The following is a 576,716-nucleotide window of genomic DNA, read 5'->3' as shown; positions in this document are numbered from 1 at the left end:
CCACCACCAAATTATGCATAGTTTAAATCACCTCATGGGGTTTTATGGATTGCTTGATTCCCCAAGGCATGAATATTATATAAGTGTCTAACCTGCCCTCCTTTCTTTCTGAATCAGCTGTATATTGCAATTTTTTTGTTTTTTGGTTCTTTGAATGCCCATAAAACCCCATGGCCGCCACAGTCCCAGCCAGCTCCCCAAACACAAGCTGCACTTATGTGCAGTGCATGTGAATGGCCATGATTTGCCTTCTGCTCTCACTATAATGGAAACGTCTTAGCCCACAAGCAAGAGCAACTCTGTTTCCATAGCCTCTGCTCGCCCTGGGCAAGAAAGAGGAAGGTTAGCATGTCCCTACTCCCAGACATGGGAATGGGGTTCCTTGGACAAAATATACTTTTGTGTCAGGCCTCAGGGGATCTGGTCCTGAGGGACAAAAGTTGTCTAGGATAGGGGAATCCACCATGCCCCATTTCCCTGGGAATCATAGGAAAACAAAAGGTTTGCCCAAAAGGTTTGCCCTTCCAGGAAGAACTGTAACAATCTCTACTCGCTCTTTCTTTCTCTCAGACCCCCAGGTGGACCAAACTATAAATAACAGCATCTCTTGTCCTATACAGCCTATCTTGAAGGTCTTGGACTCATTTTGTGCCTGGTGGCATTCCAAACCACAGGCAGTTTGCCCACTATGCCACCTCAGTTTGGAGTCCGCCATAGGCAAACCAGTCTTAACCCTGCTCCAATAGGACCAGTCCAGCCCAAATTGCCAGGCCATGTGCTGTTTGAACCGCAACACAAGCAACCTAAGACTATTTTCACCCTGATTGGGGCTCTTTATTTGGCTTAGTTCCAGTTACACAACGAGCAAGGGACCCAAGTCTGGGCAGGTCATCCCAAGGCGTTACATAATTGACAAAAAAGATGATAGGAGCAAGGAAAAACTGTAACAAAAGACCTCTTGTTGCATGATCACCCTCATTGTTTTTGGACTGATGATTCTGAGTTTTGAGCCCTGTGCACTGGGACCGGCTTGCCAGGCTACAGTGCATGAGCTCTGACAGTTCAAAGCTCATAAAATGTATTAAAAGTCTGAATTGGCATATTTAAATTACATGTGCATCCCTAGTACATGGTGCCCAGTGTAACCAGGGCCTGTAAGTTAAACATCACTTGAGTACTGCAGCACATTTTGTTCCCCACTGAAGTGACTATTTAAAGCATAACTATAAGCCTCCCACATCAGCCAAGCATGAGTTTTAAAACTGTAATGTTAAAATCTCCCTTTAAAAATGCCTAACCCTTTCGACTTATAAGTCACTCCTAAGGTAGGCCCTATGGGCTCATAGGTCAGGGTGCTTAGCATTTAAAATATGGAACATGTTTGCCTAAGTTTTACCTGTCCTGACGGTGAAAAAGTCAAGGCTAGATGAAATGCACTGGGTTACATTAAACCCTATAATGCGTAAATCCAATTTGGAAATAGCCACAACGATGGTGCAATGATTCAGATTAATAGAAACATAAAATCCAATCTGATGAAGTTACTATTTTGAAAATACCACTGTAGCCTTTTCAGATTTACTACCCAACTCATCTCACCTGGCAGCTTGTTAGAAGGTGTAAATTTCTCCCAATAAAGGGAACGAAAGGCCCTTCGCTGGGAGAAGATATGACCTCCACCTGACAGAATGGCCCAAGGGATGTGTCACCAATTGCATGAGATTAAAAAAAGGCATCTCCTGTCACAGGCAGATGTATTTCACACTTAAACCTGCCCCTGCCATTGTCCAAGTAGCAAGCTTACATCAATCTCAGTGGGATGTAATGTTCCCGAATTGGTTTCCAGGGGGAGTTCCTCCTTTCCCTAGAGACACCACAGGGGTGTGTCCGAAAGCTCAGGTCAGGGGAAGAAAGATGTTGGAATTTGGCAGAGCAGTACACTGTGGGATAGTTTAGGGCCAAGCCCTCAGGAAGCCAAATCCCTAGGAAGTGATATCAAAGTGAGTAGAAATGCCCCATGGAACTTTTTCCCTATTGATCAGGGAGTCACCCTCCCCGACAAGCTACTGCCAGGCATAAATGTGGCACCTCTGGAAGGCCTCCTCAGAACACTGCTGGACCTGAAGAAGACAGAGGAAGGGCTGCATCTGTTGATCCATGGAGTCAGAAAGAGGACTGCACCGGCTGTAACCTGTGGAGATAAGCTCCAAGGGCCAGATCAGCTCCCACTTGAATCCAGAACAGTGGACTCCGAGGTCAAGTTAGCTAACCTCCTGTTATGTTCCAGGACCATAAAAACTGCAAGAGGCCCACGATTCTCCTGAGAGCAGCTGAACAGTACCAACTGTATTTATCCAATATCCTACTGGTGACTTCTTGGAGATTGAGTCATAACCCCCATTTGGTACCCACACAGACCTGGCCCCTCGGTTGGTATTAGAGTGTACTCTCCTCTAGGGGTGGACGGACTGTTTCTTTCTGCCTCTGCAATTGGTGGAATTTTGGTCACCATTCATTACACTTTAATTCGGGGTTCTGCGCCAATCGTCGTGTGGTGGAATTATTCTCCTATGAGGCTCCAGAAAAGGTGTGCTGGCAAGTAAATGAAATGCAAATGTATTCAAGTGTTCAGTCTTTTAAAACCATTACAACAAAACAACATATTTTACATACATAGAACGTCCTAGGAAAGCTGCTGTTTGTAACTCAGTTTCTGTTTGACTTTAAATCTGAGGTATTTATAAGTAGATACTGTCTCAACTTTTTTTCCATCCAAATGGCAAGAGTGTTTCTTATATTTGGTATCCCCTAACCGTACTACCTTTGTTTTAGTCAATTTTAATTCTAGCACTTGCAATTCCATGCACTTGCTAGTGCACTCATGCTGCTTGGTAACTCACTTGGGGTTTGGCTTAATAGCACTATAACATCAGCATACTGAAGACACCTGATTTCCTCAATAACCAACCTTGGTGGGTGACAGTTGGTCTGTTCACTTCCCGGAGAGCTTCTTCAAGGTCGGATTAGTACAAGTTAAAGAGACTGGGGCTAGCACACACCCCTGCTTTAATCCATTTTCTTTGTTACACAACTGCCATCCCCTATTTTTATTTGAGTTCAAGTACCTATATATAGTTCTTTAATGGCATTCAGTAAATTACTTCTTCGGGGCACACGGTCGAAGGCAGACTTGAGGTCCACAAAACAGGCGAACAGCTGCATGTTCTTATATTTGACATTTCCGTCTAGAAGCGTTAGTGCCGTAAATTTTTGTATGTGTCTGCACCAACCCTTAACCCTGTTTGAGTCCGAGGGATCCGTTTGTTGTCTTATGATCATTTGTTAAGATGTTCGAACAGGCAAGCTTCAGATAGCTTAGCTTCAACATCTATTAGAACTATGAGTCGGTAACAGGTTGGCTGTAACGGATTTCCACTTTCAAGATTTATTTTGAAGGTTTTATATAGCACGAACAAGACCCTTGCGGGTATCAGAATGCTTTACAGGGTAAACATAGGAAAAAAACAGGCATATAGTAAATAACATAATGTTCCATACAAATCAGGAATCATATAACGCTTATGAACAAGGCTCATGTGAATTTAGCCATGAGAAGAGATTTTTTGAAAGATGCAATAAAGGGATTCAATCTAGTTTCTGTGGGCAGTGCATTCCACATCCTGGGTGCCATCCCCGAGAAGGCTTGGTTGAATGTTTTCTTCTTCCTGAATCTTTGTGGTTTCAGTAAGAGGTTGTTGGCACTTCTGGAGGATCTGTTACCACATGATGGCACCAATTTCTGTGCCAGATAGCTGAGCGTGTTGTGGTGTTCGGCTTTATGGGTCATACATGTGATTTTTAGTTGAATTCTGACTTCAAAAGGCAGCCAGTTAAGGTATCTGCAGTCCGGGGAGATGTGAGAGTTTCTTTTTGAGCTAGTAATGAGTCTCACTGCTGCGTTGATTGATGCTTTAAGAGGGGCCGTTGAGGCTCTTGGAAGATCGCAAGAGCAACACTTCCATATTCCACTCTTGGGAAAACTAGGGCTTGTACTGCCAGTTTGTAGTACTTTGCGGGCAGGAAGGGTTTTATTTTTCTCAAGTTACACCCAGCAATTTTGCTGACTCAAAAATAAAAGGGTGGCAGTTGAGTGCAGTTAGATGTTTCAGCCAGTCTTGAATTATGGTTATTTGAGAGGGGGGAGCGATTAGGAGGAATTCAGGGTCATATGTAGGAATCTGTTTTGCGATCGCAAAAATGGCAAATCACGAAAAAATGGTGTTTGCGATCACAAGAACGTGTGTTCCTATGTAGGAAAGGTTTTCGGTGTGCAAAATTGGTAATCGCAAATTTAGTGATTACCAATGTTGTGAAGCCTTGAATCTGCGAATATGTAGCAAATTCGCAATCAGTGTCACCTCATTTGCAATATTCGCTAATAACATCCTCGCTAAATGCAAATTCGGAAAATGAGATACAAAAAAAAATGGCAAATTAGCACATCTCATATACCACCAACTCCGAGCAGGTGGTAACCAGGTGCAACCTATTTAAACAGGCCCACAATGCCCCAGGGTCTTTCCACTATGGCTGGGCTGTATATGATGGCCAGGAGGCTGCAAATCAGAGCTGCTGCACAGAGAAGGAGACGCCGGGAAAGGATCTGCAGAGCGCGCGTCACCCTGTTCCAGCAGACCGAGGAGGAGATCCATGTGAACTACAGTATGGACCCAGAAAGCATCCTGGACTTAGTAGAGGAGCTGAAACCCATACTGGAACACCCCACACGCAGAGCACACACCCTTACTATCCATATACAGGTCCTGTGATCACTGCACCTACTGGCATCAGGGAGTTTTCAGGGGGTGATAGTCTCAGCAGGAGGGGTCTCTCAGAATGCACTGTTGCACTTCTTCAACGCTTTCCGTGATGCAATGGTACTGTGGATTCATCACCACATTCAATTCCCCAGCACACAACAGGCACTAGAAAAGACCAAGCAGGAATTCTACCAGATTGACCAATTCCCCCACATAATTGGCTGCGTAGATGGGACCCATGTTGCACTCTCACCCCCATCACGGAAGGAATATGTGTTCAGGAACCGCAAGTCATATCATTCCCTGAACAAACAGGTAGTGTGCAATGCGAAACATGTAATCACCAATATTGTAACTAAATACCCAGGCAGCTCACATAAACCTATAATATTTCGCCACAGTGCATTAAACCGCCGACTCACAAATGGTGAGTTTGGAGAGGGCTACTTGCTTGGTAAATGCATGGCTTACAAACACACATTCGGTAAAGGTTTTAGGTTGCAGGACAGTATTTAACCTAATTCTTTGTACCCTGCAGATGACGGTGCCTACGCTGAACATGACTACATCCTGACTCTGTACCTGAATCCAGGAACTGCAGGGGAGCAAAGGTACAACTGCGCCCACAGAGCCACACACTGTACCATTTAAAGGACCTTCGGAATCCTTAAGAGCCGTTTATGCTGCCTCCATAAGAGTGCAGGAGCGCTATTGTACAGTCCTGAGACATGCTGCAAAATCGTGGTCACCTGTGCAATGCTTCACAACCTTGCTACCAAGAAAGGCACCCCACGTCGCAGACCAGCAGCTGGTGCCGTGGCGGTTGCCGGGCGCCAGAGACGAGATGAGATTACACATAACTATGTTTAGGTGAGTAATGAGGACACAATCCTACAAATTGGTGCTAAACTGTGTTATTTATTTCCTTGAGTGCAAGTATATAACTGTCACACAGTCTGTCTTTATTAAAATTGCTTGCACATGTTTGTGCCACAGTGCAAGGATGTCTATCATCCAATCAGTCAAGATGCAATGTGTTGCTTCACACATTGCCATAGGCCTCTGAAGTCACTTCACTTCCTGCGTGCACGCCCTGTTACCCCTCGCTCAGTGTGCCCACTGCCCTCCATGAAGTCATCAGCTAGTCTCCCCTGCCGTGCACTCCGGCGTCTGTCCGGTGGAATTGGTGGAGTGGTGCTGCTCCTGCTGAACTGTTCATCAGTAGAAAAAGTTCTCAATAGTCCTATGCCACCTGTTGCAGCTGCCCGCATCTGGTCCATGGCATGTGTGACCTGCAGCAGGCCCCTGGCCACATCCTGGCAGCATTGGGCCATTTAACACTGCATACTCACACAGCAGTGTGCCAGCAGGAAATTGGCAGTCGACAGGAGGTTCACAGCTGTAGTGTACAAGTCCCCCCAGCTGTGGAGATGCTGTCTCTCCCTGCGCCTGGCTGCTCGGTCTCTCCTTATCTCCCTGCACAGTCCTTCCAGTGCACCTGCCATGGCCATTATACCACCCCTCATCTCAGTCATGTTGTGATTGTGTTCTGAGAACTGGCGCAGGATTGAATTCAATATTTTCACTTGCATGCACTGGACATTGAGCATGCTGCTTCAATCCCGGAGAATACTGTGTCTTCTTCGACAGAAGCAGTACTGGTGGACGGCCGTGACCTGCTCCCTTCACTGAAATGGACAGGGGACTGTCCTGCACGCTGCCTCTGGACTGGCTGTGCCTCTCCTGCTGTTTCTGTTGGCCCTGCCTCCAGCAGTGGTAGTGGTGTCTCTATGATGCGCCGTCTGCATGGCATAGGGATTGCTGTTCTGACTACGCCCTGCTCCTCCTTCCCTGCCTCGCCCTCATTTTCGGATGTGTCCTCCCCTTCTGCCATGGATTCCTATCTTGCAGGTGGTGCTGTGAATGTAAATGCACACAATAATTATGTGTCCTGCTTCACATTGGTAATGCAATACAGTTGACACATTTTAAGTGACATGAGTACTGTCTGTCGATTTCATTACTTTCCTTGAAAATTCATCCCTATTCCACCTTGCTGTGTCTCATTGCTCCATGTTTTGGTGCATGTGACTAAACTCCCATAATGCATTACTGGGTGTGCTTGTGAACATGTACTGGAGTTGTAATCATGTTTGGTGTCTGGGTGTTTCCTGCTTGTGAGAGTGGATTGGGGATGTGTCAGGGTGTTATGGCATGCATCTTACCTTGTCTGGTGTCTGGGTGCTCAGAGCTGTCCACGTCAGCCACTCTACTCACCCTCTCCAGCTGAAGGGTGCCCTCCAACAACGCCTCCATGGGTGTTGAATCAGTAGCAGTGGACGTCCCACCACCAGTATTTTTTGCCTCGGCCAATCTTGTTGCCACCTTCTCCTTGGAACTTTGCTGCATGTCATACCACCGTTTTTTGAGCTCTTCAACATTGCGGTGGATTACGCCAATGGCATTGAATTTCTCCTGTATGTCATTCCATAACTTCCTTTTGCGTGCCTCCGGCACACGTAGAGATTTTTTGCAAAACAGGAGTTCATGGCTGGTGACCATTTCCTGGATGAGAACCTCCTGCTCCCTATCACTAAAGTTTATGTTTCCTCTTCCTTACATTTTCCTCCTGCTGGATCTCTGCCTTCTGGGACTCCATTTTTCCTTCTCTCAGTTGCAGGGCACAATTCTCCAACTCTCCTCACAGCCTCTCACTCAGCTTCTGGCAATCAGGTGCAGCATGTTGAGTCACACTTCCTGGTTGTGATGTCATCATGCTGCACCAGAATTGCTGATTCTCTAAATTGCGATTCCTTAATTGCGAATTCGCTATTAAGGAATAGCAATTTAGGAATTTGCAAATTAAATCTACACATTTTCGAGAATAGCTAGGTTTTTTGTGAATCTTTTATCTACATCAGGCTTTGCGATTCTCAAACTGCAATTGGGAAAAAAAGCTATTTGAGAATCTCAAAAAACGTTTTTCCTACTTATGGTCCTCAGTTTTGAGGGTATTTAGTTATAGATGGTTTTCAGCCAGCCAGGTCTCACTTTTTTCTAGCATTGAGTTGAGAGATTTGACGTCTTCTAGTGATTGGATCCTTAAACATAGCTGTGTAGCATCTATGTACATATGATACTGTACATTAGCGGAGTTGAGAATATCAGTGAGTGGTTCCATGAATAAAATGAAAAGAGTAGGACAGAGGGACGAACCCTGTGGGACTCCTAAAGTGAATGGGACGTGTTTGTACAGGGATTGATTAACCTTGAATCGGTGTGATCTGTCCTGCAGGAATGCGGCGAACCAATTTGGAACAGATCCAGGTAGTCCAATTCTGTGTTTTGGTAGGTCAAGCAAGTTGCCGTGTTTGACAGTGTCAAAAGCTGAAGAAAGGTCCAGCAGGATTAGCAAACATGCTTAGTTTTGGTCAAGGACTTGTAGTGCATCATCTATTATGTGGGTAATGGCTGATTCAGTGCTGTGCCCTGCCGGGAAGCCGGATTGGTATTGGTTGAGAAGGTTGAAATGGTCTAGGTGTTTGCCAAGCTGAATGTGTACACATTTTTCTAAGAGTTTGGCCAGGGTTGGGATGTTTAATATTGGTAGGTAATTATTCAAGTCTGCAGGCTCAATCGTTGGCTTCTTTACAATGGGGGATACCTGCCCAGATTTAAGGATTTCAGGGATATTCCTTGAAGAAGAGAGGTATTTATAATCTTAGTCCAAAGAGGCAGTAGCAGTGGAAATAAGTATTTTATGCGGTTTGCAGGGAGAGGGTCTGTGTAGTGAATGGCGGGATTCAAAGCCATGAGCATTTTGAATATGAAGTATTGATGGAGGACCAGGAGGCATTATTTTTGAGGTCGTACTTTTTTGAGCATCGGGTGGGACTCCTGGAAGGGATGAGGAGATGACCATGTGTGTGTCAGTGTGCGTTATCAGATAAATGAGTAGATCCTTCTTTATGTTTTCAGTTTTTAGAGTGAAGAAGGAGGTAAATGCTTCGCAATTGGGTAGTGAGTCTGTGTTAGAGTGGGGGGTTGAGGTGTTTCCTTAGAGTGTGTTTTGATTAGATCGAATAGTTTTTTGGGACGATTCTTGGCTTGGTCTAATTGCTTACTGAAAAAGTCTGCTTTAGATCGTCTGATCTTTCTGTAGGAATTTCTCTTCATTCTTAGTAGCTTGAGGTGGTTGGCAGATTGTTAGATCTCCATCTTCGTTCAATTAATCGTAGGGATCGTCTGTCCTCACTTGAGACTTCCATCGTACCAGGGTTTTGAGTCTTTAGTGGAGGCTCTCTTCAGTTGTAGGAGGCAACCTTGTCTAATGCCATGTTCATGGAGTAGAAGTAGTGGTTGATGATTGGATAGTCTTACTGGGGGAAGAAGGATGTTGGAACTGGAGGTTGCGATTAGGTCAGCATTTATATTTTTCAGATCCCTCTTCCATATTTTAGTTCTTGTGGGTTGAGCAGAGTTGGGTTTTACTGTTTAGTTGATGAAGAAGGTGATGATGTGATGATCAGACCAATCGAGCTGAATGGCTTTGGTCCTAGAGATGACTAAGTCAAGGAATGACACTGACCAAGTACCTGTGCACACATAACATTACATCATATAATATGTATATATAATGGGCAGATATACAAAAAAGAACATTTGCCACATCTTTTCTTGTTGTTTTAATGCTAGTTTGCATCAACAACAATTGTTGATGCAAACTAGCATTAAAACAACAAGAAAAGACATGGCTAATTTTCTGTTTCCGTTACCTCAAAGATGTTTTTACTCTGGTGGGCAATGTACATGTTCTATTTGTAAACCCCTGGAGATGTCTGGATCCCTAGTAGGAGGCCCATCCTCCTTTCGGTTTTTCCATATTGACAATCTGTTTTTACTATGAGCTCTGGTTCCATGTACATTTGGTCAAACGTGGGCCTCCCACGTCTCTTCAATTATACCTGCATTTGTTTGTCTTGCCAAAAGAAGTTTTCTCCAGATGGTAACATGATGGTTTGTTTTTGCTTTGTGGCAGCTTTTATTGTATTGAATTCTTAATTTTTGAAGCTTAAATTTGTCCAGTCTTTCTCCTGGTTTGAAACTATTCTGATGTCTCCAGTAATAGGCGTTTTTGCTTACGTAATTCAGGACTGTGTGGTGACCATTAGCCAGTTAAGCTTCCTGTGGAAATTGTGGTGAGGTTGCTTCTTTTTGGCAGGGAGTTTTTCCTAATAAGACGACTTTTAAGGTTTCCCAGTCCTTTAGTCTCTCACCATTCACTAATTATGGATCTACTTGATTTCCTGTTTCCTTTATTGTAGCTTCTTTTGTTCCTGCTCAAAGGTATACCTCGGCCATCACCTTCTCTATCCCTGTACCTCGCCATCTCAGAATTATTAGATTACGTGCAAGGGGCACACAGATAAATTCATTAGATGCCATCAACAGAGCAAACCTTTGTTCAAGTTGCATTATTTGAGGAAAATAGTTGCTCTTCGTGCATGGAATAATTTGAAATTTGCACATCATGAACGTTACATGTTCACTCACTAACGTGTGATCGATTGTTGAGCTCTTTTTCCCTATTAAAAAGGTGATTGATACTGGTGAATCCTCGTTTGAATTTCCATTCAGATGTTTTAGGCCTAATGTTTCTAGTTGATTTCTGAATCTATTGCTAATTTGGTGATGATTCTGGCGGGTTTTACATAAATTTGTGTTAACGTCACCTGTGATAATGAACAGCGCCTGAGAGTATTGCCTCTGCATTGTTTTATCTTTATGTATAGGATTTTCATGTCTCTTTTCTTGGGTGAATATAAACGTTTTTAAAAATAGTTTTCATAGGTGGCATACCAGTCTTTTGATTTTCCAACTTTGTTACGAGAAGTCATTTTGTCCCATGGAGCCATTTTGTCCCTGTTGGTAGTTTTTCATCAACCAGTTAACTTTAGTTTAGAAATACGAGGAGAAAACCTCCTTGGGGTAGCCACATTTTGAGGCTTTTACTGCCTTTTCATGATGATCAGTATAACCGATGATAAGATTGTGATGGCGGACGGATTGCCCCGCCATATTATCATGGCTGGCGGGTCCACAGCGGATGGAAAGACCGTCTGCCGCTTTTCCATCCCGGTCGCCTTCCGACCGGGCGGAAAAGGTTTCAATATGGTTGCAGTGTCTATCAGACACCGCCAGCCATATCAGAATGGGCATTTTCCAATGCCTTTCCATGGCGGCATTGCCGCCAAGGAAAGGCATGCAGAGTCTACCTGCAGGGGCCTGTTGCGGGCCGCAGAGACTCTGGGATGGTAGGGGGTGCAAATGGGGGTTACCTGTGGTACCCCCCTGCATTTCAAAGAACAACGTGGCAGGCACTGCATGGTGCCTGTCACGTTGTGCTTTGAAATGCACAACATGTATTCTTAGCATTGCGGCGGGCGGTGCTTTCAGCACCGCCCGCCGCAATGTTAAAAATACAGGAGGCGCCTGCCACTGTGGTGGGCGTATCCTAATTTCCCCCATGGGACCCCCGCTCCATGGCGGGCGGTCCCTTTCTACGATGGGATGGGGGGTGGATAAAGTCCGCCTGTCATCCTAATGGGCCCCCAAGTTTCTTTGGTGAAAATTATGTAAATTTAAAAGGAATTCAATGGTGTAATTATGTTGTAGGACATTTTCCAACCCGTGGGTGTTCCAAGAGCAAATATTGAGTTTTTTGGGATTTTTTTGTGAACCTTTACTGATAATGTCAGGGTTGCATGTAGACATGGTGTTTCTGGGCCCCGTCCTTTCTTATTTATTACCCAGTTAATCTTGTAATATTCCTGAGGATTCACACCAGGGGGACAGTACTTAGGGATTTGATGATTTTTAGGTTTTCAAATTCTTTTTTGATTGGTTCTGGTGCCAATAGCACCCATTAGGACGATCCTCCACTTTCTTTTATCGGACGTAAAAGACTTGTGTAGCATGGGGCCTCAATCCTTTGTAATTCGATTCCTCAGGACTTGAACATTTGCTGATGTATCATTATGTGATCTACTATCTCTGATGAGGTTTAGTTCATTATTGTAACCTCTCTGCTGTTCAAAAATGTATTAGGCCTAAATTCGACTGATAAAAAGTTAGAGGTTTTGATGCAGGCTATATCCCTTATTTCTTTTATCAATTTTATAATTTTACCTCTGTTTAAAGTATAAAAATTCCCTCTTGAGATGTATATAGGGAATAACACACGTTTATATGAGTGGTTTTCATTTGTTATGTGCTGTAAATCTAGATCGAAGTTCTGTAAAGGATGGGAGCCTTTTTGAAGCCTACAATCTTTCAAATACCAATTAGTACATTTCTCTAGAACTGGTTGTATGCCCTATTCTTGTTGCTCTAAAGTGCTTCCCAGCTTCAGATCCTCATATGTGTTTTCCTTATTCACTGAATTCCTTCAAGCTTGTACCACTAGCAAATATTTTTCTTCCTGATTTGATGTAAAAAACCCAGAAACATGTACTCCTTTTATTGTTGCATATTAGAGGCGTGCTCTTGGGGGGCTGTAGTCAAAGTCTGTTGATCTTTGGAGTTGAGTAAGGAGGATGGGCCTATTATATTCTCATCCCCTTTTGGTTCAATTGCCGGAGTTCCTACCTATTGGACTGCGACCTCTGGTTCCGTCTGATTTGAGTTCTCCTCTGTCGATGTTTTTTCATTCTTGTGTTGAGAAAATGATTGCCATATTTAATTTTGTTGAACATTTTCCCTTTGTTACTTGTTATGCTCAACCTCTTTTTTCCTTTTTTTGAGACCGCCAGCTTTCCTTCTATTATCTCCGTAATTTTGTTTTTCTTTTTTCCGTTACTGGCAGGGTGATTGACTTGCCTATTAGAAGTACTTTCTTTTGATTCAATTAAGTGGTTGTTTGCAAAGGAGGGGGTTGGATTTATTGAGGCATGATTTTCCATGTTTGAGGCAATTCTGCTAGGATTTTTATATTTTTTGGAACGTTTTCCTCATGTTTGTAAAGTCTTTGTCTTGATTGTGTCCTTGCTGCTTGCGCTCTTACTTCCATCAGTATATCTGACGAGATTGAAGATAGAATTTCTGGATCTTCACCTGCTATTGAACATTGGCAGGTGACTTGCTGTGTATATTTATGCTTTTGGGGTCTCATACTCAAATCATTGAGTGCCTGTAACTTCTTTTCCATTCCTACTATGCAAGTTGCCATTATGTTCAGAAGGTCCACTTGGAGGTCATGTTTATCCGCTTGGTGGGAAATTACTGATTGAGATTGAATCCTCTGTCGGTAAAAGTGTACCCCAAGTTATGGATGGAACGCAATCCTCTGTGTCTTTAAGTACCTTTATTGTTTTGGGGGAGAGTCGATTACTGGGAGCTGAGTGTTGTTCCTCAAGCAAGAGCAAATTGTTTTTAGTGTCCCTTAATGTTATATGTGGGGATATATTCTATAGATTGATGTATTTTTATCTGATACAAAGGTACCTCCAGCCTCACACACATCTGACCCTGTTAATTTTGTGTTCAAACTTGTCCCGGCCACTAATGCTTGTTCTAGCGCTTCCAGAGGTTCTAATGGACTTAATGATTCTCATTGCTGAACTATTCAACTCTCTGCCCCGCTCCTCCCAGCAACTGAGATTTAATGAAAAAAGGGAATCGCTTGGAATTTGGTTGTAGACTTCTGCTTCTGTTTTACATGTTTTTGTTATAGCTGAGATTTTCAGAATTGTATTATATTCCAAATCAATTTGACCTGCTTGGTCTTGTCCTGTCTTTCTAAAGTCACCATCGCTTTCTAGTTGAGGTCCAACTTCCATTCCCAGATCAAATTGCAAGTGTGGTGCAAGGTCTTCTAAGGTTGGGCTTTCAGTCTGAGATAAGAGACTGATATTACTTAGACTTTCTTTTTTAGAATTAACTATCCCTTTTTATTGTTAAAAAGTCTGTTATCTTGTACCCCTCTTTCCTTTTATGTTTAGCCATCCTTTTTACATGGCTGCTGCTTGATGGGGGGATTTCTTCACGTTTGTATCGTCCAGATATATAACTAAATCAGTTGAGGAATCCTGCTTGGAGATGACTTTCCTTGATCTCTTGGTTTGTTTCTTTCTCCCTCGACCCAGAGCCCCTCTGTTTTTTCCATAGAGCATTGTCCGTCTCTTTTGCTCTATTTCCCTTGGGTTCCAAATAAGTACACTGTGCTTTGAAGGGGCTTTGATGATGCCTTTCCTTCTGAATACGTGGAGAGGTCTCACATCTTGATACTCAAGGAAGGTACTCTAGGTGGTACGGCCTGCTTTGTTCTTGTCTCGGTTTGCTCCTTACTTGTTTGCACCTATGTTCTGGGTTCATAGGATTTGTCCAAAGTGTGGGCCGTCTGCAGATATTGCTCAAACCATCCCCACCAAGCAAGGATTCACCAACTCCATGGTAAAATTCAAGCCTGTCCTCAGCGAGGGGGGCATGTTCCTATTATGCTTGCCCTGTCGACTGGGCCAGGTCAATGCCCACAGCTTTTAGTTCCTCACTTCTTCCTCAACTCCTCTGTATTCCTCTCTGCTTTCCACTGCCGGGTTAACAAGCAGTCTTGGAGCTAATGTTTTCCAAGTTTCTCTCACACTTGGAACATTCCGCATCCTTGTGATGTTTATGCTTACTGCTTTCCTCTTTTTACTTCAGTGTTGTAGGTGGTGCTCAGACACGTTTGGTGAAGCCCTGTATTGGTGTCCTCTATTCACCTCCATTTGAGTAATGGGTGGTGCAGAGTGATGTAATACGTCCCTGTAAATAATACATTTGTGTGGAGGTAGAATGGCTGGCAGTCACGGGGGCACCCAGCTATTAAAAAGCAGCACCGGCCGTCTGCAGCAGTAAAGCCCCCAGGATCCTAGTCCATTTGTCTGTTGTCTAAACATGCCACCAGCCAATGCCTTTGGCCGCTGCTGAGATAGTTATTGGCTAGCAACGGCTGTCTTGTAGGGGTTGGGCAGTAGCGGTGGCAGATAGGTCCTGCTAGCCAACACCCTTCAAGCAGACCACACTGCCTCACACTACCGAACCTGACCCCCGACTCCCAGCTCCCAGCTCCCGTTTCCCCCAGCTCTTCTCCTGCCTATCGTTCAGAGTCGATGTCAGTGCGGTTGTAGGGGCTGGGGCGGCAGTATGGGGTTGATGAATCAATGAGGAAATAAGGCGGGTCGACGGGACAGGTTTCTCATAGTTCACAGGCTGAGCCGCTGGCAATGCCTCCTCCCTCTTGCTTGCTTTCTGACTGACCGGCTAGGACAGCTGGCAAGTAAGATTTGATGTCCTGTAGTGCAATTTTCTAAAGCAGGTAGTCTCTGTCAAAGGGCTGCTTTTCAGGTAGATTTGATGGTATTTGGACAAAATATCTGGTAACTAATTTTGTACTGCAGAACTATCAGGTCAAGAATATCTGGAGCTCGCATACATAGTCGTAAGAAATATTGAAGTTAAACTAGTTTAATGTTGCCTATATTAACGATGTAAAAAATATTGATGTAGTAAATACTGTTGTATAGAAATTCCTTTTTATTGTTAATTAGTATGTAAAATATTGCATTTTTGTATCTATATGTTTATAATTTATTTTATAGAATACTAAGAAGGTTATTTTTATTCATTGAATTGCTTATATTTCTATTTTTAATTGTTTAATATATTTAATATTTTTTTTTTTTAAATGTAGTTGCCGGATGTTGGGTTAATAGATGATAATGGTGGGGAAATCGTTTTTAAGATTTGCTAATTATGTTTTTTATTGAAATATTTGTCCTAATATATAAATACTTTTTTTTTATTTAATGTGAAATAACGTATACTTTACTGTAATTTTCTAAACACAAAATGTTTTGAATATTTACAAAGAATATTTGTATTTATTTCCATATTTAAGTAAAAAATATGCTACTTTTTAATGAAAATAATACTAATATTTTATAAAATTAATAAAAAGATAATTTGTACTATTAATTGTTAATTGTGGATTTAAAAACATAATAATCTAATTAAAAAGAAACAATCAACTGTATTAAAAAAATATATATGTTAGTTTTGTTATAGCCTTCTCAAGTTGATTTAGTTGATTGGGAATAGTTAGTGTCACCCCTTTGGTGTCCAATATCTTCCCCAAGATGACGTAGGTTGGGGTGGGAATAAAACATTTCACCCTTTTTGTGCTTAACATCTTCCCCAAGTTGGTTTATTTTGGGGTGGAAATAGTATATGTTAATACTGTTTAGTGTCTAAACCTTAGTGTCCAACATTTTCCAAAAGTTAGTTAAATTGAAGTCTGTTATATCCTAAGTATTACATTTATATGTAATAAGCCTAGGTCCTCCTAACTGATTTTGGTGACGAGCAGCCCTAGACCCAGGCGTACTTAAGGACAGGACAGAAACCAAGAAACTACAAAGAAACAAAAGGAACCAGCGAAACTACAAGAAAATTAAGCAACTACATGAAGGGGAATGGAGAAAAAGGCAAGCCAGCCCCACCAGAGTCCATGTCATCGGATGGGCCCATCCACCATGTGTGTCCTCCCTGAACTTGCTCCATGAATTTGACCACAGGTATGGTCCGTATGTTAAGGTATACCTGATTTAAATGTCACTCTACCTCTTCTTTTTTTTTCTTTTTTTTTAAGGAAAAGTAGTTTAATGAATTTATAACGATTTTAAAGTAAGTGAAATAACTTCAAGCGGTAAACCACAAATACAACTAGACTAAACATGAGAAACAGTATGTTGTTCAAAATCATCCACATCCAACAGTCAATGGCCAGTAGGTTTAGCAAAAGCATGTTCAGGCTAACACCGTGCTCTGCACAGATGAACTGAAATAACAAATCTACGATACAACAGGAAATGTACAGTGCATACGCGCAGTCACATAAATAAAAGGGTGTGACTGACAAAATAAACTTGAGTAAAGAACTAACTGTTGGAAAATGATGAATCTTGATGACTGTGTCACTTGCCATCTCATCAGGTTGTCTCTGTCTAGATCTTTGATTGACTTCTGTGATGAGGTCTCTTAGGCACTTGGTTGTTTCTGGGTCTTCGCAGTGACTAACATCAACTATGGTAATCCACAAAGGGTCCCAAACACAATCCTCCTCTCGCCCGCTCCTTATAGTTGTAATGTTACTGTTGGGAGGTACCCAAGCAGTGTCGTACCCATTCTGATGCCAAGTCTTCTGCATGAGGAGGTTGTCGCAGTCAATCTTCTTGACTTTGCCGATCTTTACCCTAACCTTGAATACAACCCTATCATGGTCGCTGGTATTCAGTGGGTAACACATAGCCTTCTTCTTGTCCCTGCTCACATAGATCCCTGGACCCAGAAGCCCATCTGCCAAAACCTTCCCTAAATTGGTGTAGATTGGAGTGGGAATAGTAAATGTCACCCTATTAGTGTCCAACACCTTCCCCAAGTTAATGAAGATTGGAGTGGGAACAGCAAATGTCACCCAATTAGTGTCTAACACCTTCCAGAAGTTGGTTTAGGTTGGAGGGTAAAATAGTACATTTCACCCCTATATTGTTCAATACCTTTCCCAAGTTGGTTAAATTGGAGTGGGAACATTAAATGTCACTTCTTTTGTATCCAGTACCTTAAACAAGTTAGGTTAGATTGGAATGCAAATAGTGAATGTCACCCCTTTAGTGTCCAACATCTTCCCCAAGTTGGTGTAGGTTAGAGTGGGATTAGTAAATGTCACCTCTTTGTGCCCAACACCTTCCCCAAATTAGTAACTTGGAGTGGGATTAGTAAATGTCACCTCTTTTGTGTCCAACAACTTCTATGAGTTGGTTTAGTTTGGAGTGGAAATAGTAAATGTCACCCCTATAGGGTCCAACACCTTCCCGAAGTTGGTGTAAGTTGTAGTGGGAATAGTAAATATCACCCCTTTAGTGTCCAACAGCTTCCCCAATATGGTTAGACTGGAATGGGAATAGTCAATGTCACCCCTTTCGTGTCAAACACTTTCCCCAAGTTGGTTTATGTTGGAGTAGGACTAGTAAATGTCTTCTTTTAATTGTCCAAGACCTTCCCCAAGTTGGTTTAGACTGGTGTAAGAATGGCAAATCTGATATCTTTAGTGTCCAAAACCTTCCCTGTGTTGATTTCAGTTGCAATCGGAATAATAAATGTCACAATTTTTGAGTATAAGTTGTTCACAACATTTAGTTTAATAAAAGGATGTGAAAAGTATTATGTAATTTTTTTTTTTTACAATTTGAATGTATAATACAGTTTAACATTTTGCTAATTATATTTTCTAAATTTAAAAAGTAGTAATTATAATGTCAAGTAAATCAAATATTTTTTAATGAATTTAATCAAATTTTATACATGTATAATGTACATTTTGACAAGAAATGTTATACTGAATTGAATTTTTCCACATTTGACATGCATTTATCAAAAGTTGTTTAATATATTTTATATTAGTATATATGTTATACAAGTAATTTTTTACAAATTTATTTTGACATGTTTAGCTGTTGTGTAGTTCCTTATACCCTATACAGGATCTGGGCATTCGGATAACTTAAACTGTGGGTTTGGTGGCAGACTAGTTCCGTGCACCCCCTCTGGATATGTTAGCCTGTTTGCATAAGCTAGCTCATAGTGCCACTAGAATCTCCTCTTATCAGGGAGAGAATAGTTTCTGGCAACCTCAGAACTTGACAACCCTGATCCCTCGTAATCGTGGAAACAATATAGTACTTTTCGTTCAGTCACTCATGCTCACTTATTCGATCTCAGACATACAACGAGTAAACAGTCTGGGTGTTTCATTAAGGATTTATTGAACAGTTGTTATTCTATTGTAAAATAGATGTGCTGTAGTAACCATTAGACAGTAGCAGAGATTATATGATTAGCAGTACTACAAAAGTAAAAGAATGGTACAGTTCTACCATTTTGCAGTAATCATGAATATATACAAGAACATAAAACACATGATAAGTAAGTGCATACTCCTACTATGCCTCCCTAACTAGATGTACCTAAATGTAACTAGCATCTATGTAGGTGTTATGCCAAGAATCCCTCTAAGGTCAAGTCAACCCCATTACCTAAGAAAGGAGAGAATATGGGAACCCATCCTGGTCTCGAGTTGGACACTGCGCGAGGGATGTTATCCCACTGTGAGCTGGAGTGTCTGCATGGAGAAACCTCAGCGTCTCTGGTCAGTGTGTCAGCTGGGACGTTACGGTCTCCTTTACCTGTCTAAGCAAGACATGATGTATATATACCCAGAGGTCTCCCAGGGGTCCTACCTTGCTGTGTTACTATGTAAGCCTAAAGTATGATGTCCGGCTTGAACTTTGTACATGGATATTATAAAGGAGATGTTCGTACCACTGTCAGTTCTGCTGTGCTTCCAAGAAGCGTCATGCATAATGAATGAGTTTCGAACCACGGAAAAACCTGCGTCCTGAATGCAGTCTTGTATCTAGGTAAAAGGTCAGTCACTATGAACTGTTATGTTAGTAATGTAGGGAAGAATATATGTTAATGGTTGCAGTGTTATATGTGCCTTTATAGGGTACCTATATGGAATATAACACCTCTCCTCTTCCGACTGGACGACATATGTAACCTATAAATGTACTACCATTCTAACCAGACATTGGTATGCACAAAGTCTTAAAAACATTTCTTTACCTAAAAATGTTTAAAAATGTCTAGTATTATATTATAATCATTCTAGCACCAAGAGTCCAGAATGAATACAAAATAAATCAATGTTTATATTCCTCTTATGTTCAACAATGGAAATGATGATCGAAAATGAGCAATGGTACGGGAAAACTGAAAGTGGTCCATCAACATTAGTGAAATTGAAGATAGCGGATTACCTTGTCTCCACTTATGTAAAAGGTTTGAAGAGTGTTCAAATTGGTGTAAATATGAAAAATGTTTTTTTAAATGTAACAATGAAATCTAGATGATGGTACGTAGGATGCACAATACACAGAGCAAAAGTGAGGGTATTGCAACAGTTCAGGGCAATCAGGAGTAACAACCCACAATACCCGGTGGCACGTCACTTCTATGACTTCCACTTTCAAAATGAAAATCTGTTGCAGATGGTGGTCATAGACTTGGTGGATCTAGGAATTCGTGGAGGCAACAGAAAACTGGCTCTACGCAAATTAGAGTTGAGGTATATAACTGACTTTAAATGTATGGCTCCAAATGGATTAAATTCAAAGGAAGAATTGGCTGGCACCTTGTAGAATGAACATTTGAAATATTGAAACTATAAAAATTATGAAAGCATAGAAGTCGTCTGTTGATTGTCTTTCAGGTGTCTTATTGTATATATGAATTTATATATATTTTGAATATATATTTTATAACTTTTCTATAGGTACCATGATGAACTGGTGGGACCATGTTAATGGGGCAGATGTCATTTGGATGTTGAATAATAAATTACAGTGCACATTAGACATGCTGGATATTATAGGAATTAGTCAGTATGGAGAGACCTGTGAGAATATTTAAATATTAATATCTCCTGTTGCAAACTGGGCACTGGGGCTTGGACTCTGAATCAGCATTGGCCCACTTGGGTAGACTTCACTTCTTCCTTTATGAAATGTGCTGTGCTTTATTGAGTAACAGGATCTTGGAAGGACTATGATTTCATAAACATCAATATAGATGTTTTAGTGTGCCCACTGGGGCTCGGAAGCCGTTAAAGTACTTTTGCCCACTGGGGCGTTATTACTTGCACTAATTGCGATCTTTTGTGCATAAAGGAACAAAGCTTTAGTTGTTTTGAATTCACAAACTTTATTGATATATGACAATAACATTGCGTTTGCAAAATACGATGAAATTTGATTACACAGGCTCTGGACTAATGCAGATCATGTTGTATTGATGTTCTTACTGAGGTATACAGAATCGTAATAAAATTGTATGACAAAGGTATATACTTTACAAATATGAACTGACAGTTTATTAATGTATATGGATCTGCTGGCCCGATTATGATATGACAACATAATATGCATAGAGAAATGAGAATAATTGGATGTAATTGTGCATTTGTGCTCTTTCATATATGGCCGCCAAACTGATATCGTTTTGTACACATATGGGTGACTAGTCCTATTTCTATGTTGTATAACAGAGTAAAAGGACAACGTTTGGGTTTTCACGGCTGAAAGGTGACCAAGCCGCAAGGTGAAACGCGTTGTTTCCTGCCAAATAAATTTCGTGCACCAGCAACTCTACGTGTGTCGAGTACGTTTATTCGGATGAATGGAAAGTTGCTTTTGATATTTGGGTGACCGGGATCCCTACCTCGACCTGCCCGCGAGCAGGACTGGCATTCTTACCGGAACTTTGAATATATATACACATATATATATATATATATATATATATATTCACAGAAAAAAACATAGGTTATAGACCATATATAGTTAGGGATTAGCATTTACAAAACCTTATTTTACTCACACAAAACCATTGAAATTCGCATATATAGTTAGTTGCACTAACTATATATCGCGCACCCGCAATCCACTGCTGATGATGTCACATATTACATCATTCATGACATGGTCAGTGACATCACTGATGACATCACTGATGACAACTCAAATTACATCACTGACAACATCACTGATGACATCATTCATGTGATAATACGATGAACCTCTTCAGACTCTAATATAACCTTAGATACACTCAGTGTAAACAGACACTCACAGATTGTCACTCATTCATGGAGTTACTCATACACCTAGTCAGTCATGCAAAGATTCAATCACACCTCCATTTCCTTAACTATACAGTTATACACACCTTACTTATTCAAACATATTCTAACACATATTTACTCTCTTATACAATCACTGATACAAGTTTTCAATGATCCATGCAGCCACTCACACATTCACTAGCTCTTATACACAGAAATTTATAAATGTCAACTCTCACATGTACTGTGTTTTACATATGTACTTACTTTGACATGTAGCACTGAGATATCCATTCACTCACCAATACACTCATGCACACAGTCAACAACCCATACAGCTGTTTCCACATGCAGTTTTGAACCCATACATCTAGTGAATCAACTGTTCACACATCTATGCACAGAGTCACACACCTCCCAGCCACCCCCACACACACACTCACTCTCCCATGCAAATACTTGTCTAACCAATCAATAACCCATATAGTTACTCATATAGCAAATGATCAACACAAGCAGCAGTTTACAGAACAACAGATATAATGATGCACACATTAAGACAGTTTAGTCACTAACCCATGCACTCAGTGAGACACATTTAATCACTCTCTCATACAGTCAGTCATGCACCTACTAAATCCTTCATCCAGACACTTATACATCCACTCATTCTTCAATATGTAAGACATATTTTAACTTTACAGAAACATACAGTCACTGGATGATGTCATCAGTGATGTCATCAGTGATGTCACTGACCATGTCATGAATGATGTAATATGTGACATCATCAGCAGTGGATTGCGGGTGCGCGATATATAGTTAGTGCAACTAACTATATATGCGAATTTCAATGGTTTTGTGTGAGTAAAATAAGGTTTTGTAAATGCTAATCTCTAACTATATATGGTCTATAACCTATGGTTTTTTCTGTGAATTTTTAAGGTTTTGTAAATGCTAATCCCTAACTATATATGGTCTATAACCTATGGTTTTTTCAGTGAATTTCAATGTTTTTTTTATTGCAAATATCAAAAACTGTTAAATGTATTATTCTTTTAAATGAAAAATATATTTTATATGTTTGTAATATAATTTTTTTATGCATCTGCCAAACCCTAACCTCTTAATAGTGCACTGTGGTGGAATTGATTTTGGGACTATGACTGGGGTTGGACTGGAAATGCTTTTAAAGGACACCTTTCATCAATTGATGACACTTTTTCCCCAAACTGCCTTGGTATATTCCAATATATGCCAATGACAGAAATGGAAGTGGTCCAACCAATTTTTTCCACAATTTGAGAAAGCACGGAAAAATATGAATTAATCTGTTTCTGCTTACATGAGAGAATTTACAATGGGTTTAATATACAACAATAACTTGCGTTACAACATGCAAGACATCTACAGAGGAGATGGTGTGCACTTCTCCAATGAGGGGAATAGAAAATTCCTCCTGAATTTATAACTGTGCATTGGAACCTACTTGTAAGTACCTTAATTAGCCACAGAACCCAATAGCTCTTTTCATTGCTTCCCTACCTCTGATCATTCAAAACGTTTATCTTTTTCTAACCTTTTTTTTTTTTCACCAAAGTACGCTCCCAGGTTCGCTTACCGGTGCGCGTACCGGGCGCTCCCCCCCGCGAAATTTTTCAATTTTTATTTTTTTATTTTTGCATATATCACCGTCCTAAGCCCCCCTCAGAAAACCTACAGGGTCACAAAGTGTCTACCGTGCCCCCTTCTACCCATTCTGAACATTGTTTGTCGTCCTTCTTGTGTCTCAATTCTACCGATACACAAAATGGAGGACTCCCGTAACGCTGCCGGTTCGTGTACCGGGGCGCGTACCGGTGAGCGCTCGCAAAAAAAAGGTGGGAAAGTAATTTACAGAAAAACCACCAGAGACACTTTCATCAAATATAGAATAGGCCCTACTACATAGCAGTCCCTACCATTTACCCAAATTTGATGGAATTCCATTGAGAAAATTATGCTGTAGGCCTGACTAAATATCCTGAGGTAAATTACCTAACAAAAACACTTATGAAGTGTTAGAATTGACAACCAATTAAAATGCTACTTTCATTATCTTCTATTATTTCATGACATTTGATTGGTTATGTACCTGAATATATATAAAGAAAGAGAGAGAAACACAGCCATTTTGACTACTACTTCCTGAAGTACATTTCAAGTGCATTTCAACTGAGAACTTAAACTTCTTTTTGAAAGGTAAGATGTTATTTTAAAAACTGAAGTATGTTGTGCACTTTAAGTTAATTAGGAAAACATTTCCTGATAGTTATATACTATCCCTCTGTAATAGTTATAGAATAAGATAGACTTCTCTGTTATAGTTATGGATGGAGTTAGGCTTGTCTTGTATAATTATGAATTTACTTAAGCTTTATCACATACACTTTTTTATATTTCTACTTCCAGTCTGATACCATACACTGCCCAAAGATAAAATCACTGTTAAAAAAACCAAACTGCCTGTCTGAACTTAAACCCAACAGTGCCCTATCTCTACTGATATATTTTTTTTAATTCAAATTACAGCACAAAAATGGAAGGAGAGCAAAAAAATACCATCGAAATTGTTCTGGAAAGCAACAAACATACAGATATTGAACCCAATGACTCTGAATTCTTTGATGAATCACGGGACTATGAACTTCTTCAATGTGTAGAATCAGTAGATATCCTGATTGAAAATGAGGACAATTCTGACAAACAAATATTAGAAGTTCTTTTAAATTTTGAAAACGAATCTGAGAAATAAATTTATATTTAATAATTCAAAAATTGTTGGAGACATTATTCATTTTTATATGTATTTTTTAAACTAGTACCAAATTGATTAAAATGTAAAGTCAGACTTTAAATATACTGTGCAACTTTTTTGTGTAACATAGTAAGTTTGCTCATAGTTACTTCCTTTCTCCCACTAGTTTATCTCCAATGTGTATTTAACATCTCTTTTTCATCTCCTGCCTCCATATTCTTTCTGCTTTCCTCACATACTATGCTATGAATTCCATATACCACAATAACTTCTGAAACAACATGCAAGATATCTACAAAGGAAACGGTGTATTTTTATTTTTAGACTCTGCATTGGTACCTACATGTTGGTACTTAAATAAAAAATAAAAAAATACAACAAAAAGAACAATCAATATACATACATTATTTGAACATTCTTTCATTCTATTTTCCCTATATTACGCTCCCCGGACCGCTTCCCGGTGCGCGTACCGAGCGCTCCCCCCGCAAAAAAAAACGAAAATAAAAATTATTATTTTTTGCCCCGCGGGGCCCTTTTAAAGCCCCCTCATCAAACCTAGGGGGTCAGGGAGGATGTACTCTGCCCCCTTATGCTCATTTCCCCCTTTGTTTTTGCCACATCTTGTGTCTCGATCCTACCGAGACACAAGATGGCGGCCGCTCCGGACTGTTTAGAATGTTGACAGTCACCGGGGAGCCAATCCGCTTCTCCTCGCGAAGTTCCGTTACGCGTCAGGTACGCGAACCGGGGCGCTAACCGGGACGCTGTCACAGATATATCTGTTTTTTAAAACGTTAATTTCTCAAAATCCACTGGAGCACATATATTGAGACATAGCAAAGGCACGTCGGGCAAACCATATCTACAATTTTGCCAAGTTTCGTGTACATCCATTCAGCCGTTCGAGCTAAAAGTGATTCCAACCGCCCTATGGAAAAATGAATGGGAAAAACGCGTTTTGGGACCCCCCTTTTTACTCGGCCCCCCCTTGACGAAACCCCCCCAAATTTTCAGGGGCTGCTCAGAAACAAAATGTGCCTTTTTCCTGAAAATTTCCCGTCCACAAACGCCAAAGTTATTCGACATAGAATTTTCTGAAATCCCATAGGAAAAAAATCCTAACTATATATACACCTACTGGCGACCGCCAGTAGGTAATATATATATATATATATATATTACCTACTGGCGGTCGCCAGTAGGTATATATAGTTAGGATTTTTTCCCTATGGGATTTTTGAAAATTCTATGTCTAATAACTTTGGCGTTTGTGGACGGAATTGGCTGAAATTTTCTGGAAAATGGAACATTTTGTTTCTGAGCAGCCCTTGGAAATTTGGGGGGGTTTCGTCAAGGGGGGGCCGAGAAAAAAGGGGGGTCCCAAAACGTGTTTTTAACATTGAGTTTTCCATAGGGCGGTTGGCCTCACTTTTAGCCCGAACGGCTGAATGGATTTGCATGAAACTTGGCAAAATTGTAGGGACTGGTAGCCCGATGTGCCTTTTCTAGGTCTCAATATATGTGCTCCAGTGGATTTTGAGAAATTAACGTTTAAAAAAAGATATATATCAGTAAGCGCGCTCTGGGCAGCGCTCCGGTCCGCGGACCTTAAGCGTACCGGAACTTCGCGTAGCTAAGCTGATTGGCTCTCCGGTGTCTGTCAACATTCTAAACAGTCCGGAGCGGCCGCCATCTTGTCTCTCGGTAGGATTGAGAGACAAGAGGAGGCCAAAACAAAGGCGAAAATGACCATAAGGGGGCATACTAGATCCTCCCTGACCCCCTAGGTTTAATGTGGAGGTTTTAAAAGGGCCCCGCGGGGCAAAAAAAACAAAAACATTTTTTTGTTTTTTTTGCGTGGGGAGCGCCCGGTCCGCGAACCGGGAAGCGTTCTGGGCAGCGTACTGCAATGAAAAATGAATGATAGACTTTTCAAATGCTGTATGTTAATTGATTGTTGTTTTTGTTGATTATTTTTTATTTTCTTTATTTTTTAAGCATTTTTTTTTATTGTGATTGTGTTTCATAATTTATTAAACTTTCTAACATTTCATTGTCAGAAATTTCATAATTATCATGGAATATACATTGTAGTCTCTGAGGGTGTAAAATGTCCTCATTTGCAAGGAGGTTATCTACTGCTTGTACACATTGCAGTAGTTCATTGTCCCAAGTTTCATCGAAAAATTCAATATCATTTTCATCAATGATTTCTTGGCTGCTCTCTTGCAGGACAATTTGAAATTCAACTTTCTGTTCGCCTTCCATTTTGCCTGAAATTTAGATTAAAAAAATATATATTAGTAGAGATAGGGCACTGTTGGGATTAATTTTAGATAGGCAGTTTTTATCAGTGAATTTATCTTTGGGCAGTGTATAGTATCAGAGTGGAAGTAGGAATATAAAAAAGTGTATGTGATTTAACGTAAGTAAATTCATAATTATACAAGAGAAGCCTAACTCCATCCATAACTATAACAGAGAAGTCTATCTAAATCTATAACTACTACAGAGGGATAGTATATAACTATCAGAAAAAGTTTACCATATTAACTTATAGTGCACAATATACTTCAGTTTTAAAAATAAAAACTTACCTTTAGATAGAAGTTGAAGGAATTAGTGAAAATCCTATTGAAATGTACACCAAGAAGTAGTAGTCAAAATGGCTGTGTTTTCGTCTCTTCCTTTATATATATTCAGGTATATAACCAATCAAATGTCAGGTAAAAAAAGTAGAAAATGAAAGTAACATTTTAATTGGTTGTCAATTCCAACACTTCAGATGTGTTTTGTGAAGTAATTTACCTCACGGTATTTAGAGAGGTCTACAGGCTAAATGGCTAAATGGAATTCCAACCAAATTTGTGAAAATGGTAGGGATTGGTATGTAGTATGAGCTAGTCTATATTTGGTGAAATTGTCTCCAGTGGCTTTTCTGTGAACTACTTTCCCACCTTTTTTGATGGTGCGCTTCCCAGGGAGTGACCCGGTACGCGAACCGTTGAGCGCCCCGGTTCGCGAACCTTAAGCGTAACGGGAGTCCACCATTTTGTGTTTAGGTCGAATTAAGATACAAGATGGAGGGCAAATAATGTTCAGAATGGGTAGAAGGGGGCACGGTAGACTTATCTTGACCCCCTAGGTTTTGTGAGGGTGGCTGAGGAGGCCCATATGTGCGAAAAAAACCCATTTTTTTTTTAAATTTCGCGAGGTTAGCTCCCGGTTCGCGTACCGGGTAGCGCCCCAGGGAGCGTACTTTGTTGAAAATTAGTGAAAAATGTTAGAGTAAAATAATAATTGTGAGTGATCAGATGTAGGGTAGCTCTGAGAAGAGCTTTTGGGTTTATGGTACATTTAGGTACTTATAAGTAGGTACCAATGCACATTCTTAAATTCAGAGTGAAAATTCTGTTGCCCTCATCTGAGAAGTGAACTCCATCTCCTCTGTAGATATCTTGCATGTAGTAACGCAAGTTATTGTTGTACAGGGAGCCCATTCCATGGTCTCTCATGTAAGCTGAAACAGATTTGTTTACATGCTTCCTCGACTTCTCAATTTGTGGACAAAATTGGTTTGACCACCTCCATTTCTGTCTTTGGCATATATTTGAATATACCAAGGCAGTCTGAGGAAAAAGTGCCATTAATTGCTCAAAGGTGTCCTTTAAAAGCATTTCCAAACCTACACCAGTCAAAGTGCCCAAGTCATTACCTCCACAGTGCACAATTAACAGGTCAGGTTTGGGCAAATGCATAAAGGTTTTCACCAATGGTATCAATTGGTGACATTTTAATCCTCTGTGGCCAAACCACTTAATTTCCACATCTTGTAAATTGAGGTTAGGTAAATTCCTGTTTTCAGTGTACCTTTGAGCCCAGTGAATATAACTATGTCCAACAATCCAGACAGAAAACATGGTGAGAGAAGGTTCTCCTGCAGTCAGATGAAGTGTGGCAATGAAATGGCAGTTGAAAAAATTAGAGTTTAAAATGAAAAAAACTGTGGAGTTTCTGTGTTCATGAAGCAGTAACAGTGATTGGTGGATTTTGATTGCTGAAAACAGAAAGTTAGGGTGCACGGATGAGTTATTTGAAAGATGTATTTTGAATGGTCAATAAAAAATCATTAAATGAAAGAATGCACTGGATATGCAGGTGCACTGAGAGTTCAGAGTTCAATTGCAACATTGTTGTGTGAACTTGCAAACACCAGAAGTCTTCCAAGAGGTGGTTGCTATGCAGAAAAGGCATGAAATGGCAGAGGGGGGAAGGGTTTTCATTTGAAAAAAAGTGAGGGAAGAGTTTTGATTGGGTGACATGAGAGATATGTGTGAAGAATTACAGCATTTCTGTGCTTTTGATAGCTGCAGACTCTGGAGTGCATACCTTTTGCTCTGCTGAAGACAAATTGGTGTGTTTCTGAGACTGTTTTCAAACTCAAAGTATTTGCTAAGGTGAGAAAATATTTCTTTTATTTAGATAGAGAATAGTGTGCTTTAAGGAGAAAATTATGAATTATGTGGCGCAAATTGCTTGTAAATATGCTCCCACCTGTGCAAGGAAAATTTAGATTTTTAATGTTTGTGTTACATAGCCATGTTAAAAGTGATACAAACATGCTGCAAAGGCAATTAAAAAACGCTTTTATGTGTCTTAAGGACATTTTAAGTAATTTTCCCATGTGCAGTGTTTTGAAATTATGATTTGAAAATCGTTTTTGGGGAAAAGGAATTGTTTTTAAATTTATGACAAGGACATAATGGTGTTTGCTTCTTTATAAGGCAATTGACTGTCCCTGATGTTATTTTTCCCATTTTAATGTAAGACCTTTCTCTGTGGCGCAAATTGCTTGTAAATATGCTCCCACCTGTGCATGGCAAATTTAGATTTTAAATGTTTGTGTTACATAGCCATGTTAAAAGTGACCCAACCATGCTGGAAAGGCAATAAAAAAACACTTTCATGTGTCTTAAGGACATTTTAAGTAATTTCCCTGTGGGCAGTGTTTTCAAATTATGAATTGAAAATCGTTTTTGAGGTAAAGGAATGTTGTTAAAATTTATGTGCGCCATATGCCCCCAAATTTCTTTTTCAGGGGTGCGGCAGGGTGTTATTGAGACACCCCTACAACTTTGGAAAAATTCCTAATTTGCGATGAGCTAATTGCTAATTGCAAATTGCACCTTCTTTCATATGGGCATCCTGGCGCATGGAAATGAATGGGTAATTTGCAATTAGCAATTTGCTCATCGCAAATTTGGAATGGTAAAGAATCGCTATTTATTCCTTAAAATTCGCTATTTTGGAAATGCAAAATAGTTATATGATACATATGGCGGTTGATGTCTAACAAGATAAGAAGCTTAGGGATAGATTTATGATGACTGGCGCAATGAAGTGGACATCACTTACTTCATTGGTAGAGCTTTACATGTATTATGTCCTCTGTATTCTTCATCAAGCGTAACTTTAATCTGCAATCCTGAGTAGGCCTCACCTTAAACAAACCTCTGGATAGGCCACATCTTATCGTCATCCTGAATTAATCATTTAAAATGCTAGGGACATATTTATGATAGGTGTATGCCTCTTTTGCGCCACTTACAAAACACTGTCCATGGGGAAATGACTTAAAATGTCCTTAAGACACATGAATGTGTTTTTTTAAAGCGTTTGCAATTTTTTTGGGTCACTTTTAACATGGCTATGTGACTCAAACAGTCAAAATCTAAATTCACCATGCACAGGTGGGAGCATATTTACAAGGAATGTGCTCCATGGGGAAAGGTCTTATAATGTAATATGGGAAAAATGACATCAGAGACACTGAAATGCCTTATAGAGAAGCATACACCATTATGTCCTTGTCATAAATTTGCAAACCATTACTTTTCCCCAAAAACGATTTTCAAATCATAATTTGAAAACACTGCACATGTGGAAATGACTTACAAATGTCCTTAATTCAAAATTTGCTATTCCTTATTTTGCGATTGCACTGAAGGATTTGCAAATTTTGCGATTCCTTAAATGCAATGTATCAAACAAAAAATATGTAAAAAATGACATTAAGGATTTGGAAACTACCACCAACTTCTAGTTGGTGGTAATTTGCGAATTCTTTTCAAAAAGCATTTTTTTCCAAAAAACAAAAGGTGCCATATGACGCCCATACATGCCCTTAGGGCATGTATGTGCGCCATATGCCCCCAAATTTCTTTTTCAGGGGTGCAGCAGGGTGTTCTTGAGATACCCCTGCACCCTTGAAAAAATTCCTATTTTGTGATGAGCTAATTGCTAATCGCAAATTGCACCTTCATTCCTATGAGCCTCCTAGCCCATGGAAATGAATGGGTAATTTGCAATTAGCAAATTGCTCATTGCAAATTAGGAATGGTAAAGAATTGCTATTTATTCCTTAAAATTCGCTATTTAGGAAATGCAAAATAGTTTGATGGTACATATGGTGGTTCATCTGTAACAAGATAAGAAGCTTAGGGATACATTTATGATGACTGGCGAAATAAAGTGCAAATCACTTACTTCATTGGTAGGCCTTTACATGTATTATCTCTTCTGTATTCTTCATCAAGCGTAACTTTAATCTGCAATCCTGAGTAGGGCTCACCTTAAACAAACCTTTGGATAGGCCACACCTTATTGTCATCCTGGATTAATCATTTAAAATGCTAGGGACAGATTTATGATAGGTGTATGCCTCTTTTGTGCCACTGTGCGTCACTTTTATGATGCAGCGGCGGTGCTAATTTGCAATTAGCAATTTGCTCATTGCAAATTAGGAATGGTAAAGAATTGCTATTTATTCCTTAAAATTTGCTATTTAGGAAATGCAAAATAGTTTGATGGTACATATGGTGGTTCATCTGTAACAAGATAAGAAGCTTAGGGATACATTTATGATGACTGGCGCAATAAAGTGCACATTACTTACTTCATTGGTAGGCCTTTACATGTATTATCTCCTCTGTATTCTTCATCAAGCGTAACTTTAATCTGCAATCCTGAGTAGGCCTCACCTTAAACAAACCTCTGGATAGGCCACACCTTATCGTCATCCTGGATTAATCATTTAAAATGCTAGGGACAGATTTATGATAGGTGTATGCTTCTTTTGTGCCACTGTGCATCACTTTTATGATGCAGCAGCGGTGCAAAAGATTTGCTATGAGGCGACAAAATTACAAATTGATGCATTTAGGCAGATATGTCATGGTGTAAAAAAAACGTACCACATGAAACCGATGCAGAAGTGATGCAAAAGATGCACCATGTCGCAAGACAGGCCTCACTTGGGGCCATATGTATCAAGCTAATTAGCATTCGCAAAGATCAAAATTCTACGAATTTCGGCCTTTGCGAATGTTAATTAGACAAATGGTATGTATCAAACAAGTTTGATGCAAAATAAGGAGTAGCAAAATTTGCTATTCCTTATTTTGCAATTGCACTGAAGGATTTGCAAATTTTGTGATTACTTAAATGCAATGTATCAAACAAAAAATATGTAAAAAAATGACATTAAGGATTTGGAAACTACCACCAACTTCTAGTTGGTGGTAATTTGTGAATTCTTTTCAAAAAGCTTTTTTTCCAAAAAACAAAAGGTCCCATATGACGCCCATACATGCCCTTAGGGCATGTATGTGCGCCATATGCCCCCAAATTTCTTTTTCAGGGGGTGCAGCAGGGTGTTCTTGAGACACCCCTGCACCCTTGGAAAAATTCCTAATTTGCGATGAGCAAATTGCTAATCGCAAATTGCAGCTTCATTCCTATGGGCCTCCTGCTGCATGGAAATGAATGGGTAATTTGTAATTAGCAAATAGGTCATCGCAAACTAGGAATGGTAATGAATCGCTATTTATTCCTTAAAGTTCGCTATTTAGGAAATGGAAAAAACTTTGATGATACATATGGCGGTTCATCTCCAACAAGATAAGAAGCTTAGGGATAGATTTATGATGACTGGTGCATCACCAGGGATGTGTCAGTCATCCTGCGCCGCTGTTCCGCCACCCATGGTGTGCTGCATTTACAATGCGGGGCATCATGGGGCAAAAATGGCACAGATGCGTGACGTATCTGTGCTGTAAAGGTAGTGATTGCTGGAGTTGTATCGCAAGTGCGATGCAGCTCAAGCAAGGCTCAGGGGTGCCCCATCTCCACAATGTTGCGTCAAGACCTATGCCTGCTTAAAGCAGGCGCAGGGTTTTGACGAAGCTTTCTCCTATCTAATTGTAAATACGGCACAACATGGGTGGCAGAGTAGTGTTGCACGTTAACTGGTGCATGCCTGGGGATGTGCCATTTAACATAAATCTGCCCCTTTACATTTAAGTATGTGCAGGACACACAGAGTCGGTGAGGCTTATCCAAGGTTAAGAAGAGATGAGTCCTGTTCACTGAAAATTTAGACATAGTCTTCACCTGCTCAGCATTGCTGGACATGGCTAAATAATAGCTGCAAAATATTACTCTTGTTAAACAATTTTACTATTATAATCTCTGAGATTTGTCTCTTACTCTGCAACATCTCATTGTTGTTATCTTTCTTTAAAGATAAAGACAACATCAACATGAGCGACAATCTGCAATCAGTTGATTTTGACCTCATCATTGAACTTGTAATTGAAACATCAGTGGATGTTGATCCTTTGGATGATTTAAATCCTGAGGATGAAGAAGAGCGTGATGAGGATGCAGATTTGTCCGAATTATATGACATAGGGTGGGAAGCTGACCTGCTTGAGCCTATGGAAATATAAACATTTATTTTTAAAATTTATAATTAATAAAAAGTAAAAATGTAAACCGTTTAATTTAAAAATAAAGACACCTTCAAAAACAGGTTATGTGTAGTGTCTTCAATAAAATATTAAAATATGCTCATAAAATTAGATCAGATTCACATATAAAATAGCACAGGTAACATAAATATAAATGTCATTTCTTTTCTGCTATTTCTGTATTGTAAATTTGCCAACGACTAAAAAATCTTCTAATTAAAATGTCGAGTAGTGTGTTAAGTTTTTGATCACTGTTATTGATTTACTGTTTGGTAATAATGGTTAATAACATTTTTTATTATATTTTACCACAGATTCAACTGCAGACCATTTCAAGATTTCACCATGCCAACAATAGAAAGACAGAGAAAGGCTGCAAAACGTCAAAGACAGCAGGTGAAAGAAAATAAGCAGCAGTCCTCTAACAAAAAGATTTGTCAAGTCACGAAGAAAGCACCGGGTAAGAGCACAAAATATTTCATAAGAAATATGTGTAGTAAAAAAAATATTACTACAGAAAATGTTTCAGTCCATAAAACGAGAAGGAATTCAAATGGAAAGGAAAGGCCAATCAAAAATGTTACTGCTAGAGCAAGAGATAACTCTGTGCATGATAGTAGAAGGAAACAACAGTTTAGGGAGATTTGTAAACGAATGTTCCGCAACAGGATAATTGGCAATTTGTTAAAAAATATTAAGAAAGGTCAACAGAAACTGGTTTTTTATAAGAGAAAAAAAAAGTTGAGAAAGTTATTGATCAGGCATTTGAAATTAAACGTAAGTTATTTATTTTGATAATCAATAGAATTAGGAAGCTAAACAAAGCAATTTATGATTTCAAAAGAAATAGTAGATGGAAGAGAATAGTTAATCGTAGTAATTTTTGTGAAGTTTTTTCTGGAGAATGGATGCATAGTTCAAGCTGTGAGGCATTTTTTAATGAGGAGAGTTATTTCCAGGATAATGATTTGGTGCATGCAGTTGACACCAGTGGTCGTGCTTATGAAGTGAAAGATGGTTGTCCAGTTGAAAAAGAAAAACTTGTGACAACAGAGACAGAAGAGGTGTTAGGTAATGAGGTTTTAGGAAGATGTGCTAAGGGTCCTGTCTACACCTGGAAGTGTAGTAGTATTTGTAGTGTGCGACAGGATTCCATCAATTTGCTTTGTGATTTTGTACGTCATTTAATAAGAAAAGTTTGAAGCAGAAAATAAGGTTGTTGCAAGAATTAGATCCTTGCAGAGTGAGAGAAGTGACAGGTTTGCATGGTCATTCACTGGCTTGTCTTTCCAGGAGAGTATGCCAGAGTGTTTTTCATCATTTCAGGATGCTAGCAGTGCATCATAATAAAGTGAGGAAATTAGTTAGAATGTTGTATTATGCTAAGAGTCCAGCAATTATGCTTAAACAATTATGCGCTGCTCTTTTGCATGGTTCTGAAGTAGATGTGAAGAATATTTGTGAAGAAATTGAGTTTTGTTACTTTGGAAGTAAAGAGGAGAATGTTGAAATTGACCAAGAAGAAGAGGGTAATGTGGAAGATAGTGTACAGGTTTCCAGTACAGATAATTTCCAGAGGGAAATTGCCACGTTTGAGGTGAAATCAAGTGAGAGGCCAAATTTCACTTGTGTGTGTTGTCGACGCACTTATTATAAGAATCAGACTAAGTTAGTGGATTTATGTGCAAAAAGTGAAAGGGAAAATAATAGTGAATGGGAGGATTTCGCAACATACTTGATGGTAGAAAATGGTTTTGATTTGGGATTGGATCAACGTGTGTGTACTTATTGTTGTTGCAAATTAAATCAAAACCAGATGCCTGCTAGAGCAGTTCATAATAATCTGGAATTGGTTGAGATTCCTTCTGAATTGAAGGATTTAAATACTTATGAATCTATTTTGATTCAAAGTATCCATCCCTTTCAGGCTATTGTAAGAATGGAGCCAAAGACAGGGAAATTGCCTCCATCAGATTTACAGAGAGGATTAAAGGGAAGAGTTGTTTATTTGCCTCTAGATTTGAAGAAAAACATTAACACAATTGGAGTAGAAAAAGTGGAAGAGGAACCTCTGGTTATCTTAGTTAATGGGGTTCCGACAAAGAATAAGAAAATATGGCAAGATTTAGTAGATGTTAGGAAAGTTAAAAAGGCAACATTGTATTTGAAAAAAAATAATAAATACTATAAGAATGTATATGTTGCAGAAGAGGAAGTAAGTGAGGAAGAGGATAGCGATTTGTGTGCTGGTCAAATTGAGAAAGTAGAACCCTCTACTAGTGAAGAAATATATGAACATTATAGTGTTCATCCTTTGCATTCCAAGGAAGTCATGGGGAATGCTATTGAGTTGTTTCAAATGAAACAAGCCAAAGGGAGTCCCATTAGTGTTTGGGAGGAAAGTTTGGAAGCTCGGTGTTTCCCACAGCTTTTTCCAACAGGTCAGGGAGGAAGATATGATGAGCGACCTCATCAAATTCCTGCTTCTGAATACCGGACTTTGCGATTGTATGCAGGAGATTCTAGGTTTCGACAATGCATTCCTTATTTGTTTCATCTCCTGTTTGAAAGCGATCTGTCTGGACTGTCATATGCAGTGAACCACATCTTGAAAAGTGGTATACACATGCAAAACATCTCGGCAAGTGACTTTATGGATAAAGTCAATGTCCAAGACAGTATTTTGGATTCTCACCTGATTAATCTCATGGCGTGTCAGCGTGGTACTAATGAGTACTGGTACCGTCGTCATGGTGATTTAAAATGTATGCTGAGGAACTTAGGTACTCCCACATGGTTCCTCACTCTGAGCTGTGCCGAGTATGGCTGGGAAGACTTACTTGAATTTCTACGAGAGGCAAATGCTAACGTAGATAACATCGAATTCAAGACACCCGGAGAACTGTGCTCTTTGGATCCAGTCAATGTATGTAGGTACTTCAATCATAGATTTGAAGCTATGATGTCTTTCATCATGAATAAGAAGAATCCACCTCTTGGAGAGGTGTTGGATTTCTTCTGGAGAAAGGAGTACCAAGCAAGAGGTGCTCCTCATATACATATGTTGCTGTGGATCAAGGATGCACCTAAATTTGGAACGGATCCAGAAGACTCAGTGATGAGTTTCATCCAACATATTCTATGTGTGCTGTTCCAAACGCAAAGGAGAAGAAAAGCCTAAGAGAAAAAGTTCTGCGTTTCCAAAGCCATCGATGTGGAAAGTACTGCCGTCGTAAATTCCGAAACAAGGACAAGTTCTACACCAAATGTCGTTTCGGCTTTCCACGACCGGTGATTTCTAAAGGAAGAGTAAACAGTTTGATGTCTTCGCTGCGACACAATGTCATGAAGAAATCACCTAAAAACACATACAATTTGAAGAGGAACGAAGAGTCCAAGTACATCAATGACTACAACCCGGTGATTTTGTCCATGTGGAATGCTAGCATGGATATACAGTTTGTGGCTGATAATTGTATGGCTGTGGCTCGGTATGTGACGTCTTACATCACCAAAAAAGAGAACACAGAATTGAAGGATATGTGGGAGGACATTTCCCATGAAAAGAGCCTCAGCAAGAAGTTGTACAGTTTCAGTCTGAAGATGTTGTCGCATCGAGAAATCGGAGCGTACGAATGTTCTGACCGGTTGTCTTCAGCAAGTCTCTATGCCAAGTCCAGGAGTATCGTTTGGGCGAGTCTTGGTCTTGCTGCAACGCGTAATCGAGTTCTCAAACCTGTCCGGGAAATTGAGTATTTGGCGGAAAAGGAGCCAAACAGTACCGACATTTTGAAGACCAACATGTTGGATACATATTATCCAAATCGAAGCATTCACCTTGAGAATGTTTGTCTGTATGAGGTTCTTCAAAATTACATATTCAAGAGGAACATCAAAGAAGATACTGAGAAAGGAGTGTATGCTGTAATAGGAAGTGAGGGATGTCTGGTCAAGCAAAGAAAATGCCACTTGGTAAACCATCGAAAATTGAGTGGCGAATCTCCTGAAAAAAAGGAGTTTTTCTATTTAGCACTTTTGCAACTTTTCAAGCCTTGGCGTGCAGAAGAGGAACTGCTTGGAGATTTTCTCTGTTACGAAGACTCTTTCAATGCCGCCAAGGAGACCATAGAATGTCCTGCTTTTCCCAAATATGTAGAAATGTTGAATGCGGAAATTGAGCAGGAAGCAACGATTGCAGCCGAGATTGCCAGAGACAGTTCTCAGGACAGTCAGAGTTCTGCTTCATTGAGTCAGGATCCACTAGGAGGACCTGTTATCGAAAATGAAGCTGCCACTGCTATGAATGAAGTGGAAAGAGCCATGGCACATGCTCAGGAGGATGCGGTTAACTTAGAAGAGTTGGAAAGACAACTCAACGTTGAGCAGAGGAAAATATATGACGAAGTTACCATGCAAATTGATCATGGATTAAGTCATGATAAGAAAGAGTGCTCATGTACGTCGTTGAAGCCTGTCCGACTGTGAGTGAGTGGAGAAGCGGGAACTGGAAAAAGTTTCCTCATTAAAGCAATTTCATGCTATTTGCAGGAAAGGACAGAGTCATTGCTGTCTTGTGTTGTCACTGCTCCAACTGGACTGGCAGCACATAATATTAAAGGGATTACTTTACATCGTTTACTGATGCTGCCAGTGGAGCATGACAACAAATTACAATATCACAAGCTATCTGGAGATGCTTGTTTTGAAGTTTCAAGAATCTTGAGAAAAATGAAACTTCTTATCATTGACGAAGTAAGCATGGTTTCCAATGTCATGCTTGCCTTTGTGCATTTGAGAATGCAAGAAGTTCTCAAAACAGAGTATGATGTGTTATTTGGTGGCAAACACATCATTGTTTTTGGAGATCTTCTGCAGCTGACACCAGTGAAAGGGCAACCTGTGTTCAAAATGCTCACGCATGAAGATACCAGGAAGTGCTTAGGCAGCATTGGCAACGTCAATATATGGTTAAACTTCAATTATGCTGAACTGCATGAAAATATGCGTCAGGCGAAGGATGAAGTTTACAAGACTATTCTACAAGATGTTAGAATTGGAAAAGTGACCGAGCATGGGAAAGAAGCTTTACATGCACGATTACTGTCAAATTTATATCCAGAACAAGATGTTGTGCCTGAGAATATTTTTCAGAAAATTACTGAGAAGAAATCTGGAATATGTTTGATGCCAACTCTTGCAGAATGTGCCAAATTTAACAACAAAATGTTGCATTTAGAAAAGCAAGAGATTGTGAAACTGGAAGCTATTGACAGAGTAGAGCATATGGGATCAACAATTATTTTGTCTGAGAATCTGAAAACAAAATTGGATTCATTAGAGAAGAGTATATCTAAAACTGCAGGTTTTGAAAAGAATCTGAATGTGTGCTTGAACTGCCGTATAATTTTAAGAAGGAATTTACATGTTGAAAGAGGTCTGGTAAATGGATCAATGGGTAATGTTTTTGATTTTGTGAAATACAGAAATAGAGATGGAATTGAATTTTTAAAAATTAAATTTGATGGCATTGAGGAAGTACAGCTAATTGCTCGTTGTTCTGCTAGATTTTTGCTTGTAAAAGACTTATATGTTCACCGTAAGCAGTTTCCTGTTTGCTTGGCATATGCGGTGACAATCCATAAATCGCAAGGTTTAAGTGTAGACAGTGCATTGGTGAATATTGGCAGTTCTGTGTTCAAGGAGGGTATGGCATATGTGGCATTGTCATGAGTTAGAACTTTATCGGGATTGTACTTGATTGAGTGTGATGTCACAAACATTTGTGCTGATCTAGATTGTGTTAAGGAATACAATAGGTTAAGAAGAGAGTATGCGCCACATTTGCCTCAGTATCCTTTGTTTGAGAAACGTGTGGTAGGCCGGAAACGAAGAAATGTGACCAATACTGGGGAGGTTGTAGCAAAAAGACGAAAAGTCGATGAACCTAAAATTACAAGCAGAAACAAAAAGGATTCTGTTGAAGATGTTGTTGGTTTTCAATTTGAAAACAGTTCTGGTGTCAACTGCTATGCTAATGTAGTGGTTAATGTTTTGTTTTCTCTAGAAAATGTAAAAGAAGAGATTGTGGTCAATTCTGATCAAAGATTTTGCAGTTTGTTAAATTCTGTGTTAGAGAAATGTAGCACTGATAGAAGAAACATAGAAAGTGTGTCTGAAATTCGAAATCTGTTAGACAGATGTTCAGGCCAAACACAATTCTCTCAAAATATTCAGCAAGATTGTCAGGAGTTTTTAATGTATATGCTTGATGTATTACATGCTGAAGGTGTAGATGTAGATCAGCTGTTTGGGCTTTCTTATCAATGGCAGCATGACTGCGAGAACTGTATGGTATCAAGTACTACTAGTGTAGACTCAGAAAGATTTATATATTTAACTTTGCCAGACAGTAAATCAGTCTCCTTTAATAAGCTAGTAAAAGCAGCTGATCACAACATGGAGTGTAGCCAATGTAAATCTGAAATGATGTCCACATTATTTATACGAACATATGGCCAGTATGTCATTTTAATGTTCCAACGATGTAGGCCTGATGGAACAAAATTGACAACTTTAATTAAAAATTTTGTAGCTTCGCAGTTGTCAATATCAGGAAGGACTTTTGTAACTGCAGCAATTATATATCATGACGGCCCTTCAATAACATCAGGACATTACACAGCTTATTTAAAGTCTAGAAATGGCTGGTCATTCTGCAATGATTCTGTTTTAATTTTCAAAAAAAAATTGCCGTATGACCTTAAAAACTCTTACCTGGTGTTTTTAAAACCAAACTTTTAGGGAAATAATCTCGGGATGTGCTCTGTGGAATTTCAAGAAGTTCTAATGGCTCCTACACAATTTGGCCTTGAGGATAAGTGTAGTTCAGAGACATAACTTCTAACCATAGGACTGGACGTCATGGAGAAATACGTGCACTTTGAATGAGTTCAGAAAAACTGTTTCTTTTTATAAGCTAATTGAAGCAGCCAATCAAAACATGGAGTAGAGGGAATGTAAGTCTGCAATGCTGTCTACTGTTTTACATTGCTTTGTGATTAAAAGTGATGTAGAGAATTAAATAATTGTAGTAGTCATAGAGGTAGTGTAAGTCTGCTTCATAGTAAGCAGTATCAGTGTCATAGGAAATGTAGAACATGACTGAGCAAGAAGGGGAAGATATTACTATTCCAGGATTGTGAAAATGATCTTCAACATTTTAATTCTGAAAGTTGCGGAAATGCCAAATGACGGGATTGGCTTACAAGAAATCCAAGAGTTATAAATGGCTCTGACCAGATTTGGCCCTGTGGAAACTTGTGGTAGAGAGCAAGAAGTCATTTATTGCATGTAACGTGTTTTTAAAAACGATGGAGATTTTCTTTCAGAAAGTGGCGGGCTGAAAGTAATAACAGCACAAAAGAGTGTAAGCTGTTCATAGGACATCCTTGGACGTCATGGAAAGTAAGTTAACTTTAAGGAGTTCTGAATTTTGATTTCTTATGTTGTATGGGTTTTTTAAACACAATCATTTTGATTGTGTTTTTTTTTCCCCGCTGTTATATGATGAATACCTTCAAGTCACTGTTTTTAGTGAATTTTGATACATTCTGAGAACAGCAAAAATAAACCATTTAACATGTATAATTAATTCTGTACTGTTTGCATTTATGATGTATATGTAGAACTGTGTAGGAGGCATGGAGAAGGTGAGGCTTCTGTAAGTGTCAAAGTTGTTGCATGCAGTGCTGCACTTCTGCGTATTCTTTCATATGCTAGACTACATCTGCACAATGAGATACCTAAGCAAAGGAAACACAAGTGATGTGATTGTGAAATGAGCAAAATAAATTGCACGTATTTCAATTACATCACCTGTGTTTCCTATCATTACGAATCACATTGTGCAGATCAAGTTTAGGTCTGACCAGGGAAACATAGGAGGTTTGGACTTTGTTGAAGAGTGCAGTGGACATGACTCACTTCATTGGTAGACCTTCACATGTATTATCTCCTCTGTACTCTTCAACAAGTGTAAATCTCATCTGCAACCCTGAGTAGGCCTCACCTCAAACAAACCTCTGGATAGTAGACATCTTATTGGCATCCTGAAGCAATTATTTAAAATTTTAGTGTCTTGCGACACTTTTCTGAAACAACAGCAATGCAAAAGATGCACCATGTTTTAAGATAGGCCTCACTTCATCTGCATCAAGATACTGTTAGTTTAAAATGTATATCTTTAGGACTGTGTAGGGGGCCTGGAGAAGCAGAAGCTTCTGTAAGTGTCAAAGTTGTTGAAAAACTGTTTGTCCTTCAATCTTTTCCCTTGTCTTTTCTAATTTTTAAATACATGTTTTAATATTTTTCAAATGTTTGCTCTCTCTTTCACAGATTGAAAGTATAAAAACAAAAAGTGAGTAATTTAACGACAATTATAAGGTAAATATTTTGTACTCTTTTCGTTACATTTCTATCACATTTAACTACTATTAGTTCCACTGCTTCATTTCTTTAACCCTTTATTTTTTGAACATTTTTTGTTTTTTTTGTATTTTTTGAACGATTTTATATTTTTTTGGGGTTTTTTTGGGGGGGGGAAACAACAAAAAACAGGCGTTGAAAAGGGCTCAACAGGAGCAAAAAAAAATTACTGGGGGCGGTTAGGGCAATCATGGTGTTCATACGCCAGGTTGAGTGCATTGATGCTCATGTTGCCACAAGCTAATAATGCACGACAGTGCATACATAAGTGAATCATGTGCCAAAAATGTTCTTGAATATTTGGCACAGTTTCCCGTGCCTCTTCTGGTGTTAGAGAAATCGGTATTGTTGGTCTGGCCACAGGAGTTGGTCTTGGATTGTCCTGCATATCCCTTATTTCCGCCCGGCTGTAATTTAGTGGATGCTTCCTTGTCATGTGCCTGTGCATTGTGTGATTTCCATAGCTATATTTTTTGTCCGTCCCTCTGGACAATTGTTCTTTGCATATGCGGCAGGTGACATACCTCGCATTGACTTTTTTTTGGCCAGGAGGGATCGAATAAAACTGCCAGATGAAACTGGCTTTCTTTCTGGAAACCCGGGGCAACTCTTCTAAGAACTGTGGTTCTTCTCCCTCCTCATCCATTTCTTCATCTTCCTCCTCAGTGTTGGTAATGACCTGGGGAGGTGGTCCTCTCTTCCCATGAGGAGGTGGAGGTGGTGGTGGGGGTGCACCAGCTGAAGCAACCAATGAAGCCATTTTCCAACAAGCAAAATAGGTCTTCCTCTCACAATGATGAAAGTCAGAGTGAGGAAAGAAGGAGGGGTTTTCATCATTTGGGAAAAACAATACTTCTCAACCAATGAAAAGTGTTATTTTTAGGTCACCTGACCTAGCCTTACATCATTATGAAACCAAAAGTGAAATGAACCAATGAAAAGTTTTATTAACAAGTCACATGACCTCTCACGCTCATGTTACGCGCTGCGGAACGCGCCCCGGTTAGCTTCCGGGTCGCTGAGCTTCGCGCCTTGGTCCGCGCCCCGGGACACTTCCGGGTGCGCTAACGCGGTACGTCACAAGACGCATTACGCGGCAACGCGATACGTCGCGCTTTCGCGACGCGCCCCGGTTAGCTTCCGGGTCGCTGAGCTTCGCGCCTCGGTCCGCGCCCCGGGGCACTTCCGGGTGCGCTAACGCAGTACGTCATAAGACGCATTACGCGGCAACGCGATACCGTCACTAAGTTGATTTTTTACCGGTTCGCGGACCGGGTCGCGGCATCAAATTGAGCTAACGGGAAGCTTCCCGGTTCGCGGACCGGGAGCGAAACAAAAAAAATATTTAAAAAAAATTATTAATAAACATATAAAATATATTTTTGGATTTAAATAAGAATACATTTTACAGCTATAGATATTTGCTATTAAAAAACCATTGAAATTCACTGAAAAAACCATAGGTTATAAACCATATATAGTTAGGAATTAGCATTTACAAAACCTTGAAAATTCACTGAAAAAACCATAGGTTATAGACCATATATAGTTAGGAATTAGCATTTAAAAAACCTTATTTTACTCACACAAAACCAATGAAATTCCATATATAGTTAGTTGTACTAACTATATATCACGCACCCGCAATCCACTGCTGATGATGTCACATATTACATCATTCATGACATGGTCAGTGACATCACTGATGACATCACTGATGACATCTCAAATGACATCACTGATGACATCACTGATGACATCTCAAATGACATCACTGATGACATCATTGATGACATCATACAGTGACTGTATTTTTCTGTAAAGTTAAAATATGTCTTACATATTTAAGAATGAGTGGATGTATAAGTGTCTGGATGAAGGATTTTGTAGGTGCATGACTGACTGTATGAGTGAGTGGTTAAATGTGTCTCACTGAGTGCATGGGTTAGTGACTAAACTGTCTTAATTTGTGCATCATTATGTCTGTTGTTCTGTAAACTGCTGCATGTGTTGATCAGTAGCTATATGAGTAACTATATGGGTTATTGATTGGTTGCCCAAGCATTTGTATGGGAGACTGAGTGTGTGTGTGGGTGGCTGGGAGGTGTATGACTCTGTGCATAGATGTATGGGTTCAAAAGTGCATGTGGAAACAGCTGTATGGGCGGTTGACTGTGTGCATGACTGTATTGGTGAGTGAATGGATATCTCAGTGCTACATGTCAAAGTAAGTACATATGTAAAATACAGTACATGTGAGAGTTGACATATATAAATAACTGTGCATAAGAGCCAGTGAATGTGTGAGTGGCTGTATGGATCATTGTGCTCTTGTATCCAGGATTGTATAAGTGAGTAAATATGTTTTAGTATATGTTTGAATAAGTAAGATAGCTAGGGATTGCAGATATTCCGGTGCCGTTCCTGATTTAATCCTGAACATGTAGCTCAGGGCTTTGAACCTGATGCGGTTTTCCACCCTGAGCCAATGCAGGTCGTTCAGGTGCTTCGACACACTGGCCATTTTTGGAATTCTGCACAGGAGTCTCGCAGCTGAATTTTGGACAAGTTGTAACCGTTTGATGACTGCCTGGTTCAAGCTCAGATAAAGAATATTGCAGTAGTCAAGACGCGATGTTATGAAGGAAACATGATAAATACTGGAGTGTGTTTGAATGCTAGACTTATTATGCTGGGCATAGATTTCAATCTCTTTCTTAGTCTGTTTTACTGTTAATATACTGCACTATGCACATTGCACTTTAGGAGTATTTAAAAAAAAAATTCTTTGAATATGACTATGTATTTAAATGAAGTTACTCCGTTTGCTTACTGGTTTTTTATATATACTGTACTATGCACTTTATTAATTTCATTGCTTAAAAATGTCATGTAATGTTTATCCACTGTCTATGAACTCTCAATAAAAAAAATATTTAAAAAAAAAACATGTGTTCTATGAAATAGTTATAAAAGGTAATTTAGGTGTTTTTAAATGACTGTCTTTTGAATGTCTGTATATGGAGTATGTTAACTATAAAATAACTCCATTTATGTATAAAATGGTTATTTTAATGTAAGACTATTTGTCTTTGTGTCTGATTGTTTTTCTAATGAAGTGTTCGTTTTTATGTTCTAATGTTTAAACAGCCCTGAAGAAATACCATGAGAACAGGAACGAAACGCGTAAGATGTTCCCAATGCGCACTTGCCTTTTTGTATCACTATACGATTTGAGAAAATAAAGAATAAAGAAGATGAAAAACAATCCGACAATTGGAGTGTTATGAAAGTAGTATAAGTTTAAGTAGTATAAGTTTTCTTACTGTCATTTAGCGCCGGGACGCCTCTTTGCTGGGGCAGCTGTCCGCTTTAAAAAAAATATAACATAACATAACATAACATAACATTTGCTGTCATTTTGCTTGAACATAAGGGGAATACAATCATTGATTTATTTTGGATTAATTCTGGACTCTGGTGCAAGAAAGAAATATATAGTGCTCCTCAAAATTGTGGAATTGTATTCTGCAAAGAGTATCAACTGTATTCAGTGAAGGTCATAATGGTGCCTCCCCGACTGTATGTGTCAGTGGAAACAATACTTGCCTGCAACAAGTAACCCTGGAGCTCACCGTTACCAGATATGCGATGCGCAGGAGCATTGCACAGCAGCCTTGACTGTTCAGCATCAAGTAACTTCCATTCGAAAGTAGCCCGAATGGTGGAGTCATCACGGCAGGTGGGGCACCCCTCAGATGACAGGACAAGTTCGCTACAGAACCATTACAAGCCCCGTGCAGCATAATATCCTGACATATGAGCGATCCACTTAAAGCGCTCTCACAGTTTGTACCGCTTAGAAACAATTCTCGGTCCCCACTCCAGCATTGAAATCTGTATTTTAATTCCCAAGATTCCTTAATGTATTCCTTACCCATTTTTTCATATCTGCCTGCTAGCTTTTGTTCAAGGCAATACTGAAACTGAAAAGTAGTGACCGGTAGAGTTATGTGGCCATGGATTAGACATTCTGTGGACAGTGATTCTGCTACTGTAAATAATAATCTATCCATTGTTTTGATACGCAGCATTGTATATTTTGCTCCCTTTTGTGCCATTTCTATCTGATTATCTGTTACATTGTATTCAGAAAACGGATACGTACTAATGGTAATACGCCAAGGCATATAGCCTGCATAGAAAGATTGCAGCGTCTAGCTCAACAACATAATAGAACGTAACTGAGGTTGCTTGTGTTGTAATATGGCCAAATCTTGTTCTAGTATGTCTATCGCAGAAGATACACTGTTGCCTAAGGAATATATTGTGGAGGTCAATGTTGTTAACCCACTTTCTACCACTACTAGAGATTTTTCTAGATTTATAAGGTGTATTTCCCGTAATCTCTGTGGTCTCTTTTTGGGATATTTTCCAAATTTCAGTGTAGGCATCTTAAATGCCAGCATATATGAAACATTTCTGACAAGGCATCCTGGGACCTAGTAAAAAATCCCAAAGATCCATGTCCTGTGTGAGTAAGTATAAGTGTTGTTTCACCTGTGTGAGTGTTGAAGTTTTTAGCCAATTGAGGCACAACTTCCCTACACTGTATGATGTCACTACCCCTGGATGTTCTCTCAAATTTGGATCCGGCCTATGGATACTAAAACCTTTGGTTTTACTCATGAATCTTTCTTGACAAACATTGGTGTCTGTAGGCCATATCAACCATTTCTTCCAATCAGGATCTGATCTATCATTTTGTATGATGTCTTCTAATGCAACCCCTTCCTGTGATGTTTTATTACCCTCGGTTAGTGTTGGCAGCCAAGGTGTTTTCAAGTCCTTGTTCTTGGCTAGTCCAAGGCAAGATGTCTGTTGCACTGTCTCGTTCAAAACGTTTTCCGTTGAGGGATAAGGCATGCTCTAATTAAAGCTTCTGTTTCCTGAACTTGCCATTCTCTAGTACCCCAGACCAATGTTAAGTCTATAGTGTCTTTCCATAAGTCGTAACCTTTTTCGGACAAGTGGGCAATAAAGGATGCAGAGTAAATCTGTTTGATGTTTATTAACATATTTTTCTGTGCTGATGTTTGGGCAACCTTATAATAATATGAAGCTGGGTCTGACATATTAAACCCTGTAAAATATGGAAACGTTTGGGCAAATATTTTTGAACTACCCTTTGGGTGTGATGGACAATGTTCCCAAGGTGGTATGTGAACACATTTCTTTGATTAGCAGATTTATGCAACAAATGATGACCATAATGCCGATAACAATTCATTGATTTGTACTCTGCTGAGCTCTCCAATGTTTCACTATTATAAAATGCAGCAGACTTTTCTAAATCAGACAACAAGTTAATAACAGTTTCAAAATCCCAATCATCGGAAAATGTACTAGAGGTAATGGTATCACTTAATGATATCTTAAATAAATTTGGAATTTTTAAAGGTTTGGTTGGGCCGAATATGTCAAAATCAACCTTGTCCCACACTATACCATCTGGTATAGGAACTGATGTAATGTTCACTGATGACAACTCTCTTTGTTATTGATGAGATGATTGATGTGTTTTTAAAATTAATTAAATTAACCTATTAGGCAGCAGAGCTTTGCCGAATGTATTGTCCACTAATAAGCATGTTATAAATTATCTCTAAGCCTAACCAGAAAAAATAGAAAAGTACCCCAGTGATTATCCATAGGTCTACCCACAGTGATACCAGGTAAGTTCTTTTAAGAAAGTTCAGAAAGACGTTAACTTGCTGCTTGCGTGATTTTTGTGCTAGCGTTGTTTTTGGATCACTTGGATCCAAGAAAAAGGTATCAAAGTTTATGAAGTAGCCAGAAGCAGTTTGATCAATTGTTAGAAATGCATCAGGATTTGATGAAATTGTACTTTGCTCTTGTTGAGGCATGTTGATGTAGACATCTGTATTTGTACGCATAGCAATTTGTTTGTTATGTTGAGATCATTTTGAAGTTGAACTTCAGTTTGAAGGTGAACGAGTTCCATAGCATTGTTGCATATTACTTTATTCCGTACAGGTGACTCTTTGAGCGTGATGAGTCTTTCCTTTTGAACTTCTTGAAGTGTAGCGAGAGGAGGGCGTCTGCTACTTTTGGATTCCATGTGGCCTACTGCTCAGTATCGGCCACATGTTGTGTTTTGATTAAGTTAATTGAGACAAATATTTTCTCCTTTTTCCTGGCCAGGGGTGGAAGAAGTACACTTCTTGTTCCTTTCACTGCTAGGACCTGTACAGTTTTTTTTTGTAGGATAGCCCACATTTTTTCGTGCCTGCTATTTTCTCCCTGACCAGATCCCCAAGTTTTGAGATCCAGAAAGGTCTTACCATGACTGATTTGACTTCCCCAGTGGCGGTCTGCTTCAGGTGGACATTATCCTGGATTCATTACATCCTGTAAAACAGCCAAACAATCATAAATGTCAAAAGGTTTTTCATCCGCCGCTGCACCTTCACCATCAAGATCAGGTTGCCACATTCTTGTTCAAATAGGATCTCATGTGCATTGCCCCCTGTTAGATCTGGGGGACTCCATTTGGCAATGGTATTCATCTTTGTGCAAATAGGGAGCCTTACTTCTAAGTCAGGATAAGGGGATTACTACTCCTAAATAACCCCTGCTCACCTCCTTGGTAGCTAGGCAGGAGCAGACAGGTTTATCTCAGTCTGTTAAGCATTTGAGAATATATACAGCAAAACATTGAAAACACTGCAGATGGAGACAACACAGGTTTTATAAAAATAAGTATTCTTTATATAGACTCAACATAAGACCACATATGAAAAAATCCACAATACTATATTTAAAGTTGACTTAAAGATGATAAATGTTGCTTAGTTCAAGTTGATGATCAATGCGACAAGGTTCTCAACAAAGTACCTGGACGCAAAGTGAAGAAAAGGCTCGCAAAAGGTGAGATGCGTTGGTTCCATGATCCGGGGGAATTGATGTGTCGTGCCTCAATGCTTGGGCAGAGTTGGGGATGTGTCCTGATCCTTACTGGTGCAGGTTTGATGCGACGGTTCTCGGCTTGCGGTCCGGTTGCAGGCCCTGCGACACACTCCTCCGGTGATGCGATGGCGGCTCTCTCGATGGAGTTATGCTTCTCCGTTGATGCGACAGCTGGCAGCTTTAGACAAAGACACCCTTCCTGGGAGATGCGCGGTGGCACGCTTCTACGACGGTGCGACAGTTTCAGCTGTGGCGGTGAAACGCTTCTTCTCGATGCGTCATGCTTCCAGCTCCCAGAGACACGCAGGTTTGGCAAACATAATTCCCAGCAAGGAAACTCTGAGGGGGGCTGGAGGTGAAGTCCTTTGTCCCTGAGACTTTAGCAGGAGGGAAGCACAAGTTCAAGCCCTTGGAGAATATTCTGTAGATGATGAAAGTCCTTAAAAAGTTCCTTCTCCTTTCCTTGGCAATGAAGCAACCACTGCAGGCCAACCCAGCAAACAGCATACTGGCAGAGTGGCAGTCAAACTCCTGCACTTCCTTGGTTCTTCTCCTTGGCAAAAGGTTTCTTGTTCCACAAGTGAGCTAAAGTTCTTGGGACTGGGTCCCAATATTTATACCCCAAAATCCTTTGTTCTCTGAAGGCAGAGAGGCTTCTGCCTAGTCCAAACCAGTTCCTGAGCACTTTGTTTGCATTACTCCTTCCTTCCTTTCACAGTGCAGGGCAGAGACATCAGACGCCCCACAGGAGGTGGAGCCAGCACAGGGGAGGGAAGGCAAAGCTCAGTAACACTTTGTTGAAAAAATTCCTCCTTTCCTTTCACAATGCAGGGCAGAGACATCAGACACACCACAGGAGGTGGAGCCAGCATTGTAGAGGGAAGGCCCAGCCCTATTCAGGTCCCAGGTGCAACTTCTCCCTCCCATTTAGATGCCGATCACTCTATTCACCACTGGGCTGCTTCAGCTTGTCTCCTTATATTGTTGTGACACTCGCCTTGCAATTTACTAGAACTGAGCGCACTAAATCGCCGCAGCGCTTGTTGAACAGACCGGCATTTACTTTATTTTGTGCCTTAATATATTGCTGTGACACTCGCTTTGCAATTTGTTGCCTGATGGTGCTGCCCAGTCGATTGCCTGCTAGATCGTGCCCAATCTCGTCCTGTTCCCTCTCGTGACTTGCAGCCATCTTGTTTGTTTGTTGTGCCTCCCAGCCCGGCCCTCGACCCCGCTCCCGCCTCCCAGCTGCCCCGCCCTCCCACAGAGAGTGTAGGCTCCACCGCCGCAGCTTCAGCGCTGTGACCGTCCGGAGGCTCTCCGAAGCGGTCGCTCCCTCGCTGATCCCTGCTCCCCCCCACACGTGGTATTGTAGCGCCTACCCTGCACTGCCATAGCAACGCTTATTTCTAGAACCGAGCGCAGTGAATCGCCGCAGCGCTTGTTGAACAGACCGGCATTTACTGTGTATTGTGCCTTATTATATTGTTGTGACACTCGCCTTGCAATTTACTAGAACTGAGCGCACTAAATTGCCGCAGCGCTTGTTGAACAGACCGGCATTTACTTTATTTTGTGCCTTATTATATAGCTGTGACATTCGCTTTGCAATTTGTTGCCTGATTGTGCTGCCCAGTCGATTGCCTGCTAGATCGTGCCCAATCTCGTCCTGTTCCCTCTCGTGGCTTGCAGCCATCTTGTTGCTTGTTTGTTTGTTGTGCCTCCCAGCCCGGCCCTCGACCCCGCTCCCGCCTCCCAGCTGCCCCGCCCTCCCACAGACAGTGTAGACTCCACCGCCGCAGCTTCAGCGCTGTGACCGTCCGGAGGCTCTCTGAAGCGGTCGCTCCCTCGCTGCTCCCTGCTCCCTCCCACACGTGGTATCGTAGCGCCTACCCTGCACTGCCATAGCAACGCTTATTTCTAGAACCGAGCGCAGTGAATCGCCGCAGCGCTTGTTGAACAGACCAGCATTTACTGTGTATTGTGCCTTATTATATTGTTGTGACACTCGCCTTGCAATTTACTAGAACTGAGCGCACTAAATCGCCGCAGCGCTTGTTGAACAGACCGGCATTTACTTTATTTTGTGCCTTATTATAATGCTGTGACACTCGCTTTGCAATTTGTTGCCTGATTGTGCTGCCCAGTCGATTGCCTGCTAGATCGTGCCCAATCTCGTCCTGTTCCCTCTCGTGGCTTGCAGCCATCTTGTTGCTTGTTTGTTTGTTGTGCCTCCCAACCCGGCCCTCGACCCCGCTCCCGCCTCCCAGATGCCCCGCCCTCCCACAGAGAGTGTAGGCTCCACCGCCGCAGCTTCAGCGCTGTGACCGTCCGGAGGCTCTCTGAAGCGGTCGCTCCCTCGCTGCTCCCTGCTCCCCCCACACGTGGTATCGTAGCGCCTACCCTGCACTGCCATAGCAACGCTTATTTCTAGAACCGAGCGCAGTGAATCGCCGCAGCGCTCTTTGAACAGACCGGCATTTACTGTGTATTGTGCCTTATTATATTGTTGTGACACTCGCCTTGCAATTTACTAGAACTGAGCGCACTAAATCGCCGCAGCGCTTGTTGAACAGACCGGCATTTACTTTATTTTGTGCCTAATTATATTGCTGTGACACTCGCTTTGCAATTTGTTGCCTGATTGTGCTGCCCAGTCGATTGCCTGCCAGATCGTGCCCAATCTCGTCCTGTTCTCTCTCGTGGCTTGCAGCCATCTTGTTGCTTGTTTGTTTGGTGTGCCTCCCAGCCCGGCCCTTGACCCCGCTCCCGCCTCCCAGCTGCCCCGCCCTCGCCCCTCCCCATCCTCCATCCATATATGACAGATGCCTCCGCGTGCAGCGGTAACGCGCAGCGGTCGCGCCCTATGCGCGCCGAAGGTGCTCCAAAGGTAAGCCCGTCTACGCCCGTCCGTGCCTGGACTGTGCCCAGCGCCAGACCCCCTGGCCCCTGCAAATCGTACCCCTCCCGCATATCGTATGCCGCCGCCACCCTCCTAGCCCTTAACCCCGGACGCACATTACAATGCTACGAGGCTGCCGCAGGACGTGCCCACGGTCCATTCGCCTGCCACTCCTGCAAGTACGCCTGCATCAAAACCCACACCAAACCCACTTCCTCCAAACACAGCTCCGACTTTACCCACCTGAAGTGCATCCTGCTGAACACCCGCTCGATCCACAGACACGCCACTGAACTCTGGGACCTACTCGACACTGCGTCACCGGACATCGCCTTCCTTACAGAAACCTGGATGAACGCATCATCAGCACCCGACATCGCCATAGCCATCCCGGACGCTTACAAGATCACCCGAAAAGACCGCATCAATCAAACAGGAGGAGGCATCGCCATCGTCCATAAGAACACCATCAAAATCACGACCAGCTCCGACGATATCCTTGCAACTGCCGAACACCTCCACTTCCAAATCCACACCGACCCCAGGACCACACTTAGAGGCACCCTAATCTACAGGCCTCCAGGAACCCGTAAACAGTTCAGCGATGACATCACTGACTTCATCAGCTCACATGCCCTCGCCTCCGAGAACTACATTCTACTAGGAGACCTCAACTTCCACCTGGAAAACAAAAACGACAGCAACACCACCTCCCTTCTGGACAACCTGGCCAATCTCGGACTCAAACAACTGGTTGACTCCCCCACTCATATAGCCGGACACACGCTCGACCCTATCTTCACCTCCTGCAAACACATCTCCTTCGATCACACCACAGCTCTCCATTGGACGGACCACAGTTGTGTTCACTTCAGCTACAAAACCACCTCGACCCACAACCACCCACAACCTATTCCTCGAAGAAACTGGAACAAAATCACCACCGACCAACTCCTCACATCACTCAACCAAAACCCTCCCACCCTCTCATTGGACCCAAACCAAGCTGCCACCGAACTCATGCAATGGATCACTCACAGCGCTGACGAATTAGCACCCCTGAAAAACCGCCAGATCAAATCAGGTAACAAAAAGGCTCCCTGGTTCAATGATGACCTTAAGAAATCCAAGAAGCTATGCCGCACCCTAGAGAAAACATGGAGAAAAAATCCAACCACAGACAATATGACCACCTTCAAGGCAGCCACCCGCAAACACCACCAACTGATTCGTTCCACCAAGAAATCAGCATTCAAGAATCGAATCAACAACAACGCCCTTAACAGCAAGGAACTTTTCAACATCGTCAAAGAATTCACCAATCCCACCGCAGCCTCAAACGACATTACTCCCTCCCAAAACCTCTGCGACTCGTTATCCTCCTTCTTCTACAACAAAATTGCCGACATTCCCAACAGCTTCAAGAACATTCCCCACGAACAATCCTCCCCACCCCCCTCAGAACCCTCACCGCCATCCAACAACCTCAGCGCCAGGAACCCAATCACCACTGAAGACACCATCAGCCTAATGAACTCAATACACTCTGGATCGCCAACCGACCCCTACCCCCACCACATCTTCAGCAAAGCAGACTCCATCATCACACCCCATCTCCGCGATGTCATCAACTGCTCATTCAACTCTGCTACCTTCCCAGAAAGCTGGAAACACGCCGAAGTCAGCGCCCTCCTGAGGAAACCCACAGCAGACCCCTCTGAACTTAAAAACTATCGCCCCATATCCCTCCTCCCATTCCCTGCCAAAGTCATTGAGAAAGCCGTCAACAGCCAGCTCGCCGCCTTCCTTGAATCTAACAACTCCCTCGATCCCTCTCAGTCAGGATTTCGAGCCAAACACAGCAATGAAACCGCCCTCATTGCAGCGACAGACGACATCCGAACACTACTGGACAACGGAGAAACAGTGGCCCTCATTCTACTCGACCTCTCCGCTGCTTTCGACACAGTCTGTCACAGCACCCTTATACAATGCCTCAGCAACATCGGCATACAAGGAAAAGCCTTGGACTGGATCATCTCGTTCCTCGCTGGGAGAACTCAAAGAGTCCGACTTCCCCCATTCAATTCAGAGGACACTGAAGTCATCTGCGGCGTACCACAAGGATCATCACTCAGTCCCACCCTCTTTAACGTTTACATGAGCCCACTCGCATCCATCGCGTGCCAACACAACCTTAACATCATCTCCTACGCTGACGACAACCAGTTAATCCTTTCCCTCACCAAAGACCCTAACACCGCCAAAAGCAACCTTCACGAAGGCATGAAAGAAGTAGCCGAATGGATGAAACATAGCCGCCTAAAACTCAACTCAGACAAAACGGAGGTGCTCATCCTAGGATCCTCCCCCTCTGCATGGGACGACTCATGGTGGCCTTCAGCTCTGGGCACAGCACCCACACCCACAGACCACGCACGTAATCTTGGCTTCATCCTAGATTCCTCACTCTCGATGTCCAGACAAGTCAACGCAGTCTCATCTTCCTGCTTCAACGTACAACGTATGCGCAAAAAAATCTTCCGTTGGATTCCCCCCGAGACAAGAAAGACTGTCACCCACGCACTGGTCACGAGTCGGCTGGACTACGGAAACACTCTATACGCCGGAATCACAGCCAAATTACAGAAAAAACTCCAACGCATCCAAAACGCATCAGCGAGACTCATTTTGGACATCCCTCGCCAAGAGCACATTACCGGACACCTGAAAGACCTCCACTGGCTTCCCGTCAACAAGAGAATAACGTTCCGTCTCCTCACCCACGCACACAAGGCCCTTTACAAACTAGGACCCGAATGCCTCAACACTCGACTGTCCTTCTACACACCCACCCGCCAACTAAGATCCTCCAATCAAGCCCTCGCCACAGTCCCGCGTATCCGAAGATCCACCATGGGAGGTAGATCCTTCTCCTACTTGGCGGCCAAGACTTGGAACTCACTCCCCACTCACCTCCGCCTTACACAGAACCACATCTCCTTCAGAAAAGAACTCAAAACCTGGCTATTCGACAAAAAATGACCCTACCCCCCTCCCCAAGCGCATTGAGACCCTCTGGGTGAGTAGTGCGCTATATAAATCCCTGAACTTGAACTTGAACTGGAATCCCCCAGCCCTGTCACTCAGAACTCCAGACAAGGAATACACAACTTAGCAGAGGCAGGCCTGGACAGTTAGGCAAGAAAATACCTACTTTATAAAAGTGGTATTTTCAATCACAGAATGTTAAAATCAACTATACTAAAATATGTATTTTATCATTCTGAGTTCAGGCATACTAAATTTGAATTTCTACCACGTTCCCTGAGTCAGTTATGATTATGAGAATGTAATAATCTAACTTTCCATTGTGGCCTATGGAGAACAGGTAGCCTTGCAATAGTGAAAAACAAAAAATGGCTTTATTTTACTATTAGGACATACTACACACACCAGGGCACGTTCTACCTTATACTTACAATGCACCCTACCCTTGGGCCTACCATAGGAGTGTCTGATATGAAGCAAAGGGATGGCTTAGGGACTGGCAACTGGGTGCACTTGCCAAGTCGACATGGTAGTCACAGACTGCACACAGGCCTTGCAATGCAAGCTTGAGACACACTTTACAAGCTGCTCCTGTGGTTGGCACAACCTGTGCTGCATTCTGTCCATCAACTGTTATTTTTGCAAGCCCACCAGCAGCATTTGATTTGCAAGCCCTGGGCACACATGGTGCACTGTACTAGGGTCTGACAAGTAAATCAGATAATCAATCAACAAAGAGATGGACAAGAAGGGCTATTTTTAACGGGGTCCAGCGTATATGCCCTGTAACTAAGTAGACAAAGAAGAGTACGCAGTTCCCCAAAGTGTTGCACCACAAAGAAGTCACAGAAGGGTGGGAAGAGGCCCCAGTGAGCGAAGGGGGAAGGGGAGGGCGAATCCCCCTTTCGGGACTAAAACCCTCACACACCCAGCAAGCTAGGTGTCATGCTTCATCATCTGGGTTTTGCTCCTCGTCAAATTGGCAGTGCAATGTCTGACGGGCACCCTAGAAGGGGCTCTTTATCGTAGTTCTATTGTCCCTGCCAGTTGGTGCTGTGGGTGTGAGGGCCCTAGGTGAAGTGTAGATGCAAGGGAGTGGTGAAAAAATGTGTTAAAAAAGGTTAGGTAGTCCACTATGTAATTTTAATAGTGTGGCTAACTACCTTATTAAAAGAAACAATGGGAGAGGTCACTATCCGGTACAATGATCCAGGGCAGTACACTCTACCTAATGGCCAACATGTTTCTTGCTATGTGCTCAAAGAGATGCATTGCAATTCGTCAGGACCTAAAAATTAAAAACTATCTACACAAAGTGGTAGGTCAATACTACCTAATCCACAAGATGTTCAATGACAGGCCGAAGGTTCTGCCATTCTTTAGTGGGACCTGGAGTAGGGTGACAAAAAGGGAAAAAGGGAAAAAGGTGCAACAACAGTCATGAAAACATTAAAAACAATTAAAGGAGGAGAGATTACTGAAGAGAGTGTAGCCACTCAGCAATATCTCAAGCTTGATGCACACAACTCAAGAATTGTGCATCTAGAGGACCTGTCGTGACATGTGTCCAATATTCAGCAACAATGGAAATCACAAGGGTGAATGACAACTACAACTCAAGAAAAGGAGTCAGACTAGGGAGAGAGGTAAAAGGGCACCAAGGTACTCAGGCTCACCCTACTAATTTTGAATGCGTTGCCTCATCGGTTTCCTCCCGTGTACAGGAACTTCAAAGGTAAGTATCCTAAAGTAGAATATAGCCAAATAAATAATGTTGTTAGGGTGTGAAGTGCGGTCAAACACACCTACAATAAGACACCCACAGTATAAACCTACACGCCATCTAGTCAAGGGTACAACCATGTTGCCATACCACCTGACAAACCTCCTGTAGTACCCTGTGAGTTCTAAAAAGGCTCTCACCTGTGTCTGAGTCTTTGGGGGTTTCCATGCCGGGGTGGTATCACTCTTGGGTTGTAGGGGAAACACCTGGCCGCTCCCTATCTGGTGACTCAAGTACACCATGGAACCCTGCCCGATCTGGCACTTACTTGCCTTGATCGTGAGGACTGCCTTTCGCAGTGCCATCAACACTTCCCAGTGGTGGTGCATATGTTCTTCCCAACTGGCGCTGAGCACTGCAATGTCATGCAGGAAGGCGGCACTGAAATCCTCCAGTCCAGCCAACACCTGGTTGAACAACATCTGAAAGGTACCAGGGGCATTCTTCATCCCAAAGGGCATAACCCAGAATTGGTGGTACCCATCTGGTGTGGAGAATGCTGACCTCTCCTTAGCCCCATCAGTTAAGGCGATCTGCCAGTACCCAGACGTCAAATCAAACATGCTGAAGTACCGTGCAGCCCCTAGCCGGTCAATGAGCTCATCAGCTCTGGGGATGGGGTGTGCATCAGTCCTAGTGACTGAATTGAGCCCTCGGGAGTCCACACAGAACCAGAGTTCAGGTGTGGCACCAGGCGCTGCAGCCTTTGGGACAAAAACCACTGGGCTGGCCCCAGGACTGCTAGAGGACTCAATCACCCCTAAAGCAAACACTTTGGAGACTTCCTCCTTAATGTAAGCTCCGACATTGTCAGTCACTCTGTAAGCATTGTGCTTCACAGAAGGACTGTCTCCAGTGTCCACATTATGGACACACCACTCTGTGACACCAGGAACCAAGGAAAATAGATCAGAGAATTGCCCCAACCGATGGCGACAATCTTGCTGCTGATCAGGGGTCAGTTTGGCAGAGAGGCTGACACCATCCACTGACCCATCTTGCTCTTTTGCAGACAGGAGGTAAGGAAGAGGCTCTGTCTCCTCCTCCATTCCATCATCTGTCGCTAGGAGCATGCCCACTTCAGCCCACTCTAAGTGGGGTTTTAGGCGGTTAACATGCAGGACCCTCAAAGCGTTCCTGGGAGACTGCAAGTTCACCAGATAGGTGACATCACTACTGAGCTCCACCACCTCAAATTGACCAGTCCACCTGTCCTGGAGCACACAAGGCTCTACAGAGGCAATGACCCAAACTTTCTGTCCAGGCTGAAGCTCAATCAGAGTGGCATTCTGATCGTACTACCGCTTCATCTCTTCCTGGCAGGCTTCCAGATTTGCCTGAGCGAGATCTCTGAATCGTCGAGTATGGTTCCTGAAGGCCAGCATGTAACTGTATATATCCTGAGGAGGTTTCCTGGGAGATTGCTCCCAGCCTTCCTTGACCAGACTCAAAGGTCCTCTTACCGGGTGTCCATACAACAGTTCAAAGGGGTTGAACCCTAGGGACTTTTGTGGTACCTCACGGTAAGAAAACAGAAGGCATGGCAAGAGGACATCCCACTTATGCCTTATCGGTACCTCAAGAGACATGATCATGTCTTTAAGGGTCCGGTTGAATCTCTCAACCAGCCCATTACCTTGTGGGTGGTAAGGAGTGGTGAACCTTTAGGTAACACCACACTCCTTCCACAGAGACTTCATATAAATGGAAATGATGCTTGTACCTTGTTTAGACACCTCCTCTCTGGGGAACCCCACATTGGAGAAAATCCCCATCAGTACACGTCCCTCCACGGGGGCAGTCACTATCCTGAGCAGGATGGCTTCCGTGTACCGGGTAGCATGGTCCACCAAGACCAGGATAAAACCTCTTGCCCATGGCTGTCTTGGGGTCCGGTGGCCCCACCATGTCAATGCCCACCCACTTTTCCCACTTGCCTGGCAAGTTTGACAGGCCCTACAATGAGTATCTGAACTCTTCTGCATCTGGGGCCAATGATCCAAAGTGATCCAGACTGATCACCTGCTGCCTGTGTCATATAGATACTTCTTTTCTATATACTGTGTTAAGTTGGCATGAGCTTATTAAATGTTTAAACGCCATTTTTTCTTCGGCTTCAGTTTGCACACGACACAAACTTGTTATTGTAGCTTTCAACCTAGAAGAACAATGTGATTTATTTGAGAATAATATGTTATTACTCTGATATCAGTTTTGCTTGGTACACTGTCTGAACAGTGAGTGCTGAACCCTCTAAGAATAACTCGATACAAGGTTGCTGGGAGGTCTGATCTTCGCACCACATTAGACATAACATAAATACAGTTGCTGCCAACATTGGGCGCTAAGCGGGTTTAAGATAGAGTTACAGGGAATGCAAGAACACACTTGATGATGCTTCGCATGCAGAGAGCTGGTGGAAGATGATGTGATCCTCTGCCACTGAGATTTAGAGGTATGGGCCCGCCCTGCTAAAACCCAAAAGAGACCTTCATAGATATAATATTATACTAAATAGGGAGGGTGAGAAATAGGTGTTATTAATTCCTATTCATTTCAGCATTATAATATGCTATCACCGTTTGCTTATTATGGACTAGTAACTATGCTGATAACTTTGATTCTTATAATATGTTTTCTGGTATTATATAAGATACTGCGTTTGAGAACCTTGCATTAATAAATAAATATTTCAAATATGCACGTGTCCTCTATTACTCCACGTTCTGGTTTGAAATGATTATAGAGCGAAAGAGTGTTCATGTGTTCCACGATACCTGAGGTAACCTAAGTTCATGTTCTGGTTTGTCTAAGCATTGGGAGTTTGTTATGACCAATGAGACACTGTAGCTAGCTTGGTAAGGGGATTTTGGGTACTGAGGTGAGTTTTGGGTCATCCTAATTCACTAAGGTTCCAGATCTCAATGCACAGTTCTGTAGGAGAACGGAATCCCTGCTACTCCTGGTTTGTGGCCTATTGCCTCAAACCCTCAAGAGAAGGGCACTTCTTCTGCGCTGCACAAAATTCCACCCTGGAGGGCACTCCTTATTGCTGCCAATGGGTCAGCTCAGGTAGGTCCCCCAGATCAGGAACTTGTTCCCCTGTAGGTTCCTCGGCAACCCCCTCAAGGTCTGCCTCCTCCTGGACCATGGGAACAATGGGGGCTGGTTTCCCATGCCCCCTACCTCTTCTCTGTAAGGCAGGTTCCTGGGCCATACTTTCAGGCTCCAGGATCTCTTGAACACCCTTGGCTGCCATAGACCTAATGGTCACATATGCCCACTCAGGCAGACCCAACATCTCTAAATGAGCCTTCTTCTCCCCTTAGCCCAAGGGGAGCTTTCTAAATCATTGCCTAACAGACAATCAACATGCATGGCTTACCTCACAGCTACTTCAAGAGTACCAGAGACCCCCCACTCAAAGGGAACTTCAGCCACTTTGCAATGGCTCTCTGTGTTGTCAGCGGCAACAACTGGGAAAAATGCATTGGGGACCACGTGCGCTGCAGACACCAAGTGACACTTGACAGCTGTCACACTGGCTCTGGTGTCTCTCAGAGCCTCTACTCTATGGCCATTGATGGTCACCCACTGCCTGGACTTCTTAGTGTTATCAGGCAGCTGAGTTTTAGGGACCATCATAAAGTTGCCTACTGAAACAAGGGACATTTCTGATGGGACCCGACCCACCTTGGGCACCCATCTCCTCCCTGCCAAGGGCTACACTGGCCATATGACAGGGTGGGGCACGGGGTGGCACATACTGACCCTTTTGGGGACACTAGGGATCATACCAAAGGTTTCCCACCTGCTTACACTGAAAGCAGGTAACAGGCCCACAATGGCCAGGTTTACCTGTTGGGGATCCTGACTTCTTCTCAGGGGGAGGCTGGGAACCCTTACTTTGATTCCCTTGGGAATTGCTTTTGGGCCCTTTCTGGAACTCCCTCCGTTTACACTTATCCCCCCCATTCTTGTGCTGGGGACCCTGCCCATCTTTGACAGAGTCTCCCACAAGACCCTTGTGGACCCTGGTACTGACCCTGTGGTTTGCCTCCTCAACAAGCTTCCTAGGGCTAGTCAACTTGTTATCAATAAGGTGATGGCGTAGCTCTGGAAAACAATTAGCAGACAAGTGCTCCCTGGCAACCAAATCATTGAGCGCTTGAAAATTATCCGCTTTGCTACCCCCCACCCAACCATCCATAGATCTGCAAAAGAAAGATACATATTCTACCCAAGTGGTTCCCTCCAGATTCTTACAATTCCTGAACCTCTGTCTATAGAGTTCTGGGGTCAAACCATATCTTGTCATCAGTGCTTCCTTCATTTGGGCTTAATACATCCTATTCTCACTGGGCAGGTGTAACAAAGTAACCCTCCCCTCAGTCACAAAGCAGCCCCACAACCCAGCACCCCAGTCCTTCTCAGGGACCCTGTGGGCCAACATTGCTAGCTCATAGGCTGCAAACCACTGCCCAATTTCTTCACTTTTATGGAAATCTCTGATGACATCCTTGGGAATATATACCCTGCCTTCTGAAGGCACAGATGGTGCACTGCCACCAGAGGGATGGATTTCTGAGCCCTTGGCCTTGATCTCTATCTCCCTCAAAATCCTCTCATGTTCCATTCTCATTCTCTCTCCTCCAAGGTAAATCGGTTATTCTCTGCTTCCCTCCGACTCTCCATCTTGAGTTTAGCAATCTCCAGCTTGTGTGCCCTATTTCTCTCCCTGTCTTCCAACTCTCTGGGGGACAGGTCTTTGGAAGAGATACTATGGCCAACTTGGGACGGTACCCCTCCCCTTGCTTAAAACAAAGGCCTATCCAGTTGCCCATCTGCATCCCCAACTGGCTCCATCACAAGATCTGGGGCATTTTTTGCTTCTACCCAGTCCCTCAGCTCCTCTTGGTAGTCATCCTTTTTTAGAAATGCCTGGTGTAGAAACTTTCAGTTTCTTGCAGAGATACTTGATCTGTTTCAAAGTGTAGGTTTCCAACCTCTCTTCCTCAAAATCAAGATCCATAGATGCAACAGATGCTGGTCTTCTCATGGTAGTAAGAATTGGGAGTTTTCAGGAAAAATAACAGTCCAAGGAAAAAGATTCTATCCAAAAAAAAGTATGTGGCCTCATTTGGTCAGCACTCACTAGTAGTAGACACCAATTACTGTATTTGAAACACAAATGCAGGTCCAAATCCTACCGCTGACCACCAATGTTAGATCTGGGGGTCTCTAGTTGGCAATGGTATTCACCTTTGTCAAAATAGGGACCCTTACTTCTAAGTCAGGATAAGGGGATTACACTCCTAAATAACCCTTACTCACCCCCTTGGTAGCTTGGCACGAGCAGACAGGCTTATCTCGGAGGCAGTGTGTTAAGCATTTGTGAATATACACAGTTATACAGTGAAAACACTACAGATGGACACAACACAGGTTTCATAAAAATAAGTATTCTTTATATAGACTTAACTCAAGACCACAAACGACAAAAAAACACAATACTATATTTAAAGTTGACTTAGTTCAAGTTGATGATAACTGCGACAAAGTTCTCAACAAAGTACCTGGATGTGTAACGCAAAGTGAAAAAAAAGGATCACAAAAAGGGGAGATGCGTTGGTTCCGTGATCCAGGGAAAATTATGCGTCGTGCCTCAATGCTTGCGCAGAGTTGGGGATGCGTTGTGATCCTTACCGGTGCAGGGTTGATGCGTACGTTCTCGGCTTGCGGTTCGGTTGCGATGCGCAAGATGGCGCCTCAATGCAGTGAGACAATCCTGGTGCGATGCGAGAAGATGGCGCCCTTGATGAGACAATGGGCCGATGATGCGTAGACGCCCTGGCAGCCTTGCAACAACTCTGCTACTTTGGAGCTGCGGCAGGCCCTGCGACATGCTCCTCCGGTGATGCGACAGCAGGCAGCTTTCAACAAAGATACGCATTCTGGGAGATGCGGCGGCACGCTTCTTCTTGATGCGTCGCGCTTCCAGCTCCGAGCAACATGCAGGCTATGGCAAACAGAATTCCCAGCAAGGAAACTCTGAGGGGAGCTGGAGGTAAAGTCTTTTGTCCCTGAGTCTTCAGCAGGAGTCAAGCACAAGTTCAATCCCTTAGGGGAATATTCTGTAGATGATGAAAGTCCTTAAAAAGTTCCTTCTCCTTTCCTTGGCAATTAAGCAACCACTGCAGGCCAACCCAGCAAACAGCACACTGGCAGCGTGGCAGTCTAACTCCTGCAGCTTCCTTGGTTCTTCTCCTTGGCAAAAGGTTTCTTTTTCCACAAGTGATCTAAAGTTCTTGGGACTAGGTCCCAATATTTATACCCCAAAATCCTTTGTTCTCTGAAGGCATAGAGACCTCTGCCTAGTCCAAACCAGTTCCTGAGCACTTTGTTTACATGACTCCTTCCTTCCTTTCACAGTGCAGGGCAGAGACATCAGACGCCCCACAGGAGGTGGTGCCAGCACAGGGGAGGGAAGGCGCAGCTCAGTAACACTTTGTTGACAACATTCCTCCTCTCCTTTCACGGTGCAGAGCAGAGACATCAGACATACCACAGGAGGTGGAGCCAGCATTGTAGAGGAAAGGCCCAGCCCTATTTAGGTCCCAGGTGCAACTTCTCCCTCCCATTTAGATGCAGATCTCTCTATTCACCACTGGGCTACCTCAGCTTGTCTCCTGGAATCCCCCAGCCCTGTCACTCAAAACTCCAGACAAGGAATACACAACCTAGCCGAGACAGGCCTGGACAGTTAGGCAAGAAAATACCTACTTTCTAAAAGTGATATTTTCAAACACAGAATGTAAAAACCAACTATACTAAAATATGTATTTTATCATTCTGAGTTCAGGCATGCTAAATTCGAATTTCTACCATGTTCCCTGAGTCAGTTAGAATTATAAGAATGTAATAATTTAACTTACCATCTGGCCTATGGAGAACAGGTAGCCTTGCAATAGTGAAAGATGACAATGGCTGTAATTCTCGATTAGGACATGCTACACACACCAGGGCACTTTCTACCTTATACTTACAATGCACCCTACCCTTGGGCCTACCATAGGAGTGTCTGATATGAAGCAAAGGGAAGGTTTAGGGACTGGCAAGTGGGTGCACTTGCCAGGTCGACATGGTAGTCACAGACTGCACACAGGCCTTGCAATGGCAAGCCTGAGACACACTTTACAAGCTGATCCTGTAGGTGGCAAAACCAGTGCTGCAAGCCCACCAGCAGCATTTGATTTACAAGCCCTGGGCGGACATGGTACACTGTACTAGGGTCTGACAAGTAAATCAATCATCGAATCACTAATCAGTACATCAATTTAACATAGGGGGCACTTGCACTGTGGCACTGAGTAGCAGTGGCACAGCGCCCAAAGCATATAACCAGCAAAACATTATCAAAAACAGAGGAGGCAATCAGTAAAAATGGAAGGGAGATTCATGCCAATGATGCCAAGTCTAGCAACTCCCACTAGAGAACTTCTTGGCATGTTGTTCAAAGCTCTCTGTACTCCATACAAATTTGTTACCCAACTTTCACTGGTACCTAATACTTTAGCTGTTAAAGATTGCTTTACGTCTTGTTTTTTCTCTCCACGACCGAATTTCCCTTGGTATGGTTTGGAGATGAGTACCATAAGCTGCACCCAAACTTCTCATGGCTCTCTTATAAGCTCTAGAGCTAAACGTGGGCCCTGGTCAGAATGTAATGTGCCAACTGCGTATGTCCCTATGAAGACTCGCAAATCTTTTATAACAGTTTGAGCATCGGCCGAGTACTGGGGCCACACCCATGGGCAGCTCAAGCAGGAGTCCACTGTTACCATGATATACTTTAAATCCCCATCTCGTTTTAATGGCCTGCAGTGGTCTAGGTAGAGACATGCTAGTGGTTTGTCAGCTTTTAACAACGGTGTCTGCGAAGGAGGTGTTACAGTGGAACCTTTCATCTGTTGGCAGATGTTGCATTTCAACATGTAGTCTTTAGTCTGCTTTGTTAGACCAGGCCACCAATAGTGTTGTTTCAATAAAGAAACAGTTGTCGTAACTCCTGCATGCGCAGAACCTATCCCTTCTTGTGCTGCAGAATTAAACCTAACCTACTATCCATGTTGGGTATTACTCTAACCCCCACTCCAGGAATTTGACCACATGGAACGTTATTAACATCTAATTTGTCGGAGTACTTCAGTGAAAATCTTTTTGGTACTGCACCACTGTTTTTGAGTGAAGCTATAACAGCTACCATAATCTCATCGTCTATTTTTGTTTTAGAATGAGTGATTGCAGCTACTGAAGCCGTACATAAAGCCCACTTTCGCGTCTTGACAGCCAATTAATTCCCTTGAACGTGAACGTCATCACGCTGATGACTTAGTGTGTGTATCACGTGAGTCCTTGGGAGTTCGGTTTTTAACACCACTACCTGTTCCCATAGCATGTTAGGCTTAATTGTGCCACATTTAGCATCTTTGAACCCATTTTGAACCCAGTATTGCAAGTATTCATTATATGACTGCACAGAGTAAAAGGAATCGCACACAATTAGTGTGGGGAATTCTCGATTCGTATTTACGAGTGCCAGTATCAGTACTTTTAATTCTGCCAACTGTGCCATGCAGTCTCCTATAGATTACGATTTAGCGTTACTTGGATGGAGCTTCCCATCTCACATGTGACCTTTAACGATTGCACATGCCACCCTATATTGTTGCTTACTTCCAATGGCCGGTTGAGCAGATCCGTCAGTGTAAATGATATATTCATAATGATCTAGAGACTTTATTTCATTAGGTAGAGGATATTCTTGTTTGTATTGCAGGAATGCTTCTTTCTTTAAATTTGGATCGTACCTTTATTCTACATAAGTTTACAGTGAGAGAATTAGCCCATTGTATCCATCTCAGATGTCAGGCTTTAGCGTTAGGGACGCCTGCCTTTGTCGCAGCCTCTAAGGTTGGAACAGGAGTCACTACTATTATTCATTTCCCCAGAGCCAGTGCTCTTTCTCTCGCTACAGTAGTCTGTAAGGCAGTCAGTTTTTTTTTTGTAGATGTGAAGCACATCTCAGCCTTTGTGTACAAATGTGATTTGTATGTAATTGGTACTGTTTCACCTTCATTTTATGGGAGATAGGTATACCCAGATTGACCCGCAATTATCTGTATCACCAGGTTGCGTACGTTTATGTGTTTCTGTATGTGTTTGGAAGCTATCATTTCAGATTGTAAGGAACAAAGTGTATCTCTGTGTCCCTGTGTCCAATTTCTTACTGGAAAATCATGTTTGATTAAGTTGTAGAAAGGTTTAAATCTAAAATGTATGTTCTACCATAACTTAGGAATTCCAGTATTAATTGTAGATTTTTTAATGATTTTGGAGGTAGGAGAAGCATCCATTTTTCTAAAAAATTGTCTGCCAGGCTCTTACCTTTACTTGAAAGCTCATATCCTAAAAACAGGACGCTGAGGTGGGCTATTTTTGATTGTTTAAAGTTACATTTGTAGCCTCAGCTGCAAATCCCAAAATGATGGTATTTACCCTATTCAAGTGTTCCTCTTGGTCATCGTCTTTTAGATAATATCATCTACATAGGGCAACGCCTCTTCATCTAATTTTTGAAGTAACTCAGTTACTCTGGCCGAAAACAACCCCGGGTTGTTCTTATACCCCTTGGTGAGTCTTTCTTCTTTATTGTTTATTAATTAAGTTATTTAAAACCATAACAATATCATAGTACAAATATGGAATCCATGTGAACTATATACAAAAGTTAAAAAAACGTATTAACTATTTTAGACCTAAAAACCGATAGCAGTGTCCTTATCATGAGGCACTTTAAAAACGTGTTTAAAAATTCTACAACATCATATTGTTGTCAAATTATGGTTTTTGCTGCTAAATGACGTATAAAACATTTTAATTTTTTTTATAAAATTGCAATAAAGTTCTGAACATCATTGTAATTATGTTCCTTTAGATTACTATACATTATTGATCTTGTAGTGTGACATTATTTTTCTCATAACACAATAAGCATTTCATCAATTTACAAGTCAGCTGAGGGTCTGTAGAATACCTCTATCATTAAAAGCCTTTTTTAGTAGAGCAATGCGTTTAATTTTTAGGCAGGGGCAGATACATATTAGATGGATAATATCTTGCCTTGCTACACCACATAGGCTACAGGATTTGACGCCGGTATGCTTCCATGATGGTTGTTCAGCCAGGCTTGGTAATACCCCAAATCTAGTTGCCATTAGTTTGCGTTTCAAGTGGGGCGAGTATGTTGCGCCGAGATATTCCGCCGGTCGGAGTGATGTGTAAGATTGCAGAACCATCCAGGCGTGGGATCTTTTTGCTAGGGTACCTTTATCTTCCAGTAGTGATTGTAGTTTTGCCGCCTTATTTGTTAATCTAAGGAAGTTTTGGAAGGAGGGGTTTTCGCCCATATATCCATCGTCTTGGTGTCGTTCAGTGATATTTTCAAAAATTTGCCATAACTTGAGTTTGGGTCGTCCTGGGCTTGCCACAAGGCGCCAATTAATAAATTGGATCGATTCTGCCACAGTTTATATCAAGTTTTAATCACAGTATATTTTCTCCCAATTTCTCGCTTGATAAGGCCGAATTCCAATCGGACTTGTGCCGGAGCTGATGACTGCGGTAGACCAAAGACTTTTTTGTAGGCCTTAATTTGTAAAGAGTCAAAGATTTTTCCGTCTTTACCATTTTAGTCAACGTATTTGACGCTGGGATCCTAGCACTGAGAATGCTGTTAGATACCTAGTTTCAGGTGCCTTATTTTGGCAGAAAAATTCATTTAGCATATCAAGTGTTGTTTTGTATTTTATATGCACAATGTTATTCACTAATGTGGCACTGTGTGCATTTTGGACTGCAAATGTCTTGGTGTAAGTGTGTATATGTCTCTAATCTAAAACTAGACAATATGTATTATCGGGTTTCTTGACTGGAAACAAAAGATTGTTCATTTGAGAGGTGCATGGTTCAATCACCCCTTGGTATTCAAGTTGATCTAAGATCTCCCAAACCTGTTTCTTAGATTCTTGCTTGATTGGATACTGCCTCTGTGCAGTTGGAGTATTTTTTAAAGGAATTTTTTGGTGGGTTGAATCCTCATCCCATCCAACATTGGTTCTTGTATAAAGCTGGAACCTGGGCTACCGCCCACTGATGCGCATATGTGTATTGCAAATGCCTGGGAATGTGATCAAAAGCTGGTAGGACTAAGTATGGGCGTAAAATCCGCTCCGCTTGCGGATTTTTGGGATTTTCGGCAAATTCGCAATCCGCGAACTCTCGCGAATTTGTCTAAAATCCGTGAATCCGCTCGCGGCTGATTTTTTGCTTGTTTGCGGCGCGCGGCGTGGTGCACGGCGTTCACTTTCCGTCATTAAGCGTTTGCCGAGTTGTTTTTCTCGATCATATTTTGCGAGTGCCGCGCCATTTTGGATCTTGCTGCGTGATCCCGCGGGAGTTTGGCGCCCGCGAATACGTAATCGCGGCTTGCCACCTTGCACAGCACACCTCGCGAGAGTTCGCAATTGCGAACACGTAGTTGCGGCGGAAAGGAACAATCTCGCACTCGCGAAATAGAGATTTTGCAATTCTGCACAAGAAATCCACCAGCAAACAGGATAAACCTTCAGAAAATGATGATTTTTATCAGAATCACTCCTCAGGTTGACATTTGCATGGCCTTTTTTTTGCAAGGAGTCCATTTTTTGGGGGGGGAGGGAAGGAAGTGCCCCACAGTCTCCAACTTCCTGTTCCTGTCCAGCAGGCTCCTCCCAGTGCTTTGTCCATCTCCTGGTCACTTTCATTTGGATCTGGAGCTGGAAGGATTACTTTTTGTGGGTGCTGCTGGATATTTGGATTTGAGGCCTTTTTGACTTTCTTTGGATCACTTTTGGATTAGAAATGAACTTTCACAAGTAAGTTTGTTTGGGGCATTACAGTTGCTGCAACTACAATTTTTGAACTTTTTCAGAACATTAAATAAATTATATTGTGGGTAGCCACAGTATCCAGTAGGACCAGGGTTGGTTATGGGTGCATGATACAACTGTTTTGTTGAATTTAAACACCATTGAGGCCATGGATGGGCTGGGATTGTGCTGATTTTTGTTGTTTTTGTTGTTTTTTTGGGGCTGCTGGTGGGGCCCTTTGCCCAGGGGTGGTGAGTGTTGCATGGGCCTAGTCTTTCTGTGGGGTGTCTTCTTGAATTTAAACATCATTGAGGCCATGGATGGGCTGGGATTGTGCTTATTTTATTGTTTTTTGTCGTTTTTTGGGGGCTGCTGGTGTGGCCTTTTGCCCAGGGGTGGTGGTGCATGGACTGAGTGTGCCTGTGGTGTGGTCTCACTCTCTTTATTGTAAACATCATGGATGGCATTGGATTGTGGTGATTTCTGGCTGTTTTTCTGTTTTTTGGGGGTGTACTGTTGATGTGGACAGGCCATGTGGTGGTGGTGGCCATCTTGAGTGCTGGCTGGTACAAGCAACATGTGCTTGGGGTGCAAGGGGCCATTTTGAAGAGAGGCAGTGTCTGAGGCCTGCACTTATTTTGCCTACTTTTCATCCATTATGCCCAGGGGTAGTGAGTGTTGCATGGGCCTAGTGTTTCTGAGGGGTGTCCTCTTGAAGTTAAACACCATTGAGGCCATGGATGGGCTGGGATTATGCTGTTTTTGTTGTTTTTGTCATTTTTTTGGGGCTGCTGGTGTGGCCTTTTGCCTAGGGGTAGTGGTGCATGGACTGAGTGTGCCTGTAGTGTGGTCTCACTCTCTTTAATGTAAACATCCTGGATGGCATTGGATTGTGGTGATTTTTGGCTGTTTTTCTGTTTTTTTGGGGTGTACTGTTGATGTGGACTGGCTTGGGGTGTAAGGGGCCATTTTGAAGAGAGGCAGTGTCTGAGGCCTGCACTTATTTTGCCTACTTTTCATCCATTATGCCCAGGGGTAGTGAGTGTTGCATGGGCCTAGTCTTTCTGTGGGGTGTCTTCTTGAATTTAAACACCATTGAGGCCATGGATGGGCTGGGATTGTGCTGAATTTTGTCATTTTTGTCGTTTTTTTGGGGCTGCTGGTGGGGCCCTTTGACCAGGGGTGGTGAGTGTTGCATGGGCCTAGTCTTTCTGTGGGGTGTCCTCTTGAAGTTAAACACCATTGAGGCCATGGATGGGCTGGGATTGTGCTGTTTTTTGTGTTTTTGTCGTTTTTTTGGGGCTGCTGGTGTGGCCTTTTGCCAAGGGGTAGTGATGCATGGACTGAGTGTGCCTGTGGGGTCTCACTCTCTTTAATGCAAACATCCTGGATGGCATTGGATTGTGGTGATTTTTGGCTGTTTTTCTGTTTTTTTGGGGTGTACTGTTGATGTGGACTGGCTTGGGGTGTAAGGGGCCATTTTGAAGAGAGGCAGTGTCTGAGGCCTGCACTTATTTTGCCTACTTTTCATCCATTATGCCCAGGGGTAGTGAGTGTTGCATGGGCCTAGTCTTTCTGTGGGGTGTCTTCTTGAATTTAAACACCATTGAGGCCATGGATGGGCTGGGATTGTGCTGAATTTTGTCGTTTTTGTCGTTTTTTGGGGCTGCTGGTGGGGCCCTTTGACCAGGGGTGGTGAGTGTTGCATGGGCCTAGTCTTTCTGTGGGGTGTCCTCTTGAAGTTAAACACAATTGAGGCCATGGATGGGCTGGGATTGTGCTGTTTTTTGTGTTTTTTGTCGTTTTTTTGGGGCTGCTGGTGTGGCCTTTTGCCAAGGGGTAGTGATGCATGGACTGAGTGTGCCTGTGGGGTCTCACTCTCTTTAATGCAAACATCCTGGATGGCATTGGATTGTGGTGATTTTTGGCTGTTTTTCTGTTTTTTGGGGGTGTACTGTTGATGTGGACTGGCTTGGGGTGTAAGGGGCCATTTTGAAGAGAGGCAGTGTCTGAGGCCTGCACTTATTTTGCCTACTTTTCATCCATTATGCCCAGGGGTAGTGAGTGTTGCATACTTGCATGGCCCTAGTCTTTCTGTGGGGTGTCTTTAATGTAAACATCATGGATGGCATGGGATTGTGCTGCTTTTTCTGTGTTTTGTCGATTTTTTGGGGTGTATAACTGAACTGATGTTCCTCTGTCTTCCATTGCTTTTAGGTGCACAAGACTCAAGAGAACCACCAGTGCCAGGAAGAAGTCCTGCAGCGGTGTGTGTGTGCAGCATAACGTCACGCGACGTCACGTCTGGACACAGACAACTCTGCAACTCGTGCAACTGCTGCCTGCTGTTCTGACCTGCTCTGAAGAAGATGGCCCCCAAAAAAGTTACCCGTAGCTCCTCTAGCAAGAAAGGTGCCAGTAAGGAGCAGAAGAAGCAAGTTACCAAGGAGACTGGTGTGCCGGCCGCCACTTTTTTTGGGAGTAAAAAAAAAAGTATGCCTGCAGCAGCAGCGGGATCTGCTGGGGACCAAGCTGGGAGCAGCACCCCCGCTCCATTGGGCTCAGTGCCACCACCACCACCACGCCAACTTAAGTCCAAGCCCTTGAGTACTGCAGAGGCAGCCAGTATAGTTGTTCAATCACCATCGACCAGTGATGTTGGCTCATCGCAAGAAAGCAGCAGCAATGTCCCTCAATCAACACAGGTTGTTGTAGCTCATCTGATGAGTGTTGAACAACCACAGCCGCAACAACTATCACATGTGCAAGTACAAGCCCAAGTACATGTGGAAGGAGAGGCAGCGCAAGGAGATGCGCAAGCAGAGGTGCATGGAGGGTCACAAGTGCCCACAATAGTTGTTCCTCCCGAAGTAGGGGCACATCAGGAAATCGACAATCAAGGCGAGGTATCATTTGAGGAAGACACTCCTCCTGATGATCATTCATTGTCTTCCACACCCCTAGCAAGGAACAGATCAAGGGTGGTGTCTACATCTTCTTCAAGCACACCTCCTTCTGATGATACGGATCATAATTGGGAACCAGCACCACTGCCGTCTGAGAGTGAGGCACACCATGATCTGACAAAGGTAGTTAAGCGTAAAAGGAAGCTCGTCCAAAGTCTCAGAGTTATGGAGTGTGATGATGAGGCTCAGCAAGAAGTGGCGGATACTGCTGCTGATGAAGACTCTGACAACGACGACCCAGTCATCATAAAGGTAACTGCAGCCCCAGCGGGCATGCAGCAAACAGACATTTTGACCCTAGCCCGAAAAGCTGCTGAGCGTGATGATGATGATGATGTTGTCGACGAGGAGGCAGTGGAAACACCACCACAATCATTGGAGTTAAGTAGTACACCAACTCGTACCGCTTCCATATTTCTTTCTGGCAAGAAGGGACCTCCATCCACCTCGACCTTAATTAGTGGCGGTGAAAGTGCACAACGTACAAAAGTTGGGCAATCCAGATCCTCCACTTCATCTGGCATTAGCAGCATGACCACCACCACCAGTATCGCCACCTCCTCCAGGCCCCACAGACACTTCAAGTCACCAGTTTGGGACTTCTTTACTGTTTGCCCAAAAAGGGAAAAGTTCGCCATTTGTACCCTTTGTAAGGTTGCAGTTAGTCGTGGTAAGTCAGGTACCAACTATGGTACCGGAGGCCAGAGAGGTCATCTTAAGAGACAGCACACTGTCCAATGGTTTGCGCACCTAAAGGCGATCAAGGAAGCCCGAATTGGAAGTCAAGAAAACGTTGATGTTTCATCTGATGATGACGAGGAGGAAGAAGACGTGTCAAACACTTCACTTACACCCAGTACCCCTGTCAGCAGCACACCCCATGAGAGGCACACTAAGAGTGTTGGAGCGAGTGAGACACCAAAGCGCAAAAGTTCACCAGCGAGCATAATTGCGCCAACGAAGTCATTATCATCCCGTAAATGCTTGGTCCAGGGCAACATTAGAACCATGTTTTCTTCAGACGCGCCATATGAACGCAACCACCCACTGACGCGTCTGTATAACACTAAGCTGGCTAAAATGCTAGCTGTGGACCTTCTCCCTTTTTCTTTTGTAGAAGCGGTAGGTTTTCTAGAATTAGTGGCAACGCTCTGCCCTAAATGGAAGGTTCCTAGCCGGTTCTATTTTGCCAGAGTTGCGGTTCCAGCACTACATGAAGATGTGCTGGAGGCGATTGGGGCAGCTTTGCAGAAGAGTGCTGTTCACACTATACATCTGACAACAGACATGTGGACCAGTGGCGCAGGCGCTGAATACATGTGCATCACTGCACACTGGGTCTCTTTTTCAGGTGTTAAAGCAAAGCTAAACGCAGGTGTTGACCCGGACCAAGTTTTTAAAGCTGCTCGGAAACATGCAACACTAGCCATGTTTGGCTTGGAGAAAAGTCACACAGCACAAACGCCGGATTGGTTATGTTTCCACGGATAATGGCGCCAATGTAGTTAAGGCCATGGTGCTGGGTGACTATTTCAGAGTGCCGTGTTTGGCGCACTGTATCAACCTGGTAGTTCAAAAATTCTTGAGTGATAGAGACAGTACAGCGTTCGAGGTAATGGCCACCTGCCGAAAAATGTGCAACCATTTCAGCCATTCTTTTAAGGCCCGGAAGCATCTGAGGAGGCTGCTACTTGAACGTCGAATGCCAGTGAAAGCACTCATCCAGGAGGTGGCAACACGTTGGAACTCAACCTTCTACATGCTTGAGCGTCTGTATGAGCAGTATACGGTACTCGATCACTATTTCTTAACAGAGGGTACAGCTCAGATGGACCTGCGGATGGGTGCGGCGCAATGGGACATAGTTAAAAGCCTGACAGACATGCTTTGTCCTTTTGAGTTCTTCACGCGTGCAGTCAGCCAGGAGGACTGTAATTTGGGAAAAGCTATCCCATTGTTGTGCATGCTGGAGCACCAACTGAAGGCGGTGTCTTCTGAGTTTGAAAAAGATGACAAAAAAAAGACCCTTTTATTTTGTCGGAGAAATTATTAGAGCGCCTACGTGGTGATGAACGTCTTAAAAAGATCAACTCAGAACAGCATTACATTTGTGCTACTATTCTGGATCCACGCTACAAAAAGGCGCTGGCAGGCCAAGCATTCTTTCCTTTTGCTGATGAAGATGTTAAAAAGTACAAACGTTGGCTAGCATGGTCAGCCAAGAGGTTTGAAAAAGAACGGCAGGATATTGAAGGAGAAGAAGGCAGTACATCAGCATCAGCATCAGCAGGCCATCCCCAGTCAAAAAAATCCACTTCTGCACCTGTGGCTGTGACACAAGTGACCTCTCAGCCGTTAAAGACACCGGCAACCGCAACATCTGCACCAGACACAACAGTAACAGTGGCTGCTGTAGAGGATTGGCTAACTTTGCTTGGGTATGGTTCTCGAAAAAATGTCACAGGCACAGCAAAAAGTAAGCAAAGTGGAGGAACCGCTGAGGCCCTTGAGTCGATGGTGCAGGACTATCTGAATGACTCAACAGAGGTCTTTCTTAATGATGAGCCATTGCAATATTGGCATGGGAAAAAACAATTGTGGCCACAGCTCTCCAACCTGGCTATAAACTATTTGTCTTGCCCACTCGCAAGTGTGTCTTCTGAACGGGTTTTCAGTGCTGCTGGTGGCATTGTAACTCCCAAACGGAGCCGCCTCTCGCCCAAAAATGTGGAGCGGCTGACAATGATCAAGATGAATCAGCACCTCATACCACCAGATTACAAAGTACGAGAAAGCACGCCGCATGAAGACCAGGAGGACGGCAACGTAGATGAGGGGATTTGTTCTCTGTTCGGTCACACTGACCTCATCCTGCCTGAATTCGCAGAGTATGATGACGAAATCTTCTTCTTATTCCCTGACACCGAGCCCTGAAAATGAGACAATGAATCAATAACTTTCTTTTTCGTCCTTATTCACTTTTATTCCTGTGTGTCTGTCTTTCTTTGTTTTGCACAGTTAATTTAATTCAAACTTTAATCACCTAATCCCAAAAGCAAGCCCATCAGCAGAACTGTCTTCACTTGTTTGCTTATTGATTTGAAGGTGCCGCAGTCTACATTCCTCAGGTTCACAAGTTCTGAAGAACATGCTCCTCTATCCTCCTCCTCCAGACTCCTATTTCCCTCAAAGCAGAGGGCTGGATTACGCCCAATGAAGAAAGACTCAGCACTTTTGGAGGTGTTCTACTTCTTTGCGGGTGAGTTGACGGCTCTGGGCCCATTGCTGTGAAGCTCTAATAACGGATAAAAGTGTTTTGGACCAAATATGACGCGGAAATTTCTTGCCGTTTTTGCTGACTTGCTTGCCTTTGAGGTGCTCTTTGGCGGGGTTCCGGGTGTTTGTGGGTGAGTTTTGGGGTCTGGGAGCACTGCTGCGACAGTCTAATCTTGATTGCATTTGCTTTTCAGGAAATCCGTGGTGGAAAACTGGAGTTATGATGATGACCTAGCTGCACAGCGCGTTTGGACCGAAGGCCGAGAGATATTGTAAGTATGAGATTTTGCTTTTTGGCTGTTTGGGGGTGTTGTCGTGTGCTTTTTGGCGGGTGGGTTGGCGGGTCTCTTGGGGCATTCCTGTGAAGGTCTAATAACGGATAGAAGTGTCTAGGACAAAATCCATGCAGATTTTTTTTTGCTATTTCTTCTGACATCTTGCTCAATGTAGCGTTTGCGGGGACCTGTTTGAGGGGCTTCCTGGTGTTTGTTGGTGGGTTTTGGTGTCTCTGTCGGAGCACTACTGCGACAGTCTAAACTTGATTGCATTTGCTTTTCAGGAAATCCGTGGTGGAAAACAGGAGTTATGATGATGACCTAGCTGCACAGCGCGTTTGGACCGAAGGCCGAGAGATATTGTAAGTATGAGATTTTGCTTTTTGGCTGTTTGGGGGTGTTGTCGTGTGCTTTTTGGCGGGTGGGTTGGTGGGTCTCTTGGGGCATTCCTGTGAAGGTCTAATAACGGATAGAAGTGTCTAGGACAAAATCCATGCAGATTTTTTTTTTGCTATTTCTTCTGACATCTTGCTCAATGTAGCGTTTGCGGGGACCTGTTTGAGGGGCTTCCTGGTGTTTGTTGGTGGGTTTTGGTGTCTCTGTCGGAGCACTGCTGCGACAGTCTAAACTTGATTGCATTTGCTTTTCAGGAAATCCGTGGTAGAAAACAGGAGTTATGATGATGACCTAGCTGCACAGCGCGTTTGGACCGAAGGCCGAGAGATATTGTAAGTATGAGATTTTGCTTTTTGGCTGTTTGGGGGTGTTGTCGTGTGCTTTTTGGCGGGTGGGTTGGCGGGTCTCTTGGGGCATTCCTGTGAAGGTCTAATAACGGATAGAAGTGTTTAGGACAAAATCCATAAGGAAAAACCTTTTGGCACTTTTTGTAACTTAGGGTTCGTTAGGGTTAGCTAACTATTATTTTGGCCATACTTATTTATCCTTAAAAAGGTGACTCAGACAGAGTACGCAATTTCAACAATATTGTACTGTCTTAGGGAAATCAAAGTGTGACTTTTTGCACCACACAGCGTACATACCTTATATTTATTTATCAGTGGTATTGTAATAGCACTTCCTGTTTTACGTTCAATAATTACAGGCCGGGTTTCAGTCAACATCCGCCAGGCAGGCAGTGGACAGGGTGTCTTCTGTCAGTGGTCACCAACATTGATGGACGAAGCATCAGCTGGAATGGAGGAGTGCCGCTAATAAGAGGAATTGTTTGCTGCATGCAACTTACTTACCAAATTCAACAGGACAACTCCAACAACATACAGAATACAGATACAGTATCCATTGTTTTCTTCTATGAGTGTGACTGCATGTGGTTAGCTTTAGTTTGTACCCAAAGATTTCTTTATCTTCAATTATTGTTTGTCCATGCTGTGCTTTTTTTTTCTTCTCTCAACAAAACCTACCCAAAAAGAAACCCCCATTCCCATCCATTTTCCAAACCCTAACCCTCTTCCCCCGGGCTGTGTGGTTTTGCTTGATGACTGACTAAATGACATCAATAATTCCACACACTTGCTGGGGAGGATAAGGTCATAGCAACAGGCTGGTGAAGGAATACGAGGATATATTCTAGCCTTACTCAGCTTCAGTACTATTTCTTGTTGTAGTAGGAGCCAATGTCAAATAAATTCAACGCAAGTACTAGTTATACTTGCAATACTTTACTATTTGTTAGGCTACATTGTGGCACTGTTCTAGTGTACTGTCACCTGCTATATTCTCGATCGTGCCGTATCCGTTGTAATGCTACAGTAAGGACAAACCAGGTTTCGTTTTATTTTTTTCCATAGGCATGCAACTGCCACTGTGTCACACCACTAGTACCACCGCAATGAGGAAATTTCATCCGCCCAGGATTGCCAACCTTAATCCCCATTTCACGTGGAGCCAGCCCTGGGCCTAGCCCTAATTTCTAACACAAATTACAGGTAAGATAAGCGTTTGGTGGGAGGTAGTATAATGGAGTATTAGGACTAGACGAGAGATTGACGGTAGTACTACTAAAGTCCTAGGACTCTTCAGGAAAACAAACTTACTGTTACACCCCCACCCACCAGACTGAAAAGCAGTAAAAAACAGGTATGGTCCGATAAAGTTTAAAAAAGTATATTTATGTAGCCCTAACAAAATAATCTCCCTCAAGACCCTCCCTAACCCCAACGATTGTCTTTGAAAAGTCCCAAAAAGCACCCAACTCCCAAATCCCACCCCCCAAAAGTCTCTAAAAAAAGGGCAAGGGACACTCCACTACTGGAGGGTGCTGGTGAATTTTGCGGCCAGGGCATCATACTCCTTGCGGAGGGTGGCATGCTCGAAGCGGAGGCCCTCCACCAAGTTCTTGTACCTATGGACCTCCTGCTCCAGGTAGGACATTCTCACTCCTAGGCGGCGCTGGCGTGCCTTGCAGCTCCTGTGGGGGGCAGCTGGTCTTTTTGCTGCTTGGCGGTGGCGGTTGGCTTTGTTAGCCCGGCTCCGTACCGCTGGAGCACTGCGCTGGCTGGCAGCCCGTGGGTTCACGGAGGAGGATGCAGCTGTCCCAGTCGAGGATGTTGTGGTTGCACCGGTCGACTGTGTGTCCTCCGACTCCTCCAGGGCCACCAGCCGCCGATATTCCGCGACAGTGGCATCCAGCCTCCGTTGCCGGGCCATTCGAGCCTGCTCCCTCCGTGATGTCGATTTGGAAGGAGCAACTATATGAAGAAAGAAAGACATAGTCTGTAACCATTGCTCCTTAACATTAATAACACAAAGTGATTGAGCCGAAAGTTGTGTCACAGTACAAGTAGCAAATTGAAAGCACAGTACATAACTATTGAGGACAGTATCTATCTAACCTCCCACTTCTGCATCCTTGCTCTAACATTAGTGGTAGTTTAATGAACAAATTCTACGACCACTATGGACTTCCATTACAGTCGACTATGACAGTACACCAGTTTTATTCTTCTTCTTCTCTCTTGTTTCGGAAAATTGGTACGTTATCTTATGCAAGCCGGCAGAATGCCAGCGCAGTGAACTTGCACCCGAGAAAAACAGACGCACACCATGATGAGTGAGACAAACTTGCGTTACTGTACCGGTCCAGTACATGCAGGTGGTGAAGCTATTACATTTCTATTACGGGTGGCACTGAGAATACTCTGTTACAAGGGCTACTGCTTAATTAATTTACCTTTCACCCTACAGTGCAAATAAGTACTAGAAAAGGAAAATGAAGAAGCTAAATAATTAGATTATCTATCACTTCACATGGGATGTATTTGATGACATATGGGATGACTTTAGGTGCTTTGCTTATTATTGAGTGAACAGTGATACACCCACACATGAATGACGTACTACTACTAAACTAAAGTTATTAAGAGAGGTACGGAGTGTCCACCGTAATAACCGGATATATGCTGTGCTTGCAGTTGCAATACAAACTATTGCTACTATTCATGGTAGTATTGGACAAATTTACAATTTCTTTTCCTTGCCTTCCCTACACTGGAACGGACGTGCGGGTGCGGTGTTACATGCTCTTCAAGGTAACACTTAGTTCATCCAGTGACCATCTACTCTCTCTAGATACACATGTGCTATCTAAGAGTCAGATAATACAATGCTCCAGGCATCCATCCATTCAAAGTATATGCACACATACAGTTTATGTTTCACCCACCCAGGCTGTTGTCCTTCCACCCATCCTTGCTTCATCATTGACCCAGCCATGCACCATACCATATTCTTTCCTTCCCAGCCACCTCGGGGGCCAAGCAAACACATATCATTCTTCTTTGCCAGCCATCATAAAATTGCTCGTCCTTCCACACTTACTTACACCCTTCTTTCGCTTTTCGAATATATAGCTTACCTGTGCCCGCCACCACCGTGTCAACCCTCACAGGCACATTGGTGTTGTCCAGCACTCGCACCGCCTCCTCCCCAGAAGAGTTGTCCTCCTCATCCACCACCTCCGCGCTGGCCCCGCCACCAGATGTTCCACCTACAAAGTAAATTTTTAGAATGTTAGAATACACCATTCACTACTGTATAATATTTGGTCGATGAGGAATAAAGAAAGTTAAAAAAACCGAAATACAATGTAATAATTTGTAACTGTATACTCTACAGTAAAAATGTCCCTTTTTTCAGGGAAGGCTGTTGTCTTGCTGCACTTTTTGTCACAACTGATGAATGCTTGCTTTTTATTTTTAACACACAACACTTTTTCTCCTAACAGAAGCTTGACTTCTAAGAACACGATCAGGGTCAAGCTCAAGTTCAAACCAGGTGAGAGCTCAGCTCGACCACAAGAAATGTGTCCAATTAATCGTTAGCACTAAGCACTTTTCCATTTTCAGTTAAACGTTTACTTTTATGACAAAGTTGATTTTAATAAATGTGTTTAGTTTTAATAAAGCTTTTAAACTTAAATAGACTATGTGGTTTTTGGTCCTCCAGACTAGAGTGGATGAGCTAAAGGTTTTGGAATTTTTGCAAGCATGAGTGCCTCTGACACTTCTTGACTGTGACTCCGTACTCTTGCCCTGCGTAGGATAATCTAATGATCATTGGGGATCAATTATCGGTGACTTAGGGAGCTAAATGACTCTGCCACACTATCTAGTCAGTAAGGAGATTGGGGGTTCTTCAAAGTCTGATATCACTGAGGTATGTGGAAAGAAAGTCTACCTGCGCCTATTATAATTGATAAACAATGCACTATTTAGTGTTCATAGTTCGGTTTGTGCAGATTTGTCCCTGCAACAGTGGTAGAATGGATTGTCCTTCTATCCAAAACAAAAGTAAAGTAGTATCTTATTCTTTCTTGGTGGTCATTCACCTTTTTATTGTTGGCAATTGTCAAAGCATAAACATTTAGAAGACTTGAAAAGACATTATGGACAATCCCAGAGGACTGCACTCAGTGCATAGAGCTATTGCTGACTAGAATGGGAGTCCAATGGAATTGCCAAATGTGCAATCTTAGTTAGCTACACAGACAGACTAATAAGAATAATCTAGTAATACCACAGGGAGTCATAGTCGAGGCAGGATAAGAATTTAGATCCAGTCTACAAGAAGATCAAAGACGATTTAGAAAAAATCGAATGAGGAACGCTAGGAAAAAATAGGTACTCTTTATTAAAATTAAAACTTACTGGGGCCAGCAAAGGAGCCCTCGCCTGCCCGATCCTGGCCTGCATCCTCCTGAACAGCACCCTCCTCCTGTGTCCTCTTGCCCTTGGGGGGAGCTGATGTACAACATGAAAGAAAGAAAGACCAGAAAACATGGATGAGATTTGTCAACCAAATCAAACATTTCGAAAGAACTATAACAAAATATTTTTGAGAAATAGCAAATAGATAGACAACTATTCCACGGGATATATTGACCTATCTCATGTGGTATACTACGTTATTCGTATTGCCTGATTTGCGGACCGTTGACTTTCAAAGTTCCTATGTAACTCAATAAACTAAAAAGGTTTGCCTAGGCCTGGCAGGCAGCAGTCCGCAGCACGCAAAGTGACAGACAAAGTCCATCCTGCTTGCAGATCAGTGAATACTCAAACTATCAATCCACCGACCACCACCACTATTTCTTCTTATAGCCATGTGTCTAAAGGAAGGACTGGACTTCAGTCTGTTGGGGCTGATTTAGAAGTCCCTTGCGGCTCATTTTCCTCCATTGTTGCGTGTCTTTTGTGACGCAGCGGCAGAACAAAAGAGTCGCCATGGTGCGACGTATATATTAAAAAAAACGCATATGGGAGATGCGTCAGGTTGTAAAGCCCTGCGCCATCAGGGGGCGTTCCGGCGCAAGGGAGGGCGTTCCTGCGCAGGAACGAATCCTAAAAGTGGGTGAGGGAAATCTACAAGATGTCAATCAGTCACTTTTAGGACAATGATGCGTGACTCAAACCCTGCGCCTGCTTGAAGCCGACCTACGGCTTGATGCAGCATTGGGGAGATAGGGCACCCCAGAGCATTGCTGGAGCTGCGCCATCGTTGGCACGCAACTCCAGCAATGCGCCGCCTTTACGGCACAGATGCGTAAGGCTTCTGTGACGTTTTGGGCCAATGGGTGGTGGTGGCATGGCGCACAATTACTGCTGCATCCCTGCTACTTTGCAGGGATGCGCCGGTAATTGAAAATATGACCCTTAGTGTGTAGCATTACGCAGTTCTTATCTTTACACTACACTCATACATAATTTCTCAGGCCAATGAAATGAACACAAAATACAAAACAAATAAGCATAGTAGCAAGCAAGGCTACTGAGAAGGAGAGCAGTGCACCTGAAATGCATAGAAGATTTTGAAATATAATTTACCTACAATGTAATCGGCAGCATTATTGCTCTTGGTAAAGAACAAAGATTTGCAAATAACAGAGCCGGATAAAACAGAGTAGTGATGAATAGCTACTACTACTCACCAAGCCCGGGGACCTCTACGCCGAGCGCGTCCAGCAAGTCCCGTTCCCGGTCCATGACATCCGTCCAGCGGTGGGTGGCCTGGGTATAGGTGCGCCGGACCCCAGAGAGCTTAAACATGGCCCGGCACACCTTCTCCCACCGCTTCCGGCGCTCCCGGATGCCATAGCCGGTTGCGATCTTGCCGCCTCCCAGGATGGTCTTGGGGAGGCGGCGCTGGACGTAGAAGATTAGTGCGGCCACCTCCTCCGCGCTAAAGATCTCCCGTGGCACCACTTGCTCCCCCCTCAAACGCCCGCACGGGAGCCGGGCACGGGGTGCGGGACCCTTCCCCTTCTCAGGGTGCTTCCCGGCTCCCTTTACCATGGTCTGGGCAGAAATAAAGTTAAATGATAAAGAAGAAATAGAATAGTGAAGAAGAAAAGAAAAGAGTTTAAAAAAGTAGTTTAAAATTAACTAAAAGTAGCAGAAAACACAAAAATATAGAGCTAGAAAAATAGAGGGATAGATAATAAGTAAAATAGATCAAATAAACTTCAAACAAGCAAAGGATGGCAGAGATTCAGAGAGGATACAGAAAGCATGCCCAGAACCATAGCAATGAATGAGAAACAAGATGGCGCGTCCATTCACGACCGCGTGGGTAAGTTCGCGCGAGATTTTCCTCGCGATCACGTGCGAAATTGTACTAGCGAGCAGCACACTTTGCGAGATTACACATAGCGGCCGGAAACGGAATTACGTCACGCAAACAAGATGGCCGCGCCCATGTACGACCGCGTGGGTAAGTTCGCAAACGTATCACTACAAGCGCCTTGCGAACATGCAAAAAATCACGCGAACATACACGCCGCAAACAAAAAATTTATGTATTCGCACGCATTCGCGGCTTCCGAAATCAATCTCGCATGGATTCGCGCCCCGCGAATAGCGCGAAATTGCAGAAAAACGATTTTTGCTAAACTGAAAGCAATCACCAGGTGCAAAAGTTCAAACTTAACATTAGTAACCATTCACTCTAGTGCTTCCTGAGGGGCCCCTCCAGAGTTCAGTTGCCTATTTGCAACTATTCTATGACCCTGCTATGACCCAAACAGCAGGCTCATAGAATAGCTACAAGTAGACCATAAAGGTCCTGTGAAAAAAAATAGCACTGCAACAGAAAGCAAATTACAGATAAGGAAGGAAGCAGGTGCCAGCCAGACTGAAAGTTTCAAAATTACTGACACATTAATCACCCCCAAATTAATTCATGGCAGTTGAAGAAGGGCAGGTGTGCTTGCTTTCACTGCAACAGAAAGCAAATTACAGATAAGGAAGGAAGCAGGTGCCAGCCAGACTGGAAGTTTCAAAATTACTGATACATTAATCAACACCAAATTAATTCATGGCAGTTGAAGCAGGGCAGGTGTGGTTGCTTTTTTTCACCCCCATAATATACAGTGATAAACAAACCTAATGGGTGGCAGTGAGGATGTACCAGAGGGTGGCATGGGTGTACCAGAGGGTGGCAGTGGTGAAACAGAGGGTGCTGTGAAGCTGTGATGATAAACCAGACGTAGAAACAACATAGTCGCGGCCGTTGCGAGCCGAAAAGTAAGTTCGCAATTGCGAAATGGTCCACAAATCCTCGCGAACGCGCGCCAACACAAAAAACGTAAAAATCCGCAAATCCGCGAGAGTTCGCGTATTTTTGCGGATTGCGAATCCGTAAATACGCAAATTCGCGTACGCGAGATCCGCTAGATCCGCCCATGCTTAGGTAGGACTACCATTTCTCCTTAAGGGCAGTCAACAACGAATGCTGGCGAAAAATCTTGTTCAGCTAACAAAATGTTATTGCCAAATGTAAGGTTCTCCCAAAAGAGACCTCCCACTTTTCTACACTTGTCCCTCTACATTTAGAGTGTTATTTCATATACTTTATGTGGGACACTTACTCTAGTTTCAGGTATTTCCACCATGATAAAATCTTTCAAGTCCGCTATCACCAGAAATTCCATCAGGTTCTGGTGAGCTATTGTTACTTCTGCCGCACTGTCTAGCATCATCTGAGCCCATTCCCTATTCAGTAGTGGAGTCCTCATAATTATGGGCATGTCTGATCTATAGACCTGTAACCTCCTTCTTTTTGAGCTGTGGCTTTTGCTTCGGCTTCTCTTTTTCTTTGGAAGTGTAATCTTGAGTGTGCTGCTTTTCTCTGGGCTTTATACGCTCTTCTTTTGTTTCTGACTGTCCTTACCTCTCAGAGTTTTTCGGTGAACCCTGAAAGGAACAAGTGGAATGTGTATCAGTATCCTGATACCTGTCAGGTTTCCTAATATTAACCCTATTCCTGAGATTATACTTCTTTTCAGAGGGCTCCTGCGGAGGAGATCTACCTCGGGATTGAGATCTGTTTTCTTTAAATGTTTGTTGTTTTTTATTATAACAATTCTTTTTAGAAGAAGCAGGTGTATGCTTGGTAGTGTCCTTTGCAAAATAACATATGTAAGTCTCCCTTAAAGCAGGCCTTCGGAGTCCCATGGCCAGGAGCTATATTTTATTAAGTTAGATGTATGTTTTAATATGTTTTAACAGCAACACTTCCAAATTGGTGATTTGCTGGGGAAGGTCAGTAGCCCCACTACCTAACACAGGGTTGGGCAGTTGGCATCCCAACCCATCTAACTCCAGAATAAGACCACCTAAAAAGTTCAAGTAAAGTCTAACATTAATTGTGACAATAAATTCCACCTGATGGCCAGGTCAGATTTAAAGTCACTATTAAAGTTAAGCAACTTTTAGAAATGTGTTACCTTGTACTCCAGCTAATACAGTGGCCTTACAAAGGTACTAACACATAGAGGGGTTTCGGTCCACCTGGGAAGGTGTGTGAATGACTCCTAGGCCTGGGAACAAAGGCTGTTTAAAAAGGGTGAGAATTTTAAAAAGTCCACAAAAGATGTCCAAGGTGGGGAACCCGGAGCCACATCTCAAATTCAAAAAGGGAGGGGGCATCAAATAATTAATTTTGACTCATCAAAGACAGCCAGGGCACAAGAATGGAGATTCTGTATGAATCTACTGGCTGAACTCAAGGATCCCTCAGCCCAACCCTCTTCAACCCATACATGACCCCCCTTTCCAATATCATCAAAAGCCACAGACTCAACATCATCTCCTATGCAGACACCACCAAACTCATCCTCACTCTGACTGCTAATCCAAGAACCAACAAAGACAAGTTCCAAAGATGCATGTAAGATGTTCCCGACTGGATGAACATAAACTGTCTCAATCTCAACACTGACAAGATAGAAGTACTCATTCTCGGGAAAGGCACTGAAACACACTGGAACAATGAACCCCGAAATCCACCGAACTTGCCTGCAACCTCAAAATTATCCTTGAAGATAGCTATCCATGAAGAAGCATGTCAGAACTGTCTCCATTGCCTGCTTCCTCATGCTCTGTATGCTCGGGAAGGCTATCAAATGGTTCCAGACTCTTGTTATTCAGCAGACTTGACTACGGCAACTCCCTCTACAAAGGAATAACAGCCCAACTCATGAAGAAGCGATAGACCATTCAGAAAACAGAGGCCAGGCTCATCCTTGACCTCCCCAGACAGATGCACATAATCTCCCACCTCAGGAAACTCCACTGGCTACCAGTAATGAAGAGATGCCAGTACAAGCTACTCGCCCATGCATACAAGATATTACACAATGAAGGACCTGTGTACCTCAACCAACGTGTTACCTTTCACCAGCTCACCAGAAAACTCAGATTTGGATCCCTCGTCCTAGCTGCCACCCATTGTATCTACCGGACAAACAGTGGAGGATGCTCCTACTCCCATCTGGTGCCCAAGACTTAGAACAGCCTCCCCTTGCACTTCAGAATCTCATAATTGCACAAGCAATTCAGGAAGGACCTCAAGATATGGATGTTCAACTAAAAGGAGAACAGGCAGAATTATCCAACAGCCCCGTGAGACCCTAAGGGGTGAAGCGGCTGTGCTCCACAGATCCTGATTGATTGATTGATTGACTTATGATAGTTCCAATGGAATTGCCAATGTAGGGACAGGAGTGGAATTTGGCCCAAGAGATTTCCGCGGGTACAGTGAAGCCACCTAAGTTTCCCTTGGTGTGAGAAAATTAAACATTTGGCCCACTGGCCTGCCAATATGGGACAGCACAGGCAGGGGTAAAAAATGAATGGGGTTGAAGTTCATACCTTGTGGGATACAGGTGGCAGCATAACTATGGTTATGGCCAAGCTGGTTTCCACAAGCCAGATTCTTCAAGTTGAAGTGCATGAGATAGTAAACTCTGTCAATGTAACAAAGTCACATCCCATAGCTGTGGTAGATTTTGAGTGGGAAGGGGTTACTGGGCCTACGAAAGTATATGTCCCTGCCATCCCAGTGGAGGGTCTACTGGACAATGACCTTGAAATCTCTGCTTGGACAGAGGTGAACTGAAAGGCCCATGCAGCAATGCTAGGCCTCCGGAGTGGCTATGTGTCTATACTATAGCAAAAGAAAGGCCTTAAAGGAGAGTCATGTAACTGTTGTTCCTGAAATAGTGGATCAAGTCCCTAGCAACAAGAGGAGAGGGAGGAAGCCTGGGAAGGTGCCTAACTCTCAGGGGAGAACCTGGTCTCTGAAGAGGAGGTAACTGCCCTGAAGGACTTGCCAGACCTGACAGAACTTGAGTAAAGGACAACAGACTTGACCCTGAATCAGTTGCCTGTCAGACAGCAGGAAGGAGATGTTACTGGTTCTCATAAGGTATATCGAGAGGAGGGAATCCTCCACAGTGAAGCAAGGGATCCTAAACCAGGAGAATTGTGGTCGCACAAAAGTAGAGAGAGTTCCTCCTTAACCTAGCCTCAGACATCTGGTGTAGACTAAAACCTGGGAAAAGTCTGTCAACCACTTTTATTTGCCCCAGATTTCGGAAAAGGTAAGGGAGTTTTGTCACTCATGTGTCACCTGTGAAGTCAGTGGCAAGACAGGAGGCAAGCCAAAGGCTCCCTCATATCAGATCCAGTGGTGGAGACTCCTTTGAGTGAGTAGGAAATCGATATAGGTTGTTCCTCAGACCCAACTACTGTTCATGGAATAGGCATATCCTTTGTGGTAGTTGATCATGCCACTAGATGTCCTCAGGACAGTCACGGCATCTGCTGTGGCTAGAGCTCTCTTGGAACTTTTACCAGAGTGGGTTTGCCTAAAGAGGTCTGTTGTAACTGATGTAACGGATGCAGTACATAAAAGAATGTAAGCTATAAAATGTTAGGTATACTATTTTTCCATATTGCCAGTCTTAGTAGTGAATCCCTATATCATTGGGTTATTATGATGTAACTTGGAACGTTGTAAGTAGATGAAATGGAGCTGTTGGAAGAGGAGCACTGATACTCACTATCTGTTGTTATTGCTGGGGGCCTACATGTATGAATAAAGGAATCAACTGGAAAACATCTCGCTAAGTAATTCTTACAATTTTGGTGATGAGTTGGCCCCTGCTGTGAACCTATGTGAACCTGTTAAGAGGCAAGGCTTAATTACTTGTGAGTAACAGGGTTCATGAAAACAGAAACTTTGCGGGCATCTAATTTATTCTTGGAAAACCACCAAGTTTATATTATATTCAAAAGTAGTGGTGAGCATAATGTTATTTTATTCATGCAATTCTTAATGTGTCAGGACAAACTGCCTTACCGCCTGAATATTCGGTGTCTATTCATTCCATGACTGGTCTTGAGATCAGCTGCACATCATAGCTGACATACAGACGTCACACGCAGCGGGCATCTTTGCTGGAGGAGTTCCAACATTATTGCATCTTGTTACGTATTATGCTTCAGCCATTCTAATTGAACCACAACTTGGTCATCATGAATAGTGAGTGCTACTGAATGAAATAGCTAGCTCTTGTGTCACGGAGTGGCATTAGTTTTTTCATCGCTGCTTTTCCTTCTCGCTGTGTTCATGTCTCCCTGTTAAGAAAGATAACACTTTTAAGAGAGTCTTCATGCATAATCATTTGTGATTATATCCTACCTTTGACTAAGGTATCCCCCTAGATGTGAATGTTTTTTTATCTTCTATGTTTTTAATTGTTGCACACCTGTCCTTTATCATTGTTATACTGTGGTATTGCTATTTGATTCCAAATTTCTTTTATTTCTGCTTTTTTACTGTCCAATTGGGCACACACTCTGACTGGGTGCTATGAATTGCATCTTTTTTGCATTTTACATTTGTACTGTTTTATATATTGCTTTTATGAATGGTTATTTGCCACTGAATACATTATATTTACTGACTGACAGACTAAGGTATTTGGGGGCATATTTACAAGGGCTTCCTCTCCGCTTCTTTGGCTTACAAGATAGATAAAACCAGCGCCCTAATTACAATAGGGTGCTAACATGCATAATCTCATGTTAGCTCCCTTTTTCCCAACGCCTCCCTTTGCATCTCCAGTGAGATGCAAAGTGGGCATTACTGGGCGTACCCCAGATGGACTACCTTGCAAATATGGCTGAAGTTTACATCGCAATATTTGCAAGGCAGCCCACATGATTTAAGCACACATTAGATTTTGGAAAAAACTGCAATTTTTACCAAAATCTAACGTCTGCTAAAATCCTGACTTAGCCATCCCTAACATGGGGGTGGGGGGATTATGCTGATACGACCCTTTGGGTCGTATCAGCAAGGCTATCGCCCTTTTGCAGGGAACATCGCTGGAAAACCAGCGATGTTCACTGCAAAAGGGCAATAACCTCGCTATCTCTGCAATTTTTATCGCCCTGGAGTAACGTGTTGTTAATTACGTGCAACCAGGGCAATAAATACCAGAGATAGCCTGCGATAATATAACTATCGCTAAGCACGGCCAGCGATCATTATCGCTGGCTGTTGTTATTATGCCCCTAAGCTTCTCCTCAGCACTTCCACTATTTATTTTTTATTCTTCATTTGACTCCTACATGTGAGGTAATTTTTTTTCAGCAATTTTTATCTTTAATTCAACAAAACAATCTATTTAATAACAATTAATCATCCCGGCCCTCCTCTCCCTCCAGGAGGCCCACCACCCGTATATTGTTTCTGTTGGAGCAGCCTTCCACATGTTCCAGTCCATTTTCCAGTGTGCTCACACATTCAAGCATCATAGTCAACACTGGTGTTTTTGTGAGTTGACGGCTTTGACTCTGCTAGTGCAATCTCATTGTTGTGTACCTTATCAGTGAGCTTGCTCTGTTCCACACACAGGAGGGTGAAATTGGAGGTCACTTTATCTATTTTGCATTCCAAGGATGAGTGTGTTTGGTTGAGATCTGTTCAAGTTTTTTCCATCGCTTGCAAAACCGTGTCCAGCTTGTCATTCAGTGCCAAGTGGGATGGCACCTCTCTGGAGAGTGCCTCAGGTTGCAGCGTCAAAGATGGGGATGGGCATGTTGATGAGGATGGCGCAATGGAGCGAAAGAGACCCATGGCCAGCTGCTGAGTGTTAGGCATGTGGGGGGAGCCTCAGGGTGACTTCTCATCTGGGACAGTACCTGTCTGGGCAGGGTTATAATAGCATGCGGCGTTCCTTTGTCGGTAAGCAGGGCTCAACATTCGCAGTTCAAGGGAGAGGAATATTCTGTTGTGGGGGCAGCCAAGTAGACATCACACCCGCTAAGCAGCTAAATGGCGAGTCACATGACCAGTGGAATGCGGCGTACCAGAGAATCACAGGATAGCTTAAGCAAACCCCAGAGTGGAATTGAGCAGGCTGCAACCTGCAGGGTTCAGTGCGCTTGACCCCATGGAAAGGGGGGGTTCAGTCCTCAGCCCAGACCTCTGCCCAGTGGGGTGTTGTCTGCTCGCCAGCGCCTCAGGGCAGGGCAGCAAAGTATACATCACATGAGTTACTGCTTGCTGTGGGGGGCAGAGGTGAAGTGTTGTGTCTCATCTATGAGGCTCTGTCACATCTAGCCAAGCTCGAGCCCGCCTGTTTGGGCTCCTCAGTTTTAATCAACGGCATGTGTTTACTTGTGTATTGTGGCTGGGCCCAACCCAGGATGAACTATGCATGTCCTCCAAAGAGGCAGGGTTCATACAGGCCCCCAGTGTGTGGCGCGGAGGGCACCACCAGCGACTTAGGGGCCACTAATGTATCTTGCGGATGCACACCCGATTCCTGCCTATAGTAGGCTGCAGCTTTATCCAGGGCTACCTCCACAAGTCCTCAGTTGATGTAGCTATGGAGCATGGCCCCGCGCTGCTTCCTCTCAATACACTTCACACCACATCCCCACCGGCTCAGAAGGCACGAGGTGTTTCGTCACAGTCGAGCTCAACCCTGGTCAACGGGCCCGGACAGGTTCTGGCCCAGCGTGCTCCACTCCACAGTGGCCTTACTCCACCTCACCCACCAGGTGGTCAAGTGTTAGAAATGGGGATCTATGGTTTGCAGCGGCTGGTGGCGAGGTCCAAATAGGGATCCTTCTTCCTAAGTCAGAGTAAGGGGGCTACAATTTTTGATAAGCCCTGCTCAACTCTGTGGTAATGTAGCACAAGCAGACAGGCCAACTCACAGGCAGTGTGAGAAGCATTTATGACCATACACAATAACGCGATGAAGACACTACAAAGGGACACCACACAAGTAGCTATAGAAAAATAAGTACCTTGATATATAGGCTTAACATAAGGCTCAAAAGCGATCAAGAAACCACAATGCACATAATTAGAGATTAACTTCAAAAGCAATAGAGGACTCAAACAGTGTGTTGGATTAACTGAGTTCGAGGCCGGGGTCCACGCGACCTGGTGAAGCACAATGTACCTGCAATTTAAAGGGGCACAGCACGCAGCATCATAAGGAACCCGAGGTGATGACAGGCAGACTTGCAACAGCCACAGGTCCCAGCTGAAGCGGTCCGTGACGTGCACTCATGTAAGAAAAGGGATTTCTGGTTGGCTAAGGTTTGCACCAAAGCCAAGCAGAAACCCCACTCTAGTCAGGATTATGGAGTTGCACTCCTAAAATAACCCCTGCTCTCCCCCTTGGTAGCTTGGCAATATCAGTCAGGCTTATCTCAGAGGCAGTGTGTAAAGCATTTGCACATAACCAGCAGTAACATAGTGTAAGCACTACAAACTGTTACCACACAAGTTTAGAACAATATCTAATATTTTTATATACTCAAACAAAACCAATTACGATAAGAATCCCCAGTACAGTACTTTAAAATAGTTGTGTTGCAAGATGTCTTGACAACACAGTTCCTTTATGTCGATAGCTCCGTCCGTGCTATCACGGTGCCGTGAACAAGTAAGTCCAAACAGTTCTGGCTGGCCACAGCGTCGCGGGTTAGCTGCGGTGTTGGGAAGACCCACCCACAGTACCTTTCAGAGATGCAAGTCGTCAATGACCCCTCGTTGTCACGCCCATTGCAGGTCTATCTCCTCTTTGATGGAATCAGGAGTGCTGGCATTTGGCAGGCATCGGGTGCTCCAGTGCAAAGTGCAGGGGTGCGGCGTGCGGTGCCCTCAGGTCGCGGTACGAGCAGCGGCTCGGTGGCGCTGTCAGATGGCATAGTCATTGAGACCAGGGTCGTGGTGTGAGGTGAAGGCGGTGCTCGTCACGGTGCTGGCAGGTCATGGTGCAGCAGCAGCATCGCTGTCGCTGAAACGCTGTCGCGGGCTGACAACTGGAGTTGATGATACCGGCATCGGTAGGCCAAGGCTGGGTGCAGCATGAGGACGGTGTGTCGTAAAGCTTTATGAGCTGTCCCTCTGAACCACTGTGCAAGCAGCGGCGTCGAGTCCGGTGTGAAGCAGCATCGTTGGGGATACCAAGGCGTCATCGTGAAGCGAGGCCGTGCGGAGTGTGGTGCCCACAGGTCGCAGAGCGAGCAGCAGCTCTTCTTCTTGGCAGGTTCCTTGAGTCAGAAGTAATCTAAAGTCTTGGGGTCTGGGCCCCGATATTTATACCACCAATTCCCTTGTCCTCTGCAGGCAGAGGGGCCTGGACCTAGTTCAAACCAGTTTGGGGTACATTCTGCCAGGGTGCACCTTCTTTATTTGTCAGTGTGGGCCAGGGTCCTCAGACTCACCACAGCACAGGAGGTGGAACCAGCATTGTGGAAGGTAAGTTCAGCCCTATTCAGACCTAGACGCTACTCCTACCACCCATCTAGTTGTAGATGTGCCTATTCAGCCTGGCTGACTCACCCTGTCCCCCCAGTTAGGATCATAGGATGTAATTATCAAACTGTCCATTCTGGCCTATGGAGAATAGGTAGCCTTGCAATAGTGAAAAATGAAGTAGACTGTAATTCCCTATCAGGACATGCCACACACACCAGGGCATGTCCTCCCTTTCGCTTACAATGCACCCTGCCCATGGGGGTACCTTGGGCCTACCTTAGGGCCGACTCACATGTAGCAAAGGGAAAGTTTAGGGACTTGTGAGTGTGTGCACTCGCCTAGTCGGCATGGCAGCCCCAGGCTGCGCACAGGCTCTGTGCTGGCTGGCCAGAGTTACACTTTATGGGCTGTTTACATGGGTGGCACAATCCAGTGCTGCAGCCTACCAACAGCATTCGATTTATAGACCCCGGCACATGCAGTGCACTTTACTGGGGACTGACACATAAATCAAATATACCAATCATGGAAGCACAAATCCATAACACATTTTATACAGGAGCAGTTGCCCTTACCCACTAGACTTCAGTGAGGAAAGTGCGCAGAATCATTACACCAGCAAAAACACAGTCAAAACTGGGAAGTCAGACAGCAAAAAGTCAGGGGAAACACGCCAAAAGATGCCAAGCCTAACACATGTCCCCTCCAGCTGAAAGTAAGGAGAACTACCCACCCTCCTGGGAGTTCTCTTCACTAAGGCGGAAGAACCTGGACAGACCATCTGCATTGGCGTGTTCTGCACCAGGGTGGTGTTCCACCGTAAAGTCCATCCCTTGTAGGGAAATGGACCACCTCAGCAATTTTGGATTGTCGCCCCTCATTTGCATCAACCATCTGAGGGGCCTGTGGTCAGTCTGAACCCGGAAGTGAGTCCCAAACAAGTATGGTCTCAGCTTTCTCAGTGCCCATACCACAGTGAAAGCTTCTCTACCTATGGCACTCCACCTCTGTTCCCTGGGGAGTAGTCTACCGTTAAGGAAGACTACAGGCTGATCGAGGCCCTCTTCGTTCAGTTGTGAAAGCACTGCTCCCACGCCATGCTCTGAAGTGTCAGTCTGCTCACTAAGTCCTTGGAGAAGTCAGGTGCCTTGAGCACGGGCACCATGCACATGACTGCCTTCAGGGCATTGAAAATTTTCTGGCATGGCTCAGTCCAGGTCAACTTCCTGGGCTGCTTCTTGGAAGTCAACTCTTTCAAGGGGGCAACGATGGTGCCAAAGCCCTTAACAAATCTCCTGTAGTAGCTGGTGAGACCTAAAAAGACCCTCACCTCAGCCTGGGTGTTGGGGGGCTCCCAAGCCAGAATGGTGTCAATATTGGGCTGTAGGGGCATCACCTGGCCGCTTCCTACCCGGTGTCCCAAGTATACCACTGAACCCTGCCTGATCTGGCACTTTCTAGCCTTGATCGTGAGTCCCACACCTTGCAGAGCCCTCAACGCTTTCTCCAGGTGCTGTAAATGTTCTTCCCAGCTGGAACTGAACACAGCAATGTCATCCAGGTAGGCGGCACTGAAATCCTCCAGTCCAGCCAACACCTGATTGACCAACCTCTGAAAGGTGGCAGGGGCGTTCTTCAACCCAAAGGGCATCACCCGAAACTCGAAATTACCTTCTGGGATTCAGAACGGTGATCTCTCCTTGGCCCCATCGGTTAAGGCAGTCTGCCAGTACCCAGACATCAAATCAAACGTGCTGAGAAACTCAGGGGATGGGGTGCGTGTCTGTCCTGATAACGGCATTGAGCCCACGGTAGTCCACACAAAACCGCAGTTCTGGAGTGGCACCGGGTGCAGCAGCCTTCGGGACCAAGACCACTGGACTGGCCCAAGGACTGTGCGAGTGCTCCATCACCCCTAACACCAAAATCTTAGAAACCTCCTCCTTGATGCTGGCCCTGACCCAATCGGTCAACCTGTAAATCTTGTGCTTTACAAGAAGGCTGTCACCAGTGTCCACGTCTTGGGTACACCAGTGAGTAACACCGGGGGTCAGAGAGAACAGTGTATGAACTGACCCAAAAACTGGCGACAGTCCTCCTGCTGCTCTTGAGTTAGTGCGGGGGGGAAGATCACACCCTCCACTGACCCATCATGCTCTTTGGTAGACAGAAGGTCAGGGAGAGGCTCACTCTCCTCTTCCATCCCATCATCTATCGCCAAGACCATACTCACTTCGGACATCTCAAAGTGGGGCTTGAGGCGGTTCACGTGAAGGACCCTCAGAGGTTTCCTTGGAGACTGCAAATTCAACAGGTAGATTACATCACTTTTGCGTTCCACCACCTCGTATGATCCAGTCCACTTGTCCTGCAAGGCACAAGGTTCCACTGGGGCCATGACCCACACTTTTTGCTCAGTTAGAAATGCGACCAGAGTGGCATTCTGGTTATACCACTTCTTCATTTCTTCCTGGCTGGCTTCTAGGTTCACCTGAGCGAGTTTCCTGAGGCAGGCGGTCTGGTTTTAGAAGGCCAGCATGTAACTAAAAACATCCTGGAGAGTTTTCCTGGGAGATGCCTCCCAGCCCTCCTTCACCATACTTAGAGGTCCTCGGACAGGGTGGCTGTACAGGAGATCAAAGGGGCTGTACCCAAGAGACTTCTGAGGCACCTCCCTTTAGGAAAAGAGTAGGCATGGTAAGAGGACAAAACACACAGAAAAAGTAGATAAGGGTCAGAGGCCAGGGTTTAAAGACCAACTAGAATATGCAGCCCCAATCAGACATGTGAATACAAAATATATTCTAGCGTCTAGAATCTGATGGAACAAAAGGAAACAGCAACCTAAACAAGAATCAAAGTGTGATGTGAAAAAAATACATAAAATCTTATGTGTGCGGATTCCCATTATACACCAAAAATGGTGATCAGCTTCATCATTTGGGTATCCTTTGTCTATAGGAGTGACAGGCAAAAGATTAAGCCATGTGCTTTCGTCAGGACCTCTAAAGAAAAGACAAACAAACTACTGCTACTAGTAATTAATCATAAAGTATATGATGTGAGTTAGAAATGTCACAATCCAGTATTCCTCCTGGTATCAGCACATTTCTGAAATAGATAAGAAAAAGCACACAACACAAATGATTCCTGAAAAAGAATGAATCGATAGTTCCATCAATACATGTGGGCAAATTGTTTTATACCATCATGTAAGCCCATTGATTCGGGCAGAGCTCCATCTTACCTCAATAGTATGGAGGACCAAGCCTCACCCCACCTGGCAACAGCTCAGGATAAAGGAGGCACCGCTCTAAAAAAAGAATAATACACCAAACTAAAATTCTTGCAGTGTACCATATTTTAACGTTAAAAATAGAATCGAGTGTCCACAGCACATGGTCTAACAAGACCCAACACGGCGTCAAATGTATACTCATTGTTATAGTAACACTACTAGGTTTACCAAGGATACTCAACTGTTGTTTTATATAAGTAGTGTCCCCACAGGTTTTCACACTCTAATATTCAAACATACAAAGGACCCCATCAAGATTGCTATTAAATTCCACAGTATCAGCTGGGTCTTGAAAGGGCCACGAAAGAGTAATTATACCCTATTCATAGCTGAGAAGGTAGAGTCCTAACTCATGTTGCTAGTTCCCATTAGAAAATACTTTGTCATGTTCCACTAGTCTCAATGTTATAAATAATAGACAGAGGTAAAATTTCCCTTTTGTTATTGGCTGGACGATAGTGCCACGTATCTATAATGATTGACCCTCGTGAGGTCCTTAATGTCACAGGCGCGATCTTGTTATCAATAATGTAATGCCCATGAATCCCAGGACCCACGTGTATTCCTTAACATTATGGTTCTCATCTTAATCGGTCTCAATGCAAAATTGCCCAAGTGCCCTTCAGAGTATCACGTGCAGGATGCGCCGTTCAGCCAATAACAAAAGGGAAATTTTACCTCTGTCTAATATTTATAACATTGAGACTAGTGAAACATGACAAAGTATTTTCTAATGGGAACTAGCAACATGGGTTAGGACTCTACCTTCTCAGCTATGAATAGGGTATAATTTCTCTTTCGTAACCCTTTCAAGACCCAGCTGATACTGCGGGATTTAATAGCAATCTTGATGGGGGTCCTTTGTATGTTTGAATATTAGAGTGTGAAAACCTGTGGGGACACTACTTATATAAAACAACAGTTGAGTATCCTTGGTAAACCTAGTAGTGTTACTATAACAATGAGTATACATTTGACGCCGTGTTGGGTCTTGTTAGACCATGTGCTGTGGACACTTGATTCTGTTTTTAACGTTAAAATATGGTACACTGCAAGAATTTTAGTTTGGTGTATTATTATTTTTTTAGAGCGGTGCCTCCTTTATCCTGAGCTGTTGCCAGGTGGGGTGAGGCTTAGTCCTCCATACTATTGAGGTAAGATGGAGCTCTGCCCAAATCAATGGGCTTACATGATGGTATAAAACAGTTTGCCCACCTGTATTGATGGAACTATCGATTCATTCTTTTTCAGGAATCATTTGTGTTGTGTGCTTTTTCTTATCTATTTCAGAAATTTGCTGATACCAGGAGGAATACTGGATTGTGAGAATTCTAACTCACATCATATCCTTTATGATTAATTACTAGTAGCAGTAGTTTGTTTGGCTTTTCTTTAGAGGTCCTGACGAACGCACATGGCTTAATCTTTTGCCTGACGTGCTGAAACATGTTGACCACTTCTGTTTAGGACAGCTATTTGTTAAAACTGGTCCTAGTATTCACGTTTTTAACCCTTGATCGTGACAGACACTAATAAAATTCACAGTCTGTTTACGCACCAATTTTATACCTTGCACTTCACCACTTGCACTGCACTTAAATTTGTTCCCATACACTCTATCTTGCTCATCTCGGTTACTATACCTTTGTGACACCTGTAAGCTCTGATTTCTTTAGAGCAGATTTGTCACTCCTATAGACAAAGGATACCCAAATGATGAAGCTGATCACCATTTTTGGTGTATGATGGGAATCTGCACACATAAGATTTTATGTATTTTTTTCACATCACACTTTGATTCTTGTTTAGGTTGCTGTTTCCTTTTGTTCCATCAGATTCTAGACGCTAGAATATATTTTGTATTCACATGGTAAGAGGACATCTAACTTTTGCCTCATGGGTTCTGTTAGACCCGCACTCCTTCCACAGGGATGTCATATACTTGGATATGAAATTAGTCTGCCTGTCAGAAACGACCTCTCTGGGGAATCCCATGCGGGAAAAGATCCCCATTAACGCCCAGACCACCACTGGCGCCGTCGTTGTCCTGAGAGGGATTTCTTACGGGTACCGGGTGGCATGGTCTACCAAGACCAGGATATACCTGTTGCCCATGGCTGTCTTGTGATCCAGTGACCCCACAATATCCTTCCCTACCCTTTCAAAGGGTGGTCTATCAAGAGGAAAAGGTTGGAGAGGAGCTTTGACCTTCCTCCCACTCTTACCTCTTGCCTGGCATTTGGGGCCAAAAGAAGTGGGGGACACGCCTGTCCTGCCCCAAATGTCCTGCCAAACGCACGTCATGAGCCAGACCCAGTAGGAAGGTCCTGAAGCCCTGGGGTACCACCAGCACATGGGCTGACCGAGGCTCAGCGACCTTAGCCTCACTGTATAGGAGACCATACTCCCAGTAGATCAGATGTGACACAGACTGATTACCAGCTGCCTGGTCTGCAGCCTGCCGCCGCAGAGCCTCCAGAGTAGGGCACCCGCTCTCCTCGTGGCAGAACTCCTCCCTGGTGGGACCCCCTTCTTACTGCCAATGGGTCAGCTCAGAGATATCTCCCAGTTCGGCTACCTGTTCCCCTGTAGGCACCAGAGTATCCCCCTTAAAGGTCCACCTCCTCCCGGTCTGTGGGAACTTCGCGGGCCGGTTTCCTGCACCCCCTGCCCTTTCTCTTGGCATGGACTTGGGCTACTGTTTCAGGCTCCACGTCCTCTCGATCACCCTTTCTGGATGCCATTGACCGAGTAGAGCCGCATGCCCACTCTGGCAACCCAAGCATCTCCAAGTGAGACATAAATTCAACATCCCTCCATAAGGAATGTTCCTGGTCGTTACCTAGCAGACAATCTACAGGCATGGAAGGGATCACAACCACCCTCAAGGGACCTTAGGACCCCCCCCATTCAAAGGGAACCTGCGCTACCTTACACTGGTGCTCCGAATTGTCTACAGCAACTACTTGGTGGAATGCCCCTGGGACTACCTGCTTCTAAGAGACCAGGTGACACCAGACTGAGGTCACACTGGCTCCAGTATCTCTGAGAGCCTCTATCCTTATCCCATTATTGGTCACCCAGGTGCTATATTTCTTTGTGTTAGGGGGCACCCATTCTCCTGGGACCATCCCACTGTCCCCTAGTGAGACGAGGGTCATTTCTGCCGGATCCCCACTCTCCAATGGGCACCCCTCCTTCCCAAGCGCTACACTAGCCAACACCTTGGTCTGTCCACCGGTGGGTGGCTGTGTCCCCTTCCGGCACCTGGGGTCCCCCTTCATGTGACCCATCTGATCACATGCATAACACTTGCGGGGGTGGTCTCAGCAGGCTTCCCTGTAGAGACTGAGGGATAGAATCAATTTTCCTGTAATCACAGTAATCTTTTTGTTAGCATGATGTATCTATCTGTATGTGTAATCTCCATTATACACTATAGCTTTTGTCTACCCAGTTAAGTTGATAGGGAATTCTTTTACCTGATGATTTTCTGTATTCCTTAAACACAAACCGAAAAACCAGACAGACGCCATTTTGTTTGTATACACATTAGATTCGGCAGCGGTCAAGTGCTGTCCTCCAAGTAGTCAGTAGGCCCCTGTTAGTTGAGTTATAAGAAGCAGCTGAAATTTGATATTTATTTGATATTTATGGTTTTTTTTGTAAAGCGCTACTATCGCTCCGGGAGGAGCATCTTGGCGCTGCGCCCACAGCAGATCTACTAGGGTAACATGGATCAGATGGCTGTGAGAACTGAGGAGTCAGATTGAGAGTAGATCCACGTCTTCAGGGCTTTCCTGAAAAGGCCTTCTGAGGGGGCATGCCTAAGATGAGGGGGAAGGCGATTCCATGCCCTAACAGCAAGGAATGAAAAGGTCTTTCCACCTTTTGTTTTTAATTTGAAACGAGGTTCAGAGATGAAATTAGCGCCTGATGACCTCAAGCAGCGCGTTGGAGTATAATGCTGAAAGCGCTTAGTCAGGTAAGCTGGGCCCATGCACTTGTTAGCTTTAAAAACAGTAATTAAAAGCTTAAACAAGATTCTCTTATGGAGGGGCAGCCAATGGAGTGCGTTGAGGGCTGCAGTGGCCGAGGACCTACGGGGGAGTTTCAGGACGAGTCTGGCGGCTGCATGTTGGACGGTCTGTAGTTTTTTTAGTGAGGACTTCTTGATGCCTGCGAGGAGACCGTTGCAATAATCCAACCGGGATAGGATAAGTGCAACCGCGACTGATTTCCTGGCTAAGATGGGCAAGAAATTAAAGAATTTCTTTAATTGCCTGATTAAACTGAAACAGCGTCCTGCGGTAATGCGCACATGTTCATCGAAGCTGAGGGAAGCATCGAATTGAACTCCCAGGTTGCGGGCTGACACACCGCACTAGGTGGTGCTTCAGAATTTTGGGGCCACCACTCTTTAGGGGAAAAGAGTGTGCCTTTATGAATGAATGAATGCACACTATTCTTTCTCGTCCTTAGACCCGAGGTTGCATCTGGCTTCAGAGGTGATAAGCGCATTACTGAAGGCGCCGTGCCTGTGCTCCCAGGCACCAAGATGAAAGGGAGTCACCCCTCCTGACCCTCCCCAATAATAGTAGAAGCAGACTTTCAAACTAGCCTTGTGTGCCATATATGATATTTCCTTCTAGCTGCAGTACCAATTAGTATCTTTCCATGTACGGTGATCTCATGCATCATGATAAAGGTATATATGCCATGTATTGACTATGAACCGGCAGTCTTCTCTGCGCATCGGCTGGGTGATGACAGAGAGGCTCCTCTATAGAGTATTTTGTGTTAATAAACAATTCATTTTTCTTCACTGCCAACTGACTGTTTTGGTAAATGATATTGGGCCTATTGGTAGGTATAGCTCCTTATGTTATTTTTGTAATACATCAGTTGGCGATTCTGGTGGGACTCCGCATTTGGGGTCGTCCTCCCGTAGACAGGGCAAGAAGGACAAAGAAAGGGGAGCTCTGGTTGAGGGGGTGGACTTACTAACTATTCTGGTTCAACTCTGCTCTCGCGATCAGAGAGCCCCAGCTGCTAATGACCCCTTTTCGGAGTCCTATGGGCGTAACTCAGGAGCTGACCCTGTTGGTCGTCAGGAGTGGGCAGTGGAGAACACGCAATCATACCTGTGTGCACCAGGTGAGTGTATGGATTTTGTTGTTTTTGGATTACGCTGTTGAGCCGCTTCTTGGAAACAGTTAACTGTATTTGGTGGTCAGTGTACCATGGAGTACTGTGGAGGTCTGACGGGGCAGCGTTGTGGCTGCACGGGCAGATGCTCTACAGACTTGTTTGATGAATAATTGAGGTTTCAATCAGACGCCTTGGTGCGGCACGTGTGGTGCGCACCCGGCCGGACTGTTCTCGGAAAGTCCCATGGTTGCAACTGGGTAACCTTTTGGACACATCTGAAGCGACGCTAAGACAGCGGGCTCAGTCAGAATAGTCCTGAAGGTGAACCAGGGAAATCGCGGGATGGTCTGTAGGCCGGTCTGTGGTTAATTCCTGTCTGGTGACCTCTTGGTAGTCTCCGGACTGCCTGATCTTGGTATCTGTCGGTCTGGTGTTTTGAATAAACGGGTTCTCCACGAACAGGAGTCGACGGGCTCCGTTCTTTGGTTTTGGTTTTGGAATAAGGCATGCCATTTTTGAACATTATATGATTTTGTTTGTGTTTAATTCTGTCAAAGAAAGACTGAGAGTGTATGAACATGGCCATGTTTGAGAGATTGTTTTCTTGTAAGTGGGTGCGTTATTGAGTGAACAAAGATGTCGTGTTTTAGTAAATTGTGTTTTTGGGTGTTGTTGTCGCCGTAAAGGCGGACGATTGGATGAAAGCCAGCCTGCCCCGCCAGAGGGTAGTCCGAGTTTTGATATGTATGTTAAACATGGCATTTAGCCTATTTTGTTTAATTATTTGTTGCATAAATATACTAAAGATAATGTGGAACTGCAATGGAATTTAACAGGGTCATTTCATGAGAAGAAGATACAGTATTTACAGGATCGACTGCTCGCTAAATGAAGCCGGCAAGCGATGTTCGATTCTTTAAACCTATGGCAGAAAGAGGCCAAACGCAGGTGTGTTATGGAGGAAAAGTTGCTTAAAATAAAAGGAAGCCAGACCATAACCCAGAAAGCTATTGCATATGACAGAGAACAGACTGAGAAAAATATTGATTGCATGGATAGACAGTTTAGGTTGTAGGTAGACAAAAGCTATACAGCTCGAACCGAGCCTGAAGATGAGATAGAGGATTTATTGAATACACGTCCACCTCCCCCGTACGCCCTGCAGTGAGTGTATCAAGCAGTACCTCTTGTTACGGCCCCAGCCCCATCAGCCCTGCAAACTTCAGCGTCTGTTGTACGTATGACCCCCGCTCCTACGGGACCTACTCATCCCCCTGCTACTTCAGTGCCTGCCACGGCCACCTTGTTGACTGGTGCTGTATATTCCCCCAGTACATCCCCAGTGGTTTTAACTTCGCCGGCCCCAGCTTGGCCGCCGTTGTCTACCAGCTCGACCCCTGTAATGACTGATTCGACCCCCTCCCATGTTCCCGGTACCCTTAGCGCACGGTGATTTTATACCTGATCCACTGTGGGGTATGATGAAAAGCAGTTAGTATTGAATCAAGCGTCTCAGTGGGTACAGAACCCTATCCATACCTGTATAGATATCTGGAGGACCCTTAGGGACTATGAGCCGGTTATGCAGCAATATGCTTTGGAAGCCATGGCCAATCGCTTGATCTCCCTATGGGAACAATGTTTTAAAGATGGAAGAGCCCCTCAGGTTCTTTATGACATTGTGGATAGGGTGCATACGATTGAGTTAGGGTTAGAAGATGTGTACAGAAATGTTGAGACTAAAACGAAATACCGAGAACGGTTATTTTCAAAATGCCCAAACTGGGACTTTCAGCACCCTATGCGAGAAGTCCATTCTATTTATCATCCTGAACTCCCGGAGTTAAGGGATGCCAATGATCAAGTGACCAGACCTCTTGTAGAAGCACGATTTCAAGAGCAATGGGTATATACTCCTTGGAAAAGGAGTGAGGTCCTTTCTTTGAAGTCGCAACTACCTGACTCTCGGAAGAATCCCACTGCTTATTACAAAGAACTCACTGAGGCTGCTTCATCAGCGGTAATGACATTAGCTGATATGTAAATGTACAGGAATTTATATAGCGCAAATCACCGAGCGGTTTCTAAGCGCTTGCTTAGGGAACCCGTCCTGGTATTCCCCTGTGAGATAACCCCGGCAGGGTATCCGCAAGGTGAAAGCCAGGCATCCTGCCACGAGGGGCCGTTGTGGAGATTAAGCAAGCTATTGCCCAGAGTCGCAGAGTGTGAACCCGTGAATCGAGTAGGCACCGGAGCGAGAATTGTCGAGTCCATGGACATTTTTAGGACTCAAGACCCCACCGAGCCGGGAATTGAACCCTGCTTCCAGGTCTGCCTCCTCTAACCAGTGAGCCACACTTCTCCACTAGATATAGAAATGTTTTTCGGTCTACTGGTCCCCGTTGATGTGTGGCGACAGGTACATGGTCACAATCATGCTACCGAGTTGGGAGGAACTTGGGAACAGTTTAAGGACTGGGACAGGGATCGTAAACCCGGTGATAAACCAAGACCTGAAATCTTGGCATTACCGGGTCGGATCGTCACGTATATGCATTCTTTAATTCTACCCCAGAATGTAGATTGGGATAAGTTACCCGCCTGCAAACAAAAGAAGGATGAGAGTCTTTCTGATTTCTTTACTCAATTTGAAGAGGTGTTCATTGATTTTAGTGGACATGATCCGTCAGTAGAAGGTGGCATAAGATTGTTTGTTAATCGCTTTGTTACCAATTTGTTACATGAAATCTCTGCACGACTACAAGCGGCCTAGAGTACCTGGACTACCTCTACTCCTTCTGTTATCCTGAGTATGGCTCAATATTATGAACATAGAGAAAATGAGAGTAAAGACAAAGCTGACAAGAAAACGAAGGACCTAAAAACAAGGGTATTATTACAGCAAGTAATTAGAGGACGAGGCAGGGATGGAGGAGGAAGTGGATTTGTCCCGAGGGGGGCGGGAGCAGGACGAGGCGGAGGTCCGGCTGTCACTTTAGGAGTGAACCAATGTGCTTACTGTAAACATGAAGGGCATTGGCGAGCTCAATGTCCTTTGTTATTAGCTCAAAAGGGAGCAGTAAGAGGAAGAGGACGGGGTCGAGGTAGAGTTGATCAGAGTGATATGAGAAGAGAGGAGTTGGTGAGAGGTGCGTCCGGAGGGAATTGTTTTGATAATCCGAGTGGGAGGCAGTACTATAATGAAGATTATTGGACTGACGGAACAGATGGGTATACTTATGCATAGGACAGCCACGGGCAGAGTAGGGGCCAGGTGTCAGTACCCGTTGATCAGCGAGGGCCTTATGACCGAGGGCAATTGATTGGGATTGCCGAGAATTTTCTAGTAGATACGGGTGCAATGAATAGTTCGATTGCGCGTTCACTAGTCCCAGGGGCTGCTCTGTCTGGGCAAAATATTGGCTCAGTTAGATTCTCCGGGATCCCGGTAGTGAGCCCCATTTCTAAACCTCTACCACTCACCATAGGTCCAGTTATGGTGGACTCCCCATTTTTGTTGACGTCACATTGTGGGGAGAATGTATTGGGACTGGACCTGTTGAGGAAATTCTATTCAAGGATTTATTGTTCCCCTGACGGTGTGTATTTAACTATTAAATCGCCTGATAAGCATGCTCGGTAGTGTTTTGTGAAAGATGAGCCCCTCCCTCCTGAGTTTGCTGGTATCCCATCTACGTTGTGGGCAACTGGAGATACCGATGTTGGTCTTTTGAAGATTCCGCCTGTCTCTATTACTTTGAAACCGGACACTCGTTACGGCATAGCCCACAGTACAAGATGTCACCGGCTGGTGAGAAGGCGTTGTTAGCAATTATGCAGGACCTGATTGACAAGGGTGTAGTAGAAGAAACAGTTTCTAATATATGTAATAGCCCCATATTACAGATTTTGAAGAAGGCTCCTACCGAAAGTGTTCTCGATTATGCTGATACTTATCGTTTTGTAATTGATTTGCGGGTAATCAATAAAATAGTGGTACCCCAATATCCAGTGGTCTCAGACATCACTACGATTCTTACTATGATTCCTCCCACTGCAAAGTATTTCTCCGTTAAAGATCTGAAGAATGCTTTCTTTAGCATTCCAATCCACCCTGATAGCCGTCAAATTTTCAGCTTCTCTTTATCTGGGCGCAGCTTTAGGTTTTGTCGTGCTCCTCAAGGGTATACTGAGAGCCCTAGTATCTATAGTCAAGCACTAAAAGCAGTATTGGATGAATTGACCTTGCCCCCAGGAAGTGTTCTCCTCCAGTATGTGGATGATTTGTTGGTGGCCTCCGACACTGAGGAAGGTTGTAAGTAAGCCACGGTTAAATTATTGTCTCATTTGGCTGCTAATGGTAAAAAAGTATCCCTTTCTAAATTTCAATATTATCACAGGAGGTGACCTACCCTGGTCATCTACTGTCGAAAGAGGGGAGGAGACTAGCTCCTGAGCGTGTGGCTACTATTTCTAACATGCCTGTACCTCGTACTCAACGTGATGTTCGTGCATTTCTTGGCATAACCTCTTACTGTCGCCAATGGATTCCTAATTTTTCCCTTCTTACTAAACCTCTCTTGTACTTAACTACTAAAGATGTGCATGAACCACTACCTTTGACTGATGAATGTCAGAAGGCTTTCGACTCTTTAAAATCTGCTCTTTGTTCTGCACCTGTTCCAGGGACTTCTGATTACCGGAAGCCTTTTGTGCTCTATGTACACTAGGTGAACGGTTGCTCACTTGCTGTGTTGACACAAGGATTTGGTGGTAAGCAAAGGCCTTGTGCTTATTTTTCGGCGGTATTGGATAATGTTGCCATAGCACTTCCTAGCTGTTTAAGGGCTACCGCTGCAGTCGCGGTGGCCATTCGACAGTCAGAAGGACTCGTTTTGAATTCTGACCTCACAGTGATGGTACCGCACGCTGTGGATACATTATTGAACAAAACAAAGACCCAGCACCTTACGAGTGCGCGTCTTACTGGACACTAATTGAATTTATTTGCTCCTCATATCACAATCAAAAGGTGTGCCACTCTGAACCCAGCAAATACTGGCTCTTGTTTCAAGTTACCAGATGGTACAACGACAGCTGCATACGCAATTACCACTCTCTGCACTGTAGTCAAGACTTCTCGAGTTCCCTACCAGTCAGCACAGGCAGCTGAATTAGTAGCATTGTTGCGAGCTTGTGAATTAAGTGAAGGATTGAGGGTAAATATTTATTCTGATAGCCAATACGTCTTCGGCGTGGCTCATAGTTTTAGCAAATTATGGGCAGATTGGGGTTTCCTCACTTTGCATGGCCAAAGAATACGGCATGGTCCTTTGATTTTACGATTCCTAACTGCTTTGACTTTACCCGGAATTGTGGCAGTGATGAAATGTAGTGCACATAAGGCAATAGTGGACGCTATGGGAGAAGAGAATACTTTTTCCGATCAGATAGCGAAGGAAACGGCTATATCTAAAATGTCTCCATGTATTTGAACTCTGCCAGATGGGTCGAAGAGACAGAAATGTTTGACAACACTATGGAAAGTGTCCGAGAAATACAGAAAGAAGCTACTCCTTCTGAACTGGACCGTTGGGAACATGAGGTGGGAAGACTAGATGACTGCAGATACCGCCCTTTTGGAGGTGCTGAAAGAATCTGTAAGGGACACTATTAGGATTACAGAGGCTAGGAGGGTTTATAGAAATGCAATTAAATTGAGGAAAATCGAGCTTAAGGAGCTTAAGGAGATGGCTTGGGACGAACTGAGTCAAGCTAGTAGACTAAAAAGCATGGCCCATTTAGGGAAAGTGATCAACAGCCCAGTTTTTGATGAGGCGGATAATACAACTAAGGACTGCCTCATCTACCCAGAAAAGTGGGTGGATCACTTTAGCGGCCTTTACTCCGAAAGTACTCACTTGTCATCTGCTCCTCATGGGAATGTTACCGAGGTACCAAAAATTACTTTCCTGGAGGAGGAAGTTATGGAGGCAATTGTGTTCACAACTAAAGGGAAAGCACCAGGTCCGAATGGGATCCCGGCGGATTTGTTTAGGGCCGATCCTAGTGTGTGGGTGAAGATTTTAACTTCTGTTTTTAATGCTGTCACTAAGGCTGGTTTCCAACGTCTTGGGGCAAAGCAGTTATAGTTCCAATATATAAAAAGGGCTCAAGAGAAGATCCGGCCTGTTCTAGGCCCATCTCACTCTTGGACTCTGCTGCCAAGATAATGGGAAAAGCCGTATTAGCACGTCCTACAGATTGGCTGGACAAAAATTCCATCATTTCGGACCTGCAGTATGGTTTCAGGCAGGGGAAAAGTACAGCAGACCAATGCCTCAACCTACATTCATTTGGTTATAGGAAAGTACACGGTCGCAAAGCAGGGGGACATCCATTTAGCCTTCATGGATTTGTCCACTGCTTTCGACCTTGTAAATAGGCAAAAGCTATGGGCTTCTCTTTCTGGTATTGGCCTGGAACCTGCACTAATATCCTTCCTGGCTGATATTCATGAAAATAACACTGCAGCGGTCCGTTATAATGAAAATGGGAGTTTAACTGAAGCATGGCCAGTTAAGCGAGAGGTAAGGCAAGGATGTATCCTCGCACCTTTACTGTTCACGCTTTATATAAATAACCTGGGAGAGGAATTAATATCATCTTGCAAAGACATCCCAAGAGCAGGCTTAAAAAAGATCCCAGCATTACTGTATGCAGACAATGCTTTTTTAGTGGCCAAAACAGCAAGAGGGCTGCAATCTCTTTTAGATTGTTTTATCTACGGGCCTGATTCTCAGAACTAACTTAAGACAAAATCATAAACTCACTACCATTTGGTATTCACGGAGGCACTTACTCATTTTGGTATTCACAGAAGGCACTTACTCATTTGGGTATTTACAGAAGTTAGGACTCCTAACTTTAGGACTCCTAAATGCCTTCTGTGAATACCGAAAGTCTTAAAGTTGGGATTTTTCTCAGTTTAGTAGTAGTAAAGTTTGGACTCCTAACTTTAGGACTACTAAATGGCATCTCTGAATATCGAAAGTCTTAAAATTGGGATTTTTCTCAGTTTAGTAGTAGTAAAGTCAACTTGGTGTGGGTGCAGATCTGCAAAACATAGACTAGACAAGTGCTCCCATGCAATCAGTTGTAGAGCTCCTGAAAATCAGTTACATTACTACCCTTCACCCAGCCATCCAGCGACCTACAGAACATATCCACACAATCAAACCAAGTGTTGGTCTCAGACTTTTTACTGGACCTAAACTGATCCCTGTACTTTTCAGGAGTGAGTCCATACCTAGTGAGGAGAGCGTCTTTCATGTCAGCATATGTAAGGTCCTGCCCTTCACCCAAAGCTATCAAGGTATCCCTAGCTTCCTCTGGAAAGAGTGGCCACAATCCCGCTCCCCAGATCCACTCAGGGACCCCATTCATATGAATAGACAACTCATACCCATGATACCACCTTTGAATGTCATCACCCTTCTTGTACTCTTTACCTACGTTCCTGGAGATGTGTACAATCCTGTCTGTGTGTGCTGAAGAGTTGCTGTGACCATCTGAGCCTTTTCTACTCTTTAGCTCCAGCTCCTTGGTCATTCTATCATGATCAAGTATCATCTTTCTTTCTTCCATGGCTATTCTTTTATCTTTCCTCTCACTTTCTATTCTGAGTTTCTCCAATTCAAACTTCCTTGCTTCACGCCTGTACTCCAGCTCCTCTGGGGACAATCTACTGCTGCCTGGCCTGGAGCGCTCCCCTCCTCCCAAAAGCACATCTCCCCTTGGGCCAAGCTCATCCACCTCTCCACTGAGATTACCCGATTGCCCACCAGCATGTCTGGCTGATACCCAGGCCCTCAGTGCCTGTTGTAGCTCATCCTTCCTGGTGAGGCCTCTGACCTGGACTTTCAGGTTCTTGTAAATCGATTTCAACTCTTTCATATTGTAGACTTCCAATCGATCCTCCTCAAAGTCAATTTCTACTGATGCAACCGACGATGCAATGGATTCCAGCATGTTGAAGTAGCAAGTTCAAACTGGCAAGATCAAAAATAGGCCAAAAAGAAAAAGAACCTGTACGTGGTAAGTAATGGTCTGCGATATGGTAGTAGTGGACACCAATCAATGTAAGTCAAGTGCAAACACAAGTCCTATCATCACCGCTGACAACCAATGTTAGAAATGGGATTTCTGGTTGGCCAAGGTTTGCACCAAAGCCAGGCAGAAGCCACCACTCTAGTCAGGTTAAGGGAGTTACACTCCTAAAATATCCCTTGCTCACCCGCTTGGCACAAGCAGTTAGGCTTATCTCAGATGCTTGTTTAAAGCATTTTTACATAACCAACAGTAACACAGTGTATGCACTACAAACTGACACCACACAAGTTTGGAAAAATATCCAATATTTTTATATACTCACACAAGACCAATCACGATAAGAATCCACAGTACAATACTTTAAAATAGTTACCTTGCAAGATGTCATGACAACACAGTTCCTTGATGTCGATAGCTCCGTCCGGTCTATCACGGTGTCGTTATTTGTTATTTGGTATTTGTTAAGCACGACACTCATCCCAAGGGATATCAAGGCGCTGATAGCGGTTATCCGGGTTCGACTGAGAGGTAGTTAAGAATCAGTACTTGGGGAATAGGTGAGTTTTTAGTTTTTTTCGGAACAGTAAGTAGTTGGGAGTGAGCCGAAGGTCCAAGGGTAGTTCGTTCCACTTTTTTGCCGCTAGATAGGAGAATGACCGTCCTCCTGTTCTCGCTTTCTTAATTCATTTGGTTCTTGCCAGGGCCATATGGAGTGACCGAAGGCTCCTGGTAGGGACATAGAACTCAAATTTCTCCTGGAGTATGAGCGGGCCAGTTCGATACAGGGCTTTATGTGCGTGGCTGATTAATTTAAATATGGCTCTTTGGTGTATCGGTAGCCAATGCAGCATCTTCATGCATGCAGAGGCCGAGCTTAGCCTATCTTTGTTACAGACAAGTTTGGCAGCGGCATTCTGAAGCACCTGGAGTCGCGACAGCAGGTTTTGATTCATGCCTACGAATAAAGCGTTGCCGTAATCCATTTGACTGACTAGCAAGGCTTGTGTGACGGATCTTCTGCAGTCCACGGGTATCCACGGGAAAAGCCTGGCCAGGAGTTTCAGGATGGCAAAAACTTTCCCGCATAGAGCTCTTACATGGTCCTTCATGGACAGAGTATCATCAATGATGATGCCCAGATTTTTTGCACTGTGTTTTCGGGTTGGTGCGGTGCCGAGTGTATGTGGCCACCAAGTGGCATCCCAAGCTAATTTGGCACCCCCAAAAAGTATGATCTCGGATTTACCCGCGTTCAGTTTTAGGCAGTGCTCATGCATTCATACAGCCATTTCCGTGAGGCAATTTTTTAGTTTTGATTTAGTAATTGCAGGTTTTTCGTCCAGGGTTACCATCAGCTGCGTATCGTCAGCATAGGAATAGATGCCGATGTCCCATTTCCTACTGATTTTAGCCAGAGAGGAAACATAGGCATTAAATAAAGTGGGGCTTAGGGACGTTCCCTGTAGGACCCCACAATTGATGTGTCTTGCTTTGGATTGGTGTTGGCTGAGATGGACTGATTGTGTCCGGTTCTTTACAAAGGATCCAAGCCATCTCAGTGCTTTAGAGTGGATTCCTTTTTCGTAGAGGGTTTCAAGTATGATGTCATGTGAGACCATGTTGAATGCCGCCGACAGGTCCAACAATATCAGCGCTATGGCTCCTCCCTGATCAGTGCAAGATCTAATGTTGTCTGATACGGCCAGTAATGTTGCTTCAGTGCTGTTTTTATTCCAATCAAAGCTTTATTTAGATATACACACACAATATCATAAAAGCACATACAAAATTTAAAAAGAAAAACCACAATTCATAAACCTTACATTTTACAGGGTTAGTTACAGTAAAAACATTTGTGTTACAATAAATAAGTTAAGAGGCATATTAAACATTAGCAGCTTTGTAGAGTTTAAAAATGTAATTAAAAACTAAGTCATTTCATAGCTTTTGCTCTAATTACCCATACCCAGCTCAGAAATTTGGCAACCCCACAAACTAAAGAAGTACTGGTGTCAGTCTTAAGTATTCTTACAGCTAAGGAATAATTCCTAGTTCCGAGCAATAGACATGCAGGTTTTAGCCATTTCTGTCTTGGTTTTGCATAGGCTGGACATGCAAAAAAAACATGAGCGATGCTTTCAGTGACCCCTTCACAAGTTGGGCAGTCAGGTCGGGTTTGATACGGAGGCTTCCACTTACAGGTGTAATCGTGTAAGGGTAGGTTTCCCAGCCTGAACTGAATAAACAGCGATCTATCCCTCGGTTTTTTTATGAAATCCAAGTAAGGCTCCAAGCGAGGCTTGGGTTTATGCTGTTTAAACTCTTCGGTCAGCCTTCCTTGGTTTAGGTCCCTTAGGTCTTGCTCGTCCACCCAATTCCAGTAGACTCGCTTAATTTCAAGCTTAGATAAAGGAACTCCAAGCTCCCAATTGATTGGCAAACCGATGTCATTCAAAAGCTTCTTAATGTTACGAATCTAGCGGACTTTGTGGGAGCCATTAAGATTCATAACCTCTATCAAACCATCAAGATACTTAGAGAGCTCAGGGGTCCGCCAAAGCCTAGCCCAAAATAAAAGTGGTCGTAACCTGGCTAGATCCCGGATGGAACGGCGACCCAGATCGCTCAATAATGGTTTGATTGGGGTGCCCATTGGGAGGGATACCAACTCTCTAAGGAACTTATTCTCAGAAGTGGTGAGAACGCTAATGCATTCAAAGCCCCACAACTCTGCACCATAGAGAGCGCTGCCCACAGCCTTTGCAGCATATATATATATATATATACAGGGCAGGGGCAACGTTTTTTATTCTAAATCCTGTCTGTGAGGGATTCAGGAGAATATTGGTTTCAAGGAAGTCAGATAGTTGCCTATTCACCAATCTTTCGAGAACTTTGGAGAGGTAGGGTTGTTGTGAGATGGGGCGGTAGTTTTCTGGGTTGAGGACATCGGATCCAGATTTTTTTAACAGAGGGATTACTGAGGCATGTTTCCATTTGTCGGGGAAGATTGCGGTTTCCAGGGAGTGATTAAAAAGCTGGGTGATGTATGGGCACAGAATGGGTGCGAGCCTCTTAAAAATGAAGTAAGGGCAGGGGTCAAGTGGAGATCCAGATTTCACTTCCCCCATAGCTTTAGAAACCTCAATTTCTGTGAGGGGGGTAAATTTATCCATATTAGCTGTGACATCCAGATGATGGATTACGGGGTCTCTGTTTTGTGAGTTGACTTTGGTGGGGGTGTAGAAGTTGGAGTAGATTTATTTTATCTTCTCCAAGAAAAAATCACTTATTCTTTCACAGGCTTCAACGTAGGGGGGAGAGTTTGGGACTGGCCTGGTTGCTGAGCTGTTTGACTATTCTCTATAGTTCTTTGGCAGAGTTGCAATTCTCACTAATTTGGAGGGCGAAGTAGGATTTTTTGCATTTTTTTGCGATATTATAGTATTTGAGTTCGGATTTATACCTTAGTTTATCCGACTCATTTTTAGAAGATCTCCACAGATGTTCAAGGTTTTGGCATTTCCTCTTAAGTATTTTAAGTTGTGGAGTGTACCATTTTTCCATGTGAGGTTTATTAATTTTATTACGTTCCTGTTTTGGGGCCAATTTGTCTAATGCAGTGCAAATCTTTGATTCAAGTTTGCCTGAGCTTATACATGCTGATGTATCTCCTGAGGTATGCGTATTTGGACATGTAAAGTGAGCTGAGAAGGAGGATTCAGTGACGAGCCTCCATGCTCGATATAATGTCTGATGCATTTTTGGTTTTAGTAAATTTAGCAGGTAGGTCCAGTGTGAAGGCTATTAGTGAATGGTCTGTCCAGGGTAAAGGCTTGATCTCATGGATGCATGTGCTTCAATGTTAGTAAAAATGAGGTCAAGCGTGTGGCCAGCTATATGGGTGGGTCCCTCAGTCCACTGTTTAAGCTGAAGTGTCAGCATGTCGCTTTCTAGTTGGGAGACGACTGGGTTATCCTTCTTTTCATAGGGTACATTGAAATCTCCTATCACCAGGTAGTTTTTTTGTCTCAGGCAGAGTGGGAGGAGTTGGGTGAGTAGCCTGGAGCCTAGGTCAGTTTGATAACCCGGGGAATTATAAATCACTGCTCCTGCTAGGATGGTGAGGCCTGCTCTGAGTATTTGGAAGGGGAGGATTTTGTGTTCTGTCTGGGTAATCACTTGTACTGCTTGGTAGGTTAGATGGTCTTTAAATATAATTGCAACCCCGCCGCCCCTGCATCCAGGCCTGTCTTGTTTCACAATTTTGTAATTGGTTGGTAGGGCATTGGCAATGTCTGGGAAGTTGTTGTCGTCCAACCAAGTTTCTGTGATGCAGACAAGGTCGGGGTTCCTGTCATGTAAAAGATCCCATATGTCAGATGAGTGTTTGGGAAGTGACCTTGCATTAAAGTAAAGACATGATAGCTTGGGGAGTTGGTTGGCGGAAACCTGGTTGCTTGGTTTATTGATTCCCATGCTGGTCCATTTGCAGGAGTAACAGGAAATCGGACCGAATGTGATTTCAGGGTGAGCTAGGGCACAGCGTGAGTAGTTGTTGTCTATGTTATGTGCGAGGGTTAGTAGTGCCTCTTGAGAATGTTGAATGGTACTGTAATGAGTAGATGTGGCAGGAACAGGGGTTCTGGCCCCTGGGCCCGGCCGGTCGCGGACTGGCGCAGACGGGTTTGTGTTTGGCGCGCCTTCAGCGCCGCAACGGCGCGCCCGCTGCGCACATCTGCGCGGTCGTTGACACATTCGACTGATATAGCGGGGAGCGCGGGTGTCTGGCTCCGCCCTCTTGCCCGCCGGAAGTGTGCTGCGATTGTTCTGCCTGTCTCCCTGTTGGTCTCCACTCAAACAGCACACTGCCGCGGTGGACCGGGGCTGGGGAGTAGGCAGCCAAGCAAAAGATTCAGGAGAACAGGTAAATAAAAAGGAGAATCTAAATCGTTTCCTCACTAATATAAAATAGATTTTTTTAAGACAGGTCCTTCACTGCTCTAGATTTCTGGCAATGTGCAAAATAACAATGTGCAAATTCCAAAGAGTGCTGTGCCATATATTCTGATTCGATTTAATGGCGCTTTAGCTTGCAGGGTGCGTTGTCCGGCAGCAGACTTACCGGGATAGTGTTACGTGATCGCTGACACATTCGACTGATATAGCGGGGAGCGCGGGTGTCTGGCTCCGCCCTCTCGCCAGTCGGAAGTGTGCCGCGATTGGTCTGCCTGTCTTCCGGTCGCCCTCCACTCAAACGGCACACTGCCACGGTGGACCGGGGCTGGGGAGTAGGCAGCCAAGTAAAAGATTCAGGAGGACAGGTAAATAAAAAGGAGAACCTAAATCCTTTCCTCACTAATATAAAATAGATTTTTTTAAGACAGGTCCTTCACTGCTCTAGATTTCTGGCAATGTGCAAAATAACAATGTGCAAATTTCAAAGAGTGCTGGGCCATATATCCTGATTCGACTTAATGGCGCTTTAGCTTACAGGGTGCGTTGTCGGGCAGCAGCCTTACCGGGATAGTGCTATGCAATCGCTGACACATTCGACTGATATAGCGGCGAGCGCGGGTGTCTGGCTCCGCCCTCTCACCCGCCGGAAGTGTGCCGTGATTGGTCTGCCTGAATCCCGGTCGCCCTCCACTCAAACGGCACACTGCCGCGGTGGACCGGGGCTGGGGAGTAGGCAGCCAAGTAAAAGATTCAGGAGGACAGGTAAATAAAAAGGAGAACCTAAATCGTTTCCTCACTAATATAAAATAGATTTTTTAAGACAGGTCCTTCACTGCTCTAGATTTCTGGCAATGTGCAAAATAACAATGTGCAAATTCCAAAGAGTGCTGTGCCATATATCCTTTTTCGATTTAATGGCGCTTTAGCTTACAGGGTGCGTTGTCGGGCAGCAGCCTTACGGGGATAGTGAACAAGCAAGTCAAAACAGTTCTGGCTGGCTACGGCGTCACGGGTCAGCTGCGGTGTCGGGAAGACCTGCCAACAGTTCCTTTCGGGGATGCAGGTTGCCAATGACCTCTCGTTGTCACGCCCTTAGCATGCAGATCTCCTCTCTGATGGAATCAGGAGCGCTGGCGTTTGACATGCGTCAGATGTTGCATTGGAAAATGCAGCAGTGTGGCGTGCGGTGCCCTTAGGTCGTGGTGCGAGCAGCGGCTCAGTGGCGGCATCAGATGGCATTGTCTTTGAGACCAGGGTCGCGGTGTGAGGTGAAGGTTGTGTTTGTCACGGTGCTGGCAGGTCATGGTGCAGCAGCGGCGTCACTGTTGCTGAAGCGCTGTTGTCGGCTGACAACTGGAGTCGATAATACTGGCGACGGTAGGCCAAGGCTGCGGTGCGGAATGAGGGCGATGCGTCGTATAGCTTTACGAGCAGTTCCCCCGAACCATGGTGCAAGCAGCGGCGTTCTGGCATGAAGCGTCGTCGTCAGGGATACCAAGGCGTTGTCGTGAAGTGAGGCGGTGCACAGTGCGGTGCCCACAGGTCGAGGTGTGAGCAGCGGATCAGTGGTGGCGGCAGCAGGCATTGTTGGTGAGACCAGGGTCGCGGCTCTCTGCGATGCCTTCGGACACGGTATCAGCAGCGGCATCGTAGACCGCGTCAGGCTTGAAGTCTTTGATGTTCCTGAGACTTCGTGAGCAGGAGGCAAGCTCTACCTCAAGCCCTTGGAGATACGCAGCACAAGTAGAGATAGTTCAGTCCAGTCCTTTCACTGCCCAAGCAGAAGCAGCAACTGCAAGCCAACCCAACAAAGCAACACACGGCAAAGGGGCAGTACTCCGCCTGGCAGCTATTCCAGCTCTTCTTCTTTGCAGGTTCCTTGATTCAGAAGTAATCTAAAGTCTTGGGGCTCAGCCCCAATATTTATACCAGCAATTCCTTTGTCCTCTGAAGGCAGAGGGGCCTGGACCTAGTTGAAATAAGTTTGGGGTGCATTCTGCCGGGGTGCAACTTCTTTCTTTGTCAATGTGGGCCAGGGTCCTCAGAGGCACCACAGGAGGTTGAGCCATCATTGTGGAAGGTGAGCTCAGCCCTATTCAGACCTAGGTGCTACTCCTCTCACCCATCTAGGTGTAGATGTGCCTATTCAGCCTGGCTGACTCACCCTGTCTCTCCCCGGCTCCTGTCACTTACAAACCAGACAGACAATACACACACTGGCAGAGGCAGGCTGGATGGTTAGGTCAGAAAAGACCTACTTTCTAAAAGTGGTATTTTCAAACCCAGAATGTTAAATCCATTTTCACTAAAAGATGTATTTTATCATTCTGAGATCAGGAATACTAAATTCAAATTTCTACCATGTTCTATGGGTCAGTTAGGATCATAGGATGAAATGATCAAACTGCCCAGTCTGGCCTATGGAGAACAGGTAGCCTTGCAATAGTGAAAATCAAAGTAGGCTGTAATTCACTATCAGAACATGGCACACACAACAGGGCATGTCCTCCCTTTCGCATACAATGCACCCTGCCCATGGGGGTACCTTGGGCCTACCTTAGGGGTAACTCACATGTAGCAAAGGGAAGGTTTAGGGACTTGCGAGTGTGTGCACTAGCCAAGTAGGCACGGCAGCCCCAGGCAGCCCCAGGCTGCGCACAGGCTCTTTGGTGGCAGGCCAGAGTTACACTTTATGGGCTATTTACGTGGGTGGCACAATCCAGTGATGCAGCCCACCAACAGTATTCGATTTATAGGCCCTGGTGTTGTATATGAATTAGGACCCTAGTGTAATTTTCCAGATTCATGCCCATATATGGGTATAAATCACCCTATCCTTATATAGGCATAGAAATCATAACCATATTTAGACTATGCAGTCTACTTCCACTAGTTCCGAAAATCCACAACGATTTCTTAGAAAAACCCGCCTTCAGCAGTCAAGGACTTCCCCTTGCTTGAATATTGATTTATCCAGAAACTCATGGAGTTTTCAAAGACCTGAGTCTTTTATGACGTTATAATGTCCAACAATACGTCAAACTAGGCACCTTCAAGGTATAAATATACCCACACTTGCCCAGTCAAACACATGGTGATTTGGAGCAGTTCGACTATCTACTTGCCCGACAACCCTGCTACAGCAAGTGCCGAAGGAAGCCGACCCTCCAGCAGACGCATTGAGAGAGACGCTGTCTTTACTCTTGCCGAGAAATCCAGCTCCAGTGTTTCCAACCTACCCTTGCGGGTTTTTGGGAAATCGAGTCCTGAGAGAGAGATACCAGACCTCCTTCATTCTAAACCAAGGTACGGAGTTGATTAGCTCTTTAGAGAATTCTTGGATTAGATTCTTGACAAAAGAATACTGAAACTAAGCTACACCTCACTAACTTCTTCCCTTGTACTAGACCTAGGTTAGGTACACCGGGGTAGGCGCATTTTAGAAGCACCAGTTGAGTACTTTTACTCTTTATTTATTAATGTATGTGTTCTATGTATTTTATGGCTTAGAAACCATATCATGCTTTTACAGTATTATTTTATAATACTCTTCATACTGTACGCATCGTACTTTGCAACCAGTATCGCAATTGTAGCAGTTCATTTCCTCTGCATGAGAAAGAAGACTCTTCAATAAATCCTTTTTATTGAAAACGCCTGTATCTCTATTTTTCTGCACCTCTGGTGAACCGAAGCATGCACGATTGACTGAGTGAAATAACTGTCTATTGTTTCCGCGACTCTAGAGATACATTTCTTATTCATGGGAAACAAAGTTGTCATGTTTATGCGGTTATCAGAAACAAATGTAAATGTAAATGTAAATGTACAGGAATTTATATAGCGCAAATCACCAAGCGGTTTCTAAGCGCTTGCTTAGGGAACCCGTCCTGGTATTCCCCTGTGAGATAACCCCGGCAGGGTATCTGCAAGGTGAAAGCCAGGCATCCCGCCGCGAGGGGCCGTTGTGGAGATTAAGCAAGCTATTGCCCAGAGTTGCAGAGTGTGAACCCGTGAATCGAGTAGGCTCCGGAGCGAGAATTGTCGAGTCCATGGACATTTTAAGACTCAAGACCCTGCCGAGCCGGGAATTGAACCCTGGTCCCAGGCTGACCTCTGCTTCCAGGTCTGCCTCCTCTAACCAGTGAGCCACACTTCTCAAACAACCAGTGAGCCACACTTCTCAAACAAATCCCTTCTTGTGTATTTGAAAAAGTTTCTAGTGATCTCTGAGCTAGCTGGCACTCACAATTAAGTCTAGTATATTCGAAAGAGACCTAGTCGACCTCAGTCCTACGTCTAATCTATAGGATATATTATTCCAATGCGCAGAGCATATTGGGAATATAGGAACTACACTACACCGGCACACGCAGTGCACTTTACTGGAGACTGACACATAAATCAAATATACCAACCATGGAAGCACCAATCCATAACACTTTTATACAGGAGCACTTGCACTTTCCTACTGGACCGCAGTGAGGAAAGTGCACAGAATCATTACACCAGCAAAAACAGAGTCAAAACCGGGAGGTCAGAAAGCAAAAAGTCAGGGGAAAGACGCCAAAAGAGGCCAAGTCTAACAACTCATGATAATCCTGGGGTGGGACTTAAAGGCGGGCACCCAGCGGCACACGCAGGTGATAACAAGACCCTCAAAGTTGTGACTACTGTGGGCACTCAGCGGCACAGCTCCTCAGCTGCAGCGGCCCACAATAGCGATAGCGGTGATTCTCGTAGGACGGAAAATGCAGGCACTCAGCGGCACAGCTCCTCAGTGGCAGTGGCCGACAATAGCGATTGCGATGATTCTCGTAGGACGGCAAATGCGGGCACTCAGCGGCACAGCTCCTCAGCTGCAGGGGACCACAATAGCGATCACAATGACTTTGGTAACACAGGCAAATGCAGGCTCTCAGTGGCAACGGCTCTTCAGCTGCGGCCGCCCATAATAGCGATCACGATGACTTTGGTAACACAGGCAAATGTGGGCTCTCAGCAGCACACGGTCCTCAGCTGTGGTGGCCCACAATAGCGATAACAATGACTTTGGTAACACAGGCAAATACAGGCTCTCAGAGGCAACAGCTCCTCAGCTGCGGTGGCCCACAATAGTGATAACGATGACTTTGGTAACACAGGCAAATGCGGGCTCTCAGCGGCAACAGCTCCTCAGCTGTGGCGGCCCACAATAGCGATGCGATGACTTTCAGCCCGCGTTCCCCGCAGTGGAACCAGATGCTCTGCAATACTCAACAGAGGCCTCACCTGCGAGTAGAATCCCCCTCAAATAGGAATCCGGATGGCTGATGGGTGAAGTCTAATGTCCCTGAGCCTTCGGCAGGAGGCAAGCTCAAATCAGGCCCTTGGGTAGTTGCTTCAGCAAGAAGGATGAAAGTTTCAGAGTCCTTGCCCTCTAGTTACACAGACAGAGGTTTGTCTTGACATCCAGAAGAAACACCCCGTGCAGGGGTTTCAGCACAGATCTGTATACACCAAAAGTCTCTTTTCTGAGAAAAGTCACAAATCACTGAACCCAGCCAGAACCAGTTTGGTGTTGTCCTGGAGCACTTTATTTACGATGCTGCATCCTGCCTTTCAGGGAGAGGGAGTCAGCCCTCAGATGCACAGTGGGAGATGAAGCCATCATTCACCTTGCCAGGCACAGCTCTGGGTCACCCCTCCCCATAATCCAACTTCAGATCTCTCCATTTAATCCAGGTCGGTCTCAGCCTGCCCTAACCCTCCAAAACCAGAGAGCCAATACACATAGCAGCAGAACACACGGGAAGGCTTAGGCCAGAAAATACCTACTTCCCAAAAGTGGTAGTTTTAAACAGGAAAATATAAATAATCGTCACTAAAAGATGCACTTTAATGTTCGGAGTGCAGGCATACTAAATTCTACTTTCCTATTATATTCCTTGGGTCAATTAGGATTATACCAATTCATACAGTCAATTTACAATAGGGAGCATTTGTGCTGTGGCACTGAATGGCAGTGGCATAGCGCCCAGAGCATCTAACACCAGCAAACACAGAGGAGACAAAAGCAAAAAATGGAAGGGAGACCCACGCTAATGGTGCCAGGTCTAACATCGAGCCTAGGTCTGATCCGGGCTCAGTCATAGACCTCCAGGTCAACACAGCAAAGCACTCAGAGGGTAGTTCCTCCTCACAGCTTCTCCAGCTCTTCTTATTGGCATTCTTCTTGGTTCACAAGAGTTCTAATGTTCTGGAGTCCGGACAACACTATTTATACCACATTTCCTTTTGTTCCCTTGTGGCAGAGAGTGTCTGTGCTCAGTCCAAGCCAGTTTTGTATTTTCGGTCCCAGATTCCCAGAAGGAGGTGGATATAGCATTGTACAAGGCAGACTAGGCCTATTCAGATGCAAGTAAATCTCCTCCCGCTACTGTAAATGCAGCCCAGGTCTATTCAGGCCAGCCCTGACACCTCAACCCCGCCAATGGCTGTTTAAAGAGAATGCACATCCCCAGGCCCTGTCATTCCAAAGCCAGGAAGTCAATCCACAAACCAGCAGAGGCACAAAGGATGACTAAGCAAGAAAATACCCACTTTCTAAAAATTGCATTTTCAAACACTCAACATAAAAATCATCTTTACTAAAAGATGCCTTTTTACATTCTGAGTTTAGGTATACTAAACTGCATTTCTCTTTCTTCTCCCAGTGGGAAGTTATACTTAAAATGTTACAAAGTATCTCCCATTCTATCCTATGGGTCAGATAGCCTTTCAATAGAGAAAAGTTAAATACACTGTATTTTATTATCAGGACATGTCACATACACCAGTACAGGTCCTACCTTTCATCTACACTGCACCCTACCCATGGGGGTACCTTAAGCTTACCTGCAGTGTGCCTTACATGTAAGAAAAGGGAAGGTTTGGGGGCCAGGCAATGGGTGCACTTGCCAGGTAGACATGGCAGTCACAACTGCATGCAGACACTGCAGTGTCAGGTGTGAGAAACCTTTGAAGGACTGCTTGTGGGTGGCACAACCAGTGTTGCAAGCCCACTAGCAGCATTTTATTTACAGGCATTTTATTTACAGGCCCTGGCACTCCTGGTGCACTTTTCTAGGAACTTACTAGTAAATCAAATATGCCAAACATGGAAACACCAATCTATAATATATTTTATAGCAGAAGCCCTTGCACATTAACAATGAACAGCAGTGAGAAAGTGTGCATAGACACTAAACCAGCAAAAAAAGAGTAAAAACCGGGAGGCCAGAAAGCACAAACACAGGGGAAACATGACAATCGATGCCAGGTCTAACAGGAGCTGACAATTACACCTCAATAGTCTGTGTCCTGTCTCCACACAAAGGGTTGTGTGCACAGCTGTAATGGGTCTGCAGCCAGGACAAGGAAGGAGGGACCTCTGTGGTCTTCTAAGATCCTCTTTGAAGTCTTTCCCATTTCAAAGGCACAACTGTGTACTGGTCATCTCACCCTACCACCTCAGTACACTACTGGACCTATGAAGAACTCTTCCAGGAAGAAAGACTGCTCTACGGGTACAAGGACTGCCACTCTGCTGATGGGAACTGTTTCTCTGCTGTGCTGCCATGCTTTGGCCTCACAAGCAATGCATTGTATTTCTCTTGTTTACCTCTTCATTTGCATCTCTGTTATGCCCTTGTCGATTTATTTCCCAGGGCTTCAGTGTTCATTTTCTGTTTTCATAAAGAAGACATTTTGCATTTGATGAGAGATAGTTGCAGGGGAGGGGTCATTGTGCAGTGGGACATCCGTCCTTCTGCCTCCTCCCACGGTTGCATTCCAGGCTCTTTAAAAGAAGAGAGTCTGCACAAGGAGGCATGTACTGTGCAGAGGGATCCTTCGAGCACGGACTGAAGCACCCTTACCTGCAGTGACCTCTTCACACACCAGGTAAGAGACAAGCAACGTGCGGGAATCCGAACCAGCGCCCCTCCTGCAGGTACTAACCCAGACCGGTCCCTGAGGCACTGGACTGGTCCTGAGTGAGGTAAGAAAGGAAAACAGGGACAGACGACGCATACTTCGTGATTTCTGGTTAACACTTGAAAACAGCGCTAACGTTCTTCCGATTGTGCACTATAACCAGTTTTATTTCAAAATAGAGAAAGCGTTTTAGCTGTGTAGTTGTTGGGCGAGCCAGGTGCCAAATCTCTAAATCTTTGTACTTTGATGAGTCGCACGCCTATGCTCACCGTCGATTTAGTCCTTTCTAACTACAAACTACATTTAGACGTGACAATGAAAATAACACATTTTTGCCCGTAATCTCTTCTCCCATATCCAGCGAGATAGAGGCACTTTTTTTCTTGTTTCTTAATCAAGAGCAATATTTTTTCCATGTTGATTCGACTCTACAGAACAGGACGTTTTTGACCACTCCACCTGTTCTTGAAGTAATGTGGCGTCTCCACTTATGTTGAGAACCTCCATCGAGAAAATGAGAGAGGCAGTGAGTGAACGAGTGAATATGTGTGTTGTGGGATTTGTTAAAACAGGAATTTAGTCAGACTGTTACTGCATCAGGAAGTGGTGCTCTTTCACGAGGTGCGAATTCTGCGCTTTCCTAAACTTGGAAGGAAGTCAGTCCTGATGGATACTGTGATGTCATTCCACTGAGTGAAGCTCTTCCGGCATGCATGCATGTTTACATGAGCTTGCGAAACGAGGACCGGGGGAATCGTTTTTTTGCGCAGAATGAACACACACTATGTCCTGTTAGAAACAACTTTGACTGAGTACTGAAATCTCAGCATTTCTGGGTCTCTTGCACGTAGGGTGACCAACTGGAATGGGTGCAAATTCAGGACGGTGAGTGTAAAAATGCAGGACAAAGGTTCGAAATTCAGGACAAAAATTCAGGACAGGAGGTCAAAATTCAGGAAAAAAGGTGAGTTTTACAGACACATCAGAGGAGGTCGCGGAATAGTATATAAGTAAGCCTATCCATATCCAAACCTATTCAGCCATTTGCAAACCTATCCATCATCTTTTCACTCATCCATCTCTCCATCCACCTTTTCACTCATCCATTCACCCTTTTACCCTATCCATCCGTACACTCATCCATCCACTCTTCCACCCATCCATCTATTTACCCATTCAACCATCCAGCCATCCTTTCACTTACTCTTCCATCCACCCGGGCAATCATCCTTCCACTCATTCATCCTTTCAGTCATCCATTCATCCTCCCTTTCTCTCTCCATCGACCCTTTCACTTAGCCATCCACCCACCCACCCAGCTTCTCATCCACTCATGAATCCATCCATTTACCCTATCACTCATCCATCCTTTCTCTCATCAATCCACTCTTTCACTTACATCTGCCCTTTCACTCATCTTTTCACCTTTTCGCTTATCAATTCATCAACCCATCCTTCATTTCACTCATCCATCCACCCATTCAATCGCCCATCATCCACCCTTTCACTTATCCACCCACCCTTCCACCCATACATCCATCTATTTACCTTTTCTCTCATCCATCCTTCCACTCTCTCATCCATCCATTTATCCGTTCTCTCATTATCCATCCATGTACCCTTTCATTTATCCATTCACTCTTTCACTAATCCATCCAGCCATCCATCCATCCCTTCACTTACTCGCTCACCTTTACATATTGATTATGAGCCGAGCCTTTGTCTGCAGAGTTGCAGACAGTAGAGGCCCATCAAGTATTTCACCCTTGCTATAGTTCCTAAAGTAAGAGGTGGGGTAGGGTTCACTATGCCCCTCCACATAGGTAATCTAATCAAGCATTGGCATAGCCAATAGGTCTCGTACCTTAAACCCCTTCTATGCATACAGAAACCGGCTAATCTAATGTATTTCTATAACTAGCATATAAAAAGCTCAGCAAAATGCAGGCCGGTGCCGTCAAAGAGAGGAAATATAAAATTGAAATGACATGCAGTCCATTACGCTGGCAGTATCTCCTACGCCGTGAATTCTATTACCCCTGCCGATCGTGGTGTCCCGCCTTCCTAGCGACCTTAAAACCGGATATATTTTTTATTTAACAATGCTGCCATACGTACACAGAGCATTAAACCCAACTTTTTGCTGCTCGCAAGCTTGTTTATCACAGATTGTTTATGTACTCAATTGGTTAGAGAGGATATGTGCGCTGGGGAAGTGTCCAGCAGGATTGTACCGCGTGCGCGATGTGTCACACAATGGAGCGCGGCTGCAGAGGGAGCTACTTATTAATCATGCCGTATACGTAGCCAATCCTCACCACACAATTATTGACAAGCACAGCCACGTGGCCGCGACAGGAATGTGAGGTATGCAGCTGCCACCCGGCCGCGCTGCTGCTCGCTCGAGAGCTCCCTAGGCCAGGGGAAAGAGAAGCGGGACATGCACCCGCCTTTGGCCAATTGCCTGCTGTCTTTCTTAGAAAGAAGCACACAAAGGCCAATAGCAGGTGAGCCAAAAAACAAAGATGGGACAGACGTCAAGGTTCTATGCCTGGATAAACATCTGGTTGGACATGAGAGGCCAACAGACCTTGGTTTCATCTTTAGCTCCAAAGCCCCCAAATCAGTAGTCAAGGACTTGGAAGTTTACCTAGAAGACAAGCTGCCTTTACATCACTAAATGAATCAGGAAGTATCTTCCTGCTTTTTCAATCTCAGAGTGAGAATCTTCCTCTTTCGCCCTTTAGAGGGTCGTAAACGTTTGAATTGCGCTTTCATCTTCTGAGGGCCCATTGTATAATGGTTAGGGCTTACTAGGACTGAGATTAAGACGCTCCAACCCGTTCTCAACTGAGCAGTTTGCTTGATTTTCAAGCTGAAAAGATATGCACACATCTTATTCTACACGCAGAGACTCCACTGGCCACCAGACGAAAAAAAAGAGTCCAGTTTAAGCTTTTACAATTTGTGCATGAAGGAGGACAGAAAACAGGCTCCTTACACCTTCAAAAGAGAATTCAGGAATACCGTCCAACTTTCTCTCCCTTCAGCATCAGAGTAGAACCAGAGTAGCACTGGCTGCGAGGGTCGGGGGCGAGGCGGAGGGGACCTTACCAGCTCTCATTGCGCAGGGGAGAGACATTCAAGGACACTGCATTAAAAATGAACACAGTATACCGCAGGAGAAGAGTGCCGTATTTCAGAATTCCTCTGTCTTCCCAGAAGTAAAACAAGCCTCCCCCCCCCCCCGGTTTCCCAGTATTCAGCCGTCTTCCAACTGACAGAATGCCCTGCCTTAGACCGAGGCTGGGGGAGGCCATCACACCACCACATGCTTTGTGACCCAAACTGCCCCATTGTCATTCTGTATGTGGCAATCAGCCCCATACAGAATGACAAAGGGCGGGTGGGGCTGCTCTTGTGCTCCGAGGAGGAGTGCAAGGCAGCCCCATCAGGCAGTTGAGGCTTCATGCAGGGAGCAGTGCTGTTGAGGAAAATTATATTTTGCCTTGTTATATGTGCCTACGTGTTCCCCATCCTATGTTATATGTGCATGATCGATATGCATGTATCCCCCTATGATCGATTAAAGACGCAATTATAGTTGTGTCCGACTCTAGTATGCCAGTATCCAGTTCTCATGAAGGCAACGAGTATTAGGCCTATGTTGCCACGTTTCACAGTGTGCACGTTATATTCCCCGCATTGTTCCCGTTTCTAGGCCTCAAAAGGGCCCGGACACCAGATTCAAGCTCCAGTCTCCTGAACCCTCTCCGAGGAGCGATGCAGCCCCACCTGCATCCCTGACCCTTCACTTACTTCCTGCCGCGCAGCGCGGTGCCCGGCCTGGCTCTGCCTGCCTGTCTGCCAAGAATATGTTATGCCTCCAGTTATCAGTTCAGCTCTCCGTCTTCGCATTCCTAAGCTACTGAACCGCATAAACAGCTTCAGCTATAGTCTAGTCTTTCTGTCTCCATGCAAGAGAATTACTGTATTAATATTCATAGAAGATTCATAGCACACGCAATACACGTAGAATATATGCATGCACCAGCCTTTGTGTCAAGTAGCCTTTGCCCTGATAACTTTTAGATTCTATCAACATGTACTCCAAACACCAGATACCAGATATGCTATAGGTACATGTCGTCCTGACACCGCAGACTTTAGTCTCCTCTTCTAGTGCAGAAGTCATAGCCCCCAGTTCTCCCTGGTAATACGTCATTGCCCGTTTGCGCGCACCACTAGGTTAAAGGTCCCAGCTACTCAGGTAGCCCCCTCCATGTTTCCGCCCACTTTATGACACTTCTGTGACGTTCACATCACATGTCTACGTACACGCCCTGTACACGCCTTCTGTTTCCGCCCATGTGTTCTTATCTTACGCTTGTCACTAGTTACGCCTACTGTATGTAATGTAATAGGAATGTCTTACTATATATATGTTGAATTGTGATGAAACGGGTGCAGCTGCCTTCCTTCCTTCCTAATTTATTTCAGGCTGTCCCGTTCCAGTCCCTTCCCTTTTGCCTGAATAAAGCCTGTTCAACTCGGATACATCGGATCCTGCCTCTTATTTATTGAGCTATCTGTTATTGTTAATATATTCAAAAATAGTACCGGTAATTAATTATTTATTTACCACATAAATGGCGCCCGACCAGGGGCGTGCCCCTTCCTCACGCGCTGGCGATGCAACGCCGGTCCCCTGACCCTCTGCAGCCGTGACGGAACAATACCGTGCACGTGCAGATATTTCTGCTTCAAGTCTCCCTCAGGCCCACGGAGGAGACGGAGACTGCGGTCCGACATCCAGACGAAGCGGTGTGGAATGCGGTTCGTCCCGACCAGAGCCCAAGCCGAGAGTCAAGGTCCGAAGTATCCGGAGGCCCACCTGTTTCTGAAGTCCGAAGTTCGTAGTCCGACGTCGTAGCAGTCCAGTCCAGTCCGAGGCCTTCAAGTTTCTGCTTCCCGGTGAGTACCGTTGCGGGGGAAGTATCTAGACAGGATCATTAGTTTGTTCCTGGTCCGTTGGGTTTGGGTACACAGATCCAGTCCGAAGTATTCACCTAGGTGGATACGGTCCGACGTGTCTCTTTATGGGACCGGTATGTTCTGTACTGTTTTAGCAGTGCATCCAGCAATTCTAGTAAGTTTCGTTCTCGAGAAATTCATGTGTTCTGTTTTCAGTGTATCAGGTAGTATTCTGTTCGAACTGTTATCAATGTATTTTTATGTTGTGGTATGAGTGTTCTGTTTGCCATTTTATTACTGTGATTATTGTGTATTGTGTTCCAAGTGTATTACCAAAATGCCTCTGTTCTCGAAATTACGTCAGTTAAGGACCAGAAAAGGGTTACTCGAAGAAGCAGTTCCTGTCCCTCCTAGGGACAGTCCAGGACATTTTATGTATCACAAGCATGGCTTAGATGCCATAATATATCTAGACTTATGGGCGGACTATACCAAGGAACTAGAAGAGAAATATAGATGGCCCGTATCAGGTACATGGGATGCCGAGTGCATCATGCGAGTAGAAGAAGCATTATGGAAAAAGAAAGCCAGACAGTCCCAGAAAGATGCCATCGAGTTATGGCGCAAAGAATCTCATAAAAGAACCGAAAAAGAATTCCGAAAAACAGAATTAAGTAGGGAATCCGCAGAAAGAGCCCAAGAAAGGGAATTAATAGAAGAAGGTGAACGAGTTAGAGCAGAACAGCCAGACCGACAGAGAAATGCCCTTATTAAAGGTATGTATCCTCTTCTTGCCGAGGGCTTGCCAAAGGCAACCCCGGAAGCACCCTGTAATTTACCGCCGCCAATGGTCCCGATTAAGCTACGCCATAAACCGACCGCAGCTGAAATTTTTCTTTCGTCCTATTTGGACGACACAGTCCCAGCATATGCAGATCATGTTCTGCCTGTTCCGCCTGCTCCCGTTAATAATGTAATTCCTGTCCCGCCAACTACTGTTCCCGGGGGGTCAAGTTCATGTTCCAGCACCCCCGGACCAGCCCACAGTAAATGTACCCGTTATGCCAGTCACTCTACCAGCCCGTACAGTATTCACCGACGATTCTAGTTTAGGAGCCGCAGAGGGAGGTTCTCCTCGCACCCCGCCTCAACCGAAACGTCTGACGCTGCACGACGTAGCGTTACAGCGTACGCCAAAAGTGGCGACATACACAGATCTCAAGCGACTTCTTACTGACTGTATATATGATCCAGTTCCAGGCGAAGATCACATGATCTTATATTCAGTACGTTTAAGACGGGTGGCCAGCTTTTTGATCACCCTGCCCGATATGAAGGAACATCTAAACAGAATATATCGTTTTATCCGTACAGGAGAGAATCCAGGAAGTATTCACGAAGCCATGGTTCAAAGAAAAGTCGAGACTCAGCTCATGATTTTTAAGTTCCTGATTAACTGTTTAATAAGAGAGCAAGATTATCCAGATAAAAACCAAGACGAGATGAAAGTCCTAACCAGGTGGAGTGACAATATAGCCGATGGAAAACACAAGACACAAGGTTGTATAGAGAGTATGTATAAGAAAATTCGTAAGGAAATAATACATATACACAAGGAACGAGAAGCAAAGAGAGAAACCGAGAAAGAGAGTGACTCTTCTACTGAAGAGGTAGACAGCGAGAATCCCGACAGAATAGCGTATGTAGGTAGAACTAGACTTTCCGACCGATATTCAAGCCTAGATTACAAGAAAGCTTTTCCTCCTCCTGCACCAGAACAGTGTTCTCTTGAGCAAGTATTCCAAGCTACCGATCACATTCTGAAATCACGAATAGGGTATAGCGAGCTTAGTACAATGCATGAACAAGAACTCGCCCGATCAGCAGTCCGATGGACTAGTGATTCTACCACGTTTCCCGACGAAATAGTGGCCCAAACATTTCTGAAACTGCCCCCAGCCGAGCAACGTCTGGTGGGTACATATATGATCCAGCACCTCATTACACTGTATGAGGAACAGCATTCTGATCCAGGTCCGCTACATGATATATTGAACGAGTTACTCCAAAACAAATGGAAAGGTCTAGGTACCGATTTAATTAGTGTCATTCTAGAACAGCGCCACAAATACCGAACGTTTCTGAATCCACATTTTGTTCATGTCTCACCCCCAGAAAATAAATCATTCTACATAGACCGACAGAATCCGTTACGGGAAGTGCATCCAGTTAAGGGAGAAGATGGTAGTCTAGAACGAGTATTTGTTTACACCCCTATCACAAAAATAGAACTCTTGGAAATGAAAAAGTTAATTCCCTGTCACGATAAAGATCCAGCAGGGTTTCACCGTGAATTAAAGGACATGCTCCGTATGGGAGAATACACGTATCCTGATATCATTAAAATGTTAAAAGTCCTGTTGCCTGCGGGCATATATGAAAAACTCAAAGAAAAAGAATGGGAGGTGGGAGAGAAAAAGATAGATTGGACAGCATTAGAAGCTGAAGATAATACACGAGTACCAGGTACCGGTCTTGGGGATAAAGCTAAAGCTTTGCCCGAATTGTTAATACAAGTCTTGCCAAGATTACTAGCCACGAAAAAGGAAGATTGGGATGCCATCTCAGCCTGTAAACAGAAACAAGACGAAGATACTAGTGATTTTTATTCTAGATTTGAGAAATGTTTCATTATTAATAGTGGTCTGAAAACAAGTAGTGAATCGTACCCTCATCTTTTTGTTACCAAACTAGTCGAGAATTCAAGTCCACAAGTTAAAAATCGAGTACTGAAAGTCGAAAGTACCTGGCAAGCTAATACTCCGTCACAGATGCTCCAGATGCTCCAGTACCACCAGAACAGAATCAGGGAAGAGCAGGAACACGAAAAGAGACGTATGAAAGACACAAAAATGAAAGTACTAGTTGCACAATCTGTTCCACAAGACAGTCAAAAGAGGGGTCCGAATCAAGCCAGTCATCCTGCAACCCCCGTTAAAGGGACATGCAATTACTGTAAACAGCCAGGCCATTTTATAAACGAATGTGCAGTTCTGAAACACAACATAGCTACTGGTAAGACTAAAGAGAGACCACGTCCGTCTAGACAAGAACAAGTTTCACAGACTTCCCAGCCGCCACAGAATGCACAACAGACAGTTACAGTACCGCAGCCTATCGCTGCAACACAACACGTTACACAGCAGATGTACCAGTATGCACAGTCAGAGTATCCAGATTATCAGCCATATTCATGAAACAGCCTAGAGAGGGAGGTAGGCTTGCCTCTCATCGAGATTCCTGTAGATCAAGAGTGTCCCTATGTACACAGTCAAGTATTGGGGAAAGACAGAAAGTTTCTGATTGATACAGGGGCAAGTAGGACTACCATCAGTCATGACGAGGTTCCAGGGGCTCCGCTCTCAGGCTCTAGAAATGTTTCCCTTGGATTTTCAGGAAAGCCTATTATTAATGAAATATCGAAACCAGTTACTCTAGAAGTCGGTCCATTGTCCCGAACTACAGACTTGTTACTCACGAAATCTTGTCCAGAGAATCTGTTAGGCATAAAGACTCTTAAAGAATTAGGAGCAGTCATATGCTGCTCCCCAGAAGGGGTCCGTTTGTTTCTGCGTGATTTTAAAGGTCATTATGTATTACGTGATTTTGATCCAAGATTATGGAATGTACCGCAGCATTTATGGGCGCAAGGTCCAACTGATGTAGGTTGTATGCATATCACACCCCATCGTGTCACTCTGAAGCAAGGTGTTGTATTACCACGAATTCGACAGTACAAATTGCCACCTGAGGCTGTAGCAGCCTTATCCAAAATTATTGACGAACTCATTGCTCAAGGAGTGGTTGTAGAAACTGACTCCAATGTATGTAATTCTCCTATCATTCCAGTCCTGAAACGTACTGATCCAAATGCACCTCCAGTTTATCGATTAGTGATTGACCTTCGAGAACTTAATAAATGTATCATACCCCAGTACCCAGTGGTCCCTGATATTTCCTCACTCTTGACAGCCATTGATTCTGAAGCCACGTTCTTTACAGTTATCGATCTCAAGAACGCATTCTTTAGTGTCCCTATTCATCCAGACAGCCAGTTCCTTTTCGGTTTCTGTTTAAATGGAAGAAGCTATAAATTCACACGAGCTCCTCAAGGTTTCACAGAAAGTCCTAGTATTTATAGTCAAGCACTTAAAAGACAACTAGACAATATTCACATGTCAACTGATACTGCCCTGCTCCAGTATGTCGATGATCTACTGATCACAGCCCGTTCTGAACGTGACTGCGAACGTGCGTCACTTACAGTCCTGTATTTTCTGGCCGAGATGGGGCACAAGGTGTCCCCTTCCAAGTTGCAATTCTGTGTCCAGCAAGTGGTATACTTAGGACACTTACTGTCCAAGAGGGGTAGGCAGTTGACACCTGACCGTATCCAGTTAATAGCACGTCTTCCACAGCCCAAGACTCAGAAGGAGGTACGAGCTTTTATCGGCCTCACTTCTTACTGTAGACAATGGATTCCCCAGTACGCATTTCTAGCCAAGCCACTGATACAGTTAACGACACAGGAGGCAGCCGTATCGACTGTCCTCCCTTGGACCCAGGAACATACACTTGTTTTCAATGAGTTAAAGAAAGCTTTATGTAAAGCACCTGTTCTAGCAACACCGAACTACAGTAAGCCTTTCACGCTTTTTGTTACAGAACGTGATGGTACTGCATTATCTGTTCTCACACAAGATCAAGCAGGACAATACAAGCCCTGTGCTTATTTTTCTAGCACATTAGACCCAGTAGCCCAGGCTCTGCCTGCGTGCCTCAAGTCAGTTGCAGCCACAGCACTAGCTATCAGACAAAGTGATTCCATAGTGTTAGGACATTCCCTGACAGTACAAGTTCCACACTCCGTGGAAGTTCTTTTAAACCGAACACAGACTCAGCACTTGACAATTGCACGTTTAACAGGTTATGAACTGACACTGTTCCAGCCACACATAGAAATCAAACGCTGCAACATTTTAAATCCAGCTACACTGTTACCGTCAGTTACTTCAAATCCTGCCACACATGACTGTGTGGAAGTTGTTAACACTATGACAAAGCCAAGACAAGACTTGACAGACATTGCATTACCTGATCCCGACCTGACACTTTATGTGGATGGTTCATGTATGAGAACAAGTACAGGAGAACTAGTAGCCGCGTATGCAGTGACTACTGAAACCGAAGTTATAGAAACACATCGTATTGACACCCTGTCTGCTCAAGCAGCAGAGCTAGTCGCTCTGACCCAAGCCTGCATACGAGCCAAGAACCTGAAAGTAAATATATACACAGATTCACGTTATGCATTCGGAGTCGTACACGACTTTGGAGTGCTCTGGCAAGAAAGAGGTTTTATGACTTCTCATGGAACCAAGATTCAGCATGGCCCCCTCATTCAAGCTCTGTTAGATGCAATACATTTACCGAAAGCCATTGCCATCATGAAGTGCAAGGCACATACGAAAGTCACTGACATCATTTCCCAAGGTAACGATCTAGCAGATCGAACAGCCAAACTTACAGCCCAGACTCCAGACATTCCAGTTAACACGACACCGACACATATTCCAGATCAGACTACTTGTATGACAGTTAAGGACCCAACACAAGATGTAATAGATATACAGTTACATGCCACTCCAGAAGAAATCAAGAAATGGTCTGAACAAGGAGGGGTCCAGACAGATCAAGGATGGTTGACGAAGGGAAAAGCCACATGGTTTCTCCCCGACTCTATGGTTCAAGTCATTATTAACACCGCACATAGTCCAGCACACTTAGGAGAAAAAGCCATGTTAGACAGTATCCAGAACATTTGGTTCAACAAGCATTTACGAGCAGCAGCCAAGCAGAAAGTGCGTACCTGCATGATATGTTGTCAGTTCAATCCAGGTAAAGGTGTCCCGGTGGAACAAGGTGGATTCCATCCTCCCGACCACCCTTTTGAAGTCCTCCAGATGGATTATATTCAGATGGAGCGATGTCGAGGTTTCAAGTATGTTCTCGTAGTTGTATGCGCTTTGTCCAGGTGGACAGAAGCATATCCAGTTCCAGATTACACAGCTGCGACCACTGCCAGGCAGTTGGTTCGTGAGTTCTTTCCCCGCTATGGATTACCTAGGGTCGTGTATTCAGATAACGGCCAGCCATTCTCATCCGAGCTCATGAAACAAGTTTCCCTTCTGTTAGGGTACCAGTGGAAGTTCCATTGTGTACGCCATCCTGAAGCAGCCGGTCTCGTAGAGAGACATAACCAGACTCTGAAAATCCGCATTGCTAAAGTGTGTGCAGAGAAAGGTGTAGATTGGATAGTAGCACTGCCAGTCGCCCTTTTCTATATGAGAATGGTCGCTCACTCCCGTTCAGGCCTGTCTCCGTATGAGATAGTGTTTGGACGTCCCCCCAATATGTGGGGTACACCTAGACCCCGTACCATTACCGATGTTGACAGTAATATGCTGACAGATTACCTTGCCTCCTTGATGTCTGCACTACAATCTTGTCGTTCACAGGTTGCCGCTGCATTTCCAAACAACACCGACGTGAAACCGCACGAGGTCGTTCCGGGGGATTTCGTGCTGATCCGAAATTTTGATCGTTCAAGTCCGCTGGAGCCCCGCTGGAAGGAGCCCCGCCTCGTTCTTCTCACCACCCGGACAGCAGTGAAGATTGAAAACCGAAAAGGGTGGCTACACGCCAGCCACGTCAAGAAATTCCATGGACTTAAAGCAAAAACTTTTCTCAAAGACTGCCCCGTTCTCAAGGACTGCCCAGACACTGAATCTAAACTTCCCCTGTTAGAGAAAACTCCGCAGCAGGAGTATAAATCCAAGTTGAGGTCTAGTAAGTCAGCCAGTTTAATTGTCTAAGTCCCTCTCGGGTGAAACGGTTAGACAGGTTCCTGACATGTATGAGATAGACCCACACAGTGAGAGAGTTAGTCAAAACTCTAAGAGATGTATCATTACTCTGTTTTTTCTATTTATTTTAAGTCTTATGGTTACATGCATAAGTTATGCTTTGTATTTATGTTTTCCTATTTCACATGTACATATGTTTTCTAATGTTACAGTAGAGCACACATTTAGTGACCTGCCTCCTCACGAGTTATCCTATCGTCTTGCTATGCGTAATAATACTTTTATCCGAATGCTGCACTATTCACACCAGACCAGCAATGCCACTAATTGTTGGGTGTGTGGTCGACTTCCCCCTTTCCAGACACCGAAGGGAGTTCTGCCACTCTTTCCTTATCCTTTTTCACATAATGGTTCGTGTGGAGCATGGTCCACGTTAACGTCATCCCTAAATGATATGTCCCTTCTGAATCGAACATGTTTCCCAGACAAGGAAGGTCTTTCCCATAGAACAGGGTTAGATCTAGAAAATGAAGTATATGATCTAGGTAATTATTCCTCGAATTTCATGGTTTTGAATGTTCAGTCCGATACTACTCCAGATTTGCCTGCTATTTCAGTTCTACCAGTTAAAGGCGAATTATGTGTCAGAAAGAATGGTTCCGCACATGTAGGACATAGTGATTGTACTACTGTGGTCGAGTATAGTGACAGTGGGAAATCTATTTTCAAAGCCTCACGCCATTCTTATTTTGTGTGTGGTCAGACCGCATATATACGTCTGCCCCTAGATTGGGATGGAACATGTTATATTGCCTTCCTACTGCCACCAGTTTTTCTAGCCCCATCTGATTATCACAGTAACACACATCTAGTACACGTTAGACATAGAAGGGAGACTGAGTCCCCAATTGTCGATCAAACTGAAACTGCCCTAGAACAATATCAAGATTTCAATAAAGGTTTCTTTTTCTTTATAGGTCCTGTCCAAAATAGTAAGTTAATACGTAGGCTAACCAGAACCCTTGAAGCAGTAGTGAATGAGACTACTTCCGCTCTAGGTAACTTAACTGAAGAGCAATCTGCTATTAGATTTGTCGTGCTCCAGAATCGTCTCGTCCTTGACGTCATACTGGCCGATAGAGGAGGAGCTTGTAGAGTCATCGTATCTAGTTGCTGCATTTTCATTCCTAATAACGCGCCGTCTGTTTATTCAGCTATAACCAGACTTCATAATATTGCCCATCAGTTACACCAGAATCCAGGCACCTGGACATGGTCCGGTTGGCTCTGGAGTATAATATCTGCCTGGGGATGGAAAGTATTGTCATTCCTAGGTATAGCAGTAATGATCATATTCAGTTGCTGCCTCTGTTTACAATGTGGCCCTGCGATTTGCGGCTTGTGTGCTACCTCTTGTATTCCTAGTCCTAAGTCCCGTTCCAAGACAATTCGAGACGAGCAAATGATGCTATATGAACAGATAGATAGTATCATGAATATTGATGTTTCCTGATGGAAACATAGGGCACAAGGAGGGAATGAGGAAAATTATATTTTGCCTTGTTATATGTGCCTACGTGTTCCCCATCCTATGTTATATGTGCATGATCGATATGCATGTATCCCCCTATGATCGATTAAAGACGCAATTATAGTTGTGTCCGACTCTAGTATGCCAGTATCCAGTTCTCGTGAAGGCAACGAGTATTAGGCCTATGTTGCCACGTTTCACAGTGTGCACGTTATATTCCCCTCATTGTCCCCGTTTCTAGGCCTCAAAAGGGCCCGGACACCAGATTCAAGCTCCAGTCTCCTGAACCCTCTCCGAGGAGCGATGCAGCCCCACCTGCATCCCGACCCTTCACTTACTTCCTGCCGCGCAGCGCGGTGCCCGGCCTGGCTCTGCCTGCCTGTCTGCCAAGAATATGTTATGCCTCCAGTTATCAGTTCAGCTCTCCGTCTTCGCATTCCTAAGCTACTGAACCGCATAAACAGCTTCAGCTATAGTCTAGTCTTTCTGTCTCCATGCAAGAGAATTACTGTATTAATATTCATAGAAGATTCATAGCACACGCAATACACGTAGAATATATGCATGCACCAGCCTTTGTGTCAAGTAGCCTTTGCCCTGATAACTTTTAGATTCTATCAACATGTACTCCAAACACCAGATACCAGATATGCTATAGGTACATGTCGTCCTGACACCGCAGACTTTAGTCTCCTCTTCTAGTGCAGAAGTCATAGCCCCCAGTTCTCCCTGGTAATACGTCATTGCCCGTTTGCGCGCACCACTAGGTTAAAGGTCCCAGCTACTCAGGTAGCCCCCTCCATGTTTCCGCCCACTTTATGACACTTCTGTGACGTTCACATCACATGTCTACGTACACGCCCTGTACACGCCTTCTGTTTCCGCCCATGTGTTCTTATCTTACGCTTGTCACTAGTTACGCCTACTGTATGTAATGTAATAGAAATGTCTTACTATATATATGTTGAATTGTGATGAAACGGGTGCAGCTGCCTTCCTTCCTTCCTAATTTATTTCAGGCTGTCCCGTTCCAGTCCCTTCCCTTTTGCCTGAATAAAGCCTGTTCAACTCGGATACATCGGATCCTGCCTCTTATTTATTGAGCTATCTGTTATTGTTAATATATTCAAAAATAGTACCGGTAATTAATTATTTATTTACCACACTGTTCCCTGCAATGCCTAAAATTACGGACAAAAGGCATCCGTAAAAGGGATCCTCATGGACAACGGACGTGAGGTCCAAATTACGGACGGTTGGTCACCCTACTTGCACGTGCAGATGTGTTCTTGTCACTAACACTCTGAACGTTCACTCCACAGTGAATGGGGCATTGCACCCCTTGCTCCGTGCCAGTCTCCAGAACTGCAGGTACCCCGAGTCCCTCAATCTCCCTTTACTTCATTTCTCTGTAGATTGATAGCTGTGCAAATTTGGAAAATGCAACTTCCAATCTCTCCTATGCTGCACTGATAAAAGTGTTTGTTCGTCCATGCTTTCTCCGCATTCTGTGATGAGTGAATTGGGCGCCACACGTGTTGGAGAATGCTGTGGAGTTAATTTTCACCTGCCCGCTGGTACCTGTTAGGGTTACTAGATCCGAGAGGAATGTGTATCCATATGTTTATTTAATTTAAAACGCTGTGCTTACTTCTCTGCAGGTGACGCACAATGCACATTGACTCCTTGTTACATGTTATGAATTGGTGTAGCACTACATACCTTACAGCAATGCAGGATTACTTATAAGCATGCGGGGCGTTGGATAGTGGGGAGTTTGTGCTGGGCAGTGGCTTCTGTCTCTTAAAATTAGGTCTTGATAATAACTTTGAGGGGAACCCCACCGTCTTGGGTAACAAGAGATTGTGTTTAGTACCAAAAAGCCAATTCCAAGCTCATTATTTTCGTACTGCTAGCCATCTTTTTGCTGCCACTAATCCACAAAACTCACTTTCCAGTCATGAATGGTCTCAGGTTTGATTCCCTAGATTGTGCATACATGCATTTGATTAATTACCAACCTTTTTGGAACCCCTCCCAGGCTCCTTCTATTTGGTGCCCTGTCCTCCTGCCTCCCTTTCCCCCATAAATCATTCCAGGTACAACCTGTTATGGCGCATAGAAAGGCCGCAGTTTGCTTCGAACATGGATTATACATCTTGCAACTGACTGGTTAAACCTTCACAATCATCCACGTTACTTTACATCACACATTGTCCACCCCATGCTTGGTGTTGTCCTTGTATGACAGTACTACCCCGTTCGAGGGGGCATTTTTTGCAAATGTCTCAGTGTTTGCGGATCTAGGCTTTCCCTGCAACTGACATTGTTGGCGTCTGTTAGGTCTGGCCCAAACTGCAAGTGCTGTTCCGCTTTACCTGGACCCTTGCTGGCCACTCGCCTGCTCCTCAGTACCCCTGTTGTGTGGCATCCCAAAGACACTGTGTGAGCAGCACTTCAACCTATGGTACCTTCCCCATTCTAATCTTTCTCTGGGTTGCCTCAGATGCAATGGGTTTTCATATGTCGAAAACGGGGACCCAGGTCCCCTTTTGACCCGCTTGTCCCCTTCTGCTGTGATTGGAAGGCTAGTAGTCTTAATTGGGACAACCAATCTGTTTTGCAACCGCAATTGCGGTCGCAAAAAACTCGCAATTTACCGCCCTCTTCAAGAGGTTGGTAATGTACTCGCAAAACGGAAGGGATCCTTTGCAAATGCAGGGGAAAATATTTCTATGGGGCAGGCAATGGTCCCAGGGACCACTACCTGCCCTTAAAAATTAAACAAAAACGTTTCATTTTTCTTTTTATGAATGCAGCCCGTTTTCGGACTGCATTAAAAAAACTGCTTTATTCAAAAGCAGTCACAGACATGGAGGTCTGCTGAGCAAGGCTGGCCACTATACCTGGGAGGACCAGCCATTCCCATAGGGGTCGCAAATTAGGAGTGCCTCATGAATATTGATGAGGCATGCAATTTGCACCCTCATTGAGAATTGCAAACAGTGTCTCTGACACTGTTGTACATACCAATTAGTCGCAAATCGCAAATCACAATTGCAAAGCAATTTGCGAGTCGCAAATTCGGTGGTTGTACATCTGGCCCAAAGCTCTAGGTTTGCATGTGCAAGGTACTACGGGAATGTGTTGGTTTACATCAGAGGCTGGACTGTTCACACATTTGGAAAGCTGAACTGGACGTGGGGTTTGGTACAGTTGTACTGTGGTGTGCATCTAGGAATTCTGATTAAAGCTGTACTCTGGAGAAAATTGATCCAATGTAATCCCTAATTCCTCTTCCTTAGAGAGGAATGAGAGAAAGGATGGGTTCAAACCTGTCCACCCTACTTCCGCCAAACACCCCCATTGGTTCAGGGCAAGCTCTACTGCTGTCTTGGAGGCATGGTCTTGGCGTAGCCACTGGAAAACGTAGTCCCTCTTAAGCACAAATGTGCTACGCTGCCATATAACCAGCCTGCAGCATGATTTGAAAATATTTTAATAAAAAAAGTCCTCTCACTTAAGCAGATCAAAATGTATTAAAACGGCAGCGACTCTCTCTTTCACACTTTGCAGAAGTTGACATCTTTCAGCTGTTGATTGATTTTATTCAAGCAATTAATAAGGAGGAAATTTTGCTTAGATATGGTTAATACCCCCAACTGATGGACTGGAGGATGTTTTTTGACTGCAGCAGAAAACAAAAAACATGCGCACTGCAATATGATCTAAAAAAAAAAAATTGACTCTCTCCAATGCACTACTGAATGTCTCACCCTATACCTCTCCCAATATATCCTCTACCTCCACTCTCTGACTCACCCAAACCTCATTCTGCTACTATGATCTCCAAAATAACCCTTTCTAGACTTCCCTCCTCTATCCCTCTTTGGCTCAACCCAAACCTCATTTTAATAAAATGGACTCCCAAAAATCTCTCTAAATTTTTCCCTTATATATCCCTCCCTTGACTCATCCCAAACCTCATTTTACTACTAATCCATTTGTAGAGACTCTTCTCTCCTCCATCTCTCGTTTACCGATCCCAAACCTCCTCTTCTATGATCTTCCAATAAACACTTTCTAGACTCTTCCCTCTTCCATTCCTCCATTATCCTTTTCAATCCAACTAACAAACTCACATGTCCACTGCTCAAATTAACTCATAGTTCGCTTTACGAATCCACCACAAATCCTTTTTGGGTCCTGGAATTGCGTGCTACTTGCTGAAAAGCGCTTTAACGCCTCGTCCGGAGCTATATAAATACAATAACAGTTACAATCACAATAGATTAACAATCCAGAAACCAGTGACCTCTTCCATCACTCATCTGTATGCTTTCCTTTGACCCTGAAAACCACAATAATTCCTGTTTGTCCAGGTTTTTGATATAGAAATACCATCTACGTACAAGCATATATTTATATATTTGCCTTACAATGGGATAGTGTGGCGTTTTTATTCCCAAAGACAGTTTGTGGCAATGGTTTACCATCATCAGCTGATCATTCACTCTGGATCTTCTGGTTTGACAGGAGAGAGATCCAGGTACAAATGCGATGCTCGGACCCTGAAAAGCCTTATAAATGCCCAGATGCTATAAATGCCTATATTTATAAAACCATAGCAGTGCTGCATTATTATTCTTTGGGAATACACTTTGTAAACCATCCACAAACAATATGAGGACACCACTAAAGTGTGCTCCCTATTGGCACTCTTGCACTACCACGCCCTCCACCACAATGTATGGGAGGCTACTGCTAGAAATGCTATATCTTCAGCAGTCTAGATGCACCTGTCTTCAGAGCAGAGACTGTAACCCAAAGATGTGCACAGCTTAAGTGATAGGTCCTCTGTGCAGAGCCTTAAGTATCTAAATATATATTTTAATGCAAAATTGGCTGGAGGGGCAATGAGAGAGCCATTCATAATCCTAAAAGTAAAACACTAGTAATAGGAGGTAATGTCTTTTCTGTTTAAGATTTTTCTTACAATAAGTGGGCACAATGTTATCATGGAAGGATGATCATATTATTCATGTTAATATTGCACTAATTTATATAGAATATGTGGTCGAAATTTTAACAAGGAAGGGTGGATATATTATTGCACAATCATCAATGCATACTTTGGATTATTGAACACAATGAGAATATGCAAGTGTAAGCATATTGCACAAACATTGTGTATGGAATAAGCGGGCACAATGTGAACACTAGACTATGAACATGTTATTGCACAATGATTTGGGGCCTGATGTACAAAGGCTTTTAGCTATTGCGCAAGATACAATTCACAGGACCAGGCTATGAGTGCCCACAAAAAGACCTTTTGGTATGTACAAAACCCAAATTGTGATTTGGTAACACGTTACCAAATCACAAATTTGGTTTGCATGCACATACCTTATAGGTATCTGGAAAGGTTGTAAAAAGGGTGTTCCTTTTAAATACTGATTTAGAATGGTATGTAGTAATGTTTTGATACCGAAATGCAGTCGTAAAACATTACTGTTTTAGTGACTACTCAAGTGTGGTGGTAACCCATTCGCAATTGGGAAGGGGTCCCAAAGAAACGTCTTCCCCTTTGTGAATGTTGAAAAAAACATTTGTTAAGAGCAGGCAATTCTCCCATATACTGAAACCTACTCTTAAAAAAAGTTAATTACACTTTTCAAATTTTTGTTTTAAAATACATCCCATTTTCTTTTGAGCAAAACGAAGAAAAAAGATTGCTTTATTTAAAACCAATCACAAGGATGGTGGTCTGCTGTCCCCAGCAGGCTCACATCCACATGATAGCTGAGAATCATAGTGTTCTGCAGTTTGAGACCTTCCTCATTAATATTCATGAGGTAGGTCAAATTGCAACCCACTATATTTCAGTATTTTCCAAATTGGTCAATTTGTACATAAGTCGGGTAGCACAACAGCAAAAACGCTGTTCTTAACTTTAGACCAGTCTTGTGTGACTAGTGCTTTGTACATCTGGCCCATATTGAGGTTACAGTAAGTTATATTTTGTAATACTGCAGTCATTTAGACTTTACATTGCATCTGTTTCCTAAAGGAAGTTTGATACTATATGATGTGTGACCTGTGTGTGATTGAATAGCCCATTCACAATGCTTTCCAATTGTCTATTTTAAAAAAAAACATTTTTAGGGCTCGCATAGTGTTGCAGGGCAACGTCCTGTTCGCTTTGCGAGACATGCAGTATACAGCATAGTGGGGGAAGCTCCGCCCACTTTCCATCCATGTTTCTGATTGACTTATATTAGAAATGCTGCATCCTGATTTGTTTTCAGCTTGTTTGTCCCTCCTCCTAACAGCCATGTCGTCATTTTTCTCCTTCCATGGCTATCGGCCCCCTCACTTTATAAACTCTTTTGTTACTCTTCCCCACCTCCTTCCATCCAGCAGTCTGTAACTTCTCTCCCTACCTCCCGCTTACCCCCCACTTCCGATCATGCCTTCTTGGACACTCACACTTTTGTTTATAATGCAATAGGGCTCGCGTAAGATGAGTCATATTGCATTTTAAAATGCTTGTTTTCTCATGGGATTGGCTGGCTGTGTCTCGCACTTTATTTTGCATGACCTGTCCAGGCGTCGATGGTGCGCATGCACTACACAGACGCAGGAACTTAAGGAACAGAAGAGAGGAACTTAAAAAAAAAAGCTGCAGAAGCAGGAAACGAAAGTGTAGCAGCAAGAAGGAGGAAGTGACAGGAGGCACCGAGACTTGTAATACATCTAGCCACTGAAGAACAGGTAACACTACTGGTTAATATGAGGAGACCGTAGAAAGGTGCGGAACTGTACCTTGTGAAATAACAGAAGCTAAAGTAGTGTAGTGACACAAATCTGAAACCAAGCACACAATGAGAAGCGCAGCCGTGCTCATTCAGGTGTGTGCGTTTAGAGCCTTTAAAATGGGTAAAAAGGTGGCCTGAGGTCATGAATATGTGATACCCTCACGTCCCTGAACAAGAACAGACCGTTCACGAGGCCCCTGCGCATGACTGGCATCTCGAACCAGTGGCGTCACTAGGGATATGCGGGGGGTGCGGACCGCACCGGGTGACACCCTCACATGGGGTGACACCATCTGGTTCGCTGTGTATGTAACATAGCTCTCTGCAGCCTCGCCTCTGCTCTATGTCTATTTAAACTTATCCTCAGCAGCGCGCGCACAAATTCAAAGCACATTTCATGTGTTTATTTCAGTCACTTTGAGAAAAGCTGAGAAAACTGTGAGGGAGAAACCATGGGGGGGTGGAGAAGGCAACGAAGAAAGGGTTAAAAGAGCAGCAGGCGGGGGAGGGGGTGTAGGCGGAGGGGGTGGGATGGTGCAGGCAGAGAGAGAGATGGTGCAGGCAGAGGGTGAGATGGTGCAGGCGGAGGGGAGATGGTGCAGGCAGAGGGAGAGATGGTGCAGGAAGAAGGGAGATGATGCAGGCAGAGGGGGAGATGGTGCTGGCAGAGAGGGAGATAGTGCAGGCAGGGGGTGAGATTGTGCAGGTGGAGGGGAGATGATGCAGAGAGAGGGAGAGTTGTTGCAGGCGGAGGGGAGATGGTGCAGGCAGAGGGAGAGATGGTGCAGGCAGAGGGAGAGATGGTGCAGGTGGAGGGGAGATGGTGAAGGCAGAGGGAGAGATGGTGCAGGCAGAGGGGAGATGGTGCAGGCAGAGGGAGAGATGGTGCAGGCAGGGGGAGAGATGGTGCAGGCAGAGGGGAGATGGTATGGACACAGGGAGAGATGGTGCAACCAGAGGGGAGATGGTGCAGGCAGAGGGGAGATGATGCAGGCAGAGGGTGAGATGGTGTAGGCTGAGGGAAAGATGGTGCAGACAGGGGTTTAAATGGTGCAGGCGGAGGGGAGATGGTGCAGACAGAGGGAGATATGGTGCTGACATAGGGGACATGGTGCAGGCAGAGGGTGAGTTGGTCCATCCGGTGGGTTGTGAGGGGGTGATATAATGAGTTACCCGCACCGGGTGACACCAACCCTAGTGACGCCAGGTCAAGTGAGGATAAATGAGCAGTGTGCAGTAATGCACAGAGGCAGGCCCTCGGCGTGAGCTATCAGCGCAGCCCACACCACCAGTCTGAGTGACACTGCCCTCACCAGAGCTCCTCGGGTGACGCAGGGGGGCCATGGGGCACAGATAACACGTGGAGCCATATCTCACGCTCCTCAGCTGTAGAGGAGCGGCAATAGCCGAGCTGTGCTGGCTAAAGTTGTAACTGCAGCTTTTCAAGGCGCTGGACAAAAGCGACGTGGACATCTCTAATCGCAAGCTTTATCTAACAAGGCTTGGCAAAGCCTGTAGGGTTGGTTTTGAATACTTGATACATTCAGATGCACACACCACACAAACAACTAGAGAACCCAGCACTCATACATGCACAAGCAGAGGATTATGGAAATACCCTTTACGCCGGAACCACAGCCAAACTACAGAAAAAACTCCAACGCATCCAAAACGCATCAGCCAGACTCATACTGGACATCCCCCGTCAAGCTCACATTTCCGGTCACCTGAAAGACCTCCACTGGCTCCCCGTCAACAAGAGAATATTGTTCCGTCTCCTCACCCATGCACACAAGGCCCTCTACGACCTAGGACCCGAATGCCTCAACACACGACTGTCCTTCTACACACCCACCCGCCAACTACGATCATCCAATCAAGCCCTCGCCGCAATTCCGCGCATCCATAGATCCACCATGGGAGGAAGATCCTTCTCCTACTTAGCGTCCAAAACCTGGAATTCTCTCCCCACTCATCTCTGCCTTACACAGAACCACCTCTCCTTCAGAAAGCAGCTAAAAACCTGGCTTTTTGATAAGTAATACACCCACCCTCCCTCAAGCGCCTTGAGACCCTCTGGGTGAGTAGTGCGCTATACAAATTCCTGAACTTGAACTTGAACTATTGACTACAAATACGTATGCACAGATATGCATAATACTGCTCATTGACCTATAAACACCCTACCACAAGTGACAACAGACATACAGATACCAATGCGCACAAACCACCTCACACACTGGCACACAACACATGCACACAAGACAACGGACATGCTGTTGGAGATTCATACTTAGGCGCCCAGTCTCACACAGACATTGTGCATGGGGACACCTTTGTACTGACAAAGCAAACAGGCAAACAATCAGCACACATACATATACTTATTGATAACTACACACTGGCACACAACAGTGATAGCCACTGCCAATTTCATCCAAGCCCAGCCTACGCAAAGCAGACAAAATGCTGTTTTGACTTCAGTACTATAATCTTAGCTCCATTCTAACCCAGATGTGTAACTAAGAGACTCCTCTCCATATCTAGATGTTTACATCTAAAATGAAGGTGCCTTGTGCATTCAGTTTCAGGAGGGCATTACATAGTCTACCTATGCAAACCCAAATGCAAGAGCTATCCATGCGCCTTCAGTCACCACTTGTGTGTTGTGCCTTGTCTAAATCTAAGGAAGATATACATTTTCTTGATAGGAACTGAATTTATTTCAGTTGTGACAAAGTGGTTGTTCAACAGATTTTGAAATTCTGCACAACATACCATTTATTGCCCCTTAATTTTCTTCATAGTTTAAACCGCTTGTTTAAAAAGCTTTTCCATGTCCAATAAATCACAGGACATGTGCGTCTCTTTGAGCTTTTTTTGCAGTTACTTGGGGCCTGGAGCACGGCCCTGAGCAGGCTTCTTTCTATTCAGGATTTATGCATTTAATCTTAATGTTGAGTATGCAGACAATTAGGGCCCGATTCACAGAACTAACTTAAGACAAAATCCTAAACTTACTACTTTTGGTATTCACAGAAGTTAGGATTTTGTCTTAAGACAGACTTAAGACAGACTTAAGACAGACTTAAGTTAGGATTTTGTCTTAAGTCTGTCTTAAGTCTGTCTTAAGTCTGTCTTAAGACAAACTTAAGACAAAATCCTAACTTCTGTGAATACCAAAAGTAGTAAATTTAGGATTTTGTCTTAAGTTAGTTCTGTGAATCGGGCCCTTAGCGTTTTCAGTGACTAATTCAGAGTGTGACCGGAATTCATTCATTGATGAACACGAGGAATGTCTGCTGTTTATTAATCAATGCTCATATATCACACCATTTCAGATATGAGTATTTTTAACACCCCTGTCAAATAACCATGCGATCTGGCTCTTTATCTGGCAGGGTGGCAGAGGTCCCCCACGGCATCATTTCTATCACGGCGAGACACAACACCTTTGAACCAGTAAGCATACCCAAGTTTCACATGCACTGTAGTGCAGGCGGACATGCGTGCCCACGTAAGTGCCAACATCACACTGCTGGCGAATCCAGGACTGACCAAGGTTCTGCAAGGATTCACAGCTGACTGACTGCTGTCCCGGGTGGGTGCCTGCAACAAAAGCCAAACTATGCGCTCAATGTGCTTTCCACCAAGTACGCCACCACAGGGCGCCTCTGCACTTAATTTTCGCCAGGGGCCCTCACTTTGCAAAGTTTGATAGTTCAAGGCCTCCACCATTATTCTTCAGTGGCTGGCTGGTAACAGAGTCTACGCTCAATGATCACAGTGCACATATTGAACAAGCATTGGCAAAGCCAATAGGTCTCGCCTGTGGGACCTTATAAGTGTTTAGCCATGCAACACTTGATGTTGTTGCACCAAGGATATTGTGCTGGATAACTAAACATTTATAAGGTACCAAAGGCGAGACCTATTGGCTATGCCAATGCTTGTTATATAATGAGTTTTATATACATAATACAGACATTGTTATATAGGTTTTCCGCAGCAGGTAACGGCAGGGTATAAAACAGTACATTTTGCTTGGGTCCCCCTTTGCTGGTTATATTCTTAGAGAGGTAGATCTGAGATAGGAAAGGAAAAAGAAAAGATAGGAATAAGCGGAGAAGAAGCATTGGACAGACATCTATGTACACCATTATGATTTGATACCAACGAATGTTACAGATAATGCAGTGAGGAGCATTCACTTCTTATACATTTTCCCTGGTGAGGAGGGGAATTTTCTATTGCTTTTTATTCCCAAGGTTGCTCAGTGACATATCTAAATATTGACTCATGCAGATATAATCTATGTGTCCTTCATCAAGAGCTATCTTGAAATGGCCAACCTTTAAGCCGAGTGTAGCGCTCTAGTGTTTCCACGGGGTCTCGGCTGAGCCCCGGAAACACATACAAATTTTGTATCACCTTCTGGCCATGCGTGGCCAGATGGCTATAAATAAAAGGATCGGAGTAATACTCTAGCGGACCGGTTCCGGTCCGCTAGAGTATTACTGAGTGAGCATCATTATTGTACATTGCCCCGTAATATATTGTAAAGCCTGTGCGTGTGTCCCGCTGTGACTGTCGGCCACCCAATCAGTGAGCGACCCCCCCACACTGGCGACGAGGGGGGGATTGCGATAAGTTTGCCCCAAGATGAAGAAGCTGTACCTACCTACAGGATCCGTGATCGGCGACGCCGTGGTGAAGCGCCCGACGGAGAGAGCCTCGGTACCGGTAAGCAGCAGATTGCAGAAGCTGCGTGAGAGACCGGTAGCCAGAGCGCCTGAGAGACGCGAGAGCCAAGAGCAGGCCAAGCGTCTAGAATAGCCGATCGCCGGCAATGAGGTGCGCGCATGCGCATTAGCTGAGGGGCCCGTTTCCAGCACGCGATCCACGTGCATAGGCCCAGGAGAAGACGCTGCAGCCCTGGATAGCAGAAAACAGAGGCAGAGAAGAGGAAAGGACAGCGCACACGCTCAGGGGGCAGAAATATCATCCACAATGAGCAGAAAACAAACACTAGCAACAACAAGATAAATAGAAAACAAACACTGGCAACAACAAGATAAATAGAAAACAAGCACTGGCAAGAACAAGGGTTATAGACAACACCCTGAGAAGGCAACGCAGCAGGCACAGGACCATCGGGACCAACAGACACACAAACAAAGTGCCTGAAGCAAGTGTAGGGACACATGTAAACAGAGGAAATCTCAACAAGCATTGATACCAGCAAATTACCCTAAGAGCATAGCATGTCGAAGCCACCAAGCGCCGCCGCCACTGGAGTACAGCAACCAGGAAACCCACCAGCCATCGCAGCAGGAGGACAGCAGCAAGGACTACCCCCTGCAGGGCCACCCCCAGTGCAATAGGCAGGAGCACCGATGCAACAGTCAGCGCACTCCCAGATTCAAGCGCTACCGCCGTTTAGTGAGCTCATTGACCCATCAACAGCAGCTACAAGGTGGGAAGTCTGGATTGGACGTCTAAACAACTATTTTGTAGCCACCAGAGAAAAAGACAATGAAGTCAAAGGATTGCTACTGCTGCACTTCGTTGGCGATGAGATTTACAAACTCTTTGCACATCTCCCAGACACGGGAGGAGCCACCGACTACGACAACGCTGTTAGAGCACTGAATGCCCATTTCGACCCGCAACTTAACCCGCACTACGAACGCTTCAAATTTCGACAGTCAAGGGAGAAACAATGGATGCCTTCCACACACTTCTAAGGGAACTAATCAGCACCTGCCCGTAAGATGACCAGACAAAGGAAGTAACCGCGCAGCTAATTCAAGGATGCCGCAGCAAACAACTGAGAATGCTATTACTTTGCCAGCCTCGCATCACACTAGAAGAAATACTACTTTTAGCTCGATCACATGACCTATCTGACGTCAGGTCGACAGTGATGGAAGCAGCCCTCAACCCTAACACAGACACAGGAACATCAGTGAAAACTGAAAGAGTAGATGCTATCCGCATCTCTGGCCGAAGTGGGCAATGACGATGGCCAACTAGAATGCCGAGACGATCAACGTGCGGATACTGCGGATCGAGAAGAACACAGCCCGATAGCTGTCCTGCCCGAGGAAAGACGTGCTCGAAGTGCGGAGTACCTAACCATTTCGCAAGTGTATGCAGTGGTGGGTCCCGCGGAAGAAACCAGTCAGGAAGGAAAACGATATCAGGAGCAGTCAGGCACCTAACCATGGACGACACACAGTCCTCGCGCTCAACAAAGTCCCAACATCACCACTACGAGCGCCTAGATGACTCTTCTACTGAAGAGGATGATGAGTGCTACTTCGTATCTTTCACCAGCGACCTGAAAAGACGGCGGAGGCCACAACCCAAATGCCAGATACAAATTGATGGATCATCAGTGACAGGAGTAATAGACACAGGCGCCACCGTCAACGTGATGGGGATACAACATTACAAGGCCCTTAATCCAAAACCACGACTGATCCCGTCCACAGTCTGGATACTCACATATGGAAGCCACAAACCACTTCCCCTGCGAGGCAAAATGCTAGTGCAAGTCAAATCCTAAGATCGAGAAGTGACAACAATGTTCCACGTCGTCGACAAAGAAGCGGACCTCCTAGTTGGAAGTCACACGGCAGAGGACCTCAAACTCATTGCATTCCCCAATCCTGTGAAGACCCTGCAGACCAAAGATATCCTACAGCTCTTCCCATCCCTGTTTGCAGCAGTGGAACAAGAGCTGGCCCAATTTGAGAAACAAGGGGTCATCGAGAAAGTGACTGGACCAACGCCATGGGTGTCTCCCATGATGATAGCAGAAAAACCTCGACAACCAGGTAAAATAAGGATCTGCATTGACATGCGTATGCCTAACAAAGCAATACAAAGAGAGAGACACATAACACCCACTGTGGATGACATCCTAGCTGACCTAAACGGAGCCCAATGGTTTTCGAAACTAGACCTGAACGCTGGCTATCACCAGTTGAGGTTAGCAGAGGAGAGTAGGTATATTACTACCTTCTCAACACACCTGGGCCTCAGAAGATATAAAAGACTGAACTTCGGAATATCTTCAGCTGCCGAAATATTCCAAAACACCATCAAAGAAATATTATCACGTCTGCAAGGCGTGCTAAATATCAGTGATGACATACTGATACATTCCAAGACAAGCGAAGAACATCATCGCAGGCTAAGAGCCACCCTCAAAAGACTAGCAGAACACGGGGAAACTCTACACAAAGACAAGTGCAAGTTCTTCCAGAAGTCCATAGAATTCTTTGGGTATGTGTTCGATGCCGAAGGAGTTAGGGTAGATCCCTGCAAGTCTCAGGTCATTCGACATGCACCTGCACCTACGACAGCATCTGAAGTAAGAAGCTTCCTTGGAATGGCACAGTACTGCGCAAGGTTTATCCCAAACCTAGCAACCATCGCTGAACCCCTGCGCAACTTAACAAAGAAAGAGAGCCCTTGGAAATGGGCCCAAGAAGAAGAAGAAGCCTTCAATAAAGTGAAAGAAGCCCTGCTAGACGGAACTACCATGGCCTACTTTGATACCGCAAAGCACACTGAAATCGTGGTAGATGCCAGCCTGGTCGGTCTGGGTGCACTACTAACTCAAGAGACTGAGCCAGGAATATGGGCCCCCTTAGCGTTTGCCAGCAAAGCGCTCACAGCAACAGAAGCAAGATACTCCCAAATAGAAAGAGAAGCACTAGCGGCTAAATGGGCGTGTAACCATTTTCACTTGTACATCACAGGATATCCATTTCGGATGGTAACAGACCACCAACCATTAATACCACTATTCAAGGGCACCGCTCCTCATCCACCGCCACGGATTGAGCGCTGGGCAATCCAAATACAGCAGTACCAGATGGACCTCATGTATAGGCCAGGATCGAAGAATCCTGCTGACTTTTTATCTCGCCATCCCACAACGGGAGAAATGACTGAGAATGAACAAGACATGCAAATAGAAGAGTTTGTGAACATGATATCCCAGTGGGCCTGCCCGCAAGCACTGTCAGCCACCACCATCCTAAGCCAGTATGCAAATGATGCAATCATTTAACGCGTCACCGAAGCAATACAAGCAGGATTCTGGGAAGGATTTCTCCACAACACCCAGAACTGGAATGAAGCGGAATGACTACGACTGGGAAAGTTTTGGAAAGTACACAACAAACTCAGCATTACTGAGGATGGGCTCATACTGAGAGGGCCTCGAGTGGTAATACCGCTCACCTTACAGGAACAGGCGACGGCACTCGCCCACGCGGGGCATCAGGTCACCCGAAGAATGAAGGCCAGAATGAGAGAGAAAGTATGGTTCCCTGACCTCGAAAAGGAGGTGGACACGGTTGTACAAAACTGCAGGGCATGCCAGCTAACAAGCGCACCCGAAGCCCCTGCGCCTGTTGTCACAGAAGATCCAGCGCCAGCACCTTGGTCATGGGTCAGCCTAGACTTTGGCAGTTTCCCTGATGGGCGAATTACAGTAGTCCTCATCGATAGCTATACTAAGTACCCAGTTGTGGAGGTTGCAACATCCACGAGCTTCGTGAACATCCAACCAGTGCTAAACAAAACCTTTGCCATGTTTGGAATTCCACCGGTGCTCAAGACGGACAACGGACCCCCATTCCAGGGCTGTGACTTCAGGAAATTTTTTGAAAGAACTGGGAGTAAAGCACCATCGCATCACACCACAATGGCCCCAGGCCAATGGTCAAGCCAAAAGGTTCATGAGAACCATCAACAAAACTCTGCGGATAGCCACTGAAGAAGGATTTGATCCCGAAGAGGCACTCCAACATTTTCTTAGAGAGTATTGAAGCACCCTCCACAGCACGACCCAAAGATCGCCATGGTCACTTATGCTGTCTGGCCACGGAGGGACCTCCTTCCCATGGCAGAAGTCTGGAGGCCGGAACCCTACTCCCCCGAAGCCACTCAAGAGCGAAGACGGAGGAACAACGACAAGGCGAGTCGGAAGAGGAGAGCCCATGAACGAGAACTGGCACCCGGAGACTCGGTATTGATCCGAACCTGAAGACCCGGGGGAAAGTTCAGCAACCCATATGAGGCCGAGCCATGGGTAATCACAGAAACCAAAGGCACTGCAATAACTGCACAACGGAATGGAGAAGAAGTAACCCGGAACATCTTGTGGTTCAAGCAAATACCGTCTGATCCTAGTGGTGAGGAGCGAGCGGATGAGCCGCCGGCTGGTGAGACTGCTGAAAGCGGGTCAGAACAAGTTTGTCCTGACTTGGCAACCGACCTACCTGAAGCACCCGAACAATCACCCCAAAAATCTCAGAGGAAGGCAACGGCATGATCTCCAACCAAACCCAAGACCCAACCAAAGACTTGCTGACTTTGCCTGCTGAGTGGTCGTCCAGCTGGACAATGTCAAAAGACCAAATTGGGAAGGGATGTAGAGCTCTAGTGTTTCCACGGGGTCTCGGCTGAGCCACGGAAACACATACAAACTTTGTATCACCTTCTGGCCAGGCGTGGCCAGAAGGCTATAAATAAAAGGAACGGAGTCGCTTGGGACTTCCGGTCCGCCAGAGTATTACTGAGTGAGCATCATTATTGTACATTGCCCCGTAATATACTGTAAGGCCTGTGCGTGTGTCCCGCTGTGACTGTCGGCCCCCCAATCAGAGAGCGACCCCCCCACACCGAGCATGCACTCTGAATAGATACACTGAATGCAAGACCTGTCTGTAGGTCAGGGTCTGTTTTCAGGGACAGCTTTGCAAAGCCAAAGATAATGCCTGCTGGCTCCGGGCACTGCTTGATGCACAAAGAGACCATAGTTTATATCTCTTCCCATGAACTTCAGCACTGTTTAGCCTCCCTGAGGCACTCACTGTGATAGCTGATCTCCATAGCGACATGATATTTTATAAGGTTTTCATGTAAACAGTGTCATCACGTTTGAGGCCATAATCAGTGTACTGGTTTTATGACTCTTATGCTAAAACCTCCCAATACCAACACAACAAAAATAACAACAAAACACAACAGCATGACACCGCATAGGACTACACAAAACAAGGCAATAAAAAGACAAACACGAAAACAGACACAACTACAGCAGGGGGCTATTAATACTTTGTGTGTACAGGAAAGCACACCGAGCTGGCATTAATAAAGAAATGAGGAACGCAATTCCAATCTCACAAGGGTCTTTTTATCCTAAAATGCTTGCTTTCCTGGCCATATGTCCAGCCTTTGACTCAGTGGATTACAAAATCCTACTATAATGCTACCCTCAACCAAGGCTTCCTATAGAGCATATGTGTTTTCAGCAAAACAGAACCACTAAAATATCTACCCTTCTCCTGCAGTGTACCAAAAGGTCCCCCCTTCCTCAGTATCTATTAAACATTTATATCAATATCATCATGGTCCTCCTTGGTGCAGCCCACCCCCACTTCTCAGCTATTGCTGGTAACATGCAAATCTACCAAGCATTTCAGTTGAGAAAAGACACAACAGGGCAAAATAACAATCTATCAAAAATAATACCACAACATGACTAAACAACATAACAGCAGAGAACATGCCGCACAAACCACTACAGAATAACACAACAAAATAAAAATAAAACAGAGCACGATGAAATACCAGCAGAACACACAATACAACAAAACGCAATCTACGAACAATGCTGCACACATACACACAAAACTATAACAAACCAACACTGCAATACACCAAAGCAGACTACATTAAAAAACAACTTAATGGTCAAATTAAACCCCACATAAGAACACAAGCCTTTGAAAGATGAGGGGGGGGGTAGAATTCTTCCATACAGCTGTCAACAGGTGTCCTTGGAGCAAGAATGAAAGCAACAGGAATGAGACAACAGCAACATAACTTTGAGGATATTTTTGACATGAGAAATCACAGTTAAAGGCTGAGCCTCACAACTCATTCTGTCAGAAAACAGTCAGCTGTTCAAGAGATAAGTGACTTTCCTTGCTTTTAAACACTGTGGATGCTTCTGGGGCATTTAATTACTCTTGAACTCTGTTTGAACTCTTCACACTGGCAGAGGGGAAGGGCAGGAGTTTTCCTGTCAGCAGAGGGTGTGGACAGAAAATTAGAGCACCATTTCTGTAGCTGAGAGAGTCTGTGAAAAACTGTGATGCTGCATGTTTTTGAATTGCTGTTGTACTTCTTACACATGGGCGTCTGGAGGGGGGGAAGGAGGGGTGCTTGCCCCCCCTGGAGCTCAGCTCCCTGATGGGGCCACCTCGCACTCCTCCAGCACAAGAGCAGCCCCACCCCGCCCATTGTCATTCTGTATGCGGCTGATGTAAATGTAAATGTGGGTATACTTGTAAAGCGCACTGCCGCCCCATCTCAGGGCATCCTGGCGCTGTATACCGCTGGGGAACCCGTCCTGGCTCTCCCTGTGAGATGGTCCCGCCTGGGCACCTCAAGGTGAAGCCAGGCATCCCCGGCGCTGATTGGGCCGTTGTGGAGATTAAGCAAGCTAATGCCCAGAGTTGCAGAGTGGGACCCAAGGTTAGCGTAGGCACCTAGGCGAGAATTATCAAATCCGCGGACATTGACCCAAGACCCTGCCGCGTCGAGAATTGAACCCTGGTCCCGGGCCGACCGATGCTTCAGGGTCTGCCACTCCTAACCAGTGAGCCACACTTCTCCACACTGATTGCCACATACAGAATGACAATGGGTCAGTCTGGGCTGACAGAGCATGTGGTGGCTTCCTCCAGCCTCAGACCAGGGCAGGGCATTGGGTCACATGTAAGTGCAAAAACGCCCATGCTGCTGCTAGGTGGCAATCCAGTTAATGGGAGGAAGGCAGTGAAAGAAGTTCAAAGGAAAGGAATATTGTTATAGTATAGCAGCCATGGTTGCTGCGTTTTTATTTTGTGCAACTAACAACCATTGACAAAGCCAATTGTTCTGGCTTATTGTAGGTGTAAGGTTACTTGTTCTAAGTGTAACGTTACTTGTTGTATTATATATCTGGATGCAATGAAAGAAGCAACAAAAATACCAGTCGGGTGGCACATTAAATTAAGCACAGATTTTTAGCTTATGTGTTTTAAGTCATGCATTTCATTACATCAAACACCCTTTTGGAGAGACCCCCCTATTTTTTTCATCCCACTTAAAGCTCTGGAAACAACACCGTGTCACAGTCGCCCCACTTCAAGGAACTGTGCATCATGCATGACTCATGTCTTCCACTTTTTCAGATTGCCTATGTGCAGGGGCATAGTGAACCCTGCTACACCCCACCCCTTGCTTTAGGAACTACAGCGAGGGTGGAGTTCTTGATAGGTCTCATAATTAATGTGAAAAGGTGAGTGAGTAAGAAAGTGAAGGGATGGGTGGATAGATGGCTGGATAGATGAGTGAAATGATGGGTGGATGAGTGAAAGGGTGGATGACGGGCAAGTGAATGGGTGGATGGATGAGTGAAATGATTGATGGATTGATGAATTGATAAGTGAAAGGGTGGATTGATGAATTGATAAGTGAAAGGGTGAATGGATGGACGGACGAGTGAAAAGGTGGACGTAGAGCTGGATTAGTGAGTGAAAGGGCGGGTAGATGGACAAAAGGATGGGTCGATAAGTGAAAGAGTGAAAGGGTGGATGGATGAGTGAAAGGATGGATGAATGATAGGTTCAATGGATGGATTCATGAGTGGATGAGTAGATGGATGGGTGGGTGGATGGAAGGATGGATGGCTAAGTAAAAGGGGAATTGAAAGAGGAAGGGGATGGGTACATGGATGACTGAACAGGCTGGATGGATGAGTTAATGGATGAATGGGTGGAAGAGTGGATGGATGAGTGTATGGATGGATAGGGTGAATGGGTGGATGGATGAATGGTGAATGAGTAAAAGGGTGGATTGAGGGATAGATAAGTGAAATGATGGATGGAAGGAAACGTGATGGATAGGTTTGTAAATGGATGAATATGGACATTGCTGGGCACACAGATGGAAGGACATAATGAATGGTGAAAGACTGAATGATGGATGAAAGTATGATTACACATTGTAAGCCCCATTATCTTAAGCAACATTTCCTATACATTGACTTTCCCATTTATATGAGTGATTGTCTCTTTATAATATGTGTGTGTTGTAACACACTCCAAAACTCTGCCCCACGTACTTGGGATGAGTAGTACTATAGACGAAATTAAATTCACTTGAGAGAGGGTCTCTGTGAAGATGAGGGGCGCCATTGATGGGTGGTATCAAGGCCAGACTGGCTGGACCGGGCATCAGGTGTTTTCTCTGGGAGCTGGAAAGGTGAGGGCGGTTTTGTTACCACAAAAAGACCTGCACATTTGCTTAAAGCTGCACTTAAACTGACAAACCATGAAGTGCACAATTGTCTCAACCTAATATAAACTTATTTTCACTTGTACTTTAGTGGTTGTCTATTTATATACTATTGGGAAACCTTTTCTGATGTGTCTGTAAACCTTGCCTTTTGTCCTGAATTTTTACCTACTGCCATGAATTTTTGTCCTGAATTTTTACCTACTGTTCTGAATTTTTACACTCACTGTCCTGAATTTGCACCCATACTAGTTGGTCACCCTGGACTTCATGGCGACCACTCCAGGTGCCGGTGGTTGGGGGGGGAGGCGGTGATACTCGGCGTTCAGATGGAAGCAGGGGGCTACCAATGACAGAGGCAGGCTTTGCAACCCACTCATAACATGAAGGAAGAAAAGAACCCGATCAGCTCTTCGACCCAACTTCACAAAAAAAACTTTCAGACGCCATTGAAAGGCAGCAGCATTTGCTGTCTGCGAGTCTGTCAAATTATATTTGTACAATAAACCCATTTGAAAAAGAAACTGCGTTAAATGTCTGCCCCATCACGGTCACCACTCTGCGTCTTCAATCCCTCGTTCACCCCTCTTTTAAACCTCACGTCAACTCGTCTCTCTCAAATTTTGGGAGGGGGGCTAATTCATCCAGCCAAAGCCATGTGCAGAGTGGAGATGCAGGGGCTCTAAGTAGGGGTGAAAACACAACAAAACCTCATTACCAAGTAAATGGTCTTTTAAAAACCTGTGTGAAGTACTCGGGTGCGGCTGTGTGTGTGTGCTGTGCCGGGAACCTGTCTCAGACAGGCACACACATTTTTATAACATTCACACCCCTCAGAATGACAAATCACCACTTCTAGCTGCCTCGTCATGGGGTGGGAGTGGGAAGATGTGCACAGCAGGGGGAAAGGGATGGCCAGTGCAGGTGACACTTTTCTTTTGTCTATGAACTTCTGCTGGCATCATAGCCCAGGGTTTGCTGTCTGTGCACTAGTATAGATGTGTATTCCATACTAGTGCACACACAGCACACCCTGGGCTATGACGCCATCAGGGATTACTTTACAAAGGAAAAGTGTCACCTGCACTGCCATCCCTTTCACCCTGCTGTCTGTGCACTTGTATGGAATACACATCTGCGGCGCTGCTCACCAGATAAATGGTTAACAGGGCTATGGATCTGTCTCTTTTTGGATCCAAGGGCACCGATGAAGAGGCTTCCCAGGCAAGGAGAATCCAGGAGACATTTGACCCACACCTATCTAGAAAGTGAGACATTCGGGAGAGGCTGGATGCCAGGCCGACAGTGGCCCTGATCAGCTCGACTCCACTGAATAGTATAAGAAGACAGGCAGCAGTTTTTAAGTAAGTTCCAGTAACTTTAATGCATTCTACAGCATCACCAGCATTACCTACTGGCTGGATATCTAGGTTACTGTGTTTTAGACTTACATACATGGAAACGTCAAAGAGGACCATCCCCTCCGAATATGCAAATGTAGTGTAAGCTTGTAGGGGCAGATTTATAAGCATGGGCGAAATTTGCGAATTCGCAATACGCGAATTGGTGCGAAAGCGAACTCGCAATTCGCAAAATTTGCGAATTCGTGCGAATTTGCGGTTTTTGCCAGTTCGCGAGGGTTTTGTACAAGTTCGGGAACGCAAACTTACTTGTGTGGTCGCAACGGTCGCGACCATGTTGTTTCTACGTGTCCAGCCTGTTTGCGACCCTGTGGTTCATCGCGGCCACCCTCCGGTTCATCACTGCCACCCTCTGGTTCACCAATGCCACCCTCTGGATCATCACTGTCCCCCTCTGGTTCATCCCTGCCACCCTCTGGTTCATCACTGCCACCCTCTGGTTTGCCACTGCCGCCCTCTGGATCCTCACTGTCCCCCTCTGGTTCATCACAGCACCCTCTGGTTCATCACTGCCACCCTCTGGTTGATCACTGCCATCCTCTGGTTCATCCCTGCCACCCTCTGGATCATCACTGCCACCCTCTGCTTCACCAGTGCCACCCTCTGGTTCATCACTGCCACGCTCTAGTTGTTCACTGCCACCCTCTGGTTCAAGGCTGTGGATTGGGGCAGGGAGGGATGAATGAAACTAGACACTGCCTGGGGCACACAAGGTGTCCCATGCAAAGTCCAATTCAAACCGGTGATAGGGCTCTCCAGCCCCAGCTCTGGCGTGAAACTAGACAAAGGGAAAGGGGTGTAACCACCCCCTTCCTGGGTCCCACCCATAGGAGGGGCCTAGCACGAGACCCAGCCCCTAGATTTGGATTAAAGGTAGGAGCTGTGCCAATGCAAACCAGATTATCCTGACTGAAACTTTAAAATGAAACTCTGGACCCTTCGACATCCCACTCGACAATGAAGACTGAAGAATCTCCTTTGTGGTGAAGGAGTGGCCACCCTGTGCAAGCAGGCACCATCAGCGCATCAAGACTTTCTTTGCCGTTGCTCCCACCGGAGCTCGAACGACAGAGATCAACAAGACCCAGACTCCCAGACATCCAACAGCCCGATCCACAGTCCTGGCAAAGCTGAGACCCGTGGAGGCGAAGAGAGACGTGGGACCGGCCATCTTGAAGAGTCAACAAAGTGCTTCCTGTGCAGCTCCCGAGGCACCCTCGATGCTGTGCTTTGGGGTTTAAGAAGCCCCAGCACCGAGCAGCCTGTGCTCCAAAGAGTACTCCTCCACACTCACTGAGTGCTGCGTGGGGCCCTTTTGCCCTTTTCCTGCTTGCCGCGTTGTCCGGTCGCTTGCCCGTTGGCTAGTGGCCTCTGTGACAACGATCCATCAAAACTACACTGCTGGTCTGGTTGCTCCAGACTGGCCCTAGCTCCCCTGAAAAGGAGCCATCGATCTGACCTTCCCGGTCCGATCCAGAAGACATCTTCGAGTCCTGCTTGGGTTGCATTTGCCAAGGTTTGGTGACTCCAATTCAAGAATCGACACCGCCGACAGCAAGAGCCTTTGTGGGACAGCTCGTGTCCACCAGCCGGTCATCTTCGATCCTTCCTGGTCTACGTGGCAGCGGAGACAAACTACGTGACGGCACCTGATCGCAACCCGACACTGCCTGGTTCCTTCCGTCCTGGTTCCATCCTGGTCACTGGCTAGTGACCTAGACTCTGTCCCCTCTGCTTTCAGGTACTCTACATTGTAGTGTAGTTCCTATTATCCTAATAGGCTCTGCGCATTGGAATAATATCTTCAATAGTATAGATCTAGGGCAGAGGTTAACTAGGTCTTCTACTGACGATATTAGACTTAAAGTTTTTGGTTTTGCCAGCTAGCTCAGAGTTCACTAGAAACTTTCTCGAATAGGCAAGGAGGAATTTAACTTCCTTGGATAGACAAGAAGGGATTTAGTTTCTGACAACCATAGAACATGACAACTTTGCTCTCCCCTAATCAAGAGTGTATCTCTAGAGTCGTGTGAAAACAAAAGACAACTTATTTTACTCAGTCAGTACGTGCATTCTTAGTTTCACCAGATTGTAGAGAAAAGGAAGAGACGGGCGTGTTCAATAAAAGATGGTATTTATTGATCAGTCTCTTTTCTCGTACAAGAGAAATGAATCGATATTATTGCGATGCTTATGGTTAAGTAAAGTGCATACAATAAAAGCAGAAGTATAAAATAATACTGCAGAAGCATTGATATGGTTTCTAAGCCATATGATATTTAAAACTGATAAAATAGATACATACATATATTCATTTGACTAATCGTACTCAACTGGTGCTTCTAACCACGCCTACCCCAGTGTACCTGACCTAAGCCTAATACGTGGGCGGGAGTAGATAAGTAGCAGTTTAAGTTAAGTTTGTTTTGCCAAGTGACTGACTCAAGAATTCTCTGTAAGGGGTTATTCAGTTCTGTACCTGAGATCTAGAATGGTTGAGGGCTGGTATCTCTCGTCTCTGGTCTTGATATTCCAGCTGCCTGCGAGGGCCGCTTGGAAGTGCCGGAGCTGGATTTCTCGGCAGGAGAAAAGCAGCGTCTCGTTCTCAGCGCGTCAGGAAGGCGGGGCAGCGCGTGTGGGCTTCGCTCTCTGCTGGGCTCCTCAGCGCGTCTCGCTGCTCCGATCTCGTCACCACCGCGTGTGTTTGCTTAAGGCAATGTCGGTAATATTTATACCTGTAAGGTGTCGAGATTGACGTAAGGATGGACATGGATACGTCAATAAGGATGTCATACGAACGGGCTTGTTCGCACATTCTTTTGCTGAAGTTCTCGGTGAAATCAAAACAATGGCCGCAGGGATTTTCCCAGGTTGTCATAGGTTTGATTTGTTTTGAGAACTCCGTATGCCTTATCAGGGGCTGGAGGAATAGTGCTTGTCTAATTAGATGGCATGCGTTATTACCTAATCAGATAACACGTTTCTGTGCCGTGGTGTGGCTTAATCAGATAACGGTTTTTTGCACCGTGGGTTGGCTGCTAGTTAACTATTAACCAGAACAGGGTCAGGAATAGGGGAATCGATACAGAACCTATAGGAATACATCACACCCACTCCACGCTGACTATGTCCATATTTACAAGATCTAGGCATAGTAAATATACTAGTAGAGCATGTGTATACCGTACCACCCCAAAATACATCCATATGTATTTTGAAAACATGAAATATACGAGAAGATATATATATGCATTATATGCACTCATGCAGTATAATAATGCTAAATAAATCACGCATATTCATACATCATTATTAATAAAATATGAAAATTACACATGAAATGGCTCTTAATACAGAAGAAAAAGTGCGAGACCATTTCATCACAAAATAAAATATTTATGAACAGGCCAGAGGGCAGCTAATGACTCTAAAGGACCTAAAATAGAAATATAGTTCTCTAAGAATAGTTTCTACTTTAAGCAGAAGATAAGTGTCCCGAAAAATTGTAAAATATTTTTGGGGCCGCTGAAAAATTACGTTCCGCTGTCCGTAAACTGGAGAAAATTGTTCATGATACTTTATTATCAAAGTTGAAGGCCAAATTCAGGGTGTTGGGAACGCCGTGTGCTAGCCTGCTCAAAAGTCATTATTTCTGCTCTGGTGAGAACATCATATCATTTAGACTCTCGAAAAAGCTGTCAACAGCTTCCTGGGAAAGTTCCATTAACTCGGAAAAAGATGTTACCATGCATTCATGAGCATGATTGCCTTCATTGATGTTTTGATCAGCATAACTGACAGAAGGTCGTACCTGATCGATGCTGCTTTCATCTTGAACCTCACTACCCCTCAATCGTAGTGGTGAAGTCTCCACGAATGCCGTCATCAGGATTGGTAGCCGCAGGGGACAGCACAATGCATGAGCCGTGACCGGACCCAACAAAGTTTCTGCATCCATTGGCGCATCCGATTGTAGCGTCAGACAGGTGTCCAACACGCATTCTTCTCCGCATAGCAAGCACCTTAATACAGGTAAAACACAGCTTTGCCACATTGGTCTAAATGAAAGAAACCAAGTCATGTTCAGGTCTCTAAGCCGGGACAGTCCAAGGATTTTAGATATCCGGTCCCGGTATCCAATGGCTAGGATTGTTTCTTCCCTTGTCGCAGGTGTTTTGTCTGTGACACGGTTTGCCATACCGAAAAACCAGGATCAAAAATAGGATTCCTGCCACAAGTCCCAAAAGGAGAGGAAGTCCACCAAAGATGGAATGGACAAAGTCTGGAAAAATACCTAGAACGGCTTTAAATGGTGTTTGAGCCCCCGAAAACACTGTCCTAAATACATTTGAGACTCCACTGGTATCAGAAATATTTAAGATTTCGTTCAGGATTTCTGCGAAATGTATGGGGGAATTAGTTGATAACAATGAATGAATCTCTGCCGTTGTCCTTGCAACTTGGAGATCATACGTTTCTTTTGATGACGTGAGCCTGGTCGGCGTCTGAAGGAGAACAGTTTTCATTCTGCTTAAAGTATCAACTCTAATGGAAGAAATTTTCAAATTTGGCCATAACCTTGCCTCCCTGTCTGGCATTGCGCTGGGGAACAATACTCGTTCACAGCACATGACCTTCGCAGTCGTACTTATGAGATAAGGTATTCCGGGCACCAAGCTACAACATCTGCGGTCTACAATTATAATGTAACTCCCGTTCGATAGTCTCCTAAAGAATGGTTCTATTTGTGTCGCAGGTGTGCCTAGCTGGTGACATGAAAGGTTATTTGAGGACCCTTCACAGGCTCCGTGTAAACTAATACCATTACACAGAAGTGTACCGCTTAGTGACATGGCACAATTATCGCCACTAAGAAACACTTCCCGGCCTTTATTACTGACACAAGCATGTGAATAGGGCAAGTTCCATGTTGACTTAATGTACCCTTTACCCAATTTTTCGTACATGCCAGCCTGTATATATTTTTGTCAGTATTGAAACCTGAAAGTAGATAATGGAATATTAATTATTCCATGTATTATCCACTCACTGACAGGTCGTTCTGACATTGTCAATGGTAATCTCTCGAGTTTCTCAATGCTCAGGATTGTATAATCAGCACCCTTCTGTGCCATACTGATTTGTTTATCAGTAAGGTTAAAGATATTGAACAGTGACGTTGTGTTGATTAAACGCCAAGGCACATAGCCTGAACGCAGATTTTGTAACGTCCAGCCAAGTTGTACAATAGAACGCAATTGGGACTGACCGTGTTGTAGTAACAGTAAGTCTTGCGATATTATGTCAATTGCTGAAGACACAATGCTGTCCAAAGAGTATATTCTGGAGGACAGAGTCATTAACCCATTGTCCACTACAGAAAGTGATTTTTCCAAATTGATACGGTCAATTTCCCGTATTTTCTCTGATGTTTCAATTTGAGTTATTTTCCAGGCTTCGTTATAAGCTGCATATACAGAGGCTGCTATGAAGCGTTTTTGACGCTGTTTGCGCGGTCCCATAATGAAATCACGCAAGTCAGCACCATCAGTAAGTAAAGTTAGGTGTTGCTTAATTTCTGACAGTGTGGATGTTTGTAGCCATTGAAGGCAGAGTTTGCCCACACTGTACGTGGTAATTATCCCTGGGTGTTGTCTTTGGGAATATCTAGGGTCTGGCCTGGTCAATTTGAACCCCTGGATTTTGTTCAGGAATCTGTCTTGACAGTTATTAGTATCTGTGGGCCAGATCAACCACTTTTTCCAATCTGGATGTGTTCTGTTTTGACTTAATACATGGTTTACGTCTATCTCCTCATCTGTAGAGCTATTACTGTTCATTGTTGGCTTTGGAATAGACGGTTTGTTTAAATCTTTGATTTTGGCTAGGCCAAGACAGGTAGTCTGTTGAATAGTGTCATTCAAAAATATAATTTGTTCTGGGATCATGCAGGCTCTAAACAATGATTCTATACCTTGTACTTGCCATTCCTTTGTACCCCAAACACTTTTTACTTCAACATTTTTGTCCCAGTATTCAAAACCAAATGTACTCATTTGCTCAAAAAATGAGTCTGAATATATCAATTTAGTGTTTGTAAGCATGGTCTTTGTACCTGTCTTATTTGATAATTTGAAATAAAATGTTTCTGCATTACTTGTGTTGAACCCTGAAAAATATGAATATTTGTCATAAAAAGTTCTTGAACTACCTTTTGGAGGGGTTGCACAGTGTTCCCATTGATTATAATTCAAAACATTTCTAGGTTGTGCAGGTTTATGCAGATAATGATTACTATAGTGATTATAGCAGAACATGTTATCATAATTTGATGAACCCTGCAAATAATCATGTTTTGTAAATTTAGCAGACATCACTAGGTCAGACATCATATTATTAATGCTTTCAACGTCCCAATCATCAGCAACTGAGCTTGGTTTTACAAAGTCACTCAATGAGATCTTGATTTGATGTGGATATTTCAGGATTTCAACCGGACCATAGATTTCATAATCAGTATTGTCCCATGCTACACCGCCTGGTATAGGATTGGCTGTGAAGTTTACTGAAGAAAGTTCTCTTTTCTCGACGTGCGAGGACGTGCGTGGTTTGAGGATCAAGTTGATTTTCTGGCTTGCTGTGTCTATTTTAGCATATTTTCCCTCAATGAAGTGTCCCAAACATAGTACCATGATGAGCCAAAGTATGAGGATAAGTGCACCTAGGGCCACCCAGAATTCTATCCACGGAGAAATCGGAGATTTCAGATGTTGAAAAAGTTCCTTAGCTTTATCTTTAAAGGTTTTTGTTGATGTTTGTTCCTTTGATTCACTCAGGTCTTCAGATGAATCACTGAAGTTGATGAAGTAACCGGATGCCGTTCTGTCTATTGTTCCAATTGCTTCAGGATTGATATTTGCTTTATCAGTGTGTTTTGTTGCAGCAGCATAGTCATTTGTTACTTCATTGTAGATTGGTGTGTCTCTGCTAAATGTTTTTATTTGGGTTTTTAGAGGTTTAAGTTCCATAGCATTGTTGCATAGTCCTTGTTGTTGTTCTTTTGGCATTTCAAATGTGAGTAGCCTCTTAGATTGAACCTCTGTGTTTGTAGCAAACCTTGGTGCACTTGGCCTACTGTTTGTTATCGGCCACATGATTGTGGTTTTATCAGGTCGATTGATACAACCCTGTTCTCCTTTTTACCAGCAAGTGGCGGTAGTACTACTGATCTTGTCCCGTTGATAGACAAGACAGGAACTGCTTTTCTGTAAGAAGGCCCAAATTCCTTCTTTACTGCGATCTTTTCTCTGACTAGATCCCCGACTTTTGGAATCCAGACAGGTCTTGCTGGGACAGGTAGTTTTTCTTCAGTGGTCGTTGGCTGTTGTTTCAACTTTATGTTGCTCAGGTCTTTCCTTGTTTCATTTAAGTCCTGTAAAATAGCCAAACGATCTTTGATATCAAAGCTTTTTTCTTTAACCACTGAAGTCTGACTGTCAAGATCTAAGACCATCATTCTAGTTCCAAACAATAATTTGTACGGACTGAATCCCCTCAGAGAATTTCTTGGCAGGTTATTTAGACTACTTTGGACACTTATTAGATGTTTGACCCACCCAGCTCCCGAACCTAATACCTTCGCTGTTATAGATTGCTTTATGTCACGTTTTTTTCTTTCTACGATTCCGTTTCCCTCGGGATGAAATGGACAAGAATACCGCAATGCAATGCCCATGCTGGTCATGGCCTCCTTATAAGCTCGAGAGCTAAAGGCAGGACCCTGGTCAGAATGCAGCATGCCAATTGCGTATGTGCCGATAAAGACTCGCAAATCTTTTATAACAGTTCTGGCGTCAGCCGATCGCTGGGGCCACATCCAAATGAATCTCGTGCATGAATCCACTGCAACCAAGATATATTTATAGTTACCATCCCTTTGTAAGGGACCACAGTGGTCCAGGTAAACGCAAGCTAATTGTTTATCCGAGATTAGAAGGGGCGTCTGAGCTGGTCGTCTCACTGTTGATACTTTCATTTTTTGACATATTTCACATTCTAGAACATAGTTCCGTGTTTGTCTTCTCATTTGTGGCCACCAGTATCTCTGTTTTAATAACGATACTGTGGCTGAGACGCCAGCATGTACAGAAGCAAGTCCTTCGTGTGCCGCTATGATAAGTCCTAACCTATGTTCCATGTTTGGAATTGCCCTATCCCCCACTCCAGGGATTCGAGCAAACGGAACATTGTTTGTATCAGTCATATATGAGTATTTCACTGGAAAGCCTTTCGGGAGTGTTTTTATCGAATCTTTTCCTGTAGCGCTGACAGCTTGTAATATATCGCTGTCTATTTTTGTTTTTGACCGTGTGATGGCGGCTACGGAAGCCGTTTGCACCGCTGCCTTCGCTGCCTCATCAGCCAATGAATTCCCTGCAACGTGAACGCCATCACGTTGATGACTCAGTGTAGGTATCACGTGAGTCTTTGGTAGTTCTTTTTGCAAATTAACTACTTGTTCCCAAAGCATTTTATGCTTGATTGTGCCTCCTTTCGCATCCTTAAAACCATTCTGAAGCCAGATCTGCAAGTATTCATTGTAAGACTGAACGCAATAATACGAATCGCACACTATGAGTGTGGGGAATTCTCGATCGGTATTTTCAAGCGCCATCTTGAATGCCAGTAGTTCAGCTCGCTGAGCTGTACAATCTCCTAGAGATTGTGTTTTAGTGACCACTGGTTTAAATTTCCCTTCGTGCCAGCGACCTTTAACAATCGCGCACGCAGCACTGTAAGCTTGTTTACCCCCAACTGCGGGTTGTGCTGATCCGTCTGTATATATTATACAGCCGTAATGTTCTAGAGGCAGAATTTCGATTGGCGGAGGACATTCAAATTCGTATTGGAGAAATTCTTGTGTTTTTAAGTTGGGATCAAATTCGTATACCACGTCTGTTGCAGCAAGAGAATTAGCCCACTGTATCCACCTTGGATGGAGTGCTTTAGCATTCGGAATGCTTGCCTTTGTTACCGCCTCCAGGGCTGGTATCGGTGTCACGATGATTATTCGTTTACCTTGTGCTAGGGCCCGCTCCTTTGCTACAGCAGTCTGTACCGCGGTCAGAATTTTTTCCGTTGGACTAAATTTCATTTCAGCCTTTGTGTACAAGTGTGATTTGAATGCAATTGGTACCTTTTCTCCCTCATTAGAGGTCAGGTATGTGAATCCGCATCTTCCTGGGATGACTCGAATCACAAGATTACGTGTGTTATCACGTGTTTCTAATTTTGTTTTAATTAGCATGTCTGTTTGTAAACATCTCAAAATTTCTGTGTGTTTTTGAGTCCAATTGATTCTTTTAAAATTTGGTTTTATTAGATCATAAAGGGGTTTGACCCTTTCTGCGTAATTTGCAATGTATGTTCTTCCAAAATTTAGGAAGCCTAGAATTGATTGTAAGTTTTTTAGTGTTCTAGGAGCTTGGAGTACAGCACATTTCTCTAGGAAATTGTCAGCCAGGCTTTTGCCTTCACTTGATAATTCATATCCTAAAAACAGGACTGTTAGATGGGCAATTCTTGATTTTTTAAAGTTGAATTTGTAGCCCTCTGCTGCGAACCCAAGTATTATGGTGTTCACTCTCTTCAAGTGAGTATCCAAGTCATCATCTGTTAGGTAAATGTCGTCGACATATGATAATGCCTCGTCATCGTATGTTTGTAGTAATTCTGTTACTCTCTTTGAGAATAATCCTGGGCTGTTCTCGTGCCCTTGGGGTAAACGGCAGAAACTTTTTTGCGAGCCATTTACAGAGAATGCAGTCAAAATATCTGCTCTCTGGTGCTATATTTTGACAAAAGAATCCATTAGAGATGTCTAATATTGTTTTGTATTTTTTGCGCACTATGTTATTCATTAGTGCAGCACTATGTGAGTTTTGTACTGCAAAGGTTTTGCAACATGAGTTAAGGTGTCTGTAGTCCAAAACTAGACAATATGAGTTGTCTGGTTTGGAGACAGGAAACAAAGGATTGTTCATTTGTGAGGTGCAAGTTTCAATCACCCCCTGGTATTCAAGTTGATCTAGGATCTCTTTTACCTGTTTTTTAGCTTCTTGCTTAATTGGGTACTGCCTCTGTGCAGTAGGTTGTGATTTTAACTGGATTTTGTGAGGAGGAGAGTCCTCATCCCATCCTACATGATTTTTATATAAAGCAGGAGCTTGAGCTACTGCCCACTTTCTAGCAAGTGTATATTTTTTATGAATTGGAATATTATTTGAGAAGGCAGGCATAATTATTTCTTCGCCATGAGGGCACTCCCTGACAAACTCGGGTGGCCAGTCTCGTTCAGCTAGAAGGATGTCATAGCCCTGGGAGAGATTATCCCAAAAGAGACCCCTTATTTTTCTAGTCTTATCCCCCTCTATACGTAATGTTATTTCATATATTTTGTGAGGTTTGCTAACTCTGGTGTCTGCAGTTTCCACTTGAATGTATTCATTCGTGTCCACTGTCTCCAGATGATTCATAAGGACTTTGCGAGCTATGCTCACTTCTGCTGCGCTGTCTAGCATTGTCTGAGCCCATTCTCCGTTTTTCAGCTGTGTCCTCAGTATTATCGGCATCTTTGACTACTTTAATACTGGCTACCTTCTTTTTTGGAAATTGTAACTTTTTATTTGAATGAGCAGGTTCCTTGTCTTTGGACTTGACGTGCTCTTCCCTGTGTTGTTCTGATCGTCCTCTTCTTTCCGTTTTCTGCGAGGAAGTCTGAAAAGATTGAGAGGGACGTGTATCATTATCTTGATATCTATCAGGTTTCTTTATATTATCCCTATTTCTAAGGTTGTATTTTTTCCCAGAGGGCTCACTTTGGGGAGACCTGCGTCCTTGGTTCGGAGATCTTTCTCTCCGCTGAGGAGACCTTCCTCTGGACTGGAATCTTTTTTCTTTAGGATTGGATTGTTTGTTTCCATCCCAGCTCTTTTTTTGAGTGTTTAAATTATTTTTAAAAAATATCTTTTCAGGACTTTCAATCAGTTGAGGTTTTACCGGTATTCCACCCAGACTATCCCTTCCTAGTTCTTCATAGGATTTCTCTATGATTCTGGCAATTTCAGTTGGTTGGTCTGCTATGTCTATCTCGTTTAACCTTTGGCGGATCGCCACGTTTGCTACTTCTCCCTTTATGTTGGCTAATAATATAGCCGAGACCTGCTTGAAGTCTTTCAGTAATTTCATACCAAGAGTTAAAGCGGGTTCTGGACCATATTCATCTTGAATTTGTTTTAGCACATCTGGTATTACTGACATGGATGGTACACCATGTGTTTTTGTGTATATGGAAGCAAAGACTGTACCCCAAGTGTCACAGTCCTCCACGTGTGGTGCGATTCCCATTGGAAGACAGATAGTCAGAATTCTGTGTTTATCTACAGGGGTGGTGTCTGGAAACACCGCCTCTATTTGAGTGATTTTTTGTGCTAGCCAGAAAGATATTTGTTCCCGTTTTGCAGGTACTTTACCTAGACAGGACTGTATGTTCTGTGGTGTAATTTTATTTGTGTTACCCTGATGAGGGGTCAGCTGTGGAATTTTACTTGCTGGTTGGATTGTTGAAGTCCGCATTACATATTGGACTAATTGTCTATGTATTTTGATTAGTTGTTTTAGCTGTATTAGAAGCTCTGCTGCAGACATTTCTTCAATGTCTGGATGTGGTGTATATCCGGCTAGGACCGGCCACGTTGCTCCTGGTCTACCTAGTGGACCGAGCCTGGTGATGTGATTATTATGTTTTAGGGCGCCATCAAACAAGAGCAGGTGCTCTTGGAATTTGAGTGGTACTTCCACCTCCTCGAAAGGAGTGTAGGTATCCGGTGGTTCCTCTATTTTATAATAGTGGAACTCTTTTGTTGCAGCGTTTGCTGCTGGGAAGTTCATCCATGAATAGAATACCTCTGTCTGCCGATATTCGTGTGCCTCAATTACGAATATGACTGTACCACCTCTCGATGTCAGTCCATTTTCTATAAGTTTTAAAGTTATAGATTTTCTTATGTTGACCGGGATGAGTTTTATATCCGGGTCATTTTGTAGCAGAGTATTATCAGCTGCTAGGAGTTCAGCTGCTAGTCTAGCTGTCTCCCTTTCATCATCACTGTCTACCATTTTACCGACAGGAAGGTTATTCTGTTTGTTTGCAGATCAGGTTTCTATGGAAACAAAGATTAGATGCACAATATTTTGGAACAGTGTATCCTTCAACGTTGAATAAACCAAGAACCATACATAGGAGTCTCCTCCTGCGAGGTTTGGCGGATATGACCTTTCACCCACTCCAGACGTCTTTGGAGTATTATGGGAAAAAAGGGGTTCTGTGTGAAAAAGCACGACTGAGTTACTCTAATGTCTTGCGTTAGTTTTATCGCCTATCCAAACGTTGGGCGCCATGTAGTGTAGTTCCTATTATCCCAATAGGCTCTGCGCATTGGAATAATATCTTCAATAGTATAGACCTAGGGCAGAGGTTAACTAGGTCTTCTACTGACGATATTAGACTTAAAGTTTTTGGTTTTGCCAGCTAGCTCAGAGTTCACTAGAAACTTTCTCGAATAGGCAAGGAGGAATTTAACTTCCTTGGATAGACAAGAAGGGATTTAGTTTCTGACAACCATAGAACATGACAACTTTGCTCTCCCCTAATCAAGAGTGTATCTCTAGAGTCGTGTGAAAACAAAAGACAACTTATTTTACTCAGTCAGTACGTGCATTCTTAGTTTCACCAGATTGTAGAGAAAAGGAAGAGACGGGCGTGTTCAATAAAAGATGGTATTTATTGATCAGTCTCTTTTCTCGTACAAGAGAAATGAATCGATATTATTGCGATGCTTATGGTTAAGTAAAGTGCATACAATAAAAGCAGAAGTATAAAATAATACTGCAGAAGCATTGATATGGTTTCTAAGCCATATGATATTTAAAACTGATAAAATAGATACATACATATATACATTTGACTAATCGTACTCAACTGGTGCTTCTAACCACGCCTACCCCAGTGTACCTGACCTAAGCCTAATACGTGGGCGGGAGTAGATAAGTAGCAGTTTAAGTTAAGTTTGTTTTGCCAAGTGACTGACTCAAGAATTCTCTGTAAGGGGTTATTCAGTTCTGTACCTGAGATCTAGAATGGTTGAGGGCTGGTATCTCTCGTCTCTGGTCTTGATATTCCAGCTGCCTGCGAGGGCCGCTTGGAAGCGCCGGAGCTGGATTTCTCGGCAGGAGAAAAGCAGCGTCTCGTTCTCAGCGCGTCAGGAAGGCGGGGCAGCGCGTGTGGGCTTCGCTCTCTGCTGGGCTCCTCAGTGCGTCTCGCTGCTCCGATCTCGTCACCACCGCGTGTGTTTGCTTAAGGCAATGTCGGTAATATTTATACCTGTAAGGTGTCGAGATTGACGTAAGGATGGACATGGATACGTCAATAAGGATGTCATACAAACAGGCTTGTTCGCACATTCTTTTGCTGAAGTTCTCGGTGAAATCAAAACAATGGCCGCAGGGATTTTCCCAGGTTGTCATAGGTTTGATTTGTTTTGAGAACTCTGTATGCCTTATCAGGGGCTGGAGGAATAGTGCTTGTCTAATTAGATGGCATGCGTTATTACCTAATCAGATAACACGTTTCTGTGCCGTGGTGTGGCTTAATCAGATAACGGTTTTTTGCACCGTGGGTTGGCTGCTAGTTAACTATTAACCAGAACAGGGTCAGGAATAGGGGAATCGATACAGAACCTATAGGAATACATCACAACATCTTCGATCCACCCTTGGATCCAACCGCACTCTTCTCTCCTGGCTGCCTGCAGCATCTTTACCTCCAGGCTCCATAGAACTCCACGAAGAAACCCGACGCACTTTGGCACCTATGCACCCGCTTCCTGTGGGTGAGGTAACAAGATTACACCAGTGCTCCTATAGTGGTTTACACCTCTAGTGTCCTACTTTTTAGTGGCTAAGTTCTAGTCCAGTCGGAAGACTCCTAAACCTATAACTTTCTGATTTTTACGCACCATTGACTTGTATGGTAAACGCGGTTGCCTATAGACACTGCACCCGCATCCTGTGGGTCTCCTATGTCCTAACCTTTGTTAATCCAGTGTAGGCCCAGCGATTCCCTAGGCCCTAGGCCTGTTCATTGTTCGTGACGTGGTACTTATACCACTTTCTTAATATATGGTTTGAGTGGCCACCCGGCCTATCCATAATTGTGCACCTTATTGTATGTCATACGGTGTTCTTTGTTTAACGCTTGTGCTCCTGTGCTCATAAAGAGTCAAGGGGATTATTCTAGAAATAAATACATATATTTTATAATAAATAATTTGTGTGGTGTCCTTTCATTTGGTATTTAAAGGATTGCATATGGTAAAACAGCTTGAGTTTAGCCTAAGACTGCTTTTGTCCATGCTACCACTAGGATAGCTGGTCTATAAGTTTGACTTACAACCAATCACCATAAGGGTCGTTTGGACTGGTGCAAGGTGCTCACTAGAATAGTGATCATCATATACCAGGCCAACTTCTCACACACAGCACCTTCTGGTTCGCCACGGCACCCTCTGTTTCACCACTGCCACCCTCTGGTTCATCACTGCCACCTTCTGGTTCATCACTGCCACCCTCTGGTTTGCCACTGCCACCCTCTGGATCATCACTCTCCCCCTCTGGTTCATCACTGCCAACCTCTGTTTCACCACTGCCACCCTTTGGTTCATCACTGCCACCCTCTGGTTTGCCACTCTCACCCTCTGGATCATCACTGTTCCCCTCTGGTTCATCACTGCCACCCTCTGTTTCACCACTGCCACCCTCTGGTTCATCACTGCCACCCTCTGATTCATCACTGCCACCCTCTGGTTCATCACAACACCCTCTGGTTTGCCACTGCCACCCTCTGGATCATCACTGTCCCCCTCTGGTTCATCACTGCCACCCTCTGTTTCACCACTGCCACCCTCTGGTTCATCACTGCCACCCCCTGGTTCATCACTGCCACCCTCTGGTTTGCCACTGCCACCCTCTGGATCATCACTGTCCCCCTCTGGTTCATCACTGCCACCCTCTGGTTCATCACAGCACCCTCTGGTTCACCAATGCCACCCTCTGGATCATCACTGCCCCCCTCTGGTTCACCACTGTCACCCTCTGGTTCATCACTGCCACCCTCTGGTTCATCACTGCCACCCTCTGTTTCATCACAACACCCTCTGGTTCACCAGTGCCACCATCTGGATCATCACTGTCCCCCTCTGGTTCACCACTGTCACCCTCTTGTTCACCACTGCCCCCCTCTGGTTCACCACTGTCACCCTCTGGTTCACCACTACCACCCTCTTGTTCACCACTGTAGATTATGGGGGGAAAGCACACCTGCCCAGCCTCAACTGAGATGAATTAATTTGGGGCTGGTTAATGTGTCACTGAATTTGTGCTTCAAGTCTGGCACCTGCTTCCTTAGCTGTAAGACCTTCCTGTTACAGTTATTTTTTTTACAGGAGCATTGTGCCATACTTGTAACTATTCTCTGACCCTGCTTTGAGGGTCAGAGCAGGGTCAGAGAATAGTTGCAAGAAGGCAACTGAACTCTGGTGGGGCCCCTCAGGAAGCACTACAGGGAATGGTTACAAATTAGCTTGAACTTTTGCAACTGCTAATTGCTTTCACTTTACCAAAATTCGTTTTTCTGCCATTTCACGAGGTTCGCGGGGCGCGAAATCGTACTTGCAATCCGCAAATTCGTGCTAATTTGTTGATTTCTTTTTTTTTACGTGTTCGCGTGGTTTTTTGCTTATTCGCGGACAGCTTGCAGCGCACCGACCCCGAGGTTGTCCATGCGGTCGTGTATGGGCGCGGCCATCTTGTTTGCGTGACGTGTTTCCGTTTCCGGGCGCTAGTTGTATGCTCGCGTCATATGCGGTGCGCGATTACGTGTTCGTGGGCGTTTTGCGTGCTCGCGGGGGTAATATCGCGCAAACTTACCTACCCGGTCCTCTATGGGCGCGGCCATCTTGTTTTTCATTCACTGCTATGGTTTTGGGCATGCTACCTTTCTATCCATCTTACATCTTTGTAATCCTATGTTTTTCTAAACTTTTTGTTGTTTTCTTTTGCTTATTATCTCTCTCTTCAATTTCCTACATCTATATTTTGTGTTTTTTTTAACTTTTTGTTACTTTATTACCTACTTTATTACTTTCCCTCTCTCTCTTATTTTTTTCACACCTATTCTTCTTTCCTTCTTCTTGTGCCCAGGACCATGGCTAAGGGAGGCGACAAGGGCAAGGGGAAGGGCCCAGCACCGCGTACCCGGCTCCCTTGAGGGTGTTTGAGGGGGGAGGAAGTCCAGGCCAGGGAGATCTTCTCTGCGGTGGAGGTGGCTGCCTTGATGGTTTTTGTACAAGTCCACCTCCCTAAGACCGTAGCAGCAGGTGGGCGGATTGCTTCCGGTGACGGCCTCCGGGAGCGTCACCAGCTATGGGAGAAGGTGTGCCGGCGCATGTATAAGGAGTCTGGGGTCCGGCTCACCTACCAGCAAGTGACGCACCGGTGGAGTGACATCTTGGACCGGGAGCATGACATGCTCGACCTGCTCAGTGTGGAGATCACTGGCCTTGTTAAGTAGCTATTTAATAACTACTTTTTTTCCTTCTGCTCTGTTATATTGCTAATCTATTTTTTTCCTGAAGAGTACGAATGCTGCTGATTCGATTACATTGCAGGTAAATTAATGTTTAAATAGCTTCTGTGATTGCAGGTACTCGCCTGGTTATTGGCGTTGCTACTATGCTTACTTGTTTGCAACTTTTTTGTCATTTGAGAGCATTACTGCGTAATGCTAGAGACAGTACATTCAAGTCTAGTCCTTCTTTGTACTCCTGGTGCTGCCACTTTGAAGAGATAGTGGTGCATTGATACGTTGAGTATATTATTTATAACTTGTTATTGGATATTTGTTAGTGTTCTGCAATCATGATGACGGAGTGTGTCTGTCACGCGACGTCTCGTGCTGCTGAGTGATGGCAGTCGTAGTAGAACCTTTTTGTCGTTGATGTAGTTAGTGAATTACATAACTTTCCTATTAGACGGTCTGCGAATCCTGCAATACTGTACTACTATTCTCCTAGTTGACCAGATCAGATGCAATTGATGTTAATTTGTTTCCCCGACATAATTTTAGATTGAGTACAAAGAAAACAAATATTTCCCAAAAAACAGTCATCCGTGTTGTGTTTCTTTATTTCATGATCACCAGGACCTCTCAGGGGCAAGGCGCCGGCGGCGACAGAGACTCCAGTGGCAGAAGGTGGACAGGAGCAGTCCCTTGCAGGCTCTTCTGCTGGCCCCAGTAAGTTGTACTATTGTTATATTAATACTTATACTTCCCTAACTTTTACAGCTCCTATTCATTACAAACTGGTTCCTAATAATTCTATGTTTTACAAAATAGTCTTTGATCTTCTAATGTAGACTACTTTCTACATTCTTATCCTGCCTCTACCATTACTCTCTAAGCTACTACTATTTACAATTAAGAGTCGGTCTGTGTAGGTAGCTAAGCTTGCCCATTCGGCAAACGGTGTGAAACAAAACTCTGATACAGCAATAGCTCTAGGCACTGAGTGCAGTCCTCTGGGTTACCCTTGCTGTCTATTCCAGTCTTCCTAATGCAAGTGCTTTGACAATTTCCAACAACAAAATTTCATTGTTTACACCGAGTAAAAGGTAGCAGTTGCCTTTTTGATTTGAGAGGAGCACATCCCATACCGCTAGTGTTTCAGTAACTATTCTGCACACAAAGAAGTATGGAAAAGATGATAGGTGCAGTTCGACTTTCGACATACCTCATTCGGAACAGAAGTTGAACCCCCGATCCCCTGACCGACTATCTAGAATGTCTGACCAATGATTTTACGACCCAGAAGAACAGAAGAAGACTACCTCCGAGTCAAGGCCTATCTGAGTCACTGAAACATGACTGCCAAGTGCAGTAGTTCAAACCTTTCCGCTGACTCACTCGTAAACAAAAACCACACAGTGTTTGTTAGTTTTAAAGTTTTATTTTCAATTAAGAAATGAAAACATTATTTCTTTATTTTTAATAGCGTAGTATTCTGATGGATGAAGATGACATTAAAGTTGAAACAACATTTCCATGAATGAAATTAGTATGATTCAAACTTAATAATAGTTAACAGACACATGAAATTATTAGAATAACTGTGCGGAAGCCCCCACCTTCTTTAAAGTACTTAAAGTACTGCTTGTGATGACTTAGTAGTAGTTGGTGAATCGTCTGGCAGAAGGGCAATGGAATCTTCTTTCTGCAATGAGAAAAATTGTGCACGTTAAGCAAGCATTAATCAGTTGTCATAAGAAGAAGTGTAGCATTTAATGGAATAAGCATATAAAAGGTTAACACCCTCCCCAAAACCGTTACTTTTTTTCAATCCCAGTAATAAAAAATGTGTTATGTAACATTTTCTTCCATTACAAGACAAAATAGGGGGTTGTGTATGGCATCTGAAAATATGACATGTTTTTCCTAGACGTCAAACCATCTGATGCGGCACGGATGACCACCAGTGCCGGGGCCAGCAGTGCAGATGGGTCTACTCAGGATGCGGCGGCGCTAACAGGAGGAGCTGGGGGGGAAGACTCAGCGGCGGCGGACGGAGGTAAGTTATTATACTACTTACTTATTGAAATTGTTTTGAGTAGGCTCGCAAAGGAGTGTATGATGTACTACAGTAGTACACAGTACACTAGTATAAGTACACTGTACTGTCAAGAACATTTACTAATTTAGAACTACTTTTTGGGCTATCACGGAGAAGACAGTCAACCTTGACTTTTAATAGCATTAGCGGCGGTACTTCTCTGGTAACCAATGGCCCCCTCTATTTCACTTCAACTCAGCTGGCAAATTTTTATTGTGAAGCCAAGTCATATCAGATGAAGTTTAGGGATGTGAATAACGAAAAGTTAAAGAAGGGTGAAACGAAGGACGAGCGAGTCTTAATATTTATGACTGTAAAGAATGGTTTTGTTGAATGCAATTCAACATAAGAAGACAGCGGTTTCCAAAATATATTGAAAAGGGTGTTAGTTGGTTTTTGACAAAAAGAAATTTTGGTACATTTGAGACATTAAGAAGAATCATAGACGTACTTTGGAAGCCTGGATGTTATCTTCTTTATCCTCCTCGTCGATAGCAGAGGTGTATGATGTAGTAGAGCAGACGCTGAGTGGATGAAGTATGGCCAGTGGCAGTGCCACCCCTATAGAAAAGTAAGACATTCAGATCCCCACTTGCATGTACTGCTTAAAGTACTGCGACTCTGCATCATCAAGGCCTGTGTTTGTATTTCTTGGGTGAAAGCTGAGTGAGCTGCCATTATGGCGGCTACCACAAGTTCACGTACCAGTAATTTCTTTTGCAACCCAAGAGAAAAAAAGTAAAAAAGGCCTTTTTTTAGTACTCTCTGACTATGTATGTAGTAGTGAGTCTACCCATAGTGCTGCTAGTGGAATTCCTGAAACTACCAGCAATGTCACAGGCTTACAAAGACGGCGGAAAGATACATGCCAAAATGTTATACTGTTACAACAGGTATCTGTGCACACGTCGCCTTTTACAGAGTAAATGCTGTAGGTAATCAAACAACACAACCAATAGACAAACAATGTGGAAGTAGTCTTGATAGAAGTTTTTCTTCAATTCAGATTTTATCCACCACGCCCAGCCAACGCGTGTTTCGTCAGGGCTAGTAGCCCACGACTTCATCAGGGCTCCCGCGGGCAGCGGTTCCAAAGCTATTGCCACAATGGCTTTATGCTCTCAGCCGCTTCTAATTCCGACCCGGCTACCGGGTACTGTGGAGGTTCTCGCGGATTTGTCTCAGCCGTCCGTGTGATGGTTAATACCAAAGATGCGACACACCATAGGAGTATCCGTGTGAGCGGCAGGTTAAGCCGTACTGCTTTCCAGCGTCTCCCCGTGTAAATGCGGAAGTCATTTACAGTTTACACGCGGAGACGCTGGAAATCTGAGATGGCTGAGACGAATCAGCGAGAACCTCCACAGTACCCGGTAGCCAGGTCGGAATTAGAAGCGGCTGAGAGCACCTAGCCATTGTGGCAATAGCTTTGGAACCGCTGCCCGCGGGAGCCCTGATGAAGTCATGGGCTACTAGCCCTGACAAAACACGTGTTGGCTGGGCGTGTTGAATAAAATCTGAATTAAAGAAAAACTTCCATCAAGACTACTTCCACATTGTTTGTCTATTGGTTGTGTTGTTTGATTACCTACAGCATTTACTCTGTAAAAGGTGACGTGTGCACAGATACCTGTTGTATCAATTATGGTTGGATCTTGGTCCTAATTGGAGGTTTAGGTTCTTCCTCCTATCTGGGGCACCCTCAAAATAGTGGTTAGAAATTATATATAACGTCACATACGGGAGGCGCCAGTTGTGGATCGACAATCAAAAAAAACCTGGTCCGTTATCTTCAAAATGTTATACTGTGTTTGCTACTTGCTGGTGTTACTGATGCTGGTGTTACTGAGTGTCAACTTTCTGATGAATTATTTTGACTTTATGTTAAAGACTATTGGCTACAGTATTTTTCTTTCTTTCTTCATAAATGCTACTCCAAAAAAGCTCACCCGTTAGGAGATGGCTGTCCGGGCCAGGGCCCGTAAGCTGGAGGCTATTTGTGTAGAGTATCGCCGGTTGTAGGCTCGGGAGCATGAGGACACTACAACAACCACCAGTACATCCAACTCCAGTTCCCCCGGCTCCACCAGCCACAAGCCTCCAGCCAAACGGAGCCGTGGCCCGACAGCCTCCCGCCGCCGCCGCACAGCAGCAAAAACAACAGCTGCCCCCTCCCAGAGCTTGGATGGCACATGTGCGCCGCATCCAAAAGCGAGTGGACTACCTGGAGCGGTTGTGCGAAAAACACCAGCGCCAGCTCCGGGACCTCCGCAAAGAGCAGCGGGACATGCAGCAACAGCTTGCCAAACTACGCCACCGGAAGAAGTGACTGTCCCTTGCCCCTTTTTTAAAGACTGTTGGGGGGGTGGGAATTGGGTTTGTGGGAAAGGGGACTTTTAGATTTTTGGACATTGGTTTGGTTAGGGAGGGGGGGTGAGGTGGGGTAATTTATTTTATTTTTGTGACAACAACATCCATAATTTATATTTCTTAATAATTATATTTTTCATTCCAAAACACAGTATACGCGCTCAAATTATTTTGTGTGGGGTTTGGCGGTGGTTACTGGACGTTTGGTTTTTCAAACTTACCAGCATGAATGAAACATCTTGTCCTGAAATGTACCAAAATTCAAGTAACCGAGTTAGTCAATTAAGTAGCCCTACTACTGTACTTTACTAGTAGTACTGTCAGTCTCTGCTCTCCTCCCAACTTAGTCCTAGCCCATTATTCTACTACCTCTCCAATATGCTTATCTTACCTGTGATTTGTGAATCACGGTTGGTGAATAAGGTTGGTTGTTGACTTGAATCCTCAACGGATGCAATATCATTGTTGTGCTGTAGCAGTAGTGGTACACACTGGCAGTATCACCATATGAAAAAAAGAGGAAATTAAAAATTGAGTGGCCTGAGCGTAGCATTAAAAACAGTACAATAGATAGTACGGTACAGAACATTGCCCTAAATTGTAGCCTAAGCAGTGCCAACGTAAGGTAAGCATTAAGCATTTGATTGTTCACGTCGTGTAGGAGGAGGATGTTCTTATCAATCCACGATGGCGCACATGAACTACTGGTTGCTTTGACCTTATCCTACCCAGCAAGTGTGTGGAATTTAATGTTGTTGTCAGTCACACCTCAATGAAATACCACACAGCCCGGGGGAAGAGGGTTAGGGTTTGAAAATTGGATGGGAATGGGGGTTTTTGGGAAACTTTGGTAGAGAGGAAAAAAACACAGCATGGACAGTCAAACAACAAATGAAGAGAAACAAATCTTTGGATTAGAAGATATTGATAAATCTTTAAAGGGACATAAAGGAAGTGCACTACTGCATGCCAGAAGTACTAAATGGATGGTTAGGTTACTGAAAAGTTGTACTACTACTTACTGCAACTTACTAGTAACTACGAAGAAACAAGTTGACAGTACAGGGCTGCAGTCATTACGCAATTTCACTTGCCTCTCTGCCCTCAGAGAGAATAAACACTTACATTAAATTAGTGTTAAACATAGCAAAGACGTATCAAATAGCTGGAGGGATGAATTTGAAGCAGAGATCAAACAAACGCACAGAGTCACACTCGTAGAAGTAACTTCAAGTTCACAAGAATATCATTTAAAAGATAAGGAGAATTTTGGATACTGTTACTGTTTTTTGTAGTTGTCCCGTTGAATTTGTGAAGTTGATGCATCCAGCCATTCCTCTTATTCGCGGTACTCCTTCATTCCATCGGATGCTCCATCGATCAATCTTGGTGACCAGACACACTGTCCACTGCCTGCCTGATGCGGATTTGCGAATATCTAATTGTAAGCCTGAGTAGTACATCGATGGCACAGGGTAAAAGCCTGCCTGTAATTGATGATGGAAAAACACAACAGTAAGTGTTAAAGACACCTCGGAGAAAAAAATATGTAAGGCACGCTGTGTAGTGCCAAAATTATACTGTCACTTCAGAGATGACAATCCCCAAAATCTAGAACACCCCACATTACCCTCCCAAAAACGTGCAGAATACTGCTGCTACCTCGCAGAGGCCTAATTTGAAATCGTGTCAAAACGCACTCAGAAAGTATGCCCAAAACCCCCCTTTCCCACCATGGATTATCTTCAAACCACTTGCAATCAAAATTAGACATTCCAACAAGTTTTCCAAGACCCCACCCAGTCATAAAAATCTAGAACCCCCGCCCAAACACATGCAATACAATACTGCTAACGCTAACGAGCCCTAAGTTAAAAATAGTTGCAAACGCTTTCTTTAACTAGGCCAAAGCCCCCCTTTTCCACTATGGATTTTCTTCCACCCACTTGCAACCAAAATTACACATTCCCACGAGTGCTCTAAGACCACAGAACCCAGTTAGCAAAATCTAGAACACCCCCAAACTCATGCAATACTGCTGCTAACCCTAACGAGCCCTAAGTTACAAAAAGTGCCAAAACGCTTTTCAGCATGGATTTTCTCCAAACCAATTTTATCCGGTATTAAACCTTCCCAGCAATGCCCCAAGACCTGCCAACCCACCCGCAAAAAAGCAGAACACCCCCAAACATGCAAAACGCAAAAATGGAAAATCTCATACTTAGAATATTTTCGGCCTTCTTTCTATTCTGTCTAAAAGCGCTGTGCAGCTAGGTCATAACTCCACTTTTCCAACATGGATTTCCTAAAAAACAAATGCAATCAACATTAGACTGTGCCAGCAATGCTCCCAGACCCCAAAACCCACCCCCAAACACCAGGAACCACCCCAAACAGCACCCCAAAGACAAGCGAGTGAGCAAAAACGTAAAAACTTTTTCACCTCCGATTTTCTCCAAACCACTTTTATCCGGTATTAGACCTTTCCAGCAATGCCCCCAGAGCCGTCAACCCAGGCGAAAACAAGTAGAAGACCCCCAAACAGCCAAAAAGCAAAACTACAAAAATGGGGACTTAGACATTTTCAGGCAAATTTCCAAAATCACTCCAAGCACGCTCTGCAGCTAGGCCCTAACTCCCCTTTGCCACCATGGATTTTCTTCAAACCACTTGCAATCAAAACTACCCATACCCAGCGTTGCTCCAAGACCCCAAAACCCACCCACAAACACCAGGAAGCCCCCCAAACAGGCCCCCGAAAACACTAAAGTGAGCGAAATGCCTGAAAATTAAAAAACTTTTTCACCTCCGATTTTCTCCAAACCACTTTTATCCGATATTAGACCTTCCCAGCAATGCCCCCAGAACCGTCAACCCAGACGAAAACAAGTAGAAGACCCCCAAACAGCCAAAAAGCAAAACTACAAAAATGGGGACAGAAATTTTCAGGCAAATTTCCAAAATCACTCCACGCGCGCTCTGCAGCTAGGCCCTAACTCCCCTTTGCCACCATGGATTTTCTTCAAACCACTTGCAATCAAAACTACCCATACCCAGCGTTGCTCCAAGACCCCAAAACCCACCCACAAACACCAGGAAGCCCCCCAAACAGGCCCCCGAAAATGCTAAAGTGAGCGAAATGCCTGAAAATTAAAAAACTTTTTCAACTCAGATTTTCTCCAAACGACTTTTATCCGGTATTAGACCTTCCCAGCAATGCCCCCAGAGCTGTCAACCCAGGCGAAAACAAGTAGAAGACCCCCAAACAGCCAAAAAGCAAAACTACAAAAATGGGGACCGAAATTTTCAGGCAAATTTCCAAAATCACTCCACGCGCGCTCTGCAGCTAGGCCCTAACTCCCCTTTGCCAAGATGGATTTTCTTCAAACCACTTGCAATCAAAACTACCCATACCCAGCGTTGCTCCAAGACCCCAAAGCCCACCCACAAACACCAGGAAGCCCCCCAAACAGGTCCCCGAAAACGCTAAAGTGAGCGAAATGCCTGAAAATTGAAAAAAAATTCACCTCTGATTTTCTCCAAACCACTTTTATCCGGAATTAGACCTTCCCAGCAATGCCCCCAGAGCCATCAACCCAGGCGAAAACAAGTAGAAGACCCCCAAACAGCCAAAAAGCAAAACTACAAAAATGGGGACTTGGACATTTTCAGGCACATTTCCAAAATCACTCCACACATGCTCTGCAGCTAGGCCCTAACTCCCCTTTGCCAGCATGGATTTTCTTCAAACCACTTGCAATTAAAACTACCCATACCCAGCGTTGCTCCAAGACCCCAAAACCCACCCACAAACACCAGGAAGCCCCCCAAACAGGCCCACGAAAACGCTAAAGTGAGCGAAATGCCTGAAAATTGAAAAACTTTTTCACCTCTGATTTTCTCCAAACCACTTTTATCCGGTATTAGAGCTTCCCAGCAATTCCCCCAGAGCAGTCAACCCAGGCGAAAACAAGTAGAAGACCCCCAAACAGCCAAAAAGCAAAACTACAAAAATGGGGACCGAAATTTTCAGGCAAATTTCCAAAATCACTCCACGCGCGCTGTGCAGCTAGGCCCTAACTCCCCTTTGCCACCATGGATTTTCTTCAAACCACTTGCAATCAAAACTACCCATACCCAGCATTGCTCCAAGACCCCAAAACCCACCCACAAACACCAGGAAGCCACCCAAACAGGCCCCCGAAAACGCTAAAGTGAGCGAAATGCCTGAAAATTGAAAAACTTTTTCACCTCCGATTTTCTCCAAACCACTTTTATCCGCTATTAGACCTTCCCAGCAATGCCCCCAAAGCCGGCAACCCAGGCGAAAATAAGTAGAAGACCCCCAAACAGCCAAAAAGCAAAACTACAAAAATGGGGACAATTTTTCAGGCAAATTTCCAAAATCACTCCACGCGCGCTCTGTAGCTAGGCCCTAACTCCCCTTTGCCACCATGGATTTTCTTTAAACCACTTGCAATCAAAAGTACCCATACCCAGCATTGCTCCAAGACCCCAAAACCCACCCACAAACACCAGGAAGCCCCCCAAACAGGCCCCCGAAAACGCTAAAGTGAGCGAAATGCCTGAAAATTGAAAAACTGTTTTAACCTCAGATTTTCTTCAAACCACTTTTATCCGGTATTAGACCTTCCCAGCAATGCCCCCAAAGCCGTCAACCCAGGGGAAAACAAGTAGAAGACCCCCAAACAGCCAAAAAGCAAAACTACAAAAATGGGGACAGAATTTTTCAGGCAAATTTCCAAAATCACTCCGCACGCGCTCTGTAGCTAGGCCCTAACTCCCCTTTGCCACCATGGATTTTCTTTAAACCACTTGCAATAAAAACTACCCATACCCAGCATTGCTCCAAGACCCCAAAACCCACCCACAAACACCAGGAAGCCCCCCAAACAGGCCCCCGAAAACGCTAAAGTGAGCGAAATGCCTGAAAATTGAAAAACTTTTTCACCTCCGATTTGGTCCTAAACACTTGATTCCGATATTAGACCTTCCGAGCTATGCCCCCACACCCCTGCAGCCACCCGTCCAAAAGCAGAACAACCCCAAACAGACAAAAAGCAAAAATGGGCCTACCTTCAATTCAGTCCAAATACGCTGTGCAGCTAGGTTATAACTCCACTTTTCCACCATGGATTTCCTGAAAAACAAATGCAATCAACATTAGACTGTGCCAGCAGTGCTCCCAGACCCCAAAACCCACCCACAGAAACCTAGAAGCCCCCCAAACAGCCCCCCAAAAACATGCAATACTGGTATATTCAAAACATGGCAAATTGCGCTGTTCACAAAACATTGCTGTTTTCAGCACTTCCACTACTTTGATCCTCTTGAAACTCACCGGGACAGTCACTTGTTCCAGCGATTCACAAGAATCTCAGCAAGGCAGAACAAAATCGAACCACTGCGCTCTTTGAAGAAGAAGAAGAAGAAGGAAGGTCTACGACTAGTTTTCACACGCGCCCGCAAAACACCCAAAAAGGCCAAAATTCTGCCAATTCTGGACCAAAGAACACCAAACACCCCTAAAACATTGCCAACATCATTATGAACGAGCAAATGTTAGAAATGGGATCCCTGGCCGGCCAGGGCTTGCGCCAAAGTCAGTCAGAGACCACTACTTCCACGTCAGGACAAGGGAGTTACGCGCCAAGATAACCCCTGCTCACCCCCTTGGTAACGTAGCACGAGCAGTAAGGCTAAACAAAGGAGGCAATGTGAGTTAAGTGTTTGCGCATGCACCCCCAGCAACAACACCCAAGGCCCACCACAAAGGAAACTCCACACAAGGTTATGTATAAAAAAAATAGCCTTTGTATTACACCAAAACACATTAGATGAAAACACACACTTCACAATGTGCCAACAGGCACGGGCAGAATTTACAGGGGATATGTACAAGACAGGGCCACCTGTACCACTGTCAGGAATCAGCATTTTATAACTAGAAATACTGTTAGAATTAGCACTTAGAACATAGAGTATAAATCACTTTAGCACACAACCAGTAACTACTGGTAACTGGTAAGTACCACCTACGCAACCCTAACCATCCTTAGGAGAATATTACGCAGGGAACCAGGACCTCACAGGGAACACCTGTAGTAGGAGAAAAAAACCAATTAAATATGACCGTACATTTAGGGGTATAGGCCTGGGAACGAAAACACATGATGCATAAACATACATTCAGCGGTGTAAGAACAAGGCACATGATGCATAAAACACATTCAGAGGTGCAGCACAGGAGAACACATGATGCATAGACAACACATTCAGAGGTGTAAGAACAAGACACATGTTGCATCAACACATTCAGAGGTGCAGCACAGGAGAATTCACTGAAATTACCTTAGCACAGAACTTACATCAAAGTCGAGGTTGCGCCACTGCACCAAAACCTAAACGTAGCAGCTGGCAACTACTTGCTGGGCAGCTGAGGACAGGGACAGAACAGGGCCTAAACACTGAGGGAAATGGATAGGGGGAGTCTGGAGGAGGAGTAAAAAGGAGCATGATTGAGTTGTGAACTTGTGAACCTCAGGAATGCAGACTGAGGCACCTTCAAATCAATAAGGAATATAAGATGAAGACAGTGCTGCTGATGAACTTGTGATTAGGTCATTATAGTTTTGCTGTGGTAAAAGTTGCAAAACAAAGAAAGACACATAGGAATAAAAGTGAATAAGGACGAAAAAAAGGAAGTCATTTTCAGGGCTCGGTGTCAGGGAAGTAGAGCTCGTCCTCCAACTCCATGATTTGAGACGGGAGTAGGTCAGGTAACAGAGAAGAACTTCCGTCACCTAAGTCGGTGTCCTCTTCTTCCTGCGTGCATTCACGTACTTTGTAATCTGGTGGTATCAAGTGCTGATTCATCTTGATCAGTGTTAACCTCTCCACATTTTTGACCGAGAGCCAGGACCTTTTTGAAGTTACAATGGTACCAGCAGCACTGAAAACACGTTCAGAAGACATGCTTGCAAGTGGGCAAGACTAATAATTTAGAGCCAGGTTGGCGATCAGTGGCCATAGAGCCATTTTCCTGTACCAATACAGCAATGGGTTCGTAGTAACAAAGACCTGTGTTGGCTCATCCAGATAGGCCTGCACCATCAACTCAAAGTTCTCCACGGTCGCTCCATTTTGCGTAACATCTGTGGCCTTCTCAGCACTGGAACGAACAAACCCTTGATGAGTTAGCCAATCCGCTTCCGACAATATTATGGCTGGGCCTGGTGCAGGTGAGGATGATGATAGGGTTGCTGCTGGTGTCGTTAATGGCTGTGAGGGAAAGTGACTCCCTTCGGCCACAGATTCAGAAGTGGAACTTGACGCTGAATCGCCTGCTGATTCAGTTGGACTTCTGACGGCTCCTTGAATACTCTGCCGATCTTTTTCGAACCGTCTGGCTGACACAGATATCCAATGTTTGTACTTTGAAACATCTGCCTCATCAAAAGGAATGAATGCTTTCCTGGCCACTGCCTTTTTGTACCATGGATCCAGAATAGTGGCACAAATGCAATGTTGTTCTGTATGTATCTTTTGAAGCCTTTCATTGGCAACTAGGCGGCTTAATAAGTTCTCCGCCAACAGATATGCAGCTTGCTTTCCACCATCATCTCTCAACGTTGAAGACAGCGTCTTCACTTGGTGCTCTAGCATGCGCAACAATGGGATAGCTTTGCTCAAGGAACAGTCCTCCCTGCTGACTTCACGCGTGAAGACCTCAAAAAGACGAAGCATGTCTGTCAGGCTTTTAACTAGCTGCCATTCCTCCAACTCTAGCCTCAGGTCAATAGAACCTACTGTAAAGATATAGTCATTGATTACCATGCACTGCTCATGCAGACGCTCAAGCATGTAAAAGGTTGAGTTCCAACGTGTTGCCACCTCCTGGATGAGTCCTTTGACTGGCACTTTACGTGCATGTTGAAAGGTCCTCAGCTGCTTCCGGGCCTTAAAAGAATGGCTGAAATGTGTGCAGATTCTTCGGCAAATAGACAGTAACTTCTTGACTTGGGGTTCAGTTTTCAAGAAATCTTGAACAACCAGGTTTATACAGTGCGCCAAACACGGCACTCTGAAATAGTCACCATCCTGCATGGCCCTAACTATATTACTGCCATTATCCGTGGAAACATAACCAGCTATGCGATTTCTTGGTTCCAGCCATTCAGAGACCTTACTTTTAAACTCATTCAAAATGTTTTTTGCAGTATTACTTTTCGCCATGGCAAACATGGCTAATGTTGCATGTTTCCGAGAAGCTTGAAAAACTGTGTCCAGGTCAGCATCAACTGTACTTGACTTGTCTCTAACCCCTGCGAAAGACCCTGCAAAAGAGACCCAGTGTGCAGTGATGCACATGTAATCAAGGGCTTGGCAACTGGTCCACATGTCTGTTGTCAAGTGGATAGTGTGAACAGCACTCTTCTGCAAAGCTGCCCCAATCACCTCCAGCACATCTTGATGTAGTGCTGGAACCGCAACTCTGGCAAAATAGGATCGGTTAGGAACCTTCCATTTAGGGCAGACTGTTGCCACTAATTCTAGAAACCCCACCCCTTCCACGAAAGAAAAAGGGAGAAGGTCCAGCGCTAGCATTTTAGCCAGCTTCGCGTTATACAGACGTACCGTTGGGTGGTTGTGTTCAAATGGCGCCTCTGACCAAAGCATGCTTCTAATGGTGGGCTGGATAATTTTATGTGATGATGATGATGATGATGACCTCTTCAAACCAGTTAGGCACATTGGTGTAGTTTTTCGCATTGGTGTCTCTCCGAGTCCAGAACTCTTAGTGTGCCTCATAGATGTTGCAGGGGTAGAGGGTGTGGGCGATACCACTGCAGTGCTGCTGCCAGGGGTACTGGGTGTACCAGAAAAAATGTCTGTCGCTTCTTCACTTCCCCCCTGCACAATTAGATTCTCGTCATCATCAGATTCAATATCAAGGGAAACATTTGGATTTTTTTTTATTTTGGCTTCCTCGATCTTTCTCATGTGTGCTTCCCACTGGATAGGGTGGTGTAACTTGAGATGACCTCTCTGGCCTCCGGTACCATAGTTGGTACCAAGCTTACCCTGACTAACTGATGCTTTACAAATCGAACAAATGACCATGTTTTCCACCTTTGCGCTAACAGTAAAGAAGTCCCAAACTGCGGACTGGTGATGTCTGCTGGTGGTGGAGGTGCTACTTTGACTTTCAATGCCAGATGAAATGGAAGATTGGCGTGGCTGAATTTGTTTCTGTTGTTCACTTACAGCACCACTACTTGAGGTCGAGCTGGATGGAGGTCCATGCCGGCCCTTCTGACAAAAAAGATGGAAGCTGTAGGTCGTGTTGGTGTTGTAGTTAACGCTGGTGGTACCAGTGCCACACCGCCCATATCCCGCTCAGCAGCCATCCGGGCTAGGGTTAAAATATCTGTCTGCTGAATGCCTGCTGGGGCTGGAGTGACGACTGTGATGACTGGGTCATCGTCAGACTGTTCATCAGCAGCAGAACATACAACTTCTTGTTTGTCGTCATCACCCATAAGTGGAAGCTTTGCAGAAGCCTTCCTTTTAGGCTTAGCTACCTTTGTCGGCTCATCATGGGGTGACTCACTCTCAGACCGCATTGGTGGGTTCCAATCAACATTAGCATCATCAGAAGGAAGGGGGCTTGAAGAAGAACTTCTAGTATCCCTCCTTGACCTTTTTCTTGCTGGGGCTCTGGAAGACAATGGATAATCATCATCAGGAGGTGTGGCTTCGTCGGATACCTCCTCGGGCTAATGTACTTCTTTGGGAAGCTTACAACTGTAATGTTATCAAAAATTCCTAGTTTGAAAAAGGCGTGCTTTTGCTCCTCCGAGGGAGCTGCTAAGTAAAAGAGGTTCGATCTAATGTCCTCTTCATTGATGTATCTAAATATCACGATCTTTACCGATTGCTTACGTTGTAGGGGTGTAAAATACAGCAGATCTTGAATATTCTTTCGACATTGTTTCTGCGTACTGCATCTTTTTAGCTTTTTATAATCGAGTTACTTCATTTTACTTGCCCTTTTAAATTCGAGTTCCTTTTTTGCGTATTTGTTCCTCAATGAGTCATTCATTATGGGACAAATACCATACTTTTATTCAACAAACAATTCAAGCTAAAACAACCATTTTCCAATGACTTCAGAAAAGACAGGCATGATGGATATCGGTCAAACAAAAATCTCAATTAATCCTAAATTAAGACAAGGAGTCTGCATTACCTGTCCTTTACTATTTGAAAATAGTAACCATTATTCAAAACCTACCAATTTAAGCAACCTTTATGATGCTAATTCCATATTTCTTGTGAAGGGCTATTCCTAGCGTTTCTATTTTAGCGGGGTCAAAAGATCCCATCAGTGGCCTACTGATTTTACTCGATTTTTCCTAGTGAGTTTTATGCCATAGTTTGCTAAAAACTACAGCGGAGAATCCGTATTTCGCATATGTGTCCTTTTTATTAGGGGTGCCCTCCGGTGGAGCCGTTGACCGACCTCTAATAAACGGTCGGGGCGAAACCAATTACCAATCAGTGGGGAGAACATAGGCATGACGTATAATCGGACAAGTGAAGATCTCAAATAATTGTGGACAAAGGTCTGCACTACCTATCCTTCGCTGTCTGCAAAGAGAGAGAATGTTACTATTCATTGTTGTTTGCAAGCAGGGAATATCTCAAAAAGAACCAAATATCCTAAGACACCCTTTATGATGCCTATAAAGAAGCAGAGGTAACTGATAGCCTCTCCTCTCTCACAAATAAAGCTATCATAACAGTCCTTTCCAAACCTAAGAACGATCCATTATACTGTAGTAGCTGTCGTCCAATTTACCTTCTGAATACAGATTCAAAGATATTAGCCACCGTCCTCCCCAAGAGACTCAAACAAGTTATCGCTAAACACATACATAATTCTCAAGTGGGATTCATGCCAGGCAGAAACTCTAGCAACCCTCTAGGCACTTTGGCTCACATACTCTGGTTTTCCAAGGATGCTGGAGAAGACAGAGTAGCCTTATCCTTAGATGCTGAAAAGGCCTTTGACCATATTGAATGGAGCAATAACTTCCGTACTCTTCATAGGCTGCGATTAGGCAATGAATATATCTCTAAAGTCAAATGGTTATATGAGACACCATTCGCACACGTGAATTATGGGGGTTTCCTTTCAAAATATTTTTTAATCCAAAGAGCAACCCACCAGGGTTGCCCTTTATTGCCCCTTTTATTCCTTCTTGCACTTCAACGCCTGACTGCGGCAATAAGAAATTGTTGACAAATAGCAGACATTCCTACACCAGCAGGGATCTTAAAAATATTTCTTTATGCAGATGACATATTGCTCACATTTACTGATCTGCCTACTTCACTCCCGACACTCATGTCTACCTTTTCTTGCTTCTCGATCATTTATGCCTACAAAGTCAATTGGAATAAGAGGGAAGCTCTCCCATTGTCCAGGGGTAAAACAAAAGCAGCTATTTTGGCCTATAATTTTTAATGGAAACTGGACCGCCTGAAGTATCTAGGTATTTATATCAACACAGGTTTAGAACCTATGATTCAAGATAACTTAGATCCACTTATTGCCAAAACATAGTCAGAGTACGAAAAATGGTCCCATCTTAGCCTGTCCTTTTGGGGTAGAGTACAGGCAGTGAAAACAATTATTGTGCCCTGTTTCTTTTATGTTTTAGGTATGTTGTCTTTGACTGTTAAAATACCAATATTGCAAGAATCAACAAATGTATTAAAACCTTTATTTGGGGATCTCTGAGATCTAGACTTAAAATCTCGAAATTGATTTCTCACAGGTGATATGGGGGCCTTAGTTTACCGTGCATTGAGCATCACATACAGCCCTCCATTTATCTGAATTGGTTTATCTTTGGCCCAGACAGGATGATCCCCCACTATGGGTTCTCTCTGAAAGACAAACTGTACAGGCAACTTCAGGTGTTAAAATGTTTTACACTGAGAAATCACCTGTTTCACAAACTTCCAACCCTATTTTTCAATCTATGCTTAAGATTTAGATACATGCCCACAAACTCCTCAGGAGTAACCTGAGACTACATGGAAAGGTCCCCATATGGCATAACACTGATATTAGAATAAGTAAACAAACTATTTCCTGGGATATGTGGGAGATAGCAGGTATTCTAATTTTGGATCACTTACTCACTTTAGAAGGTGAGCTTAGAACCTTTGAAATACTTTAGATAGAATTTCAACACCCTTCCTCCCAAGAGGGGAAATACTTACAACTAAAACAAGCCCTTTTTTGTAGACTAGGACTATATCCTTAGATAGCTGAGGATTCCCCGGTGTTACAATCCTTAATAATGTGGGGGAATTCAAATGTGCAGTCTCTGGATTTTATGATCTCATAGTGCATAAATTACACTCATATCCATCACTAGCACAACTTCATGTCAAATGGCAAGGGTTAATTACTGTAGCTTATTCCGATGAAGAATGGGCGGATGTTATTATGTAAATGTAAATGTGCTGGATTTGTAAAGCACACGGCTGCCCCTGAGCGTCCCGGCGCTTGCTTAGGGAACCCGTCCTGGTATTCCCCTGTGAGAAACCCCGGCAGGGTGTCCACAAGGTGAAAGCCAGGCATCCCGCCGCGAGGGGCCGTAGTGGAGATTAAGCAAGCTATTGGCCAGAGTCGCAGAGTGTGACCCCGTGAGTTGAGTAGGCACCAGAACGAGAATTGTCGAGTCCGTGGAATTTTTGAGCCCGAGACCCACCGAGGCGGGGAATCGAACCCTGGTCCACGCTCGATCTCAGCTTCCGGGTCTTCCGCCTCTAACCACTGAGCCACGCTTCTCCACTAGAATTATGAACATGGATAAGGGAATAAGAGAGGTTAGAATGAAATTTACTCGTAACTTGTACTGGTCACCAGACAGCAGGTTTACTACACGAATCTACCTGCTGGGGGTGCCCACAGGAGAATTGCAATATACTACACATTTTATTCCGATGTCCAATTTTAAAGGAATATTGGTCTTCCATAACTGCCTCTCTATACAGAGTGTCCATTCCTTAAACAGAAAAATGTGTTCTATTACTGATCTCCCAAATCTAACAAACCATTCAAGACGATTGATAGCTATTGCACTCACCATAGGAAACAATTGTATATTATGACATTGGAGAACACCACAATGTCCTACACATATCCTAAGAACCAAATAACCAAAATAACCAAAAAACCAAGTACCAATCAGTGGGGAGAAGATAGGCATGACGTATAATCAGACAAGTGAAGATCTCAAATAATTGTGGACAAAGGTCCGCACTACCTATCCTTCGCTGTTTGCAAAAGAAAGAGAATATTTCTATTCTTCGCTGTTTGCAAACAGAGAATATCTCAAAGAGAACCAATATATCGAGTAGCAAACGAGGCTAAACGAACCAATCAATGAGTAATAATAGTATTTTCCTAACCAAACAATCAATCAATCAAACAATTCAATAGTCGTGTACCACGACATTACCCGGAACACGAGGACAGTTCTTCGCCTTCCCCTTCCAGCGCCCGATCGTCCTCTTACTCCAATTTTACCACAGCACTCCTGTGGGATCCCAGTCAGGACCGCAGGTCACTTGAGAGAGGTCCGTTCGGAACATGTGAATTTCGGATGATCGGCTGCCAGACGAGGGTCTTTTGGGCAGGTGCACTTTTTCCGATTGTTGCAGTCGTTCACTCCGTCGTTAGGACCTCTCTACCCGACCCACGTGTCGCTGATGGGTCCCACAATGGGCGCCAATTGTGGAAAAGCAGATTTTCTCTAGTTACCATCTAACATTGTTATGTTATGTTATATTATTTTTATTTGTACCGCGCACAGCTGCCCCAGCAAAGGGGCGTCCTGGCGCTTTGAGAAGGTAAACACAACACAGCATTAAAAGCGGGCAGAAAGGAGAAGAGACACAACAGATGAGCTAAACAAATAAAAAGGTCTTGATAGCCCGTCTAAACTGAAGGAGCTCATCGATGGCCCGGATTTGTGGAGGAAGAGAATTCCACCAGCTCTCTGCCAGGACTCGAAAGGAGCGGCCACCAATTCTGCTCAACTTAAAACGCGGGACCACTGCTAAGTTCTGGCCTAGCGATCTAAGAGTGCGAGAGGGGACCAGCAGTTTCTCCAAGATTTGTGGGGAAGTACCCTTGAGGATTTTAAATGCAAGGCAGAGAACCTTGAATCTAATCCTCTGCTGCACAGGGAGCCAGTGGAGAGAGTGCAGGGCATTGGACACCGAGCACCGCCTAGGCAGACCTGTCACCAGTCGGGCCGCAGCGTTTTGAACCCGCTGGAGCCGCAGAAATTCTGACTGGTTAACCCCCACCAGTAGGGAGCTGGCATAGTCCAACCTGGACAGCACTGATGCTTGGACCACCAGCTGTCTTGTGGGTGCATCAAATAATTTGAGGATGGGTCGAAGTCCTCTGATGATGCCATAGCAAGAAGCCGCCACCTTCTTGGTATGACAGATGAAACTCAGAGAAGGATCAAACCACACCCCCAGGTTTTTTATTTCTGCCGCTGGGAGGGGAGTCACACCCAACTCCGAAGGCCACCATTTGTCACCCCACAAAGCCACCTGTTTACCAACCACCATAATCTCCGTCTTCTTGGTGTTTAACTGGAGACAGTTGGAATTCATCCAGTTAGCCACTTCCCGCAGACCATCACAGAACCTGGGAGCCTCCAGGTCTGAGTCCCCACTCAGTGTGACCGCCAGCTGCGTGTCATCTGCGTAAGAGACCATGGTCAGGCCCCACCGCTTGACGACCGCAGCCAACGGTCTCACATACAGATTGAAAAGGGTGGGACTCAGTGATGACCCCTGAGGGACTCCCTGGTCTAACGGGTAGGATGACGACTTACCGGGTGGGATCGCCACCTGGAATGACCTATCCGTAAGGAAGGGTCGAAACCAGTGCAAGGCGGAGCCAGAAACGCCCACCTCCTCAAGACGCCGAATCAGAATCCCGTGGGAGACCGTGTCGAAGGCGGCACTGAGATCTAATAACAATAGTGCCGCCGTCTGACTGGAATCCAGCATGGAACGCAGATGCTCGACCATCGAGAGAAGGGCCGTCTCCGTGCTGTGACCCGCACGGAACCCGTTCTGGGTAGGGTCGAGAATGTTAAGCCTACCAAGATGGTCTGTAAGAGTGGCATTCACATGGGCCTCCGCTATTTTCGTGGCCCAAGGGAGAAGGGAGATAGGGCGGTAGCTTTCAGGTTTAAGGGGGTCAAGGGTCGCCTTCTTCAGAATTGGCGTGACTACTGCCTGCTTCCATCTGACGGGAACCACTCCAGAAGAGAGGGACAGGTTGATCAAGGACAGCACCGGGGTACGGCAAACCGGCGCCAGGGTCTTGAGTTGGGCCGGTTTCAGCGGGTCTGCCGGAGATCCAGACTTGATTTTGGCGCTGAGAGAGTCAAACACCTCCAGAGATAAGGGGGGTAAGATAGAAAGACATTCCCCCTCACCTAAGGTGCGACCAACCTGCTCTAGCATCAGGGAACCCGTTGGAAAAGTGCGATTGATGGCTTGCACTTTTTCATGGAAGAAAGAGGCCAAACCCTCACAATGTGAGTCCGAGCATATTTCCACTACAGTTGCTCTCTTCGCCATCAGGTCCTTTAATACTTTAAAAATAAGTTTCGATGGATTGGCAGAATTCTGAAACTGTTGAGCATAAAAGGAAGCGTGAGTTTGAAACACTGCCCTGTGGTAGATCTTGACCTTGGCCAGATAACATATCTTCAGATCTGGGTCGTACGACTTCCTCCATAATCTTTCGGCCTGTCTACAGGCCCTCTTAAGAGATGCCAAGGAAGTGTCATACCAAGGACTCGGCTCCTTCCGATGACACTTGGACCAACACATAGGAATCAGAGAATCGAGGGCACCAGATATCCACTCACAGAAGGAGTCGTATCCACAATCGACCTCGGTGAGCGGACCTAAAGGAACCTCCTCGAGCAGATGGTAAAAATCCTCCAGTCTTAATTTGTTCCAGTGTCGTTTAAGAACAAGTCTGTCCTGAGATAGAAAAGGAGAGTCAGACAAAGAGCATGCCGTTTTCACCAGCATGTGGTCTGTCCAGACCAACTGGGAGGAACCAAGAACTCTGAATCCTTCTAGATTTGTGAAGAACGGGTCAAGAGTATGACCACCTCTATGTGTGGGGAAAGTAATCATCTGCGAGAGCTGTAGAGCCTCAAGATCCGCCAGAAAGCTCCTAATAGAGGGTAAAGAAGGGCAGTCCAAATGGAGATTAAGATCTCCCACAACATTAAAATTTGCGCACCCTAGTGCCTCTGTACTAATGTACTCAGGAAGAGCAGCCCTAAAAACAGAGTCACAGCCCGGAGGCCGGTAAATTAATAAACCAGAGAAGGTAAACTGGTGACTAAACGCTATTTTAAATAGGGCACCCTCACACCCCAAAAGTTCAGCGGCTTTGCACTCGCAGGGATAACACCGTTTGGTGGCCATCGCAATGCCTCCACCTCTAGTCGTCCGATTTAAAGTAAAAATAGCATACTCTGGGGGAAAGGCTAGGTTAATTATCGAGGATTCAGAGTCCTGGAGCCATGTTTCCGTCAGAAAAAGCACATCCGGCGAACCATCAATGAGAAGGTCGTAAACCTCCTGATGGTGCTTTACCACAGATCTGACGTTTAAGCTCCAGATACTCAGGTCCCGTTGTCCTACCCTCTTTATAACAGGCCCCAAGGAGCGTATAAGAGAGGGAGGTTCCAATGACCAAGCACCACACCTACAATGATATGGGCCACAAAGCGGGGCTACAGGCGAAAACTCGCAATGTGTACATCGGTCCCGAAGGGCCAGTAGATCGGCCCTACTATAAGTTCTCAAAGGTAAAGTCATGATGGCCAGGTCCAGAGTTCTGCCGTGGGCCGCGCCTCCTTAGCGCGAACGGGCGCAGACGGGCAGGACTCTGGCACGACTCAGGCACAGCGAAGGCACGCCCACTGCGCGTAACCGCTGCGCGTTGGAGGGAGCCTTAAATAGGCGTCCCTCCACTCAGCCGGAGCGCTAGACCGCTCGTCAGCAACACCCACCCAGAGTGAACACCACTCCAAGATGGCGCCCAAAGTGAACACCACTCCAAGATGGTGCCCAAAGTGAACACCACTCCAAGATGGCACCCAAAGTGAACACCACTCCAAGATGGCGCCCAAAGTGAACACCACTCCAAGATGGCGCCCAAAGCCAATCCCACCCCAGAAACCGGACCCGCCAAAACAGCGGTGAAGGAGCCGATTAGAGTGCAGGTGAGGGGATTACAATAAGTCCTATTAAAATCAGGGCAAAATACAACTAAGAAGAACACAAATAGTTATAAGGGTAGCTTTAAAAACGATAGCGCGGTATTTAGGCGCATAGCGCGATGCAAAGCGCGAGTACCTTCTCAGGGCAGTCCACAGGGCAGGTCGCCTTAAATAGGCATCCCTCCACTCAGCCGGAGCGCTAGACCGCTCGTCAGCAACACCCACCCAGAGTGAACACCACTCCAAGATGGCGCCCAAAGTGAACACCACTCCAAGATGGCGCCCAAAGTGAACACCACTCCAAGATGACGTCCAAAGTGAACACCACTCCAAGATGGCGCCCAAAGTGAACACCACTCCAAGATGGCGCCCAAAGCCAATCCCACCCCAGAAACCGGACCCGCCAAAACAGCGGTGAAGGAGCCGATTAGAGTGCAGGTGAGGGGGTTACAATAAGTCCTATTAAAATCAGGGCAAAATACAACTAAGAAGAACACAAATAGTTATAAGGGTAGCTTTAAAAATTATAGCGCGGTATTTAGGCGCATAGCGCGATGCAAAGCGCAAGTACCTTCTCAGGGCAGTCCACAGGGCAGGTCGCCTTAAATAGGCGTCCCTCCACTCAGCCGGAGCGCTAGACCGCTCGTCAGCAACACCCACCCAGAGTGAACACCACTCCAAGATGGCGCCCAAAGTGAACACCACTCCAAGATGGCGCCCAAAGTGAACACCACTCCAAGATGGCGCCCAAAGCCAATCCCACCCCAGAAACCGGACCCACCAAAACAGCGGTGAAGGAGCCGATTAGAGTGCAGGTGAGGGGGTTACAATAAGTCCTATTAAAATCAGGGCAAAATACAACTAAGAAGAACACAAATAGTTATAAGGGTAGCTTTAAAAATGATAGCGCGGTATTTAGGCGCATAGCGCGATGCAAAGCGCGAGTACCTTCTCAGGGCAGTCCACAGGGCAGGTCGCCCTAAATCATACATGCCAACATTTCAGGAGAGCAAAGTGGGAGATTTAAAAAAAAAAATCGGGAGAATGGGGCTTTGAATCGGGTTACTGGCTTGTATGGGCTTCTGTGCTGCTGTAGGATCGGACATTTGAAACGCAAATGCACGTTTTTTTTTCCTTACCTTTCAGAAGCATGGAGCATAATGGCAGGCAGAGAGGGTGATACAAGTGTTGGGCACTGGCCTGGCAGGTTGTTGGCAGTGCATGCACCCCCCACCCCCCCTGTGGCAGCCCGGGCTTAAACAGTCCCCCCCTCCCCGTACTTCGCAGGTCATTAAAAGATTATTCCTTTGTTAATGACGCTTTGTTGATTTTTCACACCATCGAGAGCCCCTGCATCGCCACTCTTTGCTGGAAGAATTAGCACTTTACACAACACCAAGCCCTGTCAGCTGAAACCCCTGAGGAATCGGGTTTTTGCTTTTAGGAATCGGGAGGCGGGAGACTAGCCTTCAAATCGGTAGTCTCACGCCTGAATCGGGAGGGTTGGCATGTCTGCCCTAAATAGGCGTCCCTCCACTCAGCCGGAGCGCTAGACCGCTCGTCAGCAACACCCACCCAGAGTGAACATCACTCCAAGATGGTGCCCAAAGTGAACACCACTCCAAGATGGCGCCCAAAGTGAACACCACTCCAAGATGGCACCCAAAGTGAACACCACTCCAAGATGGCGCCCAAAGTGAACACCACTCTAAGATGGCGCCCAAAGCCAATCCCACCCCAGAAACCGGACCCACCAAAACAGCGGTGAAGGAGCCGATTAGAGTGCAGGTGAGGGGGTTACAATAAGTCCTATTAAAATCAGGGCAAAATACAACTAAGAAGAACACAAATAGTTATAAGGGTAGCTTTAAAAATGATAGCGCTGTATTTAGGCGCATAGCGCGATGCAAAGCGCGAGTACCTTCTCAGGGCAGTCCACAGGGCAGGTCGCCTTAAATAGGTGTCCCTCCTCTCAGCCGGAGCGCTAGACCGCTCGTCAGCAACACCCACCCAGAGTGAACACCACTCCAAGATGGCGCCCAAAGTGAACACCACTCCAAGATGGCGCCCAAAGTGAACACCACTCCAAGATGGCGCCCAAAGTGAACACCACTCTAAGAGGGCGCCCAAAGCCAATCCCACCCCAGAAACCGGACCCGCCAAAACAGCGGTGAAGGAGCCGATTAGAGTGCAGGTGAGGGGGTTACAATAAGTCCTATTAAAATCAGGGCAAAATACAACTAAGAAGAACACAAATAGTTATAAGGGTAGCTTTAAAAATGATAGCGCGGTATTTAGGCACATAGCGCGATGCAAAGCGCGAGTACCTTCTCAGGGCAGTCCACAGGGCAGGTCGCCTTAAATAGGCGTCCCTCCACTCAGCCGGAGCGCTAGACCGCCTGTCAGCAACACCCACCCAGAGTGAACACCACTCCAAGATGGTGCCCAAAGTGAACACCACTCCAAGATGGCGCCCAAAGTGAACACCACTCCAAGATGGCACCCAAAGTGAACACCACTCCAAGATGGCGCCCAAAGTGAACACCACTCTAAGATGGCGCCCAAAGCCAATCCCACCCCAGAAACCGGACCCACCAAAACAGCGGTGAAGGAGCCGATTAGAGTGCAGGTGAGGGGGTTACAATAAGTCCTATTAAAATCAGGGCAAAATACAACTAAGAAGAACACAAATAGTTATAAGGGTAGCTTTAAAAATGATAGCGCTGTATTTAGGCGCATAGCGCGATGCAAAGCGCGAGTACCTTCTCAGGGCAGTCCACAGGGCAGGTCGCCTTAAATAGGTGTCCCTCCTCTCAGCCGGAGCGCTAGACCGCTCGTCAGCAACACCCACCCAGAGTGAACACCACTCCAAGATGGCGCCCAAAGTGAACACCACTCCAAGATGGCGCCCAAAGTGAACACCACTCTAAGAGGGCGCCCAAAGCCAATCCCACCCCAGAAACCGGACCCGCCAAAACAGCGGTGAAGGAGCCGATTAGAGTGCAGGTGAGGGGGTTACAATAAGTCCTATTAAAATCAGGGCAAAATACAACTAAGAAGAACACAAATAGTTATAAGGGTAGCTTTAAAAATGATAGCGCGGTATTTAGGCACATAGCGCGATGCAAAGCGCGAGTACCTTCTCAGGGCAGTCCACAGGGCAGGTCGCCTTAAATAGGCGTCCCTCCACTTGGCGTTAATCGCGTCTAATCCACTCGATTATTAGTTAATCAATAAAGAGACAGGTGCTGGAAGGTGAAAAGCAAGAAACAGATTTATTTACTCCAGAGGAGAGCACGTCACTTCGGACACACAGAATGTCTTCAGGAGATTGTGGAAAAGTTAATTTTGCCATGTTATATGTGCCTACGTGTTCCCCATGTTATGATATATGTGCATGATCGATATGCATGTATTCCCCTCTGATCAATTAAAGACGCAATTACAGTCGTGTCCATCTCTAATATGCCAGTTTCCAGTCCTCGTGAAAACAACGAATATTAGGCTTATGTAAACCTACGTTGCCACGTTTTACAGTGTGCACGTTAATTCATTGAATTGTCCCCGTTTCTAGGCCTCAAAAGGGCCCGGACTCAGATTCAGCTCCTGCTTCCTGAACCCTCTCCAAGGAGCGATACAGCCCCCACCTGTATCCCTGACCCTTCACTTACTTTCATGCCTCGCAGTGCCCGGCCAGGCCTGGCTCTGCCTCCCAGTCTGCCAAGAGTATGTTATGATTCTAGTTATCAGTCCAGCCCTCCTTCTCTGCATTCCTAAGCTACTGAATCACATCAATAGTTTCCGTCATGGTCTAGCCTTTATGCCTCCATGTAAGAGAAATACTGTATTAATATTCATAGAATATTCCTCGCACATGCAATACATTTAGAATAATGCATGCACCAGTCTTAGTGTCTGTTAATCTTTACCCTGATAACTTTTGGATTCTATCAACATGTTCTCTAAACACCAGATACTAGATATGCCTAGGTACATGTCGCTCTGACCCTCCAGACTTTCGTCTCCTCTTCTAGTGCAGAAGTCATAAGCCCCCAGTTCTCCTCATTGCCAGTTTGCGCGCACCACTAGGTTAAAGGTCCCAGCTGCTCAGGTAGCCCCCTCCATGTTTCCGCCCCTTTTTATGACATATTCTGTTGAGTTTACATCACATGTCTATGTACACACCTCTTGTTACACCCACTTTATGCCTTATCTTTCGCGACTGTTACAAACCACGCCTACTACTACGCCCCCTGCATTGAATGTAATGTATTTTGTTTAACTATAAATATTGTGCACTGTTATTAAAAGTTAGCCTTATTCCTGCCCCCGGCAGCTGCCATCCTATTCCCATGCAGGCTGTCCTGTTCCTGTCCTTTTATGCTTATTAAAGCCTGTCAAACTTCAGCTACCTCGTATTTTGACTCTTATTTATTGAGCTAACCTTTTATTGAATTATAGTCAAAAATAGAACCGGTAATTAATTATTTATTTACCACATAATGGCGCCCGAATAGGGACTTGCCCTTTCCCCACGCGCCGGAGAAGCCACGCAAGCCCCCTGACCCTCTGCAGCCGTGACGGAACCATCCTGCGCAGTGGCAGATATTTCTGCTTCAAGTATCCCTCAGGTCCACGGAGGAGACGGAGGTTGCGGTCCAGCATCTAGACGAGGCGGTGGAGGAACGCGGCGAGTCCCGACCAGAGCCCAAGCCGAGAGTCCAAGGTCCGAGGTAACCGGAGGCCCACCCGTAACTGAAGTCCGAAGTTCGTAGTCCGTCGTCGTAGCAGTCCAGTCCAGTCCGAGGCCTTCCGTTCTTGCTGCCCGGTGAGTACCGTTGCTGGGGTAGTATCTAGACAGGGTCAATTAAATTGTCTCTGGTCCGTGGGTTTGGGTACGCAAATCCAACACGAAGTGTCCACCTAGGTGGATGCGGGTCCTGACGTGTCTCTTAATGAGACCGGTATGTTTTGTACTGTTTCAGCAGTGCATCTAGTAATTCTAGTAAGTTCTGTTCTCGAGAAATTCATGTGTTTTAATTCTCAAGTATTCCAGGTAATGTTTCTGTCCGAACTGTTATTTTAAATGTCATTTCAATGTGTTTTCAATGTCGTGGTATGAATGAGTTGTTTCCTCAGTCATTATTGTGTTTCATCGTGTATTGTATTGTGTCCAGCTCCCAGTTTGCGTTATGCCTCTGTTCTCCAAGTTACGTCAGTTAGGAACTAGAAAAGGTCTGCTCGAGGAAGCAGTTCCTGTCCCGCCTAGGGACAGTCCAGGTCATTTTATGTATCATAAACATGGCATAAGTGCCATATTATATCTAGATTTATGGGTAGAGTACACCAAGGAGTTAGAAGAGAAATATAGATGGCCTGTATCAGGCACATGGGATGCCGAGTGCATCATGCGAGTAGAAGAAGCATTATGGAAAAAGAAATCCAGACAGTCCCAGAAAGATGCCATCGAGTTATGGCGCAAAGAATCTCATAAAAGAACAGAGAAAGAAATCAGAAAGTCAGAATTAAGTAGAGAATCCTCAGAAAGAGCCCAAGAAAGGGAATTAATCGAAATAGGTGAACGAGTTAAAGCCGAACAGTCAGACAGACAGAGAAATGCCCTCATCAAGGGTATGTATCCTCTTCTTTTCGAGGGCTTGCCAAAAGCAACCCCGGAAGCACCATGTAATTTTCCGCCGCCATTAGTTCCGATTAAGCTACGTCACAAACCGACCGCAGCTGATATTTTTCTCTCGTCCTATTTGGACGACACAGTCCCAGAATATGCAAATCCTGTTCCGCCAGCTCCTGTAAATAATGTAATTCCTGTTCCTCCAGCCACCGGGGCACCTGTTACAGCACCTGTTACGGTACCCCCGGTCCAGCCTACAGTACAAATACCCGCTACATCGGTCACTCTGCCAGCACGAAGAGTATCCGTCGACGATTCCAGTTTAGGGGCCGCGGGGGGAGGTCCTCCTGGTACCCCGCCGCCACACAAACGTGTAACATTAGTCGAGTTACATGAACGTGCGTTACAGCGTACGCCCAAATATCAGTCCGTTGCAGATATCAAGCGAGCTCTTACAGAATGCCGTTATGATCCAGTCCCAGGCGATGATAATATGGTTATATATTCATTGCGTGTAAGACGGGTGACCGAGTATTTGGACACCCTACCGAATATGAAAGAAGATCTAGACAGAATATATCGTTTCATCCGTACAGGAGACGATCCAGAAAGTATTGGCGAAATCATGTCTCTAAGGAAAGCTGAGACCCAGCTCATGCTATTAAAATTTCTAATCAATTGTTTAATAAGGGAACAAGATTGTCCGACTAAAGATCCGACCGAAATGAAAGTTCTGACAAGGTGGAGTGACAATATAGCCGAGGGTAGACACAAGACACTCAGTAGTATAGAGAGTATGTACAAGAAAATTCGTAAGGAAATAATAAGGTTTCACGAGAAACGCAAAGCAGCACAAGTAAGCGAGAAGGAAAACGACTCTTCTACTGAAGAGGTAGACGACGAGAATCCTTCCAGAATAGCGTATGTAGGTAGAACTAGACTTCCCGACCGACATTCACGCCTAGAACACAAGAAAGTTTTTCCTCTTCCAGCACCAGAACAAGGTTCTCTTGAACAAGTATTTCAAGCTACCGATCACATTCTGAAATCACGAATCGGTTATAGTGAACTTAGTACCATGCATGAACAAGAACTAGCCCGATCAGCAGTCCGATGGATTACTGATTCTACCACTTTTCCAGATGAAATAGTGGCACAAATGTTTCTGAAACTGCCCCCAGCCGAACAGCGACTGGTGGGTATGTATATGATCCAGCACCTCATTACACTGTATGAGGGACAACATTCTGATCCAGGTCCGTTACATGATGTCCTGAACGAGTTACTCCAGTATAGATGGAAAGGTTTAGGTACCGATTTAATTAGTATCATTCTAGAACAGCGCCACAAATATAGAACGTTTCTGAACCCACATTTTGTTCACGTCTCACCCCCAGAAAGTAAACCGTTTTACATAGACAGACAGCATCCATTACGAGAAGTACACCCAGTTAGGACACAGGGTGGTGAAATGCAACGAGTATTTGTTTACACCCCGATTACGAAGATGGAACTCTTAGAGATGAAAAAGTTAATTCCCTGTCATGACAAAGATCCAGCAGGGTTCCATCGAGAATTAAAAGACATGCTCCGTATGGGAGAATACACGTATCCAGATATAATTAAAATGCTAAAGGTCCTGTTGCCCGCAGGGGTATATGAGAAACTCAAGGAAAAAGAATGGGAGGTGGGAGAGAAAAAGATAGATTGGGCAGTTCTAGAAGCTGAAGAAAATACACGTGTACCAGGTACCGGTCTAGGAGATAAATGTAAAGAATTACCTGAACTGTTAATACAAGTTTTGCCAAGATTACTAGCCACGAAAAAGGAAGACTGGGATGCAATCTCAGCCTGTAAACAGAAACCAGACGAAGATACTAGTGATTTTTATTCTAGATTCGAGAAATGTTTTAGTGTTAACAGTGGTTTGAAGACGAGTAGTGAGTCATACCCTCATCTTTTTGTTACTAAACTAGTCGAGAATTCAAGTCCACAAGTTAAAAATCGAGTTTTGAAAGTCGAAAGTACCTGGCAAGCTAATACCCCGTCACAAATGCTTCAGATGCTCCAGTATCACCAGAATAGAATCAGGGAAGAGCAAGAACACGAAAAGAGACGTATGAAAGACACGAAAATGAAAGTATTAGTTGCACAATCTGTTCCACAAGACAGTCAGAAGAGGGGTACGAATCAAGCCAGTCATCCTGCAGTTCCTGTTAAAGGGACCTGCAATTATTGTAAACAGCCAGGTCATTTTATAAACGAGTGTGCAGTTCTGAAACACAATATAGCAACTGGTAAGACTAAAGAAAGACCACGTCCGCCTAGACAAGAACAAGTCTCACAGACTTCTCAGTCACCACAGAATGCACAACAGACAGTTCCAGCACCGCAGCCTATAGCTGCAACACAGCATGTTACACAGCAGATGTACCAATATGCCCAGACCGAGTATCCAGAGTATCAACCGTATTCATGAAACAGCCTAGAGAGGGAGGTAGGCTTGCCTCTCATCGAGATACCTGTAGATCAAGAGGGTCCCTATGTACACAGTCAAGTATTGGGGAAAGACAGAAAGTTTCTGATTGATACAGGGGCAAGTAGGACTACTATCAGTCATGACGAGGTTCCAGGGGCCCCGCTCTCAGGCTCTAGAAATGTTTCCCTTGGATTTTCAGGAAAGCCTATTGTAAACGAGATATCAAAGCCAGTTACTCTAGAAGTTGGTCCATTGTCCCGAACTACTGATTTATTACTTACGAAATCATGTCCAGAAAATTTGTTAGGCATTAAAACATTGAAAGAATTAGGTGCAGTTATTTGCTGCTCCCCAGAAGGAATACGCTTGTTTTTACGTGACTTTAAGGGTCACTATGTATTACGTGATTTTGATCCAAGATTACTGAATGTTCCCCAGCATCTATGGGCACAAGGTCCAACTGATGTTGGTTGTATGCAAATCACACCCCATCGTGTGACTCTCAAGCAAGGTATAGTCCTGCCACGAATCAGACAGTACAGACTGCCACCTGAGGCTGTAGCAGCCTTATCCAAAATTATTGACGAGCTCATTGCTCAAGGAGTGGTTGTAGAAACTGACTCCAATGTATGCAATTCTCCTATCATTCCAGTCATGAAACGTACTGATCCAAATGCACCTCCAGTATATCGATTAGTGATTGACCTTCGAGAACTTAATAAATGTATCATACCCCAGTATCCAGTAGTTCCAGATATTTCATCTCTATTGACAGCTATTGATTCTGAAGCCATATTTTTTACAGTGATAGACCTCAAGAATGCATTTTTCAGTGTTCCCATTCATCCAGACAGCCAGTACCTTTTCGGTTTTTGTTTAAATGGAAGGAGCTATAAATTCACACGAGCTCCTCAAGGTTTCACAGAAAGTCCTAGTATTTACAGTCACGCACTTAAAAGACAACTAGACAATATTCACATGCCAACTGACACTGCTCTGCTCCAGTATGTCGATGATCTACTAATCACAGCCCGTTCTGAACGTGACTGCGAGCGAGCGTCACTTACAGTCCTGTATTTCCTAGCCGAGATGGGGCACAAGGTGTCCCCTTCGAAGCTTCAATTCTGTGTCCAGCAAGTGATCTACTTAGGCCACTTACTGTCCAAGTGGGGTAGGCAGTTGACACCTGACCGTATCCAGTTAATAGCGAGTCTTCCTCAGCCCAAGACCCAGAAAGAGGTACGAGCTTTTATCGGCCTCACTTCCTATTGCAGACAATGGATTCCTCAGTATGCATTTCTAGCAAAGCCACTGATACAGTTAACGACACAGGAGGCAGCCGTATCGACTGTCCTCCCTTGGACATCTGAACATACACTTGCTTTTAATGAATTAAAGAAAGCCTTATGCCAAGCACCTGTTCTAGCTACACCGAACTACAGTAAGCCTTTTACACTTTTTGTCACAGAACGTGATGGTACTGCATTATCTGTTCTCACACAAGATCAAGCAGGACAGTACAAGCCCTGTGCTTATTTTTCGAGCACACTAGATCCAGTAGCCCAGGCTCTGCCTGCGTGCCTCAAGTCAGTTGCAGCCACAGCTCTGGCTATCAGACAAAGTGATTCCATAGTATTAGGACACTCCCTGACAGTACAAGTTCCACACTCCGTGGAAGTTCTTTTAAACCGAACACAGACTCAGCACTTGACAATTGCACGTTTAACAGGTTATGAACTGACACTGTTCCAGCCACACATAGAAATCAGACGCTGCAACATTCTAAATCCTGCTACACTGTTACCGTCAGTTACTTCAAATCCTGCCACACATGACTGTGTGGAAGTAGTTAACACTATGACTAAGCCAAGACAAGACCTGACAGACATTGCATTACCAGATCCCGACCTGACACTTTATGTGGATGGTTCATGTATGAGAACAAGTACAGGAGAACTAGTAGCCGCGTATGCAGTGACTACTGACACCGAAGTTATTGAAACACACCGTATTGACACCCTGTCTGCTCAAGCAGCAGAGCTAGTTGCTCTGACCCAAGCCTGCATACGTGCCAAGAACCTGAAAGTAAACATATATACAGATTCACGTTATGCATTCGGAGTTGTACACGACTTCGGAGTGCTCTGGCAGGAGAGAGGTTTCATGACTTCTCATGGAACCAAGATTCAGCATGGTCTCCTCATTCAAGCTCTGTTAGATGCAATACATTTACCGACAGCTATCGCTATCATGAAGTGCAAGGCACACACGAAAATTACTGACATTATTTCCCAAGGTAATGATCTAGCAGATCGAACAGCCAAGCTTACAGCTCAGACACCAGACATTCCAGTTAACAAGACACAGACATCCACTCCAGAACAGACTACTTGTATGACAGTTAAGGACCCTACACAAGATGTCATAGACATACAGTTACATGCTACTCCCGAAGAAATCAAGAAATGGTCCGAACAAGGAGGGGTCCAGACAGATCAGGGATGGGTGACGAAGGGAAAAGCCACATGGTTTCTCCCCGACTCTATGGTTCAAGTCATTATTAATACCGCACATAGTCCAGCACATCTAGGAGAAAAAGCTATGTTAGACTGTATCCAGAACCTTTGGTTCAACAAGCACTTACGATCTGCAGCCAAGCAAAAAGTCCGTACCTGTATGATATGTTGCCAGTTCAATCCAGGTAAAAGTGTCCCGGTGGAACAAGGTGGATTCCAACCTCCTGACCACCCTTTTGAAGTCCTCCAGATGGATTACATTCAGATGGAGCGATGTCGAGGTTTCAAGTATGTCCTCGTAGTTGTATGCGCTTTGTCCAGGTGGACAGAAGCATATCCAGTTCCAGATTACACAGCAGCGACCACTGCCAAGCAGTTGGTTCGTGAATTCTTCCCCCGTTATGGACTCCCTAGGGTCGTGTATTCTGATAACGGCCAGCCATTCTCATCTGAGCTCATGAAGCATGTTTCCCTTTTGTTAGGGTACCAGTGGAAGTTTCATTGTGTGCGCCATCCAGAAGCAGCCGGTCTCGTAGAGAGACATAATCAGACCCTGAAAATCCGTATTGCCAAGATATGCAAAGAGAAAGGTGTAGACTGGCTCGTAGCCCTGCCAGTTGCTCTATTTTATATGCGCATGGTCGCACACTCCAGATCAGGTCTGTCCCCTTACGAGGTCATATTCGGCCGCCCCCGAATATGTGGGGTACACCTAGACCCCGCAGTATTACAGATGTTTCCAGTAATATGCTGACAGATTACCTAGCTTCCTTGATGTCTGCCCTACACTCTTGTCGTTCGCAGGTTGCCGCTGCATTTCCAGACAATACTGAAGTGAAACCGCATGAGGTCATTCCAGGCGACCTCGTGTTAGTCAGGAACTTTGATCGTTCTAGTCCGCTGGAGCCCCGCTGGAAGGAGCCGCGACTTGTCCTTCTGACCACCCGTACGGCCGTGAAGTTGGAGGGCCGTAAGGGATGGGTCCATCTGTCCCACATCAAGAAATTCCATGGAATCCGAGAAAAAACATTTGCCAAGAACATTTTTAAGGACTGCCAAAATCCTAAAGACTGCCCTATTCTCAAGGACTGTCCCGCTACTGACTTTGAAATCAAGCCCTCCCTGTTAGAGAAAACTCCACAGCAGGAGTATAAATTAAAACTCCGGTCTAGTAAAATAAGTCAGCCAGTTTAATTGTCTAAGTCCCTCTCGGGTGAAACGGTTAGACAGGTTCCTGACATGTATAAGATAGACCCCCATAGTGAGAGAGTTAGTCAAAACTCTATCAGATGTATCGTTTTTCTAAGTTTCTTATTGTTTCTAAGTTTAATGTTTACCTGCATAAGTTATGCATTGCATTTATGTTTTCCAAGCTCACATGTAAATATGTTTTTTAATGCTACAGTAGAGCACACATTTAGTGATCTGCCTCCTCACGAGCTATCCTATCGTCTTGCTATGCGCAATAATACATTCATTAGAATGTTACACTATTCACACCAGACCAGCAATGCCACTAATTGTTGGGTGTGTGGTCGACTCCCCCCTTTCCAGACACCGAAGGGAGTTCTGCCACTCTTTCCTTATCCGTTTTCACATAATGGTTCGTGTGGAGCATGGTCCATGTTAACGTCATCCTCCAATGATATGTCCCTTCTGAATCGAACATGTTTTCCAGACAAGCAAGGTCTCCCCCATAGAACAGGGTTAGATCTAGAAAATGAAGTTTATAATTTAGGTAATTATTCTTCGAATTTTATGGTCCTGAATGTTCAGTCTGATACTACTCCAGACTTGCCTGCTATTTCAGTACTACCAGTAAAAGGCGAATTATGTGTCAGAAAGAATGGTTCCGCACATGTAGGACATAGTGATTGTACTACTATTATCAAGTATAGTGACAGTGGGAAATCTATTTTCAAAGCATCACGTCATTCTTATTTTGTTTGTGGTCAGACCGCATATGTTCGTCTGCCCCTCGATTGGGATGGAACATGTTACATTGCCTTCCTACTGCCACCAGTTTTTCTAGCCCCATCTGATTATCACAGAAACACACATCTAGTACACGTCAGACATAGAAGGGAGATCGAGTCCCCAATTGTCGATCAAACTGAAACTGCTCTAGAACAATATCAAGATTTCAATAAAGGTTTCTTCTTCTTTATAGGACCTGTCCAGAATAGTAAGTTAATACGTAGGTTAACCAGAACCCTCGAAGCAGTAGTGAATGAGACTACTTCTGCTCTAGGTAACTTAACTGAAGAGCAATCTGCTATGAGATTTGTCGTGCTCCAAAATCGTCTCGTTCTTGACGTCATACTGGCCGATAGAGGAGGAGCATGTAGAGTCATCGGATCTAGTTGCTGCATTTTCATTCCTAATAACGCGCCGTCTGTTTATTCAGCTATAACCAGACTTCATAAAATTGCCCATCAGTTACACCAGAATCCAGGCACCTGGACATGGTCCGGTTGGCTCTGGAGTATAATTTCTGCCTGGGGATGGAAAGTATTGTCATTCCTAGGTATAGCAGTAATGATCATTTTCAGTTGCTGCCTCTGTATACAATGTGGCCCTGCGATTTGCGGCATTTGCGCTACCTCTTGTATTCCTAGTCCTAAATCCCGTTCCAAGACAATTCGAGACGAGCAAATGATACTGTATGAAATGATAGATGGTATCATGAATATTGATGTTTCCTGATGGAAACGTAGGGCACAAGGAGGGAATGTGGAAAAGTAAATTTTGCCATGTTATATGTGCCTACGTGTTCCCCATGTTATGATATATGTGCATGATCGATATGCATGTATTCCCCTCTGATCAATTAAAGACGCAATTACAGTCGTGTCCATCTCTAATATGCCAGTTTCCAGTCCTCGTGAAAACAACGAATATTAGGCTTATGTAAACCTATGTTGCCACGTTTTACAGTGTGCACGTTAATTCATTGAATTGTCCCCGTTTCTAGGCCTCAAAAGGGCCCGGACTCAGATTCAGCTCCTGCTTCCTGAACCCTCTCCAAGGAGCGATACAGCCCCCACCTGTATCCCTGACCCTTCACTTACTTTCATGCCTCGCAGTGCCCGGCCAGGCCTGGCTCTGCCTCCCAGTCTGCCAAGAGTATGTTATGATTCTAGTTATCAGTCCAGCCCTCCTTCTCTGCATTCCTAAGCTACTGAATCACATCAATAGTTTCCGTCATGGTCTAGCCTTTATGCCTCCATGTAAGAGAAATACTGTATTAATATTCATAGAATATTCCTCGCACATGCAATACATTTAGAATAATGCATGCACCAGTCTTAGTGTCTGTTAGCCTTTACCCTGATAACTTTTGGATTCTATCAACATGTTCTCTAAACACCAGATACTAGCTATGCCTAGGTACATGTCGCTCTGACCCTCCAGACTTTCGTCTCCTCTTCTAGTGCAGAAGTCATAAGCCCCCAGTTCTCCTCATTGCCAGTTTGCGCGCACCACCAGGTTAAAGGTCCCAGCTGCTCAGGTAGCCCCCTCCATGTTTCCGCCCCTTTTTATGACATATTCTGTTGAGTTTACATCACATGTCTATGTACACACCTCTTGTTACACCCACTTTATGCCTTATCTTTCGCGACTGTTACAAACCACGCCTACTGCTACGCCCCCTGCATTGAATGTAATGTATTTTGTTTAACTATAAATATTGTGCACTGTTATTAAAAGTTAGCCTTATTCCTGCCCCCGGCAGCTGCCATCCTATTCCCATGCAGGCTGTCCTGTTCCTGTCCTTTTATGCTTATTAAAGCCTGTCAAACTTCAGCTACCTCGTATTTTGACTCTTATTTATTGAGCTAACCTTTTATTGAATTATAGTCAAAAATAGAACCGGTAATTAATTATTTATTTACCACAAGATGCTCTGACAATTTCTCTGCTGCCTTCCTTTTTATACATTTTACAGTGACTTTTTTGGTGGCCAAACATCCTTGGAATTCCTGCCTCCAGCCAGTTCCCACACAGACCCACCAGCTGTCACTCCCCCTCCCAAATCTAACAGATGATTGCCATCATGCAGCTGGACATTCCAACAGGACATAAAAGTGTGTGGGATCGGTCAGATCTAAAGGTTGTGCAAGTGATAAGATCAAACATTTCTGTTCGTGCAACAAGTCTTGCTGTGTGGGGGCAATAAAGTACGTCCACAAGGCTTGGTTTACAGCCTGGGACCAGATCAAGTGGCCAGGTGCAGTTGGGGGTTATGAGAAGGCCCGGCTCAAGTGCAGGGGATGAAAGGACAAATGTGTTTTAGGATGGGAAGTGGCTCCGGTGCTTTGTCAGGCTGACAAGGTTTTACGATCTTAGTGCATTTGGTCATCGGGGATGGTTGCAGTGTCAGGGTGAATCATAGGTGACTTGCAAAGCGCGAGATGGCCGTGGCACCTAAAATGGATGCAGTTTATGCGTGGACAGTGGCTTCTTGTTAGGCAAGATGGCACCGGTGATGTTCATGCTTATCGACTATTTTTCAACACTGCAAACCTCCTTCTCACACATCAGGTCATCCTCTATCCCATACTATTACTAGAAAATGTGGTGTAGCCATTCTGATATGGAAAACACTGCAATGTCAAATACTTCAGTCCTGGTCAGATGAAGAAGGTCAGTTGGAATTCTAACGGAGATGGGAATTTCCAAAATAGCTTTGGGGGTGACTGGAATCTTGCCCCGGATGTGATTATAGACGGAACAGACCCCCTAGACATGACACATGGCAGAGATATAGCGATACTGGGAGACATCCGTGAAGATCATGGGTTGACTGACATTTGGCGTTTACTACATCCTTAAGATAAGGGTTTACATGTCACTTTGTTGTACATGTTTCCTATTCTAGAATATACTATTTTAAATTCTATCATACCACACGTACTTGATTGTGACATTTTTGAAATTGCACTTTCAGGTCATGCTCCTATCAGTCTACTTTTTGATTGGGGTCTGTAACTCCCTTGCAGGAAACCATGGCGTTCAAACATATCCCAATACAAACTACAGACAGAAAAATCACTATTACAATCACATTTGACTACTCATATGAAAGACAACAAAGGTTCAGTTTATTCTCAACAAATTGTAGAGGCAGCTGCAAAAGCCACCATTAGGGGGCACATTTTGAGATATTCTGCTATAGCCAATAAACGTAGAACAGACTATTATAGAAAATGATATAAAAACTCTGACACATACTTATTTTACCAACCCAACCGAAGCTTCCAGATGTAGATTGAAAAAGGCTGAAATGGAGATTAATACACTATATACTTCGAAAGCAGAATATATGTTATCTAGACTTAAGGCTCAAAATGATGTACAAGGAGAAAAAGCTGGTTGTTTACTAGCTGCACGATTAAAACAGAGAGAATCTACGACAGCTATTCCAGCTATTTATAATTCTGAAGGTAAACTAATATCTGAGACTCAGTAAATAGCTAATACATTTGCAGATTATTGTGAGAAGTTATATAGCTCAGAGGTTGATAATGATCACCACAAAGATCAGGAATTTTTTGATACAATAACACTCCCCCGCCTCAATGAACAGGATTGGCTCATACTGGCAGGGGAAATAACAAAGGATGAAATTGCCCAAACAATCTCCAATCTTCCATACAATAGTCAAGTCAAGTCAAGTCAAAGAATTTATATAGCGCACTACATACCCAGAGGGTCTCAAGGCGCTGAGGGAGGGGAGAAGGATTACTTGTCAAATATCCACGTTTTAAGTTGCTTTCTGAATGCTAGGTGGTTCTGGGTAAGGCGAAGGTAAGTGGGGAGTGAGTTCCATGTTTTAGCTGCCAGGTATGAGAAGGATCTGCCTCCCATGGTGGTCTTGTTGATGCGAGGTACGGTGGCGAGGGCTTGGCTGGAAGAACGTAGTTGGCGGGAGGGGGTGTAGAAGGACAGACGTGAGTTGAGGCATTCTGGTCCGATGTCGTAGAGTGATTTGTGTGCGTGGGTTAGCAGTCGGAAAGTGATCCTTTTATTGACGGGTAGCCAGTGGAGGTCTTTCAGGTGACCAGAGATGTGTTCGTTACGCGGGATGTCTAATATGATCCTGGCTGAGGCGTTTTGGATTCGTTGGAGTTTCTTCTGGAGTTTAGCAGTAGTACCTGCGTAGAGGGTGTTTCCGTAGTCCAGTCGGCTCGTGACCAGAGCATGGGTGACTGTTTTTCTGGTTTCGGTGGGGATCCAGCGAAATGTTTTTTTGAGCATGCGAAGAATGTTGAAGCAGGATGAGGATGCGGCGCTGACTTGTCTGTTCATAGAAAGTGAAGAATCCAGGATGACGTCTAGGTTCCGTGCGTGGTCTGTCGGGATGGGTGCTTTTCCAAGGGCTTCCGGCCACCAAGAGTCGTCCCATGCCGAGGGGGATGTACCTAAGATGAGGACTTCTGTTTTATCTGAGTTGAGTTTCAGATGGCTGTGTTTCATCCATTCGGCAACTTCTTTCATTCCTTCATGTAGGTTAGTTTTGGCGGTGCTGGGGTCATTGGTGAGAGAAAGGATCAGTTGAGTGTCATCCGCGTAAGAGATGATGTTGAGGTTGTGTTGGCGAGCGATGGCCGCGAGGGGGCTCATGTATACGTTGAAGAGGGTGGGACTGAGTGAGGATCCTTGTGGTACGCCGCAGATGACTTCAGTGGCCTCGGACTTGAATGGTGGAAGGCGGACTCTCTGGGTTCTTCCGGTGAGGAACGAGGTGATCCATTCAAGAGCTTTTCCTTGTATTCCGATGTTTCTGAGGCGTTGTAAGAGGGTGCTGTGGCAGACTGTGTCGAAGGCTGCTGAGAGGTCGAGGAGGATGAGGGCGACTGTGTCTCCATTATCCAGTAGAGTTCGAATGTCGTCTGTTGCTGCGATGAGGGCGGTCTCAGTGCTGTGTTTTGCTCGGAAGCCAGATTGTGAGGAGTCGAGGGATTTGTTGGCTTCGAGGAAGGCGGCGAGCTGGTTGTTGACAGCTTTCTCGATGACTTTGGCCGGGAAAGGAAGGAGCGATATGGGGCGGTAATTTTTGAGTTCGGTGGGGTCTGCTGTGGGTTTTTTCAGAAGGGCGGTGAGTTCAGCGTGTTCCCAGCTTTCCGGGAAGGTGGCGGAGTTGAAGGAGCAGTTGATGACGTCTCGGAGGTGCGGTGCTATGATGGAGTCTGCTTTGTTGAAGATGTGGTGAGGACAAGGGTCTGTGGGGGATCCTGAGTGGATGGAGTTCATCAGGCGGATGGTGTCCTCAGTGGAGATTGGGTTCCAGTCGTTAAGGGTGTTTAAGGGGGAAGAATGTTCAGCATATGGTTGGGTGGGTTGGTCTCCGGGTTGGTTGTCGAAGCTGTTGTGGATGTCTGCAATTTTGTTGTGGAAGAATAAAGCCAGGGAGTCGCAGAGGGCTTGAGAGGGGGTGATGTCGTTGGAGTTGGCTGAGGGATTGGTAAATTCCTTGACGATGTTGAAAAGTTCCTTGCTGTTGTGGGCGTTGTTGTCTAGTCGATCCTTGAATGCTGTTTTCTTGGCCTTCCGGATTAGTTGGTGGTGTGTGCGGGTGGCGTTTTTGAAGGTGTCCTTGGTGGTAGTGGTTGGGTCTTTTTTCCAGGCCTTTTCCAGGGAGCGGCAGAGTTTCTTGGACTTCTTAATACCATCGTTGAACCATGAGGCCTTCTTGCTGCCAGGTTTGCTTTGACGTTTTTTCAGTGGTGCTAGGGTGTCGGCGGTGTTGGATAACCATAAGGTGAAGTTGGCGGCGGCTTGGTCTGGGTTAGAAGAGTGGGCTGGGGTGTTTAGAAGGAGCGATGAGGAGATCTGGTCGATGGTGATTTTGTTCCAGTTTCTTTGCAGAGTTGGTTGGAGGTGGTTGATGGGTTTAGGCTTGTTGAAGGTGAAGTGAACGCAGCTGTGGTCAGTCCAGAGGAGATCCGTGGTGTGGCTGAAGGAGACATGATTGCTGGAGGTGAAGATGGGGTCGAGTGTGTGACCTGCGATGTGGGTGGGGGAAGTGACCAGTTGTTTAAGTCCGAGGTTGGCGAGGTTGTCCAAGAGGGTGGTGGTGTTGCGGTCGTTGTTCTTTTCAAGGTGAAAGTTGAGGTCTCCCAGAAGGATGTAATCTTTGGATGGGAGCGCGTGTGGAGTGATGAAGTCCGTGATGTCTTCACTGAATTTTGCGCGGGGTCCAGGTGGTCTGTAGAGGAGGGTGCCTCTGAGTGTGGTCTTTGGGTCGATGTGGATCTGGAAGTGAAGGTGTTCAGAGTTGGCGAGATTGACGTCTGAGCTGGTTGAGATGTGGATGGATTTCTTATGGACGATAGCGATTCCTCCTCCTGTGTGGCTGGTGCGGTCCTTGCGTGTGATCTTATAATCTTCAGGGATGGCAATGGTGATGTCTGGGGCGGAGGAAGCGTTCATCCATGTTTCTGTTAGGAAGGCGATGTCTGGAGAGATGGTGTCTAGTAGATTCCAGAGGTCAATGGCGTGTCTGTGGACCGATCGGGTGTTGAGAAGGATGCATTGTAGGTGGTTGGGGTCGGGAATCAGTGGTGTGGTCGTAGCGGAGAAGTTGTCGGTGCCGATGAATTTGCAGGAGTAGCAAGAGAAAGGTCCATGGGTGTGTCTAGGAGCGGCTTGGACGCAGTTGGGGGCGCGACCGGGGTTAAGGGCTAGGAGGGTGGCGGCATCGTAGGTAATGCGGGAGGGCTGGGCAGTGCGAGGGGCAGGGGGTCTGGCGCTGGGCGCGGTCCAGGCGCGGACGGGCGTAGACGGGCTTACCTTTGGCGCACCTTCGGCGCGGGTTGGGCGCGGTCGCTGCGCGTGAACGCTGCGCGCGGGAAGAACTGTCATATATGGATGGTGGAAGGGGAGGGGCGAGGGCGTCTCAGCTGGGAGGCGGGGCGGGCTACAGATGACCACAACAACAACACACACAAAATGGAGGCGGAGGGGGGAGCACAGCGGAAACGCGCAGAAACAGAAAAAGCGGCGATTTTTAAAACAAAAGTGCTAAATAATCAGAGCTGCAACCAGGCACACAGCAGGCAGCAATAATTAGGCAGATATTAACAAAGCAGTGCAGCAACGATACACAGCGGAAACGCGCAGAGACAGAAAAAGCGGCGATTTTTAAAACTAAAGTGCTAAATAATCAGAGCGGCAACCAGGCACACAGCAGGCAGCAATAATTAGGCAGATATCAGCAAAGCAGTGCAGCAACGATACCGAGTGACACAGGATGACACTGGGGAGCGACCACTCAGCCCAAGGGAGAGGAGCGAGTCACAGCGCTTTCCGGTGCTGGAGCGCTGTTCTGGTCAGTGGGAGGGCGTCTCAGCTGGGAGGCGGGGCGGGCTACAGATGACCACAACAACAACACACACAAAATGGAGGCGGAGGGGGGAGCACAGCGGAAACGCGCAGAAACAGAAAAAGCGGCGATTTTTAAAACAAAAGTGCTAAATAATCAGAGCGGCAACCAGGCACACAGCAGGCAGCAATAATTAGGCAGATATTAACAAAGCAGTGCAGCAACGATACACAGCGGAAACGCGCAGAGACAGAAAAAGCGGCGATTTTTAAAACTAAAGTGCTAAATAATCAGAGCGGCAACCAGGCACACAGCAGGCAGCAATAATTAGGCAGATATCAGCAAAGCAGTGCAGCAACGATACCGAGTGACACAGGAGGACACTGGGGAGCGACCACTCAGCCCAAGGGAGAGGAGCGAGTCACAATAAAGCACCAATAAATAATACAATAAAGCACCGGGAGAAGATGGTTTTCCTGGAGAATTTCACCGTTGGGTAAAACCAGAATCAATAGACACCCTTTATGATGCCTATAAAGAAGCAGAGGTAACTGATAGCCTCTCCTCTCTCACAAATAAAGCTATCATAACAGTCCTTTCCAAACCTACGAAAGATACATTATACTGTAGTAGCTGTCGTCCAATTTACCTTCTGAATACAGATTCAAAGATATTAGCCACTGTCCTCCCCAAGAGACTCAAACAAGTTATCGCTAAACACATACATAATTCTCAAGTGGGATTCATGCCAGGCAGAAACTCTAGCAACCATCTAGGCACTTTGGCTAACATACTCTGGTTTTCCAAGGATGCTGAAGAAGACAGAGTAGCATTATCCTTAGATGCTGAAAAGGCCTTTGACCATATTGAATGGAGCTATAACTTCCGTACTCTACATAGGCTGCGATTAGGCAATGAATATATGGTTATATGAGACACTATTCGCACACGTGAATTATGGGGGTTTCCTTTCAAAATATTTTTTAATCCAAAGAGCAACCCACCAGGGTTGCCCTTTATTGCCCCTTTTATTCCATCTTGCACTTCAACGCCTGACTGCGGCAATAAGAAATTGTTCCCAAATAGCAGACATTCCTACACCAGCAGGGATCTAACAAATATTTCTTTAAGCAGATGACATATTGCTCACATTTACTGATCTGCCTACTTCACTCCCGACACTCATGTCTACCTTTTCTTGCTTCTCGACCATTTATGTCTACAAAATCAATTGGAATAAGAGTGAAGCTCTCCCATTGTCCAGGGGTAAAACAAAAGCAGCTATTTTGGCCTATAATTTTCAATGGAAACTGGACCGCCTGAAGTATCTATGTATTTATATCAACACAGGTTTAGAACCTATGATTCAAGATAACTTAGATCCACTTATTGCCAAAACATAGTCAGAGTATGAAAAATGGTCCCATGTTAGCCTGTCCTTTTGGGGTAGAGTACAGGCAGTGAAAATAATTATTGTGCCCTGTTTCTTTTAAGTTTTAGGTATGTTGCCTTTGACAGTTAAAATACCAATATTGCAAGAATCAACAAATGTATTAAAACCTTTATTTGAGGATCTCTGAGATCTAGACTTAAAATCTCGAAATTGATTTCTCACAGGTGATATGGGGGCCTTAGTTTACCGTGCATTGAGCATCACATACAGCCCTCCATTTATCTGAATTGGTTTATCTTTGGCCCAGACAGGATGATCCCCCACTATGGGTTCTCTCTGAAAGACAAACTGTACAGGCAACTTCAGGTGTTCAAATGTTTTACACTCAGAAATCACCTGTTTCACAAACTTCCAACCCTATTTTTCAATCTATGCTTAAGATTTAGATACATGCCCACAAACTCCTCAGGAGTAACCTGAGACTACATGGAAAGGTCCCCATACGGCATAACACCGATATTAGAATAGGTAAACAGACTATTTCCCGGGATATGTGGGAGATAGCAGGTATTCTAATTTTGGATCACGTACTCACTTTAGAAGGTGAGCTTAAAACCTTTGAAATACTTTAGATAGAATTTCAACACCCTACCTCCCAGGAGGGGAAATACTTACAACTAAAACAAGCCCTTCTTTGTAGACTAGGACTATATCCTTAGATAGCTGAGGATTCCCCGGTGTTGCAATCCTTAATAATGTAGGGGAATTCAAATGTGCAATCTCTGCATTTTATGATCTCATAGTGCATAAATTACACTCATATCCATTACTAGCACAACTTCATGTCAAATGGCAAGGGTTAATTACTGTAGCTTATTCCGATGAGGAATGGGCAGATGTTATTATGAACATGGATAAGGGAATAAGAGAGGTTAGAATGAAATTTACTCTCTTTAAAATTCTTCATAACTTGTACTGGTCACCAGACAGCAGGTTTACTACACGAATCTACCTGCTGGGGGTGCCCACAGGAGGATTGCAATATACTACACATTTTATTCCGATGTCCAATTTTGAAGGAATATTGGTCTTCCTTAACTGCCTCTCTATACAGAGTGTCCATTCCTTAAACCGAAAAATTTGTTCTATTACTGATCTCCCAAATCTAACAAACCATTCAAGACGATTGATAGCTATTGCACTCACCATAGGAAACAATTGTATATTATGATATTGGAGATTACCACAATGTCCTACACATGATGAATGGCTTATTGAAATGTATGAAATGGCATCATATGGCATTATATGAAAAACCAATTTCTAGTTTGCAGGACAATGTGAACTTTCATCCAAATTTGGAACCCTTTTCTAGCTAATAAATATTCTATTTCTGTAATATTTTTGGTAATATTTCAGACTTTTCCTTCGAATTAGGAACTACAATAAGGGAATCACTTCCATTTTCGTCTCCTTAATAATTCATTACCATCATTATATATATTCATGATGGTGCTGTTATCATTAGGACTGTTGATGCTTTAGCCATTAACACTGTTATTTTAATTAGGACTTACTGTTCACCTATTGAAAATTGTTGAGTTAGTAGGAATATCTCCACTTGAAATAATATATTTGTATGATATTATCGCTACTATTTTCAAATTATCTATAACATATGGCTTACTGCATATTGTATACTATCTGCATCATCTCCTCCCTAGTCCACCTTTCCTATTTCTTCCTTTCCAGGTTTTATAAGTAATTTATTGTGTGAACCTAATTTGATTTATAGTTTATTCTCTTAATGTATTGTTTATAAACTGACGTATTTCTCAATAAAAATATATAACAAACAAAAGAAGTATGGACTGACGTGTGAGTAAATTGCCCATGTCTATGTTGCCTCTGGATATATAAACAATGTGAATTGTCCACAATTCATAGACATACAGATAAAATGTTTTTATTACAGGACATGGAGCTCAGTCCCTACATCCTAAAACCAAGTGAAAGAGCCATAGGAGGGCAGGTGAGCCTAAAGGGGTCCCAGGATCAAAAGGTAAATAAAAAACTAGATGTTTACCTGGGGGTTCTGGATTCTGATACAAAGTGCAACAAACGGCTTGCAGACCTAGGTTCCGCAACAGCAACCCTGCAGCAAGGGCCCTTGGACCCTAAATCAACCTCCTATGTGGTTTACAGACCCAAAACTGGATCTGCCAAATCTGTGGGAGGTCTAGCAAGGGTATATGAGTCTCTATGTGTTTGTGAGACCACACAGACTTTCACAATCCAAAAAAGAGACCAGCCTCTGCTTGGCTGCTTTTTGCCATTGATCAGTGAGTATTGGCCAGACCTGGTAGGTAGGGCACAACCACTGCAGGGAGTGCCCACTGTGCATGCTTAAAAGTTGCGCACAGCTGGGTTGGCTGATTGCAGCAGGTAAGTCACAGATTGGTTCAATATGTGTACACCACTCCAATGTATTCAATAAAACACCAAGGGCCAGTTGTACGAAGCTTTTTTCAGGTCACAATCGCACGATTCACAGAATCGGCCCTTTTGCAACTGGAAAAAAGAGTTTTTACATGTATCAAACCTTATTTTGCGATCTGGTAACCTATTACTGAATGGCAAAATGGATTAGTGATTCGGTAGTTCCTTCCTAATAGCGACTCACAGTGATATATATGAATGTGTTGCAAACAAAATGCAGTTGCATAACATTAGCTTTTAACCACCAAATTCAGTTTGGTGGTAACCCATTTGAAAAAATGTTTTTTAAAAGCAAGCAGTGGTCCCATGGACTACTGGCTATTCTTAAAAAATGAAACTGAAACATTTCATTTTTCTTTTTGAAAGACATACTGTTTTCCTTTATGGAAAAAGTGGTGTATTTAAAATTAAAGTATTTAAAAGCAAACACAGACATGCTGGTCTGCTGTCCCCAGCAGGCCAGCATACCTGTGTTTTTAGTGATTCCCAATGGGTCTCAAATTGCGACCTACCTCATGAATATTAAGGAGTAAGGTCAATTGCGACCAACTAGAAATCGCTGACAGTAAAAATACCCACTGTTGTACATAGCTGTTTGCGATTTCCTAATAGAGAATTACAAAAATTCACTATTAGGTAACCGTAAACTGAAGTCTATGCACATCTGGCCCCAAATCACAAAAAACGTGCAAACGGGTTACATGCAATATGGTCTGGTGACATCATATCATGTCATATCATATCATAAGGTCAAAGGCTTAGTTGTTTGTCTATTTCATTAGAACCCCATGATTAGAATAAACCATATTAAATGTTACCCATTCTGTATTATGAGATCGTTTTTGAGAGGTGTTTTTTCAACAGGGACATGTTTTTGAGAATATTACCTAAAATACTAAGTTATGCTGTTTTGTTGTTGGCAATAGAAAAAAGAGAACTATACTTATCAAGTTAAATATGTTTAAAAAGTTTACATTTTTTGTGGCCTTGTCATGTATGGTGTTGTCATTAGGCCAGGTTGGAAAGTGACATTCCACTTGCAATATTAGCAGAATTTGGTCATAGAGAGTTAGAAGAGTAACACAGAGTTCTGGATAAATTCCTCCATTCACCGTGTGGCGCAATTCTTCCTCTTGCAAGGCTCCACTGGTGAGCGGAAGCGAGGTTTGGCATCCCGAGTGCCATTTCCGGTCAGTAGGAAAGGCTTCAGGTGAGATATTCTAATGAAGGTGGTTGTGAGCACTGGCAGATTAGAGGGCTATTTTCTACTTGAGAGGCAACACAATCAACCTGAGTGGGCGTATACTCCTGCCACTAATGCTGATTTTTTAGCACAGAATGTGCTACCCACGCTTAATCATAGCGTGAGCAGCGCAACATGGCTATTACTGCTCATTGGCGGAACTCCGCTAAATCTCTGAGATTTCTGTCCACCCCTAGTGATCATCAATGATATAATTTCAGTTATTTTAGTGATGTTATCAATGAGGTCATAGAACATGTCCTGAGTGATGTAATATGTGAGGTAATTAGCAGTGCATGTTGAGGTTGTATCTTCTAGTTACTTAAGGGCACCAGTTATAGTCACTTGAGCAAACGATAAACAATATGTTTTTCGGCTAACTATAATGTCTTTTCAGCATTTGTTTTTTTCATTGATTTTCTAAATGCTTAAGGTTTTTTGAATGCCTAACTACATCTGTCCCACTTTCATCTTTGTTTTTATAGTGAATATGGGACCCTGAGCCCCGGGGTCCTCCCTCTCCCCGAGGCTTTGCAAATGCTGGGATGGGGGCCAATCAGCCTCCCTCCTGGAGACTTCCTTGTCCCTGGGGACCGCCACCCCCCAGGGCCAGCTCTAGCAATGTCCCGGGTGGCCACCCCCAGGACATTGCAGTCAGCTATGGCAGGGCAGGAGCACTGCTCCTGCCCTGTCATAGCAAACATCTGCTTCGCTTCATGGAAGGGAGAACAGGAACACTGTCTCGCTACCATGAAGCAAAGCAGAATTGCTTTTGGGTCAAGGGAGCTGCATGTCAGCATCTCCCTTTGTCCAAAGGTAATGCCGGCTCCCGCAGGAGGCAGGAATCTGGCAGGGACCGCAGGGGCATTGGGGCACCACCCGTGGTCCCCAACATGAGGCCAAAAATTGGCCGGGAGGGGGGGCACTCGGCCCCCCTCGCTCTTTTTTTTTATATGACAAGTCCCCAGTAGGGGGGCCACGCAGCCCCCTTTAAAATAAAACAAGAATTGATATAGCCAATAGTTCTCGCCTTTGGAACCGGGAGCTTTACCATCAACTACTCCCCCATCCTGGACAGTGAGGCAGGGAGCTTTACCATCAAAGTAAAAGAGGGTTGCACGCTGAAGGGCCTTTTGATCTATAGACCCCCAGGCCCTATGGCCAGGTTTGGGGAGAGTCTGGTAGAAGGCATTATGGAGGCTGCGCTGCGCAGAAGTTCCTGGTACTGGGGGATCTTAATTTACACCTGAATAACCCCATGGACAACGCTGCCAGGGACTTCTGCCAGGCGCTGGGAGCCCTCCAGCTGAATCAGATAGTAAGTGGTCCCACTCACCAGCTGGGCCACTTGCTAGACCCCATATTCGTCAACTGGGGGGAAGTAGAAGCCATGACTCCCATTTCTATCCCCTGGTCGGATCACCACCTGGTACCATTCTCCATACGCATTCCAGGGGCAAGACTGCTGGAGCCAGCACCACTATACCACCCTAGGCTGAGATGGGCTACCTTCTCCCAGGCTAAATTCTGTGTGGCACTAACCAGAGGGGGGAGCCCTGGGGGGGATGATGTGGATACTGCTAATACCAACCTTTGTAAACGCATCACCGAGGCGCTTGAATGCACAGCCCCACTCTCCCTCGCTAAATCGGGTGGCCGCACTCAAAAAACAGCCCCGTGGTATAGTGATGAACTTCGAGTTGCGAAAGCAGCACTAAAGCGAGCTGAAAGGCAGTGGCGAGGGGCTTTTCCCACAAATACTAAGGAGATTTACCTAACTGAGAGGCAAACCTATCATGGGCTAATCAGGAAGTCCAAAGCGGCATACTATGCCACCAGGATTAGTGAAGCTGAGAATTCCACGAAGGAGCTGTTTTTACTCTATAAAACTCTCTCGGGTGGGAAACCAGCTATTGCCCCAGATGATTGTTCGGTGGAATCTGTGATAGGATTGCCGATTTTTTTGTTTTGCCGAGAAAGTAGCTAAAATTTACTCGGCGTTCCCCAGTCATCCCACCGCAGGGACGGAGTTTGTGGAAAGCCCCAGGGAATGGGGGGATAGACACATACTGACCAACTTTGCCACCCCGTCCCCGGAGGCCCTCCTAAAGATCTGCAGATCCGTCAAGTCAGGCTCCCCACGGGACCCCACCACGCCAAAACGGCTAGTTGATAGCTTGCCAGTGCTGGAACCGTACATCATGTACCTGCTGGACGTGTCATTTAGGACTAAGACCGTGCCCAGATACTGGAAACAGGCGGTGGTTCTACCTCTTAGGAAGAAACCCAATATCAGCTTCGAAAAACTGGAGAACCTCTGACCTATCTCCCTTCTGCCCTATCTGGCCAAAGTGGCAGAAAAAACGGTAAACATACAACTGATGGATTTCGTGGAAGAGGCTGCCCTCCTGCACGACACCCAGTTTGGTTTCCGTCCCCGCCACTCAACTGAATCAGCGCTTCTGATGGCTGTGGAGACCCTACGTCAGGGGGTGGATGAGGGTCAGACCGTGGCCCTCATCCTATTGGACCTGAGTGCAGCATTCGACACTGTAGCTCACACCACCTTGCTACAGTGTCTGAATAGTGGTGGGATATCTGGTGCTGCACTCAAATGGATCCAGTCCTTCCTGACAGGGAGAGGCTTTCAGGTCCGCCAGGGAGAGTGTTATTCTAGGGAAATCGGTTTGGGCCAGGGCGTGCCCCAGGGCTTGTCCCTGGGCCCCACCCTATTTAACCTATATGTCTCCCCGGTGGCACCTATTGTGGAAAGCCATGGTCTGCCAATAGTGTCCAACGCTGATGACACGCAATTTATTATCTCCCTTTCACGCGCGCCCGGTCTTGCGGTGGACAGATTCAGAGCTTGCATGCAAGAACTAGCAACATGGATGTCCACCAACTGCCTCAAACTAAATGGCAGCAAGACCGAGGTGCTCGTGGTGGGGGGATTTCATCTGTCTGGTCGTCGGCGTGGTGGCCTTCATGCTTAGGTGAGGTTCCAACACCTTGTCAAGAAGCCAGGAACCTTGGAGTTTGGCTTGACGCGGACCTGTCCTTTGGACCTCAGATAGGCCGTGTGGTGGGTGTTTGCTTCAGCGTCCTAAAAAGTCTGCGGAAGGTTTTAGATCTCCTTCCTACGTCAGCCCATAGGACGCTGGTGCATGCCCTCGTCACATCGCGCCAGGACTACGGCAATCTGCTGTACATGGGAGCAACCAGTAAGGCAATAAACCGCCTCCAGGTGTTGCAGAATGCGGCAGCCCGCCTGATTCTCAAATTTCCCAAAAGATCTGCTTCTAAAGCTGCCCTTCAGACCCTTCACTGGCTCCCAGTAAGGACCAGGGTTGAGTTTAAGGCCCTTTGTACTTGCCATCGAATCCTTACTGGGAAGGCACCAGCACCGCTTCAGAGTCTGGTCACCAGATACGCGCCCACGCGCGCCCTGCGCTCCTCCTATGGGGGTCTATTAAAGGTCCCCAGGATAAGAAAGGCTTGCATGGGAGGTAGATCTTTCCGTTACCTGGCGGTGAAAAGCTGGAATGCCTTACCTCTGGACCTTCGCCTGGAGCCATCTGAACTTGGCTTCAGGAAGAAGCTAAAAACACACCTTTACACACGGTAAACCGAGCAGACCCTGCGGCCCAGCTTGCTGACTCCATTTGCCATAGCGCGGGAACATGCCATCTGAGCGTAACCAGGTGCTTTACAAAATTCCCTTAATATTAATAATAACCTTATAAGTATTTAGCTATAAAGTAAAAAATCTTTGGTGCAACAACATTAACTGTTGCATGGCTAAACACGTATTTGGTCCCAAAGGCTAGACCTATTGGCTATCCCAATGCTTGTTTAAAAGAGGCCTGAAAACGGGTCTCTATCAGGCTCTGTTTTGTGCCCTGGCACAGGCAGTCCATTTTTTCCTGGACTGCAGTGATGTGCGCTGCTCGCACTGCTCACTTCTCACTAGTGGAGAAGTTACGGCATGACGTCATTTCCTGATCATTGTAGGGGAAGGGATTAAGGAAATCCTTTAAAGAGAGTCATATTCTCTCTGGATTTCCCTTCGCTTTTTGAAACTCAGGAGCAGCAAAATTAACGTGGTGTCACCAGGGCTTTAAGAGGAAGTTTTTTAATAGTATACAAGCCATAGTTGCTGCTTATTTATACTATGCAACTAACACCCATTGACAAAGCCACTAGTCCCGACTTGTTGTAGGAATGATGTTACTTGTTGTATCATATATCTGGATGCAATGACAAAAACATCAAAATATATAAATCGGGTGGCACACTATGCTAAGCAAAGATTTGTAGTTTATGTGTTTTGTTAAGCCACGCCCTTAATTCCATAGCCCACGCCCCTTTGAGAGACCCCACAGTTTTTTCATCCCACTTAAAGCCCTGAGTGTCTCTGCTCCACATGTCGTTTGGACTTTTGTGCTGTAGTGGATAAATGGACACATATATGAATTGTTATCTTTCAGATTAACTAAAGCAAAGGGACTGCCATTGTCATATGGCTTTCTTGCAAGCACCAAAACATCGCAAACTAGAGGGACAGAAAAACGTATGCATGCAGTTGGTACCCGTGTAAACAAGACATTATGGAGACACCGAGCTATAGAGACTCAAAGTGAAAACTCAATACTCTGCTCGTGATCTCTAAATAATCCACAGACATGTAATCAGGCACACCACTGGAAAAAGAACATCTACTGCAATAAATGTCGAGGCACTGCCATAAATCTGTCTCATGTTCAATAGACATAATAACCAACATTGGCAGCAAATCTGAGCCGCACTCCTGAAACGTTATGCCGAGCCCTGGCAACAAATCTCTGTGATGATCAATACAGCCACACTGCCAGCAAATCTAATTTCATGCAGCCCGCACCAATTCATACAATCAATTTATAATAGGGAGCATTTGTGCTGTGGCACTGAATGGCAGTGGCATAGCGCCCAGAGCATCTAACACCAGCAAACACAGAGGAGACAAAAGCGAAAAATGGAAGGGTGACCCACGCCAATGGTGCCAGGTCTAACATCAAGCCTAGGTCCGATCCGGGCTCAGTCATAGACCTCCAGGTCAACACAACAAAGCACTCAGAAAAGCGGTAGTTCCTCCTCACAGCTTCTCCAGCTCTTCTTATTGGCATTCTTCTTGGTTCACAAGAGTTCTAATGTTCTGGAGTCCGGACCACAATATTTATTCCAAATTTTCTTTTGTTCCCTTGTGGCAGAGAGTGTCTATGCTCAGTCCAAGCCAGTTCTGTCTTTTCTGGCCCAGATTCCCAGAAGGAGTTGGATATAGCATTGTACAAGGCAGACTAGGCCTATTCAGGTGCAAGTACATCTCCTCCCGCTACTGTAAATGCAGCCCAGGTCTATTCAGACCAGCTCTGACACCTCAACCCCGTCAATGGCTGTTTAAAGAGAATGCACATCCCCAGGCCCTGTCATTCCAAAGCCAGGAAGTCAATCCACAAACCAGCAGAGGCACACAAGATGACCAATCAAGAAAATACCCACTTTCTAAAAATTGTATTTTCAAACACACAACATAAAAATCATCTTTACTAAAAGATGCCTTTTTACATTCTGAGTTTAGGTATACTAAACTGCATTTCTCTTTCTTCTCCCAGTGGGAAGTCATACTTAAAATGTTACAAAGCATCTCCCATTCTATTCTATGGGTCAGATAGCCTTTCAATAGTGAAAAGCGAAATACACTGTATTTCATTATCAGGACATGTCACATACACCAGTACAGGTCCTACCTTTCATCTACACTGCACCCTACCCCTGGGGGTAGCTTAAGCTTACCTGCGGTGTGCCTTACATGTAAGAAAAGGGAAGGTGCACTTGCCAGGTTGACATGGCAGTCAAACTGCATGCAGACACTGCAGTGGCAGGTGTGAGAAACCTTTGAAGGGCTGCTTGTGGGTGGTACAACCAGTGTTGCAAGCCCACTATTAGCATTTTATTTACAGGCCCTGGCACTCCTTGTGCCCTTTTCTAGGAACTTACTAGTAAATCAAATACGCCAAACATGGAAACACCAACCTATAATATATTTTATAGCAGAAGCACTTTCACATTAACAATGAACAGCAGTGAGTAAGTGTGCATAGACACTAAACCAGCAAAAAAGAGTCAAAACATGGAGGCCAGAAAGCAAAAAGAAAGGGGAAACATGACAAACGATGCCAGGTCTAACAGGAGCTGACAATTACACCTCAATAGTCTGTTTCCTGTCCCCACACAAAGGGTTGTGTGCACAGCTGTAATGGGTCAGCATCCAGGACTAGGAAGGCGAGACCTTTGCGGTCTTCAAAGATCCTCTTTGAAGTCTTCCCCATTTCAAAGGCACAACTGTGTACTGGTCATCTCACCCTACCACCTCAGTACACTACTGGACCTATGAAGAACTCTTCCAGGAGGAAAGACTGCTGTGCTGGTACAAGGACTGCCACTCTGCTGACGGGAACTGTTTCTCTGCTGTGCTGCCATGCTTTGGCCTCACAAGCAATGCATTGTATTTCTCTTGTTTACCTCTTCATTTACATCTCTGTTATGCCCTTGTTGATTTATTTCTCAGGGCTTCAGTGTTCATTTTCTGTTTTCGCAGAGAAGACATTTTGCATTTGATGGGAGAGAGTTGCAGGGGAGGGGTCGATGTGCAGTGGGACATCCCTCCTTCTGCCTCCTCCCACGGTTGCATTCCAGGCTCTTTAAAAGAAGAGAGTCTGCACAAGGAGGCATGAACTGTGCAGAGGGATTCTTCGAGCACAGACTGAAGCACCTGTACCTGTAGTGACCTGCCTACGCACCAGGTAAGAGACAAGCAACGGGCGGGAATCCAGACCAGCTCCCCTGCTGCAGGTACTAACCCAGACAGGTCCCTGAGGCACTGGACTGGTCCTGAGTGACGTAAGAAGGGAAAGCAGTGACAGACGACGCACACTTCGTGATTTCTGGTTAACACTTGAAAGCAGCGCTGACTTGTAGGCTTCCGATTGTGCATTATAACTTGTTTTGTTTCAAAATAGAGAAAGCGTTTTAGCTGTGCAGTTGCTGGGCGAGCCAGGTGCCAAAGCTCTAAATCTTTGTACTTTGATGAGTCGCACGCCTATGCTCACCGTCGATTTAGTCCTTTCTAACTACAAACTACATTTAGACGTGACAATGAAAATAACACATTTTCGCCCGTAATCTCTTCTCCCTTGTCCAGCGAGATAGAGGCACTTTTTTTCTTGTTTCTTAATCAAGAGCAATATGTTTTCCATGTTGATTCGACGCTACAAAACAGGACGTTTTCGACCACTCCACCTGTTCTTGAAGTAATGTGGCGTCTCCACTTATGTTGAGAACCTCCATCGAGAAAATGAGAGAGGCAGTGAGTGAACGAGTGAATATGTGTGTTGTGTGATTTGTTAAAACAGGAATGTAGCCAGACTGTTACTGCATCAGGAAGTGGTGCTCTTTCACGAGGTGCGAATTCTGCGCTTTCCTAAACTTGGAAGGAAGTCAGTCCTGATGGATACTGTGATGTCATTCCACTGAGTGAAGCTCTTCCGGCATGCATGTTTACATGAGCTTGCGAAACGAGGACTGGGGGAATCGTGATTTTGCGCAGAATCAACACACACTTTGTCCTGTTAGGAACAACTTTGACTGAGTACTGAAATATCAGCATTTCTGGGTCTCTTGCACCTGCAGATGTGTCTGTTCTTGTCACTAACACTCTGAACGTTCACTCCACAGTGAATGGGCATTGCACCCCTTACTCCGTGCCAGTCTCGAGAAACTGCAGGTACCCCGAGTTCCTCAATCTCCCTTTACCTCGTTTCTCTGTAGATTGATAGCTGTGCAAATCTCTTCCAATCTCTCCTACGCTGCACTGACAAAAGTGTTTGTTCGTCCATGCTTTCTCCGCATTCTGTGATGAGTGAATTGGGCGCCACACGTGTTGGAGAATGCTGTGGAGTTCATTTTCACCTGCCCGTTGGTTCCTGTTAGGGTTACTAGAGAGGAATGTGTATCCATATGTTTATTTCATTTAAAACGCTGTGATTACCTCTCTGCAGGTGACGCACAATGCACATTGACTCCTTGTTACATGTTATGAATTGGTTTAGCACTACATACCTTACAGCAATGCGGGATTACTTATAAGCATGCGGGGCGTTGGATAGTGGGGAGTTTGTGCTGGGCAGTGGCTTCTGTCTCTTAAAACGAGGTCTTGATAATAACTTTGAGGGGAACCCCACCGTCTTGGGTAACAAGAGATTGCGTTTAGTACCAAAAAGCCAATTCCACGCTCATTCTTTTCGTACTGCTAGCCATCTTTTCGCTGCCACTAATCCACAAAACTCACTTTCCAGTCATGAATGGTCTCAGGGTTGATTCCCTAGATTGTGCATACATGCATTTGATTAATTACCAACCTTTTTGGAACCCCTCCCAGGCGGCGAGCTCGCTCCTTCTTTTTGGTGCCCTGTCCTTCTGCCTCCCTTTCCCCCATAACTCATTCCAGGTACAACCTGTTATGGTGCATAGAAAGGCCGCAGTTTGCTTAGAACATGGATTATACATCTTGCAACTGACTGGTTGAACCGTCACCATCATCCACGTTACTTTACATGAGACATTGTCCACCCCTTGCTTGGCGTTGTCCTTGTATGACAGCACTACCCCGTTCCAGGGGCCCTTTTTTGCTAATGTCTCAGTGTTTGCGGATCAAGGCTTCCCGTGCTACTGACATTGTTGGCGTCCGTTAGGTCTGGCCCGGGGTGCAAGTGCCGTTCCGCTTGCCCTGGACCCTTGCGGACCACTCGCCTGCTCCTCAGTGCCCCTGTCGTGTGGCATCCCAAAGACACTGTGTGAGCAGCACTTCAGCCTATGGTACCTTCCCCTTCGGATCTTTCTCCGGGTTGCCTCAGATGCGATGGGTCTTCATATGTCCAAAACGGGGACCCTGGTCCCCTTTTGACCCCCTTGTCCCCTTCTGCTGTGATTGGACGGCTAGCAGTCTTAATTGGGGCGACCAATCTGTTTTGCAACCGCAATTGCAGTCACAAAAAACTCGCAATATACCGCCCTCTTCAAGAGGGTGGTAATGCACTCTCAAAAGGGAAGGGATTGTTTGCAAATGCAGGGGAAAATATCTCTATAGGGCAGGCAATGGTCCCAGGGACCACTACCTGCCCTTAAAAAGGAAACTAAAACTTTTTAAATGCAGCCCGTTTTCGTACTGCATTAAAAAAACTGCTTTATTCCAAAGCATTCACAGACATGGAGGTCTGCTGAGCCCAGCAGGCCACTATACCTGGGAGGGCCAGCCATTCCCAAAGGGGTCGCAAATTACGAGTGCCTCATGAATATTGATGAGGCATCTAATTTGCAACCTCATCGAGAATCGCAAACAGTGTCTCTGACACTGTTGTACATCCCAATTTGTGAGTCGCAAATTGCAAATCCCAAATTGCAACGAAATTTGCGAGTCGCAAATTCAGTGGTTGTAGATCTGGCCCAAAGCTCTAGGTTTGCATGTGCAAGGCACTACGGGAATGTGTTGGTTTACATCAGAGGCTGACTGTTCACACATTTGGAAAGCTGAAGTGGACGGGGGGTTTGGTACACTTGTACTGTGGCGTGCAACTAGGAATTCTGATTAAAGCTGTACTCTGGAGAAAATTGATCCAATTTAATCCCTAATTCCTCTTCCTTAGAGATGAATGAGAGAAAGGATGGGTGCAAACCTGTCCACCCTACTTCCGCCAAACACACCCATTGGTTCAGGGCAAGCTCTACTGCTGTCTTGGAGGCGGTCTTGGCGTAGCCACTGGAAAACATAGTCCCTCTTAAGCACAAATTTGCTACACTGCCATATAGCCAGCCTGCTGCATAATTTGAAAATATTTTAATGAAAAAATTCCTCTCACTTAAGCAGATCAAAATGTATTAAAACGGCAGCGACTCTGTCTTTCACACTTTGCAGAAGTTGACATCTTTCAACTGTTGATTGTTTTTATTCAAGCATTGAATAAGGAGGCAATTTTGCTTAGATATGGTTAATAACCCCAACTGATGGACTGGAGGATGGTTTTTGACTGCAGCAGAAAACAAAAAACATGCGTACTGCAATATGATCTAAAGAAAAAAAAACTCTGACTCTCTCCAATGCACTACTGTATGTCTCACCCTATACCTCTCCCAATATATCCTCTACCTCCACTCTCTGAATCACCCAAACCTCATTCTGCTACTATGATCTCCAAAATAACCCTTTCTAGACTTCCCTCCTCCATCCCTCTTTGGCTCAACCCAAACCTCATTTTATTACAATGAACTCCCAAAAATCTCTCTAAATTCTTCCCTTATATATCCCTCCTTTGACTCATACCAAAGCTCATTTTACGACTAGGATCTCCCTAATCAGTTTGTAGAGATTCTTCTCTCCTCCATCTCTCTTTTACCGATCCCAATCTATGATCTCCCAATAAACACTCTCTAGACTCTTCCCACTTCCATTCCTCCATTATCCTTTTCAATCCAACTAACAAACTCACATGTCCACTGCTCAAAGTAACTCATATTTCCCTATATGATTCCACCACTAATCCTTTTTGGGTCCTGGAATTGCGTGCTACTCACTGAAAAGCGCTTTAATGCCTCGTCCGGAGCTCTATAAATACAATAATAGTTACAATCACAATGGAGTAACTATCCAGAAACCAGTGACCTCTTCCATCACTCGTCTGTATGCTTTCCTTTGACCCTGAACACCACAACAATTCCTGTTTGTCCAGGTTTTTGCTGCTTTCCGCAGCAGGTAATGGCAGGGTTTAAAACAGTACATTTTGCATGGGTCCCCCTTTGCTGGTTATATTCGTAGAGAGGTAGATTTGAGATAGGAAAGGAAAAAGAAAAGATAGGAATAAGCAGAGAAGAAGGATAGGACAGACATCTATATACACCATTCTGATTTGGTACCAATGAATGTTATAGGTTATGCATTCCAAAGTTCCAAAGTTCCAAAGTTCCAAAGTTCCAAAATTTGTATAGCGCACTACTCACCCAGAGGGTCTCAAGGCGCTTGAGGGAGGGAGGTGCTTTACTTATCAAATATCCAGGTTTTGAGTTGCTTTCTGAAGGAGAGGTGGTTCTGAGTAAGGCAGAGGTGGGTGGGGAGAGAGTTCCAGGTCTTGGCCGCCAAGTAAGAGAAGTATCTTCCTCCCATGGTGGATCTGTGAATTCTCGGTATTGCGGCGAGGGCTTGATTGGATGATCGTAGCTGGCGGGCAGGGGTGTAGAAGGAAAGTCGTGTGTTGAGGCATTCGGGGCCTAGGTCGTAGAGGGCTTTGTGTTCGTGGGTGAGGAGACGGAATGTTATTCTCTTGTTGACAGGGAGCCAATGGAGATCTTTCAGGTGGTCGGAAATGTGAGCTTGCCGAGGGATGTCCAGTATGAGTCTGGCTGAGGCGTTTTGGATGCGTTGGAGTTTTTTCTGTAGTTTGACTGTGGTTCCTGCGTAAAGGGTGTTTCCGTAGTCCAATCGGCTTGTGACCAGTGCGTGGGTGACCGTCTTTCTTGTTTCGGTGGGGATCCATCTGAAGATTTTTTTAAGCATGCGTAGGATGTTGAAGCAAGATGATGAGACGGCGTTGACTTGTCTGGTCATTGAGAGGGAGGAGTCCAGGATGAAGCCCAGATTACGTGCGTGGTCCATAGGTGTGGGTGCGGTTCCCAGGGCCGGTGGCCACCATGAGTTGTCCCAGGCAGAGGGGGATGACCCTAAGATGAGGACTTCGTTTTGTCCGAGTTGAGTTTTAAACGACTATTCTTCATCCAATCGGCTACTTCTTTCATTCCTTCGTGTAAGTTGGTTTTGGCGGTGTTTGGGTCTTTGGTGAGGGAGAGGATCAGCTGGGTGTCGTCTGCGTAGGAGATGATGTTGAGGTTGTGTTGGCGTGCGATGGATGCGAGGGGACTCATGTATACGTTGTAGAGGGTGGGACTGAGTGATGATCCTTGTGGTAGGCCGCAGATGACTTTGGTGGCCTTTGATTTGAAGGGGGGGAGGCGGACTCTCTGGGTCCTTCCGGCCAGTAACGATATGATCCATTCCAATGCTTTTCCTTGTATTCCGACGTTGCTGAGTCGTTGTATGAGGGTGCTATGAGAGACTGTGTCGAAGGCTGCGGAGAGGTCGAGTAAGATGAGGGCAACTGTTTCTCCGTTGTCCAGTAGTGTTCGGATGTCGTCTGTTGCTGCGATGAGGGCGGTTTCGGTGCTGTGTTTGGCTCGGAAGCCGGATTGTGAGGGGTCGAGGGATTTGTTGTATTCGAGGAAGGCGGCGAGCTGACTGTTGACGGCTTTCTCAATGACTTTGGCGGGGAATGGGAGGAGAGAGATGGGGCGGTAATTTTTAAGTTCGGTGGGGTCTGCTGTGGGTTTCTTTAGAAGGGCGCTGAGTTCGGCATGTTTCCAGATTTCCGGGAAGGTTGCGGAGTTGAAGGAGCAATTGATGACATCGCGGAGATGGGGTGCGATGATGGCGCTTGCTTTGTTGTAAATGTGGTGTGGACATGGGTCGGTGGGCGATCCTGAGTGGATGGAGTTCATCAGGTGGATGGTGTCTTCGGTGGTGATGGGGTTCCAGGTGCAAAGGTTGTTAGAGGGCGGTGTTGGTTCGGAAATGGGTGGAGTGCACATATCTTCGGACTGGTTTTCAAAGCTGTTATGAATTTCGGCGATTTTGTTGTGGAAGAATTAGGATAGAGAATCGCAGAGGTCTTGGGAGGGAGAAATGTCGTTGGTGCCGGAGGTGGGGTTAGTAAATTCTTTGACGATGTTGAATAGTTCCTTGCTGTTTTGGGCATTGTTGTCAAGTCGATCCTTGAATGCTGATTTCTTGGTGGATCGGATAAGTTGGTGGTGTTTGCGGGTGGCGTTCTTGAAGGTGGCTAGGTTCTCAGTGGTTGGGTTTTTTCTCCAGGTTTTCTCGAAAGTACGACAGAACTTCTTGGATTTCTTAAGGTCGTCGTTGAACCAGGGGGCTTTTTTGCTACCTTGCTTGATTCGATGGTTTTTCAAAGGTGCAAGTTCGTCGGCGCTATGGGTGATCCATTGGGTGAGGTAAATGGCTGCTTGGTTTGGGTCCGATGATTTGGTGGGGGGGTTTTGGTGAAGCGATGTGAAGAGTTGTTCGGTGGTGATTTTGTTCCAATTTCTTCGAGGAATAGGTTGTGGGGGGTTGTGGCTCGTAGTCTTTTTGTAGTTGAAGTGAATACAGCTGTGGTCCGTCCAATGGAGAGCTGTGGTGTGATCGAAGGAGACGTGCTTGCTGGAGGTGAAGATTGGGTCGAGCGTGTGTCTGACGTAGTGGGTGGGGGTGTCAACAAGTTGATTGAGTCCTAGATTGGCCAGGTTATCCAGGAGGGTGGTGGTGTTGTTGTCGTTTTTCTTTTCCAGGTGGAAGTTGAAGTCTACCAGTAGAATGTAGTTCTTGGAGGGGAGGGCATGTGGGCAGATGAATTCGGCGATGTCTTCGCTGAATTGTGTGCGGGGTCCTGGTGGTCTGTAGATGAGGGTGCCTCTGAGTGTGGTTTTGGGATCGGTGTGAATCTGGAAGTGAAGGTGTTCGGCGGAAGCGAGGTTATCATCGGAACTGGTCGTGATGCGGATGGTGTTCTTATGGACGATGGCGATGCCTCCTCCTGTTTGGTTGGTGCGATCTTTTCGGATGATCTTGTAGGTGTCCGGGATGGCTATGGCGATGTCAGGAGCTGATAAGGCGTTCATCCATGTTTCTGTGAGGAAGGCGACGTCCGGCGATGTAGTGTCGAGTAGGTTCCAGAGTTCGATTGAGTGTCTGTGGACTGAGCGGGTGTTGAGCAGGAAGCATTTTAGGTGGTTAGTGTCGGTGCTCTGTTTGGAGTTTGTGGATTTGGTGTGGGTCCTGATGCAGTCGAACTTGCAGGAGTGGCAGGTGAAGGCTCCATGGGTGTGTCCTGGGGCGGCTTGGTAGCAGTGTGGGAGGCGGCCGGGGTTGAGGGCTGAGAGGGTTGCGGCGTCATATGTTATGCGGGTGGAGTGGGAATAGCTGGGCGCGGTCGAGGCGTGGACTGGCGTAGACGGGCTTACCTTTGGCGCACCTTCGGCGCGCATGGGGCACGACCGCTGCGTGAGAACGCTGCGCGCGAATGCATCTGTCATATGCGGATAGTGGAGGGGAGGGGCGAGGGAGGAGCAGCTGGGAGGCGGGAGCGGGGTGGAGAGCCGGGCAGGGAGACACAACAACAACAACAAAAACAAAATGGCAGCAAGCCAAATGCGAAACAGGATTGGGGCACAATATATAAGAAACGCGATGTGAATGGCAGTGGAACCGGCACAATCAGTCACAAAACCAAAATACAGGCAGCACAGTACAATCGAGCAGAGCGTTGCAGCGCACTTTGGCAGACTAGCGCTACGATAATATGCAAATTAGCAATCAGGAAATAGACATGGCAGCGCAGCCCAATAGAGCAGATATTTAAAGCGCAATATGGCGATCTAGCGCTACGAAAGTGTTCAATTAGTGATCAGGGAATAGAAGGTGTGGGGCAAGGCGAGCAAGCAGTCAGAAGTCTGGCAGTAGGCGCTACGATACCAATTCGGCCAGCAGGGCAGGGAGCAGCGTGAGGAGCGACCGCTTCTGAAGAAAACAGGACGGTCACAGCATTACAGCGGGAGAGCGGAGCCTGACTATCAGTGGGAGGGAGGAGCAGCTGGGAGGCGGGAGCGGGGTGGAGAGACGGGCAGGGAGGCACAACAACAACAACAAAAACAAAATGGCAGCAAGCCAAATGCGAAACAGGATTGGGGCACAATATATAAGAAACGCGATGTGAATGGCAGTGGAACCGGCACAGAGGAGCATTCACTTTTTATACATTTTCCCTGGTGAGAAGAGGAATTTTCTATTGCTTTTTATTCCCAAGGTTGCTCCGTGACATATCTAAATATTGACTCATGCAGATGTAATCTATCCCTAAACATGTGTCCTTCTTCAAGAGCTATCTTGAAATGGCCAACCTTTAAGCCGAGCATGCACTCTGGATAGATGCACTGAATGCAAGACCTGTCTGGAGGTCAGGGTCTGTTTTCAAAGACAGCTTTGCAAAGCCAAAGATTATGCCCCACTGGCTCTGGGCACTGCTTGATGCACAAAGAGTCCATAGTTTATATCTCTTCCAATGAACTTCAGCACTGTTTAGCCTCCCTGAGGCATTCACTGTGATAGCTGATCTCCATAGCGACATGATAGCTTATAATGTTTTCATTTAAACAGTGACATCACGTTTGAGGCCATACTCAGTGTACTGGTTGTATGACTCTTATGCTAAAACCTCCCAACATCAACAAAACAAAAATAACAACAAAACACAACAGCATGACACTACATAGGACTACATAGTACTGCATAGGACTACACAAAAAAAGGGAATGAAAAGACAAACACGAAAACAGACACAACTACAGCAGGGGGCTATTAATACTATGGGCTCCATTAGGATGGCGGGCGCATTGCCCCCGCCAGGCTGGCGGTATCCACCACCGGCCTGGCGGGGGCAATCTGCCCGCCATCCTTGCCCTGAAGTCCCCCCGCCATATTAGGATGGCGGAGGGGGCCGCAGCCTTGCGGCCGGGGCGGAAAAGGCCTAACATGGTGGTGGTGTCTATTAGACACCGCCAGCCATATTAGGATGGCCAAAAACAGATGCCTTTCCGTGGCGGCATGCGGTCTTCACTTCGGGGGCCCCCTGCGGGCCCCCGAAGTGAAGGACAGGTGGGGGTGCACACGGGGGGTACCTGTGGTACCCCCCAGCATTTGCATTTACATAGTGGCAGGCACCGCACGGTGCCTGCCGCTTTGCAAATGCAAATGCAATTTTGCATGTTTACCATTGTGGCGGGCGGTGCTGAGAGCACCGCCCGCCACAATGCTAAACATGCATGATGCGCCCGCCACTGTGGCGGATGCATCCTAATCCCCCCCGGGACCCCCGCCCTTATGGCGGGCGGTCCCTAAGACCGATAGAATGGCGGGCGGACTAAGTCCGCCCGCCATCCTAATGACCCCCTATGTGTGTACAGGAAAGCACACCGGGCTGGCATTAATGAAGAAATGAGGAATGCAATTCCAATCTCACAAGGGTCTTTTTATCCTAAAATGCTTGCTTTCTTGGCCATATTTCCTGCCTTTGACTCAGTGGATTACAAAATCCTACTATAATGCGACCCTCATTTAAGGCTTCCATAGAGCATATGTGTTTTCAGCAAAACAGAACGACTAAAATATCTACCCTGCTCACGGACCCTGGTCTCCTGCAGTGTACCAACAGGTTCCCCCTTCCTTTGTATCTATTAAACATTTATATCAATATCCAAATGGTCCTCCTTGGTGCAGCCCACCCCCACTTCTCAGCTATTGCTGGCAACATGCAAATCTACCAAGCATTTCAGTTGAGAAAAGAAACAACAGGGCAAAATAACAATCTATGAAAAATAATACCACAACATGACTAAACAACATAACAGCAGAGAACATGCCACACAAACCACTACAGAATAACACAACAAAATAAAAATAAAACAGAGCACGATAAAATACCAGCAGAACACCGCAATACAACAAAACACAATCTACGAACAATGCAGCACACACACACACACAAAACTATAACAAACCAACACTGCAATACACCAATGCAGACTACATAAAAAACAACTTAATGGTACAATTAAATCCCACAAAAGAACACAAACTTTTGAAAGATGAGGGGACAGGGGGGAGAATTCTTCCACACAGCTGTCAACAGGTGTCCTTGGAGCAAGAATGAAAGCAACAGGAATGAGACAACAGCAACATAACTTTGAGATTATTTTTGACATGAGAAATCACAGTTAAAGGCTGAGCCTCACAACTCATTCTGTCAGAAAACAGTCAGCTGCTCAAGAGATAAGTGACTACTGCGGATGCTTCCTGGGAATGTAATTACTCTTGAACTCTGGTTGAACTCTTCACACTGGCAGAGGGGAAGGGCAGGAGTTTTCCTGTCAGCAGAGGGTGTGGATGGAAAATTAGAGCACCATTTCTGTAGCTGAGAGAGTCTGTGAAAAACTGCGATGCTGCATGTTTTTGAATTGCTGTTGTACTTCTTACACCACGCTGGAGGAGCATATGAAAACTTGCAACTCTGAGGTATTTATGTCTCTCCATTTGACAGCTTAGACGCTGCTGTATAACATGGGAATTCCTATCAGCTGAGAGTGTAGAGGGAATTTGGCTACGCAGGGAAAAACCTGTCTGTCATTTCTGATACTCTGGGGCTTATTTATGAGCGCTTGCATCACTTTTGCACCGCTGTTGCATCACTATTTGCGGTGGTGTAAAATATGCGCCATGTTGCGCCATATTTACGAAGTGACGCATCTAGGCAGATGCGTCACTTTGTAAACATCTACGCTACATTCTACCTGTGTCAGGTATAATGTACGTAGGGTGGGTGTTCCCCCACCAGAAAGGGTGGTAGGAGTGGCGTAGTGAAATTTATAAGATTTCACTGCACCACTTCTAGGACGCCAATGCGTCAAAACCTTACACCTGCCTCATGGCAGGCATCAGGGTGATGCAGGCCCTTTCACATGGGGCTTGGCCCCATGTGAAAGGACATATTGCAGGAGTTGCGTCTGTTTTCAGACACACCCCAGTAATGCGCCACTTTTTCGCCCACAGGTACGTCAGTACTACTGACGTATCTGTAATTCCTTCCGACATATTGTAAATATGATGCATCTATCATGTCGCAAGGAGGGCGTACTGAGAAGTGTTGCATCTCTGCTTTCACGCAGCGATGCAACACTTATTATAAATGAGGACCTCTGTTTTTCCAGTAACCCCTGTTTGAAAACATGCAGCCATAATTTTTGTAATCCCAGAAGTCTTTGAAAAAACTGAGTCATTCTCTCAGGAAATACAGCAGGGGAGAGGTGTGCAACATTTTTGATTGCTGGGTGACTGTTTTTCAGCAACCCCTGGTTTAAAAACATACAGCCATAATTTTTAAGAACCACAGAAGTCTGTGAAAAAATGACTCATTCTCTCAGGAAACACAACCTGATTCTGAAGAGTTAAGTGGAACTTCTCACAGGGCACAGGGGAAGCATATGAGAACTTTCAAACCTGAGGATTTTCTCTTCATTTGACAGCTTAGTCTCTGCTACACATTTAAGTAGACAAGGGAATTCCTACCAGCAAAGGGTGCAGCTTAGATAAAATTGTGTGACATTTCTGATAGACTGTTTTTCAGCACCCCTTGTTTGAAAACATACAGCCATAATTTTTGAGAATCCCAAAAATCTGTCCATATTCAAATATGTATTTGTGATTATATTACTACCTAACTGCTCTGTGAGGCGACTGGATATCATATTTGGTTACTAGGCAGTACTTAATTCTTGTCTTCACTAACATTGAAGATTAACAGTATGGCCATTGGAAAACCTAACAGAAAACCTTTGTTTACACAAGTAATATGGAACACTCTACCTTTGGGCACTTCTACTACTGTCCCACAAGATACTGCTTCTATGGACCTTATTTTAAAAGAGATCTCTGCTTTGGAACAACTATTGGGATCCATGGAGGTCAAAATCTCAGATCTCACGACAGAAATGAAGTCAATAAGGATGGACCTAAACTCTTTTCATACCAAAGTGGAAATTCTAGATAAACGAACCACCATTTTGGAAGAAAGATTAGATCATGCATAGTATTGGGGCCCAGATATCATGCATTTAAAACAAAAAGTAATACATTTGGAAGACAAGGCCTGAAGAAATAGCGTTCGCTTTTATGGAATTCCAGAAAAAATTGAAATGAATAATGATGTGAAGAGCTTGCTACTAACTTTACCACTGTGGCTACTGAACATATCTTATGAGCAGCCCCTTGAGTTGCAGAGAGCTCACAGGATGCGGTCAAGAACTTTAACTTCAACCCTTGAATCTATACCTAGACAAATTATTGCATGTCTCCTGTGTCATGAACAGGTCTGTCAATTCTAACAGCTGCTCATAAAACTGGCACTTATGCCTTGGAAAGCCATAAAGTATTTATTGCTGCAGACCTCCCTACTGAAACCAATGCCAAATGAAAAGCGTTCCTGCCACTTAGGCCAAGACTTCGGAAATGGGATATCAAATATGGTCTTTTAGAACCTGCTACAATGGGAAATTAAGGGATTACACAGAGCCTGAGGATCTGGTGCACTTCCTGGACAGTTTGGAGGACCAACACATAACGTAACACCACCACCCCTGACTGAAACAACTATGAACAGTCATCTTAAATTACAGAATGATCCTCAATGGTAGATTACACGCCCATACCTTTAAGAAACAGTCTGACAGAGTTAAAGTGGTCCGCTGTGTAAAAGTACTCACACAGTAAAATACTAGAGACAAAACGAGATCACCTCTGAAGTCATCCACATCTTTTGATAAAGTATCTGATGCTAAACCTTCCACTGTTGGTTCATCCAGCTAGATGAGTATATATGCATGCTATATATTAATGTAATTGTATTACTCTTTTACAGCAGTTATTACCTCTTATGGATATGATTCATTTCCATTTCTCCTACACTGTTGTTCAATACACCATATACATCTCATACTATATTTGTATATGCAAATCTCCTAGATCGATTTTTATAACACCATGGTGTGGTTCTTTTCATAATATGTTTAGCACAAGTGGTTTTCTTTTCGTAAGTTCAAAAAGAAGTTTATTGATCAAAATGAAAGGTGTCAATACAAAAAAAAGAAAAAAAAAAGTCCACATTTGTAAAGCGCACAATCACCCGTAAGGGTCTCTAGGCGCTGGGGGCCGTCGGGAAGATTAAGCAAGCTATTGCCCAGAGTCACATGGTGCTGGGCTACCCTGCCGCCGGAGCCGGGGATCGAACCGTGGTCCCCAGATTCCAGCGTCAGTCGCCCTGGCCGCGGCGCCACACCTCTCCCTACAAAATACAAAAGCAATACAGAGAAGAAGGAATAGTAATCAAAAATAGCAATAATTCAATGATAATGAATCAAACGGGTTTTAAGACAAAACAAATGGGATAAAATATCATGAAAGTGAGACAATGTAATAGTAATGAAAACACAATAAAAAAGTGGAGAAATAAGGAACATCAAGGCAACTACAGGGGGTTTAAGACCTCTTGTTGGACAGGTCATTGGCGAAATGAACGTTTAGCACATGCATCAAGGTACAACATAATAGGAAGCCATAAATCTATACATTTTGTCGCCATATGAATAGGAAATACAAAAACAGTATCTAGCCTATGATTGTGACAAACATTGTACCACCATGCTCTAAAAGAAATATTCGGAAAAAAATCCAATTAGCTGTAATCTGTTGAAATGCAAGGCTAACAATAAATCAATAATTTGCACATTGAGTGTGGTGCTCTCCCAGCAGGAAGAGAGGCTGCCCAAGAAAATATGTATGAAAGAAAAAGGAATTTGCGTGTGAAAATTAGCATTTATTTGAGACCAAACTTGTGTCCAAAAGTCATGCACAACACTGCAGGAAAATAACATGTGAAATAGAGTGGCATGTGAGGAAGAGCAAGTCCAGCAAAGATCTGGAGTTGTGGGAAATATCCTACTGAGGTCGTGTGGTGTGTAAAGAAGTCTATTACAAATGAAAAACAAGGATTACGTTATAGTCGCTGCTCTGGCTGATTTGCGAATCTTGCTCCATATTTTATTTCACAAGATATTGGCCAAGATTTGGCAAAGTCACATTCCCATTGCTCTTCTACCTTAGACTGTGGCCTAATAAAGTCCTTATTGTGGAGGTATTTGTAAATAATGGAAGCTTTGGATGTGGCATGTAAAAAAGAGTGGAGCTGTGATGTGGGATTTAGATACGTGGGGGGAGTATGTGAAGGTAGAAGGCGAGTATAAGTCGTCATTACCGCCTCTTTGAGTGAAAGGTATTTAGGAGCAAAATACATAGGTAAGTTGAAAGATTGGCGGAATATTGAGAAAGGTATAAAAGTAAAATGTGAGAGTTGTTGAGATACCCAGATTAATCCCTTTTGTCTCCAAGACTTCCAATAGAAAGGTTTATTATTAATTAACAAATTCTTATTATGCCAAATGGTGGAGTTAAGAAAATCATCAGCAGTAGTGAGAGGGAGGGAGTGAAGGATAAAAGCAATTTGGTAGTAAATTTGTGTATGGGGGTTGATAGTGCAGGAGGTTTACGGGAAAAAGAAAGATATTCAGCAAAGGAAAAAGGCAATAATGAGAGTCGTTCAATCGTAACCCACAGAGGACAGGCAACAGCAGGATCCTGTAGCCAAAAGGAAGCTTGTCTCAAATGAAATGCCTTTTGGTATGCCGGAAAGTCTGGGAGATTAACTCCCCCTTCTGACTTGGGACGTATCAGTCTGAGGATGGACATCCGTGGTTTCTTGCCGTTCCATAGAAAGGCAGGGAGAAGTGAGTTGATTTTTCTGAAAAAGTTTGCAGGAATAGGGACCGGGATATTAGAAATCGTGTAAAGGATTATGGGGGACAGCATCATTTTAATAGTATCAAGGCAGCCCCACCACGATAGGTAAAGAGGATGCCATCTGGCCGTCAAATCTGATATTTTCTGGATACATTTGTTTAGACAGAGTGAGACTGTATCTGAAATTGAGGAGGTAACATGAAGGCCTAGGTACTTAATAGGAGAGGAGCTTCAAGTAAAATTAGAAGCACTAAAATCGGGTTTAAAAGTAAATTTCATTAGGGGTAAAATCTCGCATTTGTCATTGTTTAATTTATATCCGGAAATTATGGAATATTCATGTACCTCTTCTAGAAAAGCAGGTATTGAATCGGTGGAGTTGGACAAAAAAAGCAAAATGTCATCAGCGTATGCAGCGAGTTTAATATGAGAATGCAGCGTTTGAAAGCCATGAAGGTTGGGATTCTGACGAAGTTTGGAAAGGAAAGGCTCTAGAGCCAAATTAAAGAGAAACTGGGAAAGGGGACAACTTTGACGAACGCCTCTTCCTAAGTTAAAAAAAGAAGAGACTAATCCATTGGCACAAACTGCAGCACGAGGATTGGAGTAAAGAAGGAAAATTAGAGAAATACATTTAGGTCCAAAGCCAAACCATTTGAGGGCCAAGAAAAGATAAGTCCATTCAACCCTATCGAATGCTTTTTCAGCATCCAATGCAATTGCTGCAAGAGAGTGCTGTAACCGCGAGGATTTGGACAGAACGTTGAACAAGAGTCTGGTGTTATCAGTGATAAAACGCCCCTTGACGAATTCTGATTGTTTCGTCTCCAACAGGTCTGGAAGAAAATGATCTAATCTCGCTGCAAGTGACTTGGCAAATAGCTTATAGTCAATATTGACCAAAGAAATAGGTCTGTCATTTTTACAATATCTGGAGTCCTTCCCTTCTTTAGGTATAAGGCAGATGTGAGCATCAGAAAAGGATCCTGAGGAAGTACCCAATGTGACAAATGAGTCAATTAAAGAATGCAGTTTTGGTATTAGTAATTTAGAAAAGTTGAGATAAAATTCAACCGTTAAACCATCCGGTCCAGGGGCCTTGTCCTTTTTAAGGTGTTGGAGTGCAGTGAGTAATTCTTGTTGGGATATATCTGATTCTAAAGAGGTTAAGTCAAGGGGAAAGTGGCTGGGTTTGTGTATTATAAAAACGAGAAAATTCAGTTAAAATGTCAGCATCCTTATGTATAAGGTCAAGGTTATCATCATAAATAGATTCAATATTTATTTTATTATGTTTAACTTTCAAGTAATTATCTAAAATGTTCCCAGCTTTGTTCTTACCCCCATAAAACTTTGCACTAGACTTTAACAAATACAAAGAAGCGTCTTCTGTAGATTTTTTGTTAAATTGCATTTTGGCATCAATAAGAGCTGTCAAACTGTCTTGAGAGTGGGAAGTGTAGTAGGAGTGCTCCAATCTCTTAATTTTTTAAAGAAGATCTCCAGTAAATTTGCGAGCAATTTTCCGTTTTTTGGCGACAAAACCAATTAGGAAATCTCTTGCCGCAGCCTAAAAAGGCGTCCCAAATAACATGTTTCTGTAAAGACTGAGTATCATTTACGTAAAAAAAATCATCAAAAATGTTTGTGAAAGAGGCGTTAAACTTAGGGTCTAGAAGGAGAGTATTATTAAAGCGCCACCTCCTAGGTCCGGTAATTTTAGGCAGAATAGCAATGTTATTCAAGACAGGGGCATGATCTGACAATAGAATGGGACCAATTTCTGCATTCGTGAGAGTTCGGGCAATATTGTGGGAAACAAAAATATAGTCAATTCTTGATTGAGAATGATGAGAGGGCGAATAAAAAGTAAACTCTTTAGTTGTCGGATTACATAGGTGCCAAGCATCAATGGGTTTATGTTGCGAGATTGCTTGAACAAAAAGTTTGTGCGGTTTATTGGGAATAAAGGAGGCTTTAGAGTGTCTTTTAAGAAAGGGATCAAGGGGTTGATTACAATCTCCCGCTAACATGAAGTTATCATCCATAAATTTTGTGATGTGTGTAGCCATCTTGTGCCAAAAACTGTGGTCACCTCCTGTGGGGGCATATACATTGAGAAGAGAGATTGGAACACCCCTAAAAGACAATTTGACATGTAACCATCTGCCATCAGTGTCTGAATCTTGAGTTACTAAAGAGTATGAAAGGGATTTACGACACAAAATTACCCTTGAGTTTACCATCACCAGGGGAATAAAAAACTTCACCCACCCAACCCCTCTTAAGTTTCGCAGATTCAACATCAGAGAGATGAGTTTCTTGTAAAAATGCAAAGTTCACATTCAATTTAGCTAGATGAGATCAAATTCTTTGTCTCTTAATGGGAGAATTGAGACCCTTGACGTTCCATGAAACAATTCTTAACGACATACAATAAAATACAAAATAGTCAGATATAAAACCCATAAGAAGAAGAACAATCAAAACTAACGAAGATGAGGAATAGAGATAGAGATAAAAAAATAAAGGAGATTATATAAAAACCCAGTGCAAGGAGGAGAGAATTGTAAGAAACAGAAGAGAGGCAAAAAGAAGCACCAAGAAGAAGTAAAGAAACGATTAGAAATGAGAACTTTATCGTCAGTGAGTAGGTAAGATAAAAGAAGGAAGATACTGATAAAGAAGGTGAATGAAGAATATGAGAAACAACACCTACTGAAAAGATGAAGCGAAAGAAAGAGAAGAGGAAAAGGGTGACATAAAATGAGACATATATGTGAAGCATTGGAAGGAAAAACGTACTTACAAGAAGGGGAAGGCGAAGAAACATAACCAGGAACAAAACCAGGGACAAGAAGAGGGGGGGGGGGGTGAAACCACATGGAGCAGGTGTTACATCCAAGGTCAGCAGTGCGCACAACCCGGGGAACACCACGGAACGAGGTTCAAACCCTACGGAGACATGAGGAAAATAATGAGCGAACATACCAAAGGAAAAAAGGAAACCATCATATCGAGAGTACTAGAAGTGTAAGTGATAAACAAGAAAAGCAACAAGAAAAATGACAACTGTAATATAATCACTCCACAGGTGCACACAAACAAGAAGAACAGTGGGAATGATAGTAAAGATTAAAAGAGCATGCAAAAAAGGAACATTGTGGAGAATAGTCTCAACAAAAATCAGGAGACTCAAGTGGGAAAAGTAGACAAGGGACCGGATAGGTCCATGTCAGCCGTTCTGCAGGAATTCAGGAAACTTCGAAGGCGAACAGGATCTTTGTACGTTGTCGTTTTCTTGTTGTTGGTGACTTTGAAAAGACATGGGTGGAAGAGTCCGTATCTGGCACCTAGGGAACAAAGATCAGCCCGCATGTCCAGAAAAGCTTTACGTCGGTTTGCTGTAGCTTTGGCATAGTCCTGCACAAAAAACAGGTGGGATCCTGATCAGGTGAGCCGAGGAGAGGCTCTAGCCGCTGATAAAACTTTCAGGAGATCTGTATATTCTAAGAAGTAAATAATCACTCCCCTTGGTCTTAACGATGTAAAATTGGAGCAAGGAATCCTACCAAGTCTGTGAGCACGTTGGATATTGAGCACAGTGCCCTCTGGTAAGTGCAAGAGCTTGGGGAGACATGAGGTAAAGAAGGCGATAGGATCATTCCCCTCACATCCCTCCACCAGACCATAAATGCGCAGATTATTGCGCCTATTTCAATTTTCAAGCTCCTCCACCTGTCGTTGGAGGGAAGAGATATGCGAGTGCAAGTGAGAGACCTTGGTGGACATTTCCTGAAAAGATGAGACACTCTGTTCCACTGACGTAACGCTTGCATCCATTTGCGCCCAATTGTCTGTTAACACTTATAATTTGGCAATGGTTTCCTCCATGAAAGGGCAGAGAGCTATTATTTCCTCCAATAAAAGCTCCACAGAGACTGACGATAATGGCTTGGGTGGAGAGGGAGGGACCTTTTTCAGTCGTTTGGAAGTGACCTTACCGGAGACTGGCACAGTGGATTCCATCGTGAGTGATGTATCTGGGGGAGGAGACCGTTGAGTAGCCTCAAATTTGGCGAATTCGGAGAACAGTTTGGAGTTTTTGAGAAGGCTATGCTTCGAATTATTGAAGACAGAGTGCACTTTGTTCCTTCCCATAAGATACCAATGAATGCAGGGTAGGCAAGTATATCAGCGGAATCTACAAATAGTGATAAAGCAAGAGTCAATAGGAAGGTGGGTGGAGAGATTGGATCCTGTGTTGTTGGTGAAATTAAGCAACAGGAGCGATATGTTCAGCACTGTGGCAAAGGGCAGTGGACATGCGTGGCAAGGAGTCAATTATTGTACAGTGAGTCAGAAAATGAGCTGCAGCCAGAAACATAAAGCATAAATCAGGAAGAGTAGAGAAACTGCCTCATTAAATCCAAAACACTAGCACACAGAGGTAACAGCTTGAAGGGAAGGTTGGAGGCTGAGGAGAGTCATAAAATGGCTGCTGCATGTAAGACAAAATGATTCCTTAGAGGGAACAATGAAGAAATTAAAACTAGGCATCCATGTGCTGGGGTAAACCTCATTTGAGGGAAAAAGTCATTGTGCAAGGCATCGTGGGATGGAAGGTGAGGCAGGAGAAAGCCAAAAGCCTTATAGTCCCTTCATGCACATCGCAGTAAAAAAAAAAAAAATGGCGGCCGCGACCGGCAGAGAGCTGCGACCTAACTTACTCCGACTGAAAGGAGTGAAAGCAGCCTCGGCTGCCGCCGAAAATCGATTCAAGATGAACCCGCCACTTTCCTGGAGCAAAGTCCGTCTTCAGTGAGGCTGGGGAGCAGCTCGAACCGCGAGTCCACACCGGTGTCTGCGGAGCACTCACCCCGGCACTGCCATGCTCGTTGGGCGTCAAGCCACGCCCCCTGTGGTTTTGTTTTCTCTCCTGTGGATTCTGCATCTTGCATTGAGGTTCAGATGCACCAACGAAAGTTATACATAGTTTGATCTGTAGTGTTCTTTTCTTTTCTAGCAGTTAGAACGGTGTACTTACTCCAATTAGAGATTAGTATTAACAATATTTTGTGATTATATTTGCACATATTGGTTACAGGTTATTTATACTCTAGGTAGTTTTTTTTCTTTTTCACTTCAGTAATTTTCCTTTACCACATTTCCACATCATTTATCAATCTTCCTTTTCTTTTTTACCCTTGTGATCCATTCTCACACAATACAAACATACTCTAACATTTTTAAGCAATATCTGTATGTTTGGAGGCTAAATAGGAAAGAATTTTCTTCCTTTTAGTGTAATTAGTAAATCCATTGACATTGATGGACACAATGTGCATAGGACTAGTTGTCGTGATAATGATTGGAAATGTTTGAGTATGTTTGTATTTTTTTTTAAATAAATTAAAATACAAACATACTCTAACATTTCCAATCATCATCATGACAACTATTCCTATGCACATTGTGTCCATCAATGTCAATGGCTTTACTAATTACATTAAAAGGAAGAAAATTCTTTCCTATTTAGCCTCCAAACAAACAGATATTGCTCTCATTCAAGAGACACATCTATCCGGTATAGAATCAGAAAAACTAAAACAAGATTGGGTAGGCCAGATACTTTACAGCTGGAAACCGCCTTCTCACACGTCAGGTGATCCTATAGCCCATACTATTACTAGAAAATGTGGTGTAGCCATTCTGATATGGAAAACACTGCAATGTCAAATACTACAGTCCTGGTCAGATGAAGGTCAGTTTGTTTTAGCCAAGCTTAAAATCGGTGATCCCATATTAGGAGTTGGTTCTACGTATGCCCCCGTTGGGAACAAAACTCCTTTTTTCCTTCATCTAACCGGAATTCTAATGGAGATGGGAATTTCCAAAATAGCTTTGGGGTGACTGGAATCTTTCCCCGGATGTGATCTTAGACAGAACAGGCCCCCTAGACATGACACATGGCAGAGATATAGCGATACTGGGAGACATCCATGAAGATCATGGGTTGACTGACATTTGGCGTTTACTACATCCTTCAGATAAGGGGTTTACATGTCACTTTGTTGTACATGATTCCTATTTTAGAATAGGCTATTTCCTTATTTCAAATTCTATCATACCACGCGTACTTGATTGTGACATTTTAGAAATTGCACTTTCAAGTCATGCTCCTATCAGTCTACTTCTTGATTGGGGTCTGTAATGCCCTTGTAGGAAACCATGGCGTTCAAACATATTCCAATACAAACTACAGACTGAAAAATCACAATTACAATCACATTTGACTACTCATTAGAAAGACAACAAAGTTTCAGTTTATTCTCAACAAATTGTATGGGCAGCTGCAAAAGCCACCATTAGGGGGCACATTTTGAGAGATTCTGCTGTAGCCAATAAACATAGAACAGAACAACAGACTATTTTAGAAAATTATATCAAAACTCTGACACATACTCATTGTACCAACCCAACCGAAGCTTCCAGATGTAGATTGAAAAAGGCTTAAATGGAGATTAATACACTATCTACTTTGAAAGCAGAATATATGTATTATAGACTTAAGGCTCTAAATGATGTACAAGGAGAAAAAGCTGGTTGTTTACTAGTCGCATGATTAAAACAGAGAGAAGATACGACAGCTATTCCAGCTATTTATAATTCTGAAGGTAAGCTAATAACTGAGACTCAGTAAATAGCTAATAAATTTGCAGATTATGAGAAGTTATATAGCTCAGAGGTTGATAATGATCACCACAAAGATCAGGAATTTTTTGATACAATAACAGGGGAAATAACAAAGGATGAAATTGCCCAAACAATCTCCAATCTTCCATACAATAAAACACCGGGAGAAGATGGTTTTCCTGGGGAATTTTATCGTTGGGTAAAACCAGAAGCAATAGACACCCTTTATGATGCCTATAAAGAAGCAGAGGTAACTGATAGCCTCTCCTTTCTCAAAAATAAAGCTATCATAACAGTCCTTTCCAAACCTAAGAAAGATTCATTATACTGCAGTAGCTGTCGTCCAATTTCCCTTCTGAATACAGATTCAAAGATATTAGCCACCGTCCTCCCCAAAAGACTCAAACAAGTTATCGCTAAACACATACATAATTCTCAAGTGGGATTCATGCTAGGCAGAAACTCTAGCAACCATCTACGCACTTTGGCTCACATACTCTGGTTTTCCAAGGATGCTGGGGAAGACAGAGTAGCCTTATCCTTAGATGCTGAAAAGGCATTTGACCATATTGAATGGAGCTATATGTTCCATACACAACATAGGCTGCGATAAGGCAATAAATATATCTCTAAGGTCAAATGGTTATATGAGACACCATTCGCACAAGTGAATTGTGGGGGTTTCCTTCCAAAATCTGTTTTAATCCAAAGAGCAACCCACCAGGGTTGTCCTTTATTGCCCCTTTTATTCCATCTTGCAGTTAAACGCCTGGCTGCGGCAATAAGAAATTGTTCACAAATAGCAGGCATTCCTACACCAGCAGGGATCTAAAAAATACTTCTTTATGCACGTGACATATTGCTCACACTTACTGATCTGCCTACTTCACTCCCGACACTCATGTCTACCTTTTCTCGCTTCTCGATCATTTATGTCTACAAAGTCAATTGGAATAAGAGTGAAGCTCTCCCAATGTCCAGGGGTACAACGAAAGCAGCTATTTTGGCCTATCATTTTCAATGGAAAGTGGACTGCCTAAAGTATCTAGGTATTTATATCAACAGAGGTTTAGAACGTATGATTCAAGATAACTTAGATCCACTTATTGCCAAAACATAGTCAGAGTATGAAAAATTGTCTCATCTTAGCCTGTCCTTTTGGGGTAGAGTACAGGCAGTGAAAATGATTATTGTGCCCCATTTCACTTATGTTTTAGGTATGTTACCTTTGACTTTTAAAATACCAATATTGCAAGATATCAACAAAAGTATTAAAACCTTTATTTGGGGATCTCTGAGACCTAGACTTAAAATCTCAAAATTGATTTCTCACAGGTGATCTGGGGGCTTTAGTTTACTGTGCATTGAGCATCACATACAGCCCTCCATTTATCTGAATTGGTTTATCTCTGGCCCAGACAGGATGATCCCCCAGTATGGGTTCTCATTGAAAGACACACTGTACAGGCAACTTCAGGTGTTCAAATGTTTTACACTCAGAAATCACCTGCTTCACAAATTTCCAACCCTATTATTCAATCTATGCTTAAGATTTGGAAACATGCCCACAAACTCCTCAAGAGTAACCTGAGACTACATGGAAAGGTCACCATATGGCATACCGCTGATATTATAATAAGTAAACAGACTATTTCATGGGATATGTGGGAGATGGCAGGTATTCTAATTTTAGATCACTTACTCACTTTAGAAGGTGAGCTTAAAACCTTTGAAACACTTTAGATAAAATTTCAACACCCTACCTCCCAAGAGGGGAAATACTTACAACTAAAACAAGCCCTTCTTCGTAGACTAGGACTATATCCTTAGATAGTTGAGGATTCCCCGTTGTTACAATACTTAAAAAAGAGGGGGAATTCAAAGGTGCAGTCTCTGGATTTTATGATCTCATAGTGCATAAATTACACTCATATCCATTACTAGCACAACTTCATGTCAAATGGCAAGGGTTAATTACTGTAGCTTATTCCGATGAGGAATGGGTGGATGTTATTATGAACATAGATAAAGGAATCAGAGAGGCCAGAATGAAATTTACTCTCTTTAAAATTCTTCATTACTTGTACTGGTCACCACAAAAACTCAAGACCAATCTACCTGCTGGAGGTGCCCACAGGAGGTTTGCAATAAACTACACTTCCGATGTCCAATTTTGAAGGAATATTGGTCTTCCATAACTGCCTCTCTATGCAGAGTGTCCATTTCTTTAACAGAAAAATGTGTTCTATTACATGATGTTACTGATCTCCCAAATCTAACAAACCATTCAAGATGATTGATAGCTATTGCACTCACCATAGGAAACAATTGTTTATTACGATATTGGAGAACACCACAATGTCCTACACATGATGAATGGCTTATTGAAATGTATGAAATGGCATCATATGGCATCATATGAAAAACAAATTTATAGATTGCAGAACAATGTGAACTTTCATCCAAATTTGCAACCATTTTCTAGCTAATAAATATTCTATTTCTGTAATATTTCAGATTTTTCCTTCTAATTAGGAACTACAATAAAGGAATCGCTTCCATTTTCGTCTCCTTATTAATTCATTACCATCATTATATATATTCATTATGTTGCTGTTATCATTAGGACTGTTGATGCTTTAGCCATTAACATTGTTATTTTAATTAGGGCTTACTGTTCACCTATTGGAAATTGTTGAGTTAGTATGAATATCTCCACTTGAAATAATATATTTGTATGATATTATCGCTACTATTTTCCAATTATCTATAACATATGGTTTTCTGCATATTGTATACTATCTACATCATCTCCTTCCTAGTCCACCTTTCCTATTTCTTCCTTTTCTGGTTTTATAAGTATCTCACATATTGTATCTTTCGATATCTGTATTATCTTTTTTATGTTTAGAAATCTGAGAAGTTAACATTTCATTGTAATTTATTGTGTGAACTTAATTTGATTTATAGTTTATTCTCTTAATGTATTGTTTATAAACTGACATGTATTTCTCAATAAAAATATATAACAAAAAAAAGAATTATGGACTGACGTGTGAGTAAACTGTCCATGTCTATGTTGCCTCTGGATATATAAACAATGTGAATTGTCCACAACTCATAGACATACAGATAGAATGGTGTTATTACAGGACATGGAGCTCAGTCCCTACATCCTAAAACCAAGTGAAAGAGCCATAGGAGGGCAGGTGAGCCTAAAGGGGTCCCAGGATCAAAATGTAAATAAAAAAATAGATTTTTACATGGGGGTTCCGGATTCTGATACAAAGCTTTAGCCATTAACACTGTTATTTTAATTAGGACTTACTGTTCACCGATTGGAAATTGTTGAGTTAGTAGGAATATCTCCACATGAAATAATATATTTGTATGATATTATCGCTACTATTTTCCAGTTATCTATTTGGTTTACTGCTTATTGCATACTATCTACATCATCTCCTCCCTAGTCCACCTTTCCTATTTCTTCCTTTCCAGGTTTTATAAGTATCTCAGAAATTGTATCTTTCGATATCTGTATTATCTTTTTGTGTTTAGAAATCTGAGAAGTTAACATGTCATCGTAATTTATTGTGTGAACTTAATTTGATTTATAGTTTATTCTCTTAATGTATTGTTTATAAACAGACATGTATTTCTCAATAAAAATATATAACAAAAAAAAGAAGTATGGACTGACGTGTGAGTAAATTGTCCATGTCTATGTTGCCTCTGGATATATAAACAATGTGAATTGTCCACAACTCATAGATATACAGATAGAATTTTGGTATTACAGGACATGGAGCTCAGTCCCTACATCCTAACACCAAGTGAAAGAGCCATAGGAGGGCAGGTGAGCCTGAAGGGGTCCCAGGATCAAAATGTAAATAAAAAATTAGATTTTTACATGGGGGGTTCCGGATACTGATACAAAGCGCAAAAAACAACTTGCAGACCTTGGTTCCGCAACTGCAACCCTGCAGCAATGGCCCTTGGACCCTAAATCAACCTCCTATGTGGTTTGCAGGCCCAAAACTGGATCTGCCAAATCTGTGGGAGGTCTAGCAAGGGTATATGATTCTCTATGTGTTTGTGAGACCACACTGACTTTCACAATCCAGAAAAAGAGACCAGCCTCTGCTTGGCTGCCTTTTGCCATTGATCAGTGAGTATTGACCAGACCTGGTAGGTAGGGCACAACCACTGCAGGGAGTGCCCACTATGCATACTTAAAAGTTGCACCCAGCTGGTTTGGCTGATTGCAGCAGGTAAGTCACAGATTGGTTCAATATGAAAATGGAGCTGTATACCACTCCAATGTAATAATAATCAAGTGAGGGAATGGACACTTGTAGCGTTTAGAACCATTAGTTCAAAAATGGAAACCCTCATAAACGCCGTGTTGTTACGATATGCGGTGTATCTTGATTATCCGCCCCACACTGGCTCGTCTCCTTTCTGGTGAAGAATTGGATTGGTAGTTTGGTCTGCCCTGTTCCCATGATGCACTGGGCCAGGGACAGATTAATTTGCATATACCCAGGTTCTGAGCTGGGATGGGGCAGTGAGCTAAATAACGGTGATGGATCAAGCCCTGATCTTTGGAACGGGTAAGAGTGGTCTGCTTAATTCAGACACTCTGTTCATCACCACCCCCTTTTCTGAATCATTTTTGGCCACTATAGGTGTGGCAGGGTATACTCAGACATGAGTCCCTTGCTCACTGCTCCATCAGGATTCAAGCAAGCCGGGCCGACGATGGCTGAAATGCGAGAAACCGGTCCCCGGAAGCTTGTCTCCTTTCTGGTGAAGAATTGGCTTGGTAGTTTGGTCTGCCCTGTTCCCATGATGCACTGGGCCAGGGACAGACTCATTTGCATATAGCCAGGTTCTGAGCTGGGATGGGGCAGTGAGCTAAATAACGGTGATGGATCAAGCCCTGATCTTTGGACTGGGTAAGAGTGGTCTGCTTAATTCAGACACTCTGTTCATCACCACCCCCTTTTCTGAATCGTTTTTGGCCACTATAGGTGCGGCAGGGTATACTCAGACATGAGTCCCTTGCTCACTGCTCCATCAGGATTCAAGCAAGCCGGGCCGACGACGGCTGAAATGCCAGAAACCGGTCCCCGGAAGCTTGTCTCCTTTCTGGTGAAGAATTGGCTTGGTAGTTTGGTCTGTCCTGTTCCCATGATGCACTGGGCCAGGGACAGACTAATTTGCATATAGCCAGGTTCTGAGGTGGGATGGGGCAGTGAGCTAAATAACGGTGATGGATCAAGCCCTGATCTTTGGACTGGGTAAGAGTGGTCTGCTTAATTCAGACACTCTGTTCATCACCACCCCCTTTTCTGAATCGTTTTTGGCCACTATAGGTGTGGCAGGGTATACTCAGACATGAGTCCCTTGCTCACTGCTCCATCAGGATTCAAGAAAGCCGGGCCGACGACGGCTGAAATGCCAGAAACCGGTCCCCGGAAGCTTGTCTCCTTTCTGGGGAAGAATTGGCTTGGTAGTTTGGTCTGCCCTGTTCCCATGATGCACTGGGCCAGGGACAGACTAATTTGCATATAGCCAGGTTCTGAGCTGGGATGGGGCAGTGAGCTAAATAACGGTGATGGATCAAGCCCTGATCTTTGGACTGGGTAAGAGTGGTCTGCTTAATTCAGACACTCTGTTCATCACCACCTCCTTTTCTGAATCGTTTTTGGCCACTATAGGTGTGGCAGGGTATACACAGACATGAGTCCCTTGCTCACTGCTCCATCAGGATTCAAGCAAGCCGGGCCGATGACGGCTGAAATGCCAGAAACCGGTCCCCGGAAGCTTGTCTCCTTTCTGGTGAAGAATTGGCTTGGTAGTTTGGTCTGCCCTGTTCCCATGATGCACTGGGCCAGGGACAGACTAATTTGCATATAGCCAGGTTCTGAGCTGGGATGGGGCAGTGAGCTAAATAACGGTGATGGATCAAGCCCTGGTCTTTGGACTGGGTAAGAGTGGTCTGCTTAATTCAGACACTCTGTTCATCACCACCCCCTTTTCTGAATCGTTTTTGGCCACTATAGGTGTGGCAGGGTATACTCAGACATGAGTCCCTTGCTCACTGCTCCATCAGGATACAAGCAAGCCGGGCCGACGACGGCTGAAATGCCAGAAACCGGTCCCCGGAAGCTTGTCTCCTTTCTGGTGAAGAATTGGCTTGGTAGTTTGGTCTGCCCTGTTCCCATGATGCACTGGGCCAGGGACAGACTAATTTGCATATAGCCAGGTTCTGAGCTGGGATCGGGCAGTGAGCTAAATAATGGTGATGGATCAAGCCCTGATCTTTGGACTGGGTAAGAGTGGTCTGCTTAATTCAGACACTCTGTTCATCACCACCCCCTTTTCTGAATCGTTTTTGGCCACTATAGGTGTGGCAGGGTATACTCAGACATGAGTCCCTTGCTCACTGCTCCATCAGGATTCAAGCAAGCCGGGCCGACGACGGCTGAAATGCCAGAAACCGGTCCCCGGAAGCTTGTCTCCTTTCTGGTGAAGAATTGGCTTGGTAGTTTGGTCTGCCCTGTTCCCATGATGCACTGGGACAGGGACAGACTAATTTGCATATAGCCAGGTTCTGAGCTGGGATGGGGCAGTGAGCTAAATAACGGTGATGGATCAAGCCCTGATCTTTGGACTGGGTAAGAGTGGTCTGCTTAATTCAGACACTCTGTTCATCACCACCCCCTTTTCTGAATCGTTTTTGGCCACTATAGGTGTGGCAGGGTATACTCAGACATGAGTCCCTTGCTCACTGCTCCATCAGGATTCAAGCAAGCTGGGCCGACGACGGCTGAAATGCCAGAAACCGGTCCCCGGAAGCTTGTCTCCTTTCTGGTGAAGAATTGGCTTGGTAGTTTGGTCTGCCCTGTTCCCATTAAGCACTGGGCCAGGGACAGACTAATTTGCATATAGCCAGGTTCTGAGCTGGGATGGGGCAGTGAGCTAAATAACGGTGATGGATCAAGCCCAGATCTTTGGACTGGGTAAGAGTGGTCTGCTTAATTCAGACACTCTGTTCATCACCACCCCCTTTTCTGAATCGTTTTTGGCCACTATAGGTGTGGCAGGGTATACTCAGACATGAGTCCCTTGCTCACTGCTCCATCAGGATTCAAGCAAGCCGGGCCGACGACGGCTGAAATGCCAGAAACCGGTCCCCGGAAGCTTGTCTCCTTTCTGGTGAAGAATTGGCTTGGTAGTTTGGTCTGCCCTGTTCCCATGATGCACTGGGCCAGGGACAGACTAATTTGCATATAGCCAGGTTCTGAGCTGGGATGGGGCAGTGAGCTAAATAACGGTGATGGATCAAGCCCTGATCTTTGGACTGGGTAAGAGTGGTCTGCTTAATTCAGACACTGTTCATCACCACCCCCTTTTCTGAATCGTTTTTGGCCACTATAGGTGTGGCAGGGTATACTCAGACATGAGTTCCTTGCTCACTGCTCCATCAGGATTCAAGCAAGCCGGGCCGACGACGTCTGAAATGCCAGAAACCGGTACCCAGAAGCTTGTCTCCTTTCTGGTGAAGAATTGGCTTGGTAGTTTGGTCTGCCCTGTTCCCATGATGCACTGGGCCAGGGACAGACTAATTTGCATATAGCTAGGTTCTGAGCTGGGATCCGGCAGTGAGCTAAATAACGGTCATGGATCAAGCCCTGAACTTTGGACTGGGTAAGAGTGGTCTGCTTAATTCAGACACTCTGTTCATCACCACCCCCTTTTCTGAATCGTTTTTGGCCACTATAGGTGTGGCAGGGTATACTCAGACATGAGTTCCTTGCTCACTGCTCCTTCAGGATTCAAGCAAGCCGGGCCGACGACAGCTGAAAATGCCAGAAACCGGTACCCGGAAGCATGTCTCCTTTCTGGTGAAGAATTGGCTTGGTAGTTTGGTCTGCCCTGTTCCCATGATGCACTGGGCCAGGGACAGACTAATTTGCATATAGCCAGGTTCTGAGCTGGGATCGGGCAGTGAGCTAAATAACGGTGATGGATCAAGCCCTGAACTTTGGACTGGGTAAGAGTGGTCTGCTTAATTCAGACACTCTGTTCATCACCACCCCCTTTTCTGAATCGTTTTTGGCCACTATAGGTGTGGCAGGGTATACTCAGACATGAGTTCCTTGCTCACTGCTCCATCAGGATTCAAGCAAGCCGGGCCGACGATGGCTGAAATGCCAGAAACCGGTACCCGGAAGCTTGTCTCCTTTCTGGTGAAGAATTGGCTTGGTAGTTTGGTCTGCCCTGTTCCCATGATGCACTGGGCCAGGGACAGACTAATTTGCATATAGCCAGGTTCTGAGCTGGGATCGGGCAGTGAGCTAAATAACGGTGATGGATCAAGCCCTGAACTTTGGACTGGGTAAGAGTGGTCTGCTTAATTCAGACACTCTGTTCATCACCACCCCCTTTTCTGAATCGTTTTTGGCCACTATAGGTGTGGCAGGGTATACACAGACATGAGTCCCTTGCTCACTGCTCCATCAGGATTCAAGCAAGCCGGGCCGACGACGGCTGAAATGCCAGAAACCGGTCCCCGGAAGCTTGTCTCCTTTCTGGTGAAGAATTGGCTTGGTAGTTTGGTCTGCCCTGTTCCCATGATGCACTGGGCCAGGGACAGACTAATTTGCATATAGCCAGGTTCTGAGCTGGGATGGGGCAGTGAGCTAAATAACGGTGATGGATCAAGCCCTGGTCTTTGGACTGGGTAAGAGTGGTCTGCTTAATTCAGACACTCTGTTCATCACCACCCCCTTTTCTGAATCGTTTTTGGCCACTATAGGTGTGGCAGGGTATACTCAGACATGAGTCCCTTGCTCACAGCTCCATCAGGATACAAGCAAGCCGGGCTGACGACGGCTGAAATGCCAGAAACCGGTCCCCGGAAGCTTGTCTCCTTTCTGGTGAAGAATTGGCTTGGTAGTTTGGTCTGCCCTGTTCCCATGATGCACTGGGCCAGGGACAGACTAATTTGCATATAGCCAGGTTCTGAGCTGGGATCGGGCAGTGAGCTAAATAACGGTGATGGATCAAGCCCTGATCTTTGGACTGGGTAAGAGTGGTCTGCTTAATTCAGACACTCTGTTCATCACCACCCCCTTTTCTGAATCGTTTTTGGCCACTATAGGTGTGGCAGGGTATACTCAGACATGAGTCCCTTGCTCACTGCTCCATCAGGATTCAAGCAAGCCGGGCCGACGACGGCTGAAATGCCAGAAACCGGTCCCCGGAAGCTTGTCTCCTTTCTGGTGAAGAATTGGCTTGGTAGTTTGGTCTGCCCTGTTCCCATGATGCACTGGGACAGGGACAGACTAATTTGCATATAGCCAGGTTCTGAGCTGGGATGGGGCAGTGAGCTAAATAACGGTGATGGATCAAGCCCTGATCTTTGGACTGGGTAAGAGTGGTCTGCTTAATTCAGACACTCTGTTCATCACCACCCCCTTTTCTGAATCGTTTTTGGCCACTATAGGTGTGGCAGGGTATACTCAGACATGAGTCCCTTGCTCACTGCTCCATCAGGATTCAAGCAAGCTGGGCCGACGACGGCTGAAATGCCAGAAACCGGTCCCCGGAAGCTTGTCTCCTTTCTGGTGAAGAATTGGCTTGGTAGTTTGGTCTGCCCTGTTCCCATTAAGCACTGGGCCAGGGACAGACTAATTTGCATATAGCCAGGTTCTGAGCTGGGATGGGGCAGTGAGCTAAATAACGGTGATGGATCAAGCCCAGATCTTTGGACTGGGTAAGAGTGGTCTGCTTAATTCAGACACTCTGTTCATCACCACCCCCTTTTCTGAATCGTTTTTGGCCACTATAGGTGTGGCAGGGTATACTCAGACATGAGTCCCTTGCTCACTGCTCCATCAGGATTCAAGCAAGCCGGGCCGACGACGGCTGAAATGCCAGAAACCGGTCCCCGGAAGCTTGTCTCCTTTCTGGTGAAGAATTGGCTTGGTAGTTTGGTCTGCCCTGTTCCCATGATGCACTGGGCCAGGGACAGACTAATTTGCATATAGCCAGGTTCTGAGCTGGGATGGGGCAGTGAGCTAAATAACGGTGATGGATCAAGCCCTGATCTTTGGACTGGGTAAGAGTGGTCTGCTTAATTCAGACACTGTTCATCACCACCCCCTTTTCTGAATCGTTTTTGGCCACTATAGGTGTGGCAGGGTATACTCAGACATGAGTTCCTTGCTCACTGCTCCATCAGGATTCAAGCAAGCCGGGCCGACGACGGCTGAAATGCCAGAAACCGGTACCCAGAAGCTTGTCTCCTTTCTGGTGAAGAATTGGCTTGGTAGTTTGGTCTGCCCTGTTCCCATGATGCACTGGGCCAGGGACAGACTAATTTGCATATAGCTAGGTTCTGAGCTGGGATCCGGCAGTGAGCTAAATAACGGTCATGGATCAAGCCCTGAACTTTGGACTGGGTAAGAGTGGTCTGCTTAATTCAGACACTCTGTTCATCACCACCCCCTTTTCTGAATCGTTTTTGGCCACTATAGGTGTGGCAGGGTATACTCAGACATGAGTTCCTTGCTCACTGCTCCTTCAGGATTCAAGCAAGCCGGGCCGACGACAGCTGAAATGCCAGAAACCGGTACCCGGAAGCATGTCTCCTTTCTGGTGAAGAATTGGCTTGGTAGTTTGGTCTGCCCTGTTCCCATGATGCACTGGGCCAGGGACAGACTAATTTGCATATAGCCAGGTTCTGAGCTGGGATCGGGCAGTGAGCTAAATAACGGTGATGGATCAAGCCCTGAACTTTGGACTGGGTAAGAGTGGTCTGCTTAATTCAGACACTCTGTTCATCACCACCCCCTTTTCTGAATCGTTTTTGGCCACTATAGGTGTGGCAGGGTATACTCAGACATGAGTTCCTTGCTCACTGCTCCATCAGGATTCAAGCAAGCCGGGCCGACGACGGCTGAAATGCCAGAAACCGGTACCCGGAAGCTTGTCTCCTTTCTGGTGAAGAATTGGCTTGGTAGTTTGGTCTGCCCTGTTCCCATGATGCACTGGGCCAGGGACAGACTAATTTGCATATAGCCAGGTTCTGAGCTGGGATCGGGCAGTGAGCTAAATAACGGTGATGGATCAAGCCCTGAACTTTGGACTGGGTAAGAGTGGTCTGCTTAATTCAGACACTCTGTTCATCACCACCCCCTTTTCTGAATCGTTTGTGGCAGGGTATACTCAGACATGAGTCCCTTGCTCACTGCTCCATCAGGATTCAAGCAAGCCGGGCAGACGACGGCTGAAATGCCAGAAACCGGTCCCCGGAAGCTTGTCTCCTTTCTGGTGAAGAATTGGCTTGGTAGTTTGGTCTGCCCTGTTCCCATGATGCACTGGGCCAGGGACAGACTAATTTGCATATAGCCAGGTTCTGAGCTGGGATGGGGCAGTGAGCTAAATAACGGTGATGGATCAAGCCCTGATCTTTGGACTGGGTAAGAGTGGTCTGCTTAATTCAGACACTCTGTTCATCACCACCCCCTTTTCTGAATCGTTTTTGGCCACTATAGGTGTGGCAGGGTATACTCAGACATGAGTCCCTTGCTCACTGCTCCATCAGGATTCAAGCAAGCCGGGCCGACGACGGCTGAAATGCCAGAAACCGGTCCCCGGAAGCTTGACTCCTTTCTGGTGAAGAATTGGCTTGGTAGTTTGGTCTGCCCTGTTCCCATGATGCACTGGGCCAGGGACAGACTAATTTGCATATAGCCAGGTTCTGAGCTGGGATGGGGCAGTGAGCTAAATAACGGTGATGGATCAAGTCCTGATCTTTGGACTGGGTAAGAGTGGTCTGCTTAATTCAGACACTCTGTTCATCACCACCCCCTTTTCTGAATCGTTTTTGGCCACTATAGGTGTGGCAGGGTATACTCAGACATGAGTCCCTTGCTCACTGCTCCATCAGGATTCAAGCAAGCCGGGCCGACGACGGCTGAAATGCCAGAAACCGGTACCCGGAAGCTTGTCTCCTTTCTGGTGAAGAATTGGCTTGGTAGTTTGGTCTGCCCTGTTCCCATGATGCACTGGGCCAGGGACAGACTAATTTGCATATAGCCAGGTTCTGAGCTGGGATCGGGCAGTGAGCTAAATAACGGTGATGGATCAAGCCCTGAACTTTGGACTGGGTAAGAGTGGTCTGCTTAATTCAGACACTCTGTTCATCACCACCCCCTTTTCTGAATCGTTTTTGGCCACTATAGGTGTGGCAGGGTATACTCAGACATGAGTTCCTTGCTCACTGCTCCATCAGGATTCAAGCAAGCCGGGCCGACGACGGCTGAAATGCCAGAAACCGGTACCCGGAAGCTTGTATCCTTTCTGGTGAAGAATTGGCTTGGTAGTTTGGTCTGCCCTGTTCCCATGATGCACTGGGCCAGGGACAGACTAATTTGCATATAGCCAGGTTCTGAGCTGGGATCGGGCAGTGAGCTAAATAACGGTGATGGATCAAGCCCTGAACTCTGGACTGGGTAAGAGTGGTCTGCTTAATTCAGACACTCTGTTCATCACCACCCCCTTTTCTGAATCGTTTTTGGCCACTATAGGTGTGGCAGGGTATACTCAGACATGAGTCCCTTGCTCACTGCTCCATCAGGATTCAAGCAAGCTGGGCCGACGACGGCTGAAATGCCAGAAACCGGTCCCCGGAAGCTTGTCTCCTTTCTGGTGAAGAATTGGCTTGGTAGTTTGGTCTGCCCTGTTCCCATTAAGCACTGGGCCAGGGACAGACTAATTTGCATATAGCCAGGTTCTGAGCTGGGATGGGGCAGTGAGCTAAATAACGGTGATGGATCAAGCCCTGATCTTTGGACTGGGTAAGAGTGGTCTGCTTAATTCAGACACTCTGTTCATCACCACCCCCTTTTCTGAATCGTTTTTGGCCACTATAGGTGTGGCAGGGTATACTCAGACATGAGTCCCTTGCTCACTGCTCCATCAGGATTCAAGCAAGCCGGGCCGACGACGGCTGAAATGCCAGAAACCGGTCCCCGGAAGCTTGTCTCCTTTCTGGTGAAGAATTGGCTTGGTAGTTTGGTCTGCCCTGTTCCCATGATGCACTGGGCCAGGGACAGACTAATTTGCATATAGCCAGGTTCTGAGCTGGGATCGGGCAGTGAGCTAAATAACGGTGATGGATCAAGCCCTGATCTTTGGACTGGGTAAGAGTGGTCTGCTTAATTCAGACACTCTGTTCATCACCACCCCCTTTTCTGAATCGTTTTTGGCCACTATAGGTGTGGCAGGGTATACTCAGACATGAGTCCCTTGCTCACTGCTCCATCAGGATTCAAGCAAGCCGGGCCGACGACGGCTGAAATGCCAGAAACCGGTCCCCGGAAGCTTGTCTCCTTTCTGGTGAAGAATTGGCTTGGTAGTTTGGTCTGCCCTGTTCCCATGATGCACTGGGACAGGGACAGACTAATTTGCATATAGCCAGGTTCTGAGCTGGGATGGGGCAGTGAGCTAAATAACGGTGATGGATCAAGCCCTGATCTTTGGACTGGGTAAGAGTGGTCTGCTTAATTCAGACACTCTGTTCATCACCACCCCCTTTTCTGAATCGTTTTTGGCCACTATAGGTGTGGCAGGGTATACTCAGACATGAGTCCCTTGCTCACTGCTCCATCAGGATTCAAGCAAGCTGGGCCGACGACGGCTGAAATGCCAGAAACCGGTCCCCGGAAGCTTGTCTCCTTTCTGGTGAAGAATTGGCTTGGTAGTTTGGTCTGCCCTGTTCCCATTAAGCACTGGGCCAGGGACAGACTAATTTGCATATAGCCAGGTTCTGAGCTGGGATGGGGCAGTGAGCTAAATAACGGTGATGGATCAAGCCCAGATCTTTGGACTGGGTAAGAGTGGTCTGCTTAATTCAGACACTCTGTTCATCACCACCCCCTTTTCTGAATCGTTTTTGGCCACTATAGGTGTGGCAGGGTATACTCAGACATGAGTCCCTTGCTCACTGCTCCATCAGGATTCAAGCAAGCCGGGCCGACGACGGCTGAAATGCCAGAAACCGGTCCCCGGAAGCTTGTCTCCTTTCTGGTGAAGAATTGGCTTGGTAGTTTGGTCTGCCCTGTTCCCATGATGCACTGGGCCAGGGACAGACTAATTTGCATATAGCCAGGTTCTGAGCTGGGATGGGGCAGTGAGCTAAATAACGGTGATGGATCAAGCCCTGATCTTTGGACTGGGTAAGAGTGGTCTGCTTAATTCAGACACTGTTCATCACCACCCCCTTTTCTGAATCGTTTTTGGCCACTATAGGTGTGGCAGGGTATACTCAGACATGAGTTCCTTGCTCACTGCTCCATCAGGATTCAAGCAAGCCGGGCCGATGACGGCTGAAATGCCAGAAACCGGTACCCAGAAGCTTGTCTCCTTTCTGGTGAAGAATTGGCTTGGTAGTTTGGTCTGCCCTGTTCCCATGATGCACTGGGCCAGGGACAGACTAATTTGCATATAGCTAGGTTCTGAGCTGGGATCCGGCAGTGAGCTAAATAACGGTCATGGATCAAGCCCTGAACTTTGGACTGGGTAAGAGTGGTCTGCTTAATTCAGACACTCTGTTCATCACCACCCCCTTTTCTGAATCGTTTTTGGCCACTATAGGTGTGGCAGGGTATACTCAGACATGAGTTCCTTGCTCACTGCTCCTTCAGGATTCAAGCAAGCCGGGCCGACGACAGCTGAAATGCCAGAAACCGGTACCCGGAAGCATGTCTCCTTTCTGGTGAAGAATTGGCTTGGTAGTTTGGTCTGCCCTGTTCCCATGATGCACTGGGCCAGGGACAGACTAATTTGCATATAGCCAGGTTCTGAGCTGGGATCGGGCAGTGAGCTAAATAACGGTGATGGATCAAGCCCTGAACTTTGGACTGGGTAAGAGTGGTCTGCTTAATTCAGACACTCTGTTCATCACCACCCCCTTTTCTGAATCGTTTTTGGCCACTATAGGTGTGGCAGGGTATACTCAGACATGAGTTCCTTGCTCACTGCTCCATCAGGATTCAAGCAAGCCGGGCCGACGACGGCTGAAATGCCAGAAACCGGTACCCGGAAGCTTGTCTCCTTTCTGGTGAAGAATTGGCTTGGTAGTTTGGTCTGCCCTGTTCCCATGATGCACTGGGCCAGGGACAGACTAATTTGCATATAGCCAGGTTCTGAGCTGGGATCGGGCAGTGAGCTAAATAACGGTGATGGATCAAGCCCTGAACTTTGGACTGGGTAAGAGTGGTCTGCTTAATTCAGACACTCTGTTCATCACCACCCCCTTTTCTGAATCGTTTGTGGCAGGGTATACTCAGACATGAGTCCCTTGCTCACTGCTCCATCAGGATTCAAGCAAGCCGGGCAGACGACGGCTGAAATGCCAGAAACCGGTCCCCGGAAGCTTGTCTCCTTTCTGGTGAAGAATTGGCTTGGTAGTTTGGTCTGCCCTGTTCCCATGATGCACTGGGCCAGGGACAGACTAATTTGCATATAGCCAGGTTCTGAGCTGGGATGGGGCAGTGAGCTAAATAACGGTGATGGATCAAGCCCTGATCTTTGGACTGGGTAAGAGTGGTCTGCTTAATTCAGACACTCTGTTCATCACCACCCCCTTTTCTGAATCGTTTTTGGCCACTATAGGTGTGGCAGGGTATACTCAGACATGAGTCCCTTGCTCACTGCTCCATCAGGATTCAAGCAAGCCGGGCCGACGACGGCTGAAATGCCAGAAACCGGTCCCCGGAAGCTTGACTCCTTTCTGGTGAAGAATTGGCTTGGTAGTTTGGTCTGCCCTGTTCCCATGATGCACTGGGCCAGGGACAGACTAATTTGCATATAGCCAGGTTCTGAGCTGGGATGGGGCAGTGAGCTAAATAACGGTGATGGATCAAGTCCTGATCTTTGGACTGGGTAAGAGTGGTCTGCTTAATTCAGACACTCTGTTCATCACCACCCCCTTTTCTGAATCGTTTTTGGCCACTATAGGTGTGGCAGGGTATACTCAGACATGAGTCCCTTGCTCACTGCTCCATCAGGATTCAAGCAAGCCGGGCCGACGACGGCTGAAATGCCAGAAACCGGTACCCGGAAGCTTGTCTCCTTTCTGGTGAAGAATTGGCTTGGTAGTTTGGTCTGCCCTGTTCCCATGATGCACTGGGCCAGGGACAGACTAATTTGCATATAGCCAGGTTCTGAGCTGGGATCGGGCAGTGAGCTAAATAACGGTGATGGATCAAGCCCTGAACTTTGGACTGGGTAAGAGTGGTCTGCTTAATTCAGACACTCTGTTCATCACCACCCCCTTTTCTGAATCGTTTTTGGCCACTATAGGTGTGGCAGGGTATACTCAGACATGAGTTCCTTGCTCACTGCTCCATCAGGATTCAAGCAAGCCGGGCCGACGACGGCTGAAATGCCAGAAACCGGTACCCGGAAGCTTGTATCCTTTCTGGTGAAGAATTGGCTTGGTAGTTTGGTCTGCCCTGTTCCCATGATGCACTGGGCCAGGGACAGACTAATTTGCATATAGCCAGGTTCTGAGCTGGGATCGGGCAGTGAGCTAAATAACGGTGATGGATCAAGCCCTGAACTCTGGACTGGGTAAGAGTGGTCTGCTTAATTCAGACACTCTGTTCATCACCACCCCCTTTTCTGAATCGTTTTTGGCCACTATAGGTGTGGCAGGGTATACTCAGACATGAGTCCCTTGCTCACTGCTCCATCAGGATTCAAGCAAGCTGGGCCGACGACGGCTGAAATGCCAGAAACCGGTCCCCGGAAGCTTGTCTCCTTTCTGGTGAAGAATTGGCTTGGTAGTTTGGTCTGCCCTGTTCCCATTAAGCACTGGGCCAGGGACAGACTAATTTGCATATAGCCAGGTTCTGAGCTGGGATGGGGCAGTGAGCTAAATAACGGTGATGGATCAAGCCCTGATCTTTGGACTGGGTAAGAGTGGTCTGCTTAATTCAGACACTCTGTTCATCACCACCCCCTTTTCTGAATCGTTTTTGGCCACTATAGGTGTGGCAGGGTATACTCAGACATGAGTCCCTTGCTCACTGCTCCATCAGGATTCAAGCAAGCCGGGCCGACGACGGCTGAAATGCCAGAAACCGGTCCCCGGAAGCTTGTCTCCTTTCTGGTGAAGAATTGGCTTGGTAGTTTGGTCTGCCCTGTTCCCATGATGCACTGGGCCAGGGACAGACTAATTTGCATATAGCCAGGTTCTGAGCTGGGATGGGGCAGTGAGCTAAATAACGGTGATGGATCAAGCCCTGATCTTTGGACTGGGTAAGAGTGGTCTGCTTAATTCAGACACTGTTCATCACCATCCCCTTTTCTGAATCGTTTTTGGCCACTATAGGTGTGGCAGGGTATACTCAGACATGAGTCCCTTGCTCACTGCTCCATCAGGATTCAAGCAAGCCGGGCCGACGACGGCTGAAATGTCAGAAACCGGTCCCCGGAAGCTTGTCTCCTTTCTGGTGAAGAATTGGCTTGGTAGTTTGGTCTGCCCTGTTCCCATGATGCACTGGGCCAGGGACAGACTAATTTGCATATAGCCAGGTTCTGAGCTGGGATGGGGCAGTGAGCTAAATAACGGTGATGGATCAAGCCCTGATCTTTGGACTGGGTAAGAGTGGTCTGCTTAATTCAGACACTCTGTTCATCACCACCCCCTTTTCTGAATCGTTTTTGGCCACTATAGGTGTGGCAGGGTATACTCAGACATGAGTTCCTTGCTCACTGCTCCATCAGGATTCAAGCAAGCCGGGCCGACGACGGCTGAAATGGCAGAAACCGGTACCCGGAAGCTTGTCTCCTTTCTGGTGAAGAATTGGCTTGGTAGTTTGGTCTGCCCTGTTCCCATGATGCACTGGGCCAGGGACAGACTAATTTGCATATAGCCAGGTTCTGAGCTGGGATCCGGCAGTGAGCTAAATAACGGTGATGGATCAAGCCCTGAACTTTGGACTGGGTAAGAGTGGTCTGCTTAATTCAGACACTGTTCATCACCACCCCCTTTTCTGAATCGTTTTTGGCCACTATAGGTGTGGCAGGGTATACTCAGACATGAGTTCCTTGCTCACTGCTCCTTCAGGATTCAAGCAAGCCGGGCCGACGACAGCTGAAATGCCAGAAACCGGTACCCGGAAGCTTGTCTCCTTTCTGGTGAAGAATTGGCTTGGTAGTTTGGTCTGCCCTCTTCCCATGATGCACTGGGCCAGGGACAGACTAATTTGCATATAGCCAGGTTCTGAGCTGGGATCGGGCTGTGAGCTAAATAACGGTGATGGATCAAGCCCTGAACTTTGGACTGGGTAAGAGTGGTCTGCTTAATTCAGACACTCTGTTCATCACCACCCCCTTTTCTGAATCGTTTTTGGCCACTATAGGTGTGGCAGGGTATACTCAGACATGAGTTCCTTGCTCACTGCTCCATCAGGATTCAAGCAAGCCGGGCCGACGACGGCTGAAATGCCAGAAACCGGTACCCGGAAGCTTGTCTCCTTTCTGGTGAAGAATTGGCTTGGTAGTTTGGTCTGCCCTGTTCCCATGATGCACTGGGCCAGGGACAGACTAATTTGCATATAGCCAGGTTCTGAGCTGGGATCGGGCAGTGAGCTAAATAACGGTGATGGATCAAGCCCTGAACTTTGGACTGGGTAAGAGTGGTCTGCTTAATTCAGACACTCTGTTCATCACCACCCCCTTTTCTGAATCGTTTTTGGCCACTATAGGTGTGGCAGGGTATACTCAGACATGAGTCCCTTGCTCACCGCTCCATCAGGATTCAAGCAAGCCGGGCCGACGACGGCTGAAATGCCAGAAACCGGTCCCCGGAAGCTTGTCTCCTTTCTGGTGAAGAATTGGCTTGGTAGTTTGGTCTGCCCTGTTCCCATGATGCACTGGGCCAGGGACAGACTAATTTGCATATAGCCAGGTTCTGAGCTGGGATGGGGCAGTGAGCTAAATAACGGTGATGGATCAAGCCCTGATCTTTGGACTGGGTAAGAGTGGTCTGCTTAAATCAGACACTCTGTTCATCACCACCCCCTTTTCTGAATCGTTTTTGGCCACTATAGGTGTGGCAGGGTATACTCAGACATGAGTCCCTTGCTCACTGCTCCATCAGGATTCAAGCAAGCCGGGCCGACGACGGCTGAAATGCCAGAAACCGGTCCCCGGAAGCTTGACTCCTTTCTGGTGAAGAATTGGCTTGGTAGTTTGGTCTGCCCTGTTCCCATGATGTACTGGGCCAGGGACAGACTAATTTGCATATAGCCAGGTTCTGAGCTGGGATGGGGCAGTGAGCTAAACAACGGTGATGGATCAAGTCCTGATCTTTGGACTGGGTAAGAGTGGTCTGCTTAATTCAGACACTCTGTTCATCACCACCCCCTTTTCTGAATCGTTTTTGGCCACTATAGGTGTGGCAGGGTATACTCAGACATGAGTTCCTTGCTCACTGCTCCATCAGGATTCAAGCAAGCCGGGCCGACGACGGCTGAAATGCCAGAAACCGGTACCCGGAAGCTTGTATCCTTTCTGGTGAAGAATTGGCTTGGTAGTTTGGTCTGCCCTGTTCCCATGATGCACTGGGCCAGGGACAGACTAATTTGCATATAGCCAGGTTCTGAGCTGGGATCGGGCAGTGAGCTAAATAACGGTGATGGATCAAGCCCTGAACTTTGGACTGGGTAAGAGTGGTCTGCTTAATTCAGACACTCTGTTCATCACCACCCCCTTTTCTGAATCGTTTTTGGCCACTATAGGTGTGGCAGGGTATACTCAGACATGAGTTCCTTGCTCACTGCTCCATCAGGATTCAAGCAAGCCGGGCCGACGACGGCTGAAATGCCAGAAACCGGTACCCGGAAGCTTGTCTCCTTTCTGGTGAAGAATTGGCTTGGTAGTTTGGTCTGCCCTGTTCCCATGATGCACTGGGCCAGGGACAGACTAATTTGCATATAGCCAGGTTCTGAGCTGGGATCGGGCAGTGAGCTAAATAACGGTGATGGATCAAGCCCTGAACTTTGGACTGGGTAAGAGTGGTCTGCTTAATTCAGACACTCTGTTCATCACCACCCCCTTTTCTGAATCGTTTTTGGCCACTATAGGTGTGGCAGGGTATACTCAGACATGAGTCCCTTGCTCACTGCTCCATCAGGATTCAAGCAAGCCGGGCCGACGACGGCTGAAATGCCAGAAACCGGTTTCCGGAAGCTTGTCTCCTTTCTGGTGAAGAATTGGCTTGGTAGTTTGGTCTGCCCTGTTCCCATGATGCACTGGGCCAGGGACAGACTAATTTGCATATAGCCAGGTTCTGAGCTGGGATGGGGCAGTGAGCTAAATAACGGTGATGGATCAAGCCCTGATCGGGTAAGAGTGGTCTGCTTAATTCAGACACTCTGTTCATCACCACCCCCTTTTCTGAATCGTTTTTGGCCACTATAGGTGTGGCAGGGTATGCTCAGACATGAGTCCCTTGCTCACTGCTCCATCAGGATTCAAGCAAGCCGGGCCGACGACGGCTGAAATGCCAGAAACCGGTCCCCGGAAGCTTGACTCCTTTCTGGTGAAGAATTGGCTTGGTAGTTTGGTCTGCCCTGTTCCCATGATGCACTGGGCCAGGGACAGACTAATTTGCATATAGCCAGGTTCTGAGCTGGGATGGGGCAGTGAGCTAAATAACGGTGATGGATCAAGCCCTGATCTTTGGACTGGGTAAGAGTGGTCTGCTTAATTCAGACACTCTGTTCATCACCACCCCCTTTTCTGAATCGTTTTTGGCCACTATAGGTGTGGCAGGGTATACTCAGACATGAGTCCCTTGCTCACTGCTCCATCAGGATTCAAGCAAGCCAGGCCGACGACGGCTGAAATGCCAGAAAACGGTCCCCGGAAGCTTGTCTCCTTTCTGTTGAAGAATTGGCTTGGTAGTTTGGTCTGCCCTGCTCCCAGGATGCACTGGGCCAGGGACTGACTAATTTGCATATAGCCAGGTTCTGAGCTGGGATGGGGCAGTGAGCTAAATAACGGTGATGGATCAAGCCCTGATCTTTGGACTGGGTAAGAGTGGTCTGCTTAATTCAGACACTCTGTTCATCACCACCCCCTTTTCTGAATCGTTTTTGGCCACTATAGGTGTGGCAGGGTATACTCAGACATGAGTCCCTTGCTCACTGCTCCATCAGGATTCAAGCAAGCCGGGCCGACGACGGCTGAAATGCCAGAAACCGGTCCCCGGAAGCTTGTCTCCTTTCTGGTGAAGAATTGGCTTGGTAGTTTGGTCTGCCCTGTTCCCATGATGCACTGGGCCAGGGACAGACTAATTTGCATATAGCCAGGTTCTGAGCTGGGATGGGGCAGTGAGCTAAATAACGGTGATGGATCAAGCCCTGATCTTTGGACTGGGTAAGAGTGGTCTGCTTAATTCAGACACTGTTCATCACCACCCCCTTTTCTGAATCGTTTTTGGCCACTATAGGTGTGGCAGGGTATACTCAGACATGAGTTCCTTGCTCACTGCTCCATCAGGATTCAAGCAAGCCGGGCCGACGACGGCTGAAATGCCAGAAACCGGTACCCAGAAGCTTGTCTCCTTTCTGGTGAAGAATTGGCTTGGTAGTTTGGTCTGCCCTGTTCCCATGATGCACTGGGCCAGGGACAGACTAATTTGCATATAGCTAGGTTCTGAGCTGGGATCCGGCAGTGAGCTAAATAACGGTCATGGATCAAGCCCTGAACTTTGGACTGGGTAAGAGTGGTCTGCTTAATTCAGACACTCTGTTCATCACCACCCCCTTTTCTGAATCGTTTTTGGCCACTATAGGTGTGGCAGGGTATACTCAGACATGAGTTCCTTGCTCACTGCTCCTTCAGGATTCAAGCAAGCCGGGCCGACGACAGCTGAAATGCCAGAAACCGGTACCCGGAAGCATGTCTCCTTTCTGGTGAAGAATTGGCTTGGTAGTTTGGTCTGCCCTGTTCCCATGATGCACTGGGCCAGGGACAGACTAATTTGCATATAGCCAGGTTCTGAGCTGGGATCGGGCAGTGAGCTAAATAACGGTGATGGATCAAGCCCTGAACTTTGGACTGGGTAAGAGTGGTCTGCTTAATTCAGACACTCTGTTCATCACCACCCCCTTTTCTGAATCGTTTTTGGCCACTATAGGTGTGGCAGGGTATACTCAGACATGAGTTCCTTGCTCACTGCTCCATCAGGATTCAAGCAAGCCGGGCCGACGACGGCTGAAATGCCAGAAACCGGTACCCGGAAGCTTGTCTCCTTTCTGGTGAAGAATTGGCTTGGTAGTTTGGTCTGCCCTGTTCCCATGATGCACTGGGCCAGGGACAGACTAATTTGCATATAGCCAGGTTCTGAGCTGGGATCGGGCAGTGAGCTAAATAACGGTGATGGATCAAGCCCTGAACTTTGGACTGGGTAAGAGTGGTCTGCTTAATTCAGACACTCTGTTCATCACCACCCCCTTTTCTGAATCGTTTGTGGCAGGGTATACTCAGACATGAGTCCCTTGCTCACTGCTCCATCAGGATTCAAGCAAGCCGGGCAGACGACGGCTGAAATGCCAGAAACCGGTCCCCGGAAGCTTGTCTCCTTTCTGGTGAAGAATTGGCTTGGTAGTTTGGTCTGCCCTGTTCCCATGATGCACTGGGCCAGGGACAGACTAATTTGCATATAGCCAGGTTCTGAGCTGGGATGGGGCAGTGAGCTAAATAACGGTGATGGATCAAGCCCTGATCTTTGGACTGGGTAAGAGTGGTCTGCTTAATTCAGACACTCTGTTCATCACCACCCCCTTTTCTGAATCGTTTTTGGCCACTATAGGTGTGGCAGGGTATACTCAGACATGAGTCCCTTGCTCACTGCTCCATCAGGATTCAAGCAAGCCGGGCCGACGACGGCTGAAATGCCAGAAACCGGTCCCCGGAAGCTTGACTCCTTTCTGGTGAAGAATTGGCTTGGTAGTTTGGTCTGCCCTGTTCCCATGATGCACTGGGCCAGGGACAGACTAATTTGCATATAGCCAGGTTCTGAGCTGGGATGGGGCAGTGAGCTAAATAACGGTGATGGATCAAGTCCTGATCTTTGGACTGGGTAAGAGTGGTCTGCTTAATTCAGACACTCTGTTCATCACCACCCCCTTTTCTGAATCGTTTTTGGCCACTATAGGTGTGGCAGGGTATACTCAGACATGAGTCCCTTGCTCACTGCTCCATCAGGATTCAAGCAAGCCGGGCCGACGACGGCTGAAATGCCAGAAACCGGTACCCGGAAGCTTGTCTCCTTTCTGGTGAAGAATTGGCTTGGTAGTTTGGTCTGCCCTGTTCCCATGATGCACTGGGCCAGGGACAGACTAATTTGCATATAGCCAGGTTCTGAGCTGGGATCGGGCAGTGAGCTAAATAACGGTGATGGATCAAGCCCTGAACTTTGGACTGGGTAAGAGTGGTCTGCTTAATTCAGACACTCTGTTCATCACCACCCCCTTTTCTGAATCGTTTTTGGCCACTATAGGTGTGGCAGGGTATACTCAGACATGAGTTCCTTGCTCACTGCTCCATCAGGATTCAAGCAAGCCGGGCCGACGACGGCTGAAATGCCAGAAACCGGTACCCGGAAGCTTGTATCCTTTCTGGTGAAGAATTGGCTTGGTAGTTTGGTCTGCCCTGTTCCCATGATGCACTGGGCCAGGGACAGACTAATTTGCATATAGCCAGGTTCTGAGCTGGGATCGGGCAGTGAGCTAAATAACGGTGATGGATCAAGCCCTGAACTCTGGACTGGGTAAGAGTGGTCTGCTTAATTCAGACACTCTGTTCATCACCACCCCCTTTTCTGAATCGTTTTTGGCCACTATAGGTGTGGCAGGGTATACTCAGACATGAGTCCCTTGCTCACTGCTCCATCAGGATTCAAGCAAGCTGGGCCGACGACGGCTGAAATGCCAGAAACCGGTCCCCGGAAGCTTGTCTCCTTTCTGGTGAAGAATTGGCTTGGTAGTTTGGTCTGCCCTGTTCCCATTAAGCACTGGGCCAGGGACAGACTAATTTGCATATAGCCAGGTTCTGAGCTGGGATGGGGCAGTGAGCTAAATAACGGTGATGGATCAAGCCCTGATCTTTGGACTGGGTAAGAGTGGTCTGCTTAATTCAGACACTCTGTTCATCACCACCCCCTTTTCTGAATCGTTTTTGGCCACTATAGGTGTGGCAGGGTATACTCAGACATGAGTCCCTTGCTCACTGCTCCATCAGGATTCAAGCAAGCCGGGCCGACGACGGCTGAAATGCCAGAAACCGGTCCCCGGAAGCTTGTCTCCTTTCTGGTGAAGAATTGGCTTGGTAGTTTGGTCTGCCCTGTTCCCATGATGCACTGGGCCAGGGACAGACTAATTTGCATATAGCCAGGTTCTGAGCTGGGATGGGGCAGTGAGCTAAATAACGGTGATGGATCAAGCCCTGATCTTTGGACTGGGTAAGAGTGGTCTGCTTAATTCAGACACTGTTCATCACCATCCCCTTTTCTGAATCGTTTTTGGCCACTATAGGTGTGGCAGGGTATACTCAGACATGAGTCCCTTGCTCACTGCTCCATCAGGATTCAAGCAAGCCGGGCCGACGACGGCTGAAATGTCAGAAACCGGTCCCCGGAAGCTTGTCTCCTTTCTGGTGAAGAATTGGCTTGGTAGTTTGGTCTGCCCTGTTCCCATGATGCACTGGGCCAGGGACAGACTAATTTGCATATAGCCAGGTTCTGAGCTGGGATGGGGCAGTGAGCTAAATAACGGTGATGGATCAAGCCCTGATCTTTGGACTGGGTAAGAGTGGTCTGCTTAATTCAGACACTCTGTTCATCACCACCCCCTTTTCTGAATCGTTTTTGGCCACTATAGGTGTGGCAGGGTATACTCAGACATGAGTTCCTTGCTCACTGCTCCATCAGGATTCAAGCAAGCCGGGCCGACGACGGCTGAAATGGCAGAAACCGGTACCCGGAAGCTTGTCTCCTTTCTGGTGAAGAATTGGCTTGGTAGTTTGGTCTGCCCTGTTCCCATGATGCACTGGGCCAGGGACAGACTAATTTGCATATAGCCAGGTTCTGAGCTGGGATCCGGCAGTGAGCTAAATAACGGTGATGGATCAAGCCCTGAACTTTGGACTGGGTAAGAGTGGTCTGCTTAATTCAGACACTGTTCATCACCACCCCCTTTTCTGAATCGTTTTTGGCCACTATAGGTGTGGCAGGGTATACTCAGACATGAGTTCCTTGCTCACTGCTCCTTCAGGATTCAAGCAAGCCGGGCCGACGACAGCTGAAATGCCAGAAACCGGTACCCGGAAGCTTGTCTCCTTTCTGGTGAAGAATTGGCTTGGTAGTTTGGTCTGCCCTCTTCCCATGATGCACTGGGCCAGGGACAGACTAATTTGCATATAGCCAGGTTCTGAGCTGGGATCGGGCAGTGAGCTAAATAACGGTGATGGATCAAGCCCTGAACTTTGGACTGGGTAAGAGTGGTCTGCTTAATTCAGACACTCTGTTCATCACCACCCCCTTTTCTGAATCGTTTTTGGCCACTATAGGTGTGGCAGGGTATACTCAGACATGAGTTCCTTGCTCACTGCTCCATCAGGATTCAAGCAAGCCGGGCCGACGACGGCTGAAATGCCAGAAACCGGTACCCGGAAGCTTGTCTCCTTTCTGGTGAAGAATTGGCTTGGTAGTTTGGTCTGCCCTGTTCCCATGATGCACTGGGCCAGGGACAGACTAATTTGCATATAGCCAGGTTCTGAGCTGGGATCAGGCAGTGAGCTAAATAACGGTGATGGATCAAGCCCTGAACTTTGGACTGGGTAAGAGTGGTCTGCTTAATTCAGACACTCTGTTCATCACCACCCCCTTTTCTGAATCGTTTTTGGCCACTATAGGTGTGGCAGGGTATACTCAGACATGAGTCCCTTGCTCACTGCTCCATCAGGATTCAAGCAAGCCGGGCCGACGACGGCTGAAATGCCAGAAACCGGTCCCCGGAAGCTTGTCTCCTTTCTGGTGAAGAATTGGCTTGGTAGTTTGGTCTGCCCTGTTCCCATGATGCACTGGGCCAGGGACAGACTAATTTGCATATAGCCAGGTTCTGAGCTGGGATGGGGCAGTGAGCTAAATAACGGTGATGGATCAAGCCCTGATCTTTGGACTGGGTAAGAGTGGTCTGCTTAAATCAGACACTCTGTTCATCACCACCCCCTTTTCTGAATCGTTTTTGGCCACTATAGGTGTGGCAGGGTATACTCAGACATGAGTCCCTTGCTCACTGCTCCATCAGGATTCAAGCAAGCCGGGCCGACGACGGCTGAAATGCCAGAAACCGGTCCCCGGAAGCTTGACTCCTTTCTGGTGAAGAATTGGCTTGGTAGTTTGGTCTGCCCTGTTCCCATGATGTACTGGGCCAGGGACAGACTAATTTGCATATAGCCAGGTTCTGAGCTGGGATGGGGCAGTGAGCTAAACAACAGTGCTGGATCAAGTCCTGATCTTTGGACTGGGTAAGAGTGGTCTGCTTAATTCAGACACTCTGTTCATCACCACCCCCTTTTCTGAATCGTTTTTGGCCACTATAGGTGTGGCAGGGTATACTCAGACATGAGTTCCTTGCTCACTGCTCCATCAGGATTCAAGCAAGCCGGGCCGACGACGGCTGAAATGCCAGAAACCGGTACCCGGAAGCTTGTATCCTTTCTGGTGAAGAATTGGCTTGGTAGTTTGGTCTGCCCTGTTCCCATGATGCACTGGGCCAGGGACAGACTAATTTGCATATAGCCAGGTTCTGAGCTGGGATCGGGCAGTGAGCTAAATAACGGTGATGGATCAAGCCCTGAACTTTGGACTGGGTAAGAGTGGTCTGCTTAATTCAGACACTCTGTTCATCACCACCCCCTTTTCTGAATCGTTTTTGGCCACTATAGGTGTGGCAGGGTATACTCAGACATGAGTTCCTTGCTCACTGCTCCATCAGGATTCAAGCAAGCCGGGCCGACGACGGCTGAAATGCCAGAAACCGGTACCCGGAAGCTTGTCTCCTTTCTGGTGAAGAATTGGCTTGGTAGTTTGGTCTGCCCTGTTCCCATGATGCACTGGGCCAGGGACAGACTAATTTGCATATAGCCAGGTTCTGAGCTGGGATCGGGCAGTGAGCTAAATAACGGTGATGGATCAAGCCCTGAACTTTGGACTGGGTAAGAGTGGTCTGCTTAATTCAGACACTCTGTTCATCACCACCCCCTTTTCTGAATCGTTTTTGGCCACTATAGGTGTGGCAGGGTATACTCAGACATGAGTCCCTTGCTCACTGCTCCATCAGGATTCAAGCAAGCCGGGCCGACGACGGCTGAAATGCCAGAAACCGGTTTCCGGAAGCTTGTCTCCTTTCTGGTGAAGAATTGGCTTGGTAGTTTGGTCTGCCCTGTTCCCATGATGCACTGGGCCAGGGACAGACTAATTTGCATATAGCCAGGTTCTGAGCTGGGATGGGGCAGTGAGCTAAATAACGGTGATGGATCAAGCCCTGATCGGGTAAGAGTGGTCTGCTTAATTCAGACACTCTGTTCATCACCACCCCCTTTTCTGAATCGTTTTTGGCCACTATAGGTGTGGCAGGGTATGCTCAGACATGAGTCCCTTGCTCACTGCTCCATCAGGATTCAAGCAAGCCGGGCCGACGACGGCTGAAATGCCAGAAACCGGTCCCCGGAAGCTTGACTCCTTTCTGGTGAAGAATTGGCTTGGTAGTTTGGTCTGCCCTGTTCCCATGATGCACTGGGCCAGGGACAGACTAATTTGCATATAGCCAGGTTCTGAGCTGGGATGGGGCAGTGAGCTAAATAACGGTGATGGATCAAGCCCTGATCTTTGGACTGGGTAAGAGTGGTCTGCTTAATTCAGACACTCTGTTCATCACCACCCCCTTTTCTGAATCGTTTTTGGCCACTATAGGTGTGGCAGGGTATACTCAGACATGAGTCCCTTGCTCACTGCTCCATCAGGATTCAAGCAAGCCAGGCCGACGACGGCTGAAATGCCAGAAAACGGTCCCCGGAAGCTTGTCTCCTTTCTGTTGAAGAATTGGCTTGGTAGTTTGGTCTGCCCTGCTCCCAGGATGCACTGGGCCAGGGACTGACTAATTTGCATATAGCCAGGTTCTGAGCTGGGATGGGGCAGTGAGCTAAATAACGGTGATGGATCAAGCCCTGATCTTTGGACTGGGTAAGAGTGGTCTGCTTAATTCAGACACTCTGTTCATCACCACCCCCTTTTCTGAATCGTTTTTGGCCACTATAGGTGTGGCAGGGTATACTCAGACATGAGTCCCTTGCTCACTGCTCCATCAGGATTCAAGCAAGCCGGGCCGACGACGGCTAAAATGCCAGAAACCGGTCCCCGAAAGCTTGTCTCCTTTCTGGTGAAGAATTGGCTTGGTAGTTTGGTCTGCCCTGTTCCCATGATGCACTGGGCCAGGGACAGACTAATTTGCATATAGCCAGGTTCTGAGCTGGGATGGGGCAGTGAGCTAAATAACGGTGATGGATCAAGCCCTGATCTTTGGACTGGGTAAGAGTGGTCTGCTTAATTCAGACACTCTGTTCATCACCACCCCCTTTTCTGAATCGTTTTTGGCCACTATAGGTGTGGCAGGGTATACTCAGACATGAGTTCCTTGCTCACTGCTCCATCATGATTCAAGCAAGCCGGGCCGACGACGGCTGAAATGCCAGAAACCGGTACCCGGAAGCTTGTCTCCTTTCCGGTGAAGAATTGGCTTGGTAGTTTGGTCTGCCCTGTTCCCATGATGCACTGGGCCAGGGACAGACTAATTTGCATATAGCCAGGTTCTGAGCTGGGATCGGGCAGTGAGCTAAATAACGGTGATGGATCAAGCCCTGAACTTTGGACTGGGTAAGAGTGGTCTGCTTAATTCAGACACTCTGTTCATCACCACCCCCTTTTCTGAATCGTTTTTGGCCACTATAGGTGTGGCAGGGTATACTCAGACATGAGTCCCTTGCTCACTGCTCCATCAGGATTCAAGCAAGCCGGGCCGACGACGGCTGAAATGCCAGAAACCGGTTTCCGGAAGCTTGTCTCCTTTCTGGTGAAGAATTGGCTTGGTAGTTTGGTCTGCCCTGTTCCCATGATGCACTGGGCCAGGGACAGACTAATTTGCATTTAGCCAGGTTCTGAGCTGGGATGGGGCAGTGAGCTAAATAACGGTGATGGATCAAGCCCTGATCTTTGGACTGGGTAAGAGTGGTCTGCTTAATTCAGACACTCTGTTCATCACCACCCCCTTTTCTGAATCGTTTTTGGCCACTATAGGTGTGGCAGGGTATACTCAGACATGAGTCCCTTGCTCACTGCTCCATCAGCGTGTGCCCCTTCGCTGTGCCCTCTGCCTCGCTGCTTGCCTCGCTGCCGGCTGACCCTGCTGCTCTGTTGTGTTTTGACAACCATTTGTGCTTGTTTTTATTTTTCCTAGTTTCGGCCCGTGTCAAGCGTCTTTTGACTGTCATTTGTGCTTGTTTGTATCTCTCTTTGTTTTTGCCCGTGTTTAGCGTTTTTACTGTAACTTGTGCCTGTTTTCTTGGTTTTTGACCGTCCTCCGGCCTGTTTCCCGCCTCCCTCGCCGCCCCCCGCTTCCCGCCACCACCGCCGACCCCGCCCCTTTTTTCCTTCTGTTCCCTCCCCGCTCCGCCTCCCAGCTGCTCCGCCCACCCGCGCACTTCGCCTTAAATGGCGACCATGCGAACGCGCAGCGTTGACGCGCAGCGGGCGCGCCGATTGTGCGCCGAAGGCGCGCCAAAGGTAAGCCCGTCTGCGCCCGTCCGCGACCGGATCGCGACCAGCGCCAGGACCCCTGGCCCCCACCGACGGAAGCCGACCCGACGAACCTACACCGCCGCCGATCTCATCGCACTCAACACCGGCCGCATCCCGGGATGTCATCGAGCCGCCCCGAAGCACACCCACGGACCCTTCAGCTGCCACGCCTGCAAGTTCACCTGCATCCGGACCTTCCCTGCACCCGCCAAGCCGAACACCAGCAGCAACCACCTCAAGTGCATCCTGCTCAACACCCGCTCCGTCCACAGACACGCCGTAGAACTCTGGAACCTCCTCGACACCACCGCCCCTGACGTTGCCTTCCTCACCGAGACCTGGATGAACGCCTCCTCAGCCCCCGACATCGCCATCGCCATCCCAGAGGGCTACAAGATCATCCGGAGGGACCGCACCGCCAACCAGACGGGAGGAGGCATCGCCATCATCCACAGAGACACCATCCGCATCACGACCAACACCGACGACACCCTAACCACCGCTGAACACCTGCACTTCCAGATCCACACCAACCCGAAGACCACCCTCAGAGGCACCCTGATCTACCGACCCCCGGGTCCACGCACACGATTCAGCGAGGACATCGCCGACTTCGTCAGCCCGCACGCCCTCCCCTCCGCTGACTACATCCTCCTGGGGGACCTCAACTTCCACCTGGAGAACAACAGCGACCGCAACACCATCAGCCTGCTCGACAACCTCGCCAACCTCGGACTCAAGCAGCTGGTATCCACCCCCACCCACCTCGCCGGACACACACTCGACGCCGTCTTCTCATCCAGCAAAGACGTCACCTTCAGCCACGCAACAGGACTCCACTGGACGGACCACAGCTGCGTCCACTTCACCTTCAGAAGAACGACGATCCACCACCACCAGCAACAGGTTGCCCGAAGAAGCTGGAACAAGATCACAGCCGACCAGCTCACCGCTTCCCTGAGCCAGCACCCTCCCGCCAGCTCAGCGAACCCCAGCCAGGCCGCCGACAACCTCACGAAGTGGATCAACAACTGCACGGACGAACTCGCCCCTCTGAGAACCCCACCCAGCAGACCCTGCAGCAGAAAAACCCCATGGTTCACCGACGAACTCAAGAGCTCCAAGAAGAACTGTCGAGCCCTCGAGAAAGTCTGGAGAAGGGAACCAACTACGGACAACATGACCACCCTCAAGCTCGCCACCCGGAAACACCACCAACTGATCCGCGCCACCAAGAAAAATACATACAAGGACCGACTGGGCAACAACGCACACAACTGCAAGGAACTCTTCAACATCGTGAAAGAGCTCTCCAACCCCAACGCCGGAAACAATGACATCACCCCGTCGCAAGACCTCTGCAACTCCCTCGCGTCCTACTTCCACAACAAGATCACGGACATACACAACAGCTTCAGCATCCAACCAACGCAAGCCACAACCGCAACAACGCCACCCACCACCACCCTCCGCACCTGGACTCCGATCAGCACCGAAGACACCATCCGCACAATGAACTCCATCCATTCCGGATCTCCGACTGACCCCTGCCCTCACCACGTCTTCAACAAGGCCGACGCTGCCATCGCACCCCACCTGCGGGACATCATCAACACCTCCTTCGACACCGCCACCTTCCCTGAGAGCTGGAAGCACGCCGAACTCAGCGCTCTTCTCAAGAAACCCACAGCAGACCCCACCGACCTCAAGAACTACCGTCCCATCTCGCTCCTCCCGTTCCCGGCCAAAGTCATCGAGAAGACCGTCAACAAACAGCTGGCCGCCTTCCTCGAGACGAATGGATCCCTCGACCCCTCACAGTCGGGCTTCCGAGCGAACCACAGCACCGAGACCGCCCTCATCGCTGCCACCGATGACATTCGAACTCTGATGGACAACGGAGAAACAGCGGCCCTCATCCTCCTGGACCTCTCCGCGGCTTTCGACACTGTCTGCCACCGCACCCTAGTACAGCGCCTCGGCAACATCGGAATCCAGGACAAGGCACTGGAATGGATCACCTCCTTCCTCGACGGAAGAACACAGAGAGTCCGCCTACCACCGTACAAGTCAGAGGCCACCAAAGTCATCTGCGGCGTCCCTCAAGGATCCTCACTGAGCCCCACCCTCTTCAACGTCTACATGAGCCCCCTCGCGGCCATCGCACGCCAACACAACCTCAACATAATCTCCTACGCTGACGACACCCAGCTGATCCTCTCCCTGACCAACGACCCCGCCACCGCCAGAGCCAACCTGCACGAAGGGATGAGAGATGTAGCCGAATGGATGACGACCAGCCGCCTGAAACTGAACTCGGACAAGACGGAGGTCCTCATCCTGGGCTCCTCGCCCTCCGCCTGGGACGACTCCTGGTGGCCCCCCGCCCTGGGCACCGCACCCAAACCGACGGACCACGCACGCAACCTGGGCTTCATCCTGGACTCCTCCCTCTCAATGACCAGACAAGTAAACGCCGTCTCCTCGTCTTGCTTCAACATCCTGCGCATGCTACGTAAGATCTTCCGGTGGATCCCCACCGAGACAAGGCAGACGGTCACCCAGGCCCTCGTCACCAGCCGACTGGACTACGGCAATGCCCTCTACGCCAGAACCACCGCCAAGCTCCAGAAGAGACTCCAGCGGATCCAGAACGCCTCGGCCAGACTCATCCTCGACATCCCCCGACGCAGCCACATCTCCGGACACCTGAGAGATCTGCACTGGCTCCCGATCAACAAGAGAATCACCTTCCGGCTCCTCACCCACGCACACAAAGCCCTACACGACCAAGGCCCGAGCTACCTCAACAACCGGATCAACTTCTACACTCCCAAGCGCCTCCTCAGATCAACCAGCCTCGCCCTCGCCGCCGTCCCCCGCATCCGAAGAGCGACAACAGGAGGAAGGTCCTTCTCCTACCTGGCCGCCAAGACCTGGAACTCACTCCCGACCGACCTGCGCCTGACCCAAGACCACCTCTCCTTCAGGAAGAAGCTCAAGACCTGGCTGTTCGAGCAGTAACGGCACCCCCCCCCCCACCCAGCGCCTTGAGACCCTACGGGTGAGTAGTGCGCTCTATAAATGACCTGATTGATTGATTGATCAGGATTCAAGCAGGCCGGGCCGACGACGGCTGAAATGCCAGAAACCGGTCCCCGGAAGCTTGACTCCTTTCTGGTGAAGAATTGGCTTGTTAGTTTGGTCTGCCCTGTTCCCATGATGCACTGGGCCAGGGACAGACTAATTTGCATATAGCCAGGTTCTGAGCTGGGATGGGGCAGTGAGCTAAATAACGGTGATGGATCAAGCCCTGATCTTTGGACTGGGTAAGAGTGGTCTGCTTAATTCAGACACTCTGTTCATCACCACCCCCTTTTCTGAATCGTTTTTGGCCACTATAGGTGTGGCAGGGTATACTCAGACATGAGTCCCTTGCTCACTGCTCCATCAGGATTCAAGCAAGCCGGGCCGACGATGGCTGAAATGCCAGAAAACGGTCCCCGGAAGCTTGTCTCCTTTCTGTTGAAGAATTGGCTTGGTAGTTTGGTCTGCCCTGTTCCCATGATGCACTGGGTCAGGGACTGACTAATTTGCATATAGCCAGGTTCTGAGCTGGGATGGGGCAGTGAGCTAAATAACGGTGATGGATCAAGCCCTGATCTTTGGACTGGGTAAGAGTGGTCTGCTTAATTCAGACACTCTGTTCATCACCACCCCCTTTTCTGAATCGTTTTTGGCCACTATAGGTGTGGCAGGGTATACTCAGACATGAGTCCCTTGCTCACTGCTCCATCAGGATTCAAGCAAGCCGGGCCGACGACGGCTAAAATGCCAGAAACCGGTCCCCGAAAGCTTGTCTCCTTTCTGGTGAAGAATTGGCTTGGTAGTTTGGTCTGCCCTGTTCCCATGATGCACTGGGCCAGGGACAGACTAATTTGCATATAGCCAGGTTCTGAGCTGGGATGGGGCAGTGAGCTAAATAACGGTGATGGATCAAGCCCTGATCTTTGGACTGGGTAAGAGTGGTCTGCTTAATTCAGACACTCTGTTCATCACCACCCCCTTTTCTGAATCGTTTTTGGCCACTATAGGTGTGGCAGGGTATACTCAGACATGAGTCCCTTGCTCACTGCTCCATCAGGATTCAAGCAAGCCGGGCCGACGACGGCTGAAATGCCAGAAACCGGTCCCCGGAAGCTTGTCTCCTTTCTGGTGAAGAATTGGCTTGGTAGTTTGGTCTGCCCTGTTCCCATGATGCACTGGGCCAGGGACAGACTAATTTGCATATCGCCAGGTTCTGAGCTGGGATGGGGCAGTGAGCTAAATAACGGTGATGGATCAAGCCCTGACCTTTGGACTGGGTAAGAGTGGTCTGCTTAATTCAGACACTCTGTTCATCACCACCCCCTTTTCTGAATCGTTTTTGGCCACTATAGGTGTGGCAGGGTATACTCAGACATGAGTCCCTTGCTCACTGCTCCATCAGGATTCAAGCAAGCCGGGCCGACGACGGCTGAAATGCCAGAAACCGGTCCCCGGAAGCTTGTCTCCTTTCTGGTGAAGAATTGGCTTGGTAGTTTGGTCTGCCCTGTTCCCATGATGCACTGGGCCAGGGACAGACTAATTTGCATATAGCCAGGTTCTGAGCTGGGATCGGGCAGTGAGCTAAATAACTGTGATGGATCAAGCCCTGATCTTTGGACTGGGTAAGAGTGGTCTGCTTAATTCAGACACTCTGTTCATCACCACCCCCTATTCTGAATCGTTTTTGGCCACTATAGGTGTGGCAGGGTATACTCAGACATGAGTCCCTTGCTCACTGCTCCATCAGGATTCAAGCAAGCCGGGCCGACGACGGCTGAAATGCCAGAAACCGGTCCCCGGAAGCTTGTCTCCTTTCTGGTGAAGAATTGGCTTGGTAGTTTGGTCTGCCCTGTTCCCATGATGCACTGGGCCAGGGACAGACTAATTTGCATATAGCCAGGTTCTGAGCTGGGATGGGGCAGTGAGCTAAATAACGGTGATGGATCAAGCCCTGATCTTTGGACTGGGTAAGAGTGGTCTGCTTAATTCAGACACTCTGTTCATCACCACCCCCTTTTCTGAATCGTTTTTGGCCACTATAGGTGTGGCAGGGTATACTCAGACATGAGTCCCTTGCTCACTGCTCCATCAGGATTCAAGCAAGCCGGGCCGACGACGGCTGAAATGCCAGAAACCGGTCCCCGGAAGCTTGTCTCCTTTCTGGTGAAGAATTGGCTTGGTAGTTTGGTCTGCCCTGTTCCCATGATGCACTGGGCCAGGGACAGACTAATTTGCATATAGCCAGGTTCTGAGCTGGGATGGGGCAGTGAGCTAAATAACGGTGATGGATCAAGCCCTGATCTTTGGACTGGGTAAGAGTGGTCTGCTTAATTCAGACACTCTGTTCATCACCACCCCCTTTTCTGAATCGTTTTTGGCCACTATAGGTGTGGCAGGGTATACTCAGACATGAGTCCCTTGCTCACTGCTCCATCAGGATTCAAGCAAGCCGGGCCGACGACGGCTGAAATGCCAGAAACCGGTCCCCGGAAGCTTGTCTCCTTTCTGGTGAAGAATTGGCTTGGTAGTTTGGTCTGCCCTGTTCCCATGATGCACTGGGCCAGGGACAGACTAATTTGCATATAGCCAGGTTCTGAGCTGGGATGGGGCAGTGAGCTAAATAACGGTGATGGATCAAGCCCTGATCTTTGGACTGAGTAAGAGTGGTCTGCTTAATTCAGACACTCTGTTCATCACCACCCCCTTTTCTGAATCGTTTTTGGCCACTATAGGTGTGGCAGGGTATACTCAGACATGAGTCCCTTGCTCACTGCTCCATCAGGATTCAAGCAAGCCGGGCCGACGACGGCTGAAATGCCAGAAACCGGTCCCCGGAAGCTTGTCTCCTTTCTGGTGAAGAATTGGCTTGGTAGTTTGGTCTGCCCTGTTCCCATGATGCACTGGGCCAGGGACAGACTAATTTGCATATAGACAGGTTCTGAGCTGGGATGGGGCAGTGAGCTAAATAACGGTGATGGATCAAGCCCTGATCTTTGGACTGGGTAAGAGTGGTCTGCTTAATTCAGACACTCTGTTCATCACCACCCCCTTTTCTGAATCGTTTTTGGCCACTATAGGTGTGGCAGGGTATACTCAGACATGAGTCCCTTGCTCACTGCTCCATCAGGATTCAAGCAAGCCGGGCCGACGACGGCTGAAATGCCAGAAACCGGTCCCCGGAAGCTTGTCTCCTTTCTGGTGAAGAATTGGCTTGGTAGTTTGGTCTGCCCTGTTCCCATGATGCACTGGGCCAGGGACAGACTAATTTGCATATAGCCAGGTTCTGAGCTGGGATGGGGCAGTGAGCTAAATAACGGTGATGGATCAAGCCCTGATCTTTGGACTGGGTAAGAGTGGTCTGCTTAATTCAGACACTCTGTTCATCACCACCCCCTTTTCTGAATCGTTTTTGGCTATTATAGGTGTGGCAGGGTATACTCAGACATGAGTCCCTTGCTCACTGCTCCATCAGGATTCAAGCAAGCCGGGCCGACGACGGCTGAAATGCCAGAAACCGGTCCCCGGAAGCTTGTCTCCTTTCTGGTGAAGAATTGGCTTGGTAGTTTGGTCTGCCCTGTTCCCATGATGCACTGGGCCAGGGACAGACTAATTTGCATATAGCCAGGTTCTGAGCTGGGATGGGGCAGTGAGCTAAATAACGGTGATGGATCAAGCCCTGATCTTTGGACTGGGTAAGAGTGGTCTGCTTAATTCAGACACTCTGTTCATCACCACCCCCTTTTCTGAATCATTTTTGGCCACTATAGGTGTGGCAGGGTATACTCAGACATGAGTCCCTTGCTCACTGCTCCATCAGGATTCAAGCAAGCCGGGCCGACGACGGCTGAAATGCCAGAAACCGGTCCCCGGAAGCTTGTCTCCTTTCTGGTGAAGAATTGGCTTGGTAGTTTGGTCTGCCCTGTTCCCATGATGCACTGGGCCAGGGACAGACTAATTTGCATATAGCCAGGTTCTGAGCTGGGATGATGCAGTGAGCTAAATAACGGTGATGGATCAAGCCCTGATCTTTGGACTGGGTAAGAGTGGTCTGCTTAATTCAGACACTCTGTTCATCACCACCCCCTTTTCTGAATCGTTTTTGGCCACTATAGGTGTGGCAGGGTATACTCAGACATGAGTCCCTTGCTCACTGCTCCATCAGGATTCAAGCAAGCCGGGCCGACGACGGCTGAAATGCCAGAAACCGGTCCCCGGAAGCTTGTCTCCTTTCTGGTGAAGAATTGGCTTGGTAGTTTGGTCTACCCTGTTCCCATGATGCACTGGGCCAGGGACAGACTAATTTGCATATAGCCAGGTTCTGAGCTGGGATGGGGCAGTGAGCTAAATAACGGTGATGGATCAAGCCCTGATCTTTGGACTGGGTAAGAGTGGTCTGCTTAATTCAGACACTCTGTTCATCACCACCCCCTTTTCTGAATCGTTTTTGGCCACTATAGGTGTGGCAGGATATACTCAGACATGAGTCCCTTGCTCACTGCTCCATCAGGATTCAAGCAAGCCGGGCCGACGACGGCTGAAATGCCAGAAACAGGTCCCCGGAAGCTTTTCTCCTTTCTGGTGAAGAATTGGCTTGGTAGTTTGGTCTGCCCTGTTCCCATGATGCACTGGGCCAGGGACAGACTAATTTGCATATAGCCAGGTTCTGAGCTGGGATGGGGCAGTGAGCTAAATAACGGTGATGGATCAAGCCCTGATCTTTGGACTGGGTAAGAGTGGTCTGCTTAATTCAGACACTCTGTTCATCACCACCCCCTTTTCTGAATCATTTTTGGCCACTATAGGTGTGGCAGGGTATACTCAGACATGAGTCCCTTGCTCACTGCTCCATCAGGATTCAAGAAAGCCGGGCCGACGACGGCTGAAATGCCAGAAACCGGTCCCCGGAAGCTTGTCTCCTTTCTGGTGAAGAATTGGCTTGGTAGTTTGGTCTGCCCTGTTCCCATGATGCACTGGGCCAGGGACAGACTAATTTGCATATAGCCAGGTTCTGAGCTGGGATGGGGCAGTGAGCTAAATAACGGTGATGGATCAAGCCCTGATCTTTGGACTGGGTAAGAGTGGTCTGCTTAATTCAGACACTCTGTTCATCACCACCCCCTTTTCTGAATCGTTTTTGGCCACTATAGGTGTGGCAGGGTATACTCAGACATGAGTCCCTTGCTCACTGCTCCATCAGGATTCAAGCAAGCCGGGCCGACGACGGCTGAAATGCCAGAAACAGGTCCCCGGAAGCTTTTCTCCTTTCTGGTGAAGAATTGGCTTGGTAGTTTGGTCTGCCCTGTTCCCATGATGCACTGGGCCAGGGACAGACTAATTTGCATATAGCCAGGTTCTGAGCTGGGATGGGGCAGTGAGCTAAATAACGGTGATGGATCAAGCCCTGATCTTTGGACTGGGTAAGAGTGGTCTGCTTAATTCAGACACTCTGTTCATCACCACCCCCTTTTCTGAATCATTTTTGGCCACTATAGGTGTGGCAGGGTATACTCAGACATGAGTCCCTTGCTCACTGCTCCATCAGGATTCAAGAAAGCCGGGCCGACGACGGCTGAAATGCCAGAAACCGGTCCCCGGAAGCTTGTCTCCTTTCTGGTGAAGAATTGGCTTGGTAGTTTGGTCTGCCCTGTTCCCATGATGCACTGGGCCAGGGACAGACTAATTTGCATATAGCCAGTTTCTGAGCTGGGATGGGGCAGTGAGCTAAATAACGGTGATGGATTAAGCCCTGATCTTTGGACTGGGTAAGAGTGGTCTGCTTAATTCAGACACTCTGTTCATCACCACCCCCTTTTCTGAATCCCACACTGGCGTTACGGCATTGTCATTGGGCATCCAATTTATTGTGCTCTATGCCGGCCTCACCCAGAGGCAACCTCTGGGTCTGAATGCAGTGTTCAAGTAATGAGGGGCAACCCCTAGAGGTACAGTGAATGAAGGTGAAAAAGAATATTAAAAAAACAAATCTTCTCCTATAAGCAGCAATTTTAATATGAAAAAGGTGATAGATTTGGTATTGAAAAACTAGCAGGTATCAACTATGGAACGAGTTACTAGGTCCAGTTGTACCTCCTTGATGGTTTAGTCGACATGTTTCAGCTCACTATGCCCGGAGGTCTATGGAGCATTCGTCAGGACAAACATACATACATTTACTCACACGACTTGTGCGGTATAGGTCAATGTATTCACAGCCTTTAACACTCTTGTTGGCCTGTAGTAAGGAGAGAATGAGAAACAGTACAAACAAATGACAGACATTGCTATCATAAATATCACTCCAATGTATTCAATAAAACACCAAGGGCCAGATGTACGAAACCTTTTTCCGGTCACAATCGCCCGATTCACAGTCTCGCCCCTTTTGCAAAAAGAGTTTTTACATGTATCAAACCTTATTTTGCGATCTGGTAACCTATAACTGAATGGCAAAATGGATTAGTGATTCAGTAGTCCATTCCTAATAGCGACTCACAGTGATATATATGAATGTGTTGCAAACAAAATACAGTTGCATAACATTAGCTTTTAACCACCAAATTCAGTTTGGTGGTAACCCATTTGAAAAAAAATGTTTTTTAAAAGCAAGCAGTGGTCCCACGGACTACTGGCTACTCTTAAAAAATGAAACTGAAACATTTCATTTTTCTTTTTGTAAGACATACTGTTTTCCTTTAAGGAAAAAGTGCTGCATTTAAAATTAAAGTATTTAAAAGCAAACACAGACATGCTGTTCTGCGGTCACCAGCAGGCCAGCATACCTGTGTTTTTAGCGATTCTCAATGGGTCGCAAATTGCGACCTACCTCATGAATATTAAGGAGTAAGGTAAATTGCTACCAACTAGGAATTGCTGACAGTAAAAATACCCACTGTTGTACATAGCTGTTTGCGATTTCCTAATAGAGAATTACAAACATTCATTATTAGGTAACCGTAAACTGAAGTCTATGCACATCTGGCCCCAAATCACCAAAACGTGTAAACCGGTTACATGCAATATGGTCTGGTGACATCACATCATGTTGAATCACATCATAAGGTCAAAGGCTTAGTTGTTTGTCTATTTCACTAGAACCCCATGATTGGAATAAACCATATTTTATGTTACCCATTCTGTATTTTGAGATCGTTTTTGAGAGGTGTTTTTTCAACAGGGACATGTTTTTGAGAATATTAACTAAAATACTAAGTTATGCTGTTTTGTTGTCGGCAATAGAAAAAAGAGAACTATACTTATCAAGTTAAACATGTTTAAAAAGATTACATTGTTTTGCGCCCTTGTCATGTATGGTGTTGTCATTAGGCCAGGGTGGAAAGTGACATTCCACTTGCAATATTAGCAGAATTTGGTCATAGAGAGTTAGAAGAGTAACACAGAGTTTTGGCTAAATTCCTCCATTCACCGTGTGGCGCAATTCTTCCTCTTGCAAGGCTCCACTGGTGAGAGCAAGCGAGGTTTGGCATCCCCAGTGCCATTTCCGGTCAGTAGGAAAGGCTTCAGGAGAGATATTCTAATGCAGGTGGTTGTGAGCACTGGCAGATTAGAGGGCTGGTTCTTGAGTTTATTTTCTACTTCAGAGGCAACAAAATTAACTTGAGTGGGCGTATACTCCTGCTCACAGCGTGGTGCCACTCATGCTGATTTTTCAGCGCAGAGTGTGCTCCCCACGCTAAATCATAGTGTGAGCAGCACAACATGGCTATTTCTGCTCATTGGCGGAACTCGGCTAAATCTCTGCGATTTCTGCCCACCCCTAGTTATCATCAATGATATATTTCAGTTATTTTGATGATGTTATCAATGAGGTCATAGACCATGTCCTGAGTGATGTAATATGTGAGATAATTAGCAGTGCATGTTGAGGTTGTATCTTCTAGTTACTGAAGGGCACCAGTTATAGTCACTTGAGCAAACTATAAACAGAATGTTTTTCACCTAACTATAATGTCTTTTCAGCCTTTGTTTTTTTCATTGATTTTCTAAATGCTTAAGGTTTTTTGAATGCCTAACTACAACTGTCACAATTTCATCTTCATAGTGAATATGGGACCCCCAGCCCCGGGGACCCCCACCTCCCAGAGTGTATGCAAATGCTGGGATGGGGGTCGATCGGTCTCCCTCCTGGAGCCTTCCTTGGTCCTGGGGACCGCCACTCCCAGGGCGAGCTCTAGCAATGTCCCGGGTGGCTACCCCCAGGACATTGCAGTCAGCTATGGCAGGGCAGGAAAGAAGCAATTGCACCCCTCCTGCTTCTTTCTGCACTCCTATTTGATGTTTCTGTATCTCACATGCCTCTTTCTGCACCTCTCTTGCCTCTTTCTGCACCTCTTTTGTGCCTTACTGCACCTCATGTGCCTCTTTCTGAACTTCTCTTGCTTCTTTCTGTACCTCTGTTGCCTATTTCTGCTTCCCTGTTCCCTCTTTGTGCACCTCTCCTGCCTGTTCTGCACCTCTCTTACCTCTTCATGCACCTCTGTTGCTTCTTTCTGCACTTCTCGTGCCTCTTTCTGTACACCTCTTGCCTCTCTCTGTACTTCTCTTGCTTCTTTCTGCACTTCCCTTGCTTCTTTCTGCACATATCTTACTTCTTTTTGCACCCTTCATGCCTCTTTCTGCACCCCTCTTCTCTCTTTCTGCACCTCTTTTGCCTAATTCTGTATCCCTGTTCCCTCTTTCTGTACCTCTCGTGCCTGTTACTACACCTCGCTTGCGTCTTTCTGCACTCTCTTGGGCCTTTCTGTACTTCTCTTGCCTGTTTCAACACCTCTGTTGCTTCTTTCTGAATGTCACTTGCCTCTTTCTACATTTCGGTTGATTCTTTCTTGTACTTCTCTTGCCTCTTTCTGCAACACTCTTGCCTTTTTCTGCACCTTTCTTGCTTCTTTCTTCACTTCTATTGCTTCTTTCTGCATCCCTCTTGCTTCTTTCTGCACCCTTGTTGCCCATTTCTGCATGTGTCTTTCTTCTTTTTGCACCTCTCCTGCCTGTTGCTACTCCTCTGTTGCTTCTTTCTGCACCTCTCTTGCTTCTTTCTGCACCCTTCTTTCTGCACCCTGTTGCCCATTTCTGCACTTGTCGTTCCTCTTTCTGCACCTCTCTTGTTTCTTTGTGTACATCTCTTGTCTCTTTCTGCCTCTATCTTGCCTGTTTCTGTATTTATCTTGCGTCAGTCTGCACTTCTCTTAGCTGTATCTGCACCTCTATTGCTTCTTTTTGCATTTCTCTTGCCTCTTTATGCATGTATTTGTTTCTTTCTGCACTTCTTTTATTTCTTTCTACATTTCTGTTTCTTCTTTCTGTACTGTTTTTGGCTCCTTCTGCAATCCTCCTGTCTCTTTCTGTACTGCTGTTGCTTCTTTCTGTACTTCTCTTGCTTCTTTCTACCCTCTCTTGCTTCTTTCTGCACCCTCTTGCTTCTTTCTGCATCCCTCTTCCCTCTTTCTGCAAAAATATAGCTTCTTTCTGCAGTTCTCTTGCCTCCCTCTGTACCTCACTAGCCTCTTTCTGCACTTCTCTTGCTTTTTTCGGTTTCTCTCCTGTTTCTTTCTGCAACTCTCTTCTCTCTTTTGTCACTTCTCTTGCTTCTTTCTGCAAATTTTTTGCTTCTTTCAGCACTTCTCTTGCCCCTTGTTCTACCTCTGTTGCTTCTTTCTGCAATTCTCTTGCCTCTTTCTGCACATCTCTTGTTTTTTTCTGCACCTCTCTTGTTTCTTTCTGCAACTCTCTTGTCTCTTTCACCACTTCTCTTGCTTCTTCTTTTAGCACTTCTCCTGCCTCTTTAAGTACTTATCTTGCCTCTTTGTCCTCCTCTCTTGCATCTTTCTGCATCTTTGTTGCTTCTTTCTGCACTTCTCTTGTCTCTCTCTTCACCTCTGTTGCTTCTTTCAGCGCTTCTCTTGCCCCTTTCTGCTCCCCTCTTCCCTCTTTCTGCACTTCTGTTGCTTCTTTTTGCACTTCTCTTGCTTCTTTTTACACCTATCTTGCTTCTTTCCGTACCTCACTTGCCTCTTTCTACACATCTATTGCCTCTTTCTGAAACTCTATTGCACCTTTCTGCACCTCTCTTGCCTCTTTCTATACCTCTCTTGTCTCTTTCTGCACCTCACTTGCCTCTTTCTGCACATCTCTTGCTTTTTTCTTCACCTTTCTTGTTTCTTTCTGCAACTCTCTTGTCTTTCAACACTTCTCGTGCTTCTTTATGCACCTCTGTTGCTTCTTTTAGCACTTCTCTTGCCTCTTTATGTACTTATCTTGCCTCTTTGTGCACCTCTCTTGCATCTTTCTCCACCTTTGCTGCTTCTTTATGCACTTTTCTTGTCTCTTTCTTCACCTCTGTTGCTTCTTTCAGCGCTTCTCTTGCCCCTTTCTGCTCCCCTCTTCCCTCTTTCTGCACTTCTGTTGCTTCTTTCTGCACTTCTCTTGCTTCTTTCTATACCTATCTGGCTTCTTTCCATACCTCATTTGCCTCTTTCCACACATCTCTTGCCTCTTTCTGAAACTCTATTGTGCCTTTCTGCACCTCACTAGCCTCTTTCTGTACTTATCTTGCTTATTGCTCATCATCTGTGGCTTCTTTAAGCACCCCTGTTCCCTCTGTGTACCTCTCCTACCTGTTTCTGTACCTCTCTTGCTTCTTTCTGCACATCTCTTTTCTCTTTCTGCACCCCTCTTGCCTCTTTCTGAACTTCTGTTGCTTCTTTCTTTATTTCACTTGCATCTTTCTGTACCTCTCTTGCTTCTTTCTGCACCTCTCTTGCCTCTTTCTGTATCCCTGTTCCCTCTTTCTGCACTCTTTTGGGCCTATCTGTACTTCTCTTGCCTGTCTCAGCATCTCTGTTGATTCTTTCTGCACCTCTCTTGCCTCTTTCTAATTTCTGTTGATTCTTTCTTGTACTTCTTTTGCCTCTTTCTACAAACCTCTCCCCTCTTTCTGCATCTCTCTTGCGTCTTGCTGCACCCCTGTTGCCTATTTCTGTACTTCTGTTTTTGCTCTTTCTGTACCTCTCTTGTCTCTTTGTGTACATCTCTTGTCTCTTTCTGTACCTGTCCTGCCTCTTTATGTACTTCTGTTACCTCTTTCTGCATCCCTGTTCCCTCTTTCTGCCTCTATTTCGCCTCTTTCTGCACTTCTCTTATGTCGGTCTGTACCTCTCTTAGCTGTATCTGCACCTCTATTGCTTCTTTTTCCATTTATCTTGCCTCTTTCTGCATTTCTTTTGCTTCTTTCTGCACTTCTTTTATCTCTTTCTACATTTCTGTTGCTTCTTTTTGCACTGTTCTTGCCTCTTTCTGCAACCCTCCTGTCTCTTTGTGCACTTATGTTGCTTCTTTCTACACTTCTCTTGCTTCCTTCTGTACCCCTCTTGATTGTTTCTGCACCTCTCTTACCTGTTTCCGCATTTATGTTGCTTCTTTCTGCTCTTCTCTTGCCTCTTTCTGCAACGTTCTTGCCTCTTTCTGCACCTCTGTTGCTTCTTTCTGCACTTCTTTCGCTTATTTTTGCACCTCTCTTGCTACTTTCTGCACCCCTGTTGTACCTTTCTGCACTTGTCTTCCTTCTTTCTACAACCCTCTTGCCTCTTCTTTCTGCACCTCACTTGCCTCTTTCTGCACTTCTTCTGCTTTTTTCTGCACCTCTCTTGTTTCTTTCTGCAACTCCCTTATCTCTTTCATCACTTCTCTTGCTTCTTTCTCCAGCTCTTTTGCTTCTTTAAGTGCTTCTCTTGGCTTTTTCTGCACTTCTCTTGCCTGTGTCTGCACCTCTATTGCCTCATTCTGTACCCCTCATCCCTCTTTCTGTTCCTCTCTTGCCTCTTTCTGCAACTCTGTTCCTTCATTCTGCACTTCTCTTGATTCTTTCTGCACCTTTTTTGCTACTTTCTGCAGCCCTCTGCCCTCTTTCTGCATCCCTCTTCCCTGTTTCTGTAGCTCTCTTACCTCTTTCTGCACCTCTCTTGTCTCTTTATATACTCATCTTTCCTCTTTCTGCACTCATCCATTCCCTTAGGCAGTAACTATGACCTCATCCAAAGACCCAGGCTTTAACATTGCACTCATACTTTTACTCAGGTACTTCCCACGCACTCACTGATTCACCCAGGCACTACCTGTGCACGCATGCAATGACCCAGACACTACCAATATACTGATGCAATCACTCAGGCACTTCTCTTGCGCTCAACCATTCAATCAGGCACTACCCACGTTCTCATCCAATGATCCAGGCATTACTCTTGCAGTCATCCTTTTACTCAGGCACTACCCATGCACCGATCTAAGCACCCAGACATTACCCTTGCACTTGTGAAGTCCCTCATGCACTACCCATGTACTCCTCCAATCGCCCAGGTAGTACCCCTGCACATATGTAATCACTGAGGCACTACCCGTGTATTCATGCAAGCACTCAGGTACTACCCATGCACTCATCCATTCACTCAGGCACTACTCCTGCACTTATGCAATCATCCAGGCACTACCCATGCACTCTTGCAATCACTCAGGCACTACTCTTGTACTCAACCATTCTTTCAGGCCCTACCCATGCACCCATCCATTCTCACAGGCACTACCCATGCACTCATGCAATGACTCAGGTATTCCCCTTGCAGTCATCCTTTTACACAGGCACTACCCAGGCACTGATCTAAGCACCCAGACATTACTCTTCAACTCATGAAGTCACTCAAGCACTACCCATGCATTAATCCAATCACCCAGACAGTAGCCCTGAGTAGGAAATTAGGATATGCTTCTTATGTTTACTCCCACCTTTTGCTTGATGTAACACTGTTTTTGACTTGTCAGACTGGGATCCTGCTAATAAGTACCCCAGCATATCTGCGTTCTCTCTAAATTGTTGTGGTAAGTACCTAGGTACATCCCAGATTGGATACTGGGCTACCCTTTTCAGTCCCTAGTATATGGTACACATGTACCTAGGGCATATGTACCCCAGCGGTCCCCCATGGGCTGCACCATGTATTATGACACCCATGGGAGACCATTCAAACTAAACCTACAGGCCAGTCATTGCAGCCTGTGTAAGATGGTGCTACCACCTCTTACTAAAGATATAGATACTATATATTAAGAGCACTGCACCTGGACCTTATCCACACCCCTCCAGCAAGCCTCATACAATCCCAGAAGCAGGGTGTGTGGTTCCGAGTGAGAGCGTACTCCTGCATGAGCAGGATACCCCTGCAGCCTACAGAGTCCATTCTCCCAGGTTGCCAGTGCCACAGCTGCAGACAATAGTAGAGTGGTAGCCACGTCATTACAGGGTGACCGGCTCGAATGCGGCTAAACCAAATCGTATCATGTTTGGTATCAAACATGTTGGTATCTTACCCCACACCATAGGTGGCGTGGGATATATGATCCCATGCACTGGAAAGGGCTTCCATGGGGTCCTTGGTGCTCCCGGTACCGGTCTACTCGACCTGGACAGCACAACTCAGTTGTCAGCCACCAGAGACACGATTCTGCCCTCCTGCTGATGAGCGATGCTCAAGCAGAGGAAGGCAGAACAATAGCTATCCTGTCACAGGGAGGTATGACCACCTCCCAGACAGGAATTAGTGTAATGGGGTTGGGTAGGAGCGCTTGCTAGCACCAGAAAGTCTGCATGAGGGGCACATTTGGTGTCCCTGTGCATAGTCCAGTTCAAACCAGTCCCGGGATCCGGTGGCTCCAGCTCTGGTGTGAATCAGCACAAAGGACATGGGAGTATCCTTCCCTCTGTCCGACCCTTCCCTTGGAAGGGACCCCCAAATCTTCCCAATCCTGTCCCATGGGTACTTAAGTGCTCACCCAAGTGCAGAACTCTAGATAGAACGTGGGATTCGATTCATAACCAAAGACTGCGTCTTATTTAACCGCTTGGATGACACGACCGCATCAGACTGATTGTGGTGTACTGACTACCCAGGAGTACTTGGTAAAGATAGAAAGCTTCATCAGAGCAACTCTGTCGACTCCAGCTCTCCGCATCTCCGAGCCGCTTGCACTGCCAGTGTCCATGTACCGCACAGGTATGCCAAATACCTGTGGGACTGTAAGAGCAACAGAAGAAATCTCCCTTGGGGTGAAGGAGTCACTCCCCTACTTCGGTAAGCACTGCAACGTAAGCTGACCGAGTTCTGCTGCAAATGAATCATCAAGGCAGTCCTGCACCGACTTGTGTATTGCGTTGGCTGGCCGTTGCTAAGGCTGAATGACTCTCTCCTTCTCTATCTCCGGATCCTCCTGAGAGTCTCCTTTCAACTTCCTGCAGGGTTGCCTGTTGTTGGGGGCTTGCTTTGACTTGTTATGGGTCACCTGGACCTCGCTGGTCCCAATCTTGCATCCTATTAGCCTCTGCACATCGTCTTGCATCTACCAAGCCTCGTTGGTGCTCCCGATGGACACAACCTCTTCAGACTCGACATCTGGCATGGGACAGCTTGTGGACGACTCCTGGGCCTTGACATCATAGCCTGGAGCGCACAGCTGAAGGGATAAGATCATCATCACCGACCTGAAGCATCCAACAACAGTGGGCATTCCTCTGCCTAACCTCCTCGTCAACCCTGCGTGACCCAGAACTCTGTCCCCTCTGCTTACAGGTACTCTCCGACCTGAATCGTCCTGTCTCTCATGGGGTTTCTTCACATTCTGCTGGGAAGGGTCTTTAAATTTGGGGAGAGCAGTTGGCCTAACGGTTAGGGCGGTCGACCTCGAAACTGGGGAACCGGGTTCGAGTCTCGGCAATGACGCTGAACATCATGTAATCCTGGGCAATGCACTTAATCTCCCCATGCCTAACAAAAATACATGTGTCCTTATGTGATGGAACTGGTGCTACGTACAGCGCTCTTATACCTGATACCTTTGGTTCAAGTTTGCGCTAAATAAAACTCCGTAAAATAAAATAAAATAAATAAATCTTTCAAACTGCGACATGCACATAGACTTGTATGGATCACACAGGCATAATTCACACTGCACTTATACTCTGTGGGTTCCCTATCAACTCACCCTAGGTTGTTCCTTGGGGTTCCAGCAATTCTACATCCTCTCGACATCGTTCTGACGTCAATTGTGGTTCTTATACCACTTTCTTGATATACGGTTTGGTCCCCCCCTGGGGCCCCCTATGTATATGTGCTGCTTGCTGATATTTCTTGCTTAAAGTATTGATGTGTAATGTGCTTTCTCCTTGGGGAAGAAACTTTGAAGGGGCTAGTTAGTGTGTTATAATTAATACATATTTTATGCATACTTAGTCTGATTCTATTTCATTTACCCAATTCTGAAAGATTGTATACTGATAAAACAAGCTGCTTTACACTCCTTCAAGTCTAAGCCTGAAGGCTGCTCTCCACAAATAACACTTGGATTGCTATCTAAGGTTATCTTGGACCTCTTAAATCACTAGAAGGGTTGCTTGGACTGGTGCAAGGTGCCCACTTTAATTAGTGGACAGCATATACCAGGCCAACTTCTCACATTGGTGTGCAGCATTGGGATTCAAGCCTGCATTGTTTTACCAGATAACTATTTTTATTGATTAACTGAAAAACCATTATTAGTACTATGTACATATAATACAAGCTTAGAATAAAGTAAGTTCTACTGAACTTAGGGTTGGGCAAGTCAAGGGTCTAGCACACCCTTTCTCCAACATAAGAGCGTTTAGTTCCCAAGAGGTTAGGTAGGTGTAACACCACACTACACTTAGTATGTCTTCTAAAGGAGAAGCCAGTGGCTATCTGCCAACTAGATACAGTGGACTTTAGTTCCAGGAACTGAAAGCCCTGTGTGCCTCTAGGAAGCTGAAGATAGGGTGAAGTGCCAGCATCCAACACCTCCTGGAGGTGTTACTGTTTGATGACCAGAGGAAAGCCTCTGAGTCAGAAGAAAAAGTGGGTGGGCAAGGGAATGAGGATAGGATAGGAGGGAGACCCCTCTGTGCCCTAGAATCAAACCCTGACCAGGTGGGTCAAGATGAGTTCCACCTGGATAACTCAAATCCTCCAGAAGAAAGTGAAGAAGGCCTTGGGGGCCGCTCTTCACCCCTCCAGGAAGAGTGCAGTGTTTACCAAGGAGATCTAGATCTCCCTCTGCCGAGTTGAATCACTCAGGACAGTCCATAGGGACCTCTGTATCTAGCAAGAGGAACACCAACTATTGGAGCTTGAGAAAGCTAGGCTTAGGCTCAGGCAAGAGCAGTTGCCCATGGAAAAGGAATACCTAGACGTCCAGAGAGCTCGAAAGAAATTAGGACTAGAGTCCCATGGTGGCAGCAACAGTGTCCCTAGACTTAAGGAACATTCCTTTGTTAATAGGAACCTGAGCAAGGTTGTCCCTCCCTACCATGTTGAGGATGACATCCATAAATGGATAATGCTTTAGAGAGGGCCTGTAAAGTACAGGATCCCTCAAGAGCAGTGGCCAGCTATCCTGTTTCTCTCCTTTGCTGACAGAGGTAGAGATAAGCTCCTCACTGTTAGAGAAGAGGATGCTGACAATTACTCTGTTTTGAAGAGTGTTCACATTGATGGGTTTGGCTTAAACACTGAACAATGCAGGATTACGTTCAGAGACACCTAGAAAGTACAGAATCAGCAGTGGGCAGACTTTGTGTATAGTGCTATTAAGGCTCTGGAAGGCTGGTTACTTGGCAACAAAGTGCATGATTTTGAGGGATTATACAATTTGATTATGAGCGAGCAGACCCTTAATAATTGCCAAAATCAGTTGTTGCATCAATACCTTGTTGACTCTAATGTGACTTCTCCCCACAAATTGGGAAATAAGGCAGATACGTGGGTCAGAACCACAGTGAAACAGAAAACCCAGACCACTGAGGGTGACCAGAAGAAGCAGGATTCTAAAACTCAAGATAAGGGTGGGGACAAAGGTAATGACGAATAGAAGTCTTCATACGACTCCCAAAAACCTGCATCTGGGGGGGAATCCCAATGCAATAAAGGAAAAGGCAAAAAGAAACCTTGGTGTTACTTTTGTAAGGTAGAAACCCATAGGACAAAAGATGCCGATTGTTCAAAAGCCAAGGAAACAACTCCAACCATCACTGTCCCTATGGCAGTGCAGTTTCAAGTGGTGGTATAGGGAACAAGGGATTAGTTGGGTTAAGCTTGGGCTCTGAGGTATGTTCTGGCTTAGTCAGAACTCCAGCTCAGGCTGTTCTTGTCTGTGAAGGTGGCATGGTTATTGCCACCTTATTTGTCAGTCCCAAAGGCAAATACAGACAGCAGCCTTTAACCCCTACCGCGCTACCGTGTTTTCCCGCTGTGCGCTGGAATTCGAAAAATGGCTTGTTTATGACAAAGCCAGCTCGTCATCCGCGTAGCGCAGGTAACGCCCATGACGAGCTGGCTTTGTCATTAGCGCGGAAGGGGTTAATCAATGGTAAGGAGCTCATGGCATACAGGGACACAGGGGCAAGTGTCACTGTGGTGACAGAAGACCTTGTGGACCCTGACCAAATCATACTTGGAAAAATGTACCAAGTGACCAATGCCTACGATGTCAGGAGGACTGATCATCTTTGGCAGTTGTTCATTTCAGCTGGTGAGGGGTAACTGTTTCTAAGAAGGTTGTGGTTAGCTCAGACCTACCACTGGAGTGTTTGTTGGGCAATGATTTGGAGACCTCAGCCTGGGCTGAACTGGGAGTCAGGACTCTTGCAGCAATGCTGGGCATCTCTGCAGATTTGTTTTCTGTGACCAGGTCACAGGCCAAGCTGGCTAACACTGAACAGGCCCTGGGTCCTGGAAGAATGGACAAGGTGCCTTCCAAGAGAAGGAGCAGAAGGGGTAAGGCTGTGTCTTCCCTCCCAGGCTCATAGTGAAGATTAGTCTCTTGAGGGAAATGATCTCAGTCCCTGTGAAGTAACTGACTCAGATGAGCTGGAACCTGATCAGGTTGAGTTCTTGGGGACAGGGGGCCCTTCCAGGGCAGATCTGAGCTAGGTGCAGCAAACCTGCCCCTCTCTTGAACCCATCAGACAGCAAGCTGCTACTGAGGGTGTTGGTAGTGTCAGTGGAACCCACAGGGTCTATTGTGATGAGGGACTCCATTATTCAGAGGGCCGAGACCCCAAGCCTGGTGCCACCAGGAGGTTGGTCATACCTCTGAGGTTCCTACTCACCTTGTCACATGATATTCCCATAGGCCAAAGTAAGACCTGGGACAGGTTAGTCCCTCATTTTCGCTGGCCTTACATGTCTGAAGCTCCAGCACCACCTGCCAAGTCAGTGGTAAGGCAAAGGCCCCCCTCCGATCCCACTACCTGTGGTGGGGGTTCCCTTTAAAAGGGTTGAGATAGACATAATTGGTCCCATGAACCCTCCAACAGTCTCTGAATCCAGCTATATACTGGTGGTGGTGAACCATGCCACCAGGTACCCAGAAGCCATACCTCTTAGAGCCACCACAGCCCCTGTGGTGGCCAGGGCTCTCCTGTCAACATTTTCTTGGGTGGGTTCCCAAAGGAGGTCCTAACTGACAGAGGTTCTAACTTCATGTCCAGTTATATAACTGTTATGTGGAAGGAGGGCCCAATTCACAGAACTAACTTAAAACAATATCCTAAACTTACTACTTTTGGTATTCACAGAAGTTAGGATATTGTCTTAAGTTTTTAAGACAAACTTAAGACTTAAGACAGACTTAAGACAAACTTAAGACAAACTTAAGACAGACTTAAGACAAACTTAAGACAGACTTAAGACAGACTTAGGACAGACTTAGGACAGACTTAAGTTAGGATTTTGACTTAAGACAAACTTAAGCCAAAATCCTAACTTAAGTCTGTCTTAAGTCTGTCTTAAGCTTGTCTTAAGTCTGTCTTAAGTCTGTCTTAAGTCTGTCTTAAGACAAACTTAAGACAAAATCCTAACTTCTGTGAATACCAAAAGTAGTAAGTTTAGGATTTTGTCTTAAGTTAGTTCTGTGAATCGGCCCCGGAGTGTGGTGTGAACTATAAGTTCACCACCCCTTATCACCCACAATGCAATGGGTTGGTTGAAAGATTCAACAAAATCCTCAAGTGCATGATCATGGGCCTCCCAGCAAAGCTTAGGCAAACATGGAATGTCCTGTTGCCATGTCTTCTCTTTGCCTACAGAGAGGTCCCACAGAAGGGGGTTGGTTACAGCCCTTTTGGACTTCTGTTTGGGCATCCAGTTAAAGGTCTCCTGAGTAAACCTGGGCATAGTTCACAGAGTTTTGGTACGTGGAACTCTGCGAAGTTCCAAAAAAACTCTGCGAAGTTCCACGAGTGGCGGAGTGTAGTGCTGGTATTCCTGCCGCTCGGGTAGAAATTCTACACAAGCAACAGCTCACGCTCGCAAACTTATCCTTCGCGATCATGAACTTACCATTCGCAATCGCGAGTGGAGAAAAGACTCCGCTGCACATCGGGAAGTGGAGTTTACTGCACTCCGCGAGCTCCACAGAATGCGGAGTGCAGAAAACTCTGCAAGCTCCGCTAACGGAGCGAAGTTCACTGCCCAGGCCTACCCCTGTGTTTAGTGAAGGAGGGATGGGAGTTATCTACGCAAGACATAGTGGACAATGTACTTGGTCTCTGCTCCAGGATGGCTGAGTATATGAAGAAGGCCAGTAAAAACCTTGAGGCAAGTTAAGAATTACAGAAATCTTGGCATGACCAAAAGGCTGTTCTGACTGCGTATCAGTCAGGGCAGAAGGTATGGGTGTTGGAGCCTTTGGCCCCAGCAGCTCACCAAGACGAGTGGAGTAGACCCCATACCATAATTAAGCAGAATAGTGAGGTCACCTATTTGGTGGTCCTTGGCACTCCTAGGTGTCAGAACTCAACTAGATTCCCCAGAAGTGAGGTTATCAGTCAATATAGTCAGACATCAAGCATTATGCAGGGTCAGAAATTGTGTAGCCAGATTCAGATTCCACTCCTGAAAGAACCCTAGATGGCCACCAGAAGTACAGGGAAAGGTCCCACTTAGCGATCTAGTGGTTCCTCAGATTGAAGGCAGAGATAGAATTTTGACAGCTGAGGCATTATAATCCTCGCACTTCACTTAAGGATTTGGAAGGTAATGGAAGTCTTTCTATGAGTTTGTGGCATGTTAGCTAGATAAGGTAGTGCCCGTCCCTTGTTTGTCGCATAATTATTGTTGTGACGCGTTAGAAGTAATTTTATGGTAGTGCTGAATTTAGTAAGCAGGTTGTTTGAACTGCAAACTTAGAGAGTCTTTTTTTTTTATCCTCATCCGCCTCAGACCACAGTCGACAGAAAGTCAACAGAAGTCAACAGAAAGTAGAATGTCAATACCGTAACTCGATTTTAGGAGACGTAGGCAATCAAATGAAGACCCAGGGGCAATTCCCCCCTACTGGTATATGGCCATCCCACAGAAAGTCGCTTACCTCTTTCCAAGAAAAAAGGTGGTCTGACTCTCTTCTAATAGGAAGTGTCTGACAACTGTTAGTACAGGCCCATAGAAGATGGAGACTAGGCGACAAAACAGGGCCCGACCCAGTCTGAGAGATTCAAATGAGTCATTATCAAAGGATCAAAACAGTGATTTTAAACTTAAACATAACCAACTTAAACCCCAAAACTTCTCCCGAAGTACTATCCACAAAAAGACTAACGCTGAGACCAATTAGTCAAACAATCCCATATTACTTTCCTCTTGCTGTTCCGCAATCTACCCAGATCTATCTTGGAAATCTTATGTAGGCAGGATAGCCATTCTGAGTGTCTAGGGGGTGTAGCCTCTACCCATCTCCTACAGATCTCTCTCCTAGTCAATAAGATTGCACAGGTCTTCCCAATACTCGTCTGGCATAGAAGCACCCCACAATTCTTCTGCCAATTTGAAGTCTCCATCAATAGTTTCCTCTATTGACCGATAGTAGAAAGAGACCTCCTCCCCCCCAGAAGGTCTTGATACCAGTTGATCTTCCAGAGTGTTCCCCATGCCTAACGGGCCTTTTGTATTTCTCTGACCAACTCAGCAACTGTATGTTCTTAAACCTGGACATGCCCACCTCTAGCCTATTGTGAAAGAACTCCCATGGTAGGAGTGACCCTTTGAAAACAACATCCCTCAATACCATTATCCCTGCGGCTCTAAGTGGTGTGGCTAGCTTATACTTCAATCAATCTGGAACCCCTGGAGAGTCCCACAGGAGAGCTAGGCTGGAGTAATAGTTTAGACCAGTACGCTGCGTAATTCTAGTCCATATTCGATCTGCTGCAAAAAGCACTTTGAGCCTAATCTTCTTGAAGTAATTTTGGTCGCCATATTTAAAGAGAACCCCCTCAAGCTGCAACCCCACCCCCTTCAACATAGCCTAAAACATGACACCTCTCTCTGAATCATCTAGGGATTTTAACAGCATCCTCAAGTGTGATAGTTGAAAAGCCCAGGTTTAGTACTGAAGGTCAGGGAGCGTTAAGCCCCCTTTCGCCCTCCTGCACCTTAGATTCTGCCATGCTATCCTCGTAGCCCTATATGTCCATGCAAATGAATTAATAGCTTTCTGTAATTTATCAATTGCCTGTTTTCCAAAGTGAAGGGGAATAGTATTAAAAAGGAAAGTAATGGACTTGGGTATAATGCCAATCGATCAAGAGATTGCCCTCAGGCCCTTGACATTTTTGCGGAGGCTATGGGTAACTCCCAATCTGAATGCGTTCAAAGAAGAGCTGAAGGAGCTCCTCCCTAGACTTAATTCCAGCAAAATACCATGGGTGGCCCATATCAGGAGTCTTTCGAATATGATTGGGAGACCGGAGCTTTGGTCATCTCTGGAGTTATCCTGTCCCTCGATATCCAGGGCGGATCTCGTAAAACATTACAGGCAATTCGATCTGTTGTCCTTACAGGAGAGCGCTAAAGAGGGCAGGCTGACAAGTTCTTACAAGTAAAAGAGGTGTACATGAAGGAACCCTTTCTGGATGTGATCCAGCCACCTATGGCTAGGAAATTGTATGTGCAATTTGGAATGGGGAATCTACCTTTGGCATCGTACACTAGTTCATGGGCTCCGGAGAACTCGAGTGTGTGGCCCAGCTGTAAACTAACGGCTGAAACAGATCTGCATGTACTGTATTTCTGCCCACCCTATGTGTTACCCCGCAAACCCTGGGTAATCCAATTATGTAAAAACTTAGGGTGCACCCGATGTGCAGAGGCTTTTAGAGTTTTAAAATATGACACTGATCCTCCTATTGTATTTGCTGTATCTCAGTTTTTAAATGCCATGTGGCACACCAGCAGAGGACTTTTAAAACTTCTATAGGGGAGGATCAATTTGAGGAACCCCTCGTTAATTTTTAAAGTTTAGTTCCAATATTTGTCTTGCTCTTTTTAGAAAACTGAATATGACAATATGTGTTCTCAACTCTGCATACAGTATGAAAAAGTAATCATTGTATAATCTATGTAATATTTGGGAACTGTCTTTTATGTACTTTTATGGCCTGATTTGCCGAAATAAAGTTTTAATGATGATGAAAGTACTCTTTTGTAGTATAATCATTTTAATCAGATTAATTCTACCATAAATAGTCATTGGGAGATATACCCCGGACTTTATGAGCTTCTGACATTCCCTAGAGATGTTTACAATGTTAGTCCCAGCTATCCTATCTACGTTCTGTACGATCCTAATTCCCCAAAATCTCATGTCACCCTTGGTCTGGTACCCGCACCCTGGCAGATTCCATGCCATAATCTCCATTTTCTCTGCATTCACCTCATAGCCAGAGACCTGACCAAAATCTTGTGCCAGCCTAATGACCTGCGGAAAAGATGCCTCCAGCTCAGATGACAGGATCAAAACATGATCCGCATACAGGGAACCCTTTCTCTCCCATGCTCCAAACTTAAATGATGAAATATTCTGTTTGTCTCTCAGACGCTGGGCCAAAGGCTCGATATACAAATGAAAAAGGAGCGAGGAGGGTTGTCAGCTCTATCTAGTAACCTAGTATTCTTAAAAGGGTTAGTTAATTTTCGATTAACTAGGAGTCTTGCCATAGGATCTTAATATATAAGCTGTATCGCTCGGCACAATTTCTCTCCCAAGTTAAGCCTTTCCATTACTGCAAAGAGATATATCCAATTGACCCTGTCAAATACCTTGGTGGCGTCCAATGTCATTGCTGCCAAAGGTAGAGAAAAGATGGAAGCCAGGTCAATTGCTCTAATAAAGTCATGAGTTAGGTCTGATAGGTTTCTGCCTCTTACAAAACCCTTTTGATCCAGATGTAACGGACTACCTGCTACTGTTCCCAACCTGTCTGCCAGGATCCTTGTAAATACTTTATAATCTGTATTCAAGAGAGAGATAGGCCTGTAAGACCCAAACTTGCCGGATTCTTTCCTGCTTTCAAAATTAATGAAATGGTAGCTTGACCCCATGAAGCAGGAGGTCTAGTACCTTTAGATAATATGTTATTGAAAAGTACTATCATGATCAGTATTATTGCCTCTCCCAGGGATCTATACAATTCCACTGGGCGCGATGGGCCCAGCTGCCTTACCCCTCTTGCAAGCAGCAATGGCCATCCTAACCTTCTGCTGGAATATATCCTCCTCCAAATCTTCTTGCTGGGAGGAGTTTAAGGAGGCTAGCGTACATTCTCTTAACCATTCCTTCACATTAGTTTTGTCTACTTCATTTTCTTCTTCGTAGAGCACCTGAAAAAAGGCAAAAAAGGGCTCTCAGATCTCTTCGTCATTAGATACTGAAGAGGAATTATCCTCGCTGTCAATTAGGTTTATCAGGTTTCTTGTCCTATCTGACTTAGCTTTCCATGCCACGAGTTTACTGGCTCCCTCTCCATATTCAAAATGGGCCATCTTACTGGCTTCCCATCTTTTTGTGATCTTAAGATGGATGGTGGTGTCTAGCTGATCTTTCAAGGTTTTTAATTCCTCCATATGCTTATGGCGCTTTTCATGGGCAATCTCCCCATTCAACTTAAACTCTATTGCCTTCATCGCAGACTCCGTTTGTGCCATCTCCTCTTTGTATTGCCTATTTTTATAGCACACCCTGCTTGTGACCATGCCCCTCATGAAGTCCTTTCAGGAATCCCATACCACTGAGATCTCGGCAGAGGCAATATACAACTTAAAAAAGCACTCTGTTTCTTGAGATAGGTGCTTGACTTCAGATTCATCTAGGAGTAATACACAATCAAACGTCCATATCCTTAATTGATCTATCCCTGCCAAACATAAGTCCATCCAAACGGTTGCATGATCAGACAGGTGGGAAATCAGGTACCCTATACTCTTAATCTTACTCCTGAGATCGTGGCTGGTCAAAATATAGTCAATCTTTGACTTATGGCCATACTTGTTGTTATAGAAAGAGACACCTTACTGGGGGCCCAACCATCCCCACCATACGCCGCACAGACCAGTCTGTGCTATCATTGTTTGAAGATATGTCCTGGATTTAGACAGTACATTTGCTCTGCTATTAGGGGATTTATCTAGCAAGGGGTCTAAAACTATTTTGAAATCTCCAGCCAGGATCATTGGTTCTGGGAATTCCAGCAGATTCACAAAGATAGTTTTCAAAGAGGAGGGAACATCTTGGTTGGGACCGTAGTAGCCTACTACAGTAAAAATAATACCTTGAATATACAATTTAGCGATAACTCACCTGCCCCCCTGGGTCGATCATTGATTCTAAGACACGTGCATTGGCTTGCTTTTTAACCAGGATGACTACCCCCCTGATATTGGCACTCTGGTTAGTGCTAATTGCATGTTGCACCCATTTTAATTTACTAAAGATCCCAACCAATTCCTCTTTTAAAAGATGCATTTCCTGCAGTATAATAATCTGTGCAGGATAATCTTTGAGATATTGTAAAATCTTTGCTCTCCCGATCTTCAATCGCAGGCCATTGATATTCCAAGATAAGAACTGAATAATGGTCATGGCCATCTAAATGACAGAGACTTGAGTACACTGTAGTAACGGTCCCAGACCAAGCGTAACCTAGATAAATAAATAAAGCGAAAAGGTGAATGAGGATTTTATTTTTATTTTTTACCCCGAACTCCACACCCTGTGCTCCCCCTCCAACCTCCCCTCCTTACCCCACCCCTGGAGATCCCTACCTCCATTTACCTGGACTAATAGTCCAGCTTCTGCCTACCGGGGCAACCTGCCCTATCCCATCCTTATATATTAGATTTAGAAGCTGAGTGTTCCATTTCCAATTTCCTGAGAAGCTAGTCAAAGAGAATGTCTCTATAATCTTAAATGTAGCTAATTTATGGTTGGCATAGCATTGTGTTGTGCATATTTCTCTGAAATCAAGTAACTTGAAAAGCATATGGTAGATTGGACCCTAAAGGAGTCAGAAGACAGAAAAAATAGGAAAAGAAAGCCTAATACAAGAAAGTCCTATATGAGGTTCTATACCTCAACTACTTTGTGGCTGTGACTTTGACAAGACTTTCAATCAGATCTTCTGCCTCCTCTACTGTTTTAATTTTATAATCTTGTTGTTGTGCATGACTTTCAGGAGTGCAGGAACTTTTAACTGGACAACTGCACCCAGCTTTTTGAAATCGTCCATTTACCTACCCAGCTCCCATTGTCTGCCAAGGTCGTTCTGGCCAAGTCTGAATGGATCTCATAGGCAAAGTCTCTAGGGCTCAAGGACTTTTGTTTGAAGGCACAATTGAGTATCTTTTCCTTCAGGAAAAACGTAAAAAAATGTATAAGTATTTTTGTCGGCTTTGACCGATTAGGATGTTTCCGAAAGGGGTCCCGGTGGATCCTCTGAATATCTTTCTTCAGTTCTTCCACCGATTCTTTGATCTGAACCGATTCCTTTATGAGGGTGACAATGAAGGGCTTGATGTCTTCTCGTTTACTCCCTTCTGGGCATTCATGAGACGCAAATTATTCCTCCGTGAATTGTTTTCTAGCATCTCAAGCCTGTCGGGAGTATTCTCTCCTCTTTCTTGAGCATAGCGATATCCATTCTAGCCACCACCAGCTCGCCTCTAATTTCTCCAACAGAGTTTTCCAAGACCTCTGTCCTGGACTTTAGGGGATCAATTTTCTTGTCTAGCGTCTCACAGAAGAGTCAAATCTCTCCTTGGTTAGCCTCAGAAATGGAGAAACCCCTCTTTATGTCCACCAACAAGGAGGAAAAGAGAGCTTCCAGAGAAGCCAATGAGGACCCCCTAATTCCCTGCTCCTCAAATCTCTTTGGCCTTCTATCCTTTCATTATCCGACGTGGTTGAGCAGCCAGGGTTAACCATTTGTGGATAAATCTTACCTATGGCCAGAGCTGTGTTTAAGGTTGTTAGAGCTATTGGGGCTGTTACAGTCATTTCACAGGGAGTCTGTCCCCCCACAGAGGGTCTTTCTGCCGTGTCCATCTTTTTGAAGCCTGGTAGCAGCTCCAACTGCCCTTTTAGGCAACTCCTTTGAGCTAGCCCTTGCTCATCAGCATCTAGGACTAGTGTTTGGACCTTAAAGTAAGGGACGGTGTGATCTTAAGTCTTGTATCTAAGAAATGGCTTTTTGCCCTCCCAGTTTTAATGCTTCTGCCAATTACCTCACTGTATTGAAAACTGTAACATTTTCAATGCCATACATGCACTTAACCATAGTGGACACTGGATGGGGGTATATTCAAGAAAATATTCAGGGGGTATATTCAAGAAAATATTCCCCTCCCCTTCGTTTACCTGGGAAAAGCTACTGCTACCACTTAAGTCCCCACTAACACCATCCTTTCCGACCTGTTTTTTTTTATCAGTCTTAGAACTGTTCTTAAAATTGTTCTTAAAATCAGTCTTAGCCTTTGCAACCCCCTGGGCCCCACCACCGCGCCTCCTTTTCTTCCTGTTTCTGACTTTTTTGGGTCTAGTAGTTTAGGTCTCACTCTCCCTCTGGACCTCCCGTGCCTGGGTGAGTGATCTCGGCTACAACAGATATTTCCACTTAGAAAATGAAGACTCAACTGGGCAAGGTTAGTCTCATCTCCTTACGTTTGGGGGTAATGGACCTGGCCCTTTTTGGCAGGTTCACCCCGAAACTTTTTGCTTTTTCCTAGCCTGTTTCTGTGACCTGGTGTTGGTGATTTTAGGCCTCTGTGCACTTTTTCACTGTGGTATAGTGTAAAGTGTGTGAGCTCTCTGTGTGTGTAGTGAGAGTGACCTGCCCTCCCATAGGAATGCATGGGGAATCTGTGTGACCATGGTAGTTCCTGATGTGTGGGGAGTGCAGGGTCTAGTTTGGTATGTGCGAACTCGTGAGATTGAATGTTGTGCAATGATGTATGCGGCATGAATGTGTCTAGTGTGGAAGTGCCACTTCTAGAAGTTGTCATGTTTGTGTTATTTTGTGTCTGGCGTGTGATTGGCTGGAGCTGGCTGGTGAGCCTGGCTCCAAGAGTCTGGGTGGGTCTGCCCCGGTGGTGAGTGGAGTGATTAGCATGCTGATGTGAGGGGAGGGGTACACCTGGGGCCTGAATAGGGCTGGGTTTTCCCTCCACAATGCTGGCTCCACCCCCTGTGGTGCGTCTGATGTCCCTAGCTTGGCCAGTGGAAGGAGTTCCCCATAACCAGTTCTAGCTGGTTCTCACACTGCCTGCACCCTGCTAGACAAAGGATTTTACTGTATAAAAAGGGACTGTGTCCCCTTACAAAATGTTCTTGTTTCTGACTTGAATCCTGCCAGGGGCGTGCTGCTGCTTGGGCCCAGGGAAAGGCTTGCCTCCCTGGGCCCTGCCCAGCCCCTGGATACCTGATGGACCTGGATGCCTGGAGGATCTTTTTCTTTCTTGGGGTCCTCTTTGCTTCACTTTGCCCCCAGGACCTTTGTCTTTGAATCCTGTGTTTCTGGGGCCCTTCTGGTGAGAAGGATCATTCCTGTGGGCTTGCCTATGCCCCCAGCACCTTGAGGGCGCTTTAATTCTCATTACTGGGCAGAGCGCTGTCAGTTTCCCGAGGAGGGAAGCGCTCCTGCCCTTTCTTTGCCCCCGAGTGCGCAGGTGCCACCCTGCGTCTTGACTCGCATTTATTGATTTGTATGCGGGTGTCACCCCGTTTGTGGTGCCTTTGGCGAGTGCTTACCTCGCTTTGTTATTGATTTAGAGGGAGCCTACCCCTCGATGTTGCCTGCAAAAATGCGCCGTCCACCGCCCGGGGCCGCGGATCAGAAACCGAAGAGGCCGCGCTGAGATTGGCTAGCTGTTGGGGGCTCGTCCCACGGGGCCGCGCTCTGATTGGCCAAGAGCTGCCGTGTGAGGAGGGGGCCCGGGTGAAGCGAAGATGGTGGCTGAGGTCGGCGACGGCAGTGGGGGCTCCCAGGAATCCCGGGTAGCCCCGCAGGAGAAGAGCTGCCGCGTCCCGAAAGAAGCTCCCGCCCGGAGAGCCGGTGAGTACAGCCAGCCGGGGGGGAGCGAAGTGGAGGCACCACGCCTGTGCGACCCTCAGAGCAGCCCTGCTTGACAGAGGGATGCTCCAACGGCATGGGGGCATTTCTGTTTCCGCTCCATGAGGGAGCAGATGGATTTTGGTGGTGCCAGTGCAGGCACAGCGTCATGAGTGCTCCGAGGGGCATGATTGTTTTGGGAGCCTCAGAGGGCTCCAACGACAGGGGCATATATCATTTTAAAGCACTAGTGCACTTCGTGAGTGCCTAACAGTTTTAAGAGCCTAGAGGGCTCCAAGGCGCCTAATTCTTTCAGGGGCCAGTGAGCTCCTAGGGGGCCCTTGTAATTGTTTAGAGAGCCTGTGTGGCTCTGACCGGCCCATATGTGTTTTAAGGGCCCAGGGGGGGTCCTCAGGGGTCCGTGTTCCCCCTATCTAAGCACAAAATGGTTGTTCTTAGAGCCAGAAGGCTCCACCGTTTTGGGCGCAATGTTCTAAAGGGCTACTGAGAGCCCATTGCATACTTGTGACTTTCTCAGCTGCCCAGCAATTAGTGGGCAGCTGCACCATTTAGGCGCCAATGGAGAGAGAGTCCCTGTGTGGGACAAAGATGGCACAGTGGTGCCAGGCCTGCTACAGCTGTGCAGCACTTAGTGCCAGCTGCAACGTTTAGGCTCTGTTACTGTTCCCAGCTGCCCAGCAGTTAGTGGGCAGCTGCAACGTTTAGGTTTGCGCCGGTGGCGCACCCCTGACTGGCGCTGCATTGGCAGTGCACCCTGACATTCTGGACACAGGGCATTTTGAGCCCCTTCTTGAGATGGCCAGTTGGCCAGGGGGCTGGTATGTGGGTAGGGCGCAAGGCCCTAAGGTAATTTCTGCGCAATCTGATTTTACTATGTTTATAATGGTAATTGCCTAATTAGATTTTTGCGCAATGTGATGTTAATATGATTATGGGGTTATTTTACCTATGTAGGTTTATGCTAGTTAGATGTTTTCACTATGTGAGTTACGCCCTAAATATGATTTATTCTTAGGGGGCAGAGTCTAATGTGTTTAGACCAGTGAGGAGATTGCCTACTGTATTTTAAACAGTTAGGCCCAAATGTGAGTTATGCGTAATGTGCTATGTCATTATGCCTGTGACACCTCTGAATGTGTTTTATGCATTATGTGTCTTACCTACATCTCTGAATGTTTTTATGCATCATGTGTTTTCCTGTGCTGCACCTCTGAATGTGTTTTTGATGCGTCATGTGCCTTGTTCTTACACCGCTGAATGTATGTTTATGCATCATGTGTTTTCCTTCCCTACACCTCTGAATGTTTTTATGCATCATGTGTAATGCTTCTGACCTATACCCCTAGATGTATTTTATTCTTAGGTGGTTGTGGTTTGCCTAGTATAGTTTATACTAGAGAGGTTATGTGTCCATGCGTGATCTAGGCCTATGGTTATTAGTATTGCGTAGTGTGTACCTACCTGTTTCCAGTGGTTACTGGTTGTGATCTATACTTGTTCTTTTGTGCTACACTTATTCTAAGTTCTAGAAGTGCTATTTCTGCTAAGTGTTGATTCTGACAGTGGCCTTATGCCACCCATGGGAGACCATTCAATCTAAACTGGCAAGCCTGCCATTGCAGCCTGTGTAAGATGGGGCTAACACCTCTCACTAAAGATATAGATTTACTATATCTTAAGAGCACTGCACCTGGAAACTATCAGACACCCCACTAGCAGGCCTTGTATAATCCCTTGTGAATATTGCCCGTGCCAGTTGGCACAATGTATATTGTGTGATTACTATCTGATGTGTTTTGACAATACAAAAGTTATTTTTATATAACCTTGTGTGGAGTTCCTTTTGTGGTGTGCCTAGGATGTTGTTGCTGTTGTGTGCGTGCGCAAATGCTTTACACATTGCCTCGGGGATAAACCTGTCTGCTCGTGCCAAGCTACCAAGGGGGTGAGCAGGGGTTATCTTGGCGTGTGACTTCCTTGCCCTGACTAGAATGGTGGTTTCTGCCTGGCTTTAGCGCCAGCCTTAGCCATCCAGAAATCCCAGTTCTAACAGGGGGTTGTATAGGAAAGTAGTATCTGCTTCTTATGGTTGTCCCCACTTTTTGCTGTTTTCGACTAGTAGGACTGGGATTCTGCTAATCAGGACCCCAGTCTATCTGCTTTCTCAATAAACACAGTTTTGCTAAGTACCTAGGTACATCCCAGATTGAATACTGGGGTACCCTTGTCAGTCCCTAGTATATGGTACACATGTACCCAGGGCATAGGTACTCTAGAGGTCCCCAAAGGGCTGCAGCGTATATTATGCCACCCATGGGAGACCATTCAATCTAAACTGGCAAGCCTGCCATTGCAGCCTGTGTAAGATGGGGCTAACACCTCTCACTAAAGATATAGATTTACTATATCTTAAGAGCACTGCACCTGGAAACTATCAGACACCCCACTAGCAGGCCTTGTACAATCCCAGAGACACGGTGTGTGTTGTTCTGAGTGAGAGGGTTCCCCTGCATGAGCATGATACCCCTGCAGCTTACGGTGTAAATTCTCACGGATTGTCAGTGCCACAGCTGCAGACAATAGTAGAGTGGTAGCTACATAACTACACTGTGACCAACTCGAATGCAGCTAAACAAAATCATATCAATTTTACTACCAAACATGCTGGTATCATATCCCCACACATAGCTGGTGTGGGAGGTATGACCCCAAGCAATGGAAAAGGCCTCCATGGGGTCCTGGATGCTCCCATTACCAGTCTACTCGACCCGGATGGCACAACTCAGTTGTCCGCCACCAGAGACATGATTCTGCCCTCCTACTGATGAGCGACGCTCAAGCAGAGGAAGGAAGTTGCGCAATCTTACTTTACTGTGTAGCTGGAAGTTTGTGGTTTTTTACACTACTGTCGTTCCAGATCATAGTGGCTGGCCCGTCTCACAAACGGTGTCGGACCAGTGGGTCGAGAGTGCTGTGAGGGACGATGGTGCGGTGGAGCATGGAACACAGTCGGGCCATGTAACGGTCCGAGAACGGTAAAGCCGTAGAGACGATGAAACTGCCCGCTGTGCCCGTCACTGGTCAAAGTACCTGATTTTGGTACTGCTGATGACTCCGAGGTTCCGCCGCATTACTGCTGCTGGGGATGTCTACAAATGCTGCGGGAAATAGGTGAAAATGCAGTTTCTGGCATTTCACAGGAGGAGACGAAGGCACACGCCGCCATCTTTGCCCTTCTTGGTGTGTACTCAAGAGTGGGTTTCCCTAAGGAGGTAGTATCAGACTGAGATGAAAACCTCATGTCTAGTTACTTGACTGCAATGTGAAAGGAGTGTGGAGTGAACTAAAAATTCACCACACCCTATCACCCACAATGCAATGGTTTGGTTGAAAGGTTCAACAAAACCTTGAAGGGCATGATTAAAGATCTCCCAGGGAACATTAGGCGCAGATGGGGCATACTTTTGCTCTGCCTTTTATTTACCTACAGGGCGGTTCCACAGAAAGGGGTTGGGAACAGCCCATTGGAGCTTCTGTTTGGGCATCCTGTCAGGGGTCCATTGTGTCTGGTGAAGGAGGGCTGGGAGTTACCTCTCAAACCTCCTTAACAGGATATTGTAGACTATGTACTTGGTCTCCGCTCCCGGATAGCTCAGTATATGAAAAAGGCAACTAAAAACCTGGAGGCCAGTCAGGAATTACAGAAGGCCTGGCATGACCAAAAGGCTGTGCAGCCAGGGCAGAAGGTGTGGGTGTTGGCCCTGTGGCCCCAGTAGCCCTCCACGACAAATGGAGTGCCCCCCATACAATTGTTGAACAGAAGGGAGAGGCCACCTACTTAGTAGACCTTGGTACTCCCAGTAGTCCCCATAGGGTTCTCCATGTCGACAGACTGAAACCATATGTTGACAGGGCAGATATGGGCTTGGTCATGGCTACTGATGAGGGACAGGAGAAAGAGAGTGACCCACTCCCTGACCTGCTCTCACAGAACCCTGACGATGGGTCAGTTGATGGTGTGGCCTTGGCAGGCAGCCTCACTGCTCAGCAGCAAGCTGATTGTATACAAGTTCTCAAACAGTTTCGACATATGTTCTCTGACTCCTAGTCAGACTACCTGGTGCACTCATGAAGTGGAAACTGGGGACAGTCTGCCTGTGAAAAATAAGATCTACAGGCAACCTGCCCATGGCTACTGGCAGATCAGATTAGCTGATGATACAAGGCCAAAGACAGCATTTTCTACCCATAGTGGGCATTATCAATTTGTGGTTTGGTTTGAAAAATGCAAAGTCTTTACAGGCCTGTACGACTATAGTGCAGCCTATCTAGATGATATTGCTGTCTTTAGCTCCACCTGGGAGGATCACCTGGTCCACCTCAGAAATGTTTTGCAGGCCCTGCTCAAAGCAGGGTTCACCATCAAGGCCACTAAGTGCCAGATAGGGGAGAGCCAGGTTGTGTACCTGGGTCAACTTGTAGGTGGAGGCCAGGTTCAACCATTGCAGAGCAAAATCCAGACCATCATGGACTGGGTTGTTCCAACTACCTAGGCTCAGGTGAGAGCCTTCTCAGGTCTGACTGCTTACTACAGAAGATTTGTCAAGGTATATGGATCGATAGTGACACCCCTGAATGACTTAACTTCAAAGAAAATGCCTAAATAAGTTCAGTGGACAGTCAGCTGTCAAAAGGCATTTGATGACCCAAGCAGGCCATGTGCACTGCTCACATTCTACAGATTCCAGACTACTCCAAGGAGTTCATTGTCCAAATGAATGCATCTGAGTTGGGGGTAGGGGCTGTACTGTCACAATTGAATGATGAACCAGAAGCAGGCCATGTGCACTGCGCACATTCTACAGAGTCCAGACTACTCCAAGCAATTCATTGTCCAAACAGATGCATCTGAGTTGGGGGTAGGGGCTGTACTGTCACAATTGAATGATGAAGCTCAGGACCAGCCAGTAGATTTTATTAGCAGAAGGCTGACCCCAAGAGAGAAATGTCAGCGATTGAGAGGGAGGCCTTTGCTGTATTTTAGTCCCTGAAGAAGTTGAGGCCATACTTGTTTGGCACTCACTTCATAGTTCAGACTATCTGCTTTAGCCATAAGAGGGGATTGTGGTCAAAGGGTAAAACCCCCAAACTTTTGAGGTGGTCCATTTCCTTACAGGGGATGGACTATACAGTGTAACATAGACCTGGTTGTAACCATGCCAAAGCAGATGGACTCTCCAGATATTTCCACTTAGAATATGAAGACTCAACTGGTCAAGGTTAGTTTAATGTCCTGACGTTTGGGGGAGGGTTGTGTAGGAGAGTAGGATATACTTCTTATGGTTACCCCCACTTTTTGCTGTTGTTTCAATGGTTTTCGACTTTAGTCCGGCTGGGACCCTGCTATTCGGGGCCCCAGCCTAGCTGCTTCTTCTCTAAATTGATTGCATGTACTTTAGGTACACTCCACATCGGATTCTGGAGTACCCTTGTGAGTCCCTAGTATATGATATACTAGGTACCCAGGGCATAGGTACCCCAGAGGCCTACCAGTGGCTGCAGCATGTATTGTGTCACCCCTGGGAAGCATTCCAAAATGAAACCACAGGTCTGCTACTGCAGCCTGTGTAAGGTGGTGTATGCACCCCTTACCCAGATATAGGTTTTCTAAATCTTCCCTACACTACACATATAAACCTATCAGACACCACTATGGCAGGCTTTATCAATCCTGAAGGCAGGGTGCATGGTTTTATGTGGGAGGGTGCCCATGCATGTGCAAAGTACCCCTACAGCCTTCGGGATCAATCCCACGGGGCTGTTAGTGGTGCAGCCTGACCATATACTTTTAAATACGTTATCTCCTAGCTGTAAAATGCAAGTATGGAATGGCTGCACAGAAACATGTTGTGTTTGGTGTCAAACACCTTGGAATCATGCCTCCACCCCAGGACAGGGGTGGGAGGCCTGATTACTCCCTTCCACGGAGACATGCGTGGGCCGCCGGGTTGCCCAGTACCAGCTTTCTTTAACCCTGGCATCACAAAATGGATACTGCCGCCACAGACACAAGTCTGGCCTCCTGCCGCTGACTGAAACTCAGGCAGGGGAGTACTGGACAATAGGTTTCCTGTTACAGGGAGGTGTTACCACCTCCCAGACAGGCTTTAGTGTATTGGGCTAGGTGGGGGCACTGTCTTAGTGCCTGAAAGTCTGCACTGGGGGCACATTTGGTATCCCTATGCATAGTCCAGTTCAAATCGGTTGCAGGGGCTCCCAACCCCTGCTCTGGCATGAAAATGGACAAAGGAAATGGGTGTAGCCACCCCTCTTTCCAAACCCTTCCATAGGTGGGTCCCCAGAGTTTGTTCAACCCTTTCCTTGGGTATAAATTAGGAACCCCTGGCAACTCACTGACTCACCCATACAGACACTTATATACTCCAACACTCACATATAATGCCTTTCACATATGCAGTTACTTACCCGTATACCACTGAGACATCCATATTCACCGACACAGCTATATGTACACTTACTCAACCATACTGTCCCTCAAAGACGCACTCATGAACCCATACACCCAGGGATTCACCCACTCATACATCCATGCATGGAGTCATATAGACCCTCACCCACCCACACAGACTCTCAGGCACCCATGCAGGTACTCTGAAAACTAATCAATAACCCTTATAGATACTAATTTATCTACTCGCCAACCCATGCAACCACTTACACACCAACTGACGGACTGTGACACACAATTACACAGATTAGTCTTTCACCCACACATTTACTAAGACACGTTTAATCACTCACTCTCACAGTCAGTCACAAACCCAACAAATCATCCATACAGACACTCATGCAGCCATTCATTCTTCGAACACACCTTGGTGCATGCATATAACATTCTTAAACTTTTTAGAAACACTCACACTCACAGGATTATGTCATCAGTGATGTCATTTGAGATGTCATCAGTGATGCCATGAGTGATGTCACTGGCCATTTCATGAGTGATATAATATGTGATATCATCAGCAGTACATTGCGGGCGCCCGAGTTATAGTTAGCTGAACTAACTATAACGGGGGAATTTCAATGGTTTTGTACAAGTGAAATGTCCAGCTAACTATAAAGCCCCTGAAATCTATGGTTTTTTCAGTGAATTTCCAAGGTTTTTTAAATGGTAATTCCTAACTATAACGTGCCTGAATATATAGTAAGTATGGGCCAAAAATCTGCTCCGCTCGCGAAATTTGCGGATTTTTGGCAATTTCGCGATCCTCGAATCTCGCGAAATTGCCGCAAAATTCGCAAATTCACTCGCGGGTGAATTTTTTTTATTTTTATGGCCAGCTCATTCAAGGGACCAAAGTTACAGGCACACACGGTCATTGGAGGCAAATCTTCTGTCCCTTTACGCAACTGCAGTGTAGGAAAAACACCATACATTTACCCAACGAGGTAGCACTTACTGATTAGCCAGTAGAAAGTACTCCAGTTGAGTAGAGGTATTGCACAAAATGGTGGCATCTTCGTGGATAACTATGCAGGGCAGGATTCATTCTGGCACGAGGCTCCGGTCACAAAAATTAAACCTCAACAGGAAGCACTGACAGATATAGCAGGTGCCTGAGTTGAAGCTAACTTTGTAACCATTTTAGAATGGCGCCGGCAATCTGCCAGAGTTAAAGTTGCTTAGTTGCAACTTCAACTCTGGCAGCTTGCCAGCGCCATTCTAAAATGGTTACAAAAGTTAGCTTCAACTCGGGCACCTGGCTTAACTCTGTAAGTGCTTCCTGTGGCCCAAAAATTAAACCTCAACAGGAAGCACTTACAGATATAAATAAAGCAGGTGCCCGAGTTGAAGCTCAAATTCAGTAACGTTTTAATCAGCCTAAAACATTAGTGAGCACGGTCGAGGCTGGGCAAGTGTGCTTTAACCCCATATCTGCAGTCGAAAATTAGCTGTAATGCCCGAGGAAGGACTTTGCATCCCTGAGTTTCTCGAGCGCAATCCCCGTGTAGTTCCTGTGACCAGGAGGCTGCTTTCTCGGACCCTTTATACACAAGAGGCACCATTGACACGCATAGAAGCCCCGCACCACACACTAGCGGTATCAAACGTCTTCCCGCACTTTCCCAACTATGATGGACAGCTCACTCAAGGGACCTCGGCGCCTTTTGGTGCGGTGGCAAAGTTACAGGCACACATGGTCAGTGGAGACAAATCTTCTGGCCCTTTACACAGCTGCAGTGTAGGAAAACACTTTACATTTACCCAATGAGGTAGCACTTACTGATTAGCCAGTACTCCAGTTGAGTAGAGGTATTGCACAAAATGGTGGCATCTTCGTGGATATTTATGCCTGGCAGGATTCATTCTGGCACGAGGCTCCTGTCACAAAAATTAAACCTCAACTAGAAGCACTTACAGATATAGCAGGTGCCGGAGTTAAAGTTCAAATTCAGTAACGTTTTTAGTCAGCCCAAAACATTAGTGAGCACTGTCAAGGCTGGGCAAGTGTGCTTTAACCCCATATCTGCAGTCGAAAATTAGCTGTAATACCCAAGAGAGGTCTTTGCATCCCTGAGTTTCTTGAGCGCAATCCCTGTGTAGTTCCTGTGACCAGCAGGCTGTTTTCTCCTCACTTGCTGCCCTGCTCGCTCTCTGACCCTTTGTACACAAGAGGCATTGACACGCATAGAACCCCCGCACCACACACTAGCGGTATCAAACGTCTTCCCGCCCTTTCCCAACTATGATGGACAGCTCACTGAAGGGACCTTGGCGCCTTTTGGCGCAGTGGCAACGTTACAGGCACACATGGTCAGTGGAGACAAATCTTCTGGCCCTTTACACAGCTGCAGTGTAGGAAAAGCACTTTACATTTACCCAACGAGGTAGCACTTACTGATTAGCCAGTAGAAAGTATTCCAGTTGAGTACATGCAAATCGCAAAAAAATAATCCGCGGGTTTCCAGGAAATTCCACGAATTTGCAGATTTATTTTCAATTTCGCGCGAATTTGCGGACCGCAGAACCGCAAAATTCGCCCATACTTAAATATATGTATATATATATATATATATTGCAGTACAAATTGCCCTTGAGCAGCGGGAGGGCACTCGACAGCGTTCTCATCATTATCAGCCTCGCTGCAGCTCGCTTCTCTGCGCCCTGTAATGGTTGTGCAAAGCCGACGCGTTTCGAGGCATTGCGCCTCTTCTTCTTGGGCAGACACACCAAACACTGCGGGGCTCACCATTCAATTGCTTTTATTCATATCATTACACTTAGTAGTGGGCGTGGCCACAACGACCCGCCGGGATTTCTGGGACTTGTAGTCATCATGGTGAGTAACATTCACATCCTTAAGTAGGTGCAGTGCTGGAAGTCAAATTAAGTCCGTGTATTTTCCTTGGTAGGATGGGTTCCAGAGAAACAGGCTTGATTAGTGCAAGAGAGCGCTGTGCTTCGTGGCTTGGAAAGGTTCCATTCCACAGCTTCTTCTTTTTCTGGTCTGAAAAATGGTCTGAAAACGGTGCTCATCCCCACGGCAGGAGCAGCCGTGAAAATGGCTGCAGGGGAACTCTTGTGACAAAGGAGGCATATAAGGGAGCGGGACGATGAGCTTTATGAAGAAAGGGTATTTCCTGCAGGGGTCGACCCGCTACTGCTTGGTCCTGGAAGAGCCAGTGCTTGTCCGACGCCCACCTGCTCCATTCTACCAGGTAACGCAGTTGTGTCGCCTGGAAGTATTTGCACAAATCCGGTATCCCGAGCCCCCCGGCCTCTGGAGCTAGCGTGGATAGCGCCCTCTTTAGTCTTGGTTTCCGGCCGTGCCAGATAAACCGTGAAAGGTCCGCTTGCGTTTGTTGAATCCACCCCAGATGTGGCTGTAGCGGTAGAGCCCTAAATAAGTAGAGAATTTGTGGCAAAACAGTCATTTTAACCGCCGCTATTCTGCCCAGCCAAGAGAGGGTGCCGCGACTCCAATGTCTCAGTTCCTCCCGAATCTTCCCACCTAGGATGGTATAGTTGGCTGTGATCATGGCTGGTAGGGTGAGGGCCAGCTGGATTCCGAGATACGGCACTAGGTCCGACGACCAGTGCAGGGAAAAGAGGTCTTGTAAGTAAGCTTTGGTGGACGGCGTAAGAGACAAGTCTAGGGCCACAGATTTTTCCATATTCATCTTAAATCCCGCAACGCTAGCGAAAGCGTCTAATTCCGCTATGCAGGCCAGGAGAGCTGTGCTCGGGTTGTCCAGGGACAGTATGACGTCGTCAGCATAGAGGCTGACTGCATGATGGAAGCCGCCAAACTTCACCCCCGTCACAGCAGGATTCTGACGTATCCTCTGAGCAAATGGCTCCATATATAGGGCAAAGAGCAGGGGTGACAACGGGCACCCCTGTCTGGTGCCTCTCTCAATGGCGAAACTCTGCGAGTTATATCCGTTCATTGCACCACCGCCGTGGGAAATTTATAGCAATTAAATATTAGGGAGGGGAACTTCTCTCCGATGCCGGCTTTCGCCAGGACGCGTTCTAGGTAAGGCCAGTGTACGCGGTCAAGCGCCTTTTCGGCGTCCACCGCCAGCGTCATTCTCTCACCGGGAATCCGGGAGGCTTTTTCTATGAGGTGGATGATCCATTTGGTATTGTCCACCGTCTGCCATCCGGGGATAAACCCCGCTTGGTCCGGTTCCACGAGTTCCGGTAAGTGGGGGGTCAATCGAGATGCTAGGATCCCAGTATATAGCTTAAGATCCACATTTAAAAGTGATGTCGGCCTGTAGGAGCCGCATTTAGTCCTGTCTTTCCCCGGCTTGGGGATGACCGTAAGAGAGGCCCGTAAGAGGTCAGGTGAAATGGCGCCAAGTGCGGAGAATGAGTTAAAAAGGCGGGTGAGAATCGGTGCCAGCGTCGTACAGAATGTCTTGTAGAAGAGGGATGTATAGCTGTCCGGCCCTGGAGCTTTACCATGCTTGAGTTTGGGGATGGCGGAAATCACTTCCTCAATTCGGATATCTCTATCTAGGTATTCCGCCTGTGAGGGGGCCAGAGTGGGGAGAGTGACCGAATCTAAGTATGCCACTGTGGCGAGATAATTTGGGGGGTCACCCGTGTAAAGGTCCGCATAAAACCTGCAAAAAGTATCAGCTATTTGAGCATCTTCTGTGACTGTTGTCCCGTCGGGGTCGGAGATCTCCTTCACCAGCTGCTGTTGGCGTGCCACTCTGAGCTTATTCGCCAGGAGACGGCCACATCTGTCCCCCCCTGTATAGTAAGCATGGCGCAAGCGTAGCGCTGCATACTTCGCGCGGTCCATGTCCAGGGCCGCTAGAAGTTTTCTAGCCACTTTGAGTTGTTTCCAGATTCTGCGAGTCCCCTTTCGTTGATGCATTTGTTCGAGTTTGTGTACCCGCTGGGTGAGTTTGTCCCGTTTGCATTGCCGGTCTTTATTTTCCGCTGCTTAAAGGGCCAAAAACTCCCCCCTAATTACAGCTTTCATGGCCGCCCATTGTGTCGCCAAGGAGGTGTCGGTGTTAGCGTTACGAGAGAGATAGTCGCGGATAGTGTCCGTAATGTGTTTCACTACTGTCTGCCGGTGTAGTAAAGTGTCCCTAAGGCACCAGACCCTAGGTGGGCAAGACGTCGGCGGTAAACAGAGAGTGGTGGTGACTGGCGCATGGTCTGACAGGGAGATAACTCCCATCTCTGTAGCAGTAACTAAAGCGCATACCGGCTCAGTGACCAGGAGATGATCTAATCTCGCGTATGTTTTGCGTGCATTGGAATAGTATGAATATTCCCTATCGGCGGGGTGCGTGCGGCGCCACAGATCATGAAAACCCAATTCTGCTATCTGGTCTTTACACCCGGTCGAGAACGCCCACGTTTGCGGAATGCGTTGTGCGGACCTGTCCAGGACTGTGTCAAAGACCATGTTGAGATCCCTCCAATAATGACATGTCTGTCTGGTGTAGCTGTGATGTCCGTCAAGGCCGACTCCAAGAAGAGTTCCTGTTGCTCGTTAGGGCTATATATGGACCCAACCGTAAATGTAAGACCTCCTAACTGAAATCTGTATGCCAGCAGTCTCCCATTCTGTTCTGCGCATTTGTGTAGGACCTCGCCCTTGAAATGCCTCACCACCAGGATCGCCACACCAGCTGTCTTGTTGGTGCTAGATGAGAAAAGTTGTGTCGGGAATTTGTGGGAGCGTAACCTATGGCAGTCGCGGGATAGCAAGTGGGTCTCTCTAAGTGAGAGAGTACAGCGCGTCGCTTAACCGGATTGTTCAACCCCTGCCCATTGAGGGTTAAAATCTTAAAGGTTGTGGATGGCATGTAGGATAGTGGAAGCAAGAGCGTTGTTTCTCCGTCCAGGCCGAGCAAGGTGTGAGATCACAGCTGAGGCGGCTAAGGCCTGCATGGTGCACTGGACGACCCTCCCTCCCCTCCCGGTTCCCCCCCTAACCCCAACTTCAGAGCCCCCAACCACCCCCCCGGACCCCTGCCCACTCCCAGCCCGTCCCCCTTCCCCCTCCCTTCCCCCAACTTCAAAACCCCAATTGTGAACCATAGTCTCGGGCCTGTCAAAACAGTGCAGGTCCGTAGAGAGTCATCGTGGTGGGAAATGTGGCCGTGGCAACCCCTCTGGCTCCCCGCCCCCCCCATTCAAACAAAGGAATGAAGGTCTTCTCCCCCATCAGAAGCTTCTTAGGAAGAATCTGTGGTATCCTTAACCACCTCCTGGACTGCTGCTGCTTGTTCTTGGGCAATCGTCTCCGGGTCCGGCCTGAGACGCCTTTTGGAACGTCGCTGTCCTCGGAACCGTTGCCATCCATCGCGAGAGCGCTGTACGGGTTCATCTTGAGATCTGTGTGGTGAAGCATCTCCGGACTCCACGCCCTCCGGTAGCTCAATATGCAGGTGGGCACACGTGTCGCTGAGAGAGTGGAGTTGGTGTAATTTCCCCTGCCATTTAAAGATGATGCGAAATGGGTGGCCCCATGAGTATGGCACCCCTTTGTCACGTAGTAACGTCGTGACCGCTTTGAAGGCTCGTCGCTTCTGCAGCGTGATCGCTGATAAGTCTTGAAACAGGGCGATGGAGTCGCCTCTAAACTGATGTGGTTGCTTCTGACGGGCCGCCTGTAAAATGCGCTCCTTCAGAGGGAAGTCCGGAAGGTATGCCAAAATGTCTGGTGGTGGGGCCGGTGCGCGTCTCGCCATGCCTACTCTGTGCGCCCGATCAATATGGATGGCGAAGTCAGGCATTTCCCCCAAAATGTCTCTGAAGAGGTCCTGCAGGTAGCAGATGATGCTATTCCCCTCTGTTTTCACTGGTACATTCCGGACTCGAATGTTGATCCTGCGGGAACGGTTCTCAAGGTCCTCCGCGTGGGCCTGCAGGTCCACCTGTTGTTCCTGAAGGCGGAGGACCTCCTGCTCTAGGTGAACCAGCTCCTCATCCCGGGTATGGCCAGAGTCCTCTACCGTGACCACTCTCTCACCCAGGCTATCGATGTCCCTACAACGCTCCCGCTGTTCCCCAGCGAGGTCCTGCTTCAGCGCTTGGAAGTCATCTCGGAGGGTATTAAAGAGGGATTCTAGGAATGTCCTCGTGATGGGCGCCTCCCTGTTCTCCTGCTGTTGTTCTGCGGTATGGCCCACGGGGGGTGGGCGTCAGGGCTTTCCCCCCTTTTGGGGTGGTCTTGCTGAGCATGTCAACAATGGTGCGGTTGCCCCTACGGCTGGTGTTGGCCATGCCGCCCGCCAAGTTCTAAGCCTTCGCCTGTAGCAGAGTTCCTGGTCAGTGATGTACCCCTGCAGCTTCGTCTAGGCCCCACAGTGTCTCGTCCGCTCCGGAGCTGTGCGGCCACTGCTGCGAAGAACTGGCTGCTCCCCCAATGTGCTCGCAGAAGAGCCCCGGGGGTCCCAGAGAGTGCTGGCCGCCCCCCTCCGGCACCAGCAGGTAACCCCTCAGAGCGGAGTCGCCCAGTCCTGTGCCCTTATATCTCGTACCATGGGCAGATTAAGAACGGTCCACACTGGGGCCAGGGCTATGAAACATCCCGAGCCTCTCCCGCTTCCCGGGGATCGGGCAGCGACTGCACACGTAAGGGGCAGCAGTGCTCCCACCAGCCGCCGCAGGTATCTCAGGTCTTCACCCCTTTCTCACGGCCAATCTTAACCCCATAACTGGCCAGTCCAACAGGTCCGTGTGTTGGGGGGCCTCTCCAGTTTCACACCCCTTCTAGACTCCAGGCGGCCCTCTGATAAGCAGATGTGCAGGGGGTACAGGGCGATCAAGGCAACAGCGCCCAGCCAAGCGCGCAGCCTCCACCACCTCCCCGACTATGCTACGCCGTCCTCAGGCCAGCCGGGCCCGCACCGGGAGCTCAATTATGCCCCCCGAGCCTCTGCTGTAGCCACCCTCCCTGACTCTTCTCACCTCCATCTGTGGGCTGTCGCTGTCCGGGTTCCAGGTGCGTGTGTTGCCCTCCTTACCGCTGCCTCCGGGAGTGTGTCAGGCGCTGCGACTCCGTTTCTCCTCTTCCGACAGTCGGTCTGGTGCGATACTGGGGTCCCCGGCCTCCCAGTCTCGGGCAGGCCTGTCTGATCCCGCCAGGGCTCTTCGGACCGGAAGGTGCTCACCGGACCTCACCTCCCGCTCCTAGAGTCAGTCCGGCCGCGTCGCGGCGGGGGCCTTGGCCGTACCCTCCTGCTAGGCCCAAGACCAGGGCCTCGATTTTCGCCACTCCCAACTCGCTTCCCTCCGGTCTTTCAAGCAGGCTGCAGCAGCAGCCTCCGGCTCTCCGCCTCCTTCTGGAATCCGGGCCGCCAACAGCTGGGTTCGCCCGGAGGTCGCCGTGTAAACAGGTCGGCCCCTACCTCCAGACCTGTCCGCAGTGCAGGCTCCGACCACCCGCCTCAGTGAGGCCTAGGACCAGGACCTCGATTTTCGTGACCCACCACCGGTCCTCCTCCTCTCCACCGGTCGGGCAGCAACGGCAGCAGTCGGAGCTCCTCTCGCGCTCCAATCTCGGGCCAGTGAACAGCAGGGGCCCCCAGAAGTCATCGCCGGTGGCGATCCGGTTCCTCCTCCAGTCGGGGCTAACAAGATGTGGGCACCCAGTCAGTCACCGCGTCCGGGCGGCCGCCATTACAGAGATCGCGGCCAGACAACACCTCGCTTGTATGCTGGCTCCGGGGGCCACGCCGATCCGGAAACCACTCCCAGGGATCAGCGGTCGATCTCCAGTACCCTACCACCAGAATATGTGACCGTCTGGAGGGTAAGAATGCTATTTAAGGGGCTTTCAGGGGGATCGGTGCAGGGAGCCACTGAGACCTGCGTCTGATCAGGTCACCATCTTTGCCACGCCCCTTGTCTTTACTAATTAAAGGTACTGGTTGCCAGCTGTTGACGGAGTGCGTTCTTGCCGAAAGGCAAATCAGGAGCTTTCATGTCTACACGGCGGGCCCTACCGTGAGGGACGCACCTCCCTGGTAATGTGGGGACCATGCGGTTCGAATCTGCAAAACCGCTAATATGGACCAACAGCTTCGAGGATTGTAGACAGAACGGTACCACGAGGCCCATCTGAGGGCTTGTAAGATTACCCACAGAATATTGATGTGCATCCATTTGGAGTTTTAAGAATGACACACGGACTACAAAGCCCAGGAATCTAAGCGGCCCATCTAAGCGCAGTTAATTGAATAGTACAAAAAGGGGTGTGTCATAACGTGCACAAGAACATTGTTGAGCCTCTGAGTTAAGCGCGCTTAGCGCTGAAACGCGTCAGACTATATCGACTTTGGGACTGTGAAATGGATCATGATGCCTGTTTCTGTCTTTACTAATTAAAGGTACTGGTTGCCAGCTGCTGACGGAGTGCGTTCTTGCCGAAGGGCAAATCTGGAGCTTTCAAATATATATATATATAAATATTACACCAACAGCCCTGATCCACAGCAAATACTCAGCAGTCACCTCAGGTACAGACCACAAAAGCTCGATGAATTCCACTTTAGTGGTTTATTTCTCCGTTAGTCAGCATGATGCGTTTCGGCTGCATCACAGCATCCTTGTTCACATGACCCCCTGGATACAATTTAGGTGTTTAAATAGAGACTTCCTGGCTAAACAGGTCACGTGGCGTATAAGATAATGCTAAACAAAATACTTTAAATGACAGTAATTGTTTAGATGGATCGAGCAAGACCAAGTGAGTTGTGTATAAATAATTAAAAATCTTATAAATATAATCACATCACATTTGAAATGACAAAGCAGCAAAATAGGAATATGTTTAAAAACTGTTTAAAAATTACACAGAATCAACACCATGGTTCCTATTCTCAGATTTAGCCAAGTGGCTTAAATGCTTTGTCTATTCATAATACAATAGATCCTAAGCTTTCATAAATACTTCACAGAAACGCCATTGTGATCTGAACAGAATAATAAAGTGCTTCTGCAAAGAATTCTTAAAGTGAAAAACAGTGCAAAATTACTGCAGATTAAATGATATTAACATTACATATAAAAATTCCAGGATTAAAAATAGGTAACTTGCTCACGGTTGATCAACCGCGAGCAAGCTACCTGTTGCTAACGAAACGCGTCGATATTTCTTGAACTGGATCCTGCTGATGAATTAAAGGAATTGAGAAACACAAGATCCTGTGAGTGCGTACTATTGTCCTGAAGAGTAAGTCGTTGGTGATTTGTTTTCGTCGTGGCTCTGCTGGCAAGTACTGCACCGAGGGAAGAATCGCCAGGGGTCTACGATTGTGAGCCGTGCTGTGGGAATATATACATTGCCCACAGCATTAAATCATTATCAAATGAATGCAGCAAGTTACGTGTGAGGCTTACTTTCTTTCCATGCGGAAGCATTAAATCAAAATCAAATGAATGCAGCAAGTTACGTGTGAGGCTTACTTTCTTTCCATGCGGGGAGAGCTGTGTTGATATTTTGTCAGCGTGGTCCTGCCGAGGAGCGACACACCACCATCAAGAGCGCCACCATTGCCCGCCGTGGACCGAAGTTGTTGCCCGTGATAACGTACTAGGGCAATGAGGTGCCGCCGAAGACTGGCTTCGGTAATGGACCCGTGCCAACCTTGAAAATGGATTTGGACGCAGGGTAACAAACGCTGCCAAAAGTGAACAATTAATTAAACAAAGTGAATTTTTTGAAACAACACAAAAACACCGCCCACTGGAGGAATATATTAAGGAATTGTCGTCTTTGAACCACATGCCCCAGAATGCAATACAAAAAGGAGCCACCGGAGGTTATAATTATAAATTGTGGACATTTGGCTGTGGATACCAGCGGTACGTGAGCTGTAGGCTAACCTATGAGAAAGGTCTATGTTAGACTGACACACGTCAGGACTGCCATGTTGTTCAAACAAGTATTAAATCAAAATCAAAAGAATGCAGCAAGTTATGTGTTCGGCTCACTTTCTTTCCATGCAGGGAGAGCTGTGTTGATATTTTGTCGGCGTGGTACTGCAGAGGAGCGACGCACCACCAACAAGAGCGCCACCATTGCCTGCCGTGGACCGAAGATGTTGCCCGTGAAAACGTACTAGGGCAATGTGGTGCCGCCGAAAGCTGGCTTCGGTATTGGACCCGTGCCAACCTTGAAAATGGGTTTGGATGCAGGGTAACAAATGCTGCCAAAAGTGAACAATTAATTAAACAAAGTGAATCTTTTGAAACAACACAACAGCATCGCCCACTGGAGGGGAATATTAAGGAATTGCCGTCTTGGAACCACATGACCCAGAATGCAATACAAAAAAGAGCCACCGGAGGCTATAATTATAAACTGTGGACATTTGGCTGTGAATACAAGTGGTACATGAGTTGCAGGCTTACCTTCGAGAAAGGTCTGTTAGAGTGAAACGCATCAGGACTGCCATGTTGTTCAAATAAGCATTAAATCAAAATCAAAAGAATGCAGCAAGTTACGTGTGTGGCTCACTTTCTTTTCATGCGGGGAGAGCTGTGTTGATATTTTATAGGCATGGTCCTGCCGAGGTGCGACGCACTACCAACAAGAGCGCCACCATTGCCGGCCATGGACCGAAGTTGTTTCCCGTGAAAACGTACTAGGGCAATGAGGTGCCGCCGAAGACTGGCTTCGGTATTGGACCCGTGCCAACCTTGAAAATGGGTTTGGACGCGGGGTAACAAACGCTGCCAAAAGTGAACAATTAATTAAACAAAGTGAATCTTTTGAAACAACACAAAAGCCCCGCCCACTGGAGGGAAATATTAAGGAATTGACTTCTTGGAACCAAATGCCCCAGAATGCAGTACAAAAAGGAGCCACCGGAGGCTATAATTATAAATTGTGGACATTTGGCTGTGTATACAAGTGGTACGTGAGGTGCAGGCTTACCTTTGAGAAAGGTCTATGTTAGACTGAAATGCATCAGGACTGCCATGTTGTTCAAACATGCATTAAATAAATATCAAAAGAATGCAGCAAGCTACGTGTGTGGCTCACTTTCTTTCCATGCGGGGAGAGCGGTATTGATATTTTGTCTGCGTGGTCCTGCCAAGGAGCGACGCACCACCAACAAGAGCGTCACCATTGCCTGCCGTGGACCGAAGTTGTTTCCCGTGAAAACGCACAAGGGCAATGAGGTGCCGCCGAAGACTGGCTTCGGTATTGAACCCGTGCCAACCTTGAAAATGGGTTTGGACGCAGGGTAACAAATGCTGCCAAAAGTGAACAATTAAATAAACAAAGTGAATCTTTTGAAACAACACAACAGCATCGCCCACTGGAGGGGAATATTAAGGAATTGCCGTCTTGGAACCACATGACCCAGAATGCAATACAAAAAAGAGCCACCGGAGGCTATAATTATAAACTGTGGACATTTGGCTGTGAATACAAGTGGTACATGAGGTGCAGGCTTACCTTCGAGAAAGGTCTGTTAGAGTGAAACGCATCAGGACTGCCATGTTGTTCAAATAAGCATTAAATCAAAATCAAAAGAATGCAGCAAGTTACGTGTGTGGCTCACTTTCTTTTCATGCGGGGAGAGCTGTGTTGATATTTTATAGGCATGGTCCTGCCGAGGTGCGACGCACTACCAACAAGAGCGCCACCATTGCCGGCCATGGACCGAAGTTGTTGCCCGTGAAAACGTACTAGGGCAATGAGGTGCCGCCGAAGACTGGCTTCGGTATTGGACCCGTGCCAACCTTGAAAATGGGTTTGGACGCGGGGTAACAAACGCTGCCAAAAGTGAACAATTAATTAAACAAAGTGAATCTTTTGAAACAACACAAAAGCCCCGCCCACTGGAGGGAAATATTAAGGAATTGACGTCTTGGAACCAAATGCCCCAGAATGCAGTACAAAAAGGAGCCACCGGAGGCTATAATTATAAATTGTGGACATTTGAGTGTGTATACAAGTGGTAAGTGAGGTGCAGGCTTACCTTTGAGAAAGGTCTATGTTAGACTGAAATGCATCAGGACTGCCATGTTGTTCAAACATGCATTAAATAAATATCAAAAGAATGCAGCAAGCTACGTGTGTGGCTCACTTTCTTTCCATGCGGGGAGAGCTGTATTGATATTTTGTCTGCGTGGTCCTGCCAAGGAGCGACGCACCACCAACAAGAGCGTCACCATTGCCTGCCGTGGACCGAAGTTGTTTCCCGTGAAAACGCACAAGGGCAATGAGGTGCCGCCGAAGACTGGCTTCGGTATTGAACCCGTGCCAACCTTGAAAATGGGTTTGGACGCAGGGTAACAAATGCTGCCAAAAGTGAACAATTAAATAAACAAAGTGAATCTTTTGAAACAACACAAAAGCATCGCCTACTGGAGGGGAATATTATGGAATTGCCGGCTTGGAACCACATGACCCAGAATTCAATACAAAAAGGAGCCACCGGAGGCTATAATTATAAATTGTGGACAATTGGCTGTGGATACAAGTGGTACATGAGGTGCAGGCTAACCTTTGAGAAAGGTCTATGTTAGACTGAAATGCGTCAGGACTGCCATGTGGTTCAAACAAGCATTAAATCAAAATCAAAAGAATGCAGCAGGTTACATGTGCGGCTCACTTTCTTTCCATGCGGGGAGAGCTGTGTTGATATTTTGTCGGCGTGGTCCTGCCAAGGAGCGATGCACCACCAACAAGAGCGCCACCATTGCCCGCCGTGGATCGAAGTTGTGGCACGTGAAAACGTACTAGGGCAATGAGGTGCCCCCGAAGACTGGCTTTGGTATTGGACCCGTGCCAACCTTGAAAATGGGTTTGGACGCGGGGTAACAAACGCTGCCAAAAGCGAACAATTAATTAAACAAAGTGAATCTTTTGAAACAACACAAAAGCACCGCCCACTGGAGGGAAATATTAAGGAATTGCCGTCTTGGAACAACATGCTCCAGAATGCAATAAAAAAACAACACAAAAGCACCACCCACTGGAGGAAAATATTAAGGAATTGTTGTCTTGAAACCACATGCCCCAGAATGCAATACAAAAAGGAGCCACCGGAGGTTATAATTATAAATTGTGGACATTTGGCTGTGTATACAAGCGGTACGTGAGGTGCAGGTTAACCTTTGAGAAAGGTCTATGTTAGACTGAAACGCGTCAGGACTGCCATGTTGTTCAAATAGGCATTAAATCAAAATCAAAAGAATGCAGCAAGTTACGTGTGTGGCTCACTTTCTTTTCATGCGGGGAGAGCTGTGTTGATATTTTATAGGCATGGTCCTGCCGAGGAGCGACGCACTACCAACAAGAGCGCCACCCTTGCCGGCCGTGGACCGAAGTTGTTGCCCATGAAAACGTACTAGGGCAATGAGGTGCCGCCGAAGACTGGCGTCGGTATTGGACCCGTGCCAACCTTGAAAATGGGTTTGGACGCGGGGTAACAAGTGCTGCCAAAAGTGAACAATTAATTAAACAAAGTGAATCTTTTGAAACAACACAAAAGCACCGCCCACTGGAGGGAAATATTAAGGAATTGCCGTCTTGGAAACACATGCCCCAGAATGCAGTACAAAAAGGAGCCACCGGAGGCTATAATTATAAATTGTGGACATTTGGCTGTGGATACAAGTGGTACGTGAGGTGCAGGCTTACCTTTGAGAAAGGTCTATGTTAGATTGAAATGCGTCAGAACTGCCATGTTGTTCAAACAAGCATAAAATAAATATCAAAAGAATGCAGCAAGCTACGTGTGTGGCTCACTTTCTTTCCATGCGGGGAGAGCTGTGTTGATATTTTGTCTGCGTGGTCCTGCCAAGGAGCGACGCACCACCAACAAGAGCGCCACCATTGCCCGCCGTGGACCGAAGTTATTGCCCGTGAAAACGTACTAGGGCAATGAGGTGCCGCCGAAGACTGGCTTCGGTATTGGACCCGTGCCAACCTTGAAAATGGGTTTGGACGCGGGGTAACAAGTGCTGCCAAAAGTGAACAATTAATTAAACAAAGTGAATCTTTTGAAACAACACAACAGCATCGCCTACTGGAGGGGAATATTAGGGAATTGCCGGCTTGGAACCACATGACCCAGAATTCAATACAAAAAGGAGCCACCAGAGGCTATAATTATAAATTGTGGACATTTGGCTGTGGATACAAGTGGTACATGAGGTTCAGGCTAACCTTTGAGAAAGGTCTATGTTAGACTGAAACGCGTCAGGACTGCCATGTGGTTCAAACAAGCATTAAATCAAAATCAAAAGAATGCAGCAGGTTACATGTGCGGCTCACTTTCTTTCCATGCGGGGAGAGCTGTGTTGATATTTTGTCGGCGTGGTCCTGCCAAGGAGCGATGAACCACCAACAAGAGCGCCTCCATTGCCCGCCGTGGATCGAAGTTGTTGCACGTGAAAACGTACTAGGGCAATAAGGTGCCCCCGAAGACTGGCTTCGGTATTGGACCCGTGCCGACCTTGAAAATGGGTTTGGACGCGGGATAACAAACGCTTCCAAAAGTGAACAATTAATTAAACAAAGTGAATCTTTTGAAACAACACAAAAGCACCGCCCACTGGAGGGAAATATTAAGGAATTACCTTCTTGGAACCACATGCCCCAGAATGCAATACAAAAACAATACAAAATCACCGCCCACTGGAGGGAAATATTAAGGAATTGTTGTCTTGGAACCACATGCCCCAGAATGCAATACAAAAAGGAGCCACCGGAGGTTATAATTATAAATTGTGGACATTTGGCTGTGGATACAAGCGGTACGTGAGGTGCAAGTTAACCTTTGAGAAAGGTCTATGTTCGACTAAAACGCGTCAGGACTGCCATGTTGTTCAAACAAGCATTAAATAAAAATCAAAAGAATGCAGCAAGTTACGTGTGCGGCTCACTTTCTTTCCACGCGGGGAGAGCTGTGTTGATATTTTATAGGCATGGTCCTGCCGAGGAGCGGCGAACTACCAACAAGAGCGCCACCATTGCCCGCCGTGGACCAAAGTTGTTGCCCTTGAGGTGCCGCCGAAGACTGGCTTCGGTATTGGACCCGTGCCAACCTTGAAAATGGGTTTGGACGTGGGGTAACAAAGGCTTCCAAAAGTGAACAATTAATTAAATAAAGTGAATCTTTTGAAACAACATAAAAGCACCGCCCACTGGAGGGAAATATTAAGGAATTGAAAACTTGGAACCACATGCTCCAGAATGCAATACAAAAAGGAGCCACTGGAGGCTATAATTATCAATGGTGGACATTTGGCCGTGGATACAAGCGGTACTTGAGGTGCAGCCTTACCTTTGAGAAAGGTCTATGTTAGACTGAAACGCGTCAGGACTGCCATGTTGTTCAAACAAGCATTAAATCAAAATCAAAAGAATGCAGCAAGTTACGTGTGCATTTCACTTTCTTTCCATGGAGAGCTGTGTTGATATATATATATATATCCCAGCAACTCTCCCTTTCGCTTCGAAAGAAGTACACCGGCACGGGAAACGACCTTTACAACGAAACTTTTACAACGCACTACCATTACAACGCAACCATTACAACGCAAACCATTACAACGCATTGCGCTGGGGGGCGCTCTAGGATAGGGAATATATTTAATTTACTATCCAACACCTTCCCTACTATCCACGGGGACTGGAGTTGGAATAGTAAATTAAATAATTCACTATCCAGCGCCTAAAAGCATTATGCGTTGTAATGGTATGCGATGTAAAAACCGCGTTGTAAAGGCATGCGATGTAAAAGCATGCGTTGTAACGTCATACATCCACCGGCACAGATCGTGTTGGTAGAAAATGTAGTTTAATCCTAGGAACCCCACAGCAAAAGGGACTCACACTCCCAACATTTCTGCTCTCTCAGGATCCTTGATCACTGGACTAATCTCTGTATTTTGAATCATCCCACGTGGTCTTTTTAAACATGCAGGCACATTCTTTGAACAGAGTGCACAATGGGGGTATTGAAAACCTGGCATGGAGAAAACATTACTCTATTAAAAAGTCCATTGCACTAAATAGCGGCATAAATGTCACAGCGCTGCATAATTTTCCTTTCACTTGACAGTTTTCTCATTCGTGCAAGAATAATGTGTATCCAAACAATGCAACATGTTTAAAAGTTCCAGGTACTCCTTTAAACACCACACAGCCAGCAGTGAAAAACGTCATCTGCTTCCCTTACTCTCCAAGCTGGACAATACAGAGATTAGTCTATGAGCAAGGCTCCTAAGAGAGCAGAAATGTTGGGAGTCTGACTCCCTCATGCTGTGGGATTCCAAAGATTAAACTGAATTTTCTTACGACACAACCTGTGCGGGTGTACTTCTTTCGAAGTGAAGAGGAGAGTTGTTGGGATATATTCAGGATGCCTCGTCCTGATGCACTGGCTGCCCTGTGAAGGTCGGCCTCTTCCAATGCAAATTGGAGTTGATATATATATAACGATATATAACCTACTGTGGTTGAAAGTAGGTAGTTATAGTTAGAACCTAGTTTCCATAGGCAATGCGTTTTTTGTTTTGCTAATATCTTTGGCGCCATTTGATGAGTCTTCACAAAATTCTTCCACAAAGTGTTTCATCCAGGTCAGCTCCTATGCTGAAAGTTTGGGGGTGATTTGTGAAGCAGGGGCTGACAAAAAAAGGGGGGGTCCCAAAAAGTGTTTTTCTTGTGTTAATTCCCATAGTAAATGTTTGCGAGGTTTACAGCCAGAACTGCTGAACTGATTTGCACCAAATGTGGCAAAAAGGAAGTGCTGAGTTCAGAAAGTGACCTTTTTTTAAATGGTGTAAATCCGCTTAGTAGTTGCTAAGAAATTAAAAAAATAAGAGTAAAAAAATAATTTCCCCATAGGAAACTTTAGCCAAGGCTACAGCCCGAACTACTGGATGGAATCACACCAAATTTGGCAAAGAGATAGGGCTTGGCAAAGACAGCGACCTTTTTTTTTTACAAATGGTGTAAATCCGTTCAGTAGTTGCTGAGAAATTAAAAAAATAAAAATATCAATATCTAGAGGTGCGGTGGATCTGCAGACCCTCCCGACCAGAAGCTTTATTCTAATTGGCTTTCAACACTCCAAACAAGGAAGTGTTTGCAGCCATCTTGTAACTCAGCAGAATCGAGATAAAAGAAAACAGAAAAACAAAGGTGGCAAATAAAGTAAAGGGGGCAGGGTAGAGGCAGGGTAGAAACACCCTGACCCCCTAGGCCTGCTCAGGGGGTCCCATAAAGACTCCCCGGGTAAAAGAAAAGAATTTTTTTTAAAAGAATCCGGTGGAGAAAATAAAAATAACAAGGCGGGCTCTCGCGCTTCATTGTATTTAAGACACTGGGTGGGCCAGGTCCCGGGGGCATTTAAAAAAAATTGTGGGGGGAGCCCAATGCCCCCTCACTGCCCTGGGGACCACCACCTCCCCAGGGCTTCAATATTATTGGGAGAGGGGCTGCATGGCTGCCCTCCTGGAACCCTTGGTGGCCCTGGGGACCGCCATCCCCATGGCCGGCTCCTGCAGTGTCCCGGGGTGCCCACCCCCAGGACACTGCTGTGTGCTATGGTAGGCTGGGAGTATCACTCCCACCCTAACATAGCAAACTCTTATTTGGATTTTGGAGGGGAGAGCAGGGAAACCTGCTCTCTCTTCCAAAATCCAAACTAGAATTATTTTTCCACATTTTTCCTGCATGTAAGCAGCTCCCCATGTGGAAAATCAATCCCAGCTCCTGCAGGATGCGGGGAGCTGGCGGGACCCTGTGGGTATTGGGGTCCCCCATGTTCCCCAATGGATAGGGCTGGCCTTGGGGGATGGGGTCCCAGAGGCGAATGTAAATTAGTGAAAGTAGACGTTTAAAAAACATATATATTGGAGTCGCGACCGTAACGCGGCTCTCAGCGCAGCCTCTAGTGTGAACATGCTGGGTGCGTGGCTCTCAGAGCGGCCCCTAGTGTGAACGTGCTGGGTGCACAGCTCTCAAAGTCGCATGGGTGCACAACTCCAAGCAATTTTTTTAAATATTTTTTGAAAAACTCAATTATTTACTTTGTTATGAGGTGGCTCTAAAAAGAGCCCTTGTGTTTATTGGAAGATTTTTGTAGCTTCATGTAAGTGCCAATGCAGAGTCTTATGTTGTTGAGAAGGACTCTGTTTCCCTTATCTGTAAAGTGTACACCATCACTCCTGTAAATGCCATCCATATTGAAACGCAGATTGTTGTTGTATATGGAGCCCATCCTATGGTCTCTGAGATAAGCAGAAAAAGCTTTATTGACATTTTTATCTAGCTTTTTCAATCTGTGGACAGTTTTGATTGGACCACTTCCATTTCTGTCTTTGGCATATGTTAGAATATACAAAGACAGTTTGGGGGAAAAGCAACATCAATTGTGCAAAGGTGTCCTTCATTAGCATTTCCAGCGCTATCCCACTCAATGTGCCTAGGTCATTGCCACCACAGTGGACATTCATGAGGTCAGGGGGTTGGAGATGTAAAAAGGTTGTAACCAAAGGCATCAATTGGTGCCACTTTAATCCTCATTTTCCAATCCATTTAATGTCCACATTTTGCAAAGCTAGATCTTTGTAAATACCTCTGTGTTCAGCATATCTTTAGCACCAGAAAACATAGCTGTGTCACACAATCCACACTCTAAATATGTTGAAGGGAAGTCTGGATGCACTAAAGAGATGTCTGTAGCTGAAGTAGGCAGTTGAAAAATGAGAGGTATCTAAAATGGTGGACAAGATGCAGTTTTTAAAAATGAATAGGAATGATTGGCTGTTTAAGAACATGATAGAGTCCAAAATATGGTGCATGTTTCTGTCTTTAAATAGCATTTTCTTATTGGTTAGTAAAAAATGTTTGAAAGGTATATTAGATAGGATAACTCATATTTTGGATAGTCACTCACACTTGCTGTTTGTATTTGCACCATTGTGTGGTGCACTTGAAAATTTGCAGAACTTGTGACCTGGGAGTTCAGTTGAGTGTTCCATGAACTGCTATGGAAACAGGAATTAAGGAGAATGGGGGTAGGGTTGAAAGTTAACTGTGGCATTAAAATTTGAGTTTGTTATAAATAATAAAGTAATATGTCATTACAGTGACATTTCCCAAGTCAGTTATATCATTAGAAGTGGTGTGTTATAAAAGGAAAGGTAGTATGATTATTTGTTGTATATTTTTGAACTCCTGTATGCATCCGCGGTTCTATCGTTTATAGTGCACACTGGTTGTGCAACTCCAAAAAATTCCAGAAGCAGTTTGGGGTCAGTCAGAAGTCAGTTGGCAAGTGTAGATATGTGTAACCAATAGAAATGTGTTTTGTAATTTGAAATAATCTGGGACGCAATGTGATTTGTTATTTCCATCTATATATGTGTGGAGAAAGAGAGGGAAGGTTTGCCATTAATGGTTTTGCTTTGCTAAAAGCAGCTCATTATATTGATTGTGTGCATAAGAAAATCTGTTCTGAGTTTCTGATACTTCATAATCCACAAATTAATTTGAAAGGTGAGTTACAATTTTTTTAGGTGTATTATGTGTTGGCTTTGTTTGTAAAGGTAAAATATAATTTTTGAACTTTGAAATGTGACATATATTTTGAAATGTAGAACTGTTTATTATAGTTTCTTGTAATGTATTTAGATGTTGTTTAATATAGATTCTGTAAAGTATTATGTGTATTTTGGAATATGACTGATGACTATGGTAGTTTTGTCTTAAGGTATGGATATGTACATTTGTAGTATACTGCATAGTTTAAGTTGTTGCTTTCAAGTTGGAAGTGCATATTTTGAGGTAAGGTATTAGTGATTGGACTAGTTTGATAAGTGTTTAGAGAGGTACAGTTCAAACAGGCCACATACTTTTTGGTGTTTGGTTTAAAATTGAAGTTACTTCTGTGAGTTTATGAGGTGTATATAGTGTTGTAGTACAGAGATAGCCATGCATGTTTTCCTGAAAATTGTTAGACTTATAGCAGAGAAATATTAATGGTTCCTGCTTTCTAGTTGGCTAGTTATAACATTAAAAGTAGTTATAAAATTGTAAAACAGCAGCAGAAATTCATGCACTGCTTCAATGTCATAAGCAGTATCCTTGTATTGTAGCCATCGCCCTGTCAGTACCTATACATTCCTGCAAACAGCAATCCAGCACCATAAACTTGGCCAATTACTCCGCCTATACTGAAGCATCTATAAAATCACCGTCCACTCTCTTTCCAGCACTGAAATCATTCAGTCACTACTCCTGTAGTTGTGCAATGACCAAGGCTTTGACATATGCACTGCTAGAATACCTGGTGCACTATCCATGAAGACCTGTAACCACTCCACTCCACCAATACCTAAGCACCTATAAATTCAGAATGCACTCTGTTTGCAGCACTGTAATTATTCTAGTTACTAGTCATGTACTTCTGGAATGGCCTATCTAGTAATACAAGTACAGCTACAATATTCTGTGCAATATCCATGCAGACCTCTAACCAGCTACATACTATTGACACACTCTTCTAAATATCCAGTTAGTACTCATGAAGTCTATGAATCCTCCTGTCTGTCCTATGCACATTCACCCATCCAGCACTATCTACTTATGCTATCACTTTGTCAATACCTAAGCACTTATACATTCACCATGCACTCTGTTTGCAGCACTGTAATTATTCCAGTTACTAATCACATAGCTATGGAATGGCCTAGCCAGTAACAGAAGTACAGCTACAATACTTTCCGCACTAATCATGCACACCTTTAACCAGCTACATACTGTTGATACACTTCTCTAAGTACCCAGTAAGTACTCATGCAGGCTAGGAATCTTCCTGTCTGTCCCATGCACTTCTCCTATCCCCCATCCAACACTATCTACTTATCCTATCACTCGACCCATACCTAGGCACTTATAAATTCACCATGTACTCTGTTTGCAGCACTGTAATCATTCCAGTTACTAGTTATGTATGTATGGAATGTTCAAGCCACTAACACAACTACAGCTACAATATTGTGTGCACTATTCATGCAGAGCTCTAACCAGTTACATACTATTGATACACTTTTCTAAATAACCAGTTAGTACCTATGAAGTGTAGGAATCCTCCTGTCTGCACATGCAGTTCTCCTATCAGCCATCCACCACTATTTACTTATCCTATCACTCCACCTATACCTAAGCACTTATAAATTCACCAGGCACTCTAACTAGCTACATACTATTGATTTACTCTACTAAAGACCCAGTTAGTACCTATGAAGTGTATGAATCCTCCTGTCTGTCCTATGCACTTCTACTATCAGTCATCCACCACTATCTACTTATCCTATCACTCTTCCAATACCTAAGCACTTATAAATTCAGCATGCACTGTGTTTGCAGCACTGTAATTATTCAAGTTACTAGTCATGTACTTATGGAATGGCCTAGCCAGTTACACAAGTACAGCTACAATATTATGTGCACTATTCATGCAGAGCTCTAACCAGTTACATACTATTGATACAACTTTCTAAATAACCAGTTAGTACTCATGCAGGCTAGGAATCCTCCTGTCTGCACATGCAGTTCTCTTATCACCCACCCAGCACTATTTACTTATCCTATCACTCCACCTATACCTAAGCACTTATAAATTCACCAGGCACTCTGTTTGCACCACTGTAAACATTCCACTTACTAGTTATGTACTTATGGAATGGCCTAGTCAGTAACACAAGTAGAGCTACAATATTCTGGGCACTATTCATGCAGACCTCCAACCAGCTACATACTATTGATGCAGCCTGAGACAATTAGGTGACCGCAGGTATTACACACCAATCAATAAAAACCCAACAGAAAGACTATTAAAAACTGTCACTGGCCTGGTTGACTCTGCAGAAGGGCAAGGTTGGTTGAGTAAAAAAGAAGCATCCTTCCTGATTAAGAAAGATAAAAAGAAGAACTATTTTTACAACTTACCTAAAATCCACAAAGGGGTGAGTCCGGTGCCAGAAAGACCTATTGTTTCAGGCATCGACTTCGTGTTGGAACCACTTTCACAGTTTTGTGACCATTTTCTACAACCCTTGGTCAAAAATATACCATCCTACCTAAAGGACACTACGCTTACTCTCACAGTTTCCAAGAGCTGACGAGATAGACTTCCTCATCACTCTAGACGTGGAAGCCCTTTACACGAATATCCCACAAAGGGACGCCCTAGGGGTGATTGAGGAGAATCTGAGGAGAACCAATTTGGCTTCACCTACACCCCCTAGCTTCATAATTGAATGTGCCACCCTGGCTCTAACAGAGAACTTTTTCGAGTTCAAATGTCAACTGTACCACCAAACCCAGGGTACATCCATGGGGAGTACCTTCACGCCTAGTGTGGCCTGCCTCTACATGGCATCCTTTGAGGCACGCCACATCCATGATGAACTGAATGCATACCGTGATAACATCAGGTTATGGAAAAGATTCATTGATGATATCCTCATCTTTTGGCACGGGGACATCGAGACCTATGGTAACTTCTTCAATTGGGTCAATAACCTTGACCCCTACCTGACATTCACGATCCATGCCTCACCATCTGAAATACCATTCTTGGGTGTAACAATCAAACTGGAAGGAGGTGTCCTAACGTCCACAATGTACAAAAAGAGCCCGGACCGCAATAGTCTGTTGCTCTTCAACAGCCACCACCCAAGGGAATTGAAAGAGAACTTGCCCTTTGGACAATTTCTTCGTATACAGGGAAATTGTAGCTCACTGGCTCATTACAAAAGCGAATCGGCATCTTTGGCAGAGAATCTTGCTGACAGGAAATACCTGCAGAGAAACATCCCACTTGCACAAAAGAGAGCACGTAATAACAACAGGGAGAGGCTACTGGAAGCAAGGGTCAAAGAGAAAACAGAAACCTTAACCTGTGTGACAACATACACAGCAATATCTAACCAACTGACAAAAGTGTTGAAAAAACATTGGGGCGTACTAAATACAGGTTCAGTACAATTTGACCAACCAAGGTTTGCTTTCAAACGCTCTAGACATCTCAAGGGCATGCTCATTAGCACCAGTCCCAAAACCAAAGCAATCAACAGACAAGGAACACTGTGGGAATTACCAGCATTAATTGGCCACTATCCATGCACCTGCTGCACAGCATGCGCATTCATTTCAGTACATAAGAACATCACACTGAACAGCAACTTCTCATGGGAAATGCGCTCACACACCAACTGCAATACAGCCAACTGTGTGTACCTACTGATATGTCCTTGCAACCTATACTATATAACGATGATGACAAGACCTGTTAAACTACGTATTTCTGAACACCGCAGCAACTTTCGTTGCCACAAAAATAACATGAAGATGTGCACCCACTACTTGGAGAAGAAACATACACCAGACTCCCTTAATTGGGTGATCCTTGAAGCATCTCCTAATATCTCCAAAAGGAACCTTTTCTTCCACGAGTAAAGATGGATACATCATCTGTCAACACACAACGGTGGTTTAAATGAGGATATACCATGGAGTGCCCTCTAAACACACAGTTAATCTAGAACTATATATAATTCACGCAGAAGGCCATTTACACTCCAGGGAGACTGAATTCTTCGATCCCTAAGGCAGTCAGCACTTAACTCATTATCTAGTGAATTTATCGTACCGCACTCAAAGAATTAATGTTTCCCTATATAATGACTAGTTACTCAATCATAGCTCTACGTTACCTATGGGCGCCACAGTCGAACAAGGTGCAATTAATGAGAATCACCACTTAGTAATGGCCGCCACAGTCAGCCGCTGTATAAACTTGTAGATCCACCATTGAGTAATGGCCGGCACAGTGACTCAGGAGCATCCGCATCGCTAAGATCAGGCAAGCGGCAATGTCGCCCTTATTTAATAAACATCCTGTCCAGGGAATATACAAATACCAGATTGAAGCTATATTCCTTAAACCAACCTTTTATATTTACAACGTAATACATCGATTTACCTGGCTTCGGGGCGTATTGAGCATGCAAAAATCACCAGTTAGTAATGGCCGCCACAGCAACATTACCTTGCGCCTCATTAACTGTAAACGAGTCATGTGGTCGATCACATGTCAGTTGCTCCACCTTTAAAAGAGCACTCCGCGGGTTTCCAGGTTATCTCCCGGACTAGGTGGAGGAGGGTAGATCTGAGGACGCCCACACTGAACTGCAAACGTGAGTACTTACAACTCGATGGCCCACCCCACTTGCTAGCTAAACCTTGGCTTGTTATATACTTAATTGGTTTATATTTCTAACCCGATACTTGACCATGGGCACTCTTTAACGTGGATCCTGTTGGGTATAATTGCCAACCAAGAGGAATTGCCCGAGGGGAAGGGACATTACCCCGCTCTCTTGTTACTTCTACTCTCCGTGCCAACTCCCCCATACAAACACAGCATCTTACTGAATCCAGCGATGCCATATATACACAGCATCTTACTGAATCCAGCAATGCTTTCTGGCCAGTGACAGGCAACACCAACAGAGTGCACGCGCTGCACACAATGTAGACATTGAGATTAGATCCGCCGATAAGCGTAGCCCTTGGGAGAGAGCGCAAAACGGAGAACCCTGCACTATGACTCCACTTCAGAATGGGGCATCGAGTGAGGGGACATGAAACTGAGCCAACTAAACACACACCTGAGTTTATAGATGTGTATATTATGTAAGATTATTTCCCTGAATGCGTACGACCGAGCGCTTTGCACTATATCCACCATTCACATAAGATCTGGTTGAGAGCAAGCACTTCCTCTTTAATTTCATTAAAGAAGGCACCATAAATCCTGACCATCATGGGGCATTAAATAAACCTAAAACGTGACGAGCCTATCCCATATCACACTCACACCATAGAGGTTTTAACAAAGCAAGGACATTTACTTGAAAATGTCGCAATAAACTACAAGAGTAGTTGGCCTAACGGCTAGGGCGCTCGACCTCGGACCTAGAGGAACTGGGTTCGAGTCTCAGTAACGACGCCAAACATCCTGTGATTCTGGGCAAATCACTTAATCTCCCCATGCCTAACAAAAATGAATGTGTGTCCTCATGTAACGTAACCGGTGCTATCTAAAAAAACTCTGATTTCCGATTCGGTGCGGGTCTAGTTCGCGCTATATAAAACTCTGCAAAAAAAAAAGAAACATTAGGGCAGTTACATTAGAACTTTATCCACAGTAACCTTACACTGGATAAATTAAACTGCTGTTTACACTACCTCTTCATACCAATGTCTAACAACATCCTATAATGAGGTACACCTGAATGAGGTATATATGTCTTTTTTAGATCTTTGTTGCCCACACTCATGTACAGTGTAACTGAAATAGGTGTATCCTTTAGAGTGTCGCTAACATTGTCTGCACAGATATATACCTTCTTTCTTTCTCAAATTACCATCTTGCTCACACAGGTGCAGAGCCGTATCTAAGGCTCCACCGGGCACTGTTGAAGCCTGGGGACCACAAAGAGTGGGTGAGTCCTCCATCAAACAAACTATTTATTCTGTCCTTTTTTCCACAGGGGCAACATTCACCTTAGTTCACTGTGGAAGATAACCTGTTTTTAAACTCAAAGCCTTGTTTGTACTTTTCTCCGCCAGTTGGGCGTTCACACTAGAATATAACTAGAATGCTTTGGAGTAACCATTGATCGTTGTTGGTGTTGGTGAACAAACTGTAACATCAGATTCTTTTCCTCTTAAATGACTTTTTCTCCCCCACAGGTAGATCCAGGCAGGTTAAAAGAAGACGTGGGGTAAAAGTGTTATCCCTGATTTACTTAAACTTTGTTGACCTTTTAATTTTTGTAGATAGGTCCTGAAGAAACACAGGGTTAATACACCATTAGCGAGAAACATGTTGACCGACACACTTTAACAAGAGCACATAGGCACGCAAATTGATCGTGATAGCGTCTTGTTATACTGCTTTTAATTAGGACAGGAGGCCCCCAGTATAAAGTTTGTCCGTTCTAGGTACTCCCAGCCCTATTGTATCTCACATCACAGCATCTACACTATAACGGCCCCACAGCCGCACTTCACCATATGGCAATTGCATAGAAGATCTCCGACAAAGAGCCCCTTCTTAGGGATCCCGTTGGGTATTGCACCGCCGCCCCAACAAGGAGCAGCCCATGTGATGAAGCATGACACCTGAAAGGGTGTGTGAGGGCATTATGATCCAACATATGGATCCCCACTATTACCCTCCCTAGGGAATAGTGAGATCCAGCTACTTGGCTTCTCCAAACAGCCACGGTTTTTAGAGAGAAACAACATAGAAATCCTTTTTGAATATACTATTGATATACTCTTCTAAATACCCAGTTAGTACCTATGAAGTGTGGGAATCCCCCTGTCTGTCCTATGCACTTCTCCTATCAGCCATCCACCACTATCTACTTATCCTATCGCTTTCCCAATACCTAAGCAGTTATAAATTCAGTATGCACTGTGTTTGCAGCACTGTAGTTATTCCAGTTATTAGTCATGTACTTATGGAATGGCCTAACCAGTAACACAAGGACAGCTACAATATTCTGTACTCTATTCATGCAGACCTCTAACCAGCTACATACTATTGATACACTCTTCTAAATACCCAGTTAGTACTCATGCAGGCTAGGAATCCTCCTGTCTGTTCCAAGCACTTTTCCAATCACCAATTGAGCACTATCTATTTATCGTATCACTCCTCCAATACGTAAGCACTTATAAATTCACTATGCACTCTGTTTGAAGCTGTGAAATTCTTCTAGATACTAGTCATGTAGTTATGGAATGGCCTATTTAGTAATAGAAGTAGAGCTACAATATTCTGTGCATTATCTATGCAAATCTCTAACCAGCTACATACTATTGATATACTCTTCTAAATACCTAGTTAGGACCTATGAATTGTAGGAATCCTCCTGTCTGTCCTATGCACTTCTCCTATCAGCCATCCACCACTATCTACTTACCCTATCAGTTTCCCAATACCGAAGCACTTATAAATTCACTATGCACTCTGTTTGCGGCAGTGTAATTATTCCACTTACTAGTTATGTACTTATGGAATGGCCTAGCCAGTAACACAAGTACAGCTACAATATTATGTGCTCTGTCTATGCAAACCTCTAACCAGCAACATACTATTGATATGCTCTTCTAAATACCCAGTTAGTACCTCTGAAGTGTAGGAATGCTCCTGTCTGTCCTATGCACTTCTCTTATCAGCCATCCAGCACTATCTACTTATCATATCACGTTACCAATACCTAATCACTTATAAATTCAGTATGCACTGTGTTTGCAGCATAGTTATTCCAGTTATTAGTCATGTACTTATGGAATGGCCTAGTCAGTAACACAAGTACAGCTACAATATTCTGTACTCTATTCATGCAGACCTCTAACCAGCTACATACTATTGATACACTCTTCTAAATACCCAGTTAGTACTCATGCAGGCTAGGAATCCTCCTGTCTGTTCCAAGCACTTTTCCAATCACCAATTGAGAACTATCTATTTATCGTATCAATCCTCGAATACCTAAGCACTTATAAATTCACTATGCACTCTGTTTGCAGCAGTGAAATTCTTCTAGTTACTAGTCATGTAGTTATGGAATGCCTATCCAGTAATAGAAGTGGAGCTGCAATATTCTGTGCATTATCTATGCAAACCTCTAACCACATACATACTATTGATATACTCTTCTAAATACCTAGTTAGTACCTATGAATTGTAGGAATCCTCCTGTCTGTCCTATGCACTTCTCCTATCAGCCATCCACCACTATCTACTTATCCTATCACTTTCCCAATACCAAAGCACTTATAAATTCAGTATATACTGTGTTTGCAGCACTGTAATTATTCCAGTTACTAGGCATTTACAGCTAAAATATTCTGTGCACTATTCATGCAGAGCTCTAACCAGCTACATACTATTGAAACACTCTTCTAAATACCCAATTAGTACTCCTGCAGGCTAGGAATCCTCCTGTCTGTCCCATGCAGTTCTCCCATCACCCATCCAGCACTATCTTCTCATCCTATCACTCCACCAAAACCTAAGCATGTATACATTCACAATGCAGTCTGTTTCCAGCACTGTAATCATTCCACTTACTAGTTATGTACGTATAGAATGGCCTAGTCAGTAACACAAGTACAGCTACAATAGTCTGTGCACTATTCATGAAGAAGTCTAACCAGCTACATACTATTGATCCAGTCATCTAAATACCCAGTTAATACATATGCAGGCTAGGAATCCTCCTATCCGTCCCATGCACTTCTCCTATCACCCATTCAGCACTATCTACTTATCTTATCACTCCACCAATACCTAAGCACTTATAAATTCACCATGCACTCTGTTTGCAGCACTGTGATCATTCCAGTTACTAGTTATGCACTTATTGAAAAGGCGGAGCCAATACCTCAAGTACAGCTACAATATTCTGTGCAGTCTATGCAAAACTCAAACCAGCTACATACTATTGATACACTCTTCTAAATACCCACTTATTACCTATGAAGTGCAGGAATCCTCCTGTCTGCCCCAATCACTTTTCCATTCACCAATTGAGCACTATCTACTTATCCTATCACTCCGCCAATACCTAAGCACTTATAAATTCACTATGCTCTCTGTTTGCAGCAGTGACATTATTCTAGTTATTTGCCACTTAGTTATGGAATGGCCTAGTCATTAACATAAGTACAGCTACAATATTCTGTACACTATTCATGCAGACCTCTAACCAGCTACATTGCATTGATACATTCTTCAAAATACCCAGTTAGTACTCGTGCAGTTAGGAATCATCCTGTCTGTCCCATGCAGTTCTCCTATCACCCATCCAGCACTATCTACTTATCCTATCACTCCACCAATACCTAAGCATGAATTCACCATGCACTCTCTTTGCAGCACTGTAATCATCTAGTCACTATTCATGTACTCTTGCAATGAGCCAGGCAGAAAAATATGCACTACTACAATTCTCTGTGCAATATCCATGCAGACCTCTAAGGAGATACATTGTACTGATTCACTGTTCCAATTCCCTAGGTAGTACCCCTGCAGTTGAGCAATTCCCCTTTCTCTGCCCATACACTTTTCCAATAATTTATGCAGCTCTATGTACCTATCTAATAACTTTGCCATTATCCAACCATTAATATATTTACTTAGACAGTCTCCTTAAAGTGTTCTAATGTTTTAGTTAGTAGCAATGATCTTATCTAATGATGCAGGTACTAAGCATGCACTTCCACAATCACGTGTAGTACAATCTTGTGCTGAAAGCTCCTAAACACTACTCATAGATTTGTCCCATTATTTAGGTAGTATTGTTCCACTGCTCTAATAATTGCTTTAGTATGTGTGTATGTATTTTATAGCTAAAGATTTGAATATTTATATATAATTACTTCAATTATATAAAATTGTTTTCCAAACTTTTTTTACAGACATTTTTCATACTAACTAACAAGGAGTTACAATGACCAAAAAAGAACAAAGAGAAAGACAGCGAAAAAAAGAGGCCTATGTAAAGAAAATAAAAAAAGAACAATTAGATCAAGTACAACATGGATCCTTACAGAAAAAGCCTTCTGGTAGGAGAAGTAAAATATTTTTGAAAAAAGTTTTAAAGAGTATTTCGAAGAAACTGATAGAACAGGTACAGTGAAACGCAAAGCAAAAAAAATATACAATAAAGTGCAAATTTGAATTATGAGAAAAATAAATGTGGAATCCAGGATGAAACAATTTTTAGAAATTTGAGAAAAATTGTACAAAAGTAGAGTGCTCCACAAATTGTTAAAAAAATGTAAAAAATACATAAAGAGATCAGCATTTTACAAACAAAAAACGATGTTCTAAGTGTGATTGAAAAAGCTTTTGAATTGAAAATAAATTTTTAATTTTAGTTATAAATAGATTAAAAACTTTAAATACAATAATGCAGTCGATGAAGGACAAATGTAAAAGAAAAAAAAATGTAAATAGAACTAACGTTGTAAAATATTTTCTGGAGAATGGTGCATACTTTTAGTACGGAACCTTTTTTTAATGAAGAAAGCTATTTTTTTTAAAAATTCATTAGTTCATGCAGTTGATACCTGTGGTCCTTGTTATGAATTTAAAAATAGTTGTCCAATTGAAAAAGAAAAGATGGTTCCTAGAAATGTGGAAGAGGTAATAGCTTAAGAAGTTCAAAGCAGATGTACACAGGCTCCAGTATTTACATGGGATTGTAGTAGTATTTGAAGTTACAATAGGAGTATATATATATAAAAACAAATTATCTCTTTTCAGAGCATTTATGATTCTGAATCCTGAGTTCAATTAGATTCAGGCTCTGTTCTCCATAAACAATAATATCAAAACATTTGTTGCACCGCATATGCACATGTGCCAAATATGGCCTAACGTCCATTTCTGCTGTTGCTGGCGATGGAGGTGGAGCTATAGATGTGCTGGCCACAGCTGGTGGAATCTGCTGGGCCAGAGTTCTTGTGGCTGCTTGGGCATATTGCACAAGGTGCACATTTTTTACATGTCTCATCATAGTATGGATTGAAAAAGAGTACTTTTTAAGAGGGTTTCCCCTTGAAAGAACAGTACCACAAAGGGTACACATTACTTTAGGGGCATTTATTTTTTTAGTCCCTCAGGAAAAGTAAAAAACTTCCAAATAAAAGAATATTTCCCCTTCTTGGCTTGCTGGCGATATTCCATGTGGGAGTCAGAAGAAGAAGATGTTGTTTCTTGTCTTTCTGCCATCCTGTTGTTTTTTCTGCTTCCAGCTCCAAAAAGGGTCCTTCTTCCAGGAGAATAGAGCAAATAGTGAGGGAAATGGGTGGGGTATTGAAGATTCTAGATCTGAAACTACTATGAACCAATGAAAAATGTTGTTTTCGAGTCACATGACTTGACCTTTTTTTTTTTAAATTGAATTGTGAGGTGCGCAACCGGGTGCGCACACCCCGCAAATTTTTTAAGAAATAAAAAAGGTTTTTTTGCCCGTCGGAGGACCCCCTGAGAAACTCTAGGGGGTCAGGGACTGTCTATCTTTCCTCCTTTTCAGGTTTTGAAACTTTTATGTAAATCGGGTAAAACGGCATTTTAACTCGACGTGCACAACCGGGTGCGCTCACCCTGCAACTTTTTAGAAAAAAAATACAGTTTTTTTTGGGAATTGAAGGTCCTTAATGGACCCCCTGAGAATACCTAGGGGGTCAGGGAGTGTTTATGAAGCCTCCTTCTCACGTTTTGAAACTGTTATGTAAATCGAGTTAAATGGCATTTTGAGACGGGGTGCGTGACCGGGTGCGCGCACCCCGCTATTTTTTAACAAAAAAAAACGTTTTTTTGGCCCGTCGAAATTTTTCTAGGACCCCTTGAGAAGGTCTAGGAGGTCAGGGTGTCTCTACCTTGCCTCCTTTTTATGTTTTGAAACTTATGAAAATCAGGCAAAACGCCATTTTAAAGTGACGTGCGCGACCGGGTGCACGTTAAGTCATGTGACACGAAAACAACACTTTTCATTGGTTTATAATAGTTTCAGCTCTAGAATCTTCAGGGACCCCACCCATTTCCCTCACTATCTGTTTCAGTCTTGTGGAAGAAGGACCCTCTCCAGCTTCACTGACAAGAACTTGAAATGGCTGCCAGACAAGATTCACCTTCATCAGAATCTGATGACCAACATCGTGTTCCTCATCAGCGAGTCAAAGAATCCTTCATTTGGCAATTTTTTCGCTATCCAGAGGACCAAAAAAAGGTGAATGCGCCGAAGGTCACATGCAACCTTTGTGACACAGTTCTTTCAAGGGGAAACCCTTCCAAAAAATATTCCTTCTCCATCCATACTATGATTAGGCATGTGAGGCAAGTTCATCCTACACAGTTTGCGAAGGCATCCACTAGAAACCTGGCCACACAACTGCCACCAGCTGTGGCCAGCACTTCTTCGGCAACACCTCCATCTCCTTCAACTGCCGAACTGGACCTGAGGCCATATTTAAAGAAGGTGCACATGAGGTGCAACAAGTGCTTCGAAATTCTTGTATACTAAGAACAAAGCCTTGTGCTTGTTGAAAAGCGCAACATGGAGCATGTGTGCACAAAAAGGCGATAATTTTTTTTAATTTCAGTTTTTTGTTGTTCCTGTTGAACACTTTTGAAGTTCAGGATTTCAGTTTGCGTTTCAAAAAAACCCCCAAAAATATAAAACTTTGTTAAAAAAAAATACAAAATAACAAAACCAAAAAAAAAGTTATTTTCAGAACTAACTGATTTTTCCAAAAAGAGCTCTATTTCTTATGCACTGTGTCATCTTTCTTTTGAATTAATGTGCAGTGTATAAATGGCTAGCTGAAATGAATGACAAAAATGGAGTAAGGGACTGAGCAAATGAGTGAGGTAAAGGAAGTATAGTGACTGAAAAAAGTGAAGTAAAAGAGTGACTGAAACAAGGAGGCAGATGTACGTTACAAGGTGCATCTCTGCAAATCAGCAGCGATGCGCCAAGTAACCTACGACAGTAATAATAACAGGGGCAATCAACCATAGGGCATCTGGGTAATTCAAAACTAACAAAATACAGGTGATGCCAAAGGTAATTCAAATTGAAACGTGATTATTTAGGACACAGATACAGTCAATTGTCTGTCTCCAACATATATATTTATACTGATTCAATCCAATGTTACATTTCTATGTTCATCTTATGGAAAGTTTAGAATAAGAAAAAGAAAGAAAAACCAAACACATAAATGATATATCGTCTTTATGTATTAATCCATAAAGAACCGTTTTCAAGTCTTCAATATTTCAATCATACAACTCAGAAAAAACACACAATATATTCTTATATCTATTAATTTTCAACAAGACATATATATACAAACTAATAATCAATCAAGTTCCACAATCCTTAACCCTTGTTCCATGGGTTATGTCTGCAGCCCAAAAGTTAATAGCAGAAGGAAATTTTAGGTAATTTCTTTTGGCAACCTTAATTCCTTTTTTGAACACCAAAAAGTTTTATAGGATTCAGTGAAGCACCACTAAACGTTTTTTTGTGTGGCTCCCAAAGTCACTCTGAACTCCTGAGGAATATATCCGTTATTGTTTTTAAATCAAACAAAAGGTGTCGAAATAAATGACAAACTGTCAACGCGTTTCGGCCTGTCAAGCAGTTTCAGGCCTCATCAGGACAAAGGGCAAACAAAACACGACATATTTTACCTACAACAAAAAATCAAGAAATACAATAAATATTCATTGTAAAAAATCACAATATCATGTCAACTGCATTCATGGACACAGGCACCCAAGGGTGTCACTACCAATCTCGAGAGAGAGATTCCTAAAGGTTGGGGTCTCTTAATCATTACCACACCTAAGGGAAAAAGTGAGTATAGTAAAAGCCGCCACCAAGTAGATACCTAGGTTAAACAAACCCACATCACTGGTATTACTCTAAACACCTCCAGGTACCCTATTATACAATAGCCAAACTCTTTTCCACACCTAAGTAACCTGTGTGCGAGCTCAATATATTACCTACCGCATATATCAGTGCTGGAAGTCCCAGTCTAGTATCAGGATCGTATGTACAGCTATATGTTACACCAAAGGTAATTAACGGCCATTTTCCAATTAGGCGGTATCACCTGCAATACAATGTATACATCAATAGGACCATCTCTACCTAAGTTTAGTCATAGGAAAAGTCTATATATGTAAATATGTATCTGTATACTGTTACGCAATCCCATCTCAAAAATATCATCTCTAAACTACATTCCACTGTGGCATTATATTCCTCAACATCTTACTTTCACTTTGTCCGTGGCAAACGACTCACCACATATGACTTGAACATTAAATAAATCCGACAAAGTTCCAAAAAATCCCAACATGTACTCAATACAAAGACTATATTTAGACACAGACTCCGCTTTTATTTAACTCAATGTGTCCAAGCATGTTATTTAATAATGGAGAATACTCCATGAAATGCACACATTACACGGCATGTCACACCGCACTCTGAAATTCTATATTACCTTATATCCAAAGAAGCTTGACCTCTCCGAGTCACGTGAGCCACCGAAGGATCACCTATCACTGGAAGCGCCAACCGATCACGCCAACTCCCACTCGGTAACCCTAAGTATTACCGGAAGCAACGTCCCGAAGCAACAACCTGCCTCGGATATCCGCGTCTATTTCAAATCACCAAAATAGATGAAGTACAAACTCAGACGGTGAGCCTTAACCAACATGGCTGCCATTCAGCCTCACTTCGCGTGTTTAACCAGTATAGCTCCACGTCCCCATCAGATGTATATCGGACTTCCACCAACACACGGGACTAATCCGAGGCAATAATCCGAAAGATATAACTTTAAAACACTTAAAGTTGTGTATATTAAATTGTGTACAATAAAATTAAAAATTAAAATAAAACTAAAATAAAAAAATAAAAAATAAAAATAAAAGAGGATGAAAACACTAATCACCCGTGTGAGACCTTGCCCCTCTTACATTCTATATTTTAATTAATGAAACCAGCAAATAATTCACTCTAGCATATCTTTAAAACTGTACATAACATACAAATTACAATCAATCAGCAATATCTTTGTATCATTAAGGCTGTACACAGTAACGCCTCAAAGCACTATTCCACCTACATTAGTAAAAGGAATTAGTATTATCCCTGTAAAGTATTCAACCTATTAGGGACCATATTTCATCTCTGTCATTTAGTCCAGTTTTAGAGGTCTGATATTTCTCAATGAGTCTTGCCTCCAATTGGTTAAGTTTTGCTTCAGTGTCTGGTTTGTTTCTGTTTGTCACCACACATAAAACAGTCACATAGATCAAGACCTCCTTTTTTCAACAGAGGAAGGTTCAGACCCTGGAGAGGGGTACCAATATGGCGGGGGTACAATTACCCAGGGGAGGTTTATCCACCACAGATAGCCTTCCAATCAGGAGACCAATATCAAACTCAGGAAACAGAACCTTTTCGAACCAGGAAGAAGACTTACAGGCGATAACTTTGCACACCCAAGATGAGATAATAAGAGATGTGATTCCAATTTATAATCTTTCCAATCATGCTCTGTCAGAACATGAAATTTCCATCCTATCAAAAGGGTTGACGTTTGTCCCTACACGATTACAAAACCCCATTGACACCAAGACCGAGGTTTTGGCTTTCTTAAGAAAGGTAAGATTGAAAGCCTTCTTTTTAGAACAAGAGAGCCAACAAATACTTAACATTAGTGGACTTAAAAACAAATCGAAATTTATACCGGAAAGTGTCCTACTACCCCCAGAAATTTTAGTATTTGAGACTCATGTACTTAGAGATTTGGATGTACTCCAAAATAAAAAATGTTTCTACAAATCCAACTGCAGTAAACTTGAAATGCTTGCACTCAAAGACCTTGCACAAAATATGAATATAACTGTGAAACCTGCAGATAAGGGGGGTGGGATAGTGCTGTGGGACACTGAGAAATATGAACAAGAGATTAATAACCAACTTGCTAATCGGTTGTTCTACAGACAATTAGATGCTAATCCCACCTTACGACTGAAAGAACAAATTAGAAACATCACTCAGGAGGGCTTGGACTCCGGTTGGTTATGTAAGAATGAGTTTGAGTTTTTAAACAGTAAACAGTATAAGATCCCCAACATATATGTTTTGCCAAAAATTCATAAATCTCTTACGGTTCCTCCAGGGAGACCCATTGTGGCAGCATGTGGCTCCCTGTTGGAACCATTGGCAAAATATGTTGATGTATTTCTGTTTCCACTGGTTAGGGAAACACCAGCATATATTAGAGACACGATGGATTTGATATCGAAGGTGGAGGGGTTGGACTTTGATCCTAACAAACAGCTACTCTCCACCTTCGATATCGAATCACTATATACAAATATACCGCAGGAAGATGCCCTGAGTGTGTGTGAGTTCGCCTTGGACTCTAGGCAACGTCCCCACCAAGTGCCGACTGAATTTATTGTCAAATTAGCTAGGATCTGTTTAAAAAACAACTTTTTTAACTTTAAGGATAAGTTATATCTTCAGATCTCGGGAGTCGCCATGGGGTGCAGCTTTTCGCCAGAAATTGCGAATTTAGTCATGGTTCAATTTGAAAAGAGATGGATATATAGCGACACCAACCCATTTAAACATCTATGTGGGCTCTGGTGCCGCTATATAGATGATATCTTTATGATTTGGAATGGGGACTCAGGACAATTAGATGAGTTTCACACATGGTTGAATAACAGGACCAAAGAATTTAAATTTACGCTCTCTAGTGATCCTTTGAAGATTAACTTTTTGGATGTGTACGTGGAACATGAGGAGGGTAAATTGATTGTCAGTTTATATACGAAACCGACGGATCGTAATACCCTACTGCATTTCAACAGTGGACACCCTAGGTCACTTAAAGAAAATTTGCCCTATGGGCAATTTCTTCGTATTCGAAGAAATTGCAGTAATAGGGATCAATACTTTCTTCATGCCAATCACCTGAGAGACAAATTGATTTCGAGAGGATACCCTAAGAGATTGACTAAAGTGGCACTCAAAAGAGCATGGTTCACGCCCCGTGAGACCCTGTTGATACCAAAAGCTAAAGAGGAAAATGAAACTCCCCTTACGTGTGTATTGACTTATGACCCGAGAGCAAATAAGGTAAAGAAGATCATTCAAAACAACTGGAAATTACTTGGGGATGTTGAAATACCCAAACCATTGTTTGCTTTTAAGAAAGGCTCGAATGTACGCAATCAATTGGTAAGGGCTAAAAGCAATCCTACTAAAATTATGTCTTCTACTACCAGGGATTTACTTAAATTACCCCCACTTGTGGGTCATTACAGATGCCACAATTGCGTGGCCTGTGAAATGACACATGATTCCAAAGAGGTTAAGATCAATGGACACTCACACATCCAGAAGCATTTTTCTAACTGCAATACAAAAAACCTTATTTATTGCATCATGTGCCCATGTCATCGCTTTTACATAGAACAGACAACTCAGGCTGTTAAAGCAAGAATTTTGCAGCATAAATCCAGAATTAAATGCTGGACCTTAGGGGCTCCTTTGGTCAACCATTACCAGACCCATAACCACTCATTTAAGGAGATACTATGGTCTGTTTTATGTGTGGTGACAAACAGAAACAAACCAGACACTGAAGCAAAACTTAACCAATTGGAGGCAAGACTCATTGAGAAATATCAGACTTCTAAAACTGGACTAAATGACAGAGATGAAATATGGTCCCTAATAGGTTGAATACTTTACAGGGATAATACTAATTCCTTTTACTAATGTAGGTGGAATAGTGCTTTGAGGCGTTACTGTGTACAGCCTTAATGATACAAAGATATTGCTGATTGATTGTAATTTGTATGTTATGTACAGTTTTAAAGACATGCTAGAGTGAATTATTTGCTGGTTTCATTAATTAAAATATAGAATGTAAGAGGGGCAAGGTCTCACACGGGTGATTAGTGTTTTCATCCTCTTTTATTTTTATTTTTTATTTTTTAATTTTAATTTTATTTTTATTTTTAATTTTATTGTACACAATTTAATATACACAACTTTAAGTGTTTTAAAGTTATATCTTTCGGATTATTGCCTCGGATTAGTCCCGTGTGTTGGTGGAAGTTGGATATACATCTGATGGGGACTTGGAGCTATACTGGTTAAACACGCGAAGTGAGGCTGAATGGCAGCCATGTTGGTTAAGGCTCACCGTCTGAGTTTGTCCTTCATCTATTTTGGTGATTTGAAATAGACGCGGATATCCGAGGCAGGTTGTTGCTTCGGGACGTTGCTTCCGGTAATACTTAGGGTTACCGAGTGGGAGTTGGCGTGATCGGTTGGCGCTTCCAGTGATAGGTGATCCTTCGGTGGCTCACGTGACTCGGAGAGGTCAAGCTTCTTTGGATATAAGGTAATATAGAATTTCAGAGTGCGGTGTGACATGCCGTGTAATGTGTGCATTTCATGGAGTATTCTCCATTATTAAATAACATGCTTGGACACATTGAGTTAAATAAAAGCGGAGTCTGTGTCTAAATATAGTCTGTGTATTGAGTACATGTTGGGATTTTTTGGAACTTTGTCGGATTTATTTAATGTTCAAGTCATATGTGGTGAGTCGTTTGCCACGGACAAAGTGAAAGTAAGATGTTGTGGAATATAATGCCACAGTGGAATGTAGTTTAGAGATGATATTTTTGAGATGGGATTGCGTAACAGTATACAGATACATATTTACATATATAGACTTTTCCTATGACTAAACTTAGGTAGAGATGGTCCTATTGATGTATACATTGTATTGCAGGTGATACCGCCTAATTGGAAAATGGCCGTTAATTACCTTTGGTGTAACATATAGCTGTACATACGATCCTGATACTAGACTGGGACTTCCAGCACTGATATATGCGTTAGGTAATATATTGAGCTCGCACACAGGTTACTTAGGTGTGGAAAATAGTTTGGCTATTGTATAATAGGGTACCTGGAGGTGTTTAGAGTAATACCAGTGATGTGGGTTTGTTTAACCTAGGTATCTACTTGGTGGCGGCTTTTACTATACTCACTTTTTCCCTTAGGTGTGGTAATGATTAAGAGACCCCAACCTTTAGGAATCTCTCTCTCGAGATTGGTAGTGGCACCCTTGGGTGCCTGTGTCCATGAATGCAGTTGACATGATATTGTGATTTTTTACAATGAATATTTATTGTATTTCTTGATTTTTTGTTGTAGGTAAAATATGTTGTGTTTTGTTTGCCCTTTGTCCTGATGAGGCCTGAAACTGCTTGAGAGACCGAAACGCGTCGACAGTTTGTCATTTATTTCGACACCTTATGTTTGATTTAAAAACAATAACGGATATATTCCTCAGGAGTTCAGAGTGACTTTGGGAGCCACACAAAAAACGTTTAGTGGTGCTTCACTGAATCCTATAAAACTTTTTGGTGTTCGAAAAAGGAATTAAGGTTGCCAAAAGAAATTACCTAAAATTTCCTTCTGCTATTAACTTTTGGGCTGCAGACATAACCCATGGAACAAGGGTTAAGGATTGTGGAACTTGATTGATTATTAGTTTGTATATATATGTCTTGTTGAAAATTAATAGATATAAGAATATATTGTGTGTTTTTTCTGAGTTGTATGATTGAAATATTGAAGACTTTAAAACGGTTCTTTATGGATTAATACATAAAGACGATATATCATTTATGTGTTTGGTTTTTCTTTCTTTTTCTTATTCTAAACTTTCCATAAGATGAACATAGAAATGTAACATTGGATTGAATCAGTATAAATATATATGTTGGAGACAGACAATTGACTGTATCTGTGTCCTAAATAATCACGTTTCAATTTGATTTACCTTTGGCATCACCTGTATTTTGTTAGTTAAGTAACCTACGACAAGCAAAACCACCCGTGCGCCACCACTGATGTTCCATATTTATAATGTGGCACACCATGGGGCAAAAACGGCACATATGCGTGACGCATCTGTGCCATAAAGGTGTTGCATTGCTAGAGTTGCGTCGCATGCGCGATGCAGCTCCAGCAATGCTCCTGGGGGGCCCATTCAACTAATGCTGCGTCAAGCCTTACGCCTGCTTCAATTAGGCGCAGGGTTTTGACATAGCATTGGCCTAAAAGTGATTGAGTGAAATCTCGTAGATTTCACTTAGCCACTTTTAGCAGGCGTTCCTGCGCAGGAATGTCTCCCCCTGCACCATAACGCCTCCTTAAGGCACAGGGCTTTACAACGTGACGCATCTCCCATATGCGTCACTTTGTAAATAACACGCACCATGGTGCATCTTTTGCACCGCCGCTGTGTCACAAAAGTGACGCAACAGCGGCGCAAAAGAGGCGTAAAGGGCTTGTAAATCTGCCCCAAGATGTTTAAAGGTAGGGTAGTGAGTTAAAGGAAATTACAAATTATGGGAAGAACAGTATGGAAAAGAAAGTAAAGGTGCAGGACTCACAGAAGGGGAGTGAGGATGAATATATGGACGGACAGTAAGGGACAAAGAGAGATACATAGAGTACGGTTAGGGGAGTGAAGGTAAAGGAAATGGAAAGATGATGAAGGAAGGGGATTTGAGGATGATAAAAGGGAGGTAAGTGAAAGTGAGAATTGGGAAATTAGTGTTTAAAAAATTGAATAAGAGAATGAAGGGACTTAGGAAAGCATAGAAAGAGAATGGAACAGAGGGACAGATTTATGTTACCCAACACATCTCAGCAAAATAGTACAGATGCGCCAGGAAAGATGCGATACACAAATTAATCCTTGCACCACTCATGATGCACATCACATCTAGGGCTGAACGTTTGCACAGTATTGAAATTCTGTTGCATGCAGGACGCAACTCCAGCACTTTTCCAACTTCCTCTATCTGCAACGTGCTATGTCAACCTTTACACCTGCTTCAACAGATGCAATGTTTTGACACATCAGTGTTGGTGAAGTGACTCAGTGAAATCTTGTAGATTTCACTGAATCACTTTTCAAAGGAGTTCTTGTAACGGAACCCCTACCCCTGCGTGGAAATGCCCACATGAAACCTGAGACTGGTTTCATGTGGTGCAGGGTTTTACAACGTGATGCATCTCCCTGCACTATGGCACTTCTTTTGTACTGCCACTGCGTAAGAAAAGTGATGCACAGGCGGTATAAAAGAGGCGCAATGGGCTTCAAATTTGCCCCCGAGGAATTAAATGAGTGAAAGAGTGTGAGGTAGAGTAATGGAAAGAGAGAGGAAAAGAGAAAAGGGGTGAGATACAGACAGGAAGAGTAGTTAGACTGAGTTACACACATTAAAAGAGGGAGAAAAAAATATTCAAAATAGAAGTGAGAGAGTAAATGAAAAGGAGGTAGCACAAGGGAATGAGAAAAAGAAATTAGGGAGCAAGATTGACAGATGAAGTGAGGAAAAGAAAATGAGGGGTACTGAAGAAATTGGAGAAGAAGAAAAGGAATAGGAGTGATGCACAGAGAAGAGAACATGAAGTGGGAGAAGAGGAGTGAGATTCATTAAAGGGCAGTGATAGTGAGGGAAGGGATATAAGAGTGAGGGGAAAAGAGTAATGGAAAAAAAGCAAGATAAACGTAGTGATAGTAGAAGATAGGAAAAACAAGTAAAAGACAGAGAGAGAAAAAGATAGTTAGACAAGGTGAGTGAGACTGAAAAAACAGTATTAATAATGACAGAAAGACTGTAAAGAAGAAAGAAGGGAAATAAGGGGAATAAGGAAAGGAAACTAAAGGAAAGTAAAAAGAGTTAAGGAAGGCGAATAAGAGATAGATTTAACAATGACCAAGACACAAAGAGAAGTAAGAGAGTGATTACAAAGTATTTCTGTTTATCATACTTACCTTAGAAATAGTAACAAACTAATAGTAAATTTCTTTTAAAAATATACTATCTGTGGAAGAAAAGAAAAAATAAAGTTATAATATACATTTCATAAAACAAAAAAAGTAGGAGTGCAGGAAACAGAAAGTGAAACAAAGGAAGAGAAAGGGAGAGAGAGAGAGGGACAGAATGTGTAGTGTATAAATCAATGACTAAGATGACTAAGTGAAAGAGAGGAAGGGACTGAGGGAATGACTGTGGAAAGGAAAGTATGGTGAGGGAGGAAAGGAGAGTGTGATGAGTAATGGAAGATGAGAGAAACAATGTGTAAAACAAAAGGACTAAGGGTAGAGGAATGAGTTAAGAAGAGTGTTAGGGCACTAAGAGAAATAGAGTTAAGAAGAGTGAGTGAGAGAAGGTGAATAGGGTAGAGACAGGGAAGGAGTGTAAGGGATGGACAAACGGAAATAGAGTAGGCTAAGGGGACTGAAGTATGGATTGAAGTATGGTGAATGAGGAGAAGTGAAGGAAGCACAGTAAGGGAACAGGGGTGAGGTTGGGTAAGAGAAGGGCATTGAGATTGAGGAAACAGGGGTGATAGAGGGTGGATAAAGGCGAGTGAGCATGAGACAAGGGGAGTGAGAAAGGAAAGAGACAGAGGGAGTGAATGAAACAGTGACAGAAGGGGAGTCAGGGAAGGAGGAAAGAAAGGTAAATGATGAAATGTAGATGAGTTAAAGGGAGTGACCGTGAGAGAAGGGGACTGACAAAGTGAGGAGATGAAGGGAGTTAGGGTAAGAGAGGGGGAGTGAGGGAAGTATGGGGAGAAACAGAAATAAAAAACTAATGAAAAAGTTTTTTTTTATTAGTCGTACTTACCTTATAAATGTAATATCTATGGAAGAGAATAAACAAATCAGTTATAATAAATATTTGTGAATACAAAATACAAAAAAACTTGTACAATATGTTACATGGTTTATTTTTGCTGTTCTCAGAATATATTGATTTTCACTATAAACAGTGAGCTCAATACTACTCATCATATAACAGCGGGGAAAAAAACACAATCAAAATGATTGTGTTTAAAAAACCCAGACAACATTTGATTACATAATATAAATATGAGAAAAAAACATGTCTTAAATGTTTTTCTCTAAATCACAATTTCTTGTGTAAGTTTGCTACATCTTCAACAATCACAAAGTAATAAAATAATATGACTTATTTTTAAATACCTCTCAATAATCTTCCGTACAAGCATGTTTTACCAACATTTATCTTACGTAGTCATTTTGTTCTCAGATACTATTCCTCACGGCCAAATAGTATGAGTAAAGTCCTTATTTTGCAGATTACTTAATTGTACTCTTAACCATTCTTTTCCCGACCTTTAGAATAAAACGTTCCAACGTGTTCTGTACCATGAAACATTACTTAAACCTGTACCTGATACTCTCACTATGCCAAATACAAGTTTCAGTTTTTAAATTTCATCACCCTCACTCGCATGATACTTCTGAGCAACATAGTATCTTTTCTTAACAGTAGTAATCTTCCTACGCCAAGTAGTTTTACTGAAATTTGGGTTGCAAAAACACCAGATAAGAATTTGGTAAGTCAAAAGGCAAATGTTTCTTAAAAGTCAATTGACTATCATTGCAGTGTGTCCAGCCTGTTGGAGATTTCAAATAAGCTGTGTAATGTCCTGATGTTGTTGATGGACCATCATGGAAGATAATTGCTACAGTTACAAAAGTTCTTCCAGAAATTGATAGTTGAGAAGTCACAACATTTTTAATTGAAGTTGTCAATTTTGCTCCATCAGGTCTGCACCGTTGGAACATTAAAATTACATACTGTCCATATCTTTGGATAAATAATGTTGATAAAATTTCTGAGTTACATTGAGAACAGACCATGTTTTGATGCGCATCTCTAACTAGATTATTGAAAGACACTGCTTTAGAGTCTGGTAATGTTAAATATATAAATCTTTCAGTGTGTATGTAAGTAAAAATTGAAAATGAACAATTGTCGTAGTTATGTTGCCATTTATAAGAAAGGCCAAAAAGACTATCAACGTTTACACCTTCATCTTGTAAAACTGTAAGCATATACATAATAAATTCTTGACAATCTTGCTGAATATTCTGAGAAAATTGATTTAGTCCAGCACATATGTCTAAAACATTTCGAAGTTGAGAAACATTTGCTATTTGACTATTATCACTGTTACATTTCTGAAACACAGAATTTAATGAACAACAAAATGTTTTGTCCCGATTTTCAACAATCTGTTGCTGTACATTTTTAAGAAAAAATACAACATTAACCACTACATTTGCATAGCAGTTGACACCAGAACTGTTTTTCAAATTTAAATCCAACAATCTCTTCAGTAGTAACTTTTTGCTTTTTACTACCAATCACAGGTTCATTTATTTTTTTTCGTTTCTCTACTACTTCAGTACATTTTTCCTCATATCTCCTTTTTTGACCTACCACACACTTTTCAATTAAAGGATATTGAGGTAAACTTGGAGCATATTCTCTTCTTAACCTGTTATACTCCTTCACACAATTTAGATCTGCACTAATCTTTGTCTCATCAAAATCAATCACATACAATCCAGATAAAGTTCTAACACGAGATAAAGCAACATAGGCATACCCTCTTTGAACACAGTACTTCCAATATTTATCAAAGCACTATCTACACTTAAACCTTGAGATTTATGAATAGTCACAGCATATGCCAAACAAACAGGAAACTGTTTTCGGCGGACATATAAATCTTTTACAAGCAAAAATCGATTTGAACAACGACTGACTTGTTGTACCTCTTCAATTCCATCAAATTTTATTTTTAAAAATTCTATCTTATCTCTATTTGGATAATTCACAAAACCAACAACATTACCCATTGCTCCATTCACCAAACCTCTTTCCACATGTAAATTTCTTCGTAAAATAATCCGACATTTTAAACATACATATAGATTCTTTTCTAAAACAGCAGTTTTAGATATTGATTTCTCTAAAGAATCCAATTTTAACTTTAACCTTTCTGACAAAATAATAGTACTTCCTTCATGCTCTATTCTATCTTTAGCTTCCAGTTTCTTAATTTCTTCATTTTCATTGAACATTGAACATTCTTGTAGAGTTGGCATTAAGCATATAATTGACTTATCTTCTGCCTCTTTACTATATATTTTCTCTGCCACATTATTTTCATTTGGAAACAAATTGGAAAGTAATCATGTTTGTAAAGTTTCTTTGGCATGTTCACTTAGTTTTCCAATTCTTATATCTTGAAGAATATTTCCTATATTTAGCATCCTTTGCCTGTCGCACATTTTGAATGAGTTCAGTATATTTGAAATGTGACCATATATTAACATTTCCAATACTTCCCAGGCACTTTCTAGGGTCTTCATGTGTAACAGTTTTAAATACAGGTTGTCCTTTTACAGGAGTAAGCTGCAGTAGATCTCCAAAAACTATGACGTGTTTGCCTCCAAATAACACATCATACTCTGTTTTAAGAATCTGTTGCATTCTTAAATGCACAAAAGCAAGCATTAAATTTGATACCATGCTTACCTCATCAATAATGAGAAGTTTCATTTTTTTAAGGACTCTAGAAACTTCACAACAAGCTTCTCCAGATAGCTTGTGGTATTGTAATTTATTTTCATGTTGAAATGACATACATGAGCATTCTTTTTTCTCCTGACGAAAACCATGCTCAATCTGCTCTGTCACTTCATCATATATTTGTTTTTGCTCAAGATTAAGTTGCTTTTCCAATTCTTTTAAGTTTATTACATCCTCTTGAACTTGTTCCATTGCGCTTTCAACCTCATCCATAGCAGTGGCTGCTTCATTTTGGATAATTGGTTGTCCTAGTGGATCTTGACTCAACAAAGCTGAACTTTGACTATCTTGAGAACTGTCTCTAGCAATCTCCTCTGCTATTGTTGCTTCTTGCTCTATTTCGTCCTTCAACATTTGCAGATAATTACTAAAAACAGGGCCTTCTATACTATTTTTAGATGCGTTGAATGAATCTTCATAACTGTCAAAGTCACCAATTAGTTCCTCTTCTTTACGCCATGGTTTAAAGAGTTGCAAAAGAGCTAAATAGCAAAATTCTCTTTTGTCAGGAGTTTCACCACTCAGTTTTCGGTGATTAATCAAATATCCTTTTCTTTGTTTCACCAGACATCCTTCACATCCAATCACAGCATATACACCTTTATCAATATTCTCTGTAATATTCCTTTTAAAAGTGTAGTTTTGTAGTATTTCATACAGACAAATGTTTTCAAGCAGATTACTTTTGCATAAAGACTTGCTGATGATAATCGATCACAACATTCCTATGCTCCAATTTCTCGATGAGATAACATCTTCAAACTGTAGGTATACAATTTCTTACTTAGGCTCTTTTCATGAGAAATGTCTTCCCACATATCCTTTAGTTCCGTCTTTTCAGATTTGGTGATGTAAGACGTTACATATCGAGCCACAGCAATAGAGTTGTCTGAAACATATTGAATATCCATGTTAGCATTCCACATGGACAAAATGACTGGGTTATAGTCATTTATGTATTTTGACTCTTCATTTTTTCTTAAATTGTACGTATTTTTTGGTGATCTTCTTCTGACAGTATGTCGCAAAGACGACATAAAATTGTTCACTCGTCCTTTTGAAATTACTGGTCGTGGAAATCCAAAATGACATTTGGTATAGAATTTATCCTTTGATTTGAATTTTCGTCGACAATATTTGCCACAACGATGGCTTTGAAATCGTAACACTTTCCCTCTTAAGTCCTTATCAATTGTACTTTTGGGTATATCACATGTTGCATATTCTTCAATGAAAGACAGTACAGTGTCATCTGAGTCTTTTCCAAATTTGGGAACATCTTTGATCCATAATAGCATATGAATATGAGGAGCACCTCTCGCTTGATACTCTTTTCTACAAAAGAAATCCAGAACTTCGCCAAGAGGAGGTTTTTTTGTTTGTTTGTAATAAAAGACATCATAGCTTCAAATCTATGATTAAAATATATGCAAACATTAACTGGATCCAAAGAGCACATTTCTCCGGTTGTCTTGTACTCTATATTTTTGATATTTGCATTTGCCTCTCGAAGAAATTCAAGTAAATCTTCCCAAGCAAACTCAGCACAGCTTAGAGTTAGAAACCATGTAGGTGCTCCTAAGTTTCTTAGCATACATTTCAAATCCCCATGACGACGGTACCAATACTCATTAGTACCACGCTGACATGCCATTAGATTAATTAGGTGAGAATCCAAAACACTGTCTTTGTGTTGGACTTTATCCATAAACTCCCTTGCTGGAACATTTTGCAGATGTACTCCACTTTTTAGTATATGGTTTACTGCATAAGAAAGTCCAGATAAATCACTCTCAAACAGAAGATGAAACAAATATGGAATACATTGACGAAATCTCAGATTTACTGCATATTATCTTGTTGTCCGTTATTCAGAAGCAGGAATCTGCATAGGTCGGTCATCATATCGTGCACCTTGACCTGTTGGAAATACCTGAGGAAAACAACGAGCTTCCAAGCTTTCTTCCCATACACTAATGGGACTTCCTTCTGCTTTTTTCATCCGAAATAATTCAATAGCATTCCCAATTGCTTCTTTGGAATGCAGTGGATGAACAATGTAATGTTCATAAATTTCCTCACTTCTGGACACATCCACTTTTTCAATTTGTCCAGCAGACAAATCATTATCCTCTTCTTCATTTATTTCTTCATCTCCTACGTATACATTTTTATAGTATTTATTGTTTGTGACCAAATACAACAATGCCTTTTTGACTTTTCTAACATCCACTAAATCTTGCCAGATTTTCTTACTCTTTGTAGGCACACCATTAACTAGAATAACTAAAGGTTCCTCTTCTACATTTTGAACACCAATTGTCTCAATGTTTTTATTTAAATCAAGAGGCAAATATACAACTCTTCCCTTTAATCCTCTTTGTAAATCTGAAGGATTTAATTTCCCTGTCTTAGGCTCCATACGAACAATAGCCTGAAATGGAAGCACACATTGAATCAGAATAGTCTCATAGGTATTTAAATCCTTCAGTTCAGATGGAGTACTCACCAACTCAAGATTATTATGTACAGCTCTAGCAGGCATTCTATTATCACTTAATTTATTATAACAATATTTACAAATATGTTGATCAGAACCCAAATCAAAACAATTTTCTACCAACAAATAAGTTGCAAAATGTTTCCACTATTATTTTCCTCTTCACTTTTTAAATATAAATCAACTAACCTGGTTTGATTTTTGTAATGAGTGCGTCGACAACACACTCAAGGAAAATCTGGTTTTTCACCTGCAATAACCTTAAACTTAGTTATTTCCTGTTCAAAATTTTCAGTATTAAAATTCCGAACATTTTCTACCACATTTCCTTCTATTACTGTATCAGTTTCTGCACTGTCTTGTTCTGGACCAAAGTAACTAACCTCAATTTCTTCACATACCTTCTTAACATCTAATTCAGATCCATGCAAAAGAGCACTATTTAACTGTTTGAGCTTGAGTGCAGGACATTTTGCATAATACAACCTTCTCACTAATTTCCCTACTTCGGTATGATGCACTGCTAACATCCTGAAATGGTGAAAAACACTCTGGCTTAGAAAGACAAGCCAGAGAATGCCCTTGCAGACCTGTTTTTTCTCTCACTCTGCAAGGGTCTAATTCTTGCAACATTTTAACTTTTTGTTTAAGACTTTTCTTAGCATACTTACGTAAGAAATTGCGAAAGAAATCAATTGAATCCTGTCGTACACTGCAAATACTACTGCAATTCCAAGTGTACACAGGACCCTTGGGACGTCTTCCTAAAACTTCATCAGCTATCACCTCTTCTGTATTTCTAGGCACAATTTTCTCTTTTTCAATAGGACAACCGTCCTTCACCTCATATGCTCGACCACTGGTGTCAACTGCATGCAACAAATCATTAGTTTGAAAGTAACTCTATTCATTAAAAACTGGCTCACAACTTGAACTATGCATCCATTTTCAAGAAAAAACATCACAAAAATTAGTCCGATTAATTACTCTTTTCCATTTACTGTTAGATTTTAAAACTTTGATTCCCTTATTCAGTGTATTTATTCTATTAATTACTAAAACAAATAAAAAAATGTTGGTCTCAAATGCGCGTTCAACAATATTCTCAATATACTTTTTTTTCTTATAAAAAGCAGATTTCCTTTTAGAAATTTTTACATTTTTTTATAAATTCAAAACTACTCTATTATAAAACATACACTTCCTGATTTCCGCAAACTGATTAGTACGTCTATTAATTTGTTCACCGCAGAGTTGGGAAACATTTTTCTTCTTTCTCTGATTTCTCCTTGTAGATACTACCAAATGTTTTTCCTTTCCCTCTTTATCCAAATTTTTTTTCCTTTGACATAATTTGTTTATAAAATGCTTGGTTGTCTTACCAAGAGCACTCTTCTTTTTGTCCATCCTCTGTTGATTACGTAATTCTTCTAATTGTTTTCTCTTCGAATAGTATATCTGTTTTTGTTTTTTTCTTTTTTCATTTTTGTTCGGCATGTTGATTTTTCTTTCTGATCAAAATTATAATCTGTTATGAATAAAAAAATAATAATATAGATATCTACTAACATATAACATAGAAAATATAACCACAAAAAAATGTAAACACTGGTTCAGTTTATAAGTAAAATTAAGGCATAGCAACAGTCTCTGAACAGAGTAGGAAATCATGTAGTGAGTGCTGTTTGTGACTTTATGACAGTGCATTGGTGTGTCAACATTATAGACGTATTTGCTGAGAATAATATTTCAGGGTTAAGAATAGTACAGTAGTTTTCAGGCGGTGTAGGGGGTCATAGTGGAATTTTTTTTTTTACCCTAATCTCTAACACACTTCATTAAAACATTTATTCTCATATTAATTAAAAACATGAACGATCACTACTACAAGAAGACTGACTCGAAAAATGTTTTATGATAAATTAAAAATGTATTCGTCAATGTCAAACATTTCATAGTCCAATAAAACTTGCAACAAGACTTCATTCGGTATTTCATTTTCATCATAAACAAAATTTTCATTTTCCAATTCAAAATCTTCTACCACTTTAACAAAAGCACTGTTCAAACTCTCATCCAAAAAATCTTCATTTCCAGTATCATTTTCCTTTGGAAAAAGTTCATCTTTCACTTCCTCTAATAAATCACTTGACATGTTAAAATTCAAAGCAACGTTTTCTTGATGCTCTTCCATTGTATCAATAATGTTATGTTGCTGGTCCTTCCAAAAAATATAACGACTTAATTATATCTTTTTCACAAATAGATAATTAAAAACTACCTTTACCAATTTTATTAGTACATACATTACCATACTTTTAAACACATTAACTATACAAATTATTCTGCCACCTTCCTCTTTATTGAAAACAGACTCACAGTGTGATCCTAGACACATAACACTATCCCTTGCAATTTATTTAAATAATTACTGCAGTCAAAGGGGGTCTTACTTTGAATTTTGTTTAAGGGTTTTCTGGACTGTAGAACTGTTGAAAGACTGTATAATTTATTTCTAGGGATGGATTTTCTGAGTTTAGCACGATAAACTGGTGTTTAATCTGTGTACAGATTGAAGGAGGAACTCACAGTGCACAAATGTAAATTCACTAAAAAGCTTACTACTTGCCACAGAGACAGTTGCTTTTCCCTTTGAACAGCACACTCAGCATCTAAATTGCACAGCATGTACAAAATGTCATGCTAAGCATGAGCAAACATATCATAATAGACCTCTGCAAATGCATATAAAAGGGTGTAGGGAGATGGTACAGGCACAGATATAGAGAGATGGTGCTGACGAAAAATGAAATAACGCAGGCAGACAGTAAACTGTTACAGTCAGAGAATAGATGGTACACTGCTGCAAGTAAAAGAACAGATGCAGCAGTTATAAAAATGGTGTAGAGTAGAGACACAGAGAGATGGTAGGAGCAGAAAGACACATAGTGCAGGCAGAGACAGACATAGTAGATTGCATGTAACATGCTGGTCATGTGTCTAAGATCACACTGTGAGTCAAATTTGATTTTAAATTATTCTAGGTGAAAAATTTGCTTAGTTGATGTGTTTCAAAATCATGTTTGGAAGACAATTAAGCTTCAGGATATGTACTGTTAGAGAATCTTAAGCAGCCTAACTGTTAGGCCTCTTATTGGCTAAAAAGGCTCTATGTTGTGCAATAAAGATCCAGGGTGTGCTGTTTAAATGAAAAAGGAATGTTATTTCTAGCTTACATGTATATGGTCTTTTTTTGCCAGTAGAGACGGTGAAATGGTATGAAAACAGACACAGATAGTGCAAGCAGACTCAGACATGGTCGACACAGATGATAAAATAGTATAATAGAGAAAAAATACTAGAAACAGACACTGAAATGTTACATCTAGAGGCTACAAGAAGCACACAGAAGAGCAGATAGAGAAGACAGAGAGAAAACAGTACAACTAGAGAGTGCGAAACTACAGACAGAGAGGGGAAATATTTATCTTGGTAGGACTGCATAACACACACCAACAGCCATATCATAATAGGCCTCTGCAAATACACAAGAACTAGTGCAGACAGATGGTACAGACAGAGTTAGAGAGATAATGCAGATTTAGTAAGAAATAATGCACGCAGACAGTAAACTCTTACAAGCACAGGATAGATAATGCAGGACTGCAAAGAATACAACACATGCATTAGTCCCATAAAAACATGGTGCAGAGAGACAGTAAAATAGTATGAGAACATACATAAATAGTGCAAGCAGATACACACAAGGAACACATAAAAGATAAAATATTACAACACAGAACAAATGATGGAAATATTGAGAGAATTTTTTCTTATTTTTTAAACTACACAAAAATAGATCCCCTTTACAAATTAGCAACTCACCTTTAAAAATGGTTTTGAAGGTTCAGAACACTCTCAATTACACTCTAGATTCTTGGATCTGAGCAGCAAACACTAAAAAAAAAAAAAAACACTAATTTTATTACCATGTTACACACATCTTTATTACACAGCATAGAGCCTTTTTGGCAAGTAAGAGGCCTAACAGACATACTACCTAAGATTCTCTAGCAGTACATATCATAAAGCCTAACTGACTTCAAGAAATAATTTTTAAACACATCAAGTAAGCAAATTATTCACTCAGATTCATTTAAAATCAAACTTGACTCACAGTGTGATCTTAGACACATGACCAGGATGTTACATACAATCTTTATGATATATACTGCTACAGAATCTTAGGCAGCATATCAAAACAGGCCACGTATATATAAGCAACACATAACATTAATTTCTCATTACATGTAACATGCTGGTCATGTGCCTAAGATCTCACTGTGACTGAAGCTTGATTCACCCATCAGTGTGATCTTAGGCATATGACCAGGATGTTACATATAATCTAGCATATCTTTTAAAAATATGTACTTTCATATTTTTAAAGACATCAACTAAGCATGTTATTCACCCACATCCATTTAAATTACATGTAACATGCTGGTCATGTGTTTAAGATGACACTGTGAGTCAAGCTTGATTTTAAATGGATCTGCGTGAATAATATGCTTACTTGATGTCTTTAAAAATATGGAAGTACATGTGTTTTAAAGACATGGTAGATTACATGTGACATCCTGTTCATCTGCCTAACATCACACTGATGGGTGAATCAAGCTCCAGTCACAGTGTGATCTTAGGCAGATGAGCAGGATGTTACATGTAATAGGAAATTAACCCCTTTGACGCTCATGACGAGCCCAGCTCGTCATGGAGTTTCCATTGATTTCAATGGAAATTACATGGAAGCACTGCAAGTAGCTAAGCATCCAAGTGGTTAATGTTATGTGTTGCTTCTCATTACATGTAACATCCTGCTCATGTGCCTAAGATCACACTGTGACTGAAGCTTGATTCACCCATCAGTGTGATGTTAGGCAGATGAACAGGATGTCACATGTAATCTACCATGTCTATTTCACTGTCTCCACTGGCCAAAAACAGCCCACCTATATATAAGCAACACATAACATTAATTTCTCATTACATGTAACATCCTGCTCATGTGCCTAAGATCACACTGTGACTGAAGCTTGATTCACCCATCAGTGTGATCTTAGGCAGAGTCACACATACTGTTGGCAGAGACACACATGGTACATTATATCTAACATTCTGATCATGTGCCTAAGATCACACTGTGACTGAAGCTTGATTCACCCATCACTGTGATCTTAGGCAGAGTCACACATACTGTTGACAGAGACAGGCATGGTACATTATGTCTAACATTCTGATCATGTGCCTAAGATCACACTGTGACTGAACCTTGATTCACCCATCACTGCGATCTTAGGCAGAGTCACACATACTGTTGGCAGAGACAGACATGGTACATTATATCTAAAATCCTATTAATCTGCCTAAGATCACACTGTGAGTGAAGCTTGATTCACCCATCATTGTAATCTTAGGCTTGTAAATATGTCAAACATTGCGCACGCGGCTTGTAAATATGCCAATAAAACCATTACAGTATCTCTGTACCAGCATTAATGTCAAACATTGCACAAGCGGCTTGTAAATATGCCAATGAAACCATTACACTATCTCTATACCAGCATTAATGTCAAACATTGCGCAAGCGGCTTGTAAATATGCCAATGAAACCATTACACTATCTCTGTATCAGCATTAATGTCAAACATTGCACCAGGGGCTTGTAAATATGCCAATGAAACCATTACACTATCTCTGTACCAGCATTAATGTCAAACATTGCGCACACGGCGTGTAAATATGCCAATGAAACCATTACACTATCTCTGTACCAGCAGCATTAATGTCAAACATTGCACAAGTGGCTTGTAAATATGCCAATTAAACTATTACACTATCTCTATACCAGCATTAATGTCAAACATTGCGCAAGCGGCTTGTAAATATGCCAATGAAACCATTACAGTATCTCTGTACCAGCATTAATGTCAAACATTGCACAAGGGGCTTGTAAATATGCCAATGAAACCATTACACTATCTCTATACCAGCATTAATGTCAAACATTGCGCACGCGGCTTGTAAATATGCCAATAAAACCATTACAGTATCTCTGTACCAGCATTAATGTCAAACATTGGGCAAGCGGCTTGTAAATATGCAAATGAAACCATTACACTATCTCTATACCAGCATTAATGTCAAACATTGCGCAAGCGGCTTGTAAATATGCCAATGAAACCATTACACTATCTCTGTACCAGCATTAATGTCAAACATTGCGCACGCGGCTTGTAAATATGCCAATGAAACCATTACACTATCTCTGTACCAGCATTAATGTCAAACATTGCGCAAGCGCATGTAAATATGCCAATGAAACCATTACACTATCTCTGTACCAGCATTAATGTCAAACATTGCGCAAGGGGCTTGTAAATATGCCAATGAAACCATTACACTATCTCTATATCAGCATTAATGTCAAACATTGCGCAAGCGGCTTGTAAATATGCCAATGAAATCATTACACTATCTCTGTACCAGCATTAATGTCAAACATTGCGCAAGCGGCTTGTAAATATGACAATGAAACCATTACACTATCTCTCTACTAGCATTAATGTCAAACATTGCACAAGCGGCTTGTAAATATGCCAATGAAACCATTACACTATCTCTGTACCAGCATTAATGTCAAACATTGCGCAAGCGGCTTGTAAATATGACAATGAAACCATTACACTATCTCTGTACCAGCATTAATGTCAAACATTGCACATGCAGCTTGTAAATATACCTCTCATTATCTCATATTCCTATGGTAGCCAATCCTAACTTACCCTTTAAGCTAAAAGAGGCAAACTGTTACAAGGCACATGTGACATTATTGAAAATTATAAAAATATAATTTCTGACTTTAAACAGACACTCAGAGTAATCCTTGACCAAAATTTAAACTCCATACTTTTTACCGGAAAACATTTTGCATACTAAATCGTTTTTCACACAAAGCACAGCTCATTTAAATGACCACTACAGAAACAAAGCAGAAACCTAACTCATTTTCAAAATACATTTCCAATATGTACCATTCTATTTTTAAACAGCATTACAAAAAAATGACACAAAATACAAAAATAAAGAAGCACAATAAGCTTCTTAATCTTCCCCATAGTCCATACAGCAGTCTATCTTTATTAAAATAATAATTACTCACCTTTAAAAATACTTTGGAAGATGTAGAACAGTGTCAATCACAGTCAACAGATTTTCTTAAGCAGAATCTCTGAATTATGCTTCTGACACTGGAGCCTGACAATAATGGCACTGATTCTTGTACATAGCCAATAAAAATTCTTCCCACCCAAATTCAAAACCAAACTGCACATTTTAATTTATTGTACATTTCAACACTTTGAAAGTCACATAACATTCACCCATCCCCCCAGTGCTCATTCCCCTGTAACCATGGTAACTCCCTCCTAACCCAGGACACAGTGCAGAAGTTCATCATACAATGTTGCAAAAGAATCCATCAAGGGTGTTTGACCTCTCAATGTACCGGCTAATCATGTGCAATGTTTCTTGAAATGACTTTTTCTCAACCATTGAAATGACTTCTTTTTAAAAAAAAGCATGCACCCTAATGTTCAGTGCTGAATTTTAACTAAGCACCAATCATTTCTTGTTTTTCAAGTGCACTGAATCTCAAGCAGTTTTTTTCATAACTCCTACTTTCAAACTGCCATTTCATTTTCACAACTCATCTGAATACAAGCACATCTACCTTGAAGATGCCAAAAGTCTGGTTTGTGGGTCATAGCTTTGTCCACTGGAGTCAAAAATATGCAGCTAACAGAGGTAATTACAACCTTGATTTACCAAATGTGGACATCTCAATCCTCTCTGCCCAATCCATTTGATTTCCACATTTTGTAAATTGAGGTTGTGTAAATGTCTGTTATCAGCATACCTTTGAGCCCAGTGGATGTAACTATGTCCAATAATCCAGACTGAAAACATGGTGAGAGGAGATTCTGCTGCAGTCAGATGAAGTGTGGGAATGAAATGGCAGTTGAAACAGTAGGAGTTTGTAATGAAAAAAACTGTGGAGTTTCAGTGCTAATGATTTACTAGCAGTGATTGGTGGATTATGATTGCTGAAAAAAGAAAGTTAGGGTGCATGGATGATTTCTTTGAAAGATGTAATTTGAATGGTTAAGAAAAAATCATTTTAAGTAACATTGCATTGGATACGCAGGTGTACTGAGAGTTCAGAGTTCAGTTGAAACATTGTTGTGTGAACTTGTAAACAAGAGAGGTCTTTCAGGAGGTAGTTGCTATGGGAAAAGAGCAGAAAGGGCAGAGGGGGGAAGGCTGTTGATTTGAAGAAAGTGAGGGAAGAGTTTTGATTGGGTGACATGAGAGATATGTGTGATGAAATACAGCATGTATGTGCCTTTGTTGGTTGCAGCCTCTGGAGTGCATACCCTTTGCTCTGCTAAAGAAAAATTGGTTTGTGTCTGAGACTGTTTTGAAATTCAAAAAGCATTTGCTAAGGTGAGAAAAAATTCATTTACTTCAGATAGAGACTAGTATAGTTTATGGAGAAAATAAGGAAGCCAGATGTGCATTTAAAATGTTGCTTTGTGTCAAGTGTTTTCCAAAAAGATTTTGCTTATTTGACCAATTATAATTATAGATAATGTGAAGTATTAGTACTGACAGGGTGTGCTTGTACATAGGAGCTGTGCTGTGTTTTCTAATTATGACCAGAAAATCGTTTTTAAAAAAAAAGAAATGCTTTTCACATTTATGAGTAGGACAACATGGGGTCTGCTTTTTTAAATAAATATTTCACTTCCCACCATGAATATGGGAGAATAATTTGCTTGTTTGTTGGTTTAAAAACTCGTTTCTTGAAGTCATTTAGGTTTCACAATATGTTGTGCAAGAGTTACATAGTCAACATGGGGGCATATTTACAAGGCTTATGAGTCACATTCATGTCATTTTCCCCATTTTAAAAGTGACTTTAAATGTGGTGCAAGATCTTAGTAAATACACCCTCATGAGTGCTTTGCAAATTTAAGTCATTTTCTCTTCGTGCATGTGCCTTGTAAATACGCCCCTATGTGTGCTAGACAATTTTAAGTTACTTCTCCCATGAATCTGGGAGTTTAATTTGCTTACATGATGTGTTTAAAAATTGTGCTAAGGTGAGAAAAGGTTTCTTTAATTTAGAAAGAGATTAGTATGCTTTTTGGAGAAAATAAGGAAGCCAGCTAGGGTGTGCTTGTACATAGGAGCTGTGCTGTGTTTTCTAATTATGAACAGAAAATCGTTTTTTTTTTAAAAGAAATGCTTTTCACATTTATGAGTAGGACAACATGGGGTCTGCTTTTTTAAATAAATATTTCACTTCCCACCATGAATATGGGAGAATAATTTGCTTGTTTGTTGGTTTAAAAACTCGTTTCTTGAAGTCATTTAGGTTTCACAATATGTTGTGCAAGAGTTACATAGTGAACATGGGGGCATATTTACAAGGCTTATGAGCCACATTCACGTCATTTTCCCCATTTTAAAAGTGACTTTAAATGTGGTGCAAGATCTTTGTAAATACACCCTCATGAGTGCTTTGCAAATTTAAGTCATTTTCCCCTCGTGCATGTGCCTTGTAAATACGCCCCTATTTGTGCTAGACAATTTTAAGTTACTTCTCCCATGAATCTGAGAGTTTAATTTACTTACATGATGTGTTTAAAAATTGTGCTAAGGTGAGAAAATGTTTCTTTAATTTAGAAAGAGATTAGTATGCTTTTTGGAGAAAATAAGGAAGCCCGCTAGGGTGTGCTTGTACATAGGAGCATATATATATATATATATATATATTACCTACTGGCGGTCGCCAGTAGGTATATATAGTTAGGATTTTTTCTCTATGGGATTTTTGAAAATTCTATGTCTAATAACTTTGGCGTTTGTGGACGGAATTGGCTGAAATTTTCAGGAAAATGGCACATTTTGTTTCTGAGCAGCCCCTGAAAATTGGGGGGGGTTTCGTCCAGGGGGGGTCGAGAAAAAAGGGGGGTCCCAAAACGTGTTTTTAACATTGAGTTTTCCATAGGGCGGTTGGCCTCACTTTTAGCCCGAACGGCTGAATGGATTTGCACGAAACTTGGCAAAATTGTAGGGACTGGTAGCCCGATGTGCCTTTTGTAGGTCTCAATATATGTGCTCCAGTGGATTTTGAGAAATTAACGTTTAAAAAAAGATATATATCTGTAACAGCGGACCGGGCAGCGTCCCAGGACGCGTACTTTTCGCGCAACGGAGCTTTGTGAAGCGAAGCTGATTGGTTCTCCGGCGTCTGTCAACATTCCAAACAGTCCGTAGCGGCCGCCATCTTGTCTCTCGGTAGGATCGAGAGACAAGAGGAGGCGAAAGCGAAGGGGCAAATGACCATAAGGGGGAATAGTAGATCCTCGCTGACCCCCTAGGTTTGATGTGGAGGTTTTAAAAGGGCCCCGCGGGGCAAAAAAAAATAATAATAATAATAATCGGCTGAATGGATTTGCACGAAACTTGGTAAAATATTAGGGACTGGTAGCCCGATGTGCCTTTGCTAGGTCTCAATATATGTGCTCCAGTGGATTTTGAGAAATTAACGTTCAAAAAAAGATATATATCTGTAACAGCGCTCCGCTTCGCGTACTTTTCGCGTTACGGAGCTTTGCGAAGCTGATTGGTTCTCCGGCGTCTGTCAACATTCCAAACAGTCCGTAGCGGCCGCCATCTTGTCTCTCGGTAGGATTGAGAGACAAGAGGAGGCCAAAGCGAAGGGGGAAATGACCATAAGGGGGCATAGTAGATCCTTCCTGACCTCTTAGGTTTGATGTACCATTTTGCCAAGTTTGGTGTAATTCCGTTCAGCCATTCAGGCTGTAGACGTATGTAAATGTCCTATGGAAAATTGCATGGGGAAAACACATTTGAAAGTGTTGAAATTTAGAACCAATTAAAATGTTACTTTGGTTTTGTATTTGTGTGTGATGAAAGTTAATTGGTTATGTATATATGTCAAATGAGAGGAAACCACAGCCATTTTGTGATACTACTGTCTGAGGTACATTTGTGAGGAATTTTTGGTGGTGAATTTCTGGTGTTTGATTTACACAGTACTAACACTTCTGCTACTTTTAAAAAGGTGAGTTGTTAATTTGTAAGGGGAACTATGTTGTACACTTGAAGATAATTTGAAAAATGTTTTCTGTTATTTATTTGCAGTCCTTCTGTTATACTAAATACTTGATGAAGTTAGTTTTATATTATGTATTACTAAAAACGATAAATGAAAGTGATTATTTTTTTCTGCAATTTACAGCAAGCAATTTCAAAATAAAATGGCTCACAATGAAGAGACCGTGGCAATTTCTTTTGAATTGTCCACTACATTGATTGAAATTGAGAGCACCAATAATGAAATATTGTCACAAGGAGGACATGACTTGTATGATTCCATTAGATTGATTGAAATGGACAGCACCAAGAATGAAATATTGTCACAAGGAGATGACTTGAATGATTCCACTACATTGATTGAAATTGAGAGCACCAATAATGAAATATTGTCACAAGGAGGAGATGGCTTGTATGATTCCATTAGATTGATTGAAATGGACAGCACCAATAATGAAATATTGTCACAAGGAGGAGATGACTTGAATGATTCCACTACATTGATTGAAATTGAGAGCACCAATAATGAAATATTGTCACGAGGAGATGACTTGAATGATTCCACTACATTGATTGAAATGGACAGCACCAATAATGAAATATTGTCAGAAGGAGGAGATGACTTGAATGATTTTTTTGATCAATCTCTTGATGGCGAATTTATCGAGTGTTTGGAGACCATAGAGTTACAAGAATCATCATTGCAGACTTTTAATGAGGAGATTCCAGATGAGATGATTGAAGAGGAAATTACTGATGAGGACATGTTACTAGTTGTTTCAAATTTAGAAAATTCTGAAGAATAAATTTATATTTAGAAATCAAAAATTGTTTGAGACATTATTTATTTTTATTTTTAATTTATGAGGTTGTAGCGAAGTGATTGTAGTATAAAATGAGACTTATAGTATAGAGTGCAACATTTTTATGTTACATGGTAAGTTTACTCATATTTACTTCCCTTCTGCCACTATATTATCTCCAATGTGTATTTGACATGTCTTCTTCATCTCCGGCCTCCTTTCTCTCACTGTGTGTCTCCGATGCATCTTATCGCTGGTATTTTGTGTAATTACAGAAGAGAGTAAAATAAAATAGTTCGGAACGTGAAAAGGGGGCAAAGTAGAGTACTCCTCACCCCCTAGGCCTTTTTAGGCGGTCCCAAAAGGATCAGTTTCTGCTTTCCTGAGAGATTATGGTATGAGTTCCATATACCACAATAACTTGCATTACAACATGCAAGATATCTATCTCCTATTACCAACTTTTGGAGATATTCGCGCTAAGCGCGAATATCTCCAAAAAGTAACACCTGCCCTGAGCAGTTCTTAGCCATGTTATCCAATGGGAGGTGGATAACATGGCTAAGAGTATTAGCTCGGTAATGCATGAATATCGCTGAGTTTTTAGCGATATTCATGCATTGCGGCCGTTTATTATCGCATTTGCGATAAACCTTGATAATAGTAAGGTTTATCTTCGATAATTTCTGACGATGCTTAGTGGTAAAAAATTGGTTGGTAAGCATCGTTAGCGATAAATATCGCTTAACTTTGGTAATATGCCCCAACGTCTGTTAACGTTCGATTCGAAGGAAATGAGGAAGTGTTGAAAAACATTGTCTGCGCCATCTTGCCTTTTTTGAAATGCCACACTTTTGTCGTGCACGGCAGCCATTTTAGATGTCTTGACCAGACCCACTCTCTGCACGCTGTCGATTCGTAGCATGGCTCCTCACCCTCGCAAGCATCTTCCCCAGGCACTGGTCACCCCCGCTCTCTGTCTTATGCATGGGCAATAAACCTCCCCCCATCTGCGCTGCTCTTCCCTGAGAATCACACTGTGCCCGCCCGACACCTCCCTTTCGCCCTATTCACTACCGCACCCTGTGACACTCCTCTTCCTCTGTGTCCGATTGTCCAGGCTATCAGCTAGCCCTGCAGATGTAGTTTATGGCCCCAGCTGTAAAGAATCACCCCTCTTCAAAGGAGTTATAGTAGATCAAGGCCCACACCCGATGAGATCCGTCACACCACACGTGTTCCTACTATCTGAAAACTATCCTGTATTGTGATTGGGGAGGGGACCGAGCCTGAAGCGGAAGATTCCAGGAATGACTCTTTGTACATCAAAGTTTTTACAATTATGTGTCACATAAAAAATATATAGCACTCCAACAAAGTAGTAGGAATATAAAACTTTAATAACATATAAATATATACAACAAAACAAAAACAGTAAAAACATTTAAACAACGAAGAGACCGTGGCAATTTCTTTTGAATTATCCAATAGATTTATTGAAATTGACAGCACCAATAATGAAATATTCTTGTCAGTAGCGGTCTGTTGTGCGAATAGTTCCAAGGCAGCAGAACGCGCTGAAATCTGGATGTCACGAAGGTGATGTCTAGCAAGTTGCCGCCCAGCAAATAACGGCGTGGGGCGCCGCGGGGGTGAGTGAGTCCAGTAGGCACCACAGCTATTCTTACCGGCATTGCAGAATTACTGCTGGGGACAATGCCTGTGCTGGAGCAGGGTCACAGCAGAAACAAAAAGGATTCTGTTGAAGATGTTGTTGGTTTTCAATTTGAAAACAGTTCTGGTGTCAACTGCTATGCTAATGTAGTGGTTAATGTTTTGTTTTCTCTAGAAAATGTAAAAGAGGGGGAGGCAGTCCAAAGTTCCGTTAAAAGGGCAAAGGAAAGGATCGGTGGTTTGAACTATCAGTCAAAAAGGGGAGGGGGTGCAACAATTTTTCCTACCGGGTCACACTGTGCTTTCACCGGAAGTGAGGTCTGCAGGATTCTAGTAATTCAAAGTGAGGCTGGCGCCGACGTCCCGCGGATACAGTTTCGTCACTCCACGGGTGATCATGGCAGTCATTCCCCATCGGGGGTCGGAGACTCCCGCGGCTCCTCTAGAATCTTCAAGGTCGTGGAGGACTACGGTGGTGGAGTCAACCAGTGACCGGGCCATTTCTTTATGCTGGGCCCGCTCTTGCCAGGTCGACCGCCATTTTGAGAGTTCGGTAGCTACTGGCGATCGCGGGGTCAAATGAGCGGACGGGCTCCACCCTGCCGGGCGAGACGTTGCAGCATGGCCACAGTGGAAGAACTCTTTTCCGGGCGCCTGGACCGCTGAGGGTGCAGCTGGGAAGCCTCCACTGGGGAGGCGGGAGAGGCCTGTTCGCACCGTCTCTCCCTCCCAGTGCACCCCACGGCGTCTCGCTTGAGATTTGTTATGGCCGGACCAGGCGATGAGGACGAGGGGGGGGGGTCGGAGGCATGTGCAAGACATCCCCCCCCAGGGTTGTTGCAGCAATTATACAAGAAAGAAGAAGTGTCCCGTCCGTCTTCGGGCCGGGCTTCCGGTAGATGTCGGCCGGACGCCCCTGGCTCTGGCCCCATGAACGGGTTTCTTGGTTTATCGGCTGCAGCCGGATTCCGTCGGCCTCGGCCCCCCGACCGTTGGTGGCCGGACCGGAAGAGCATGTGGCGGGACTACCTGCAACTCTCAAGGGCCACCGCGGCCGGACTGGGAGAGAGAGGGGAGGGTCGAGGAGACATTCCCCCCCCCTGCAACTGTTCAGCGTTGTAAAGGCAATCCCCTGGCCGGGTCCCGTTGGTCTCGGCCTCTCCTCCGGCTACACCCTACGTTAGGATCTCCTGGCCGAGGCGTGGCAGCAGGACCTGCCTTATATGGGCTGCTCCCGGCTGGGCGTAGCCGGAACCCTGCCCCACCTTGGAAGTTTCCAGAGTGGGGGCGGATGTTCTACTGACTTGCATTTTCCCTAGTCTATCGATTTTTTTGGCGTGGCAGGCGGTGGGACAGCGAGGGGTGATTTGGTTTCTCTTACTGTTTTTCTGGTCTCTCACCACTGGCATATTTTAACGTTTTCTTGTTTCTAGGACATTAATAGGTTTTATCATTACGTTATGTTATCGTTTCTTTGTTCGTTGTTTAATAAAAGTTCATGTTCATCAGTGGCCTACTGATTTTCGTTTTCCTATTCTTTTCTTTCCAGGTTGTTTCATGCTAAAGTTTCTGTTAACAGGATACAGTGATCACTTCGTTATTATTGCATATGTCCTTTTCACTAGGGGTGCTCTCTGGTCGGGCCAGATGACGTATGTCTAGTAAATGGTCCGGGTGAAACAGGTGCATCAATCAGTGGGGAGTAGATAGGCATGACAGATTACAACGGGGGAGAAAGGTCCGCATTACGTACCCTTTCACTACTTGCAAAGATTTTCCTACGTTTATTTGCAAACAGGGAATACCTCCAAAAAGAACTAATTCCCAAACAGTCAATGTTCGGACAATCAATCAATCAATGAGGAATGAAATAGGTACGACGTGTTAAAGGCTTGCGTTACCTACCCTTCACTATCTGCAAAGGGAGAGAGAATATTCCTATTCTTCCTCGTTTGCAGGTAGAGAAGATCCTTAAGAGAATTAACATCGAACAATTCAATGCTCGATTGAAACAATCAACAAGGGGTACTGTGAACACAAATGAACGCCGCTTATGTACATACGCATTGCTATTTTCAACAGGTTGTTCCTAATGTTTCTATTTTAGCGAGGTCAAAAAGAGATCCCATTAGTGGCCTACTGATTTTGCTCGATTCCTTTTGTTTTTTTACACGATTTTTCGCTATCTGCAAAGACTAAACAGAGTATTGCGACTCTGTGCTTGTTTGTAAATAGAGAATGAACCAAAGAGAACAATCAATCAAATGGAGAGAGAAGCAGGCACGACGGATTACAAAGGGGGCAAAGGGCTGCGTTAACTACCCTTCACTATCTGCAAAGAGAGAGTACTCCTAATAGAAATGAGGGGTGGGGGGCAGCATTCAAAGCAGATCAGTGTGCATAAACACGAAAATGTTTTTACTTACCACGTACTTGACATTCGACAGCTTATGATATTTGCTATTAAAAAACCATTGAAATTCACTGAAAAAACCATAGGTTATAGACCATATATAGTTAGGAATTAGCATTTACAAAACCTTGAAAATTCACTGAAAAAACCATAGGTTATAGACCATATATAGTTAGGAATTAGCATTTAAAAAACCTTATTTTACTCACACAAAACCATTGAAATTCCATATATAGTTAGTTGTACTAACTATATATCGGGCACCCGCAATCCACTGCTGATCATGTCACATATTACATCATTCATGACATGGTCAGTGACATCACTGATGACATCACTGATGACATCTCAAATGACATCACTGATGACATCACTGATGACATCTCATTTGACATCATTCTTGTGCTAATACGATAAACCTCTTCAGACTCTAATATAACCTTAGATACACTCAGTGTATACAGACACTCACACACTGCCACTCATCCATGGAGTTACTCACACACCCAGTCAGTCATGCAAAGAAACAATCTCACCTCCATTTCTTCAACTATACAGTTAAACACACCTTACTTATTGAAACATATACTAACACATATTTACTCTCTTATACAATCCCTGATACAAGTTCACAATGATCGATACAACCACTCACTCATTCAGTGGCTCTCATGCACAGTTATTTATATATGCCAACTCTCACATGTACTGTGTTTTACATATGTACTTACTATGACATGTAGCATTGAGATATCCATTCACTCATCAATACACTCATGCACACAGTCAACTGCCCATGTAGCTGTTTCCACATGCACTCTTGAACTCATACACCTAGTGAATAAACTGCTCACACATCTATGCATAGAGTCTCACACCTTCCAGCCACCCCCACACAAACTCAATCTCCCATAGAAATACTTGGGCAACCAATTAATAACACATATAGCCTCTCATATAGCTAATGATCAACACATGCAGCAGTTTACAGAACAACAGACATAATGATGCACAAATTAAGACAGTTTAGTCACTAACCCATGCATTCAGTGAGACACATTTAATCACTCACTCATACAGTCAGTCATGCACCTACTAAATCCTTCATCCAGACACTTATACATCCACTCAAGACATATTTTAACTTTACAGAAAAATACAGTCACTGGATGTTGTCATCAGTGATGTCATCAGTGATGTCATTTGAGATGTCATCAGTGATGTCATCAGTGATGTCACTGACCATGTCATGAATGATGTAATATGTGACATGATCAGCAGTGGATTGCGGGTGCGCCATATATAGTTAGTGCAACTAACTATATATGGAATTTCAATGGTTTTGTGTGAGTAAAATAAGGTTTTTTAAATGCTAATTCCTAACTATATATGGTCTATAACCTATGGTTTTTTCAGTGAATTTTCAAGGTTTTGTAAATGCTAATTCCTAACTATATATGGTCTATAACCTATGGTTTTTTCAGTGAATATATATATATACCAAAGGGGGAAATGAGCATAAGGGGGCAGAGTACATCCTCCCTGACCCCCTAGGTTTGATGAGGGGGCTTTAAAAGGGCCCCGCGGGGGGGAAAAAAAAAATTATTATTGTTTTTTTTGCGGGGGGAGCGCTCGGTACGCGCACCGGGAAGCGGTCCGGGAAGCGTAATATAGGGAAAATAGGATGAAAGAATGTTCAAATAATGTATGTATATTGATTGTTCTTTTTGTTGTATTTTTTTTTATTTTTTTTATTTAAGTACCAACATGTAGGTACCAATGCAGAGTCTAAAAATAAATATATACCGTCTCCTTTGTAGATATCTTGCTTGTTGTTTCAGAAGTTATTGTGGTATATGGAATTCATAGCGTAGTCTCTCAGGAAAGCAGAAACACCATGGATGAAGGAGATGATAAAGAGATGTTAAATACATATTGGAGATAATATAGTGGGAGAAAGGAAGTAACTATGAGCAAACTTACTATGTAACACAAAAAAGTTGCACAGTATTTTTAAAGTCTGATTTTACATTATAATCAATTTGGTACTAGTTTAAAAAATACATATAAAAATTAATAATGTCTCAAACAATTTTTGAATTATTAAATATACATTTATTTCTCTGATTCGTTTTCAAAATTTAAAAGAACTTCTAATAATTGATTGTCAGAAATGTTCTCATTTTCAATCAGGTAATCTACTGATTGTACACATTGCAGAAGTTCAAAGTCCCGTGATTCATCAAAGAATTCAGAGTCATTGGGTTCAATTTCTGTATCTTTGTTGCTTTCCAGAACAATTTCGATGGTATTTTTTTGCTCTCCTTCCATTTTTGTGCTGTAAATTGAATTTTTAAAAAATATATCAGTACAGATAGGGCACTGTTGGGTTTAAGTACAGACAGGTAGTTTGGTTTTTTAAACAGTGATTTTATCTTTGGGCAGTGTATGGTATCAGACTGGAAGTAGAAATATAAAAAAATGTATGTGATAAAGCCTAAGTAAATTCTTAATTATACAAGACAAGCCTAACTCCATCCATAACTAAAACAGAGAAGTCTATCTTATTCTATAACTATTACAGAGGGATAGTATATAACTATCAGAAAATGTTTTCCTAATTAACTTAAAGTGCAGAACATACTTCAGTTTTTAAAATAACATCTTACCTTTCTAAAAGAAGTTTAATTTCTCAGTTGAAATGCACTTGATATGTACTTCAGGAAGTAGTAGTCAAAATGGCTGTGTTTCTCTCTCTTTCTTTAGATATATATTCAGGTACATAACCAATCAAATGTCATGAAATAATTGAAGATATTGAAAGTAGCATTTTAATTGGTTGTCAATTCTAACACTTCTTAAGTGTTTTTGTTAGGTAATTTACCTCAGGATATTTAGTCAGGCTTACAGCATAATTTTCTCAATGGAATTCCATCAAATTTGGGTAAATGGTAGGGACTGCTATGTAGTAGGGCCTATTCTATATTTGATGAAAGTGTCTGTAGTGGTTTTTCTGTAAATTATTTTCCCACCTTTTTTTATCGAGCGCTTACCGGTGCACTCAGTGAGACACATTTAATTACTCTCTCATACAGTCAGTCATGCACCTAGTAAATCCTTCATCCAGACACTTATACATCCACTCTTTCTTCAATATGTAAGACATATTTTAACTTTACAGAAACATACAGTCACTGGATGATGTCATCAGTGATGTCATCAGTGATGTCACTGACCATGTCATGAATGATGTAATATGTGACATCATCAGCAGTGGATTGCGGGTGCGCAATATATAGTTAGTGCAACTAACTATATATGCGAATTTCAATGGTTTTGTGTGAGTAAAATAAGGTTTTGTAAATGCTAATCCCTAACTATATATGGTCTATAACCTATGGTTTTTTAATTGAATTTTCAAGGTTTTGTAAATGCTAATTCCTAACTATATATGGTCTATAACCTATGGTTTTTTCAGTGAATATATATATATATATTACCTACTGGCGGTCGCCAGTAGGTATATATAGTTAGGATTTTTTCTCTATGGGATTTCTGAAAATTCTATGTCGAATAACTTTGGTGTTTGTGGACGGAATTGGCTGAAATATTCAGGAAAATGGAACATTTCGTTCCTGAGCAGCCCCTGAAAATCTGGGGGGGTTTCGTCAAGGGGGGGCCGAGAAAAAAGGGGGGTCCCAAAACTCGTTTTTCCCATTCATTTTTCCATAGGGCGGTTGGACTCACTTTTAGCTCGAACGGCTGAATGGATTTACACGAAACTTGGCAAAATTGTAGATATGGTTTGCCCGACGTGCCTTTGCTATGTCTCAATATATGTGCTCCAGTGGATTTTGAGAAATTAACGTTTTAAAAAATATATATATCTGTGACAGCGTCCCGGTTAGCGCCCCGGTTCGCGTACCGGAAGCGTTACGGAACTCCGTGAAGCGAAGCGGATTGGTCTCCGGTGTCTGTCAACATTCTAAACAGTCCGGAGCGGCCGCCATCTTGTCTCTCGGTAGGATCGAGAGACAAGAGGTGCAGAAAAACGAAGGGGCAAATTAATGAAAGGGGGCAAGGTAGACCCCTCCTGACCCCCTAGGATTGATGAGGGGGCTAATAAAGGGTCCCGCGGGGCAAAAAATAAAAAATAAACAATTTTGCGATTTTTCGCGGTAGAGGCGCTACCCGGTACGCGAACTGGGTAGCTAACCGGTAGCGTAACGGGAGTCCGCCATCTTGTGTTTCGGTCGAATTTAATCACAAGATGGAGGAAAAACAATGTGGGAAATGGGTGTAAGGGGGCACGGGAGACGTATCCTGACCCCCTAGGTTTTCTGAGGGTGGTTGAGGAGGCCCATATATGCGAAAGAAAAAAAATTAAAAAAATTTCGCGTGGTTAGCGTCCGGTTCGCGTACCGGGAAGGCAACCGGGAAGCTCACCAAAGAGAAAAAAGAATGACAGAGTTTAAAAAACTTATGGAAATTTTTATAAATGGGAGGTACTTCTGAAAAGAACTGTTCTTTTTATTTTTGTAGTTTTATATATATTTTTTTAATTTTCCGAACGTTTTTGGATTTTTTTGCTTTTTGTGTTAAAAAAGGCAACAAACTTAAAACAGAGAATTATAAATGGCTCAACAGGAGCAAAAAAAAAGAAATTAATTAGTGTTTTTTCTTACTGCAATTATGTTTCTCCATTCTATTGTTGATTGTGGTGATATTTTTTTCACCAAAACAAAGTATTGCCCCACAAAAAATACAAATAAATTTCAAATCTCCAACATTTTCTTGTATGTTGAGGACCATGTTGTCTCCTTCAGGTCTGGATTGAGTGGCTTGTCCAGTGGAGGTGCTGGGTAAAGGATTTGAAAGGTTTTGGGCAAGTTCAGTATTTTGAGCCTGTGCCAAGCAGGTCACTTTAGGTGAATTTATTTTTTTCTGACCTGTAGTTATGTGCAAAAAAGGCCAGATAAAGTGGTCTCCTGCTCCTCCTCCTCTTCCTCTTCCTCATCCTCCTCTTCTTGACCACAAAAGTACTGTGGTGGTGGTCCTTGCTGTGGTGGAGGTGGTGGTGGTGGTGGTGCACCAGCTGAAGCAACAACACTAGCCATTGTTCAAGTCCAAAATGGCTCTTCCTCTTTCTTCTCCAAAATAGGTCTTCCTCTCTCAAAGTAGAAAGTAAGAATGAGGAAAAAAGGAGGGGTCTTTCATCATTTGGAAAAAAAAAATGTTCTGAACCAATGAAAAGTGTTATTTTCAGGTCACATGTCTTGTTGCGCTTACTTTACGCTCTCCGGGTCGCGCCACGGAACGCTTCCTGGTACGCGAACTCAGCGCGTCATAGGATGCATCACGCGACTTCGCGATACGTCACTCTTGCGCGACGCATCACGATGTTGTGTTCGATCGCGGCAGTTGCGGTAACGGAACGTTTCCCGGTGCGCGGACCGGGTCGCGGTACCAAATTGAGCTAACGGGAAGCTACCCGGTGCGCGGACCGGTAGCGAAACAAAAAAAAAAAATATAAACAAAATACAATTAAATTAGATACATAAAATATATTTTTCCGTTAAAAAAGAATATATTTTACAGCTACAGATATTAGCTTTTAAAAAACCAATGAAATTCATTGAAAAAACCATAGGTTATAGACCATATATAGTTAGGAATTTGCATTTACAAAACCTTGAAAATTCACAAAAAAACCATAGGTTAGAGACCATATATAGTTAGAAGGATATTTCATTGATATAAAACCAATGAAATTCCATATATAGTTAGTTGCACTAACTTTATATCGCGCACCCGCAATCCACTGCTGATGATGTCACATATTACATCATTCATGACATGGTCAGTGACATCACTGATGACATCACTGATGACATCATCCAGTGACTGTATGTTTCTGTAAAGTTAAAATATGTCTTACATATTGAAGAATGAGTGGATGTATAAGTGTCTGGATGAAGGATTTAGTAGGTGCATGACTGACTGTATGAGAGAGTGATTAAATGTGTCTCACTGAATGCATGGGTTAGTGACTAAACTATCTTAATTTGTGCATCATTATATCTGTTGTTCTGTAAACTGCTGCATGTGTTGATCAGTAGCTATATGAGTAACTATAAGGGTTATTGATTGGTTGCCCAAGTATTTGGATGGGAGAGTGAGTGTGTGTGTGGGTGTCTGGGAGGTGTGTGACTCTGTGCATAGATGTGTGAACAGTTGATTCACTAGATGTATGGGTTCAAAACTGCATGTGGAAACAGCTGTATGGGTGGTTGACTGTGTGCATGAGTGTATTGGTGAGTGAATGGATATCTCAGTGCTACATTTCAAAGTAAGTACATATGTAAAACACAGTACATGTGAGAGTTGACATATAAAAATTACTGTGTATAAGAGCTAGTGAATGTGTGAGTGGCTGCATGGATCATTGAAAACTTGTATCAGTGATTGTATAAGAGAGTAAATATGTTTTAAAATATTTTTGAATAAGTAAGGTGTGTATAACTGTATAGTTGAGGAAATGGAGGTGTGATTGATTCTTTGCATGACTGACTAGGTGTATGAGTAACTCCATGGATGAGTGACAGTCTGTGAGTGTCTGTTTACACTGAGTGTATCTAAGGTTATATTAGAGTCTGAAGAGGTTCATCGTATTATCACATGAATGATGTCATCAGTGATGTTGTCAGTGATGTCATTTGAGTTGTCATCAGTGATGTCATCAGTGATGGCACTGACCATGTCATGAATGATGTAATATGTGACATCATCAGCAGTGGATTGCGGGTGCGCAATATATAGTTAGTGCAACTAACTATATATGGAATTTCATTGGTTTTATATCAATGAAATATCCTTCTAACTATATATGGTCTCTAACCTATGTTTTTTTTTGTGAATTTTCAAGGTTTTGTAAATGCAAATTCCTAACTATATAGGGTCTATAACCTATGGTTTTTTCAATGAATATATATATATATATATATATATATATATATATATTACCTACTGGCGGTCGCCAGTAGGTATATATAGTTAGGATTTTTTCTCTATGGGATTTTTGAAAATTCTATGTCTAATAACTTTGGCGTTTGTGGACGGAATTGGCTGAAATTTTCAGGAAAATGGCACATTTTGTTTCTGAGCAGCCCTTGAAAATTTGGGGGGGGGTTCGTCAAGGGGGGGCCGAGAAAAAAGGGGGGTCCCAAAACGTGTTTTTAACATTGAGTTTTCCATAGGGCGGTTGGCCTCACTTTTAGCCCAAACGGCTAAATGGATTTGCACGAAACTTGGCAAAATTGTAGGGACTGGTAGCCCGATGTGCCTTTTGTAGGTCTCAATATATGTGCTCCAGTGGATTTTGAGAAATTAACGTTTAAAAAAAGATATATATCTGTAACAGCGGACCTGGCAGCGTCCCAGGACGCGTACTTTTCGCGCAACGGAGCTTTGTGAAGCGAAGCTGATTGGTTCTCCGGCGTCTGTCAACATTCCAAAAAGTCTGTAGCGGCCGCCATCTTGTCTCTCGGTAGGATCGAGAGACAAGAGGAGGTCAAAACAAAGGGGGAAATAACTATAAGGGGGCATAGTAGATCCTCGCTGACCCCCTAGGTTTGATGTGGAGGTTTTAAAAGGGCCCCGCGGGGCAAAAAAAAATAATAATAATAATAATAATCGAACGGCTGAATGGATTTGCACGAAACTTGGCAAAATATTAGGGACTGGTAGCCCGATGTGCCTTTGCTAGGTCTCAATATATGTGCTCCAGTGGATTTTGAGAAATTAACGTTCAAAAAAAGATATATATCTGTAACAGTGCTCCGCTTCGCGTAACGGAGGTTTGCGAAGCTGATTGGTCATTCTGTCACTGGGCTATAGTTGGGCTACATCTGGCTGATATTTGGGCTACATTTGTTTTTTTGTGTGTCTGGCGGCCATCTTTGGGCTACATTGGGCTACATTGGGCTTCATTGGGCTACATTAGGCTACATTTGGGCTCCAACATATATATAGGCCAATGTAGCCCAATATATATTTTTCAAAGTTAATTTTCGTAAAAACCACTGGAGCATATATCTTGAGACATAGCAAAGGCACATCGGGCTACCAGTCCCTACAATTTTGCCAAGTTTCGTGGAAATCCATTCAGCCGTTCGAGCTAAAAGTGAGTCCAACCGCCCTATGGAAATGAAGGAAATGAATGGGTAATTTGTAATTAGCAAATAGCTAATCGCAAACTAGGAATGGTAAAGAATCGCTATTTATTCCTTAAAGTTCGCTATTTAGGAAATGCAAAAAACTTTGATGATACATATGGCGGTTCATCTCTAAGAAGATAAGAAGCATAGGGATACATTTATGATGACTGGCGCATCACCAGGGATGTGTTAGTCATTCTGTGCCGCTGTTCCGTCACCTATGGTGTGCTGCATTTACAATGCGGCGCATCATGGGGCAAAAACAGCACAGATGCGTGATGTATCTGTGCCGTAAAGGTGGCGCATTGCTGGAGTTGTATCGCAAGTGTGATGAAGCTCCAGCAAGGGTCGGGGGTGCCCCTGTCGCAGGGTTTCTGTTCTCACACAGAACTGTGGACAGAGGATTGGAACCTCGGCGAATTAGGGTGTCCCAAAACTCACGTTAGTAATCAAAAACTCCTTAGCAAGCTAGGTACAGTGTCACATTGGATATAACAAACTCTCAATGGTTAGACAATCCAGAATATGAACTTATAGTACCTCAGGATACGTGGAACTCATGAACAGTCGGTCGTTATATATTTCTTAGAAACCAGAACATGGAGTTAAGAAGAACACATGTGTATTTGAAATGTTTATTTACTAATGCCGTCTTCTCAGGCGTAGTATCTTAGATAATACAAGTACACATATTATCAGTAGCAAAATTACCAGCATAGTTACTAGTACATAAAAAGCGAATGGTGATAGTATGTTAACATGCTGTAAATGAATAAGAGTTAGCAACACTTATAAGCAGCCGCGGGCCGTGGAGGGAGTTACGGTGAGGCAGGGAGGCGGGGAGGGGGAGAAGCAGGGTGGAGAATACAAGTACACATATTATCAGTAGCAAAATTACCAGCATAGTTACTAGTACATAAAAAGCGAATGGTGACAGTATGTTAACATGCTGTAAATGAATAAGAGTTAGCAACACTTATAAGCAGCCGCGGGCCGTGGAGGGAGTTACGGTGGGGCAGGGAGGCGGGGAGGGGGAGGGGCAAGGTAGAGAGGGCTCCACCCTGCTTCTCCCCCTCCCCGCCTCCCTGCCTCACCGTAACTCCCTCCACGGCCCGCGGCTGCTTATATCTCACCCTCCCTAATACACATATTATATTATTTGCTAAGAAGGTCTCTTTGTGTTGGTTTAGGGCGTGCCCATACTTTAGTGTCTTAGATTTGAAGGAATCACATCAGCATACACCAGCTCTCTCTTCATGTGAACCGCATCAACTGTTGTGTATGTGTGTTCGGCAAAGCAATATAAAACCCGCCTCATGCCCAGAATTGGCAGAAGTTGCACTTATGTTATGAGTATGAAGTCGTGGAGATCAGACCTCATAACAATTCTGTATCGTGTTGTTCTTGAAACTTTAGCACTCGCTGTACAGATATAGTTTAACAAGCAAAGCAGATAGTAGAGCAATAACATATTATTCTCATGTAAACCACGATGAACTACTAGGTGGAAAGCTAAAGCAACAACTAAGTGTCGTGTGCAGAAGTTGCAAAAAAGGAAAAATGGCGTTTAAACCGGTAATGAGCCCATGCTAACTTAACACGGTGTAAAGATATCCAGGACCTAGATGACACCTCCCCATGATCCGGAAACGAACTGAATAAGATAATAGAAGTGCCATCTCATGAGAGCAGATTGCAAGTTTATATGTGGACGGTCCGCAAGGTAAAGCATTAAAAACTAGGAAAATTTAATGCTAAAGAAAAATAAAACAGCCAAGTACTTTATCGAGTCTTAAGCCAATAGGCAAGGTAAATAATAAAAACTTGACAAATAAGTCAATGAATTGTCAATGAAATGCTAGTACTCAGCATATCAAACATGAAAAAGGTCTATGACATAACTGTGTATGCAAAATAAGCTGCAACAGCCTCCAATAGGAAGTCACCGTCTTCATCCGAAAACAGTTCAGCCATCCAATTTAAAAGCGGAAAAGAACATACGTGCTCTCCCAGCACCGGATCCTCTATCACCATCAGAGGACAGCTCGGTGGGTTTTCAAGAAAGCTCTGTTCCAAGAAAGACTGTGCTGCCGCCAGTAAATTCCAGGGACCAAGTAGTCCATGCATCAATGCCACAGCCATAATCCTTTCGCCAGGACAAACCAACTCGTGAGTAATGATAGGAGTCATCAGCTGATTAAAGTCGACGTCAGGAGAAACCGGTCCGCAGAGACACAAATCAATGGCCCAATCGAAATCACAGGTCAGGCAGTGAAATACAGGCTGGACACAGGTGAAGTAGGAGAATCGAAAAGATAATCCATGTGCCGTGCTTAATATCGCCAACGGCATTGTGCCATAATATTCTAGCATGCGATTGCGGAACAGTGTCAGCAGCTGCAGGGTGGGAGGTTGCATAGGAGGGACATCCATATTTAAAAATGTAAAAAAGCACAAGAGCGTCCGCTGGTAATGCAAGTAAAAATGCCAATCCACGAACTAGAGTGGAGAAAGTAGAATGAAAGGAAGCAGGGATGACTCCAAAGATTTTCTCAAATGAAGTCACGAGACCACTGGTAACAACTTTAAAAAAGTGCGGCAGGGCCTTTGTGGAGGATGCGTTAAAGATAGTCGGAACCATCTTGCTGAAATTGAAAGGCAAATCTGAATTGAAAAGGGTTGCACCTCTGTACGGGTGTTCGCAATGTGAAGCACGAAAGTTTCAAGGGCCGAACTCAAGGCCACCTCTCTCTGAGACAAAAGAGCTCTTATTCTTGCCATGCCGTTGAAATCTGTCCCAAGGTTGGTATTTGTGGCCAGATTGAAAACTCCCTATGTTCATGTGTGGGAGGAAATAGAACATTTCTGCAGCAAATAACCCGTTCACTTACTGTTACGATAAAAGGAATACTTTTAATTAACTCAGAACAATCTTCATTATTGAGCATCAAATAACTACCATTTTCCAACAACTTGAACGTGGGGATGATAGCAGGAACTGGCGTGCCTTGCAACACGCAAGCCATATTTGGTCGGTGTTTGTTGCATGAACCGTGTAACTGTATGTGCCTACACATTAGTGAATGATCTGGCGTCTCAGTGCATTCCTCTCCATTCAGATAAACTTCTTGATCATCTTTGAAACATCTGTATGTGTATGGAAGCGACCAGACCTCATGAAGAAAAGCACTACCTAAAGGTTCATAACGACCTATTGGTATATATTTCATACAATTTGAAAACTTATATAAAGCAAAAGGCAGCGTTATTAAACCGTGGATAAGGCACGTTGCCAAAAAACCCGCAATCCTCTGCTGATGATGTCACTGAGCATGTCATGAATGATGTAATATGTGACATCATCAGCAGTGGATTACGGGTAATAGTATCTCTAGTTTACTCCCCTATAGCTGTCTTTCTTTTAACATAAGTGTCTGTTTCCTTCCCTTATACTTACTGTTTTTGGTTCGCTTCCGGTTCGCGTACTGGCGAGCGAACTGGGAAGCGAACTAAGAGAAATAGAGGTTGGCACAGTTCCAAATATTGTACCAATTTTTTAATAACGGGGAGGTAGTTCTGAAAAGAACTTTATTTTTAATTGTTTTTGTTGTTTTATATTTTTTTATTATTTTTCGGAACTTTTTTGACTTTTTTTGAATTTTTCTGAACAGTTTTATATTTTTTTGGGTTTTTCTTGGAGGGGGCAATGAAAACGATTCATTGTAAAGGGCTCAACAGGAGCAACAAAACAAAAAAAGAAGTATTTATTATTTTGGGCGTTTCGTACAAACTTGCATATGATAGTCAATAGCTCTGTTGATCAGAGTGATGCTTCTTTCTCCGTAGGAAATGAATCCATCGCAAAATACGCAGATGTGTTTTACTTCACCAAATTTCATTTGTATATTTGGCACCATCTCCCTGCCCTCTGGTCCCGTTTTTTCCGGTACAACAGATCTTCTGGCCATAATAGGGAGATTATCTAGGTCGTTCCGAAACTGTGCAGCACTGTAGTTGTTAGGATGCCACCTAGTCATATGGCGATGCATTGTGTAGTTTCCGAAACTGTATTTTTTCTCGGTTCCTCTGGACAGTCTATCTTGACATATAAGGCAAGTTACGTATCTTGCATTTACTTTTTTCTGACCTTTGGGAATTTTAAAAAATTGCCAAATGAAGTTTTCTTTCCGGTGAGACGTCCTGGGCTGCTCAGGCAAAAACTGCCTCTCTTCGTGCTCGTCGTCCTGTTCCTCTTCTTCCTCTTCTTGTTGAATTATAACTTGAGCAGGTGGTCCACTCTTCCTTGGTGGAGGTGGTGGGGAAGCACCAGCTGAAGCTACTAAAGAAGCCATTGCTCAGTGATCACAAAGGGTCTTTCTCTCACAATGATGAAAGTCAGAGTGAGGAAAGAAGGAGGGATTTTCATCATTTGGGAAAAACAAGAGTTCTCAACCAATCAAAAGTGTTCATTTTAGATTATATGACCTAGTCTTACATCATTAGGAAACCAAAAGTGAAATGAACCAATGAAAAGTGTTATTACCAAGTCACATGACTTGCTGTGTTTACGTTAAGCGCTTTGCAGGGCCTCCCGGTTTGCTTCCAGAAACCTGCGCTTTGCGACTCGCTTCGCGTACCAGTTCGCTAACGTAGCACTTCATATGAAGTATCACGCGAGAACGTGAAACGTCATGCGGACGGGAGGCGTCACGATGTTGTTTTCTAACGCGGCACTTGCGGTAAAGAAACGTTTACCGGCTCGCGGTCTATTTCGCGGCATCAAGGTCAGCTAACGGGAAGCTTCCCGATTCGCGAAGCGGGAACGAAGAAAAAAAAATATTTTAAAAAAAAATTATTCATAAACATATAAAATATATTTTTGGATTTAAAGAAGAATACATTTTACAGCTACAGATATTAGCTGTTAAAAAACCAATGAAATTCACAGAAAAAACCATAGGTTATAGACCATATATAGTTAGGAATTAGCATTTACAAAACCTTGAAAATTCACTGAAAAAACCATAGGTTATAGACCATATATAGTTAGGAATTAGCATTTAGAAAACCTTATTTTACTCACACAAAACCATTGAAATTCCATATATAGTTAGTTGCACTAACTATATATCGCGCACCCGCAATCCACTGCTGATGATGTCACATATTACATCATTCATGACATGGTCAGTGACATCACTGATGACATCACTGATGACATCTCAAATGACATCACTGATGACATCTCAAATGACATCACTGATGACATCATGACACACCAATACCAGTTACTACATACGCACTCACTGATTCCTACGTCTACACACACATTCACTCATTCACCCATACAATAACTCATACATACAGTCACTTATTATTACAACACTATCATATGCACTCATACACCTATGCAGACAGTCACACACTGCCACTCATCCATGGAGTTACTCACACACCAAGTCAGTCCTGTAAAGAATCAATCACACTTCCATTTCTTCATCTATACAGTTAAACACAGAACACCATACTTCAGTGACATCACTGATGACATCACTAATGACATCTGAAATGACATCACTGATGACATCTCAAATGACATCACTGATGACATCATGACACACCAATACCAGTTACTACATACGCACTCACTGATTCGTACGTCTACACACACATTCACTCATTCACCCATACAATTACTCATACATACAGTCAGTTATTATTAGAACACTATCATATGCACTCATACACCTAGTCAGTCCTGTGAAGAATCAATCACACTTCGATTTCCTCATCTATAGTTAAACACAGAACACCATACTTTTCACACATATACTAACACATACTTACTCTCTTATACAATCACTGATACAAGTACACATTGATATGCACAGAGTCACACACCTCCCAGCCAGCCACACACACACTCAGTCTTCCATACATCCAGTCATTCTTCAATATGTAAAACGTATTTAAACTTTACAAAAACACACAGACACTAGATGATGTCATCAGTGATGTCATTTGAGATGTCATCAGTGATGTCATCAGTGATGTCACTGACCATGTCATGAATGATGTAATATGTGACATCATCAGCAGTGGATTGCGGGTGCGCGATATATAGTTAGTGCAACTAACTATATATGGAATTTCAATGGTTTTGTGTGAGTAAAATAAGGTTTTCTAAATGCTAATTCCTAACTATATATGGTCTATAACCTATGGTTTTTTCAGTGAATTTTCAAGGTTTTGTAAATGCTAATTCCTAACTATATATGGTCTATAACCTATGGTTTTTTCTGTGAATATATATATATATATATATTTATATCGCTGCTCACGAAACACCAATACGAGGCACTCACAGGCGGGTGCACACAATACGAGGGTGCACCCACATATCTATTACCGCTCCAATACCCAAAAGTAGATTTCCTCCACAGGAAAAAAGCACTCGCGGGGGCTATTTGAATCAATATATAAAAAGCACTCGCGGGGCTATTTGAATCAATTTATTGCGGAACAAACACAGCAAACAGCAAACAGACGCGTTTCGGTCGTAACCTTCTTCTATGTTTACCGAGGCGTCATCGAAACCACCATTTTAACCAGGGTACATAAGAAATAGACAACAGACAATCATTCTTTCAAATAAGATGAAAAACATGGGCCCCATCTTGGCATGCCCACAAACCGAACAGTTATAAATATAATTGTAGGGCTACATGCTATGCTCCATTTTATAAAAGGGCGTGCATAAGTCAACCACTGGTGACGTAACATTCAAAGTTGGGGAAGGGAGGGGTCGGAGTCTAAACTTGTAGACTCCGACCCCTCCCTTCCCTAACTTTGAATGTATATATTGATGAATCATTGTTCGTGGACCGCTTTGGAAACTCCCATGTTTTATGCCAGGATGTACACATCTAATATAGGACAAGTTTGTTCTTTGCTGCCATGCCCATCTGTGGGCATTGTCAGTTACGTCACCAGCGGTTGACTTATGCATGTTTTTCATCTTATTTGAAAGAATGATTGTCTGTTGTCTATTTCTTATGTACCATGGTTAAAATTGTGGTTTCGGTGACGCCTCTGTAAACATAGAAGAAGGTTACGCGAGTGCTTTTTCCCTGTGGAGGAAATCTACTCTTAGGTATTGAAGCAGTAATATATATTTATATTTATAAAACAACTTGGGTCGGCGTAATGGGGGGAGAATCCATGTGGTGAAATTCAAATGCGGAAACCACTTGCAGCAGGACGCGATGCCCTTGTATGACCGTCCTGAAATCACAAAGTCACTCCTTGAACCCCTCAGACCGTCACAGCCCCTCATACAGGAAGACCATTGAGCAGGGGCATAGTGCCACAGAGAGAGGTTAATTACCTCAACCGCTCGGGTCACCCCAAAGGAAAGGCGGGTACCAGATGAATCCATGCCTGGAAAAACACAGTTGCCGTGAAGCATGCCAGTTTAAAATCCTGACCCTATAACGTGGCGGGAGCTTCTGAACTGTGCTGCTGGCAGGCACAGGTAATGTGCACGAACACTCCCTCCACAAAAAGAAGAAGCAGAAGCCCAGAGGGGGACTGGTTGGAGAGGCTTTATTTAATCAAAAAAGTCCGGTGGCGGCAAATGCATTTTGGCACATTGCCTTCCTCAGCGCCCAACGCCTGACAAGATTGTCCCAGTAAGTTCTCCCTGCTGCCTTTAATAGATCATGTGGGTCCGCTCCTCCCCCATGCTGTGCTGCTCACCTGTTGCAGTGCGTTAGTCGTCACCGCACTGCAACTCCCAAGATGCATCATGTTTAAAACAACTTGGGCCGGCGTAATTGGGGGAGAATCCATGTGGTGAAATTCAAATGCGGAAACCACTTGCAGCAGGACGAGATGCCCTTGTATGACCGTCCTGAAATCACAAAGTCACTCCTTGAGCCCCCTCAGACCGTCACAGCCACTCATATAGGAAGACCATTGAGCAGGGGCATAGAGCCACAGAGAGAGGTTAATTACCTCAACCGCTCGGGTCACTCCAAAGGGGTGTTTTTTTTAAAACTTAACAAACAAAGGAACAAAGTCAACTGTTAACTTTTGGAATTAATTATCATTCAAAACAAAAAAAATAATTAACAGCAGTGGTTTCTTTGGGCAGCACAAACAGCATCCACCGACCGTTTTTCATCTTATTTGAAAGAATGATTGTCTGTTGTCTATTTCTTATGTACCCTGGTTAAAATTGTGGTTTCGATGACGCCTCTGTAAACATAGAAGAAGGTTACGCGAGTGCTTTTTCCCTGTGGAGGAAATCTACTCTTAGGTATTGAAGCAGTAATATATATTTATATTTATAAAACAACTTGGGTCGGCGTAATGGGGGGAGAATCCATGTGGTGAAATTCAAATGCGGAAACCACTTGCAGCAGGACGCGATGCCCTTGTATGACCGTCCTGAAATCACAAAGTCACTCCTTGAACCCCTCAGACTGTCACAGCCCCTCATACAGGAAGACCATTGAGCAGGGGCATAGTGCCACAGAGAGAGGTTAATTACCTCAACCGCTCGGGTCACCCCAAAGGAAAGGCGGGTACCAGATGAATCCATCCCTGGAAAAACACAGTTGCCGTGAAGCATGCCAGTTTAAAATCCGGACCCTATAACGTGGCGGGAGCTTCTGAACTGTGCTGCTGGCAGGCGCAGGTAATGTGCACGAACACTCCCTCCACAAAAAGAAGAAGCAGAAGCCCAGAGGGGGACTGGTTGGAGAGGCTTTATTTAATCAAAGAAGTCCGGTGGCGGTGAATGCATTTCGGCACATTGCCTTCCTCAGCGCCCAACGCCTGACAAGATTGTCCCAGTAAGTTCTCCCTGCTGCCTTTAATAGATCACGTGGGTCCGCTCCTCCCCCACGCTGTGCTGCTCACCTGTTGCAGTGCGTTAGTCGTCACCGCACTGCAACTCCCAAGATGCATCATGTTTAAAACAACTTGGGCCGGCGTAATTGGGGGAGAATCCATGTGGTGAAATTCAAATGCGGAAACCACTTGCAGCAGGACGAGATGCCCTTGTATGACCGTCCTGAAATCACAAAGTCACTCCTTGAGCCCCCTCAGACCGTCACAGCCACTCATATAGGAAGACCATTGAGCAGGGGCATAGAGCCACAGAGAGAGGTTAATTACCTCAACCGCTCGGGTCACTCCAAAGGGGTGTTTTTTTTAAAACTTAACAAACAAAGGAACAAAGTCAACTGTTAACTTTTGGAATTAATTATCATTCAAAAAAAAAATAATTAACAGCAGTGGTTTCTTTGGGCAGCACAAACAGCATCCACCGACTGCTCGCCATAAGAACTGATTTTCTTGTACCTAACAGAGTGCTGCCCCAGGAAGGCAAATTCAGAACTAATGTCCAAAGGAGGTAAAAAACATAAGATAAAATAATTATACATTATTAGAGTTTCCCAAAAAAGTATAGAAAAAAACAAGCAATTTTCAGAAAAGCATATACGATTGTATAAATATTAAATTGACAAATTCATAATTAAAAAACTCTAGAGATGCAGAGAAAAAACATAGGTTTGAGGCCTGTTATACTTAAGAATTAGCATTTAAAAAAACCTTTGCAATTCACTGAAAAAAACATAGGTTTCAGATACGTTATAGGTAGAAATTAGCATTTAAAAAACCTTTGAATTCACTGAAAAAACAATAGGTTTCAGTAACCCTGGGCGTAGTATGCGGAGTGGGGCTCCGCGGAGCTACGCGAAGTGGGCACACAACTACGCCCACCCGCGCACTCCGCGTAGCCCCACTCCGCGCCGCCCGCCTCCCTCCCGCCCTCCCTAAATACATAAATAAAAGTATAAAAAGCATTTAAAAACACTTACCTTGTCTGCCGCGTCCCCGGGGCTCCCTCTCGCCGTCCCGCGATTCGCGCCGCCACCGATTCGGATCCTAATGCGCATGCGCGGGCGGCCGCGCATGCGCATTAGGAGCTGAAATGGCGGCGCGAATCGCGGGACGGCGAGAGGAAGCCCCGGGGGCGCGGCAGACAAGGTAAGTGTTTTTAAAAGCTTTCTATACTGTTTATTTATGTATTTAGGGAGGGCGGGAGGGAGGCGGGTGGCGGCCGGCTACGCACCATCTGCGGAGCGCGCGTAGTGCCGCCTGGCTACGCCCACTACGCAAAATGCGTAGGAGACGGCACTCCGTGCACTCCGTGCACTCCGTGCACGGAGCGTAGCTGGCCGCCCAGGGTTAGGTTTCAGGCACGTTATAGTTAGAAATTAGCATCTAAAAAACCTTTGAAATTCACTGAAAAAAACGTAGGTTTCAGGGGCGATATAGTTAGTTAGACATTTCAGTTGTACAACACCAGTGAAATTCCTCCGTTATAGTTTGTTCAGCTAACTATAACTCATGCACCTGCAATGCACTACTGATGACGTCACATATTACATCACTCATGACATGGTCACTGATGACATCTCATAATCCACGTGAAAATCTGATGCACCTCCTCATACTCTAATATAACCTTTGATACACCCACTGTAAAATGTAGACTAACTTTTTTGAAAACATTAACACATCAATAGCATTTACTACATATGCACTCACTGATTCCTAGGTCTACACACACATCCACTCATTCACCCATACAATCACTCATACATGCAGTTACTCATCATTATAATATTATCATATGCACACATACACCTATACAGACAGACACTCACACACCGCCACTCATCCATGGAGTTACTCACACACCTATGTCATTTGAGATGTCATCAGTGATTTCATCAGTGATGTCACAGACCATGTCATGAGTGATGTACTATGTGATGTCATCAGCAGTGCATTGCGGGGCACGAGTAATAGTTAGCTGAACTAACTATAACGGGGGAATTTCACTGTTTTTGTACGAGTGAAATGTCCAACTAACTATAACGCCCCTAAAACCTATGTTTTTTTCAGTGAATATATATATATATTACCTACTGGCGGTCGCCAGTAGGTATATATAGTTAGGATTTTTTTCCTATGGGATTTTTGAAAATTCTATGTCGAATAACTTTGGCGTTTGTGGACGGAATTGGCTGAAATTTTAAGGAAAATGGCACATTTCGTTTCTGAGCAGCCCCTGATAATTTAGGGGGGTTTCGTCAAGGGGGGGCCGAGAAAAAAGGGAGGTCCCAAAACGCGTTTTTCCCATTCATTTTTCCATAGGGCGGTTGGACTCACTTTTAGCTCGAACGGCTGAATGGATTTACACAAAACTTGGCAAAATTGTAGATATGGTTTGCCCGACGTGCCTTTGCTATGTCTCAATATATGTGCTCCAGTGGATTTTGAGAAATTAACATTTTAAAAAACAGATATATCTGTGACAGCGCTCCAGTTAGCGCCCCGGTTCGCGTACGTGACGCGTAACGGAACTTCGCGAAGCGAAGCTGATTGGCTCTCCGGTGTCTGTCAACATTCTAAACAGTCCCGACCGGCCGCCATCTTGTCTCTCGGTAGGATCGAGAGACAAGAGGTGGAGAAAAACGAAGGGGGAATTTAATGAAAGGGGGCAAGGTACACCCCTCCTGACCCCCTAGGAATGATGTGGGGGTTATTAAAGGGTCCCGTGGGGCAAATAAAAAAAATCGATTTTTTCGCGGTAGAAGCGCTTCCCGGTACGCGAACCGGGTAGCTTACCGGTAGCGTAACGGGAGTTCGCCATTTTGTGTTTCGGTCTAATTTAATCACAAGATGGAGGAAAAACAATGTGGGAAATGGGTATAAAGGGGCACGGGAGACGTATCCTGACCCCCTAGGTTTTCTGAGGGTGGCTGAGGAGGCTCATATATGTCGGGCAAAAAAAAATTTGAATTTTTCACGCGGTTAGCTGCCGGTACGCGAACCGGGTAGCGAACCGGGAAGCAAACATAAGTGAAAATGAGTGAAAAAATGTACATTCGAAATTTAAAAAAAGTAATTATAGTTAAGGTAACTCTGAAAAGAACTTTTGGGTTCTGTGTAAGTTCTAGGTACTTATAAGTAGGTACCAATACACAGTCTTAAATTTTGTATAAAAACTCTGTTTCCCTCATCAGAGAAGTGCACACCATCTCCTCTGTAGATATCTTGCATGTAGTAACGCAAGTTATTGTTGTAGATGGCGCCCATTCCATGGTCTCTCATATAAGCTGAAACAGACTTATTTACATGCTTCCTCGCTTTCTCAATTTGTGGAGAAATTTGATTGGACCACCTCCATTTCTGTCTTTGGCATATATTGGAATATACCAAGGCAGTTTGAGGAAAAAGTGCCATTAATTGCTCAAAGGTGTCCTTTAAGAGCATTTCCAGACCTACCCCAGTCAAAGTGCCCAAATCATTTCCTCCACAGTGCACTATTATGAGGTCAGGGTTTGGCAAATGCAAAAAGGTTTTCACCAATGGTATCAATTGGTGACATCTCAATCCTCTCTGCCCAATCCATTTGATTTCCACATTTTGTAAATTGAGGTTGTGTAAATTTCTGTTATCAGCATACCTGTGAGCCCAGTGGATGTAGCTATGTCCAAGAATCCAGACAGAAAACATGGTGAGAGGAGGTTCTGCTGCAGTCAGATGAAGTGTGGGAATAAAATGGCAGTTGAAACAGTAGGAGTTAGTATAGAAAAAAAACTGTGGAGTTTGAGTGCTAATGATTCAGTAGCAGTGATTGGTGGATTTCCATTACTGAAAACAGAAAGTTAGGGTGCATGGATGTGTTCTTTGAAAGATGTAATTTCAATGGTTAATAAAAAATGATTTTAAGAAACACTGCAGTGGATTAGCAGGTGTAGTGAGAGTTCAGAGTTCATTTGAAACATTGTTGTGTGAACTTGTAAACATGGGAGGTCTGTCAGGAGGTAGTTGCTATGGAAAAAGGGCGGAAAGGGCAGAGGGGGGAAGGGTGTTGATTTGAAAAAAGTGAGGTAAGAGTTTTGATTGGGTGACATGAGAGATATGTGTAATGAATTTCAGCATTTCTGTGCCTTTGTTGGTTGCAGCCTCTGGAGTGCATACCTTTTGCTCTGCTGAAGAAAAATTGGTGTGTTTCTGAGACTTTTTTGAATTTCAAAAAGCATTTGCTAAGGTGAGATATTGTTCCTTTACTTCAGAAAGAGACTAGTATGCTTTTTGGAGAAAATAAGGAAGCCAGCTGTGCATTTAAAATGTTGTTTTGTGTCAAGTGTTTGCATTATGTTTTCCAAGAAGATTTTGCTTCTTTTAGAAATTGTAATTGGAGATAATGTGAAATATTAGTACTGACAAGGTGTGCTTGTACATAAGAGCTGTGCTGTGTTTTCAAATTATGATCAGAAAATCGTTTTTAAGGAAAAGGAATGCTTTTTAAATTTATGAGAATTTATTTACCTGCGATGTGACTCCTGCAATGCGTTGCTTTTGTGGAACAGATGCATGATGCATCTGTGCCGTTTTTGCCCCATGGTGCTCCACATTGTAAATGTTGAAAGAGATGCATAAGTGGTGCAAGGGCCTTGAAAATACACCCCCATGTGTGCTTGGCCATTTTAAGTCACTTCCCCCTGGTGCAAGGGCCTTCTAAATACGCCGTCATGTGTGCTTGACCATTTCAAGTCACTTCCCCTTGGTGCAAGGGCCTTGTAAATACGCCCCCATGTGTGCTTGGCCATTTCAAGTCACTTACCCCTGGTGCAAGGGCCTTGTAAATGCGCCCTCATGTGTGCTTGGCTGTCATTTTCCCCTGGTGCATGTGCCTTGTAAATACGCCCCTATGTGTGCTAGACAATTTTAAGTCACTTCTCCCATGAATCTGGGAGACTAATTTGGTAACATGATATGTTTAAAAATCGTGCTAAGGTGAGAAAAGGTTCCTTTACTTTAGAAAGAGACTAATATGCTTTTTGGAGAAAATAAGGAAGCCAGCTGTGCATTTAATATGTTGTTTTGTGTCAAGTGTTTGCATTATGTTTTCCAACAAGATTTTGCCTCTTTTACAAATTGTAATTGTAGATAATGTGAAGTATTAGTACTAACAAGGTGTGCTTGTACATAGGAGCTGTGCTGTGTTTTCAAATTATGACCAGAAAATCGTTTTTAAGGAAAAGGAATGCTTTTTAAATTTATGAAAATGTATTTACTTCCGATGTGACTCCTGCAATGCGTCGCTTTTGCGGAACAGATGCATTATGCATCTGTGCCGTTTTTGCCCCATGGTGCTCCACATTGTAAATGTTAAAAGTGACGCATAAGTGGAGCAAGGACATTGTAAATATACCCCCTTGTGTGCTTGGCCATTTTAAGTCACTTCCCCCTGGTGCAAGGGCCTTCTAAATACGCCCTTATGTGTGCTTGGCATTTTTAAGTCACTTCCCCCTGGTGCAAGGGCCTTGTAAATATGCTCTCATGTCTACTTGGCAATTTTAAGTTACTTTCCCCTGGTGCAAGGTCCTTGTAAATACGCCTTCATGTGTGCTTGGCAATTTTAAGTCACTTACCCCTGGTGCAAGGTCCTTGTAAATACGCCGTTATGTGTGCTTGACCATTTCAAGTCACTTCCCTCTGGTACAAGGGCCTTGTAAATACGCCCCCATGTGTGCTTGGCTATTTCAAGTCACTTCCCCCTGGTACAAGGGCCTTGTAAATACGCCCCCATGTGTGCTTGGCCATTTCAAGTCACTTTCCCCTGGTGCAAGGGCCTTGTAAATACGCCCTCATGTGTGCTTGGCCATTTCAAGTTACTTCCTCCAGGTGCAAGGGCCTAGTAAATACGCTCTCAAAGCTCTTAAAACGCACTTATTTCCTAAAAATGCTGTGTAAGTGAATAGTGCTGTCGCTCAAGTTCAAGCGCCAGGATGCCCTCTGGGTGACAGGTGTGCGCTCTATAAATACACTAAATAAATAAATAAATAAATAAATAAATGTGTGCTTAGCAATTTTAAGTCACTTCCCCCTGGTGCAAGGGCCTTGTAAATACGCCCTCATGTTTGCTTGGCAATTTTAACTTACTTTCCCCTGGTGCAAGGGCCTTGTAAATACGTTCCCATGTGTGCTTGGCAATTTTAAGTCACTTCCCACTGGTGCAAGGGCCATGTAAATATGCCCCCATGTGTGCTTGGCAATTTTAAGTCACTTCCCCCTGGTGCAAGGGCCTTGTAAATATGCCTTCATGTGTGCTTTGCAATTTTAAGTCAATAACAATAACATCAACAATGTCTGTTGTGGAACAATCTCTAAATAGAAATAGAGTCTCGAAATTAGTTGAGATTAACATATAACAGAGCACAGGTCATATGTAGAAGCATTCCATTCCATTGCTATTTTCTACCATCAAGTATGTTGCAAAATCCTTCCATTCAATTGTTTGCTTACTGTTATTGATTTACTGTTTGGTAATAGTATTTAATAAAACATTTTTAATAAATTTACCACAGATTCAACTCAAGAACGTCTGAAAAATTCAAACATGCCCTCAAGGCAAAGAAAAAAGAAAGAAGCAAAGCGACTTACACCCCACCTAGGTAAAAATGGAGATAATGGAGCTTTGCAGCAGTCCTCTACAATAAAAAGTTGTCAAGTCACCAAAAAAATTCCGGGTAAGACAACAAAATCTTTTTTAAGAAACATTTGCAGACGAAAAAGTATCACTAGAGAACATGTTTTAGTTCAGAAGAAGAGAGCCAATTTAAACGGGAAGGAAAGGCCCTTCAAAAATGTAACTGCTAGAGCAGGAGATAACTCTGTGCATGGTAGTAGAAGGAAAAATCTGTTTAGAGACATTGGTAGACGAATGTTCCGTAACAGGATAATTGTCAATTTGTTAAAAAATTTTAAGAAAGGCCAACAGAAAGTGGCATTTTATAAGAGAAAGAAAAATGTAGAGAAAATTATTGATCAGGCTTTCGAAATTAAGCGAAAGTTATTTATTTTGGTAATCAATAGAATTAGGAAACTAAACAAGGTAATTTATGATTTCAAATCAAATAGTAGATGGAAGAGAGCAGTTAATCGTAGTAATTTTTGTGAAGTTTTCTCAGGAGAATGGATGCATAGTTCAAATTGTGAGGCATTTTTTAATGAGGAGAGTTACTTCCAGGACAATGATTTGGTGCATGCAGTTGACACCAGTGGTCGAGCTTATGAGGTGAAAGATGGTTGTCCGGTTGAAAAAGAAAAACTTGTGTCAACAGAGGCAGAAGAGGTGTTAGGTAATGAAGTTATAGGAAGACGTCCTAAGGGACCAGTGTACACCTGGAAGTGTAGTTCTATTTGCAGTGTGCGCCAGGATTCCATCAATTTTCTTTGTGATTTTGTACGGACATTTAATAAGAAAAGTTTAAAACAGAAAATAAAATTGTTGCAAGAATTAGATCCTTGCAGAGTGAGAGAAGTGACAGGTTTGCATGGTCATTCACTGGCTTGTCTTTCCAGGAGAGTATGCCAGAGTGTTTTTCATCATTTCAGGATGCTAGCAGTGCATCATAATAAAGTGAGGAAATTAGTTAGAATGTTGTATTATGCTAAGAGTCCAGCAATTATGCTTAAACAATAAAGCACTGCTCTTTTGCATGGTTCTGAAGTAGATGTGAAGAATATTTGTGAAGAAATTGAGTTCTGTTACTTTGCTGGTAAAGAGAACAATGTTGAAATTGACCCAGTAGAAGAAGGTAATGTGGAAGAGAGTGTACAGATTTCTAATATAGATACGTTTCACAAGGAAATTTCCATCTTTCAGGTGAAATCAAGTGAGAGGCCTAATTTCACTTGTGTGTGTTGTCGACGGACTTATTATAAGAATCAGACTAAGTTAGTGGATTTATATGCAAAAAGTGAAATGGAAAACAATAGTGAATGGAAGGATTTTGCCACATACTTGATAGTAGAAAATTGCTTTGATTTGGGATCGGACCAACGTATGTGTACTTATTGTTTTAACAAATTAAACCAAAACCAGATGCCTGCTAGAGCAGTTCATAATAATCTGGAATTAGTTGACATTCCTTCTGAATTGAAGGATTTAAATACTTATGAATCTATTTTGATTCAAAGTGTCCATCCCTTTCAGGCTATTGTACGAATGGAGCCAAAGACAGGGAAATTGCCTCCATCAGATTTACAGAGAGGATTAAAGGGAAGAGTTGTTTATTTGCCTTTAGATTTGAAGAAAAACATTAATACAATTGGAGTAGAGAAAGTGGAAGAGGAACCTCTGGTTATCCTAGTTAATGGGGTTCCGACAAAGAGTAAGAAAATCTGGCAAGATTTAGTGGATGTTAGGAAAGTCAAAAAGGCAACATTGTATTTGATAAAAAACAATGAGTACTACAAGAATGTATGTGTTGCAGAAGAGGAAGTAAGTGAAGAAGAGGACAGCGATTTGTGTGCTGGACAAATTGAGAAAGTAGAAGCCTCTAAAAATGAAGAAATATATGAACATTATAGTGTTCATCCTTTGCATTCCAAGGAAGTCATGGGGAATGCTATTGAGTTGTTTCAAATGAAACAAGCCAAAGGGAGTCCCATTAGTGTTTGGGAGGAAAGTTTGGAAGCTTGGTGTTTTCCACAGTTATTTCCCACAGGTCGAGGAGGACGATATGATGAGCGACCTGATCAAATTCCTGCTTCTGAATACCGTACTTTACGATTGTATGCAGAAGATCCTAGGTTTCGTCAATGCATTCCCTATTTGTTTCACCTACTGTTTGAAAGTGATCTGTCTGGACTGTCTTATGCAGTGAACCACATCTTGAAAAGTGGTGTACAACTGCGAAATATCTCGGCAAGGGACTTTATGGATAAAGTCAATGTGCAAGACGGTATTTTGGATTCTCACCTGATTAATCTCATGGCGTGTCAGTGTGGTACTAATGAGTATTGGTATCGTCGTCATGGTGACTTAAAATGTATGCTGAGGAACTTAGGAACTCCCACATGGTTCCTCACTCTCAGCTGTGCTGAGTATGGCTGGGAAGACTTACTTGAATTTCTACGAAAGGCACCTGGAGAACTGTGCTCTTTGGATCCAGTGAATGTATGCAGGTACTTCAATCATAGATTTGAAGCTATGATTTCTTTCATCACGAACAAGAAAAATCCACCTCTTGGAGAGGTGTTGGATTTCTTCTGGAGAAAGGAGTATCAAGCAAGAGGTGCTCCTCATATACATATGCTGCTATGGATCAAAGATGCACCCAAATTTGGAACAGATCCGGATGACTTAGTGATGAGTTTCATAGAACAGTATTCTACATGTGCTGTTCCAAAGACAAACGAAGACAAAAGTTTAAGAGAACAAGTTTTACGCTTTCAAAACCATCGTTGTGGAAAGTACTGTCGTCGTAAATTCAGAAACAAGAACAAGTACTACACAAAATGTCGTTTTGGATTTCCACGATCGGTAATATCTAAAGGAAGAGTGAACAATTTGATGTCTTCGCTGCGACATAATGTGACGAGGAAATCACCCAAAAATACATATAATTTGAAAAGAAATGAAGAGTCCAAGTACATCAACGACTACAACCCAGTGATTTTGTCCATGTGAAATGCTAACATGGATATACAGTTTGTGGCTGACAACTGTATGGCTGTGGCTCGGTATGTGACATCTTACATCACAAAAAAAGAAAAGACAGAACTGAAGGATATGTGGGAGGACATTTCCCATGAAAAAAGCCTCAGTAAGAAGTTGTACAGTTTCAGTCTGAAGATGTTGTCGCATCGAGAAATCGGAGCTTACGAATGTTCTGACCGGTTATCTTCAGCAAGTCTCTATGCCAAATCTAGGAGTATCATTTGGGCGAGTCTTGGTCTTGCTGCAAAGCGTAATCGAGTTCTGAAACCTGTACGGGAAATTGAGTATTTGGCAGAGAAGGAGCCAAGCAGTACAGATATTTTGAAGACCAACATGATAGTTGAGGAAATGGAGGTGTGATTGATTCTTTGCATGACTGACTAGGTGTGTGAGTAACTCCATGGATGAGTGACAGTCTGTGAGTGTCTGTTTACACTGAGTGTGTCTAAGGTTATATTAGAGTCTGAAGAGGTTAATCGTATTATCACATGAATGATGTCATCAGTGATGTTGTCAGTGATGTCATTTGAGTTGTCAACAGTGATGTCATCAGTGTTTCACTGACCATGTCATGAATGATGTAATATGTGACATCATCAGCAGTGGATTGCGGGTGCGCGATATATAGTTAGTGCAACTAACTATATATGCGAATTTCAATGGTTTTGTGTGAGTAAAAAAAGGTTTTGTAAATGCTAATTCCTAACTATATATGGTCTATAACCTATGGTTTTTTCAGTGAATATATATATAGTTCAGTTTTTAACGTCTTTGTTTCGAAGGTTTCTTCATAAAAGACAACAAATAAAATGCATACACATATACAACGAAGTTGATACAAATCTTAATATATATATATATATATATATATATATTACCTACTGGCGGTCGCCAGTAGGTAGTTATAGTTAGGATCTACTTTCCATAGGAAATCCGCAACATTCTATTGGGAATAACTTTGGCGCCGGTGGACGAATCTTCGCGAATCTCTCAAAGTAGGTGGCCCGCTCCGCTCCGCTCCTTCCCTAAAGATCTGGGGGGATTCGTCAAGCGGGGGCCGAGATAAAAGGGGGTTTCCAAAACATGTTTTCCCCATGTTAATTTCCATAGGGCGGTCGAACTCACTTTTAGCCCGAACGGTTGAATGGATTTCCACCAAACTTGGCAAAATTGTAGGGACTGGTAGCCCGATGTGCCTTTGCTATGTCTCAAGATATGTGCTCCAGTGGTTTTGAGTAATTTAGGTTAAAAAAAATATATATATCTATAGCCGCGCACCGGGGAGCGCACCGGGGAGCGCACCGGGCGCGCTACGCGACTTGCGCACAGAAAGCTGATTGGCTCTCGGGTGTCTGTAAACATTCGAAACAGTTTGGAGCGGCCGCCATCTTGTGTCTCGGTAGAATCGAGACACAAGAGGTGGCAAAAACGAAGGGGGAAATGACCATAAGGGGGCAGAGTAGACCCCCCCTGACCCCCTAGGTTTGATGTGGGGGCCATAAAAGGGCCCCGCGGGGCAAAAAATATTTAAAAAAAAATTTATTTTCGCGGGGGGAGCGCCCGGTACGCGCACCGGGGAGCGCACTGGGGAGCGTACCATCAGGAAAAAATAATGACAGAGTTTTCAAAAAATGTAGCCTTTTTTTTATAATTTGGAGGTAGTTCTAAAAAGAACTGTTTTTTTTTCTTTTTGTTGTTTTTTTCAGAACAAAAACAGGGAATGCAAAACTGATCAACAGGAGCAAAAAAAAGGGGAAAAATTAGGGCTGGGGAAGGCAGCGGTGTTCTTGCCTCTTTCGTGCAATGAGCTTGATGCTCTGCTCACCATAGCAAAGCAGTTCATCGCATTGCTTGCACTTTATAGTAATGTCACTAAAAACAGGTTGAATGTTCGGAATCATCTCCAATTCTGCTGCACGTCCTCTCCCTGATGTTGTGGGTCCTCCTGAAGATGTAGAGGCACCATCCCTTGGGGGATTACGTGCCAGGTCTCGGACACTCTCCCGGGCATAGTTTTGGGGGTGCCTGCGTTGGACGTGGCGAATCATTGTCGAATTGCCAAAACTGTACTTCCTTTTTGGGTCTCCTCGGGAAAGCACAGTTTGGCAGATTTGGCATTCTACTTTGGGAGCATTCAACTTTTTAAATCCTTCAGGTATTGAAAAAAATTTCCAAATAAAATGCTCCTTGATCTTGGGCTGAGGAGGCTCTTCCTGAATGAAGCCATCTGAGTCCTCATTACTGCTGGATGGTCTAGCTGCCATTATTTGCACAAAATGGTAGGACAGAAAAGTGAAAGAAGAAATGAAGGAAATGGGTGGGGTTTTCATTAGTTGTAAAAAAAACTGATAACAACCAATGAAAAGAGTTATTTTAAGGACACATGACCAGGGCTTTCATCATTTGGAAACCAAAACTGTCCTGAACCAATAAAAAGTGTTATTTTTAGGTCACATGACCCGACGCGCTTACGCTACGCACCCCGGGTGCGTCGCGTAAGCGCGTCGAATGCTTACGTTGCGCGATCGTATTCACTCAAGTGCTTCCGGGTGCGCTTACGCCGTGCGTATCACGCGGACGCGGTTACGCGATACGTCACAATGATGTTTTTGTTCGCGGCAATAGCGAAAACGGGACGCTCACCGGTGCGCGCCCCGGGGCGCGCCGGAAAAGTGCGCTTTCCGGTGCGCTCACCGGGACGCGCACCGGGAGCACTCCAGGGCAAAAAATAAAAAAAAAAAAAGAAAATAAATATTACATTTCATAGCTATAGACATTTGCTATTAAAAAAACTTTGAAATTCACTAAAAAAACATAGGTTTGGGACCTTATATATAGTTAGGAATTAGCATTTAAAAAAACCTATGAAATTCACTGAAAAAACCATAGGTTTCACACCAGTTATAGTTAGGAATTAGCATTTAAAAAACCTATGAAATTCACTGAAAAAACCAGAGGTTTCAGACCAGAAATAGTTAGGAATTAGCATTTAAAAAACCTATTAAATTCACTGAAAAAACTATATGTTTCACATTAGTTATAGTTAGCTGGAAATGTTACTGATATAAAACCATTGAAATTCCAACGTTATAGTTAGTTGGACTCACTATAACTTGTGCGCCTGCAATGCACTGCAGATGACGTCACATATTACATCACTCATGACATGGTCAGTGACATCACTCATGACATCACTGATGACACCATCCTTGTGAGAAAGTGACAGACCTTCTTTCAGTGTAATGTAACCCTTGAAACACATATTCAAAAAGAGAAATTAACATTTTCAAAAAAATTGAGATACCCATACCAGTTACAACAACCAAATCAGTAATTCCACCATCTATATACACATCCACTCATTCACCAACAATTTTATATAGTCACTCATACATATACGCACTCATCATATGTACTGATACACCTACACATCCTGTTACACACAGACAGTCATCCAAAAGTTACTCACACACATACTCAAACATGCAAATAAACTATTGAATATCCATTTATTTGCATATTCAGCTATACACACACTACCACCTTCCTTCTAAGGAAACTTACACATACTTACTCTCTTAAACAATCACTTATACTAATTTAAAAAAGAACTCTTTCAATCTCTCATTCTCACATATACTCACATATATACATCAATACTCACATATACTAGATTAAAACGCATGTCGTTACTGATAAAGACACTAGTGAGACAGTCATTCACTCACTAACACACACATATACACACTCATACACCCATACAGTCCTGCCCATATGCTGTCTTCAAAACACATACAGTGAGTCAGTCATTGATGCATCTATGTTCTAAGTAACACCCCCACCAAACTATACAGACACTCATACTGATATTAAAAAAACATCTAATAACCCATGTACACACACATGTAGCTACTCACCAACCCATGCAGACACTTATACACAAAGTAAAACACTGATACATATATTTAAATTTTTAAACATTACTCACTAATATATGTATTCTCTAAGATCAATCAATTTAAAAAAAATATCCATTTACACACTTATTTAAACATGTATTCTTCCATCGACCTTTACATATACATATATAAAACATATTAATTTTTCAGAAAGACACACATTCACTGGATGGTGTCATCAGTGATGTCATGAGTGATGTCACTGACCATGTCATGAGTGATGTAATATGTGACGTCATCTGCAGTGCATTGCAGGCGCGCAAGTTATAGTGAGTCCAACTAACTATAATGTTGGAATTTCAATGGTTTTATGTCAGTAAAATTTCCAGCTAACTATAACTGGTGTGAAACCTATGTTTTTTTCAGTGAATATATCTATATATATATATATATATATATAAGTTTAGAAAACTGGTATGGTCCCATATGTAGAAACCAGAGTCGAGGCCCAAATTGAGTTTTAAGTGCTCAAGGTTTAATTGGCAAAAATAAACAGCCCCAACGCGTTTCGAGGTAAGCCTACCTCTTGGTCACGGGCAATATATATATATATATATTACCTACTGGCGGTCACCAGTAGGTAGTTATAGTTAGGACCTAGTTACCATAGGAAAATTGCAGCATTCTATTCCCAATAACTTTGGCGCAGATTCACGAATCTTCACAAAATTTTCAAAGCTAATTCTTTGTTGATATCAGCTCCTATGTTAAAAGTTCGGGGGGATTTATCAAGGGGGGGGCCTAAAAAAAGGGGGGGTCCCAAAACGTGTTTTCTCCATGTTAATTTCCATAGGAAACTTTAGACAAGGCTACAGGTGGAACGGGTGAACAGAATTACCCCAAATTTGGCAGGGAGAAGGGTATTGATCTAGAAAGCATGCTTATGTTTATTTAGTGTAAATCTGTTAAGTAGGTTTTGAGAAAAATCAAAATGTACAGATATCGATATTTGGGAATTCTGACATCTGACAGGCGAGGCGTTACGAGGACGAGTTTGCTGCTGATTGGCTGCGAGCGGCGCGAGTGGTTGCAACTAGGAAGTGTTGGCCGCTATTTTGTGATTCAGTTGAAGCGAGTAAGGGGAAAAAGAGCAGAAAAAGTGGGAAAGAGGAGGGTAGGAGCTCTGTGAGGTCTGTAGGGTGGTTAGGGTGTGCTGTAGAGGGAGTGTGAAGCGAAGTATTTACACCTACCGGTATGAAAGTGCTGTTTTGCCCACTGTGAGATGGTGTGGAGGAGAGGGCCCGTTGAACTCAGCGATGAAAGCATGTGCCTAAACTGTGAACTGAGTGCTCTGTAGCATCCTGGCAGAAGCAAAGTATTTACCCTTACCGGTGTGAAAATGTTGTTTGCCTAGAGTGAGATGGTGTTCAGGTGAGGTATTGGTAAAGTTGGGATGAAAGCGTATGATTAAACTGTGAGCTGAGTGCTGTAAACTGATGTGCGGTGGGCGCAGTAGCATACTGGCGAAAGTGAAGTATTTACTCCTACCGGTATGAAAGTGCTGTTTTGCCCACTGTGAGATGGTGGTGAGGTGAGGTGCCGGTACACCTGGGGATGAAATCGCATGCCTATACTGTGGGCTGAGTGGTCTGTAGCATACTGGCCGAAGGGAAGTATTTACTCCTACCGGTGTGAAAGTGCTGTTTTGCCCACTGTGAGATGGTGGCGAGGTGAGGTGCTGGAACACCTGGGATGAAAGCGTAGGCCTAAATTGTGAGCTGAGTGGTCTGTGGCATACTGGCAGAACCGAAGTATTTATCCTTACCGGTGTGAAAGTGTTGTTTGTCTAGAGTGAGATGGTGCAGAGGTGAGGTACCGCTAAACTCGGGGATGATACCGTGCACCTAAACTGTGAGTTGAAAGCTGTAAACTAATGTGCTCTGGGCAGTGTAGCATACTGGCTATTGTAGCATATGTGTGCAGGTGGTGTTAGTATGCGTTTCGAGTATAGCGGGAGTGGGAAGCAAAGTACTCACTGGTACCGGTCTGAAGACTCGGGGATGAAACTGTGAGTGTAAGTCGTGAGTTTATTGTTGTAAAGTGATGTGCTGTGGGTGCTGTAGGATACTGGCCACTGTAGCATACCTGTGTAAGTAGTCTTAGTGTGGTTTTATACTATACAGGAAGTGGGAAGCAAACTACTCACCCCTACCGATCTGCAGACTTGAAGGACGTGTTTAAGGAAGCACGAATAAAGAAATAATCGTGAAGAATATAATGCAGAATGTTGCAAAGCCACTGAAGAAAAATGGTGAAATGAGGTGTGTCTAAGAAAGTGGCTGTGTGTAATAAAGGCATGGAGTTTGCAAATTATATAGAAAGTGTCTTTATTCAAGTGCCATAATTGGACCCACTCGTGCAAGAGCTAGGGTGGATGCTGATGCAAAGTTGAACCACTTCTGCTGTATTCAAACGTAAGCTCCTGCATCAGTGAATTGCATATTACATGTTACAGTTGCATGTGACATAATCAATAGCTATTACACTTGAATGACTCTACATTCTATATGGAAAAGAACAGTAGGATACGATTACCACATGTATTCTTTAAGAAAAGAAAGAAATAAAAAAGAAATTGCAAAAATGTAATCATCAAACTTTTAAGGTACCTTGGCAGTGCTTTTTTATAACAGAAAATTATCAACAGTAGAATAGTTAGCAATCTGTTGTACAGTAGATTCAATGTGGTGCATGTCAGAATTGGTACTAGTTCTACTCACATTGGAACTTTTGAGGATGAATACAAACATTGCGCTTCTGAGAAGCACATTTGTTACCTTTGTGGTCAAACCATACATTATTTTCTTCAGCTGTTTCAAAAAAACATTCTTGTGTAGAGAGCTAAGGCATCAAGCTGAGACAAACTCCAACCGCTTCTGCTGTAGTCAAATCGAAGCTCCTGCATCATTGAATTGCACATTATATGTTACAGTTCTATGTGACTTACACAATATTTATTTTACATGAATGAATAAATTGTATAATAAAAATAAAGCTAGTTTACGATTACCACACTGTGCCATCTAGTTCCTAAACAGTCGTCTTTTTTCATTTTTATTGTGAGTTTATGAGCAGAGGTTGACTTTGAGTAAATTTGTGTGAAAGGGCTTTGTGAATAACAGGGAGGCAGAGAGCCGTGTGCACAAAGAATAGATGTGGTTTCTAAATGGGTGTCCGATTTAGGCTAATTTAGGAAGAAAATAGTGCATTTCCATAGGCCATACATCACTGATCCCTGGTTAAACTGGAGACGTAAGGGGCAATAATGAAGATAGAGTATTCTTGGAAAGTTGTTATATGAAAGTAGTAGGATTGAAGTGTATTATAAAAAATTTAAACGAAAAAGTAAAAAAATCCATTCAAGAATAACGTGAGTTTCTTACAAGACTTTGAGATTCTGCGTAATGTTCCAAGAGGCTATTGTTGTCATCGTCTGAGAAAAGTGAAGCGATCAAATTCATATCCTCGAAGGGACAGTAATGTTCCTCGAATGTTGGGGCGGCAATTTGAATTGACAGGCAATCTGCGATGTTGTGAAAGGTCGCACGTTGCAGGAGATCGTTCGTGGCTTCGCAGAAATCCTATTTCTTTTTGCATTGCATTCGCCATTTCTCCACTGCCATAACAATCACATTCATGGTTTTCAAGATAATGCATTAATTGCTTGGTATCAGGAGCGATTGTTGGGATGTTGGCAAGGCATACATCCATTCGCCAGTCAAATGGTCAAGTTTTGCAATCAAACGATGGTTGTATGCATATTGCATAAGTGTAGATAAATGTTATGTTGTATCTAGCTCCGATAATAGATAGAGGCAGGTAGCCGAAAGTTTTTTTTGTTTTTTCACAATATTGATGTAGCTTGGCATAGAGGCGTAGTCTGTCGGACATAGTTGTTACCACAGAGAGCATAGCAATTTCTAGCAGTAGAATTAGTAGTAGGATGGCCGCAAAGAGAACGAGATTTATGGGCACTGTTCCAGTTATTCCAGAGATGATTGAATGATTGTAGTCTGGTATTAAAAGAAGAACAGTTTGAAAGCATGTTAGAAGGCTGTAGGAGACCGTGTTAAAAAAGTGTGCCAATACTTGAGTGTGACATGTGTTGTAACAATTCACAAAGTGTAATTGGCGGTACGTATTTAAAAGGGAGCGTATTTTACTTGAAGTTTGTGGTATCTGCAGTCGATACATTTCTTTTGCAGAAGTGAGGGAGACTTCTGTTCTGAACAAAAGCGCTTTTAGTTTGGTTTGTTCCCTGAAATCTATTTTCAAACTAAGAATTGAAGGCCAAGTTGAAGTTTGGGAGTTAGCTTGTGTGGGTGGGAATAGACATTGACACAGGAAGTTACTGTGTTTGAAACAGTAAGGACATGCAGTGTGCCGGCTCACATTCCGTAGGAGTGCATGTTATTGAGAAGCAGATAACTGCCGTTAGAAAGCTGTGTGAATGTTAGTCCAGTTGGCGTTCTTTTAAGAAAGGACGCAAGGTTGGGGGCTGTAAGCTTAGAAGCGCCTTGTAGTTGGACATTCTTGGATAGTAATGAATGACTGTCATTGTGGTCGCACTTTTCACCTGTGAGAAAAACTTCTGTATGCTCTTCAAGACAGCGATTTGTAAATTTGAGAAACCACTGCTCATGAATGAACGCGCTACCTTATATAATCACAAACAACATGAAAAACAACATGCGCACCTAGCAGACACAACAACACTACATACTGTGGGAAACCTGGCTAGCCATGTACATAAACTAAACATGGCATGGCGCCTCTGCCTCACAATGCAGAATGCGGGGAGAGATGGAAGCAAAGTATGTGTGAAGGTGTTAAGTAATTATTGATTATAAAAGTATAAAAATGCAAAGGCTTGAGGGGATGTGCCGGACAGAGTTGAGTATGCAGAGCACAGACATGTACATGTCAACATAAAATGAGAGCCTATTGAATGAAGTGGACAGTGGACGTAACCATGATAGTACAGTCAGTAGGGAAGATTACGGAATGGCAGTGTGTACGTGCCCCCCTAAATGTTTAGGGTAGTGGGTGGCTCGGTGTACGCAAGACTAGCGTAGGGGTTTGAAGAAGAGGCACGTTTCTCTGGGTGTCGTTCTCTTCCGGATTGGCGAACATGTCTGCCAGGTCTGCGCAGCTTACACCGCCATGAGTCTGACGCCGTGAACGAAGGTGGCTGCGTCAATGAAGCTTTCAGCGCGCTGGTATCTAGAAAGCGTAATGGCTGCTGCAACGCATATATGCTCCACAGTTCACCTTTCAACACCGCCCTATGTGAAAGAGGGCCCACCGCGTGCCGGCGGCAGCTCCTGGGCCGAAGTCTCTGAGCTCAGAAGGCTCCTGAGATTAACGCTGGGTACAGCAACACAGGCACACAGCACCCAGCCTGTGTCCCAGCACCATGGAGTGCTCTGTATACTACTAATACAGTAGTCCAACAGCTACCAACAGTGGAACGGTGTTTTTGATACCATAGTGGGCGATGCTAGAACTCTATCTGAGAGTGGAGATGAAGGTACTCCCTTCGACTAGGTATAAGAAACTCTAGGTCCCAACAGTGGAACGGTGTGATGATCACACAATGGACAATGTCTGATATTACCTGTTGCTGGTGTTTCACAGAACTCCCTCTGTTGAGGTGCCTCAGACTCTGTGCTTCAGTAGTTAACTGCTGCACATGGTTTTTGGGCTTAGTTGACTGCTATCACTGGCATATACCGTGGTACAGCAGGTCCAAACAGTGAAATGGGGTCTTAATTCTTTGACTGAGGATGTCTGACTTTGAAGTTTGTGATGATTTATGTGTACGCTCTTCGATGAGGTGCAAGCAACTCTAGGTCCTAACAGTGGAACGATGTCTTGATCCCACAATGGACGATGTTGGACTGTATCTGAGAGTGGAGATGGAGGTACTCCCTTCGACCAGGTGCAACCAGCTGTAGGTCCCAACAGTGGAACGGTGTCTTGATCCCACAAAGGATGATGTTAGAACTGCATCAGAGTGGAGATGAAGGTACTCCCTGTGACCAGCTGCAACCAACTCTAGGTCCCAACAGTGTAACAGTGTCTTGATTCCACAATGGACGATGTCCGATATTACCTGCTGCTTGCTTTTCTCAGAAGTTTGTGTGTTGAGGTGCATCACACTCTGTGCTTCCATAGCTAACTGCTGCACATGATTATTGGGCTTGGCTGACAGTAGTCGGTGGAGTATACTGTGGTACAGCAGGTGCGATCAGTGAAATGGAGTCTTGATTGTATGATTGAGGATTTCATAAGTTAAAGTCTGTGATCATTTCTGTGTACCTTCTGTGATCAGGTGCAATCAACTCCATGCTTTCGAATCGAACAGTAAGTGGCTGTGACGTTTAATGACCACTGCATCTGTTCTAGACTGCGGTTCGTAGGTTTCACAATTTAGATTGAGTGGTGATTGTTTAATTACAGAATCTAGTAGTTAAGTAATTAGAAAGTCTATTGAAACATACACAATATTGTTTTATTAGAACACTGGAATGTTGGGAGCTCCATTGAAAACAATGGAGTAGCTCAGTTCTTATAATGGCTTGTATAAGCCTGGAGCTCCAACATTGCAAAGTTTTTTTGTTCACAGATCTGGCTGTGAACAAATGCTTCAGGGAGCCTGAAGGGATTACAATCCCCTTGCGCTCTCTTAAAGCTTTGCTTTATTTGTTAGAATATTCTACCCTCTAGTGGCAGAATGTTGAAATAGCCTTATAGCCCTTTGTAGCTGAGCCATAGTGGCTATTAAAGTCCCTCTCCCTTGTTAAATGCCCTCGCCTTCGGCTTGGGCCTTTAATGCTGGAGAGGGCCTTTAATAGCCAGTATAGCCTGCTACGGCGGGCTATAAGGCTTTAGTATACTTGCTTGAAAAAGTTTTTTTAGAAGAGTTATAGGTTTAGTAAAATGACCAAATTCATCTTGCAAGTCGAAAGGAACAGTAAATAGTGTAGACTGTGGACAGATGAAATACCAATTTGAATTGTTTTGATTAATTTATTGTAGAGTTGTACGTAATTTATTTATTGATGGTTGTGTGAGTGTGTACTGCCTTCAATTAACAATGCAGACAGTAGTGTTCACAATTCAGATTGAGTCACTATTGTAGATGACGCAGTCATGTAAGAGAAGAGATTGCTGTAGTTTGCTCTGTCTTTAACACTTATACGCATCATTGCAGGCTCCGCACACGTTTTCTTTGCTTTGCGTATTGCAAACTGTAGAGCTCAAGTCAAAGGCACGTGGCTATGGGCCCTTACTGAACGCTCTCTCTGGCCTGTACTGCAGACTTCAGAGTTCACATTTGACATTGAGTCAGTATTTTAGATGATGCAGTCCTGTAGGAAAAGACATTGCTCCAGTGCGCTCTTTCTCCACCACTCATATGCATCATTGCAGGCTCTGCACATTTTTTTTGCTTCGTGTATTGGAAACTTTAGAGTGCAAGTCAATGACTTGTGGCTGTGGACACTTGCTGACTGCTCACTCTGGCCTACACTGCAGATAGCAGTGTTCACAATTGAGATCGAGTTGATATTGTAGATGAGGTAGTGTTGTAGGAAAAGACATTGCTCCAGTGCGTACTGTCTGCACCACTCATATGCATCATTGCAGGATCTGCACACATTTTTTTTGCTTCGCGTAATGCAAACTGTAGAGCTCATGTCAATGCCACGTGGCTGTTGGCCCCTTGCTGAACGCTCTCTCTGGCCTATACTGCAGACTTCAGTGTTCACATTTGACATTGAGTCGGTATTGTAGATGATGCTGTCCTGTAGGAAAATACATTGTTCCAGTGCTCCCTTCCACACCACTCATACGCATCATAGCAGGCTCTGCAAATTTTTTTTGCTTTGCGTATTGCAAACTGTAGAGCTCAAGTCAATGCCACATGACTGTGGGCCCTCACTGACCACTCACTCTGGCATACAATGCAGACAGCAGTGTTCACAATTGAGATCGAGTTCCTAATGTAGATGAGGTAGTCCTGAAGGAAAAGACATTGCTCTAAGGCGTACTGTCTGCACCATGCATACGTATCATTGCAGGCTCCGCACATGCTTTTTTGTTTCTTCGCTTACGACACACTGGGAAGCTCAAGTCACCTTATGTAGGTGTGGGTCGTTGCTGACCGCTCTCTGAGGCCAACACTGCATACAGCAGTGTTCACAATTCAGATTGAGTTGCTATTGCAGATGATGCAGTGTTGATGGCAACAGATATTGCTCCTAGTATGGCCTGTCTACAGTACACATTATTGCTGGCTGTGCACATGCTGAATGCTTTTGATGTGGCTATGTGAGTGCACTAGAACTGATGGAGCATTTATGATATAATCTTTTTGTGCATTATTTCAGATCTATTGATTGTGGGTCAGTATACCACAAGTTGTGGTTCTTTTACAATAGAAAAAGTGGGCGTGAGTGGGCGGTGGCAGAGCCCATAAACTGCTGATATACGGCTTGACACTTAACATGCTTTAATTTTAATTGCACTCTATTTTAATTGCATCTGTTTTAAAATTAGCAACGTATTTGGGGCTTCTAATACGACGATCCTCCTGCTACTGTGAGTGCGGGGGGTCACTGTGCGCTGCCTGTGCTCGATTTTCCCTCGTTCCTGCCCCGGTCCGACGCAGTGAATAGCGCTGTTTCGTGGAGGGCGTGGAAGGGAGAGCTAAGGCACTTCCGGTTGGCTGGGTAGCGGCCAGCGGTCTAGTGGCTATGCAGGACAGGGATTAAAAACACATGCGTGAGTGGCTGCGCAGAGGATGTGCGCAGCGGGCGCGCCAAAGGCAAGCCCATCTGCGCCCTTACGTGGCCGTACGGGGACCGGTGCCAGAACCCCTGGCCAAACTGGGGTTAGAATTCAGTGGAATATGGCACAATTACACAACCTGCGCCCTAGGATAGCTAGTGCATGTAGCCACAGTATGATGGCTAGCCAGGACGCTGGGTGTAAGAACTGCTCATTTAGCTTTAACATCGTAAGAAAGTTGCAGCCAGGGAGTTCAGGGCTGTCCTGTGGTCTGTTGAATTGCAGATCTATGCGCAAGCATAATTTGGATATTTCTGAACTGCTCACTGATTGGAAGCTCTATCTTTTGTTTCTCACGGAGACGTGGTTAGACTCTGACTCTGAGCCAGAAATCATTGAGGCACTACCTACTGGGTATATGCTAACTAGGATTGATAGGATGACAGGTAGAGGAGGTGGGATAGCCATCATTTTTAAATACCCACTGCGTTTTTCTCTTGAACCGACCACCATAGTTGACAGTAAGTTGGGCTTATTTACGATTAGGGTCAGTTCTAACCTTACGGTGAAGGGGAGCTTGGTTTATAGACCACCTGGCCCACAAACACGGTTTGCGCCTAGTTTACCGGAGGGGATTACGCACTTAGCCCTATGAAATGACACATTTTTTATTGCTGGGTGACCTCAATATCCATCTGGAGGATCCCCTCAATAGGGGGGCTGTTGTTCTATGCCAGGAACTTCAGACGCTGCAGCTAGGTCTGGAATCTGATACCCCTACCCATCAGTATGGCCACTTATTGGATCCTGTATTTTCCAATTGGGAGGGAGTAGAAGTGTCCACCCCCCTTCCTGTTCCGTGGTCTGACCACTTTGTGGTCCCCTTTAGGGTGAAGGTTCTAAAGCCCAGAGTTCATGAGCAAACCGTACTGAACCGCCATTGTCGTAAATGGGCAGGTTTCTCACGGAATGAGTTCAACAAAGCCCTGGCCCTAGGGGGTCTCCTGGGGGCACTGATATTGAAAATGCTTGCCTCAACTTAGAGAGGCATATAACGCAAGCACTAGATAGTGTAGCCCCGCTACTACGGAATAAAATTTCGTGCAGGGCACAGAAATCTGCACCTTGGTATAACACAGATTTGCGTCTGGTTAAGACAGAGTGCAAAAGCCTCGAGAGACGATGGAGAAACGGTTTTTCTAGTCAGGCCAAACTGGAATATCTTGAAAAACGTAAAAAGTACCATGGGCTTATTAGACGGGCCAAAACCTCGTATTACGTAGACAGAATTGGAGCAGCAGGAAACTCCACCAAAGAATTATTTAGGATCTACAAGGAGCTCTCCTCCTTGGCAGCATTAGTTGTTCCAATGGAAGTCTCGGTGGAATCATACGACCGTATTGCAGCCTTTTCTTTGGAGAAAGTGGAGAAACTCTATTCTTCCTTCCCTGGGGCTGTTAAGACGGGAGCAGAATTTGTGGAACAGATCGGAGTGGCTGGGGAAAGTCGGAGGTTGGACAATTTCTTTACACCCCCCCCCCGAGATGCTTTGCAAAATCGGTCTAACCCTTAAGTCTGGCTCGCACAGAGATCCAGCCTCACCTAAACTGCTTGGCGAGAGTATTGCCGTCCTAGAGCCATATATTAGAGATCTCCTGGATGTATCTATCAGAACTTACACACTGCCTGATAACTGGAAAAAGATTATTGTCCTTCCGATACAGAAGAAACCTAATATCAGACCTGACAAACTGGAAAATGTACGCCCCATCTCGCTGCTGCAGTATCTGGCGAAGGTAGTAAATCAACAGCTTATGGCATATGTGGAAGAAGCTGGTCTCCTACATCCCTCTCAATTTGGTTTCCGGGCTTTACATTCTACAGAGTCAGCTCTACTTATGGCCATGAAGGCCATTAGACAGGGAGTAGATGAGGGGCAAACAATGGCTCTAATTCTCCTGGACCTGAGCGCCGCTTTTGATACTGTGGCTCATTACACCTTGCTGCAGTGTCTGAACAAGGGCGTTGTCTCAGGCCCGGCTCTTAAATGGCTCCAATCCTTTATGGTAGAGCGCAGTTTTCAGGTCAGACAGGGTGCCTATTATTCTAAGGATATTAAATTGGAACAGGGTGTGCCTCAGGGATCTGCCCTGAGCCCCACCCTATTCAATCTTTACTATCCCCTTTGGCGGAAATAGTGGAGGGCTTTGGAATCAGGGTGGTGTCGTACGCCGATGACAACCAACTGGTGTTCTCGCTATCAAAGGCACCGGATTCAGCGGCTTCCAATTTCAGGGCATGCATGCAGAAGCTTGGATCATGGATGGCAAACAACTGTCTGAAACTTAATGGAAGTAAAACAGAGGTTCTTGTGGTAGGAGGGGGTCCATCAGTGTGGTTGTCGGCATGGTGACCGTCAAGCCTAGGTTCAGTTCCCATACCGTGCACCGAGGCGAGAACCTGGGGTATGGGTGGATTCTAATCTCACATTTGAACCTCACACCAGACGTGTAGTGGGGACGTGTTTTGGTGTCCTTACGGGCCTACTGAAAGCTATGGATCTCCTCCCTATAGAGGCCAGGAAGACGCTAGTTCACGCACTTGTCACCTCCCGTTTAGACTATGGCAACATACTATATTTGGGTGCCACTGCTAAATGTTTAAATCGACTTCAGGTACTGCAAAATGCAGCAGCACGGCTGGTCCTCATGCAACCTAGGAGGGCTGCCTCCAAAAGTGCCTTGAACACTCTGCACTGGCTTCCAGTTAGGAAGAGAGTGATGTTCAAGGCTCTCTGTACGTGCCACCACATCATCCAGGGTACTGGCCCGGTGTACCTGGGGAGTATAATTACCTCTTATAAGCCTGCAGGGGCTCTTAGATCAAGTGGAATTGGCCTGCTGTTAATCCCCAAAGTTAAGAAGGCCAGGATGGGTGGTAGGTCCTTTCGGCTTCTGGCAGCCCAGAGTTGGAATACACTCCCTCCTGAGCTCTGGTTGGAATCATCTGAGATGAAGTTTAGGAGGGATCTTAAAACCTACCTGTTCTCACATTAATAGGTATGCTTTGACGTTGTTCTAGGTTTGGTGGTTCTGCCTCTTCCACTTACTCTAGCGCGGGGACACGCCGACATGGCATAACCAGGCGCTTTATAAAATTCTCTTTTATTATTAGAATTATTTCTGTATTATTCTACTGTCCCTACCTTACTGCAGCACAAATTATCGATTATTTTCATATTGAATCTCTGTGTGTGACCCAATGATTACTGTTGTAGTTGATGCTAGCAGCAACCATTCTCTGAAAGCTGGTTTACACTCAGCCTACACGCTTCCACCACAGACGTCACTGGATATGTCACCCTGGTAATAAAAGGAGTCGAGCGCACGTGCCCGTACCCATTTCCACTATCTATCTGTGTCCGTGTGTTCATTATCTATTCATAATACTGCCTCTTGGCCGTACTATATTACATTATGCCGTGGACAGCGTATGCAACCATGTTACCTCTGGTATTGGAGATCATTTGGTAATGTAACTTTTAGGTGTATGGCTATCACAGGTGAAAGGCTACTTTACAGAGCATGAATATTGATAAAAATTATGGTTGCATGTTGTCTGTACTGTAAGATATGTGTATATTGCAAAAAGTTTAGAACACAGCTCTCTAAGCAGAAGAGGTGTGTCTCATGAAATGCAGTACAGATATTGACTACAATGGGTGGCTTTTTCGAACTGTTACAATGGGAAATGTATGAGCTAATGAAATGTTTTTATTATGGTCACGTGGCAATCGTGCAGCCAGTGTGCAATGAGATCGCACCCAATGTGATTTTGAGAAAATATATTTACTATAATATAAGTTTATTACAGTTAGAAATATTCAACAGTTTAAAATATTTTAAATTATTGCTTGCTCTCATATATACTTTAAAGTTATTTAGATATAGTTTTGAGACAAAAAATAAATGAGGGAATGGCATATGCAGCGCGATATCATACATTTATGACGTAACAGAGGGAGTGGCAGCATGCATTCATTGCATTTGGAACGCGCAGCAGGTGCGACTCCTTACGTACATGACATAAAGTGCTGCTTGGTAGTGCGTACCGGTCGCATACCACAGTAGCAGCTGGTGCAACCTCATACATACATGTTGTTACACGGGACATGTCACAAACCCGTCGGATATGAACTGCGCATCATTTAAATGTGGTGTATAAATTCGCGTGCTGATCGAGCCTGGTAGACTACCGGTACAGGACTGTAGTTTTCTCCCCCCCAAAAAAACATTTGATATGCATATTTTTTGGGGAAGATATAAAACATTACATAATTTTTAAAGTTAAAAAAAGGATAATAGAGTTGCAAAATATTAAAAAACAATTAGAAAAAATATAGGTTTTATAAGTATTAAAATATAAAATTAACATTTAAAAAACCTTTGAAATTCACTGAAACAACCATAGGTTTTACAGACGTTATAGTCAGGAATTAGCATTTAAAAAACCTTAAAAATTCAGTGAAAAAAACCCTAGGTTTCAGGGACGTTATAGTTAGTTGGACATTTTACTCATATAAACCTGAAAAATTCAGCAGTTATAGTTAGTTGAGCTAACTATTAACTTGCGCGCCTGCAATGCACTGCTGATGACCTCACATATTACATCACTCATGACATGGTCATTGACATCACTGATGACATCACTGATGACATCTCAAATGACATCACTGATGACATCATCCACGTGATAATCTGATGCACATACTGATGCCCTAATATAAACAACTCCAAAATACAGGCTACTATTTTTGAAACCATACACACAAGAATGACAGATACTACATACCACCGACTATTTCCTAGCTCTATACACACATCCAGTGTCTTATACATACAGTTACTCATCAATACAGTACTATAATACGTACTGATACACCAATACATACAATCACACTCTACCACTCATCCATAGAGTTAGTCACACACCTAGTCAGTCATGCAAAGAATGAATTACATACTCATTTACTCATGTATACAGTTATATACACCAACTGAGCTATTTATACACACACCACATGACTTATTTATACAGATACTAAGACATACTTAGTGTCTTATACAATCACTGATACAAGCAGGCAGTGATTTATACACCCAATCTTCAAATAGCTTACTCTCTTGTATACTCATTTATAAACGCCTACACTGACATATACTGCCTTAAAACATATGTAGTTATTTACACATATTCCACTGAGACATTCATTTATTCATTCACCAACACACCCATACACACACTAAGTCACCCATACAGCCCTTTACAGATGCACTTTTGAATCCATACATCTAGTGAATCACCCACTCAGACTTCTATGCACAGAGTCACACACACTCCCACCCACCCTAACAGACACTCAGGCACCCATACAGATACTCAGACAACAAATCAAAACCCTATGTAGACACTCATGTAGCTACTCACCAAATCATGCAGCCGCTTACACACCAACTGAGAGACTAATACAGACTTTCACACAGTTTAGTTACTAACCCATGCATTCTATAAGACAGGTGTAATCACTCACTTATACAGTCAGTCATGCACCTACTAAATAATCCATTAAGGCACTTGTATATTCATTCATTCTTCAATACACCTTGGTATAAATATATATGAAAAATATTTAAACTTTACAGAAACACACATTCAGTGACGGATATCATCAGTGATGTCATTTGAGATGGCATCAGTGATGTCATCAGTGATGTCGCTGACCATGTCATCAGTGATGTAATATGTGACATCATCAGCAGTGCATTGCGGGTTCGCAAGTTATAGTTAGCTCAGCTAACAATAACTGGCGAATTTCTCTAACTATAACGTCCCTGAAACCTATGGTTTTTTCAGTGAAAAAAATATATATATACATTATGCCTCTCGCTTTTTACTGAAAATAAAGGAGTTTGGATCGACTCACCTGTGTGGGCTCGCGTCTTTCTGATAGGTCAAAACGGGGTCATGACTTCATGAATATGCCTCTGCTTACTTAGGCGAAGGTGTTCCGGCGATGAGGAACTTTATGTTCATTTGGAATAATCCCGTGTCCCTCGAAAAACTTTGTCTGAACTCAGTATAAATCGAGATGGGTACTATACCATCACAGGAGAACAAATGTGGAACTTACAAGTATGATGCTGGGTACTAGCCCTGAATACTTTGAACAATAGCTTTCGTTTAAAACTATAATATTCACTTAAAACAGCGCAATTGTCTTTCTGTTTGTGTGTAAAGTTTTGAAAAAATCGTGTTAAACTACATATCCCACAATGCCACTTAAGGGCAGACGTGGGTATATAAGTAGAAATGAAAGAAGGACTCATTAACCGTGAGCAAGGCCCTGGTGGCTGAAACGCGTTGGTGGGGGAGAGCCTATCAATAAAATAAGCTAAAACCATTTGGTGTGCCGTATCCTTTGTTTGAAGATATAAATATATTTATATATCAAACACAACAGGCTGCCCCACTGGAGATGTTGCACAGGGCGGGGTTGGCTGCACCCACACCACCGCCAGCAGCAATTGCGGTATGCCCTCTTGCCTCCTCCTTTGTTTGCCAAATGCATTTCGGAGCTGGAATGCTCCTTGATCACTGGCTCTGCAAGAATGGAAAAACAACGTACTTGAGTTGAACTTAATATTTAATTGGTTACAAGGTCCCGCCCAAGTGACCTTGTAACCAGTTAAATATTAAGTGCAACTCAAGTCTGTTGTTTTTCCCTGTGTGACATCTCCAGTGGGGCAACCTGTTGTGTTTGATATATATATATATATATATATATATATATATATATATATATATATACATATATATATATATATATATATATATATAATTTTAATAGTTTTTTACTGGGACACCTTTTTGCACCGCTCGCAGCAGTGTTTGGACCTTCGCTCTTTCTAGCCGCTACTGGGAGTTTACAACGGGACTACAAGGACCAGAAGCCCAGCTATTGCCACCAGCTGTGCTCTTCCCGCCGCCTACATAACTGTACCCGCTCGCCGTTCCGTGGGACGCGGGCGGGCGCGCGCCAGGCGAAGCCCGGGCCAAGGGCGGGCCCGTTTCAGCCCGTTCGAGACTGTGAGAGGCTTGGCTGGGCCATCTCTCTAAGCCCCTCAAGAGCAACAGCTATTTCGGCTTGCTAATAAGTGAAACCTTGTCTTATTTAACGGGCAATTCCAACTTCAACTAAACTGTAAATAATAATGGCAACACGTGAGGGGCGTACAAGGAAAGCTGCTGGAATGGGCTATGTTGCAGGAACATTAGATCAGTTCATTACGAGGGCATCATCCGTTCTAGCCCAGGAGATAGCGATCACCGAACGAAGACTCTCGATGGATCCTACATTTTCGAAGCGGTCATCACTGGGGGGATAATGAACGCTCCACAACATTGGACTCCGCCAGATCGTGACCGAGCCCACGCACTCAGCAGGACACACCCTCGACCCCCACGCACTCAGCAGGACACACCCTCGACCCCCTCTTCACTACAGGAAACTCCATCACCTTCAGCCACACCACCGAACTCCCATGGACCGACCATCGTTGCGTCCACTTCACCTTCAGAACACCCACCATCCACAGACACCAGCACCTGCTTCCACAAAGAAACTGGACCAAAATCACCGATGACCAGCTCACCTCCTCACTCAACAACTCCACCCCAACCATCGCGGAAAACGACGACCCCAACACCGCAGCCCGAACCCTGCATAGATGGATCTCGGACAGCACCAACACCATAGCCCCCCTCAAGAAAAACAACAATACCCGTGCCAAGAAAGCCAGATGGTTTACCACCGAACTTCGAGAGTCCAGGCGCACATGCCGCCGCCTCGAAAAGGCCTGGAGAAACACCAAATCCACAGAAGCCCACAACAACTTCAGAGCCGCCACCAACGCCCACCATCAACTCATCAGAGAAACGAGAAAAAAAGCGATTGAAGACAGAATCTCCACCCACGCACACAACAGCAAGGAACTCTTCAGCATCATCAAGGAGTTCGCCCAACCCACCAGCGAGTCTACCGACATCCCTCCCTCACAAGACCTCTGCGACAAACTCAGCATCTTTTTCCACCACAAAATCAAGAGCATCTACGACAACTTCGACGAAGACAACCAACACACTGAACCCTCACCAACCACCCCCGACACCCGGAAACCAGCGATTGATGACTGGACAGCCCTCACCACCGAAGACACACTGAAGATAATGAAGTCAATCCACTCAGGGGCCCCCACGGACCCCTGCCCCCACCACATCTTCAACAGAGCCGCCAACACCATCGCACCCATCCTCCGCCAAACCATCAACCGCTCCCTGGCGACCGCCTCATTCCCCGACGACTGGAAACACGCCGAGGTAAACCCCCTCCTAAAGAAACCCTCAGCGGACCCCACCGACCTCAAAAACTACAGACCCATCTCCCTGCTCCCGTTCCCAGCGAATGTCATCGAGAAAGCCATCAACAGCCAACTCGCCACATTCATTGAAGAACACAACATCCTCGACTCCTCCCAATCCGGCTTCAGAAAAAAACCACAGTACGGAAACCGCCCTCCTCGCCGCAACAGACGACATCCGCACTTTACTGGACAAAGGAGAAACAGTAGCCCTCATCCTCCTCGACCTATCAGCGGCGTTCGACACAGTCTCCCACCGCACCCTAATACGCAGACTCTACGATGCAGGAATCCAGGACAAGGCCCTCGACTGGATCTGCTCCTTCCTCTCCAGCAGGACGCAGCGGGTCAGACTCCCCCCTTTCCTCTCGGACCCCACACCTATCACCTGCGGAGTCCCCCAGGGCTCCTCCCTCAGCCCGACGCTCTTCAACGTCTACATGGCTCCACTTGCCCCCATCGTCAGAACCTACGGACTCAACAGCGTGTCATATGCAGACGACACCCAGCTCATCCTCTCCCTATCCAACGAGCCCAACACCACCAGACGCAACTTTGGAGAAGGCATGGAAGCCGTCGCCAAATGGATGAAAAACAGGTGCCTACAACTAAACACCAACAAAACAGAAGTACTAATCATGGGCCCAAACCCCGACGCCTGGAGTGACACCTGGTGGCCCACCGCCCTCGGAAACCCGCCAACCCCCACAGACCACGCACGCAACCTGGGAATCATCCTGGACTCCGAGCTCAAAATGGACCGCCAGATCAACTCTGTCTCATCTTCCTGCTTCCACACCCTCCGCCTCCTTCGTAAGACCTTCAAATGGATCCCCCTCGAACACCGAAAGACAGTCACTCACGCCCTGGTCACCAGCAGACTCGACTACGGCAACGCACTCTACGCCGGAATAAACAAAAACCTCATCTGCAAGCTACAGAACATCCAGAACGCCGCCGCAAGACTGGTCCTCAACCTGCCAAAACACTGCCACATCTCCCAGCACCTGCGCACACTCCACTGGCTCCCCGTCGAGGCGAGAATCACCTTTAAGATGCTCACCCACGCACACAAGGCCCTCCACGGCACCGGACCAGCATACCTGAACAACCGACTCAAATTCCACGCACCCCAAAGGACCCTACGATCAGCCCAGCTTTCCTACGCTGTGGTCCCCCGCACCAGAAAGACCAGATCGGGAGGCCGCTCCTTCTCCTTCCTCGCGGCCAAAGCATGGAACGCCCTTCCGCTCCACCTCAGACAGACAACATCACTCCCCATCTTCACAAGAAACCTCAAAACCTGGCTCTTCGACAGACCCCCTCCTTGATGGAATGGAACCTGCACCCCCCAACCCCCCCCACCCCTAGCGCCTTGAGACCCTTACGGGTGAGTAGTCGCGCTTTAACAAACTCCTGATTGATTGATTGATTCACATCAATGTGCCCTGCAGTCCCTCCTTTTTCCTGATACTCAGGTGTTGAGTCCAGATTTGCTGCAGAATGTGATTGTGACTATTACTGAGGAGGGAGTGGTACCACGCTCTACGGTGCCCCGAAGTGAAGCACTGCAAAACCCCACCAATAACATAGTTTTATGTACTGCTTTGATTCATAATCAGCCCGTTAAACCTAAGGAGTGTGCATAGGGGGCAACTTCCAAAAGGAAGCGTGAAGGAACCCAACAGAAGGGGAAGAACCCTAAGGTATCCAAGTGGAGCAAACCGGATGAAAGCTCTAATGTGGAGCCGGAAACTACTGAAGTTCTACCTTTGCCTTCTCCAGTGGCAAACGATGGTAACTTAGATGAAAGTGCTATTGGGCTGCCTAAGACTGATGACGAATACTGGCTAAAAATAGGCGCCCTAATGAAATCATCCTTGGATCCTATACGAGCGAGACACTCGTCTATTGAGAATAGGCTTTAAGAAATCGAGTCTTCAATATCCAATGCTGCTAATGGCATTAAGAGTATTATTGCGGGAGATGCACAGTGTAGAGACCCCTTGAGGATGGGAGTTGGGGTGGAGGTTGAAGCCCCAGCAGGCACTAAACCAGCTATAGTTTTTGGCCTAGGACCCCAACCAAAGCCCATAAATACTCGGACCCCGGAAATAATGACTAGAGAAAAGCTGCCAGCGGGAGAGTTACAGAGAGGGTGTAGTTCCCCCCACTTAGAATCCCAGGGCTACCCCAAGCCAATGGTACCTATTTATAGGGGGATGCAGAAGGATAAAGAGGTAAAAGATGTAGGCCAACATTTAGATCTCCCCCCGGAGTACACACCCTATGTTACTGTCCTGACTGGCGTCCCAGAACTTAAGCAAGGGCAAATTGAAACACATGAACAGCTAAAAAATAAGACAATACACTGGTTAAATATTAATAGACCACCCCCCTGTAAGGCACAGTTTAAAATCGTATCTGTTAGAAGGGTGTCTTGGGTAGGATCTAAACAGAAAAACCTACCAGGAGATTATATTGTCGGTAATTTTAATGACCCAAGGGCTGTTAAATATGTCTGTTGGGGTGCACTGGTAAACCTGCAAACTCTTATACAGGCTAGGTACCTGAGCCCCCCCCCTAGACCCTATGTTAAATCGAGGTAACTATGAGTATGTGAAGGGCAGGAGGGGTCGGCCAGTGAGGTCAAATACTTGCCCAAGTAGGGAAAATGGTGACAATCCACCAATAGATCCTCTGTATAATAGATTTAGCCTACTGGATTCAGTGGATTGAGTGACCCAGGGCGATGTTGACCAGGTCCCAATATTGGGAAAACAGGAAAATAGTAGGGCTGCACCGTGTGGAGATGTAGAGCAGCCTCCTAGATTATTGGGTGTAGCAGAGTGTAATAAAATTATAGTGCCAAAACCAGGGGGAGAAGGGGGGGACCCTTTAGATCCCACTTGTGTAAGAGATCACAATAGTGGAGAAGCTGTTTTTTATGTGTCAGGAACTCCCCCGATCACCCCGGGATAAAGCAATTGTGGGAATATCCCTTAATCTAGTAACTCTGGGAACGCCTTTGAAAATAGTAACCCTGCGGTTACTGGTGTTTTTTTGGTAGAGAGAGTAGACAGGCCAACTGTTCAACCAACCACTGATGGCTCTAGAATATTATCATGGAATATTGCGGGTCTTGCTTCTAAATTAGACCAGGTAGATTGGGGGGAATACATTGATTCCCATGAAATATGTTTGTTCCAGGCGACCTGGGTGGTAGAGCCGCAATATAGGGCAGGCTATACAGAATATTGTGAGGGGGTGTTGAAGGGACCCAAAGGAAGGCCATCAGGGGGTTTGTGCATATGGGTTGCCTCATATCTTGGATGTAAGGTTATACGAATTGAGACATATTCTCCAGACATAACCTGCATCCTTTTGTCACATAAAAACTTATCAAAAGTTGCTATTATTAATATTTATTCCCGTCCGGTTCAGTACGGCGGGATATCTCCAACCTTTGATAGTTTAATAAACCTTTTAAATAGACTGGCAGGGAATTTAAGTTTTATAATTTGCGGAGATTTTAATTGTCACTTCAAACCACTGAATGGGGTTATGCATACAAACACTGGTGAGGGGGATTCCATCTGGTCAATTCCCCCTCCTAATATGTATCCTATTAACCGATGGACTCCTCTAGTCCTACAGTTAACCTCCTTGACTCTGTGCTTTTCACTAAGGGCTTGCAATGGCCGGTTTCCTGGTGATAATCCCGGGCGCCCGACCTTTAAGAGACTTGGGCAGGCCACGGTGATTGATTATATCCTAGTTAGTACAGAGCTGTGGCACAATGTGGTGGATTTTGTTGTAGGGCAACGTTGCGAGAGCGATCACAATCCGATAGTCATGGTATGGGATTTCCAGTGGTGCGGCTCAAGAGGGGATAGGGATGAGCCGCTCCAAAACAATCTGGCCATTGTAGAGGGAGGAAGTCGGATCAGATGGTCCAAGTTAAAGCAATCGGAGGAAATAATGCCTAAACTATATGCTAGTATTATACCTCTACTAGAGAGAACCAGTGTTGTAGCGGCAAAATCAACATACCCTGGCTTTGAAAGTGACCTAGGCCAACTACACCAAGAGTTGACGGAGGCCTTGTCAGTTTTTATTTATATAGATAGCACCCCTAATTGCAAATTTGGTGGTGCCAGGAACCCTTGGTATTCAAAAGCCTGCAAGGTAGCAAAACTAACCTTGTTGGCAGAATTAAAAGAGGCCGATTCTTCCCGTATTAAGGAGGCGAGGGCGGCCTATAAGAATATAATTTTAACTGCAAAAACTGAGTGGGAAGCAGAAAGATGGCATGAGATCAAGTTGGCCTTGGATCTAAAAGATAGCAACAGTTTTGGGAATTTGGTACACTTTGGGAGAGTGGAAGGCAGAGCCACCCTTGATCCCAACATTGATGAGGAAGCCTGGCGCTCTTATTTTAAGGAATTATATTCCAGTTCCCACCCTGATGCAAGTGTTAATAATGCTCCATCGTGTAATTCTAACCTTCAAAACCTATGTGAGGCACCCCCATTTCTTATGGGGGAGCTGATATCTGCTCTAGCTAAATTGCAGCCTAATAAAGCCCTGGGATTGGATAGAATCTCGGGTGATCTATTCAAAAGTGAGCAGACAATTTGGGCCCCATATCTTTTAGCCTTATTCAATGCTATCCAATTTGGCCTCCCTGCACCCCCAATGTGGGCAGGTGCAGAGATTGTTCCAATTTATAAAAAAGGATCCCCAATGAAACCGTCAAATTATAGGCCTATCAGCCTTATTGACATTTCCCAGAAATTGTATGGTAGACTTTTGTTAGGGAGACTGCAGGATTGGATGGAGGAGCATGATATACTTACACCATTACAAGCTGGTTTTAGAGCCAAGATGTCTACGGTGGACCAGTTGTTTAGGTTACCGCTGATCTACTGGAAGCATGTGGTCTTGGAACAAGGGAGCCTTTATCTTACTGTCGTGGACTTAAAATCTGCGTTTGACATGGTTGATCGGGAACAGTTATGGGGTATCCTACTAGACATGGGGGTACCACCCTATCTTTGTTTACAACTTGAACGTCTCCACGAGGGCACTTACGCCAGAGTAAGATACGGGAAAACTGCACGACTGACGGCCCCTTTTGCTGTTGACAAGGGGGTTAGGCAGGGCTGCGTGCTCGCACCAACCCTCTGTTCACTCTTTCTCAATGGCTTGATAGAAGACCTACTACTTGTAAAAGACCTGGATTCTCCAAAAATAGCATCACGTAAATTTCCTGCATTAATGTTCAAGGATGATACCCTGCTCCTCTCAAAGTCACCTAAGGGGATGAGGCGAGTATTACGAAAATGTACCCAGTTTTGTAAAAGTAGAAAATTCGTAGTTAATATCAGTAAAACAAAATATATGGTATTTGATGCCAAACCTTCCACCTATCCACATCCAGTTATGGACGATATCCCGCTAGAGCGAGTCCATATTTTTGATTATCTGGGATTGACCTTGAATGACAAAATGACCTGGGGCCCACAAATTGATAAGGCGAATTTGAAGCTCACTCAGGCAATAGGGGGAATACAGAAAGTACTGAATGGCTGTACTCAGAAGGTAATTAGTCCTCCCTTGGAAAGTTATAAAGTGCAAGCTCGCTCAGCTTCTATGTATGGGGCTGAGCTTTGGGCGCACAGAAAAACAGCAACATTGACTCTCACTGAAAATACATTTTTCTGAAGTATTACAGCCCTCCCAACTAATACCCCGTTGGTCCCTCTTAGGATGGACCTTGGTATCCTCCCAGTAGCGCACGTAATTTCGAGCTGCCCATTGTTATATTGGCGTCGGCTATGGAGTACAGCCGAGTTGAGTCACTAAAGGGAGGAACTTAAGGCAATGTTATTGTTACCAGGGGCTGTTGGTAGCATACCGTGGCTGTCTTATGTGAGGGATTCGTTTCATGCCATCCACAGGGAGGACTTATGGCTCTCCCCGGAGGAGGCATGCCTAGCGACCCCAAAACAAATTTTAGCTAAAGAGCTGCCCCCTCCTCTCCCATCTTCACTGGCTCCCGGTGCAACAGCGGATCTATTTTAAACTTTGCTGCATTATGCATAAATGCATCTACGGTTCTGGTCCCAAATATCTGAAAGATATCTTTCGCCCTTACTCTCCTGGACGTACCCTACGCTCCAGCAACACTATGTTGCTATACGTCCCTAAAGTAAACAGAGCAAGACAGGGTGGTCGTGCCCCCTCCCTTAAAGGTCCAATGCTGTGGAACTCCCTCCCCCCCCAGCTAAGACAAATTCCTCATCTTCTTAACTTTAGGAATAAATTGAAAACATACCTATTTACACAGGATTAACTTAGCTCCCCCTCTGCCCTTTTCCCGACCTACAGTTTTGCTTTATCTCTCTCAGAAGCCACGCGCGGAGATACCCCTTCGGGGCTGATTCATGCGCGCTACAAGACTATAAATAAATAAATAAATAAATAATTAAATTAGCAAGTTTAATCCAAGTGGTTAGTTCTCCGAGTCTGACTCAAGTGTTTTTGAATTTTAAAGCGCAGTATCACTTTGAACAGGTCTTGGATAGAATTTATCCCTTGTTTATAAGGAGACTTTACCTTCAATTCAGATATGGGACCCTCCCGCTTTTTGCAACAACTAATAAGTGGTCGGGTAAGGTTTCCTATCTTTGTCCTGGATGCCGTGTGGTGGAGGAAACTGAAATCCATGTATTCTTCTTCTGCCCAGCTTATTCGCAGGCTAGGTCCAAATGGACCATACAACTGTGTAGGAATTTGGGTATCAGGGATTACTCTGTGTTTTCTTTAGAATTTTTAAATCGGACATGGATGCATTGTATGTGTTTGTAACATCCAAATTTCTACAGGCAATGTTGCTAAAACAAAGGTATCTCCTGGAAATTGATATTTAGTTAACTATGACTGTGTTATCTAGTTCTAATTCCTCTGGAGCATTTTAACGAATCCTATAAAATGTTTAATAATTGTCTTAATGTTTTATATTCTAATTTATTGTTTTAAAAGGGATTTAGATTTAAAAATGTTTTATTTGCTTGAAAAACCAAGTGTAGTCTTGAATCTTTCAACTGTGAATGCCACCACAATAATTTGTGTTATTTGTGTATGAAATTGTATTGCTGTCTTTTATTAATTTTTGAGCTTTTATGACTGTAACAGTTGCAATAAAGTTATGATATAAAAAAAAGTATATATACTACCTACTGGCGGTCGCCAGTAGGTAGTTATAGTTAGGACCTAGTTTCCATAGGAAATCCACAACAATCTATTTGGAATAACTTTGGAGCCGGTCAATGAATCTTCGTGAAATTCTACAAGAAAATGGCCTTCTCGCCTCCGCTCCTTCCCTGACAATTTGGGGGTGATTCACAAAGTGGGGGCCAAGAAAAAAAGGGGGGTCCCAAAACATGTTTTCCCCATGCAATTTTCCATAGGACCTTTAGCCAGGGAATTCCACCAAATTTAGCAAAAAGGTAGAGTTCCGTTTGCAGATTACGCTGAGAAAATTAAAAGTAAAATCATAGGTATATCTAGAGACAAAGTACCATACTCCGTACTGTAAGCGTGCCGAAAATGGTGCAATTACAAGCACGAGCTGCATGCTGATTGTCAACTGTCTGTCAACACTCGAAACCAGGAAGTGTTGGCAGCCATCTTGTGCCTCGGTAGAACCAAGACACAAGAAAACAGGCCTGCTTAGGGGGTCCCACAAGGACCCCCAAGACAAAAAAAACCTTTTTTTTTTAATCGCGGGATACGCATATGGTACACGTAGCCTGCCGATCCCCCCCAAAAAATTAAGGCACCACTCTGCAAACATGCCCCCTGGTGCGTTTGCAGGCAGGGAAATGATTCCCCTTGAATACTGGGGGTCCCTGGGGGCCAAGTAGCCCACTAGGAACCTCCAGTATGTGCATTTGCAGAGGGGGAACTAATTCCCCTTGAATGCTGGGGGTCCCTGGGGGCCAACTAGCCCACCAGGAACCTCCAGTATGCACCAGGGGGCTGCGTTGCAGAGAGGTGTAAACAGGGGCGTGGCCTCAGAACACCTCTCTGCAAAAGCAGCCCCGGGCGCATACTGGAGGTTCCTGGTGGGCTAGTTGGCCCCCAGGGACCCCCAGTATGCAAGGGGACTTAATACCCCGACTTAGAACGCTCTACAGGGCGCGTTTGCACAGAGGTGAAGGTAGGGGGTGGGGCTTGAGGTGATATGTGTGCAAACATGCCCTGTGGCCCGTTTTAAGTTGGGGATTTAATTCCTCTTCAATCCAGAGGTCCCCTAGGGGCCAACTAGTCCACCAGGTACCTCCAGTAAGGGCCACGGAGCTGCGTTGCAGAGTGTTGTAAACAGGGGGCGTGCCCTCTGAACACCTCTCTGCAACACAGCTCCCTGACGCATACTGGAGGTACCTGGTGGGCTAGTTGGCTCACAGGGGACCACGGGATAGAAGAGGAATTAATTCCCCAACCTAAAACTTGCCACAGGGTGTGTTTGCACACATGTCACCTCAGGCCCCACCCCCTTCCTTCGCTATTGAGTACAATATTTCTCTAAAATCAGCGGAACTATGAATTCTGATTTACTCACCTGTTATCATGAGAGACGCCAGTGCTGCATCTTTGAGCCCAGTACAGACCCTGAAAAGTAAATCTAAGCGTACTTACCAGTAACTTGTATTTCTTTCCATAGGAATCTATTGTGTGGTTTTCACCATAAAAGTTTCTAAATGTCTATTTTTGAAACGTAAAAATATTCCTGTAAAATCAGCCGAACTACGAATTCCGATTTACTCACCTGTTATCAGGAGAGACCTCAGTGCTGCATCTTTCAGCCCAGTACTGATCCTGAAAAGTAATTCTAATCATATGTTACAGTAACTTGAATTTCCTTCCATAGGCTAACATTGACTGGTTTCACTTGGAAATTTTGTGTGGAGTTTTGGAACTTTAAAAAATTCCTCTAAAATCAGCCGGACTACAAATCCGATTTACTCACCTGTTATCAGGAGAGACCTCAGTGCTGTATCTTTCAGCCCACTACTGATCCAGAAAAGTTATTCTAATCGTAGTTACAGTAACTTGAATTTCCTTCCCCAGGATATCATTGCCTGCTATATAAAATATATATATATATATATATATTAAAAAAAATATTTAAAAAAAATATTACATTTTCAATATTTTTAAAAACATTTTTTTCAATTTATATTAAAAATATGTAATGCAATTTAAAAAATAAAATATCTAAAATTAAATACTTTAAAATAATGTAGTAAATAAGTATAAATAAATATAACAATTAATACATTTAAAAATTATCATTTACAAAACCTTTGAAATTCACTGAAAAAACCATAGGTTTCAGCCATGTTATAGTTAGGCATTAGCATTTAAAAAACCTTAGAAATTCACTGTAAAAACCATATCTTCAGCCACGTTATAGTTAGGAATTAGCATTTAAAAAAACCTTAGACATTCACTGAAAAAAACATAGATTTCACACATGTTATAGTTAGCTGGTAATTTCACTCATACAAAACCATTGAAATTCCCCCGTTATAGTTAGTTCAGCTAACTATACCTCGCACACCCACAATGCACTGCTGATGACATCACATATTACATCACTCATGACATGGTCAGTGACATCACTCATGACATCAATGATGACATCACAATTTGGGGCCACGGAACTCCGAATCATGGAGTCTCAATGTGGAGGCATCCATGGAGGATTGACAAACCGGATGTGCGACCGGAGGCCCATTGGTGGGCTTGAAACAGCTCAGACAGCGGCACATAACTGAAGCACACACCAGAAGACCCACAAACCAATGCAGACTCATTTGAGTCGCCCATTGGAGGGCTCATATTTTTATATGAGAGGTGTGGCCTCTATGCCAACATGACTGTTGAGCCGCTGAAGAGTGTAATGAGCACGGAATGCGTCCGGCGTGAATAGACAGGCATGCTGTAAACTGGATTCGCTCGCCGATCCGGCTTTTACCTCATGAAGGTTGCTGCAGTGGATGTCGGAGTGCGTCTCCAACAAGTGGGAACCTTGGAGCTTTGATTTATACGCGGCCTCCCAGCCATGAGAGATGCACCACCCAGAAATTCGGGGCCACGGAAATCCGAATCACGGAGTCTCAATGTGGAGGCATCCATGGAGGATTGACATGCCGGATGTGCAAGTGGAGGCACATTGGTGGGCTTGAAACAGCTCAGACAGCGGCACATAACTGAAGCACACAACACAATACCCACAAACCAACGCAGACTCATTTGAGTCGCCCATTGGAGGGCTCATATTTTTAAGTGGGAGGTGTGGCCTCTATGCCAAAATGACTGTGGCACCGCTGAAGAGTGCAATGAGCACGAAACGCATCCGCCGTGAATCGACAGGCATGCTGTAAACTGGATTCGCTCGCCGATCCGGCTTTTACCTCATGAAGGTTGCTGCAGTGGATGTCGGAGTGCGTCTCCAACAGGTAGGAACCTTGGAGCTTTCATTTATACACAGCCTCCCAGCCGCGGGAGATGCACCACCCAGAAATTTGGGGCCACGGAACTCCGAATCACAGAGTCTCAATGTGGAGTCATCCATGGAGGATTGACAAGCCGGATGTGCGAGTGGAGGCCCATTGGTGGGCTTGAAACAGCTCAGACAGAGGCACATAGCTGAAGCACACCCCACAAGACCCACAAACCAACACGGACTTATTTGAGTCGCCCATTGGAGGGCTCATATTTTTAAGTGGGAGGTATGGCCTCTATTCCAAAATGACTGTCGTGCCGCTGAAGAGTGAAATGAGCACAAAATGCGTCCGGCGTGAATCGACAGGCATGCTATAGCCTGGATTCGCTCGCCGATCCGGCTTTTACCTCATGAAGGTTGCTGCAGTGGATGTCGGAGTGCGTCTCCAACAGGTGGGAACCTTGGAGCTTTGATTTATATGCGGCCTCCCAGCCGCGGGAGATGCACCACCCGGAAATTTGGGGCCACGGAACTCTGAATCACGGAGTCTCAATGTGGAGGCATCCATGGAGGATTGACAAGCTGGATGTGCAAGTGGAGGCCCATTGGTGGGCTTGAAACAGCTCAGACAACGGCACATAACTGAAGCACACACCACAAGACCCACAAACCAACGCATACTTATTTGAGTCGCCCATTGCCGGGCTCATATTTTTAAGTGGGAGGTGTGGCCTCTATTCCAAAATGACTGTCGCGACGCTGTGCAATGAGCACGAAACGCTTCCGGCGTGAATCAACAGGCATGCTGTAAACTGGATTCGCTCGCCGATCCGGCTTTTACCTCATGATGGTTGCTGCAGTGGATGTCGGAGTGTGTCTCCAACAGGTGGGAACCTTGAAGCTTTGATATATATATATATTTAGAGAGAGACAGAGAGAAAGACAGAGAGAGAGAGAGAGAGAGAGAGAGAGAGAGAGAGAGAGAGAGAGAGAGAGAGATATCCCCAACACTGTCGCCCATATCTACAAATAAAGAAGAACTTCGCACACTGGACTTGAATGGCAGCTTTCTTTTGAGCTGTTCAGTTCTGGCACTCTTGGGGCTCCAGTTGAGCATTGTTCACAGGTGAGCCATCTTGACCATAGGGACATAACCAAAGGATTTTTATCTGCCCTTTCAAAACTACTGCAAAAAAGAACAATTGATGGACAGAATGCAGAGCAATGTCATACATTCACCCCAGTACAGAGATCTGGGCCTAAATCCATCGTTTTTTTGCTCACCATGCCATTCCAGTTTGGACCCAGCCATATGCAAATCAGTATTGACCCTGCACCCAATGTCAACAGTCCAGCCCGAACTGCCAGGTCAGGTCCTCCCTGGACTGGAAACAAGCATCCTAGGACTGGTTTCGGGCTTTCAGCCCTCATCTGGCAGGATAAATTGACTCCAGTGGCATGGAGAGTACAGGACTCACGTCTGAGCATACCAGTCCCACTCAGGATGACAAATGCAAAAAGAAATATTGATGGACATAATGCAGAACAATGTCATACATTCACCCCAGTACAGATATCTGGGCCTAAATCCATCGGTTTTTTGGCCACCATGCCACTCCAGTTTGGACCCAGCCATATGCAAATCAGTATTGACCCTGCACCCAATGTCAACAGTCCAGCCCGAACTGCCAGGCCAGGTCCTCTCTGGACTGGAAACAAGCATCCTAGGACCGCACTCGGGTGACAAATGCAAAAAGAACAATTTCATACATTCACCCCCGTCCATCAATTTGTTGTCTTTTGCTTTCTCGCACTAAGTGCGCCAGGTATGCCCAGACGTGGGTCCTTGCTCACTGTGCCACTGTAATCAAGGTATCCTGGCTGAAGAGGGGTGAAACCCCGAAACTGGTCCTTGGATTCTTGTTAACAGTCCAGGGAGGACCTGGTTTGGCAGTTCAGGCTGGACTGTTCCCATGAGGCACAGGGTCAAGACTGTTTTGCATATGGCCAGGACTAAACTGTGGTGGCATGGTGAGCAAAAGAATGATGGATTTAACCCAGATCTCTTGACTGGGGGTGAATGTTTTGATTTGTTCTGCATTCCATCCATCAATTGTTTGTCTTTTGCTTTCAAGACTAAAGCGTCACTACGTAGTCTTGATATACTTCAATGTCCGGAATTCATTAGGAAAGGAGTACCGTTACATTTTATTTTATTTCGTTAAAGTGTACAATTCTGTTTTCCATGTTAATTTATTTTTTGCAAGGACACTGCAGACTTTCCATTTCATTTTACATGCTTTGCATGCACTGATTAAGCTCCTGCAGCGCCTGTATTCTTTCCAAATCCCGTCGCAAAGAAAACAGTGTCCCTGTGCATTTCCTTGCCATGCTTCACATCCATTTAACTGGTATTTTTATATTTATGTATTTTCCACAGTGATGACTGTGTAATTATATTAATGACTGGGATACTATCGGAAATTAGTTTTTAGTTTTGCTAATGATTTTGACACCATTTGGCAAATCTTGATGAAACTTTCTTAAAGAGATTAATCCACCTCAGCTCCTTCCTTGAAAGTTCCGCAGTGATCTGTCAAGCAGAAATCCAGCCAATTGGGGTCCCAAAACACAATTTCCTAATGCAATTTCCATAGAGAATTTTAGATTCTGCTACAACTAAAATGTCTGTACAGGATTACATCACAATTGGCAGAAAGCTAGATCTGTTTACCCAGAAAGCATGATTTGTTGCAAAGCCATTCCATAGTTTTTGCACAATTAAGGCTACAAATGTATAGATAATTTTCTAAACGAGTATGTTCTCACAACTCATGTGGGGGTACGCAATTTCAAACAAAAGAGCTATCTGATTGGCTGAGGGGGCTTATTTTCCAGTTAGTTTCCTCACTCTCACAGTAGCAAGAAGCTTCTGCAAGACCCACAGGCTCTTGATCCCTGATTGACCGGCAGAGAAATGAAGGGAAATGTTGTGGCCCCCATTACCAGACACAGCCATGCATGTCGGATGGGGAGGGGTTGGCTGCCTGCATGGGGTTTGGACGCAGGGCTTTACCATGCCTTCACTGTGCTCTACTTATGATCTGAAATATATATCACTCATGATATGTTCTATGACATCATAGATCACATCTCTGATAACATTTTGAAATGATGAAAACAGTGTGCATGGGAAGGGTGCAAGTTATATTTACTTCAGTAACCTATACCTGATGTATTTCAGTGTTGTTTAGTGTAAAATGTTACGTTTAAACTAATATTTTCACCTAACTATAACATCTCTTTTACATTTTTTTTTTAGTGAACATATTTGTATATATAGAGGCTTAGAGAAATATATATAAATAATAATATATTATAAATATACTAACATTATGAAATATTCCTGATTGAATATGTGTGCATGCGTTGATGCATTATAGCAGTATATGAGCACGAAACATTTGCATTTTAGCAGAAAGGAAGTAGAAACTCTCCTCTAGTTTTTATCACATTCAAAATCAGATGATCTAGTCACTGAATTTTGGCACACTGCACTAAAATAAAAATATTCATAGTGCTGTACTATAGTTTCCAAGCAGTTCAAACTTCCTCCTAGATTCCATTGCTTGAGACATCATCGACAGCAATCATTTTTTTAATGTTTTTCAGGAGTCAGGATTCCCTGGAGCTGAGTGAAACAAAGCAAAGGCATGGATTCCACATGGCTCTGCTCTTTTCTTCTAACGGTGATCACAGGTCAGTGACTTACCATGTCAGGTGTTACACAAATGTGCATAGGTACACAATGAGGACTCGCCTAGGGGAATTAAATAGCAGGTACTTTATCATTTAAACAACCTTATAAAAAGATGTTTTTATTAATTTAAAAGAATTTCGTTGCTTATACAGAGTTTGAATGATCAGTGGTGAATAAACTGGGTAAATAAAAAAAAGTATATTTAGAAATGCATTGCTCCACTTGTACAGACTGTCCGACTTATTTTCCATTGCACAATTATGTCTAGCAGCACACCTGGAATGCTGCATCAGACAGGCATGTCCGCGTTTCTTATTGTGTACTTCATATGACATACTACCTAGGCTGTCATTTTCCAAGCATTTGTGCACAGTGTTGATTTATACACTGGAGAAATCCAACCTGATACGCAAATGCATATTTTCCCATTCGTTTTTTTTCTCCATTGTAAAACTGTAGTGTAGTTCCTATATTCCCAATAGGCTCTGTGAATTGGAATAACATAAATGATAGTCTAGACCTAATACTGAAGTCGACTAGGTCTCTATTGAATATGTTAGACTTTATATGTGAATGCCAGCCAGCTCAGAGGTACTAGAAACTTTCTCGAATACACAAGAAGGGATTAGTTTCTGACAACCATATAACATGACAACTTTGTTCCCCAAGAATAAGGAATGTATCTCCAGAGTCGCAGAAACAATAGATGGCTATTTCACAATCGTGCATGCTTAGTTTCACCAGAAGTGCAGAGAAATAGAGAGACGGGCGTTTTCAATAAAAAGGTTATTTATTGAACAGTCTTCTTTCTCATGCAAGAGAAGTGAATTGCTACAATTGCAATACTTGTAAAGTAAAGTGCGTACAGTAAAAAGAGTATTATGAAATAATACTGTGAAAGCATTTATATGGTTTCTAAGCCATAAGATACTTAAAATGGATAAAATACATACAATGATAAAAGATGACTAAAACGTATTCAACTGGTGCTTCTAAGATACGCCTACCCCGGTATACCTAACCTAAGCCTAGTACATAGGAAGGAGTAAGTGGGATTTAGTTTGAGTTAAATAGTTTCTGCCAAGAATCTATCCAAGAATTCTCTAAGGGTCTTATCAGCTCCGTACCTTGTTTATAGAATGTAGGAGGTCTTGTATCTCTCTCTAAGGACTTGATCTCCCAGTAACCCACAAGGGTAGCCGGGAAACACCGGAGCTGGATTTCTCGGCAAGAGAAAAGACAGCGTCTCTCTCAGTGCGTCAGCTGGAGGGTCGGCTTCCTTCGGCACTCGCTACAGCAGGGTGTCAGGCAAGTAGTTAGTCGATCTGCTCTAAACCACTGTGTGTTTTGCTAGGGCAGATGCTGGTATATTTATACCTGGAAGGTGCAGAGTTTGACGTAAGGTTGGACATAATATGTCACTAAGAACTCGCAGTTCTTTTAGGACTCCAGGAGTTCTAGGACAAATCAATACAGAAGCAGGGGAAAGTCCCAGACTGCAGGAGGTTTGGTCTCTCCAAGAACTCGTTGTGATTTCTAGGAATCTGTGGAAGTAGCCATGCCATATTTGGACTACATTGGCTGTGTCTAAATATGGTTATAATTCTGATGCCATATCAGGATATGATGAGTTATACCTATATAAGGGCATGAATCGGGAAAATTACACTAGAGCCCTAGATTCGTCTACAACAAAACCCCATCTTCTCCAAGTTTGAAAGTCATCTCTTCTCTTTCCTACTCTGGAACAGGAGTAAGTGCAGCCCTTTGCAGAGAAGTGTGAACATCATCCCCCGTGATTCCAAATAACAATCTGGTAATGGTGCATACAATAATGGAATGAAAGAGTTCTAGATAATCCACTTGGCTTGAATGGGCTCATGAGGCTGATGTGACCTCACCTTTTCATAAACTGTTCGTGGGGCCAAGTGATGTAAGGTGACGCAAGGCAACTCAAACCCTTAAGTCAGATTTCCTAAGCCACGCAAGGCTACCTTGCGTGGCTCAGCATGGCTAAGTAAATCTAGAGTTAAACAAGGCAGTGCAAGATGCTGCCTTGCATTTCTCTGGATTGGGAAGGAATTCCATGGGTGGATTTTGGTTAATACCTATATTTACTAAGAATAGTAAACTTAGGAATGCGTCAAAATGGTGCATCAGACGAACAGAGGCATAACTAGAAGAAATATGTTTATTTCTCCTTATTTTTTTCCTCTTTCTACAAGTGCTGCATTTAGCAGCACACATAGAAAGAGGAAAATATGTCCACGGGTATTTTTGTGCAGGAATGTCTCCTTTCCTGTACAAAAACAATCCTGCCTGTAACGTAGGTGCCCATCCTTGCCCCATGGTGCAAGCATGTCTACGTTGGCTCTAGGCAGCACACAGTGTGCTGCAGTGTGCACAAAGAGTGCAGGAATGTACCATATTTTAGCAAATATGATGCATTCCTGCCGTCTCTGTTAGATTTAGTACTGCATAGCAAGTTGTCTTGAAGCAAAGGGACCTTTTTGGATGCCCACCCCCACCTTTTGCTCCAATACTGATAGTTATGACTCTGGAAGTACACTGGAGCCTTCTGATCAGGCCCCAGTGCCAGTGCTCTCTCCCCAAATTGTTATGTGTGAATTAGCATTTCGAAATTATAAGGACTTTACCCCCCCTTATAAGTCCCTGGTATATGGTACTAGTGATACCGAGGACATGGTTGGCAAAAGGGTCTCCAGGGCTTGCAACACTGTTTGTGCCCCCCTGAGTGACCCAAGTAAACTAATGACAGCAGGCCTGCCATTGCAGGCAGCAGGGACAGTGTAAACTGCTCCTTTTTGACTTTGCCCTCACTATATTGGCAAAGTCAATGAACTGCTTTTAATGTATGTTAGTCACCCATAAGGAAGGCATTCTGAGCCCAGGAGGCAGGGTGACTTATATTCAAGGTGTGGACATGCAAGTGCAAGCTTATATGTCCCCATAGTGCCCTTTACCTTTAAATTACACTATAAGTGATTGGCTGTCCATAGGATAACATGGACTTGCATCCGGTAGACCCGGGGTTGGTAGCGCCTTATGGTACTGCCTAAATATGTTCAGTTTGGTAGAAAACAAAGTGCCTTCTCCCCCCTGAAATGATTCTCGCACCAAGGCGATGTGGCATGCACCCAGATGGACCCTTAGAGGTTGCCCACCTGGTTGCCCCACCTGCTCTGTGCCACCAAGACAGATTCTGACCTTCTGCCAGGCATCAAAATGGTGAGCTTTAAAGGCTGCATCGCCTCTGAAATGCATCCAGGCTGTCTCTGAGAGGAGTAAACAGCCCTCCCTATGACCCAGGCACATTTTTACCCAGGCAGGAGGCAAAATTATGTTTCCAGGAGGTGAACACCCCCAGTAGATTAGCCGCACCTCTAGATTAAGCCACCTGGTCTGTTGACCTGAGGAATACTTCTACCGCCCAAGTATTTGGTCATCTCAGGTGCAGATTGGCTGCAGGGACCAGCAGCCCATTGGCCACCGGTTCCTATACCCATAAACTCCCCTAAATCTATATATATATATATTTTTTGTCCTCATTTGCCACCTAGGTTCTAAATAAGCAATCTATAGGTTTACAAGCATTGTGCTGCCTCAGTAGTTTCAACTGGTGGGAACAGTAATGGAGCGTGGGCCTCGTCCCTCAGCAACTAAACTTCAACCACAATGATCGCCGGAATAAAACCATACGGAGGTCACTGGAGTACAGCCAAGATGCTGGTGAGAGCATCTAGACGTGGCTATGCCCAATAATGGGATCGATGGCTTAATCATTGGACCTGGGGAAAAAAAAAACAGATACTCAATGGTCCCATTTCAGCAAATGCCAGAAAGATGTTTTTTCTGGGTTCCCTGCTCTGGCCAAGTCCAACTTAAAAACCTGCAAGGCCGAAGCATACCAATCATTAATAGAGGGAGGAAGAGAGTCTTTCCATTTCCTGCATATCTCCCTCCTGGCGAGCAGAATAGAATAAAAAATGTACTTCCTCTCAGAAGAAGGAACCCCTTCAAAAAGGCCAAAAATTACTGAGACAAGATTCAAGACAATATTGGAGCCGAGAGATACTGAAAGAGTCAGTCAGTCAGTCAAAATACTTTATTGCGATAACTTAATATCATACAAAGACAATTGCAAAATACATGATACATTGAGACAAATACAAAAAATTCGTACATTAAAAACAGTTAAAAATACAACAAGATAAGAATCATCATAGACCATAATACAGTTCATATCAGGTATGAAGTATAAAGTGCAAAGTGCTAATGTGCAACAAACTTAAAAAGGAACAAAATACGAATAAAAACCCCAGATAATAATCATTACCAACACCAATGTCCCTAATACCATGGTTTTTATAATTGCAGTCCCAATATAATTACAAATAGCCTAATCAGAGTGCACAATCCGTGCTACAAAGGGAGGTAGACACATTCTTTAATCTAATGTTCCTGCTCCTAATAGCTCTCACCAGAAAACTAGCCACGTGGAACATAATCCTGGGAGTCTGTAACAATTGTAAAAAGATAAGAGCAGGTTTAACTAGAATAAATCCAGCTTCCTTGAGTATAGGCACAAGGAACATTCTCCGAGCATCCGTGTAATGACTGCAAAACATTACAAAATGCATAGTATTTTGTTCAGAGAAATGGTCACAAGAACATGGTGGCGCCTTTTCTGGGGTACTCCATACGGGATAAAAACCAAGATTAAAATGTATCAAATTAAAACGAAAGCGAGTTAAAATAATCCTGTGGTATGGATGAGTAACAACGTTCAGGTAACTTTCTGGGCTGTTAGGTATGGACAGTATTAAACTGGCCCTAACACTGGGTTTTTTCAATTCAGATTCTTCCCTCTCCAGGGATAGGAGCTCCTTCATTGCATGTTTTACAAACACAATATCTTTGGGTGTTATAAAATCAGTTACAGTATAAAGCTCGGGCCTTCCCAACCTCAAAAAAGTTTCCTTAATGTAAGTCAACCACCTAATGTTATTAGCTTTGTCCAAAGACAAACAGTCTCTCAATATGATATGGTTTAGGGGAATTTCTTTATTGAGCCACAACCTTAACCAAGCAACTAAAGGTGCTATTTTTATCAGGTCTGTGATGTAGCTTTCCCCCAATTCCAAATGGACAGTATAAGACGGGTTGACTGTGGGACGCCAAGAACGGATCTAAAAAAATTATTTTCTATTATCTGTAAAGGTTCCACTCCCCTATATCCCCATAATGAACCACCATATGATGCCACTGAGATACATTTGGCCTTATAGATTTTAATAACAGCTGCAATTGGCCTTCCCCCAAGTTTTTTAGAGAACCCCTGAAGGGCTGCAGATGTCCTAGCCAACATGGTTACTCTATTATTAACATGGGGACCCCAGTTACCCTTTTCATCAAAGGTAATCCCTAAATAGGGAAAGGAGGTTACGCGAACAAGCTTTTCCTGTCCGCAAAGAAAGATTTTGTGAAAAGGTCTCCTAGCAGCCCTGCCCATAAGCATGACCTGAGATTTTTTAGCATTTATTTTCAGGTCAAGTGAACCCATGAAAGAGTTAAAAGCATCCAGGAGACGTTGAAGCCCCACCCCGGTGCGCGCCAGAAGAACCGCGTCGTCCGCGTAAAGGAGAACAGGAACCCCCTGTTCCCCCGCACGCAGAATGTCGCGGGTCACGCCCCTGAGAGCAGGCTCCAGCGCGTTCACATATAATGTGAACAACAGGGGTGCCAATATGCACCCCTGTCTGACTCCTTTTTCCGAAACAAAAGCGTTGGTACACCTTCCACTCGAGGAAACTCTAATTTTTGCAGTGAGGCCAGAATGGAGGTCAGCCAATAAATTAACTATAGTCCTATCCAGGCCCATTTCAAGTAATTTTAACCATAACTTCGATCTGTTAACCAAATCAAAGGCAGAGGAGAGGTCCATGAAACCTAGGTACATGGACCCCTCCTTGGCCCTAGTATATTTTTCGATCAGCAAGTGGAGATTGAGACATTGGTCCAGGGTGCTTCTTTTAGGTCTAAAACCGTATTGCACATTTGTCAAAATACTATTCTCTGTAACCCACTCATTCAGTTTTGCTAATATAACTCTCCCTAATATCTTGACTGAAGAATCAATCAGTGAAATTGGTCGGTAACATGCAGGATCCTGCCTATTTCCCTTTTTGAAGACAGGGATAATTATAGATGTTTTCCATGTTTCGGGAATATTATCATGGTTTAAGGCGTTAAAGACCCTGCAAAGTAATCTTGACCAAAAGTTAGGGAAGCATTTGAAGGCGTCAGCAGGAACACCATCGGGTCCTGGCGCCTTTTTCTTCAGGGTACAGTCTATAGCATGTAATACTTCCTTTACTTCAATGTGCAGTTGGTTCCTTATAGTATTGACATCAACCTCCTGCTCCCTGGGTTTTTCATTATTATAGCCCGAATAGATGTCACTAAAGTGTTTAATCCAACCTTCATCGGGGATGTTAGTTTCAAGGGGGGAATTTTCCTCCCCTGTAAATAGGGGTTGGTTGACAATCTTCCCAAATTCTCCACTATTTTTTAGTATTGCTGGATCTGAAAGTTGCGTCCAGGCTTCGTCTTTAATCTGTTTTTTCCTATCTAAAATGGCCTTTTTATACAGGGCTCTACTAGTGGTGATGAGTTCACGATTCTTGGGCACAGTTTTTAAAGCATTGAGCAGTGCAGAATGTGCTTTTGAGCATCTGCGATCAAACCATCTTTTAGTAGGCATCATCTTAGGTTTAGAGGTCACAGAAAGCCTACAATTTATCTTGCTGCATATGGTACCAAATGCAAGTATCACCTCCCTATCATTGGACTCACTGGATAGACACACACCGACCTCGTCCTCAGCCTCAAAGAGTACCTCTTGTACGAAGGGTTCCGGGATTATGCTTTCCCATTTCAGTCTGCGTCCCTGGTCCTTAACTTTAAGTGTTAATTTGTCATTACGGGGACCATGATTACGCACTATAGAATCATGAATTACTAGGTCCAGGGAGACAGGGTTATGATCACTGAAAGCAGAGACCACAGTTTTATACATTAAAACTTTAGCTAAAAAACATGCTGAAATAAAAATGTAATCAATAATAGAGCCATTGTCTGTTCCCTTAAAAGTAGGGACCCTCCCACCCCCCCCTCCCACAACTAGATTCATATAAATTCCATCTTGCTAGAAAGTTCTCTAAACAACCCCCCTGTTTGTTATGTTCAAGATGGACAGGTGCACAATTAGGAGGGGATTCTGAGTCATCGCAGACACACATTAGTGAACAAGGGTGTATATTGAAATCACCCAGAAATATAATTTCAAAAGAGTTAACATCTTCACTATAGACTGACAAAAAGTGATCCAATTTATCTAGGCTAAATGATGTACAGTCTGATGCATTGGAATTATAAAAATGTATGAATAAAATATTGGGAAATTCTGCTGAAGATAGTTCAACAATTAAACATTGCTCTAATCCTGAGTCACATTTCTTCAGGCTACCTTTGATGTCTAGTTTAAAGAGGGTTAACAATCCTCCCTTGGCTCTTCCCGCTGTGCTGGACACTGCGGGAATACAAAAGTAACTATAGCCATCTAAAGAAAAACTATTATTTGTATCCCAGGTTTCCTGAAATGCAATAATATCGAACTTAATCATAAAATCTGTCCATGTCACATTACCTACTTTAGTCCTAATACCCGCAATATTCCAAGTAAGCATACTGAGTACTGGCACATTGTTCTCTTCTCGACTTATATGTTCAGACGAAATATGTTCAGGAAAAAGTCAGTCGTTTTGATCCAAAGAGGATAAGGGGGCATATCTGTTGGACAACAAAAGAGGTTGCGCAAAAGGATTTTGATGAACTGGAGGAGCTAGATGGTTTACATTGTTTTGATGTTGATCCCAGCCCCGTCTTTTATTTAGATCCCAATTATTATCCCATCCAAAGGCTGGGGTCTTAGGGTAGGTGACATTCTGCTGTTCTCCATAAATTTTTTTTAAAGTTAATGGGACAACAGAACCCTGCCTACGTTGGGGTGGGAATACATTTGTGAGGATGTTTGGCAAAACACCAGTATGTGAAAAACTTACTGCCACACAATCCCCTTTAAATTTTTTGGGGCGATTTCCTAGCCAGGAAACCCTTTTAGCTGTCTTGATCTCATGGGCCAACTGTTGACCCCCCCCCCGGGGCTAAGTTAATGTTATTTGTGAGCCATTGTAACGCCTTATTAGACAAAGAGGAGGGAGATTCTACTATGCCAGCTTCTAGGGGCGGTACATTAGCTAGTACTAGGACAACCGGTGAGGCTTTGACTATGAATTGTAGAGGGTCAATTAGCTGAACTTGTGCAGGGGGAATTTCAACTGTTAGAGGACTATTCCCTCTACCGTTTGTTTCATTGGCTGTCAAAACCGGTATCTGGGTTGGGGGATTATTAAGTAATGAACCGTCTATATCCCCACCCTCCAGATAATCATGCTCTACAATATTATTGTCCAAGTTTGCTACCAGCGTAGTAACATTATCAACACCCTCCATTATTTTGTTCAGCTGGCCACCTAACTTTTTAACCTCAGTTTGTAATTTGTCTATTTTAGTAATTAAAGGTTTAACAAAAACTTTCATTTTACTTTCAATTAGCTCGGCAATTCTAACAAACAGTTCATCATCAACAATTACATTCGACTTAGCTCTTCCCTCTCCATTTTCCTTCAAATTAGCCTTTGGGGTATTTGCCCTCTTCCTTCTTGTCCCTGACCTTAAACCTCCCCGTTTTGGCGGAATTTGCGCCTTAGAAAAATCTGACCGAGAAGCTTGGTCTGAAATAGAATGATCATCTTCTGAAGGATCAACATGTATGTCCTGATCCAAGTCACTAGCTATGTTATTCACAGAATCCACGATAAGTACCTCTGGTCCAGACAGTGTGTTTTCATTGAAAGTACCAATATCCTGGTTAATAGAACAATTAGAACAAGCTTCAGGTTGAGTCTGTAAGGATACAATGTCATCAGATGGAGGATGTAAGGTAGGAGTCAGACAACGTAAATCAGGTGATTGGCTCAGCCCCAAAGATTCTCTCCTCTGTGAGTTAATTTTTTTCACTGTTTGAACCATATAATTTTCCATCGTATTTACTATGGGCGCAGTACCTTCTTTTGACATCCTGACAATACAAACAAGAAACTAAATCCTCGAACTCACGATTGAGTATGATTTAGAAGCAACAATGTCTTACTTGAATAGTGAAACGTCTCTCATGCTTCAAGCAGGGTTTCTGGCCCTGGTCCTGTCGCTGAGGGCCGTAGAGGGCCCGCCCTTTGCCCGGGCTTAGCCCCGGGCGTCCCGCTCGCGTCCCGCGAGGTGGGGGTGTCAGGGGCTTTATGGGCCGGCGGTGCTCTCCTGCCGCGTCAATTACGCGCCGCCGCGAAGCCTGCCGGGTGTTGTGGTTCCCGGAGCGGCGGCGCGAAGCTATGTGGCAAGATGACTCTCGGCGGTGGCGGCTTGAATTCCTGGCTGCCCCTGTAGCTGTCTGCGTGTGGCGTGGCAGGTAAGTTAAAGCAGTTTCCCCCGCTCTGCCGGGGTGTCAGGGGCTTTATGGGCCGGCGGCGCTCTCCTGCCGCGTCAATTACGCGCCGCCGCGAAGCCTGCCGGGTGTTGTGGTTCCCGGAGCGGTGGCGCAAAGCTATGTGGCAAGATGACTCTCGGCGGTGGCGGCTTGAATTCCTGGCTGCCCCTGTAGCTGTCGGCGTGTGGCGTGGCAGGTAAGTTAAAGCAGTTTCCCCTGACTGAAAGAGTCTTACTTATGTCATCCCAAAAACGGGATAAGTGAGGGCACTCATAAAACATATGAATGTCAGAAGCGGCCAACAGCCCACATCTCGCGCAGGCCACCGCATTTCCCTGTGTGAATTTAGAAAGCCTAAGTGGTGAATAATACGCTCGGTGGATGGTAAAAATATGGTTCCTGCGTAACCAGGCAGGTTTCACGATGTCCCACATCATTCTACATGATGCACTCCAAAGATCTTGCAAATTAGAGACAAACGAGGACCAAAGCGTATCCGGCAATAAGAATTCTCCATCCATTTCTTCCAAGATTAAATTATACCAGACTGAAATCTCCTTTTTGGCGGGAGGTTTGTCAGCTAGAAGGGTTATAAGGTAACTATACACACCCAAGGGAAATTTACCTCCTCGTGGAAGTTGAACAGAGTATGCACGAGACCAGCTGGAAATTTGCAAATATTTAAGCCTGGAAAAATTTAGACCAATTTTATTACTTAAACTGTCCCAAGGAAGCAAGTCCCCTTCAACGAAAAGATCACCCCAAACCTCCAACCCCGCCTCTCTTATCGGTACGGCAAGTACGTCCCCCAACCAGGCAGGGCTGTCTGGAAGGTCCCACAGAGGTGTCCTACTGCCATAGTACCCTATTTTAATAGCCTTGGATATCTGGGCCCAGGTTCTTGCCATACCTCGTAAGATTTTCAGCGTAACTTTTTTTTAAAACTTGGGGTCCCCAAATTTACCTAAATCTAGGATTTAAGGGACCCCCCGTTACCAGCATCTCAGATCTGACTCAACTGCATTGAAGAGGACACCAGAAGAGACCAGTATTAAGAGCAACAAGACTTTGCGCAAAAGCAAAAGATGAATACTCTGTCCCTGTGGCAATGCTCCTGGAACTTCTTGACTAAGACTCAGACTCAACAATCTCTTGGCACCCCCAGACAGAGGGATTCTGTAGAGAGCTTGAAGCCCCCTCTGACTCCCCTGGACTAGTGCGTGAAGAAGAGCAGCCGGATGTGTTAGTAGCTCCGACCCCCTTCAAGCGCAGCACACAAACTGAATGTGACTGGAGACAAAGCGCTGCACGATCCAGTTTCTGCATTGAGGGCAGAATCTGCATATCAGAACACCGGAGCTGCTGGGACTGACTGGGGACACAAACGGCCTCATTACAGCTCCAATCAGGTACAATATCGGGAGAGAACATCATTCTCCATCCACTGCTGTATATGCTGCAGCCTGATCTACTCACGGGGAGAGCCCTTCTTCATATATGTAAGGGGCCGAGTAGCACTCTCTGCTTCACTCAATCCGAACATGACATTTTCATTTTCATTTCACTGCCATTGAAGTCCTATCACCCACTGAACGTTGTGGTGTGACTATACCCTTATGGGGACAGTGGTTGCATGTGCCGAGTCAGACACTTATGGGACTCGTGCTGTATGTCCATACTTGGACTGAGGCCGTTTGTGATGACCTCCTTGTCTTTTTTGTATTGGTGCAGCTATTTTGAGGCTGCTTGTATGCACAATAGAAGTTGTCCTCACTTGCCCTAGTCATAGCAAGCGAAAGTGGACTTTTCCTCACTTGCCCCTTCATAGCAAGTGACATAGGACTGGTCCGTGATTCCACAAAAATAGAAAACGGACTGAGCCTGAACTACCTACAGTAATAGAACGAGGACCTCCACAGTGGCCATCTTGGCATGGGCATTTGCGCAACCGCCTTTCCAACTCCCTTACTGCACTAAAAGCTCACTTGCCCCATTCTCAGCAAGCGAAAGCGGTCTGATCCAGGCTTCCACAACAATAGAAAGAGGATTTGAGCTTGAAGTTGTAGCTGTGTTGCTTCCACACCCCAGTCATCCATGTTATTTCCCCACCACCCAGGCCACCCAAGCCCAGAACCTGGATGCATGTCCCTAAGATGGCGGCCTTTGCCACCAGTCAGTGCATAGAACAGAAAGAGGAATGCTCTTTCAAATTTTTGATGGCCATCTTGGATTGGTGCTTCCTCTTCCTCTTTTAGAAACTGAAGAGGTATGCACCCATGATTCAATGCTGCTTCTCCCCTGTACCTTTGTACCTGTATCTACCTTTGGTCTTGTTTTGACCTCACTCCTATTGATTTTATTCTCACTGATTTCCGGAATTTGCGCACCCCCTCTTTTTTTACCTCTTTGCGCCATCACTACCCTAGTGGCCACCTTTTTTCTGTCCACCACACCACGTCTTCACCTCATCTCCTTATCATGGCTTCCAGTGGAATTAAGTCTGGAATCAACTGATTCAAAGTAATCTGTCCCCCTCACATGTCCAAAGCAGTAGCTAAACAGTTCAAACATAACATCATTGAACAATTTCCAGATTCCCTCTTTGTTAACCAATTCCATAATGGTCTCCTAGGGAAGATTAAAAATGACTTCCTTTTCTTCACTAATGGCATCCCTTCCTGGTCCTCCAGCTTCTCAAATTCCCTCAACGTATCCTCCTCTTCTTCTTTCCCACATGGGAAGTGGTTACAAATGTCTCCCTCCGCTCGCTTTAATGGCTTTCTCACCATTACACTTTATAACAATGGCACTGTCATGATCCAAGCTTCTGACTCATGTCTCTCTCTGTTCGACCACATCTTCCACTCCCTTTGTCTCACCTCTGCGACTACTATCTCTCTAGATTCTTCCTCTTCTTCTTCCTCTAGCTTGTCTTCTTTCTCCCTTTCTCTCCCCTTGACCCCCACACATTCCTTCAGACCCCTTTCCCGGGAGTCACAGGTCGACCCTTTTTCCCCCTTTCCTCGTTCCCTCCCCTCCCATTCTGCCACCTTCCCAACTGGACCTCCCCCTTACCTCATCTGCTTTACACCCCACTTCACCTCTACATCCTGCATCTTCCTATTATTCCACTGCCTTCCCCCACCCCCTAACTCACATATTCCTTCTCATTTCCCCCTTTTTAATGAACCTTTATTACAATCTGAACTACCGATCAACTCGCCTTACCCTCTCCCCTCCCTCCCCTCTGCTCCCCACCCCTCGCCGCTCTTCTCCTTTCCTCGTACCCTCAATTCTGTTCTTACATCCCCTATCTCTCTACAACCTTCTCTCCCCCCTCTCATGCCTCACATCCCTGCCTCCCCTATTGGTAATCCCATCATCTTCCCTCCCACTGATCTCACACCCCCCATCTCTCTGCATCTTACATTCCCCCCTATGCTTCACAACCCTGTTTCACCTCTTGGTAATTCCTCCCTCTTCCCTCCCTTTGACTGCTCAGTCCCTCACTCCTCCCACAACTTTCATTTTGCTCGACCCCCCCACTCTGCCTGGTGCCTTTACCCCTACATTCACCTTTCATTACCCATGGTACCTGGCCTGCACCCTCTCTCTTCTCCCCACTTGTGAGGCCTCCCTTTGACCTCCCTCCCTCCTCTACCTGTTCAGCCCCTTCTCCTCTCATCTCACCGTATCCATGGCCTTCCCATAACCCCCCTCCTTCCCCCCTCCTCCTCCAGCCATCCATTTCTACTTCTCAACTTTCTCCTCCTAGGTATGATCTCTATTATTCACCTCTGCTCAACACCAGTATAAATATCCTACTAACTCCATTCACTCCTTTCTACCACCTTCTTTCCCCCCCTCAGACCCTTACATCACATCTCTCCCCCCAGCCCCCCACTTGATTCTCTCATCTTGTCCATTTCCCAGCTTGAAGCGTCCATTTAACTCCTATGTGCTAAGATATCCCCTTCCCCGAATATCCTCCCGAGGAGTTCTTTGCTCCAGTGCCCCAATAGAGCCAATCACAATCTGTCCTCCACAAAAATTACCAACTTATTGGCTACCTACATGACCATCAATGTCAATTCCCCTACACTCGCCTCTCCTAACAACTCTACTCAATTTGCCATTCAGACCATCTCTTCCATTAGAACTTACCAGCCTCCCCCCAAGGGGCACCCTCATTGAAGAATCTAATCCCTATCCCCCTCATCAGTCCAGACACTCACATCACCAAAACAGTTACGTCAGAGCTACAATGTATGCTCCATAACTGCAGATCTGCAACCAAACACAAACTGGAAATCTCCGACACCATCACTCACCACAATTTTGACATGCTCTTTCTCACTGAGACCTGGTTTAATGACTCCTCTCACACCTCATTTGATCTTTTGTTACACACTGACTACTCTATCCTCAGAAATGACAGACCAGGCAAGATCAGGGGAGGAGTTGCGACTATCTTCAGAAACATCCTCCAAATCAAAGCCTTTCCCACCACCCTCTTTCGCACCTTTGAATGCCTTTCTCTAGAATTCCAAGTTCATCATGGCTCACCCTTCAGGTTCCATACCATCTACCACCCGCCTGGTAATTGCTCTTCCATCATGGAGGAATTAATCGACTTCATTAGTAACCAATATTCACAGAGCGACAAGCAGATCTTCCTAGGTGATTTCAATCTCTCCTGGGGCTCTGTGGAAGACTCGTCTGCCAACAAGCTTGCAACCTTTCTCCCAGCTAACGATCTTGCCCAACACTGCTCAGAAATTACACATGCCAAGGGCTCAATTCTGGACCTTGTGATATCCAAATCAGACCAGATTACCACTGCTTCACCCATCTGTGTTGACTGGTCTGACCATTACCTCATTCCCTTCTGTTTTCACCTCTCTCATATTTTATCTCTCGGCCAATCCAAAAGCGCCTCTACTTGGTTCCGCAACACAAGAAAACATTGATCTCGAGACTATAGGTGATTCTGCTATGCAGTCACTTCCTAGTCTAGACCCCAATATGGATGTCAACAATCTCACTCCCTTTTGCCTCTCAATCCTTTCAGTTGAAATCGACAAGGTTGCTCCACTCCAAAGCAAAAGGAAAAGACCCACCTCATCAGCTCCTTGGTTCAACAAAGCTCTCTATGACGAAAGGAAAAACCTTAGAATCTTGGAGAAGCCCTGGAGACAATCTCCATCCACCCTCAACCTCTCTCTTTTACGTTCAGCAAGATCCATATACCACAGGCACATCTTCCATGAAAAAACATCACATTTCAGATCCCTCCTCGATTCAGCTAAAAACTTTTCGACCTCATCAAACACCCAAATTGTTCTCCCCAAACCATCAAGCCTGAGGATGCATCAAAGAAAGCAACTGAGTTCTCTATATTTTTCGATCAAAAGGTCAAATCTCTGGTGAAACAGGTCACCCACACCACCCCCATCAAGGAGCGAAAATCCTTAGTCACTTGGCAGAACTTTGCCCCCATCTCAGAGGTTGATCTCCTCAAATGCATCCGTGATACCAAACCCTCCAACCATTCTTCTGACCCCATGCCCAGTGGCATCGCCATTGATTTCTATATTAACACTCTCTCCTACTGGACCAGGCTAGTCAATCTCTTCCTCAGTCAAGGATACCTCCCAATTGTCCTCAAAACAGGACAGGTTACCCCCCTTCTAAAAAAAACCCTCTACAAATGCAAATGACCTCAATAACTTCTGCCCCATCACCAATCTCAAGTTCAAGTTCAAGTTCAAGAATTTATATAGCGCACTACTCACCCAGAGGGTCTCAAGGCGCTTGGGGAGGGGGTTCATTATTTATCGAATAGCCAGGTTTTAAGTTCTTTTCTGAAGGAGATGTGGTTCTGTGTAAGGCGGAGGTGAGTGGGGAGTGAGTTCCAGGTCTTGGCCGCCAAGTAGGAAAAGGATACACCTCCCATGGTGGATCTTTGGATACGCGGAACTGCGGCGAGGCCTTGATTGGAGGATCTTAGTTGGCGGGTGGGTGTGTAGAAGGATAGTCGAGTGTTGAGGCATTCGGGCCCTAGTTTGTAGAGGGCCTTGTGTGCGTGGGTGAGGAGACGGAATGTTATTGTCTTGTAGACGGGAAGCCAGTGGAGGTCTTTCAGGTGGCCGGTAATGTGATCTTGGCGAGGGATGTCCAGAATGAGTCTCGCTGATGCGTTTTGGATGCGTTGGAGTTTTTTCTGTAATTTGGCTGTAATTCCGGCATAGAGGGTGTTTCCGTAGTCTAGTTGACTCGTAACCAGTGCGTGGGTGACAGTCTTTCTTGTCTCGGCGGGGATCCAATGGAAGATTTTTTTGAGCATACGAAGTACGTTGAAGCAGGAGGATGAGAGGGCGTTGACTTGTTTGGTCATCGAGAGTGAGGAGTCTAGGATGAAGCCAAGGTTACGTGCGTGGTCTGTGGGTATGGGTGCTGAGCCCAGATCCAAAGGCCACCATGAGTCGTCCCAGGCAGAGGGGGATGATCCTAGGATGAGCACTTCCGTTTTGTCTGAGTTAAGTTTTAGGCGGCTGTTTTTCATCCATACGGCTACTTCTTTCATGCCTTCGTGAAGATTGGTTTTGGCGGTGTTGGGGTCTTTGGTGAGGGAAAGGATCAGCTGGGTGTCGTCAGCATAGGAGATGATGTTAAGGTTGTGTTGACGCGCGATGGAAGCGAGTGGACTCATGTAAACGTTGAACTGAGTGATGATCCTTGTGGTACACCGCAGATGACTTGGGTGGCCTCTGATTTGAATGGGGGAAGTCGGACTCTCTGAGTTCTCCCAGCTAGGAACGAGATGATCCAGTCCAAGGCTTTTCCTTTTATGCCGATGTTGCTGAGGCGTTGTATGATGGTGCTGTGACAGACAGTGTCGAAGGCGGCGGAGAGGTCGAGTAGAATGAGGGCCACTGTTTCTCCGCTGTCCAGTAGTGTTCGGATGTCGTCTGTTGCTGCGATGAGGGCGGTTTCGGTGCTGTGTTTGGCTCGAAAGCCGGACTGTGAGGGATCGAGGGAGTTGTTGGATTCGAGGAAGGCGGCGAGTTGGCTATTGATGGCTTTCTCAATGACTTTGGCCGGGAATGGGAGGAGGGAAATAGGGCGGTAGTTTTTCAGTTCAGAGGCGTCTGCTGTGGGTTTCTTCAGGAGGGCGCTGACTTCGGCATGTTTCCAGCTTTCTGGGAAGGTAGCAGAGTTGAAGGAGCAGTTGATGATATCACGGAGATGGGGTGCGATGATGGAGTCTGCTTTGTTGAAGATGTGGTGGGGACATGGGTCGGTTGGCGAGCCAGAGTGGATGGAATTCATTAGGCGGATGGTGTCTTCAGTGGTGATTGGGTTCCAGGTGCTGAGGTTGTTAGAGGGTGGTTTAGGTTCTGAGGGGGGTGGAGAGGATTGTTCGTTGGAACTGTTTTCGAAGCTGTTATGTATGTCGGCAATTTTGTTGTAGAAGAAGGAGGATAACGAATCGCAGAGGTCTTGGGAGGGAGTGATGTCGTTTGAGGCTGCGGTGGGGTTGGTGAATTCTTTGACAATGTTGAATAGTTCCTTGCTGTTATGGGCGTTGTTGTCGAGTTGATTCTTGAATGCTGATTTCTTCGTGGATCGAATCAGCTGGTGGTGTTTGCGGGTGGCTGCCTTGAAGGTGGTCATGTTGTCGGTTGTTGGGTTTTTTCTCCATGTTTTCTCGAGAGTACGATTCAGAAAAGGGGGTGGTGATGAACAGAGTGTCTGAATTAAGCACACCACTCTTACCCAGTCCAAAGATCAGGGCTTGATCCATCACCGTTTTTTAGCTCACTGCACCATCCCAGCTCAGAACCTGGCTACATGCAAATTAGTCTGTTCCTGTCCCAGTGCATGATGGGAACAGGGCAAACCAAACTACCAAGCCAATTCTTATACTGTGAAGGAAACAAACTTCCGGGGACCGGTTTCTGGCATTTTAGCCGTCGTTGGCCCGGCTTGCTTGAATCCTGATGGTGCAATGAGCAAGGGACTCACATCTGAGTATACCCTTCCACGCTTATGGTGGACAAAATGATTCAGAAAAGGGGGTGGTGATGAACAGAGTGTCTGAATTAAGCAGACCACTCTTACCCAGTCCAAAGATCAGGGCTTGATCCATCACTGTTTTTTAGCTCACTGCACCATCCCAGCTCAGAACCTGGCTACATGCAAATTAGTCTGTTCCTGTCCCAGTGCATGATGGGAACAGGGCAAACCAAACTACCAAGCCAATTCTTATACTGGGAAGGAAACAAGCTTCCGGGGACCGGTTTCTGGCATTTCAGCCGTCGTCGGCCCGGCTTGCTTGAATCCTGATGGTGCAATGAGCAAGGGACTCACATCTGAGTATACCCTTCGACGCTTATGGTGGACAAAATGATTCAGAAAAGGGGGTGGTGATGAACAGAGTGTCTGAATTAAGCAGACCACTCTTACCCAGTCCAAAGATCAGGGCTTGATCCATCACCGTTTTTTTTAGCTCACTGCACCATCCCAGCTCAGAACCTGGCTACATGCAAATTAGTCTGTTCCAGTCCCAGTGCATGATGGGAACAGGGCAAACCAAACTACCAAGCCAATTCTTATACTGGGAAGGAAACAAGCTTCCGGGGACCGGTTTCTGGTATTTCAGCCGTCGTCGGCCCGGCTTGCTTGAATCCTGATGGTGCAATGAGCAAGGGACTCACATCTGAGTATACCCTTCCACGCTTATGGTGGACAAAATGATTCGTTGGAACTGTTTTCAAAGCTGTTATGTATGTCGGCAATATTGTTGTAGAAGAAGGAGGATAACGAATCGCAGAGGTCTTGGGAGGGAGTGATGTCGTTTGAGGCTGCGGTGGGGTTGGTGAATTCTTTGACGATGTTGAATAGTTCCTTGCTGTTATGGGCATTGTTGTCGAGTCGATTCTTGAATGCTGATTTCTTGTTGGATCGAATCAGCTGGTGGTGTTTGCGGGTGGCTGCCTTGAAGGTGGTCATGTTGTCGGTGGTTGGGTTTTTTCTCCATGTTTTCTCGAGAGTACGGCATAGCTTCTTGGATTTCTTAAGGTCATCGTTGAACCAGGGGGCCTTTTTGCTGTCTTGTTTGGTGTGATGGTTTTTCAAGGGTGCTAATTCGTCAGCGCTGTGAGTGATCCATTGTTTGAATTTAATGGCAGCTAGGTTTGGGTCCGATGAGAGGGCGGGTGGGTTTTGGTTGAGCGATGTGAGGAGTTGGTCGGTGGTGATTTTGTTCCATTTTCTTCGGGGAATAGGTTGTGGGGGGTTGTGGGTCGAGGTGGTTTTGTAGCTGAAGTGAACACAACTGTGGTCCGTCCAATGGAGAGCTGTGGTGCGATTGAAGGAGATGTGTTTGCTGGAGGTGAAGATTGGGTCGAGCGTATGTCCGGCTACACGGGTGGGGGTGTCAACAAGTTGTTTGAGGCCGAGATTGGCCAGGTTGTCAAGAAGGGTGGTGGTGTTGCTGTCGTTTTTCTTTTCCAGGTGGAAGTTGAGGTCTCCTAGTAGAATGTAGTTCTCGGAGGCGAGGGCATGTGGACTGATGAAGTCAGTGATGTCTTCGGTGATTTGTTTACGGGTTCCTGGAGGCCTGTAGATGAGGGTGCCTCTGAGTGTGGTCCTAGGGTCGGTGTGGATTTGGAAGATCACAGAAAATTGTGTTGCAAAACAACTCTCCCAACACATTATGGACAATAATCTCCTCGACATGTTCCAGTCAGGCTTTATTCAAAACTGCAGCACTGAAACAACCCTGCTGCAAGTGATCGATGATGCGCTGCATATTCTCGATTCGGGGAATTGTGCCTTCTGATTCTTCTTGACCTTTCTGCAGCTTTTGACACTGTTAATCACAACACCCTCCTTAACATTCTCCAACAGAGAATGAGCGTGGAAGGCACAAATGGTTTGCCTCTTTCCTCTCAGACAGATACCAAATGATCAAGATTGCGAACAGTCTCTCATCTCCACTGGTGGTTGGTCAAGGAGTCCCTCAAGGTTCTATCCTTGCTCCCACTCTGTTCAATCTCTATCTGGAACTATTAGGGAACCTTTTAAGCAAATCTGGAATCCTCTACCATCTCTATGCGGATGACACCCAAATCTACCTCAAGGTGTCTTCCCCTCATGATCTCTCATTACTCAGCTCTACTCTCAACGCTATTCACAAGTGGATGTTAGCTCACCAATTCATTCTCAATCCCTCCAAAATGGAATTCCTCCTCTTATCTACCTCTCTCTCTCCGCATCCTGTTCAATCCTGGATGGATCAATCGAATCTACTCAACAGTAAACCCATCATTGTGGACTGCGCTAAATCGTTAGGTATCCTACTTGACAAAAGACTCAACCTAATCTCACACATCAATTCCATGGCCAAGAGCCCACGCTATCAGCTGCGCCTTTTATGGGGGATTCGTCGGTTCTTCCCGGAGAATGACCTAAAAACCTTGGTCCAATCGCTAGTTCTCTCTAGACTGGATTATTGTAATTTTCTTCTGACTGACCTTCCAAATCTCACCTCTCCCCCCTCAAATCCACCCTCCATTCAGCAGATCGCTTCATTTCAGGATCCAAACGAAATGACCACATCACTCCTATCCTGTCTTCTCTCCGATGGCTTGCCATCGAGGCTAGAGCTATCTACAAAACAGCGTGCATCAACCACAAAGCTTTGCACTCTTCCTCCCCTCGCTATCTGGTGAAGAAACTGAAATTATCTGGAGGCTCAAGACCTTCTCGGAATGCGGAAAAGTTCCTTCTTGAACTCCCCTCCTTCAAAAGGGAAAAATTGTTGGCAAAATTGGTCTCAGGTAATGCGGTGAGAATCTGGAACTCGCTTCCTCCTTCGAACCGTGCTACCACCTCCATGCAGAGTGGACCTCAAATCTCTTTTATTCCAAAGACACTTTCAGAACTAATTCCCTCCTTCTCAGACCCCGCCAGGAAGTTCTTTAGTCATTGTTAATTTGTCACATATATTTATATTTTTGGTTGTACATCCTGTGCTTGCTGCGTTTGAATTGTGTTCCTTTTGCCTGCATCGTTTTGATTCTATGGCCTGCTATTTTTCGCCAGGAAGTTCTTCAGTCATTGTAAAATTTGGCACATTTATTCTTATTTTTGCTTGTACAGTCTGTGCTTGCTGTGCTTGAGATGGTGTGCCTTTTGCCTGCGTTGCTGTGATTCTATGGCATGCTACTTTTCTTTGTTCCATTCCTGCAACAGTCCTCTTATGTAACGTAACTGGTTCTATTGTACAGCACTCTGACTCCTTCAGGTAAAGTCCGCACTTTATAAAAATGCATTAAATAAATGAAAACTGCAGGTTAAACAACGATTTGGATCTGAAGAATAAATACCCATCAGGCCCTCTGAGGGATCAGATGGTCTAATGCATTGTGGGAACTGTAGTTCTGCCTTCCACGAAATTTCAGGCAGGTATTGTGTTCCCCGGGACCACCAGACGTCGAAGTAGCCTTCTGCTCTCTTTAACTCTGCTAAGGATTTTTGGTCGCTAGTCTGGTAACTGACTCCTTCACTCGACACTGCAACCAGAGGAAAATATATCCAATGTTCATACAACTTCCGCAGCAGCCCCGCTGTACTGTTTTTGCATCTTGTTTTCAGCAACACCATGTAAGCAGTATAAGCAGCTCTCCTATGACTCCCATTCAGCAATTGGGCCAGCCAGGACATCTCCTCACCCTGTCTCTACAGGCCTGGTAAATTTGAACTGACTGTGGTAGCCTGGCCCTGGGGACCACATCACCTTTACCCTGTAAGGGTTCCACGCAACTCGACCTGCAAGTGACTGATTGTCACTAGTGGTTTTTTGCATTGACCGCAATTGTAACATTTAATTGTATTATTGTGCACTGAATTTATATTGCTTCTAAAATCCATAACTCCGGTTGTATGAATGCTATCTTGTTTGGTTCTAGTGTCTAAATTAAGGTGAAAAATACACATTATTTTGATAAATTGGTGTTGGGTTTCTATTGAGTTGTGTAAATTACTTATCGTTCATGGTGGTACTCTGAAATGCTTAACACATGTTCCTTTAGTAAAGCCTGACTTCTCTTTGCCACTCTGCTAGGACTGAGCTAAGGATTTAATAGTGTGAACCCAAAGACCAACTTTGCGGTTTGTGAGATGATTGCATGGTGAGCCTAACCAGAATCACCACATAATACTCCACCTTCCTATAGTTATGTTGAGCCAAATGTTAGTAATCATGGCCCCAGGAGGTATTTAAGGAGTTTACGGTTCATTTGGGGGTCTGACGGGTCAAGACCTTGTATAATGGCTGCCCTGCAAGTCCTGTTGCCTCTGGTTATGATTTTTTTTTTTTATAAAAGTGATGCGTGCAGCGTGTAAATAGAGGCATATGCAAATCAGGTGAATGAAATCAATTGTTTTGCTGCCGCAGAGTCTGCTTGCTGTTGATCCATTTTGCTTCCGCCTCGGTTGCTACACTGTTGACGGTAGCTGGCAGAAACAAAGTGCCATTAATTGTTTCTTTAGGAGTGCTGGGAATGTAAGAGTTTTGTAAGTTGCCAGTTTTAAGTTCTTATAATTTTTGATCACCATCCAGGCACGTGATCTGTGGCCAAAGTTTTTTTATCTAACAGCAGGGAGTGACATTTTGCGGCTTTATTTAAAATGTGTTTAAAAGTTGTAAAAGAAAAGTTCTTATTCCACAACTCAAATGTGCTGCTTAAACCTAAGGCCTTCGAGTAATGTATTATATAGATTTTTTGGCGTTTTCAACTTTAGACCATCGAGCTTTGGTAAGTGGGAAATGTTCTGAATTTTGTTTTATTTTGTACCACCATTTTATTGGGGTGTACATTCTCTCGATTGTTTCATTTTCAACCAAAATTCCAAGTGCACCTGAGCTTTTGCCACATTCTGGGACAGTCGAAAGACGTGTTTCTATATTGTGGTCTTCCGCTTGTTCACGAATGCAGAGTATTTTCCGTGAAAGACGGTGCTAGCATAGCATAACGTTAGGAGCATTTTTGCTGCAATTGCCGATAGCAGTGGTTTGTAAGATGGACCCTCCAATTTTTGGGCCAGTGTGCTGAAAGTAAAAGCAAGTGCAATGGCTCTTTTTGACATATAGTCCTTCTGTTCATTATGATTGACTCTGCTGTCAATGTAGGCTCCCAAATACTTGTAGCTAGTTGCTTCTTCAATTAGCTTTCTTTCTAACCAGATTTTCCGGGAAGGGCTTTGGCGGTTGCTAATCAGCTTGATTTTTGATTTTGATATGTTAAATTCCAACTTGTTAGTAGTGACCTACTCATTCATTTCCGCCAGTGACCTCTGGAGGCCAACTTGGGTTAGACTCATTAGTACTAGGTCATCTGCATATGAAAGGTGGGATAAGGTTAGCTTTCCCAAGCGTGGTGGATGGGAGTTGGTCTGATCAAGCTGCGATGTTAGATTGGACATGAACAGGTTGAACAGGTGTGGGGCCAGCACTAACCCCTGCTTCAGGCCCTTGGTTGTGGTGAATGTTCTTGAAATCCTGGAGCCGTCACCCACCTTCACTCTTATCCAAGTATTGGTATAAAATAACATTACTCCTCGCAGCATTCTATTAGTAATGTTCCAATTTCTTAGTTTGCCCACAGGATGTGACGACCTACACTATCAAAGTCTGCTTTTAAGTCAATGAAGCAGAGGTGTAGTTTTTGCTTATAATTGTCCGCTTTAGTGCAAGTGTAAAAGAATGTGCAATCATTCCTGTCCATTGTCTGAAACTTGTCTGATTGGCCAGAATCAGGTTGGGCTTGTCGGACCAGTAAATGAGGTCTGCTAGAATCAGTGATGCGTAGCACTTTGCTTCTACATCCAGTAATGCTATGAGTCTATAGTTTGGGGGTTGGATATACCTGATCAGGCATGATATTTGAGCCCTGCCTACTGTGTGTCATGCAACTTAATAGTTCTACTTCTTTTAATACGATGGATAAATGGTTCCTCCCAAAAAAACAGGTCTCATTCTAAAATGGCCTGGGGAATACCGTTTGGTCCCGGTGCACCGTTCCTTCTGCCTTTGTGTTTATGTTGGTTACTTCTTCTGCTGAGTAGTTCAACGAGTTTGTTTTATTTGCATGCAAAGCATTGGTGTCTTTCATTGATTGTGCTGGGATATACTGTTATTTCGTTCCCCGCCCCATGTTGTCACTGGTTAGTACTCCCTGGTTGTGGCGATGTTGAATGATTCCAGTGTTGTGTCCCCATTGAACCTCCTGTTTTGGAATTCTGCCCAATCTTACTCCTGGACATTCAAGTTCATTACATTTGCTAGCCTGTTCAGGTTGTTTACTGTGTCCCAAAAGGTACTTGAGTTGGTTTGCTTTGCATTGAACTGCAGTATTGTCCAGAATATCTAGTTTCCATTACTTTTTTCTTCCCATGATTATTTTTGCATTCCTTCCTCAGGTGACGTACTTACTCCGATGCAGTTTGATCAATGTCAGTTGATCTTATTTTCCTGACTGCTTTCCCTAATTCTCTTTTCATTTCTTGCATTTTACGTGATGTGTTATGGGCCTTTCTTGGCTTATGCCTGTGGTCACCCAGCATTAATGAAGTCGGTTTTGGCGTGAATTCGGTTCAGGTGTCAATTAGGTTGTTTTTCTTGTTTCAACTGGTCATTGCTAGTTCCTTTATTGTTCTGTGCAGGTCCTGGAGGGTGTTGTTTGTCCACTGTAATCGCTTTACATTGATTGAATGTATGGTCCCGACCATTATTGGGGAGAAACTGTGCTTTGGAGGGTTTAGACTATTATATGCATGTTGATATGAGTGATCACTCAGGGTGGTTAATTCAATTTAGAACTGTGATAAGAATGGCATTAATGATAGTGAGACAACTGTGAAGTCTAATAAGGATTGTGCATTTGCTCCATGATAGGTGAACTTTGGGGGAATGTCTTTCGTCGTTCTGCCATTTATCACTCTCATTCTCGGGTACTCTGCAATGCAGGCACCATTGCACCATGGCTTAAGAGTGCTTGAAAAGGTGCTAGCTAGCTCAAAGCGCACCAGCACACTGAGAAAGCAGAACTACGACTTACCTACAAAGACTGTCTACTCTCTCAAGTTGCCCCAATGCAGTGCAGCAACATTCCTTTCTGAGTTGCTTTGTGTCAATTCTTTGTAACAACATCCAGGACCTCTGCCAATTGGGATTCAGAAGCAACCACAGCCCCAAGACTGCTGTTCTCGCTGCTACAGATGACATCCGCACCCTCCTCGACTGAGGCAAGACTGCTGCCCTCATCTTCCTGGACCTCTCAGCCACCTTCAACACCGTCTCCCACCCCACCCTCTGCACAGGACTCCACAACGCCAGCATCCACTTCAAAGTCCTAGAATGGATCCTCTCCTTCCTCACCGTCCGAACGCAAGTCAGACTTCCACCATTCAAATCAGAACCCACAGAGATCAGCTGCGGTGTGCCTCAGGGATCCACTGGAGCCCCACCCTCTTCAACATCTACATGGCTCTGCATGCAGCCATCATCAGTAGCCACAGACTCAACACCGTCTCGAAGGCAAACAACACTCTCCCTGAAACAGCAACTTCCACAATGTGATGAAGGCAGTCGCCACCTGGATGAAAGGCAGCTGCCACAAACTTAAGTCAGACACGACCGAAGTCCTACTCCTGGGCTCCTCCCCTCCACCTGAGCCAACTCTGGATGGCCCGCAGTGCTTGGAATCCCACCCATGGCCATGGACCGTGGACAAAACCTCGGAATCATCCTGCACTCCTCACTCTCAATGAACTGCCAAATCAAAGCAGTTTTATCCTCCTGCTTCCACACGCTCTGCCTCCTTGGTAAGATCTTCAAATGGATCATCACCTGACAAAATCAAACTTAGCAAAAATGAACACACATATGGATGAGGTAAAACTTTCACATTCCACACCTAGAGTTACCTCAAAACAGGAAATAACCCAGGGGATAAAATCTACAGCACAGGCACTTCAGGACGACCTGGGAAATTCCTGGTTGAGATCAATTACCCTCTCAATGAAAGAGGATCTCTTACAGGCCACTGAACAAAAAACGAACAATCAGGTGAGTCAAGCTAAAGGTCTGAAGAGAAAAAACAACCTCAACACTTCAGCAGAAAACAATGTGGTGATACTTGATGTTAGACCTGGCACCTGGGCGTGGGTCTCCCTTCCACTTATTATTACTGTTTTGTTGGTGTTAGCTGCTCTGAGCACTGTGCCACTGCCAATCAGTGCCACAGTGCAAGTGCTCCCTGTATAAAATGTGTATATTGATTGGATTCCATGATTGGCTTATTTGGTTTACTGTCAGACCCCAGTACCCTAGGAGACGATGTTGAGTCTGTGGCTTCTAATGATGGCTGCATGCGGGCCATGTCGATGTTGAAGAGGGTGGGGCTCCAGTGTATCCCTGAGGCACACCGCAGCTGATCTCTGTGGGTTCTGATTTGAATGGTGGAAGTCTGACTTGCGTTTGGCTGGTGAGGAAGGAGAGGATCCATTCTAGGACTTTGAAGCGTTTGCTGGCGTTGTGAAGTCCTGTGGAGTCCTGTGCAGAGGGTGTGGTGGGAGACGGTGTTGAAGGTGGCTGAGAGGTCCAGGAGGATGAGGGCAGCAGTCTTGCCTTAGTCGAGGAGGGTGCGGATGTCATCTGTAGCAGCGAGAACAGCGGTCTTGGGGCTGTGGTTGCTTCTGAATCCCGATTGGCAGAGGTCCTGGATGTTGTTACAAAGAATTGACACAAAGCAACTCAGCAAGGAATGTTGCTGCACTGCATTGGGGCAACTCGAGAGAGCAGACAGTCTTTGTAGGTAAGTCATAGTTCTGCTTTCTCAGTGAGCTGGCTAACACCTTTTCAAGCACTCTTAAGCCATGGTACAATGGGGCCTGCATTGCAGTCAGCAGGGCCAACTTTAAGGTCATACAACTGGTAAAGCTGCACCTGGTCCTGAGTTTGGGGCAATGGCAGTGTGTTCAGAAATAACGTATAAGTTTAGAATCACCTGCTGCAGAGTTATAGTGTGTCCAGCAGTTTCCAGACAACAATGAAAATGCCAAGATATAAGAGACAGGAGTTTTGTCTAGCGGCAGATTTGACTCATCATAAAGTACCACATAGGATTCATATGCCTGCTGCAAAGAACTATATTTTGTGCGCGTTACTGCTTTTGTTCCAGAGATACTTTTGTTACTTGCAGTTCATAAATTACAATCCTAATACAGCACAGTGACATATGAGATGTCATTAAACAGCTGCATGCAAACTGTATGGTATGCGTTAGAACGGTAAACAACCTTTACCACGAAGTTTTTACCACGCGGTACCTTTACCACGCGGCCGTTACAATGCAAGTCGTTACCATGACTTGCGCTGGAGGGCGCTGTGGGATAAGGAATTTTATAAATGTATATTTCAACACCTTCCCTACTGTTACGGGGACTGGTGTTGGAATGTAAAATTCTAAAAATCCTAAATCCGCGCCCTCCAACGCAAGTCGTGGTAACGACTTGCGTTGTAGCGGCCACGTGGTAAAGGTATGCGTTGTTACAACCTGCGTTGTAACAACGTACATCCGTTAGAACATTATGTTTTCCCCAGTCTTTCATTATACTGATGGAGCTAAAAATTGTAAATATATACTTATTAGCAAAGCCAACCCCAACCACTAGGGTACATTTTAAATCTGAGTTTGAGCTTCTCCAGACCAAACACAAAATATACTGCCTACTAGTGGATGACATGTGATTATTACACCTTGTAATCCTCCTTGTTGTATGTAATATTTTCTATAGACTGATTTACACACATATGATTCATTGTCTCTGTATAATGTGTGTGCTATGTAAAGCACTCTGGCAACCTACACCGGCATGAGTAGCGTTATAATACTAAATGTATGTGAGAGAGGTGTTATGGGGAGATGAGGGGAACTGTTGGAAGGTAATAGTGAGGGTGGTAGTGAAGGAATCGGAGAAGGGGGTCACTTGGGGTACGCCAAAAATGCTTCTTGCACCAGGTGACACCTAGTGGTCAGGATAGATCTTGGGCAGAAAGGGGTACTTTCCAGCAAAATACTAACCTTTAGGATATTTCCACTTTTTATGTGCTGCAGAATGTAAAGAGAAAAAACCAAGGACAAAAATATTATTGCTCCTCATTATGCCAGCCTCAGATAGGCGCACCATTTTGGTACAAAACTATGTTTATATATCTATGTACATATGAGTTTACTTCAAAGTACATGCAGCACCCATGTAACGCCTAATTGATGCAAGGTACTGCATGGAAGCTGTTAATATAGAATACGATTTCAATGCACGCCATGATATATACATGCATAACAGCGTCAATACCAGTAAATACAATGCCAATGTACACCATATTCTATGCACACATAGAAATGTCAATACCAGTAAAAATAATGTTGTTGTATGGTATGACAAATGTACACATAATAATGAAAATTTCAGAAAATATTAAATCAATGGCCTCCATGTTATATGTACATGCAATAACGAGATTGTGTCATTGCTGTCACATTCATCCGAGATGAACTCCCCATCAATCATGAGCCAGAGATTGGTGGCCAGAAAGGACCTGCGACCCAAACCCAAGTCTACCGATTGATAAATCACTGGTGGGTTACACTTATCCCAAAGACAAACATGTGAACAGGGAACACCCTGATCGATCCCACTGATAGGCAGTTGCACCACAAACAGGTCCAAGGAAATTTGGCCCCAAACACATTCGGCCAAAGGCACGCGTTCTCAAGATACCACAAAGTTAGATGTCACATGTAGTTGGAAACACTCAGCCAATCAGTAGTTAGCATGCATACCACACACAGTGATCACACGCTCACCATGCCCGACATCTGGACACTTACACAGTGGGACACATTTGCTCTACCCGAGGTCGACTGCCACCTGTGCCCCCCTGATTGGATGGTTGCATTTATGGTTTATGACCCTTGACCTTGCTTCAGGCAGGTCGCTCCTCACACCTCACAGCACCACCTGTGTGTCCGTGCCCCCTAACCCGCTGATGCCGCTGCTGGAAGTTCAAGTTCCACCTCGACCCGCAGGCTACCACCTGCGCCTCATCCCTGGTGGCCAGTGATAGGCCGTAAGCTCTTTTGTATTTTGCTTCTGCTCCTGCATTGTGTCTAGTTGTATTTTTCCCTTTTTTTTCTGTTTTCCACTGTTGTATTGTGTTGTCCCCTTCTTGCTTCTGTACCCTTCCTTTTATTTCTGTTTTCCACTGTTGTATTGTTTTGTCCCCTTTTGCCTTCTGTACCCTCCGCCCGCTCTAATTCTCCTTTTTCTCCCGCTCCTGCGGCCCGCCTCCCCGCTCTCCCCTCCCAGCTGCTCCTCCCTCCCACCTCCCCTTATATAGCGGCCGCTGTGTGGCCACGCGCAGCAGGCGTGCCTAAGGCAAGCCCGTCTGTGCCCGTCCGCTCCTGGACCGTGCCCAGCACCAAAACTCCTGGCACCCATGAACTCCCTGTTTCCACGAACACCACAATGCCTGACTCTGCTGCGATGCCAGCACCCTCCACGCACTCAACACAGGACAAAGACACACCTGCTTCCTGGCCGCCCGAAGCGCACCCATGGACCCTTCTCCTGCCAGAGTTGCAGCTTCACTGGCCTCCGAGCCCCCAAACCGCCCACCGAGAAAGGACACAACCACCTCAGATGCATTCTACTCAACACCCGCTCCGCCCGCAAACACTCCATCGAACTCTGCGATCTACTCGACTCAACCTCCCCAGACGTCGCCTTCCTGATAGAGACCTGGATGAACCCCTCCTCTGCACTCAACATCGCCATAGCCATTCCTGACCACACCAACGGAACAGGAGGAGGAATCGCCTTCATCCACAGGAACACCATCAGAGACTCGTCCATCAACGATGACACCCGCAGCACTGCCAAAAACCTGCACTTCCAGATACACACCGATCCCGGCCCCCAGCCACAGTTCAACTACGCCATTGCCGACTTCATCAGTACGCACGCCCTTGCCTCCACAGACTACATCCCCCTCGGGACCCTGAACTTCTATCTCGAGAACACCAACTACACCAACTCCACCACTCTGATTGACAACCTTGCCAACCTCAGACTCAGACAGCTCATCACAACACCCACCCACTCTGCCGGTCACACGCTTGACCCCATCTTCTCCACAAGCTCCCACGTCACCTTCAGCCACACCACGAACTCCACTGGACCGACCATCTCTAAACCCACTTCACCTCCTGGAAACCCACCACGGATCACCGCACTCAGCAGATCCCCCGCCGCAGCTGGAGCAAACATCACCCTCACTCAAATCCCACCCTTCGACCTCACCAATGCCACCAACGCCGACACCGCCGCCCACAACCTCAGACAGTGGATCGACTACTGCACCAACACTCTCGCCTCAATCAAGAAACCCTCCAACAGACACACCAGCAAGAAAACCAGCTGGTTTACCGCAGACCTCCAGGCCTCCAAGCAAACCTGCTGAAAACTAGAAAAGAAATGGCACCACAAACAGACACCGGGCAGCTACGCAGTACACAAGAACCTCACCCGCAGACACCATTATCTCATCAGATCTGCAAAAAGGGCCTCCTTCAAGGACTGCCTAGTCAACAATGCGCACAACAGTAAAGAGCTCTTCAACATCGTGAAGGAACTCTCCAACCCCAGCTCCATCACCAACGACATCCCACCATAGCAATACTTGTGTGACTCCCTTGCTACCTTTCATCCACTGCAAGATCGCAGACATCCACGATAGCTTGAACAACCGGACCGACCTGACAGCCACTGAGACCTCTGACCCCACGGCCACCACCCACATCGGTCCCCTGCTCACCTGGACCAACATAAACGATAACGACATCATCAAAATCATGAACTCCATCCACTCCGGCTCTCCGTCAGACCCATGCTCACACCACATCTTTAACAAAGCCAGCGCCACCATGACACCCCATCTCCGCAAGGCCATCAACATCTCCTTTAAGACCGCGACCTTCCCGGATAGTTGGAAGCAGACCTAGATCAATGCCTTACTCAAAAATCCCAAGGCCGATCTGAAGGACCTCAAGAACTTCCGACCTATCTCCCTACTCCTGTTCCTGTCGAAGGTCATCGAGAAGAACGTCAATGGACAACTGACGCACTACCTCGAGGAGAACAGCATCCTAGACCCCTCCCAGTCCAGGTTCTGTAGCAACCACAGTACCAAAACTGCCCTCATCGCCGCCAAGATGACATCAGGGCCCTGCTGGACAACAGCGAAACCGCAGCCCTTATCCTCCAGGACCTATCAGCCGCCTTCGACACTGTCTGCCACTACACCCTACGCACATGCCTCCACAATGCAGGGATCCGAGACAAGGCTCTGGAATGGACCACCTCCTTCCGCTCCTGCAGAACCCAGAGCGTCTGCCTCCCCCCTTTCTGATCCGAAGCCACCAAGATCATCTGCGGCGTACCCCAAGGATCATCCCTCAGCCCGACATTGTTCAACATCTACATGGCCCCGCTCTCCCACGTCGCCCGCCTGCACAACCTCAATATCCTCTTCTACGCCGACGACACCCAGCTGATGCTCTCTCTCCCTCACCAAGGACCCCCTCACTGCCAAAACCAACCTTCGCAAAGGAATGAAAGCCATTGCTGAGTGGATGAAGAACAGCCATCAGAAGCTAAACTCGGACAAGACGGAGGTCCTCATCCTCGGCTCCACCCCCTCGGCCTGGTATGACTCATGGTGGCCGACCACATTGGGAGCAGCACCAACACCCACCGATCACGCACGCAACCTGGGGTTCATCCTCAACTCATCACTCTCCATGATCAAGCAAGTCAACGCGGTCTGGTCCTCCTGCTTCAACACCCTCTGCATGCTCTGCAAAATCTACAGGTGGATCCCCGCCAAAACAAGAAGAACGGTCACCCAGGCCCTCGTCAGCGGCAGGCTGGACTACAGAAACACGCACTACGCAGGAGCCTCGGCCAGACTCCTGAAACGACTCCAACGCATACAGAACGCCTTCGCACAATTGATCCCCGACATACCTCACCACAGCCACATCACACCCCACCTGAGAGACCTGCATTGTCTTCCCGTCAATAGGAGGATCACCTTCAAGTTACTCAACCATGCTCAAAAGGCACTCCACAACACTGGACCAGCATACCACAACAGACGACTCACCTTCTACACCCCGAACCACCAGCTCCGCTCCTATGACCTAGCCTTCACCACCATCCCCCGCATTCGAAGAGCAACCACCGGCGGTAGATTGTTCTCCCACCTCACCGCCAAAACCTTGAACTCCCTCCCCATCCTCCAACGGCAGATCCATGACCTGCTAAGCTTCAGGAGACTACTCAAGACCTGGCTATTCGAGGAGTAGCAGCTTCCTTCCCCCTCCCCCTCCCCAGCACCATGGGACCTTCGTGGGTGAGTATTGCGCTTTACAAATGTTCTGATTGATTGATTGACTAGGCCTGTATCTACATGCTTACAAGAATGTGTAATCATTTATTTTACCTCATCAACTGTATGTATTACCGGACAAAACTGCTATTCATTGAGACTGTCTTAAGACACAACTCTGTTGATGCTCTCCTGGCTGCTGCGTTTAATTAAACCAACTTGATCCTGTTTTGCCAAACACCTCTTGTCTTTTCATGTATTTGCAGGTATATTCATATGCGTGCAAAACAGTGTAATGCTCTGCGTTGCTTTAATCTGCAAACATTTTGCATAATTTATAAACAGATTAAAAAATAAACTTAAGCAACATGCTTAAGACATTTTCTGAGCCTACCTTGGGAAACAACAATACCAAAATGTACTTCACATATGACCTATATGTGCATTTCCATCAATTCTTTTCAATAGAGGATCTGTTTCCCCTGAGACCCTACCAATGTTGAAAATATTCACCATACATTCCTAACCATAGTACAATGTGTTCCTGCCTTTATCAGGAGTTAAATTCTAACCACATCCAGTGTGGAAATGTGCACACTTAATACATTCAGGGTAAAGATGTATGTCAGGTATATTGAGGGTGGAAATGTCCTTGTCACATGTCTGTTAATACCAACCAATTTGAATTCGCTTGTGCTCACCTACGTTGGTACAAATCCATTCCATAGATCACCCACAAATACCACTACTGGTGTATATATATTAAAATGTAAAATCCCACCATTTTAAATGTGAGTAAGTGCGTTTATGATTTATCCATACCCAGAAATGCATACACGCATAATTTAATTTATATGTGAGGCCGCTGGCTGCTGTCGTCAAGCAATGGGGTATGACTATGGTCTCCTATGCTGACGACACGCAGCTGGCGGTCGCCTTGAATGGGGACTCAGACCTTGATGCCCCCAGATTTCGGGATGGACTCTTGGCAGTGGCTAGCTGGATGAATTCCAACTGTCTCCAGCTTAATGCCAAAAAAACGGAGGTCATGATAGTGGGCAAGCGAACAGGATCTTTGGGGTGACATGTGGTGGCCCCCTGAGCTAGGGACAACCCCTGTTCCAGTCTCAGAGGTCAAAAACTTGGGGGTTTGGTAAGATCCTGCCCTCAGTTTTTGTGGCCACACAAAGAAAGTAGCGGCCACCTGTTTTGGCATCCTAAGAGGGCTGATACCCATTTTGAGGTTCTTTGATGCCTCGACTAGGCAGCTGATTATACAAGCATCCATACTATCCCGGCTCGATTATGCCAGCTCACTATTATTAGGGGCCAACCAGGCTGAAATCGCCCGGATGCAACGTATTCAAAACGCTGCAGCCAGAGCCCTGGCGGGACTACCGAGGTTCTGTTTTGCTGAGAGTACCATCCGTTCCCTACATTGGTTGCCTATGGCACAGAGAATTCACTTCAAGACCTTGTGCCTCTCTTTTAAGATCCTCAAGATGGCCTCTCCCCAGATTCTTGACAATCTTCTGAGGCCCTATGTGCCCTCGCGCCCTCTGAGCCAAAACCTGGCTATGGTCCCACGGTTTAGACTATGTAGAGCGGGAGGTCGCTCCTTCCGGGTCTTGGCCGCAAAACTGTGGAACTCTCTTCCGTTTCACATTCGTGAAATTGATGAGCTGCTGAAATTTAGGAGGGCTATCAAAACGCATTTGTTCCCTCATAGTTCTTAGGTTTCTGTTCTTTGTGCTTCCATCCTGCTCTGTTGTGTTGTGTCTGGGTACTCTTCCTGAAGCGCCGGGACGCCCCTTGGCTGGGGCAGCTGTGCGCTACAGAAGTGTTATTAACATAACATAACATAACATAACATAACATAACATAACATAACATAACATAACATAACATAATCAGAGACTATGCCGCAAAACAAACCTGGAGAGCTGTTTTAACTGTCCTGTGACTCTTCTGTACAGCACATCAACATGAGGTCTATGAGGTGAGATGCAGCCATGGCCTCTAGTGTGTGACTGGCAGTGGCGATTGAGTGAGAGTCGGGGTAACATCTGAGTGAATTCCCATCTTTCCTACTACCGGAGTAACTGGCGATAGCATGCAGTAATATACCTGCTCTGCAGAGCACTGGTAAGGAGTTGTGATTGATTATTAGTGATGGAGGGAGATCAGTAAAGGCCGGCAAACCCAGCTTGGCCAGTCATCGTGCCCGGGCGACTGCAGTGCTCCAACACTGTGTGTCCGATCGCATTAAAGCCAGCTGCACACACCTGCTGCAAGTTATACTTTGTCCATTTCCCTCCACCCCCAGCTCAGCCACAGCTGCTGCTGCACTGTTTGTGATCCAGGCCACGATGCCTGCAGATGCGCAGAGTGGTCAAACCTTTATTCAATCCCTGAGGCGTTCACCCATCCTATTCTCTAGTGGCTGGCCAACGCTCCCGCTACAAGTGATGCTACCTTCGTCTTTCCTCCTGCCATCAGCTTGGCAAGAGCTGTGACTATGGTGCTTGGATCTCTAGCTATGATACCCACAGAGACGCTGGGTGAGCAGGCTTCTCTTAGATCCTGAGTTGGCCATTGCATGCATTATCCAGAGGCTGCCCACTGCTCCCTGACAACTGCGAGCTAGCCACCTACACTGTGTCCAGTGGTAAATTCCAGGCCCAGTTTAGTGAGATCTGGCTTCTCCTAACAGCCATTAACGGCATTTCCAGATTTGGGATTAACTGACAGATACTTATGCACTGTGACGAGAGGTGCTCCTCTGGACTATTTAACACTTCCCCAAACTTCAATATGCAGCCTCATAGTGCTGCATAAACATTTAGACCAAACAGAGAGAATTACCAGTAAAGTTGAGGGCCTTGTGGTAGACATAGTGGGCTAGAAAGTCATTGTTGCCAGCCAGACAAGGGGCCTGAGTCCCAATGACTGCCTAGACCCCGGCTGGCCACCATCATCCACTGCCCCTGACTCACCAAGCAACTTGTTTGACACTGGACAGCCATCTACCCTCCAAAGCTGGGGAGCCTTAGAAGTGGCCTTCAACTGTAACTGCCTATTTTGCTACCACTTCACAGTGTGGTAGACCCCCTAACCTGCCGCGATTGCCAGTCTTGTGGACCCAATGGGGTCAAGCATGGAAATCCGACATTCAGCAGGGCACCACTAGCTACCCCCAGGTAGGCGATGGTGAGTACCATAACAAATGCCCCCTTCCCCTTGCTGTAACCACCAGACTGCACTGTATCTATCCACAGCTACCTTATCTCACACAACCAAGACTCTTGGTAAAGGTAACCGCTTTAAGCACCCAACCAAAGTTTACAAATATGCTGTGCCTAAAAACATTGCCTCCTCAACAGAGCCCCAAAAGACTCAACCTCAGACTGATCCAACATCCCCAGAGAGAGAATCGCTGACACTACATGACATTATGAAAGCAATACAGGAGGGCTGCTTCTCTTTTGAGTATAAAATTGATATAGTGAGTACAGAGATTATGCTGGTTAGACCAGATCTCTAAAAAATGGTGGCCAGGATGTCAGAAGTGGAGGACTTGCTTGCTGCGCTGCAGACAGAAAACTCAACCCTGAAATCCCAAGTCAAAGATCTACACATGAGGACCCAGACCATGGAGGATCGAGGGGAGGACTTTGAAGGCTGTTTGAGTCACAACTGTCTTCATGTTATTAGCATCCCGTAGAGACCAGCAGCAAGCCCTAATACTGAAGGTGCTGCAACCTAGGGGCCTTTCAAATTGTTTCTCAGTTGAATTCTGGGCACACTGCCCGAACCAGGTGCAACTCCCCGTCCTCTGATAGCATGAATATTCAACTATCGGGACCATGATGTCATCTTGCGGGAGGCTCGCAGTGCTCCTACAGTAACCTATGGCAATACCACTGTTACTTGTTTCCCAATTCATGTTAAATGTACAAGAAATACGACGTAGCTTTTTGGAAGTCAATAAAGCCTTACGACAACGTAATATAAAGTCCTCAATGGTCTTCCCGGCTAAACTAAGAAAAGTGGCAGATGATAAGACATGGTATTTCACTGATCCTACAGGGGCACGGTACTGGTTAGATGATTGGAGAGCGGTGGCAGGTTCCCATTCACAACATCGAATAAGTCAGAGACGGCGAAACATCAACACTCCAGAGAACAACGACAAAACTGAACACCTGCAACAGCACTGTGATAATCAACAGGAACTAGACTCTTGACTCCCGACAATCTACAACTACAATACTTGCAGCTTTAGGCAACAGACTCCAGCATGGTAGATGAACCCTTGAACTTGTCTGACCATGGTGTTCTGTTGGCAGAAATTGCTGATAGAGGTCCTGTCCTCATACTACAGATGCAGGGGACACCAATCACTAACTGTAAAACATTTCCTTTACTGGGGATGTGGTTGGATAATTGCTGGGCACAGAGCAAAGCCACCTATAGTTAGTCTGCTGTTATGGGGTGACAGACGCTCCACAGAGTTGGGAGGCAGATAGTTTAAATTCCGCCAGGCAGGGAGGCGGGTTTGTATTGGGATTGTTCTACCTGTTTATGTAATGATTACATTTTCTTTTTGCTTTATTCACAGACTGCTACTAATGCTGATACCTCTCCCCCTGAGGGACCATCCCCTCCTCCATTCACCACCCTCACAGCTTTTGGAAGTGGTACTATACTTCTGCCCCTTGACCATGTCTAGCCCAATGTCAGACTCACTTCTTAGGTTGCTCTCCTGGAACGTTAACGGGCTGGGAGATAGAATTAAACATGGGGTCATTTTGCAATACATCAATACACATTCCCTGGATATAGTCCTTTTTCAAGTGACCCATATTATGGGAAACTTCTGTTGGGCTTTGGACTGTTGGGGATACAGGATGGTTGCACACTCGTGTTCCACCACTGGATTGAGAGGGGTGGGTATCCTAGTGCGCAAAACATTACCACTGAGTACTCAGCACACATGGCAAGATACTCAGGGCCGGTACGTAGTGATCTTGGGGTTGTGGGAAAACAAGTAGGTCAACATAATATCAGTCTATACACCTCCACCCCTCCACGCCTCCAATATATTTTTTCTCTGACTTAAGTACATTGCTTCTCTGTCTGCAAGATGGCCTTTTGTTGATGGGAGGCAGCTTTAACTTCGCCCTCAGTGAGGAGCTGGACTGTTTGCTACCCAGACTGAAGCCCACAACTCGTCACCCACTGGCAGTCTTCCTTGTAGTGTGTGGCCTCATGGATGTGTGGCGCTCCTACAACCTGCACAGCCATACACATTCTACTCAGGGGCACACAGGAGTCAATCAACGGATTGATTACATCTGCAGATTGGTGCAATACCCCCCACCCCCATTTCCACAAATTCCACACTTAGGAAGAGACATGTCTGACCACTTGACAATATGGGCAGTGTATGGCATGCCTCCCCAACAAACTTGCTGTTAAGGATTGATTACATCTGCAGATTGGTGCAATACACCCCCCTCCCCCGCCATTTCCATGAAATCCACACTTGGCAAGAGACATGTCTGACCACTTGACAATATGGGAAGTGTTTGGCATGCCTCCCCAACAAACTTGCTGTGAAATCACACTCAATCTCTGTTTTTTTGTGGTACTCCGCATTTGGGAGAATTTCCAAGTCACTACTGACAAATATTTTGCTGAAAATGAGCAATTAGTGGTCGCAGTGCAAACCCTCTGGGAGGCCTTTAAAACATTCATAAAGGGACAAGCCCTCTCACTCATCTCAGGGCACAAGAAAGACAAAAGGGCACAGAATTGAGACACTAGAATGTGAAATCACTGATTGGCCCAAACTGGTTGCCCAGCTATATGATGCCATACAACACATGATACACGTAAAACATTGGGAATACCGCAAAATGGTATCCGATGCTGCCAGGAATAGTCACCGAGCGACTGAACACCGCATCTACGAGATTGGAGACAAAGTAGTGAAGCTACCTGCGTGGCTTGAAGGCCATGAAAAGGCTAACAGGTGGGTCCTGAAAGTATAGACCAGCAGCGGTAAGTGGGAAACAGGAGGTAACAAGGGCTTTCTCTGAGTACTATGCCTACTTATAGTCCCCGGTGGGTGCCGCCCCGGCAGAAGCCTACCACAACATGCTGGCTGATATTCCTCTCCCTAGCCTGTCAACTACTGATAGGAACCTCCTAGAAGATAAAATGACAGAGGAGACAGTGCGAGCAATCCGGGACATACCTAATGAGATTCCCATAGAACTTCATAAACTAACGGCTATGAAAAAACTCTGTGAGAAGTTGGCCTGGTATATGCTGTCCACTAGTTAAAGTGGGCACCTTGCACCAGTACAATTCAACTCTTACTGATGATAGGTTAAAGACAACCTTTATTGAAAGCTATCCTAGTGGTAGCTAAGGCTAAGTCAAGAAGGAATGTAAAGCAGCTTGTTTTACCAGTCTATAATCTCTGAGTGACTAAATGAAAGGAGACCACACAAGGTATATATATAAAAAAAATGTATTTATTGCTAAACACTCTGTACTAATCTCTTTATGAGATTAGAAGTTAAAAGTACACAATTACAATCAAAAGAAATCACAATAAGTTAGCATATATATTTTGAGCCCTAGGGGCATACCAAACCATATATCAAAATAATGGCATAAGAACCACAACTTAACTAGACACAAGGCCTAGAGCCTGTAGAAGTGCTTGGACCACAAGGAACCACCCCAGGTAGTGACACAGGGGACCCACGGGGGACGCGCGCAGTGTGGGAACACAGCCGCGAATCACTGTTAACTTCAATGGGGAAAGTCGCGGTTGGAAAATTACAGATTAAGGACACTTAGTTTTTTGAGAAAACCCCTTCAGACTTAAGGGGTTCTAGTACCCACATCCACGGGAGCACTGGAGTACTCGAGTTACCTCACCGAGGGAAGCCGAGTGCATAGGTGTCAAACGGTGTTGGGTCGCGTTGTTGTTTTCAATGGCAATCTGTGGAAAAGTTCTGATGCCGTGGAAGGAAGAAGTGTCTGAAGAGATCCAAGCCTAGATCTAGGATGTGAAGAACCTGAAAGCAGAGGGAACAGAGTCTGGGTCACTACTAGCCAGTGACCAGGGGCACAATAGGCGTATGCTCACCGATGTCGGGTACATCAGGTAAAGAAAAGTGGTGCTTCACTCCACTGCCACGAGGGTCAGGAGCGTCAGGAATGGTCAAGATGTGCAGGCGAGCTGTCTCACTCAGAAAGGTCGAGTGCTGAGGTAAAACCTAACATGTCGGAGAAAACAAGCCTTGCCTAACACAACCCACGCATTTAGAAGAAAATCGGCTTTGTTGAAGACCAGCAACGTCCAGGGGACTCCTTCTTCAAATGGGAGTCAGGGCAGGCCAGGAGGAACAAGGGAAGCCCATTCAAATCAAAGATATCCTTCGCAGGGAACTGCAAGTCGAGAGAAAAGGGATCATGAAGGCACCCCAAGAGCAATTATGAAAAGTAGGCACACATAACACTTGAGGAGTGTAGGTCCACAATCTTCCGGGTAAGAGCTGCTCGGATCAGAGCTATAAGTAACCCAAAGCACAGCCTCGCATAAAGCCGGGGAGCTGTTGCTACTTCAAACGTCCATGGTGTCCAGGAGTTCTGGTTCCACATCACTCACGATGGCTGTGGGTCTCAGCTTTGCTGGGGATTTGTGTCGGCCTCTGAGTCATCTGAAAATTCACCTCCTGGGTTGTAGGTACTTCGGAGTCCAGCGGGAACTTTGAAGATGCAGACCCACGATTGCTTCTTTGGTGCCTGCCAAGCAGGGGAGTCACTCCTTGACCCAGAGGGAGATTCTTCTGTCCTCTAATCGTGATGTAGAGCATCGAAGTTCTAGGATTTCATAGCAGAGTTTCATCCAGGTGTAATCTGAATTCCTGTTGCCAGTGGTTCCATACTTATACCCAAGGAAGGGGTTGGACTTACTCTGGGGACCCACCTATGGGAGAGTCGGGGAAGAGGGTGGCTACACCCATTCCCTTTGCCTAGTTTCATGCCTTGAGGCACAGGGTCAGACTGATTTGCATATTGCCATGTCTGAACTGGGGTGGCAGACTAGGATAAAGAACGGTGATGGATTAAACCCAGATCTGTTCACTGGGTGTGAGTGTTTGACTGGTTCAGCTGCTCCGTCCATCACCACCCCCTTTTGTACCACTTTGTTCGCCATAAGTTGGCAGGCTATGCTCAGACGTGAGTCCCTTGCTCACTTTGCCACTGGATTCAAGCAACCTGGGTTGAAGACGGCTGAAATGCCAGAAACCGGTCCTCGGCAGCTTGTTTCTGGTCCACGGAAAGGCATGGTTTGGCAGTTCGGGCTGGACTGTTCCCATGAGGCACAGGGTCAGATTGATTTGCATATTGCCATGTCTGAACTGGGGTGGCAGAGTGGGCTAAAGAACGGTGATGTATTAAACCCAGATCTGTTGACTCGGTGTGAGTGTTTGATTGGTTCAGATGCTCCGTCATTCACCACCCCCTTTTGTACCACTTTGTTCGCCATAAGTTGGCAGGGTATGCTCAGACGTGAGTCCCTTGCTCACTTTGCCACTGGATTCAAGCAAGGCGGGCTGAAGACGGCTGAAATGCCAGAAACCGGTCCTCGGAAGCTTGTTTCTGGCCCAGGGAAGGCATGGCTTGGCAGTTCTGGCTGGACTGTTCCCATGAGGCACAGGGTCAGACTGATTTGCATATTGCCATGTCTGAACTGGGGTGGCAAGAGTGGGCTAAAGAACGGTTATGGAATAAACCCAGATCTGTTGATTGGGTGTGAGTGTTTGATTGATTCAGATGGTCCATCCATCACCACCCCCTTTTGTACCACTTATTTTCATGCCAGAGCAGGGGCAGGCAGCCCCTGCAACCGGTTTGAAATGGGATATGCACAGGGACACCAAGTGTGGCCCCAGTGCAGACTTTCAGGTGCTAAGACAGTGCCCACACCCAGCACCAATACACTAAAGCCTGTCTGGGATGTGTTAACACCTCCCTCTGACAAGAAACCTATTGTCCAGGCCTCCCCTGCCAGAGTTTCGGTCAGCAGCAGGAGGTTAGACTTGTGTCTGTGGCAGCAGCATCCATTTTCTGATGCCAGGGCTATAGAATGCTGGTAGCAGGTGACCCAGTTGCCCACACATGTCTCAGTGGAAGGGAGGAATCATGCCTCCCATCGATTCCTGGGTAGAGGCATGATTCCAAGGTGTTTGACACCAAATACGACATGATTCTGTGCAGCCATTCCATACTTGCATTTTACCACAAGGATATAATGCATTTAAAAATATATGGTCAGGCTGCACCACTAACAACCCCAGAGGAATGATTCCAAAGGCTGTAGGGGTACTCTGCTCATGCATGGTCACCCTCTCAAATAAAACCATGCACCCTGCCTTTAGGATCGATAAGGCCTGCCATAGGGGTGACTGATAGGTTTGTATGTGTAGTTTATGGTAAATATAGGAAACCTATATCTGGGTAAGGGGTGCATACACCACCTTACACAGGCTGCAGTAGCAGACCTGTGGTGTCATTTTGGAATGCTTCCTAGGGGTGCCATAATACATGCTGCAGCCCCTGGTAGGCCTCTGGGGTACCCGTGCTCTGGGTACCTAGTGTACCATATACCAGGGACAGAATCCAATCTGGAGTGTACCTAAACTACAGGCAATCAACTTAGAGAGAAAGCAGTTAGGCTGGGGCACTGAATGGCAGGGTCCCAGCCAGACTAAAGTCAAAAATCAGCAAAACACCCGAAAATAATTGGGGGTAACTATGTAGTCAGGTTCCACCTTCCTACAAGCTCCCTACCTGCGTTGTTCATTCAAAGAAAGTTGCGATAATTGTATACGTCCCTATGAATAGAGACTTACCAATACAGTTGTCATCCACAAAGATGGCAGACCACCTGAAGACTGTTTTTTCTCCAGGCTGATTTCACTACTGAATGCCGAAGAAAAATCCTGGCCAAAGGTTTGGCCTCTCGCCTAGTTAATGTTATTAGAACACTTTTTCACCCTGATCAATCCAGCTTCATGCCAGGTCGAAATACCGCTTATAATCTCCAGCCATCCTCATGGCATGTTGGGCCACATTGTAGATCTGCGGGAATGTGCTCTAGTCCTGTCACTTGATGCGAGGATGGCCTTTGCCACGGTTGAGTGGCCACATATGTTTGGGGTTCTACATAGAATGGGCTTTGGCCCTCAGTAATTGGTTTGGCTAGGGTTTCTTTACTCAGACACAAAGGCCCAAGTGACAGTTAATGGTGGTGTGTCTCCTCCCTTCTGGCTCTATCATGGCACCCAACAGGGATGTCCACTTTTGCCCCTAATATTTGCGATCATCTTGGAGCCCCTGACAGAGTGGATCAGTCAGGATCCCCTGGTTTGAGCACTCCGGTGAAAAGCTGATCGGGAGGATAGAATCTGCCTTTATGCTGATGACATCCTTCTCTATGTTTCAGACCCAACATTCACACTTAATAGAATCATTTGCATACTTACCCTATTTTCTATCTACTCCAGATACACTATCAATTCGAGGATGTGAGAATTTGGCCTGGTATATGCTGTACACTGATTAAAGTGGGCACCTTGGAACAGTCCAAACAAACCTTATGGTGATATAACAGGTCCAAGATAACCTTAGAAAGCTGTCCAAGTGGTAGCTGTGGAGAACAGCAGCCTTCAGGCTTAGTCTTGAAGGAGTGTAAAGCAGCTTGTTTTACCAGTATCTTATAGTATTGGTTAAATGAAAAGAGAACCAGTATGTATAAAAATATGTATTTACTATAGTACACCAACTAGCCCCTTAATAGTATCTCCCCCAAGGAGATAACACAATATTCATAAATACTTAAGCAAGAAATGTCAGTAAATAGCACAAACAAACAGTGGGCAACAGGGAGGACCAAACCATATATCAAGGAGGTAGTATAAGAACAATCGCTGGGACCCCCAGGAACCCCCAGGAACCATCCAAAGTAAGTAACTAGATGCCCCACGGAGGACGCGTGCAGTGTGAGAACATTACTGTGGACTCCGTACAGTTCTACAAGCAAGTCGCAGTAGGAAGATTACAAGTTAAGAGCCCTTCTCAATGGATTCTGAAGCCAACCCATGGAAGACAGCAAGTTTGTAAGTCACCACACCTGTGGATATCCTGATACCGACGTTACCTGCCCCAGGGAAGCCGGGTGCACTGGACTGAAGAGGTGTGGGAAACTGTAGTCAAACCCAATGGAGGACCTCAGAAAGGAGCCGCTGCTAGAGGAAGAGTAAATTGTTTGTAGGAACTAACTCATGGGTTCTGGAGAAGAGTACCTGAAATCAGAGGGGACAAAGTCTGGGTCACGCAGGGGTGACCAGGAGGCAGGCAAGGGAATGCCCAACGTCGTTGAGCGCGTCAGGAAGACAATGATTGCCTTGTCTATGCAGCTAAGTAGTCCAGGCGACAATGTCAAAGCTAATGAATCGTCCAAGAGCTGTCACACACCGGATATCAAGTCTGGAGGGGTCGGTGTCTGTTGGGAGCACCAACAAGCTGTGGGTGATACAACATGACATGCAGAGGCAACAAGAATGCAAAGTCAACAAGAATGCGAACTCAGGACCCTCATGGTCCAGGTGACTCACCACAGCTTAGGGGAATCGAAGCGAGCCCTCAGCAACAGACAGAGCCCTCAGGAAGTCGAAAGGAGACTTTCAGGAGAATCCGCAGATTGAGAAGGAGAGAGTCCTTCAGCCTTAGAAACGGCCAGCCAACACGGTACACAAGTCGGTGCAGGACCGCTTCCATGATGCACTTGCAGCAGAACCCGGTCAGCTACGGTGTGGTGCCCACTGAAGTAGAGGAGTACCTCCTTCTTCCCAAGGAAGATCTCTTCTTTTGCTGTTAGAGTCCTACAGGTCTTTGGCAAACCTGTGCGGGACACGGACACAGGTGGTGCAAATGGACTTGAAGATGCGTAAAGCCGGAGTCAACAAAGTTGGTCCAATGGAGGTTTCTATCTTCAGCAACAAGTTTGTTGCAAGCAGTTCAACATGATCAGGACAATGCGGTTGTTTCGTTCAAGCGGTTGAAGAAGATGCTGTCTTTGGATCGAAATCAAATCCCACGTTGAATCTGTGGATCTACATTCAGGTGAGCCCTTAAGTACCCTGGCTCAGGGTTGGGATGATTCCATTGTTCCTAATAAGGGAGGGGTCAGATAGAGGGGAGGTTACTCCTATGTCCTTTGTCTGGTTTCACGCAAGACCCGGAGCCAGCGCCCCCTGGGACAGGTTTGAACAGGACTATGCACAGGGACACCAAATGTGCCCCGCATGCAGACCTTCTGGCGCTGGCAAGCGCTCCCACCCAGCCCCAATACACAATGTCCTGTCTGGGACCACCTCCCTGTGATAGGATACCTATTGTTTTGCCTTTCTCTGCTTGAGAATCGCTCATCAGCAGGAGGGCAGAATCGTGTCTCTAGTGGCGGACAACCGAGTTGTGCTGCCTGGGTCGAGCAGGCTAGTACCGGGAGCACTAAGAACCACACAGGCCCTTTTCCAGTGCATGGAATCATACTTCCCATGCCATCTACGGTGTGGGGGTATGGTTGCAAAATGTTTGATAACAATCATGATGGGAATCATTTTAGCCACCTTAAAGATAGTCACTGCGTTATGACGTGGCTACCACTCTACTGTCTTCTATGGTGTATCGCTGACAACTCAGGAGAATAGGCTCCGTAGTCTGCAGGGGTGTCTTGCTCATGAAGGGGCACACTCTCATGTAAAACCATGCACTCTGCCTTTGGGATTGCCTACGACCTGCTGTAGGGGTGACTGATAAGTTTTATGTGCAGTGATCTTTTCGATGTGGGGGGGATATGTACAATGAAGTGGCAGAGTGTGTCGTTAGCCTCCTGGGCTTAACGACACACTCCACCACTTCAGAAACACAGTGCTGCACCATATTTACAAGACTGTGGTGCAGCCTTACGTTTCCCTATGCGATGGCGCTAAGTTTAACAACTTAGCGCCAACGCAGGCACCCTTGCACCAGAGTGCAAGGATGTCTGTGTGCAGGGGAGGTTTGTTTTTGTGTAGAAAGGTGTCCATTCCTGCACATAAATCATCCTGAAATGCCATTTTGTAACTTTCATGTGTGCTGCTTCATGCAGCACACATGAAAGTTACAAAATGGCATTTTTTAAAGGTTGCTTTATGTACAGGAATGGACACCTTCCTGTACATAAACAAATCATGGCATTTTGCTTTTTCCATGTGTGCTGCACAAGGCAGTACACATGGAAAACATGATGAGAAATAATGCATTTCTTCTCGTTTCGCCAACTTAAGACCAGGATTTTCCTGGTCTTCATTTTGGTGCTGCCTCCTATGTACGCCACCCTTGTACATAGGGGACAGCGTCAAATACAATGGGTGCTGTGGTGGAACGCCCACTGCAACTCCCACTGCACGCCCCTTTCACTCTAAACATAGCGTGAAAGGGTAACTTATGTACAAGGCAGCGTTGAGCCATGCTAAGTGGCTTAACACTGCCATGTACATAAGGCAAGGCCCCTATCGCCACGGGAACGTCACAAAAAGTGACGTTCCTGTGCCGATAGGGGCTTGTACATATGCCCCAGGAACTCTATACCTTTAGAAAGGGGTGATAGCACCACATTACACATGCTGCAATGGCAGGCCTGAAGATTTAATTTGGCTGGTATCCCATGGGCAGCATAATACATGCTTTAGCCCATGGGGGACCTCTGGCCCTGGGTACATGTGTGCCATATACAAGGGCCTGACAAGGTTACCCCAGTATCCAATCTGGGATGTACCTAGGTACTTACCACAACAGTTTAGGGAGAAAGCAGATAGACTGTGGTCCTGATTAGCAGATCCCATTCAGACTATTCAAAAACAGTATAACATCCAGCAAAAAGTGGCGGTAACCATGAAAAGCAGATCCTACTTTCCTAAAGAGGAAGTCCCTAATTCACAGGGTACACCTGGATGTCTGCCACAGTCATATGTGCATTAAAAGGTTGATCCTGGGCCCTCTGTCCCATTTTTTTAAATTCGCTGTTCAGCCCAATCTCTCTTTCCCTGTGAAGTATCCAGGCTCCTTCCTTGTGATGTATCTAGGATTCGTCACTCACTTAGGGAAGCACATTGACAGGCTGGCTCTCCCATACTCCAATGTAGGGTCCATCCAGCTTCCAGCTTTGCTGGGCTATTGCACTCCATCTGATGGAATTCATCTAATCCTCATGTTTCCCTCAGGCAGTCATGTCTTACCCACAAATGAAAGCAAGGCCCTCCATGTTATGTAGCAGGGTAGGCACATCTGTACCTATGGTACAGTCACAGCACATTCAGGGGCTTATTTATGAGGCCCTTAGATCGGCTTTGCCTCACTTTTTGTGACGCAGCGGTGACGTAAAAAATGCACCACACTGTACCATATTTACTGATTTTTAGTCAGATGTGTCACTTTGCAAACCCTTGGCTACATTATATCTGCATAAGGTATAATGTATGCAGGGTGGGCATTCCAGCGCAGAAAAGCCTCGTAGAAGTGTTGCAGTCTATGAGATTTCACTGTGCCATTTCTATGGCCTCACTGCATGAAATCCTCAGACCTTTTCACATGGGGCTTGCCCCATGTGAAATGACACATTGCTGGAGTCACATCTGTTTCCAGACACACTCCAGCAACGCAGCATTTTTGTGCCAACTGATATTCCACAATTCCTGACGTATCTGTTAATCCTTGCGACATGGAGCGCTATACAGTAAATACAGCGCATCCACGGTGGCGCAAGGAGGGTGCAATGTGTTTTACCACAGCGAAGCAACACTTTTCATAAATGAGTCCCTCGGTGACCATTACTGCAATCCTCATTTATCATGCTACCACCAGCTTACTTACATGCAGCACACACACTCAGTCTGTGCACACTGTTCAGTACTGCAGTCGTACTGTACTAGTTTATGCCACTTTGAACACATGCTACCGGGACATACACATTCACCATGTGCATACTTTTGCAAATTTCAAACTATATGTTATGTATGTCCTGCACAGGCACATGAATTTTGCCCATGATTTTGTCCCACACACACACTTCCAGATCAACCTGATGTTGGCCAGGGGTGAGTTAAACACACAGTAGCAGAACTTTAAAAGAGGTGAGTGAGCCTGTAGGCCTCACTGCAGTGACTCAGGGTTGAATGGTCATGTTTACTTCAACTGATCACTACATAGTATGCTGCCACCCCCACGTTTGCTCTGTTTTGACCCTGGCAAAAGCAGTAGAGTACAACAACTAAGAGAGTAGGTCTTTGCGTGGCCCTCCAGCAATTCATGACACAGGCCTATGTCATGGCACACATGCATATTCATTGTCCTCTAAAGGCATTCAGGACATGTGACGGGTACACAAATCCTACCATGCAAGGGAAAGGCATTACCTAACACCATCATTGCACTATATATTCAGTTACATTGTGTACATCTAGAACAATTTGTGATTGCATTTTGACATACATGCTTCATACATTACCCATCTCTAATGTGATGGTTGGCAAACATCTCCGTTGTCTTTTGTTTCCTAAAGATCCCATGCATTTCTATTTCAGCAGTTTATTATGTTTTGCTACGTGCCTTTGAGCCTCCTCGCATTGCTGTGCAATTCATGGTAAATGTGTATTTTATCAAGTGTGGGCAAATGTAGTATTCACATCAATTAGCCCTGGAAAAGTGTTACATGTGTGCTGTTTTGTGGATCCCTAAACCTGCATGAATGATTTTTTACAAATGTCATTTTGACATCTACATCTGAGGCTATGCCTTTGGCCATGGGATATGTCTTCCATGATCTGTGATGGAATCTGCTGCAACATATGTACTAGCAAAGTGCTGTCACTCTGCCTGCTAGTCCGTATGTGAAACAGACATTAATTTGAGGATTGCCTCAGGGAATGACTTATTGGGAGATTTGTGAACCATAATACACTGAGTGCCACATTTAACAAACGTTGATGCAGCAAAATACAGCAAGACAGTTGACTTGCTGTTTTGATTTGTTCTGAGTTGGAGATATATTTATCAACAGCTAAGTTATACAAAGTGTACATGTTGACGCCTACATCTAGTTGACAAAATTTGGTGACTATATAGACACACTGACATTCACACATACACAGAACAATTGATGAGTTCCAAAGAAATATTTTAATACATGAGAAGTTGACATAGTTTCTGTCATTATTGACCTCATTTCCATTTTACTGGTTAAAAAAATCATCAACAATTTGGTCCGTCTCTGCTGACCTGACATATTATGGATATCTCCCCCTCAGAGTCTCTTGCCTCTTCATGCTCATGTGAAATTGCCCCCTCATAGTCCCATGGGACATGGGTCCTTTCACATATATTGTGCAAAACTGCACAAACTAATGTTATTTTGCATACCATGGTAGGTGTATAGAGCAGTCTGCCACCTGACTTGTTGAGGCACCTAAAGAGGGACATGAGTACCCCAAACATGTACTCCACCACATTGCAGGTTTTGGACAGAGCTGTGTTGTACTTCTTCTGCTTCTCTGTCTGTGGATTAGTGTCTGGAGTCGTCAGCCATGGCTGCAAACCATTTCCCTGGTCACCTGGAAATAGACAACATCATAAGTCAATGAGCGTATTCTTTGTGCCTTCAACAGAACTACCTATGTATCATTTGTATGCAGGCAGTATGAAACACATTTTGATTTAATTGACACTGATATGTTTTGTTGAACATTGCTTTACATGTTTGTTGCACTTTTTGTTTTATATATTGTATAGTTTTATATATTGTACACCATTTAAGGGATACAACACATCAACATGAGAGTTAATGTGTTTCGACAGACGTTTGGCAATATAAGAAAATGTGTCTATTTTTTCTGCTAAGTGTAAATTGGGGACTATGGGGCATATTACCAAGGGGGGTGATAGGCAATTATCGCCGATTTAGCAGCCGTTTTCGCCCGCTAAGCGACGATAATTCTATCGCCCTATTAGCAAGCTGTCGCTAACTGATGTTAGCGACAGCTTTAAGGCGATAGCGAGCGGTTTGGGGCCCACTTTGCATGTCAGCGATGTTTATTGCTAATGACATGCAAAGTGGGCGTACCCAACCAATTAGCCACTGAAAGCAGTCGCTAACGTCGCTATCGCCTATTAGCAAGGCAGGCGAAGCGTTGTAAATATTCACGCTTAACGCGAATATCTCCAAATACTAACACCTGCCCAGACCAGTTCTTAGGCATGTTATCCAATGGGAGGTGGATAACATGGCTAAGAGCATTTCGTCACTAATGTGTGAATATCGCTGTATTCTCAGCGATATTCACGCATTTCGCCGCTATCGCTGGATATTTTAGCACAATGGAAAAAAACGTTGCTAATAGCATGTTTTCTCCGCTAACATATCCAGCGATAGGCAGCGATAAAAAAATCGTCGCTAAGCCTATTTAGCGATAAATATCGCTACTTGTTGGTAATATGCCCCTATGTGTGTAAAATATCTCCAAATGTAGATGGGAGTCTCTTGCACTCATATTGAGATCGTTGGGTTGGAATAGTGACAGTAAGTTTGGCACTCACAAATAAATCTGGCATAATTTCAACAGTGATGTGCTTGGTTGCCTACATGGTATGCCAGGGCCTTATATTTGCATTGTTTGTTACAAAATTTCATGTGAAATTGCTTATTAAAAGGTTCTCTTGTTTGACACGTGTCATGATTATTTCAGTTTGGAATGACCATCCTTCAGTATTATTTTCACCATGGTAGGTTATTAGGATGAACTTAGATTAACACAGGAATAGAAATGTGTCCTCCTTTTCTGCATGATACCTAATTATGTTTGGAAGACTAACTTGGTCCAACAGACCTGTCCAGTAAAATTCAAGTCAGAAAATGTATGTATGTGTAATTTCAATGTTGATGAATCCGTACTTGTTGGCCTTGAGTTTTTACACCACTTCTTGACCATAAGATTTGTTTGTGGTAATTACACTGTGATAAATTTCCTTCATCACTATGTGACCTATTATTTCCTGGGTGAAGCGGATGGATTCAGCACAACTTATGCTGCATGCAAACTGTAAAAACTACACATTTGTGCAGATGCATCCTTTTTTACATATGATTTAAGTACTTGCTCCCGTCTTGCATCTAACCACGTGACATAAGGCCAGAGCAAGCCTCTTATAAATATGCCCCTTAGTTCCTTGTTTTTTAACTAAAAAGGGCTTATCAGATATATTGGGATAAAGGTTTCGGCTTCAACACCCTAAACAACTTCTCATTCATAATGTGACTTTGCAAAGAACCTACAGGGACATTGTGCCCACTCACACTGCCCTCCAAAACAAAAACTTCATATAAGCTTCCCCCTCTGTCTGGTCCTCACCCTATCACATCAAGCTGGAGGTTTATGATTCTCACAGACACACTTCTCTTTGCCAATATTGGATGTATGCACACATCTTTTGAAAGTACTTTGTGAGTGCACTCATATCACCCTTTTCTGGCTCCCCTGGCAATCTAGAAGACAGTGATGACCGAATAGGCCTTTTGAACGATTCTTGGAAAGTTAATCCAGTTCTTGGTACAAACACATTTTAAACATTTTACCTGGCTCTGTTGATGGTAATGTGTCACAGGAACGCTTGGGTATATATCTGTTATATCAAGCAACTGCCCGCCTTCCTTGAGACGAACGGCTCCCTCGACCTCTCGCAGTCTGGCTTCCGGGCCAACCACAGCACCGAGACCGCCCTGATCGCAGCTACCGATGACATCCGAGCCCTGCTCGACAACGGAGAAACTGCGGCCCTCATCCTCCTGGACCTCTCCGCGGCCTTCGACACCGCCTGCCACCGTACCCTAGTACAGCGCCTCAGCAACGTCGGAATCCAGGAGAAGGCACTGGAGTGGATCATCTCCTTCCTCGACGGAAGGACACAGAGAGTCCGCCTCCCCCCGTTCAGATCGGAGGCCACCGAAGTCATCTGTGGCGTTAGTCAAGGCTCCTCGCTCAGCCCAACACTCTTCAACGTCTACATGAACCCCCTCGCAGCCATCGCACGCCAGCACAACCTCAGCATCTTCTCCTACGCCGACGACACCCAGCTGATCCTCTCCCTCACCAACGACCCCACCACCGCCAGAGCCAACCTGCACGAAGGGATGACAGACGTGGCTAAATGGATGACGAACAGCCGCCTGAAACTGAACTCAGACAAGACGGAAGTCCTCATCCTAGGATCCTCACCCTCCGCCTGGGACGACTCCTGGTGGCCCCCCGCCCTGGGCAGCGCACCCAAAGCAACAGACCACGCACGCAACCTGGGCTTCATCCTGGACTCCTCCCTCTCCATGACCAGACAAGTCAACGCCGTCTCCTCGTCGTGCTTCAACATCCTGCGCATGCTACTCAAGATCTTCCGATGGATCCCCTCCGAGACCAGGAAGACGGTCACCCAGGCCCTCGTCACCAGCCGTCTGGACTACGGCAACTCCCTCTACGCCAGAACCACCGCCAAACTCCAGAAGAGACTCCAGCGGATCCAGAACACCTCAGCACGACTCATCCTGGACATCCCCCGCCGCAGCCACATCTCCGGACACCTGAGAGACCTGCACTGGCTCCCGGTCAACAAGAGAATCACCTTCCGGCTCGAGTTTGAACGTTATTCTTGTTTCGATAAGGAGCCAGTGGAGATCACAGAGGTGTTGGGTGATGTGGCTGTGACGAGGGATGTCTAGGATCAGTCTGGCAGTGGTATTCTGGACGTTCTGGAGTTTGCAAAGTAGTTTCTTGTTGATTCTGGTGAAGAGAGCGTTGCCGTAGACCAGTCCACTACTGATGAGAGTGTGCATGACAGTTTTTTTGGATTCGGATGGGGTCCATCTGAACGTTTTTCGAAATATGTTGAGGGTGTTGAAGCAGGCCGTGGATACGGCATTGATCTGGCGGTTCATTGTGAGCGATGCATCTAGTATGATGTAGAGGTATTAAGCGTGCTCCATTGGGGTGGGGTGTTTCCGAGGGCAGGGGGCAACCATGAGTTGTCCCATGCAGAGGGGGTGGAGCCAAGTATGAGGACTTCTGTTTTCTCTGAAATGAATTTCAGGAAGTTATTCTTCATCCAGGTGACAACGGCTTTCATCCGTTCTTGGAAGTTGTGTCTGGTGATGTTGGGTTCGTTGGTGAGGGAGAGGATAATCTGGGTGTCGTTGACATAGGAGACAATATTGAGCCATGATTTCTAACAGTGGTTGCAAGTGGGGCCATGTAGATGTTGAAGAAGGAGAGGCTGAGGGAGGATCCCTGGGGCATTCCACAGTTGGTCTCTGTTGGTTATGGGAGGTAGGTGGGAGTCTGACTCGCTGAGATCTGCTGGTGAAAAATTAGCATATTCATTCGAGGGCCTTTCTGCGGATGCCAGCATCGTGGAGTCTGGTGGCTAGTGTGCGGTGGGATATGGTTTCGAAGGCAGCTGAGAGGTTCAGGAGGATGAGGGCCAGAGCCGGACTGGCCATAGCGGGCACCGGGCTGCAGTTCGGCCCTGGTTGAGGAGGGAGTGAATGTCGTTGTGGCGGCAAGTAGGGCAGTCTCTGTGCTGTGGTTGATATGAAATCTGGATTGGGAGATGACCAGGACATTGTTAGCTTTGATGAAGTTTGCTGGCTGGGTGTTGATGGCTGTTTCTATGACCTTGGCTGTAAATGGAAGCAGGGAGATCGGGGTGAAGTTTTCAAGGTCTGCCTCATCTCATCGGAGGGTTTCTTCAGGAGTGGGTTGACTTTGGCATGTGTCCATTTGTCAGGGAATGTGGCAGTCTCGAGGGACCAGTTGATCGTCCGGCGTAGTTCCGGCATGATGGCCATGGCGGCACTGTGGAAGAAGTGGGATGGGCAGATGTCTGAGGGTGCTCGGGAGTGGATGTTCTTCCTTATCTTTAAGGTGTCTTCTGTCATGAGTGGGGTCCAATTGAGCAGGACCTGTTGGGTGGCATTACTAGGGGGGAGCTGGAGTGTTGTGGAGGTCTTGGTTATCGAAGTTGTCATAGATCATCTTAATCTTGAGGTGAAATAAGATGCTGAATCTGTTGCAAAGGTCTTGGCAGGGTGGGACGCCTGTTGTTTTGCTGCAGGGCTTGGCATATTCCTTGATGATGGAGAAGACTTATTTGGTGTTATTCAGCTTTGGTGAGGATTCTGTCTTGGAGGTATTTCTTCTTTGTGGATTTGATGAGTTGGTTGTATGCTGCGGAGGCTGCTCTGTAGGCGGCGCATGTTTCTGAGTTTTTTTTGTTGTTGAGTCGTTGGCAGGAGCAATTGGATTCTTGGAGGGCAGGGGTGAACCAGCTTGGTTTCTTGCTGTGTTGCCCTGTGGCTTTCTTGAGGGGGCGAGTGTGTTGGTGCAGTTTGTGATCCCGCGGTCGAGGTTGCATGTTGCAGCATTAGTGTCTGGCATAGTCAGTGGTGGGGTGCTGATGAGCGCAGAGGTGAGCTTTGTTCCAGCTTCTAAGCGGGAGGCAGTGGGCGTGCTCGTGTACTGTGGTTTTTTTGAAGGAGAAGTCGCTGAAGTGGTGGTCTGTCCAGTAGAGTTCTGTGGTGGGGCTGTAGAAGGCGCTGTTTCCTTCTGTGAAAACGGGGTAGAGATTGCGCCCCACTGTGTGCATGGGGGAATTGACTAGCTGCTTTAGTCCTATGTTGGCGAGATTCTGTAAGAGGGAGGTGGTGCTGGGGTCATTGTGATTGCCTAGGTGGAAATGTAGGTCTCCGAGTAGGATGCAATCTGTGGAGGTGAGGGGGTGGGGTGTGATGAGGTTGGTGGTGGTGTCAGTGAAAGGAGCACGGGAACGGGGAGGCCTGTAGATGAGGGCTCCACGGAGAGTCGTTTGAGGTTTGATTTGGATCTGGAAGTGGAGGTGCTCCATGAGGGTCGTAGTGTTATCCGGGCCGGTGGTCATCATGCGGAGGGTGCTTTTATGGGCGATGGCGATGCCCCATCCTGGGCGGATGGCGGAGTTGAAAACCTTCTTCAGCACCTTCAGGATAGGCAAGCATGAGGTGGTGATGGCATTGACTTAGGCAGACATTTTTTTAATCTGTTTTATTAGGTTTTCTTAATCAGGACAGACATACACAGTATACATTCCTTTTGATAGTGGCTATTTAGTAGGTACATTTATATTGAATATACATCAACATTTAAGATTTAATCACATTTCTGACTGCAGTGTGTATTTGAGTCTTGAACATTAATCGCTGGTGCTCATGGAGGCTCTGCTGTGCCTGAGTGCCTGATACATGTCTGTTCTGTTAGCTCTCTCTGTGTAGTGGTCTGTGAACTGGAGAGGCGGGTAATAATATAACAAGGACAACTTAAAACATAACAATTGATTGTGTTATAAAAAACCGGAGTGTTCCTTGGTTCACCCGCCTGGTGTGCTCCTACGCAGTGGCATTAGCTGAGGGTAAAGCCTCTGTGTTTGTATTGTGTATGTTTTGCAGCTCGGGTAAAACTGTGTCCCAACTTGCAGCAAGTGGGGTCTCGAGGATACCCAGGGTGCAAAACTCTCAGCCTTAGCCCACGCCAGCAAGGAGCATCTCCACGCTAGTATATGAGGGGGATCAGGAGCCTTCCATCTCCTGGTGATAAATCTCAGATCAAAAAACCTAGAAGTCACTTTATGTTTCAGGCTTCTACGATAAATATGCAATATGTAGATTTTCCATTTAAATGGAAGAGAATTGTCTGTGCATTGGCTAAGAGTATCTGCTACCTCAATCCAGTACCTATGCGGGTTGGGGCATACCCATAACATGTGCAGTAGATCTGCATCAATGAGGCAGCAACAGGGACAAGCGGGTGTGAGATATGCTCTTTGTGTGATGTAATACTGTATTTGGCATAGGCGTACATTCCTGGGATGTGCACAGGGTTCTCCAGCACTGAGGCCCATTCGGGATCCGTGAGCAGATGGTGTAAGTCTCCCTCCCAGTGGAGCCGATGCTGTGCCAATTTGACTGCAGTGTGTTGTCTCAGCAAAGCAGCAAACCATTGCGTGAGGTATCCTCCTCGCCCAATTATCTGCAAATACTGTATGGTGAGATGGGTTGGAGCCAATTGGTTAAATTCCCCATTTGGAAGCAAGGGCAGCCAATAGCTAGCAATGTAGTGAGAAATGACTTGGGTGTAACCCGTCTTCTTCTATTAGTGTGTCATATGGGATTAGACACCCTACTGGTATAGATCTCTTGCATCCTGAATCCCCGCCTCAATCCTTGACTTGGGCAGTCATGTTGAGTTTGTTGTTGATGACGATCCCGTGGTTCTTGGCAAGGTTGGGGGTGTCATTATAGCTCTGTTGACCACCAGGAGGGTCTTGTCCTTGAGAAGAATGAGTTGCATGTTAACGGCCTAGGGGAGGACATTGATGTCATGAGAGCAGATGATGATGCTGGCTCGAGGCATCATGTATGCATTGAAGAGGGGGCAGGCTCAGGAAGGATCCTTGCAGACCTCCACATGAAAGGTTGCGGGCTACTGAAGTGCACGGTGCCATGCTGACTGACTGAGCTCTTCAAGTCAGGAAGGAGCAGGTTCATGGGAGTGCATGTCTTTGGATTCATATGTCATGTAGATGTTGGATGAGGATGGGTTGGGTTGGGAGACTGTGTCAAACTGTGTTGCAGATACCATCTCTTAAATTAGCACTGCCATTGCCCCCTCGTGTGATACCACCCCCAGTCTCTAGAAATGACTGCAAAACTAGAGTTAGGCCTGAGTGAGACTGGAAATCAGGAATTGCAAAACAGAAAATGAAGCAGTAAGCATTCCCAGACTATCGGACTGATTACTAGTTGAGTTGCTAATTATGTTCTGTGAATATACCCCTGTTTACGCACGGGTCGGAAGAACAAGTTTGGTTTTATATAACAGATGCGATCATTATTGAATGCGTGAAATAACCCAACATTTGTTAAATGTCGACTGGTCAAACCTGCTGAAATTCAACAGTGGCAAATATATGGTATTTACCATATCATGCAGATTTTGGTATGTTAAACACCAACATCTGCATGTTATTTTCCATAAACTAATAATAGGTATTCATCCCACCCAAAAAATAATATACCCCAGGGTGTCATTATTTATCAGGGGTGATAAATAACGCCTCAACTTGTAGTCAGACATCACAATTATTAGTTCCAGTGAGAGTATGCTTTCCCAAATGCTTCATTTGTTGAAGTAATTAGATGTTAGGTCATATTAAGACCTAGACACAAAGATCTTCGTACAATCCACCATATGGAGAGTACTACACAAGTGTATTGAATGTATTTTATGTTAATTAAAACAGGGTTTGGCTTAGAATGTGAGAATAAGGCTGCACTGCTAGTTTCCCACTTTCACTCCCAAGTACCTGCACAATTTATTGATTTGGGACACAGACTACAGCCATTACTACATACTAAACCCTACCAAATAATTCATTTATCCTACTGCTTTTGAGGAATTCATATAGTGAGATGATTAAGGGGATAAAATAAGTATCTGGGTAGGACAACAAAATGACCATAACGTCTACAAAAGCTTCGCCGTCTTCTGAAATGGATGTCTTATAATAATAATAATAAGTTTCCCTGGAGTTACTCACTGAATGTAATATATTACTAAGGTGTGGTGATGATGAAGATGTGTGTTTGTGAGTAAAGGATGGTTGCAGTGCTGAAAGGTCATGTATGTGGATCACAAGATGTCCTTGGAGTTGCAACCATAAGGCTTTTTTGCTCTGATTAGTGTTGCGTGTCTTGTCATGTGATTTACCGTGATGTTTTCATTAGGGCAAAGATCATGTGATGTCATTTGCAGTCATGCAGTGATTATGCTATTTAATGGTTTTGAACTGGAAAAACTATTATGGGTGTTCTGTTATTGCATTGTTGCAAAAAATAATTTATTTTGAGTGCTATAAATAAATATTAGTAATTGCCATATAAATGCTTTATGGCATTCTTGCAGTGCATCCGTTACTTCCACATCGAGCCTAGAAAATCCAAAACGTCCCCCAAATTCATAGTTTTATGTGACAAGTTGATAGGGGGTTGTGTTTGCTTGCTGGCATGAAGATGGTAGGGCTCCAGCTAGCCTTCAGCCAGGAGGAAGCCGCCATATAAAGGATTTGTCCCTTTGGAGTGGAACTGAAATCAAGAGTCCACCCCTGCCCCCCCCTCTCCCCCCCCGCCCTACATGTTGATGCGCTAAATGCAAAGCACTCATAAAGTGCTGCACCGCTGAATGTGTCCTGGTGTTGTCACCAGGATAAAGTCCCTATATTTCACCGGGGCTGGCCGACCCAGCTCGTAATGGATGCCAAACCCGTGATCCTGATGCATTCTCTGCATTTCCAATACTGATTAGAAACCAGAGAAGTCGTGGGCCTGATTTAGCGTTGCACTGATATCCATTTGAAATGGGCCTTACTGTTTACTGAACTTTAAATCAGGCCCTCAGCTTTGTTTCTCGTAAAATATTGTCAAGTTGTATACAATATGTGTGCTTGTATTTTGTATCCTCACATCTACATGTATTGGAAAACACACCTGCCTCCTCCTGAAGAGGTCTCTAACCTTCATTCTTCTCTCCTTCCCCTTTAAGGTCCAGTTCTATTTCCAGGACACACTCTTGCTGTCATTCCTGTCACAGAAGAGAGTTATAAACAGGCAGTTCTGCCGCCCTTTGTGGATGGCTTAAATTCCTTGGCGTCTGTTGCTGATACCTTGCTGGCCAGCACCGACCTAGAGCAAAGCATTGAAAATGTCCACCAACTCCTAGAGGCATCCGAGAAAAGTCTGTCGAAGGCAGAGGAGTCATCTCTGGCACAAGTGAAAGCACTGAGCGAAAATGCGGAAGAGCGCTTAAACATGATAAACAATCTGAATAATGCACAGAGGGATCTAGAAGATCGGCAACAACGTCTTAACGTGCAACTCTCCGGACTGAACGAGCAGGCGTCCCTCGCCAGACAACAGCTGTACGCGGCCGAGCGCGCTCTCGACAATGCAAACGATGACCTGAACAGAGCATTCCAAAAAAAGCGAGAGGCAGAGGACTCAATTGGCAAGGCAGTGGGCTTTATATTTGTTGTTGGGCCAATATTAGGTATATATTGTTCTTTCATCTTTTTGAATCTTGACAAAAGAAACAACACACCCACATTCATATCACATATCCATATGCAAGACACAGATAATCACGTAGACTCAGATTTACAAAGTTTTACACAACACAGGCCAGCAAGTAAAGTTGCTGCACTGTGCTGCGGTGTGTCAGCTGGGAATACAGAAGTGTATTGTTTCGACAAAGAATTTGTGTGGTGATTCTCTCCCCATTTGCTGGTACACTTTCTGCAGCCATAAGCCAACGTAGACACCCTTGGGACATAGTGCAAGAGTAAGCGCATCGTGGTCAACATCGTTTTTGTGCAAGGAGGTGTTTCCTCCTGCTCAAGTCTTACCAGATATAGAGCTGCTTTAAAATTCACAGGTGGATGCACGGGAATGCACGTGCACCATCCAGGGAACAGTCCCTTGATGCAAAGGAACTCAAGGCAGCACATTGCGTTGCACTGCGTTACTTTTGATCAGAAACCAGCGCAAATTGCCATTTGCGTCACTTTATTAATGACAACAAGAATATTGTGCCATTCTGTCCTACTTCCAGTACCCTGCGGTCACTGCATTGGCTCCCGGTGGCCCAGCGGATCCAGTTTAAGGTCCTCTGCGTCGCCTATAAGATTCTGAAGGGGTCCCCAGCAACGATCCTCTTGGTCCTTATGGCCAACTACATTCCAGCGCGACCCTTAAGATCTGCTGACCTTGAACTGGCCGTGGTGCCGCGCTTCAAGCGGAGTAGGGCTGGTGGACGCTCGTTTCGAGTGCGCGCAGCTGTCCTCTGGAACTCTTTGCCCCCAGCGATTCGCGCTATGAGCGATTTGCTTTCCTTTCGTCGTGCGGTGAAAACCTTTTTATTTCCTTAGTGTGTATACATATGTCTGTTCTTTTGTTTAGTTGTGTTGTGCAGCTGCCTTGTCGGGCGCCAGGACGCTCCTTAGCTGGAGCATCTGTGCGCCAAATAAAAACGCATAACATAACATAACATGTCTGCGTTAAAACAGTAACACAAAATCATTGTAAGTCTTACCCTTGGTCTCTATCAAACACACAACCACATAGGCAGGCACATCTGATTGGAAGATATATTCGCTGAAGCTCGCTATGCTCACACACATAGATACATACACAAAAGGAGGCATGGCTGCAACACACACTCAATCACAAACACAATCAGAGAACACAAAACATGAATACCAAATGTCCAGATATGACTACAGATAGACACAAATTCTCCCAAAAGCTAAGTTTCGCTTACTGGTAATCCATGCAAGCTCGACGTTCGACATATATTGAAATATCAGCTGAGCCATGTCGACTATAGACTAAAATCAAAAGTGCATGTGACATTTGCATGCGGCACACACAAAAACACCCTCACTCATGTCCTGCGAGTCCCCTAAACTATTTACACCGGGTTTGATTGAACCAAAGCTGCTGTGTTGTTTTAATTGTTTTGAAGGTATGGATAGTTTTTTTCTAAATAACACAAGTTAGCATGTGATCCTTCTACCAAACCATGTAATCCTGTTCAGAAGTTTTCTTATAGCCAAATTAAAAAAATTATTTGCAATTATATGCTTTTTCCACTAGCAATGCATATTCTGAATAATCTCATAATTTTACATGTATTTACACACTTCAGTGTTACAGTGTCGCAATACAAAATGTAGTCTTTTTTCTATTTTTGTTAGGTGTTCAAATGCTAGTTGATGCAGTAAAAGCTACGCAAGACGCTCAACATGCAGTTAATGAAGCTAGACAAAGTGTTTACAATCTGCAGTACGCTGTGAACCAGTATGATCGGCAGCATCAGTCCACCAGAGAGGAAATCTCTTCGACGATAAACGAATTTTGGACTAACGATGTGCGCATTCAAAACTATCAGCGGGACATAAGCCAGGAAAAAGCTCTGCGACAAAAGGTCGTGAATTTCCTCATCCCGTTGAGAAAATGCACTAGTTTCCTGAGCACCTTGGCTGGGAAGGCCAGTGCGGCCAACCTGTTGATGGAGCTCGCGGAGACGCTCGATGATCTGCTGCCAGTCTTGAATGAAATTGTAGTGGCTATCCGTCCCCTGATTGAAAGTAGTAGCGATTACCAGCTGCTTATCACTGCTAGGTTACCGACCATCATAGGCAAGCTGGAAGAGGCTAACCGTAGGATTAAGTTAGCTGTAGAGTCTGAAAAAAGCGCGTTTCTGGATTTCCTATAACTCTCTCTGCAGTGTGACACACTATGTAATCTGCTTTTTTTCTTACATTTCACTGTGCTATACCTTTGAGTGGAGCTCTCATCCCTCCTTAGTTGTGAATGTTCCCTTAGCCGACCTGGCCCTTTAGCCTAGATATGTCAAAAAATCAAGGACTTCATCACCTCCCCCCGTAAGACCCACCCATTCTTCACTACACAGAAAAGTACAATTCTACCAACCTCTTCTCAGACCAAGAATACAGAAGATCGAACAGCACATTGACAACACCAACCCTGCCTCATCTCGAACACCCAAACTTTCAAAGCCTTATCTCTCAGATCTCACCATCATACTCAACTTGCTCAAAGCCATTTCTTATGAATATACGGGCATATTTATGTAGATATCACGCAGCAAGTGACCTTGCTGCCCTGTGCTGCGTGATAAGGAAAGGGTAGGAATGCGCCATTATTAACAATATTTGGTGCATTCCTGTCAGTTCCTAGTGCTGACGCACAATGTGCTGCCCCGCGCCAACACAGGCACTCTTGCACCATTGTGCAAGAGTGCCTGCATTGTAAGCAGGGTTGTTTTTGTGCAGAAAGGGTCACCTTCCTGCACAAAAACAATCTCTTAAGGCATATTCCTCTTTCTATGTGTGCTGCAGAATGCAGCTCACAAAGAAAGAGGAAGTAATAAAGTGAATTAAGATATAAAGAAATAAAGATATATCGAAAAAAATATATTTCTCCTTGTTATGCTTCACTTGGGGAGGGATAGCCTATGGACGCATTCCCAGATCTGCACTAATAGTATATCTGGGAATTCGTCAAACTCTATGGGTGGATTTGCGGGAACACCCACAGTCCACCCATGGAATGCCTCTCTGGTGCAGAGTAATGCAACACAGCAATTTGTTCTGCATTTCATTACTCTTGTGGTATCAAGCCACTCGCGGCCACACAAATTGACCTTGCATGGGTTGATAAATCCTACATAGATTTTGCATTGCCCTTGCGGCCCCTTGCGTGCACAAGGACGACATAACATCTGCATAAATATGCCCAATACTTTCTTAGCCTCATCATTCATCAACGCTCTCTCAAAGGAGAGTACTCAGCATTGCCTCCCTGTCAGAGATCACACCTCGCCTGTATCTGGTCACCGCCATACATCATACCTGCAGAGTACCTGGTCTCTGCATTGGATCAGCTCTGAACTGTACCTGCTCAAAGCCAGGGATCACAACTGACCTGCACCTGGTCACTGCCACAGATAACCCCTGGACTGTACCTACTCACAGACAGAGATCACTGGAGAAGCATACACCCACTATCGGTTGCATTCCTCAATCCTTCTGCTTGTTTATCCCAAGAGGAGTGGAGGCTACTGCAGGAATGTCAGAAGGAACTTTACAGGAATGTGATGAAGGAAATACACCAAGCCTTAATCTCACTTGGTAAAGCTACGTTCTTTCATTTAATACATTTTTTATTTGGCTTTCAGGTAAATACAAGAGTATCAGGTCTCTCAGTGTTTCATACAGTAAGAAAATCTGATCTATGCAGTATCTGATCTACATAGTACTCAAAATGCCATTCCGAAGGTGAGTTTAGCACTTGCCTGAAAATACAATGCTGTAATTCCTTCATTCCTCTGTAACCATGAGAACTGTAACCGAATACAACCGAATACAACCAAGTGCAGACTGCAGACAAGATTGCGACTAGCACATGTGGTGTTCGGTTCTTACCTGTGCTGTAGTCCCTCACAGCTCTTGCTCCGTCATTATTATTATCATTTGGTATTGTTATCCACTCGAACAAACTGGATGAATACAATACTCCTTGTTAGGCTCTCTTAGGAGTGATTGCTCCATATTTAAGAGTCTAGTGGCACAGGGCAGCATAGCAAGTCACCTGGCTGTGCTGCCCTCCATCACAGGAAAGGACAGGAATTCACCATATATATTCAGTACGGCACATTCCTGTCCTTTCCCTTTGCGCTGGCGCCAATTTGGCAGCCTAGCATCAACACAGGCACCATGGTGCAAAGGTGCCAACACAAAAACAATCCTCTTTCTATGTGTGCTGCATAGTGCAGCTCACATACAAAGAGGAAAAAAAGGAGAAGTGAAGATATTCTCCTCATTGCGCCTCTCCTGGGAAGGCATAAGATTCAGGTGTATTCCCAGGCTTTTAAGTCCTTGTAAATATGGGAATGTGCAAAAAACCATGAGAGCTGCATGTGAACACCCACTTCAATGCCCATGGAACACCTTCCCTGAGCAGAGTAAATCAATGCAGCGATTTGCTCTGCGTTCTGTTACTCCAGATTTTTTAAACCATTCACAGCCAAGCCAAGTACCTTTGTGTGGCTTCAAAAATCTGCCCTAGACATGTGCATCATGCATGTACCACATTGCGTGGTGCATTCTTGTTAGCCACAGATAAAGAATGGCCTGATCATACTCAAGTATGCAGAAGATGCAATTCTAAAGGAGTACTTTAGTTCAAAAATGTGAATAATATGGACTTGGAGGATACAGGTGATGAACCACTATAGTTGGCTTGAGTTTGTATGCTGACAAGCCAATGATAACATTGATTGCTTGATTGTTTATAGTGAAAAGGCAGTAGGCCTGGCACATTGATTGTGAAAAGCATACGTTAAAGTCAACAGGCATTTAAGGCTAGAATTGTATCTATGAAAACAGATAGGTATTTTACTACATGTATTCTCATAGATTACTGCAGTAGGTGAAAGTTTTGGTGTTGATCCCTCCCTCTGACAACCAGTGAATATGGAAGATTTCCAGCCCGAATCCTTGTGAGACCCTCTTAGGAAGTATAGCATATTACTTTTCTAACTGTGGTATTTAACACTATGTCATTTTATGACTGATTGTTGCCTTGTGGGAAAATGAAAGCTCAGTACATAATTCCTCAGTTGGTTATTGTGATAAGACAGTGATCACAGCTAGAGGCCTGATTGGTTCGCTAGGAGAAAAACATTTCTGATACCATAGGTCTTATCTGTTTATTATGAAAAGCATATGTTGAAGTCAATTCACATCTAATTGTTATTTCTCTATATTAACAATACAAATAGGTATTTTGTTACATGAAATGCATTCTTGGAAATGTGCTGGCTCCATCATTTACAATGATGACACAAGTGAAGACATCAGGGCTCCTTCTACCGTGAAAGTCCTGTGCAGCATCTAAATATTGGGCCCGATTCACAGAACTAACTTAAGACAAAATTCTAAACGTACTACCATTTTGGTATTCACAGAAGGCACTTACTCATTTTGGTATTCACAGAAGGCACTTACTCATTTCGGTATTCACAGAAGTTAGGAGTTCTAACTTTAGGACTCTTAAATGCCTTCTGTGAATACCGAAAGTCTTAAAGTTAGGATTTTTCTCAATTTAGTAGTAGTAAAGTTAGGACTCCTAACTTTAGGACCCCTAAATGCCTTCTGTGAATACCAAAAGTCTTAAAATTAGGATTTTTCTCAATTTAGTAGTAGTAAAGTTAGGACTCCTAACTTTTGGACTACTAAATGCCTTCTGTGAATACCGAAAGTCTTAAAATTAGGGTTTTTCTCAGTTTAGTAGTAGTAAAGTTAGGACTCCTTACTTTAGAACTCCTAACTGCCTGCTGTGAATACCGAAAGTCTTAAAATTTGGATTTTTCTCAATTTAGTAGTAGTAAAGTTAGGACTCCTAACTTTCGGACTCCTAAATGTCTTCTGTGAATACCTAAAGTCTTAAAATTAGGATTTATCTCAACTTTACTACTACTAAACTGAGAAAAATCCAAATTTTAAGACTTTCGGTATTCACAGAAGGCATTTAGGAGTCCTAAAGTTAGGAGCCCTAACTTTACTACTACTAATTTGAGAAAAATCCTAATTTTAAGACTTTCGGTATTCGCAAAAGGAGTTTAGGAGTCCTAAAGTTAGGAGTCCTAACTTTACTACTCCTAAACTGAGAAAAATCCTAACTTTAGGACTTTCGGTATTCACAGAAGGCATTTAGGAGTCCTAAAGTTAGGACTCCTAACTTCTGTGAATACCGAAATGAGTAAGTGTCTTCTGTGAATACCAAAATGAGTAAGTGCCTTCTGTGAATACGAAAATGGTAGTAAGTTTAGGATTTTGTCTTAAGTTAGTTCTGTGAATCGGGCCCATTGAGAGGATTTCTCTGTGTGCAGCTGAATCCAGTTTTACTCCAGATGGCACTGTATGGGCCCACTCTTCCTATAGTTGACAGAACATTTCCACTCTCTGGAGGGATCAACACTCCAGGCGAAATGAGATGTGGCCTAGTAGGCCTGAGTTATCGACCTTTAGACCTTGGAAACCAGGGGGCAAATTTACTAAAATTTCACGCAGCTCATGGCTTCATGCACAGTTCCTGCACTGTCTTAGGTGAATGGGAGAGAGCATAACAGCTCCATATCCAGTAAGACATGGCACTCGTCAGATCTCTCCTAGAGCTGGCACACTTGAGAATACCTAGCACTAATGATGGCACCCTTGCACCACAGTCCAAGGATGCCTGCGTTACAGGCAGGATTGTTTATGTGCAGGATATCCGGGGCACCTTCCGGCATAAGAACAATCCAAAGGGGAAAATACATGACGGCATTAGCATATTTCTCCTTGTTAACCCCTTCCATGCTCATGAAGAGCTCAGCTCGTCATAAAGTACACTGCTCGTGTGCTCATGACGAGCTGAGCTCGTCATGAACAATGGGATCAAGGAAGTGCAGCATCCGGGATGAATTGCTGTAGCTTTGAAGGTGTTAAACAATGGTCAGAGTGGCATACCATTTTGGCGCATTAACAGGTTTTAAGATTTCAGTAAATCTGGGATTGTGTCAAATTCCATGGATGGATGAATAGGAACACCAATGCTCCATCCATTGAATGCCTACCACTATGAAATCTAGCACAATGCAGAACATGCCCCTGCATTGCGTTACGATACTTTACAATGTCATGCATATCACTTTGCAAATCTTACTTAAGCCATAACCTTTTCAACGCAAGGACAACACAAAGGCTTAGTAAATCTGGGCCCAGGTTTGAATCTCTGCCTCCCCAGAGATGGTCATCTGTTTTTTTTGTTAAGTGCTCTAGTTGCCCTAAGGCCAGATCAGCACTATAGGAAACTGTGAGAAAAAAATAATGCAATATGTCCAACCTTAAAGACATCTAATAACCTTGATTCAGAACTGGAAAGCATTGAAATTCTATCATTTATACTCTGAAGCACTTCAAATGTTTTCACACACTAACTTGAAATGTTCCCGTCTAATAAAATCTGAGCTTAGCAGTATGATGCATTGCAGAAGGACACTACCTGAAAATAAACTCATGGACATTTACCGTATTTTTAGACCTAATATATGCAAATTAAAGATGTGACATGGTTTTCTCTTGCCATGTATTTTATGCCTTTGGTAATGAAGTGACTGAGTTTCTTCACAGAATATCCGCACTCAATGTGGTTAGCTCTCTACTTTTTTATGATTAAATGTATACTTAACTAATGTTTCTTTCATAACTGATTTTCACTGTTAAGCTTGCGAATAAAAATTGCATATTAACCCGCAGTGTGCCTTGACTCATATGGCATAATTCACATAGGTCGTAATTGATGCAGATCTTGCTCCGCCTTTTATTCTTCTCAGGTTGATACAATTCAAAGAATTATACCTTTAGAAAACTCTCTAAAATTATGAATTATGCAAAAAAGTATGTGAACTTTGGAGGGTTAAAAGACTGTGTCAATAAAAAAGATAAAAACAAAAACAATTCAGACTCAAAGCATTCAGACAATGAATAATAGTAACGCTTTACAAAAATGAAACAAGACAAGCTTCAAACTCCAGACCCAATCACTGACATTTACAGAACCTAAGAGACAACCTTAAGAAATAAAAGAGAAAAAGACAAGTAACAAAATACCTCACATAACTAATATATTATTTTTCAAGTCCAAATGAGACACATTCATGTCACAGTTATTCATTTTTCATCTGGCCAATCTATACATTTCATTAAGAAATAGACTGTATATTAAATGCCTTCCATGGGGTAAAATCGGACATTTAACATAATGCACATGCTTCTACTTTGGCCAAATAAAAAACTGGACAATTCCTCTTTGGTAACTCTGAAGGCTGAGATGGCAGACAGCTGCAACATATGTCAAAGGCGAGATGCAAAGAATAATTCAACACCATCACATTAAACTCTTTCACTGAAAAATGTGCTCTGAATAAATAATGTTCACCTCACTCCAGACCTGTCCCAGCAACAATATAACAACCCTGGTTACTGGATGGTAATGTAAGGTTTGAAGAAGGCAGAGTTGAAGGTATAGGGTGATACACAAAGCTATAGAGAGAATCTGGAATGAGAACGATACAAAGAGAAAGAGAATTAAACATGTAAACTGAGTAGAGGTGGATTATATAGAAAAAAATAGTCACTGCTGTACATTATGGGCTATTACAGGTCACAGAGGAGTTCCATTACCATATAGAGCAAAGAAGCCAAAGGCCGAGGTGTCATACAATACCCTTTAACAATGGCAGAAGGTATTTCATTTTCTCGAATTCATGGTCATTTGTGTGAAAGAGAAAGTATGGTCGCAGACTTGACAAGTAGAAGCGGAATCTGTACTGTGAAATTAAAAACCACAAATAGCAGTTAGTGATCTTTTTGCAAAAGTGTGTTAGAATCACTTTAATATAAATCAGATTACATAAATGTTGGAGCTTAGAATGATTAGCAGCATGCAGATCTCCTATCTGCTGGGCATTGTTCATTTTACAAAAACAGATCATAAAACTAAAATTCAGTTTTAATTCAAGTGTTTAAAGTGCACCTGCTCTGATGTTCCGTGACCTGCCCTACCTCGGCTGCAGGTATTTTAACATCACAGCTCAACTGTAATGAGAAAATTAGGAGCCATATTTATTGTTATTTTACGCAACGCAATGCAGCAAGACAACTTGCTGTGCTGCACTGTGCCGCATGAACAGTACAGGGCAGGAATGTGCCATATCTATCAATATATGGCTCATTCCTCCTTTTTACCTGTGCTCATGCACAATCTGCTGCCTGGCGCCAATTCAGGAACCCTTGCACCATGGTGCAAAGGTGCCTCCACTGTAGGCAGAATGTTTTTTGTGCTGGAAATGACACCATCCTGCACAAAAACTGATGTAAAGCCACATAGGTCCGACTCCTTCTTACGTAGTCCCCGACTCCATCTTGGATAATGGAGGTCGCCGTCTTCTAACTCCTAAACAATTGAAGTCACCATTCGTTCCGAAATATGCAGATGTTGTCCATCTTTTTAAGAGCTGTGGAAGCATCAAGCTATTGTATTAATCACATAGATACAATTGATGCAACATTTGTCTGGGTTAGTTGTCTACATTTCATCATGTTAATGCTAAAAAAGAAGACATACAGACATATACCCAAAATAATGTAGTCTAAATTGACATCCTTTGAACCTATATGTTCTGAAGGAAACATTTGGGAATCACACCTTGATGTACATAATCTATGTTAGACATGCCTAAACTTATGTCAGAAATTCCAATTTCCTATCAGCTGAATCTTGCATCCTCAGGATCGTGCTTTGCTCTATATGGTCCACCTCCTGATAGCCCTAATGTGTGAGCGAAAGATACAGACTTGATGGGGTGATCAAGCGGGGGAAAGAAAGGATGGGAACTGCGAGGAGGGAGACCTGTAATACACAAAATATATTGTTGAGAAAACAGTCTTCCCTATAAGCTATAGTAGAATTCCCCCTCCCCACTTGTATTATCGTCAGTTATGAATACCTGTAAAAAATACATTGTGTTCCTGAACAGGAGCCCTTGTAGTACTAATCCTCCTCAGTGTCTATGGAATGGAATACTCAGTTCAATATAATGTCATTTCGTACTCATTCACAATGTCTACCGTTTAGGCAACACATACCAGGAGTGTACTCCTACGAACCTTAACAGGGGAAAGGGGGGGGAGGGGGAGAGCCTGCCTTCTAGGATTGCTCATTCTTCCCCTGTTATGAAAATATAGAAAAACACGGATCCATTTCTGAACACACACTAGGGGGTAGGTTTCTGATGCCACAAACAATTAATAATTGCGCAACCCCCGAGGACGCGATGCACTATGTCAAAATACAATTTTCCCCTTAAAATAACCAGTGGACTTTGTGACCTTAGAAATAACCATGTGATGGCTTTCTCAATTGCTCCTTCGGAAAATACTGTCATGCTTCAGACACACATAATAACATTGCACATAGGCTACGTAAACATCCGCTCAATCTCCCTGCATGAGTTGAGACATCAACTCACCAACACAGGAGGCTACGGGAGAGCTGGACAAATAGTTATCCTTTTTGAGTTTGTCGAGAATAATTCCAGTTCAAACTAAAAGTAGAGAAAGCTATCACAGAGAGCTTCTCCCTGCACGAATCAGAGCCCCGACTCAGCCAACAGGGGAAATGAAAGGAAGATGCGGAATGCTGCGTGGGCCAGACTCAACGTTAACCAGCTACACAACAACCCAAGACCAGAAAAAACAAACAGTGTGCACTAGGCACCCTTACCGGACCACCCTGGCGATGTGGTTCCAGGACAGAATAAATGGCACCCGACTGGTGCCCCGGAAGTTCTTTTATTCTGGCCCTGCCTCACATATCCACGTACGATGCCGATTCCCATGGCCTCATGGGATTTGTAGTCTTTCTGGATTTCATAGGCATCCGTACAACTGACAGTGTACTAGGTGCACCCTGTTCTACAAAGGTACCCTGCAACAGTACATCGCTCTCCCAAAGAACACTGACAGACGCATGGTTTCAAAGGGAATCGTTTGTGGAACTTGGCAGTGATTCGGGGAGCATGCACCCCCACAGCTTGTTCCCAAGAGTTCTCCTCATGCCCATACCCTTTCCATGATATGAGATACAACAACTTTTTCTATAGATCTTGGAATACAAGATCCCTCTCACTTCATGTGCTATGTCACAATTCACCAAGACCGCCACTGGACCTTTCTTGACCTGAACATGAGAGGGTTTGAGTAACGAGACATGAAATGCAGGGTGTATTCTTAAGTTAGAGGGCAGGGCGAGTTTCACTACCACAGGGTTTATAAGTCTGATTACCTTATAAGGTCCGATGTATTTGGGATTAAATACGCTATACTTTTTAAATCCAATGTTCTTTGTAGACAACCACATGTAATCTCCTACTTTGTAAACAGGGCCTGAACGTCAATGTTTGTCAGCATATGCCTTATATCAGGTCTTGGATTCTCTCAGACTTTTCTGTACTCCTTTCAATGTATCCTGAATGTAAAGGGAACTGAAATGGAAGACACCTAGGGGGAAAGCCATATGTGCTGTAGTACAGAGAGGGCTTTATGGACCTATGGGAGGTGTTTTTACATGCTATCTCTGCTAACCATAAGTTGTCGACCCACTCCTCTGCCGTGATGTCCACATAACACCTAAGGTACTGTTTAAGGGTCTGGTTTACCCTTTCTGTTTGACCATCTGTTTGTGGGTGAAAGCTGGTGGATGTATTAGAAGAAATTACTGGCGCAGAACACTATTCTTTCCAAAAGTTAGCGGTGACCTGAGTATCACAGTCGGAAACAATGACCCTTGGTAGCCCATGTAACCTTACTATGTGTACTAGAAGTAAATGTGCTAACTGACCCGCTGTGGGTAATCGCTTGCAGACAATGAAGTGGGACATGTTGGTTAGTGAATCCACTACCACTAAGATAACAGTATGTCCGCGATCAGCAGGCATTCCGACCACGAAATTCAGTGATATGTTCTCCCATGGTTGTTCAGGAGTGAGGAGTGGTTGTGGCAATCCAGCTTGCAGAGCGTGAGTTGTTTTCATTTGGCTACAAGTCACGCATTCTTTCACCCAAGCACGTATGTTGTTTTTGACGGTGGGCCACCAAAACTGATGAAGTACTCTATCAAGAGTTTTTTCTGTGCCGCTGTGTCCTGCGCTAGGTAAGGTATGATAGCAGGTGAACACACATTTTCATAGTGAGCGGATTGGTATCAACTGCTGATTCTCTCGTATCAACAGCTGATTCTCTCTTATGGGAAGTCCTTTCTTTACCTTTTAATCCTTATTCCCCCCAACCACGTCCTCCAATGTAGAGACTGGATATTGTTAGCAACACTTCTAAGAAACGTTTCTGTGTAGGTAGCACTCACCATGTGTTGTGATTTTACTATAGCGTGTACTGACCCTTCTTCAGGTACACTGGTGTGGTTTGGCGTGCTTGAGCATCAGCCTTTTTATTCTCGCTTCCAAACCGATAAGTCACTAGGAAGTTGAATTCTGCAAAGAACATCATCCACCACAACTAACGAAGCATAAGATGTCAAGCAGCCATCATGAATTTGAGATTGCGGTGATCTGTGAAGTCAGTAATGACATGCTTTGCCCCCATCAGGAAATGTCTCCAATCCAAGAAGGCATCTTTAATGGCCAGCAGTTCCTTCTCTGCAATTGTGTAATTGCGTTCAGCTGAATTGAGGTCATGCGACATATATGCTACTGGATGTAGTTGACCTGTTTTCTCATGATACTGGGACAAAGTCGCTCCTATGGCTAAATCAGAAGCATCTGCTTCGACTAATGTATGGGCAATCCGGATCGGCATGCACCAACACTGGAGTGGATACAAAAGCAAGTTTTAAAGCATTAAGTCCCTTCTGCACCAGCTCAGTTCAATGAAAGATAATCTTCTTCTGTAACAAACATGTGAGAGGGGCAGCCAGGTTAGAAAAGTGATCAATAAACCAACAGAAAAAAATAGCACACCCCAAGAAACACTGGATGTCTCTGAGGTTCTGTGGGGTAGGCCAATTCTTGACAGCAGCTATCTTGCGTTCTGACATTTGTTGTCCCCAAGGGGTCAGCATAACGCGCAGGAATTCAATGACGGTTACTCCAAAGTCGCACTTACTGATTTTACAGTACAAATGGTGGTCTCTTAAGGATTGCAATACTGGACGCACATGTTGTTTGTGGATCTGAACATTCGACGAATAGATCAATATGTCGTCTATGTATACCACCACAAAATGATCCAAATGTACCCTCAAAACATCATTGAGAAAGAACTGGAATGCCGGGGGAGCATTGTGTGAGAAGTTGGCCTGGCATATGCTGTCCACTATTCGAGTGGGCACCTTGCACCAGTCCAAATTACCCTCATTGATGATAGGTTTAAAGACAACCTATATAGAAAGCTATCCTAGTGGTAGCTGTGGAGAGCAGCCTTCAGGCTAAGTCTTGAAGGATTGTAAAGCAGCTTGTTTTACCAGTCTATAATCTCATGAATGACCAAATGAAAGGAGAACCCCACCAGGTATATATATAAAATATATGTATTTATTCTAAACACACTCCTCTAGTCTCTTTATGAGGCTAGAGGCAAAAGAACATCAAGTAAACTTATTTAGCACATAGTAAATTAGCATAGTATACATTTTGCCCTAGGGACCTCACAAACCATATACTAAGAAAGTGGTATAAGAACTACAACTGACATAGATAGAAAGGCCTAGAGCCTGTAGAACCTCTGGGGCCACCAGGAACCACCCAAGGCAGTGACACAGAGGACCCACAGGGGATGCGTGCAGTGTCTAAACACAGTCGCAAATCACCATTAACTTCTATGGGGAAAGTCGCAGTTGGAAAATTACAAGTTAAGGACACTTAGGAGTAGACTAGGAACAAATCCCTTCAATACTAGACAGTTCGAGAGTCAAGACCAAGGGAGTACCAGAGTACTTGTGTTACCTCACGCAGGGAAGCCGGGTGCATAGGTGTCTTTTCGTGTCGGGCTTTGTTGTCGTTTAATATTGCGAGCTGCGAAGAAGAGCTACAGTCGACCAAGTGGAAAGTGTCTGGATGGATCCAAGGGTGGAGCGAAGAACTGAAGAACGTGCAAGCAGAGGGGACAGAGTCTGGGTCACTAGCCAGTGACCAGGAAGGCAAGGAGAAGATGCCAACCGATGTCGGGTGATTTCAGGTGAAGAAGGTGAAGCTTGACTCTTCAGCTATGAGGACCAGGAGGTGTCAAGGACAAACAGGATCTGGATTCGAGCTGTCCCACAAAAGGTGTTGAGTGCTGCAGTGTCGGTTTCTGGTTTGGACCCAACAAGCCTTGGTGACAGCAACTAGGCCTGGGCGGTAAATTCCGTTCCGCTCGTGAATTTACGATATTTGGGTAATCTCAGGCTTTGCGGAGAATGCTTGCTTGTTCGCGTTCCCAAAATGCGTGTTCGCACAATATTTCCCCCCAAGCACGCGAACAGCGATTGCGAACAGTAAAAAAGCATTGCGAACAAGCAATTCCTCGTGTTCGCAGAATTTCTGCTTTTTCGCTGAGATTTTTTACCGTTTTGCAGAGATTCGCGTAACGCGTTATGCAAATTTCGCCCACCCCTAACAGCGACCCATGCAGAAAGCAAAGATTGGCTTCAGTGCAGACCAACAAGGTCCGAGGGACTCACCCTTTGGAGGGGAGTCAGGGCATGTCTGAAGCAACCAAGAAAGCCCAAGAAGTAGAAGAGTTATCTTCCTAGGGACCCATCAGTCGACGGACCAATGATTGCAAAGGAGCCTCAAGCTGAAATGCTAAATGTGGCCCAATGCACAACTTCAGGAAAGCTCGGGAAGTAGGTGCACTAGCAAATGTTCACAGTGTCAAGGGATTCCGGTTCCACGTCACTCGTGAGGGCTGCGGGTCTCAACTTTGCTGGGATCTCGTGTCGGCCACGGAGAAGTTTGGAAGTCTGGGTCCTGTGTCGCAAATCCATCGGGATCCTGCGGGAGCCTTGGAATTGCAGACCGGCAAAATGCTTCTTTGGTGCCTGTTTGAACAGGGGAGTCACTCCTTGACACCGAGGGAGATTCTTCCATCTTCTAGTCAGAATAGAATGTCAAAGTTACAGGATATATGTTGCAGAGTTTCGTCCAGGGTAATCTAAAGTCCTAAGGACAGGGTTCCTATACTTATACAAAGTTTAGGGGTTGGACTAACTCTAAGGTCTCACCAATGGGAGAACCTGGGGAGGGGGTGGTTACACCTCTTCCCCTTTGTCCAGTTTCACACCAGAGCAGGGGCTGCGTGCCCCAGCAACCGGTTTGAACTGGGATATGCACAGGAACACCAAGTGTGCCCCCAGCACTGTCTGAAAAGCATTCTCTGAATGTACCCACCCAGCCCCAATACACTAAAGCCTGTCTGGGAAGTGGTTACACCTCCCTGTGACAGGAAACCTATTGTCCTAGCCTACCCTGCTGGAGATTTGACCAGCAGCTGGAGGTCAGACCCGTGTCTGTGGCATCCATTTTGTGATGATGGGACTCTTTAAAATTAATACCGTTTAGACCAGTGTGTACATGTCTCTCCCTCTAGAAGGGTGGAATTCTACCCCCGCGACCAGGACTGGTGGGGGGTAGGATTCCAAAGTGTTTGACACCAAACACAACATATTTCCATGCAGCCATTCCAAAGTTAGCATTAACCGCGAGGTTATATTGCACTTAAGAGTATATGGTCTGGCTGCATCACAGAACAGCTACAGAGAATAGATTCCGAAAGCTGCAGAGGGGTCCTGCTCATGCTTGGGCACCCTCTCACACAAAACCAAGCACTCTGCCTTCAGGATTCATAAGTACTGCCATAGGAGTTACTTATAGGTTTATTTGTGTCAGTGATATAAGGTAGATATAGGTAGCCTATATCTTAGTAAGGGGTGCATGCACCACCTTACCCAGGCTGCAGTAGCAGACCTGTGGTGCCATTTTCGAAGGCTTCCCAGGGGTGGCATAATACATGCTTCAGCCCCTGGTAAGCCTCTGGGGTACCTATGCCCTTGGTACCTAAGGTACAATATACTAGGGACTCACAAGGGTAGCCCAGTAACCAATCTGGAGTGTATCTAATGTACATGCATTCAATTTAGAGAGGAAGCAGCTAGGCTGGGTTCCTGGTTAGCAGTCGAAAAACAATGAAACAACAGCAAAAAGTGGGGGTAACCATAGTAAGCAGATCAATCAATCAATAAGCTTTATTCGAATTGTAAAAACAGATTCATAAAAGCATACAAGAAATTACACAATTAAAAGAGATAATTAATACCAATGCATGTTGATTGACTACAATTACAAAACATTGTTAGAAATGTTTAAGACTTATATAAAAACGTTAAAAACAAAGGGATATCATAATATAAGGTAACAAATCAGTCGGAAAATTCATTTTGGTTGTTGCACATTCCGCGAGCTAGGAACATTCCAATCCATATTTGATTACATCGTATTCCTAAATCTTACGATTGCCTTCAAAAAGGAAGATACAATTCCGATGGTGCGTTCGTTTTCTAAGGATTTTAATCTGTCATATTCTCCTCTACAAGTGCGCAGGACCCATGATGCAAGTAAGGGTTTTTACAGTTTTTTCCTCGGATGACTATAAAAAGTGCAGAAAAATATACAATGGAGGTTAGACTGGTAGGAAACATCGTCGCAAGGGCATATTCTTTTTTCTCTCGACCAGTCATTGCACTGAGGGAAGCTTGTTAATTTGTAAAAGGAATCAAAGCGGAAGCGAGTCAGGAGCATAGGGTTAAAAGGGGGCTGTTCAATCAAGAGATAGAGCTGAACCTCCTCAGTAACAGTAATCAGGTGATGATCCATGACCGTCCTCTTGCGATTTTCCACCCACCATCTTTTTCTCGCCAGATGCTGTAAGAGGAGTTTTTTGAGGGCGCTTCTAGGGACATTCACCATGCTGTCAGGGTTGGCAAAGTATTCAGGGTGCCCGATTTCCTTCAATAGGTATTTAACGTAGTTAAACCATTTAATGTTGCCAACTCCATCTAATGCCAGACAATCCTTTATTACATCTCTATTTGGGAAGATTTCTGGATTTACCCACACATTATGCCATAACAAGACTGGGGAGGATTTAATAATGTCTGTGTTGTATGGCAAAGCTACTTCCATGTGAGCCACATATGTTGCGGTGCACTTTGGGATGGCCAGTAGATAGCGTAAAAAGCGATTTTCAGCACGTTGGATAGTGTCCACCGACTCAATCCCCCAGAGGCCAGCCCCATATGTACCTGTAGAGATGCATTTGGCCTTAAAAATCTGGAGAAGTTCTCTGACTGGTCTTCCGCCTACCTTTTTAGCAAAGTTAACCAAGGCACCAGTGGCTCTCGTAAACGCAGTGCCCCTAGCGGTTACAGCGGGTTTCCAGGAGCCCTTTCTTTCAAAGTTTATGCCAAGATAGCAGAATCTATCGGTGAGCTCTACCTATTTGCCATCCAGAGAAATTGGGCAGGGTGGCCTTCTATTCTTAGTTCCGCATGGCATAGTGTACGTTTTAGAGACATTTACCCGAAGGCCTCTATTTTTCATAAACTCTGAAAATTTTGACACCACCTTTTGTAGACCAACCCTAGTCTGGGACATTATTGCTGCGTCATCCGCGTAAAGGAGTATTGGAATGGGTGTCCCATTTACTGTGGGGTAGTCATGGTAAACTTCAGACAGAACGGATCCTACCTTATTAATGTACAGAGTAAAGAGATGGGGTGCTAGAATGCACCCCTGTCTTACTCCTCTGTGGATCCGAAACATGTCAGAGCACTCACCCATCCTGCCAAATCTGACACGTGCGCCTGCCCCGTTATAGAATTCTTTAATAAACGTAAGTATTTGATTGTCTAGACCAATATCAGATAGTGTTTGCCAAAGCATCTCATGGTCAACACAATCAAATGCAGAACTTAGGTCCACATAGGTTACATAAAGATTCCTTTTTTTGGCATGGATATACTTAGCTGTTATTATTGCTAGCTTGAGTCCCTGTTCAATGGTTCCTTTGGCGGCCCTGAACCCATATTGCAAATTGGAGACGATCTCTTGCTCTTCCAGCCAATCCTGCATTCTGTTTAGAATGATCCTGCCTGCGACCTTCATTAGAAAAACCAAAGGAAACGATGGACGGAGCATTGACAATGCAAGCACTCACCCCCAGTCAACTGATCTGGGTTTAATCCATCACTGTTCATTAGCCCACTCTGCCAACCCAGTTCAGACATGGCTATATGCAAATCAGTCTGACCCTGTGCCTCATGGGAACAGTCCAGCCCGAACTGCCAAGCCATGCCTTCCCTGGACCGGAAACAAGCTACTGAAGACCGGATTCTGGCATTTCAGCCTTCTTCAGCCCGGCTTGCTTGAATCCAGTGGCAAAGTGAGCAAGGGACTCACGTCTGAGCATACCCTGCCAACTTAGGGCAAACAAAGAAAAACCAAAGGAAATGATGGACGGAGCGTTGACAATACAAGCACTCACCCCCAGTCAACTGATCTGGGTTTAATCCATCACCGTTCTTTAGCCCACTCTGCCACCCCAGTTCAGACATGGCCATATGCAAATCAGTCTGACCATGTGCCTCATGGGAACAGTCCAGCCCGAACTGCCAAGCCATGCCTTCCCTGGACCGGAAACAAACTACCGAGGACGTGTTTCTGGCATTTCAGCCTTCTTCAGCCCGGCTTGCTTGAATCCAGTGGAAAAGTGAGCAAGGGACTCACGTCTGAGAATACCCTGCCAACTTAGGGCGAACAAAGAAAAACCAAAGGAAATGATGGACGGAGCATTGACAATACAAGCACTCACCCCCAGTCAACTGATCTGGGTTTAATCCATCACCGTTCTTTAGCCCACTCTGCCACCCCAGTTCAGACATGGCCATATGCAAATCAGACTGACCCTGTGCCTCATGGGAACAGTCCAGCCTGAACTGCCAAGCCATGCCTTCCTTGGACCTGTAACAAGCTACCGATGACCGGTTTCTGGCATTTCAGCCTTCTTCAGCCCGGCTTGCTTGAATCCAGTGGCAAAGTGAGCAAGGGACTCACGTCTGAGCATACCCTGCCAACTTAGGGCGAACAAAGAAAAACCAAAGGAAATGATGAACGGAGCGTTGACAATACAAGCACTCACCCCCAGTCAACTGATCTAGGTTTAATCCATCACCGTTCTTTAGCCCACTCTGCCACCCCAGTTCAGACATGGCCATATGCAAATCAGTCTGACCCTGTGCCTCATGGGAACAGTCCAGCCGGAGCTGCCAAGCCATGCCTTCCCTGGACAGGAAACAAGCTACCGAGGAACGGTTTCTGGCATTTCAGCCTTCTTCAGCCTGGCTTGCTTGAATCCAGTGGCAAAGTGAGCAAGGGGCTCACGTCTGAGCATGACCTGCCAACTTAGGGCGAACAAAGAAAAACCAAAGGAAATGATGGACGGAGGGTTGACAATACAAGCACTCACCCCTGGTCAACTGATCTGGGTTTAATCCATCACCGTTCTTTTGCCCACTCTGCCACCCCAGTTCAGACATGGCCATATGCAAATCAGACTGACCATGTGCCTCATGGGAACAGCCCAGCCTGAACTGCCAAGCCATACCTTCCCTGGACCTGTAACAAGCTACCGATGACCGGTTTCTGGCATTTCAGCCTTCTTCAGCCCGGCTTGCTTGAATCCAGTGGCAAAGTGAGCAAGGGACTCACGTCTGAGCATACCCTGCCAACTTAGGGCGAACAAAGAAAAACCAAAGGAAATGATGAACGGAGCGTTGACAATACAAGCACTCACCCCCAGTCAACTGATCTAGGTTTAATCCATCACCGTTCTTTAGCCCACTCTGCCACCCCAGTTCAGACATGGCCATATGCAAATCAGTCTGACCCTGTGCCTCATGGGAACAGTCCAGCCCGAACTGCCAAGCCATGCCTTCCCTAGACAGGAAACAAGCTACCGAGGAACGGTTTCTGGCATTTCAGCCTTCTTCAGCCCGGCTTGATTGAATCCAGTGGCAAAGTGAGCAAGGGACTCACGTCTGAGCATGCCCTGCCAACTTAGGGCGAACAAAGAAAAACCAAAGGAAATGATGGACGGAGGGTTGACAATACAAGCACTCACCCCTGGTCAACTGATCTGGGTTTAATCCATCACCGTTCTTTTGCCCACTCTGCCACCCCAGTTCAGACATGGCCATATGCAAATCAGTCTGACCTTGTGCCTCATGGGAAAAGTCCAGCCCGAACTGCCAAGCCATGCCTTCCATGGACCGGAAACAAGCTACAGAGGATCGGTTTCTGGCATTTCAGCCTTCTTCAGCCCGGCTTGCTTGAATCCAGTGGCAAAGTGAGCAAGGGACTCACGTCTGAGCATACCCTGCCAACTTAGGGCGAACAAAGAAAAACGAAGGAAATGATGGACGGAGCGTTGACAATACAAGGACTCACCCCCAGTCAACTGATCTGGGTTTAATCCATCACCGTTCTTTAGCCCACTCTGCCACCCCAGTTCAGACATGGCCATATACAAATCAGTCTGACCCTTACCTCATGGGAACAGTCCAGCCCGAACTGCCAAGCCATGCCTTCCCTGGACCGGAAACAAGCTACCGAGGACCGGTTTCTGGGATTTCAGCCTTCTTCAGCCCGGCTTGCTTGAATCCAGTGGCAAAGTGAGCAAGGGACTCACGTCTGAACATACCCTGCCAACTTAGGGCGAACAAAGAAAAAACAAAAGAAAATGATGGATGGAGCTTTGACAATACAAGCACTCACCACTAGTCAACTGATCTGGGTTTAATCCATCACTGTTCTTTAGCCCACTCTGCCACCCCAGTTCAGACATGGTCGTATGCAAATCAGACTGACCCTGTGCCTCATGGGAACAGTCCAGCCCGAACTGCCAAGCCATGCCTTCCCTGGACCTGTAACAAGCTACTGATGACCGGTTTCTGGCATTTCATCCTTCTTCAGCCCGGCTTGCTTGAATCCAGTGGCAAAGGGAGCAAGGGACTCACATCTGAGCATACCCTGCCAACTTAGGACGAACAAAAAAAAACCAAAGGAAATGATGAACGGAGCATTGACAATACAAGCACTCACCCCCAGTCAACTGATCTGGGTTTAATCCATCACCGTTCTTTAGCCCACTCTGCCACCCCAGTTCAGACATGGCCATATGCAAATCAGTCTGACCCTGTGCCTCATGGGAACAGTCCAGCCTGAACTGCCAAGCCATGCCTTCACTGAACCGGAAACAAGCTACCGAGGACCGGTTTCTGGCATTTCAGCCTTCTTCAGCCCGCCTTGCTTGAATCCAGTGGCAAAGTGAGCAAGGGACTCACGTCTGAGCATACCCTGCCAACTTAGGGCGAACAAAGAAAAAAAAAGGAAATGATGGACGGAGCGTTGACAATACAAGCACTCACCCCCAGTCAACTGATCTGGGTTTAATCCATCACTGTTCTTTAGCCCACTTTGCCACCTCAGTTCAGACATGGCCATATGCAAATCAGTCTGACCCTGTGCCTCATGGGAACAGTCCAGCCCGAACTGCCAAGCCATGCCTTCCCTGGACCTGTAACAAGCTACCGAGGACCGGTTTCTGGCATTTCAGCCTTCTTCAGCCCGGCTTGCTTGAATCCAGTGGCAAAGTGAGCAAAGGACTCACGTCTGAGCATACCCTGCCAACTTAGGGCGAACAAAGAAAAACCAAAGGAAATGATGGACGGAGCGTTGACAATACAAGCACTCACCCCCAGTCAACTGATCTTGGTTTAAATTATCACCGTTCTTTAGCCCACTCTGCCACCCCAGTTCAGACATGGCCTTATGCAAATCAGTCTGACCCTGTGCCTCATGGGAACAGTCCAGCCCGAACTGCCAAGCCATGCCTTCCCTGGACCGGAAACAAGCTACCGAGGACCGGTTTCTGGCATTTCAGCCTTCTTCAGCCCGGCTTGCTTGAATCCAGTGGCAAAGTGAGCAAGGGACTCACGTCTTAGCATACCTTGCCAACTTAGGGCAAACAAATAAAAACCAAAGAAAATGATGGACGGAGCGTTGACAATACAAGCACTCACCCCCAGTCAACTGATCTGGGTTTAATCCATCACCGTTCTTTAGCCCACTCTGCCACCCCAGTTCAGACATGGCCTTATGCAAATCAGTCTGACCCTGTGCCTCATGGGAACAGTCCAGCCCGAACTGCCAAGCCATGCCTTCCATGGACCGGAAACAAGCTACAGAGGATCGGTTTCTGGCATTTCAGCCTTCTTCAGCCCGGCTTGCTTGAATCCAGTGGCAAAGTGAGCAAGGGACTCACGTCTGAGCATACCCTGCCAACTTAGGGCGAACAAAGAAAAACCGAAGGAAATGATGGACGGAGCGTTGACAATACAAGGACTCACCCCCAGCCAACTGATCTGGGTTTAATCCATCACCGTTCTTTAGCCCACTCTGCCACCCCAGTTCAGACATGGCCATATACAAATCAGTCTGACCCTTACCTCATGGGAACAGTCCAGCCCGAACTGCCAAGCCATGCCTTCCCTGGACCGGAAACAAGCTACCGAGGACCGGTTTCTGGGATTTCAGCCTTCTTCAGCCCGGCTTGCTTGAATCCAGTGGCAAAGTGAGCAAGGGACTCACGTCTGAACATATTCTGCCAACTTAGGGCGAACAAAGAAAAAACAAAAGGAAATGATGGATGGAGCTTTGACAATACAAGCACTCACCACTAGTCAACTGATCTGGGTTTAATCCATCACCGTTCTTTAGCCCACTCTGCCACCCCAGTTCAGACATGGTCGTATGCAAATCAGACTGACCCTGTGCCTCATGGGAACAGTCCAGCCCGAACTGCCAAGCCATGCCTTCCCTGGACCTGTAACAAGCTACCGATGACCGGTTTCTGGCATTTCAGCCTTCTTCAGCCCGGCTTGCTTGAATCCAGTGGCAAAGGGAGCAAGCGACTCACGTCTGAGCATACCCTGCCAACTTAGGGCGAACAACAAAAAACCAAAGGAAATGATGAACGGAGCGTTGACAATACAAGCACTCACCCCCAGTCAACTGATCTGGGTTTAATCCATCACCGTTCTTTAGCCCACTCTGCCACCCCAGTTCAGACATGGCCATATGCAAATCAGTCTGACCCTGTGCCTCATGGGAACAGTCCAGCCTGAACTGCCAAGCCATGCCTTCACTGAACCGGAAACAAGCTACCGAGGACCGGTTTCTGGCATTTCAGCCTTCTTCAGCCCGCCTTGCTTGAATCCAGTGGCAAAGTGAGCAAGGGACTCACGTCTGAGCATACCCTGCCAACTTAGGGCGAACAAAGAAAGAAAAAAAAGGAAATGATGGACGGAGCGTTGACAATACAAGCACTCACCCCCAGTCAACTGATCTGGGTTTAATCCATCACTGTTCTTTAGCCCACTTTGCCACCTCAGTTCAGACATGGCCATATGCAAATCAGTCTGACCCTGTGCCTCATGGGAACAGTCCAGCCCGAACTGCCAAGCCATGCCTTCCCTGGACCTGTAACAAGCTACCGAGGACCGGTTTCTGGCATTTCAGCCTTCTTCAGCCCGGCTTGCTTGAATCCAGTTGCAAAGTGAGCAAGGGACTCACGTCTGAGCATGCCCTGCCAACTTAGGGCGAACAAAGAAAAACCAAAGGAAATGATGGACGGAGCGTTGACAATACAAGCACTCACCCCCAGTCAACTGATCTAGGTTTAATCCATCACCGTTCTTTAGCCCACTCTGCCACCCCAGTTCAGACATGGCCATATGCAAATCAGTCTGACCATGTGCCACATGGGAACAGTCCAGCCCGAACTGCCAAGCCATGCCTTCCCTGGGCCAGAAACAAGCTACAGAGGATCGGTTTCTGGCATTTCAGCCTTCTTCAGCCCGGCTTGCTTGAATCCAGTGGCAAAGTGAGCAAGGGACTCACGTCTGAGCATACCCTGCCAACTTAGGGCGAACAAAGAAAAACCGAAGGAAATGATGGACGGAGCGTTGACAATACAAGGACTCACCCCCAGTCAACTGATCTGGGTTTAATCCATCACCGTTCTTTAGCCCACTCTGCCACCCCAGTTCAGACATGGCCATATACAAATCAGTCTGACCCTTACCTCATGGGAACAGTCCAGCCCGAACTGCCAAGCCATACCTTCCCTGGACCGGAAACAAGCTACCGAGGACCGGTTTCTGGGATTTCAGCCTTCTTCAGCCCGGCTTGCTTGAATCCAGTGGCAAAGTGAGCAAGGGACTCACGTCTGAACATATTCTGCCAACTTAGGGCGAACAAAGAAAAAACAAAAGGAAATGATGGATGGAGCTTTGACAATACAAGCACTCACCACTAGTCAACTGATCTGGGTTTAATCCATCACCGTTCTTTAGCCCACTCTGCCACCCCAGTTCAGACATGGTCGTATGCAAATCAGACTGACCCTGTGCCTCATGGGAACAGTCCAGCCCGAACTGCCAAGCCATGCCTTCCCTGGACCTGTAACAAGCTACCGATGACCGGTTTCTGGCATTTCAGCCTTCTTCAGCCCGGCTTGCTTGAATCCAGTGGCAAAGGGAGCAAGCGACTCACGTCTGAGCATACCCTGCCAACTTAGGGCGAACAACAAAAAACCAAAGGAAATGATGAACGGAGCGTTGACAATACAAGCACTCACCCCCAGTCAACTGATCTGGGTTTAATCCATCACCGTTCTTTAGCCCACTCTGCCACCCCAGTTCAGACATGGCCATATGCAAATCAGTCTGACCCTGTGCCTCATGGGAACAGTCCAGCCTGAACTGCCAAGCCATGCCTTCACTGAACCGGAAACAAGCTACCGAGGACCGGTTTCTGGCATTTCAGCCTTCTTCAGCCCGCCTTGCTTGAATCCAGTGGCAAAGTGAGCAAGGGACTCACGTCTGAGCATACCCTGCCAACTTAGGGCGAACAAAGAAAAAAAAAAGGAAATGATGGACGGAGCGTTGACAATACAAGCACTCACCCCCAGTCAACTGATCTGGGTTTAATCCATCACTGTTCTTTAGCCCACTTTGCCACCTCAGTTCAGACATGGCCATATGCAAATCAGTCTGACCCTGTGCCTCATGGGAACAGTCCAGCCCGAACTGCCAAGCCATGCCTTCCCTGGACCTGTAACAAGCTACCGAGGACCGGTTTCTGGCATTTCAGCCTTCTTCAGCCCGGCTTGCTTGAATCCAGTTGCAAAGTGAGCAAGGGACTCACGTCTGAGCATGCCCTGCCAACTTAGGGCGAACAAAGAAAAACCAAAGGAAATGATGGACGGAGCGTTGACAATACAAGCACTCACCCCCAGTCAACTGATCTAGGTTTAATCCATCACCGTTCTTTAGCCCACTCTGCCACCCCAGTTCAGACATGGCCATATGCAAATCAGTCTGACCATGTGCCACATGGGAACAGTCCAGCCCGAACTGCCAAGCCATGCCTTCCCTGGGCCAGAAACAAGCTACCGGGGACCGGTTTCTGGCATTTTAGCCTTCTTCAACCCGGCTTGCTTGAATCCAGTGGCAAAGTGAGCAAGGGACTCACGTCTGAGCATACCCTGCCAACTTAGGGCGAACAAAGAAAAACCAAAGGAAATGATGGACGTAGCGTTGACAATACAAGCACTCACCCCCAGTCAACTGATCTGGGTTTATTCCATCACTGTTCTTTAGCCCACTCTGCCACCCCAGTTCAGACATGGCCATATGCAAATCAGTCTGACCCTTTGCCTCAAGGGAACAGTCTAGCCCGAACTGCCAAGCCATGCCTTCCCTGGACCAGAAACAAGCTACCGAGGACCGGTTTCTGGCATTTCAGCCTTCTTCAGCCCGGCTTGCTTGAATCCAGTGGCAAAGTGAGCAAGGGATTCACGTCTGAGCATGCCCTGCCAACTTAGGGCGAACAAAGAAAAACCAAAGGAAATTATGGCCTGAGGGTTGACAATACAAGCAATCACCCCCAGTCAACTGATCTGGGTTTAATCCATCACTGTTCTTTAGCCCACTCTGCCACCCCAGTTCAGACATTGCCATATGCACATCAGTCTGACCCTGTGCCTCATGGGAACAGTCCAGCCCGAACTGCCAAGCCATGACTTCCCCGGACCGGAAACAAGCTACCGAGGACCGGTTTCTGGCATTTCAGCCCGGCTTGCTTGAATCCAGTGGCAAAGTGAGCAAGGGACTCACGTCTGAGCATACCCTGCCACCTTAGGGCGAACAAAGAAAAACCAAAGGAAATGATGGAAGGAGCGTTGACAATACAAGCACTCACCCCCAGTCAACTGATCTGGGTTTAATCCATCACCGTTCTTTAGCCCACTCTGCCACCCCAGTTCAGACTTGGCCATATGCAAATCAGATTGACCCTGTGCCTCATGGGAACAGTTCAGCCCGAACTGCCAAGCCATGCTTTCCCTGGACCGAAATCAAGCTACAGAGGACCGGTTTCTGGCATTTCAGCCTTCTTCAGCCCGGCTTGCTTGAATCCAGTGGCAAAGTGAGCAAGGGACTCACGTCTGAGCATGCCCTGCCAACTTAGGACGAACAAAGAAAAACCAAAGGAAATGATGGATGGAGCTTTGACAATACAAGCACTCACCCCCAGTCAACTGATCTGGGTTTAATCCATCACCGTACTTTAGCCCACTCTGCCACCCCAGTTCAGACATGGCCATATGCAAATCAGACTGACCCTGTGCCTCATGGGAACAGTCCAGCCTGAACTGCCAAGCCATGCCTTCCTTGGACCTGTAACAAGCTACCGATGACCGGTTTCTGGCATTTCAGCCTTCTTCAGCCCGGCTTGCTTGAATCCAGTGGCAAAGTGAGCAAGGGACTCACGTCTGAGCATACCCTGCCAACTTAGGGCGAACAAAGAAAAACCAAAGGAAATGATGAACGGAGCGTTGACAATACAAGCACTCACCCCCAGTCAACTGATCTAGGTTTAATCCATCACCGTTCTTTAGCCCACTCTGCCACCCCAGTTCAGACATGGCCATATGCAAATCAGTCTGACCCTGTGCCTCATGGGAACAGTCCAGCCGGAGCTGCCAAGCCATGCCTTCCCTGGACAGGAAACAAGCTACCGAGGAACGGTTTCTGGCATTTCAGCCTTCTTCAGCCTGGCTTGCTTGAATCCAGTGGCAAAGTGAGCAAGGGGCTCACGTCTGAGCATGACCTGCCAACTTAGGGCGAACAAAGAAAAACCAAAGGAAATGATGGACGGAGGGTTGACAATACAAGCACTCACCCCTGGTCAACTGATCTGGGTTTAATCCATCACCGTTCTTTTGCCCACTCTGCCACCCCAGTTCAGACATGGCCATATGCAAATCAGACTGACCATGTGCCTCATGGGAACAGCCCAGCCTGAACTGCCAAGCCATACCTTCCCTGGACCTGTAACAAGCTACCGATGACCGGTTTCTGGCATTTCAGCCTTCTTCAGCCCGGCTTGCTTGAATCCAGTGGCAAAGTGAGCAAGGGACTCACGTCTGAGCATACCCTGCCAACTTAGGGCGAACAAAGAAAAACCAAAGGAAATGATGAACGGAGCGTTGACAATACAAGCACTCACCCCCAGTCAACTGATCTAGGTTTAATCCATCACCGTTCTTTAGCCCACTCTGCCACCCCAGTTCAGACATGGCCATATGCAAATCAGTCTGACCCTGTGCCTCATGGGAACAGTCCAGCCCGAACTGCCAAGCCATGCCTTCCCTAGACAGGAAACAAGCTACCGAGGAACGGTTTCTGGCATTTCAGCCTTCTTCAGCCCGGCTTGATTGAATCCAGTGGCAAAGTGAGCAAGGGACTCACGTCTGAGCATGCCCTGCCAACTTAGGGCGAACAAAGAAAAACCAAAGGAAATGATGGACGGAGGGTTGACAATACAAGCACTCACCCCTGGTCAACTGATCTGGGTTTAATCCATCACCGTTCTTTTGCCCACTCTGCCACCCCAGTTCAGACATGGCCATATGCAAATCAGTCTGACCTTGTGCCTCATGGGAAAAGTCCAGCCCGAACTGCCAAGCCATGCCTTCCATGGACCGGAAACAAGCTACAGAGGATCGGTTTCTGGCATTTCAGCCTTCTTCAGCCCGGCTTGCTTGAATCCAGTGGCAAAGTGAGCAAGGGACTCACGTCTGAGCATACCCTGCCAACTTAGGGCGAACAAAGAAAAACCGAAGGAAATGATGGACGGAGCGTTGACAATACAAGGACTCACCCCCAGTCAACTGATCTGGGTTTAATCCATCACCGTTCTTTAGCCCACTCTGCCACCCCAGTTCAGACATGGCCATATACAAATCAGTCTGACCCTTACCTCATGGGAACAGTCCAGCCCGAACTGCCAAGCCATGCCTTCCCTGGACCGGAAACAAGCTACCGAGGACCGGTTTCTGGCATTTCGGCCTTCTTCAGCCCGGCTTGCTTGAATCCAGTGGCAAAGTGAGCAAGGGACTCACGTCTGAGCATGCCCTGCCAACTTAGGGCGAACAAAGAAAAACCAAAGGAAATGATGGACGGAGCGTTGACAATACAAGCACTCACCCCCAGTCAACTGATCTAGGTTGAATCCATCACCGTTCATTAGCCCACTCTGCCACCCCAGTTCAGACATGGCCATATGCAAATCAGTCTGAGCATGTGCCACATGGGAACAGTCCAGCACGAACTGCCAAGCCATGCCTTCTCTGGGCCAGAAACAAGCTACCGGGGACCGGTTTCTGGCATTTTAGCCTTCTTCAACCCGGCTTGCTTGAATCCAGTGGCAAAGTGAGCAAGGGACTCACGTCTGAGCATACCCTGCCAACTTAGGGCGAACAAAGAAAAACCAAAGGAAATGATGGACGTAGCGTTGACAATACAAGCACTCACCCCCAGTCAACTGATCTGGGTTTAATCCATCACTGTTCTTTAGCCCACTCTGCCACCCCAGTTCAGACATGGCCATATGCAAATCAGTCTGACCCTTTGCCTCATGGGAACAGTCCAGCCCGAACTGCCAAGCCATGCCTTCCCTGGACTTGTAACAAGCTACCGATGACCGGTTTCTGGCATTTCAGCCTTCTTCAGCCCGGCTTGCTTGAATCCAGTGGCAAAGGGAGCAAGGGACTCACGTCTGAGCATACCCTGCCAACTTAGGGCGAACAACAAAAAACCAAAGGAAATGATGAACGGAGCGTTGACAATACAAGCACTCACCCCCAGTCAACTGATCTGGGTTTAATCCATCACCGTTCTTTAGCCCACTCTGCCACCCCAGTTCAGACATGGCCATATGCAAATCAGTCTGACCCTGTGCCTCATGGGAACAGTCCAGCCTGAACTGCCAAGCCATGCCTTCACTGAACCGGAAACAAGCTACCGAGGACCGGTTTCTGGCATTTCAGCCTTCTTCTGCCCGCCTTGCTTGAATCCAGTGGCAAAGTGAGCAAGGGACTCACGTCTGAGCATACCCTGCCAACTTAGGGCGAACAAAGAAAAAAAAAGGAAATGATGGACGGAGCGTTGACAATACAAGCACTCACCCCAGTCAACTGATCTGGGTTTAATCCATCACTGTTCTTTAGCCCACTTTGCCACCTCAGTTCAGACATGGCCATATGCAAATCAGTCTGACCCTGTGCCTCATGGGAACAGTCCAGCCCGAACTGCCAAGCCATGCCTTCCCTGGACCTGTAACAAGCTACCGAGGACCGGTTTCTGGCATTTCAGCCTTCTTCAGCCCGGCTTGCTTGAATCCAGTGGCAAAGTGAGCAAGGGACTCACGTCTGAGCATGCCCTGCCAACTTAGGGCGAACAAAGAAAAACCAAAGGAAATGATGGACGGAGCGTTGACAATACAAGCACTCACCCCCAGTCAACTGATCTAGGTTTAATCCATCACCGTTCTTTAGCCCACTCTGCCACCCCAGTTCAGACATGGCCATATGCAAATCAGTCTGACCATGTGCCACATGGGAACAGTCCAGCCCGAACTGCCAAGCCATGCCTTCCCTGGGCCAGAAACAAGCTACCGGGGACCGGTTTCTGGCATTTTAGCCTTCTTCAACCCGGCTTGCTTGAATCCAGTGGCAAAGTGAGCAAGGGACTCACGTCTGAGCATACCCTGCCAACTTAGGGCGAACAAAGAAAAACCAAAGGAAATGATGGACGTAGCGTTGACAATACAAGCACTCACCCCCAGTCAACTGATTTAGGTTTAATCCATCACTGTTCTTTAGCCCACTCTGCCACCCCAGTTCAGACATGGCCATATGCAAATCAGTCTGACCCTTTGCCTCATGGGAACAGTCCAGCCCGAACTGCCAAGCCATGCCTTCCCTGGACCAGAAACAAGCTACCGAGGACCGGTTTCTGGCATTTCAGCCTTCTTCAGCCCGGCTTGCTTGAATCCAGTGGCAAAGTGAGCAAGGGATTCACGTCTGAGCATGCCCTGCCAACTTAGGGCGAACAAAGAAAAACCAAAGGAAATTATGGCCTGAGGGTTGACAATACAAGCAATCACCCCCAGTCAACTGATCTGGGTTTAATCCATCACTGTTCTTTAGCCCACTCTGCCACCCCAGTTCAGACATTGCCATATGCACATCAGTCTGACCCTGTGCCTCATGGGAACAGTCCAGCCCGAACTGCCAAACCATGACTTCCCCGGACCGGAAACAAGCTACCGAGGACCGGTTTCTGGCATTTCAGCCCGGCTTGCTTGAATCCAGTGGCAAAGTGAGCAAGGGACTCACGTCTGAGCATACCCTGCCACCTTAGGGCGAACAAAGAAAAACCAAAGGAAATGATGGAAGGAGCGTTGACAATACAAGCACTCACCCCCAGTCAACTGATCTGGGTTGAATCCATCACCGTTCTTTAGCCCACTCTGCCACCCCAGTTCAGACATGGCCATATGCAAATCAGTCTGACCCTGTGCCTCATGGGAACAGTCCAGCCCGAACTGCCAAGCCATGCCTTCCCTGGACCGGAAACAGGCTACCGAGGACTGGTTTCTGGCATTTCAGCCTTCTTCAGCCCGGCTTGCTTGAATCCAGTGGCAAATTAAACAAGGGACTCACGTCTGAGCATACCCTGCCAACTTAGGGCAAACAAAGAAAAACCAAAGAAAATGATGGACGGAGCGTTGACAATACAATCACTCACCCCCAGTCAACTGATCTGGGTTTAATCCATCACCGTTCTTTAGCCCACTCTGCCACCCCAGTTCAGACATGGCCATATGCAAATCAGTCTGACCCTGTGCCTCATGGGAACAGTCCAACCCGAACTGCCAAGCCATGCCTTCCCTGGGCCGGAAACAAGCTACCCAGGACTGGTTTCTGGAATTTCAGCTTTCTTCAGCTTGGCTTGCTTGAATCCAGTGGCAAAGTGAGCAAGGGACTCACGTCTGAGCATACCCTGCCAACTTAGGGCGAACAAAGAAAAACCAAAGGAAATGATGGACGGAGCGTTGACAATACATGCACTTACCCCCAGTCAACTGATCTGGGTTTAATCCATCACCGTTCTTTAGCCCACTCTGCCACCCCAGTTCAGACATGGCCATATGCAAATCAGTCTGACCCTGTGCCTCATGGGAACAGTCCAGCCTGAACTGCCAAGCCATGCCTTCACTGAACCGGAAACAAGCTACCGAGGACCGGTTTCTGGCATTTCAGCCTTCTTCTGCCCGCCTTGCTTGAATCCAGTGGCAAAGTGAGCAAGGGACTCACGTCTGAGCATACCCTGCCAACTTAGGGCGAACAAAGAAAAAAAAAGGAAATGATGGACGGAGCGTTGACAATACAAGCACTCACCCCAGTCAACTGATCTGGGTTTAATCCATCACTGTTCTTTAGCCCACTTTGCCACCTCAGTTCAGACATGGCCATATGCAAATCAGTCTGACCCTGTGCCTCATGGGAACAGTCCAGCCCGAACTGCCAAGCCATGCCTTCCCTGGACCTGTAACAAGCTACCGATGACCGGTTTCTGGCATTTCAGCCTTCTTCAGCCCGGCTTGCTTGAATCCAGTGGCAAAGGGAGCAAGGGACTCACGTCTGAGCATACCCTGCCAACTTAGGTCGAACAACAAAAAACCAAAGGAAATGATGAACGGAGCGTTGACAATACAAGCACTCACCCCCAGTCAACTGATCTGGGTTTAATCCATCACCGTTCTTTAGCCCACTCTGCCACCCCAGTTCAGACATGGCCATATGCAAATCAGTCTGACCCTGTGCCTCATGGGAACAGTCCAGCCTGAACTGCCAAGCCATGCCTTCACTGAACCGGAAACAAGCTACCGAGGACCGGTTTCTGGCATTTCAGCCTTCTTCTGCCCGCCTTGCTTGAATCCAGTGGCAAAGTGAGCAAGGGACTCACGTCTGAGCATACCCTGCCAACTTAGGGCGAACAAAGAAAAAAAAAGGAAATGATGGACGGAGCGTTGACAATACAAGCACTCACCCCAGTCAACTGATCTGGGTTTAATCCATCACTGTTCTTTAGCCCACTTTGCCACCTCAGTTCAGACATGGCCATATGCAAATCAGTCTGACCCTGTGCCTCATGGGAACAGTCCAGCCCGAACTGCCAAGCCATGCCTTCCCTGGACCTGTAACAAGCTACCGAGGACCGGTTTCTGGCATTTCAGCCTTCTTCAGCCCGGCTTGCTTGAATCCAGTGGCAAAGTGAGCAAGGGACTCACGTCTGAGCATGCCCTGCCAACTTAGGGCGAACAAAGAAAAACCAAAGGAAATGATGGACGGAGCGTTGACAATACAAGCACTCACCCCCAGTCAACTGATCTAGGTTTAATCCATCACCGTTCTTTAGCCCACTCTGCCACCCCAGTTCAGACATGGCCATATGCAAATCAGTCTGACCATGTGCCACATGGGAACAGTCCAGCCCGAACTGCCAAGCCATGCCTTCCCTGGGCCAGAAACAAGCTACCGGGGACCGGTTTCTGGCATTTTAGCCTTCTTCAACCCGGCTTGCTTGAATCCAGTGGCAAAGTGAGCAAGGGACTCACGTCTGAGCATACCCTGCCAACTTAGGGCGAACAAAGAAAAACCAAAGGAAATGATGGACGTAGCGTTGACAATACAAGCACTCACCCCCAGTCAACTGATTTAGGTTTAATCCATCACTGTTCTTTAGCCCACTCTGCCACCCCAGTTCAGACATGGCCATATGCAAATCAGTCTGACCCTTTGCCTCATGGGAACAGTCCAGCCCGAACTGCCAAGCCATGCCTTCCCTGGACCAGAAACAAGCTACCGAGGACCGGTTTCTGGCATTTCAGCCTTCTTCAGCCCGGCTTGCTTGAATCCAGTGGCAAAGTGAGCAAGGGATTCACGTCTGAGCATGCCCTGCCAACTTAGGGCGAACAAAGAAAAACCAAAGGAAATTATGGCCTGAGGGTTGACAATACAAGCAATCACCCCCAGTCAACTGATCTGGGTTTAATCCATCACTGTTCTTTAGCCCACTCTGCCACCCCAGTTCAGACATTGCCATATGCACATCAGTCTGACCCTGTGCCTCATGGGAACAGTCCAGCCCGAACTGCCAAACCATGACTTCCCCGGACCGGAAACAAGCTACCGAGGACCGGTTTCTGGCATTTCAGCCCGGCTTGCTTGAATCCAGTGGCAAAGTGAGCAAGGGACTCACGTCTGAGCATACCCTGCCACCTTAGGGCGAACAAAGAAAAACCAAAGGAAATGATGGAAGGAGCGTTGACAATACAAGCACTCACCCCCAGTCAACTGATCTGGGTTGAATCCATCACCGTTCTTTAGCCCACTCTGCCACCCCAGTTCAGACATGGCCATATGCAAATCAGTCTGACCCTGTGCCTCATGGGAACAGTCCAGCCCGAACTGCCAAGCCATGCCTTCCCTGGACCGGAAACAGGTTACCGAGGACTGGTTTCTGGCATTTCAGCCTTCTTCAGCCCGGCTTGCTTGAATCCAGTGGCAAATTAAACAAGGGACTCACGTCTGAGCATACCCTGCCAACTTAGGGCAAACAAAGAAAAACCAAAGAAAATGATGGACGGAGCGTTGACAATACAATCACTCACCCCCAGTCAACTGATCTGGGTTTAATCCATCACCGTTCTTTAGCCCACTCTGCCACCCCAGTTCAGACATGGCCATATGCAAATCAGTCTGACCCTGTGCCTCATGGGAACAGTCCAACCCGAACTGCCAAGCCATGCCTTCCCTGGGCCGGAAACAAGCTACCCAGGACTGGTTTCTGGAATTTCAGCTTTCTTCAGCTTGGCTTGCTTGAATCCAGTGGCAAAGTGAGCAAGGGACTCACGTCTGAGCATACCCTGCCAACTTAGGGCGAACAAAGAAAAACCAAAGGAAATGATGGACGGAGCGTTGACAATTCATGCACTTACCCCCAGTCAACTGATCTGGGTTTAATCCATCACCGTTCTTTAGCCCACTCTGCCACCCCAGTTCAGACATGGCCATATGCAAATCAGTCTGACCCTGTGCCTCATGGGAACAGTCTAGCCCGAACTACCAAGCCATGCCTTCCCTGGACCGGAAACAAGCTACTGAGGACCGGTTTCTGGCATTTTAGCCTTCTTCAGCCCGGCTTGCTTGAATCCAGTGGCAAAGTGAGCAAGGGATTCACGTCTGAGCATGCCCTGCCAACTTAGGGCGAACAAAGAAAAACCAAAGGAAATGATGGACGGAGCGTTGACAATACAAGCACTCACCCCCAGTCAACTGATCTAGGTTGAATCCATCACCGTTCATTAGCCCACTCTGCCACCCCAGTTCAGACATGGCCATATGCAAATCAGTCTGACCATGTGCCACATGGGAACAGTCCAGCCCGAACTGCCAAGCCATGCCTTCTCTGGGCCAGAAACAAGCTACCGGGGACCGGTTTCTGGCATTTTAGCCTTCTTCAACCCGGCTTGCTTGAATCCAGTGGCAAAGTGAGCAAGGGACTCACGTCTGAGCATACCCTGCCAACTTAGGGCGAACAAAGAAAAACCAAAGGAAATGATGGACGGAGCGTTGACAATACATGCACTTACCCCCAGTCAACTTATCTGGGTTTAATCCATCACCGTTCTTTAGCCCACTCTGCCACCCCAGTTCAGACATGGCCATATGCAAATCAGTCTGACCCTGTGCCTCATGGGAACAGTCTAGCCCGAACTACCAAGCCATGCCTTCCCTGGACCGGAAACAAGCTACTGAGGACCAGTTTCTGGCATTTTAGCCTTCTTCAGCCCGGCTTGCTTGAATCCAGTGGCAAAGTGAGCAAGGGATTCACGTCTGAGCATGCCCTGCCAACTTAGGGCGAACAAAGAAAAACCAAAGGAAATGATGGACGGAGCGTTGACAATACAAGCACTCACCCCCAGTCAACTGATCTAGGTTGAATCCATCACCGTTCATTAGCCCACTCTGCCACCCCAGTTCAGACATGGCCATATGCAAATCAGTCTGACCATGTGCCACATGGGAACAGTCCAGCCCGAACTGCCAAGCCATGCCTTCTCTGGGCCAGAAACAAGCTACCGGGAACCGGTTTCTGGCATTTTAGCCTTCTTCAACCCGGCTTGCTTGAATCCAGTGGCAAAGTGAGCAAGGGACTCACGTCTGAGCATACCCTGCCAACTTAGGGCGAACAAAGAAAAACCAAAGGAAATGATGGACGTAGCGTTGACAATACAAGCACTCACCCCCAGTCAACTGATCTGGGTTTAATCCATCACTGTTCTTTAGCCCACTCTGCCACCCCAGTTCAGACATGGCCATATGCAAATCAGTCTGACCCTTTGCCTCATGGGAACAGTCCAGCCCGAACTGCCAAGCCATGCCTTCCCTGGACCTGTAACAAGCTACCGATGACCGGTTTCTGGCATTTCAGCCTTCTTCAGCCCGGCTTGCTTGAATCCAGTGGCAAAGGGAGCAAGGGACTCACGTCTGAGCATACCCTGCCAACTTAGGGCGAACAACAAAAAACCAAAGGAAATGATGAACGGAGCGTTGACAATACAAGCACTCACCCCCAGTCAACTGATCTGGGTTTAATCCATCACCGTTCTTTAGCCCACTCTGCCACCCCACTTCAGACATGGCCATATGCAAATCAGTCTGACCCTGTGCCTCATGGGAACAGTCCAGCCTGAACTGCCAAGCCATGCCTTCACTGAACCGGAAACCAGCTACCGAGGACCGGTTTCTGGCATTTCAGCCTTCTTCTGCCCGCCTTGCTTGAATCCAGAGGCAAAGTGAGCAAGGGACTCACGTCTGAGCATACCCTGCCAACTTAGGGCGAACAAAGAAAAAAAAAGGAAATGATGGACGGAGCGTTGACAATACAAGCACTCACCCCCAGTCAACTGATCTGGGTTTAATCCATCACTGTTCTTTAGCCCACTCTGCCACCCCAGTTCAGACATGGCCATATGCAAATCAGTCTGACCCTTTGCCTCATGGGAACAGTCCAGCCCGAACTGCCAAGCCATGCCTTCCCTGGACCTATAACAAGCTACCGATGACCGGTTTCTGGCATTTCAGCCTTCTTCAGCCCGGCTTGCTTGAATCCAGTGGCAAAGGGAGCAAGGGACTCACGTCTGAGCATACCCTGCCAACTTAGGGCGAACAACAAAAAACCAAAGGAAATGATGAACGGAGCGTTGACAATACAAGCACTCACCCCCAGTCAACTGATCTGGGTTTAATCCATCACCGTTCTTTAGCCCACTCTGCCACCCCAGTTCAGACATGGCCATATGCAAATCAGTCTGACCCTGTGCCTCATGGGAACAGTCCAGCCTGAACTGCCAAGCCATGCCTTCACTGAACCGGAAACAAGCTACCGAGGACCGGTTTCTGGCATTTCAGCCTTCTTCTGCCCGCCTTGCTTGAATCCAGTGGCAAAGTGAGCAAGGGACTCACGTCTGAGCATACCCTGCCAACTTAGGGCGAACAAAGAAAAAAAAAGGAAATGATGGACGGAGCGTTGACAATACAAGCACTCACCCCAGTCAACTGATCTGGGTTTAATCCATCACTGTTCTTTAGCCCACTTTGCCACCTCAGTTCAGACATGGCCATATGCAAATCAGTCTGACCCTGTGCCTCATGGGAACAGTCCAGCCCGAACTGCCAAGCCATGCCTTCCCTGGACCTGTAACAAGCTACCGAGGACCGGTTTCTGGCATTTCAGCCTTCTTCAGCCCGGCTTGCTTGAATCCAGTGGCAAAGTGAGCAAGGGACTCACGTCTGAGCATGCCCTGCCAACTTAGGGCGAACAAAGAAAAACCAAAGGAAATGATGGACGGAGCGTTGACAATACAAGCACTCACCCCCAGTCAACTGATCTAGGTTTAATCCATCACCGTTCTTTAGCCCACTCTGCCACCCCAGTTCAGACATGGCCATATGCAAATCAGTCTGACCATGTGCCACATGGGAACAGTCCAGCCCGAACTGCCAAGCCATGCCTTCCCTGGGCCAGAAACAAGCTACCGGGGACCGGTTTCTGGCATTTTAGCCTTCTTCAACCCGGCTTGCTTGAATCCAGTGGCAAAGTGAGCAAGGGACTCACGTCTGAGCATACCCTGCCAACTTAGGGCGAACAAAGAAAAACCAAAGGAAATGATGGACGTAGCGTTGACAATACAAGCACTCACCCCCAGTCAACTGATTTGGGTTTAATCCATCACTGTTCTTTAGCCCACTCTGCCACCCCAGTTCAGACATGGCCATATGCAAATCAGTCTGACCCTTTGCCTCATGGGAACAGTCCAGCCCGAACTGCCAAGCCATGCCTTCCCTGGACCTGTAACAAGCTACCGATGACCGGTTTCTGGCATTTCAGCCTTCTTCAGCCTGGCTTGCTTGAATCCAGTGGCAAAGGGAGCAAGGGACTCACGTCTGAGCATACCCTGCCAACTTAGGGCGAACAACAAAAAAACAAAGGAAATGATGAACGGAGCGTTGACAATACAAGCACTCACCCCCAGTCAACTGATCTGGGTTTAATCCATCACCGTTCTTTAGCCCACTCTGCCACCCCAGTTCAGACATGGCCATATGCAAATCAGTCTGACCCTGTGCCTCATGGGAACAGTCCAGCCTGAACTGCCAAGCCATGCCTTCACTGAACCGGAAACAAGCTACCGAGGACCGGTTTCTGGCATTTCAGCCTTCTTCTGCCCGCCTTGCTTGAATCCAGTGGCAAAGTGAGCAAGGGACTCACGTCTGAGCATACCCTGCCAACTTAGGGCGAACAAAGAAAAAAAAAGGAAATGATGGACGGAGCGTTGACAATACAAGCACTCACCCCAGTCAACTGATCTGGGTTTAATCCATCACTGTTCTTTAGCCCACTTTGCCACCTCAGTTCAGACATGGCCATATGCAAATCAGTCTGACCCTGTGCCTCATGGGAACAGTCCAGCCCGAACTGCCAAGCCATGCCTTCCCTGGACCTGTAACAAGCTACTGAGGACCGGTTTCTGGCATTTCAGCCTTCTTCAGCCCGGCTTGCTTGAATCCAGTGGCAAAGTGAGCAAGGGACTCACGTCTGAGCATGCCCTGCCAACTTAGGGCGAACAAAGAAAAACCAAAGGAAATGATGGACGGAGCGTTGACAATACAAGCACTCACCCCCAGTCAACTGATCTAGGTTTAATCCATCACCGTTCTTTAGCCCACTCTGCCACCCCAGTTCAGACATGGCCATATGCAAATCAGTCTGACCATGTGCCACATGGGAACAGTCCAGCCCGAACTGCCAAGCCATGCCTTCCCTGGGCCAGAAACAAGCTACCGGGGACCGGTTTCTGGCATTTTAGCCTTCTTCAACCCGGCTTGCTTGAATCCAGTGGCAAAGTGAGCAAGGGACTCACGTCTGAGCATACCCTGCCAACTTAGGGCGAACAAAGAAAAACCAAAGGAAATGATGGACGTAGCGTTGACAATACAAGCACTCACCCCCAGTCAACTGATTTGGGTTTCATCCATCACTGTTCTTTAGCCCACTCTGCCACCCCAGTTCAGACATGGCCATATGCAAATCAGTCTGACCCTTTGCCTCATGGGAACAGTCCAGCCCGAACTGCCAAGCCATGCCTTCCCTGGACCAGAAACAAGCTACCGAGGACCGGTTTCTGGCATTTCAGCCTTCTTCAGCCCGGCTTGCTTGAATCCAGTGGCAAAGTGAGCAAGGGATTCACGTCTGAGCATGCCCTGCCAACTTAGGGCGAACAAAGAAAAACCAAAGGAAATTATGGCCTGAGGGTTGACAATACAAGCAATCACCCCCAGTCAACTGATCTGGGTTTAATCCATCACTGTTCTTTAGCCCACTCTGCCACCCCAGTTCAGACATTGCCATATGCACATCAGTCTGACCCTGTGCCTCATGGGAACAGTCCAGCCCGAACTGCCAAGCCATGACTTCCCCGGACCTGTAACAAGCTACCGAGGACCGGTTTCTGGCATTTCAGCCCGGCTTGCTTGAATCCAGTGGCAAAGTGAGCAAGGGACTCACTTCTGAGCATACCCTGCCACCTTAGGGCGAACAAAGAAAAACCAAAGGAAATGATGGAAGGAGCGTTGACAATACAAGCACTCACCCCCAGTCAACTGATCTGGGTTGAATCCATCACCGTTCTTTAGCCCACTCTGCCACCCCAGTTCAGACATGGCCATATGCAAATCAGACTGACCCTGTGCCTCATGGGAACAGCCCAGCCTGAACTGCCAAGCCATACCTTCCCTGGACCTGTAACAAGCTACCGATGACCGGTTTCTGGCATTTCAGCCTTCTTCAGCCCGGCTTGCTTGAATCCAGTGGCAAAGTGAGCAAGGGACTCACGTCTGAGCATACCCTGCCAACTTAGGGCGAACAAAGAAAAACCAAAGGAAATGATGAACAGAGCGTTGACAATACAAGCACTCACCCCCAGTCAACTGATCTGGGTTTAATCCATCACCGTTCTTTAGCCCACTCTGCCACCCCAGTTCAGACATGGCCATATGCAAATCAGTCTGACCCTGTGCCTCATGGGAACAGTCCAGCCCGAACTGCCAAGCCATGCCTTCCCTAGACAGGAAACAAGCTACCGAGGAACGGTTTCTGGCATTTCAGCCTTCTTCAGCCCGGCTTGATTGAATCCAGTGGCAAAGTGAGCAAGGGACTCACGTCTGAGCATGCCCTGCCAACTTAGGGCGAACAAAGAAAAAACAAAGGAAATGATGGACGGAGGGTTGACAATACAAGCACTCACCCCTGGTCAACTGATCTGGGTTTAATCCATCACCGTTCTTTTGCCCACTCTGCCACCCCAGTTCAGACATGGCCATATGCAAATCAGTCTGACCTTGTGCCTCATGGGAACAGTCCAGCCCGAACTGCCAAGCCATGCCTTCCATGGACCGGAAACAAGCTACAGAGGATCGGTTTCTGGCATTTCAGCCTTCTTCAGCCCGGCTTGCTTGAATCCAGTGGCAAAGTGAGCAAGGGACTCACGTCTGAGCATACCCTGCCAACTTAGGGCGAACAAAGAAAAACCGAAGGAAATGATGGACGGAGCGTTGACAATACAAGGACTCACCCCCAGTCAACTGATCTGGGTTTAATCCATCACCGTTCTTTAGCCCACTCTGCCACCCCAGTTCAGACTTGGCCATATGCAAATCAGATTGACCCTGTGCCTCATGGGAACAGTTCAGCCCGAACTGCCAAGCCATGCTTTCCCTGGACCGAAATCAAGCTACAGAGGACCGGTTTTTGGCATTTCAGCCTTCTTCAGCCCGGCTTGCTTGAATCCAGTGGCAAAGTGAGCAAGGGACTCACGTCTGAGCATGCCCTGCCAACTTAGGACGAACAAAGAAAAAACAAAGGAAATGATGGATGGAGCTTTGACAATACAAGCACTCACCCCCAGTCAACTGATCTGGGTTTATTCCATCACTGTTCTTTAGCCCACTCTGCCACCCCAGTTCAGACATGGCCATATGCAAATCAGTCTGACCCTTTGCCTCAAGGGAACAGTCTAGCCCGAACTGCCAAGCCATGCCTTCCCTGGACCAGAAACAAGCTACCGAGGACCGGTTTCTGGCATTTCAGCCTTCTTCAGCCCGGCTTGCTTGAATCCAGTGGCAAAGTGAGCAAGGGATTCACGTCTGAGCATGCCCTGCCAACTTAGGGCGAACAAAGAAAAACCAAAGGAAATTATGGCCTGAGGGTTGACAATACAAGCAATCACCCCCAGTCAACTGATCTGGGTTTAATCCATCACTGTTCTTTAGCCCACTCTGCCACCCCAGTTCAGACATTGCCATATGCACATCAGTCTGACCCTGTGCCTCATGGGAACAGTCCAGCCCGAACTGCCAAGCCATGACTTCCCCGGACCGGAAACAAGCTACCGAGGACCGGTTTCTGGCATTTCAGCCCGGCTTGCTTGAATCCAGTGGCAAAGTGAGCAAGGGACTCACGTCTGAGCATACCCTGCCACCTTAGGGCGAACAAAGAAAAACCAAAGGAAATGATGGAAGGAGCGTTGACAATACAAGCACTCACCCCCAGTCAACTGATCTGGGTTTAATCCATCACCGTTCTTTAGCCCACTCTGCCACCCCAGTTCAGACTTGGCCATATGCAAATCAGATTGACCCTGTGCCTCATGGGAACAGTTCAGCCCGAACTGCCAAGCCATGCTTTCCCTGGACCGAAATCAAGCTACAGAGGACCGGTTTCTGGCATTTCAGCCTTCTTCAGCCCGGCTTGCTTGAATCCAGTGGCAAAGTGAGCAAGGGACTCACGTCTGAGCATGCCCTGCCAACTTAGGACGAACAAAGAAAAACCAAAGGAAATGATGGATGGAGCTTTGACAATACAAGCACTCACCCCCAGTCAACTGATCTGGGTTTAATCCATCACCGTACTTTAGCCCACTCTGCCACCCCAGTTCAGACATGGCCATATGCAAATCAGACTGACCCTGTGCCTCATGGGAACAGTCCAGCCTGAACTGCCAAGCCATGCCTTCCTTGGACCTGTAACAAGCTACCGATGACCGGTTTCTGGCATTTCAGCCTTCTTCAGCCCGGCTTGCTTGAATCCAGTGGCAAAGTGAGCAAGGGACTCACGTCTGAGCATACCCTGCCAACTTAGGGCGAACAAAGAAAAACCAAAGGAAATGATGAACGGAGCGTTGACAATACAAGCACTCACCCCCAGTCAACTGATCTAGGTTTAATCCATCACCGTTCTTTAGCCCACTCTGCCACCCCAGTTCAGACATGGCCATATGCAAATCAGTCTGACCCTGTGCCTCATGGGAACAGTCCAGCCGGAGCTGCCAAGCCATGCCTTCCCTGGACAGGAAACAAGCTACCGAGGAACGGTTTCTGGCATTTCAGCCTTCTTCAGCCTGGCTTGCTTGAATCCAGTGGCAAAGTGAGCAAGGGGCTCACGTCTGAGCATGACCTGCCAACTTAGGGCGAACAAAGAAAAACCAAAGGAAATGATGGACGGAGGGTTGACAATACAAGCACTCACCCCTGGTCAACTGATCTGGGTTTAATCCATCACCGTTCTTTTGCCCACTCTGCCACCCCAGTTCAGACATGGCCATATGCAAATCAGACTGACCATGTGCCTCATGGGAACAGCCCAGCCTGAACTGCCAAGCCATACCTTCCCTGGACCTGTAACAAGCTACCGATGACCGGTTTCTGGCATTTCAGCCTTCTTCAGCCCGGCTTGCTTGAATCCAGTGGCAAAGTGAGCAAGGGACTCACGTCTGAGCATACCCTGCCAACTTAGGGCGAACAAAGAAAAACCAAAGGAAATGATGAACGGAGCGTTGACAATACAAGCACTCACCCCCAGTCAACTGATCTAGGTTTAATCCATCACCGTTCTTTAGCCCACTCTGCCACCCCAGTTCAGACATGGCCATATGCAAATCAGTCTGACCCTGTGCCTCATGGGAACAGTCCAGCCCGAACTGCCAAGCCATGCCTTCCCTAGACAGGAAACAAGCTACCGAGGAACGGTTTCTGGCATTTCAGCCTTCTTCAGCCCGGCTTGATTGAATCCAGTGGCAAAGTGAGCAAGGGACTCACGTCTGAGCATGCCCTGCCAACTTAGGGCGAACAAAGAAAAACCAAAGGAAATGATGGACGGAGGGTTGACAATACAAGCACTCACCCCTGGTCAACTGATCTGGGTTTAATCCATCACCGTTCTTTTGCCCACTCTGCCACCCCAGTTCAGACATGGCCATATGCAAATCAGTCTGACCTTGTGCCTCATGGGAAAAGTCCAGCCCGAACTGCCAAGCCATGCCTTCCATGGACCGGAAACAAGCTACAGAGGATCGGTTTCTGGCATTTCAGCCTTCTTCAGCCCGGCTTGCTTGAATCCAGTGGCAAAGTGAGCAAGGGACTCACGTCTGAGCATACCCTGCCAACTTAGGGCGAACAAAGAAAAACGAAGGAAATGATGGACGGAGCGTTGACAATACAAGGACTCACCCCCAGTCAACTGATCTGGGTTTAATCCATCACCGTTCTTTAGCCCACTCTGCCACCCCAGTTCAGACATGGCCATATACAAATCAGTCTGACCCTTACCTCATGGGAACAGTCCAGCCCGAACTGCCAAGCCATGCCTTCCCTGGACCGGAAACAAGCTACCGAGGACCGGTTTCTGGGATTTCAGCCTTCTTCAGCCCGGCTTGCTTGAATCCAGTGGCAAAGTGAGCAAGGGACTCACGTCTGAACATACCCTGCCAACTTAGGGCGAACAAAGAAAAAACAAAAGAAAATGATGGATGGAGCTTTGACAATACAAGCACTCACCACTAGTCAACTGATCTGGGTTTAATCCATCACTGTTCTTTAGCCCACTCTGCCACCCCAGTTCAGACATGGTCGTATGCAAATCAGACTGACCCTGTGCCTCATGGGAACAGTCCAGCCCGAACTGCCAAGCCATGCCTTCCCTGGACCTGTAACAAGCTACTGATGACCGGTTTCTGGCATTTCATCCTTCTTCAGCCCGGCTTGCTTGAATCCAGTGGCAAAGGGAGCAAGGGACTCACATCTGAGCATACCCTGCCAACTTAGGACGAACAAAAAAAAACCAAAGGAAATGATGAACGGAGCATTGACAATACAAGCACTCACCCCCAGTCAACTGATCTGGGTTTAATCCATCACCGTTCTTTAGCCCACTCTGCCACCCCAGTTCAGACATGGCCATATGCAAATCAGTCTGACCCTGTGCCTCATGGGAACAGTCCAGCCTGAACTGCCAAGCCATGCCTTCACTGAACCGGAAACAAGCTACCGAGGACCGGTTTCTGGCATTTCAGCCTTCTTCAGCCCGCCTTGCTTGAATCCAGTGGCAAAGTGAGCAAGGGACTCACGTCTGAGCATACCCTGCCAACTTAGGGCGAACAAAGAAAAAAAAAGGAAATGATGGACGGAGCGTTGACAATACAAGCACTCACCCCCAGTCAACTGATCTGGGTTTAATCCATCACTGTTCTTTAGCCCACTTTGCCACCTCAGTTCAGACATGGCCATATGCAAATCAGTCTGACCCTGTGCCTCATGGGAACAGTCCAGCCCGAACTGCCAAGCCATGCCTTCCCTGGACCTGTAACAAGCTACCGAGGACCGGTTTCTGGCATTTCAGCCTTCTTCAGCCCGGCTTGCTTGAATCCAGTGGCAAAGTGAGCAAAGGACTCACGTCTGAGCATACCCTGCCAACTTAGGGCGAACAAAGAAAAACCAAAGGAAATGATGGACGGAGCGTTGACAATACAAGCACTCACCCCCAGTCAACTGATCTTGGTTTAAATTATCACCGTTCTTTAGCCCACTCTGCCACCCCAGTTCAGACATGGCCTTATGCAAATCAGTCTGACCCTGTGCCTCATGGGAACAGTCCAGCCCGAACTGCCAAGCCATGCCTTCCCTGGACCGGAAACAAGCTACCGAGGACCGGTTTCTGGCATTTCAGCCTTCTTCAGCCCGGCTTGCTTGAATCCAGTGGCAAAGTGAGCAAGGGACTCACGTCTTAGCATACCTTGCCAACTTAGGGCAAACAAATAAAAACCAAAGAAAATGATGGACGGAGCGTTGACAATACAAGCACTCACCCCCAGTCAACTGATCTGGGTTTAATCCATCACCGTTCTTTAGCCCACTCTGCCACCCCAGTTCAGACATGGCCTTATGCAAATCAGTCTGACCCTGTGCCTCATGGGAACAGTCCAGCCCGAACTGCCAAGCCATGCCTTCCATGGACCGGAAACAAGCTACAGAGGATCGGTTTCTGGCATTTCAGCCTTCTTCAGCCCGGCTTGCTTGAATCCAGTGGCAAAGTGAGCAAGGGACTCACGTCTGAGCATACCCTGCCAACTTAGGGCGAACAAAGAAAAACCGAAGGAAATGATGGACGGAGCGTTGACAATACAAGGACTCACCCCCAGTCAACTGATCTGGGTTTAATCCATCACCGTTCTTTAGCCCACTCTGCCACCCCAGTTCAGACATGGCCATATACAAATCAGTCTGACCCTTACCTCATGGGAACAGTCCAGCCCGAACTGCCAAGCCATGCCTTCCCTGGACCGGAAACAAGCTACCGAGGACCGGTTTCTGGGATTTCAGCCTTCTTCAGCCCGGCTTGCTTGAATCCAGTGGCAAAGTGAGCAAGGGACTCACGTCTGAACATATTCTGCCAACTTAGGGCGAACAAAGAAAAAACAAAAGGAAATGATGGATGGAGCTTTGACAATACAAGCACTCACCACTAGTCAACTGATCTGGGTTTAATCCATCACCGTTCTTTAGCCCACTCTGCCACCCCAGTTCAGACATGGTCGTATGCAAATCAGACTGACCCTGTGCCTCATGGGAACAGTCCAGCCCGAACTGCCAAGCCATGCCTTCCCTGGACCTGTAACAAGCTACCGATGACCGGTTTCTGGCATTTCAGCCTTCTTCAGCCCGGCTTGCTTGAATCCAGTGGCAAAGGGAGCAAGCGACTCACGTCTGAGCATACCCTGCCAACTTAGGGCGAACAACAAAAAACCAAAGGAAATGATGAACGGAGCGTTGACAATACAAGCACTCACCCCCAGTCAACTGATCTGGGTTTAATCCATCACCGTTCTTTAGCCCACTCTGCCACCCCAGTTCAGACATGGCCATATGCAAATCAGTCTGACCCTGTGCCTCATGGGAACAGTCCAGCCTGAACTGCCAAGCCATGCCTTCACTGAACCGGAAACAAGCTACCGAGGACCGGTTTCTGGCATTTCAGCCTTCTTCAGCCCGCCTTGCTTGAATCCAGTGGCAAAGTGAGCAAGGGACTCACGTCTGAGCATACCCTGCCAACTTAGGGCGAACAAAGAAAGAAAAAAAAGGAAATGATGGACGGAGCGTTGACAATACAAGCACTCACCCCCAGTCAACTGATCTGGGTTTAATCCATCACTGTTCTTTAGCCCACTTTGCCACCTCAGTTCAGACATGGCCATATGCAAATCAGTCTGACCCTGTGCCTCATGGGAACAGTCCAGCCCGAACTGCCAAGCCATGCCTTCCCTGGACCTGTAACAAGCTACCGAGGACCGGTTTCTGGCATTTCAGCCTTCTTCAGCCCGGCTTGCTTGAATCCAGTTGCAAAGTGAGCAAGGGACTCACGTCTGAGCATGCCCTGCCAACTTAGGGCGAACAAAGAAAAACCAAAGGAAATGATGGACGGAGCGTTGACAATACAAGCACTCACCCCCAGTCAACTGATCTAGGTTTAATCCATCACCGTTCTTTAGCCCACTCTGCCACCCCAGTTCAGACATGGCCATATGCAAATCAGTCTGACCATGTGCCACATGGGAACAGTCCAGCCCGAACTGCCAAGCCATGCCTTCCCTGGGCCAGAAACAAGCTACAGAGGATCGGTTTCTGGCATTTCAGCCTTCTTCAGCCCGGCTTGCTTGAATCCAGTGGCAAAGTGAGCAAGGGACTCACGTCTGAGCATACCCTGCCAACTTAGGGCGAACAAAGAAAAACCGAAGGAAATGATGGACGGAGCGTTGACAATACAAGGACTCACCCCCAGTCAACTGATCTGGGTTTAATCCATCACCGTTCTTTAGCCCACTCTGCCACCCCAGTTCAGACATGGCCATATACAAATCAGTCTGACCCTTACCTCATGGGAACAGTCCAGCCCGAACTGCCAAGCCATACCTTCCCTGGACCGGAAACAAGCTACCGAGGACCGGTTTCTGGGATTTCAGCCTTCTTCAGCCCGGCTTGCTTGAATCCAGTGGCAAAGTGAGCAAGGGACTCACGTCTGAACATATTCTGCCAACTTAGGGCGAACAAAGAAAAAACAAAAGGAAATGATGGATGGAGCTTTGACAATACAAGCACTCACCACTAGTCAACTGATCTGGGTTTAATCCATCACCGTTCTTTAGCCCACTCTGCCACCCCAGTTCAGACATGGTCGTATGCAAATCAGACTGACCCTGTGCCTCATGGGAACAGTCCAGCCCGAACTGCCAAGCCATGCCTTCCCTGGACCTGTAACAAGCTACCGATGACCGGTTTCTGGCATTTCAGCCTTCTTCAGCCCGGCTTGCTTGAATCCAGTGGCAAAGGGAGCAAGCGACTCACGTCTGAGCATACCCTGCCAACTTAGGGCGAACAACAAAAAACCAAAGGAAATGATGAACGGAGCGTTGACAATACAAGCACTCACCCCCAGTCAACTGATCTGGGTTTAATCCATCACCGTTCTTTAGCCCACTCTGCCACCCCAGTTCAGACATGGCCATATGCAAATCAGTCTGACCCTGTGCCTCATGGGAACAGTCCAGCCTGAACTGCCAAGCCATGCCTTCACTGAACCGGAAACAAGCTACCGAGGACCGGTTTCTGGCATTTCAGCCTTCTTCAGCCCGCCTTGCTTGAATCCAGTGGCAAAGTGAGCAAGGGACTCACGTCTGAGCATACCCTGCCAACTTAGGGCGAACAAAGAAAAAAAAAAGGAAATGATGGACGGAGCGTTGACAATACAAGCACTCACCCCCAGTCAACTGATCTGGGTTTAATCCATCACTGTTCTTTAGCCCACTTTGCCACCTCAGTTCAGACATGGCCATATGCAAATCAGTCTGACCCTGTGCCTCATGGGAACAGTCCAGCCCGAACTGCCAAGCCATGCCTTCCCTGGACCTGTAACAAGCTACCGAGGACCGGTTTCTGGCATTTCAGCCTTCTTCAGCCCGGCTTGCTTGAATCCAGTTGCAAAGTGAGCAAGGGACTCACGTCTGAGCATGCCCTGCCAACTTAGGGCGAACAAAGAAAAACCAAAGGAAATGATGGACGGAGCGTTGACAATACAAGCACTCACCCCCAGTCAACTGATCTAGGTTTAATCCATCACCGTTCTTTAGCCCACTCTGCCACCCCAGTTCAGACATGGCCATATGCAAATCAGTCTGACCATGTGCCACATGGGAACAGTCCAGCCCGAACTGCCAAGCCATGCCTTCCCTGGGCCAGAAACAAGCTACCGGGGACCGGTTTCTGGCATTTTAGCCTTCTTCAACCCGGCTTGCTTGAATCCAGTGGCAAAGTGAGCAAGGGACTCACGTCTGAGCATACCCTGCCAACTTAGGGCGAACAAAGAAAAACCAAAGGAAATGATGGACGTAGCGTTGACAATACAAGCACTCACCCCCAGTCAACTGATCTGGGTTTATTCCATCACTGTTCTTTAGCCCACTCTGCCACCCCAGTTCAGACATGGCCATATGCAAATCAGTCTGACCCTTTGCCTCAAGGGAACAGTCTAGCCCGAACTGCCAAGCCATGCCTTCCCTGGACCAGAAACAAGCTACCGAGGACCGGTTTCTGGCATTTCAGCCTTCTTCAGCCCGGCTTGCTTGAATCCAGTGGCAAAGTGAGCAAGGGATTCACGTCTGAGCATGCCCTGCCAACTTAGGGCGAACAAAGAAAAACCAAAGGAAATTATGGCCTGAGGGTTGACAATACAAGCAATCACCCCCAGTCAACTGATCTGGGTTTAATCCATCACTGTTCTTTAGCCCACTCTGCCACCCCAGTTCAGACATTGCCATATGCACATCAGTCTGACCCTGTGCCTCATGGGAACAGTCCAGCCCGAACTGCCAAGCCATGACTTCCCCGGACCGGAAACAAGCTACCGAGGACCGGTTTCTGGCATTTCAGCCCGGCTTGCTTGAATCCTGTGGCAAAGTGAGCAAGGGACTCACGTCTGAGCATACCCTGCCACCTTAGGGCGAACAAAGAAAAACCAAAGGAAATGATGGAAGGAGCGTTGACAATACAAGCACTCACCCCCAGTCAACTGATCTGGGTTTAATCCATCACCGTTCTTTAGCCCACTCTGCCACCCCAGTTCAGACTTGGCCATATGCAAATCAGATTGACCCTGTGCCTCATGGGAACAGTTCAGCCCGAACTGCCAAGCCATGCTTTCCCTGGACCGAAATCAAGCTACAGAGGACCGGTTTCTGGCATTTCAGCCTTCTTCAGCCCGGCTTGCTTGAATCCAGTGGCAAAGTGAGCAAGGGACTCACGTCTGAGCATGCCCTGCCAACTTAGGACGAACAAAGAAAAACCAAAGGAAATGATGGATGGAGCTTTGACAATACAAGCACTCACCCCCAGTCAACTGATCTGGGTTTAATCCATCACCGTACTTTAGCCCACTCTGCCACCCCAGTTCAGACATGGCCATATGCAAATCAGACTGACCCTGTGCCTCATGGGAACAGTCCAGCCTGAACTGCCAAGCCATGCCTTCCTTGGACCTGTAACAAGCTACCGATGACCGGTTTCTGGCATTTCAGCCTTCTTCAGCCCGGCTTGCTTGAATCCAGTGGCAAAGTGAGCAAGGGACTCACGTCTGAGCATACCCTGCCAACTTAGGGCGAACAAAGAAAAACCAAAGGAAATGATGAACGGAGCGTTGACAATACAAGCACTCACCCCCAGTCAACTGATCTAGGTTTAATCCATCACCGTTCTTTAGCCCACTCTGCCACCCCAGTTCAGACATGGCCATATGCAAATCAGTCTGACCCTGTGCCTCATGGGAACAGTCCAGCCGGAGCTGCCAAGCCATGCCTTCCCTGGACAGGAAACAAGCTACCGAGGAACGGTTTCTGGCATTTCAGCCTTCTTCAGCCTGGCTTGCTTGAATCCAGTGGCAAAGTGAGCAAGGGGCTCACGTCTGAGCATGACCTGCCAACTTAGGGCGAACAAAGAAAAACCAAAGGAAATGATGGACGGAGGGTTGACAATACAAGCACTCACCCCTGGTCAACTGATCTGGGTTTAATCCATCACCGTTCTTTTGCCCACTCTGCCACCCCAGTTCAGACATGGCCATATGCAAATCAGACTGACCATGTGCCTCATGGGAACAGCCCAGCCTGAACTGCCAAGCCATACCTTCCCTGGACCTGTAACAAGCTACCGATGACCGGTTTCTGGCATTTCAGCCTTCTTCAGCCCGGCTTGCTTGAATCCAGTGGCAAAGTGAGCAAGGGACTCACGTCTGAGCATACCCTGCCAACTTAGGGCGAACAAAGAAAAACCAAAGGAAATGATGAACGGAGCGTTGACAATACAAGCACTCACCCCCAGTCAACTGATCTAGGTTTAATCCATCACCGTTCTTTAGCCCACTCTGCCACCCCAGTTCAGACATGGCCATATGCAAATCAGTCTGACCCTGTGCCTCATGGGAACAGTCCAGCCCGAACTGCCAAGCCATGCCTTCCCTAGACAGGAAACAAGCTACCGAGGAACGGTTTCTGGCATTTCAGCCTTCTTCAGCCCGGCTTGATTGAATCCAGTGGCAAAGTGAGCAAGGGACTCACGTCTGAGCATGCCCTGCCAACTTAGGGCGAACAAAGAAAAACCAAAGGAAATGATGGACGGAGGGTTGACAATACAAGCACTCACCCCTGGTCAACTGATCTGGGTTTAATCCATCACCGTTCTTTTGCCCACTCTGCCACCCCAGTTCAGACATGGCCATATGCAAATCAGTCTGACCTTGTGCCTCATGGGAAAAGTCCAGCCCGAACTGCCAAGCCATGCCTTCCATGGACCGGAAACAAGCTACAGAGGATCGGTTTCTGGCATTTCAGCCTTCTTCAGCCCGGCTTGCTTGAATCCAGTGGCAAAGTGAGCAAGGGACTCACGTCTGAGCATACCCTGCCAACTTAGGGCGAACAAAGAAAAACCGAAGGAAATGATGGACGGAGCGTTGACAATACAAGGACTCACCCCCAGTCAACTGATCTGGGTTTAATCCATCACCGTTCTTTAGCCCACTCTGCCACCCCAGTTCAGACATGGCCATATACAAATCAGTCTGACCCTTACCTCATGGGAACAGTCCAGCCCGAACTGCCAAGCCATGCCTTCCCTGGACCGGAAACAAGCTACCGAGGACCGGTTTCTGGGATTTCAGCCTTCTTCAGCCCGGCTTGCTTGAATCCAGTGGCAAAGTGAGCAAGGGACTCACGTCTGAACATACCCTGCCAACTTAGGGCGAACAAAGAAAAAACAAAAGAAAATGATGGATGGAGCTTTGACAATACAAGCACTCACCACTAGTCAACTGATCTGGGTTTAATCCATCACTGTTCTTTAGCCCACTCTGCCACCCCAGTTCAGACATGGTCGTATGCAAATCAGACTGACCCTGTGCCTCATGGGAACAGTCCAGCCCGAACTGCCAAGCCATGCCTTCCCTGGACCTGTAACAAGCTACTGATGACCGGTTTCTGGCATTTCATCCTTCTTCAGCCCGGCTTGCTTGAATCCAGTGGCAAAGGGAGCAAGGGACTCACGTCTGAGCATACCCTGCCAACTTAGGACGAACAAAAAAAAACCAAAGGAAATGATGAACGGAGCATTGACAATACAAGCACTCACCCCCAGTCAACTGATCTGGGTTTAATCCATCACCGTTCTTTAGCCCACTCTGCCACCCCAGTTCAGACATGGCCATATGCAAATCAGTCTGACCCTGTGCCTCATGGGAACAGTCCAGCCTGAACTGCCAAGCCATGCCTTCACTGAACCGGAAACAAGCTACCGAGGACCGGTTTCTGGCATTTCAGCCTTCTTCAGCCCGCCTTGCTTGAATCCAGTGGCAAAGTGAGCAAGGGACTCACGTCTGAGCATACCCTGCCAACTTAGGGCGAACAAAGAAAAAAAAAGGAAATGATGGACGGAGCGTTGACAATACAAGCACTCACCCCCAGTCAACTGATCTGGGTTTAATCCATCACTGTTCTTTAGCCCACTTTGCCATCTCAGTTCAGACATGGCCATATGCAAATCAGTCTGACCCTGTGCCTCATGGGAACAGTCCAGCCCGAACTGCCAAGCCATGCCTTCCCTGGACCTGTAACAAGCTACCGAGGACCGGTTTCTGGCATTTCAGCCTTCTTCAGCCCGGCTTGCTTGAATCCAGTGGCAAAGTGAGCAAAGGACTCACGTCTGAGCATACCCTGCCAACTTAGGGCGAACAAAGAAAAACCAAAGGAAATGATGGACGGAGAGTTGACAATACAAGCACTCACCCCCAGTCAACTGATCTTGGTTTAAATTATCACCGTTCTTTAGCCCACTCTGCCACCCCAGTTCAGACATGGCCTTATGCAAATCAGTCTGACCCTGTGCCTCATGGGAACAGTCCAGCCCGAACTGCCAAGCCATGCCTTCCCTGGACCGGAAACAAGCTACCGAGGACCGGTTTCTGGCATTTCAGCCTTCTTCAGCCCGGCTTGCTTGAATCCAGTGGCAAAGTGAGCAAGGGACTCACGTCTTAGCATACCTTGCCAACTTAGGGCAAACAAATAAAAACCAAAGAAAATGATGGACGGAGCGTTGACAATACAAGCACTCACCCCCAGTCAACTGATCTGGGTTTAATCCATCACCGTTCTTTAGCCCACTCTGCCACCCCAGTTCAGACATGGCCTTATGCAAATCAGTCTGACCCTGTGCCTCATGGGAACAGTCCAGCCCGAACTGCCAAGCCATGCCTTCCCTGACCGGAAACAAGCTACCGAGGACCGGTTTCTGGGATTTCAGCCTTCTTCAGCCCGGCTTGCTTGAATCCAGTGGCAAAGTGAGCAAGGGACTCACGTCTGAGCATACCCTGCCAACCTTCATTAGACCATCAAGTAATGAGATTGGTCGGTAGCATGCGGGATCATTCCTATCCCCTTTTTTTTAAATCGGGACTACAATGGCCTCCGGCCAGGTAGTAATGAACCCTACTTTATTTGCACAGTTGAGCACATTGGTTATCAGGGATGCCCAAAGGTCAGGCATGTTCTTTAAAATGTCTATTGGGACGCAGTCCGGCCCTGGCACCTTCCCCGCCGGGCTATCTATGAGTGCCTTAATCACTTCATCAAGATGGAACTGGATGCCCAGTGGGAAGGAACTTCTCAGATTCTGGGCCACCAGTTCCTCCGGATCTTTGGGCATTATTCCCGTGAGGTCTATTTTGTTGTACAGGCATACAAAATATATAACCCATGATTCTGCTGAGATGGCCTGATCTATTTGGGGACCCTGGAGACCTTGCAGGAATGGAGCATTAACTGCCTTCCAGAAGGCAGTATTGTCCTTCAATTCAGAAGCTTCGTGGAGGGCTGACCACGCAAGCTTTTTTAGCTCTTTTTTCCTATTTATTATGGCAGCCCGATAGGTACGCCTGGCTGTCCGAATATTTTCCCTAGACCTAGGGGAAGAATAAAGGTATTTTTGTAAAGCGACAAGTGCCTTGGTACAACTCCCATTAAACCATCTCTTAGTATCCTTTGGGGGGTTACATGTGAACCAACAATATTTTGTGCATCGCCTTCATTGGACAGGCAGATTATAAAATCCTCGTGGGTGTTCCTTACGAGTGTCTGAATAAAATTCGTAGGCACCACCTTGTCCCATTTAATGCAAAACCCATTTCTACTTGCTAATGTTGGAATTGGATTATGTATAATGTTGTTCTTTTGGTTCAAATCACAATCCCTAGCCTTCAAGGTTACAGAAATGCGATAATGATCGCTGAGGGCAATGTCGATGGTATCCCAGTTGAGCACAACCCCTGCGTATCTGGATGATAAAAGTGTAAAATCTATGATCGAATTGCATCCCCTCCCATTAAAAGTTGGTCTGAATAATTTCGGGGGTGCAGAGTGACAAAGAAAAATGAGCTAATATAGAGTTGAACAGCTCCCCTAGTTTTGAGTGGGAGAAATGACTCAGGGCCCCTTCATTATCATCCCCCATCCAGCACACACCCGCCGCTCCTCTGGGACATAGAGGGCAATTAAAATCCCCTACCCATAACAAAGCCATATCTCCTGGAATATGATCCTCAATTCTAGTAAGATCAGTCAATAGGTTATTAATGGCGTGTTCTATTAATGCAGGAGGAATATTATTATAAAAGTTCACCAGCACCATATTTTGTAAATGTCCCCAAGATGTGACTATGATTTGATAATATTCATCAGTGGAGAACTTGACATTTGTGAGTCCCATAGTGGTTGAAATGTAAGTGCACAAATCCCCCTTATGTCTGTAACTTTGGCTGGGGGTAGCTGGTGTGAAAAATGTTTTATAGCCCATAATGTGAAATTCCGTAAGCAGATCCTACTCTCCAACATATTGCACAAGCCGAACGGCATCACCAAGTACTCAAAAAGACCATAGCGGGTCTTAGATGCTGTTTTCCACTCGTTCCCCTCGCGCATGCGCACCAGATGGTATGCGCCCTTTAAGTCGAAACAGGTGTTTATATGCACGGAAGTCGATGCAAGCCTGCAACTCCCCATTTGCATTCGGTGTGAAACACAAAGGGGAAGCTGCAGGGGCTTTAGAACGTCGAATGAATCCCAACGCCAAATATCTGTCCAGATAGGCCTGTAAATGAGTGTTTTATGTTTCGGTCAACGCATACAGTCTCATATTGCCTATGTGGTGGAAGGATTTCAGCCTTTCTTTCGTTGAATATGTCAGTGTAATCCCAGTAATCTTCTGGTAACTCCACTGTATGTTCAGCTGCGTTGGCGATGTGGTGACTAAGTGCCAATGCGGTGGCGGGGCTGGTACGAGAGTGAATGCAATGGTTCAGACAATACTCGGAGGTAAACAAAAGTTTTTTTCTCTATCAAATTCACCATCTGGTTGTCCAGCCTTAACCATGGTAATCCTAATATCACTCCGTATTGAGGTGCTTGAATGATATTAAAAACCAAGCTTTCCACATGGTCTGCTCCCTGCATGACTTCCAGAGCACTTGTGTGAAAGCAAATGGGTCCAGAGTTGAGGCATCTTCCATCCACCGCAAACACAGCTTCGGGAGTTTCTTTCTCCTGTAATGCAATACCCAATTCTTGTGATTGTTGTTGGTTCTGTAGTGAAGGCAGGGCCTTGCGTGCACACATTGCTATGTTAGCTTAGTCTTTTAGTCGTTTAAACACCTTTTTGCAGCTATGTAGCTTTTATGCACACAACACTGTATGTATCTGTTATTGTAAGTTAGTCTGCTTGACTTTTCTTCACAGGAGATTACGTTGTTTTAGACATTCCTAGACTTACACCATGATCTCTGTCTGTACAGTGTGTGCAGAACCCTCCAAGGTTAACAAAACGATGTAAGCTGTTATTCGGGCTGATAGGCTCACGCACTAGACACAATATGCACACAGCTGCAGCTGGTTGAAATTCTAGCGCCTTTAATATTGCACAGCATGCATGATTAGAACACTTGGAGAAAATCTGTTTCCTGAGAGAGAGAACTGCAGATCCTGATGTGATTCACTCCTGCTGATCTTGGAGGTATGGGGTTCCCCATTCAAGCCTAAGAGACCTTTTATTATAATAGTACATAGCTCCTAGCTAGGGAGGGTGGTACACTAGGCACTATAGGTCCTGTTTCCACTGGCATTATAATATGCTTTCTTCATTTTGTTGTAAATCAACGGCGATTAGGTTAAGCATTAGCAGAAGACATGCTTTGTTTGATTATTATCGTGACAAATGTGCTGACACCATTTTGTATTTGCAACAACCATTTTGTATGCCATGCATTGCCAAGTGCTCGTCATGTGCTTTGTCCTACCTTCTTGTTAACTGCGCCTGAAGTCTGCCCGGCAACAGGCTATATTTAGCATTCCCCGCTTCCAACATGTCCAGACATGCGCAGTAGGGTCAATGACCATTACTAATTTGTTCCAGATAGAAATGTGTTTACCAGTTGTCGAAGACTGTTAACTCCGCCCACCTATCGATTGTGCCTTCCAATATGTCCTTGTCTGGTCATGAAACTGCTCTTGTCTTCTGTACCACCTTCTTTTGAGCCCCCTCATTGTGTATAAAACGGGCCATGTGCTTTAGTTCGGTGTGCTACTCTATACAATACTGAAGGGTGTTGTGTGGACTGCAGTACCACCTTTAAAGGTTTAATAAACTTTGCTTTAGTATTTTCCAGCTTCATTGCCAACTTCTTCCTAAGGTCTGAGGACTCTGTGCAGTGAAGGGCGAACCCTTGCACTAAGTAGGCCTAGCTGAGGTTTGCTTACAACAAATTGGCGCCCAACGTAGGGCTCATCGGCAACTCGGATGCCCGAAGGAGTGGTCGTGATGAAGGATTGGAATCTCGCTGCGGACGCGATCGCATGCCAGAAGAGACCCGGGTCTTGGCATCCAAAGGCGTTTTTTCCTTTCTTTCCCATCTGACCATCCTGTTGGTGCCGGTCCTCGGCTGAGATCTCTTCTGTTGGTTTACCGTGCAGTGGCCGTTGGGTCAAATTTAGAACTTGGCAGTTGGAATCTGGACATACTGTGATTGGTAAGAACCGTTGTACAGTACTTGCTGTGGGTTTTTGAAGCCTGGGAGTGGCAAGGCAGTTTTAGGATACGCTTGCTGTGGCAATTTTGGTTTGGAATGACTAGTCAATGATGTGTATGTGTATGTGTATGTGAAATATATGTTGTGCAACACATATAGGCAGGTAATGAGGAGATTTTTCTCTACAATGCGATTTTGATTTGAACGGCACAACGTATTACAGATACCTTAAGTGCTACTTTGATTATAATACTGCATATTTTGCACTATTTTTGGCATGCCTGCTTTTAGCGCACTTTGTAGGTTGTGCTGCTTTTGTGGAAATAACCAGTTAAGTCTTGAGGAATCGCAGCCGGCTCCCCCAGAGGGGACGCCTCATAGAGAGATGTACATTAAATATGGTCTTTCTTCTATTCTTCTATAATGTACAGCACACTGTGGAGGAAATACACGCGAAAGGATCCTGAGTTATGTTGGCCGAAGTATGGGTCGTTTGATATGCGAAAGATTGAGTATGTGGAACAGTGTATGTTTAAGCGAAAATCTAGACAAGATATGTTTGAGAGTGTGCGAATGTGGGTGAAAGAAGTACGTGAGCGTGAGAAACGTGAGCAAGCGCTGATTGAGAAAGAACAACGGAAGAATGTGTATAAAAAAGCGCAAGAACTAAGAAAGAAGGAGGCGAAAGAGTTGGAAGAGAGACAGGAGAAGGAGCGCAGATTACAGATATCTGGCCAATATGCTGTTCTACAATCTCTTTATCCTGTCCTTAATAAACCACAAGATGATTTTTCTTTGTTAGATTATCCTCCGCCTCCATATGTCGTTCCGTCCGCTCCATCTGGCAAACATGAGGATTCCGGGGCAGATAAAACGAAACGTGATACCCGCCTCATGATACCGGTTGATCAAGCGGCTGAACTTAGAAAGATTGCTCGACAGTCACTTAAGGATACTGTTGCTGTTTCTGATATTTTAGAGACTTTAAAGGGATGCAAGATAGAGAGCAGATATATTTTACTGAGCATTTTGCAGAAGAAGTTGGCATGTTTCGAAAAGTTTTTTGTTTTTTTTTAACACCTTTATTTGCGTACTTAGGTTTATACACAGCTTGAAGCCTACAACCCCCAGGGCCGGCAGTGTCACAATCCCAATAGTCAGGCTTCTAATCAGTTTGGTGATACACAGCCATAGTGCCGACAGCCCTGAGGTCCGTAGGCGCACGTTTTCCTGAAACGAAATAATAATTCTGGATAACAGTTATCACAATGTAGAATCAGGTCGCAGGGTATCCGGGCATCAATATGCCAGTACAGTGTAGGTTATATTCTGATAAGCGAACAGCGGCAGTGTATTTTCTAGTTTGAAACACCCCTCGCTAGTGTAAAGGCACCTAAGTACAAGCCCCCCCCTGAGAGTATGAAGCCCTTGAACTCCCCCCAAACTGGTTAACTGGTTCCCTAGCCTACGTGTCTGCTAATTGTCTCACTACGTGATGCGCCTGTGCATGTGACACCCCGCTATGTGAGTGCCCACCCATGTGTGTCATGAGTGTGCCTCCCCATTCAGAGCAGCCTAGTTTGAAAATGCTACAGCCCTCGCGGGAAAGTAACATCTCCATCATTCAGTGTCCTTCACGTCACACAGAGTCCCTGACCAGCCTTCCCACCTAATCGTCCGAGTATCCCCCACCGTGTGAGCAAAAGTGAGTTTGAGTCAGCTTTACCACTATTGTGCCTCCGCCTGCCCGTCAGATTGAGTGTCAGCAGTGCCCTCTCTGGTGCTTCTAAAGGTATTATATAGACTCCAGAAGTTCTTCGGGCGGCTCGTGGGAGGGAGTAGCTCGCTGTAGTGTTCCGATTGAGTGCAGCAATATAGCATGTCACTAGCCCACCTTTTCCTCGTTGAAGGTGGACCTCTCATCCAGCACCATGCCACAACACGTCGAGCCATCAACAAGCCCATATCTGTCAATCGTCGTATCGCCACTGGCAGTTCCCTGGAGTGGCCCAGCAGCGCCAGGGCCGGGTCCGCGGGTAGTTCATATTCTAGTATCTCTCCCAACTCCGCTATCACCGCCTCCCAGAACGCGTGTATTCTGTGACATCCCCATGCCAAATGGAAGAAGTCAGCGATAGGCGCATGGCATCTCTCACACTCAGGAGATTGCCTGAGACCATATTGGTGCAGTCGCTCCGGAGTATAGTACACTCTTTGCAGGAATTTAAAGTGGATCAACCGGTGTCTTCCATTTAAGGACAGCTTCCTGGTGCTCGTACAGCAGTATTTCCACATGGCGTCATCTATTGTGATCTGCAAATCCCTCTGCCAAGAAGTCTGGCTTTTGAGGGTTCCTGAGCCCTGTGGGGAGTAATTGCCTTGTATAGGTGAGATGTCATTTTTCGTGATTGTTCCGTTTTAATGACATGGGAAAGTTCTGGAAGCTCCGGTGGCTCCTCCATATCTGGACCCAAAACGTCCCTCAGAGCACTGCGGACTCTATGAAACTGAAACTGCTGCAGCAGGGTTGTGCCGTCCGATGCCTGGGCCACTTGTTCCCAAGTTCTTACTTTGCCTTCTACGAACAGCTCGCCGGCCGTCCTAATTCCCAGCTCATGCAGCGCCCGAACAACGCCCTTCTCCTCGACAGGTGGTAGCCACAGTGCCCATTCCACTGCCATTAAAGGGGAGTAAATCAAGTTGCCATCTCTGGCCCTCAACAACGCATACCACGCGTGTTTCGTGGCTGTAATTAAGTCCAGCACTCCAATCCTGCGGTCCACGGGGGTGCATATCATGGCCGGTAGCGGGAGAGGGTCTGCAAATAGTTGTTCCATTGAGCTAGGCCCCCCCCAGTCCCGGTCAAATCAGTGAAAAGCCTAGGTGTGATTATCGATACAGAGCTCTCTCTCAAAGCTCAAGTGGGCACTGTCACCTCCTCCTGTATGCACCAGCTCAGGAAGATCCGCAAAGTCAGCCACCTACTGCCACCCCCGCACTAATCCAGGTTGTCATCTCCCCAGTACTATCCCGTTTGGACTTCTCCAACTCCCTCTACTACGGTCTCCCACAATCACTGCTGCACCGCCTTCAGGTAGTTCAGAACCAGGCGGCCCGCCTCATCCACAAAACTCCCAAATGGCAATCGGCAAAACCCCTGCTCCACAGACTTCACTGGCTGCCCATAGGACAAAGGGCTGCCTTCAAGGTGGGCTGCCTCACATGCAAAGCCCTCCACGGCACCAGCCCTGCCTTTCTGAAATCTCTAATCATTCCACACCGACCAACGCGCAACCTCCGATCAGCTCATCTTCATCTGTTAGTCGCCTCCAAAGCTAAAACCAAGAAATTTGGTGGCCGTCGCTTCTCCCATTTGGCTCCCGGTCTCTGGAATTGCCTCCCTCTTTCCATCAAGTCCAGCCCCTCCCTTCTCAATTTCAGCAAATCGCTCAAACCTCTCCTTTTCCCCTCCCTAGGCTAACCCGGTCACTCAGACCTTACCATCATTCACTCTGTTTTTCAAGCGCCAGGAAACCTCCGGTGTCAGTGCGCTATACGAATTTCACCTAACATAACATGACATAACATAACATAACATCCGCACATGTGGAATGTTTGCTTCTCCGTGAATCCATGCGTGCAAGTGGGCGGCCTGTGCCACTCTGTAGTAACGTTCCATGTCGGGAGCTCCTAGGCCACCCAGCTCGTACGGGAGAGTAAGAGTGGTCCATTGCACTCTCGGCTGCTTCCCGCCCCAGGCTAAGCGAACCATAAGTTTCGTCAGGTTCCTGAAGAATGCTTTCGATAGTATGATGGGTAAAGTGTTGAATAGAAAGAGGAACCCGGGTAACACCACCATTTTCATGATGGCAATACGTCCCATCAATGATATTGGGAGTCTGCACCACTTCTCCACATCGTCCTCGCATTTACTTAAGGCCACGCCGTAGTTCTCGCGGAACAATAACTCAGCCTCCGAGTGGATCATAATGGCTAGATAGCGCACCGGGTCTGTTGACCAATGTAGCGGGTATTCCATTTCGAAGTGGTTCGTCACCGGGGTCAGCGGGAACACCACTGATTTATTCCAATTAATCTTGAGTCCAGAAAGCGCCCCAACTCGAACCATGACCCGCAACACAGAAGCCAGGTTCGCCTCCGGGTCACGTACATAAAGTAGTGTATCCTCAGCATAGGTCGAGATTACAATCTTATATGTCGGGAAGCTAACTCCACGGTGCCAGTGATACTCCCGCAGTGCGCAAGCTAGTGGCTCAGCAACCAACGCATAAAGCAATGGAGATAGTGGGCAGCCCTGCTTTGTGCCCCTGCTAATTTAAAATGGGTCAGACACACGATCACCTATGCGTAGCCTGGCTAATGGCTTCCAGTACAATGCACAAATCATTTGCAAGAACGGTTCCCCTAGGCCCAGCCTTCGCAAAACCCGCAACATGAACGGCCACTCCACGAAGCCTTCTCCATGTCTAGGAAGATGGCAACAGCTTTCGTGTCCTGCCTGACATGCTGAATGGTCCCCAGCACCGTGCGAATGTTGAAGGTTAAGTTCCTTCCATGCACAAAGCCAGACTGCTCTGGGGCCACCAATTCTTGAGCTATTGGAGCGAGTCGTGTGGCTAGTACCTTTGCGTATATCTTCGCATCTACATTCAGCAGAGACAGTGGTCTGTACGAGCTGCAAACATTGGGGGGCTTTCTGGGTTTTAGAATGGTGACTATTAAAGCCTCTCTCATTGACTGTGGCATACAGCCCTCCTCACACACCTCGTTAAAGAGAGAAGATAGATGCGGGATAAGTTTATCTTTGAACGCCTTATAGAACCCCACTGTTAGTCCATCCGCCCCAGGGGCGCTATGTACGCGCATACTAGCTAATGCTTCCGATATCTCATCTTCCTGTATTGGGGACATTAGAAACTCTAGATCAGATTGTGTTAAGAATGGCAATTGTATGTGTTATAGGTAGTCATCCATGTCTGCCTCCAGGTTTTCGGTCCTGGAAGTGTACAGACCCGAGTAAAAGTCTCTAAACTCCTTCAAGATCTTATCGTCTGCCGTGACAACGTCCCCAGCAGCCGTTTCCAGTTCAGTCAATTTCGGGGCCCTCCTGCTGCTGCGTAGCATTTTAGCTAATAGAGAGCTTGGCGCTCGCTTTCTCCGTAAGTCCTCGCTGTCGCATATTTCCCCATATGGCGTACTTCCCTGTCTGCCTACTCGTTAAGCATGGGCGGATTTTGCGGATTCGCAATCCGCGAATTTGCGTATTTGCGTATTTGCGTATTGCGACAATATGCAAAATCCGCGAATTCTCGCGGATTTGCGGATTTTTTTTGGGGTGTGTGTTCGCACGGGTTTCTGCAAGTTCGCGAGGGTTTTGTACAATTTCGCAAATTGCGAACTTACTTGTCGGGTCGCCAGTTTTGCGAACTTGTTGTTTCTACGTGCCCAGCCTGTTTGGAAGGCTTTCTTCATCACTGCCACCCTCTGTCACCACTGGCACTCTCTTTGGTCACCCATGCCACCCTCTGGCTCACCCATGTCACCCTCTGTGTCATCACAGCACCCTCTGGTTCACCAGTGTACATTATTGGGGCAAAGCAAAGCACTGCCATCCTCTGTCTACACTGGCACTCTTGTTCACCCATGCCACCCTCTGGCTGGCACACCCATGCCACCCTCGGTGTCATCACAGCACCCTCTGATTGATCAGTGAGTGTACATTATTGTGGCAAAGCCAAGCACACCTGCTAAGTGCTTTAAGTTTTGCAAACAACAACACCTGCCCTGCCCCAACTGACATTAATGAAGGCTGGCACCTGCTTGTCTGCTCCCTTTCCTTTTTGTTGCAATAACAGGATGCAATGGCATACTTCTAACTATTCTGTGACTGTCAGAGCAGGGTCACACAATAGTTGCAAGTAGGCAACCGGATTCTGGAGGGCCCCTTCAGGAAGCACTACAGGTAAATGGTTACAAATGATGAGCTCGAACTTTTGCACCTGCTCGTTGGTTTTGCTTTTGCAAAACTCGTTTTTCGGTAATTTCGCCCTATTCGCGAGGCGCGGCGTCGTGCGAAATCGACCGTGGAAGCCGCGAACTCGTGCGAGTTACCCCAAGGTTGAGTATGGGCGCCGCCATTTTGTTTGCGTGACGTATTTCCGTTTCCTCCCGCTATGTGTAATCTCGCGCAATGAGCGCCTTGCGAATGCAAGTTCGCACGAGTTCGCGAGAGAAATCGCGTGCGAACTTACTTACACGCACGTGTTCGGGCCGCCATCTTGTTTTTCATTCATTCCTATGTGTCTGGGCATGGTGTTTCTATCCTCTGTATATCTCTGCCATCCTTTGCTTGTTTTAATATTTTTTTGATCTATTTAACTTTTTTTCTATCCCTCTATTTTTCTAGGTCTATATTTTTGTGTTTAAGGCTACTTTTGTTTACTTTTCAACTACTTCTTTAAACTTTTATTTCCTTCTTCCCTACTCTTATTCTTTTTCATTTTGTCTCCTTACTGCTAACACCTGCCCAGAACATGGTGAAGACAGCTGTCAAGCTGCCCAAGACGGCCCCCGCAGCCCATGCACGGCTCCCGTGTGGCCGTTTAAGGGCGGAAATGGTGGTGCCCAGGGAGATCTTCAGCCCTGAGGAGGTGGGCTCACTCGTTTTTTATGTGCAGCGCCGTCTCCCCAGGACCATCGCGGCAGGCGGCAGGATCGCTGCTGGTTATACCAACAGCCAGGAGCGACGGAAGCGGTGGGGGCAGGTGTGCCGGGCCCTTTTTGACATCACGGGGGTCCAGCGCACCTACAATCAAGTGACCCACCTCTGGACCGATATCCTGGACCGGGAGCGCGACCTGCTAGACCTGCTGGGAGTGGAGGTCCCCGGGCTTGGTGAGTAGTAGTAGCAATTTTTTCATCACTCACTACTCTGTTTTTTCTCCTGCTCTGTGTGGTAAATAAATAAATAATACCCTATTTTTGACTAAGCATATAGTATAACAGATAGCTCAATAAATAAGAGTCAAGATTCGAGGTAGTAGGAGTTTCTGCAGGTTTATTACAGCATAAGGACAGGATCAGGACAACCTGCATGGGAATAGGACAATAAGGCCCGGCAGCTGCCGGGGCTGGGTCTAGGATGAGCGCGCTAACATTCAATAACAAAACACAGGCATATATACATAGCGCGAACACATAGCATTACATTGCAGTAGGCGTAGCAGTGGGTGGAGCAGAAGGCGTGACGCGTAGCAGTCGCGAAAGATAACAGTAAAAAGAGGTGTAACTGGGAGTATACATAGACATGTCATGAATGGGCGGAAACATAGGAGGGGGCTACCTAAGGAGCCGGGACCTCTAACCTAATGGTGCGCGAAAACTGGCAATGACGTATTACTAGGAGAAGCTGGGGGCTACGAACTCTGTGCTAGGAGCAGAGACTAAAGTCTGGAGGGTCGGAGCGACATGTACCTAAACCCTATCTAGTATCTGATGTTTAGGGAACATGTTGATATGAACTAGAAGTCATGAGGGGAAAAGCTAACTTGATTCTAAGACTGGACCATGCATTATTCTACATGTAGTGCGTGATGAAGAATACTAAATGACCATTAAATACAGTATTTCTCTAACGTGGAGACGAGAAGGCTAGACAATGACGGAAACTATTGATGCAGTTCAGTAGCTTAGGAATGCAGAGGAGGAGTACTGAACTGATAACTGGAACTATAACATACTTTTGGCAGACTCAGAGGCAGAGCCAAGCTGCACCGGGCACTGCGAGGCAGGAAGTAAGTGAAGGGTCGAGGATACAGGTGGGGGCTGTATCGCTCCTCAGCGAGGCTTTCAGGAGACAGGAGCTGAATCTGTGGTCCGGGCCCTTTTGAGGCCTGGAAACGAGGACTTTATTATGGAATAACGTGCACACTGGGAAACGTGGCAACATAACTTTACCTAGGCCTGATATTCGTAGTATTCACGAGGACTGGAAACTAACATACTAGAGGTGGACACAACTGTGATTGCGTCATTAATCAGACATGGGGAATAACATATGCATATTGGTCATGCACACATAACATATGATGGATGAGGCGTAGGGACACAGAACATGGCAAAATTTACTTTTCCACATTCCCTCCTTGTCACTACGTTTCCATCAGGAAACATCAATTTTCATGATACCATCTATCATTTCATACAGTACCATTTGCTCGTCTCGAATTGTCTTGGAACGGGATTTAGAACGGGGCTTGGGACTAGGAATACAAGAGGTAGCACACATGCTGCAAATCGCAGGGCCACATTGTATACAGAGGCAGCAGCTAAATATGATCGCTACTGCAATACCTAGAAAGGACAGGACTTTCCATCCCCAGGCGGAAATTATATTCCAGAACCAACCTGACCATGTCCAGGTGCCTGGATCTTGATGTAACAGATGGGCAATTTTATGGAGTCTGGTTATAGCTGAATAAACAGACGGTGCGTTATTTGGAATGAAAATGCAGCAACTAGATCCGATGACTCTACAGGCCCCGCCCCTATCGGCCAGTATGACGTCAAGGACGAGACGATTTTGCAAAACGACAAATCTCATAGCAGATTGTTCTTCGGTTAGGTTACCTAGAGCAGAGGCAGTCTCATTAACTACAGCTTCAAGGGTTCTTGTTAACCTACGGATCAGTTTACTATTCTGGACAGGTCCTACAAAGAAGAAGAAACCTTTATTGAAATCTGTATACTGTTCTAGAGTAGTTTCAGTATAATCGACAATTGGGGACTCCCTTCTATGTCTAATGTGTACTAGATGTGTGTTTCTGTGATAATCAGATGGGGCTAGGAAAACAGGTGGCAGTAGGAAAGCAATGTAACAGGTTCCCTCCCAATCGAGGGGCAGACGAACATATGCGGTTTGACCACAAATGAAATAAGAATGACGTGAGGCTTTGAAAACTGATTTCCCACTGTCACTATACTTGATAACAGTAGTACATTCACTATGTCCTACATGTACAGAACCATAATTACGGACACATAATTCGCCTTTGACTGGTAGTACTGAAATAGCAGGTAAGTCTGGAGTAGTATCAGACTGAACATTCAGGACCATGAAATTCGACGAATAATTACCTAAATTATATACTTCATTTTCTAGATCTAAACCTGTTCTGTGGGGGAGACCTTGCTTGTCTGGAAAACATGTACTGTTAAGAAAAGACATATCTGTTGAGGACGACGTTAACGTGGACCATGCTCCACACGAACCATTGTGTGAGAATGGATAAGGAAAAAGTGGCAGAACTCCCTTCGGTGTCTGGAAAGGGGGGAGTCGACCACACACCCAACAATTAGTAGCATTGCTGGTCTGGTGTGAATAATGTAACATACGGATAAATGTGTTGTTGCGCATAGCGAGGCGGTAAGAATATTCGTGAGGAGGCAGATCACTAAACGTGTGCTCTACTGTAGCATTAGCAGACATATTTACATGAGGAACTGGAAAATACAGAAAGAATGCGTAGCTGGTGCAGGAAATCATTATGCTGAGAAACAATATGAAACTCAGAAAAACGATACATTTGATTGAACTTTGACTGACTCTCTCACTATGGGGGTCTATTTTATACATGTCAGAAACAATCTAACCGTTTCACCTAGGGGAGGACTTATACAATCAAACTGACTGACTTATTTTACTAGACCTTAATTTTAGCTTATACTCCTGTTGCGGAGTTTTCTCTAACAAGGGAGGGGTTGTAATAATGTCTTGTGCGGGACAGTCCTTTAAAACAATGTTCTGGCAATCTTTCGAATCCTGGAAATCCTTGGAAATGTTCTTGGAGACTGATTTCAATCCATTGAAAAGTTTTACATGAGAAAGGTGGACCCACCCCTTCCTGCCTTCCAACTTGACGGCAGTTCGGGTGGTCAAGAGGACCTGACGTGGCTCCTTCCAACGTGGTTCCAGCGGACTTGATCTGTCGAAATTTCTGATCATCACTAAGGAGCCTGGAACGATCTCGTGCGGTGCCACCTCGGTATTGTCTGGAAAGGCGGCAGCAACCTGTGAACGACATGAGTTGAGGGCAGACATCAAGGAGGCTAGGTAATCTGTCAGCATATTACATGAAACATCGGTAATACTTCGGGGTCTAGGAGTACCCCACATGTTAGGGGGGCGGCCGAATACGACCTCATACGGGGACAGACCTGATCTGGAATGTGCGACCATGCGCATATAAAATAAAGCGACTGGCAGAGCTACTAGCCAGTCCACACCTTTGTCTTTACAGACTTTTGCAATGCGGATTTTCAGAGTCTGATTATGTCTCTCTACGAGACCGGCTGCTTCAGGATGGCGTACACAATGGAACTTCCACTGGTACCCTAACAAAAGGGAAACGTGCTTCATTAACTCTGAGGAGAATGGCTGACCGTTATCAGAATATACGACTCTAGGGAGTCCGTATCTAGGGAAAAATTCACGAACCAACTGCTTGGCAGTGGTCGCGGCTGTGTAATCTGGGACTGGATATGCTTCTGTCCACCTGGACAAAGCGCATACTACTACAAGGACATACTTGAAACCTCGACATCGCTCCATCTGAATATAATCCATCTGGAGGACCTCAAAAGGGTGGTCAGGGGGCTGGAAACCACCTTGTTCCACCGGGACACTTTTACCTGGATTAAACTGACAACATATCATACAGGTACGGACTTTCTGCTTGGCTGCAGCTCGTAAATGCTTGTTGAACCAAATGTTCTGGATACTGTCTAACATAGCTTTTTCTCCTAAATGTGCTGGACTATGTGCGGTATTGATAATGACTTGAACCATAGAATCGGGGAGAAACCATGTGGCTCTACCCTTCGTTAACCATCCTTGATCTGTCTGGACCCCTCCTTGTTCGGACCATTTCTTGATTTCATCGGGAGTAGCATGTAACTGGATATCTATGACATCTTGAGTAGGGTCCTTAACTGTCATGCATATAATCGGATCTGGAGTACGTGTCAGGTTAACTGGAATGGCTGGAGTCTGTGCTGTAAGCTTGGCTGTGCGGTCTGCTAGATCATTACCTTGAGAAATAATGTCTGTAACTTTCGTATGTGCTTTGCATTTCATGATAGCAATGGATGTCGGTAAATGTATGGCATCTAACGGCTTGAATAAGGAGACCATGCTGAATCTTGGTTCCATGAGAAGTCATGAAACCTCTCTCCTGCCAGAGCACTCCGAAGTCGTGTACAACTCCGAATGCGTAACGTGAATCTGTGTAAACATTAACTTTCAGGTTCTTGGCGTGTATACAGGCTTGTGTCAGAGCGACTAGCTCTGCTGCTTGAGCGGACAGGGTGTCAATACGGTGTGTCTCAATAACTTCAGTGTCAGTAGTCACTGCATACGCGGCGACTAGTTCTCCTGTACTAGTTCTCATACATGAACCATCTACATAAAGTGTCAGGTCGGGATCTGGTAACGGAATGTCTGTCAGGTCTTGTCTTGGCTTTGTCGTAATGTTAACTACTTCCACACAGTCATGTGTGTCTGGATTTGAATTAACTGATGGTAACAGTGTAGCAGGATTCAGAACGTTTAGAAGAACTTCTACTGAATGCGGGACTTGTACTGTCAGGGAATGTCCTAAAACTATGGAATCACTTTGTCTGATAGCTAGTGCTGTGGCTGCAACTGATTTGAGGCACGCAGGCAACGCCTGGGCGACTGGATCTAATGTGCTCGAAAAATAAGCACAGGGCTTGTATTGTCCTGCTTGATCTTGTGTGAGAACAGATAATGCTGTACCTTCGCGTTCAGTAACGAAAAGTGTAAAAGGCTTACTGTAGTTCGGTGTAGCTAGAACTGGAGCTTGACATAGGGCTTTCTTTAACTCATTGAAACTAAGTGTATGGTCAGATGTCCAAGGGAGGACAGTCGATACGGCTGCCTCCTGTGTTGTTAACTGTATCAGTGGCTTGGCTAGAAATGCATACTGGGGAATCCATTGTCTACAATAAGAAGTAAGGCCGATAAAGGCACGTACCTCCTTCTGGGTTCTGGGCTGGGGAAGACTCGCTATTAATTGGATACGGTCTGGTGTCAACTGCCTACCCCTCTTGGACAGCAAGTGTCCTGAGTATACCACTTGCTGGACACAGAATTGAAGCTTCGAAGGTGACACCTTGTGCCCCATCTCGGCTAGAAAATACAGAACTGTAAGTGATGCTCGCTCGCAAGCACGTTCAGAACGGGCTGTGATCAGGAGATCATCGACATACTGGAGTAGGGCAGTGTCAGTTGGCATGTGAATGTTGTCTAGTTGTCTCTTGAGTGCCTGACTGTAAATACTAGGACTTTCTGTGAAACCTTGAGGAGCGCGTGTAAACATATAGCTCCTTCCATTTAAACAAAATCCGAAAAGAAACTGGCTATCTGGATGAATTGGAACACTAAAAAATGCATTTTTAAGGTCAATGACAGTGAAAAACATGGCTTCGGAATCAATGGCTGTTAACAGGGAAGAAATGTCTGGAACAACTGGGTACTGAGGAATAATACATTTATTAAGCTCTCGTAAATCAATCACTAATCGATATACTGGGGGTGCATTCGGATCAGTACGTTTCATGACTGGAATGATCGGAGAATTGCATACATTGGAGTCAGTTTCTACAACTACTCCTTGAGCCATGAGCTCGTCAATAATTTTGGATAAGGCTGCTACAGCCTCAGGTGGCAATCTGTACTGTCTGATTCGGGGTAACACTACACCTGGTTTGAGAGTCACACGATGGGGTGTGATTTGCATGTAACCTACATCAGTTGGACCTTGCGCCCATAAATGCTGCGGAACATTAGACAATCTTGAATCAAAATCTCGTAATACATAGTGACCCTTAAAGTCACGTAGGAACAGACGTATTCCCTCTGGGGAACAGCAAATAACTGCACCTAACTCTTTCAGTGTCTTAATGCCTAATAGGTTTTCTGGACATGACTTAGTAAGTAACAGATCAGTAGTGCGGGACAATGGACCTACTTCTAGAGTGACTGGCTTTGATATCTCGTTAACGATGGGTTTTCCTGAAAATCCAAGGGAAACATTTCTTGAGCCTGAGAGCGGAGCCCCTGGAACTTCGGCATGACTAATTGTGGTCCTACTTGCCCCTGTATCGATCAAAAACTTTCTGTCTTTCCCTAATACTTGACTGTGAACATAAGGACCTTCTTGATCTACAGGTATCTCGATGAGAGGCAAGCCTACCTCCCTCTCTAGGCTGTTTCATGAATATGACTGGTACTCTGGATACTCGGACTGTGCATACTGGTACATCTGCGATGTAACATGCTGTGTTGCAGCAATAGGCTGCGGTACTGTAACTGTCTGTTGTGCATTCTGTGACTGAGGAGTCTGTGAAACTTGTTCTTGTCTCGGCGGACGTGGTCTTTCTTTAGTCTTACCAGTAGCTATGTTGTGTTTCAGAACTGCACACTCGTTTATAAAATGACCTGGCTGTTTACAATAATTGCAGTTCCCTTTAACGGGAGCTGCAGGATGACTGGCTTGATTCGGACCCCTCTTCTGACTGTCTTGAGGAATAGATTGTGCAACTAGCACTTTCATTTTCGTGTCTTTCATACGTTTTCTCTCGTGTTCTTGCTCTTCTCTGATTCTATTCTGGTGGTACTGGAGCATCTGGAGCATCTGGGACGGAGTATTTGCTTGCCAGGTGCTTTCGACTTTCAAAACTCGGTTTTTAATTTGTGGACTTGAATTCTCGACTAATTTGGTAACGAAAAGATGAGGGTATGACTCACTACTTGTCTTGAGACCACTGTTAATACTGAAACATTTTTCGAATCTAGAATAAAAATCACTAATATCCTCATCTTGTTTCTGTTTACAGGCTGAGATTGCATCCCAGTCTTCTTTCCTAGTTGTCAATAATCTGGGTAAAACTTGAATCAATAATTCTGGTAATTCTTTACATTTATCTCCAAGACCGGTACCTGGTACTCGTGCCTTGTCTTCAGCTTCTAGAGCTGTCCAATCGATCTTTTTCTCTCCCACCTCCCATTCTTTTTCTTTTAACTTTTCATACACCCCTGCGGGTAACAGGACCTTTAACATTTTAATGATATCTGGGTAAGTGTATTCTCCCATACGGAGCATGTCTTTTAATTCTCTATGGAACCCTGCTGGATCTTTGTCATGACAGGGAATTAATTTCTTCATTTCAAGAAGTTCCATCTTTGATATTGGAGTGTATACAAACACTCGTTGCATTACGCCACCCGCCCCTTGGACTGGGTGGACTTCTCGTAACGGATTCTGTCTGTCTATGTAGAATGGCTTATTTTCTGGGGGTGAGACATGAACAAAATGCGGGTTCAAAAACGTTCTATATTTGTGACGCTGTTCTAGAATGACACTAACTAAATCGGTACCTAGACCTCTCCATTTATACTGGAGTAACTCGTTCAGGATATCGTGTAACGGGCCTGGATCAGAATGTTGACCCTCATACAGAGTAATGAGGTACTGGATCATATACATACCCACCAGTCGTTGCTCGGCTGGGGGCAGTTTCAGAAACATTTGTGCCACTATTTCGTCTGGAAAAGTGGTAGAATCAGTAATCCATCGGACTGCTGATCGGGCTAGTTCTTGTTCATGCATGGTACTTAACTCACTATAACCGACTCGTGATTTCAGAATGTGATCGGTGGCTTGAAATACTTGTTCTAGAGAACCTTGTTCTGGTGCTGGATGATGAAAAACAGACTTGGGTTCTAGGCGTAAATGGCGATCTGGAAATCTGGATTTTCCTACATACGCTATTCTGGCGGGATTCTCGTTCTCTTCCTCTTCAGGATCAGAGATACTTTCTTTCTCGCTTACTTGTGCTGCTTTACGCTGTTCGTGTAACCTTACTATTTCTTTACGAATTTTCTTGTACATACTCTCCATGGCACTGACGGTCTTGTGCTTACCCTCGGCTATATTATCACTCCACCTTGTCAGGATTCTCATTTCGGCGGGATCTTTAGACGGGTAATCTTGTTCTCTTATTAGACAATTGATCAGGAACTTTAATATCATGAGCTGAATCTCGGCTTTCCTTTGAGACATAATCTCGCCAATACTTTCTGGATCATCCCCTGTACGGATGAAACGATATATTCTGTCTAGATCTTCTTTCATATTCGGCAAGGTGACTAGATACTCGGTCACTCTCCTTACACGTAAGGAATATAAAACCATAGTATATTCGCCTGGAACTGGATCATAGACACATTCGTTAAGGGCTTGCCTGATTTCTGTGACAGACTTATTACTTTTAGGAGTACGTTGTGATGCTTGAGCATGTAATTCGAGTGCTGATAAACGCTTGTGTGGCGGCGGGGTTTGAGGAGTAGCTCCTCCTGCGGCCCCTAGACTGGAGTCGTCTACTGAGGCTCTACGTCCTGGCAGAGTGGGAAGTGGAACTATAGGCTGGACCGGGGGTACCGTAACAGGTACTCCGGTGTCTGGAGGAACATGAATTACCTGGTTTACAGGGACTGGCGGAGCGCGAACAGGATTGGCATATTCGGGGGCTGTGTCGTCCAAATAGGACGAAATAAAAATATCAGCTGCGGTCGGTTTGTGACGTAGCTTGGTCGGAACTAATAGCGGCGGGAAATTACTGGATGCCTCTGGGGTCGCTTTTGGCAGGCCCTCGGCAAGAAGAGGATACATACCCTTAATGAGGGCATGCCTCTGTCTGTCTGACTGTTCGGCTTTGACTTGTTCACCTATCTCGATTAACTTTCTTGGGCTCGTTCCTGGGATTCTCTACTTAACTCTGACTTTCTGACTTCCTTTTCCGTTCTTTTATGAGCTTCCTTACGCCATAACTCGATGGCATCTTTCTGTGACTGTCTGGCTTTCTTTTTCCATAATGCTTCTTCTACTCGCATGATACATTCGGCATCCCATGTACCCGATACGGGCCATCTATACTTTTCTTCTAACTGTTTGGTATACTCTACCCATAAATCTAGATACATTATGGCGCTTATGCCATGTTTCTGATACATAAAGTGACCTGGACTGTCCCTAGGCGGGACAGGAACTGCTTCCTCTAACAGACCCTTTCTAGTTTTTAACTGACGTAACTTGGAAAAGAGCGGCATTCTAAACTTGAATCGGAACACAATACAATACACGAAAAACAATAACAATTGGGAAAACAATTCAGGCATACCACGACATTGGAAATACATTAAACAATATCATAACATAACAGTTCGAACAGAATACTACCTGAAAATACTGAAAACAGAAACAGAACAGAATTCTCGAGAACGGAACAGACTAGAGTTACTGGATGCACTGCTGTAACAGTACGGAACATACCGGTCCCATAAAGGAACGCATCAAGACCCGTATCCACCTAGGTGAACACTTCGTTTGTGGGCTTGGGTACCACCAACCCACGGACCAGGAGTCAATTTAGACTGACCCTGTCTAGATACTACCCCAGCAATGGTACTCACCGGGCAGCACGGAACGGAAAGCCTCGGACGGGACTGGACTACGACGGACTTCGGACTTCGGACTTCAGTTACGGGTGGGCCTCCGGATACCTCGGACCTTGGACTCTCGGCTTGGGCTCTGGTCGGGACTCGCCGCGTTCCTCCACCGTCTCGTTCGGATGCTGGACCGCCTCCTCCGTCTCCTCCGTGGGCCTGAGGGATACTTGAAGCAGAAATATCTGCACTTGGCCGGTATGGTTCCGTCACGGCTGCAGAGGGTCAGGGGGTCGGCGTGGCTTCACCGACGCGTGGGGAAAGGGCAAGTCCCTATTCGGGCGCCATTATGTGGTAAATAAATAAATAATACCCTATTTTTGACTAAGCATATAGTATAACAGATAGCTCAATAAATAAGAGTCAAGATTCGAGGTAGTAGGAGTTTCTGCAGGTTTATTACAGCATAAGGACAGGATCAGGACAACCTGCATGGGAATAGGACAATAAGGCCCGGCAGCTGCCGGGGCTGGGTCTAGGATGAGCGCGCTAACATTCAATAACAAAACACAGGCATATATACATAGCGCGAACACATAGCATTACATTGCAGTAGGCGTAGCAGTGGGTGGAGCAGAAGGCGTGACGCGTAGCAGTCGCGAAAGATAACAGTAAAAAGAGGTGTAACTGGGAGTATACATAGACATGTCATGAATGGGCGGAAACATAGGAGGGGGCTACCTAAGGAGCCGGGACCTCTAACCTAATGGTGCGCGAAAACTGGCAATGACGTATTACTAGGAGAAGCTGGGGGCTACGAACTCTGTGCTAGGAGCAGAGACTAAAGTCTGGAGGGTCGGAGCGACATGTACCTAAACCCTATCTAGTATCTGATGTTTAGGGAACATGTTGATATGAACTAGAAGTCATGAGGGGAAAAGCTAACTTGATTCTAAGACTGGACCATGCATTATTCTACATGTAGTGCGTGATGAAGAATACTAAATGACCATTAAATACAGTATTTCTCTAACGTGGAGACGAGAAGGCTAGACAATGACGGAAACTATTGATGCAGTTCAGTAGCTTAGGAATGCAGAGGAGGAGTACTGAACTGATAACTGGAACTATAACATACTTTTGGCAGACTCAGAGGCAGAGCCAAGCTGCACCGGGCACTGCGAGGCAGGAAGTAAGTGAAGGGTCGAGGATACAGGTGGGGGCTGTATCGCTCCTCAGCGAGGCTTTCAGGAGACAGGAGCTGAATCTGTGGTCCGGGCCCTTTTGAGGCCTGGAAACGAGGACTTTATTATGGAATAACGTGCACACTGGGAAACGTGGCAACATAACTTTACCTAGGCCTGATATTCGTAGTATTCACGAGGA

At 45.1% G+C, this 576,716-nt stretch overlaps 1 protein-coding gene across 1 annotated transcript; it reads left to right on the top strand.

Moving 5' to 3' along the window:
- The first annotated feature begins 226,383 nt into the window (after nt 1-226,383).
- LOC144817804 (uncharacterized) lies at nt 226,384-507,303 on the top strand. Its single transcript, XM_078674632.1, has 4 exons — nt 226,384-226,478; nt 443,023-443,109; nt 501,060-501,563; nt 503,269-507,303. Exons 2-4 carry the CDS (start codon nt 443,064-443,066, stop codon nt 503,787-503,789), a joined length of 1,071 nt encoding a protein of 356 aa, XP_078530758.1. The 5' UTR covers nt 226,384-226,478; nt 443,023-443,063; the 3' UTR covers nt 503,790-507,303.
- The last annotated feature ends 69,413 nt before the right edge of the window (nt 507,304-576,716 follow it).

Source organism: Lissotriton helveticus, chromosome 2_1, assembly GCF_964261635.1.
Source record: "Lissotriton helveticus chromosome 2_1, aLisHel1.1, whole genome shotgun sequence".
Taxonomy (NCBI): domain Eukaryota; kingdom Metazoa; phylum Chordata; class Amphibia; order Caudata; family Salamandridae; genus Lissotriton; species Lissotriton helveticus.
Note: the sequence above shows the minus strand (reverse complement) of the source record. Positions and strands in the feature narration are given on the sequence as shown.

Bases quoted from the DNA above. Each gene is read 5' to 3' on its own strand.
- LOC144817804 (XM_078674632.1), top strand. From the start codon at position 443,064: ATGGATTCCACATGGCTCTGCTCTTTTCTTCTAACGGTGATCACAG. The intron at 443,110-501,059 runs GTCAGTGACTTA...TTCCCCTTTAAG, and splicing joins TCTTCTAACGGTGATCACAG to GTCCAGTTCTATTTCCAGGA. The intron at 501,564-503,268 runs GTATATATTGTT...TATTTTTGTTAG, and splicing joins TGTTGTTGGGCCAATATTAG to GTGTTCAAATGCTAGTTGAT.